The sequence below is a fragment of the Cupressus sempervirens genome, chromosome 10 (assembly GCF_028749045.1).
Source record: "Cupressus sempervirens isolate cs-2001-9-10 chromosome 10, ASM2874904v1, whole genome shotgun sequence".
Lineage (NCBI taxonomy): Eukaryota > Viridiplantae > Streptophyta > Pinopsida > Cupressales > Cupressaceae > Cupressus > Cupressus sempervirens.
In genome coordinates, this window is record NC_143127.1 from 836,839,564 (window position 1) to 837,416,279 (window position 576,716).

The 576,716-nt window shown below is 34.0% G+C and overlaps 2 protein-coding genes and 4 pseudogenes across 2 annotated transcripts; 1 reads left to right on the forward strand and 5 right to left on the reverse strand.

Annotated features, from left to right (window-relative positions):
- Window positions 1-184,204: 184,204 nt before the first annotated feature.
- Window positions 184,205-187,161, reverse strand: LOC149536586 (G-type lectin S-receptor-like serine/threonine-protein kinase At2g19130 pseudogene; annotated as a pseudogene).
- Window positions 187,162-191,138: 3,977 nt separating this feature from the next.
- Window positions 191,139-192,264, reverse strand: LOC149536587 (G-type lectin S-receptor-like serine/threonine-protein kinase At2g19130). Its single transcript, XM_089806315.1, has 4 exons — window positions 191,923-192,264; window positions 191,691-191,854; window positions 191,448-191,592; window positions 191,139-191,333 (listed from the first exon to the last, which is right to left on the reverse strand). The coding sequence occupies exons 1-4, from the start codon at window positions 192,262-192,264 to the stop codon at window positions 191,139-191,141; spliced, it is 846 nt and encodes a 281-aa protein (XP_089662441.1).
- Window positions 192,265-192,360: 96 nt separating this feature from the next.
- On the reverse strand, window positions 192,361-192,902 carry LOC149536588 (G-type lectin S-receptor-like serine/threonine-protein kinase At4g27290). Its single transcript, XM_089806316.1, has 2 exons — window positions 192,806-192,902; window positions 192,361-192,707 (listed from the first exon to the last, which is right to left on the reverse strand). Exons 1-2 carry the CDS (start codon window positions 192,900-192,902, stop codon window positions 192,361-192,363), a joined length of 444 nt encoding a protein of 147 aa, XP_089662442.1.
- A 164,545-nt stretch (window positions 192,903-357,447) lies between these two features.
- Window positions 357,448-358,283, reverse strand: LOC149536589 (putative xyloglucan endotransglucosylase/hydrolase protein 10 pseudogene; annotated as a pseudogene).
- A 43,503-nt stretch (window positions 358,284-401,786) lies between these two features.
- Window positions 401,787-402,265, reverse strand: LOC149536590 (putative xyloglucan endotransglucosylase/hydrolase protein 10; annotated as a pseudogene).
- A 157,420-nt stretch (window positions 402,266-559,685) lies between these two features.
- On the forward strand, window positions 559,686-562,154 carry LOC149536591 (G-type lectin S-receptor-like serine/threonine-protein kinase At2g19130 pseudogene; annotated as a pseudogene).
- The last annotated feature ends 14,562 nt before the right edge of the window (window positions 562,155-576,716 follow it).

Here is a 576,716-nt window from a genome sequence, read left to right on the forward strand (position 1 = left end):
TTTCAAAGGAAAATAGAATCTTGAAGACCGATCAAGAAAACCTACTTACCAATGATGGATTCAATCTAATTTTTTGAGTACCTATGTTAGAGAATTTTCATCATGCAAAAAATTGGACCAACAGATGCAAGAATTTTAAGCAAAGCAGTCAAGTGCCTTGAGGACACATGTCCTTGTGTGCCTAGGTAGAAGCAACTAGTTAGTAGTGGTAGTTAAGTCCTAGTTTGTTTGTGATTTTGTAGGACATTTTATATTAGGTCCCTCTCATGCTGTGAAGCTATGACCCAAGGTATTCATGATGTTGCTAGGTCACCATGGTTACAAGGAAATGCCAGAATTAAGTTGTGAAGAAGTGACTAGTGGTCAAGTGTTGTTGTTAATGGTTTTGCATGAGTTAATTTTCTAACCTTGGTTAGAGTTTTGAAGGTGTGATTTCCTTATATCACAGAGTTTCCCTAGCTTAAAGGTAACCTTGAGTTTAGCTAGAAGTGGTGCAAGTGTAGTTAAAGATACCATTTTTCATTCAATGACAATGGTAAGTAAGAAATATCAAGGGCAAGTTGTAAAGTGAAGGAAATAGTTCATCCACACAATCACAAGTGTTCGATGTTAGTTGAAAGGAAAGGTTGCGAAGCTGCAATTGTATAAACCGATGAAACCCTTAAAGAATTCATGAGGTGGAAAGAAGATAAAAGGATATTGGTCCACATGGCTCATTTTTGTTGCGTAACTAGGTTGACCTGCTAACTTTGTTGATTTTCCAAGCTAGGAATGTGAGCGGTAAGTTTTTTTTATGTGATTTGATCTCTATGATCGATCCCAACCACTCCTGAGTTATGACTGTGCTAGAAAGTCATGAAGGACATGTTGCCTGCCTCCTTGTTATCCATTTGAGTGAATTTTCACATTAATGATGTAGTTTATGTCAATATTAGGGTTTCTTCTAGTTAGGGTTGATGATTTTCATGCCTCTAAATGTATACTAGGTCAAATCTATCATCCAAATCTTGCCCAATCACCCTCTAATTGTCTTAAATGCATTAATAAAGTTGTGAAGCAATCTAGAGTTTTGCATGAACCATAAAAGCAATATTTTTTTTCTTCTCAAGGGCTCTCTCTTTCTTATTTTTAGACCTCTTCTATAATTTTTCCCATGCTCAATAGAGATCTTCTCTACCATATCCATTTTTTGTTAGCTAAGTGTGTGTGCACTCTTGTGGCATCTCTTACTGAAGGTATTTTGATAATTGAAATATCATATAATCATGTTCATACTTGGTGATTGATTAGATAAAGTGAATCCATTGTATTCCTTCTTTGATTATGTTATCTTTTGTCTTATCTAGGATATTGAGATTGAAAAGGTGTAGATAATGGTATATTTTGAGAAATCTATTAAGTTGTAGTGCATTCATTGGAAAAGAAGTAGGACCACATACTATTTGGTGCATCATCCTCTAGATTAGATTAGGTAGTTTTTCTAACATGCATTCCTTCTCCCTTTTCCTCTCAAGAGTTAGTTAGGTACATCATGATAGTAAAGGAAGCCAACTTTCTTTGGAGACTCAATCTCAAGTTGCAAAGTCCCACATTTTTGAGATCATTTCCATGTTACACGAGGCTACCTAAGAAGTATGACCTCAGGCTAGGGTGCAAGATTTTGTGTCAACAAGGAAAAAAAAGGCTTATCTATCACAACTAGGTGATCATTGTAATACAGTAAATCTCATCCAACAAATTAGAGTTGCAGATAAGAGATTAGCCATTGATTTGTCCTAACAAGTGCATTAGTCAAATCATTTAATAGGGTAGAATTAATAGTCATTTGCTAAATATATTAACTGATTTCATACTTCATTGTATGTTTGTAAACTCTTTAACAAAGTGGACCCCACAGTCCATATTGCTCCTAATAGGGAAGATCACCAGAAGTGGTCAATTTTAAGCCTTAACAAGTTAACTTTATACTGTAGTAATAAAGCTTGTAGGTATCATCCCCACCCCAATTTTACTTTCTAATTGGAAGGTTTTTGGGTCGCTATATCTTGTGTCAAACTATCAAGAAAATTTTATTGCTTTCATTCTTTCATGCATGTAATTAGATCATAATATTATATGAAGGATTAATTGGTGAAGTAAGATATAGTTTTATTGGTTCCCGATTCACCCCTCCCCTCTCAGTAACCTAGCCTACCTTATTTTTCCTATTGATAAATGGATAATGAGGATATGTAATTTTTTTCATTTATGGAAGCACCTAATGTATATGCTGATAGGAAACCTTAGAAATAAATATACTTATCTTTTGGTAATAAAAAAATTGTCTTAGTATGGAATTTGATATACAACAGTGTATTGTTTTGCTTATAACTTGTTGTTGACGTCATGTTATGACTAGAAAAGTTAGATGGAGATAGTATACATGTTGGTGATGATGTGTATAAGCTTGGTAGTCAATCTGGACTATACAAAAAAAAGATATATGTTTTTTAATGAAACATGACAGTGAAATTGAAGGAAAAGATTATTTTGTTTACAAAATAATTACTTGTCAAATTAGGGTCAACATCCTAGATGTTTAATCTAAGTTGGAAAATTGTATTTTCATCTTAGCTAACCTAGCAGATATTTTTGTAAAGGAATGGTATTTATGCAAAGAACAACTTGTGGATTTAAGTGTATAATTTTCCTATCTTGAAGTAGGAATATTCAGCAATTGTATGCAAACTTTTGTGAAAGCTATATATGAAAATTTTGTGAAGCTATTTCAAGATTTGAGATCAAATTAAGAAAGTTTCTATATTCCAAAAGTTTGATTACTTGTTTGAGTAGTGAGCTCTTCTTGTAATTGGAAGTGCATGTTTAGGTAGTGGGCTCATCTTGCATTTATTGTACTACAACTCCTAATAGGGTTGTAATCTCCTAACAGGGACTCCTTATACTAAATTTTCTCATTGACTCCTGAAAGGGTCCATCCTCTAAAAATGAACTTATATATCAGTATATTATCTAGTGGGTATCATCCCCACTAGGATTTTCCCTTGGCCAGGGTTTCCCTACTTAACAAAATATGGTGTTATGAGTTATCTTTGTACATGGTTATAGTTACTGTTCAACATTACTTTATTAATTGGTTATGTATGGTTTAAAGTAAGAAATAATATTTAGTTGGAGACTAAAGTTTTTAGATTACTAATTCGCCCTCCCCCCCAACCCCACCCCCACCTCTTAGTAATCCCTATTTCTAATGATTGGTATTAGAGCACATTTACTTTGAAGAGGCTTAATAGTTTGAGTATGATCCCTATGAATATGGAATAGCTGATGAAGAACCTTGAAGAAGCTCTTGAACAAATTGATCTCCTTACTAAAGAAAGAGATAAGTTGAAAGATATATATGAAGACTCCAAAGTATACATTGGAAAATTGAAGGAAAATATTGATATTGATGATGATGATGATTATTGAAATCTAAAGATAGATTACAAGATCTTGAAGCATGAATTCAAGATTAAAAATTTGAAGTTGACTTTGAGAAATGATCCTAACAAAGTTGAATATGATTTTAAGATTGAAAATGTAGATCCAAAAGAAAGTCTAGCAAAGAAGACATCTGAATTTGAAACATTGAAACAATATCATGAAGAACTTCATAAATACAATACTATTGTGAAAGGTGAATTAACTAAGTGCAAATAGCAACTTGAGAAACTTTATTCTAGTAGAGAAAAGCTTGATGATTCAATGTTAATACAGAGACCTACTTATGATAAGAATGGTCTTGGTTATCTATTTAATATGTCTACAAAGAAACCTAAGATTAGATCATATATGAAAGAAAAAGATATGATAAGATCAAATCTAGTCAATCTTCTTACAAACCTAAAGAATTTGTACAAGACAACGAAGTTGAGATTTTGGATGAACCAAAGCAAGTGGAAAATCGTAAGGAAACCAAGTATGAATTTGGAGGTAAGTGTTTTTTATGTAATGAAACTGGTCATATGAAAAGAGATTTTACAAATAAGTCATTTAATCATGTTAAGGATTTTTATTTTCATAATTGTCATTGTATGGTTCATAAAGAAATTGATTGTATGAAACTTAAGTATGGTAACGATAGAAGGAATAGTAGAATGTCTAGGAATATTAACCCTGCAGATAGAAGAAGATCTAATGAAGGACATAGATAGAAGGAATACCTTATGAAGATAGAAGATAGATCATGTGTTATAAGTGTAACAAATTTTGACACATAGTCCTAGAAGTAGAGTACTAGTGTGTCAATTATGCAACAATTTCAAAAATACAACAAAGTATTGTAGAATGGATAGAAACTTCAAAGATAGAAGAAACAATGGAAGAAACTTTGGAGATAGAAGGAATGATGGAAGAAATGTTGGAAATGAAAGAAGGAATGATAGAAGAAATGTTAGAAATGACAAAAGGAATCATGAGAGGAACTCTGGAACTAACAAAGAAAATGAGGAATAAAGAAATCTAGTCAATGAACTTCAAGAAGAACTCAATGATGCATTTGTAAATGGAATGGACATCTTAGAAGATAAGTTAGATGATGAGACAAGAAGATCAAAGTCAATTGATTATTTTGATTCAATTAAGTTGAATTAAGCTTGCGTACAACACCAAAACTTGAGGACCTCATTTAGAGATTGAATTAGAGGTAGCAAAGTTGTGAAAAGGTGTATCAAGCTAAGTTTAGATGGTACCTAAGATTTCTTGTAATTTGGAGCTTATCTAAAGAAGTTATTAAGGAATTTAGAGTTACTGGTATTATAGAAAAAGTTAATTCTATACTTGAAGATGAAAACTATGGTTTTGTAGAGAACTTAAAGAAGCAAAGTCTTATAGATCTTTTTCATGATGAAAGAATGTTATATGGTAAACCTCGAGTAGCATCCAAAGATCAAACACATGATCTTGAGCAGTTATTTGATTATAGAATGTAATTGACAACATTTTTGTATTTACAAAGTTTGCAATTAATGCAAGTTCAAGTTGATGGAATAAATGGAGTAAAAACTTGATTTTCACTTCATTGCAGGATTCCCGAAGCAGAGAACACTCAAAAGCAAATTTTCAAAGTGATTTTAAAGGAAACCCTATTTTCAAAAGAGGTATTTTATTGTTTTTCCATAAAAAATTTCAATAAAAGTTCTTATTTGATAGAAGAATGGATATGTCAATAGTGCACAATGTTGAGAACAAGGATAGACCTAAGCTAAAGGTTGTTTCCATAAAACCTACTGAAGAAAACCCTATCTCAACATTATCCATTACTCTAAACAATATATTATATCTTGAAGATGCAAGAAGTTATCTTAACAATAAATGTGAACCTATTGGGAGTGAATACATGAACAAGAATGTGGAATTAGTTTTTTATCATGATATGACTATGAAGCCCAGATTTAAACATTTGAAGGAACTAGACCTATTTAAGTATCATTTCTACAAAGAATTGGGTAGGATACATGATGGGTCAAAATTATAGATGCAAGATAGTGTAGTTGATATTTCTACCAACCTTATTCATTAGGTAACTAGTATTAGTAAACAAAGAAGTGTACCTATAGGTGAGAAAATGGTCAAGTAGAAAGTTGAGAGTTATACCAAATAAATATATAATGGATAGGCTATCATGATCAGCACCATTAAGCATGATGATGTAAGATTATTCAGTAATAATTATTTCCTACTCCTTGTGTGCAAGCTCAAAGATTGATAAATTATCAGCTAGATTCATGTATGTAGCCTACAAGATATGTGTAGAGAAGGAATAAGTAAATCTTACTAAAATTCTAAGAATGCAATTACTTGAGAACCTAGAGAAGATCAAGACGACTAAGAATAGTCTGTTTATAATTCAAGCATTGATCAATCACATATTCTTTAATGTACTTAAATAATTTCTATATTTATTGGTCATAGAGATAATGGCAGCGATAGATGTAAAATAGAGAAGATCATAGAAGTATGCAGAAGGCATCCTGCAAATAAGATATTGGATAGTGGTAACTTGATAATGAGGACATTTTAGAATGAAATGAGATAGAGATTATGAATTGCACCTACAATTGTAGATAGATTTAAAGATGAAATTTTTGTTATGGTTGATATAGATTTTACTTATATACAAGCAATTAAACCTTAGGAAACATTTATTGATCCATTGGGTTATGAATTAAATGATTATATAGTAGTTTGTTACATTGATTTATTGTTGATTTCAGAGAAAGATAAAGAAGAATATAGATTTTGAACCTATGATGAGATTACCTAGTCATCTCATTAGGAAACTGTTGTCACTTAGGTTTGCACCCTTGTCCAAAGCCTATGCATAAGGAAAACTTAGTGAAACAGGGAAACAACCTCTAAGCTATGGGACTTGAACTGTAAGGTTGAGTCTCTGGAGAAGGCCAGCTTCCTCTTGATATCAAGATGCACCTAACTACTCTTGGAGAGGAAAAGGGAGAAGGAGAGCATGAAAGAAAATCTACCTAGTCTAATGTAAAGAGGTGATGCACCAAAATAGAGTGTTTGTACCAATCTCTGCCCATATGTGCACTATTAAACCAGAATGAAACTAAGATATACACATTCAAATTTTCTTTAATCTAATAATCACATGCAGATCAGAAGACCAAGATGAATGACACAAGGAAAGAGAGATTCACTTATATTATCATTCATAGGCCAAGGAGATACAATCATGCAAATCATAGATCTCTACAAAACACCAGTAAGAGGCAAAAGTTCTTGCATTTTCATAGCAATGGCTAAAGGAGATAAGACAGAAAATCATGTAGTTAAGAGGCACACGGGAATTTACACTGAGAATCTATAGAGTAGTAACAGAGAAAATAGAGAAAGGTGGACCCTTACAAAATTCACAAAATTTTTCCTTTATAGCTCAGGCATAACTGGGATGTCCTCCAACTGTAATTACTTCACAACAACCTACAATTAAGTCCTGTAGAGAATAATCATGGAGAAAATCTGATTTGGATATAGATCCAGATGCAATGATATCTAATATTCTGTGTCAAATAATGCCTTGAGAGGATGGAAATGGCACCATAACTGTGCTCTGACTAGGTGGATAGGTTGGATCAGGGGTAGAGTGTCCCTTTTTGTTTTGTATTTACTCCAGCATGGTTGGAATCGATCATAAGATCAAATTATGTAGAAAACCTTGGTATCCCCTATTCCCAATTTATGAACCAGCATGGTCAGCAGGTCAACATAACCCTAGCACTAGAATGAACCATGTGGACCAATGATCTTTTCTCTTTATGCCAGCTTGCGGGTCTCACCAAATTTGACTAGATATTCAAACTGACTGCACCACCTTGCAAACCCTGATAGTGATGGTCACATTAACCGTCAACCGCTAACCATTACAGCCTCCCTCAGACCCACTAGGACACATGTCACCGAGGCACTATGTCGCTATGCATATCCTTCGAGCACTTTCCCATAGCAAGATAATGCCCACCATGGATCCAAACTGATCTGATGATTGTGAAGACTCGTCGTATTATTGTGCTTTCTTTCTCCAAATTTTGGGCACACGAAACACTTGGAAACCACCTAGCACAACATGGCATCTTTATCTTGGTGATACATGGCTCCACTGATCCATGTGGTAAGAAGGTGCTATGTTTCTATGGGTAATATCCTCGCAACTTACCATAGCAAGATAGTGCCTACCATCAATTTCCTTAGATTTGATGATCGTGAAGACTCATCGCATTACTGTACTTTGCCTTTAAACTTTTGGACCCATGAACCAACTCAGCACACTTGGCATCTAACTCGGCGTAAACTGGTACCATCCTTGCGGTTTCATTACACTCAACCCCACCCTACTACATGTCACTGAGGTGCTATGTTGCTATGGGTAACATCCTCCCAGTGTTCCATAGCGAGATAATGGCCATCGTTGATCTAGATTGATCAGAGGGTGAGGAAATCTTCATGCATTTGAAAGGGGCATGGATCCAAGCTATTGCTAACGTCAAAAGATCTACACAGCTAGTGACGAATCAAAATCCTCCTTCGATCACAGTCATTTTCTTACATTGCCTGAGGTCCCGCCATGTTATTTTAACTTCTGGATGCTATGTCGCTAATGGCAAGAAGAACAAATTTCTCGATAGTGTCGTGTGCCCTTTGGTGCCATCACTTTTCCGCCCTCATGATAACCTCTATCTTGCAAATTGTGAACCAACCTACCATGTGGCGAGAAGGTGCTATGTCACTATGGTAAAGGACCATGTAACTTCCCAAAGTGAGATAGTGCCAACCGTAGATATCCTTCAATCCGACAATGGGGGACTTGCAGGCTTGTAGATATATACCTAGGAAATAAGAAATATCATAAGGTTCAATCATTTAATTTTTTTGATATTCCTGGGGATGTTTAAAATAATATTAAATTGGGAAGTGATCGTTGGGTAGGTAGTATTTAAAATTCAAATATTTGGCAGGGGGCACAATACATAACATTTTTGGCGACGCACATGGGATGCTAGCCTGCTATGCATAAGACTAGTGGCCTGAAGCATCCATTGGGCTATAGAGTCAAAAAGATGTGGATCCTATGTATACTATAAAACCCTAACCCTACCTTTGAGAGGGAAAATTTGAAACCCTTGTCTCTACAACTGGAACTAGAGACGAAACCTTCTTTTTACAACCACAAAACCTCGAGAAAATTGACTATCTCAGAGAGAGATAGCTGTGCTCGTGCACTTCTTGGAAAAGTGGAGAACAAACTAGAAACAAAACAAAACAAACTATGTACATGGAATCTCAAACCCTCATAAACATGGCTTAAGATAGATCCCATTGACTAGGATGGGCAAAATTTCACCACTAGGCCTGCTTAACTGGAAAGCATTGGCTTGCTTGCAACTGACAATTAGATAGGGACCACTCCACAATGCATCAAACTTTGAGTTTCTTCCTAGTTTTTCCCTATTTGCATCCCATTTCAGAACCAAATCTCCCTCCCTAAATATTTTGACCTTAGCCTTCCTATCAAAATTCTTTTTTACCTACTATTGGTGTGTCTCTAGGGTCTACATGGCTTCACTTCTCTTCTCTTCCAACTCCATCAGCTCTACCATTCTTACTATCATGGCATTATCTTCAATAAACTCTAGGTGATGAGCTAGCTCTAGGGATGGGAACTCTAATGAAATTAGAAGCCTTACTTATCTGCCATAGACTAACACAAATGGTGAATTCCCTATTGACCTTTTAGGTGTTATTCTATTAGCCCATAGTGTAGTCTTCAATTTTTTATGCCAACACCTCTAGTTATCTTCTATTGTCCTTTTCATGATTTTAATTAGGTTCTTGTTGGATGACTTAGCCAGTTCATTACCTTGAGGATAGTAGTTTGATGATGTGCTCAAGTAAATGTTGTGGCCAACTGCCCATGCACAGATCTAAGCTCGTACAAAAGACTTTGCATAATCTAAAATAATGGTTGAAGGGGCACCAAACCTAGTCACAATTCCATCAAGGAAATCAACAATTGAAGATTCAATGGCATCCTTCAATGCAACTACCTCTGTCCATCTGGTGAAGTAATCTGTAGCAGCTAAAATCCATTTAAGACTTGAACTAGAAGGACGATTGATAAGGCCTATGAAATCCAATCCCCATTGAGAAAAAGGCTGGTCCACTTGGATAGGATGAAGGGGAAGAGCTGCAAGTCTTTGTTTGCCAGAGAAGAAGGCACATTTTTCACACTTTATCACATACTTATGACAATCATGAAACGGAGATGGCCAGTAATAACTAGCCCTCATGATCTTCATTGTAATTGTCCTTGCTGAGAGATGACCACCATCAGGATCATCATGAATTTCTTTGATCATTCTTTTAGCCTGGTCTATATCAAGGAATCTTAATAGGACTCCATTAAAATCTTTTCTAAAGAGGACACCATCAACTATGACATAAGGAATTGACTATAATCTATATTGTCTCCTTTTAGTTCTATCTAATGCTTGAGGGTATCCATTCCTTAATAAGAAATTCATCATATCATCCATCCAACTCCTTGGGTTGCTATTTCTTACCTCTTGTCACTATGTCAGTATCATAGTAGCTTCCTCATCAGGTTCTTGAGATGATAACATCTATTTACACAACCCTCTCCCTCTTACCAGCTTGGTAATCTGAATATCAATATCATATTCCATCACTTTAGTAATCTCGCTAGCTCTTTTCCCACTAATATCTTTTCTCAAAAGGAAATCCTTCACATTGGCATGGGGTGCTAACAAATGAACCTTATTATGAGATAGGAGGTGTCTAAGTTTCTTTAAATCTCTAATGACTACAAGGGCTTGCTTCTCTACATAGTTGTATTTATCTTCATATTCTTTAAGCCCTTCACTAAAGAAAGCTATGGGTTGCTCGTCACCTTTATCATTTCTTTGAGTCAAGACAACAAAAATGCTTGACTCACCACCTAGGGTATAAAGGATGAAATATTTCTCAAAATTTGGATTCATGAGAGTAGGGGCTGAGGCTATGGATGTCTTGATCTCTTCAAAACTTTCCTTCCCTTCCTTGGTCCATGCAAAGACCATACCTTTCTTGAGCATAGCTATAAGAGGTTTCACCATGGTAGCAAGATTAGGGATAAATCTTCTCACAACATTTATCCTACCAAAGAAACTTTGCAGCCCTTTCTTGTGTTTAGGAAGAGGGAGGGCAAGTATTGCTTTTGTTCTCTCTGGATCAATGGTTAAGACATCCTCAGATACAATATGTCCTAATAATTTTCCTTGGTTAGTAGCAAAGACACACTTGCTTGGGTTAAGGGAAACCTCAAACTCTCTGCATCTTAAGAATACATGTCTTAGATGATCAAAATGATCTTCTACATTCTTAGAATACACTGTGATATCATCAAGGTAAACTAATACAAACTTGTCAATCAATCTTTTGAAGGCCATCTCCATTGCCTTCTGAAATGTAGCACCTACATTGGTTAGTCCAAATGTCATTTTACATTAAGAATAGGTACCCCATTTAGTGGTAAATACAATCTTGTACCTATCATAATCTTTAACTAGCACTTGATTGTAGCTAGAAAATCCATCAAGAAATGAAAATCTCTTTGAACCACTGACCTCGGAAAAAATATGCTTCGTGGAAGCGAGAGGATGCTGATCTTTAAGGGAATCTTGGTTAAGGTCCCTAAAGTCCACACACAATCTAATTTCTCTGTTCTTCTTCCTAATAGGAACAAGTTTTTCTACCCATGATGAGTGCTTGATGGGAAAAATTATATTGGCCTCAATCAACTTGGATAGCTATTTTGTCATTAGGGGTTCAATCTTGAGATTCACTAGCCTCTACTTTTGTGTTACTGGTTTTCCATTATCAACTAGATCTATGGTATGTTGAAACAACCTTGGGTCAAATCCCTTTAAGTCATCATATGTCAAAGAAAATACATCATTAAATTCTTGACATAGATGAATAAAATTTTCTTGTTCAATTTCAGAACATACCTTCCCCATGTTCAAGGATTTTCCACCAGCAACCATGACTGGAGTGTAGTCACCTTCATCAGTAGCTAGGTTCATACCTCTAAATCTTTCTTGGTCATCAAGATTAATAACATTTTCTAAGGTAATGAGACCCTTAGGCAAATTTTTAGACCTAAGATGAATGATTTGGTCACCATACTGATCCTGTAGTCTTGACTGATTTCTCTCTGAAAATTCTGCCTCATTCTGCAAGAAGCTCACAATTTGCTCATCAGACTCAAACATTTGCCAATGGATTTTTTTATTAGGGATAGCAATCCTTACTACCACTCTAATTTGTTGCTTCTTCTCCTCCTCAAGATTCCCTGGCACATCATAAGATGCAGCTATTGCTGCAAATCTATCTGCATGCCTATTTTCTTTTCTAGGGATGCTTTGAATATTAAATGCATTAAAATCCTCAAGCAAATCCCATACCCTATTTTTATAAGACTTGAGCAAACCATTCGTGGTGGTATTCTAATTTCTCACTTTATTAACCACCAAATCACTATCTCCATACACCCTTAAGGCTTGGATTCCTCTTATTTGGACAAGTAGGAGACCTTGAATCAAGGATTCATACTTGGCCACATTATTAGTGCAACTGAACTAGAGCCTAAAGGAGAAAGAGTACCTTACTTGTGTAGGAGAAATTAACATCACACCAACCCTTGATCCATTCTTATTCCTTGAGCCATCAAAGTACATACTCCATATCCCACTCATATCTTCTTTAGTACCCACAAGATTGGGAACTAGAGCATCTTTCTCCAATATAGAGTATGTATTGAGACCTATCTCAAGGGTTTCTGACATAGGATCAAATTGATATTTGCTAGGCCACTCATCCATGAAAAAATCAGGTATCTCTACTAGGGAAGTGGTGGGCTCATTCACTATGTCATTCTCATCCATCTCTAGGATAGGGTAATTAATGTTGATGGGGTTGGGGGTGTAAGATTTAGTATGATGGAGGGCTTGAGGCTCTTCTCTAATTGAAGCATTGGCTCCATATCTCATCTTGAAAGACATATATGACCAATCAAAAGATATGAAACCACCTATTTGGGTAGTGAAGTCTCTTGATAGACAGATGGCAAAATATGGCTTGACCTTAGCAACAAAGATATCTTGGGTTAGAGTACAACCAGGGCATGCATGTAATCCCATCACCATATTCCTAAGGATCCCTAAAATCTTGATAGTACTACCATCCAACTGTAATACATACCTAACAATGGGCTCATATTTCATTCCCAAAGCATTAGCAACACACCTAGGCATCACTGAACTGCTAGCCCCTGAATCAATCATGCAATTATGGACTAGTTTTCCCCCTATTATTAGAGAAACATAGAATGGAGGAGGTCTAACCTTTTTACTTATTTCTACCTCCCTTGATGGTTGTACTAGGCTTGTGGCACTTTCCATGCTGAGTGTATGATCCTTTGGTTCAATTCTTTCCAATTCTTGCTACAACAACCTCTTTTGCATGGGCATAGTAGCAACAACATCCCACATGGAGACATTCACATTTGTCTTCTTCATTTTCTCTACCACACTAAATTGCATAGAAGGAGCTTTGGTAGAAGCTTTGGGAGCTGCAATTGTATGAGGTTGAGATTGAATAAACTTAGGATCACTTGCATCCTTTCTACCATGATTTTGCCTTTGCTGTTAAAAGGTACTTGATTGATTATTTGCTTCTTGCTCATGAGATATTGCATTTTAAGTTGAGGTCTGATTGGGAGGAGGAGGGACAAAATCTTCCATAGCTCTTCTTTTTCTTCTAGTGTTATGAGCAATGGAATCTTGGTTTACATTACAATGCTCCTCCATCTGGTGATTCATAAAAGAGCAATCACCTTGTCTTTGCATCTCTGAGGCATCCTTAAATTGGTCCTCCTTGTATGATTGTTTTATTGCAGGCTCTTGGACTGTCAAAGCCATAAAAGATTTAGCCTTCTGAGACATACAATAGGCATAGGAGTAATTATAGGAGGGACAAAAATCTTGATCTTGAGCCATATTGTTTTGAGGGACTATGGCCCTACTTTGGTTTACATTTGAGGTTGAAGCATAGCCACCCTGCCTATTCTAATCAAAAGAATTGGTCCAATGATTATGATTTGGAGGCCTACCACTACTTGGAGTTTGATATTGCAATTGATGAGGCCTACTACCTTGAGCTTGTTGTCTTTCTAAAGTCACCACCTTGTTGCTTACTTTCTGCATCACATAAGAGTTATCCTCTAGCTTCTTCCCATAATCTTGCAATATTTTCTATAGGTTCTTTTCTTTTTTTATCCATGTTCTACATCAGAGATTGCATCATCTCTTTTATTTCATCTATCCCATTTGAAGATGTGCAAGCTTGAGGGACTGGGACAAGGGATTTTGATGTAGAAGTTGTAGGAAGAGGAGCCATTGCTGGTTGATGATTTGGAACATTAGGGAAGAAAGGCATAGGAGGCCTTGGAGCTAGCTTACCTCCTTGTATTAGGATATTCTCTAATTTTATTGCTATGTCATAAGCATTAGACAATGTATCTCCTCCCATAGTTTGGATTGTAGTGGCAATATCACTATTAAAAGCTCTAAGGTAATGCAAGAAGGCATTACCAAGGGTAGGCATCACTGAAGTAGGTATTCTATCCCATATCTTTTGAAATCTATAACTAAAATCAATCATACATTCATGGGGGGCTCTTTTTATAGTAATAAACTCCTCTAAAAGTGACAAATAGTCACTCTTATCCTCAAAATGTTTGCACAATCCTGCTCCTAACCCATCCCAATCTGTTATAGAACAATGAGCTAAAAATCTATGCCATTGTAGTGCTTTTCCTTTCAAGGATAAGGCTAGGAGCCTAACTACAACATCATCCTCAATAATACCATGGATATTGTAGACATTTGCAACCTCTTGAATGTGTTCTGAGGGAGAGATAGATGTTTCACCAGTAAACTCTAGTATACTTTTGAGGGCAGCTACTGGTATGTCATTTCTTTGGGCTAATAAGAGAGGGCGCCCACCATTAGAGGTGGCAAAAGTATGAGCTCTAGGAAACACCATATAGACAAGTCATCTATTGATATGTATTGATGGTAGTCTAGGCTGAGATCTAATAGTAGAAGGAGTAGAGATAGATCTTGTAGGTGTATTTGTTACTATTGCACTCCTAACTGATGATAAAGATATTCTAGTCTTCCTTCTTCTAGTGTTTGAAAATGAAAGCTCTTGATACTGAAACTTACCTCTAGAAGATGCCCTTGTTTCAGCTCTAGGCATGAATCACCACAACTTTGGTTTGGAACTAGATATGTATTTGAAGCTCAGAGTTGCCAAGTACTTTGAAGAATGAGCCTCTTGAGGCTTAAACATTGAAGCCAGTACTATCTCCTTAGTATTGATCTTGAAATCTTCCCTTTTGACACCAGTAGGCTTGAAATTTTCTAAAAAGTTATCCCACCGGGCATGCCAAAAACTGTTGTCACTTAGGTTTTCCCCCTTGTCCAAAGCCTATGCATGAGGACAACCTACTAAAACATGGAAACAACATCCAAGATGTGGGACTTGAATTGTGAGGTTGAGTCTCCAAAGAAGGTTGGCTTCCTCTTACTATCAAGATGCACCTAAACACTCTTGGAGAGGAGAAGGGAGAAGGAGAGCATGAAAGCAAATCTACCTAGTCTAATCTAAAGAGTTGATGCACCAAAATAGAGTGTTTGAACCAATCTCTACCCATATGTGCACTATTGAACCAGAATGAAACTAAAGATATACACATTCAGACTTGCTTTAATCTAATAATCACATTGCAGATTAGAAGACCAAGATAAATGACACAAGGAAAGACACATTCACTTATATTATCATTCATAGGCCAAGGAGATATAGTCATGCAGATCATAGATCTCTACAAAACACCAGTAAGAGGCAAAAGTTCTTGCACTTTCATACCAATGGATGAAGGAGATAAGACAAAAAATCATGTAGTTCAGAGGCACAGGGGAATTTACACTAAGAATCTGCAGAGTAGTAACAGAGAAAATAGAGAAAGGTAGACCCTTACAAAATTCACAAAATTTTTCTTTTATAGCTCAGGCATAACTGAGATGTCCTCCAATTGTAATTACTTCGCAACAACCTGCCATTAAATCCTATAGAGAATAATCATGGAGAAAATTTGATCTGGATATGGATCTAGATGCAATGATATCTAATCTTTTGTGTCAAATAATTCCTTGAGAGGACAGAAATGGTGCCATAACTATGCTCTGACCACGTAGATAGGTTGGATCAGGGGTAGAGTGTCCCTTTTTGTTTCATATTTACTCCAGGGTGGTCAGAATTGATCATAAGATTAGATTATGCAGAAAACCTCGATATCCCATGTTCCTAGTTCATGAACCAGCGTGGTTAGTAAGTCAACATAACTGTGGTACTAGAATGAGCCATGTGGACCAATGATCTTTTTCTTTATGCCACCTTACGGGTCTCACTAAATTTGACTAGATATTCAAACTGACCACACCACCTTGCAAACCATTACCATGACAGTCACATTAACTGTCGACTGATAACCATTACTGCCTCCCCCAGACCCACTGGGATACGTGTCAATGAGGCACTATGTCGCTATGCATATCCTCCAAGCACTTTCCCATAGCGAGATAGTTCCCACCATGGATCCAGATTGATTTGACGATCATGAAGACTCGCCATATTACTGTGCTCGCTTCCTCAAAATTCTGGGCCCATGAAACACTTGGCAACCACCTGGCACAACCTGGCATCTTTATCTTGGCAAGACCTGGCCTCACTTATCCATGTTGCGAGAAAGTGCTATTTTGCTATGGGTAATATCCTCGCAACTTTCCATAGCGAGATAGTGCCTACCGTTGATTTCCTTAGATCTGAAAATTATGAAGACTCGTCGCATTACTGTGCTTTGCCTTTAAACTTTTGGGCCCATGAACCAACTTAGCACACCTGGCATCTAACTCAACCTGAACTGGTACCATCCCTATGATTTCATAACACTTTTCCCCACCCTGCTACATGTTACTAAGGCACTATGTTGCTATGGGTAACATCCTCCCAGCTTTCCATAGTGAGATAGTGCCCATCATTGATCCAAACTAATCTGAGGGTGAGGAAATCTTTGTGCATTTGAAAGGGGCATGGGTCCAGGCTATTTTTGACATCAAAAGATTTGCACAGTTGGCAACAAATCAAAATCCTCCCTTGATTGTAGTCATTTTCTCACATTGCTTGAGGTCTCACCAAGTTCTTTTACCAATCAGGCGCTATGTTGCTAATGGCAAGAAGAATACATTTTTTGATAGTGCCATGGTGCCCTCTGGTGCTGTCGCTTTGCCACCCTCACGATAACCTCAATCTTGCTAATTGTGGACCTACCTGCCACATGGAAAGAAGGTGCTATGTCGCTATGGTAAAGGATTATGTAACTTCCCATAGCGAGATAGTGCCAACCATAGATATCTTTCGATCTGATGATGGGGGACTTACAGGCTTGCAGAAATATACCTAGGAAATAAGGAATATCATAAGGTTTAATCATTTAATTTTTTCAATATTCTTGGGGATGTTTAAAATAATATTAAACCAGGAAGTGACCATTGGGCGAGCAGTATTTAAAATTGAAATATTTGGTAGGGGGAACAATATGTAACAACAACCTTGGAGAAGGCTTCTCACAAGAAGAGAGAGTCTATTTATGAGGAAAAATTTATTAGTGGCCAGTATGACTAAGAGTGAGTCTAAGGAAATTAGGAAAACCATGAGACAAGGCATACTAAATGTACAACCTTTGTTTGTATCTATTGTAGAGACATCTTTGGAATAGATAATTATGTATGCAACAATGTTTGATGTGCAACCCAGTGAGCCAAAGAGAAAATCTAAGAGATCAGTAGAAGTGGTGACCACAAAGAAAAAAAGGGTCAAACAACAAGCCACGAAACCAGCGAAAAGGAAAAAGATATTGTTAACAATTGTCAAATCTATCAAAGAAGAAGAAGAAGAACAAGAATTCAAGCAACTAGAGAAAGTAAAAAAGAAATCAATAGGAAAAGCTTGGCAACCTTGGAAGCCAAAGATAGAAAAGATTAACTTAGCTATTTCTATTGAAGGTAACTTTGTTCAGATGAACAAATTTTATGACTTGTATAACAACTTTGAGAAAGATCAGATTGATATCTCTATTTTGAGATAGATTATAGAAAATAATATAAAATTGAAGGATATTTAGGGCATAGTAAACTAGAAATTCTATGACGGACTTATTGAGAAGAAGGCACATGTAAGAGAAGAAGATCTAGAACTTCAAAAGTCTATGCTAAGAACTATTTGCAAGACTAATGATGAAGAAGAGATTAAGAGATTATTGATTAATCTTGTACCTTACTTGAGAAATAAACTACGACCATTTTTATTTATGGTTGGTGAGAAAGATAAATTTAAAAATTGAGACTATAACAATAATAAGTTAGATGATGATAGAATCTAAGACAACAACTCCACCAGCACCCAAAACCTTGGAAGTGTTAGTAAGTGGTGACACTATGCAAATAGATCAGACCAATGTTTCCATTAACATTGATGATACTAATCCATTTGAACTTTCCAAATAGAATGAACCTAATAACAAGGATATGAACCTAATACCAAGGATATTGAAGAAAAACTAAGACAAATTAAAGAAGAAAAGAAGTTACTTGAAGAAGAAAAGAAGAAAGTAGAAGAGGCCAAGTAGAAATTGCTTGAGGATGAGAAGAAGAGATTGGAAGAGGAAGAGAAGAGAGAAAATAAAATAAAAGAAAAAGAAAAGAAAGAAGAATAAGAGAGAAGAGTAAAAGAGGGAACCAAGAAGAAAAGGGAGGATTATACTAAACCTTCTAGTTCATCTACTCTACTTTCACATGTCAGCTTAGCAACCGATGATGATGATCAAATTAATTTTATCTCATCCTTATCAAAGCTTATTTAGAAGAATAGGTCAATAAAGAGCCTGTAAAAAACCTTGATGGAGGTCACTAGCAGACTACACAATACTTTGAGAGTGCAACACATAGAAGTAGATTTAAAATAGAGGGCATGTTGGAAATATTCAAGATATGACAAGTTAATGAGAAGGGAGGGATGAATTAGTAACTTAAAAAATTTCCTTTAAATTTACCACACATTCATCTATGCTACTGCATTCCTTACTATTAAAAGATAAAACATTCATCACACAAAAGAACACAATATTTTGATGACATAGAAACCTTCCAAATAGAAAGTAATACTGTGGTGGGGATGATACCCACAAAAATTCACTACTACAATATAAAGTTGACCTATTAAGGCTTACATTGACCACTTTTGGTGATCTGCCTAGTTAGGAGCACAAAGGACTGCTAGGTCCACCTTGTTAGAGGATTTACAAACATACAATGAAGTATGCACTCGGTTAAGAGATTTATACAAAGACTATTAAGTCTACCTTGTTAAAGGATTTAGAAAACTAATTCACCTATTAAGATGAAGCAGTTGATCTACTTACAACTGATTTCTAATAAGATCCTTTATGAACTAATCAGCTTATGTGATGGATATAACTTTTCTATCTCTGTATTGACATTGTTGTATTCCCTGAACTGTTGCTAAAAAATCCTTCACAGGCACTTCTCAAAATTACTGCACATTAGTTCACTATTACTTCATACATATGATATCTTACAATACACCTTACATAGATACCTTTCAAATTTACAAAATTTCAAGGTTGGCCAAAACATAAGTGAACAAATACATTACAAAGTTAGCCCAATAGTAAATAACTCGGGTTCACTGAACTGACTCAGTGACCTTCTAATACACTGCATCCACTGCATTACTTGGCATCATCATGCACTTGGTAGAAGTGAAGGCTCAGTCAATACTAATCACTCAATGTAGTTCTACACTCGGTAACCACTAGTGACTCAGTAGATGTAGTGTCACTCAGTAGATACTGCACATTAAGTTTACCCTGCTTCACTCGGTAAACACTACTTCTTTCAATGCTCGATTTACACTAAATCTCCATGATACAAACTTACTACTCAATAGATACTATGAAGCATGGTAGACACTGAGAAGCTCCATAGACACTTCTAGGCTTTACATTTCTTGTATTCACTCGGTAGCTTTATGAATGCTCAGTGTGAATTGCTTAACTGCTAAGCTTACAAGGTAACCACTGAATGCTCGGTATAAACTATAGACTGAGTGATAAGCTCGATAAGAATTTAGAATCAAATAAGTGTCATCATGAATGAAAAATACAACATAATTCCATCAATCTTCCCCTTTGGCATTAGTGACAAAAACACTTATGAACCAAAACTTATGTTTACTGACATTCTGATTTTGATTTTTCAAAATTGATCTTTGTAACGCTACTGTATATACGTATCTTACATATCTCCCCCATACATATGGCACACTATTTACATAGCTTTTATCTATACATATATTAATTTGTTTTCTTTCTTATTTCTCCAAAAGTCTCTGGGTGAACCCACAATAGTGGGTTACACTTTTTTTCCTAAACTAACAATGAACTATGAATTTTCAAGAAAACTTTCACTTGTGGATGCAAATTTCCATTTAACGGTTAATAATTTGAAGATGAACTAAACTAGAGTCTTTTAGGATTTTCTATGTAGAATCTAAATATATATATATTTTTTAAAATTGACTTTATTTGATTGAATTATTTCTTCTCCCATGAAAACTGGTATGTTATCAAAAACCTAGTTTTTAAAAAGTGACATTGTTTTTGACACACATAACTTTTTATCTACAATAGATATCAATGTGATTCTTTCAAATTTAGTTTATTAACATCCATACCAAAACCATAGAGGTGATCTGATATTTTTATCCTTAGTATTTCATATTTTATTAGCGTTTAAAGTTGACCTAACATGAATCTAGACATACATGGCTTTTGATACATGTAACTTATTATATATTTACCTAATTTCAAAATTTCTTTTTTTGATTGATAGAGGACTTGAATACAAAGACCGTAGTTATTTTTTATTTTTTTTCTCTTAGTTACTATTTTTCCATGAGCGTTCAATATAGAGATTTATTTTTTAGAACGAACCTCTATTCAATTCACATGCAAAAACGTATACCTAACAAATTCAAAATGTATCAAATTTGTAGTCATTAGAAAGTTTTTTCAAAGTACTTCTATCATGAAAAATGACATGATTTAAATGCTCCATCTAGACCTAGTAATTGAGCCTAGAAGCCATGAAAATAATTGAAACTATTATAGAATTTGCAAAAGACATCTAGTTTTCTAGTTTCGATAGAAACTAACTTTCTATCGAAAGTTGTTACATAGTTTCGATAGAAACTAAATAGTTTCTATCGAAACTATTTAGGTTTTTTTTTTTCCTAAATAATTTTGATCGAAACTATTTAGTTTCTATCGAAACTATTAAGGACTCTTTTCTTCCATTTACTTAGTTTCAATCAAAACTAGAGTACAAATTAGTTTCGATAGAAACTATATGGGTACTTTCTATCGAAATTTTTTAGGCAAAAAAAATGTCTTTCATGATTTTGGAGAAATTTCTTCCTCTGAAAAAGTGTAACCCACTATTGTGAGTTCACCCCTCTTTTACTCCTCCTATTCTCTTCCCCTATTCATCTCATACTCCCCCTTTTTGACAATAATGCCAAAGACTATATACAATAAATTCAAATAGAGACACTAAAATGTGAGAGAAATTTGGAGTGTACCTTTAGAATAAGAGACAATGTCTTATCCCAATTATCTTGCAAAATTTTCTAGGTGGAGAGTACCACTTGAACTTCTATAGAAAGTTCAATCATATGATCTGCTATAGAAAAATTGTTGTCTTGGATCAATGTTTGTGAATAAGCAATATGTTTTTGCATTTGGTCCATGACTAGAAGGATCATATTCTAGATGTCAATCAGTGTAGACCCGATCCTGACTTCCTTTCTAAGTAGCTCAGCCTGCATTTCTAACAAAAAATTCACCTTCATGTGATGTGATGATCTTGAACTAGGGTCAAGTTGTAACTTTTGAGCACTAGCCTTCATGTCCACATCAATCATATTTAATTTTTCTTTAACATCCTTGGTATACTCAGTAACATCACAAAGCTTGCCAAAAAGTAATGTTACATTTGTAAAAGATTGCTCAAGGTTTCTCAAAATTGTGGATAATTCTACCTACTTTATTACAATGTGCTGAGTAATGTGCTCAAGCACCTTATTGTCAAATTTCTTCTCTACCTTTTTAATAAGCTTCTCTTGGCCAAAAATGTTTTCATTGTACTTACTTACAACCTCTTCTAATTGTACCAAAATGTGTTGAGATGGATCAACATCAACACCTATAGCTTCAGTAATTATGTTTTTGGCATTCTCGATTATTGTGAATTCTCTATCCCTCTCTTTTCTTAGTTGCTTCTACCTTGCCTTTTGCTCTAAAAGTTGACTGACCAATCTCATTTCGTTGGCCAAGGAAGTATCCAAATCTATCTTGGGAATAATAATTTCTTTATCCAAGTCTATATCTTCATCAATTTCCTTACCAATAAGAAATTGTTTTAGAGGAGTCTTTGGTTTTACTTTAGTGCTTACTTCCTTAGATTTAGAAACAAACACAATAGTTGAAATAGATGAACTAGTAGAAAAAAATTGAATTGGTCGAACTGGAGGAAAACTAAGAGAAGTACCAACTATATCCAAAATTGATGTGCTTCCCAAAAATGATGTACCAATAGGTAATGTGCAAGCTGGAATATTTACAATTGAAGAACTAATAGAAATTGGTGTAGTTAGAGCTCTGGTAGACAAAATTGTAGAATGGGTTGGCAGACTTACTGTACCTAAAGTAGAAGATGTTGACACAGTGGTGGAACTGATAGCTATGCATATTGCTATGATGGATTGCTCAGGTGCTGATGAAGAGGGCTACAACTTAGTAGATGAAGTAACTGATACTTCCATAGAAGATAACTAGAGCTATGAGGCAGCAAGAGTAGATGATATTTCTGATGTAGATGCAATCAATCCTACTAAAGCTAACTCCAACCTAGATGATGTTGTTGGCTTAGGTGGAGACTGAGGAAAAGAAGCAATGACTTCTACTTCAATCTTTATTGGATCATCTACTTCATCCACTTCCTTGTTGTCTTCCTCTTCATCTTCTTCCCCTTTCTCTTCATCATTAGCTCTTAGTGTCTGATAATCTTCAACATCAATAGTAGCACATGGAGTGTTGTCATATTCTTCATCATCACTATCACCATCATCATTCTTGATCTCAACTAGATCATCACTAGGCTTATGAAGATGAAAAATATTCTTCCACATGTTTGTTAAATCTCTTACAACATGCTCAATGTCCTTAATTAGAACCAAACATGTTTGAAATCTAATCATCATTTTTCCTTCATTATTCTTCATAGATACCTTTACTTTTGCCTCAGTCAGATTTGTCAATAGCTTCTTCAAGGATTTTTCATAGATGTCCTTGGCTATTTGTGTGGCTGACTCCCACCTTGGTTGCAATCTTACTAACAATTCTTTTGAGATTTGAGGAGAAATTTGATCTAGGAAATACTTCCACTTTCCCATTTTGGTGAGTACCAGCTCCTCAATTTGCCTCTTCTCAACATTAGTTATAGTTTCAAACTTTAAAGCCTCTAAGTTTGTGATGCTAGCTCCTTCTTCCATCTATTTCAGCCTTTCTTGGAAGGTAAGTTGGGGCTTGTTGAATACTACTTCACCTTTATCTTTGCCTTTGCCTCTCCTGGTGAAAGTAGCTATGGAGGCCTTTGGAGGTTTAGTAATGATAACCCTCCCTTTCTTCTTTTCTAGCTCTGCCTCCTTTTTTGATTCTTGCTCTTCATCTTCTTGTTCTTGATCCTCTTCTTGATCCTCTCCTTTTCCCTTAGTAAGCATTAAGGGACCAATGGTAATTTTCATCTTAGCAATCTTCCTCTTACTTTTGTTGATTGCTTGAGGTAGCTTAATTTCCAATTCATTTCTAGTTTTTACCTCATCATAAGTGCCAAAGACTAGTTTCTTGGGATCAACAAGCTCATTTACCAGTGCTTCAATGATGTCCCTGGTTTCATCAATATTGACCTCATAAGAGAGAGGCTTTACCCATGTAACTCAGGGCTTGACTGCCTAAATGTATACTCTATCACAGTCTACCATGAAAAATACATCATCTTTATAATCCTCAACAAGTTTATGAGGAATCCTAAACCTGTTGTTCATTCTTTCTTTGAAGTCTTCAAAATAATGGTCCATTATACTGTTAAAATTTACACCCATTTCTGCTATAAACTCATTTATTTGATACAAAATGGGAACATCCTTTATCCATATGATAGAACCTTTGGATGGAAAGAATTTTTGCACATAAAAGAAGAGACATGTTAATAGAGAACCAAATTTGCAGGGATTGTTCTTTGATGACCTAATGCTATCCATATTCTTGTTTAGTTGCTATAGTAGTAGCTCTGATAGGTCAAATTCCAAGTTTTTCTTCACAACTTTGAATGCTAAGCCTACTACCTCACATGTCACACTATTTAAATGACTAGAACTATAAATTTTGTGGGCAATTACATGAATTCCAAACCTTAGCTCCACATCAGTAATGGTGCTAATTTTCAAACCTCTACCATCCCATGCGGCTAGGGTTTTCTTCAAGAGTTCATCATGACTTAGGGTTTTGGCAGATTTAGCTTTGCTTAGAATGGGAAGGCTAGTAATCTTGTGAATCATCTTTTTGGTGATCAATACGAGCTGCTCCAACCATAAATAACCATTGTGTACATGACTAAGAATATGTGTGATATATGTGATATATGTGTGATATATGTGTGATATATGTGAAAGCTTCTTGGCAAGTGTGATATATGTGTCAAACATTTTGTTTCCAAATGCTTGTGCTCAGGTTTCAATAAGCCATCAACACACATTTCTTCTAAAGCACTATCCATTTCTAAGGTTCCTATCTCTTGAATTGAACACTTAAAATGTGTGCAGATATCATTAATCAAAAGTAGCTTTGGTGGAATTTGTGATTGCACACCATTAGGGTCGAGTGGCTCTGCCACTGTTGAAACTAACTTGAAATTTGGTGCTTTCCACTCCGCACCCTTGACCAACATCTCTAATCCTCTTTTTACCTTGCTATTTCTGGTGCTTTTAGATGCCATTATTGCTCGGTAAGTGATGGAAATCTTCAAACAAATTTGCTAGCTACAAATTCACTCGAAATCACATGGAATCGCTTGAATACACCTAGAAATATCTTTGCTCTCGAAGACACGGTGAAAAAATGAGGTTGAATTCTACCCTTTTTGATCAAAATTTTCCTTTAATGGTAGGTACCATATTGACGTAGTGCATGACAGATTGTTATACACTAACCTAACTCAGTAAGAGTATCAACTCGACAAATGAACCAAATTCCTTTTACTCCTAACCTCACTTGGTAAGGACTTTAACCAATTTTTTTCGATGTATTCTGATGCAACTCAGTGAAAGATAGCTTTTCTATGGTCCTGGTGTATCTAGAATACTAACTGGATCATTTTCATTCCTCATATTCGATAGAACTACTTATGATTTACTTGTTGAGTAAAACTCCAACACATTCTTAGAAATCTAGTTTGAGGGGATGGAGTCACCCACTTATTGAGTGACTTCACTTCCATAATTTGAGCTTGTATCCTTAGTAGATTTAGGAATCCATTGCTGTTTCATTTGTTTCCTTATGTTATCAGCCCTTTCTTTCTTTTCATCTTCAAATTTGGCTATATTCATGTAGCTGTTAGCTATATGATTGAGTTCAGTGCATGTGTAACACCTTATAGTAGTATCCTTCTTCCTGAGGTGATGCCTTGCACAATTTAGACTAGTGTGTCCATATTCTCCACAATAGTGACATCTGCACCAGGTATTGTAGTCCCATCCAAAAATTGCCTTTACAAATTGTTTAGTTGGATCAAATGATTTGGATCTACATTGAGATGCCTTGTGCACATGATTTTTTCATTTGTGGCATTTACCTTCAAATTTTGGTTTCTCTTTACATTCATTGGCTTTGTGACTATGTTGATTGCAGTTATAACACTTTCCATTGAATTTTGCTTTTCCATTGCTCCAGCATTTGTTTGATGTATGACCAATTTTCCCAGAATGATTGCATAAGGATTTTTCATTCCTTTTTGAACCTTTCTTGGAAGATTCACCTTGTTCTTCATTGTGTCCAAGTCCTACTTTTCCTTTTTTCCTATGAAGATTCTGCTCATTTTATTGATTCAATTGATTCATGTCTTCTTGTGATTTCAACATTCTTTCATTGATTTGTTTTTCAACATTTAGGTCATTCTTCAATTTTTCAATGATTTTCTTTTCACATCTTAGTTCTCTCATTATTCTTTCATTGATTTCCCTTTCATAATTTAGATCACTTCTTATTCTTTCATTCTATGCTTTGAGAATTCTGATTTCTTCATTTGCTATAGTGATTTGATCAATGATGTCTTCATGTTGATTGGATTGATTTTGTTCTTCATTGTTTCTTGCCTCCAAGTCTTCATTTTCCTTATTCCTTTGTTCAAAAATTTCACATAGCCTAATCGATTGGATTTCTTGTCCTCTTTTGAGTTTCCTTACTTCTTCTTGCAGAGAGCCATTCTTTGCTAGGAGTTTCTTGATTGCCTCATTAGCTTCATTTGAGATACTTGATGGGAAAAAGTCTTCAATCTTTTCTTCAACATACTGATGGTCATCCATTTATCTTGCAAGTTCCTTTATTCTTTTCAAGGATTAGGAAAGATGCTCCTTTGCTTCTTTGAGTTGAGCTATGGCCATCTCCATATCTAGATTTTCATATTCAATTTCCTTGTCATGTCTGAATATCTCCATTTGTCCTTAGATCTTTGCTCAAGTTGCCAAACTTTTATCTTGAGAACCACAATGGTCTGATACCAATTGTTGTAAATATTCAAGATATGACAAGTTACTGAGAGGGGAGGGGTGAATTAGTAACTTTAAAACTTTCCTTTAAATTTACCACACATTCATCTATGCTACTACATTCATTAGTATTGAAAGATAAAATATTCATCACACAAAAGAACACAATATTTTGATGACCCAGAAACCTTCCAAATAGAAAGTAAAACTAGTGTGGGGATGATACCCACAAAACTTCACTACTGCAATATAAAGTTGGCATGTTAAGGCTTACATTGACCACTTCTGGTGATCTGCCCTATTAGGAGCACAAAGGACTACTAGGTCCACCTTGTTAGAGGATTTACAAGCATACAATGAGGTATGCACTTGGTTAAGAGATTTATACAAAGATTTTTAAGTCTACCCTATTAAAGGATTTAGAAAATTAATTCACCTATTAAGATGAAGTAGTGGATCTACTTACAACTGATTGATGATAAGATCCTTTATGCATTGATCACCTTATGTGATGGATATAACTTTTTTATCTCTATATTGACCTTTTTGTATTCCTTGAACTAATGCCGAAAAATCCTTCGTAGGAACTTCTCAAAATTACTTCACATTAGTTTGCTATTACTTCATACATAAAATATCTTACAATAAACCTTACATACATACCTTTCAAATTTACAAAATTGCAAGGTCAGCCAAAACACAACTGAAAAAATAAATTACAAAGTCAGCCCAATAGTAAATAACTTGGGTTCACTGAACTGACTCGGTGAGCTTCTAATACATGGCATCCACTACATTACTTGGAATCATCATGAACTTGGTAGAAGTGAAGGCTTAATCCATACTAATAACTTGATGTAGTTCTTAACTTAGTAACCACTGGTGACATGGTAGATGTAGTGTCACTCACTAGATACTGAACACTAAGTTTACCTTGCTTCACTCGGTAAACACTACTTTTTTCAATGCTTGGTTTACACTGAATCTCCATGATACAAACTTACTACTTGGTAGACATTGTGAAGCATAGTAGACACTGATAATCTTGGTAGATATTTCTGGTCTTCACATTTCATGTATTCATTTGGTAGCTTGATGAATGTTTGGTGTGAATTGATTAACTGCTAAGCTTACAAGGTAACCACTAAATGCTCGATATAAACTGTAGACTGAGTGATAAGCTCGGTAAGCATTTAGAATTGAATAAGTGTTGTCACTAATGACAAATACAACATAATGCCAATAAGGCACAGGTAGTATTGAAGTCATTTGATGAAGAATTTACTAACTTTTTGAATGTTACAGAAGCAAAGGCACAAATTTCACATTATGCTAACTTGTTTAGCACCGTTTGCCAGAATATTAATAGTGATTTGATAAGTCTTGATACTTGTATCAAGGAACCTCAGAAGTGTCAATAGGATGGGAAGATATTTGATACTAAGTATGCTTTATCATATAAACTAACTAAATAAATTAACAATCAAATAGGAGGAACACATTTTGAAGAGAATATCAAATTTCACAGAGTTTATTGCTCTAAAAGTATCTTTTGTTGACAAATAGTTGGAGGAATGTGTCAAGGCCAAGGACACCTATTCTAACTTTTTGTATTAAAACCTGAGTGTAGTTGAGATTACATCATGTACTTTATGTGCAATTCTCACCTTAGTTGAATACACCAAAGAGACATGGACTAATGATATGGATGGTTTGAAAGCCATTTTCAATGATTGCATGAATATCCTATTAGCTTAAGGAAGGACAACATTTTTTTTGATAGTTTTTGACATTTTGACCTTTGTCATTGATACCAAAGGGGAGAAGTACACATGAAAATTGTAGGGGAGAAGTACATTTAAGGTGAGATAAATATTGTAAAGTATATTGTAAGGGGGAGCATATATAAAGATAGACAAATTGTAATAGATGTAGTTTGAATGTGTTTTTGTCAAAGTTTTTGTTACTTAGCCAATTTTCCCTAGTTTGTTGTCATCAATGCCAAAGGGGGAGATTGTTGACAAGTCGATAATGAGGATAAGTGATTGTTGTCATTTTAAAAACACATGACATGTATGCTTACAGGAAACCTTAGAAATAAAGATACTTAGCTTTTGGTAATCAAAAAATTGTCTAAGTGTGGAATTTGTTATTCAACAGTGTATTGTTCTATTTATAACTTGTTGCTGACATCGTGTTATGACTAGAAAAGTTACATGGTGATATTATAAATGTTTTTGATGATGTGTATAACATTGGATGTTAGTATTGACTATCCAGAAAAGAGATATTCATGTTTTAACGAAATAGGACAGGGAAATTAAAGGAAAGGATTATTTTGTTTATAAAATAATTACTTGTCCAATTAGGGCCAACATCCTAGATGTTTACTCTAAGTTGGAAAAGTGTATTTTGGTCTTAGCCAACCTATTAGAAATTTGTGTAAAGGGATGGTATTTATGCAAAGAACACCTTATGGATTCAAGTGAGTAATCATGTTATCTTAAAGAAGGAATGTTGAGCAATTGTATGCAAACTTTTGTAAAAGTGATATATGAGAAGTTTGAGAAGCTATTTCAAGCTCTAAGATCAAACTAAGAAATTTTCTATATTCCAAAAGTTTGATTACTTTTTTGAGTAGTGAGATCTTCTTGTAATTGGAAGTACATGTTTGGGTAGTGGGCTCATCTTGCATTTACTATACTATAACTCCTAATAGGGTTGGAATCACTAAGAAGGGATTCAAAGTCTCCAAATAGGGACTTCTTATATTGAATTTTTTTATTAACTCTTAATAGGGTTCATCCTCTAAAAAGGACCTTATATATTAGTATATTATATAGTGGGTATCATCCCCACCATGGTTTTCCCTTGGCCAGGGTTTTCCTAGTTAATAAAATATGATGTTAGGGGTTATATTTATGCATGGTTACTATTACTATTCAAGATTAATTTATTGCTTGGTTATATATGGTTTAAAGTAAGAAATAATATTTAGTTGGCAACTATAGTTTGTAGATTATTAATTCACCCCCTTCTTAGTAATACCTATTGCTAACATTTGCAACAATTAGTATTAGAGCTATTGGTTCTCACACAAGAAGTTTAAAAAATTGAGATAAGATCAGAGGCAATGGAGTTATACATGCTAGATAACGCTATTGAGAATGATAAGTTGGATTTGGAATTGACCATTGGACAACTCAAGAAAGAATAGGAGCAACTCTCTCAATCATTGAAAATAAGGAAAGATCTTGCAATACAAATGGACGACAATCTCTACATTGAAAATACAATTGAAGACTTGTTTCCAAAAAGAAATTCAGATGAAGTTGACGAAGCAATCAAAGATCTATTGGAGAAAAATTCCAATCTTTAGGAAGAAGTTAGAATGCTGAAAAGAGAGCAAGGAATCCAATTAGTTAGATTATGTGAAGTCATGAAAGACAAAGCCAAAGAAGTGATAGAAGAGAAGGATAATGAAATTCAACAACTATCCCTTTAGTAAGAAGACTTTGTTGATTAACTCAATGATGCAAATCAAGAGCTTATCAATCTAAGGATAGAGAATAAAAGACTATAGAAAGATCTTAGCATTGAAAACAAAACCAATGAGAGAATGATGAAATCTCAAGAAACCATGAATGAATTGAATTAGCAAAGTTAGTATAGACACTAAGGAAAAGTGAGACTAGGATATATAGAAGGAGGTGAGTCATCTCAGCAAGGAGCTAAAAATAAAAAATGGTCTACTTACAATCATTGTGGTAAGATAGGTCATACAAAAAATAAATGTTGGAGAAATGGTAAAGAAAAATTCAATGGAAAGTGTTATAGTTGAAACAAGCATGGTCATAGAACAAGTGAATGCATAGAGAAACCTAAGTTTGAAGGAAAGTGTCACAATTGCAAGAAACAAGGACACAAATCTTTAGAATGCAAAACCAAGAAGTTGAACCTAACAGAACAAATTGTGAAAGCAATATTTGGATGGGATTACAACACATGGTGTATATTTCACTACTATGGTGAGTTTACGCACATTGGAGAAAAATGTGTGAAACATCACATGAGAAAAAGAGATACTACAAAAATATGCTTTATTTGTATAGAACTTGGACATCCTTCCAAGAACTATATGAACATAGGAAGAATTCAAGATGAAAAGAAAGTCAAAGCTAACAATATCAAAAAAAAAATGAGGTAGCAATGGGTACCAAAATCTCCAGAGAATTCAAGCCAAAATCATGAAGTGGATGACACCCAAGTCAATGAGTTTGGTGGTACATTCATTTCAACTTAGTTCCCTACAAAGATTATTGGAACTGTAATTTAGTTCTAGCTAGCAAGCATAATGATCTAATCAACATTCAAGATGCACAAGGATCACCAAGTGATGATGGAAATTCAAGACCTTACTAAGCTAGGTTGAGTTGCAAGACCTTACCAAGTGAGGTTGGGATACACTAAAATACTTGATGTAGACACTGAGTTGTTGATGACTCTACCAAGTTGTGAATGACTCCCAAGAATTAAAAGCCAAACCAAGTGGAGGACAGTTTGTCATTGATTGAGGATGAAGTAAGAAGCATTAATGGTGATCAAACAGAGGAAATTTGTTAACAGGAAGAAATTGAATGCATTATTTCTCTATGAATTTCAAGATCTATTTGTAAAGAGTGAATTTAGAGTCCCCAAGCGATTTGAGTATTTTTTGTTGAACATTTCTCACATTTTTAGAAACCCTACCCAGCATGGAATCGTATAGTAATAAAAATAAGAAATGTTCTTAAATGTTAGTCTGAGGAGTTGATTGCCAGGTACTTACATTCAAGTTGAGTGCAGTGATTGCAGAGGTGATCGATCCAGCTAGTGCTTAGTCTCAAATTCCACCCAAGGTATTACTGATCCATGATATTCCTTCATTTTACCACTATTCTATTTAGGAACTCGATACTATAGAGATGAATGAGGCATTGAAAGAATTATGTGTGGATGGTGTATTGAAGCTCAAACATCAACATTTGGAAACTAAAGGTTTGATGCATTTTTCACATGTGCCAAGGGACTTTCATGTCAAATAGATTAGACTTATCCTAATTTATGTTCACAATGGGTAATTATATTTGGACCAACCCCTTTAGTTAACAAATAAAATAATTCACAAAATCACTGGATTGCCAATGTTAAATAAATCAAAGACCACCAAAACCCTAAGTTAGGTTGAATTGGCTAAGAAAACTCTTTCTGAGTAGGAGGGAAGAGGCATGAATCTTAATGGCATGATAGACATGGAGCTGAAATTTGGAATTGATGTGATTGCTCACAAAATATATAGCTCTAGTTGGTTGAACAACGTGTCATGTGAAGCTGTTGATCTTGCATACAAGGTGGTAAAGAATAATCTATCCTTCAACCTTGTCAAATTGTTTTTGAACCAATTCAACAAGAAAATAGAGAGCATCAAAGTGTCAAAGAACAACCCATGTAAGTTTGATTCCCCTTTGACATGTCTATTCTTCTTTTTTCAATAGTTTTTCCCTTCCAAAGGTTCTATAGTATGGAGGAAGGATGTTCTAGTTTTATACCAAAACAAGGAATATATAGCAGAAATGGATGAGAATTTTTACAACATTATGGATAATTATTTTAAAACATTCAAATAAAAGATGAAAAATAGGTTTAAGATACCTAGGAATCTTTTTGAAGACTATGAACAAGATATCTATTTCATGGTTAATTGTGACAAAGTTTATATTCAAGTACTCATACCTAGAATGACATGGGTTAAACCTCTAGAGTATGAGGTCAACATTAATGACACTTTGGATATCATTAAAGCTCTATTGAATGAGCTTGTGGATCCCAAAGCCACTAATTTTTGAACATATGATGAAGTAAAGGAAAGAATTGAGCTTGAGATCAAGCTACCTCAAGAAGTGAACAAAAAAAGGAAGAGGATAGAAAAGTTAGTGAAAAACAAAAAGAAAACAAGTTCTCCTCTCATGCCGATAGAAGAAAAAGGAGATGATGTAGAAGATGGTGATGAACAGGATGAAGTAGAGTAATCTAAATTTGAGAAGGAAGAGCCTCCCAAGAAAAGGGGAAGGTCATTATAAATATACCTTCCAAATCCTCCCCTATTGTATTTATAAGAAGGTAAGTCAAATCTAAAAGGAAGTTGAAGTTAGGTGAAGATGAAAGCAAACAGATTATCTTCAAAATATCTACACCTACACTCCAAGAAATATTGAAGAGGTTGGAAGAAGGAACTTACATGTAAAGTTTTAAGTTTCTCAAGTATGAGACAAGGAATGATGAAGAGAATAGCATATTGAGAATACTCTTTTGAATACATTCAGAAAATGGAAGTACTCACTAGATGAGATTTCACAAAAAATTCCTAATGTACTTATGAAGGTAGTAAAACCTAGATGGGAAAATGTAAAGAAGACTATTGATGACATTGTTGAATAAAATTTGAGGTAACTCATGTCGATTCTTAGTGAGAAGGAAGTGAAGGAATCCTTGAAGAAAAATGAGAAGTTCACTCTCAAGTTAAAAACATCTATGATACTTCTTAAGGATATTGAATCTATGGTGAAGACAACTACTACTACATTGAAAAACATCTATCAACTTCACAAACCCAATGAATTTGCTATGTAGTTTGATGAAAAGGATGGTGAAGAGGAGGAAGAAAAAGTAGAAATAATAGATGATGTCAATCTTTATGTTGAGGAGGAAGAACCTAAAGTTACTAGAGGAAGCCTTCCAGAGATTCAAAGCATTGAGGAAACAGATGTAGAAAAAATTCCAGTAGTAGTCATGGCTTCATTTCCTCACTCTCTGAGCAAAGCCTTAGTGCAATCAATCTCAATAAAGCTTCTACCAAATTGGTTGTGGATACCTCTACTACACCAAGAACCCAACCAAGCTCTAGATCTATTCTACCAAGTGTTACATTGACTGAAGTGCCCAACACTTCATCTAATGATCAACAAGTTTCTCCATCATTAGGCTTGACCGAGTAACAACAAGGTATTCCTATTGTTAGTATCATTTCTACATTTATTTCTATTCCATCTATTTCTATAATTTCTTCTACTCCAAGTGTATCCATAGCTAGTGCAATGAATGTTGAGAATCAGTCTAAACTGAGCACTACAGTTTTAAATAAGGGTAAATAACTTTTTTCTACCATTCTAAAAGAAAAGGGTAAAAAAGAGGAATAAATTGACCTAGATGAGGACATTGTTATTCCAAATTTGGATATCTGTCTCCTCACTAATAATAAAATGGATACCTTGGGAGAACTATTAAACAAGAGAGCTAAGCAACAAAAGCTTAGAGAAGAGAAGAAGAAGAAAAATCAAGTCCTTGAGGACATAAAGAGCATATTTGTTGATGCTATGAGTATTCAAGTTGACAGTACACAACCTATTCTTGATCAACTAACTAAAATTGTCCACAAATTCAATGAAGATTTGAATGGATAGGGTAATTGCTGCAAAGAGCTGAAAAAAAAATTGAAAATAGAGTATTGGAGAAAATTTCACAAAAAATTGCAATGGATCAAGTAGAGTTATCTACTATTCTTATTTCACTGGAAACATCTATAAGTAATGTTATTTTACTATTTATCAAATTGAGTGACACATCTATCTTCAAAAAGGAGATCAAGGATATATTGTCCAAGATAGATGAAGATATGAAGGCAAGTCCAAACCAACTATCACTTGACCCAAGTTATCATTCTACACACTTCAGAAAGATCATATATCTAACAAATTTATAGGTAGAAATATTTGAAGGAAGAAGCTAGACTAAAGGCCATACATGTAAAAATTTAGGATATGGTTCTTTGAAACATGGATACATTGTACAAACACATTGCACATGCAAAGACTCTCATCCATGAAAACAACTTCTCCATAGCAGACCACATGATGGAATTATCAGTAAACACTTAGATTTCCTTGCATGTAAGTAAAGTATTACAAGAGAATTGAGACAAGACTATGGTACTAAATTTGAAGGTCCATTTTGATTTCTTGTCACATTTTGGTATTAACATATAGATATTATACACCTTTGGCATTTATGTCAAATAGGGGGAGAGATATTGTATATTGTATTATTTCATAAAGAGGGAAAGTATATTGACAAAGGTGTTGGAAATATATATGATAGGCTAATTTACTGAGAGGGGAGGGGTGAATTAGTAACTAAGTAAACTTAATCTTTATTTACTAATTAATCCTTCATGTGAATTTTGATCTAATTCCATGCATAAGAAACTGAAAGCATTAAAACATTCATAACACTTTGACACACACTATGGTGACCCAGAAACCTTCCAAATGGAAAGTAAAACTATAGAAGGGATGATACCCACAAGCTTTAGTACTATAGTATAAAGTTGGTCCATTAAGGCTTATAATTATTACTTCTAATGATCTACCCTATTAAGAGAAATAAGGACTACTAGATCCACCTTGCAAAAATATTTACAAACATATAATGAAGTATGCACTTAGTAAAGAGATTTACAAAAGATTATGAAGTCTACCTTGTGAAAGGACTTAGCTAATCCAGCTGTTATGATGAAACAGTGGTTGATCTTTGATCTAAAAATTTATTTGTTGAATGAGATTCCTTTGAGTGTAATGATCACCTTGCTATGATAGATAAATATTTGATGCTCCTTATACTATTATATCCTTTGTAATTCACACTTGTTCTCTTCTCTTCTAGTTACATTACTTTCATACCTTTTTTTGGATGTAATACAATATATTACATATATACCAATCCAAATTACAATTCAAAAAAGTTGACTACAATACAAGTTTACACAAGATACAAAAAGTTGGCCCAACTATAGGAACTCAGGTTTTAAAGATGAACTCAATGACGTTATGATACTTGGCATCATCCACCATCAATGCTTGACATCATCATGCACTCAATAGATGTAGAAGCCTGGTCCATACTAATCACTTCCAAGTACTCTAAACTTAGTTTGTGCTAGTGACTTGGTGAATACTATGAAACTCAACATATAAATTGAGTCTCTTGATTCACACTATGTAGCTTGGTCAATGCTAACACCGTGACCTTAGTATAAACTGAATCACTTGGTTGATGCTAAGTGGCTCTGTCAACACTAGATTCACATTTTTGAAACTACAAACTTGGTAATGACTGCACAACTTGGTTTGCACCAACAAACTCAATAAACCTTATGAAGCTTAGTTTACACTAATAATCACTAACCTGACACAAACTAATTGGCACAAATTGAATACTATTCCTTGAACTCAATAACAATTTCAAAACTTAGTAAAGCCTAAATTGCTTGGTTAACATTGTTAACTATACAATAGGCTCCATAGATACTTACAATTTGAATAAGTCTATGTCACTAATAAAAAACTTGACTACAATGTCAACAAAAGGAAGAAAAGATTACTATACTCCAAATTTATGTATATAGGAGAGATATATATATATGGGGGAGTAGTATAGTATTATGTAGATACTTGTATAGATAAGAATAAAATATTTTTACAAAAGAAATTTTGAAAACTTAGGAAAATTGAGTATGCTACCAAGCTACAATAGGGTGTGGGCACTAAGTTGGTGTATAAAGAAGTGGACACCCAGAAAAAAAGAAAAATATTCAATAACCTAATTAGGTTATTTAAAAGTGAAATGTCAGCTAGGTTTGGTGTCCAAGCCTAGCCATTATACTTTAAATATCCTAATCAGGTTATGTAAACTGTATTTTTTTTCCTCTATCCATGTTTGAGGGCATTTTTGTACCCTTAAACAAAAGCACCAACATGGAGTGTAGAGGAGAATGTCAAAACCTGACCGGGTTTAGCATAAAAAATGGTTTTTTGTTGCATTTCCATCTATGGTGCCCTACAAATGAGGTAGGTCTTCATTCTATCTGTTGTTTATGTAATTTTTTTATTAAATTTTTTAATGTGGTTTTGTAATTTATAAGTTTTGTAATTTTTTAAAAAAATTTATTAATATAGATGCATTGAGGAATCCAAGAAAATGAGGGAGAGATGAAAAACCACCACCTAGACAAGCAAACCCTCCACCTATCATGATAAAACCACAAAACACTTCACCCATTGTCACACAACCACAAAACCCTCCACTAAATGTTTCCATTCAACAACCACCGCCTTATATAAACCCTTTATGCATACAATTATATCATTTAACTACTACACAAGAGAACCTTATAAACTACCTCTTACCAAATAGTGCTAACATTGTCCAAATGATCAATAGTTTTTGGTCATCTACAGTTTCTCACTAGTCAACCCTCGTAACTACACTTGAACAAATGGACCAAAATAAAAATGAGGTGTCTAGGGAGGTTATGAAATGGGGTACATGGAGGGATAGGGTCATGCATTTTATGCCAATGGGTTATCATATCAGTAAGTGAAAAAATAAAGACATAAAGAAAGGTACTATATGTTCTCTTTTCACCAATCCTATATCTGGCAACTCCCTATTACACACAACAAAAAAATTTCCTATTCATTGGTGCACTCATACTAAGATGAGATCATACTTTTGGGATAGGTGGTATATGGTATTTGACCTACCACCATGAAATAATTATGAGGTGCATCTATAGTTTTTGAGAGAGCTATATTGTGAGTTCATTCTTGGCGAGAAGCCAAATTAATTTGACATATGTTAGTTCTGAGGTAGAGGGAGAGGCTCTATGTAGGATAGACCTAAGGCTCATAGGGTGGTACCACAACATTAGAGGAGATGTGCAACATGAAAAGGCCATGCCTCATGTTGTGCTCCCATCAATTGTAAAGGAGTCTATTGATTCATAGACTCTTCATGCGATTGTATCATTGATAGATATTGTTAGGATTAAACCACAGACAGAACTAATGATTGCATGCAAATCTAACCAATAATAGAAAATAATAGATCACGTAGATAAGAACACAAGGCACCAAGATTTAACATGGTTCACCCAATCCTTGGGCTACATCCACCAAACAAAAAGTCCAATATTTTTATGATTCAGTGATTACAACCTGATTACAATCAGTAATCTCTTATAGCTCAATACTGTTACAAGAACCAATTTTGCATCACAACTATAAAAAAATCCCTAACCCTAAGCCCTTTTATACAAGAATTTTAATTGCTTTAAGGTTATAATTAATAATTACATGTCAGCCCAAAATCCTAATAAAATAGGGCCCGAAAAATTGTACAATACTCTCCTAATTAGTCAGCACAATCTAACAATCTCCCACTTGGGGACTGATAAGGCTCCATACTAAATAACAATCTCCCAGTTGGAGACTAATCCTATAGCAATACTACTTCCACATGGGGCTCCCACTACATCAAACCACCCTAGACTCTACTATTCTTTTATTCATATTCAGTCTAGAAGACCAACCAAATCTAAAGAGGAGTTAAGCTTCTCCCTTGTTACTACCTTTTTCAACATATCAGCTAGATTGTCATTGGTATGTATCTTCTCCAGCTTTAACTATCCATCCTCCAAAACTAACCGAATGAAATGGTATTGCAACTATATGTGTTTGGTTTTTGAATGCAGAGCTAAATTATTTACAAGATGAATGGCACTCTAACTATCTATGAACAAATAATTATCCTTCTGAAGATGTCCCAAATCTTGCAAGAAGAATTGAAGCGATATCATCTCCTTAGTTGCCTCTATAGCAGCTACATACTCTACCTCTATAGTGGATAAAGCATTAACCTTTTGTAATTGTTGCCCCACTTTTCATCATATACCAATTTTTCAAAATGGAAAATAACCTATATTGTGTTTAGTTTGGTCAAATTAGGTGGTCCTTTCTTCCTCAAGTGATAAGTCTCTCCATTGGGTTTTCATCGTTTCCCTTCTCTCACATTGTATGGTTGGGTGGGTTTTATTTATCATCATGAGTCTTTGGGGTAGTTTAGGACCTTTCTCGATGGAGATTCTTAAATTATGTTACTTTAGATGAACTTACTTGCAACTCATTTTTTTCTAAACATATAGAAAAGTTGAACTAGTGGAAAATCTAGTTTCGTCTTCTCTTTGGCAGGTTTTTGCACCCTGAAGGTGAAACTCTATCAAGATTCACAAATGTGATTTGCGAGCTTAAATGAAGAGAAGAAAATTATTTTATCAATAGATAATTCAAGTATTGCCATTTTTTCACTATGGAAACCCTTCAAAACTCACTAAGATGATAAAAATGGGCATTGATGGAAACCTCATAAACAGCTTCTCCTTGGCAGGCTTCAAACAAAGAAGTCAGTTTTCAAAAGAGCATTTGTGAAAGAATAAAGTGAGTCAGTGGGTCCCATCTTTCACTTGTGAAGCCAAGTTTATATTATCTGAAGGCTTAAAGTAAAGTGGTTACGGAAGATAAGGTAAAACGAGGGCAAAAGCGAAAAAGTGGAAATCATCTTCTCCTTTGTGAGGTTTCTACCCTTGAAGGTAGTTTTCTGTATCCAATGAAAAATCAATCTTGAAAGCATGGTTATTTGAAAAATAAATTATAGGAGGCTAAAAATCATAAGGGAAGCATGTTGATCACATTGAGGAAATTATTCTATTCAAAATCTGGCAGAGCAAATTTTTACTCATGGAGTACTTCGTTCTTAATTCTCTGTAGCATGGTGAAAAATGGGAAAGTAAAACTATAATAAAGGAAAATAACCGTTGGGCCAATAGAAATAGTGTAAAGACAAGAAAGAATCCACTGTAACCTCTACATTTACTAATCTAATGGATTTATCATTTAATTTGTTTGTGTGGTGTGGATCTTAAAGATTAACAGGTGGATTCAAGTTTCTATATAGAGAAGAACATAATGGATTTTCAAACTACTGCTTACTTATTTGAACTATTATGCGGTTGAGTTGACTATTGATTCCAAAAATCCCATAGTTACAAAGTTCTACTCTCTATCCTATTTTGAGTTTTAAGATTTCTAATTTATCTCTACCTTGGTCGACATGGTAAAAAGATTTGCTAGATTTGATGGATTGGGTGGAATCAAGTCTACATGGCAGAATATCACAGACACTTCACTCTATTTCTTTGACATGCAAGATTTGCAGAGAAGGTTGAGGATGGAACCAATCCATCCCATAATGTAGAAACTCTAAGGAAGTGGGCTAGTAGAAGCAGAAGGATTTCCAGTAGCAGTACAAGCCCTAGAGCTAATTATTGAATGTATCAATCACTATAACCTAGATACAAAGAAAATCTTACTGCCTGATCAAATGGTGTTAATCTCAATTGATAGGAAAGTAGTAGTCAATTGTCTACAGATTCTAGAAAGAGAGGAGTTCTTTGAATTAAAAATTGAAGGGGCTATGTCTAAATTCTCTTTGAAGAAGATGGTGTGGCAAAAAGAGATCATGAGTTCTTGGTTCCAAAAGCCAAGCTGAGCTAAAAGTAATGTTCCTAAAATCCTTTTTGGCACTAATCTCAAGCCTAAGATCATGGACATTCTAGTTCTTTTGCATCAATTAAAAGGTGAGGTTGAAGCCCTTAATTTTTTTGAACAATATTTCTTTTTGGTACAAGTTATTTTCTTGAATACACAATATGTTGATCGGGTGTATGAGGTAAGTGAACATCTATCTATGGCTCTCAGTGCAGCTAGGTTCTACAATTCATTTTATATGTCTTCTTTCTTGATATATATGTTGGCTTCCCTACAATTATGGTCGGGCCTTCCCAGAATAGAGAATTTTCCAAATGATGTAAAGAGTTATGAGTTTTACCCATGCTTGTAATTAATGAATAGTTATGTAGAGTATATCAGAGTTAATGATGCATTTACAATGAGGCTTTTTAGGGAACTCCAAGGGTGTCTAGAGAGGAGATTCATCCTAGAAGCAATGGAAGCCATCACTTAGTTTGGTAGTTATTTCATCCAATTCTCATCCTTTTCATATTTAAGTCTTGTAGCTTTTGATGGATTTCCCCTGAAGCTTCCTAGTTATCCAAATGCCATGATCATGCTCATTGAGATCATGAGACAAGAAATCCAGGTGAATGTGCTAAGCACCAGTTTGAGGAAAAAGGGATACAAATTTCCCATAAAATTTGAGGTGTACAGTTGTGAGTCTCGATTAGATGCCAAAAACATGCTTAAGGCATTCGAGAACAAGTTCAAATTAGAAGAATATGAAGTGGTGAGGCCTATTTTTGACTGAAATGGGTATGTTACTATTGTGGAACATTATTAGGCTAGAACATTATTAGGCAGATTGTAAAGATGAATTGGAAAGCAAAGATCGGGCTTTTGCTAGATTGATAGTAGATCAAATAAAGACATATGGCATTAACTTAGATGTGGAAGGGCTAGAAGATGAAGGAAAAAATATGTATATTAATACATATTTGACAAAATTGAGAAATACTCCAATCAGTTATGAGTTATATGTTGATATGGAAGAAGACCTTGATGTTATGATGGCCTAGATTGTCAAAAGAACTAGAAAATGGATCGAGTTGACAACAAAAAAGGGCTAGAGTACGAGCAAGACTACTCAAGCTTCTCTAGCCGCTGCTACTCCCACTTCATCTCAAAGTACCACACCTAGTGTTACAACTATGACTGCTCAAGGAACTACTCAATCTATAGGAGGAGGTGACCAATCCTAGGAGAAAAACATTTCAATATCTCCAACTTGCCAAGGTAGTTCTCTACCAATTATTGGAGCCAAAGCTAGCACTAAAGAAAAGAGGACTGAAGAGAAAAAAGATGGTGTTACTACTCCAGTCTCACCTCCTCATATTACTACTCTAGTCTCATCTCCTCACATTACTCCAACTCCATCTCCTCATCATAGCCCTGGTCCATCTACAAGTGCTCCCCTTTTGAAGCAAACTAGTTCCCCCATTCAGATAGTAGAGATCGACAATGAACAGAGCAGTAGCAAGGAGCCCATTGAATCTAACGAAGATGCAAGGAAAACTCAAGAGGAAGAAAAAGCCCCAAGTTCATCTAGGTTTCTATTTTAAGATCCTAAGAATCCTTTTAATACAACTACAGTGGCAGTGACTCCGGTGAAGAAGAAAATGTTCAGTATAGAGTCACTTGGGGCTACTTCTAAAGTGATTAGTATAGAGTCCTGGCTAGAAGACACCTTAGAAAGGAAGAAAAATAGAAAAGAGGAGAGCATTCATGCAAAGTATACTGTGTCTCAAGCACTATGCTCTGGGTCTATAATAGTGAAAGCTAAGAAGCAAAAGACTTTATCAATACTTGGGCAAGATCCAGAAATAGTACACTTAATAATGAAGGTATCAAAGCCAAACAAAGTAGGGATAATTGAGGACATGACACCTGATGATCTCACTCTACATTCAATTGATCTTGGAGAGGCTAGACATGATACAAAGGTGGGCCTATGGAGATCAAGTAATGAGGTGATAGAAGAACAATTAGAGAGCCTTAAATTGTCAAAAATCAAGATGAAGGCTGAGATTGAAGAATTGAAAAGATTTATTAGGTAGTTAGTTGTTCCATTGGCAACCATTACTGGTGTGGCTACTATTGAGAACCCCATAGTAGAAGAAGTGCAAGTTTTCATCTCACAACTTCAGAAAGATAGGCATTTTGTTCAGATCAAAAGAGAATGGATTGAGAAACTCAATGCATATGGAATTTCTCTAATCAATCAAATTGGAAATGTTATCCTTCGATTGGAAACTGAGAAGGATAATATCATATCTAATCAAACCACTTTGGCCATAGAGAAGGCAAGATGTGATGAATGTATTTCTCTCCTAAAAATGATCATCCAAATGAAGGCAAAAGAGGTAGTTGAAGCAAAGATTTTGAAGAAAGGGACTAAGCCTCTATTTGAATGGCTTCAAAGTATGCAATTTAAGCTGGAGATGATTCAAGAGGCTGAAGAGGGACTCAAAGAAATAGGGGAAAAAGTGGGGAAGACCCAAGATAGAGCATTCAAACTCATGCAAGGATTACACACTGACCCACAAACTAGTGGGCAAGGGAAAGCTCTCATTGGGGTAGAGGTAATGAAAAACAACTTCTCCACATACTTGAGTAATCTATCTAGAATGACTTCAAGCAATCAAAATAGAGTGGTAGAGTTGTAGATGCTTGGTGGATATGTACATGTGGCTGCTAGAGAATGAACAAGTCAACTAAATGCAGTAAAGGAGTTGGCTTGAGAGCATTTGAAGTAGCTCTTAAGATAAACTAATTTACATGTGCCTAGTCACAAAGAAATGATTCCAATTATAGTTGTTGGTAAGGCATATAGAGTGAAAATTGAAAAGGGAAAGAAGTCCAAGTGATTCAGTTGACACTCCCTTTTCATTTCCTGATGTAAATTTTGTAATTCTTTCAATTAAGAAGCAACCAACTATGAGCATGAGTGATTTCATTACCCAATTCAATAAGATTAATAGTAGAATTCCTACCACTGATAGACCCACACCTGGTAATCCGAAAACTTTCTTTATTAGTGTTATGCCTCCAGATATTAATTATGATCTAAGAAGAGCACGTCCCACTAATCTGGCTAACACATAGAAGAAAGCTATTGAATGTGAGGATGCTTTAATTTCCATAGGACAATGGAAATGAGAACTTCAAACTAAAGGGATTTCTAGTAATACCACATCATCAGAAGAGATGATTCAGAAATTGTCTAATGAACTAGTAGTGATGAAAAAGTAGTTACTCGGATTCAATAACTCTTATTAGTGGAATTACCAAAACTCCCAGGAAAAAGTAATGAAAGTAGATTTCCACAGCTTACAATTTCACAACCTAGGTTGCAAATTGAGGTAGTATCAAAAAAAGGAATTATGTGCATCTTTCATTTGACCATAGATCATTATAGCAAAAATTTTCCAGAGACTGCCTGCATGATCCAGTTCTTATCTACTAATGAATTAAACATTGTGGCTCCTTGTTCAGAGCTTGATTCTTATTCAAATGGCAACTATGGAAATTTATTTTTAGAATACAAATTGGATTCTGAATCAAAAGTAGAGTGTTACAGAACTATTGATGGAACTTCATACATAGTGCTTACCCATGGACAAAGGTTAAAGAACCAAACCTCTAGTCACACTCATAGGAATGACTTCAGCCCTTCAATGAACTATATATATATATATCTATATATATATATATATATATATATATATATATATATATATATATATATATATATATATATATATATATATATATATATATATATATATATATATATATATATATATATATATATATATATATATATATATATATATATATATATATATATATATATATATATATATTGATAAGGGAACATCTACTTCACAAATGGGTAAGGACAAGACATCATTTTATTTCATTCAGTTTTGTGAGAAGTCAAAAATTCAAATTTCCACTATTGATTATTTAAAGTCACATCCTTCTGAGTTAAAAAGGATGGTAGACCGATGTAAAGGAAAGACATTAGATGCTAATTGTAACATAATGGTTGAAAAAGAAGATGAAACCTTGACATCTAGTTTGTTTAATCAAGAAGATTCCATAGTTTTAGCAACATCTCCTAAGCAAAAACATGAACCTTTTTATATCTCGTTGTACATCAATGAATGTGAACTCAGTAATTGTATAATAGATTTGGGTGCATCAGATAATGTTATGCCTTATTTTGTAGCTCAAGCTTTGGGTCTCAATCTTACTAAAGTGCATGGAAGATGCTATTCAATGGATTCCAAGCAAGTTCCCTTACTCAGACAGATTAAAGATGCTCAAGTAGCTTTAGCTTCACATCTAGAAAAAAATCTCCTATTGACTATCCTAGTAGCTGATATCCCAGCAATATATGGACTTCTATTAAGTAGAAGTTTCTATTGTGACTTAGGAGGAGAAATAAAACTAGACTGGTCTCAAGTAGTAATACCTATTGGGAATAAGAAAGTCAAAATAGAACCTGAAGAAAAGGAAAAGTTCACAATGTTGAAATCAGACAACCCTAAAGCTCAAATCCTATATGAAGAATTAGAGTTTGGCAAGTATATGTTGTTTATTGAAGAAAACCCAAAATAATAAATGGAAAAAAATCCAAAAAATAAAGTTCCCAATGAAAATAAAGATGTGCCAAGCATATGGATGCTTGAATTCTATGGAAGTTGTGCTTCTTCTGGATCAAGAGTAGGTGTGGTATTGATATCCCTAGAAGGAGAACATGAACCTATGGCTTTCAAATTGGAATTTGGGAATACAAATAATACTATAGAATATGAGGCCTTATTTCTGGGAATAATGTCAGCAAAAGAAAAAGGAATAAAGATTTTAAAAGCGCAAAGTGATGCAAAGCTTATTGTAAGGTAGGTAAAGGGGCAATATTTGGTTAAAAATCACAAGCTAAAGAATTACAGGAATAGAGTTTGGGATGAGATTGAAGGTCTAGATGACTTCTCTATTGAAGTAGTTTTGAGAGAGATGAATACTAAATCTAATTCTTTAGCTGTCTCTGCCTCCCTATTACTTCCTCACCCAAATTTCCAAGACAAGGAATACCAGATCAAAATTGTGTATCAATCTACCATCCAGATAACATAAAACCATGGAAAGTTTTTAATGATGATAAAAGTTTGCAGATGTTCCTTGAGAATGACAAGTCTAATTTGGAACATGAGTTCAGTGGAAGTGATCATGAAAGCTCTAATGCAATTGAGGAACAGAGCCAAAATGTGGAAATTTAGTTGAAAGGAAACATTATTCCCCCATATTTTGTGGCCTTAGAAAAACTATTTAATAGACATGATGCTTACATAAAGAAAAAGAGAGTAGAAAAGGGGCCAATAATGGGCGAATATGAAGGAGTTAACATTGGAGATATTCATAATCCCAAACTAATTAACATTGGGAGGTGTTTCTCACCCAAAGAGAAAGAAGCTACAAAGAATCTATTTATGGAATATAGAGATGTTTTTACTTGGAGCTATGAAGATTTGAAAAGTTACAAAAATGGGAAGGTAAAACATGAAATTCCACTGAAGCCTGATGTAGCCCTTTTCTGATAGAAACAAAGGAACTATAATCCTAAAGTCTCTCATGCCATCTTCCAAGAAGTAGATAAGATGTTAAAAGCAAGAATTATTTATCCCATTCATCATTCCACCTAGATAGACAATATAGTACCCGTCAGAAAAAAGAATGGAGAAATAAGAATCTGTGTTGATTTTCGCAATCTAAATCAAGTGTCCTTGAAAGATAACTTTTCTCTTCCTAATATGGACTATTTATTGCAAATAGTAGTGGGATCTAAAATGCTTTCTATGCTTGACAACTTCTTGGATTATAATCAGACTAAAGTAGAAGAGAAAGACCAACATAAGACTTCGTTCACTACCTCTTGGGGTACATTTGCATACTGCAAAATGCCTTTTGGACTTATCAATGCTGGTGCTACATTCCAAAGGTGAATGAGTAATAAATTCACTAGTTTGAAAGACTAAATCATAGTAATATACCTGGATGACCTTAACGTGTTGTTGAGAAAAAAGAAAAGATCATATGCGAGATTTGAGGAAGGTGTTACAAAGGTGTCGAGAGCATGGAATATCTCTCAACCAAAAGAAGTCAATTTTTTGTGTGATGGAAGGAAAGCTCCTTGGCCATAAAGTGTCCTAGGAAGGCATTAGAGTTGATCTAGAAAGAGTGGAAGCTATTCAAAGACTGAGCCAACCCTCAAACAAAACAAGGGTTAAATCTTTCCTTGGGCAGGTAAATTTTCTCAGAAGATTTGTACCTGATTTCACGGAAACTACTAAACATATAGTAGACATGATGAAAGGGAATTCAAATTTCAAATGGAATGAGGTGGGGAAGTGAGATTTTCATGATATAAAAACTACTATTGCTAATGCTCTAGTACTAAGTCATCCAAATTATAAGTGAGACTATCATTTATTTCTATGCTTCTGAACATACATTGTCAGCTATTCTTATGTAGGAGAATGATGAAGGGGTACAAGCTCCTATTTCTTTTATTAGCATACCTTTAAAGAATCATGAACTCAAATATTCGCAAATTGAAAAGCATGCTTTCTCAGTGGTCAAGGCTCTTAAACATTTTTGGTTCTATATCCTGCATTCACATTCAATAGTTTTTGTCCTAGATGTAGTAGTAAAGAGTGTACTGACACAACATGATATAGGTTGCAATGTCAAAGGAGCATGGGTAGCAAAAATACAAGAATACAATATAGAGATTAAACCTACCAAGTTGATAAGAGGGAATGTTCTATGCAAGGTAATTGTAGAAACCAAAATCACTAGAAGGTTAGAAGAATTGGGTGAGAAGCAATTGGTGTTAGCTGTAGGTCTCTATGATCCATGGTTTGAAAAAAATTTCTTACCTTTTAACATATGGTGAATGTCCACAGGGCCTAAATGCAAAGCAATGAAGAGATCTAAAACTAAAAGTAGCTAAGTATGTCATCTAGGATGCTAAGCTTTTCAAAAAGGCTATTGATGGTACTTTCCTTAGATGTGTAGATAAACAACAACAAGAAAGCTATTGAAGACATTCCATGATGAAGCTTGTGGAGGACATTTCTCTTCTTCAGTCACATCATTTAAAATACTAAGGTAGTGACATTACTAGCCTGGGATGTTTAAAGACGCATATGCATGGGTAGAAAAGTGTGAAAAGTGAAAGATGTTTTCCAAATGTCCTCAATTAGCTACTTTACCTTTGAGACCTGTTATCATCGAAAGGCCCTTTCAATAGTGGGGCCTTGATTTTTTTGGTCCTCTTAGCCCTACATCCAATGCTAGTCATCAATATATAATAACTGCAACTGATTACTTCATTAAATGGGTAGAAGCTAAGGCTACAATAGAGACTACTTCTGAGGTGGTGTGTGAATTCATAAAAGAAAACATTTATGTCAGGTTTGGTGTCTCTATTAAACTAGTGATGGATAATGCATCTTATTTTTCTTCAATCAAAATTACTAATTTCTATTTTGAGTACGGGATCACCATTGGTCATTCATCTGATTATTTCCCTCAAGGGAATGGATAGGAAAAGTCTAGCAATAAGAACTTAATTAATATTGTTAAGAAGCCAGTCTGAGATATTAAAAAAACCTAGCACAAAAAGATTCATGAGGCACTCTAGGAAAATAGAGTAACACCCAAGAAGGCAATTGGTATATCCTCTTTTGAACTAGTTTATGGAACTGAAGCCAACCTGCCTCTACCTATGGAGTTAGCCATGAATAAATTCATAATAGTAACTGAGGATGATGTCTATAAGGATGTTCTGGAGAAAAGGATATTATATGTAAGAAAACTCAAAGAAGAAAGGAGCAATATTGTAGACCACATTACACAGCACCAAATGCGAGTGAAAGAGCTTTATGATAAAAAGACAAGACCTAGAAAGTTTATGATAGGAGACATGGTGTTGCTTTGGAATAAATGAAAGGATCCAAAAGGAATGCATAAGAAGTATGATACTTTGTGGAAAGGCCCATTTAGGATTTATCAGGCACTAGAAAATAATTCTCTCAAGTTGGCAAATGTAGATTGTGCAGTACTACCCTTGACTTATAATGGTCAAGATCTCAACCTCTATCAAATTGCAAACTGAAAAGAAGTAACCCATGTATTGTATTATAGTTACATTTTAGTTCTTGTCTATGTTTTCCTTGTTAGGTTTTCCTTCTTGTTTTGTCTCCTTGTTTGTCTTGCATTTTTTTTGTTGTGTTGCCACCTTTTATTTCCTTTGTGAACTAGAGATTCTAAGTTCCTTGCTTTGGTATACTCTACCCAAGTTCCCAGTAAGAGCTAGCTGTTGCCCAACTTTTCATCATATACCAATTTTGAAAAATGGAAAATAACTTGTATTATGTTTAGTTTGGTTGAATTAGTTGGTCCTTTCTTCCTCAAGTGATAAGTCTCTCTATCAGGTTTTTCATCTTTTCCCTTCTCTCGCATTGTATGGCCGAGTGGGTTTTATTTATCATCATGAATCTTTGGGGTAGTTTAGGACCTTTCTAGATGGAGATTCTTAAATTATGTTACTTCAAATGAACTTACTTGCAGATCATTTTTTTTCAAACATATAGAAAGTTGAATTGGCAACAAATCCAATTTCATCTTCTCCTTGGCGGGTTTTCGCACCCCAAAGGTGAAACTTAGCCAAGATTCACAAATGTGATTTGCGAGATTAAATGAAGAGAAGTGAATTATGTTATGGATAGATTATTCAAGTATTGCCATGTTTTCACTACAGGGACCCTTCAAAACTCACTTAGATGATAAAATAGGGCATTGACAAAAAACTCAGAGACAAGTTCTCCTTAATGGGCTTCGAACCAAGAAGTCAGTTTTTTGAAAGAGCATTTGTGAAAGAATAAAGTGAGTCAGTGGGTCCCATATTTCACATGCGAAGCCACTTTTATGTTATCCAAAGGCTAAAATTAAAGTGGTTAGGGCAGAGAAAGTAAAATTAGGGAAAAAGCATAAAAGTGGAAATCATCTTCTTCTCTAGGGGGTTTCTACCCTTGAGGGCAGTTTTTGGCATCCAACGAAAAATCACTCTTGGAAGAATGGTTATTTGAAAAATTGATTACAGGAGGCTAAAAAAGATAAGGGAAGCATGTTGATCACATTGAGGAAGGTATTCTATTCAAAATTTGGCTGAGCAGATTTTTACTCATGGAGTACTTTGCTCTTAATTCTTTGCAGCTTGGCAAAAAATGGGAAAGTAAAACTGTAATAAAGGAAAGTAACTATTGGGCCAATGAAAATAGTGAAAAAACAAGAAAGAATCCATTTTAACCTCCACATTTACTAATCTAATAGATTTATCATTTAATTCATTTGTGTGGCATGAATCTTAAAGATTAATGGGTGGATTGAAGTTTCTATATAGAGATGAACATAATGAATTTTCAAACTACTACTTACTTATTTGAACTGTTATGCTATTGAGTTGACTATTGATTCCAAAATTCCCATAGTTACAAAGTTCTACTCTCTATCCTATTTTGAGTTTTAATATTTCCAATTTATCTCTACCTCAGTCGACATGGCAACAAGATTTGCTGGATTTGATGAATTGGGTGGAATCAAGTCTACATGGCAGAATATCACAGACACTTCACTCCATTTCTTTGACACACAAGATTTAAAGAAGGTTGAGTATAGAACCAATCCATCCCATAATGGAGAAACACTAAGGATGTGGGCTAGTAGAAGTAGCAGGATTTTTCATAGCAGTACAAGCCTCAAAACTAATTATTGAATGTATCAATCACTATAACCTAGCTATGAAGAAAATCTTTCTACCTGATCAAACAATGTTAATCTCAATTGATAGGTAAGTAGTAGTCAATTGTCTACAGATTCCAAAAAGAGAGGATTTCTCTGAATTAACAATTGGAAGGAGAAAAGAGATCATGAGTTCTTGGTTCCAAAAGCCAAGGGGAACTAAAAGTAAAATTCCTAACACCTTTTTTGGCACTAATCTCAAGCCTGAGATCGTGGACAATCTAGTTCTTTTGCATTGATTGAAACTTGAGGTTGAAGTCCTTAATTTTGTAGAACAATATTTCTTTTTGGTACAAGTTATTTGATCGGATACAAAATATGTTGATGGGGCGTATGAGGTAACTAAACAATTGTCTAAGGCTCTTAGTGCAGCTAAGTTCTACAATTCATTTTATATGTCTTTATTCTTGATATATATTTTGGCTTCCCAACAATTATGGTCGGGCCTTCCTAGAATAGAGAATTTTCTAGATGATGTAAAGAGTTATGAGTTTTACCCATGCTTGCAATTATAGAATAGTTATGTAGAGTATATTAGAGTTAATGATGCATTTACAATGAGGCTTTGCAGGGAACTCCAAGGGTGTCAGGAGAGGAGATTCAACTCAGAAGTGATGGTGCCCATCAATCAATTTGGTAGTTATTTCATCCAATTCTCATCCTTTTCATATTTACATCTTGCAACTTTTGATGGATTTCCCCTAAACCTGCCCAGATATCTGAATGACATGATCGTGCTCATTGAGATCGTGAGATGAACAATCCAGGTAAATGTGTTGAGCACTAGTTTCAGGAAAAAGGGATACAAATTTCCCATAAAATTTGGGGCCTACAATTGTGAGTCCCAATCAGATCCCAGAAACATGCTCAAGACATTCGTGAACAAGTTCAAATTGGAAGAATATGAAGTGGTCAGGCCTATGTTTCACCCAAATTGGTATGCTAGAGATGTGCTTCAAATTGGAAGTGTGATCAAGCATGTTACTACTATGGAAGATTATTGGGCGGATTGTAAAGATGAGTTGGAAAGTTGAGATTGGGCTTTTGCTAGATTGATAGTAGACCAAATAAAGACATATGGCATTAACTTAGATGTGGAAGGGCTAGAAGATGTTGGGAAAAATATGTATAGTAATATAAATTTGACCAAATTGAGAAATACTCCAATTAGTTCTAAGCCATATGTTGATATGGAAGAAGATCTTGATGTTATGATGGCCCAAATCATGAAAAGAACTGGAAAATGGGTTGAGTCAACAGAAAAATAGGGCTGGAGTAGGAGCAAGACTACTCAAGCTTCTCTAGCTGCTACTACTCCCACTTTTTCTCAAAGTGCCACACCTAGTGTCACAACTACAGCTACTCAAAGACCTGCTCAATCTGTAGGAGGAGGTGACCAACCCCTATAGAAAATCATTTTAATAGCTCCAACTTGCCAAGGCGGTCCTCTACAAGTTATTGGAGCCCAAGCTAGCACCAAAGAAAAGAGGATTGAAGAGCTGAAAGATGGTGTTACTACTCCAATCTCACCTCTTCATGTTACTGCTCCAGTCTCACCTCTTAATATTACTGCTCCAATCTCATCTCCTCACATTACTCCAACTCCATCTCCTCGTGATAGCCCTGGTCCATCTGCAAGCACTCCCTTTTTAAGCCAAATGGTTCCCCCATTCAGATAGTAGAGATCGGGGATGAATAGAGTAGTAGCAACAAGTCCGCTGAATCTGACAAAGCTGAAAGGAAAACTCAAGTAGAAGAGAAAGCCTCGAGTTCATCTAGGCTTCTATTTCAAGATCCTAAGAATCCTTTTTTGGCAACTATAGTGGTAGTGACTTTGGTGAAGAAGAAAATTTTTAGTATAGAGTCACTTGGGGCTGCTTCTAAAGTGATTAGTACAGAGTCCTAGCTAGAAGAGACTTTAGAAAGGAAGAGAAAGAGGAGAGAGGAGAGAATCCTTGAAAAGGATACTATGTCTCAAGCAATTTTCTCTAGGTCTACAATAGTGAAAGCTAAGAAGGAGAAGACTTTATCAATACTTTGGAAAGATCTAGAAATAGGATAGTTAACAATGGAGGTAGCAAAGCCAAACAAAGCAAGGAGAATTGAGGACATGACACCAGATGATTTCACTCTGCATTCAATTGATCTTGGAGAGGCTAGACATGATACAAAGGTGGGCCTATGGAGATCAAGTAATGAGGTGATAGAACAACAATTGCAGAGCCTCAAATTGTCAAAAATCAAGATGAAGGCCCAGTTTGAAGAATTGAAAAGATTTATCAGGCAGTTAGTTGTTCGATTGGAAACCATTACTAGTGTCCCTACTACTAAGAACCCACTAGTAGAATAAGTGCAAGCTTTCACCTCAAAGCTTCAAAAAGATAGGCATTTTGGTTAGATCAAAAGAGAATGGATTGAGAAACTCAATGTAAATGGAATTGCTCTAATTGATCAAATTGGAAATGTTATCTTTCGATTGGAAATTGAGAAGGGTAATATCATATCTAATCAAATCACTTTGGCCACAGAGAAGACAAGATGTGATGAATGTATTTCTCTCCTGAAAATGATCATCAAAATGAAGGCAAAAGAGGCAGTTGAAGCAAAGATTTTGAAGAAAGGGATTGAGCCTCTGTTTGAATGGCTTCAAAATATACAATTTAAGCTGGAAATGATTCAAGAGGCTAAAGAGGGACTCAAAGAAACATGGGAAAATTTGACGAAGACCCAAGATAGAGCATTCAAACTCATGTGAGTATTACACACTAACCCACAAACCAGTGGGTAAGGGAAAGCTCTCATTGGGGTAGAAGTAATGAAAAAAAACTTCTCCATATACTTGAGTAATCTACCTAGGATGACTTCAAGCAGTCAAAATAGAGTGGTAGAGTTGCAGATGCTTGGTGGATACATACATGTGGCTATTGGAGAATTGACAAGTCAGCTAAATGTAGTGAAGGATCTGGCTTGACAGAATTCAAAGTGGCTCTTAAGATTCACTAATGTACATCTCCATAGTCATGAAGAAATGATTCCAATTATAGTTTCTGCTAAGGCATATAGAGCAAAAATTGAAAACGGAAAGAAGTCAAAGTGATTCAGTTGGCACTCCCTTTTCGTTTTCTGATGTAAATTTTGCAAATTTTTTAATATGAAAAACTGGCATCTTGCCATTTTTCATCCTTAGAAGATGAACCAATTAAAATTCCTATTGTAATGGTCATCTCTCAACTCTATATGTATGAAGTTTAATGATTAATGAAAGGTTAGCAAATTTTGGTGTAGGATACTTGATGTTGCAAGTCAATTGAAGAGTATTTTATGTCAATTATTTCTTGTTCCACTACATTGATAGTTGTTAATTAGTTGGTTCTTTCTCTTAAACTAAGTTACAGTAGGAAGGAAAGGCTTGTTTTATTCCTTTGTTTCGAGCTTGTGAATAAACCTAGTAGGATGTGCTATGAAATATTCGAAGGAGGACTCATTAAACCTTTTATTATTATTCCATTTAAATCTCTATTAATAGTTGTCATAGATTAGTTGAATGCTGAGTGTATGAATTTATAGGATGTGTGAGTTCTATAATTTGGTTCATAGACTAGAGAGTTTACCCTGCCTGAATTAACTTCTACTTAGGCTTAATTTGGTTTGCCTCTTCTGCTCTCGGGTTAAGAGCATACCTTGTGTTAGTTTTCAGATCAAAACATAATTCATTGTGTATTATTCCATAAGGGAGCTATACCTACCAATTCAGAGAAAAACCAATAATCAAAGAACAACTTTTCAACTATTATAACTAGATATTGTTCATGATTTGGGCACTAAAAGTCATATCCTTAAGAAATAAGGAAGGACAAATCTATTTACAAATAGTAATCTAGAAACCTAGCTCACAGCTGTCCCACCAATAGTAAAGATGTTACCTATAGTACTCCACCTGGTATTAATATCCCCTACCAAATCTATGTCAACATAGGCCTATAAATTAGTAGTAGAGCCCCCAAAGTGTAAACACTTATTGGATATTCCTTTCAAATATCTGAGAATTCATTTGACTACATTCCAATTGTCAATTACTTGATGACTCATATACTTGCTAACAAATCCCACTACATGTGCAATATCTATCCTAGTACATACAATAGCATACATCAAGCTTTTTATAGCTAAAGTATAGGGTATCTTGGACATCTTCTCCTCCTCTTCTTGTGTCTTGGGACACATATCCTTAGTCAATTTCAAATGGCCAAGTAAAGGTGTGTTGACAGCTTTAGCATTCTCCATAGAGAAATGTTGCAATACTTCTCAACATAATCAGCCTGAGATAGTGCCAACATTATATTTTTCCAATCTCTGTAAATCTTCATACCAAGGATTTATTTTTCTATCCCCAAATCCTTCATAGAAAATGCATGTGCTAATTGGATTTTTAGCCCCTTAATGTGATCCATGTTAGACCCAACTACAAGCATATCATCAACATATAAACATAAAATAATGTAGCTATCATCATCCAACCTCTTAAAGTAGACATAATGATATGAATGACACCTACTATAACCATGTTCATGCATAAAACTATCAAATTCAAATACCACTATCGAGGTGCTTGCATCAAGCCAGATAAACTTTTCTTCAATTTGCACACTAAGTTCTCTTTACCTTTGACCACAAATCCCTGTGGCTGAGTCATATATATCTCTTCATCCAAATCACCATGAAGGAAGGTTGTTTTAACATCCAAATACTCTAAATGAAAATTTTTAGTATCCACTAGACTTAAAATAGTATGGATAAAAGTTATTTTAACAATATGAGAAAATATCTCATACAAATTCGATTCCCTTTTTCTGTGCAAATCCTTTTACAACTAACCTGGCTTGAAATCTTTTCTTACATCCAACCTCTTCTTTTAACCTATAAACCCACTTATTCTATAAATCCTTTTTACCTATAGGCAACTTGCACAAATCCGATGACTTATTCTTCAGCAAAGAGTCCATTTCATCTTTCATTGCAGACTCCCACTAAATCTTAGTATCCACCTGCATAGCTTCATCATAACTTTTAGGTTCACCAACATCAGTAAGTAAAATAGAATACAAAGAGGGAGAAAATCTTTGTGGAGGTCTAATTTTCCTTGTTGACCATCTAACATTCACAGGTGCATGTGGTATTTGTTGTTGCACGTCATGAGGAATGGTTGGAACATCAACTTTTAGAGTATCATCTAGCACTACATAATCATCTTCTTTCTTCTCATGTTGCTACAACGGATCTTTATACAACACTTTCTCATTGAATATGACATCCCTACTTCTTACAATTTTATGATTTTGAAAATCCCAAAGCCTATAACCAAATTCATTAATTCCATATCCAAAAAATACACATTTTTTTGACTTAGCTTCTAGCTTGGTTCTATTTTTAGAATCTATGTGAGCAAATGGTTCACAACTGGAGGTTTTGAGAAAAGAATAACTCACCTTCTTACCAATCCATGCCTCCTCTAGAATACCATAGCCCAAAGGAGTATCGGGACCTCTATTAATCAAATATACAATAGTATTGATAGCCTTTGCCCACATGTGTAAGGGCAACCCAGCATGCAACCTCATGCTACTTGCTCGTTCCATTATAGTCCTGTTTATGCATTCAGCTACTCCATTTTCCTGTGGAGACCTTGGAAAAGTTTTCTATCTATGAATACCATCAGTGGAGCAATAATCTTCAAATTCATGACTGCAATACTCACCACCATTATTAGATCTAAGACATTTTAATTTTTTACCAGTCTCATTTTCAACCAAGCATTTCCATTTCTTAAAAGTTTGAAATACATCAAATTTCTATCTAAGGAAATAAACCCATACTTTTCTAGTTGTTTCATCAATAAATGTAACATAGCTATAAGAGCCACCAAGGGAAGATACCTAAGCTGGTCCCCATACATAAGTATGTACAAGCTCTAATTTCTCCCTTTTATTTTCCTTCCCCGTCTGTGCAAAACTCACTCTCTTTTGTTTTCTATACATACAACTTTCACAGAAATCCATATTAACACATTTCAGACCTGGAAAATTTTTCTTTGAATGAAGTACTTTCATACCTTTCTCACTCATATGCCCAAGTCTATTGTGCCACAACATTTTATCAGAATCTACAATAGTTGTTTGTTCTCCCTACTCAACTGCAACAATTGTTCTTGAACATTCATTTTTCTCTTAAACAATTAAAGTAGATGGAACAATATGATTTTTACAAAGATATAAGGTACCTACTTTCACACCTTTTTCTACTACAAGGGAACCTTTTGAAACCTTCCAATTTTTATCATTAAAAGTAACTACACATCCCTCATCACTGAGTTGCCTTGCTGAAATTAAATTCTTACTCATCCTTGGAACATGTCTTACCTCATGTAGTAGCCAATGATTTCCATTTTGCTACTTAATCTTAATTTTTCCCTTCCCAACAATCTAACATAGTTCATTATCCCCCAAATAAACAAGCCCAAATCCCCTTGGACATAATCAATGAAATAACCTCTATGAGGTGTAGCATCAAATGAAGCACTAGAATCTACAACCTTGGAATCATCAACACTTTCTAAAGACAAAAGCAAAGCATCCTCTTCAGATTTGTTACTTACCACATTTTCCTCTTTGTCTCCCTCTAATATATCTCCTTCTTCTTACTTTTTCTGCCCTAGTTTCCCATAGTACCAGCAATCATTTGATCCTCTCAATTGAGACCTCCTCCCCTTTGACTTTCCTCTTGATTTCCCACGATTTCCAAAATTACTTCCTCTCTCACTCGTTCTACCCCTTCTTTGTGCATTCAAAGCACTTCTTGATGTAATTCCACCTAAGGTTTTCCTACGAGTTTCCTCACTCAAAATAACATCGATCACATCATCATATTTTAGCATACTAGATCTAGGAACATAATTACTCGCAACCATTACCAAGCCATTCTAGCTTTCAGGCAAAGAACACATAATCAAGAGAGCCCCAATTTCTTCTTCAAAATTAATACCCAAAGAAGATAACTAACTAGTAATAGTATTAAACTCATTTAAATGATCTGTAATAGATCCACCTTTTTCCATTTTCATATTAAATAAACGCTTCATGAGAAATACCTTGTTTGAAGCGAAGGGATTTTCATACAATGTCGTTAGGGTTTTTATTAATTCTTCTATCATCTTTTCTTTTGTAATATTAAATGGCAGCAATGGTGCTAGGCATAATTGAATTCTTCCAAGTTCCTTTTTTCTAAAAGATCCCATTCATCATTTCTCATAGATCTCTAATTCTTGTCTTTACCTTCCAATGGCTTCCATAAATCCTTCTAATACAGATATTCTTCCATTTACATCTTCCATAACTAGAAGTTCTGCCCATTAAACCTATCAACCCTTAGCTTACCCTCATCTGTCATTGCTCCCACTCAACCATGAGACTCCTACTCAACCATGAAACTTTCTTGTAGAGGATAACTGAAAAAAAACTAGACTTTAACACCACTTGTTAGGATTAAACCACAGATAGAAATAACAATTACATACACATATAACCAATAATAGAAAATAATAGATTAGATAGAAAATAACACAAGGCACTAAGATTTAACATGGTTCACCCAATCCTTGGGCTAATATTTTTATGATCCAGTGATTACAAACTGATTACAATCTGTAATCCCTTACAGCTCAACACTACCACAAGAACCAATTTCACATCACAAAAATAAAACAATCCCTAACCCTAAGCCTTTTTATACAAGTATTTTAATCACTTTAGGGTTATAATTAATAATTACATGTTGGCCCAAAATCTTGATAAAATAGGGCCCAACATTTTTTTGGGGTGATGCCCCAAACCCCAAAGAATTTATGAAGTATGTACAGTAATTTCATGACCAGTCACCACAATCTAATAGATATTATCATTCAACATGGCTCATAGTTAGGTGGTTTTCCTTCACCTATGGCACCTTGACCATCATCAGATGCACCTTTAGGGTCATCACAATGTGTGACAACTCCATCATCATCATCTATGCCACCTCAGTCATCACAACCTACAACAGCTCCATCAGTATCACCTACACCTCCAATGTCATCTTTTCTTGTGTCACCTAAACCACTAGTGTCATCTTTGGTTATGTCACCTACACCAATACTTTCATCCTCACTTGTGTCACCTGCATCATCATCACATACATAATTATAGTCTTTGAGGCCCAATCAACATTTTTTTTTTAGTTATCACCACATGTGTGATGGGATAGATATGGAGGTGGCTTAGGATGGAGTGTCATCTCATCCATTTGTACATTGTGGGCATACTTGTTATTCATATGGAGGTGAGAATTTCACACTCATAGATGATTAGATGGTGATGATCTTTGGTGGATAGGGGACACAAGTTTTTTTGTTTGAGTTTTGACATGATATTATTTAATCAACTAAATATCATAAAAGTGTAAAAAAAATAATTATTTTATAGATTACTCTAGATTGATATGTCAACAATAATCAATGTAGGGTGTAACTTGTTTTGCTAGAGGTTCAAGGCTAGGAGCAAGAACACCCGAGGTAATTTTTTTTTAAATATTCATAAAAGTACAGTAATACATTGGCTTTAAAATATTGTTTCTTAATTGGTATAACACTAACAACCCACTTATAGATCCTCTTCCATCTCTTACCATCATTGTAACCCTCCCATTCATCAAATTTATCCAATTCCCATCCACATCTATTGCTCCTAACATTACCCAAACCCCATCTAATGAACCTCATGAGTTTTAACATGATATTATTTAATCACCTAAATATCATAAAAGAATTTTTTTAAAAAAAAATTATAGAGCACTTTATATTGATATGTTCAAACAATATGCAATGCAAGGTGCAACAAGTGGTATGAGAACACCATATAGTACTCATTCTACTAGAGGCATGAGGCTAGGATCAAGAACACCCAGGGAAAAGTTTTTTAAAAATTCATTGAAGTACAATAATACATTGGCTTTGAAATATTATTTCTTAATTGGTATTCTTAAAAGTACAATAATACCTTTCCATCTCCTACTATTATTGAAACCCTCTCAAATTCATTAAATCCATCCAATTTCCATCTAGATATCATGCTACTACCACACCCAAACTCCATCTAATGAACCTCATGAGTTCATCCTCCATATACCCATCCAAATCAAAGAACCTCCATTTCACATAGGGTTTCTTGCAGGAGTGTGAAGATCACGAATCTCCACTTTTATTTCTTAACAAGGTGCCAAAAGTTCATTTGCAACTCTCTTTTCCTTCTCAGTCTCTTTCTTTCAATTTAGGCCTTGTACTATCCTTCCAATATCATCCTTCAAGTCCTTTTGTCTTCTTTCCCTCCTATGATCTTCTTGTTTTTATTGTGCCTTCTTTCCATTTACAACATTATCTCATATTTATAACAATACTCTTTACTATTTTATAGGGCTTATTGGGGGTCAAAATTTCTCAAATTGATGATGCCACACTTTCTACCATTAATTTTGGCCTTGAGAGTTGTGTGGTATCATTGCTTGCACACCTATCAAGTTTACAATTTGAGTTGAACTCATTATGTGTCTTATTGATTCCTTTAATGTCATATTCGTTTCTTCTTCAAGGTACTCCACATAGCTCAAGGTATGGAGAAAATGGAACAAAATCAACAAGAACATTGAAACAAAAAGAGTTATTAAATACAAGTCACGTTTATATTTAGTAATTTATTATAATGAATGTATATACATGTACTCAATATTGATGAATATGTGTTCACTTGTTTGTTGAATATTTTTAGAAACAATTTAGTTTTGTAGAGTTGATGAATGCACATGAGGCTGTCAATGTTGAGGCAATGGAATAGATAAAATTTCATATTTTCCTTCTCACAAATTTTAGGTTATAGTATGCATTTTTTTTATATACATATTAAATAATTGCATTAAAAATGAGTACATTTTTTCTTTTGATTTTTATAATAATTATCAACAATTTTTCTTATTAACATGATTACAACTCTCTTTGAGACTTCATGCAAATCCTTCCCCATTTAATTTTGTTAGGATTCTCGAGTGTTAAAGATGGGGTCAAAAACAATAGAGGTTAGAGGTATATATGTATGTAGAGTCTTAGTTGAAGCCCTCTTGTGACCTCGATTTTGATTTCTTGTGTGTGTGTGATAGAAATCCCTAATGCCTACTCTATAATTCTAACATTTTATCCCTTACCATATACATTGTGCCTCATTCTAGCATTGATTCATCAGTGGTTGTACCTCCTGATAGCATGAGAGATCTAGATCAGGCTGCAGTGTATATATATATATTCTCTATTTTAAATCCCTTATGCCACTCTCTAATGCTAACATTTTATCACTTACCATACATGTTGTGCCTCATACTAGCATTGATTTATTAATAGTTGTAATTCTTGCTAGCATGAGGTATCTAGCTCAGGCTACAAAATATATATTTTAATGCCACTCTATAATGCTAACACTTTATTTCTTACCATACATGTTGTGTCTCATACCATAACTAATTCATTAGTGGTTGTGCCTCTCATGAGCATTGATTAGTTGTGTCTGCCATAATCACTCTACCTCATCATTTTGTTAGGAGTCCCACCCATTGATGAAGGAGCCCATTACCATTACCATTAGCATTCAGTCCAACTATGTGACAAAGGGATGAGGTAATGAGAAACTCAACTATCCACAATTTAGAACCCAATTTCTAGTTATTTTCATATTACTTATAGTTAAGATGTTTGATAGTGTATTTTTTTTCTTTCTTTTCAAGACACCTGGTGAGCTGGAAACTGCATCAAAGAGGTACAATTTTGATGATGCTACACAATCATAGATAGTGATAGTGATAGTCACATGACCTTGACATATACTCGAATTTTGTATGGTATATATTTGAGATTTGTATTGTGCACATTCGACATTTCTATTGTACACATTCAACATTTGTTGGGTATTCTACTTTTTTGTTGTACATATTTGAGATTTTTATTATGCACATATGAAATTTCTATAGTACACATTTGGCATTTGTCAAGTATTCAACTTTTGTATTGTATCGATAAGACATAACATCTTTTTGCAACGTATGGCATTTAGATACAATAATGATTTTGAAACTAACACAATAATAATAATTGATGATATATGCCATGGTAAAGTCAGTAAAGGGGTATTCAAATGATAGATAAATTTGTTGGCATATTCAGTGTGTTATGTTAATGTCAGAGGACAAAAAATGTTCAGTAATAACAAAAAATCAATTGTTCAAGATTGTGCAATGGTTATCCATAGCCTCCCATGGGCTATGGACCTTTGATGGTTTATATGATCTTCTCAATCTCATATAATGGAATGCCTTCGGCATAATTCCAAGAAAATTTTATTCAAAAATATCCAATCCTTACTGTTAGCCAACTGCTCTTTGATCCACACCAAATGATCCTACCATTTTGAGTTTAATTTTTATACTCGACACCATTTTGGATACTAACATTGCATCAAAATATTGTATCCTATTCCACATGCAATCCTTGTAGTTGTGATAAGATTGTGAGACACTCCCTCGAGATGTAAAGCACATTTACCATCCTCGAAATCAAAACAAAAAACCAACTTTCTCTGACCCAAATTTTAGGTAAGGTGATCACTGACCATCCCTCTATGGAAATTTTCTCTCGTATGGTGAAAAAATGCCAATCCATAAACCCTCCTTGAGTGCTTTCCACTTATGTTGTTCACACTAGCCAATGAAAAGAAATTCATTTATGTGGAGGCACAATTCAATCTTTTTGTGAATAGTTTGACATTCCTTGTGAGTGTTGTACCTTCATTTGAAGTAAGTGAGCATATTTCTTAAGATGTGAATTTAGTTTTAGTCCAAGAATATAGACCTGTTTAGAAGCTATAATAGATCCAAATTTTAAACCTAGTGAAATTAGTCAGGCCCCAAAGTGGGTCTGACTAAAAAATAATTCATTTTTAAATGACTAACCTTTTAAATTGATCAAGAAATCACCTAATCCTAATCAAATTCCTCAAATTCACTGGACTCAATTTGGGTCATTGAATCGACATTTAAAACTCATTTTAGCCCTTTCTACAAAGTGTCATTTTTCTGCCAAGAGGTCCTCTAACTGGCCTTAAAAACTAACCAAAATACCTTGTTGAGCTCTAAAATCAGACATATTGATTCTTTGTTCCACATTATATTACCCTTCCAAATCTTACCATGAAGACTTTAAGGTCAAAAGATATTGACCATCAAAGTTGCCTTCTCAAAACTGCCTGCAAGCAAAAATGTTAGAAAACCATAAATCACATTCATTTTGGCATTGGAAATAGGTCAAACTAATACTTGGGGGAAAAAAAAACTAGGGAATTAATTCATTTCCACGAGGAGAGTATAGATATATAATTAGGGTTCATGATGAATAACTAGGTCCATTCGATGAGTGGTCAAAGTGGTCTATTTGGATTTGTAAGTTTGGGAACAATAGCAAAGAAGCAATTTTCACAAACGAAATGGACATAGGAAAGTGTGCAAACGTATTTTTCAAGACTTGTAAATTGGCACACTTAATGTATTTTTAGAGTATAACAGAGAGGTACAATCCATTTGATCTCACCTATCATAGATTTAGAGTTATGACATCCTGAACAGGGGTACCGATCAATCTGCATTTCTTGACATTGGTAAAACTTTAGAAATTACATTTGGAATCATTTTTGAAAACCGATCAAATGGATTCATCATAAGTTCAAATCAAAAACATAGAAATTCCTTGATCTCTAGAATTAAATGCAAAATGAATTATCTTATTTTAGTCAATTGGGTCAAAGTTATAACTGGTCAAGTAGGGCTTCCTAGAATTTTGAACAATTTAAATCAGCATGACAACACTAAACAACTGACTTTGAGGGATTCAAAATGTAGTAAAAAAAAGTCAAAATGACTTAAAATATGAAATATAGGTTTTTTGATATGGATACTAAATACTCCCAAAGTGGTGAGTCATGAAACATTACTAGGTGCAAGATAGTCAAATGCAAACAAGGCCTCCTATCAATGTTTGACACTTGGGGAAAAATGCAGATTTGGATATCGCTCAAAAAAAAACTTCATGGAATGACTTAGAATGGAATTTTATCTTCAATGGATGCATGTATATAATAAAGGCAAGGTGTTAGAAACACTAAACACCTTTTAGACCTCAAAAGGATAGTCAGGTACACATGCATTAAATGCACTTTAAGGGCTAAAAAGGTTGGAATGGTATTCAAATCGAGAAGGTGATTTCAAGTCCCAACATCACCAACTAGATATTATTAATTACTTTAAACCATGCAAAAAAAAGTAAAAAAATAATTTTGAACAGTAAAAGTAACCATACACAAAGAGAACTCATAACACTATATTTTGTTAACAAGGGAAACCCTAGAAAAGAAAAAACCATTGTGCGAATGATGCCCAGAAAGATATACTGATATATATCTTCCTTGTTAGAGGATGGACCCTATTAGGAGTCAATAAGAAAATTAGTATATAGAGTCCCTATTAGGAGACATTGAATCCCTATTAGGAGATTCCAACCCTATTAGGAGTTTTGGTATAATCTATGCAAGAAGAGCTCACTGCCCAAACATGCACTTTCAATTACAAGAAGAGCTCACTACCCAAAAAAGTAACTAAACTTTAGGTTTCTCAAATATAGAAGTTGTTGGCACTTAAAATTGTAGCCTTGATTTTGAGTACCATTGAGAAATCAAGCCTTATAAATGCTTTTAATGCATATGTACTCAACTGTACTTGAGGAGCTTATGAGTTGTTTAATGTTTCTAACACCTTGCATTCAGTGTGTCTATGTGTTTCATGAAGTTAAATGGTCATTTTGAGCCATTCTGTGAGATCCTATTTTGAGCAATTGTCAATTTTGCATTTATGCCCAAGTGTTAAACAATGATAGGAGGCCTTGTTTGCAATCAAATATCTCACACCTAATGATGTTTCATGACTCACCACTTTGGGAATGTCTAGTGTCCATACCAAAGAGGCTATGTTTCAAATTTTGAGACATTTTGAGTCTGTTTGACAAGGTTTCAAATCCCTCAAAGTTGATCTTTTATTGATGTCATGCTGACGTGAATTATTTAGAATTCTGGGAAGCCCTGTTTCATGTATTATAACTTTGACCCAATTGATTGAAATGCTGAATTTCCTTTGGCATTGCTATTAGAGGTTAGAGACATGTTATATTTCAATTTTGACCTTATGACAAATCTGTTTGATCAGTTTTCAAATGCGATTCTGAATGCAATTTCTATCTTTTTATTGGTGTCCAAAGGAGTAGATTTGTTGGAACCCCTGTTCATGATGTTATATCATGAGATCAATGATAGGTGATATCAAATAGATTGTACCAATGTGTTTTACTCTAAAAATAATTTAAGTGTTCCAATTTTCAAATCTTGACAAATCCATTTGCACACTTTTCCAGGTCCATTCAATTTGCAAAAATAACCTTTTGTCAGTGTGTATAGTCTGCTAATTTTGAGTAGCCCACTTTGACCACTTGCCATTTGCACCTAGATATTCATCAAGAGCCCAAATTGTAGATTTAAACTCTCCTCATGATAGTAAACCAATGCCCCATTTTTTGTTTTCCCAAATGTCAATTTACCCAGTTTTTGAAGCCAAATTTGAATGCAATTTATTGTTTTCTAACAAGTTTTCTTGTAGGAAATTCTGCTTGCTTAAATTTAACAGTCAACAAATTTTGATTGAGAATTCATCATGAGACAAGATTCGATAGGGTGTAAGTATGCAGAAGAGAGAATCAGTATGTTTCATTTCAAAGCTCAACTAGGTGTTCTTGTCAGTTTTCAAAGTCAGTCAAAGGATCTTCTAGCACAAATTTGATAGTTTGCAGATCAATGATAAAATGAGCTTATAATTATCAATTAATGATAAAAATTAATTTTAGTCAGAGATAGATGTTATATGGATCAATTTGGTAGTTCAGGTGTTTGAAAATGATTTATTTTTTAGTTGGACCCACTTTGGGGCTGGACTAATTTCATCAGATTCATGACACTTAAGACGAAAATGATGGCATTGAAGTTTACAAAGATAGCATATTCCAAGATTATGGCCTTAATGAGAACATTTTATTCACATAAGGGAGAAAATATCTCTTGTTTGCCAGGATAGTTGAATAATATGTTTCATTCCCAACAAGGAATAAGTAACATATCCATATGGATGGGAAACCATATGATGTGTACAATGGGTGTGCCAAGAGTTGGAAGCCAGATGATTCCAACTCTTAGATTAAGTACACCACAATCTGTGCCAAGTAATTATTCATCTTATGGTGAGTTAGGTCACTCCAATGTTGATCTTCTAACAACTGCTCAACAGTAACAACAATATAATGGAGGGAAAAATAGTTGAATGTATCATAACATGAATGGTCAAGTAGGTGGTATAATGGGAATGAACATTCAGTTGAAAATTTCATCTTACATCTTGATAAATGGAAGTAAGAGTAATGGGATAATGTATATATTTTTCACAGGCAACCATTTTGTTGGTAATGTATACATATACATAGGTGACCTATGTATTTGGTATATGGTAATGTGAAAAATGTAACATATACATACACATTATTATATACATTATGGAATAATTATGGAGTATACATTATCATATGGTCCAGTAGTCTTGTGGTACCCTAATGTAACGATTTTATGTAGGTGAAAATTGCTGTTTTGGTGGATATGATGGGCCTTTTGGGGCTACTGGTGTGAAGAGGTTGAAGAGTGTTGGGATGGTTGATAGTGTGCCTTGGATGAAGTGTTTGGTTGGGATAAGCAACCCAAGGCAGTCAATAGTAGAAGTATAGGCCGCGACATAGAAAGAAGATCAAGCTATTAGGAAGAATATGATCTTGAAAAGGCACTGCCAACTACACAAAAGAAGCCACCAATGAAAATGGAGAGGCCCACATTAGAGTCCAAGGCAATGTTGAATGAAGGATCCCATGAATGCAAGGAAAATAGAGGAAGCCACCAGTCTGAGAGACGAAGTTGTTAAAAGGAAAGTGAAGCAAATAGGAAGAAAGGCTATGGTCTCAATGGGATTTTCTACAGCATGAGGACTTCTCCAACAACATTTGAGGAGGTGGGGATGACTTCATGCAAGGAGAATGTGTGTAAACAAAGAAATCCACAAGTTAAAAAAAGGTAGGGGAGCCACTTTGCATGGAGAATGTGTTAGAGAAGGAAATTCTTGCAAAGAAAGATGTATCTCTTCATTCATAATGGCATCTCTAAAAGATGTAAAGTTCTGCTTCGAAGCTGTAAACACTGCAAATGTTGATGTACTGATCAGAACCATTAGAACCCTCTTAAATAGAGAGAAGCCTGAAAAAAGTGCCACTCGAGTGGATTGCTTTCATCAATAGTGGTGAAAAAATTGTCTTTTGTTGATGGCGTGAGCTAGAAAAAAAATGGAGGCAATCAGTGACTAGTGCTTCAAAATTGTTGGCCAATATTCTATATTCATACCAAGGAATCGATCTATTATTCAACACGATGATTGTTGGGTGGGATGAAATGGGCCCTAGTCTATAATATGTTGATAGTGAAGGAGGAAGACTTGCGAGAACTCTCTTCTCTACTTGATTTGGGTTAACATATGCTTATGGTATTATAGATAGTGGATACCATTGGGATTTTCCTATGGAAGAAGCTGGTGAACTTGGCCACGAAGCAATGATCCCATATTGCTTGTGAAGGAATTACTTGTATTCTTTAAATACAATACCACACCTAAAGTAAGATGTCTTAAGACGTGAGGCTTTTTAGAAAGTTGTGTACATGTGGAGGGCCCAGCTCATGGTTGACCAAATGGAGGTGACTCTAAGTAAATTTTGAACAAACCAACTCATGAGCTAATGTGGCAAGAGGAACTAGATGTTGCCACATGTCAGATCTAGAGGTGGGTACATGCTAGCAAAATGGAGATGCTCACCAGTTAAGGAATGTAGGAATGTGCCTTGCTGATATGTGTCCATAGGCCCCACTCAAAGATGAGGTGGTGATCCAATTAGAGTCATGGGTTGGCCAATAAAAGCATACCACATGGCATCTATTAGGTGAATCATGAAGTGACAAGTGGCGGCGTGGAGATCTGCACAACCCTAAAATGGAGCCATCATATTTCACCACATGGTGAGATCTGACAGTTCACTCTTGCCCACTTCCTAGAGTTGCAAGGTGGTTAAAAAATGCGAGTAAGTAGGAGAGTGCTACATGGTGATGAGGTGGCTAGTTGAGATGAGGTGGACCAATTAGATGTTGCCTCATGGCACACCCAGTCAAACCTAGTTTGACCCCAGATTTCATTGATAGGAAAAATTCAAAAGTTTTAAAGAAATTTTTTTAAATTATTTTCAAAAAGAATATGAACATTAGTAGATTTTAATTTCATAGGGTTATTTTTCTAAACTTTAAACTTTAGAAATTTTACATTTTTGAAAAAATAAGATATGCAGACCTAAGCCATGTAATAGGGGTTGTTTTTCAAATCAAGATTCAGGGAGTTTCCGGTAAGCAAATACAACAATATTACATATTGTCAAAATTGAGAGAAGACAAAATTTAAAATTTTGGGGTTAGTTTTTGCATAAGAAATAGTTTGTTCAAGCTATATGAGGTTTTGTCCCAGATTCCTAACTTGCAACCGATTTCAGCATTGAAGTTCAAAACTAATTTTTCGTATGGTAATGGCCTTAATAAACATAAAAGATAGTGAAAATGTAGTTCAGGTTCAATTTGATCACTTTTAAGTTAGTTAAACCTTAATTCCTTGAGCATTCTTGATTGAATATAAGATATTTTTTGTTGCATAAAGGTTTTCATCATTCAGAAGAGATATTTTGCAAGTTTGTTACAAAGCAATGATGAAAACTAAATCAGTTCTCAGGGGTAGAAAGATGAAAGAGGTTTTTAACTGTGGAAGATGGAATTTCAAGTGGACACATGTCATTTTAAGATTAGATATGGGAATTCAACTTTGTCTATATCTATCTTTCTTTCGTCCAATGTTAGGGTTCCAGACTTTCGAGAAAAACCACTCACTACTATGATACCATGTTTTGGTTCTAGTTTTGATGTGTTCCTATACTATGACACCATATTTTCTTTAGAAAATTTCTCTTGTGTAAACACCAGTAGTGAAGATAAATACAGATAATTCAGATCTATTACGTGTTTATTTATTTTAAATTTAGGCATATGAATGTATTATTTCAAGGAAATCAATACAAAGAACAACAAGTGTTTGATTTTTCATTTTAGATCTTGTCTCCTTTCTTAGTGAGTTTTCAGTGTTTTATGATCTTTGAACAAAGAGCCTAGGTCATAGTTGTAGTTCCTTAAGGCTATATGTTGTTTCATTGTTGCTTATAATTCAAGGAGTTATGTAAATGCTTCAGGGAAATCAATAGGGTTGTAAGTTTATTGAGGGGGATATTAGGTAACAATGAGATCTAAATTGAACATAGATGTCTATTTACAAGGTGAATGGATAGATCAAATATTTGAAGATACGAACATGTCTCAGGTATCCATATGTATGTGTTTGAATCATGGAAGTTCTCAATAGAAAAGGCACTGATCATCTACATGATCATTAGTTCTTATTGCTGCATATTAGGGGTTTTATTTAATTCAACATTATTAATCAAATGCTTTTCCCCTTTCATGTTGAAGAGCTGAAAAGTCTAACACTCACTCAAGTTATGAATTTCATAGATTTAGATTTAGCTATTATTGTCTATGTTATTGCATGAGTTATTTGGAGATATAAGGGTTGAATTTTCTTTGATAGATTAAGGAGTATGTTTTTGCATTGGTACCATATTGATTGAATCTGAGGTTCACCCACCTATGTTTTGCAGAGCCTAAAGTAGAAGAAGGGTCAAGCCTTATAGTTGGCCTAGTGTCTGAAATGATATGTTAAAGATGGGAGTTAGCTAACCCTAGATATGTCATATTCTCATCAAGGTAATTGGAAACTGGTAGTGTTTTCAAACACCAAAAAAATGGTGACTCTGCTAGGGATCTATGAAGGGATTCATTGATAAGAAATTAAAAATTTCTGATATATTGTGCATATTCAGTGTTGTATGCAAGGTTTTGTGTTCCCTAGTTAAGTTTTATTCATTTGTAGTAGTAGCTTTGAGGATGAATTCAAATTGTGTTGTTAAGAGTGTTCATCTTTAGTCAATTCAATTGGTTGTTTTCAAAGTACTGCTATAATCTCAGAGTTAGAATTGTTCAAAGACATTTTCTATCTTCAAAGTGTTTGACTATTTTCAAGTCCAATAAGTTGAAAGATTCAGTTCAGATCTATCATGCTATAATTCATGTTTAAATCTTTCTCACATTTGTGAGTGTCGACACTCTAAAGGATCTTTGTACCAGTGCAAATTGGTTATGTATAAATTTTTTTAAGGACCTTTCAACTTAAATGTGTAGATCTAAAAGTTATGATAAGTTTTAAGCAAGAAGAGAGAATATATGAATTCTTGACTAAAATTTTTTCAAGTATTGTATGTGATCTATTGTCATAAGAAATTTCAAAGTTAAAATGAATCATAACAGTGATTTCATTTGGTTCTCAAGGAGATGGAAACTCTATAAGGATTTGATCAGTGGTGTGAGGAATTGAGACTAGTACCTTTTCCAATCAGTAGATCAATGGTTTTAGCATCAACACTTGAGATATTTTATTTTTCATAATGTTATTCTTGTCATGAAAGAAAGTGGTATATGTTTGTGTTCTCCATCAAGTGATTTTCAGCACTAGGAGGAGGAGAATAGTGTGATAGGTTTTATACACTTTATGGGAATAAGTTTTAGCTTGTAAAGTTTTGTGAAGTGTTTGAAGTGATTCATTGGTAGAAGGTTATAAGCCTACTATAAATTGTAAATCAGAATTATTGTTGATGAGTGTCAAGGTTTTGAAGAATGACAAGTCTCCTTTCATCAAGTATGCGGCTAGTTAGTGATGTTTGTAGATCTTTTTCTACGAAGTGGTCTATGTCATTATGCTTTGATGGTATTTATGGTTTCTTGAATGACATTCCTAACGATATTAAAAAATATTTTCCTAAATTAATGGGAGCCATCTTGTTTCAGCTAGTCATCATGTTGAATTGTTCAATGATTTGATGGGTGACTATGAGATTGCTCATAAAGATGTTTACACGAAGTTATTTGTTCAAACTTTGGAAGATGATGCTAGAGACTAGTTTTCTTTTCTACCAACACTTTCTATTTCATCTTGGGGTGAGTTGCATTCCACCTTCATGGAGCAATTTGGAGAAAGAGTAAGCATATTTGATTCTTATAATAAATTTTTAAGGATTCACATTGAGGATGGTGAACTTGTTTCTCAATTCAATATCAGATTTGCAAAAGGTTTGAGTGAGATCCTTGAGAGTTATAGACCTGATGATCAAATGTGTTTATCTATTTACTTTGATGCATTTGACAAGAAAATGAACTATCTACTAAGGGATAAAGAACCATAGACATTATATCAAGCTTTTATGACCACTAGGGATATTGAAAATAATTTGAAATATGGATTGACTAGAAGTCATTTTGCTAAAAATGTGTGCTAGTATAATGTATTTGAAAGACAGGATGAATGTGGTATTGATGCTTCAATTTCAAATCAGCTTATCAATACCCCTGTTGTAAGTTTTAATCAAGTGGAAAATTTAGATTAGACAGTGTGTATAAGGAAGGTTAGTTTGGTTATAAATGAAGTTATGCATGTTTCTAATGCTACATCAGTAAGATATATTTCAAACTTTGATAGGGTTGAGTACCATGTTGATTTTACAGATCATGGTTTAGTGATATAAGTGAGTTCTTCTCATGATAGTTATATGTATAATGATGTAACTAATGCTTCAAAGTTTGAGGTTGTTGCACTTAGATCTCAGTCTTGTGCAAGTGAGGAGGCTGAAAGTTATGTCTTTAGTCATGAATTTGGTATTGCTGATCTGACATGACATGGAGAGATAACATGAGATGAAGAGCATGAATCACATTTATCTCAGTCACAGTCAAAAGAATAAAGTGCACATGTTTGTAATATTTCAGTAGTGGATGATAAGATGGATTCACTTGACTAGTCAGATATGCAAAAAATGAATTCTCTTATTGAGAGATTGCATTATGTTAAGAATGTTATAAAAGTTGAAGTTGAAAGATATACATCTCAATATGAGTATGACGAAGCTGAAAGTCATCTTTCAAATGCTGAAGGTGAAGTTGCTGATATAACATATTGTGAAGAAGCATCAGTTGAAGACATTGACAAGGGTGGTTAGTCAAATCAAAGTGAGGAAAATGATCCTACATGTTTATCTTCATACAAGTCTAATGCTAATTGGGAAGAAGAAAGCAATGATGAAAGTAAGTACTCTTATGAAAGTAAAGGTATAGGTTCTTTCTCTAAATCTAAAAGTGAATTTCCAATTTATAATTATGTGAATCAGCTTGAGGATGAAGGTTGTGAAGAAGATTTGTCTACACAATATGAAGATAAAGGGATTATTTATAAAAATTGACTACCTAATTGTGTACATGAATGGCTTGAGGATATGTGCAATGATAATCAGCATATGAATGATTCTAAGATTAATGCATCAACACCTATTGGTAAGATAAATAATGATTTGTTTGCAAGACATTTGAATCACCTTAATGGAGACAATGCAAGAAGTATTGGTTCATATTATACATGCTTCATTGATGGAGTTGATAATGTGTCTTCTTGTGATGATTCTAATTTTTCTTCTTCATATCTTGAAAGTGTCCGTGACAGTTATGTTAGAAATGGTTTTAAAGTTTTCACTAATCCATTATATGGTGCAGAGTTTGATGTTGATCAGCACATCACTTGTCATAATGTCTACAAAGGTGCTTTGCATGGAGTTATTAATCCTCTTTTTGAAGAACATATGGAGGGTTCAAATTTAGTTGAGGATGATCTTAATGATAATACTTTATCTTACTATTTTGATAAATTAGATTATTCTTCTTTCAGATATGCCAATAAAAATGATTATGATATTGCAACTCATGAGTTTGAGAATAAGGTGTCTGATAAGGTTGTTATTGAAGATCAACATGCACATTGTACTAGTTTTTATGATGAACATTCTAATGAGATGACTAATTCATTTTTTGATTTTAAGGACCATCTGAATATTCTAGATTAGTTTTAGACTATGACATTGATGATGTGTGTGAGTATAAATCGGATTGCTCTTGTGAGTACTATCCAATTATGCATAAGGATACATATTTTCATGGTATGTGTGATCCCTTTCCCCATGTTGAATATGATGCCTTCATATTCGAGACTAGTAGCATGCATGATTCATTTGTTAGAGAAGGTTTTCCATTTCAGTCTAATATTTTTGAGCATGCTGATCAGTACTTTCGCAATGAGCAAGTGGTTGAGAATGAAGCAAGTTTTTATATGCATTATTGAAGTAAGGATGTAGATTCAATCTTGCTAAGTGGTGAGTTTCATGATGCTAATTTGATTGGTGAGATTGAAATGAATAATATTTCTAATTTACCTCATGAGAATTCATATGAGAATCAGATTTATGACAGAGGTAAAAGAAATTTGTTGAAGTTCAGTGGCTCGGGGCCATTGTTTATACATAGTAGGGGTAGTTGTTTTGGCTTTCAATAAAGGTGTTCAAGAGAAGTTTTGTTGTTTTTGTTAATGGTCTACTTATTCTAGATATTTGAATAATTTCGATGCCTGCAAGGGACATGCATCCCTAGATAGAGCCACTATTGGCACTCAAATTGTAGCACCAATTTTGAGTACCGTTGAGAAATCAAGCCCTATAAATGCTTTTAATGCATATGTACCTGACTGTACTTGAGGAGCTTATGAGGTTTTTAATGTTTCTAACACCTTGCATTTAGTGCATTTGTTTGTTTCATGAAGTTAAACTATCATTTGAGCCATTCTGTGAGATCTCGTTTTGACCAATTATCAATTCTGCATTTCTGGCTAAGTGTTAAACAACGACAAGAGGCCTTGTCTGCAATCGAATATCTCGCACCCAGTGATGTTTCATAACTCACCACTTTGGGAATATCTAGTGTCCATACCAGAGAGCCTATGTTTTAGATTTTGAGTTTTTTTGACTAGGTTTTGAATCCCTCAAAGTTGGTCTTTTACTAATGTCATGCTGATGTGAATTATTTAAAATTCTGGCAAGCCTTGTTTGATGTGTTATAACTTTGACCCAATTGACTAAAATGCTGAATTTCCTTTGGTATTTCATTTTAGAGTTTAGACGCATGTTATGTTTCAATTTTGAGCTTATGATGAATTTGTTTGACCATTTTTCAAATGCGATTCCAAATGCAATTTCTATCTTTTTACTGGTGTCAAAAGGAGTAGATTTATCATAATCCCTATTTGTGATGTTATCACTTGAGATCAGTGATAGGTGAGATCGAATGGATTGCACCACTATGTTGTAATTAAAAAATACTTTAAGTGTGCCAATTTTCAAATCTTGACAAATCCATTTGCACACTTTCCCAAGTTTGTTCCATTTGCAAAAATAACTTTTTGTCAGTGTTTCCAGTCTACAAATTCTGAGTAGCCCACTTTGACCACTTTCCATTTGTGCCCAGTTATTATTCATGAGTCTGAATCATAGATTTATACTCTCCCCATGATAGTAAATAGACACCCCTATTTTCATTTTTCCAAATGTCAGTTTACCCAATTTTTGAAGCCAAATCCAAATGCAATTTATTATTTTCTAACATGTTTTCTTGCAGCTAGTTCGATGAGGTTAACTTTAATAGCCAATATCTTTTGACTAAGAATCCATCATGAGAAAAGATTTGATATGGTGTAAGTATGTGAAAGAGAGAATTAGTATGTTTGGTTTCACAGCTCGGTTAGGTGTTCTTGTCAGTTTTCAAAGTTAGTCAAAGGACCTTCTAGCACAAATTTGATAGTTTGCAGATCAATGATAAAATGAGCTTTTAATGATCAATTAATGCTCAAAATTAATTTCAGACAGAGATAGATGTTATATGGATAAATTTAGTAGTTTAGGTGTTTGAAAACAAAATTTTTTTTAGCCAAACCCACTTTTGGGCCTGACTAATTTCATCATATTCATGACACTTAAGAGGAAAATGATGGCATTGAAGTTTGTAAAGATAGAATATTCCAAGAGTATGGCCTTAATGGGAACATTTTATTCAAAGAGTGGTGACAATATCTCTTCTTTGCTAGGACAGTTGAATAATATGTTTCATTCCTAGCAAGAAATAAGTAACATATCCATAGGCATGGGAAACCATACGATGCCTACAATGGGTGTCCCAAGAGTGGGAAGCTAGATGATTCCAACTCCTGGATTAAGTACACCACAATCTATGTCAAGTAATTGTTCATCTTTTGGTGGATTAGGTCACTCTAATGTTGATCTTCTAAAAACTACTCAATAGTATGAAGAATGTAATGGAGGGAAAAATAGTCAAATCTATCATAACATGAATGGTAAAGTAGGTGGTATAGTGGGAATTAATAAGTAGTTGAGAATTTCATCTTACAACTTGGTAAATAGAAGTAAGAGTAATGGGATAATGCATATGTTTTTCATAAGTGACCATTTTGTTGGTAATGTATACATATGCATAGGTGACCTATGTATTTGGTATATGGTAATTTGAAAACTATGAAAATTGTAAAATATACATATACATTATTATATACATTATGGAATAATTATGGAGTATATATTATCATATGGTCCAATAGTCTTGTGCTACCCTAATGTAATTGTTTTATGTAGGTGAAAAATGTTGTTTTGGTGAAGATGATGGGCCTTTTGGGGCTACTAGTGTGAAGAGGTTGAAGAGTGTTGGGATGGTTGATAGAGTGCCTAGTATGAAGTTTTTGGTTGAGATAAGTAACCCAAGGCAGTTAACAGTAGAAGTATAGGTCACAGTATAGAAATAAGATCAAGCTATTAGGAAGCATATGATCTCAAAAAACCACTACAAACTACACAAAAGAAGCCTCCAATGAAAATGGAGAGGCCCACATTAGAGTCCAAGGAAAAGTGGAATGAAGGAGCCCACTAATGCAAGGAAAATAGAGGAAGCCACCAGTCTAAGAGAGGAAGCCATTAAAATGCAAGTGAAGTAGATGGGAAGAAAGGTTGCAGTCTCAATGGGATTCTCTACATCATGAAGATTTCTCCAAAAAAATTTGAAGAGGAGAGGATGACTTCATGCAAGGAGAATGTGTGTGAACAAAGGAATCCACAAGTTAAGAAGAGGTAGGGAAACTACTTTGCATGAAGAATGAGTTAGAGAAGGAAAGTCTTGTCAAGAAAGATGTATCTCTTCATTCATAATGGCATATTTGAAAGATGTAAAGTTCTTCTTTGAAGTTGTAAACACTAAAAATGTTGATGTGTTGATCAAAATCATTAGAACCCTCTTTAATAGAGAGAAGCCTAAAAAAATGCCACCTGAGTGGATTGCTTTCATGAATAGCAGTGAAAAAAAATTGTTTTTTTTTGATGGCATGAGTTAGTAAACAAATGGAGGATATTGGTGATTGGTGCTTCAAAATTGTTGGCCAATATTATGTATTCATACCAAGGAATGGATCTAATAATCCACACAATGATTTTTCAGTGAGATGAAGTGGACCCTAGTCTATATTATGTTGATAGTGAAGGAGGAAGACTTGAGGGAACTCTCTTCTTTATTTGATCTAGGTTAACATATGATTATGCTATTATAGATAGTAGCTAACATTGGGATCTGCCTATGGAAGAAGCTAGTGAACTTGGTCGTGAAGAAATGATCCCACATTGCTTGTGAAAGAATTAATTGTATTCTTTAAATACAATTCTACATCTAAAGTAAGATGTCTTAAGACATGATGCTTTTTGGAAAGGTGTGTACATGTGGTGGGCCCAAACCATGGTTGGCCAACTGGAGGTGATTGTAAGTAAATTTTGAATCAACCAACACATGAGGTGATGTAGCAAGCGACATCAAATGCTACCACGTATCCAAATCCAACGGTGGGTGCATGCCTACAAAAAGGAGATGCTCACTAGTTAAGGAATGTGGGATTGCACCTTGTTGACACATGTTAGCAGGCCCATCTCAGAGATGAGGTGGTGATCCAATAAAAGTGATGTGTTGGCCATTAAAAGCATGTCATGTGGCATCCATTAGGAAAAATGTCAAGTGACAAGTAGTAGTGTGGAGATCTGCAAGAGCTCAAAATGGAGCCATTAGATTTTCCCATGTGGCGAGATCTTATGGTTGGTGCTTGCCGGTTTCTTGGAGTTGCAAGGTGGTTATAAAATGTGGGTAAGCAGGAGAGTGCCACATAGTGATGAGGTGGTCCAATCAGGTGTTGCCATGTGGCACATCTAGTCAAACCTAGTTTGACTATAGATTTAATGGATAGGAAAATTTCAAAAGTTTGAAAGAAATAATTTTTAATTATTTTCAAAAAGAATATGCACATCATTAGATTTTAATTTCAAAAGGTTCTTTTTTCTAGAGTTTAAACTTTAGAAATTATAAATTTTTGAAAAAAAAAAGATATGTAGACCTAAGCCATGTAACAAGGACTATTTTTTAAATCAAGATTCAAGGAGTTTCCAATAAGCAAATATAGCAATATTCTATATCATTGAAATTGGGAGAAGATGAATTTTTCAATTCTGGGTTTGGTTTTTGCATAGAAGTAGTCTGTTCAAGCTATAGGAGGTTTTGTCCCAGATTCCTAACTTGCAACTGCTTTTAGACATTGAAGTTAAAAACTAATTTCTAGTATGGTAATGGCTTGAATAAACATAAAAGATGACAAAAATTTAGTTGTGGTTAAATTTGATCACTTTTAAGTCAGTTAAAACTCAATTCCTTCAGCATTCTTGATTGCATATCAGATATTTTTGGTTGTATAAAGGTTTTCATCATTCAGAAGAGATATTTTACAAGTTTATTGCAAAGCAATGATGAAGACTAAATTAGTTCTCAGAGGTAGAAAGATGAAAGAGGTTTTTAATAGTAGAAGATGTAATTTCAAGTGGACACATGTTGTTCTAATATTAGATCTGAGAATTCATCTTTGTCTATATCTTTCTTTCTTTCATCCAATGTTAGGGTTCTTTTCTTTGGAGAAAAACCACTCACTATTGTGATACCATGTTTTGGTTCCAGTTTTGATGTGTTCCCATACTATGACACCACATTTTCTTTAGAAAATTTCTCTTGTGTGAAAAATAGTAGTGAAGATAAATATAGATAGTCTATATCCATTAGATGTTTCTTTGTTTTAAATTCAGGCATATGAATGTATTATTTCAAGGAAATCAAAGAACAACAAGTGTTTGAGTTTTCATTTTATATCTTGTCTCCTTTCTCAGTGAATTTTCAATGTTTTATGATCTTTGAACAAAGATCCTAGGTCATAGTTACAGTCCCTTAAGGTTGTATGTTGTTTCATTGTTGCTTATAATTCAAAGAGTTATGTAAATGCTTCAGAGAAATTAATAGGGTTGCATGTTTATTGAGGCAGATATCAGGTAAGAATGAGATCTAGATTGAACATAGATGTCTATTTACAAGGTGAATGGTTAGATCAAATATATGAAGATACAAATATGTCTCAGGTATCCATATGTATGTGTTTGACTCAAGGAATTGCCTAGTAGATAAGTCACTGATCAACTACAAGATCATTAGTTCTTACTGTTGGATATTATGTCTTTTGTTGAATTCGACATTATTAATCAAATGCTTTTCCCCTTTCATGTTGAAGAGCTAAAAATTCTAACCCTCACTCAGCTTATTAATTTCATAGATTTGCACTTACCTATTGTAGTCTATGTTATTGCATGATTTATTAGGAGATATAAGGCTTAAATCTACTTTGATAGATGTAAGAGTATGGTTTTTCATTGGTACCATATTGATTGAATCTAAGGTCCACCCGCCTAGGTTTTGTAGAGCCTAAAGTAGAGGAAGGGTCAAGCCTTATAGTTTCCTTGGTGTCTAAAATGATATGTTAAAGATGGAAATTAGTTGACCCTCAATGTGTCATATTTTCATTGGGGTAATTGGAAATCGGTAGCATTTTCAAACACCAAAAAATGTACACATTCTATAACTTCTCCTCAACTAATCCCTAACCTCAGCTTGATCTTGGATAACAAAATTAGGTTCTCAAAAACTTTGTATATATCACTTCACAAAAAGTTTGCGTATCACTTTCATATAAAAAATGCACACTTAACCTCACAAGATGTCCTTTTCATAAATAGCATTCCTTTTCACAAATTTATGCTAGGTAGGTTAAGACCACAATATACTTTTCCAACTTAGAGTAAACATCTAGGATGTCGACCCTAATTGGTCAAATAATTATTTTGTAAACAAAACAATTCCTTTACCTTTCATTCTGATGTCCTGTACATCTTAATTATCTTTCTTCCATATTATTTTTACTAATGTCCAAGGTTATACACATTATCACCGACATTTATACTATCTCCATCTAACCTCGCTAGTCATAATATGATGTTAGAAACATTTTACATATAAAACAATGCACTATTGTAAACCATTTTCATACTTAGACAACTTTCTGAGTACTAAAAAGCTAAGTACCTTTATTTCCAAGGTTTACTACAAGTATGTACATCATGTGTTGCAATTAATGACAACATTTACATATCTACATATAGCCAATTTTCAACAATCTCCCCCTTTTGCATTGATGGAAACAAACTAAGGAAAATTGGCTAAGTAACAAATACTTTATAGAGATCTACATTACTTATCATCTATTACAAATACTTCATATTACAAGTGTCCCTTATTACAAATACTCCTCCTTTTGATATGATTACTACATATAGGACTTACTATAATTCTCTTCGACAACTTCTTCCCCTTTGACATTAATGAAAAAGGTTAGAAAATCCAAAATACTGTCAAAAAAATTCTATCTACTATCCAAAACTGGCATAACTTTCTATCTTGCTACTTCAAGGTGATATTATCTTCATGCAATCATAAAAATTTATCTTTAAACTATTCATACCTTTCTTCCATGTTTCCTTTGCTACTTTTGAAGAAGTGAGCATTACACATAATGCATATGATGCAATCTCAAATGCATTAAGGTTGGATTATGTAAAATTGGAATAAGTGTCCTTTTCTTTGACACATTCTTCCAACTATCTCTCAATAGATGATGTCTTCAGAGAAAAAGACTCTAAATTCTAATGGTCCTCTCAAAACTTTTTCTTTATCAAATTTCAGTTTGTTGATGTTTGAGTGAACATTGGCAACTTGTCCTTCAAACTCATCAATTCTACAAGAGGGTTGTTGTATCTGACTAGTCAGAGCTTCTAGCTCAGTTAGCTTCCCTTGAATCTTGTTATCCAACTCTATTGTCAACTTATGAGATAAATTACATTTGATGTATAGTCTCTTGACAACTGGTTGACATTTTTGGAGTTCCTTGATACAAGTATCAAGACTCATCAAATCATTCTAAATATTCTGACAAATGGTGCTAAAAAAATTAGTGTCATGTGAAATTTGAGCCTTAGACTCAACAACATTCAACAACTTTGTAAACTCATCATCAAATGATTTTACAAACTACTTGAGCTCCCTGTTTAGGGTCTACTTTAGTATGTTTGGCTATAAGGGTGATGTGCAATCTATCAGTCACCTCCATTATTGCTCTTTGTAATCTTTTGACTTTTCTATTCTTCGTAATCAATTTTTTCAAAGATGAGATCAAGTTAGTTTAATTATCATCATCACCTGTAAGGTTGGCAAGAGATATAGGAGTGGATGAGCTAGATGCTTTCACCTCATCTTCCTCTTGTTTCTTCTTTGCTACCTTCTTTGATTTTCTCCATGTTTCTTCTTTCTCCTCTTTTTCTTTTCTTTCTTTCCTTCTTCCAATTTCTTTTCTATTTCTTCTTTTCTCTTCTTTTCTTCTTCTTTCTTCTTCTTCTCCTCTTCAAGTAATTTCATCGTGGCTTCTTCATCATTTTTATTTTCTTCTTCTAACTACCTTTTCTCTTCTTTAATCAGTCTCAATAGATTCTAAATATCTTATGGATACAATTTGAGCTGATTGAAAGGATTTTCATCAATGTTAATAGTAACATTTTTCTGATGAGTCTACATAGTATCACAACTTACTATTCCTTTTGAAGTTTTCTCTATAGTTGTAGGTTCTACCTTTAACTCACTCAGAATTTGATTGATGGCTGCTATAATTTCACTTCTTATAACATTCTTTTCTCCTCCCATGAACAAAAATGGCCTCATCTTGCTTTGCAAGTAAGGTGCTAGTCTCCTCATCAATTTCTTTATTTATTCTTCATCATCTATCTTGCACATAGTTCTTAGCATTAACTTCTGAAGTTCCATGTCTTCTTCATGAACTGATACCTTCCAGTTATTAATAATCATATATCTCATAGTAGAGATATCTATATATTCCTTCTTAATATCATTGTATAAATCATAGAACTTGTTCATCTACAAAAAATTTTGGTCGTTGACAATGGTTGTGTTTATCTTATCTATCTTTGGTTTCTATGGTTGCCTTGTCTTACCTACCGACAACTTGGAAATAGTACCATATTCTAGTTGTTTGACTTCTTCTTCTACTTCTTCTTCAATGGAATCTTCAATTGTCAACAATTCCTTCTTCATTTTTCCAGGTCCAGTAGCTTGTTTCTTGACTCTCTTTTCCTTTTGAGTCTAAACTTCTACTATCCTCTCAAACTTACTCTTTGGTTCACTAGGTTACTCTATTGATACAATAGCATATGGAATGCTTTGATCTATAGGAGTTTATAAAATAGATACATTGAATGCTTCACCAACTGATAGGGGTTTCACATACATAACACCTTGTTCACCAATATATTTAAGGCTGGAGGTCATTTTTTTTTACTGCTTGTGACTCACTTTCTATCATACCGGCCTCACTTAGTCTAAAGTTTCTTATGAGATGCCTTCTCTAGTGATGCCTTCTACACACATCTATTATCTTGTCCATAGTGCATCTTTCACTGCTCATAATATTTGTAAGTGATAGAGAAGTTGGAAATATAGATGAAGTAACTAAGAGGGAGGGGTGAATTAGTTACCACAAAAACAATTCCAAAAAATCCCTTATATGTCTAAAATACTTACTATTGATATTCGATAAATAGTGTAGGAATACTATAACTCGGTAGGTTAACTAATTACTAATCATCTAACATTCATTTTTATTAATGTGCATGCAAGAATTTAATAAATGAACACAAGAGACACAAGATTTAACATGGAAACCCAATATGGGAAAAACCACCAAGTAACTAGTCACCAATTTTCACTCTTCTGAAGTGATCCCTGTTAGGAGCCAACCAAGTTAAAGGTTACAATACACACTATTAGGTGTGAACTTGTTAGAGGATTTAATCACCCTATTAGGAGTGGCCTGGTTAGAGGTCTTTAGAACAATTCAATTGAACTGTAACCTTGTTAGAGGATTTACAAAATGGCTATTAAACCAACTCTGTTAAGAGATTCTAGATTCACTATTACAATGATTAGAAAGAAACAATGAGGTGACTTGAATGATGTGCAACTTATCTTTTCTCATTATAGATCTTTGTTCTACTTTACTAGATTCCTAATGATCAAATACAACTTTGCAGCTCCTCCTAGATATCTAATCCTTCATCAGAATTCGCTCAATATTTTCTTATTCCATCCTCATCCATATACTCACACTCACACCATAATTCACAACTTGAACATCTAAATATATACCTTTCAGATTATCAAGTTGGCTCAAATATAAGTTAAAAAAACAAAAAAAGAAAATCATTACATCAGTCAGTTGTACGAAACAATTGAACTTAATATCAAAACAACAAAATCCTTCGCTAGCTGACCCGGCTCAGTAACCACTGCTATAGAATGGTTTTCTAGTGTTAACCAAGTGAGGCTTGGTAAACACTAAAAACCCCATAAAAATCCTTTGGAGACCAAGTGAACTTGGTTAGCACTGATCTTCCTTTGCTGACCTTGTGTGCTCGATAGAAGCTAACTCTCTGCCACATTTCCTTTGATAACCGAGTGAGCTCGGTATATATTAGCTTTTCTTCATTAATCTTGGAAGCTATGTTAACACTAACTTTCTACTAAAAGTCCTTTGATGACTGAGTGAGCTCGATAAGAACTGAGTTTTCTTTGTTAACCTTGGGAGCTTAGTTAACACTAACTTTCTGCTACAAAATCCTTTGATGACCAAGTGAGCTTGGTAAGAACTGACTTTTCTTTGTTAACCTTGGGAGCTCATTTAACACTAACTTTCTACTACAAAATCCTTTGATGACTGAGTGAGCTCGGTAAGAACTGACCTTTCTTTGTTAACCTTGGGAGCTCGGTTAACACTAACTTTCTACTACAAAATCTTTTGATGACCAAGTGAGCTCGGTAAGAACTAACTTTTCTTTGTTATGTTCAGGAACATTTGGTAGACACTATAAATTACTTTGTCGATCATCTGAGCTTGGTAGACTTTGTTTGATGACTAATATTACATTTGTGTAACATCAAAGACAATACACAATTAACAATTGGATTCAAAAATCTCCCTCTTTGGAATTGATGGCAACACAACATGTCATAGCATAATGAAATTTGAGAACAATTCTAACAACTTTCTCTATTAGATAACAAACTCTCCCTCTTTCAGTAATCTCACTTTGTGAAGGAATTATATAGAAAACTTCTTCCTCTCAAACAAATTTTAGAAAGATATGATAGTTTTAGTAAAACTCTCCCTCTTTGACAACACATGCCAAAGACAACACAACTCAAATGAATTTTAATGTACCTTTAGTACTGATTCATATGCATTATTTCTTGATTATGTTGCATCAACTAATAGATCTTCAACTTGGTATGAATTGATGCATCACTAAAACTTAATAGTAGTGAACTTCAGATAGGAGAGTGACCCCTAACTTACCTCTTAGATACAAGAATGCATCCTTAGGTAATGGTTTTGTGAATATGTCAACAATTTTTTCCTTTGTATGAACATATTCCAATCTAATCTCCTTATCTTGCACCAATTCTCTGACAAAATGATATTTTATCGCAATGCGCTTGGTTTTGGAATGCATTACTGGATTCTTGGATATGTTGATTGCAATTGTATTATCATAGAACATAACAATTGGTTCTTTGATTTCCACCTTCATGCCTCTCAACAACTATTTAAACCAAACAATATTAGAACAGTTTACTGCTGCAGCAACATACTTTGCCTCTGCTATAGATTGGGATGTACAATTCTTCTTTTTGCTTGTCCAAGAAACCAACCTCTTTCCAAGAAAGAATGCTCCTCCACTTGTACTTTTTTTGTCATCAAGGTTTCCTACCCAATCAGTATCAGTAAAAACTTTCAAATCTAGATTACCTCCAAATTTGTACCATAAACCATAATCTTCAGTTCCTTTCAAATATCTCATTATTCTTTTGATTGCCATCATGTGATTTTCTCTTGGTTTTGCTGAAAATCTTGCTACAATACCAATTGCAAGGGCAATATCTGGCCTACTATGAACTACATACTACAACTTTCCAATCATAGATCTATACAATGTTTGATCTACTTCTTTTGATTCATCTTCCTTGGTAAGTTTTAATCCAGTACACATAGGATTCCCAACTGGTTTACAATCTTCCATACCAAAATTTTTCAATATCTCTTTGATGTATTTTGATTGAGTGATGTAGATACCATTTTTATTCTGTTGAATTTGAAGACCAACAAATAATTTGATCTCTCCAAACATAGTCATTTCAAATTCTTTATTCATTTGTTCTGAAAATTCTTTGCAAAGATCATCATTCCCTGCAAAAATAGTGTCATCTACAAATATTTCTGCCAAGACAATCTTATTATCTGGTCCTTCCTTTATATACAAGCTACTATTATCATTAGTTCTTTGAAAACCCATCTGAATAAGATAGTTATGCAATTTTTCATACCATGATCTAGGGGCTTGTTTCAGACCATACAATGCCTTGTGTAATTTGTAGACCATGTTTTTCTTATCTGGATCAACAAAACCTTTGGGTTGTTCAATGTAAACCTCTTCATCTAGTATACCATTGAAAAATGTTGACTTGACATCCATTTGATTAAGTTTGAATCCTTTGTGAGTAGCATATGCCAGTAAAGTTTTGACTCCTTCCAATCTTACAACAAGAGCAAAAGTTTCTCTATAGTCTATTCTTTCTTCTTGGGCATATCATTTGCATACTAGTCTAGCTTTGTTTCTTGATACCTTACCATCTTCATCCAACTTTTTTTTGAATACCCACTTAGTTCCAATCACATTTTTATCTTTAGGACTAGGTACAAGAGTCCATGTCTTTTTTTTCTCTATCTACTCTATTTCTTCATTCATAGCCTCAATCCAACTATCATTTTCCAATGCATCTTTGATATTTCTAAGTTCAAAATCAACAAGTAAACAAGTACCTTTCACCTTACTTCTTGTCATGGTTCCTACATATTTGTCTCCAATGATCTGATCTGTTGAATGATGTATCCTGACATATTTTGCTAATATAGGTTCCTTACTTTTTGAATGAATTTCATTTTTATCCTCTTGCACTTCAACTTCAGGTTCTGGCTATTCTAGCTTGGTAGATATTGGCTTAGGTCCTTCAAACTCGGTAGACACTTGCTCAGTAGCATCAAAATGTAACTCAGGTTGTTGTAACTCAGTTTGAATTTCCCATAACTCAATTATTGATGACTTAGGAGTAGAAGATTCCCAATTGACTAGTACTGTATCAGGTTCAGTGAAAACAAACCTTCTATATCTTCTATTTCCCTTTTGCTTCCTTCTTTAGTCCTTTCTGCAAACTCATCAACTTTTACATGTGCACTTTCTATGACTTTGTAAGTAGACAAGTTCAAACATCTATATGCTTTATTTTTAGAAGAGTATCCCAAAAATATTCCTTCATCACTTTTTACATCAAATTTTCCTTTTTTAGATTCTTTCAAAATGTAACATTTACTTCCAAATACTTTTAGATAGCTTACATTAGGTTTATAGCCATACTATAGCTCATAGAGAGTTTTGAATGAGTCCTTTTTAAGCTGTACTAGGTTCAAGGTATGAACTATAGTGTTGATATCTTCCTTCCAGTATTTGATAGCAATGTTCTTTTCAATCATTAAGGTTCTTGCACAATCCATGATAGATCTGTTCCTTCTTTCAGCTATTCCATTTTTCTTAGGAGTTCTAGGGGCTAATACCTATCTTTTGATTCCTCTCTCAATGAAAAAGTTATTGAACTCATGTGAAATGAATTCTCCACCTCTATCTAACCTCAAGCATTTCAATCTTATCCCTATTTCCTTTTCTACTTTGGCCAAATACCATTTGAATTTCTCAAATGCTTCTGATTTGTTCTTTAGATACATGATAGTCATCATTCTTGAGTAATAATAAAAAAAAAGAATGAAGAACTTTTCTCCAGTATAGCTTTCAATTCCAATGGGTCCACATAAATCAGTATGCACAATTTCTAATATATCTCCAGACTGATAGTTTTTACTTCTAAAACTAGTATTTCCCATTTTACCAATCTGACAATTCTTGCATAGACCGACCTCGGGTTTCTTTATATTAGGAATGCTTCTTACTTTCTTGAATTTTCTTATCTTCACCAAGTTATCAAAATTGACATGACACAATCTTTTATGCCATAACCAACTTTCTTCAATTTGAGCAATAAAACCTAAACATTCACCAAGTTCAAGATAAATTAAGTTACCTTTTGTTTGAGTGCCTGATCCAATCATTTTTCCTTTGCCATCCAGTAGTCTTGCTTTTCCATGCATGAATTCTAATTTGAATCCATTATTGAGTAGCTATGCCACACTTAAAAAATTATGCTTTAGTCCTTCTACCCAATAGGCATTATCACATATAAGTTCTTTCATTAGAGAGATTCTTGCTATTCCTTTTATACAACAAGGTTCATTGTTACCAAATCTTACACTACCACCATCATAGTTTTCAAAGTATTCAAACTTAGTCTTATCACCAGTCATGTGATGAGAACAACCACTACCTATGCTCCATGTATCATTTTTTCTCATATGAGAAATGAGTGCCATTTCCTCATCATTATCATACTCATCTTTCATAGCAATGTAGACAATTCATCTTCTTCTTCATCATTAGAATCATTAGAATTTTTAGCCATAAAACATGTTTTCTTACCTTTATCCTTGAATGATTTGAAGTCTTTCTTGCCATTGTGCTTGTAACCTTTCTTCTCATCTTTTTTCTACTTGTTTGGGCACCTAACAGCAATATGACCAACTTCTTCACATGAAAAATAGATTAGAGGAACTTTACCTTTATATTTTTCTCTACCTCTAGAATATTTTCTTGCTAGTAGAGCTTCAATCACATCAAGATCATTGTCTGAACTTTGGTCTGATTCATCTTCACTTCCTAACTGAGATTTCTTTTTCTTTTTACTTTTCTCCTTGAGTGAAAGCTTGGCGTCAAATGCTGACTCAATTTTTTTTGAAGCTGGAACATAGTTGTCAAAGTTGTCTAGTTCAAATGTAGTTAATCTTCCAACTATGACCTCTAGATTTATCTTGTGATTTACTTCACATCTTCTTTCTTGAATTGCAAAAACTCTGATTACATAAATGGGAAGTAGAGCTCTAAGAACTTTACTTATAACTGTCTCCTCCTTGATATCATTGCACTGACACATGCTTTGACTCTTTCAACATATTTTGCAATGTTTTCATCCTCTCTCATCCTCATCTGATCAAATTGTCCTCTCAGACTTTCTACTTTAGCTCTTCTTACATTATCATCTCCTCCATAGATTTCTTTCAGCTTTTCTCACATTTCAAAGGCAAATTTACAGTCCTTGGTATCATCAAATTCTTCATAACTCACAACAAATGCTATATCTATCATCATGATGTTATGGGTCTTCTTTTTTGCAATATCATTGATAGATAGTGTACCAGCCGGTTCTACATATTTTTTGTCAAGGTATTTTAGTCATGTATCTCCAATAGAAGCTAGATGAAGTCTCATCAAACATTTTCATGCTAAGAAGTTGTCCCTATTAAGTCTTTGAATTTCCCTCTTATAAGACATCCTGATCTTTAGCTTAGATCCTTGAAATCTTGCCCTACAAGCACCAAAAGCTCTGATACCAATTTTTGGAAATATAGATGAAGTAACTAAGAGGGGAGGGGTGGATCAGTTACCACAAAAAAAATTCCAAAAAATCCCTTAGATGTCTAAAATACTTACTATTGATACTCGATAAATAGTGCAAGAATACTGCAACTTGGTAGGTTAACTAATTACTGATCATCTAACATTCATTGTTATTAATGTGCATGCAAGGATTTAATAAATGAACACAAGAGACACCAGATTTAACGTGGAAACCCAATATGAAAAAAATCACCAAGTAACTAGTCACCAATTTTCACTCTTCTGAAGTGAGCCCTATTAGGAGCCAACCCTGTTAAAGGTTACAATACACACTATTAGGTGTGACCTTGTTAGAGGATTTAATCACCCTATTAGGAGTGGCCTGGTTAGAGGTCTTTAGAACAATTCAACTAAACTATCACCTTGTCAGAGGATTTACAAAATGGCTGTTAAACCAACTTTGTTAAGATATTCTAGATTCACTGTTACAATGATTAGAAAGCAACAATGAGGTGACCTGAATGATGTGCAACTTATTTTTGCTGATTACAAATCTCTATTCTGCTTTGTTGGATGCTTACTGATCGAATACAACTTTGAAACTCCTCCAAGATATCTAATCCTTCATTAGAATTCGCTCAATATTTGCTTATTCCATCCTCATCCATATACTCACACTCACACCATAATTCACAACTTGAACATCTAAATATATACATTTCAGATTATTAATTCGGCTCAAACATAAGTTACAATAACAAAAAAAAAATTTATTACGTCAGTCGGCTGTACAAAACAATTGAACTTAATATCAAAACAATAAAATCCTTCGTTGGCCGACTCAACTCGGTAACCACTACTTCATAATGGTTTTCTAGTGTTAACCAAGTGAGGCTTGGTAAACACTATAAACCTTGAAAAAATCCTTTGGAGATCAAGTGAACTCGGTTAGCACTGATCTTCCTTTGCTGACCTTGTGTGCTCGGTAGAAGCTAACTCTCTGCCACATTTTCTTTGATAACCGAGTGAGCTCGGTAAACATTAGTTTTTCTTCGTTAACCTTGGGAGCTCAGTTAATACTAACTTTTTGCTACAAAATCATTTGATGACTGAGTGAGCTTGGTAAGAACTGACTTTTCTTTGTTAACCTTGGGAGCTTAGTTAACACTAACTTTCTGCTACAAAATCCTTTGATGACCAAGTGAGCTCAGTAAGAACTAACTTTTCTTTGTTAACCTTGGGAGCTCGGTTAACATTAACTTTCTACTACAAAATTCTTTGATGACTGAGTGAGCTCAGTAAGAACTGACTTTTCTTTGTTAACCTTGGGAGCTCGGTTAACACTAACTTTCTACTACAAAATCCTTTGATAACCGAGTGATCTTGGTAAGAACCGACTTTTCTTTGTTATGTTCAAGAATGTTTGATAGACATTGTAAATTGCTTTTCTGATCATCTGAGCTTGGTAGACTCTGTCTAATGACTGATATGACATTTGTGTAACATCAAAGACAATACACAATTAACAATTGTATTCAACAAGAGATGGAAATCTCTTGAGTACATGAAAGAAAATGTGATTAATCAAAGACTAAAATCTAAATACACCATTCTTAGTCCTCTTAATCTTCTCTAGATTCTCAAGGAGTTGTACTCTCAAAATCCTACTCAAATTCACTTTCTCTTTCTCAACACAAATATTATAAGCTGGATAAATGAAACCTTATGACAACTCATCACTTTTGGAGCTTGGAGAAATGGAATGTGTAATTATTCTACTCAAGAATCTCACATTGTGTTGTCTAATGGTGCTGATCACCATTGCCTTACAATTAAAAACTACTTTGGGGTTAAGTTCCACCTTCTTCTTAACTAGTTTCTCTCCAATGGGTACTCTTCTCTACTTACTAAGACTAGTAACCTCACGTATAAAGTCAAATAAATATCAACTACATCTTCTCCCATCCAAATCTTTCCATTGTGGATTTTTCCTAATATAATCCACTCTTCGATATCAAGTTCACAGTAAAAGTAATAGCCGACTAAATCTAAATCCTTTAGATTCTTATATTTGGACTTTATAGTCATATCATGATTGAAAAAAAAATCCATATCTTTGTTCATGAATTCATTTTCAACATTCTCAAATTTTCTAGATAGGTAATTTCCTACATCTTCCAAATATACTATGTTGTTCAGAGTAATAGATAAAGCCAAATTATGATTTTTATCTAAGGTTTTTATAGGAACAACCTTAACTTTGGGTCTATCAACATTCTCAACATTCTAAACTACTAACATATCAATTTTTACACCAAATAGAAATTTATCCATCAAAATCTATGTGAGGAATGATAAAAATACCTTTTTTATGAAGTAGGTTTTTTGTCAAATTTGCCTTTATATATGCTCTAATCTTCTGAAATGATTTGTAATGCACAAATAATTACATTTTGTATTCCTTTTATCCAACTTGAACTTGCATTAATTGTGTACTTTGCTAGCTCAAAAAAGATGTTAATTACATTCTGAAATCAAATATCTTCTCAAGATCATCTATTTGATCTTCAAATGCTAGTCAAGGTTAACTATAGCTTCCATCCATCATAACAATGCTTCACAAAACTTCTTTTCACAAAATTTTCTATAAAAATATAGATTCAATCTACTATTAGAGAATCAATCTTCTTTATTTACAATAGTAAGATTTATTTCCTTCATAAAAAGATCCAAATTCCAAGTGAGCTTAGCCATAGTCTAGACTCATCTAGATACACCTTCTCCCAACCTCGCTACTCATAGTTCTATCTCTACCTGGAGTTCCAATTTCTTGTGCAAGCTTAATTCAGCTGAGTTGAATCAAACTCAATTCTTGAGTTCAATCTTTCTATCTTTGCATCATCTAACTTTTCCTCAAAAATATTTAATCCTTTTACAAATGCCTCATTAGGTTCTTCAAGAAGTTCACTAACTACATTTGTTTGATATTCATTGTCTTTCTTAGTTACAGATTTGCTTTCATGATTCCTTCTATCATTTCCAAAGTTTATTCCATTGTTGCTTCTATTCCCAAAGTTTCTTTCATGATTCCTTCTAACATTTCTAAAGTTTCTTCCATTATTACTTCTATCCATTCCATGGTACTTTTTTGTATGTTCAAAGTTGTTGAATAACTGACATACTGTGGTTCTACTTTTGGGATTCTATTGATCAATAGGTGGTTGAAAATTTTGGGCTATGTGTCCAAAGTTGTTACACTTGTAACACATAATCTTCTTTCTTTCATCAAAAGGTCTTCTTTCTCTTGATGTCCTCTCATTAGATCTTTTTCTATTTGTAGGGTTAATATTTCCAAACATTTTACTATTCCTTTTATCATTATCATATTTAGGCTTCTTCCAATCAATTGCTTTATGACCCATACCATGATAATTATGAAAATAAAAATATGTAACATGATTAAATGAATTATTTGTATAATTTCTTTTCATATGACTTATTTCATTACATGAGAAATAGTTCCCTCTAAATTCATACCCCTAAATTCCTTCTCTAGTCTAACTTCTTTAGATTTATCAAAAGATTGACTCGATTCAATCTTATCATTAGATGTATCTTTTTCTTTCAAATCTGATCCACTTTCATGTTTCTTTGTGGATATTAAATAGGTAACCAGGAACAATCTTATCATAGGTAGGTCTTTGTATTGACATAGATTCATTAAGCTTTTTTCTTGTAGAATAGAGCTTTTTAGTGTTAGTCTCAAAATGGTTTTTGACACTTGAGTGCCAACACACTTAATCACTTTCTACATTGAAGCTGAGTACACTACATATGCCGAGCCACAACATGAGACAAGTTAGGAAACCCAATAGGTGCCGAGCAATCTTCAAGTGCTGAGCAACCTTTAGGTGCTAAGTAAAGATTAGGTTTCGAGTGAGGATTAAGTGTCAAATGACTTTAGGTGTTTAGCATGATGCAAGTGCCGAGTGACATTTGAGTGTTGAGTCATAGATGATGCCGAGCAATATAGAAATACAACAAGTTTCGAGTAAGCTAGTTTAATATAAGTGTCGAGCATCAAAGATGAGTAAGTGTCGAGCAACACAGAATGCACAGATGAGTTTGTAACATTACAAATTTAGATGTAAACCATTTTTATGGCCGACATATGATGAATCTCGAAGGATTAAAAGATAAGATCGAATCTTTTATTTTTCTCATGCAATCAACATGCAGCCAATAAGAAAAATGGAGAAGGCATGTAGCCAATTGTTAATATGCAAGGAATGAGCAGGAAATAGAGATTCAATATGGATCGTAGATCCATACCTAACCCTAAGTCTTCGAATGTCTTTATAAGGAAGACAAAATTACATTAAACCCTATGGTGAATGGATGAGGGTGTTCAAGGAAAATTAATTCTCAGAGTAAAGAGTATTAGATCACAAAGGATCAAGATTAGAAAAAGTAGATCAAGTTCCTGTATTCAGCAATCAAAGGATTGCAATCTATAAAGTTTATTATACCTAATACTCTGTAGCAATTGTATTAGAAAGAAAATCCTATGGTAATAGGTTTTCTTAGCAGCTATTTTCTAAATCCTATAAATAGGTGATGAAATCCTTTAGCAAGGTAACACTTCTTGTAAAGTGTTTGAAATCCTTTAACCAGGTCACTATTGATACAGTGTAAAGCCTTTAACAAGGCAAGCCTTTAATAGGGCAGACCATCAAAAGTGGTTAAACCTTATTGCTGCAGTAAATTTTGTGGGTATCATCCCCACCCTAGTTTTACCTTCTTATTCTTGGAGGTTTTATGGGTTACCAAAATTTCAAGTGTTATGTGGTGATGATTATGTGTTTTTCATAATTGTTTGATATGTTTATATGCATGCAATCTACTTTCAATTTTTTTTTGAAAAGGTTTTAAAGGACAAAGTATAGTAATTCTAATTCACCCCCCCCCCCCCCCCCCACCCGCTCTCAGAAGCATTATTCCTATTTGAATATTCGAACAATTGGTATCAGAGTTGTAAGGTTCTCACAAGAAGAATTCTAATAACTTGGAGAAAAAGATCTAAAGATGGAAGTCTTCAAACTTGGAAAGATTATTGACAATCAAGTGATTGATGTACAACTGGCTCTACACAAAGTAGAGGAAGCAAGGGTCAAATTGAGAAAATCCTTGAATAGAAGGAAGGATATAGCCATAGCTAAAAATGATATAAACTACAAGGAGATTGATATCAAAAAATTGTGTGCCAATGGAGAAACTAAAGAGTTTGATGCAGCAATAGTAGAACTGATGGAGAAAAACAAAGTTCAAGTAGAAGAGATAAGATCTCTCAAGATGGAACATGAATCATAGGCCATAATGTTATGTGAAATCACTGAAGAAAAGAAAAGAGCAGTTGAGGAAAAAATCATGATGGAAAATGACAAAAGAAATCTTGCAAATAGACTTGAAGAAAAATGTACTGAATTATCAAGGATCTCAAACATGCAGATGGATACACTTGCCAAAATAATGAATCTTCATCATGAGCTCAACATAAAAGATATTGAGATCTCCACTTTGAAGATGTAGAATGAAAAATTGAAGAATGAATTGAATAGAGAAAAAGAGGTAGCAGAGAATCTCAACAAATCAAGTGAAGCCATCAAGTACTTTGAACAATTGATGAAATTTCCAAGATCAGCCCATGATACATCAGGACTTGGATACAACTACACTAAAATTGGAGAATCATCAAAGAGCGTTGAACAAAGAAGTGACAAAGGTAAGGATTCTAAAACTACTTGTCATTATTGTAATAAAAGGGGGCATACTACTAATGTTTGCAAGAGTAGAAGAATCAATCAGACAAACACACCCAAAAAAAAAGTTACTATCACAAGTGCAACATGCAAGGACATATGACACAAGATTGTAGATCTATAGTTACAAGAACACAAAGATTTGATGGACATTGTTATAGGTGTAAGAAGTATGGACACAGAGCATTTGAATGTAGATCAAAGCCTATGTGGACATCAAATTATCAAACAAAAGCAAAAGGAAATGGAATTCAGTACCACTGGGATTAGAACACTAGAAATAGCTATCATTATTGTCAGGAATATGGACATATACGCCATAATTGCATAAGAACACATTTTAGAGGCAATTATAGCAAGTGGCTAAGCCAAACCACATGTTTCAGTTGCCTAAAAACTAGTCACATCAGCAGAAACTATCCTACAAGGTCAAAAGCACCAAAAATTGAATCAAACAAGGGCAAAGAAAAGATTGATGAGGAATACATTAGAACAAACATGAAGAAGACATGATAGAAAATGAATGAATCAAATACATCCAATGAAAGGGTCACTTCACCCACAAGGTCAAGTGATCATTTCTCATCCAATTAATCTCAAGATGAGTCTTTGGGGTTGATACATACAAAGAAGTATCATGCATTAGCCCTAAATCATGAAGAAGGAATGCAAAGTACAAATCTGCATGAAACAAGATGCCAAGACAAAATGATGTTGAGACAGTCTTTGGATGCCGAGTAAAATCCTAGTGGAAGCCGAGTTCCTAACAACGACCGAGTTAATGACTGATGTTGAGTTAAGAAACTCCTATGGAAGCTAAGTAAAATAAGCATGTAGTGCAAGCTGAGTAGTGTTAAAAATCCTTCATAAGCTGAGTTTGTAGTAGAGCATTTAATGCGATGGAAATAGGATATATTATCGTGATTTCAATCATTTTTTCACATCGTGATAAAAAGCAAAGGAGATAGAGAGCACAGAGTGACTTCACAATAGAGAATCCAGTATTCCAAGAAAATTGCAAACTCGTACAATGATTTTTCATCGATCTTAAGGTATGTTCATTTGTACCGAGCTACGCAGTTTCATATTTTTGTAAAAGAAACCCTAGTTTACATAAATGGCTTCGAATTCCAAGAAAACCCTAGAAAAAGAGTCGTTTGAAGTACAGCTAGTGTCTAATGAAGTTAAGCAACCTAATTTTTGCCCTATTCCTGAAGTGGCATACAAAAATGACCTAGCCGGAGCCCTTTCTTGCATACCCCCAAACGTTGTCATGGTTCAGAATGTAAGAAGATGTTATAATTGCAAGATAGGAGCCCTAAGAGACATGGAAATTAGAGAAGCCTTTGCAAAGCTGTGTGTCAATGAAATATTAAAAGATGAATACAAAATTGTTGAAAGGAAGGGTTTGACACCAGTTTTAAGTTTTCCCACCGTATTCAAGACAGAGTGGATCAGACTTGTATTGTGCAGAATTCATGATGGTAGTCTGTGGTTAGAAGATGTCCCTGTCAAACTAACAAAAAGAATAATTCATAGGGTAACTGGATATCCTACCCTAGATCGGCACAAGACCTTGAGAAGTGAATCAAGGAGGTCATTGAAAAGAAAATAGGTGCTTGGTGGAACAAGAGAAGAATGACTATTCATACCATTTAGGATCCTCTAGTTGAGTTTGTTGTTAGAGTTATTGCCCACAAACTCTACCAATCTAGTAGACCCAATAGTGTGCCATGCATAGCAGTAGATGTAGGTTATAAGCTAGTGAAAAAGGATCATACTTATGATCTTGATGAACTACAACTACAGTAGATAAATGAAAACCTAACTGCCATAAGAAGGACAAAGGGTGCTCAATGTAAATTTGGAGCAATTTTGGTTTGTATATTCTTTTATGTTCAAAATAAATTTCCTTCTTTTGAAAAAGTGACATGGAGGAGTGATAAGACTATCATATCCCAAATAAATGAGTATATAGAACAAATGAGAGAAAATTTTGATACTTTGATGACAAGCTATTTTGAGTATTTTAAGAAATCCATGAAGCAAAGGGTGAGAATACCAGTTTCTTTAGTAGAAAAACATATTAATGATATATGTTTCTTAGTTGATATTGACTTCACCTACATTCAAGCTGCAATTCCAAGGGTGAGATGGATAAGGCCATTTGGTTATGAAATCAATGTTGATGAAGCATCTGCAGCAATAACTACATTATGGGCAAAAGAAACAGATAAGAGTGCCCCACATTTTGGCACTTATGATGTGGTAAGATAAAAAATAAATATGGAATTAAAAATTGCCTCCACATTGAAAAAGAAAGATAAATTGATGAAGAAAATTAAGAAGCAATTTGGTGAAGGGGTAGAGGCTAAAGCTGAAGACGATGATGATGACAATGATGATGAAGAGGATGAACAAGAGCAAGGGCCAATGGAATGAACTCAAGGCCTAGGTGAAGACAAGGAGAAAGGTGTTGAGGAGAAGAAACCAAGGAAGCACTAACCTAGGCCGAGCCAAAGAAAAGAAAGACAAAAGATCAGCTTCCAGCTTAGCCCAAACCAAAGAAAGCTACTATGCCATCACCCTAGAAGCCAACAACCAGAGCTGCAACAAGGGCACAGTTAATTTATGGAATGATGGCACAGTTCAAGTACACCCCTCTTGAACTAGATGGATAATTGCCAGATGAACTATCAAAAATTGTAGAAGATAGATGGCATTTTTTTTTAAGAATGGAAAAGGAGATGAGAGAAACAATTCTAGCAAGCATACTACCTAATTTGACTAAGGAGCAAGTAGAAAAAGTAGTCAAAAGGCACATTGCCAAGTTTACACCTAAATACAGGGCATTCTTCATTCTCCAAAACAAAATGGAAGATATTGTACAAAGAAAAACCAAATCATGGAAGAACTTGTACAAAAAGATTGAAGATTTTCTTGAAGAAGAATACAAGGAAGAAGCTTCTGCTGCACCAGAAGAAAGAAGAAAAAGGAGAGAAGAGAAGATAGAAGTAGAGCAAGGTAGAGAAGAGAAGAAGGAAGAAGAAAAGAAACAAGAACAAGATAAGAAGGAAGAAGAAAAGAGAGAAACAAAGGAGGACACACAAAAGCAAGATATAATGGCAACGGCTAAGCAAGAGTAGCAACAAGATTAGCATGTGCGAGACACACAAATGCTACCTTCTAGCCCTCCTCATGCACCCATAACACCTGTAGAAACTGTAACAGTACTGGATGTTCCTGACACTTCTGGTTAGAACATCAATCCATTAACTGCAAAAGATCTCAAAAGAATCCTTGACCAATCTATGCAACAAGCAAGATTATGTGCAAATCTAGTATTGGTTAGTATGGATGAACTACAAAAACTAGTAGAAAATGTAATTAGAGATAAGGTGAAACCACAAGAACCTCCTTCCAACATCTCTACAGCTACTAGTGGTCAAGTTCAAATGCCAACAATTGTTTCAATAGGCATAGTTGACACCACAATTTAGAAGGCAAGTGCAGTAGTAGACAAAGAACCAGAACAAATAGGACAGACTATTACATCTAATCCTACAACACAAACACAATGTGCACTTCCTACAATTACAATAACTGATCAAGGAAGACAATAGGAGGAGAAAATAGAAGAAACCCCTAAAGAGTAGGAGGCAATACAAACGCTAATAAACTTTCTTACCTTGGGGACTCCTACACAAAAGCCTTTACAAATATCTGCACCTGGATCAAGCTCTACAAATATTGCAAGGGTACTTCACTATGGAGACCCTGAACTAGATGAGGAGATTGTCATACTCAGTTATGACTCAAAAATAATTAACATTGATCAAATCAATAAGGTGCAAGAAGCACTAAATAGAAGAAAGAGGCAAGAAATACTTAGAAAGGTGTATCAAGAAAAGAAAACAATGCATGAGATTAAAGATATATTATCAGACATTGTTGAATAGGTGACCAATGCAGACCTAGAAACAAATGCAAAACTCATGGAATGGTTTGAAAGAAAATTTCAAGGAAAAGTTAATGAGAAAATATCCAGTGAAATAGCACTTTCTCAGATAGAATTGGCAAAGGTGATAGACAAAGTCAAAAAGGTACTTGAGAATATTTTATCATTATACAAAAAGTTGTGTGACTTTTCATATTTCACACAAGAGACCAGCCAAAAAATAAAGAGCCTGGAAAGAAATTTGAATATTTCTAGCATGCAGCTACCTAGAGATCCAGCTCAAAGTGAGAAGCATTTTGCTCAAATGCTTCACACTCAGAAAGAAATAGCTGTATCAACAATAGAAGAGGCCACCATTAAGGCAAAACTATTACAGCTCCAATCTTCTATAACCCCACATTTGGAAATCCTCCATAAAGAACAAGTCTATGCTGAAACAATTCTCAAGAAAGACCCTAATCTTTCTACATCAGAAGGACTTATTCATTTTACTGCAGAGACTGCCCTCGAGTATAAACCATAGGAGATTGCTTTGCATAATTGGGATGCAGCTCTTACGATGATTATGGAGGTAAACAACACATTTTTGACGAAATATGGTCTTAACCCTTAAAACCCTCTGACATAAGTGTCAAAAAGGGGGAGATAATAAAAACACAGGGAGACAAGATAATGGGGGAAATAAGACAACAAAGGTGGAGCATGATAATAACAACAGGGGGAGACTAATAATAAAAAGGGGGAGAGAAGATAATGGGGGAAATAAGACAACAAAGGTGGAGCATGATATACAACATCAAATTTTGGTTACCAAGATAGCACTAATAATGGTACAATCAACACAAGGGGAGTTACAATACTTTTGAGGTATATATAATGTACATTACAAATTTTGATTAAGGTTTAAAAAACCTCTGTATATACCAAGCAGATTAGTACATGTACTCATAAGGTTAGTTAAGTGATTTTGTCACTCATGTCAAAGGGGGAGATTGTTAGTCTCAACATGGTTTTTGACACTTGAGTGCCAACACACTTAATCACTTTCTACATTGGAGCCAAGTATACTACATATGTCGAGCCACAACATGAGCTAAGTCAGGAAACCCAATAGGTGCCGACTGATCTTCAAGTGCCAAGAAGCCTTCAAGTACCGAGTGAAGATCAGGTGTCGAGTGAAGATTAAGTGTTGAATGACTTTAGGTGCCAAGCATGATGTAAGTGTTGAGTGACATTTGAGTGCTGAGTCATAGATGATGTCGAGCAATATAGAAATACAACAAGTGCCGAGTAAGCCAGTTTAATATAAGTGCCAAGCATCGGAGATTAGTAATTGTCGACCAACACATAATGCACATATGAGTTTGTAACATTACAAATTCAGTTGTAAACCATTTTTATGGCCGACATATGATGAATCTCGAAGGATTAAAAGATAAGATCGAATCTTTTGTTTTTCCCATGCAATCAACATGCAACCAATAAGAAAAATGGAGAAGGCATGTAGCCAATTGTCAATATGCAAGGAATGAATGAGAAATAGAGATTCAATATGGATTGTAGATCCATACCTAACCCTAAGTCTTTGAATGTCTTTATAAGGAAGATGAAATTACATTAAACCCTATGGTGGATGGACGAGGGTGTTCAAGGAAAATTAATTCTCAGAGTAGAGAGTATCAGATCACAAAGGATCAAGATTAGAAAAAGCAGATCAAGTTTTTGTATTTAGCAATTGAAGGATTGTAATCTATCAGGCTTATTACTCTCTAGAAATTGTATTAGAAATAAAATCCTATGGTAATAGGTTAGCTTGGCAGCTATTTTGTAAATCCTATAAATAGGTGATGAAATCCTTTAGCAGGGTAACACTTCTTGTAAAGTCTTTGAAATCCTTTAACCAGGTCACTATTGATACAATGTAAAGCCTTTAACAGGGCAGACCATTAGAAGTGGTTAAACCTTATTGCTGCAATAAATATTTTGGTTATCATCCCCACCCTAGTTTTACCTTCTTATTCCTGGAGGGTTTCTGGGTTACCAAAATCTCAAATGTTATGTGGTGATGATTATATGTTTTTCATAATTGTTTGATATGTTTATATGCATGCAATTTACTTTTAGTTTAAAAAAAAAAGGTTTTAAAGGAAAAAGTACAGTAATTCTGATTCACCCCCCCTCTCAGAAGCATTATTCCTATTTGAATATTCCAACATTTAGGTTGTATCTTACTTTGAGTTAGTTCACCTTTCACAATTTTTTTTTACTTTTGATGTTCTTCATGATCTTCTCTAATGCTTCAAGCTCAGATGACAACTTTGCTAGATTGGATCTAATATATGAGTTTTTAGTCTTCAATTTAGATTTGACTTTGGTAGGATCACTCCTCAAACTTAACTATAGATTAGTAATCTTCAACTCATGCTTCAAGATCTTGTACTCTATTTTCAGCTTTTAATATTTATCATTACTATTTTTAGATTTAGTAGATTTAGGCTTGAATTTGATATGTTATATCTTGTCCTTTACTTGTCCAATGTATACTTTAGAGTCTTCATATCTATCCTTCATCTTATCTCTTTCTTTAGTAAGGAGGTCATTTTGTTCAAGTGCCTCTTCAACGTTCTTAATCAACTATTCCATATGCATAGGGATCTTAATCAAGTTGTTAAACCTCTTATGAGTAATTTGTGTATGATACCAATTGTTAGAAATAGGGAATACTGAGAGGGTAGGGGGGAAGGGGTGAATTAATATTCTACAAACTTTTGTTTCCAACTAGATATTATTAATTACATTGAACCATGCATAAGAAGGTAAACAAATAATGCTAAACACTAAAAGTAACCATACACAAAGATTACTCATAAAACCATATTTTATTAACTAGGGAAACCCTACCCAAGGGGAAACCTTTGTGGGAATGATGCCCACAAAGATATATGGATATATATGTTTCTTGTTTGAGGATGGACCCTATTAGGAGTCAATAAAAAAAAATTCAATATATAGAGTCCCTGTTAGGAGTTGTGGTATAATATATGCAAGAAGAGCTCACTGCCCAAACAAGTAACTAAACTTTAAGTTCCTCAAATACATAAGTATAGATGTTGTAAATTATTCTTAGCTGATCTCTAACCTTAGCTCAATCTAAGATCACAAAATTAGGTTTTCAAAAACTTTGCATATATCACTTCACAAAAAGCTCACATATCACTTTCACATAAACAATCACACACTTAACCTTGCAAGATGTCCTTTGCATAAATACCATGCTTTTTAACAAATTGTTGCTGGGTCGGCTAAGACCATAATATAATTTTCCAACTTAGAGTAAACATCTAGGATGTCGGCCCTAATTGGTCAAGTAATTATTTTGTAAACAAAATAATTCCTCTACCTTTCATTTCGATGTCCTATATATCTTAATTATATTTCTTCCATATTGTCTATACTAATGTTTGAGGTTATACACATCATCACCAATGTGTATATTGTCTCCATCTAACCTCGCTAGTCATAATATGATGTGAAAAATATTTTACTTATAAAAAAATGCACTATGGTAAACCATTTTCATACTTGGACAATTTTTATAGTACCAAAAACCTAAATACCTTTATTTTCAAGGTTTACTACAAGTATGCACATCATGTGTTTCAATTAATGACAATATTTAGATATCCACATATAGCCAATGGTCAACAATGGGAACAATAGGCAATTCTACTTGATTTATTGCAATTTTCTATGCTACCTGCTCCAATACTTTGTTCTCAAATCTTCTCTCTACCCTTTGTAGGAACTTTTCTTGTCCATTCGGATCTTCATTGAATTTCTAGACAACTTCTACCAACTGATCTAAAATAGGTTGTGTTTGTTAGCTCTCTTTTCAACAGTTCACCCATTATGTTCATTTGATCAGGATTCAGAGTAGAGACATCCCAATTCAAGATATCTATATCCTCGCCTAAATCAATGTCTTCTTCTTTACCTTTATCCTTTCTTGAAACTTTAGTACTTGGTTGAGACTTGTGCTCAACTTTCCTTGTATTAACTGAATGTGGAATAGAAATAATAGTAGAAATAGAGGGGCTAGCAAAAAAAGTAGATATTACACTAACAGTAGAAATAATTTGTTATTTTATTGCCAAATCTAATGATGGTGGAGGAACTTACTACTCAATAGATGAAGTGTTGATCACTTTAGTCAATATGGTACTTGATTGAATAGGTGCAAAGATTGGTTGGGTGCTTGGTGTTGTAGTGGTTACCACAACCAAATTGGCAGAAACTTTCTCTAATCTTGATGGCATTAAAGCTTTTCTAAAAGAATGAGGAAATGAGACCATTATTTCTATTTCAATCTTCTATGGGTCAATGTCCTCAATGCTCTAAATCTTAGGGAGATTCTCCTTTGTCGGTTCCTATTCTTGCTCCTCATCATCCAGATTTACATCATCTTTTGTTTCCACATCTTTTTCATCATCATTATCATCATCCTCCTTGATATCTTCCCCATCTTACTTATCACTAACATGAACAATGAAATCACCTAGTTTATGAAGGTTGTAAATGTTCTTAAATGTGGTAGTAGTTGTCCTCACTAGAAATTTGATGTCTTTTATTAGCACAAGACATGTGTTGAATTTATGAGTGAGTTTTGATTCATTTTTATTTGTGGAATATTTCACCTTTTTTTAACTAAGACTCATCATAAGTTGCCTCAAAGTCTATTCATATATATCTTTCATAGTCTTCTTAGCATTTTCCCATGTTGGCCTGATTGCTTGTATAAGCTCATTTGGAATTTTTCATAGAAGTTGATTAGGAGAGTATTTCCATTTACCCAATTTTGACATCATCATGTCTTCAACTTTATTTTTCTCATCTATGTTGGGTGATGTGATGTGCTCCCCTGCCCACAGGTGGTTAATTATGTGGTGTTCCATGTTCACTAACAGTCATGGCTTTTGGTGCAATGGAAAATGGGCCCTACAATTGGTATCAGAGCTTGGTTTTGGCTTGGTCATGGGTTCAAATCTCCTCGGTGCCTTCCCGAGCCGCATAAGCACCTGGTATGCATGTCAAGGGGGAGATTTTTGGGTGATGCAACGTGCTCCCCTACCCATAGGTGGTTAATTATGTGGTGTTCCATGTTCACTAACAGTCATGGCTTTTGGTGTAATAGAAAATGGGCCCTACAATCTACACTCTTGGTTTCATATTTGAGAGATTTGAAATTTTCCATTCCAACTCCTCCTTAGATTTCCTTTAATTTTTCTTGAAATGTAGGTGGAGGCTTCTTGAAGATAACTTCGTCAGCATCCTCCTTACCTAACTTCAATTTTTTTCTAGATCTTGATGCTCTTCTCATGAATACTATAGTATATGTCTTGGTAGGTCAGGTAATGATAACCTTACCCTTCTTCCTTATAGGAACTTCTTTTTTAGACTTTGTTTCTTATGCTTCATCCTCTACTTCATCTTCTTCCACATAATCTCCTTTTTCCTTCAGTCAACATAAGAGTAGAACCTTCTTACCTTAAATTTTCTATCATCTTCTTTCCTTTGTTAACTACTTGAGGAAGCTTAATCTCAAGTTCTATCCTCATCTTGGCTTCATCATAAGTACCAAAATATGTGGCATTGGGATCCATAGGTTCATTCAATAGTTCCTTAATGATATCCTTGGTGTCATCAATGTTAACCTCATAGCTTATAGGCTTAACCCACACCACTCTGGGTTTGATTGCTTGAATATACACTTTTTCATAGTCGACCATGAAAAAAATATCATCTTTGTAATCTTCTACAAGTTTTTTTGGTATTCTATATCTGCTATTGATATTTTCCTTGAATGAATCAAAATAGTTGTCAATGAAACTAATTTTTTTTCACCCATCTCTACTATATACTCATTAATATGATATAAAACTGGTACATCTTTTCTCCATATGACTGATCCTTTAGAAGGGAAGAATTTTTGCACATAGAAGAATAAACAAGTTAAGAGTGTGCCAAACTTACATAGATTGTTCTTTCAAGTTTTGATGCTCTCCATCTTCTTGTTTAATTGATTCAACATAATTTGACAAGTTCAAAGGACATGTTTTTCTTCACTACCTTGTAAGCTAGATCAACTACCTCACATGACACATTTTTGAGATGACTAGAGCTATAGATCTTATGAATGATCATATGAATTCCAAATTTTAGCACCATGTCAATCACATTGCTGATCTTCATTCCTCTTCCATCCCACCTAGCAAGAGTCTTGTTTTCTAGTTCTACCCAACTTAGGGTTTTGGTAGTCTTGGCTTTGTTCAACATTGGGAGCCTTGTTATTCTATGAATCATTTTCTTTGTGATTTGAGTAGGCTTCTCCAACCATAACTGCCCATTGTGTACACTACTAAGGATAAACCTTATGCATTTTATCTAAAAGTCTTAGGGCATATGTAAAATGTGTGTTAAACCTTTGGTCTCCAAATGTTGATGGTTAGGTTTCAACACACCATTCACACATAACATCTTCAGAGACTCATCCGTCTCCAGGGTTCCAAGTTCTTGTATTGAAAAATAGAAATGTGAATAAATATTGTTAATGAGTAATACCTTGGGTGGAATCTGAGATTCAACTCTAGTTGGGTCAAGCACTTCTATAATTGTTGGACTCAACTTGAATTTAGGTGCCTTCCAATCAACCCATCGAACCAACATTTTGGATCCTTTCCTAGTTTTGCTACTGGAAGATGCCATGTTCAGTAGGGTTTATGAAAACACAAAAATATTCAACAACAAACACATAGATCTCTTGGAAGCATAGAAATCACTCTTTGAAAATAGTTCTTAAAAAATTCACGGTGATAAATGAATTCAATTTCCTTCCTTTTAACAATTTTCACTTTTCAAATGCCATAAATGCTTGAAAATATGATCATTCATTCGATGACATACTATCTTCCACTTAGTTCAATCTTAATGCTCGATAGATTCATTAATAGCGTAGTGTCCATTCAATCTTTCGGTGAATTTTGACCTTCCTTGACAGCGTCCTACAACTCGAACTAGCTCGATAAGGTCTTGAATTTCCATTATCACTGGGTGATCCCTTTGCATCTTAAATGTTGATGTGGATCTTTCCTTCTAGCTGGTTAGAACTGATGCGAGATATCTTTTTTAGAGTCTCAGTTCTAGTCATTCCATTTGAAATTCAAGTTGAGATGTTTGATTCACCCAACTCTTGAGTGACATATCCTTCATGACTTGGACTTGCACTCTCAAAATATTTTGGAATCTATTGTTGCCTCATCTTCTTTCTAATGTTGTGAGCTCTAGCTTTCTTTTCATCTTCAATTCTTCTAGAGTTCATAGAGTTCTTGGCAAGATGTCTAAGTTTTGTACAAATGAAACATCTTCTAGTGGTGTCTCTTGTCCTCATCTGATGTTTCACACAATTTTCTCCAATGTACCCAAATTCTCCATAGTAGTGGCATCTACAACATGTTTTGTAGTCCCATTTGAAATATAGCTTTCACAATCTATTCTATTGGATTTAATATCTTGGTTTCACATTCAAAATATTTGTGTCCTTGTTTCTTTCAATTGTGACATATACCTTCAAACTTAGGTTCCTCCTTGCATTCACTAGCTCTATGACCATGCTTATTGTAATTGTAACACTTTCCATTGAATTTTTATTTACCATTACTCCAACATGTGTTTGATGTATGACCTAACTTACCACAATGATTGCAAGTATGCTTTTTATTCTTTTGAGCTCCTCGCTTAGATGATTCACCTTCTTTTGTGTATCCTATTCTTGCTTTTCCTTTCTATTTGTACTGACTTTTCTCATTCAACTGGTTCATGTCTACTTGAGATTTCAACATTCTTTCATTGGTTTGCATCATAGCATTTAGATCATTCTATAGTCTTTCATTCTCTAATCTTAGATTCATGATTTCTTCATTTGTATTAGTGAGTTGATCAATGAAGTCTATCTACTGAAGGGATAGATGTTGAATTTTATTATTCTTTCCTTCTATCTCTTCTTTGGCTTTGTCTTTTTCTTCTATGACTTCACATAATCTTAGTAACTAGATTTCTTGTTCTCTTTTCAACTTTCTAACTTCTTCTTGAAGATTGGAATTCTTTTCAAGTAGATCTTTGATTGCTTCATTAGCTTCATCTGAGTTCCTTTTAGGAAAAATATCTTCAATTATTTCTTCAAAGTAGAGATATTTATTCATTTTTACTATAAGGTCTTTCCTTCCTTTCAATGATTAAGAGAGTTTCTCTTTTTCTTTATTCAAATGTTGAATAGCCAATTCATGATCCAACTTTCCATTTTCAACAGCCTTATCCAACTTGTATACCTCTATTGTCTCTAATCTTTTCTCAAGTTGTTAAACTTCTTCTCTAAGAACCACAAATATCTAATACCAATTGTTTGAAATGTGAGGTAGGCTAGGTTACTGAGAGGGGAGAGGTGAATCAGAAACCGATAAAACTTGAACATAATTCAACAATTAATCCTTCATAAAATATTTTGATCTAATTGCATGCATGAAAGAATGAAAGTAGTAAAACATTCATAACATATTGACACAAGATATGGTGACCTAGAAACCTTCCAAATAGAAAGTAAAATTGGGGTGGGGATGATACCCATAAGCTTTAGTACTATAGTATAGAGTTAGTCTATTAAGGCTTACAATTGGTCACTTTTGATGATTTGCCTTGTTAGGAGCAATAAGGACTGTTAGGTCCACCTTGTGAAAGGATTTGCAAAACATACAATAAATTATGCACTTGGTAAAGAGATTAGTCAAATATTGTTAAGTCTACTCAGTTAAAGGATTTATCTCATACACCTGTTAGGACGAACTAGTGGTTGATCTTTGATCTATAACTTTGATTTGCTAGTTTAGATTCCTTTGAAATGTAATGATCACCTTGTTCTAGTAGATAAATCTTTGTTTTCCCTTATACTACTTGTGGCCTTTTCACTTCATGCTTCTTCTCTCTATATTTGCATCATACACTCTTCTCTCCCATTTGGATGTGATATAATACATTAGATATATACCAATCTAAATTACCATTCATCAAAGTCAACTACAAGATAGGTTTCCATCAAGATCAAAAAGTTGGCCCAACTATTGGCACTCAGGTTCTGAAGAAAACCTCGATGAGGTTTTGATACTTGAAAACCATTGTCAACACTCATCATCATCATGCACTTAGTAGACATAGAAGCTTGGTTCATACTAATCACTTTAAAGTAACCTGAACTTGGTCAACACTAGTGACTTAGTGAGCACTATGAAACTTGGCATATAAACTAAATCACTTGGTTGATGCTCCAAGACTAGGTCAATGCCAGATTCACATCACTAAAATTGCAAGCTAGGTATACACTAGAGAACTATCGGTCTTAGAATTATTTTGACAACTGAGTGTCAACACACTTAACCACTTTCTATATTGAACCTGAGTACACTATGTATGTCGAGCCAGTATTTCAAAATGTTTCATATGTTGAGTGAGCCAGAACTATACATGTGTCAAGCAAGACAAAATGTAATAGGTGCAAAAAGAGCCAGGATAGTATATGTGTCAAGCACTAGTAGTCTAGTATGTGCCGAGTAATAAAGAATCAACATATGAGTTTGTGCCCTCACAAACTCAGATGTAAACCATTTTTGGAGCTGACATAGAAGAATTTTGAAGGAGAAAAAGGATAAGGATGAATCTTTTACATTTCCTATGCAATTACCATGCAACCAATCAGAAAAATGGAGAAGGCATGCAACCAATAAGAAAAATTCAAGGAACGAGTGGGAACTTGTGCTGGGTGGTAGTTTCTATAGCAAGGTGTACAAGTCCATCAAGTGTAGAAAGATTTGGATCTTTCTTTAAAACTATTTCTGCATATATTTTCTCTTTGTGGAGGATTTCCAAAGGTGGGGTGATAGAGGATTGAATTTGCATCAATTTAGCCTTTATATTGGCTTCCTTTGTTGTGAGTACTATAGAAACCTAAATTTGATTACACCACTTTGGTAATCTAATTTAGCCATCTCTAAAGGCATCATTAATTAAATTCTTATTTAATTAATCCTTTTCCATCCCTAGCTAATTAATTTAATTAATCATCTATAGTCCTAATTGATAAATCAAATAACCTATTATTTATCAATTAAATCCTTTTCTCCTATCTAATTCCAAAAATCCCCATTTATTAAATAAATCTATTTGATAAATAAAATCCTCAAATATAAAATCCCCTAACTTATCCCTAATCTGCCATTTAGCCTAATCCACCCCATCCACCCATACTAACCTAGCTTAGCCACTAACTCACCCAACCTCATTAATGCCATCCACTTGCATGACTCTAACATCCCTAATCTAATCCTAAACCCAAGCCTAATCCACCCCCTAATGTTCTCACATTCCCTAAACAATTTTAAGACTTTCCTAAACCAAATCAAAGTCTCCACTCAAAAAACCCAACCACGAAGTCATGAGTGCTCTTACAAACCATAAAAGACTCTTACAAGCCCACTCATGACTCTTACACCCATCTTCCACACTCTTCCCTCTTCCACACTCATTCCTCTTACATCTCTCTTACACACTCAACCCCACTCATCATGCCTTTAACCAACCCTTTACCCTACCCTCTCACACTCATCCTCCTTGTGACAAATGTCACCTTCCCATTGGTGCTAAACAAGAACAATCCATGTGCTCTCCTTTGAGTGCATCCTAGCCCTCCTTAAGCCTTCATCTCTCCTTGCATCTTATCCCTCCATCCCTCAAGCCTTTAGCCTATAAATTGAATCCCCTCCCAAGCCAAAAAACAAAAATCTTTGAGCTAAAGTTACCATGCTATTTTGAGAACCAAAGCCATCAATCTTACCCTTATAATGCCAAATTGAGAGCTCACAAAGCTACCATTTTTCCATTACCCACCTCCATTGAAGCAGCTTTGAGCATCTTAAGCATACATCCACATCAAAGGACGCATCTACAAAATCAAGAAAGCAATGAAGTGCTTCATCTTTTGGGGTTTGCATCTCTTGTTTGTTTTCTTTGTCTAAGCATATATGTGAACTTAGTTTTAGTTTGTGAATGTTTACTTTATTGTTAATGTTCTTTGCATACTAAATCTTGTTCTACAAGTATAACTAACTCCCTTTGACTATGAAGTGATTATGCATAATTCTTCTCACTTTGAGCTGGATCGTTTGGCAGTTGTATGCTAGAAATTTTTGAATTTCCTTCCAAGCTCATTATTCTCTGACTTGTTTCATGTGTGAAGTTGGAAAAATCACATAGCTTCTTGTACAATGAGAAAATGTTCTCAAGTATAGCTTTGACCTTGTCTATTTTCTTGCCCAACTCAACCTGTTCAAGTGCTATACCACTTGATATCTTTTCATTTACTTTTCCTTGAAATTTTCTTTCTAACCATCCCATGAGTTAAGCATTAGTATCCTAGTCTTCATTGGTCACTTGGTCAAATATATCTGATAGTTTCTCTATTATAGGATTTGCTTCATCTAGTGACTACAAGCTAAAGACATCCATAAAGATGTCCTTAATCTCATGTAGTGCTTGCTTGTGTTTGAACTCTTTCTTGTGTATTTCCTACCTCATCCTTCTGTCTAATGCATTTTGCATTTCATTAATTTGCACCATTATGATGGTCTTGGACTCATAGGAGGATATTACAATATGTTCATCTAATTTAGGCTCTCCATAGTGAATTACCCTTACTACTCTGGTTGAACTCAAGCCTAGAGTTATGATTTGCAAAGGTGTGAATTCAGTGTGCAGCTTGTGAAGGGTCTTTGTAGGAGTGCTAGTTTTTGGTAGTTCCACCAATGTTTGTATGGTAGCCTACTCCTTTTCTTTTCATGTATCCTCTTTCGCATCTAACTTCCTTTCCACTACACTTGGCTTTTGTAATATATCATCTACTATTGGAGATGGTGGAAGCATCAAAACTTTAGTCCTAGTAGCTATGTAGGTGAAAGGTGGTTCCTTTGGTTTCACCTTTTTTGTTTGTGGTGTTGCTACTACCTTTTGCAGCTCATCAACACTCACCAACACATGGCTTGTAAATAACTATTCCCAAAGAGTAGATTGGTGAAGGGTCTTGGAAAGGTCCTCTGCAATTAGGGAATTGATGTTCTGAGCTAAATTGTCAGGAACATCATTAATGATTATTGTGTCCGCAAATGTGATAGTTATATGAGGAGGGCTAGGAGGAGGTATTTTTGTGTCTTGCACACTCTATTCCTCTTCTTGCTATTTTTCAGCTGGTACCATAGTTTCTTCCTTTTTTGTTTCTTCCTCCTCACCTTTTTCTTTACCCTCCTCAACTATCTTATCTTCCTGTTCTTTCTTCTTTTCTTCTTTAGCTCTTGTTGTTGCTTCCTTCTCCTCCTATTCCTTCTCTTCCTCTCCTTTCTTCTCCTCTATTTTCTTTTCCTCTATCTTTTCCTTGGCACTGGTTTCTACCTTATTTGTTTCTTCTTCCTTATCATCAATTATCTTATTAATTTTTTTCCACAATTGTGTGGATTTATTCACTACATCCTCAATCTTGTTTTGAAGGATGCTGAAGGCTCTATAGTTAGGTGCAAATTTTCCACCATGTTTCTTATTTTCCTTTTTTATTTGACCCCTTGTTATGTCAATCTTTACTTTGGCTAAGGTGGATTCTCTAATCTCCTTTTCCATTTTCAAACAGTAATGTCATTTATTTTTAACTATCTCATACAGTTCCTTGGGCATGGTATTGTCAAGTTCTAGAGGTGTGTTTTCAAATTTTGCCATCATGGGATATACAGATTCCTCTACTTTATTTTTCTCTTCTCTATTGATCTTATTAAAATCAAGAGTCTTTAAATCATTTAAATCTGCACTCCTAATCTTTTTGCAAAGTTTTTCAATTGCATAATTAGGAGGATGACTTACAACTCTAAATTGGCTATGGTTCTCTTTCTTTGTTCTCTCTTCATCATCAGTATCTAGCTGCGCCACATAATTTCTTCTCTTCGTTGGCTCTTTAGTGGCTTTCTTTTTCTATTTTGTTGCCTCTTTGGCCTTTTGAGTGGACGCTCTTGTAGTAGTCCTTGTTGCTAGAGCTGGCTTAGTTTGAGTTGGCTTAGTGACCTTCTTAGGCTTGGGCTAAGCTATAGGCTAAGTTTTAGCCTTTCTTCTCTTTTGCTTGGCAGGTGTAGGTGCTTCCTTGGCTTCTTCTTCCTCATAACCTTCCTCCTTGTCTTCTCCTAAACCTTGGGTCAACTCTATTGGACCCTGCCCTTACTCTTCGTCTTCTTCACTTTCTCCTTCTACTACTTCTTCTTCTTCTTCCTCACCACCTACTTTTCCTTCAATACTTGATCCAAATATCTTATTTATCTTCTTTATCATTTTATCTTTCTTCTTGATAACAAAATCTTTTTTCAATTTAGCTTCAACTTTGAACTTGACAACATCATATGTTCCAAAGTGAGGAGCTTTCTTGTCTATGTCTTCTGCTAGAAATGTTGTGATTGCTATTGAGGCTTCATCTACATCAAGCTCATATATAAATGGCCTTAGGCATCATACTCCTGGTATTGCTACCTAGATGTAGGTTGTTGTCAATTTCAACCAAGAAGCATATGTCATTGATGTTCTTTTCCACTAGGGAAATTGGTATTCTGACCCATTGCTTCATGGATTCCATAAAATCTTCAAAGTAACTTGTCATTTGTGCCTCAAAATTATCACCCATTTGATCAATGAACTCATTGATTTGTGTAATTGCAATTTTGTTAGGGTTTAAATTCACCTTTCCTATAGAAGGAAACTCTTCCATAACATAAACGAATATACACACAATAACTAAACCAAATTTACATTGAGCACCTTTTGATCTCATTATTGCACCTAGGTTTTCATTAATTTTCTGCAACATAAGTTATGACAAATCATATGTGTGATCTTTCTTCACCAGTTTGTAGGCTACATAAACTAATATACATGGCACACTGTTCAATCTGCTGGATTGGTAGAATTTATGAGAAATCACTCTCACAGAAAAATCTAGAAGAGCATCAATGATAGTGTCAATAGTCATACACTTCTTATTCCATTTGGCTCTAGTATTCCTTTCAATGATTTCTTTGGAATCACTGCTCAGGGTCTTAAGTCGATCTAGGGTTGGGAAACACGTAACCCTATGCACTATCCTTTTTGTGATCTTTACTGGTCTTGTTTCCAGCCATAAACATCCATTGTGAATTCTACTCAAAATAATCTATATCCATTCAGTTTTGAATCATATAGGGTAAACTAGGGCATTGGTCAAACCCTTTCTCTCAACTATTTGAAATTCATCCTTCAAAATCTTGTTCTCACATAGCTTGTCATATGCTTGGAATATTTCTAGGTCACCTACTACACCTACCTTGTAGTTATAACATTTTCTCACATCTTGCACCATGACAACCTTACGTTGAATGATAGACAATGCACCAACTGGGTCATTTTTGTAGGCAACTTCAGGTATTGGCCTAAATTCGGGTTGTTTTACGTCATTGTTAACTAGTTGAACCTCATGACCTTCCTTTCCTTTGGGGTTTCTTGAGCTAGAGACCATTTTACCAAAATAGGGTTTAAATGTATTAAAAACTTTAACTCTACATAGCTTGACACTTTGATAAAAACCATTAAATTGTTGAATTTGTTCTAAATTGTTATTAAAATCTATACAAATGGTTATTAGGTTGCTATATAATCACTCCTTTGCTCTTCTCATCTTAGCTCTATGTTTGAATGGCATGAAAATAATTGGAATTCAACCTTATACTGTCAAAACCTAGCATTAAATGCTTAGTGCATACAATTGTAAACTCGACACTTGAAGGTTTCACCATGACTCAGCTCCCATTATATTTCATTTACTCGACTTCCACTAGAATTCTACTATACTTGGCTTCTATTGACATATCTCAACTCAAAACCAACCATCAACTCAATTGCTATTAGGAACTCAACATCCATTGGAACTTTATTCAGCATCTGAGGACAGTTAGGTAGTATTGGAAAAAACTTTAAATTTTGTCTTTGCATCTTTGCTCATATAGATTTCTTCTTTGTAGTAATTCTTTATCTTGGAAGTAATGTATGATATGACTTTGTATATCAGTCCCATACACTCATTTTTTCTTAGTTGGATGAAGTGTGATCACTTGACCTCTTAGTTGAAGTGATCTCTTAATTTGATGTGTTGCACTGATCTTTCTTTTTCCAGGTCTTGTTCATTTGCCCTCTTATTTGTTCAACATCAACCTTCTCTTTTCTTTTGTTGACTTCTATCTTGGGTGCTTTTGAATTTGTTGGGCAACTCCTATTGAGATGTCCAATCTTCTAACAACTAAAACATATAGTTTGACTTAACCATCTGCTATAATTCCCTCTAAAATGTGTCCTAATGTAATTTTCATGAATGTGTCCATACTCCTAGCAATAGTGATAGCTACATCGAGTATTGTAATCCTAGTTGTAGTGATGACCATGGTCATTTCATCTTGTAGGTTGATTAGGTGTCCACATAGGCTTAGATCTGCATTCAAATGCTCTAAGTTAATACTCTATGAAATTGTGCAAATGACCTTCAAATCTTGGTGTCCTTATGATCTTGATTCTACATTCATGTGCTTGATGTTCATGCTTTTTGCACTTGTGACAAAAGCTTACTTTCTTAGGCTTATTATGCTGATGATTGTTCTTTCTCCTGCATACATTAGAGGTATGTCCCTTTTTACCACATAAATGACAAGTAGGCTTAGTGTTGTTACCTTTATTACTCCTTTCTTCTACAGTCTTGGATGATTCTCCTTGCTTAATGCTGGTGTAACCAAGTCCTAAAGTATCATTACTAGCCCTTGTTGATTTCAATAGTTGCTCAAAGTACTTGATAGCCTCATTGGTTTTGTTGAAGCTTTTTTCTATCTCTTTTTCTCTTCTCAATTCATTCTACAATTGCTCATTTTGCATTCTCAAGGTAGAAATGTCAATGTCCTTCATGTTTTGCTCACGATGAGCATTCCTCATCTAGCTTAAGGTGTCTAGCTGCATATTTGAGATCCTTTTAAACTCAATTTTATTCTCCTCTAGTCTAATAGTAAGATTTCTCTTGTCATATTATCTCATGGCCTTGTCTTCAATGGCTCTCTTCTTTTTTTCAGTCACCTCACAAAGCATTATGGCTTGTGATTCTTGTTCAAGCATGAGTAATCTAATTTCTCCAGCTTGTGCTCTATTTTTCTCCACTAGTTCTGCTATTGCTACATCAAATTCCTTGGAATATCCATTGGAAAATACTTGTGTGGTATCAATCTCCTTGTAGTGTATGTCATTTTCAGCTATGGCTATATCCTTCCTTCTTTCTAAGAACTTTCTCAATTCTTCTCTAGCTTCTTCCAATTTGTGTAGAGCAAGGTGTACATCAATCAACTAATTATTTATGATCTTCCCAAGTTTGAAGACTTCCATCTTCAGACCTTTTCTCTAAGATATTATGCTTCTCCTTCTGAGAACAAGTGCTCAGATACCAATTGTTGGAATGTTCAAATTGGGAAGAGTACTTCTAAGAGTGGGGGGGGGGGGGGGTTGGTTGAATCAGAAGCACCAAAATTTTAACCTTGTCTAACCCTTTAAATTAAATAATTGAAAATAAGATGCATGCATGTAAACATATTAAGTAAACATAAAGCAAACACATGCACATAACACACATAACACCAAATTTGATAGCCCAGAAACCCTCTAGGAATAAGAAGGTAAAACTGGAGTGGGGATGATACCCACAAAAATCATTGCAGCAATAATTGTTTGACCATTTCAGATGGTCTGCCCTATGAAAGGCCTACCCTGTTAAAGGCTTTACACTATGTCAATAGTAACCTAGTTAGAGGATTTACAAACACTTTACATTTTTCTTATTGGTTGCATGCATTATTTTAAGATTGTAAGCAATTAGGCAAAATGTTTCTAATAATTTCTTGTCATTTTATTAGATGCTGGAAATTCTATATTGATAGGTTAGCTTAATAGCTATTTTGTAGATCCTTTGAAGAGGTGACAAAATCCTTTAATAGGGTGACACTTCATGTAAAGTGTTTGTAAATCCTCTAACTAGGTCACTATTGACATAGTGCAAAGCCTTTAATAAGGCAAGAGTTTCATAGGGTAGACCATCAGAAGTGGTCAAACAATTATTGCTGCCCCACTATAGTTTTACCTTCTTATTCTTGGAGGGTTTCTAGGTTACCAAATTTAGTGTTATGTGTGTTATGTGCATGTGTTTCCTTTATTTTTACTTAATATGTTTACATGAATGCATCTTATTTTTATTTATATGATTTAAATTGTTAGATAGGGTTAAAAGTGTGTTACTTTTGATTCACCCCCCCTTCTCAGAAGTACTCTTCCAAATTTGAACATTCCAACAAGAACATAGTTGACACTGTGCATCTCAGTTAACACTACGAAGATCAGTTAGCACTATCACTAATCAACTTAGTAAATATTGCTTGACATGAGTTGCATAATGATTCTAGAACTTGGTAGCAACTGTAGAACTTAGCAGAATCTTCATTACTCGGTTAACACAACAAAATGCAAGATAAGATCGGTAGCTATTTAACCAATTGACTAAGTGCAAGTCACTAATAAATAGAATTTGACCTTAATTTCAACACCAAAATCACTAGAAAGAGCTCGAAAATACCTTTTCAACAATATAAAGAATTCCCAAATTGGATAATAAATGCTTAAGATATGTCTCCTAGAGTGCAAAATATAACTTTTGGCTTTGTCTGCATAAAGAGGAAACCAAACTACATCAAAATTCCAAATAACCAATCTTGGTGTCACTTGTGTTCATGTTATTTATTTTATGTGTATACAACTAAGTTAAGTAAGGTTAATCACTGATAATATTTTAAGATTTCCAAGTTACAGTTGATTCTCAGTTCTTGTTGAGTTACATTATTTACTAGTGTTAATCGAGTGCATGTGTGTTTGTTGAGTAACAATAGAATACTATTTAATAAAAGTTTATATTTCGACTTATTTTGACATCTAAGGGATCTACAATTTATTTTTTTGGTAAATGATTCACCCCTCTCATCTTAGATACTCTTATATCTCCAACAATTGGTATCAAAGATTTTAGTGCTTCCAGAGAAGGTTTCAAGGACCTAAGCTAAAGATCAAGATGTCTTACAAAAGGAAAATCCAAAAGATGAATAGAGATAACTTCAAGGCATGGAAAAAACTCATGAGGTTACACTTGGAAACCATTGGAGATTCACGATTAGATTATTGTTATCATTCATTCACCCACCAAATTTTCTCTTCTGTCAAATTTCAGAAGGATCGATGGTCGGCGCGATCTCGCTATGGCGGAGATGCACGGGTTTTAACATGGCGGCATCACGCCCAATTGACACGTGTCTGGTGGACTCGGTGAGCGGGCTACAATGGAGGGTGGGTCAAGAAAGTTTTTCGGTGCCGTAGGCGCTATGGCGCTAGCGCACGCCGATCGAAAAATCTCCATGGCAACATAGCAGCCGGCAAAGATGCTCACGTCGGCGGGCAATGGGTTTTCATGGGCCGAAAGTTCCAAAGACTGGCGAGGCGCCATGGCACCAATGGAAAACCAATGCGTTTTTCGATGGTGACATAGTGTCCTAATGGAAAGTTCATCATGGCGAAGAATGACCAGATAGGTGGGTCCTGACGATACTCCGCATGTATAGTTTGTCAGCCCGATGTCATGGCAATAAATCAGAAGTAGCCACGTGTAACTAGGCCAGAGTCTTTGTCAGCACGACTAACATAGTCAAGGTTTATGATCTCCACCGTCGGATCGGCTTGGATCGACGGTAAGCACCATCGTGCTATGGCAGAGTTGCTAGAGAGTTATGACAGCGACATCACGCCCTGGTGACACGTGTTAGGTGGGGTCGTGTTGCAAGGTGATGCCAGGTGTGTCGACATGGAGGACAAAAACACGAGGTACGATGAGTCTTCATGATCATCAGATTTGGTTGCATCGATGGTCCATGCCATCTCGCTATGGCGGAGATGCATGAGTTTTAACATGGCGACATAGCGCCCATGCACCACGTGTCCTGGCGGGGCAGCATTTCATGCTGCCAGATGCAGTTAGAGTTGGATGACCGACAAACCAATGAACAGATGCCATGTATCAGCAGGCCTGGTGAATCACGAGAGAAGGAGGGCCACGGAAAGGAGAGTCTGCGACCATCAGATTGGAAAGAGCTCAACGGCGGGTGCTATCTCGCCATGGAGGAACTGCATGGATTTTACAATGGCGAGTTACCACTTGGAGGACACGTGTCCTCGCGGGTTCGGTTTTTGACGTGGCGGTTAGCAAGCGGTTGTGGTTAGATGATCGATAAGGTGGCGCAGTCAAGTTGAAACCTTTAGGCACTGTGGCACTATCGAGACCTTCGAATTCTGATAGCGACATAGCACCCAGTCGCATGGAAAGGGTGGTAACACCTATTCAGATGTAAAGAGACTGCCAGGGTGGCAAGATCGAAGGTTTGATTGGTCTGCATGGCCCAGTTGGCTCGTCGATCCTGTTGACTGATCGATTCGATGGATGCACAAATCATGAATGATGGAAAATCAAAAGTTTTGCCACAAATCTGATGGTATGATTGATTGCCACCAACTTGGAATGAATGCTAAGCACAGAATGACACTCCATCCATCCGGTCGATCCATCTACCATGTCAGGGAATGTTGCGGTGTCATTTCTATCTTCTCTAGGCTCTTTCTCAGAAAGATATGAGATTTCTTGGTATGCAAGCCAGGATTCAATCAGATCTCCGATTGGATTCTCAGAGTGGAAGTTAATGCCAGTAGGTGAGAAGTGAATGTAATGCAGAAATCTTCAGTTATGCCTGAGCTATAAAGGGTATTTTGTGATCTATTCTTAGGATCGACTCTTCCTAGTTTTCTCTGCTACTGCTTGCAGACTTGCAGTGTAGAATCCCTGTGTCTCTGAGCTACATAGTATCTTGTGTCATTCTCTTTAGTGGTCAATGTGCATGTGCTTCTTTTGCCTCTCATTGATGCATTATTGAGATTAGTGGTCCACATACTATATCTATCTTTTGCCTATTGGATAATATACAAGTGAAATCTCCTTTTCCTAGTGTCATTTAGTTGGTTTTCTGATCTGTATGTGACTATTGATCGATATAAGTCTGGATGTGTATGACTTTTGTATATTAACCTAGTTTTGTAGTGCATATATGGGCAGGAATGAGTCTGAACACTCTGTTTTGGTGCATCACCACCTTAGATTAGGCTAGGTAGATTTGCTTTAGTGCTCTCTTTCTCCCTTTCCCTTCTGAGAATAGATAGGTGCACCCTGACAGTAAGAGGAAGCCGGCCTTCTTCGGAGACTCAACCTCGTAGTTCAAGTCCCACAGCTTGGAGGTTGTTTCCATGTTTCACTAGGTTGTTCTCACACTTAGGCCTTGGTCAAGGGTGCAAACCTAAGTGACAACAGCTTTTGGCATGCCTGGTGGGACTCATATCAGAAGATTTCATGTCTACTGGTGTCAAAAGAAGAAAGAGTTTCTGAGATTAATGTTGAAGAAGTAGTGCTGGCTTCAGTATTCAAGCCTTCAAGAGGATAATTCATCAAGTAATTGGTGACTCTGAACATCAACAAATCTGGTTTCAAGCCAAAGTTGCAGAAATTCATGCCCAGAGCTGAAACAAGGGCGTCTTCTAGAGGTAATTTACAATATCAAGAACTCTCACTTTCAAGTCCTAGAAGAAGGAGGGCTAGAGCTTCATTATCACCAGTTAGAGGTGGAATAATAGTTAATATACCTATAAGATCTGTCTCTACTCCTCCTACTGTCCAAACTCAGCCTAGATTGCCATCAACACTCATCAATAGAACACTTGCTTATATGACACACTCTCGAGTTCATGCTTTTGCCACCTTTAATGGTGGAAGTCCTCTATTGTTAGCCCAAAGACATGATATACCAGTATCTGCACTAAAAAGCATACCTAATTTTACTGGTGAAACTTATATTTCCCCTCTAGAGCATATCCAAGAAGTAGCAAATGTCTATAATATTCATGGTATTACAGAAGATGATGTTGCCGTCAGACTTCTAGCCTCATCTTTAAAAGGAAAAGCATTACAGTGGTATAGAGGCTTAGCTCATGGTTCCATAACTGATTGGGATGGACTAGGAGCAGGATTATGCAAACATTTTGAGGATAAGAGTGACCATTTGTCACTACTAGAGCAGCTGACTACAATAAAAAGAAACCCCCATGAATGTATGACTGATTTTAATTACAGATTCTAAAAGACATGGGATAGAATACCTACTATAGTGAAACCTACCCCTGGTAATGCCTTCTTGCATTACCTTAGAGCTTTCAACAGTGACATTGCCACCACAATCCAAACTATGGGAGGAGATACATTACCAAATGCTTATGAGACAGCTATAAAGGTTGAGAATATCCTAATACAAGGTGGAAAGTTGGCCCCAAGGCCTCCTATGGCTTTCTTTCCTGATGTTCCCAACCACCAACCAGTGATAGCCCCTCTTCCTACAACTGCTACGTCACAAGCCCTTACTCCATTCCCCCAATCTTCCACATCCTCAAACGGAATAGATGAGCTCAAGGAAATGCTCCAAGCTCTAGTGCTGAGCACAGACAAAAGAGAGAAGACCCTGGATAAAAAATTACAAGAGCAAGGGAGGGAGTTGAAGGACCAAGGGAAGAGATTAGAGCATAGTTTTTCTCTAATACAAAAGATGAGTAACAAGGTGGTGGCCTTAGAAAGGAAGCAAGCCCAAGGTGGAAAGCCTCCCCAATTGCAATATCAGGCTCCAAGTGGTGGTAGGCCTCCTAATCAATGGAATAGCTCTTTTGATCAGAATAGGTAGAATAATCATGCTTCTGCTTCATGCTCAAATCAGAACAGAGCTATAGTCCCTAAAAATAACTTGGCCCAAGACCAAGATTTTTGTCCCTCATGTAACTATTCTTATACCTACTGCCGATGTCAGAAAGCAGAATCTTATTTGGCCCTAACTGTCTAGGAGTCCACAGTAAAGCAATCACACAAGGAAGAACATCCCAAGGAGGCCTCATATGTTCAGAGGTAGGGTGATTTCTCTTTTGTGAATCACCAGATGGAGGAGCATTGTAATGTAAACCAGGATTTCGTTGCTCATAACACAAGAAGCAAGAAGAGAGCTATGGAACATGATACTCCTCCTTCTCCTAAGCAGGCCTCAACTTCAAGTGTTATACCTAACACACAGACAATGAATGAGCAAACAAACACTTCACAACAGCAAAGGCAAGGTCCAAGAGAGGAGAATGCAAGTGATCCCTATGTTACTCCATCTCAACCTCTCATAAGTGCAGCTCCCAAAGTTTCTACCAAAATTCCTAACGCACCATTGAGAGTGGTAGAGCAAATGAAGAAGACCAATGTAAACATTTCCATGTGCGATGTTGTTGCTACCATACCAATGCAGAGAAAGATGCTGCAGCAAGAATTGGAAAGGATTGAACCCAAGGATCAGTCATCTACCATGGAGAGTGCCACTAGTTTAGTACAACCAGCAGGAGATGTGGAGGCAAATAAAAAGGTTAGAGCTCCTCCATTTTATGTTTCTCTGATTATAGGGGGCAAATTAGTCCATAATTGCATGATAGATTCGGGGGCTAGTAGCTCAGTAGTGCCTAGGTGTGTTGTTGATGATTTAGGGATGAAATATAAGCCCATTGTTAGGGATGTGTTACAACTAAATGGGAGTACTGTCAAAACCGTAGGCATCCTTAGAAGTGTGGAAATGGACCTACATGCATGCCTTGGTTGTACTGTGATTCAAGACATATCTATTGCTGAGGTTAAGCCCTATTTTTCCATCTATCTTTCAAGAGACTTCACTGCTCAAATTGGTGGATTCATATCTCCCGATTGGTCTTACATGTCATTTAAGACCAGATATGGGGCCAATGCTTCAATAAGAGTAGAACCTCAAGCCCTTCATCACACTGAACCCTACACTCCCAACTTCATCAATATGAATTGCCCTATCCTAGAGATGGACGAAAATAACATAGTAAATGAGCCTGTCACTTCCATAGCAGAGATTCCTGATTTCTTCTTAGATGAGTGGGAAAATACATGTCAGTTTGAGCCTATGTCAGAAACCCTTGAGACAGGCCTTAGTACATATTGCATAATAGAGAAAGAGGTTCAAGTTCCTAACCTTGTTAGGACTAATGACGACATAAATGGAGTATGGACTATGTACTTTGATGGCTCAAGGAATAGAAATGGATCAGGGGCTAGTGTTATGTTGATCTCTCCTGCACAAATAAGATACTACTTCTCTTTTAGGTTCCAATTCAGTTGTACCAATAATGTGGCCGAGTATGAATCCTTGATCCAAGGTCTCCTACTTGCCCAAAAGAGGGGAATTCAAGCCTTGAAAGTATATGGGGATAGTGAGTTGGTAGTGAACCAAGTGAGAAATCAGAATATCACCAAAAATGGCCTGCTCAAGTCTTATAAACACAGAGTCTAGGATTTTCTTGAGGGTTTCCAAGCATTTAATATTCAAAGCATTCCTAGGAAAGAAAATAAATATGTTGATAGACTTGCAGCAGTGGGTGCATCTTATGATGTGCCAAGGAATCTTGAGGAAGAAAAGAAACAAAAAATAAGGGTAGTGGTAAGGCCTGCTATCCCTGATAATAATACTCATTGGCAGGTGTTTGAGTCTGATGAGCAAATTGTGAGGTTCTTGCAGAATGAAGTAGAATTTTCAGAGAGAAATCAGTCAAGACTACAAGATCAATATGGTGATTAGATCATTCATCTCAGTTCCAACAAGCTGCCCAAGGGTCTCATTACCTTGGAGAGTGTCTTTAATCCTGATGATCAGTCAAGGGATAAAGGGATGAATCTAGCTGCAGAAAAGGATGATCATGCCCCAGTTACTATTGCTGATGGAAAATCTCTTAACATGGGAAAGGTATGTTCTGAAACTGAGCAAGAAAATTTCATTCATCTATGTCAAGAATTTAGTGATGTATTTTCTTGGACATATGATGATTTAAAAGGGTTTGACCCTAGTTTGTTTCAGCATACCATAGATTTAGTTGATAGGGTCAAACCAGTAAGGAAAAAACAGAGGCCAGTGAATCCCAAGATTGAACCTTTAATGAGGAAAGAACTATCCAAACTAATTGAGGCTAACATAATTTTTCCTATCAAACACTCATTATGGGTAGCTAACCTTGTCCCTATAAGGAAGAAGAATGGAGAAATCAGATTGTGTGTGGACTTTAGGGATCTTAATCAGGCTTCCCTTAAAGGTCACCATCCTCTCCCTTCTATGGAGAAAATTCTGTCCAAGGTTAGTGGGTCAAGGAGGTTCTCTTTTCTTGATGGATTTTTTGGTTATAACCAAGTGTTGGTTAAAGAATCTGATAGATATAAGACAACATTCACTACTAAATGGGGCACCTATGCTTATTGCAAGATGCCATTCGGACTAACAAATGCATGTGCCACATTTCAAAAGGCAATGGAGGTGGATTTCAAAAGGTTAATTGACAAGTTTGTCTTAGTGTACCTTGATGACATAACTGTATATTCCAAGAATGTAGAAGATCATCTTGATCATTTGAGATAGGTATTTCTAAGATGTAGAGAGTTTGGGGTTTCCCTTAACCCAACCAAGTGTGTCTTTGCTAAAAGACAAGGAAAATTATTGGGACACATTGTATCTAAGGATGGATTGACCATTGATCCAAAAAGAACAAAAGCAATACTTGCCCTTCCTCTCCCTAAACACAAAAAAGGGCTGCAAAGTTTCCTTGGTAGGATAAATTTTTTAAGAAGATTTATTCCTAATCTTGCCACCACGGTGAAACCCCTTACAGCCATGCTTAAGAAAGATATGGTCTTCTCATGGACCAAGGAAGGGAAGGAGAGTTTTGAAAAGATCAAGGCAGCCATAGCATCGGCCCCTACCCTCATGAACCCAAATTTTGAGAAAGATTTCATCCTCTACACTTTAGGTGGTGAGTCAAGTATTTCTGCTATCTTGACTCAAACAAATGACAAGAATGAGGAGTAGCCCATAGCCTTCTTTAGTGAAGGGCTTAAAAAATATGAAGATAAATATAGCTTTGTTGAGAAGAAAGCCCTTGCAGTCATTAGAGCCTTGAAGAAATTTAGACACCTCTTATCTCATAATAGGATCCATTTGTTGGTACCCCATGCAAGTGTAAAAGACTTCCTGTTAAGCAAGGACATCAGTGAAAAGAGGGCTGGATGGATCACTAGGGTAATGGAATATGATGTTGATATTTAGATTACTAAATTGGTAAGAGGAAGAGGATTATGTAAAGAAATGTTATCAAATCAGAATTCAGATGAAGAAGTTGCCATGGTAATAGCAGAGCAGCAGGAGGAAAGAAATGTTGACGGTCCAAGGAGCTGGATAAATGACATGAAGAATTTCTTATTACGGAATGGATACCCTCAGGGATTGGACAGAGCTAAAAGAAGACAATATAGACTACAATCCATTCCCTATGTTGTGATTGATGATATCCTATTCAGGAGGGATTTTAATGGGACCCTGTTGACATGTGTTGAAGAGGATCAGGCTGAAAGGATGATTAAAGAACTCCATGATGGCCCTGATGGTGGCCACTTCTCTACAAGAACAACTGCCATGAAGATCATGAGAGCTGGTTATTATTGGCCATCCTTGTTTCATGATTGTCATAGGTATGTGAGAAAATTTGAGAAGTGCACTTTCTTCTCAGGAAAACAGAGACTTGCAGCTCTTCCTCTTCATCCCATTCAGGTGGATTAGCCCTTCACCTAGTGGGGGTTGGATTTCATAGGCCCCATTAATCCTCCATCTAGTGTAGGTCATAAATGGATCTTAGCTGCTACAGATTATTTCACTAGGTGGACAGAGGAAGTTGCCTTAAAGGATCCTATAGAGCCATCAGTTGTTGAATTCCTTGATGGAATTGTATCTAGGTTTGGAGCTCCTTCTACTATCATCTCAGATAATGCCAAATCTTTTGTTGGAACCTAGATTTGTGCATGGGCAATGAGTCACAATATCTATCTGAGCACATCATCAAATTACTAACCGCAGGGTAATGGTTTGGCTGAATCTTCCAATAAGAATCTAATCAGAATTATGAAGAGGACAATAGAAGACAATCAGAGGGCCTGGAACAAGAAATTAAGGACTACTCTGTGGGCTGATAGGATAACACCCAAGAGATCTATTGGGAATTCACCTTTTGTGCTAGTATATGGTAGGGAAGCTAGACTCCCAATCTCATTGGAGTTCCCATCCTTGGAGTTGGCTCATCTACTGGAACTGGTTGAAGATGATGCTATGTCAGTAAGAATGGCAGAACTAATTGAGTTGGAAGAAAAGAGAAACAAATCCATGAAAACTCTAGAGATTCACCAGCAATAGATGAAGAAGTGTTTTGACAAGAAGGCAAGGGCCAAAATCTTCAGAGAGGGAGATTTAGTTCTCAAGTGGGACTTAGACAGAGCAAAACTAGGAAGGCACTCCAAATTTGACCCATTATGGAGTGGCCCTTATTTGATCTCCAATTGCAAACAGGCAAATGCATTCCAACTGAGCAGAATTAACGGTGAAACTCTGCCCATTCCAGTCAATGGGATCCATCTGAAGCCCTATTTCTGAAAGGATTATGAATCTATGTACATAGTTAATCTCATTTCCTTCTGTCTGTTCCTATTTTTCAATAAGTGCGCGTCCATAGGGTTTCTCTTTTGAATCACCAGTTTCCAAAGTTTTGACAGCCTCAGGTCATGGAGGAGGTTCTGTTCTTTGTTTCTAGTCACAAAAACAAAGCTAGAGCTTCACGGTCTTCAATGTTTTGATTTCCTCTCAGGTGGGTTAGGGTTTCTTGTAGCTCTTAGTTTCATGCCTTCTAGGTCCTTTTCTCGACCCTGTAGCCCAATGGAGTTTTCTGCAAGCACTGGTCTTATGCATTGAGCAGGCTCATGCCCCCTGTGAGTCGCCAAAAATGTTATCATTCATTCACTTGCCAAAGTTTCTCTTCTGTCAGATTTTAGAAGGATCGAATGTCGACGTGACTTCGCTATGGCGGAGATGCACAGGTTTTAACATGGCGACATCGTGCCCAATTGACACGTGTCTGGTGGACCCGGCGAGCGGGCTACAATGGAGGGCAGGTCAAGAAAGTTTTTCGACGCCGCAGGCGCTATGGCACTATCGCATGCCGACTAAAAAATCTCCATGGTGACATAGCGCCCAGCGGAGATGCTCACATCGGCGAGCAACGGGTTTTCACGGGCCGAAAGTTCCAAAGACCGGTGATGCACCATGGTGCCAATGGAAAACTAATGCATTTTTCGATGGCGACATAGCGCCCTAATGGAAAGTTCATCACGGCAAAGAATGACTAGATAGGTGGGTCTCAACGGTACTCTGCATGAATAGTTTGTCAGCCTGGCATCACGGCGATAAATCAGAAGTAGCCGCGTGTAACCAGGCCGGAGTCTCTGTTAGCATGGCTAACACAGTCAAGGTTTATGATCACCGTCGGATCGGCTTGGATCGATGGTAAGTGCCATCGCGCTATGGCAGAGTTGTGCGAGAGTTATGATAGCGACATCGCACCCTGGTGACACGTGTTAGGTGGGGCCTTGCTACAAGGTGATGCTAGGTGTGCCAACATGGAGGACAAAAAAACGAGGTACGATGAGTCTTCACGATCATTAGATTTGGTTGCATCGACAGTCAGCGCCATCTCACTATGGCGAAGATTCATGGGTTTTAACATGGCAACATAGCGCCCGTGAGCCACGTGTCCTGGTAGGGCCACATTTCATGCCGCCAGATGCAGTTAGAGTTGGATGACTGACAAACCAATGAACAGACATCATGTATCAGCGGGCCCAAAAAATCACCGAGAGAAGGAGGGCCACGAAAAGGAGAGTCTGCGACCGTCAGATTGGAAAGAGATCAGCAGTGGGCACTATCTCACCATGGAGGAACTGTGCGGATTTTACAATGGTGAGTTAGCAAACGGGTCTAATTTTTGATGTGGCAGTTAGCGAGCGGTTGCGGTTAGATGATCGCCAAGGTGGCGCAGTCAAGTTGAAACCTTTAGGTGCTATGGCACTATCAAGACCTTCGAATTTCGATAGCGACATAGCACCCAGTCGCATGGAAAGGGTGGTAACGCCCAGTCAGATGTAAAGAGACTGCCAGGGTGGCGAGATCGAAGGTCTGATTGGTCTGCATGGCCCAGTTGGCTCGTCGAGCCTATTGACTGATCGATTTGATGGATGCACGAATCATGAATGATGGAAAATTAGAATTTTTTCCACAAATTCGATGGTATGATTGATTGCCACCAACTTGGAATGAATGCTAAGCGTAGAATGACACTCCATCCATCCGGTCGATCCATCTACCATGTCAGGGAATGTTGTGGCACCGTTTCTATCTTCTCTAGGCTCTTTCTCAGAAAGATATGAGATTTCTTGGTATGCAAGCCAAGATTCAATCAAATCTTCGATTGGATTCTCAGAGTGGAAGTTAATTCCAGTAGGTGAGAAGTGAATGTAATGCAAAAATCTTCAGTGATGCCTGAGCTATAAAGGCAATTTTGTGATCTATTCTTAGGGTCAACTCTTCCTGGTTTTCTCTGCTACTACTTGTAGACTTGCAGTGTAGAATCCCTGTGTCTCTAAGCTACATAGTATCCTGTGTCATTCTCTTCAGTGGTCAATGTGCATGTGCTTCTTTTTCCTCTCATTGATGCATTATTGAGATTAGTGGTCCACATACTGTATCTATCTTTGGCCTATTGGATAATATACAAGTGAAATCTCCTTTTCTTGGTGTCATTCAGTTGGTTTTCTGATTTGTATGTGACTATTGATCGATATAAGTCTGGACATGTATGAATTTTGTATATTACCTTAGTTTTGTAGTGCATATATGGGCAGGAATGAGTCTGTACACTCTATTTTGGTGCATCACCGCCTTAGATTAGACTAGGTAGATTTTATTTAACGTTCTCTTTCTCCCTTTCCCTTCTGAGAATAGATAGGTGCGCCCTGACAGTAAGAGGAAGCTGGCCTTCTCTAGAGACTTAACCTCGTAGTTCAAGTCCCACAGCTTGGAGGTTGTTTCCATGTTTCAGTAGGTTGTTCTCATGCTTAGGCCTTGGACAAGGGTGCAAACCTAAGTGACAACAATTATCTAGACACCAAATTCAAGGATCCTACTAGATCTATGAATATTGAAGAAATTGCGAAGAAGACGAGTCATAATATCATGATGATTGATATTGCTTCATCTCTCAACTATGTTGAATTTGATGAGGTCGAACATTTTGGAACTACTTATGAAATGTGGATTAAGCTAAAAGCCATCTATGGAGGAGATGATAATGTAAGGAGAGACAAAGTAGAAAGTCTTAAAGGATAGTTTGATCAGATGAAAAATGAGAGAGGATGAAAACATTGCAAAATATGTTGGATGAATCAAAGCCAGTGTCAATACTAGGAAAAGCCTTTGGAGGAACAATTGAAGATGTAATAGTGGTAAGAAAGGTACTTAGAACTCTTATTCCTATCTATGGAATCAAATTTTCTACTATTCAAGAGATGAGATGTAATCCAAAAAAAAAGAACTTTAGATTCCCTATTTGGAAGATTGATTGCATTTGAACTACATAAATATGATAATTATACTCCTAGTTGTAGAAATCTTGAGTCTGCATTTGAAGCTAAGGTATCACTCAAGAAGAAAGCTAAAAGGTCTAAAAGAAAACAATCTGAAAGTGAAGAGGAAGAAAGTTCTAATAGTTCTCTTGAAGCCACTGAAGCATTTCTTGCAAGAAGGTATCCCAAAGGCAAAGGAATGTATAAAGCTAAGATTCTTCTAATATGTTTCTCTTATGAAGAAGTTGGACACATTGTTGCAAGGTTCCAAAATAGAGAACAAAAAGATGAAAAAAAACATAGCAAGTACAAAGGAAAGAAGGATTTTAAGAACTTCAAGCATAACAAGGACAAAGGTAAGAAATATTTTTTTATGTATAAAGATTCATATAGTAGTGAAAATGATAAAATGGTTTATATTTCTATAAAAGATGAATCTAATGATGAAGGAGATAAAATGGCACTTATCTCTCATCTTTAAAAAATTGATACATGGATTATTGATAGTGGTTGCTCACATCATATGACTGGTGACAAAAAAAAGTTTGAACATATAGAACATTATTATGGTGGAAGTGTTAGATTTGAAAATGAGGAACCTTGTTGCATAAAGGGAAAAGGTTGTATTTCACTAACAAATAATTTAGATGTGACAATGCCTACTAGGTTAAAAGCATAATCTATTGAGTGTGGTATGGTTGAATAATATTGGATTCAAGGTAGAATTCATAAATGAGAAGGTCAAGATGTTGGATGGAAAAGGTAATCTAGTTGGGTCTAGCAAACAAACAGAAGGTAACCTATTCTACCCAGACCTTAGTGAAAGTTAATGTTTTATTTCTCAAGTAGAAGAAAGTTGGTAATGGTATAAAAGGTTGTGTCATGTGAACTTTGATAATCTAGTCAAGATAAGAAAAAATAGAAGAGTAAGAGGTATTCCTAGTCTAAGGAAACCTTATATGGGCCTATGCAAAAATCATCAAAATGGTAAGATGGGAAAGACAAGTTTCAAAAGCAAAGACTATCATTGAGAAGAAGTCTATGAGCTAGTTCATATAGACTTATGTGGACCTATTGGAATAGAGAGCTATAGTGGTGATAAGAATTTTATTCTATTTGTTGATGATTATTTTATAATGATGACTCTAATGTATCTAAAATAAAAATCTAAATCTTTTCAAAAGTTAAATTGGTATCTTGCAAGAGTAGAAAAAGAAACTAGAAAGAAGCTAAAGTGTCTAATATTAGACAAAGGTGGCGAATTCATTTCCAATGAGTTCAATGAATTCTTCATTGATAGAGGAATTAGGAGACAACTATCAACCCTTGGTACACCTCAACAAAATGGTATAGAAAAAAGAAGAAATAGATCCATCATGGATTTTGCAAGAACCTTAATGAAAGAAAAGAGTGTTGCATTCAAACATTGGAAGGAAGTAATTAGTACTATAGTGCATACCTTGAAAAAAGTATAGTTGAAGAAAGACTAAAATCAAACTCCGTATGAACTATGGTATGGCTATAAACCTAATGTAAGTTACTTGAAAGTATTTGGTAGTGAATTTTATTTCTTGAAGGAATCTCGAAAAGGTAAATTTGATGTCAAACGTGATGAGGGTATATTCCTAGGATACTCCTATAGAAATAAAGCATACAAGTTTTTGAATATAACTACTTATAAAATAATAGAAAGTTCACATGTGAGAATTGATGATTTTGCATAAAAGAGTGAAGAAGAAAGAAACAAAAAACCTAAGGATTAGAGAATATTTGTCTATTATGAACCTAATACATTTTCAAATCCAATTGAAAGTCAGGAAGATTCATCTCTTGAGTCCCCAAAATCTCCAAATGCTACTGAGTTGTAACCAGTGCAACCCAAGTCACAATATGAAGAACCTGACTCTTAGTCAGAAGCTACTGAGTTGTAGTCAATGCAACCCAGGTCATCAAAAGGACTCGAGTCATATATAATGGCACTTGAACTTGAAGATCATGCTGACCTATGTGAAATATATTCCAAATCCAAAGTACCTATATTAGAAAGATATGCTAGAAGACACCAAGAACCTATTTAGATCATTGGAGATAAGTTAGATGGAACAATGACAAGAAAAAAATTGAAAGGTACATGTTTCCTTGCTGAATTTGAACCTATAAATGTTAAAGATGCTTTGGATAATGAAAGTTGGATTGAAGCTATGAATGAAGAAATAGAATAGATAGAAAGGAATAACACCTAGACTCTTGTTCCTAGACCCCAGGATAAAAATGTAATTGGCACAAAGTGGGTTTTTAGATTTAAGTTGAATGAAGATGGAGAAGTTTTCAGAAACAAGGTAAGGTTAGTATGTAAAGGATATTCTCAAGAATAAGGTATTGACTATGATGAAAATTTTTCTCCTATTGCTAGATTAGAAGGTGTTATAAATTTTCTTTCTTATGCTACACATAAAGGATTTAAAATTTATCAAATGGAATTCTTGAAGAGGAATTTTGCATAGAACAACCTGAAGGTTTTGCGGATCCTAGAAAAAAAGATATGGCCTATAAATTGCAAAAAGAATTGTATGCTCTCAAGAAAGCTCCCAAATCTTTGTATGAAAGACTTCATAGCTGCTTGATAAAAATTGGTTTTTAAAGAAAAATGATAATGATGGCTTATATATCAAAGGACTAGATAGGAAAATTGTGTTGGCAGAAATCTTTGTAGATGAAAAATTATTTATTGGAAATGATGACTTGTGAAAAGAATTTTTAGATGATATGAGTACAAAATTTGAGATGTCTAGGTTTGGAGAGATAAAATTCTCTGTTAGATTGCATATTCTACAAAAGAAAGATGGTATCTACATCACTCAATTTAGATATATCAAGGAGATACTAAAGAAATTTGGAATGGAAGATTCAACACCAATTGGAACACCTATGTGTACTAGACAAAAGATTTCTAAAAATGATGATTCCATGGAGGTATATCAGACCACATACAGATCAATAATTGGCAAATCATAGTATGTTTTGTTAGGAATAAGGTGTCACAACCTTGGATAATTCCTATTCTAAGTATTATTTGTTTTCTAAATTTATTTTTTGCAAATAATGTAATTAAGTGTGAGTGTACATGTCTAGTTGGCATGTTGATGTGTCACTCCACTTGTATGTGTAATTGTGTGTAAATAAATCATGGTTGAAATGGTTATGACAAATTCCTATAACACGTAAGAGCTATCTATGGAAGATTTGATGATGGGTGAAGATGTGAAGACATGTGGCAATTGATCATTGAGTATTGTATACACAAGTCTCCAACTCACACATGAGGTTTGAGGCATCATCTCGAAAATAAATTTTGGTTCCTATTTTTTCAGAGAATGGTAAAAACCCTACTACAATTGTTCTTGCTAAGTTTCCCAAAAAGGGAAAGCAAATGATATAAGAATTTTTTAGGGTTGCAAATTGGAGAGTGAGAAAGTGTATTTTTGATATGGTATGTTGCTAGTGGATTGGTCTTCTATGTCACTGATCTCTTGAAAGAACTTGTATTGCAAGTGTGTTGTAACCTTTTTTGTTGAAGATAATACATTGTGCAAGTTTTGGAGGGGTGGGGTTGTTTTACAAAAAGGTTTTTCCCCACCAACATATCTTTGTATTTATTTGTTTTGTTTCTCTGTCTATTCTTTGTATCCATGGTTGACTAAAATATTATTGTTTACATAATATCAAATCTGAAATTGTATGGATTTCATAGGAATTTGCACAATAGTTTTCTTAAGGTATTAGAGTAGGAAGTTGTTTCCACACTTGAGTTTAGTTACATGTTGTACATACTAGGCATGTCATTTCTCTTGCACTTGGTATAGTGGCAAAATTCTCAACAAATCCTAAATAAAATCATATGATGGAAATCAAGAGAATCATGAGGTATCTAGAGGATACTAAAGATTATGGCTTATGGTATAAGAAAGGAAGAAACTTAGAGTTACAAGCCTTCATAGGTGCTAATTGGGTAGGAAGCATTGATTACAAAAAGAGCACCAGTTGTGGGACATTATTTCTTGGTAAAAGGTTAGCATCTTGGACAAACAAACAAAAGAATTATGTTTCTCAATATAAAATAGAGGAAAAATATGTGGTAGTAGTAGTTAATTGTTTCAATATTGTTTGGTTCGAACAACTCTTGGTAGCTATGAAGATAGAAATCAAGGATCCAATGATTATATTATGTGATAACACTAGTGCAATCAACATATCAAATAATCTTGTGATGTATACCAAAACCAAGAAAATTGCTATAAAATATCATTTTCTAAGAGAATTGGTACAAGACAAGGAAGTAAGGTTGGAATATGTGAATACCAAAGAACAACTTGCAAACGTATTCACTAAGCCATTGCCTAAGGATGCATTTTTGTATTTGAGAGGTAAGTTAGGGGTCATTCCCCTATCTAAAGCTCACTAAATAAAGGTTAGTGATGCATCAACCAGAGCATGTTGAAGATCACTTAGTCGATGCAATATTAAAAAGGCACATTTCATATGAATTAGTACATAAGGTGCACTGATATTCTCTAAATATTTTCTTTAGCATGAGATGTCAAAGAGGGAGAGTTTGTTGCTATCATATAATAGAAAATTTTATAAAGAGGGAGAGTAAAAAGAAGATCAACTTGGTCTGATATCAAAAGAAGATGTTAAAGACAAGGTCTTTTTGACATAAGGAGAAGACCAAAGGCAAAGGGAGTTCACAATGACAAAGGGAGTTCTCATAGATGAGAATTATAATGAAACTAAGGATATTGTGCTTACTTTATTCTTTCTCTAAAATTTCATTGTATTATGACATGGTGTATTACCATTAATGCCAAAGAGAGAAATCTACTGAGCAGGTTAATGAAGGAAAATCTATTTTTGTTACTGTCTACTGAGTAGGGTTGGCTAACAAAGGATTTTCTTGTTTTGGCATATTTAGTTCAATTGATTTGTTTGTAGGTTCTAGATGACTAAGAAGATGAATATTAATAATTCTAAGTTATATTCAAGCCAACTTGATAATATATAAGATATAAATATAAGTTCAAGTTGAGGATTGAGTCTGTGGAAGAATATAGAAGATTTGAAGATGCTTAGAGGAAGTGAATTTGAAGGATAAGTAGAATATCCTTGCTGAGCTACATATATATATATTTAATTAGGAAGAATCAAGTATTCAAGCAAGAATTGAGATCTATAATCAGCAATTTAGTTGCATCAAAAATTAGGTCATCTCATTGTTACTCTCTAACCATTGTAGCAGTGATCTAAATCTCTTAATAGAGTTGGCTTAATAGCTATTTGTAAATCCTCTAACAAGGTGGCATTTCTAGATTGAAGTGTCTAAATACCTCAAACAAGATCACTCCTAATAGGGTCAAAAAATCCTCTAACAAGCTCACACCTAGTAGTGTTTTTTGTAACCTTCAATAGGGTTGGCTCACTTCAGAATAGTGAAATTAATAACTAGTTGTAATTGGTGGTTTTTTCCAAATTGAGTTTCTATGTTAAATCTTGGTGTGGCTTTTTTTCATGCTATTTTTTTTAATGTGTATTCTACTAAGTTATGTAAGTTTACTAATAATATCTTAAGATTTCCAAGTTCTAGTTAATTCTTAGTGCTTTCCAAATTACAACATTTACTAGTATTAATCGAGTGTCTATGTGTTTGCTGAGTAACAAGAGAATATAGTTTAATTAGAGTTTATGTTTTGACTTTTTGGACATCTAATGGATTTGGGATTTATTTTTGTGGTAACTAATTCACCCATCCCTTCTTAGCTACTCCTCTTATGTTTCCAACACTCACTTTAGAATAGTGCGAATCAATAACTAGTTGCAATTGGTGATTTTTCCCAAATTAGGTTTTCATGTTAATCTTGGTGTCACTTGTGTTTATGCTATTTCTTTTGTTTGTATGAAAATAAGTTAAGTAAGGTTAATCACTGATAATATCTTAAGATTTACATGTTAGGAATTTGGTGAGTTACAGTTGCTATTTTAGTGTTTACTAAGTTTCAAGATTTACTAGGAAAAATTGAGTGCATGTGTGTTTGTTGAGCATCAATATTTTCAGTAAAGGTTTTGTGTTGACATCTAAGGGATCTAGGATTTATTTTAGTGGTAATTAATTCACCCCTCCCCTCTTAGTCACTTCTCTTATATTTCCAAGAATTGCTATCAAATTCTCTTGGTGCTTGCAGAAAAAGGTTTCAAGGACCTAAGCCAAAGATCGATATGTCTTAGACAAGAGAGACTCCCAAGACAACTAAGGATAACTTCTAGGCATGGAAGGAACTTATGAAGTTTCACTTGGAAACCATTAATGATTTAGGTTTGAAATACTTGGAAAATGCTTACAAGGATCCTACTACAACATTGACTATAGAAGAGATTGCTGAAAAGAAAAATCATAACATCATGATGATTGAGATTGTATTAGCTCTCAACTATGTTGAGTTTAATGAGATCAAAGGACATGCTACTACTCCTGACATGTGGACCAAATTGAAGGATATATATGGAGGTGATGATAACATAAAAATTTCTAAGATAGAAAGCTTGAGAGGTTATTTTGATGAGATGAAAATGAGAGAGGATGAAAAAAATGCAACATATGCTAAAATAATCAAAGCTAGTGTTAGTGCTATCAAAGCCTCTAGAAGAACAATTCAAGATGTAGATATGGTAAGAAAGGTACTCAGAACCCTTCTTCTTGTCTATGCAATTAGAGTGTCTACTATTCAAGAGATGAGATGTGATCTAGATAACAAGATAACTCTAGATGCTCTAGTTGGAAGATTGATTGCACTTGAACTAGATAACTATGATAATTATACTCCTAGTTTGAACAATCCTAAGTCCATATTTGAAGCCAAGGTATCACTCAAAAAAAATATTTAAAAGGTCTAAAGCCAAACAATCTGAAAGTAAAGAGGAAGATAGTTCTGACAATGATCTTGAAGCCATTAAAGCATTGCTTGCAAGAAGGTATCCCAAAGGGAAAGCAAAGTATAAAGATAAAATCCCTCTAATCTATTTCTATTGTGAAGATGTTGGACACATTTTTGCAAGGTGCCCAAATAGAGAAAACAAAGATGAAAAGAAGCACATCAAGTATAAAGGCAAGAGGGATTTCAAGAACTTCAAGGACTACAAGGACAAAGGTAAGAAATCTTTTTTTATGAGTAATGATTTAGATAGTAATGAAGATGATGAAATGGTTGATATTTTTATAAAAGAAAAATCTAGTGATGAAGGAGATAATATGACACTTATCTCTCATGTTAGAAAAATTGATACATGGATTATTGATAGTGGTTGCTCACATGATATGACTGGTGACAAAACAAAGTTTGAACATATGGAATATTATGATGGTGGAAGTGTGAGATTTGGAAACAATGAACCATGTTGCATAAGGGGAAATGGTTGTATCTCAGTTATCAGTGAACTTAGATGTGATAATGCTTCTGAGGTTGAAGGAGTAACACATAATCTACTGATTATGGCACAATTGAATAACATTGGATTCAAGGTATAATTCATGAATGGGAAGGCCAAGCTACTGAATGGAAACCTAAAAATATAATCAAGATAAGCAAGAAGAAAAGAGTAAGAGGTATTCTAGTACGAGGAAAACTAATATGTGCCTATGCAAAAATTGTCAAATTTGTAATACAGGAAATACAAGCTTCAAAACGAAGGACTGTCACTCTAAAGAAGTCTTGGAGCTAGTTCATACAGACTTATGTGGACCTATTGGAATATAGAGCTATATAGGAGATAAGTATTTTATAATTTTTGTTGATAGTAAATCTAGAATGATGATTGTAATGTATCAAAAAGAAAATTTTGAAGTATTTCAAAAATATAAGTGGTATTTGGCAAGAGTAGAGAAAGAAATTGGAAAGAAGCTAAAGTCTTTGAGTCTGGATAGAGGTGGTGAATTCATTTCCAATGAGTTCAATGAGTTTTTCATTGAAAGATAAATTAAGAGACAAGTATCAGCTCTAGGTACACCACAATAAAATGGTATAGTTGAAAGAAGGAACAGATCCATCATGGATTGTGCAAGAACGTTAATGATAGGAAAGAGTGTTTCAATCAAATACTAGAAGGAAGAAATCAGTGTTGTAGTGCATACCTTGAATAGAGTACAACTAAAGAAAGAGTCAAATCAAAGTCCTTATGAACTATGGTATGACTAAAAACCAAATGTAAGTTACTTGAAAGTATTTGGTAGAAAATTTTATATCCTGAAGGAATCTAACAAAGGTAAGTTTGATGTCAAAGGTGATGAAGGCATATTCCTAGGACACTCCTGTAGAAGTGAAACATATAAATGTTGGAATTTTTCAACTCATAAGATAATAGAAAGTGCACATGTAAGCATCGATGAGTTTACAAAAAAGAGTGAAGAAGAAAGAAAAAAAAAACCTAACGATTAGAAAAAGTTTGTCTAATATGAACCTGATACATTGCAATTTTCACCTCTCAAGTTCTAAAAATCTCCAAAAGCTACCGACTTGCAACCAGTGCAACCTGAGTCACAATCTGATAGACTTGAATCATAGTCAGAAGCTACAAAGCTATTGCTAGAGAAAATCAAGTTTTATGGACCCAAGCTAGAGACAGTGGACCCATTTTGTGCCAATTAAATTTTTATCCTTGGGTCTAGGAATAAGAGTCCAAGTTTTGTTCTTCTGTATCCATTCTATTTCTTAATTCATTACCTCAATCACACTTAAATTATCCAAAGAATCTTTAATATTTCTAAGTTCAAATTCAGCAATTAAGCATGTATCTTTCAATTTGTTTCTTGTCATTTGTCCATATGATTTGTCTTCAATGATCTGATCAGGTGCATGATACCTTCTAACATATCTTGATAAAACAGGTTCTTTGGATATGGAGTATGTTTCACTAATCTCATGATGAATTTTTGTATTAATCTTGGGTCCCACTATCTATGACTCAAGTCCATCAGACTCAATTTGCTCTAGCTTGGTAGTCTTTGACTAGAACTCGAGTCCTTTAGACTATGACTTAGGTTGCATTGTCTACAACTCCATAGCTATTGGAGATTTTGGGGACTCGGGAGGTGAAACCTTCTCTCTTCTAGATAGATTTGGTAGGGTATCAAGTTCATCATAAATAAATCTTCTGTAATTCTTAGGCTCTTTGTTTCTTTCTTCTTTACTCTTTTCTACAAACTCATCAATTATCACATGTGTACTTTCCTTGATTTTATGAGTAGATAGATCCAAACATTTTTATTCTTTACTTCTGTAGGAGTATCCTAGAAATTTTCTGCCAAATACTTTCAAGTAGCTTACATTAGGTTTGTAGCCATACCATAATTCATATGGAGTTTTATCTGATTCTTTCTTTAACTATACTCTATTCAAGGTATGTACTACAGTGCTGATTACTTCCTTCTAGTATTTGATTGCAAAATTCTTTTCTATCAACAATGTTCTTGCACAATCCATGATGGATCTATTCCTTCTTTCAGCTATACCATTCTATTGAGGTGTACTAGGGGTTGACACTTATCTTTTAATTCCCTTTTCAATGCATTTCATTGGGATGAATTCACCACCTCTATGTAATCTTAAAAATTTCAACTTCTTTCCAATTTCTTTTTCTGCTCTTGCCAGAAACCACTTGAATTTTTAAAAAGTTTTAAATTTTTCTTGTATATACATTACAGTCATCATTCTAGAATAGTCATCAAAGAAAGGAATGAAAAAATTATCTCCACTATAACTCTCTATTCCAATAGGGCCACATAAGTCTGTATGCACAAGCTCTAAGACTTCTTCAGAATGATAGCTCTTTCTTTTGAAACTACTCTTTCTCATCTCACCAATTTGACAATTTTTGCATAAACTCATATTAGGTTTCCTCAAGCTAGGAATACCTCTTACTCTTCTATTTTTTCTTATTTTAACAAGATTGTCAAAGTTCACATGAGATAATCTTTTGTGCCATAACCAAATTTCTTCTAAACATGAACTTTCACTAAGATCTAGATAGAATAGATTACCTTTTGTTTGTTTTCTAGATCCAACCAAATTTCCTTTTCCATCTACTAATTTGACCTTTCCATTTATAAATTCTACCTAGAATCCAATGTTATTGAATTGTACCACATTTAGTGGATTATGATTTAATTCTTCAACCCGATAAACATTATCACATATAAGTTCATTGGTCAATGAGATACATCTTTTTCCTTTTATGCAACAAGGTTCATTGTTTCCAAATCTCACACTACCACCATCATAATATTCCATGTGCTCAAACCTTTTTTTGTCTCTAGTAATATGGTGTGAGTAGGCACTATTAATAATCCATGTATCATTTTTTCTAACATGAGAGATAAGTGCCATCTCATCTCTTTCATCATCAGATTAATTTTTTACAAAAATATATACTATTTCATCTTCACTGTTATCAGAATCTTTAGCCATAAAACAAGATTTCTTTCCTTTGTCCTTGTAGTCCTTGTAGTTTTTGAATTCCTACTTGCCTTTGTACTTACTTTTTTTTCATCCTTTTCTTCTCTATTTAGGCACCTAGCAGCAATGTGACCAACTTCTTCACAAGAAAAGTAGATTAGAGGAGTCTGACCTTTGTACTTACCTCTGCCTTTGGAATATTTTCTTGATTTCAGAACTTTCTTCCTCTTCACTTCTTGATTGATTGGCCTTTGATTTCTTACCCTTTTTCTTGAGTGAGAGTTTGGCTTCAAATGAAAACTCAATACCTTTGGAACTAGGAACATAGTTATCATAGTTATCGAACTCAAAATTTGTCAATCTTCCGACTAGAGCATCCAAAGTTACATTTCTATTTGCATCACATCTTATTTCTTGACTAGAAAACACTCTAATTTCATAGATAGGAAGAACGATTTTGAGTACCTTACAATTATTTTCTCATCAATTTCTCCTCTAGATGCTTTGAGTGCACTAACACTTTCTTTGATTCTTTCAATATATTTTACAATGTTTCCATCTTGTCTCATCTTCATCTGATCAAATTGTCCTCTAAGACTTTTAGCTTTGGCTCTTCTTACATTGTCATCTCCTCCATAGATGTCTTTTAGTTTGATCCACATTTCATGATGTGGATCAAACTAAAAATGTTATGATTTTTCTTTTTAGCAATATCTTCAACTAATAATGTCCCAGTAGGAGTTTTGTATTCAGTATCAAGATACTTACAACCTAAATCACTGATAGTTTCCAAATGTAACCTCATAAGTCCTTGCCATGCTACAAAGTTTTCTTAGTTCAACTTTGTAATCTCTCTTATATAAGATATCTTGATCTTTAGCTTAGGTCCTTGAAACCTTCTCTGCAAGCACCAAAAGCTCTGATACAAATTGTTGGAAATATAAGAGGAGTAATTGAGAGGGGAGGGATGATTATTACAAAAATAAATCCTAGATCCCTTAGATGTCAGTACAAACTAAACTCTAACAACTAAACTCTCCTGATGCTTGACAAAGACACAGAAAAATGATGTAACTTAGTAAACACTAAAAAATGCTTAGCAAATACTTAACGTGGAAATCTTAAGATATTATCTATGATTATTGTTACTTTAACTTAGATGGAAACACATAAGAGAAATGGCATGAACACATTTGACACCAAGTTTTGATGTGGAAACTCAATTTAAGAAAAACCACCAATTGCAACTAGTTATTGATTTTCACTCTTCTCAAGTGAGCCCAGTTAGGAGCCAACCTTGTTAAAGGTTACAGAATACATAATTATGTTTGACCCTATTAGAGGATTTAATCACCCTATTAGGAGTGGCCTTGTTAGAGGTCTTTGGAAAATCCAATAGAAATGTCACCTTGTTAAAGGATTTACAAATAGTTGTTAAGCCAACTCTACTAAGAGATTTAGATCATTGCTACAATGGTTAGAGAGTAAAAATAATATGACTTGATTTTAGATGCAACTGAATTGATGATTATAGATCTCAATTCTGGTTTGTATGCTTGATCCTTCTTGATCAAATATATATTTTCAGCTTCACAAGGATACATTGCTTTATCCTTCTAATTTTCTTCCTCTTGGCTTCATTAAATCTTCATTTATCTTCCATGCATTCACCCTTTTAAATCTCAACTTGACCTTATATTTATATCTTTCATATGTCGAGTTAGCTAGAATATAACTTAGAATAATTAATATTCATCTCCTTAGTCAGCTATAACCAATAGACAACACAATTGAACTTAATATGTCAAAACAAGAAAATCCTTTGTTAGTTGACCCTACTTGGTAGACACTAACTTAGGAATGATTTTCCTGTGTTAACCAAGTGTACTCAGTTAACACTACATATTTGTAAAATTCCTTTGGTAATCAAGTGAGCTCAGTTAACACTAGTTCCATCTGATATTTCTTTCATTAATTGAGTGATCTTAGTTAACACTTATCTTCCACAAAGTTTCCTTTGTCTCTTGAGTGAACTTGGTACACACTCTATTTTGAACTAGGAAAACTCTAGAATGCTCGGCAGACACAAAAAACTATCTTCAATGCCTGAGTGAGCTTGGCATATACTAACTAGTGATGATATGACATTTTGTGTGACATCAAAGACAATACACAATTAATTAATTGTTCTAACACCTAATAGGAACCAAGTTTGAGACCCTAGTAGAGTTTCTAATTGGTTTAATTATTCCTCCATCCCTTAGCTTTATTAATTCTTCTTGCATTTTAGGATCTAAGGTGGGGTTTACTGGTCTTAAATTTTGTTTAAAAGGTTTGATATTCTCCTTAAGTGGTATGAAATGCTGAAACAAGTCTTCTCTATAAGTTTTGAGGTCATCATATGACCATGAAAAGACTTGTTTTAATTTTTTCAGCAAATAAATAAGAGGCTTCTTAATTTCAGCAGATAGGTTTTGACCAATATAAACCTTTTTGGGAGTTTCAAAGGTACCAAGATTTATCTCTTCAATTTTTTGTAGTTTATGATCCCTAACCCCTAATTCCACTCTATCTTGGTTATAAAACGTGCTTTCTAAAACTACCATTCCTTTGGGTACTTTGTTAGTTTTTAGTTGGAAAATTTCTTAGCAAAATATTGTCTCCTTGACATCTTTTGTTTCAATTAAAGAACTACAATCAAGTTCCTGGTAGTGATATTAATCTTCACTTGACAAGAAGTTTAGAATATCTCAAGCATCCTCAAAAACTTCCCAACATTCTATGTTCTGAGGGATTGAGGTTCGGTTTTGTACTTCAATCTATGAGATCCCAACAAATGATACATCTTTAGGTTTAATAGCTACATTTGCCAACAGATCAGCCATCTTGTTATGACTCCTCTCCATCCAAGATATACCAAAGGCATCAAATAACTCAATTTGCTCCCATACAAAATTTATGTACTACTTTCTTGGATTCATAAGTTTCTCTCACTTGGGAAATTACTAATTCATAGTCACTAATAGCATGTAACTTTTTTATTCCATGATGAGTTGCAACTCTTAATCCCAATAAGAGTGCTTCATATTCAGCTATGTTATTAGTACATGAAAAGTTGGAGGTGAATGAATATTTGAAAGTGTTCTTCTCTGGAGACACAAACACTACTCCTGCTCCTAAACCTTCTTTAGAACATGCCTCATAAAAATACATGGTCCAAAAAATCTATGAATCCATGCAACACTCCACCTCATGTGCAATTATAGTAGGGAGTTTCTCAACTTCTTGGATAATCAGCTCTGCTCTAAATGCATTTACACTAGTATCTAGAAAAAAAGTGGAATCCTTATCAACATCATCCCCAAAAATATGGTTGACTTTTGGCTCCCTGTCTACCCTAATAGCCTTATCACCTATATGAAAAGTAGCATAGGATAAGTCACATTGTAGGCTACCTCCCATAGAAGCACTCCATTTTTTAGATAGCAACATTCCATAATGTGGAGGAATATCAATTGCAAGGAATGACATTGTCAATTCTACATCTAGGAATGTAGTTAATTTGAAAGGTAATGCATTGATAGTACCTATAATAGGCACTTCCCCAGCATCCATAACTCTACATCTACCTTTTTTGGTGTCCACTTATAAACGTAGAAATTCCATGAATTTGGAAGGCATAATAGTATTTGAAGCTCCAAAGTTTATCATGCAATTTTTTTGAGTTATTTCTTTTATAACTAGACTAAGAAAAAAATGGCTCAATATGCTATAAATAAGCTACAAATGGATCATCTAAGAACATTCTTCAACTACCATTAGGCTTTTTTGTATGATAGTTTTTTTAGTAGTATTATTATTGTTACCTACTCCACCCAACCATGATAAAGCTTTACTCTTATGTTAATCTATTCTAAATAATTTAGATAAAGGAACTTTGATAGTTATTTGAGACAACATAGATATCATGTCAATTGGGTCACATACAGTAGGTTTTACAAGAATACCTGGAGCTAAGGTCTTTTGAATAGTAGGCATCACAATTTTCTTAGCAACATCATATATTAATTTATTCTCTTGCACACTTTCCTTAACTATCTCATTTATCTAAAATTGGACCTTCATTTTTGGGCTCCCACTTCTTGGCCTTACTGTCTTTGACCTTTGTTGTTTCTAAATTATCTTTCTTACTATCATTCTTCATATTATGAGTAATATCTTTTATAAAGATAGCAGAAGGTTTACTAGTTTCATTGTTAACCATTATGCTTCTCAAATTATAATTACTATGTACTTAAGAAATCATTTCTATAGTAATTCTATCAATCTCATCTTTAGAATGCTTTCTTAGATTTATATGACCAACATCTAAGGATGTAGTACATACCTTATCTTCATCATAGTCTTCATTATCTAAAAATAATTGCTAATGGTGTAATTGGTAAACAATTCTTCGATCGATAATGTCATTTTAATGCTATTCTAGATCAAAATCTTTATAGTCATAACACATATTAACCATATTGCAACTTACATCATCATGGTTCTTTCCTTCTTCTTCCTCCTCATTCTGCACATTCTAATTTGTAGCAAATGATTGGGCTACTGCACAATAATTTGAGGATTGAGGTCATTGGCATATGATGCACCATGACACATCATCTGCCATGTTGACAAAACTTCTCTACAAAGGATCAAGGGTACCCTTATCTTTCACATTTTAAGTTTGATTAGGAATAGGTTTACCATCTTTCCATTGAGTAGTGCATGGGTAGTTTGGCATTATTGGTTGCCTATTGAAATAATTATTGTTCACCAGGGCTTTTTCACTAGCATTGAAAGTTGGTGAGTTCATATTTTTCAATAAATCCAACACTTGACCCATTGTGGCTTCCTTAGGCTTCTTACCTATAGGAGATTTATCATTTTCCTTCTTATTATTCTTAGGGTTGAATAATTTTAGGTCATCTCTCCTTCCTAGGTTATCAGATGCTTTCTTATTGTTCTCAATATTCATAGCGACCTTGTAAGAATCCCTTAAAGTTTTGGGATCTTTGTCTCTCAAATGGTAAGACATTTTACTATCAAAGGCATTGAAGTATGTTGTAAGACATACATCTTTATTTAATCTCATTACCTGAAATAGCTTGTACATCCCCTTCTAAACCCTTATGTTGAAGTCAAAGGTAGATTCATTAGGGTTATTTTTTATGTTGTTAAAATAATTCAAAATGAAGCCAAAATTAGTGTTATCTCCATACTGCTCTTTAAATAACTTTTCCAAGTCACTCCATGAACTAATGCTTTCATCTAGTAGTCTTCTGAACTAGTCCCTTGCATATTTAGTTGATGAATCCACAAACAACTCCATCACTAAATCTCCATGTTCTACCTCAAAATCATTTATCATATCTATGAAAATTCTCAAATGTTCCTCACCAGTAATAGCATTATTTCTTGAAAATTTTACAACCTTGTCTCTTAAGTCAAATAATATTAGATTTGGAAAACTAGGAATACCTAAGAATGAAATTTTTATATACTTGTCCATGTATATAGGTTTCTTCTAGAAACCAACAACATTTGACGTGCTTGCTGCATTGGTCTAGTTATGGACAATACTTTAAGACTATTGTATTTGAACAACGTCGATCTGGGTACCAGTAGTAGATGATGAAGCAGGGGTAGATTGAGACATATTTTGGATAGAGACTACTAGTCCATAGGTTGGGATAGAAGTTGTGTCTTGGGTGGATAAATTAGTCCATGAGGCTAAGGTAGAGGTGGTTTTGATGAACTAAATTTTTCTCCTCATTTCTACTACTTGGGCTTCATTTTCAACTTTCTTAAGAGCTTTTGCTAGATCCTTCTTCTCCTTTTTGAACTTTTCCAGATCTAAATCTAACTGAGACATGGGAGGGTTTGTAGACTTATTTGGTATAGCTTGAGGTTCATTAATCTAGATCCCTATAACCTTACCTTTTCCTTTATCTGTTGGTTTCACAGTAGGCTCTACAAGGTTTGGTTGAACAAGCTTATAGGGCTGAACTTGAGATATAATAGGTTCTTGCCTCTAGCTTATAAGTTTTTCTTGTTCTAAACCTTGGATCTCAAATGATCTACATCTCCGAAAACATCAGTATGAAAAACTAAAGTCCTTTCTTCCAATTTTTTGTTGGGCTCTTTTAGGGCAGCCATCCTCCTGAGAAAATTATCTCTCTCAATAACAGCATTCAAGGTGTCTTCCTCTTTATCTTTCTCCAAATGCGCATGTTTGGCTTCTTCTTTTGTGACCCATTTCTTTAGGACTCCTATTTCTAAGTATACTTCGTTTGGATGTGCAGAAGTTTCTTTTGAATTAGTCAGATCAGATGTAGATTTACAAGGTTTGTTTCTATGTATGGAATAGTTCTGGGATTAAAAGGGTCTTCCATAAATTTCTTATATGCCATCCTATGATTTATTTCATCTATCACATCTACTCTTCACAATTCATCTCCCATTGAGGAAACATTCTCACCATGATAACCTTTGTTCTTCTTGTAATGGGGTACTAAGCATCCTCCTAAAAGTCTTGTGGTTTCTAATTCAGAGCTTAATGAAGAAGGTTCTCTCCCTACCATCGGCTAGTATTGAGATTTTACTAATACACTACCCCTTGGTTTCCAAGTAGGATTTAAATCCACTTTCTTCTTATTTTTGTTATTCATACTAGCTAGGGGTAAACTAGTATACAATGGTACTTTTGGATTGGATCTTATATAAGCTTGTGTACATTTCCTCTTGTCTCCCATTTATGGAGAATACTTATCAATAAGCACTAGCCTCAAAACCTTGACTGAGTTGCCGCCCTATTCTAGGGAAATATAACATGAAATAACTTTTGAATTAAAGAAGATATCATAAGATAATATAAATAAGTTTGACACGCAAAGAAACCAATCACAAAGGACATGGGACTGCAACTCTTTCTTGATAGATAAGACACTTTTATAAGGATAGTATACACCAATTTGTACCTATGGTATTGGGGACTTTATCCTCTTTTAAATTCTCAAGGTTTGTCACTAGAAAAGTCCAAAATAACCATGAGCAATTAATAGAAGGAACTGTAAAACACGTATACAAATAGGGTCAAAAATTGCAGTACTTTTCACACATAAGCATTTGTTGAACAACTCCCCACTAGAGTCACCATTTTGTTGGTGTTTTAAACTACCAAGAAAAAAAATACCTGATAAAAAGATAGTGAAGAAAATTTTAGTTTAAGGATTAGCTATTTCCTTTACTCAACTAAGACATCTTCAGATCTAGACCCAACTTCAACAAAATCATAAAGATTTTCTACTCTTTAGGCTCTACAAAAACAAGTCAGGTGCACCTTAAGGATAAAAGATTCAAAAATTGATACTATCTTCACATTTCATTCATTCAATGACATCCTATTACAATACTCATCCCTATAGGAGATATTTGGTCACTATTCTGCTTAGATTTACAAGTAATTCTAAGTAACATCAGCTAACTAAAACACATAGATTATATGCAAACAAGAATTGACCAGCTATGTACTCTTCATACATTTAACGTAAATTGATTTTTGATTTTAAGATTTTGCTTGATGCTTATCTATGATCTATGCATATACAAACTAAAATAGTTGATCAATGCCTCATCCATTGGGATTCAAAGTCTATCCAACTATTTTGACCTTATTGATTGCATTACAATCAATATTATCAACATTTTTTCCTAAAATACGTTCTTATGAAAATCCCTCTTACTACTTAGAAATGCTATCATAGCACTAAATAATTTACTTAATTCATTCAATTAAAAGCAATAATGAATTGATATAGAACCTATCCTAATTTTATTGAATTGAACAAGCTTTTCTCATATAACCTCAAGATAATGAGTCAATAACAGTGGATACAAGACTTGGAGAAAACAAATATGATGTTGATTCATCTTTGTATTAATTTTCTTTGAAAATTATGTAACAATTGGATAGTACTCAAAACAACTCAAGACCAAACAATATAATCCTTCAAAGCTAATGTATGTTCAAATTTGCAGAGAAAATACATCACAAAATTTTCATCAAGAAAATAAAATAAGGATTAAGTTTTTTAATGCCTATTATAATATTTCCAACAATTGGCATCAGAGCTTTGTGGTTCTTATAGAAAATTTTAATAGCTTGAGAAAAAGATCAAAGGCAATGGAGATATTTAGACTTGACAAGACTATTGACAATGAGAAACTAGATTTGGAATTGGCTATTGGACAACTCAAGAAAGAAAAAGAGTAACTCTCTCAATCCCTGAAAAGAAGAAAAGATTTTTCCATTCAAATGAATGATCAACTCTACATTGAAGAAAGAATTGAAGACATTCATTCAAGAAATTCAAATGAAGATGATGAAGAAATCAAAGAACTATGTGAAAATAATAGTACTCTTCAAGAAGAAGTAAGAAAACTAAGAAGAGAACAAGAAATTTAGTCACTAAGATTATGTGAAGTCATGGAAGAGAAAAACAAGATAAGAGAAGAGATAGAAGGAGAGAACAATGAAATTCAACACCTAACCCTTTAGTAGATAGACTTCATTGATCAACTCACCAATGTGAATAAAGAAGTCATGAATATAAGATTAGCGAATGAAAGACTGTACAATCATTTAAACATTGAAAGGAAAACCAATGAGAGGATGATGAAATCTCATGTAGACATGAATTAGTTGAATGAGAAAATTCATTATAGACATAAAGGAAAATAAATAATTGGATATACAGAAGAAGGTGAATCATCCAAGTGAGAAATTAAAAAGAATCAAAGACCTACTTGCAGTCACTGTTGTAAGATAGTTCTTACATCAAATAAATGTTGGAGCAAGAGGAAAGAAAAACTCAATGGAAAGTGCTATAATTGCAATCAGCATGGTCATAGGGAAAATGAATACAAAGAGAAACCTAAGTTTGAAGGAAAATGTAAAAAATGTAAGAAGCATGGGCACAAATCACTAGAATGCAAAACTAAGTCATTGAACCCAGCAGAGAAAATTGTAAAAGCTATATTTGCTTGGAACTATAACACTTGGTGCAAATGTCATTGCTATGGCGAATTTGGACACATTGGAATGAATATGTAAAACATCATATAAGGACAAGAGATACTACCAAAATATATTTCATTTGTATAGAACTTGGTCATCTTGCCAAGAACTATATGAATACTAGAAGAATTTGTTGGAGTTCAAAAATGTTGTAGGGTTTTCAATTACCTTGATGAGAATATGAAACATCTAGGGGAAGCTAACTCCCATCTTCAATACATCATTTCAAACACTAGGCCAACTATAAGGCTTGACCCTTCTTCACTTCAGGCTCTACAAGACTTAGGCGGGTTAACCTTTAGGTTCTGATGAATGGTACTAGTGAAAATTAAACCTAAACCTAAATCTAATTACTTCAAATGAAAACCCCTTATATCTCCTAATGACTTATGTAGTAACAAAGAAGTGCAGTATCAAATTACAACTCTATGAAATGCACAAGATGAGTAAGGGTTAAACTGTTCTAGCTCTTCAACATAAAATGTAAAGATGATTTGGATTTGATTTGATTTTATGTGGGTGGGGAAAGTGGATGAAGACCAGGTATGAATAGAAAATTTATGATCCTATAATAGATTAGTGCCTCATCCATTGCGCAATTCACAAATCTAATTCATGCATTTTGGATATCTAGAACACATTCTTATGCCAAGACTCCAAATCTATCCATTTACCTTGTAAATTGGATATCAATGTTCAATCTAAATCTCATTCTTATCTAATATCCTCCTCAATAAACCTGTAACCTTGTTGAATCTCTAAAGCATTTACATAATTTCTTGAATTATAAGAAACAATGAAGCAACATACAACCTTAAGGGACTACAACTATAATCTAAACACTTTGTTCAAAGACCATAAAACATCATAGCTCAACTGAGAAAGGAGACAAGATTTGAACTAAAACTAAACCTTTGTTGTTCCTTGTATCGATTTCCTTGAAATCATACATTCAAATGCATGAAATTGACTCATAAACAACCAAATAAACTAGACTATTCAATGAACAAATGCTATCATACAAGAGAGAAAATGGCAGGAATGAGAAACTAATGGGATATGAAGGGGGAGTTATAGCCAAAGCAACAGCTTCATGGTCTAGAACTAGCACATCCCAGATCTTCCATTTAGAGTTCATCAATTTAAAAGCCAGTTCTACTAAATGCCTTCATTCTAGAGAAACTTTCCAATATTTTTCCAACCCTTACAAAAGAGAAGAAGAAAGAAAAAATAGAAAGGAAGTAATTCCTAGATTGGTTATGCAACTAACATGTGTGCCTTCAGAATTCTCCCTCAAGAAGCTAAAAAGAATCTCTCTACCTTCTTTCCTCAACTGCTAATCATATCCTTTCTATTTTTCCTTTCCAAATGCAAAGTATCTTAGAAAAAGACAAAGATTTGCTAACTAAATCTGGATATGTCCCAATTGATCAAAATTTAGCCAAAACATCACAAATACTCAAAATAACTTGATACAAGAATCACTAAACACTTTTATGATGTTTTTCCACTGAATTCTACAACTAGTGACATGAAATGCCTAATAAAACATGTAGATCAATCTCTGATAGAAAACCTCATGTAGCATGAACTAGTGGCATTTTGTGTAAAAACTAACTCCATATTTGGAAAATTTATTTTCTCCTAGTTTTGGTGATATACAACATCACATATTTAGCCTACCAAAAACCCCTAATCTAAAGTTTTAAATTTAGATTAAATTCCATTTTGATTTAAAAGTTGCACGTCACCCATGTTTTGAAAAAACTATTTTAAAATCATTTTATTTTCCCCTTGCCTTCAATTCTAGGGTCAACCTTCATTTGACTGGGCCATTTATGCCATGTGGTAGCCTCAGATTGGCCGACCTCGTTGCCATCTCATCACTAGATTGGCTCGATGCCATGTGTCACACGGTCTCTTCCCGTAATATTTAATTGGTGCACATCTTTATCTTGTAGGGATACGCATGCCATCTGGTCTAGACACGTGGCAACATCCTGTGGATCTATCTTAAACTGTTCCATTGGTGCCACGTCATTGCTAGTAGGGACCCACACAACATGTCAATTTTCTACATTCTCACATTTTTATCTCCCAAGAACCATCATTTTGTGGGGTTGTGCCCACTGTCAATCTTGACATGTGTCAAAATCTTGGCTTCTGCCTCAAAATGTGCCACATGAGCTCATATGCAACTTTGATTAAAATTTGTGATGTCATCACCTAGCTAGCATCCTCCTGTGGACTGGCCATCTACAGGCATGGGCTCCACCATTTGAGTCTATGGATTTCAAAAGTTGTGAGTGCTTAACACATCTTTGTGAGCGCAAGGTATCATATTTAAACACTTTAAAATTCCTCACATAGAGAATGTGGGATAAAAGCTTCAAATTTTTTTCCAAACTCTGTAGCAGATTGCTCTTTTTATAAGCTCCTACACTTTGAATGCTTTTCCTCTCTTGATGTCGCGGGTTCTTTTAATCTGAAGGCGTGATTGTTCTCCATGTTACGTGGTTCCTATTCTTTTTATTCTTTAATGGCGTCGGCTCTCTACAAGACAACTTGTTTATTTGGTGTGAAGGTCTTCTTTACATTAACACTGGGCTCCTCTGCATATTACCTTGTGGCTTCATTATGTGGGTATCTTTTAACTTTGACAGCTGGCTCTTTCTCAATGCATTGGCATGGGTGGCTCTTTTACCATTACGTGAGCTTCCTATGTTGAATTTGTTGCTCCTTTATTTTTATAAGCATTGGACTCCTCTGTGAAATATGCCGCTTCACCTTTTTAATGGCATGGGCTTTGCTTTATAGACTGATGGTATTCACTTCAAGCATGAGTTTATTTCCCATTTGCTAGACGACTTCTTTTTAATGTGGCGTGATCTCCTTGCTTTTACCATTGGCTACAATTTTTACTTGTTCTAGGTGGCTCTTTAAAAACTCTTCCTCCACATGCATGGATTTGTCTCTTTGATATGCTGGTTCTACCTTTTAGAAAACATGGACGGCCTCCAAATTGGTGTGAGAGCTTTTCTTAGCCTTGTGTGAGCTTTTTTCATTTAAATGGCTTCATCACATTTAGAGCTAGGCTCTTTTTATATGCATCAGGGGACTGATGCTCTGTGGCTTGAGCATCTTAGCCAGCTACCATTTTCCTCCACTAGGTGTGGACTCTCCTTTCTTGTGTGGGAATCACAAGCAATGGCTCTGTCCTTTATGGCGCGATCTTCCTTATTCATTTTTCTTTCCATTGGTCACTTTTTGTTCAAGCCTTCATTCGTTTGTATTTTTCTTTTTACTCATGCATAGAGCTCTCTTATCTAGTGTGATTCTTTTCCCATCATGTGAACAACTTCTTATGCACTCCTTTGATGCAATCGAATCTTAGACTCTTGGCACGTCTTTCTTCCCAGTAGCCAACTAAAAATCCTTCAACCAATAGAGGCCATTTTTAAAATATTGATCATTTAGATACTTAGTTCAAAGATTTCATAAAGCCAATAGTTTTTAATCTCCTCTAATTAGAGTGATCATCTTCAGATATGTTTGAATGAACATTAGTTTTTGAAATTGGACTAATAACTGGCTCCTTTCAATGCCTGACTCTGTATGTTGAACCTTTTCTTTAAAAGATGTCAATACTAATTATCATTCACACCATACTCAATATAAAATCATCTTTGTAATGATTTTAAAACCATTATGACATCTCTACTTTTTAAACATTTTAAAATCCAAATGTCTTATTAATCAGATAGAAATAGTTGGACCCCAAAGTGGGTTCGGCTAAAAAAGAATTTCATTTTCAAACACTTGAATTGTCCAACTGATCCATCGAACATTTGATACTAATTTGATGAAGAATCAATCAATTCGCATCACTTTTTAACATTTTAAAACTTACTACACCTCTTTTTGCAATTGTCAATTTGGTGCCAGGAGGTCTTTTGACTAGCCTTAACAACTAACCCAAACAGCTGATCGGGCTCTGAAAATTGGCACACTGACTCTTTGTTTTTCATTCTTGCACCATGTTGAATCTAATCTCATGAAAAATTCAGAGTTAAAAGATATTCACTGTCAAAGCTAACCTCTCAGAACTACCTACAAGTAGACACGTCAGAAAATAATAAAACCTGGTTTGGATTTGGCTTTCAAAACTAGGCAAATGGACACTTGGGAAGATGAAAACTAGGGAATTGGTTCTTTTCCATGAGGAGAGTATGAATCTATGATTTGGGCTCATGATGAATAACATGACGCAAATGGCGACCAGTCAAAGTAGGCTACTTGGATTTGCAGACTGAAAACACTGATAGAAAAGCAATTTTTGCAACTGGAATTGACCTAGAAAAGTGTGCAAATGGATTCTTCATGACTTGAAAATTGGCACACTTAAAATATTTTCAAAGGAAAACATAGTGGTACAATCCATTTGATCTAGGCAATCACAAATTTCAAGTTAGCATGTCACGAACAGGGGTACTGATCAATCTGCACTTTTTGACACTAGTAAAAAGTTAAAAATCTTGTTTGGAATCACATTCTAAAACATATCAAATGGATTCGTCATGAGCTAAAACTTGAAACATATCAATTATCTAAGATCTATAATGCAATGCAAAAGGAATTTTCACATTTGGGTCAACTGGACAAAAGTTATAATTCATCAAACAGGGCTTCCCAGAATTCAAAATTAATTGCAAAAGCATGAAAACAATAATTGACCAACTTTGAGGGAATCAAAACCTAGTCAAACGGATTCAAAATGACTCAAAATATGAAAAATAAGCTCTTAGGTGTGGACACTAGACACTCCCAAAGTGGATGTCACAAAAAAATTCTAGGTGCAAGATATTCGGATGCAAACAAGGGCTCCTGTCATTGTTTGACACTTAGGTGAAAATGCAAATTTGGAAATTACTCAAAACAAGACTTCACGAAATGACTCAAAATCTCAATTTAACTTCATGGAACAAGTGGTCATATTGAATGAAAGGTGCTAGAGACATTAAACACCTCATAGAGCTCAAATGTGTAGTCTGGTACAATCTCATCAAAAAGTATTTAAAGGGCTCAATTTCTCAATGGTACTCAAAATTGGGGCTTTGATTTTGAGTCCCAATGGTGGCTCTGTCTAGGAATGCATGTCCCTTGCAAGCATGGAAAGAATTTAGATCTCTTTTAAAAGAAAACCACTCACAAAAACTTCTCTTGAACAACTTTATTGAAAGCAAAAACAACTACCTCTACTATGTACAAGGGTTAACCCTGGGCCATCGAACTTTATCAAAATTATTTACCTTTGTTGTAAATCTAATTCTCATCTAAACTTTCATGAGGTAAACTGAAAATACTTCCCTTATCATCTTCACCAGTTAGATTATCATTCTGAATCAACTCACTTAGCAAAACTGAATCTAAACCTTGACTTTCACAATGCATATAAAAACTTGCTTCATTTTCTACAACTTGCTCATTATGAAAGTTTTGATTAGCATGCTTAAACATATTAGACTGAAACTGAAAATCCTCTTCATTTAATGACTCATGACTACTATTATTCTCAAATATGAAAGCTTCATATTCAACTTGAAGAGAAGGATCACACATAGCTTGAAAATGTGTATCCTTATGCATAACCAGATGTTATTCAAATGAGCAATCAGATTTGTACTTACATATATCATCAATGTCAAAGTCTAAAACTAATCTAAAGTCCTTCAATGATTCATCACAGCCAGCAAATGGATTAGTTGTCACGTTAAATTATTCATCATGAAACTTGCTACAAGGTGGATGCTGATTTTCACTAATAACTTTGTCAAATACCTTACCATCCACATTATGAGAGGCAACATCATCATAATTATTATCATATTCAGAAGAAGATGAACAATTTGACTTCTCACAATAGTAAGACAAGGTATCATCATTAAACTCATCATCAACTAAATCTAAAACTTCCATGTCCTCTTCAAACAATGGATTGATAACTCCATGTAATGATCCCTTTTGAAAATTATGACAAGTGTTGTGTTGATCAACATCAAACTCCTCACCATATAACAGATTAGTGAAAACTTTAAAACCATTTCTAACATCACTATCATGGAGACTTTTAGCATATGAGGAAAAATCAAAACTATATGAAGACACCATTCACTCCATCAACAAAGCATGTAGAATATAAATCAATATTATTTGCATTGTCTTCATCAAGGTGATTCAAATATCTTGCAAACCAATCATCATTAGGTGTTGATGCATTAACCTCAAAATCATTTGCATATTGCTAGTTATTACTGCATACCTCCTCAAGACATTCATCTACACAATTAGGTAATCCATCTTTATAGATAATCCCTTTATCTTCATATTGTGTATACAACCTCTTTTCACAATTTTCAAACTCAAGCTGACTAGTACAATTCTGAAATGGAATTTCACTTTCAGATTTAGAGAAAGAACTTATACCTTTACTTTCATGAGAAAATACGCTCTCATCATTGCTCTCTTCTTCCCATGCCACATCCAATTCATGTGAAGATGAATATGCACTATCACTTTCCTCACTTTGATTTGAATAACAATTCTCATCATCAACTTCATATGATGCCTCTTGATTATACATTAGATCAGCAACTCTATCTTTATCGCTTGATAGGTTTCTAGCTCCTTCCTCCTCATATTGTGATGAACACCTTTCAACCTCATGATTGATTGTGTTTTCAATAAAATGAAAATAATTAATAGGAGAATGAATGACTAAACTTATATCTTGCATATGAAATTCATCAGGTGAACTAACTCTATTTTCAACTAATGTAATACTGGAAACATGTGCATTCAATTTAGCAAGAATGGAATCATCTTTTCTTTGCAACAAAGAAACCTCATCTACACATGTTTCTAATTCTGAAGATTCAACAAGATTTTCTACAATAGTAGGGGTACTTATTTTCTGATTTTAATTTGAACATTCTACATGACATTGATTCTTCCTTTGCACCTCATCTTGCCAAAAAAAATTCTGAGAGAAGTGACTCTTAGTCAATCCATATTTCATGTTATTTTCAATCTCCATTGCCATCATAAAAGCCTAATGCAAAGTCTTAGCCTCCTTATCTCTTAATAAGTAACTTATCTTCTTATCAAAAGCACCAAGATAAACCACTAAATACACTTGATCATTTGACTTATAACTTTCAGGAATGTCATTCAACAATTTTGCAAATTTGATATTGAATTCAGGAACTAACTCACTATTTCTAACTTGGATATTCAAAAACTTATCAAAATAATCAGAGATGATTACTCTTTCCCCAAACTGCATCATGAAGGCTAAAATTAATTCATCCTAGGATAAAATTGAACACACTGGTAAAAATGAAAACTAGTCCCTAGCATCATCTTCTAAAGTTTGAACAAACAACTTCATCTAAACATCTTCATGAACAATTTCAAAATCACCAGCGAAGTCATTGAATAATTGAACATGATGGTTAGTTGACTTTTTATGGTTCCCACCAAACTTAGGCAAATACTTTCTTAGGTTATAAGGCATAGTATTTGGGAAACCATGAATACCATTAAAACTTAATGGCATGTATCTCTTAGTATAAATAGACCTACAATTCTCACTAACTGACTGCATACTTGATGAAAAGAAACTTGAGATTCTACAAATTTAAAAATCATTCATCATTAATACTTAGATTCACAACCTGTAGCAGATTTGAAAATACCTTCTATCGATTTCAACTTCAACATAATTCAAAATATGACAATACTTTTGTTGAATCTACTTTCCATAAAGTATGTTGAAATGTACCAAACCAATATCCTATTTAGTGCTAGAATTACCAGTTGAAAAAGAAACTTTATAAATCTTACTTTCATGGAAACAAAATTACATGAAAGTGTAAAATACCTTTAGTGTTGCTGTATGAAAACAATGATATATTGATTGGCATAGGTGATAGTCTAAATTCTTCACACCATGTATTAAATCCTTGTAGAGAAGCCATGTCCTTGAGGAGAACTAAATGAAATCACTACTGCCATTCATTTTTACATTTAAAATTTCTTATGATAGAAGATCAAACAACACTTTGAAACTCATTGGTCAAGAACTTATAGATCTCTCTTCTTGCTTAAGACTTCACATAACTTTCAAATATGCCTAATTCAGCTAAAAACTCTTGAAAACATTTATACATATAACCAATCTACAGTAGTATAGAGATCCTTTAGAGAGTTATTAATCACAATTGTAAGAAAGATTTTAAAAATATTACTTATAAAATGATAGATCTAAACTGGATTGTCAACTTGTAAAATTTGCAAAACTTTAAACATTGTAAAGAGAGAAACCTTTTTTCAACAATTTTGACTCTAAATTTAATAGAAGTACTATGAAAACAACATCTGATTGAATTGGCTGAAGATAAAACCTAGTAACAACATAGTTTACATTCACCCTTAAAAGATATTGTTGTCGTGAACAAAGCATCACTAGGGCGCATGATATTTGAGTAAGAAAAGTGGAAAACACATCAATTAACTTACTGCTGCAATCTTTTCACATACTTGTCCTGCTATATTGAATCTTCCTTTAGATTCTCAAGGTTTGTCTATCACTCAGATTCAATACATCCTGAGTAGAGTCACCATTTTGTTGGAGTTTGAAAATGCCAGAGGGTTTTCAATTACTCAGACGAGAATATGACACATCTAGGGGCAACTAACTCCCATCTTCAATACATCATTTCAGACATTGGACCAACTATAAGGCTTGACTCTTATTTTCTTTAGGCTCTACAAGACCTAGGCATGTTAACCTTTAGGTTCTAATGAAAGATACTAGTGCAAATTAAACATAAACCTAAACCTAATTATTGTAGATGAAAACCCCTTATATCTCCTAGTGACTTATGTAGTAATAAAGAAGTGCAGTGGATAATTATAACTCTATGAAATGTACAAGTTGAGTGAGGGTTAAACTGTTCTAGCTCTTCAACATAAAATGTAAAGATGATATGAATTTGATTTGATTTTATATGGTTGGGGAAAGTGGATGAAGACCGAGTGTGAAAAAAAAAACTTATGATCCTATAACAGATCAGTGCCTCATCCATTGGGCAATTCACAAATCTCCTTGATGCATTTTGGATATCTAGAACACATTCTTATGCCAAGACTCCAGATTTATATGTTTACCTTTTAAATTAGATATCAATGTTTGATCTAAATCTCATTCTTACCTAATATACTCCTCCATAAACTTGTAACCCTATTTAATCTCTAAAGCATTTACATAATTCTTTGAATTATGAGCAACAATAAAGCAACATATAGCCTTAAGGGACTGCAACTATGATCTAAACACTTTGTTCAAAGACCATAAAACATCACAGCTCAACTGAGAAAGGAGACAATAGTTCAACTAAAAGTAAACACTTGTTGTTCCTTGTATTGATTTCCTTGAAATAATACATTCAAATGCATGAAATTGACTCATAAACAACCAAATAAACTAGACTATACAATGAAAAAATGTTGTCATACAAGAGAGAAAATAGTGGGAATGAGAAATTGATGGGATAGGAAGGGGGAGTCATAGCCAAAGCAACAGCTTCATGGTCTAGAACTAGCACATCCTAGATCTTCCATTTAGAGTTCATCAATTCCAAGGCCAGTTCTACTAAATGCCTTCATTCTAGAGAAAATTCCAATATTTTTCCAACCCTTACAAAAGAGAAGAAGAAAGAATAAATATAAAGGAAGCAATTGCCAGATTAGTTATGCAACTGACATGTGTCCCTTCAAAATTGTCCCTCAAGAAGCTAAAAAGAATCTCTCTACCTTCTCTCCTCAATTGCTAATCATATCCTTTCTATTTTTCCTTTCCAAATGCAAAGTATCTCAGAAAAAGACAAAGATCTACTAACTGAATTTGGATATGTTCCAATTGATCAAAATTTAGCCAGAACATCTAAAATACTCAAAATAACTTGATACAAGAATCATTGAACACATTTATGATATTTTTTCATTGAATTCTACAACTGGCGACTTGAAACACCTGATAAAACATGTAGATCAATTTCTAATAGAAAATCTCATGTAACATGAATCAATGACATTATGTGCAAAAACTAACTCCATATTTGGAAAATTTAGTTTCTCCCAGTTTCGGGGATATATAACATCCCATATTTAGCCTACCAAAAACCCCTTAAAAGCCAATTTGAAAAATGCCCCCACTAGTATGAGACTTAGGTCTATCTGCAACTTCAAATATTTTAAATTTTGAAAAATTTAAATTAATCTAAAGTTTTAACTTTAAATTAAATGCGCTTTCGATTTAAAAGTTGCACGTCACCCATTTTTTGAGAAAACTATTTTTAAATGACAATTTAAAAATCATTTTATTTTCTCCTTGTCTTCAATTTTGGGGTCAAGCTTCATTTGACTGGGCCCTTTATGCCATGTGGGAGCCTCTTTTTGGCCAACCTCATCCCCATCTAATCACTGGTCAGGCTCGATGCCACGTGTTGCACGCCCGCTTGCTCGCAATATTTAGTTGGTGCACATCTTTGTCTTGCGGGGATACACACGTCGTTCAATCTAGACGTGTGGCACCATCTTGTGCATCCATCTCAAACTTTAGGGTCAAGATTTGTTTGACCAGGCCCTTTATGCCATGTGGCATCCTCTTATTAGCTGACCTCATACACATCTAATCACTGGACGGGCTCAATGCCATGTGTCACACACCTAGTTGCCCATAATATTTAACTAGTACACATCTTTGTCTTGCAAGGATGCCCACACCATTTGATCTAGACACGTGGTAGCATTCTATGTATCCATCTCAAACTATTCCTTTGGTGCCACCTCGTTGCCAGCTAGGACCTATGCCACATGTTAATTTTCTGCATTCCTACATTTTTATCTCTCGAGCACCTTCATTTTGTAGGCTTGTGCCCACTATCGATCTTGACACATGTCAAAATCTTGGCTTCTACCTTAGAATGTGCCACATTAGCTCGTATCCAACTTTGATTAAAATTTGTGACATCATCACCTACTTGGAATAATCCTATAGACTAGCCATCTATAGGCGCAGGCTCCACGATGTGAGAGTATGGCTTTCAAAACCCGTCAGTGCTTAACACATATTTGTGAGTGTAAGGTATCGTATTTAAACACTTTAAAAATTTTCACATAGAGAATGTGGGATAAAAATTTCAAAATTTCTTTCAAACTCTACAGTAGATTTCTCTTTTGATAAGCTCCTACATTTTGAATGCTTTTCCTCTCTAGATGTTGTGGGTTCTTTTCATCTGAAGGCATGACTATTTTCCATGTTACGTGGTTCCTATTATTTTTATGCTTTAATGGCATCAGCTCTCTACAAGGAAGCTTTTTTATTTGGCATGAAGGTCTTCTTTACATTAACGCTGGGCTCTGCTACATATTACCTTGTGGCTTCATTGTGTGGGTGTCTTTTAACTTTGATTGCTAGCTCTTTCTCAATGCATTTGTATGGTTGGATTTTTTACCATTGCATGAGCTTCCTACATTGAATCTATTGCTCCTTTATTTTTATAGGCATTGGACTCCTCTATGAAATTAGCGGCTTCACCTTTTTCATGGCTTGGGCTCTGCTATCTAAACTGACAGTATTCACTTCAAGTGTGAGTTTATTTCCCATTCGCTAGATGTCTTATTTTTAATGTGGCATGATCTCCTTGCTTTTACCATTGGCTGTAGTTTTTTACTTGTTCTTAGTGGCTCTTCCTCCACATGCGTGGATTTGTCTCTTTGATATGCTGGTTCATTTAAATGGCTTCATCACATTTGGAGTTGGGCTCTTTTTATATGCCTAAGGCAACTGATGCTTTTTGGCTTGAGCTTCTTAGCCAACTACCATTTTCCTTCACTAGGCATGGACTCTCCTTTCCTGCATGGGAATTGCAAGCACCGACTCTACCCTTTATGGTGTGATCTTCCCTATTCATTTTTTTTTCCATTGGTGGCCTTTTGTTCAAGCCTTAATTCATTTTTATTTTTATTTTTACTCATGCGTAGAGCTCTCTTATCCAATGTGATTCCTTGCCCATTGTGTGAACAAATTCTTATGCATTCCTTTGATGCAGTGGCATTTTAGACTCTTGCTAGGTCTTTCTTCCCAATAGCCAATTGAAAATCCTTCAACCAATAGAGGCCATTTTTAAAATATTACTCATTCAGATACTTAGTTCAAAGATTTCATAAGCCCAATAGTTGGTAATCTCCTCTAATTAAGTTCAAAGATTTCATAAGGCCAATAGTTGGTAATCTCCTCTAATTAGAGTGATCGTCCTTAGATATGTTTGAATGAACATTAGTTTCTGAACTTGGACTAATAATTGGCTCCTTTCAATGCCTGACTCCATAGATTGATCCTTGTCTTTAAAAGATGTCAATACTAATTATCATTCATACCATCCTCAATATAAAATAATCTTTGTAATGATTTTAAAACCATTATGACATCTCTTCTTTTTAAACATTTTAAAATCCAAATGTCTTATTAATCAGACACAAATAGTTAGACCCCAAAGTGGGTTTGGCTAAATTTTTTTTTTTTTTCAAACACCTGAACTATCCAACTAATCCATAGAACATATAATAATAATTTTATGAAGAATTGATCAATTTGTATCACTATTAACATTTTAGAACTTACTTCAACTCTTTCTACAATTGTGAATTTGGTGCTTGGAGGTATTTTGACTGGCCTTAAAAACTAAACCAAACACCTGATCAGGCTCTAAAAATTGGCGCATTGACTTTTTGTTCCACACTCTTACAGCACGTTGAATCTCATCTCATGATGTCTTTGGAGTCAAAAGATATTTTCTATCAAAGCTGACCTCTCAGAACTAATTGCAAGTAGACACGTTAGAAAGTAATAAAACCCATTTCAGATTTGGCTTTGAAAACTGGGCAAATGGACACTTGGGAAGATGAAAACTAGACCATTGGTTCTTTATCATGAGGAGAGTAGGAATCTACAATTTAGGCTCATGATGAATAATGGGACACAAATGGCAACTAGTCAAAGTAGGCTACTTGGATTTGTAGACTGGAAACACTGATAGAAATGTAATTTTTGCAAATGGAATTAACCTAGAAAAGTGTGCAAATAGACTTGTCATGACTTGAAAATTGGAACACTTAAAGTATTTTTAGAGGAAAACATAGTGGTACAATCCATTCAATCTAGGCAATCACAAATTTCATTTTATGATGTCATGAATAGGGGTACTAATCAATTTGTACTTTTTGACACCAGTAAAAAGTTAGAAATCCTGTTTGGAATTGCATTCGCAAACATATCAAAAGAATTAGTGTCTTTGATTTCTATAATTCAATGAAAAATGAATTTTCACATTTGGTTCAACTGGTCAAAATTTATAACTCATCAAACAGGGTTCCTAGAATTCAGAATTAATTGCAATAGCATGAAAACAGTAACTGACAAACTTTGAGGGATTAAAAACCTATTCAAATAGATTCAAAATGAATCAAAATCTAAAACATAAGCTCTTAGGTATGGTCACTAGACACTCCCAAAGTGGCATGTCACAAAACATTTCTAGGTATTAGATAGTCAAATGCAAACAAGGCCTCCTATTGTTGTTTGACACTAAGGTAAAAATGCAGATTTGGAAATTACTCAAAACAAGACTTCACGAAATGACTCAAAATCTCAATTTAACTTCATTGGACAAGTGGGCATGCTGAATGAAAGGTGTTAGAAACATTAAACACCTCATAGAGCTCAAAGGTGCAGTCGGGTACAATCTCATCAAAAAGTATTTAAAGGGCTCAATTTCTCAATGCTACTCAAAATCGGGGCTTCAATTTTGAGTTGCAATAGAATTGAAGATGAAAAGAAGGAAAAAGATGATAACATCAGAAAGAAGATGAGACAAAAATGGGTTCCTTAATCTTCTTAGAATGCAAGTCCGAGCAATGATGAACAAGTCACTCAAGAATTGGGTGACTCCAACATTTCCACTTGATCTCTCATAGGAGAACAAGAACTAGGATTCTAAAGAAAACATCTCAAATCAGCTCTAGTTAGTAGAATGAAAGATCCAAATCAGCATTCAAGATGTAAATGGATCACTGAGTAAAAGATTCAAGTCATTGTCGAGTGAGTTTGGGTTACTATCTTACCAAGTGAGGTCGGGTTGTAGACCTTGCCAAGAAAGGTTGGGAGTAACTAAGTTCTGTGTGATTATTGAATCATGAAAAACTCTATTGAGAATTCAATGCAAATGAAGTGGATGATAATCTGTCATTTGAGTAAATAATTGTACTAGGAATTTATGGAAAATTTTGATGAAAAATGATGAAATCAAATTCTTTTCTCATCATGAATTTTTGAGAGCTATCTATGTAGGGTGATCTTCAAAGCATTCAAGTGATTTGACCGAATTTTTATTGAATATTTCCATATTCTCTCAAACCCTACCAAACAAAGATGGCATCTTCCAGCAGTAAATCAAAGAAAGGTTTATACATGTTAGTTTGAGGCATGGAGTGGAAGGCACTAGATTTTAACCTAAGTCTTGCCATTATAGAAACCCTAGATCTGAGTGGAGTGCAATCTTAAATTCCACCAAATGTACTACAAATCAATTATATTTTTTTGCATTTTAAATGTTCTTTTCGAGAAATTAGAACATTGGAGATGGATGAATCATTGAAGAAATTATGTGTTAATGGTGTGTTGAAATTGAAACATCAACATCTTTAAACAAAAGGTTTAACTCACATTTCGCATATGCCACAAGATTTCCAAATAAAATAGATAAGATATATTCTCAGTCTTGTGCACAATGGTTAGTTGTGGTTGGAACAACCTTTTTTGATAACTAAGAAGATGATCTACAAGATCACTAGTCTTCCCATGTTGACAAAAGAAAAATTAACTAAAACCCTAAGTTGGGCCAAACTGGAGAGGAAAACTCTTGCTAAGTGGGATGGGAGGAGAATGAAAATTAGCTATGTTTCTAACATGGAACTCAAGTTTGGGATCATCACTCACAAGATATGCAGTTCAAGTAGATTAAACAATGTATCCTATAATGTATTGAATTTGGCATACACGGTGTTCAAGAATAATCTATCACTTGACCTTGTTGGGTTGATGCTAAGCCAAATCAACAAAAACATGGAGAGTATAAGAATTTCCAAGAGTAATCCTTGTAAGTTTGGTTTACTTTTGACTTGTCTATTTTTCAATGTTCAAAAGTTTTTCCCATCTAAACGTATAGTAGTCTGGAGGAAATATGTACCTATTCTTTATTAGATTAATGAGTATATTGCTGAAAGTAGAGAGAAATATACAAGTATTATGGATAACTACTTTGATGCATTTGAATAGAAGATGAATAACAGATCCATGACTCCAAAGAAACTAGTCAATGATTGCAAAGATGATGTTTGTTTCATGGTTGATAGTGAAAAAGTATACATTCAAGTAGTTAGACTAAGGATTGTATGGGTAAAACCTCCTAGTTATGAGGTTAATATTGATGAAACCAAGGACATAATTGATGCATTGATCAATGAACCTCTTGACCCTAAACTTGAATAATTTGGCACTTATGATGAGGTGAAGGCTAGAATTTAATTAGAAATCAATCTCCCTCAGGTAGTCAACAAAGGAAAGAAGAGAATTGCCAAACTGAAAACTAGCACCACTCTTCTATTGATTGAAGGCAAAGGAGAATATGAAGAAGTAGAAGATGAAGAAAAATTAGGGTATGAAGAGCCACTAAAGAAGAAAGATAAGGTAATTATTACCAAGCCTACCAAGACATCTACTATTGTGTTTACTAGAAGATCATCTATGAAGAAAGTAGATAAAGTAGGAGATGTAATCTTCAAGAGGCCTCCACCTACTTTTGAAGAAAGGAAGTAGAATTAGAATCAAGATCTGGCATAACAAATTGCAGAAGAGAAAAGGAAAATAGAAGATATGTTAATAACTAAAATGGGTAAGTAGAAGTATTCCCCAAACCAGCTTGCTCAACATATTCCAAATGTTCTAATGGAGAAGGTCAAGCCAAGATGGGAGAATGCCATGAAAACTGCAAAAGACATATATGAGTAGACCCTAAGGCAACTCATGCAAAATTTAGATGACAAGGAAATAAACGAATCTTTGAAGAAAATGAAGAAAAACTTACTTTGAGATTCAACACTTGTCTTGTACTATTGAAAGATATTGCACATGTGGTGAAGAATGCTACAAAAACATGGAAGAATGTTTATCTTCTTCACAAGATGAGTGATTTTGTGGTTAGTGTCAGTGACAAGGATGAAAATGATGATGAGCAAGAAAATGATGAAGAATTTGATGTTGAAGAAGTTACAAATTTTGATAATATGGATGATGAGGAAGAGGAATAGGGTTAGTAAGCTACCACGGAAAAATTACCAAATGTACAAGGTATTGAGGAGACTGATCTAGTGAAAATTCTTGCAGTAGTTGTAGCCTCACTTCCTCATTCTCCAAGAAAAGCATTGAAAACATCAAGCCCAGAGAAAGCTTCAGTAGGATTGATTGTAACAAACACTGAAAGCACATGCACTCAATCAATCTTTCTACCATCTAGCTCAGCACCACATTGACTGAAATGAAAAGCACTTCATCTATCGAGAAGCCAACACTTCCCTCCACATTAGTTTTGGTAACTCCAAGTATTTCTACTATAGGTATATAGGCAATAATTTTAGTATCTACCTTTTTAGTGATTCCTACCATTTCTATAATTGTTTCTATTCCTAGTATGCAATTAATAAGTGCAAAGATAGTTGAGACCAAGCTGCAACCGAGCACAAGATTTTTGGCCAAAGGAAAAGACAAGGAAGAAGACATAGATCTTGATGAGGAGATTTTTATTCCTAAATGGGACATTTAAAATCTCAATCCTAATTAGACGCATATTTTTGGACAAATTCTTCAAAAGAAAGATAAGAAGAAGACACTTAAAGAAGAAAGGAATAAGGAATTCTAGATAATTGAGGATGCAAAGAATATCCTTGCAGAGGCTCTAAAAATAGAGGTTGATACTTTTCAACCAATTTTGAATCAATTAATAGAGGTAGTCTAGCAATTCAATGAAGATCTGAATGGACCAGAGAAATATTTGTAGAGAGCTAAGAAGAAGTTTGAGAATAATGTTTTGGAACTTATTGCTCAACAAATTGCTATCCACCACATAGAATTATCTACTATTCTAGGTTCACTGGAGACCTCCTACAACAATGTATCTTTACTATTCAGTAAACTCTATGATATATCAATTTTCACTAAGGAAATAAAAGATAAATTGTTAAAAATTGATGAGGATCTAAAGACAAGTGCATAACAGTTGCAACTTGAGCCAAGCTACAGCTCTGCCCATTACAACAAGATCAGATTCTTGACTAATATGCAGGTAGAATTGCTAAGAGAAGAGGCTAGAATAAGAGCTACATTGATAGATATACAAGGCATGATTCTCCCAAACATGGATGCATTTTAGAATAATTGCACATGCAAAAATTCTCATCCATGACAACAACTTCTCCATTGCAAACCATATGATAGAGATGTCAACAAAATTGTAGACTACATTGCACACATGCGAGGTGTTGCAAGAAAATTAGGACAAGACAATGGTGCTAATATTGAAGGTACATGTAGATTACTTGTCACATTTTGGCATTACTATATAGTATATATAGCATAAGTCTTTGGCATTACTGTCAAAAAGGGGGAGAAGATGTATATAGATGGATTGTGTAATGGAGAAGATGTAAAGTATACTATATATTATGTATCGGGGAGCATTACCATATTATTCATGTATAGAAATACACCTATTAAAAAACCAATTTTGAAAATTCTCTAAAATAGTATACTCTACTAAGTTGGAGACATAAGGTGATGGATAAAGGTGTTCTTGAACATTTTGGAATTCAGTTTTGATTGATAAGTGTTTTTGTCACTAATTCCAAAGGGGGAGATTGTTGACATTATAGTCATGTTTGTTATTAGTGACATACACTTATTTAGATTGTAAGTATCTACCAAACATATTGTATAGTTAATAGTGTTAACTGAGCATTTCAGATGCTACTAAGTTCTATAGTTGCTACCGAGTCCCTTGGACATTTTTCAGTTTGTGCCAAATAGTTACTACAAAGTTATTGATCAATAGTGTAAACCAAGCATCTTAGTGTATGCCAAGTTTATTAGTACTAAATGAGTTGTGTAGTGCTTATCAAGTTTTTAGTTGATGTGATATGAGTCTAGTGTTAACCGAGCTTCTCAGTGTTAACCAACTTAGTTTATACCAAACTCATAGTGATAGCATTGATTGACCTATGTAGTGTGAATCAAGTGATTCAGTTTATATGTTGAGTTTCACAGTATTCACTGAGTTACCAATGTAGACTGAGTTAAAGACTTCTTGGAAGTGATCAATATGGACTGAGCTTCTATGTCTATAGAGTACATGACAATTTCAAGCATTGATAGGGGATGATGAGTATCAAAACCTCACTAAGCTAGTCTTTAGAACCTGAGTTTTTTCATTTGGGACAACTTTGTGTATTTTGTGTAAACTTGTATTATGGTCAACTTTGTAATTTGTAATTGGATTGGTATATATGCAACATATTGTATCACATCCAATGTAATGGTATGAAAATATGAAATAAGAAGAGAGGAGAGAAGATTGAATTAAAAAGGCTACAACAATATAAGGAGCAGCAAAGATTTATCTATAACAACAAGGTGATTTCTACACTTAGAGGAATCTCGTTGAACAAACCAAGTTGCAAATCAAAGATCAATTATCATTTCATCCTAAAAGGTGGATCAATGAAATCCTTTAACAAGGTAGACCTAACATTCTTGTGTAAATCTCTTTAACGAGTGCATACTTCATTGTATGATTATAAATCATTTTGCAAGGTGGATCTAGTAGTCCTTATTACTCCTAACATGGCAGATCATTAGAAGTGGTCATTATAAGCCTTAACAAGCCAACTTTATACTGCAGTACTAAAGCTTGTGGGTATCATCCCCACCCTAGTTTTACTTTCTATTTGGAATGTTTCTGGGTCAACAAATTGTGTGTTGAAAGTGTTATCTATGCTTTAATGTTTTTAGTTTCTCATGCATGTGATTAGATCATAATGCACATGAAGGATTAATTGCTAAATAAGGATTAAGTTTTATAAGTTATTGATTCAGCCCTCCCCTCTTGGTAACTTAGCCTATTAAAATATTTGCAACACCTTAGACTAAATTTCTCTTCACTATCTTCGTATCAGGTATTTTGTTGCTTGGTAGTTTAAAACACCAACATCTAGACCCAAGGATAAAAATGTAATTGGTACAAAGTGGGTTTTTAGAAATAAGTTGAATGAAGATGGAGAAGTTTCTAGAAACAAAGGAAGGTTAGTATGAAAAGGTTATTCTCAAGAAGAAGGTATTGACTATAGTGAAACTTTTTCTCTTCTTGCTTGATTAGAAGGTGTTAGAACCTTACTTGCTTATGCTACACATAAAGAATTTAAAGTTTATCAAATGGATGTAAAATTTGCATTCTTGAATGAAATTCTTGAGGAAGAAGTTTACATAAAACAACCTGAAGGTTTTGTGGATCCTAGAAAAAGGGATATGGTCTATAAATTACACAAAGTATTGTATGATCTTAAGAAAGCTCCTAGATATTGGTATGAAAGACTTCATAACTACATCATAAAGATTAGTTTTCAAAGAACAAATGATAACAACAGCCTATATATCAAAGGAGGACTAGACAAGAGGATTGTGTTGGCTGAAATATTTTTGGATGACACTTTATTTATAGGAAATGATGATTTATATAAGGCATATTTAGAAGAGATGACTAAAGAATTTGAGATGTCTATTTTTGGAGAGATAAATTTATTTGTTGGGTTGCAAATCCAACAGAAGAAAGATGGTATCTACATCACTCAATCCAAATATATGAAGGAGATACTAAAGAAGGTTGGAATAGAAGATTCAAGACCAATTGGAACACCTATGTCTACTGGACATAAGCTTTCCAAAAATGATGATCCCAAAGAGGTAGATCAAACCACATATAGATCAATGATTAGAAAATTGCAATATATAGTGTACACAAGGCCTAATATTGCATTAGTAGTTGGTATGGTGGGAAGATTCTCAGCAAATCCCAAAGAAAATTAGATGATGGAAATCAAGATAATCATGTGGTATCTAAAGGGTACTGAAAACTATGGATTATGGTAGAAAAAATGAGGCAATTTGGATTTGAAAGCATTCACAAATGTTGATTGGGGAGGAAATGTTGATGACAGGAAGCACACTAGTGGTGAAGCATTCTTTCTTGGTAAAAGATTAGTGTCCTAGACAAGCAAGAAGTAGAATTGTATTTCTCAGTCTATAGTAGAAGTAGAATATGTGGCAGCAATAGTTAAGTGTTCCAATGGTGTTTGGTTGAAGAAACTATTGGTAGGTCTGAATATAGAAATCAAGGATCTAGTGGTTATATTTTGTGATAACACTAGTTCATTATATATATCAAAGAATCCTTTGATGCATACCAAAACCAAGGACATTTTTATAAAATATCATTTTTAAGAGAATTGGTAGAAGATAGAAAGGTAATATTGGAATATGTGAATACAAAAGAACAAATTGTAGACATATTCACTAAGCCATTACTTAAGGATGCATTTTTGTATCTAAGAGGTAAGTTAAGTGTCATTCCCCTATCTAAAAAGGGCATATTGCATATGAATCACTACATGAGGTATACTAATATTTTTTGACTATTGTCTTTGTCATGAGATGTCAACAAGGGAGATTTTTTTGCCATACCTCATAAATTTTGTTTATAGATATCAAAGAGAGAGAACTTAGTTTGATACCATAAAGGGAGAGTTTTCTATCAAAAGAAGAGTTTTCTATTAGAAGAAGATGTTGAAGACAAAGTTTGCACACAGAGGGAGAAATTTAACGTAGAGGGAGTTACACTAATAGAGGGAGTTCTCATGGATGAGAATTAGAATGAAACTAAGGTTATGTTCCTTAGTTTATTCTTTCTCTAAAATTTCATTGTATTATAACATGTTTTGTTGCCATCAATGCTAAAGAGGGAGATTGTTGGAAACAATTGATTAAATTGTGTATTGTCTTTGATGTTACACAAAATGTTATATCATTACTAGTCAGTGTATGTTGAACTCACTCAGGCAATGAAGATAGTTTCCTATGTCTACTGAGCATTCCTGAGTTTACCTAGTTCAGAAAAGAGTATCTATTGAGTTCACTCAATCGACAAAAAAAAAGTTTACAAAAGGTTGAGTATTAACCAAGCTCACTTGGTTAATGAAGGAAATTTTTTATGGAAGTAGTGTTAACTGAGCTTAGTTAGTTACCAAAGGAACTTTGTGGAAATGTAGTGTTAACTAAGTTCACTTGGTTAACACAGAAAAATCATCTCTGAGTTAGTGTCTACCGAGAAGGGTTAGCCAAGGAAGGATTTTCTTATTTTGGCATATTAAGTTCAATAGCTTTGTTTGCTAGTTCTAGCTAACCAAGGAGATGAATATTAAGTATTCTAAGTTATATTTAAGCTAACTTGAAAATGTGTAAGATATAAATATAAATTTAAGTTGAAGATTGAATGTGTGAAAGTAATAGAAGATTTGAAGATGCTTAGAGGAAGTGAATTAGAAGGATAAGCAGAATATCCTTGTTGAGCTCCAAAGATACACTTGATCATAAAGGATCAAGTATACAAGATAGAATTTAGATCAATAATTAGAAATTCAGTTGCATCAGAAATCAAGTCATCTCATTGTTACTCTCTAACCAGTGTAGCAGTGATTTAAATCTCTTAACATAGTTGGCTAAACAACTATTTGTAAATCCTCTAACAAGGTGGCATTTCTAGATTGAAGTGTCTAAAGACCTCTAACAAGGCCATTCCTAATAGGGTGATCAAATCCTCTAACAAGGTCACACTTAACCGTGTGTTTTGCAACCTTTAACAGGGTTGGCTCCTAACAAGGCTCACTTCAAAAGAGTGAAAATTAGTAAGTAGTTGTAATTGGTGGTTTTTCCCAAATTGCATTTCCATGTTAAATCTTGGTGTCACTTGTTTTCATGCTATTTATTTCATGTGTATGCAACTAAGTTAAGTAAGGTTAATCGATGATAAAATATTAATAATTACATGTTAAGAATTTGGCGAGTTACAATTTCTATTTTAATGCTTACCAAGTTTCAACATTTAGTAGAGAAAACTGAGTTCTTGTGTCTTTTCTAAGCATCATTATTTTTAGTAAAGGTTTTGTGTTGACATATAAGGGATCTAGGATTTATTTTAGTGGTAACTAATTCACCCCTCCCCTCTTAGTTACTCCTCTTATATTTGAAACAATACATTGTATCATATCCAGATAGGAGCATGTATCAATAAGAAGTGTATAAGTGTGAATTGAAGATGACCACAAGTAGTATAAGGGACAACAAAGATTTATCTATCATAACTAGGTGATCATTGTAATACAAGGAATCTCATTCAACAAATCAAAGTTCTAGATCAAAGATCAACCATTGATTCAGCCCAACAGATGCATCAGTCAAATCCTTTAATAGGGTAGACTTAACAATATTTTTCAAAGTCTCTTAACTGAGTTCATACTTCATTGTATGTTTTTAAATCCTTTAACAAGATTGACCTCATAGTCCTTATTTCTCGTAATAGCATAGATCACCAAAAGTGGTCAATTGTAAGCCTTGATAGGTTAACTTTATACTATAGTACTAAAGCTTGTGGGTATCAATCCCACACTAGTTTTACTTTCTAATTAGAAGATTTATGTGTCACTATATCTTGTGTCAAAGTGTTATGAATGGTTTATTGTTTTCATTCTTTCATGCATGCAATTAGATTAGAATATTTTATGAAGGATTAATTGGTGAAGATAAAGTTTTATTCGTTCCTGATTCATCCCTCCTCTCTTAGTAATCTGGGCTACCTTATATTTCCAACAAGAATTACACCATTTCTATGAGAATAATGAAAGAGTAAAGAATAAGTTGGTTAGTTATAAATGAAAACTAGAATACACCAAGTAATTCAATATTGAATGAGAATAGAAGGCACCAAGAAACTATAGGCATAACTAAGTGTAGAGGCAAATGGGTGGCAGCATATCTACCTAGTAGAAGTAAAGTGTGCATTGACTTGTAGAAAAGATACATACAAATTTTAAATGATACAAAAGTTTGTGTAACAATTTTACTGGATAGGAAACATGATTTACATAGATTGAGGAAAAGATATGGAAAGATATATTGGTAAGTGTAAACTAACTATTTATGATTTCAACAAAGAGAATTCCAATGAAATGATAGAAATAATAAATTATGGAACAAGTACTATTCTAGATTGTTGATTTCGATTAATGATACATTCTAAAGAATTCCAAATCCCCAATTAGGTTAGAAATGGTAAGAGGTAAAATAAAAATATTTAAGGAGCTATAAGGAATAATTTAAAAATTATTGTTGAGATGAGATTTGTTGTTATTCTTAGTGTTATGTAAAGAAGGGGGAAGACAAAAAACAATTCAAGCAACATAAGGAAGGATTCACTAAATTGATCACTTTAGATGATATATTAGTGAAAAGAAGAGGAATCTGATTAGTAAAGCAAGTTTCATTGTATAAATCAATTTACTTCTATTCTTTAACCATTGTAGAAGATTAAATCCTTTTATAAGGTAGACTTGAGCATCTTAATGTAAATCCCTTAATAGAGAATATACTTTTATAGTGTTGTAAAATACTTGAAAAGGTAGATCTTAATAGATTTGTTTGTATTACTCCTAGAAGAATAAGCCATCAGAAGTGACACCACATTTTATCCCTAACAAGGCACCTTCTTACTAAAATAGTGATGGATTTGTGGGTACCATACTGACTATAGTTTTCCCTCTAACCAAGGGTTAGTGATGATTTCATGATTTATATTTCATGATTCATGCAAAATAGATTAGATAAAGTTATCTTCATTTACAAGTATTGTGTTTTAAAGTTATATATTTATCGAGTTATGAAATAGGAAAAACACATTGAAGATTTTGTTTAAGGTTAAAGTTATTGAGGGTACTAATTTACCCCTTCCTCTTAGCATCCTAACTCTCCTCAATAATCCAACACTAACATGCATTGATCAAAAAGATAAGGGTAAAGGTTCATTATTAAAAAAGAGTAGGAGAAACTAGATAAAAATGCATGGGTAATGATACTTTCATCACTCCCAAGAAATGTTTCATTTGATGTCTCAATAGAGAAGACAATGAGAGACCTTTGTGATAAATTGTGTACATTATATGAAATACCATGAGCATTAGAAAAGGTATTCATATTGAAAGTTTTATATAATCTATAAATGAAGAAGTGTGGGATTATCTCAAAATGCCATATTGAGTTTCATATTTTGGTCACTTAATTGATTTCAATCGAAATACATTTCAATGATGTGTTAAATTTTTAATTTTTTTAATGCTCATTTTTGAATATTTAAGGAGTGGTAGTGGAATTTAGTACTTTGGTTTAATCAAAAAGTAAATTAAAATTTGAAGAGGTTATAGCCACACTTCTCAATGAGGACATGCAAAGGAAGAATCCAAAATCTTCCTCTTGTGATTTTCTTACTAACATGAAAGAACTATCAATAGAAGTAGGATTCAAGAAGAGGAAAAATAACAACTTTGGTGGAAGGTCAACTTATGCACATCATTCAAAATCTAGAGGTTGAAATGGTTCTTTTTAGTTATGTGGTAAGTTGGGTCACAAAAAAAACTATTGTCAGAGTTATAATAGGGCCCAATTTAAAGAGATCAATGATGGAGTACATATTATAGCTCTTATAGATGATAGTGTCTTACTTTTTGCACCTAGTGACATGAATGCAATTTCATGGGTCATTGGTTTTGAAGCCATTTTTTATGCCTCTCCATAAGGGAATTCTTTCATATATTATCATAAAAGGTATGTTTGGTAAAATAATTCTTGGAGATAACAAAGAATGTGAAGTTATCAAAATATTTAATGTTTTGTTATTGCTAAAAATGGAAGTAAATGGCTTTTGAAAGATGTATGCCGTGTTCGTAGTCTAAGAAGAATTCTAATTTTTGTGAGGTGGCTTTATGCAAAAGGTTTTAATTTTTATTTCTCCTTCAGTTCTTGGCAATTAATTAAAGATCTATTGGTTCTCTCTAAAGGATTGAAATTAAGAAGTTTATATGTTGTGGTGTTTTTTGGTGAATTGGGAGCAACTATGAGTATTTTGGAAGTGATCCTAAACCTTGGAATTAATGGATTGGGAATATAAGTAAGAAGGGTGTTGAAGTAATTCTTCATCAAGATCATATTTTAGGTCTAAAATCAATTGACTTAGATTTGGATGAGAATTTTCTTTGTTGTAAATCATATTGGACCTATTTATTGGATACATGTCATGACAAGAAATAAAGGATGATCTCTTGTGGTATTGAAACTTTTTAGGGAATAATCCTCTATTGAAACTATTGAAGAAGAGAATTGCCAACCCTAATAAAAGAAAATCCAATACTTCACTAACAAACCTACTAAAAGGATCTATGTAAGGATTTTTTGATACATTGTGATGTTTTTACATTGGAATATTTTATGGTGACTTAGTTTCTAAATGTTAAGAAGTTTTGGCATGCTACTTGTTAGAATGATTTTAGAATAATTGTGAGGGGAGGGTGAATCAATTATCCTTAGGTCCAGATGTAACAATTAAGATTTGGAATACTTCAACAACTTAGATATTTTATTTAAATAGCTTGGTCTCTATAGAAACATAATATTCATTAACATGAAACTTACGATCCCAATACTAACTAACTTGCAACATGTAAGACATTAAATAGTAAAACATCCCAAACAACATACACACAAGTATGACACCATGATTTAATGTGGAAAACCAATTTGGGAAAAACCACAAGTAACATGCTACCAAATTTTCACTCTTCTAAAGTGAGCTCTATTAGGAGAAAAACCTATTAAAGGTTATACAACACACTGTTAGGTGTGAACCTATTAAATGATTTAATCATAATGTTAGGAGTGGCCTTATTAGAGGACTTAAGAACATTCCATTAGAAAATTTCCTTGATTAAAATATTAAAAAAATTATTGTTAGGGAAATATTTGTTAAAATATTTTAAATGATACAATGGTTAGAAAATAAAAATAGGTTAATCTGATAAATACTACTCAATTTGCAAATATAGATCACAATGTAGCTCAGCTGCTAATTCATTATTTGGATTCCATTCATGTCTCCATCACCAATGTTTGATTTGGTTGGAAAATCTATCAATAAATCACTTTTCTCCTCTATTTTTCTCCTTCTTCATAGCCTTCAACTCTAGTTAAACCAATAAACAAAATTAGCAACTACTAGGCTCACTAAGTTAATACTTATGCCTCCTTAAATAGGTATCTTTGATATTTCTCTTCTTAAACATCAATGTTGATCTTAGGGTTAGGTCATATTCATCAAATCCTTCCATCATTTTGGTTCTTCCTTCTCCTTCTAGATAATTCTTAAAACGTATCCTTCACACACTTTGACCAATTTGAAAATTCAACAATGCCAGCTAGGAATCTCACAGTTTATCTTTCATTAAATATTGTAGCTCATCAATACTTATCCTTCGCATGATTTGACCAATCCAAATATTTAACTATGTTCACTATGAATCTCAAATCCTTGTAGACTATCAAATGATGTCACTCGATCAATATTGTGTTCCTCAGTCAGTCTTAGTCATCACTAAGCTTATTGATCTCAGATTTGTTTTGGAAAGTGAGTGTCAACACACTTAGTCCATTTACTTAGTTCATGCTAAACTAACAATACATGCTAAACACAACATGTAAATATTAGACCATGTCGAGTTGCAATGAGTGTTGAGTCACTCAAGTGCCAAGTAGATAGACCATGCTAAGTGATTCAAGAACCAAGTAAAAAATAGATGTCAAGCAATGTAGGTTTTGGATTAGAAGAAAAATACAATGCATGTTGAGCATCAGTGACTTCATATGTTGAGTGACATAGATTGGACATAATTGTTTGTAATGACAAAAACAACTATGTAAACTATTTTAAAGCCAACTTAAGGATAGCATATGTTATTTTGGAGATAAGGTTGAATATATTTACAGATTCTATATGCAACTACATGTAACCAATTAGAAAATGGGAAAGTTTAAGCAAAAATATGGATGAATCTCAGTCATAGATTCATACCTAACCCTAAGTCTTCTAGTCTTCTTAAGGAGGATGAAGCCCTAAACTCTTTATGGGTAGGTAATTGAATTGAAGAAGCAAGCAAGATAGTTTGCAGAGCATTCAAGGTGACTTAGAAGTAAGAGTGAATTTTAGAATTAGTTAGAGAAGAATAAAGGATAGAGAAAAGGATATAGCATTGAGACATCTGATCATTAAGGATCAATTAGGCATTGTGTAGAGGTGATCTATTATCAGGGAAACAAGTGTCAATCTTAGGATCTATGCTAAGACATTTTAGCAAGTGATTTCAATCAAATCTCTTAATAGATTAGTCATAGCAGGCTATATGCAGGTTGCTTCCTTAGTTGTAAGTTGAAGTCCTCTAACAAGATACACTTCTAATAGAGTGTTGAAATTCTCTAACAAAGTGAGACCTAACAGTCTTTGTAAGCCTTTAATAGGGTAGGCCTTTCATAGGGTAGAACATGGTTCATGGTCAAAACAGTGTAACCTTAATTGGATACACTTTACAACTACAATAGTGAAGATTTGTGGATGTTATCCTCACCCTAGTTTTACCTTCTCACTTGGAGGATTTTTCGGTAATCATATCTAGTGTTATGTGTGTGATTGCTTACATGTTTACATGATTTAGATGTATGTTCTTTACATGTTATTTTAGTTTATCTATTGAATGAATGAGATGGATGTGTAGTGAAAGTTTTATGGGTTCATTTTTTAATTGCTAATTAACCCCCCTCCCCCTCTCAGAAGTTTACTCTTTCTACTTGTAATTCCAAAAATTGGTATCATAGCTTAGTTCTCTACAAGAGAAGCTTTGCGTCTTTGAGGAAAGATCTTATAATGGAAGTTTACAAGTTAGGAAAGACTATTGAGAACCAGGAGATTGAAATACATCCTATACTATATCAACTGAATGAAGCTAGAGATGCTTTGAAGAGTTTCTTGAAGAGAAGGAGAGAAATTTCTATTGCAAAGAATGACACATAATACAAAGAGATAGACAGTACTAAGCTATTTGCAAATGGAGACTCAAATGAGTTTGATGTGGCAGTTGTAGATCTAATGGAAAAGAACAAGATTCAATCTGAAGAAATCATAAATCTCAAGTTAGAACAAGAATCACAAGCCATATTGGTATGTGAGATGGTTGAACAAAAGAAGAAAGCCATGGAAGACAAAGCCATGACTAAAGAAGACAAAAGAGTTTTAGTAGACAATTTGTAAGAGAAGTCAATAGAACTAACCTAGATACCCAACATGCAATTGGATACTCTAAGTTTAATGATGAATGCCAACTATGAATTGAATGTCAAGGACATTGAGGTAACCACATTGAAATTGTAAAATGAAAAATGACCTAAAGAGAGAAAAAACCAAATGAAGCCATCAAATACTTTGAGCAATTACTGAAATGCCCTAGATCTAAAAATGGTACATCTAGATTGGGATACACAAGCACTAAAGAAGAAGTAGAGTCATCAAAAGGTGCTAAAGAAAGGAACAAAAAAGGTAAGAACTCTAAACCTACTTTTCATAATTGTAGTAAGAAAGGACATACTACTAATGTATGTAGGAGTAAGAATACAAATTTGAATGCTAAGCCTAAGAGCATGGTTCATTGTCACGAATCCAACAAGCAAGGTCATTAGCACATGAATGCAGAACTAGAACCATGAACACACAAATATTTGAAGGTTATTGCTACAACTATTACAAGTATGGACATAGAGGCTTTGAATGCAAATCCAAATCTATGTGGTCATCAAACAAGCAAGAAAAAGTAAGGAACAATAGAAACTCTTATTATTAGGATTATAATACAAGATATAGCTATCATTATTTTCAAGAATATGGACATGTTCCTAAAAATTGTATTAGAACACACTTCAGTGGTAGCTACAAACAATGGTTGAGTCAAACTACATGTTTTAGCTATTTGAAGACTAGTTACATCAGTAAGCATTGTCCAACTACATCAAAGGCACCAAGTTATGAATTTGATAAAGGAAAAGGAAGATGAAATGAACAAGACATGGAAAAAGAAAGATTATTGCAACACATCAAATGGAGAAGGGATCACTTTACCCAATGGGTTAGGTGATCACACCTCATCAAACTAGGAGATCAAGAGGTATGTGGGACTGATATTCAAATGTAATATCATACATTAGTTCCAAAGGAGTTAGTACTAAAAAGACTACATTAGCATGAATAAAGATGCAAGATACTATTGAAAATTGAAGTTAAATCTTTGAGATCTACATGTTGTTGCCGAGCATGAAATGTCTCCTGTATATGCTGAATGGAATGCTAGTTGATGTCAAACTCATAGTTGTTTTCGAGTGATGGAAATACTAATGGATACCAAGTAATTATAAAAATGGTTGATGTCGAGCTTACAGTTGTACAAGCATTGAGCATTAAATGCAAGGTTTTCGAAGGGCATATGATCAATTTCTACTCATTATTTGTCATTTCAAATTCAAGCAAGAGCAAGGGAAGTAGAAGGCAATTCAAAAACTTGTCTCAAGGAATTTTCAAATATTTTAGTGACAATCTCACACCAGCATACAAATTTTACAAAGTACATATCATAAGTTGAGCTACATAGTTTACTTTTGCACAAACCCTAGTTTGATAGAATGAAATCTAGCTCTAAAAATGTAGAAGGGAAAGAAGTCTTGAATGTTTAGTTGGTTTGTAATGAAGTTAAACAACCTGTATTTAAGGTCATTCTTGACATTGCCTACAAACAATATCACTATGATTCAAGATATAAGAAAATGTTATAATGAAAAAATTGGTAGCATTGGGGACTTAAAAATCAGAGAAGCATATGATAGGTTATGTGAAAATGGTTTTCCAAAGGAAGAATATAAAATTTTTGAGAGAAAGGGTTTGACATGTGCCCTAGATTTTCCTAGTGTATTTAAAACTTAATGGATTAGAATTCTATTGAGCCAAATGCATGATGGATCTTTATGGCTAGAAGGTGGATCGATTAAGATTTCCTAGAGGATAATTCATAAGGTTACTAGCTACCAACCCTAGATTGGCCCAAGACACTAAGGAGTGATTCCAAGGAAGTGATAGAGAAAAATACTAAAGCAAAATAGAACAAGAGAGGGATGACAATTGATACTATCACCGATCCATTGCTAAAATTTATTGTTAGGGTAATCTTTCATAAATTCTATTAATCTAGTAGATTGAATAATGTACCCTACATAGCTATGGATGTTGGCTACAAAATTATGAAGAAAGATCATACTTATGATTTGGTAGAACTTTAGCTACAACAATTGATGGAGAACCTTGCAGCTATAAGGAAAACCAAGAGTGCATAATGCAAGTTTGGTGCAATATTGGTGTGTATATCGTTTTATGTGTAGAATACATTTCCCTCTTTTGCTAACATAGGATGGAAGACAAACATGTCAATTGCAATATAGATCAATGATTTTATTGGCGAGATGGGAGAAAACTTTGAAACATTGATGATATGTTATTTAGAAGATTTTAAGAAATCAATGAAAGAAAGAATGAGGATACCAATTTCTTTGGTTGAGCAAAATTATAATGATATATGTTTTCTAGTTGATGTTGATTACACCTTTGTGCAAGCTGCCACACCAAGGGCCAGATAGTTAAGGCCACTTCGGTATGAAATTAATGTTGATGAAGCATCAATAGCCATCACTACACTCCTAGCAAAAGAAATTGACAAAAGTGCAAAGATATTTGGCAACTATGAAATGTTAAAATCAAAGATTACCATGGAGTTGAAAACTACCTCCAAACTCAAGAAGAAAGATAAGTTGGTTAAGAAACTAAAATAAAAATTTGGAGAAGGTGTAGATGAGGAAGAGGATGAAGAGGAAGAACAATAACAAACTCAAGAACTTCTTACATTGACTCAAGGCATGGGAGAGGATAAGGAAGAGGAGGAAATAGAAGGTGTTGAGGAAGAAGAAACCAAGGAAGTACCTACTCATGTTGAGCCAAAGAAGAGCAAGCCTAAGACATAGCTAGTGACTAAGGCAAAGAATATTAACAAAACTAGTCAAGCCGAGCCGAGTGCACCTACTACCAGAGCTAGCACATGAGCAACAACTCACAAGGCCAAGGAGAAGTCCAAGAAAATAAAGAAAGGTGGTCAAGTGTAAAATAAAAAAAGGAGAAATTATGTTGCACAACCTAATTCAGATGAAGAAAAGACAAAATCAAATGATATGAGACAATTCAAATTGGTAAGTCACCAACCACTCTTTGATCTTGAAAATTTGTGTGAAAATGTCAAGAATAATGGAGATTTATCTAGTTTAAAGCATATTGATTTTGATAAACTTGGAAAAGAAGAAAATAATCAAGTGGAAGAGGCATTGTATGCCCTAATATCCAAATTTAAGAATACTCCACTAGAGTTTTCCAAAAAATTATCAAAAAGTTTATACGATATTGTTGAGAAGAAGTGGTATTATTGTTTAAATTTAGAGAAACAAATCAGAGAAACAATATTAGCTCAAGTGATGCCAAAGCTAACAAAGGGATATATTGCTAAGGATGTTAAAAGATATGTTGTTAGGTTTACACCTAAGTATAGATCCTTCAACATTCTTCAAAATAATATTGAAGATGTGGTCAAGAAATCAACCCAAATATGTAAACTAATCTATAGGTTGACCACTATGAAACAAGGAGAAGTTGAACCCTCAGAGGGTAAACATGATAACAAGGATGAGGAACATGATGATGACAAGGAATATGAGAATAAAGATAATATAGTTGCAAAAGAATCAGAACAACAAGATGATGACACGATAATAGCTAAGAAGCAACAAGATGAACAAAGTGTGCAGAACACATAAGTGTCGAGTGTCAATCCCCCCCATGACACAATCTAGTCTACTAAAAATATTATTGTTAAGGATGTATTTGATCTTTAAGCTCAGAACATCGATCCCCTAACTACAAAATACTTGAAGAAGATATTGGACCAATCTATACTACAAGTAAAACTCTGTGAGAATCTAGTTTTGGTCAGTATAGATGAGCTCCAAAAGGTAGTAACTGATATAACAAGGGACAAGGTGAATCTACAAGAACCATGTTTTTCCATCCCTCTAGTTACTCAAGTACAACCTTTGACTCAACCAATAGTAGATATATCTACTAAGGTTGGTACACTCATTATAGTTGAGTAGAAGTAGATTGTATAAGAAGAGAAAGACACTACTACACAATAGGAAACAAGACAGATGGATTCATTTGTACTTAATGCACAAGGTCACAGTGATAGTAATGTCATAGTAATAGATTAGGACAAGCCATGAGGAAACACCTAAGTTAAAGGAGCAGGAAGCCATCCAAACATTGGTAACTCTACCAACATCTAGCACTCCACCTACACAATTTCTTCAGAAGCCAAGCACAAAATCCATACCAATCTCAATGCCAACCCCTAGTTCATCAAAGGTTGATAAGGTAATTCACTATGGATAATCCTTGGTATCTTATCTTTCCTACTCTTTTTAGTTAATGGTTGTTGAGTAACAATACTTATCAAATTACAGTAGCTACCGAGTTGATATGGTGGCTAAGTGGAAGACTTGACCGAGTTCATGAGTTTTTTGAATTGATATTTCTTACTGAGTTACAGTGGTTGCAAAGGTATTCATTGATGTTGAGCTCCTAGTTGTCAAGTTCCTTGTTAGTGTCAAGTTTAAAGTTGTGGACAATTTTTCTTTGTTTTCTGAGTCCCTTTGGTTGTTGCATGATTTCTTTACTTGCCAAGCGAGTCAACTTCTTTGGTTGCTGAGTTCTTTTGGTTACCAAGCTCCTTTGGTCACCGAGTTCCTTTGGTTGGTAAGTTCCTTTGGTTGCCAAGCATTGGAGGATGTCGAGTTCTTAGTTGCTACTGAGTGATTCCTTTGGATGTCAAGTTTGTTTGGATGTTGAGTGCCTATATTTCATGGAGCCTTCATTTTTTGAGTTGTCTATTTGTAGTTCTAGTTCAAGCCAACCTTTGGATTTAATTTTGTGATAGGTATTTAATATTTGTTGAGAATTGACTTATGGCTTGATTATGCATTTAATGTAGGGGTTGAATTAGTTGGTGTTTTCAATTGACTGACTTGTGGCCATGCTAGTATTTAAGGGGGTCTTGTATAGTCTTGGCTAGGAAGATAGGATGTGAAGTCTTAGCATGGAGTAGCTTGGAGATAGAAGTTCACATTTGAGTCTAGAGATCTATTTTTCTTAGAAAGATGTATTATTCTTTGTAATGAATGTGACCTAGAAAGCCATACAACCGGGCGTATTGGATGTAAACTTCTTGATTCAAATATATGGAATTTTGTCTCTTTGGATCTAAATCTCATTCCTCTTTTTAATTTTTTGATGTGTGTTTGTTTGGTAATTTTTGGATCACCTCATTTTGGGGTACATCTAGATTCATGCTACATCGAAAAGAAGGGAAGAAATAAAAAAGGCAAGCCTATTAGTCAAGATTATATATATCATTGGGGTGATATACATTTTTGGAGACACATTTTTAAGGAAAGTAGTAAACATATATAGACACATTAACGTATCAGATGTAGCGTATTGAAGTCGAAGAAGAGCACAAATTTTTGATACAAAAAAAACACATTAACTGAGGGGGAGTTATCAATTTTGAGGTATATGGGTTATTGCAAAATTTTGAAATTTTGAAGTTTTTGTGTATAAGCCAAGTCATGGATATGTTATGCTCAAGAAGTTAAGTAGAATATTGTATATTTAAAAGTTTTTGACACTCATGTCAAAGGGGGGAGATTGTTGATCTCAAATTGGTTTTGACAAGTGAGTGTCAACCCACTTAAGCCATTTACTTAGTTCACGTTGAACTAATAATACATCTTGAGCACAACATGTAAATATTAGACCATGCGAAGTTGCAATAAGTATCAAGTCACTCAAGTACTAAGCAGATAGACCATGCCAAGTGATTTAGGAGCCGAGTAAATAGTATATGTTGATGAGTGTAGGTGTTGAGTTAGAATAGAAATACATTGCATGCCGAGCATCAGTGACTTCATATGCCGAGTGACACATATTGGACATACTTGTTTGTAATGGCACAAACAACTATGTAAACCATTTTAATGCTGACTTAAGGATAGAATATGATATTTTGGAGATAAGATCAAATCTATATGTAGATTCCCTATGCAACTAAATGTAGCCAATTAGAAAAAGGTGTTGAAAGAAAGATTCATTTAAATCCAATTCTGAGGACCATTCTTGCAGCACCAGGGTAGCCCTTCCAATGGTCCAAGGTCCTTTACACAGGATGTTAGCCATATCCTCTTTACAGGTGAATTCAAAAGAAAGAAATCCCTTTGCCATTGCAGTAACATTGACCTACAAGTGGACTGGTTGTTGTTATTTCTTTGAAGATTTTTTTAAAAAAATATACTGAGATCTTTCTTTCCATGCTCATTCAAATAGTCATTCTATAATAGTGATAATTGTTGCTCATTTAATGTATTTTCTAGAATTTGTGAGATTCCAACCATTGTGCAAAATATTGGATGATAGTTTTTTGTTGATGTACTTTTTTTTTAATCCAATATTTCTTTAATTTTATCTAATTTAAAAAAATTAATTATATTATAATATTTAAATTTAAAAATTAAAAATCAAAATAAATATCTTTACATATAGTTGTTTTTAAAAATAAAAATAAAAATCATGAATTGATTTTCTATTTCATACATACACTTAAGAACATAATTCTCAACTATTTATTTAAATATTGTTTTAACTATTTTTAATTAATTAGTTATTTAACACATTGGTGTGTGTGTGTGTGTATGTGTGTGTGTCTATATGTATGTATCTGTCTATATATAAATGTGTGTTTGTGTGTGTTTGTGTGTGGGTGTGTGTGTGTGTGTGTCTACACACACACACACACACACACACACACACACACACACGCCTATTGACACTCTATGTAAATGTTAGACTATGAATTTTAGACACATGTATGCAAATAAAAAGTGTGCTTCAAAATAGTTTCCTTCAATCTACCAATCTATCAGATAGTGACCATAGATTACCATTTAAGTGATTTAATACTGTAAAAATAAAATATGGTTTCCACTATCTAAATAAAAATTAAATCTCGATTGTAATGAACATACAAGCAACCAGAAGTCATTCTTCTAGTTATTTAATGTTGATTCTAAAAAATTATAAAATAGAAATCTAAAAATAAAAAACATTTCCTAGTCCAGTGTAATATTTTATAGCATATTCATTGCACACTAAGCCACGATTTTTAGTTTAGTCATATACTCTTACTTTCTATTGAAACTTTGCGTAAAATTAAAGCGGTCACCTTTAGAAATGTGTATGTAGAGGAAAGAGTGTTTCAAAAAACTTTCCTTCAATCTACAAACTGGTTAGATAATGATCATAGATTTCCATGTCAATTTCTTTATATTGTAAAAAAAAAATAAGGACTCCACTTTCTAAATAAAAAATAAATCTTGATTATAACACATATACAAGAAAGCACAAGTCATTGTTCTAATTCTTTAATGTCAATTCTAAATATTTATAAAATATAAATAAAAAAGTAAAAGGCATTCCTCACTCAGATCTAACATTTCTATAGCATAGTAATTGCACACTCAGATGTGATTGCTAGTATAGTTAATATATCAAAATATGTGTATAGATTGTTGTGCTAAGAAGCTCAACAAATAAAGAGATTTGAGAAACTACACACTATTGTACAAGATTTTGTCAATTTTCATTAAATGAATTTGCTAAAACATTTTTTAATAACCATTATAAATTACACACTTCATAAAAAAGATGTAAATGACATACAACTTTTAGTATTATAATGGTAGCTATTAATATGCGAGAAATTTGATATCTATTCAATTTATCTAAAAAAAACTAAATTAAATACAACAAAATCTCTTAGTGTTCAATAAAGATTAAACATAGGGGAAAAGGACTTGTAGTTGACTGGAGTCTAGTGGACCATCCTCTTGTGAATATATTATCCAATCTTACCCCACATTTTTACTATATATTATTATTAATTAATCTATAATGAATAAAAATCAATTGTTGATAAAAACTAGACCAATATTTGAACACATGAGAACTTATACATATTATAGTAAAAAATTAAAAAACGAATTTGTTAATAGGTGAGATAAATATCTATTTGTCTCAAATAAAATATCATAACTATCTATTATATATGTACCACTCCAAAATTAATATGCTCACTATTTAATTAATTCCATAAAAAAATCTCATGACAAACATTTAAATGTAAATGAATGGTAAATTAATTAATTAATTTTAAAAATATTTAATATTTGTAAGATTAGAAAAGTTGTCTATGGCTTTTAAACATTTGATATCTACAATAAGAATTTCAAGAATCTTATAATATTACAATCAACATGAGCAAAGCCCAGAAACAAAGAGTCTTAAGCGATGTTTGCCTAATGTTATGTTGATGTTCTTTATCCTTTTTGAACATAGTTCCCTATAACTCTCAGTGTGCAATGCCATATCTTTTATTAGATTAATAATATTATTATTTTTCAAATATCAATCTAAAAATTGTAAATATAGAAACAAGCAAAAAAATGGATTCAAAGAAGACTAAATACATAACAAGAGTACTAACTGTGGTTCAATAAAACTTGCCTACTTAAACATTCCAACGGAAATTTTTATAAATTACTCAAATATCTGATTACCATTTAAATAGTTATTCAAAGAGAAGAAGGGGAAATTCATGCCAATGCTAAACTTTATATCCCAACAAACAGTAACATTTTATTATTAAAAACTGTATTTTAAAATGTACACTGTCATCAACTTATGGATAAGAACGATGAAGGGAACATTGCGAAATATTTCCAGGATATATTTATTCCGTACTCTCACACAGCAGAGGTTACTCTTAGTCTTAATTAGAAAACACGACAGCAAGTAGATTCCTCTCAATTAGATGATGTGGCAGCAAGTATATCTATCTTAATCCTTAATGTACAACCTGAGTTGGACTAGTGGTGGAGAACTTGTACTCTTGAAAGAGAGGTCACAAGTTCAAATCCCACTGGGGGGTGGGGTATGTGTACGCCTTGTTTGTAGTGCCAAGCGCCTCTCGAAAAAGAGTACGAGGTAGTCCCATATCACTATCACCATATGTAAACCCAAAAACTATGACATAGTGTCGTAGACTATAAAACCCACTCACTCTCACTCACTCTCTCCCTTCCCTTCACAAACCTCTTCTACAAACCTCTTCTACTTTGCATTTAGGGAAACAGTTGAGCTATCGTTTTCGCTGCCAATCTCCCCTAGGAGAACCTGTAGAGACTTCGGAATTTGTGGTACACGAGCCTCCATTGTGCTTTCCAACATCTTCACCACTTCACTCATGCTCGGTCTCTCATTCTCATCGTCTTGAATACACAGGCCAGCCACTACAGCGGCTCTTCTCACCTCTTCCATATCCGCCTCACTCGCTATCCTTGCGTCCACGAGGCCTCTCGTGTTTCCCTTCTGAATCTGAGATGAAGCCCAGATAGGAAAGTAGATTTTACTTTCCTCCACCGTTAAATCCAGATTTCTTCGGCCTGATATAATTTCCAACAAAGTCATGCCGTAACTGTACACATCAGCCTTGGGAGTGATAGGAAGGCCGGAGATCCACTCTGGAGCTACGTACCCACGAGTTCCTCTTGTGGTTGTCAGTACTCGGCTGAAATCTCTGCCCACCAGCTTTGCCAACCCAAAATCAGCAACCTTTGGGCTGAAGTCACTGTCCAGAAGGATGTTTTCAGGCTTGATATCGCAGTGAATGATACGATCCCTGCATTCGTCATGTAAATAAACTAATCCTCGTGCAGTACCCAGTGCGATCTGAAACCGAGTCGCCCAGTTCAACACCTTCTCTACCTCTTCCGGTGTAGAGAAGAGGAAGGAGTTTAAAGAGCCGTTTGGCATGTAGGCGTACACCAGTAGCCTTTGAGAGCCATCTACGCAGAATCCCCGCAGCCTCACCAAATTGACATGTTGTATTCTGCCAGCGGTGATTATTTCAGTGCGAAATTGCTTTTCTGCTGGCGTGGAACCCACTAATCTTTTAACAGCAATAGGCGTCTTGTCTGGCAGAGTTCCTTTGAAAACAGTGCCGAATGCCCCGCTACCCAGTTTATGCTTGAAATTGTCCGTTGCTATTCTCAGCTCTTTATAACTGAACTTCCTCAGTGACACTGGCACCTCCTCTCCAAGATTTCTCTTCCACAGCCTTCGGCGCTTCAACAGAACAAACACTGCCAACAGGGTAGCAAATATAGCGAAAAAAGATGTTGTTGCAGCAAGTAAAATTGTAGAGGCAGGGGCTTTGTTGCTTTTCTGCGAAATCAGCTGTGGGATCTCAGAATCTGCCAGCCTAACGAAGACGGATCGGCCCTCCGATGACACGCTCATTCCGAATAAATCTCCAAACCACAATCTGCAGACTGGTGGGTCAGAAATACCCAAAGCAAAGGCTGTGCACGAGCAATTGCTGAGACAAGCTTTCTGGCAGCCTTGCTGTGTTGGCTCGTTGTTGATGAAGACAGCTTCCCTTTCGGGCAAGTATTGGTTCTTGACATCTAAGAAGTCGTCCGTTGTGCCCCTCGCGTGAGAGCACTGCAGGGGTTTTCGCCGAGCACACCCGCTTGACCACCAACCACCTTGAGAGCCCATTTGCTTGGGCGTGAATCCCTGGACACAACTACACACATCATTCGCATTGCACAGTCCATTTGCTCCACAGATCTCATAGTCACTGCATTGACCTCGGTATGTCGACCATCTCAGACTCCAGCTATCATCATCCATCCAGAAGTAGAGTTGAAATTCACCGTTCTCATTTAACAGGAACCGCCCCGTGAGAGTATGATCTATCAGGTTTAGGTCAAAATTGATGTATATTCTTGAGGGAGAAAGCGTCACACATGACCCCTGAACTTTCTTCTGACCTTGCAATTCTGGAACCTTAGTAAAATGATTCGGCCCAAGGTACTCTCCACTGGACCAATATGGAACAGTGTTATTAAAAAGCATCATCATCTGCGTCTTTCCTGGAGACGTGTCCATTCGGAAAGAGAAAAGGCCACTTGCAGGATCAGAAGAACTCTTCCAGGAAGTGAGGACCATACCTTTCCACATCTTCATGCCAGGCAACCATGTGTCTGTCGGATGCGCAAAACTCTCCCAAACAATCGCAGACTCTTTGTGGCCGTCACCCAGTACAATTAAATTACCGGAGTCCGTTATGACTGCTTTGGATGCTCTTTGCCGCCCAATATCAGTCCACCAAACTGACAGGCCATTAGTTCTATCAAACAATCTGAGATGACCGTCGCTTGCAAAGTTCAGAACACCGGGCAATTCTTTGACAGGATTATCTCTGTTAGCCACCCAAACTATGGCCCTCTGAGAGAATGGTGCATACCAGATGCCAATATACCAATTGTTCGTTCCATTCGGACTGAAAAATCCGAATGCAAACGTTCCATTCTTGGAAATTAGGGTCTGATTGCCAGTGAGCGAAGCCCCCGCCTGAAGCGTATCGCCAACATCCAAATTAACACCAGTGCAAATATGCGCTACAATACTTGCAACTATGGCTAAGAACAAATGCTTAATTGTCATCGAGGAAGGGCGTAGATGGTGATCCGTTTCTTGCATACTTTCGAGTTTTATAAATAGACTCTGAATAGGCTACGCAATAATCGAGATGGCTGAAGTAGCGCCATCAATTGCGAAAGTCAAAGTCTGAGAGATTCGTAAAAGATGAGAGGCCCGGTAAATTTTAGAATGTTATGGCCTTTGTTTTATCAATGGTGGTTTTTGTCATTACGTATACAAAAAATCATAAAATATGAACAGACTTCTTTTGAATTCCATTAATCCTCTCGTTTGCCTTTTCTCTTTTTATTTTTGTCTTTGCTATATTGTGAAGTGTGGACCATATCTTTCCTTTATCTTTACTGAATTACATGTGCAGAACCAAAAGTCAAAAGTAGTAAGTAGTGACGTTAATCAAGTCTTCTACGTAAGTAGTAAGTAGTAAGTAGTAAGTAGTGACCATATCAGAGCATGGTTTTCTAACGAATCGCATTCAACCGAAGACTTACAGCAAATAAAAAAATATATCATTTCAACAACTAAAGTAACTCAAGTCTTCTCTAGAGTGATTCGTGTCGGTAGAGAAACCGGCATGCACCGATAAGGCAGCGGCTATGCAGCCAGCAAATTGGTTCCGGCCCCATATATCTGATGCCCTCCATCTCCATCTCCATCTCCATGCATCGTTGTCCACCATTGTCGTCAGATAAAATGTCAAACTGTGAGTGTCTTATTTCAATCTTTTTTAATTTTTTATACTAGTCCCTTTTATATTTACCTTTATTATACTTAGTTTTATATTCTAGGATTCATTCCTAATTAAGTTTGGTTAATGAGGTAATTTAATTTACCTAAGATTTTTAATAATTTAATGTTCTAGAAAAGCATTATTTTTAAATTTATTTTTAATAAATTATCATTATGTTTTTAATTTGTTTATTAAAAAAAGACATTATTGTCAAAATTGTTGTTTTTAAATTAATAAATTTGATAATGTGGTATTTTAGTTATGACTTTTTAAGATTATAAAATAATTTATTTAATAAAAGATAGTAATTAAAAAAATAAATTTGTAGAATATTGTATATAATTGAAGTTTTATAATAATGTTATTGTAAGATTATTTTTACAAATTATTAATTTGTTTATTATTAAAGGTAATTGTTGGCATTGAATTGCAATAGTGACAAGATCAACTAAAATGTCGAAAAAAGCAGGCATCAATTCAGCAAATTTTTTAAAACAAGTGACAAAAGGAAATCAACGAAGCAATTACCAGTGGGTTGAAAAGAATTTGAGATACCCTATGGTAGTTACCTCCTCCAAAGCATGCGCATTGACAAACCCTACTCCAAATCTCCGCTATTCTGACAAGAAGAGGATTCAGCCATGGAGCACTGCAAGCACTACTTTGCCTTCGAAACCCAAACCTCTCAACATATATTCGATATAAACCTCGAACCATTTTGAGGTTCTTAGTGAGTATAATGAACAGGAGCACCCCAAAAAAAATCAAGTGTGTCAAAATCAAACAAAGGCTCCTCCAGCCTACTTGTTGTTTTCTCTAGCCAAAAAAGGAGACAAACCTGCTCATATCATTAATGGGGATGGTAGTAAGCAACCGAATGCCCATGTCTAGAAACCACAATTGCATGTCCTTCAGAGGTTAGACCATAAATTAAAGGACAATTTTCATTATGTTGATAATTCTTATCTTAGGTCTCCATTCCCCCACCCCATTATTTTCTCTACGACTAGCATGGATAGCCAAATTAGGGTTCTCAATCTTATCAAATATGCAAGCAAGAAAAAGTATAATTTATCTTCACAGCATACAGGGCTTCATCTCAATAATACTATGAGCCACTCTTGTAAGATCCATCCTAGGAGGCAAGATCCCTCAGTTATGTCATCCCCCAGTGGATCACCCATCTCCTATGTTCCCCCTCATCGCAGATCCAATTTGCCAGCCCTTTAGGTGTCAATCACATAATTTCCAGATCTTCACCTATTTCTCGTTCCCCTAATCCTAAAGATAAGACTATTACCATCAATATCCAAGCAAGTGAAGAGTGATGGAAAGAATGTCAAAAAGTGGGTATATTTGCATATTGGAATGGTCCAAAATGCGAACTGATCAACCTCAAGAACTAGTTAGAAGATTATTGCAAGAATTAGGTAAATATTTCTCACCACTCTGATAGACTAATATACTTGCACTGTAGTGATGAATTTGTTAAAAAGGATTTTCTTTATGTCTCTTATTGCTTTCTTAAAGGTTGTGCTATGAGATATTTTGATTGGTCTCTAGACTGTAAGGAAGGGATGTTAGACTTTGTTATCCCAACCTAGTTTAGCATCCAATCCTTTCCTCCAAAACTCCTTCACCTAGACACTATTAAGGGAATAGGCTCATCTCTGGGCGAATTGATAGGCTTAGATTCCTCATTTCAATTCTGTAACAATATCAAGCTACTAATCAAATGTAAAGCTAATATTGTGGAATCCGACAAGGTTAAAATTAAAACCAATAGAGCAATATATAGATTAAAACTACACAAATATGAAGGCAAAATAGCAAAAACCATTAGATTAGATAATGATAATAAAATTATATTCAAAACATTGCAACTAACTGTGGACCTCAAAAGCACATTGCCTATGATGAACTTTAGAAACCAAAAATAACAACTAAAAGATTCTAGGCAAAAGAAGGATTCACTTCAGGATCATCAGGACATCTCAAAAACTATGAATCAGATCCAAGAAAAGGGGATTTAAAGCACTAACAAACCCGTAAGAGTAACTCCATTGTTAGATCCTAGACATAACCTACCCCAAGCTCTTAGAGAAAGGAAAAATAAAGTGTCAGAGGAAAAGCAAGAAGATAAAATAACTAGCAGTCAGCATACGAAAAAAAGGAAAATGGATAGGACCAAGACCCAGCAAAGGAAAAGTAGGTGAAACAGAAATTGGGAAAAGAAAAGGTGAAAATCCTCTTTAAAATCCACAAAGGATTGGTGAGAACCAAAGTGCCAAAGATTTCAGCACAGATGGTAGATACTATCAAAAAGATATGATTATTTTGAAGCTGGATGGATCAACAATTACCAACAGGGAAGGAAGGTTCATCTCAAGGGAAGCCAAGAAGAATAAGAAAAGAATTGCTTCAATCAAAGAGGTGGAATCACCAAAGAAATTGGAGATACAACCTATCAAGAAGCCACTGGGTTTGGAAGTCAGAAGCATGAAGAAATAGAAAACATCTTTATATTCAGTGGGGCAAAGCTAGGAAAAGGGTTGACTATGAAATTAGATGAGGATATGGAATCTCCTCAAGAATATACATTAAAAAATGGAGAAGAATCAGCAACTACTGACAAAGAACAAATCATATGGTGTTTCAAATTTTAGAATGCACCACCAGCCAAATCAGACTCAATTGCTCACTTTGGCAACAATTATAAGGAGAAAAGCAGTGATCAATCTAAAATAAAAAGATGATTGACACAAGATTTTCAAGATTTCTTACACAGAGACTTAGTCAGGAAGGAAGAGCTTAAAAATTTGTATCTAGATAAGGCTGAAGAAGACAATCTAGAATCCTTAACTAAGGAATTAATTGAAGTCTTCATCTTTCAGAACATTGATAGAAGCAGTGAAGCACAAAAGAAGAGTTTGTTATAGAAAGTTCTAAAATTAGGAGAAGATAATTATACCTATGAAGATCTAAAAAGAGACTTATTAAAAATTGAAGGTGAAGACAAAAATGAGGAAACACTACTACCAATCAATGCACTTCCAAAGATTATGCAAGATAAGGATCCTGAGGAAATCAAGCTCAAAATATATACATCTATAGATGTTAGAGCCACAAATGACCACCTAAACACAATAGAGTAGTTATTATAGGAGATGATATGTGAAGAAATGGATGGTAAAGAAGGCAATCAATCTGAAATTGCTTTAAGGGCACAAAGGAATATAGAACAGTTGGGGATCCAAATGAATCAGGAAGGACTTAAATCCCCTAAATATGGTAAGGTGAAAGGTTGAAAATCTCCCAAGGAACTTAGATAAGTAAATGGTCAGGCCGGAGAACAGCAAAAGACCAGTCAACTATCATTTTCGCTGCCAATCTCCCCTACGAGAAGCTATAGAGACTTTGGAATTTGTAGTACACGAGCCTCCATTGTGCTTTTCAACATCTTAACCACTTCACTCATGCTCGGTCTCTCGTTCTCATCATCTTGATTGCACAGCCCAGCCACTACAGTGGCTCTTCTCACCTCTTCCATATCTGCCTCACTCACTATCCTTGCATCCACGAGGCTTCTCAAGTTTCCCCTCTAAATATGAAATGAAGCCCAGATAGGAAAGTACATTCTACTTCCCTCCAACGTTAAATCCAGATTTCTTCGGCCTGATATAATTTCCAACAAAGTCATTCTGTAACTATACACATTAGCCTTGGGAGTGATAGAAAGGCCTAAGATCCACTCTGGAGCTACATACCCATGAGTTCCTCTTGTGGTTGTCAGTACTCGGCTGAAATCTCTACCCACCAGCTTTGCCAACCCAAAATCAACAACCTTAGGGCTGAAGTCACTGTCCAGAAGGATGTTTTCAGGCTTGATATCACAGTGAATGATACAATCCTTGCATTCGTCATGTAAATAAACTAATTGTCGTGCAGTACCCAGCACGATCTAAAACTGAGTTCTTCCAGTTCAACACCTTCTCTACCTCTTCTGGTGTAGAGAAGAGGAATGAGTTTAAAGAGACATTTGGCATGTAGGCGTAGACCAGTAGCCTTTGAGAGCAATGTACGCAGAATCCTTGCAGCCTCACCAAATTCACATGTTGTATCCTGCCAGTGGTGATTATTTCAGTGCGAAATTGCTTTTCTATTAGCGTGGAACCGTCTAATCTTTAAACCGCAATAGGCGTCTTATCTAGCAGAGTTCCTTTGAAAACAATGTTGAATGCTCCGCTACCCAGTTTATGCTTGAAATTGTCCGTTGTGATTCTCAGCTCTTTATAACTGAACTTTCTCAGTGACAGTGGCACCTCCTCTCCAAGATTTCTCTTTGATAGCCTACGATGCTTCAACAGAACAAACGCTGCTAACAGGATAGCCAATATAGCGAAAAAAGATGTTGTGGCACAAAGTAAAATTGTAGAGGTAGGGACTTTGTTGCTTTTCTGTGAAATCAGCTGTGGGATCTCAGAATCTGCCAGCCTAATGAAGATGGATTGGCCCTTCGATGACATGCTCATTCCGAATAAATCTCCAAACCACAGTCTGCAGACTGGTGGGTCAGAAATACCCGAAGCAAAGGTTGTGCACAAACAATTGCTGAGACAAGCTTTCTGTCAGCTTAGCTGTGTTGGCTCATTGTTGATGAAGACAGCTTCCCTTTTGGACAAGTATTGGTTCTTAGCTTCTAAGAAGTCGTCCGTTGTGCCCCTCACGGGAGAGCACTGCAGGGGCTTTTGCTGAGCACACCCAGTTGACCACCAACCACTTGGAGAGTCCATTTGCTTGGGCACGAATCGCTCCACACAACTGCACAAATCATTCACATTGCATAATCCATACGCCCCGCAGATCTCATAGTCAGTACATTGACCTCGATATGTCGACCATCTTAGACTCCAGCTATCATCGTCCATCCAGAAGTAGAGTTGAAATTCACTATTCTCATCTAACAGGAACCGACCTGTGACAGTATGATCTATCAGGTTTAGGTCAAAATTGATGTATATTCTTGAGGGAGAAAGCGTCACACATAACCCCTGAACTTTCTTCTGACCTTACAGTTCTGGAACCTTAGTAAAATGGTTCGGCCGAAGGCACTCTCCAGGCACTCTCCACTAGACCAATATGGAACAGTGTTATTAAAGAACATCATCATCTACGTCTTTCCAGGAGAGGTGTTCATTCGGAAAGAGAAGAGGCCACTTGCAGGATCAGAAGAACTCTTTCAGGAAGTGAGGGCCATGCCTTTCCACATCTTCATGCTAGGCAAACACGTGTTTATCGAATGTGCAAAACTCTCCTAAATAATCGCAGACTCATTATGGGAGTCATCCAGTGTTGGAATGTGTAATTTTTCTTCAAATGAAATGTAAAGTCGTAATACAAGATTCTAGAAATTGATGGATAGGGTTAGATAAAATTCTAGAAGTCGTAGATAATTCTAAAAAAGTCTATTTGTGTTTTGCCGGTTAATTTAGATGTTTCCAAAAATGTTCTCAGACCTCTATAAATAGAGGCATCATGTAGTGTAATTGATATGGACAAAACGATGAATGAAATATAATTTAGTTTATTGTGCGGTAGCACATTGTGTTGTTCTTTGTTTTTGTTATTTTTCTTTTGCACATCTATCAGACTGGTATCAGAGCCTAGTTGGATAGAAGGTTGTACAGTATTTTAGATTGTAATGAAAGAGCAAGTTGTGTGTTGTGCTGCTAAATGGTGGAGGATTGTTTGTGTTATGAGAAAGATAATTGTTTTGAAGAATATTGCATAGGAAGTTTTAAGTAGGAAAGAGGGCAAGTTGGCAAAAAAGGTATGGTGCGCATTCTTATAATTATTTAATGGCATTTGAGAAATTGTCCCATTGTCTTTAAAAGAAGGGAAGATCATAGTATTTAGAATTTTCTAAAAGACAAAGCAAAGTGTGTTAAATTCTTGTGTTTTAATGGGGAAAGCTGGAGAAAGAGTAAAGAAGGAAAAAAATAGTTTGGAAGAAGAATTGATGAATGTTAGAGAATCAAATTCAAATTTGATAAAAGGGTTCAAAGAAGTTGGAAAACAAAATTATGAGTATTTGTGTCAAATTCAAGATTTAGAAAAGGAATTGATCAAAGCTAAACAAAAAAATGAGAAATTAGAATAAATGTTAAAACTATATGATGATGACAAAAAGAGAAATAAAGATTTATAAGAAAAGTTAAAAATGTTTGATGATATTGAGAAAAAGAACAAAGCTTTAGAAGAAAAGGTGAAGAAATTGGAAGAGGAAAATAGTATGCTGAAGGCGAAATTGTTTAATCTAAAACAAGAGAATAGAAATTTGAAGTTTAATCCATCTTTGTGTGATGTATCTCATGACACAAATGATTTAAGTGATTATGGGATTGAGAACTATGATTTTTTTGAAGTTAAAAGTGTTTGTGATGAAAAGAAGTTTGCAGATCTTGTTTGTTATGATAATAATAGTATTGGCTTGAAGATTATGAAAAGAATGGGTTTCAAAGGCAAGGATTTAGGAAAGAATGAACAAGGATTAAGGAATCGGGTCGAGACTAAAGTCAGGCCAAAATATGCAGATCTTGGATATGATGCAGATAGTGGAAAGATGAATAAACATTCAAGAGAATCAATTGAAGACATAAAGATTGTGCAATGTTCACATTGTAATAGGAAAGGGCATACAAAGGATAGATATTGAGATTTTTATCCATGTAATATTTGTGGCTTGAAGAGTCATAGTGAAAAGAAGTGTTTGAATATGGAGTGTAAAAATATTTGTATGGACAAGTGCTTAAAAATGGATTTTGGATGGAGCTGCGGATTGAGTAGGTAGAAGATTACAAGTATGATCAAATGTTTATTTAGGTATAAATGTTCAAGAGTAAGAAGAAATGCAGTAGCATTGGGAAACATATTACAGCAAGGAATCAAAGAGGAAAAAGGTTACCGACATTTGTGACAGATGAGGCAAGCGACAGTCATGTATTAACAAAGGCATTAATAGATATGAAAATTATTGAAAAATGACATTTTGGCATTAGGCAAAAGAAATGATTTGGAATTTGTATGTAATTACATTTGAGGTTGAAATTAAGGGGGAGTGTTGGAATGTGTAATTTCCCCTCAAATGAAATGTAAAGTTGTAATACAAGATTCTAGAAATTGATGGATGGGGTTAGGTAAAGTTCTGGAAGTTGTAGATAATTCTAGAAAAGTCTATTTATGTTTTGTCGGTTAATTTAGATGTTTCCAGAAATGATCTAAGACCTCTATAAATAGAGGCATCGTGTAATACAATTGATATGGACAAAACGGTGAATGAAATATAATTTAGTTTATTGTGCAGCAGCACATTGTGTTGTTCTGTGTTTTTGTTATTTTTCTTCTGCACATTTATCACCCAGCACAATGAAATTACGGGAGTCTGTTATGAATGCTTGGGATGTTCTTTGCTCAATATCAGTCCACCAAACTGACAGGCCATTTCTATCAAACAATCTCATATGACCGTCGCTTGAAAAGTTCAGAACATCGAGCATTCCTTTGACAGGATTATCTCTGTTAGCCACCCAAACAATGGCCCTCTGAGAGATTGGTGCATACCAATTGTTCGTTCCATTCAGACTGAAAAACCCAAATGCAAACGTTCCATTCTTGGAAATGAGGGTCTGATTGCCAGTGAGCGAAGCCCCCACCTGAAGCGTATCGCCAACATCCAAATTAACACCAGTGCAAATATGCACTGCAATACTTGCAACTATGGCTAAGAACAAATGCTTAATTGCCATCGAGGAAGGATGTAGATCGTGATGTGTTTAATTATTGTATGTTTTCGAGTTTTATAAATAGACTCTGAATATGCTACGCAATAATCGAGATGGCTGAAGTAGCGCCATCAATTCCGAAAGTCAAAGTCTAAGAGATTTGTACAAGATTAGTGCCCCCGTAAATTCTAGAATGCTATGGTGGATTTTATCATTACGTATCAGATAAATCAAGAGACTATTATTGCTGTAAATTTTCTTCGCTGCTACTTTTCATTTTACTTATTGGATTAAATATGCAGAGTCAAAAGTAAAACGTAATGCTCAAATAACCCAAACAATCGCAGACTCCTTGTGGCCGTCACCCAGTGCAATGAAATTATCGGAGTCCGTTATGACTTCTTGTGATGCTTTTTGCGTCCAATATCAGTCCACCAAACTGATAGGCCATTAGTTCTATCAAACAATCTGACATGACCGTCGCTTGCAAAGTTCAGAACACTGGGCAATCCTTTGACAGGATTATCTCTGTTAGCCACCCAAACTATGGCCCTCTGAGAGAATGGTGCATACCAGATGCCAACATACCAATTGTTCGTACCATTCGGACTGAAAAATCCCAATGCAAACGTTCCATTCTTGGAAATGAGGGTCTGATTTCCAGTGAGCGAAGCCCCCAGCCGAAGCGTATCACCAACATCTAAATTGACACCAGTGCAAGTATGCGGTGTAATACTTGCAACTATGGCTAAGAACAAATGCTTAATTGCCATCGAGGAAGCGCGTAAATGGCGATCCGTTTCTTTCATAGCTGGCTATGCAATAATCGAGATGGCTGAAGTAGCGCCACCAATTTTATTTTTGTTTCTTTGCTATATTGTGAACCATATCTTTCCTTTTACTTTACTGGATTACATATGCAGAACCAAAAGTCAAAAGTACTGCTTAAATAACCTTCACTAACTGTAACACGTAAAAAGCAGAGCATGTTTTTCTAACGAGTCGCATTCAACAGAAGACTTACAGCGAATAAATAAATATATGATTTCAATTTTCAACAACTAAAAGTAAGTAAAGTCTTCTCTATAGTGATTTGTTGTGGCTGGATGCCCCATATATCTCATGCCCTCCATCTCCATGCATTACTGTGCAGTAGTCAGGTCAATAAGTTGTCAGTGTATGGAAAACTGTCAAACTGTCAGTGTCTTATTTCAATCTTATATTTACCTATATTATACTTAGTTTTATATTCTAGGATTCATTCATAATTAAGCAATTTAATCTAAGAATTTTTTTTAGAAAAGTATAAAATTCTTTTAAATTTTTTAACAAATTATAATTATTATATTTTTAATTTGTTTTCAAAAAAAAGTGTAGATATTATTGTAAAAATTATTGTTTTTAAATTAATAAATTTGATAATTTGTTATTTTAGTTATGAATTTTTAAGATTTAAAATAGTTTATTTAATAAAAGGTACTAACTAAAAAATAAATTTGTAGAATATTGTGTATAATTTAAGTTTTATAATAATGTTATAGTAAAATTATTTTTGCAAATTATTTATTTGTTTATTATTAAAAGCAATTGTTGGCTTCCAATTTTATATAAAGAATTTGAAGATTAAACGAATAATTTAATTTAATTTAATTTAAAAATAATTACATTAAAATTAGGACTTGAATTTCAGCATGGTAGACTTCAATATGTAAAAAAATTAATATATCAATCTTGACAAGTTCTTCTTTTCTCCTCATCAATATATTCTCTCTATATTTTCTTAAATAAATACTCACACAATTTATTTATTTTTTGTTTCTATATTATCAATATTCAATTTTTTTTTTTTTGTATTACATATAAGGAGATTAAAAAAATGATACAATAGTATCAACTAAGAGTACAAAAAAAGAGGTCCAGCCTCACCATGAAGTCAGAGTAAAGTGCATATAGACAAAGTTCATAGAGAAAAAGACACTAATGTTAAACATCATGATAGGTATCCATCCCAGCAGTCCAACCCAATTGTCCCTCCATCCAAACAATATTTTTTCGCCCGTGGATTTGGGTCAGCATGAATATCTTGTCCCTCTTGGACTTGATGTTCTTCATGATCTCTTGATTGATCTGTTCAAACATCTGAAGGTCATTAAAATTCCTCCTCCATTCAAAACCATGTTTCAACTCGTAGACAAAGAAGGTGGTATGACCATCCCTCAAGAATCTTCTTAGCTTTTCCTTTTCCATCATCATCATTGTATGAACCTAGAGATGTTTTTTTTGTTAAAAGTGAGTTTTCGAAAAATCTCAATAAGAACTCTAGGGTTTCTTTGATACCTTTCCTCATTCCTACACTTCCAAATCTGCCATAGAATGTTAGAGGAAAGAATATAATGAAAAATATTAGAATCTTTTTTAAGCTCATCAATATTACCAGTAATAATTTCTAGAATGTTCACATTTATAGGATAAGTAATATCGAACATATTCCAGATTTCGTTAGCAAAAAAATAGTCAAACAAGATATGTCTACCTATTTCAGGAAGCCTACATAGGCTATGAAAATCATTCATAGAATCATCTTTTCTAATAGGGAGTTTGTCAAGCATAACCAACCCTTTTAAAAACTTAATTTTAGGTTCACCAACACCTTTCCAAAGAATATTGAAATACTTCTTCCAAGCACAAGCATCAAGGGAGGAGTACCAAATAGAATTAACATGATCAATAATATTAATATTATGCCCAATGATATTATAAATATTTTTTTCATTGAGTTTGGACATAATGACACCATCTAGCCATTTGCATTTTAAGCATCTATGAGAGTCCACATGACAATTAGTGGGCAGGTCCTTGGCAGCCTTGACAAGCATGTTGTAAGTTTTCTTTTGAGAGTCTGGAATATTAAACTTGTGATGCAGTGCAAGGTAGCAGTATCCCCAAACGAGATGTCCTATCCCCCAAAAAATATAGCCACATAGCAGAAACACAATAGCAAGAACCAACAATGCAAGATCTGATACCAAATTACAATAATATATTCATAAAATATAACTGATTACATGCAATATGCTCAACTATAAGGCCTTCCAGGGTAGGGCCAAATAAAAAAAACAATTACAAAATTAATTCTACAAGATCCAACAAGGTCCAATTTACCAAAACAATCTCAACTATTTAGATACACAAGTTGATAAGAACACCAAGAAGAATCCACACCTACACCCACAGGTCCACTAAGAGATCCTCTAGTTCTTAAGCCCCAGCTCTAGGTCTTCAAATTCACATCTATCCTTCCTTCCATCCCCCTAGTTGAATGACTAAAAGACTCCAAAATATCCCTACTTATACCAATCTAAGCCACAAGTCAGCCCAGAACACAAATTAAATACCCATACATAAATTAAATGCCAAAAGTCGGCCTCCAATAGCAATTAAATGTCTAGAAATTGATATCTAAGAAAAATTGCAATATCTCATAGCTTTGATTGAATTAGAATTCATGCTTTGAATTAAGGGTATTAATTTAGGTCCTCTAAAACCCCTTAAAGGCACATAGGCTGATTCACCAAAGATAAGTGCGCATCCATCATGAAAGTTATGTATAGAACTCATAAGACAAATTGTCAGAAATTGATACTCTAGGAGAATTTCCATATCTCCCAACTTATAAGGAATTAAGACTTTCACCTTTGACACAAGGAATTAATCTAGGTCCTCTTCAATCCTTGAAATGTGCATCCTCTAACTCATTTCGTAAAATTAGTTACATGGCTTGGAACAGGGACCCAGAAACAAGAAAACATAGTTCTAGTAGCAAGGTAAAAATAGCTCAAACTTCAACTCAATCCATCCAATCTCTATGCAATCATAAGGAAAGGTTCCCCAATGTGTCACCAACACATTTCTAACCATGAAAAGCATAACTCCACCAAAATCCCTCCAAACATATAGGATTGCAAGAAAACCTAAGATGCTCCTACATCAGACATCCCAAGTTCAAAAAGATATTCTAGTAATTGGAAAATATCTTCTAGGATTCAACACATATATCCCAAACTAGTTCTTCACATACATATTCTCCAAGTCTTCAACTTGCACATTCTTTCCCTTTTTCTCTTCTTCTTCTTCACATCCACCATAGGTGTTCCATAGGTCTGTTGATCTCCAACCTTCTTAAAATCTATGAACTCAACTCACCTACTAATACTCAAGTTCCTCCTACCTAGCTCTTTATTTTGCAAAGGAATTAGGAAAAACTTCATACCACCTTTCTCAACAGTAGACACATTCTTGACACAATCATGCACAACCCTACAATCATACTACCAAGGTCTACCAACCAACACATGACAACTATTCATGTCCACAATATCACACAACACTTGATTGTTATACTACCAAATCCAGAAATCAATAAGGCACTGCTCCCTCACTTCCAAAGCTTGCTCACCTTGCAACCAACCAATCCAATAAGGATAAGGATGTCTCACTCTCTTCAAACCAAGTTTCTAAACCATCTCTTAAGCAACAAGGTTATCAATACTATCACCATCCACACTCACCTTGCAGATTTTGCCACTAGACTTACAACAAGTCCTAAACAAACTAGTCCTTTGACAATAATCCAATTCCCGCTCACCAACCAATATGCGCTAAGCCAAAAAAATTTCTACTTACTTAGGTTGACTGTCCTAGACTTCAACCTAATTCATAATTGTAGCATTCCTACCAATCAGATGTTTAAAAGATCTATGCCCTTCTTGACCACACTTGAAAAAATCACCTCTAAACCCACCTCCACCTATCCTTCTTTTTTGTTCAACAGGTTTTGGTTTATCTTCTACTTTTGGTTTAGCTTGTGCTAAACTATCCTGCTTCTCCTTCCCTTGGAAACTATCTTGATTCTTCGTATTTAGTTTCTCCTCTGCTCTCAAAGCCTACTGATAATCATCCTCAGTTGATGAAATATTTAGCATACCAAACTCATCCTAAATATTGAATCTCAAACCATTAATGGAATTTGCTACCTTCTCCTTTGACAATTCTCTATGCCTAAACTGAATAGTCAACTTGTAGAACTCCTTAGTATATGCCTTCACAGTCATATCCTTCTATTTTAGATTCTGCAACTTCTTGAATAACTCAAGTTCATAATCAAGAAGAATGAACTTAGCTTTCAACTTAGTCACCATCAATCTCCATCTAGTGATCTTCATTTCACCTTCCTCTTCTCTATCTCTTTGTAGTTATTTCCACCAAAGAGCAACATGTCCTTTCAGCGTAGTTTGTACCAACCTTACCCTAAGTGGATCCTCAATATCCTCAAGCTCAAGGTAGTCTTCCAATTCACAAATTCAATCAATTAGGTCTTAAGGATTCAAAGTACCCAAGAAATTAGAAACCTCCATCTTATGCTTCAGCTTCAACTGAGATCTAGGTGAAGAAAATTAACCAGCCCTAATTCCAATAGGTCTTTCCACACGATCAATTCTATCCTCACTACTCAATCTAGAAAATTCAAAGTCTTTAGAAACTTCTTCTTAACTACCTTCAATACCCACATGCCTAGGTACACCACCTAAAACACTTAAAATTTTAACAATAATGTCACTCTTCATTAATGCCATCTGAGATATAAAATTGGATTTAACCTCCTCCATCTCATATCTAAAATACGCTTTAACCTTCTCTGAGATCTATTCTTCTATAGCATCACTAAGATCATCAATTTCCCTACGATCCAATCTTCTTGGAGGCATCTTCCAAAAATTAAGCAAACCCTAAGCAACAAATCCACCAATCCAGAAGATCAATTAGCCATAAGATCAACCTTCTTTACAAATCCTAGTGTAAGCTACCTCAACTTCGGTGATCTATCAACACACTCAAGAACAAAGTTCTCTATGATACTATTTGACATAATGGAGGGCCGGAGTATCCCCAAAGGATATGTCCTATCCCATAGAAAATATAACCACACAGTGGAAACACAACAGAAAAAAGAAAAAATGCAAGATTTGATACCAAATTACAATAATATATTCATAAAATATAATTGATTACATGCAATATGCATGGCTATAAGGCCTTTTGGGTTAGGGCCAAACACAAAAAACAATTACAAAATTAGTCGTGTAAGATCCGACAAGATCCAACTTGCAAAATCAATCTTAGCTAGTCTAGATACACAACTAAATAAGAACACCAATAAGAATCCACACTTGTACCCACATGTTACATGGCTCACAACATGCACCCAAAAACCATAAAACATAATTTTTGTAGCAAGTTATAAATAACTCAAAATTCAACTCAATCCATCCACTCTCTATGCAATCATGAGGAAAGGTTCCCCAATGTGTCACCAACACATCCCTAATCATGAAAACCATAACTCCACAAAAATCCAAGCTTGATTCTCCTTAATACTTAAACCAAAATCCCTCTAAACATTCAAGATTGCAAGCAAACCCAAGATGTTCCTACATCAACCTAATTCTGAGCTCATCCCAGATGATAAGCCTATCATCTTTAAAAAGGTCAGCAAGCTGAGAGATGCCCATCTTAGACCATAATTTAGTAGAGCGTCCTTGGGAGAGGGCGAGGAGTTTTCTAGCTAGGTGTAAGTTCCACCAAATAGATCTTTCACCATATAGATGCTTAACATCATGGAAAACTTGTTGGTGATAAACAACCTAACATGGTCTCAGGCTTTCCATATGGATTTAAAAAAAATAGATCCATGAAATTTAACTGAAAAATTACCAATAATGAAATCATGAAAGGGAAGATTTCTCCAAGATTTATCTTTTTTTTGGAGTTCCTCTTTCAATATTATGCCTAACAAGCACTTTCTATGGATCACCATCCAAAGAGTGAAAGATCCATTTGGCGAAAAGAGGATTGCCTTGAATTTTAAGATCTTTAAGCCCAATCCCCACAAAGAGTTTATGAGTATGACACTAGTGCCACTTGAATGCATGGATCCTTTTATTGCCTTTACCATCAGACCAAAGAAAGTTCCTTATGGCCTTTTGGATTTCTAAAATTTGATAAATACTCAACATCCAAGTAGAGGAGTAATAGAGGTTATAGCAAGATAGAATCTTTTTACATACTCAAGAACTCTGCCTACCAGGGATAAGGATCTACTATGCCACTTATTTAACTTCTTGTCAATTTTTTCCTTGATCCAGGACCACATGTTTTTGAGAGAAGGTCCAATAGAGAAGGAGAGGCCTAAGTATTTAACAATTTTACAAGGCTCACCCCATTGGAAGTTGTATTGATTGAACCACTCAGGAGGCTACTCCTCCCAACCAAGGAAAATGGATTAAGCCTGGGATATCTAAGCACAAGAGATAATAAAAAACATATTGAACTTTCTTTGAAGGGCTTCAAATTTTTTAGCACTAGCTTCAAAGAATATAGCAGTATCATCAACAAACTGGCAATTAATCAGCTCATCATTATTGGGTATATAAAGGCCTCTAACATCAGGTGATAGCAAGTCATCTCTAAGGATATAGTAGAGGGCTTCAGAGGCTATTGAAAAAAGAGTAGGAGCCAAAGGACAACCTTTTCCGATGGATCAACCAAGGGGGAAGAAATTCAAAAGGGAACCATTAACATCCACCTAAGCAAAGACATGACTAAGTAAAATACAAACATAGTTACAAAAGCTAGTAGGGAAACCAAAAGCCTCAAGCATCATGCAGATAAAATTCCATTCAACACTATCATAGGATTTTTCAAAATTGAGGACTAGAATTGCAAAGTTATGGTGAGAGCAGTTAGCCTATTCCATGGCTTCATAGTTGGTGATAATATTTTCAAGAATATATCTGCCTTTGATGAAGCCAATCTGGGTAGCATAAATAAATTTGGGTAGGATATTCACAAGCCTGAGATCTAGGACCTTGGCCAAAATCTTATAAGAAACACTGAGGAGCGTAATAAGCCTCCAATTATTAATAAGGGCTTTATCCCCATGTTTGGGAATAAGTTTAATGATGCCACTATTAATATAGGGGCCAAAAGACCCACTAACTATAGCTTTCAAATAGATATCTTGAAGATCCTTACAGATCCAACTAATGTTAGCTCTATAAGATTCCATAGGAAGGTCATTCGATCCAAAGATATGTCCTTAGATAAAATAGTAACATCAAAACTATCCAACCTAGTAGGTAAAAGGGGTTTACACTTAGTCCTAAGGTTAGCAACATCTTTAGAATCCTTAGAGGTAAAAAGATTCTTATAGTAGCTGACAAAAGATTTATTAATGGTATTAGGGTCCAAAGTGTCATGGTTGTTAACTAATAGCCTATCAATGGATTCATTAGATTGCTTATGCTTAATAAGATTGAAAATTAACTTAGAGCCACGATCTCCATCCTAGATCCAATAGGCGCAAGATCTAACCTTAGCACCATAGATCTTAATTTGTTAATGTTTTCTTAGAGCATTCTTAAAAGAGATCACCTGGGAAATGAGTTCAATATCAGAGGGATTTTTTTGGATGTTATTCTCCACCTCTTGGAGATCAGATATGAGATTCTTTTTAATAAACCTATAGTCTTTGGATTTCTTTTGACCAATAGTCTAAAGAAAGCATTGCCAAGTTGGGAGATTCATCTTCCATCTATCAGTTTGGGAATAGTTAGGGGAGTTCAATTTATTGATATGGCAAATAATTTGAATGGTAGAAAGGACATCCTCATCATTAACAAGATTGGTATTCAAAATAAACTTGGAATTGAGAGTTCTAATGTGGATAGGGGCATTACTAAGTCTATTGTGTAGGTAGAGATAGGGTGGTAATCGAAGAGGGTAGTAGATGTAACAAGGACAATATTATTTTTCTTGTGAGGGAGGATGGAGACAAAATTCTTCTTTCCATAAAATCACTCAAGTCTAGAGTATATTTGAGAGGGGACATGCTAGAAATTACACCACGTATACCATATCCCAAGGTTAGTAGTCTTATTGTTGGCAAGGGGGTCAAAAAGAAGTTTAGCATCAAGAATCTTGTTCTAGTGAGGCTTCTCATTGTCTTTCCAAGAAAATAGATTATGACCAACTTTGTCTTATTGGGATTCCATCATGTTGAAGTCTCCTCCAATAAGCCAAGGTATATCAAGGAGGGCAAGAAACCAGTTCCAAAGGTAATTCTCTATTTAGAGTCATTAGGGGCACAAATAGAGCATATGCCAAAGCTACAATTGGTATCATTGATAGTGATCCAAATAGGTCATTGACAGAGAGAAGTGGCATTTCCCATAAAAAAGATTCCCCATCTAGGATTGACAAGAATGGAAATTCCACCGCTACCTCTCACATGTGTAGCACAAAAATTTAATGCACTATTTCAAATAAACTTAAGATTAGTCTCAAGCTTGAAATCAACTGCTTTGATTTCTTGCAGCATAAGAAAATCAATAGAATTATAGGTGTCTTAAAAATGCTTAATAACATATTTCCTATCGGAGGACTCCATACCCCTCACATTCCATTAAATACAATTCATGAGGGAACAATATATAAGGGTTAGGGCATGCTACAACAACCTCAATAGTTGAGGTCATAAGTATATTATCTCAAAATTTCTTACAAGAGGATTTTTTCTTGGAGCCTAATGGCCTCCCCCTCCACTTCAAAACTAGTGTGTCAAGTTTAGAGTCATCCTCATTTTTAGATTGGGAATCCACTTCCATAGAAGGTGTACCAAGGAGAATGTTAATAGATAGGATAATTTTGAAGGAGTAGTCATCACTAAGTTCTGTATAAACTTTTATTGGGGGCTTTTGAGAGGGAGCAGAGGCAGTGTGTTTGCTAGAGTTGTTAGAGCACACAATGTCAAGAATAGGGGAACTAGGAGGGTTTGCACAAATAAGTTCTAAACTAGAAGAAACAACATGATCTTTTTGTGAAGGAGGGTTATTCAAAAAGGAGGGGGTCAATTGTTTAATAGGTTAATTGGTAATAACCTTTCTTCTTCATTTCTTGGGAATAGTTTGGAAGTCATCTTTCAAAATAACATTATCTATAGACATATTGAAAGAAGGGAGAGGAACTTGAAGGGCAAGGAAAGTGGGAGAGGTGGAGGCTAGGTTAGCCAAACTTTTAGAAGGCATCTCCACATGGGTGTTCTGGCTAGTGGAGGGAGACCCAACAGCCTTGTTGAAGTAAGTGGGAGTAGGTTTTTTAGCAGTCTTAGGGTGCTTCTTAATTATCAGGCAATCTTTCCTAAGATGCCCTTCTTTCCTACATAAAAATAGGTGTTTAATCCTCCCAAGATTTCAATAGGGAACAAATTTTTATCCTCCATGATGTTGATGGTGATATCTGAAGGGATTTCCTTCCCTGGTTTCATAGATATAAGGACCCTAGAATTCATATGTGGCATGAACTTGATGGTGTCATCCATTCAGATGGTTTTACTCAAGGGTTTGAGAAGTTGAGGCAAAAATATCTATAAAAAAGGGGGGGCATTTTTAACCAAGATCTACTGAGGAGTAGAGAGGGCAAGGAGCTCCTCATGAATAGCCTTAGGAGACCAAGCCAATGCACATAAAGATGTCGATCCAATAGTCCAGTACTATTTTTTGAGGACTTCATCTTGAGATTCACCATTAGCAAAGATAATCAGAAATAACCCTTTCTATATTTTTCAACAAAAGGAAATGTGAAAACCTAATTTAAGATTCCAATAATTATGAAACCAGTCATCCAAAAACTTCCTAGGCAGGCATTTATCTAATTCAACAACTGAGAAGAAAATAACAGTATTTTTAAACCTGCTCTTCTCTTTAACAATCTCAGCAAGCATCTTAGTGTTAGGGGCAATAGAGAAGTGGGCTGAAGAAGCCATAAAGCACTTACTAGGAATGTTAAACTTAGCCTTCACATTCAACTTTTCATCTTATATCCATTAATTAAATAAATTAGTTATTTTGGTTAGACTACCACAAATTTTGTATAAGGTTTATTATTTTTAGTGTTGAAAAATACATATTTTAATACTAGTATTTAACTTAGAAAATTAAAAATTCAATTATATCAATGAACCATTTAAATCAATTTTAAATTTCTATACTTAAATCAAATTTTTTAAATGAAAAATTTAGGATTTTATGTGCACTTGTTTATGGATGTGGAAAATATTATTCATAAAATGTTGTTAAAATAAAAGTCTAATTCATTATTGAACTTTAAAATTGAAAACTATATAAAGTAATAAAAATAAATATAATTAATGTCTATCAATACAATATAAATTTTTTATTATTATATTACATATCAAAAGTATTATGATTATATTAAACAATTTCAAAATATTAAACAGGCTAAATATTTTTTAAAGTTAACTATTAGCATTATTGATTTATATAATATATTATTAAGTTACTAAATTACTTTTATAGTTATTATTAGAATAAATAATCAATTTAAACCTAAATATGTAAAGTTTAAATATAAAAAAATTATTTATTTGTCTAGTTTAGGAATAAAAGAGGGTATGTGTAGGATCATGGTGTACCAAACTATGGCCTTAAGTGGCAATGAAAAACCAGCAAATTAGGGTTATGTCAACTTGAGACATAATTTTAAAGTGGTTCTGGATTTTATATCAAAAGGTTTTAAGAAAATAATCTGTAGGAAATTGAATCTAGTTTCTAAACTACAAGGCCTTATTTGGAGAAAAAATTATTTGATTGGTCAAAATTTTGGATTTTAATGCAGTACTACAAACATTTCAAGGCAAAAATAAAATGTAGGTGTATGTCTAACCACCTTAATCATAATCAATTGATAATATTTTTAAATATAATTTTAGATATAAAAAGTAGACTCATGCCTGGATGTGACACATATTTTTGGGAATTTTTATTCCAAATAAATAATTAATTATGAATTTTCTGCTATACTATTTTCAAAATTAAAAAACTCTCGTGTCTGACCACCTGAACTAGTTCAAAAAAAATCAAAATTAAGTTTTTTTTTTTTTTCTTATACTAGTCGAAGCATAGAATGTGACGTATCTTTTGGATTTCACCAATCTTATACGGTTTGAAAGTTATAGCTATTTTTCAACCAGTATATCAATCAACACTTTGTAGCTAACTCCATTAGAAAATAACTAATAATTACTTATTGAACTCGTAATTTGACAAACCTTACATTTATGAAAAGCTAAGAACATTCTTAAGAAACCCTTTTCACTACATCAAATTTTGGTTAAAAAAAATTCGTCAGCTACATGCTTGAAGTAAAAAACACATAAGAACATGCCAAAAATACATTTTCGGGATATTTTAAAGATGACCATATAAGGTTGGTATCGAAAGATATAGTAGGAATTATAAAGGTATTAATTGTTTTCATTTAGTATCAGGATGGGTGGGAAAAAAGTTGGAATAGATTTTGAAATTCTTTGAGGCATTTTAGAACTACATATTTTTCAGATCGCCACTTTTTGGCACACCATGATCCTGCACATACCCAAGAAACTATTTGAACTTCATTACTAAATAATGTTTCTTCAAACACCTTATAAATCTTATATAAATAGTATATTCTTTTCAATTTGTAAATTATCACATTACATGGTAAATAATTTACGGAGTTGGCAGGTATGACATGGTATGGTATGCATACCATGCATCCAACCACATTCTAATTTTGTGGCTAGATAGCCGGTGCCTAGTGATAAATGAGATTACATAATCTTTTGTCTATTTAAATGATGGTGACACGCATAATCGATTGGACCCACATGTTTAAAGGCTAATTCCATACAAAAGTAAATTCAATGCATTGATTTTGATTTCGCCATCATATTGATAAAGAAACATAGTGTTTTATTATAAATTTTGAAATAACTCAAAAATATTAATTCACAAATACTTCCGTTCAAAGTAAAAAACTATGTTAGATAAGTGTCTTTTTACACTTCAAATTTTAATAAACTAATATTATAATTTAAATGTTTAATATTAGGAAAATAATTTTTTTAAAGGAAAAACAATTATAATAAAAATTATTTGTTAAAATTGAATTTTTAATTTTTTAGATAAATTATATTCTGCATAGCTTTTGATGTTTTGTTTATTTGTAAATGGAATATATTTGATTTGAAATACATTCTTTTTAGTGTATTTGTAATAAATGTTGAGAAAATGGGTGTTGCACATATTGCATAATATTGTTATATTTTATTATCTTATTTTATTGTGTAATGTTGTATCTAGAGGAATCTAGATGGACGCGCAACATGTAAAGATTCGCATGGGATATACTTGATGAGTTGTATTGTAACATTGTGCTAATATTTTATGTACCTATTTAATATTGGTGAAAGTAATTAAATGTCCAATATTAAATGTGGAGTCAATGGGTTAGGTAGCACATGGTTTATGTAATACCAATTGGTGGTTTTGTGGAACTTGCTACTATATAAGCAGCCACAAAGGTAGTTGTTGTGTGTGCAAGAAAAAAGAGAAAAAGGTAAGAGTTGACAAAGACAAGGCTTGACCAGTTAGCAAAGGGAGCATTTGTGAAGGTTTAAAGCATGACATGGGATGTGTGGATTCATGCTTGTTCACATGGGTTGCTCGGTTGTGGCTATGGTTTTTAAGGCTTTTATAGTTGTAGTGCAATGATATTTTTTGTTGAATAATACATTGTGATAGATGCTTTTGGAAGCTCGGTTTTTTCCTTAATGAAGGTTTCCCAAGGTATATCTTGTATTGCAATTTTTGTGGGTATGCTATGTATTCTCTTGCACATGGATTTCAATTACATATTTATTTCAAATATATTATGGGTTATGTGGAAGCAGTTATAATTTTCTTGTAAATTTTCCTTAAAAGTGGTATCAAATCTATGGTTTTGTTGTTGTAACCCTATATTAAATCCATGAGAATGAATGGGAGGATAAAAGAAAGGGTAATATATATGAATTTTTTATTGTAGATCTAAAGGTTCTAGATTTGCTATTACAATGAGATGTTTGAAAATTTTGGGCATGTGAAATTATTGGTCAAAAGGATATTTTAGATGTTTCATTTAAATTAGGGTTTAAGGGGGTAGCTTGTAAAAATGACTGCGTAAAAAAAAAAACCTCACCCTTATGTTTCCATAAATTTTGATATATAATATGCCCTAGTTTGGTCATGCTGAGGGAAAATACAAAAAGGTTTTTAGTTTCAGCCCATGATGGCCATCAAATTTAATTCCTTCAAAATTTTCATAAAATAATCGCAGTGAAAATGGTAGAAAGATTGTCTTGGTAAAATAGACATAACTTTTCTTAGGATATAAGATTTTAGACTTCTTATAGTCATTGGAAAGCTAATTCAAAGGACTACAACTTGGTATAGAATTTGATTTTTTGATTTTGACATTTTGTTAGGTTTTAAGAGAAGAAAAGTTAGATGTTGTCTATTTTGAGCATAGATTTGGGCATAACTTGGGCATATAGAGTCAAATTTTGGACTTTGAGTAGTCAACAGAAAGCTCTTGGAGAGCTCTATACATTGGTTCAGATTTGGTGTAGGTTTAGCATGCTTTTTTGGGTACAAGTTTGGCATATTTATATAATACATATTACTATAATATTTATATGTTATTAAATTAATTAACATATAATTTAATCTATTAATAGCATCCTCGATAAATATTTTTATGTAATCATTTTTTTTTCATTTTTTGTTTGTTGATTTAGGTTATATCAAATCTTAAATTATTAGCCAAAAATTTCTAAAATTAGCCAATTTGTGAATATTAGGCACTAAAAAATACCTTGGACCTATTAGATTGACCCTCATTACCTACTGGTTACTCAACTTGAATCAAGACGGTAGCCTCCTCAAGTACCTCAAAAGATGAAGCCATCTTCTCACAAAGTCCTTTACCTCTTATCAGCTTGGTGAGCTTGATATCAATGTCACATTCCGTGAACTTAGTAATCCATCCATCCCTTTCTTCATTAATATCTTTCTTCAAGAGGAAGTCCTTCACACCTACATGTGGTACTAAAAGCTGGATTTTGTTATGGGATAAGAGATGCCTGTAATTTTTGATAGCTCTTACAATAGCAAGGATTTGATTCTCTACATAACCATATCTATCCTCATAATGATTGTGTCCTTTTTTGAGAAAAGTAATGGTTTGTTCCAAGTTTCCATCATTCAGTTGTGTCAAAACCACTGATATACTTGATTCTCTTCCAAAGGAGTAGAGGATGAAATTTCTATCAAACTTAGGGTTAACAAGAGTGTTGAGGAAATTGATTAGTAAGAATTTTCCTTAGGGAAAAATTCACCCAAGAACTAAGAACTCAAACACAAGGACAACTGTAGACCAGAAAGGCATGTGATTAGAATAACAATGTATTCATTCAATATGCATTAAGAGTTCACTAGGAGTGCCCGTATATAAAGGCCTCTAAGATACATCTAGAATGCCTTGAAATCAAACTACATGATAAGTCATACAATCAAGCACATGTCCACTAGATATGGGTTATCCTCCATTAAGCACAAAAGTAAGTGCGATGATGAGACGATAAGCCTAGAAGGGTGTTGTAACAAACAAATCTTGTTGGAAGAAGAATTGGCTTGTTGTGAGGAGGATTGTTATGTCTCATATTGTGATTTTTGCTTCGACTGCTTCCTTTTGTTGTTGCTAGAACTTTTTCCTCCTTTGCTTGATTGGTGCTCATCACTAACCACTAAGGCTTTGGTCTTTGATGTCATGAGAAGTCATAAATCCATCAAGTGAGATTGTTCAACAATCAACATCTCTACAAATACATCAAATGTAGGCTTCTAGTAAGCAGATCCTATGGTCAACTAGTGAGTATTAAAACTCAAAACAAAGGAAGCATACTCTGAAGGTAGCCTCTTCAGGATGTGATGAATCAACTTGTCATCCTTCATAGGATTTCCACATCTTTAAGTAGTGCCCTATACTCATCGGCTTTGCTGATGTAATCCTGAATTATGTCAAAGTTTTTTGGATCCAAGAGAAGTAGATCGTGCTCAATTTGAAATCCCTTTTCTTCATGCACCTTACCATACAATGATTCAAGTTTGTCCCATGTAGGTTTGGATTGTATACAACTAACAATGTGAAAGAAGAGATCTCTATGTACACAAATGATAATTCCTAAAGCCTTTTGTTCTTATTTTTTTCCATTTAATGAGTTCTTTAGCATTAGTAGGTTTGGTAATTGTACCATCAACATAAAGATTGTAACCGTTTTCCATTAATATACTCCATGCAATATCTTTCCATATAGAATAATTATGTGAAGTTAGAGGTGAACATTTAAATGAACCCATGATGTAGAAAATGAAAAGAGCACACAAGAGAGACACAAGAACATAGTATACCCCCCTCGGCCTTACTCAATCAAAAGACACCCCAAAAAAGATGCTTTTGGCACTTTATAAGTAGTGCATGTACAATGGGCCACTTGTAAAAATCAACAAAGTGGACGCTTTAATTTTTCTTTTACAACTACCTTTTGAGGCCCAAATCTGTCACTAAGCATAGTAGCTCAGATGTACAACAATTCTAAAAAGTAATCAAAGCTTTACGATGCAGAAAAATCCCTAGTTATGAAAGTGAGAATTTTGTCCATGCAATCCTAGAATTTGATTATAGATCTAGAAAGTAGATGAAAAATACACACTTTCCAAAAAAATGGAACCTGAAAAGGTGACCAAATGAGCTTGTACGGAGCATTTGAAGTTGAAAAATGCAAGATTAAGCAGGTACACTCACCAAAAAATGCAATTTCTAAAAAATCCTTACACTAAAACTAGAAAATAAAACAATCGCTGGAAAGTTTAGGAAATTCTACCCAATTTCAAAAAAAATTACACATGAATTGGAGTCTAGATGACCAAGTTATGGGCTCGCAATATCAGGCTACCAAATCAAAAAGTAATCTAGAGAGGGGTCTGGAAGAAAAAATGTTCTTAAATTTGACGGTCAAATGACCATTGCAATAGTTGAAAAATGACTAGGAATGACAATCAAATGACCCTCAAATTTAACATAGTGAAATGTTGATGTTAGTGAAAAAATTAGTGGCCCAGGGTGATGTGGCAACTGACTAGATAGTATAGATTTTATGGATGACATGTGGCTTACAACTAGGTCTATGTGGTGAGTGACACGGTAAATGATGTAGGGTTTGGCTAATGTGGACTAAAGACATGTCAGTCTGCTAGTGTTGACATGTCGAACACTAGTCCTACTTGGCACGTGGCAGACAGATGTCTATCCAACTGGTAGGATAACATTAGTCCACATGTAGTCACACTTTGAACACTCAGTGCTTTCCTGCATCGAAGATGTATGAAGATCGTGAGGTACATGCAAGAAGCACTGCATGGTGCCCGAAGGATGCATGGGTGACCAGGAAATGAAGTAGATGGTGCCAGAGTTTAGAAAATAGTCATCAAGGTCACTTACTAGAATCTTTATCCACCAAAATTATGGGAAGTGGCCATAGAAAGACAAAACAAGTGCTGGAGTTCTTTTTATTTATCCCACATTGGTGGGAAAACAATGCAGTGCATTGTTTAAAAAGGAAGGCCAGTAATTGTGAAAAAAAATGTAAGCCCACTAGACTTTGCTTGCCATGGGTTTATGTGGAATGCTCAGCCAGTGGTTGGGAGGAATTTAGCTAGTTTGCTAGGTGTATTTGGAAAATCTTTAATAAATCCCATCAAAAAATATAGAATATTCTTTGCGTAGGGCTGAGAGCTGACAACCTGGTACCTGCAAAAACATTTCTCTACTATCAGTCTGGAGGGCAATTTCTTTTTTTGAAATAATTAAGTCAAAAAATAATGTAGAGAATTAAATTATAGATCCAAAAAATTAATCAAATAGATCTACAAATGACCATACCCGAATTGAAAATCGGAGCCTCTAGGTGCCATTTTACAAAAAAAAATTGCCTTATGATCAACTTTAGCCTAGGGTAGCTGAGTTTATAGTCAATCTTCACTGAATCAGCATTCTAGACATAATGGTGAGGTTAGATCTAGGTCTAGATGCTCCCACTTTCTATAGTACTTCGGATTTGGGCTGAGGTGCTCTAGCAACAATGGTCTTGAACGAAAATGTGAAGAGAAAATCTCCCAACTCTGATACCATGTAAGAATTTTTCTTAGGAAAAAATGCATCCAATAACTAAGAACTCAAACACAACCATAACTATAGACCAGAAAGGAGTATGATCATAATAACAATGTATTCATTCAATATGCATTCAGAGTATACTAGGGGGGCTTATATATAAAGGCCTCTAAGATACATCTAGAATGCCTTGGAATTAGCTACATGATAAGTCATACAACCAAGCACATGTCCACCAAATATGGGTTATCTCCATTAAGCATGGAAGTAAGTGCAATGATGAGAGGATAAACCTAGAAGGGTGTAACATGCAAATCAGTGTTGTAGACAACATGTGCTAAAAGGGGAGTGTGAATAACTATGTTGTCAACATGACAACTCAATGAATTATGCAAACTCTAGTATTGTAGACACCATTTGCTGAAATAGAGTTGCATACTTCTATTTTGTCAACATGACAACTCAAAAAGGTGTGAAAACTCCTAAGTGTCTCACAAAATAAAATAATAAAATAATGCATTAACCTATGTAAACTTAAGTAAGTGTAAATAGTAAATACTTATTTACACCAACATCCCCCCTTAAGTGAAACTTAGAGGAATGCTCTTAAGCTTATAAAAATTATGATGAAATGCAAGATGGATCCCAGCTACTAGGCCATGTTAGGTACCCATGTACATAATGAAATGTAGTCTCTCATAAAGTGGATAAAGAGGGAAAATCTCATTGAAAAAACCATCCCCCAAAAAGAGAGATAAAAGGGATGCATTGATGGATGTAGTAATCAAGACCCCCCCAATATGACATACATCTAGTATATAGAAAAGTGAAGAAGGAGAAGAACAAGACCTCATAAGAGGAAAAAGTCCCCCCCATAAGAAAGAAGAGGAAAAGAGACAAGGTAGTCCCCCCCTCCCCCAAATGACGAATGCCGACTAGTGAGTGCTACTCCAAGGAAGAAGCTAGTCCAAGAGTGCAGAATGACATTCCCTCCCTTTGGAAGAAATAAAGGCAAAGGTACAATACTGATGATGTATGGTGACCCTAAAACCTATTCAAGCATCCATGTGCTGATGCTGGTGGTCACCCCTTCCAACTATGCTAAAAAGAATGAATGCAGAGCTGGCAAGGATGTATGTTGAACATGTTGAAATGAACCATTCTTTTCCTCAACTGATAAAGAGACCTCCAACAACTGCTATACATAAGGATTCATAATCACGCCAACCTGTAAAGATTGATCATGTAGAGAACGGACATGAGGGTCAAAGAAAGCCCTCACAATGACTGTAGAAGGATCATTGACATCAATGAAAAAATATAAGTCCTCAAGGCTATCTCCCAAATCTATGGTGTGTAATTCCATGAAAAAACCTAAAATGTCTACCATATAGTCATCCTCTGACACTGGAGCTAGAAGACATGTACCCCACTATGTTGGATCTTTCACTGTGGCAATGTATGCATGTGGACTAGACTAATGATGTGACCTCTCACTGCTACTATCGATAGAATCCCACGTGTCTAAATCTGTTGAAGCACTATCGCTAGTGTCACTATCAGTTTCCATAATGTATGAAGTGTAGAGAGGAATAGAGGATAAGCTGGGTTAACTTTCCTTAAAGTGAACATCCTTCTCCACAAAAATCTCATAAGTCTCTAGATCAATAACTCTATTTGCCTTAGGATTTTCTTCATATTCGATGAAAGTAAAAGGTTGAGGTGACCATGCCTTGCATCCCCTGGAAAATAAGTTTGTCCATACTAAACAATCAAAGACCTTGAAGTGACTCACAACTAGTTTTCTACCGCACCATGCCTCAAAAGGAGTCCCACCTTCTAAGGCATTATGAGAAGACCTATTAAGTATGTCAGTAGCACTACTAATGGCTTTAAGTTCAAGTGTAGGATCAAGAGACCTGGCTTTTATCATGCAACTTGCAATGGATTTGAGAGTCCTAATCCTTAGTGCTGCAACATCTATCTTATGCAAACTTAATGCTTGTGGATTTTGAAGATCGATTCCCTCAAGCTTGCAAAAGTCTCTAAGTCTTCTGTCCACATATATGTTCTCATTGTCCACCCATAGAACCTTGATGGCCTTCCTTGATTTATGTTTAACATGAGTCTTTAAGGCTTGAAGCTTATGAACCACTTCACTCTTATGATGAAGGAAGTAGACCCATGTGAATCTTGAAAAGTAATCAGCAATAGTAAGGATGTAGCAACTTTGGCTAACTAAAGTCACTGCAAAAGGACCTACTAAATCCATGTGACCAACCTAAAGAACACCTGGAGCTCTAGAAGAATTGCCTTTATCATACTTCTCCTCAAGATGCATATCCACTGAACATGATGAACACTCTCCTTTAGAAAAGTTGATGTTAGGTAGAACTTTGACCATGTGTTTAAAGAAAAGTTTTGGAAGATGGTGGTAGGCAAGATGAACAAACCACTCATGCCATAAATTGATTTGTGAATTAGAGTGAGTTAAAAAAGCTTGATAAGGAGACTTAGGCACAAATTGGGAGAAGGAATAAAGCCTCTTCTCATCATTGAATTTCTCCACTACAACCAATGAATCATCTCTTCGACTACTCACCATCACTGAATCTAGAAGGAACTCAACTTTGTGACCATCTCCAAGGTGAGTGATTTGGTAAACTAAGAGGATATTAGAGTTAAGGTTTGGAACATAGAGAACATCTCTAAATTCCCCATTTTCCATTTCTACATGTCATTTTCCTTTAACTTCCATTGTAGTATCATCTGCCATGAAGATATGTGGTACCCATGACTACTTGAATGAAGAAAAGTCTCCCTTTGAAGAACCCATATGGTAGGAGGCACCTGACTCAAGTATCCATTCTAAAAAAAGAACTTGAGTTTTCCATAAGTGCTTACCCTTTTCCCATTGAAGAGGTTGGAGTTGAATCCACAAAAGTACCTAGCACTTGAATCTTGTTCTTCCTGAGTAGATTTTCTAACACATATATTCTTTTAGTCTTGCAATGATCATCATCATGATTTACCTTTTTATAGTATGCACAAAAAAGTTTGTCCTTCTTGTCATTACTTCCCTTCTTGTTGGAAGAAGAATTGCCTTGTTGTGAGGAGGATTGTTATGTCTCAGATTGCGATTTCTACTTCAATTGCTTCTTCTTTTTGTTGCTAGAACTTTTCCCTCCTTGACTTGATTGGTGGTCATCACTAGCCACCAGGGCTTTGGTCTTTGATGTTGTGAGAAGTCCTAAATCCATCAAGTGAGATCGTTCAACAATCAACATCTTTGCAAATGCATCAAATGTAGGCTTCTGGTAAGCAGATCCCATGGTCAACTTGTGAGTATTAAAACTCAAAACAAAGGAGGCATACTCTAAAGGTAGCCTCTTTAGGATGTGATGAATCAACTTGTCATCCTTCATGGGATTTCCATAATCTTTAAGTAGTGCCCTATACTCATTGGCTTTGTTGATGTAATGCTAAATTGTGTCAAAGTTCTTTGGATTCAAGGGAAATAAATCATCCTCAATTTGAAATCCCTTTTCTTCATCCACCTTACCATACAATGATTCAAGTTTTTTCCATGCAGGTTTGGATTCTATACAACTGACAATGTGAAAGAAGAGATCTCTATGTACACAACTCCTGATGATTCCTAAAGCTTGTTGGTCTTGTTTTTTCCATATAATGAGTTCTTTAGCATCATTAGGTTTGGTAATTATATCATCAACATAAAGAATGTAACCTTTTTCCATTAATCTACTCTATGCAATAACTTTCCATATAGAATAATTGTGTGAAGTTAGTGGTGGAAATTTAAATGAACCCATGATGCAGAAAATGAAAATAGAATACAAGAAAGACACAAGAACACAATACACACCCCACCTTTTTTCTCAATCAAAAGAACACCCCCCCCCCCCCCCGCCCCCTCTGCCCCCAAAAAAAAAGAAAAAGAAGAAGATGTTTTTGGCACTTTTATAAGTAGTGCATGTACAATGGGCCACTTGTCAAAATGAACAAAGTGGACTTTTTAATGTTGCTTTTACAACTTCCTTTTGAGGCCCAAATCTATCACTAAGCACTATTGCCCATATGTACAACAATTCTAAAAAGTAATCAAAGCTTTACAATGTAGAGAAAGCCCTAGTTTTGAAAGTGGGAATTTTGTCCACGTATTCCTAGAATCTGACTGTAGATCTAGAAAGTAGACAAAAAAATGCACTTTAAAAAAAATGAACTTGAAAAGGTGACCAGATGAGCCCATACAGAGCGTTTGAAGTTTTAAAATATAGGATTAAGCAGGCACATTCACCAGAAAATGCAATTTTTAAAAAATCCTTACACAAAAACTAGAAAAGAACCCCACCACTAGAAAGTTTAGAAAATTCTACCCAATTTTCAAAAAAATTGCACCTAACTTGGAGTCTAGATGACCAAGTTATGGGCTTGCAAAATCAGGCTACCATATCAACAAGCAATCTAGAGAAGGGTTTGGAAGGAAAATTGTGTGGTTAAATTTGATGATCAAATAGTCATTACAGTAGTTGAAAAATGACTAGGAATGACAGCCAGACGATTGTCAAATTTAACATAGTGAAATGCTAATGTTAGCAAAAAATTAGCAACTTAGAGTAATGTGGCAGCTGACTAGACTGTATGGATTGTATAGATGACATGTGGCATATGACCAGGTCTATGTGGTGGGTGACATGGTAAATGATGTAGGGTTTAACTGATGTGGACTAAACACATGTCAATCTATTGGCACTAACATGTTGAACACTGGTCCTACATGGCAGACACATGTCTAACAAACTAGTAGGATAGTATTTTTCCATGTGTAGTGCTAGAAATGCATGTGACACCATCAATACTCAATGCTTTGTCACATGGAAGATGTATGAAGGTCATGAAATAATTCCAAGAAGCACCACGTGGCACCAAAAGGGTGCGTGTGTGACTAGGAAATGAAGCAAATGACACTGTTGTTCAGAAGACAGTCAGTGAGGTCACCTACAAGAATTTTTATCTGCTAGAACTGTGGGAAGTGGCAGTCGAAAGACAAAACAAGCGCCAGAGTTCTTTTTATTCATCCCACTTTGGTGGGAAAACAATATAGTGCACTATTTAAAAAGGAAGGTCAGTGGTTGTGAAAACAAATGCAAGCCCATCAGACTTTTCTTGCTGCCAGTTTATGTGGACTGCTCGGCTAGTGGTTGGTATGAATTTAGCCAATTTTCTAGGTGTAGCTAGAAAATCTTAAATAAAGCTTGCTAAAAAGTATAGAATATTCTCTATGCAGGGCTAGGAGCTGATAGCCCGGAACCTGCAAAAAAATTTCTCTGCTACATACTTGAAGGGAATTTTTTTAAAAAAAAATAATAAAGTCAAAAAATAATATAGAGAATCAAATTACAAACCCAAAAAATCAATCAAATAGATTTGCAAATGACCATACCCAAACTGTAAATCAGAGCCTCTAGGTGCTGATTTGTAAAAAGAATTTACGTCATGATCAACTTTTTCCTAGGGTAGCTGAGTTTATAGTCAATCTTCACCAAATCAACATTCTAGATATAGTGGTGAGGTTAGATCTGGCTTTAGATGCTCCCACTTTTTGTAGTACTTTGGATTCAGGTTGAGGTGTTGAAGCAAAAATGGTCTCAAATGACCATGTGAAGAGAAAATCTCCCAACTCCGATACCATGTAAGAATTTTCCTTAAGGCAAAATTCATCCAAGAACTAAGAACTAAAACACAAGCACAACTATAGACCAAAAAGGAGTATGATCATAATAACAATGTATTCATTCAATATGCATTAAGATTACACTAGGAGTGTCTATATATAAAGGCCTCTAAGATACATCTAGAATGCCTCAGAATTAGCTACATGATAAGTCATACAACTAGGCACATGTCAACCAGATATGGGTTATCCTCTATTAAGCATAGAAGTAAGTGTGATGATGAGAGGATAAGCCTACAAGGGTGTAACACACAAATTAGTGTTGTAGACAACATGTGCTAAAAAGGGAGTGTGAATAACTGTGTTGTCAACATGACAACTCAGTGAATGATGCAAACTCTAGTGTTTTAGACACCATGTTCTGAAATAGAGTTTTGTACTTTTGTTCTGTCAACATGATAACTCAAAAAGGTGCACAAACTCCTAAGTGTATCACAAAATAAAATAATAAAATAGTGCATTAACCTAAGTAAACTTAAGTAAGTGTAAATAGTAAATGATTATTTACATCAACACCCCTCCTTAAGTGCAACTTAGAGGAATGCCCTTAAGCTTATGAAAACTAGGATGAAATGCAAGATGGACCTCGGCTACTAGGCCATGTTAGGTACCCATGTACATAATGAAATGCAGTCTCTCATAAAGAGGAGAAAGAAGGAAAACCTCATGGGAAAAACCATCCCCAAAAAAGAGGTATAAAAGGGATGAATGGATGGATGAAGTAATCAAGACTTCCCCATTACGACATACATCTAGTATATACAAAAGTGAAGAAGGAGAAGAACAAGATCTCATAAGAGGAAAAAGTCCCTCTCATAAGAAAGAAAAGGAAGAGAGACAAGGTAGTCCCTCCCCCCACCTCCCAAATGAAGAATGCCAACCAGTGAGTGTTACCCCAAGGTAGAAGCTAGTCCAAGAGTGCAGAATGATGTATGGTGGCCCTGAAACCTGTTCAAGTGTCCCTGTGCTAATGTTGGTGGTCGCCCCTCCCAACTATGCTAAAAAGAATGAATGTAGGTCTGGCAAGGATGTCTGTTGAACCTGTTCCAATGAACCATTTGTCTCCTCAACTAATAAAGAGACCTTCAACAACTACTGTACATAAGGATAACAAATCATGCTAACCTGTAAAGATTGATCATGTAGAGAATGGACATGAGGGTCAGAGTGAGCCCTCACAATAACTATAGAAGAATCATCAACATCAATGAGAAGATGTAAGTCCTCAAGGCTGTCTCCCAAATCTATAGTGTGTGACTCCATGAACAAACCTGAAATGTTTGCCATGTAGTCATCTTCTAAACCTAGAGCTAGAAGACAACATGTACCCAACTATGTTGGACCTTTCACTATGGCAATGTATGCATGTGGATTAGATTGATGATGTGACCTCTCACTGCTACTATCGATGGAGCCCCACGTGTCTGAATCTATTGAAGCACTATCACTGGTGTCACTATCAATTTCCATAATATATGAAGTGTGGAAACAATTAGAGGATGAGTTGGGTGAACTTTCCTTAAAGTGAACATCCTTCTCCACAAAAATATCATGAGTCTCTAGATCCATAAGTCTATATGCCTTAGCATTGTCTTCATATCTGATGAAAGTAAAAGGCTAAGGTAACAGTTTCGTGCATCCCTTGCATGATAGGTTTGCCCATAATGAACAACTAAAGACTCTAAAGTGACTCACAACTAGTTTTCTACTGCACCATGTTTCAAAAGGAGTCTTGCCTTCTAAAGCATTATGAGGAGACCTATTAAGTATGTGAGTAGCACTACTAATGGCTGCAACATCTGTGTTATGTAGATTGAATGCTAGTGGATTCTGAAGATTGATTCACTCAAGGTTGCAAAAGTCTCTAAGCCTTCTATCCACATATTTGTTCTCATTGTCCACCCATAGAACCTTCATGTCCTTGCTTGATTTGTGTTCAACACAAGTCTTGAAGGCCTGAAGCTTATGAACCACTTCACTTTTATGATGAAAGAAGTAGAACCATGTGAATCTTGAAAAGTCATCAACAAAAGCAAGGATGTAGCAGCCTTGGCTGATTGAAGTCACTACAAAAAGACCTGCTAAAACCATGTGAACAAACTGAAGAACAATTGGAGCTCTAGAAGACTTGCCCTTATCATACTTCTCATCGAGATGCATATCAACTTAACATGATGTTAGGTAGACCTTTGACCATGTTTTTAAAGCAAAGTTGTGGAAGATGGAAAAAAACAAGATGAACAAACTGCTCATGCCATAAAGTGATTTGTGAATTAGAGTGAGTCAAAAAGGCTTTAGAAGGAGACTTAGGCACAAAGTGGAAGAAGGAATAAAGCTTCTTATCATCACTAACTTTCCCCACTACAACCAATGAATCATCTCTTACACTACTCACCATCACTAAATCTAGAAGGAACTCAACTTTGTGACCATCTCCAAGGTGAGTGATTTGGTAAACTGAGAGAAGATTGGAGCTAAGGTTTGGAATGTAGAGAACATCTTTTAATTCCCCATTTTCCATTTCCACATGTCCTTTTCCTTCAACTTCCATTTTAGTATCATCTCCCAAGAAGATATGTGGTACTTTTGATTGCTTCAATGAAGAAAAGTCTCCCTTTGAAGAACCCATATGGTAGGAGGCACCTGAGTCAAGTATCCATTCCAAATAAGAACTTGAGGTTTCCATAAGTTCTTGCCCTTTTCCCTTTGAAGAGGTCAGAGTTGAATCCTTGGGAGTACATAGCACATCAATCTTGTTCTTCATGAGTAGATTTTCTAACTCATTGATTCTTTTAGTCTTGCAATGACGCTCATCATGATTTGGCTTTTTACATTATGCACAAAAAAGTTTGTCCTTCTTGTCATTACTTCCCTTCTTGTTGGAAGAAGAATTGCCTTCTTGTGAGGAGGACTATGATGTCTTAGATTTTGATTTGTACTTCAACTACTTCTTCTTGTTGTTGCTAGAACTTTTCCCTCCTTGACTTTATTGGTGCTCATTACTAGCCACCAAGGCTTTGGGCTTTGATGTCATGAGAAGTCCTAAATCCATCAAGAGAGATTTTTCAACAATCAACATCTCTACAAATGCATCAAATGTACGATTTTGGTAAACAGATCACATGGTCAACCTATGAGTATTAAAATTCAAAATAGAGGAAGCATACCCTAAAGGTAGCCTCTTTAGGATGTGATGAATCAACTTGTCATCCTTCATGGGATTTCCACAATCTTTAAGTAGTGCCCTATACTCATTGGCTTTGTTGATGTAATCCTAAATTGTGTCAAATTTCTTTGGATCCAAGAGAAGTAAATCATCCTCAATCTAAAATCCCTTTTCTTCATCCACCTTACCATACAATGATTCAAGTTTGTGAAGAGAAAATCTCCCAAATTTGATACCTTTCACTGTGGTAATGTATGCATGTGGACTAGACTGATGATGTGACCTCTCACTGCTACTATTGATAGAACCCCATGTATCTGAATCTGTTGAAGCAGTATCATTGGGGTCACTATTAGTTTTCATGATGTATGAAGTGCAAAGATGATTAGAGGATGAGCTGGGTGAACTTTCCTCAAAGTGAACATCCTTCTCCACAAAAATATCATGAGTCTCTGGATCCATAAGTCTATATGCCTTAACATTTTCTTCATATCCGATGAAAGTACAAGGCTGAGGTGACAGTGTCCCATGTTGAACAACTGAAGACTCTGAAGTGACTCACAACTAGTTTTTTGCCGCACCATGTTTCAAAAGTTGTCTTGCCTTCTAAGGCATTATGAGGAGACTTGATAAGTATGTGAGTAGCACTAATAATGGCTTCAACTTCAAGTGTATGATCAAGAGACTTGGCTTTTATCATGCAACTTGCCATGGAATTGAGAGTTCTAATCCTCAGTGTTTCAACCTCTATCTTATGCAAACTGAATGCTGGTGGATTCTAAAGATCAATTCCCTCAAGCTTGCAAAAGTCTAACTCTTCTGTGTAGATATCTATTCTTATTGTCCACCCATAAAACCTTGATGGAATTTCTTGATTTGTGTTCAACATGAGTCTTGAAGACTTGAAGCTTATGAACCACTTAACTCTTGTGATGAAGGAAGTAGAACCATGTGAATCTTGAAAAGTCATCAACAAAATTAAGGATGTAGCATCCTTGGCTGACTGAAGTCAATACAAAAGGACCTGCTAAAACTATGTAAACCAACTAAAGAACAACTGGAGCTCTAGAAGACTTGCCTTCATCATATTTCTACTCGAGATGCATATCCATTGAACATGATGAACACTCTCCCTTAGAAAATTTGATGTTAGGTAGACCTTTGACCATGTGTTTAAAGAAAATTTGTGGGAGATGGCAGAAGGTAAGATGACCAAACCGCTCATGCCATAAAGTGATTTGTGAATTAGAGTGAGTCAGAAAGACTTGAGAAGGAGCTTAGGCACAAAGTGGGAGAAGGAATAAAGCCTCTTCTCATCATTTACTTTCCCCACTACAACCAATGACTCATCTCTTAGACTTCTCACCATCACTAAATCTGAAAGGAACTCAACTTTGTGACCATCTCCAAGGTGAGTGATTTTGTAAACTGAGAGGAGATTGGAGCTAAGGTTTGGAATGTAGAGATCATCTTTGAATTCCCCATTTTCCATTTCCACATGTCCTTCTCCTTCAACTTCCATTTTAGTATCATCTCCCACGAAGATATGTAGTACCTGTAATTGCTTCAATGAAGAAAAGTCTCCCTTTGAAGAACCCATATGGTAGGAGGCACCTAAGTCAAGTATCCATTCCAAAGAAAAACTTGAGTTTGCCATAAGTGCTTGCCCTTTTCACTTTGAAGAGGTTGGAGTTGAATCCTTGAAAGTACTTGGCACTTGAATTTTTTTCTTCCTAATTATATTTTCTGACTCGTCGATTCCTTTAGTCTTGCAATTATGCTCATCATGATTTGGCTTTTTACATTATGCACAAATTTTTTTTTCCTTCTTGTCATTACTTCCCTTCTTGTTGGAAGAAGAATTGCCTTGTTGTGAGGAGGACTATTATATCTCAAATTGTGATTTCTACTTCCACTACTTCTTCTTTTTGTTTCTAGAACTTTTCCCTCCTTGACTTGATTGGTGCTCATCACTAGCCACCAAGGGTTTTGTCTTTGATGTCATGGGAAGTTCTAAATCCATCAAGTGAGATTGTTGAACAATCAACATCTCTATAAATGCATCAAATGTAGGTTTCTGGTAAGAAGATCCCATAGTCAATGAGTGAGTATTAAAACTTGAAACAAAGGAAGCATACTCTGAAGGTAGCCTCTTCAGGATGTGATGAATCAACTTGTCATGCTTTATGGGATTTCCACAATCTTTAAGTAGTGCCCTATAATCACCAGCTTTATTGATGTAATCCTAAATTGTGTCAATGTTCTTTGGATCCAAGAGAATTAGACCGTCCTTAATCTAAAATCCCTTTTCTTCATCCACCTTACCATATAATGATTCAAGTTTGTCCCATGAAGGTTTGGATTCTATACAATTGAGAATGTGAAAGAAGAGATCTCTACATACACAACTCCTAATAATTCCTAAAGCCTATTGGTCTTGTTTTTTCAATTCAATGAGTTCTCTAGCATTAGTAGGTTTGGTAACTATACCATTAACATAAAGATTGTAACCTTTTTCCATTAATCTACTCCATGCAATATCTTTCCATATAGAATAACTATGTGAAGCTAGAGGTGGAAATTTAAATGAACCCATGATGTAAAAAATGAAAAGAGCACACAAGAGAGACACAAGAACATAGTACACATCCCCCTTTTTACTTAGTCAAAAGAACACCCAAAAAAAGATGCTCTTGGCACTTTATAAGTAGTGCGTATACAATGTGCCATTTGTGAAAATGAACAAAGTGGAATTTATAATTTTTCTTTTACAACAACCTTTTAAGGCCTTAATCTATTACTAAGTATTGTAGCTCAGATGTACAACAATTCTAAAAAATAGTCAAAGCTTTACAATGTAGAAAAAGCCCTAGTTCTAAAAGTGAGAATTTTGTCAACACAATCCTAGAATCTGACTGTAGATCTAGAAAGTAGATGAGAAAATACACACTTTCAAAAAAAAATGGAACCTAAAAAAGGTGAATAGATGAGCCTGTACGGAGTGTTTGTAGTTGGAAAATGCAAGATTAAGTAGGTATAGTAACCAAAATATGCAATTTATGAAAAATCCTTAAACCAAAACCAAAAAAGAACACCACCACTAGAAATTTTAGTAAATTCTACACAATTTTTTAAAAAAATGTACCTAAATTGGAGTACAAATGACCAAGTTATGGGGTCATAAAATCAAACTGCCAAATCAGAAAGAAATCTAGAGAGGCGTCTAGAAGGAAAATTGCATGCTTAAATTTGATGGTCAAATGGTTGTTGTAGTAGTTGAAAAATGGCTAGGAATGATGGTCAGGTGACTATCAAGTTTAACCCAGTGTAATGCTAATGTTAGCAAAAAATCAATGACCTAGGGTGACATGGTAGGTAACTGGATTGTACAGATTGTACGGATGATATGTCACATATGACTAGGTCTACATGGTAGGTGATGTGGTAAATGATGTAGGGTCTAGCTAATGTGGACTAAACACATGTTAGTCTGCTGGCAATGACATGTCGAACACTGGTCCTGCATGGCAGACATGTGTCTGTCTAGTTGGCATGATAGTATTGGTCCACATGCAGTGCCAAAAATGCATGTCACACTATCAAAACTCAGTTCTTTTCCATGTGGCAAATGTACGAAGGTTGTGGGGTACCTACAAGAAGTGTCACATGGTGCCAGAAGGATGTACAGGTGACCAGGAAATGAAGTAGACAGCATTAGATTTCAGAAGATAGTCACCGAGGTCACCTACTAAAATCTTTATCTACTTGAAATGTGGGAGTGATGATCAGAATACAAAAAAAGCACTAGAGTTCTTTTTATTTATCCCACATTGGTGGGAAAATAGCTTAGTGCACTATTTAAAAAGGAAGGTTAGCAGTTGTCAAAATAAATGCAAGCCCATTAGACTTTGCTTGCTGCCAGTTAATGTGTACTACTTGGCTAATTGTTTGGAGGAATTTAGTTAGTTTTCTAGTTGTAGTTGGAAAATCTTAAATAAAGCTCGCTGAAAAATATAGAATATTCTCTGTGTAGGGCCCAGAGTTGACAGCTCAATAATTGCAAAAAAAAATTCTTTGCTACTTGCACGGAGGAAAATTTTTTTTTTGAAATAATAAAGTGAAAAAAAAATGTAGATAATTAAATTACAAAACCAAAAAATTAATGAAATAGATCTACAAATGACTATAGCTAAATTGCAAATCAGAGCCTTTGGGTGATGATTTGCAAATAAATTTGCCTCACAGTCAACTTTGGCCTAGGGTAGTCTAGTTCATAGTCAATCTTTGCTGAATTAACCTTCCAGACACAATGGCAAGGTCATATCTGGCTATAGATGCTCCCACTTTTTGTAGTACTCTAGATTCAGGCTAAGGTGCTAAAGAAACAATGGTCTTGAATGACTATGTGAAGAGAAAATCTCCCAGCTTTGATACCATGTAATGATTTACCTTAGGGAAAAATTCATCCAAGAACTAAAAACTCAAAAATAAGCATAACAACAATAGATCGGAAAGGAGTATGATTATAATAACAATGCATTCATTCAATATGCATTAACAGTACACTAGTAGTACCTATATATAAAGGCTTCTAAGATATATCTAGAATGCCTTGGAATTAGCTAGATGATAAGTCATACAACCAAGCATGTGTCCACCAGATATGGGTTATCCTCCATTAAGAATGAAAGTAAGTGCGATGATGAGAGGATAAGCCTACAAGGCTGTAACAAGGAAATCAGTGTTGTAGACAACATGTGCTAAAAAGGGAGTGTGAATAATTATGTTGTCAACATGACAATTCAGTGAATGATGCAAACTCCAGTGTTGTAGAAACCATGTGCTAAAATCGAGTTGCATACTTCTATGTTGTCAACATGACAACTCAAAAAGGTGTGCAAAATCCTAAGTATCTCAAAAAATAAAATAAAAAAATAATGCATTAACCTAAGTAAACTTAAATACTTATTTACACCAACATGATTTATTGGTTTCTTGAAAACTAGATTTCCCTCCTTGGTCCAAGTGAAGGTTAAATTATTTTTTGACATGACTGTCAAGGTTTTGACCATAGCTGAAATTTTTGGAATGAATCTTCTTACAAAATTAATCCTACCAAGGAAACTTTCCAACCCTTTCTCATGAGTAGGAAGTTGGAGAGAAAGAATTACTTCTATCCTCTCTAGATCTATCCTCAATCCATCTCTTGATACAATATGCCCAAGGAGCTTTCCCTACTTAGTAGAAAACAACACTTCTTGGTATTCAGAGATACACCATATTTGTCTACATCTAACAAATACCTAGCTCAAATAAAGTGATCTACTACATGTTTGGAGAAGAAAGTTATATCATCAAGATATACTAACTCAAAATTCTCCATTACACCCTTGAAATCCATCTCCATTACCTTCTAAAATGTGGCACTTGCATTAGTTAGTCCAAATGACATCTTATAATAGGTATAGGTACCCCATTTAGTGGTAAATGTTGTCTTATATCAATCTAATTCCTAGACCAGTACCTGATTATAGCCTAAAAAACCATCCAAGAAAGAAAATCTTTATGAACTAGTAACCTTTGATAGGATTTTTTCCATAGAAGGAAGATGGTGATGGTCTTTAACATAAGCCCTATTAAGTTCTCTAAAGTCTATACATAGTCTTATCTTTCCATTGTTCTTCCTAATAGGAACAAGATTAGCTACCCATGAGGTATGTTTGATAAAAAAAATGATATTAGCCTTTATGAGTTTTGACAACTATTTTTTCATTAATAGCTCAATCATAGGATTAATTGGCCTTTATTTTTGTCTAATAGGCTTGCATCTTGGTTTAAATCTATAGTATGGTAGAATAAGATTGGGTCAAAACCCTTTAAGTCTTCATATGTCCATGTAATGGCATCATTAAAATCTTGACATAACTTAATGAAAACTTCTTATTTAGCCTCAGTACATACCTTTCCTAAATTGAGCATATTTCCTTCAGCAACCATGATGGGTGTGTAATCATCTTTACTTTGAGTCAAATTTGAATCCTTGCTCCTTACTTGATCATTAGAATTGAAAACTTCCTCCAAGGTAATGAGACTCTTAGGTAATTTGTTAGAGTTCAAATTATATGATCTGGTCCCCATATTGACTTTAGGGTTTGGATTGGTTTTTTGTAGAGAATTGTACATCATTTTGCAAAAAGAATTACAATTTTCACATTAGAATCGAACACCTATGAATTTGTGAAATTATCAGGGATAGCAAGTCTTACAACAATCTTGATTTGTTTCTCCTTCTCATCAGTAACATGCTCTGGTATGTCATAGTGGGCACCAATGGCTGCAAGCCTATCAACATGTTTGTTCTTATTTCTTGGAACATTGTGAATATTGACTGCCTAAAACTCTTCAAGTAGATCCCATACTCTATGTTTATATGACTTGAGGAGATTTTTCTTTCTGATGTTCTAGTTCCTAACTTGATTTACAATCATCTCACTATCCCCATACACTTTTAAGAGTTTAACACCTCTCTTTTGTGCCAATTAGAGGCCTTGGATCAGGGTTTCATATTTTGCTACATTATTTGTGAAGCTAAATTGGAGCCTTTAAGAAAAAAATACTTCTACAATTCGAGAGAAATCAACATAAACGAGCCCCTGAACCATTTTTGTTTCTTGAACCATCAAAGAATAACTCATACAATCTATTTTTACCCTCTTTTGTTTCATGAGATTGGGGATAGAAACACTTTCTTCGAATATACAATAGGTTCCAAGACCTATCTCTTTAGCTTCTTGTATTGGATCAAACTAATAGGTAGTGGCCCACTCATCCAAAATAAAATTAGGGAGCTCTATCAATGAAGTAGTAGGCTCATGGAATGTGTACACTTCTTCCTCCTCTTTAATTATATAATTCATGTTTGAAGGGCTTGGAGTATAAGCCTCTATGTGGTTAAGGGCTAAAGGTTCTCCACTTAGGGAAGATCTTGCCCCATATCTTGTCCTAAAGAACATGCATGACCAATCTCTCAAAATATGACCCCCTATCTATGTAGTGAAATCTCTAGAAAGATAGATAGAAAAATAGGGTTCTACCCCTTCTATTGATATATCTTGGGTTATTGTGCAACTAGGAAAAGCAGGTAATGCCATCTTTACATTTTTTATGAACCATATAGTCTTGATAGAGCTACCATTCAACTAAAGGATGTCCTTGATCATGGACTCATACTTGATACCAAGGAGATTGTCCACACTTTTGGGCATTATAGAGCTATTAGCCCTCAAGTCTATCATACAATTTTGGACTAGTTTATCTTCTCTGATCAAAGAAACATAAAAGGTACAAGGCCTAATTTTCTTACTTATTTCTCCTCCCTCTATTGGTTGCACCAAGCTTGTTGCATTCTCTTCTCTAGGTAGCTGGTCCTTGGCCTCTATGTTCTCTAACTTCTTTTGCAATAATTCCTTTTGCAATGGTATGGTGGCAACAACATCCCACATGGAGATATTTACATTAGTCCTTTTCATTTGATCCACCACATTAAAAGGAGTGTTGACTACCTTGGTTGGCCCTTTGGGGATTGTATGGGTAGGTGGTTGAGGTTGAGTAATTTTAGTTTCAACAAGGTCTTTGTTACTTGTGTTTTTATTAAGGAGTAGCATTGGATTGAAAATTCATTACTGGCACCTAAGGAAAAAAAATTGAAGCTGAAGATTGATTGGGTGATGAGGGAAAAACATCTTCAAAAAATCTCCTTTTTCTTTTGGTATTATGAGCTATAGCATCATAACTAACATGACAATGTTCATCTAGTTGATGATTCAAAAACAAATAATCATTTTTCTTCTATAAATAAGAAACATTAATAGGTTGACTAATACTATATGGTTTCCCTGCTACAAACCCTTGGGTAGTTAATGAAAAATAAGATTCTACCTTATAGCATATACAATGGGCATATGAATAGTTGCAAGAAGGGTAGAAATCTTGCTCTTGAGCAAAATTTTCTTAGGGAACCAAGGTTCTATCTTGATTTGTATTGGTAGTAGAAGCATGACCATTACATCTATTTTGATTGTAGAAAACATATTTTGGATCCTAGTCTAGAGGCCTACTATTCATAGGGGCTTGATATTGTAGTTGAGGAGCCTTATTCACTTGAGCTTGTTGTCTCTCCAAAGTCACCACTTTATAACTCGTATTTTGAATCATAGAGAAACTATCCTCCAACTTCTTATCTTGAATTTGTAAATATTGTCCAATATCTTGCATTAATACCTTCAACTATTTTAGCTCACAAGATGATGTGAAAACTTGAGGGGCTAGAACAAGAGGTTTTGATGTGGAGGATGTGGGAATAGGGGCTATTACTAGTTGATGATTTGGCATGTCAGGCATGAAAGGCATAGGAGGCCTTGGGGCTAGCTTACCTTCCTAGATCAAAATATTTGCTGCCCTTATGGCAATCTCATAAGCACCTAGTAGAGTATCCCATCCCATAGTTTGGATTGTAGTGTCAATATCACTATCTAGGGCTCTAAGATAATGCAAGAAAGTGTTACTAGGGGTAGGTTTCATTAAGGTTTGTATTCTATCCCATGTTTTTTGGAATCTATAATTAAATTCAGTCATGTATTCATGGGGGGATCTTTTTATAGTTCTTAACTACTCTAATAGTGAAATAAAATCACTTTTATCTTCAAAGTATTTGGATAGGGCTGCTCCAAACCCATCTCAATCTGTTATAGAATCATGAGGCAATCCTCTATACTATTGGAGTGATTTCCCTTTTAAAGATTAAGCTAGAAGCCTGACTGCAACATCATCCTTAGATACACCATGAATATTACAAATAGTTGAGACTTCTTTAATATGATCTATAAGAGAGATAGAGGTTTCACCAACAAAATCCTATATACATTTGAGAGTTGATATTGGTATGTCATGTCTCTGAGCTAGAAACAGGGGAGTTCCACCATTAAAGGTGGAAAAATCATGAGCTCTACCCATATAAGCAAGTGATCAATTAATATGAGTAGATGGTATTCTAGGTTGAGATCTAACAACAAGAGGAGTAGAAATTGATATTGCAAGGGTATGCATTTCCTTTGTTCTCCTACCTAGTGATAGAGACAATCTATTTTTCTTTCTCCTAGGATTGGAAAATGAAAGCTCTTGGTATTGAAAATTACCTCTAAAAGATGCCCGTGTTTCTACTTTGGCTATGCATCATAGTAACCTTGGTCTAAAACCATAAATGAAGGGTGTATAATGTAGAGTTGCCAAGTGCTTTATGAAAATGACCCTCTTGAAGGCCTGGAATACTGAGAGTTGCACTATCTTCATCAACTTGAAATTATTCCCTTTAGACACGAGTACACTTGATATATTTTTGAATAGTCCCACTAGGCATGCCAAAAACTATTGACACAAAATATTCTACCTTAGCCTAAGGGAATACTTCTTTGAAAACCTTGTATAACATGGAGACAACCTATAAGTGTTGGACTTGCACTCTGAGGCTAAATCTCTGAAGAAGGTAAGCTTCCTTTACTATCAAGATGCACCTAACTAATCTTCAAGAAGAAAAGGGGGAAGGAGTGCATGTAAGAAAAACTACCTAACCTAATTTAGAAGGTCATACACCAAAATAGTATGTGGGTCTACTTCTTTTCTAATGAATGCACTAAAAAACTTAATAGATTTCTCAAAATATACCATTATCTAAACCTTTTCAATATCTATATCATAATAAGCCAAAGATAACACAATAAGAGAATGAATATAATGGATTCACTTGATGTAATTAGTCACCAAGCATGAACATGATTATATGATATTTCAATTGTCAAATATATTCATCAAGTGAGGCCATAGGGATATGCAAACACTTGGCTGAGAGAGAATGTATACAACTGAGAAAGTTTGTATTGAGCATAGGCCAAATTGTAGAAAAGCTCCAAAAATTTGGAAAGAGAGGGCTCTATAACAATTATAAAAGAGAGAACCCATAAGAAAACAAAAAACCTAATTTTATAGTTCAAGCATAACTCCCAATTGCTTCACAATTTCAAGCATGCATTCAAGACAATCAGAAGATGATTGGATGAAATCTTGGTGATAGATTGGATTTGATACACTTTTCAAGTCATGGAAATAATCAACCCTAATTGGAAGAACCCTAACTCTAACATGAAATGATGCCCTGAATGCACAACAAGGTAGATGGATAACTAGGTGATGAGTGTGTGCTCCTTTTGCATCTAGTAGGCATGGGAAATGATGAAAGCAATTTGTAGACGATCAAAAATCTAATCTGCCATTAAAGAGTCATTTTCATTTTTTCTATAAACACATCATGTTAGATGTATTAGTAGGTCAATCATATTCAATTATCATTCTATACTTTTCCTATAATTCCATTGGATAAAGACCCCTTTTCTTTTCCAACTTGGACGAGTGAACACCTTTATTGTGTTCAACCTAAGGTTCTACAATCTTACAGTTGTCAACTTGTCTTAACATTGAGCCTTCCTTAAATTCTACTTATAATCTTACAATCACCATGATGCTATGATAGAACTTCAACTCTTTGTATTCAGAAGACTTCTTTAGCTACACTTACTATCTTATGATAACCAAATATCGTAAGATCATAACCCTTTTTACCATCTCCCATAACCATATGCTTCTACTATATTATGATAACTCCATGTCATAACATCGACAAATTTGACAATTGACTCCATGATCTTATGATAGATCATAAGATTATAGCATGGGAACATGGTTATATTATCATAACCCCGACTTTCACCTTTTGTGATTTGAATAAATGGAGCCCACTGGGGACATGTGTCAAATCCTTGCTATGTCACTATAACTAAAGATGGATCATTTTTCTATAATAGCATAATTAGAGACATCGATCTTCCTCTATTTGATAGCCTAGAAACATGCAACAAACTTACTAACCATGTCAGAACCCAAACCAATCAAGAATTTTCTGTATGCAAACCTGTTTGAATTTTTTTTGGTTTTGCAGCTCACCAAGGGAATGATCTCAGTAGATATATGCATCACAATATCACTATGTCTCATTGCATAATATCCTTGTAACTTTAGAAGGTGAAAAGGTGATGGTTGTAGATGTTAGGAAGATCAGACGTTAAGTAAAATGGACTGAAGAAACTAGCTCGCACCTTACATAGTCATCACCTTTGCCAATGAGAAACCAACAAACTACCAACATTTTTTGACAAGAAAAGGTCCACCAAAATCCACGTGTTGAGCCATTGCTATGTTGCATAAAATAACTCCCTTGCACCTCTGCAAAGAAAAATAACAATGACCATAGATCATGAAAAATATCTAACGATGACAAAGTTGTAGGCTTGCAAAAATATTAAAAATGCACAGTCAATTAGGAATTTAAAATATAACCTAAGGTTTTTGTGTAAATTATTTTTGTGCTCCATATTTGAATATTTAAATATGTGAATGTTACTACATTTGAATTCAAATACGAAAATTTTAGCGAGAAGGAAAAAATGACCAACAATGCCATAATCCATAGTCTTTAATACCCTTCAAATTTCTCATGATTCTCTTGATTTCCATCATGTTATTTTCTTTAAGATTTTTAGAGAATCTTGCCACCATACGAATTGCTAATGTAGTATCAGGCCTTGTGTGTACTACATAATGTAATTTTCTAATTATTGATCTAAGGTGGTTTGATCTAGCTCTTTGTAATCATCATTCTTGTAAAGCTTATGATCATTCTTGAAATCATCATTCTTGTGAATACCATCTTTCTTTTGTTGGATCTGCAATCCAACAAAGAAATTTATCTCTCCAAACATGGACATCTCAAATTATTCACTCATCTCTTCTGAAAATGATTTTCATAAATCATCATTTCCTATGAACAATGTGTCATACACAAGGATTTTTCCCAACACAATCTTCTTGTATGGTCCTTCTTTGATAAATAGGTTGTTGTTATCAAATGTTTATTTTAAAACCAATCTTTATCAATTAGATATAAAGTTTGTTGTACTAATCTTTGGGAGCTTGCTTGAGACCAACAACAGTTTGTGCAATTTACAGACCATATGATTTTTGCTAGGATCTACAAAACCTTCAGGTTATTCTACGTAAACTTCCTTTTCAAGTATTCTATTCAAGAATGCAAATTTACATACATTTAATAAACTTTAAATCCTTTATGTGCAACATAACAAAGTAAATTTCTAACACCTTTCTTTGTTTCTTGAGACTTCTCTAGCTTCATTCAGCTTATTTCTGAAATCCCACTTAGTGCCAATTACAAATTTATCATTGGGTCTAGGGATAAGAGTCAAAATCTTATTCCTCTCTATATGTTCTATCTCTTCATTTGTAGCTTCAATCCAACTTTCATTATCCAAAGCATCTTAATTGATCTAGGTTCAAATTCAGTAAGAAAATATGTACGTTTCAATTTATTTCTTGTCATTGTTCCATCTGACTTGTATCCAATGATTTGATCAGGTGTATTCTTTCTTCTAACATATCTTGCTACCATAGGCACTTTGGATTTGGAAATTGGTCCACTAGCCTCTCCATGATCTTCAATATCAAGCTCAGGTCCCACTATCTATGACTAAGGTCCATTAGCCTCAGTTTTCTCTAGCAACAAATGGGTAGCTTCTTAGTGTGACTCAGGTCCTTTAGACTATGACTCGGGTTGCACTTGTTGCAACTTGGTAGCTCTTGGATATTTTAGGGACTCAAGAGGTAAAGTTTTCTGGCCTCTAATTGGATTTGGCAATGTGTTAGCTTCATAGTAGACAAACTTTCTGTAATCCCTAGGTTATTTGCTACTCTCTTCTTCACTCTTTTTGCAAATTGATCAATTCTTATATGTGCACTTTCTATGATCTTATGAGTTAAAAAATTCAAATACTTATATGGTTTACTTCTATAGGAGTATCCTAGGAATATGCCTTCATCACCTTTCACATCAAATTTACATTTGCTAGATTCCTTTAAGATATAGCATTTGTTACCAAATACTTTAAAGTAACTTACATTAGGTTTGTATCCATACCATAGTTCATAACGAGTTTGATTAGAGTCTTTCTTCAACTATACTCTATTCAACATATGCACTACAATAATCATTGCTTCCTTTCAGTATTTGATTGCAACACTCTTTTCTATCATCAAGGTTCTTACACAATCCATGATGGATATATTCCTTCTTTCATCTATACCATTCTATTTTGTTGTACTAGGGATTGATACTTGTCTCTTAATTCATCTTTCAATGTAGAATTTATTGAATTCATTGAAAATGAATTCACCATCTCTGTCTAACCTTAAACACTTCATCTTCTTTCCAATTTCTTTCTCTACTCTTACTAGATACCACTTAAAATTTTGAAAATCTTTAGACATATCTTTTAGATACATTATAGTCATCATTTTAGAATAATCAACAAAAATAATAAAATACTTATCTCCACTGCGACTCTCTATTCCAATAGGTCTACATAAGTCTATATGAACTAGCTCCAAGACTTCTTTAGAATGATAGTTTTTTCTTTTGAAACTTGTCTTTCCCATCGTACCAATTTGAAAATTTTTGCATAGACTCATATTAGGTTTCCTCAGACTACGAATACCTATCACCTTTTTTTTTTTTTCTTATCTTGATTAGATGATCAAGGTTCACATGACATATCCTTTTATGCCATAACCAATTTTCTTCTACTTGAGCAATAAAACATGAACATGTACTGAGATCTAGGTAGAATATGTTATCTTTTTTTTTGTTTACTAGACCAAACCAAATTTCCTATTCCATCTAGCAACTTGGCCTTCCCATTCATGAATTCTACCTTGAATCCAATCTTATTCATCTATGCCACACTCAATAGATTATGCTTTATTCCTTCAGACCAATAAAAATTATCACATCTAAGCTCATTCATTAGTGAGATACAACCTTTTCCCTTTATGTTACATGGCTCATTGTTTCCAAATCTCACATTTCCACCATCATAATGTTCCATACATTCAAACTTTGTTTTGTCACTGGTCATATGATGTAAGAGATGACTATCAATAATCCATGTATCATTTTTGTTAACATGATAGATAAGTTTCATTTTATCTCCTTCATCATCAGATTCATCTTTTACAAAAATATAAACCATTTCATCATTTTCACTACTATCTAAATCTTTAACCATAAAATAAGATTTCTTACATTCGTCCATGTCGTCCTTGAAGCTCTTGAAATCCTTCTTGCCTTTATACTTTTTGTGCTTCTTTTCATCTTTGTCTTCTCTATTTGGGCATCTTGCAACAATGTGTCCAACTTCTTCAAAAGAGAAAAATATCAAAGGAATTTTACCTTTGTACTTTCCTTTTCCTTTGGGATACCTTCTTGCAAGAAATTCTTTAATGACTTCAAGATTACTATCTAAATTGTCTTCATGTTCACTTTTAGATTATTTTCTTTTAGAATTTTTAGCTTTCTTCTTTAGTGATAACTTGACTTCAAATGTAGACTCAAGATTGCTAAAAATGGGAGAATAATTATCGTAGTTATGTAGTTCAAATGCAATCAATCTTCCAACTAGACCATCCAAAGTTATCTTGTTATTTGGACCACATCTTAGCTCTTGAATGGAAGACACTATGATTGGATAGATATGAAGAAGGGTTCTGAGTACCTTTCTTACCACTATCACATCTTTAATTGTTCCTCTAGAGGATTTGATATCACTGACAATGCCTTTGATTCACTCACATATTTTGCAATGTTTTCATCCTCTCTCATTTTCATTTGATCAAACTAACCCCTCAAGATTTCTACCTTGGCTCTTTTTATGTTATCATCACCTTCATAGATATCCTTTACTTTTGTCCACATCTCATGAGGAGCAACCCATTCTTTGACCTCATCAAATTCAACATAGTTAAGAGCTAATGCAATGTAAATCATCATAATGTTATGATCTTTCTTTTCAACAATTTTTTCCATAGTCAATGTTCTAGTAGGAGCCTTGTAAGCATTTTCCAAGTATTTCAAATCTAAAGCATTGATGGTTTCAAAATGCAACTTCATAATTTCCTACCATGCCTCAAAGTCATCTCTATTCAGCTTGGAAATTTCTCTTCTCTAAGACATGTTGGTCTTTAGCTTAGGTCCTCCATCTTTCTCTACAACCATGAAGAAGGTTTGATACCGATTGTTGGAAATATAAGAGGAGTAACTAAGAGGGGAGGGGCGAATCAATTACCAAAAAAAAATCCCAAACCCCTTAGATGTCAACATAGAACATAAATGTTTCTGAAAGCATTGATGCTTGACAAATACATAGGCACTCAGTTTACACTAGAAAAGGTTGTAACTAAACAAGCATTGAAATCACAACTATAACTCAAAAAATTATTAACATGTAAATCTTAAGCTATTGTCTATGATTAACCTTACTTAACTTAGTTGCATACACATGAAAGAAATAGTATGAACACAAGTAACACTGCGATTTAATGTGGAAACTAATTTGGGAAAAACCACCAATTGCAACTAGTTACTAATTTTCACTCTTCTAAAGTGAGTCATGTTAGGAGCTAACCCTCTTAAAGGTTACAAAATAAACTGTTAGGCGTGACCCTATTAGAGGTTTTTAATCACCCTGTTAAGAGTGGCCTTGTTAGAGGTCTTTAGACACTTCAATCTATAAATGCCACCTTGTTAGAGGATTTAAAAATAATTGTGAAGCCAACTCAATTAAGATATTTAGATAACTACCTCAATGGTTAGAGAGTAACAATGAGATTACCTAATTTATGATGCAACTAAATTTCTGATTATAGATCTCAATTCTTGCTTGTATACTTGATCCCTTCTAATCGAATGCATCTTTGAAGCTCTACAAGGATATTCTACTTATCCTTCTAATTTTTTTCCTCTAAGCATCTTCAAATCTTCTATTCACTTACATACATTCAATCCTCAACTTGACCATATATTTATATCTTACACATTTTTAGGTTGCCTTGAATAGAACTTAGAATAATAAATATTCATCTCCTCAGTTAGCTAGAACCAACAAAAAATCTATTATAATATTTCAAAAAAAGAAAATCCTTCATTAGCCAATCCTTCTTGGTAGGAACTAACTCAAAGGATTTTCCTATGTTAACCAACTAAAATTGGTTAACATTGCATATTCAAAAAGTTCCTTTGGTAACTAAGTGAGGTTGGCTAACACTGGTTCCATCCAACTTTTCTTTATTAATTGAGTGAGCTTGTTTAACACTCAATATTTATTAAACTTCTCTTTATCACCCAAGTGAACATAGTAGATAGTATCTTCTGAACCAAGTAAACTCTAGAATGCTCGGCAAACACTTAAAACTGTCTTCGTCGCTTAAGTGATCTCAACATACATTGACTAGCAATGATATGAATTTTTGTGTAACATCAAAGATAATACACTATCAACCAATTTTTTTCAACAAAACTAACAATCATTGAAGGGCTTAATATTCTATGTAAATCCTTTCGCATGGTGGCATTCTATTGGAATATTCTAATATCCTCTAACTAGGTCACATTTAATAGTTTGCATTGTAATTATTGTTGTATATAAGTATTTACTATTTACATTTACTTAAGTTTACTTAGGTTGATGCTTTATTTTATTATTTATTTTGGCGAGAGACTTAGGAGTTTGTGTACTCTCATGAGTTGTCATGTTGACAACACAGAAGTACGCAACTCTAATTGAGCACATGGTGTCTACAATGGTATAGTTTGCATCATTCACTAAGTTGTCATATAAAAAATGCAGTTATTCACACTCCTAATTTAGCACATGTTGTCTATACCACTGATTTGTGTGATACATCATTTTAGGCTTATCCTCTCATCATCACACTTACTTCCATGCTTAATGGATGATAACCCATATTTGTTGGACATGTGCTTGGTTGTATGACTTATCATGTTGTTGACTTCTATGCATTCTAGAAACTCTCCAGACGCCTTTATATATAGGCACTCCTAGTGTACTTGCATATGACATATTGAATGAATATATCTTCATTCTGATCATACTCTCTCTTTGGTCTAATGTTGTGCTTTTGTTTGAGTTCCTTGGTCTTGGGTGAATTCTAGCCTAAGCCAAATTCTTACATGGTATTAGAGCTTAGGGAGATTCTCTACACAACCATTTGAGACCATTCATGCTTCAACACCTTGACTTGAATTCAGAGTATCTACAAAAATTGAGAGCATCTAGAGCTAGATTTGACCTCACCATTGAGTCTGGAATGTTGATTCGGTGAAGATTGACTATAAATTTGCTTATGCTATGCTAAAGTTGATCATGAGGCAATTTTTTTACAAATTGGCACCTGAAGGCACTGATTTGCACACTGGGTATGGTCATTAATTGATCTGATTATTTATTTTTGGATCTGAATTATTTTAATCTTTGCATCATTTTCAAATTTTATTTTTGGAATTTTTCTGGCTGGTTGGCCAGTCAGAGAATTTTTTTTGCAGAACTAGGCAGTCGCACCCTAGCTCTGTAAGGGAATATTTGTATTGATTGCACAACAAAATATTTCATTGGTTCAGTATTACATTAGTGAACATTTCATCAATTCTAGGCACTTAGAACAAATTTGGTGACACATATCCAAGACCAGACTGTACATAATCCAAACACTACATATAAACATGCTCGTTACCGGCCAATCTACCCATGATGGCCTCTTTGTTTGATAATCCATGAGGTTTTATCTTTATAAAGTGCAGCAAGCACTTCACCCACAAATGTGGGATTTTTTATATAAATTTTGGCTCATGGGAATTGTTTTCCTATGGCTCGCAATAAACTATGGTGGCTCGTAGTGACAACCCAAGTGCCATGTGCCTTCTTTAGACTTTGACACACAACGCTTTTACTTCACCCACAACTACCATGTCAAAACCCTATCATAGTGCTTTCCATGTAGAGATGCCTCTATGCAGCACCACTACATATAGCCATGCATCACCACAGTGACCTGCAAACCATTCATCCATAGTGCCATGCGGCTATAGTTCTCTATGACACATGGCAGATTTTAATTTATCCACACCAACTCAACATACAATTAGCATACCCTAATAGTCAGCCACGTCCGCTGACACGACAGTAGCCACTAATTTTTTGCTAATGTCATCATTTTACGAGCTCAAATTTGACAGCCATCTGACCATCATTCTAGGGAAAATTAGAACTATTGCGATGGTCATATGACTATCAAATTTAACCCCATATTTTGCTGGTGTGACCCCTCTCCAAATTGAGTTTTGATTTTGCAATCTGATTTTGGGAGGCCATATCTTAGTCATCTGAATCCAAATCAGGTGCAATTTTTTTGAAATTGTGTAAAATTTCATAAAATTTATATTGGTGTAGTTTTTTTCAAGTTTTGGTCCATGGATTTTTTAGAAATTGCATCTTTGGGTGACTGTACCTACATAATCTTGCATTTTATAACTTCAAATGATTCGTACGACACATCTAGACTTGAAAATAGGTTTCATTTTTTTTGAAATGCATTATTTTTTGTCTACTTTCTAGATCTATAGTCAAGTTGTAGCATTCTATGGACAAAAGTGTCAGTTTCAAAAATAAGGCCTATCCTTGCTTTGTATTACTTAAATTTGTTGTACATTGTAAAGTTTCAAATTTGTAATGAATTAAGAGGTTGTAATAAGAAAAATTAGAAGTTCACAAGGGCCAAAATTGGCAAGTAGCCATTGTAATCACACTATTGATAAAGTGCCAAAAGAATCTATTTTGGGAGGGGGGGGGATTCTTGATTTAGTGAAAGGGGGGGGGGGGGGGGGGGGTGTTCTTGGTGTTGTGTTCTCTCTTTTCTGCATTATGTGAAATTTTAAGTTTCCAAAATTAACTCCACATAATTGTGCTACATGATCCATCAAAATGTGGTATCATTTAATACAAAATGGAGTTTCTCAATATGTAGATGGTGCTCTTCCTAAACCAACAGGTGATAATGTATCAACAAGTGATAATTCAACTTGGGTAGCAATGGATAGGAAAACCCTAGGTGATATATATTTGGGGGTTGATGACAAGATCATGTATCAAATTAAAAAGTGTTCTACAGCCAAGGAAGCTTGGGATACCCTCAAAAACCTATATAGTAAAGTGTCTGAAGAGGATGTTTTCAAAATTGAAGATGAGCTTGTCTCCTTAGATCATAAGTCATTTGATTCTATATAGGATTTCATCATCAAGGTGAATGAATTAAGAACAAAGCTTACTGATTGTAGGAGTTTTATCAAAGATGATAGATTGATTTATCTCATACATAACAAGCTACCACTAGAGTATTCCACATTTATTTCTTCTTTTAACACCTCTAAGACTACATTAGGGTCTGCCTATAAGAAAGTCACTTTTGATGAATATGTTGATCTGTTGGATACAAAAGAAAAGAAGTTGAAAACAATGGGGATTCTCAAATCACCTAAGTCTAAAGCATTGGTGACCAACAATGAAGGTTCTCAAAATTTAGCTGGATAGTCTTCAAATAAAGGAAAGGGTAAGAAAAAGAAGTGGAAGAAGAAATCAAATTGATGCAGAAAAGACAACACCACAATCCAATCAACAAGGCAAATCTTCCTCAAATTCAAATAAGAAGGGGGACAACAATAAGGAGAAGAAAAAGTGTGTCTATTGCAAGAAAATGGGCCATGAAGAACATGAGTATTATCTCAAAAAGATTGATGAGTTGACCAACATCATGAAGAAACATAATGTTTCACTACCTAATGCTTATAAGGATAAAGGGTCTTCTTTAGATTCAAAGGGAAAAGGTCAAGCATTCATGGCTAATTCAAATTCTTCAAAGGAATGGATTCTTGATTTAGGTGCCTCATATCACATGGGTTCTTTAAAGGAGGAATTTTTTTCAATGAAGCAGTCAAAGGTACCACACATCTTCATGGGAGATGATACCAAAATGGAATTTGAAGGGAAAGGAAACATGGAAATGGAAAATGGAGAGTTTCAAGATGTTCTCTATGTTCCAAACCTAAGTTCTAATCTCCTATCAATCTACCAAATCACTCACCTTGGAGATGGACATAGAGTTGAGTTCCTTCTAGACTCAGTACAGGTGCACAATCTAAAAGATGACTCATTGGTTGCAGTGGGTAAACTGAATCATAACAAAAGGTTGTACTCTTTCTCCCATTTTGTGCCCAAGTCTCCTTCAAATGCCTTGTTATCTCAATCTAATTCAAAAATGTAATTATGGCATCAATGGTTTGGACATCTTGCCTTTTGCTACCTTTGGCAACTTCGCACAAATAAAATCATCAAATTTCTTCCCCAAATCAACTTTTCCTATGGTGAATGTTCATCAAATTTAGTGGATATGCATCTAGAGGGGAAGCTACAGAAAAGGAAGTCTTCCATAGCACCAGTTTTTCTATAGATAATTCACATGGTATTAGCAAGTCCTTTTGTAGTTAGCCAGGGTCGCTACACACTGACTTTTTTTGATGACTTTTTTAAGTACACTTGGGTCTACTTTCTTCATAATAAGAATGAAGTGTTGGACAAGTTTTTAGCCTTCAAGACTCATGTAGAACAGAAATCAAGGAAAGTAATCAAAATTCTAAGAAAGGACAATGGAAGTATGTATGCAAGCAGAAGACTTCAAGACTTTTGCAGACTTGAGGGAATTGATCTTTAGAATCCACCAACATTTAGTCCACATAAGAAAGATATTGCAGCATTGAGGATCTACACTCTTAAGTCTATGGCATGTTGCATGATACAGCCAAGTCTCTAGATCCATCACTTGAAGTCGAAGCAATTAGTAGTGCCACTCACATTCTAAACAGGTCTCCTCATCCTGCCTTAGATGTAAAGACTCCTTTTGAGGCATGGTTTGGCAAAAAACCTATTGTGATAGACTTCAGAGTCTTTGGTCATCCTACATGGGCAAAGATATCTTCTAGGGGATGCAAGGCATAGTCACCTTAGCCTTATACTTTCACTAGTTATGAGGATGGTGTGAAGGCATACAAACTATTAGATCTAGAGACACATTAGATTTTTGTGGAGAATGATGTACACTTTGAGGAAAGTTCACCCATCTTTTCCTCTAATCCTCTCCACACATCATATCATGTGGAAATTGATAGTGACACCAGTGATAGTGCTTCAACATATTTAGACACATGGGGTTCTATTGACAATTGCAGCGAGAGATCACTATATCAGTTCAGTCCACATGCATATATTACCATAGTGATAGATCCAACATAATAGGGTACATCCACTCTTCCAGGTCCAGCTTCAGTGAAAAATTTGGGGGATAGTATTGATGATTTGCCTCTTCTTCTTGATGTAGAAGCACCTTATTTAGTTTTAATTAGGGCTCCAACTAACCCACTTGTTCATTCTTGACATGATCGATCATTTCAAGTTGAAGTGATTGTGGATACTTATGATCAACAATTGTAGATCTTTAAGACAGGTTCTTTAGCCAGTTGAGAAAGTTTTGAGAGACATCACTTATCCATGGGATTCTTTCCACAGATAGTGGAAGCATCTCATTTGTACCCATGGCTTTGTTTCTTCCTAATCGAAGGAACACCATTCTATAGTCTTGGATCAACTTCTTCATCAAAGCAGTCACTGGCAGACATTCTTCTTTTGGGGGGGGGAGCCTATCTCTCTCTTCCTCTTCTCATTTTCCTCTTATGTATATACTAGATGTATGTCATAATCACGGGGTTTTGATTACTCCATCCATCCATACATAAAGTGTGCTTTTCATCTCTCTTTTTGGGGGAGGATTTTTCCCATGAGGTTTTCCCTCTTTCTCCACTTTATGAGAGATTTCATTTTCATTATGTACATGGGTACCTAACATGGCCTAGTAGCCGAGACCCATCATGCATTGCATCCTACTTTTTGCAAGCTTAAGGGCATTCTCCTAAGTTGCTCTTAAGGGGGGGTTTTTGTGTAAATAAATATTTACTATTTACAATTACTTAAGTTTACTTAGGTTATTATATTATTTTATTATATTGCATTATTTTATTATTTATTTAGGTGAGACACTTAGGAGTTTGTGTACTCTCATGATTTTTTATTTTGACAACACAAAAGTACGCAACTCTAATTTAGGACATGGTGTCTACAACACTGGAGTTTGCATCATTCACTAAGTTGTCATGTAGACAACATTGTTATTCGCACTCTTAATTTAGCACATGTTGTCTACACCAATGATTTGTGTGATACACCATTGTAGGCTTATCCTCTCATCATCACACTTACTTCTATACTTAATAGAGGATAACTCATATTTGGTGGACATGTGCTTGCTTGAATGACTTATTATGTTGTTGACTTCTATGCATTCTAGAAGCTCTCTAGAGGCTTTACTATATAGGCACTCCTAGTATACTTGCACATGGCATATTGAATGAATATATCTTCATTCTGATCATACTCTCTCTTTGGTCTATTGTTGTGCTTGCGTTTGAGTTCCTTGGCCTTGGGTGAATTTTGGCCTAAGCTAGATTCTTACAATAATATTTAATAGAGTTGGATCCTAACAAAGCTTACTTCAAAAGCATGAAAAAATGGTGACATGTTGCTAGTGGTTTTTCCTAAAGTGGGTTTCTAGGTAAAGTCCTACTGTCAAAGCTATGTTGAATTTTTTATGGTTTTTTTCATTTACCTTTTTACATGCAACAGAGTATATTATAATAGGACAGAGAACTACTAGTAATCTTTTTTTATCAATATTCAATAGAGACTGACCTACAATAGGATTAACAGAGCCTATATTGTTTAATGTTTTGATTGTTCATATTGTACTTCTAGACCTTGAGTAACTAATTCACCCCCCTCTCAATTATTCTAAACATTCTAAGAACTCATATTAGAGAAACAATGCTTATAGGAAGAAGTTTGAAGGTACTTAAAACTAAATATCACAACTCACAAAATTGAGGTACCAATGTTGAATAATAAGAAATTTCTTGCATGGAAATTTTTTATGGGGCTACATATATCTAGTATCAATGATGTTGCTATAAAATTTGTGGAGAATGACTATGTGAAAGTAATGACTACTCGTCTAACAATTGAATAAGTAAAGTAAAAGGAAAAACATAATTAGGAAATGTTGGAGATTGCCTAAACTCTAAGCTATGTCGAGCTTGATGATATGAAACAATGTGATAGTACAAAGAAGATGTGAAACAAACTAAAAACCATATATGGAGGAAATGACAATGTTTCAAGAGCCATATCCGAGAGCCTAATAGGTAAGTTTGATGAAATGAGAAGTATGAAAGGTGAGAATATAGTTCAATATTTCACTAGAGTCAAAGAAGTTGTCAATGCTATTTAAGTTCTAGATTAGATGAAAAAATGATGAGAAAGGTACTTATGACTTTTCTTTATATATATGTAATTAGGTTTTTTGTAATACAAGAGTTGAGATGCACTCTAGGTAATACATTGAACTTAGAAGTTGTAATTGGTAAAATTACTACTTTTGAGATGTCTAACTTTGATAACTACACACCTACTACTATTGAATATGCTTTCTATTCACAATTTATTATTAGCAAAAGAAAAGGAAAACATGTGAAGAGTGATAGTGAAAGTTCTAATTATGAGATTGATGAACTTAAAGAACTTATTGTAAAAATATTTGGAAGAGGAAAAAGTAAATACAAAAGTAAATTACCTATTTTTTTCATGTAACAAGGTTGGTCATATTGCTTCTAGATGTCCTAACATGAAAGACAAGGATGAAAGAAAGAAAAGAAAGTACAAACAAAGGGGTGATGACTATGACTATAAGAAGAACAAGGATGAAAAAGGTAAGAAGTCTTGTTATATTGTTGAAGAAGAAACTGTCACTGAATCTAAAAGTAATGATGATGAAGTTGTCTATGTTGCTATGAAAGAAGATTTTGATGAGGATGATAAAATTGCAATAATTTCTTATGTTAACAAATGTGAGAGATGGATAATTCATAGTGGTTTCTCTAATCATATGATTGATAAAAAAAACAAATTTGAGGATATTGGACCTTAAAAAGGTGAATGTGTTAAATATGGTAATAATATTTCATGTGTTGTGAAAGGTAAATGTACTATCCAATTGATTGACAAAATCAAGTGTGATAATGTTTACTAGTTGGACCTTAAAATGGATTGAACATATCCTAGGTCAAGATCCTTAAATTAAATTCATGATCCAAATTAAATACATTAATCATCTCAAACTAAGAACCAATTATAGAAAAACTCGGTCAAAGAAGGAACTTGACAGCAACTAGAACTCATAAATAACTAGCACTCGGTAGTAACTAGAACTCAATACTAAATGAAACTCAAAAATAATGAAAACTTGATAGTAATTGCCACTCATAAGTAACTAGCACTTAGTAGTGACTAGAAGAATAAACAAAATGAGTAGAATTACAAGGTAACATAGGATGCTCCTACATTAGCCAATTGAGGCTGAAAGAAATGATTTTTTGGTAACTGAAAGAATGAGAAAAATGAGAAGGATTATAAGGCAACCCAGTATTCTCCTTCATTAGACAACCGACGTTGAAAGAAATAATTCTTTGGAATAATTGAGATGTCACAACCTGAGTTGAATCCAACTCATATTGAGAAATCCATGTAGCATCTTCAACTAGTCTAATCTTCCACTTCACCAAATAGTCAAAGTAATATTTTCCTCTTGTACATTTACCAACTCTCTGATACAATATTTGTTCAATCATTCTTCTTCTTAAGATGATTATCTCATATAACAACCACATCATCAAACTTGTGATACTTATGCAAATCAACAACATTGAATATAGTAGACATATCCATGTCATCGAGTAAGTCAACTTCATAAGAATTATCATTTTCAAGCTTTCTCGAGATCTTACAAGGTCCAGACTTCTTCATTTTCAAGTTATTGTATGTTCCAATGGGAAATTTTCCTCTCTTCAAATGAACCATCACCTCATCACCAACTTCAAAAACATGGTGTCTCCTAGACTTAGCAACATACTTCTTATATTTATGATTACTTTGTTCCAACTTTAACTTCACTTCCTCATGTAAAGTATTCATAAAATCGGCAAATACCTCCCCTTCAACACTTCTCTTCTCTTAACTAGTAGCATCCCTTGAATACAATATTCCTCTATATTGAATTCCAAATTAAAAATCTCAATGGGTGTTTTTCCTATACTCCAATTCACAAAATTATTATATGCAAACCCATCTTGTCCCAATAACATATCCCAACTACTCACTTGATCTCTAACTAAAGATCTTAAAAAATTACACATGCTTCTATTCATAGCTTCAGGCTTTCCATATGTCTATGGATGGAATGTAGAACTAAACTTCAACTCACTATCCATCTTCTTCAACAAAGTCCTCTAGAAGTAACCAACTATAAATTTTCTATCTCTTGTAGAAAGAATACTTATTGACAATCCATATAATCTAACAATATCTTAGAATTAAATACTAGCAACATGTATCACATTTGATGTCTTCTAAGATGGCATTAATGTATCATTTTAGAGAATCTCTCCACAACAATAAGTATGGAATCATATCCATTTGTTGTCTTATGTAATCCAAAAACAATGTATATACTAATGTCACTCCAAGTCTTTTCAAGAATAGAAATAGGTATATACAATCCAGTATTCTTACTTACTCCTTTTGAAACTTGACAAATTCCACAACTCATTATATTTTTCTAAATATACTTTTACAGATGTGGCCAATAACACTTATCCTTAGGAAAACTCAATATCTTATCAATTCCAAAGAGACTAACCAATCCACTAAAATTATTTTCCTTAGTAAAATTAACTCTCATAGAACTTCTTAGTATACACAATTGAATTCATTTAACACACCTTCTTAAATAAAATAATCATCATATTTGCTCAGTTGATTTGACAAGTTTGGTACTTTACACTCTCTCTATCCGTTAGAAAAGTGAGGTTCAATATCATACAACTCCTTCATTTCATAAAAACTAAGAACTTCAACCTTCATCTTGGTCAACAAAGAACATCTTCTAAATTCATCAACACTTAGTTAGCAACTCCACTATTATTTTTTTATCATAAGTATGAAACTTTGAAAGTACTCAACACACTTCATACATCTTTGATTTAATTTATGTTGACTTCTCAAATACTGTAAAGCTTTATGTTTAGTGTAAAACACAAAATCCTTAGGAATCATATAATGTCCCCATTTCTTCAAGGCTTGAACAATACCATAAAACTCTTGATCATACACATAATAATTCATTTTAGCATCATTCAAATTCTCACTAAAGAAAGCAAGAATTTTATCTTCTTGACTCAATATACCTCCTATTTCACTCCCACTTGCATCACATCCAACTTGAAATATCTTATTGAAATTAGAAAAAAACAATATAGGTAACTCAACAACATTTTGTTTCAAAGTCTCCAAACTCTTATCAGCCTCATGTGTCCACTTAAAATCATTTTTATCTCCTCTCATTGTCTTAGTCATAGCATTACAAATAGATCTGAAATTCTTTATAAACTTTCTATAGCAATCTTCTCAAGATCCATTCTCAAACCATCAGCTGAAATCACAAATCCCAAATATACAATCTCCTCTTGCATAAAAGAATGTTTTTTCAAACTAATCAACAAATTATCCTCTTTCAATCTCTGTAATACTTCCCTAACATACTCAAGATGTTCTCTCTTAGTCTTACTAAATATCAAAATATCGTCCAAATAAACAATCACAAAATTACTCAAGAATCTCTTGAGAATTTCATTTATCAACCTCATGAAACTACTAGGTGCATTATTCAAATGAAAAGGCATTACAGCCAACTCATAAAAAGCATCTTTTTTCTTGAAAGAAATCTTCCATTCATCACCTTCTTTGATTCTGATCTGTTCATAACTACTCTTCAAATGAATCTTGGTAAAATATTTTTCTCTAGTCAAACAATCTGTAATGTCATCCATCCCTAGCATAGGAAACCTATACTTCACTATGATCTTGATAATAGATCTAGAATTATCACATATTCTCCATTCCCCATTCTTCTTAGGTTCTAATATAGTAGGTACAATACATGGACTCAACCTTTCTCAGTTCAAACATTTTTGCAACAACTCTTGCACTTGTATGTTAAGTTCTTCACTCTTAGTAGGTGTTAATCTATATGGTGCTTTATTTGGAAAACTAGCTTCAGGAATAGAATCCAAACAATGAATTATACTTCTTCCTAGTGGTAAAACATCATATATATCTTCAAGAAAAATTTCTTTATAGTCTTTCATCAAGCTTTCAATTTATGTTGGCACTCGACTAACACTACTAGTTTCTGTTGTCACTTGGCCGCTACCATTTTCTACTACTTAGTCACTATCTTCTGTTTTGTCCTTATTATATGCTATCATTAAACACTTACTAACATAAATCATTCCTCTAAGAATTATATCAACAAATAATTGGTTATTTTTCATTTCCATCTCAAATTTATTTCCAATAACCATGCAAAGTCTTATAGTAGTAAAATTTATCTCATCAAGGGACTCAATCAAAGAAGTTAACGGATCCATAACACCATTCATCCAAATACTATATTAAATTAAATATTTAGTCATACATAACATGTTTATAATATTTCCAAGCTCCACCCAAAAAAATATGAAAACAGTCCATAGGAATAATATCATAGAACTTCAATAGAGTAATATCCAATCTTTAATTTTACAACACATTGTTCACTTACCAATATCTTATGTTCATCCCTATTCCAAGAAACATGATAGGGTTTAGGATGCTTTTTACTCTGCATAGGAAACTCTATAACCAAATCCTTTGATACCAAGTTTTCTAAACTTCCACTATCAATGATCACTTTGTAGCATTTCCAAAAAAGCTTAAATTTTGTCTTGAAAAGACTTATCCTATTAATAGATTCTTTATCCTCAATTTTCTCACTATACAAAGTTCTTCTCACTATCTTTTTTTTCTTGAACCTCAGAATCACTCTAAGGGTGCACAAATTTTCCTTATATTACATCATTCTTTCTACCACTTTCATTTTCACCATAGTATCTACATTCAAAGGATTTATTCCCTTGTTTTCCATGTCTAAAAAAATTACCTTAAAAACCACCTCTAGGATAACAATTATCTCTTGCTTGAAAAAAATAGCACTTCTCTCATAAGAATTACCACGTTTCCATTTAGTCTTCCCGTTGTCATTAGTTTTCCACTTAGATTTTCCCTTATCTTGCACAAAATTCTCAGATCTGGCATTTTATCAATAAGATAATCCTCTTTCTCTCTAGAATATACCATCTTTACCTCTCTATCTTTTTCATGGTTCTATGTCAAGATCTCCTTAGCCTTCAAGGCATATTTATATTCTTTTTCCATACTTTCCAATTTCACAATACTTATTACAACTTGAGTTGTAGATCTCAATCCATTTAGATACCTTGAAACTCTCTCAAACTCATCACCCACATGTCCAAATCTAATGTCCAATCTATAGAATTCCTTAGTATATGCTTTTAGAGTTTTTTTTTTTGTCTCAAACATTAGATCTTTCTCAATAAGTTAACTTGGTAATTAATAGGAAGGAACTTCTACACTTTGTTCACCATTATTAGCAAGGTTTTCATCTTCTCTTTTCTTCTTCTATGTCTATTAGTTTGTAAATGCTCTCACTATAGTGAGGCATGGATTTTCAACCTAGTGACTATAATCTTCATTTTCCTATTATTATGAGTGTTTTAAAACTCAAAGAACTTCTCCATATCAAAGATCCAATCTAACATAATATTGGTGTCCAACTTTCCATCATAATGAGTAACTTCCATAGCAGGCTTTGAATGTTCCTAGACAACACTCTCAACTATTTTACCTCATCCTTATCTTCCTCAAGTTCCAAATTAGGGTTTTGTAACATTTCTTCATCATCAAGAAGTGTTCTTCTCCTCTAGGCTATCTCTACAACATCTAATATCACTGCAATTTGTCTAAACATGTCCATAATAGAAATTTCAACATTTCCTCTCCCTCGAACCATCTTTATAGATAGGTTCCTACAAGATCATAACCGTCTATAGGTTATAAGTCAAATTCGTAGATCTTCCACCCTAAAACTAAAGTCAACTTAGGGTTCTACATGATTCAATCACCACAAGGATGAACCTCAAGCTCTAATACCACCTAACACAATGATAGAAAGGAAAGATAGGACTAGAGGCACATCTCTCTCTCTCTCTCTCTCTCTCTCTCTCTCTCTCTCTCTCTCTCTCTCTCTCTCTCTCTCTCTCTCTCTCTCTCTCTCTCTTTGATTAACATTCAAATGAGTGATTACATTTTTATTTACAAATATTATCAGCATCAAAACCTACCAACTAGTCTTCACATCCAAATAATCAATTAACAATCTTATCAAAGTGTTCACCATTCAAGTTATTGCATACTATTGGTTGATTGGCACTAATAATTGTTGGAAACTTACAATTAGAATAATAATTATTTTTTCATTGATGTAAAATCTACTGATAAGACATGTTGTTACCTGATCTAAATGTTATATCTATTTGATCAATGACAAGCATTTTAGAGATTGCTCATAACAATAGCACCTAATTGGGGAGGTTGAGTTATGAAAAATAAATATACAATGGACATTTGATTAGTTAGACTTTGACAAACCAAAGTGATTGTTTATATCATGAATGTAAATCTTAACCAAGCAATAGAGTAAAATATTAAGGTATGTTGAGCAATGCTAAGGTTAACCAAGATCTTGTGCAAGCTAAGAAAAATCTAGTGTTGACCAAAATTTAGTATTGACCAAGAAAGTTAGTCCATGCCAAGAAAGAAGTTCTATAGTGACCAAGTGGAAAAACTTCGTGATTGTTGAGTAACTAAATTTTGAATATATTTGAGGAATCCTAATTTCTAGCTGAATCAGTTGATTTCTTAGGATATGGACATCATGTTGAAGATAAGATTGATGAGTTGGAATATTAAATTTAAGGAGAGTATTACATATAATACCTATGAATGAATTTTAAGGATGAGAAGTTTCTAGAAGAGAACAAAGATGAACATATACAATGAATCAAATGAATCAGATGGTAAACCCTAATATCTATGCTAATTAGGGAAACCATCAAAGTGAGAATTACCTATATAAGGAGGTGAACATACAAAATTTTAATGTGTATGCATGAGTGAGTGTGTGGATTCATGTGAATCCCTATAGTTAGATTAGATAAACTATTCATAGAATAAGAAAAGGAGTGATCTAGTGCAAGACTATATGTGCATCAAAAAATGTTTCTTGTATGAGAGAAAAAATTTGTTGATGCTAATTAGTTCATCTGAGTAATATAGTTAAGTTTAACAAGGATGAAGAATTCTTGAAGGGTTGTCGAGAGAGTTAAGAGACAAAATTGACAAAGGGACTTGTCTATGTTTAGCACATGAACTAAACCTATAAAAGGGAGTTGTAATCATATTGATTGAACCCTATTGTTTTCTTTTTGATAATTGGAAATAGTTTTTAGTTTAAATCCTTTAATCAAAGGTTGACCTAACAATCATTTGAAGAACTTAATAGTCTATGTAAATTCTTTATCAAGGTGACATGCTAAATGGAATGATCAAAGTCCTCTGACAAGGCCACTCCTAACAAGGTGATTAAATTCTCTAAATAGGTCAAATTTAACAATGTGTATTGTAACCTTTAATAGGGTTGGAACCTAATAGATCTCACTTCAAAAGAGTGAAAAGTGGTGACATGTTGCTACTAGTCATTTCCAAAATTAGGTTTCCATGTAAAATCCTAGTGTCAAACTTTTGTTGAATTTCTTATGATGTTTTAAATTTGATAAAGTTTACATTCAATAGGTATGTTATTCTTAGGGCAGTAATTTTTTTATCAGTACAATATAGACCAATCAATAACATGATAAGAAGGACATTGAATATTTAAATATTTAATTTTTTAAAAGGTACTTATGGATCTTGAGTAACTAATTCACCCTCGCTCCCCCTCATAATTATTATCCTAACATTTATAACAATTGGTATCTGAGAAAAGTGCTTACAGAGAGAAGTTTGAAGGTAATTAAAGCTAAAGATCATGACTCACAAAAGACAGGTACCAAAGATGAAAAAGGAGAACTTTTCTACATCTAAAACCTTGATGAGGTTGCATATATCAAGTATAGGTGATGCTACTATAAACTTTGTGGAAATTGAGTATGTAAAGATAACAACTACTCCTATGGTAGCTGAACAACTAAAAAAAAGAAAAGAACACAATCAAGCTATGTTCAAGATTGCCTCAGCCCTAAGCTATGTCAAGTTTGATGACATAAAATAATGTCAGAATGCAAAAAAGATGCAAGACAAACTGAAAACTATATATGGAGGCGATGAAAATGTCTTCAGAGTCAAATTAGAGAGTCTAAAAGGTAATTTTTATGAAATGAGAATGATGGAAGGTGAGAATATAGTAGAATATTGCACAAGAATCAAGGAAGTTGTACATGTTATTCAAGGTGAAAATAAAACAATTGATGATGAAACAATGATAAGAAAGATATTGAGGACCCTACTTCCTATATATGCAATTAGAGTTTCTGTAATACAAGAACTGAGATGTACTTTAGGTAACACTTTGACTTTGGAAGGTGTAATTGATAGACTTATTACTTTTGAGATGTCAAACTTTGATAACTACACACTTGCTACTATTGAATTTGCTTTTCAATCACAACTGCTTCTTAGAAAAAAGAAATGCAAACATGTGAAGAGTGACACTTATAGTTCTGATGATGATCTTGATGAACTTGAAGCCCTTACTACAAAAATATTTGGAAGAGGAAGAGGTAAATACAAAGGTAAACTACTTATTATTTGTTTTTCATGTAACAAGGTTGGTCATATTGCTACTTTGTTTCCTGACAAAGAAGACAAGGATGAGAGAAATTAAAATAAGTATAAAGGAAGAAGAGATGACCGAGACTACAAGAAAAAAAGAACAAAAAATGTAATAAATCCTCTTATATTGTTGAAGAATAAACTAACACTAAATCAAAAAGCAATGATGATGAATTTTACTATGCTTATATGAAAGAATATTCTAATGAGTATGAGAAAACTACATAAATTTTTAATGTAAACAAAAGTAATAGATGGATAATTAATAGTGGATGCTGCAATCATAAGATTGGTGATACACATAAAGTTGAGGATATTGGTCCATACAAAGATGGATGTGTTAAATTTGGCATTGATAATCCATGTGTTGTAAAAGGTAAAGGTACCATTCAATTGACTGACAAGATCAAGTGTGATAATGTTTACTAGGTTGAAGGACATAACTATAATCTTTTGTATGTTTCACAGTTGATCAAATCAATTTATAGCATTGATTTCCATCATATAAAGGTCAAGATATATGATGTTGATGGTAAGTTAATTGGAAGTGGTAATTAGACAAGAGAAAACTTGTTCTATCTAGATTTATCTGATGAAACATGTTTCTTTGTACAATAAGAAGATGTTTGGTTATGGCACAAAAGGTTATGTCATGTGAATTCTAACAATTTGATAAAAATTAGTAAAATGAAGAAAGTAAGGGGGTTGCCTAAACTAAAGAAGCTTGAAAATACTGTGTAAACAATGTTAATTCGAAAAGATGGCCAAGTCTAGTTTCAAGAGAAAAACATATACATCAAGTGATACTTTGGAATTGCTACATACTAACCTATGTAGACCTATTGATGTTCAAAGCTATTGTGAAGATAAGTATTTCATTCCATTTGTTGATGACTATTCTAGGATGATGACTATGATGTTCCTTTAAGCCAAATATGATGATTTTCAGTTATTTAAGTTTTATTTAGCTAGAGTTGAAAAAAATAATAAGGAAAGGTTTGCAGTGTCTGAGATCTGACATAGGTGGTGAATTTATTTCCAATGAGTTCAATACATTCTATAATGATAGAGGAATTAAAAGATAGATGTTAGCACCAAGGAACCCTCTTCAAAATGGGATAGGTGAAAGAAAAAATAGATCAATAATGGATTGTGCAAGAACATTGATGATGGAGAAGAATGCATCAAAGAACTACTCAAGATAAGTGGTTAGTATTGTTGTTTATGCCTTGAATAGAGTATAAGTCAAAAAATGTGCAAATGCTACACCTTTTGAACTATGGTATGGATATGTTCCTAATAAGAAATATTTCAATCTTTTTGGAATTAAATGTTATATATTCAAAGATAATAGGAAAGGAATTCTCGATGCAAAGAGTGATGAAGGTGTATTCCTAGGGTATTCCACCAAGTGTAAAGCTTAGAAGTGTTTAAACTCTAACACTAACAAAGTTGTGTCAAGTGAAAATGTCATAGATGATGAGTTTATAGAAAAAAAAGTGACCTTACATGTAATGAAGAACCTAAAGACTAGAGTAGATTCATCTATATTGAAGATGGTGCTCCTAACACTACAAATTATCAGGAAAACCAAGCAACAATCTCCCAATAGAGAGGAAATAATTAAGTACAATAATAGGTTTTAGAGTAGCAAATAGTGGATGCTAAGAAATAGAATGAAGTGTTGAGTCATAGACAGACAATGCTGACCATTAGATAGACAATGTTGAGCATGCAAATTCTGGACCAGAACATGAACAAGAAAGAGGAAATGAGCTTGAAATTTTTTTTCAAGATGAACCTATTGAATAACAAAGAAGGAAACCTCCTGTGCTAGCCAAGATTTTAAGAAGACATCGCAAATCTAAATAAATAATTATTTATGTTGAATCAAGTGTTATGACAAGGAAAAGACTCAAAGATGATGCATGATTACTCGGTGAATTTGAGCATAAATTAGTAAAAGATGCTTTAGATAATGAAAACTGCATTTAGGCAATGAATGCATAAATTGAACATATTGAGAAGAAAAATATTTGGACTCTAGTGCCATGGCCTAAACACGAAAATTTTATTGGAATAAAATTGGTTTTTAGAAACAAACTCAAAGAAATTGGTAAAGTTATAAGGAACAAGGCAAGACTATTGTGCAAAGGATATGCTCTAGACGAAATAGTTAACTATGGAGAAACTTTTTCTTCATGGAAAGACTTAAAGGATTCAGAACCCTACTCGTATACTCATCCTACAATAATTTAAAGGTATATCAGAAGGATGTCAAATCTATATTTCTAAATGGTATACTTGGTGAAGAACTGTCTATTGAAAAACCTAAAGTATTTGTAGATCTAGACAAGAAGAATATGGTATGTAAACTAGAAAAAGATCTTTATAGATTTAAACAAGCCCCAAGAGCATGCCATGAAAGACTGCATAATTATCTGGTGAAGATTGGTTTTGAAAGGAAAAATGACAAAAATAACCTATATTTGAAGACTGATAAGAACAATGAAGTACTGCTATCTAAAATATTTGTTGATGACATTATATTTGGAGGTAGAGAAGCATTATGAAAATCATTTCCCAATGAAATGAAGAAGGAATTTGAGATGCCTATGTTTGGTGAAATTAAATTCTTTGATGGATTGCAAATATATCAAATGAAGTTAGGTATTTTTATTACTCAATCCAAATACACCAATGTGATACTAAAGACTTTTGGAATGGAATAATCAAGACTAGCGAGCACACTTATGTCTATAGGACATAAGTTATCTAAAAATAATGAATACATTGATTTGAACCAGAGATTATATAGATCAATGATTGGAAAATTGCAATATGTTGTTCATAGTAGACCTGATATTGCATTAGAAGTTGGGATAGTTTATTTATTTTCATAAAATCCTAAAGAGAATCATATAATGGTAGTAAAAAGGATATTGAGATATCTAAAAAATACAAAAGATTATGGATTGCATTACAAGAGAAGTGATATATTTGAACTAAAGGTATTCACTTACTTTGATTGGGCAAGAAATATTGATGATAGAAAAAGAACTAGTGGAGTTGCATTCTTTCTAGGAAAAAGATTGGTGCCATGGACAAGAAAGATAGAAAATTGCATTTCCCAATTAACAAATGAATGCAAGTATTGGGTAGGTAGAATGAACTATTCAAAAAATATGTGGTTCAAGAAATTCTTGAAAGGAATGAAAGAAGAGATTACAAAATAGTGGTTATCTATTTTGATAACACAAATGCTATTAACATTTCAAAGAATCTAGTGACGTACACCAAAACAAAGCACATTTCTATCAAGTATCACTACTTGAGAGAACTATTCAAGAAAAAGAAGTAAAATTAGAATATGTGCACACCAAAGAACAAATTTTTGACATATTCACTAAATTATTACCTAAAGTTGACCCTGAATATCTTAGAGGTAAATCGTGGGTGGTTTCCCTCAACAAAGAAACTTAAGGAGAAAAGATGCATTGCATCAACTGTACTAATCAGAATATCCTACACATTGATGCAAAACAACTCTACTTTGGGAGATGCCTAAGGTAGATAGACAAGTACAACATAATAGACTATTCAAAGAAATGATAGTGAATTCAATCAGATATGCAAATATCTACATAATCTATATGTATGAATTGATTGAAGTTGAGAATGCTAAGCATCTTTAGCATTATTGTGAAAGAGGGAGAGAAATACTAAAGAAGGGGACACATACTTGTTGGACATATAAGAGGAGTAACTGAGAGGAGAGGGGTGAATCAATTACTACTAATATAAATCCCAGATCTCTTAGATGTCAATACAAAATTCAGACTAATAAAACATATTACTACTAATACTCGGTAAGCATATAGAAATTGTTGTAACTTGGTAAAAAATTATCCTTAAAGTGTTATCATTAATTATTTAATCTTAATTTTGCAAGCATGAGAGAAAATAAATGAACACATAAGACACCAAGATTTTACATGGAAACCCAATATGGGAAAAACCACCAATTGTAACTAGTTACTATTTTTCACTCTTCTGAAGTGAGCCATGTTAGGAGCCAACACTGTTAAATATTACAAAACACACTATTAGGTGTGACCCTATTAAAGAATCTAATCACCCTATTAGGAGTGGACTTGTAAGAGGTCTTGAAACTATTCAATGGAATTTTCATCTTGTTAGAGGATTTACAAATCATTGTCAAATCAACTCTATTAAAAGATTTTGGATCACTACTACAATGGTTAGAGAGTAAATGAATTGACCTGATTTAGATGTAACTAAATTGTTGAGTACAAATCTCTACTCTGGTTTATAGTTAACCCTTCCTAATTGAATGTCACTTTTTTACTCCACAAGGATACTTGCTTATCCTTCCAATTCACATCCTCCTTTTATCTCTTACAATTCATACAATACATCATGCATACTTTGAAATCACAATTTGACCTTTTACTTATAACTTCTAGATTGTCAACTCAGCTCAAATACAAATTAGAATAAACAATATTCATTACCATATTAGGCTAGAATCAATAGGTAAAACAATTAAGCTTCACATGTCAAAATAAGAAAATCCTTTGATAGTTAACCCAACTTGGTAGAAACTAGCTTTGAAGCAATTTCTTGTGTTAACCAACAAAAGCTCAGTTAACACTGTAAACTTATGATAATCCTTTGGTAACTGAGTGAACTCAGTTAATGCTAAGTCTATTCAAATTTCCTTTATTAACTGAGTGAGATCCATTAACACTCTTTTCTTTCATAAATTCCTTGGACACCTGAGTGAGCTCGGTAGGCAATATCTTTGTATAGAGTAAACTTAGGAATGCTTGGTAGACAAGGAAAATTGCCTTCACTAACCAAGTGGACTTGGCATGCACTAACTACCAACTAATTGTTGGAAAATGAAGATGGGATAACTGAGAGGGGAGGGGTGAATCAGTTACCCCAAAAACATTTTCAACAGTCCCAAAGATGCCTTAAACTTAGTTGCTGCTGCTACTTGATGTTTAGTTAATTTACTAAGCATTTACTGAAATAAGCAACCATGCAAAAGAAAGCAATTATGAACACAGTAGACACCAGATTTACATGGAAACCCAATATGGGAAAAACCACCAGCAACTAGTCACCAATTTTCACTCTTCTGAAGTGAGCCCTGTTAGGAGCCAACCCTGTTAAAGGTTACAAAACACACTGTTAGGTGTGACCCTGTTAGAGGATTTAATCACCCTGTTAGGAGTGGCCTTGTAAGAGGTCTTTAGAACAATTCAACTGAATTGCCACCCTGTTAAAGGATTTATGGAATGGCTATTAAACCAACTCTGTTAGGAGATTTTGGAATCACTGTTACAATAGTTAGAAAGAAACAATGAATGATCTGAAAATACATGCAACTTATCTTACTGAATATAGATCTCAGTTTAGCTCCACAAGATCCTTACTGATTAAATATATCTTTGCAGCTCCAAGATTTCCTTCTGCTCAACTCTGCTTAGGCACACACAAGTCTCTTCGTTGCATTTCCTTGCACTATTTGTATATATTCTTTTTCCACACTTTTCCGCATCTTGAGCCTCTCTTTATATACTATACATGATACCAGGTCGGCCCAACCAACTTGACAAAACATATTCCAAAAGTCGGCTTGAACTAATAATCAAAACAAAATTCTTCACTGGCCGACTCAAAAAAAAACTACTTCCTGTGTTAACCGGCAGAACTCGGTAAAAACTAAAGTTACCGGAGAATTCGGTAAACCTGCCACTTCCTTTGGAAACCGACTGGACTTGGTAAAAGCTGTCTTATATTACCGAGTGAGCTCGGTGAAAACTAAGCTTTCCTTAGCTTACCGTGTGAACTCGGTTAATACTAACCGTTTGCTACAAAATCCTTTGATACCCGAGTGATCTCGGTAAGAACTAAACTTTTCTTAGCTTACCGAGCGAACTTGGTTATCATTAACTCACCGTGTGACATACAGGAACACTCGGTATACACTGCAAAAGGCTTTACTGACCAACTGAGCTCGGTAGACTCTGTAAACTAATATGGCATTTTTGTAACATCAAAGACAATACACAATTACTTAATTTTATCCAACACTAATATGACATTTCTATAACATCAAAGACAAAACACAATTAGTCAATTGTAACCAACAATACTATAGAGATATAGTATAGAGGAAAAAAACATTGAAGAAGAAGAGAAAAGTACTGAAGAGGGAGAGATGTATCCAAGAGGGAGAGTTATACCTTAGAGGGAGAAAATTAGAATGAAATTAATGATAGTGAATCTTTTTGGGTTGCATGGTAACAAAGTTGATATTGTATTCCTACATAAATATGTATTGTAAGATATATTTAGATGTTTCCATCAATGCCAAAGAGGGATATTGTTGCAAACTTACTATTGGAACAATTTTTTTGTTCTGTTGTCATTGATGTCAAATATACTAATGAGACATGTTTCTATATGCTCTAAATTTCATATATTTATATATATTTGATTGATGAAGAGGATTTGATAGATTGTTCATAACAATAGTACCTAAGAGGAAAGGCTGAGTTATGGAAAATGTAGCTGCAACGGACATTTGAGTAGTTAGACTTTGAAAAACTGAATTGATTATTTATATCATGAATTTATTTAAGCTTAACTAAGAAATAGAGTAAAATATTAAGTTATTCAAGTGATGCTAGGGTTTACCAAGTTCTAGTACAAGCTTGAAAAAATATATTTAATGTAGGGTGCTCCCCTTTAATACCATAAACTCATAACAGAAACAAAGAAACAAAAGAAATGCAAGAACAAAATATGGACTTCTTATTTGCACCACAAATGCAAAATTACAAAATTTATAAATACAATATGCTAACTCACATGGGCACCTTCAGTATAATAACTTGCAAGACAAGCTATGAACTATCACCCCAAAGTTGTCCTAGACAATGTTTGGGCCTTACCTAAATAAGTAATTTTATGTCACCCAGGATGGTTCTAGATGCTCAAGCTTAATACTTAGGGCCAATAGACCCTAACAAAACATATAGAGTTAGCCAAATACATCTTTGACAATTATTTTAGAAATTTTGGGTAGCCCTAATTTGAAAGGCCACAACTCAAGAACCGTTGCTCCATTTGGCTATTATAACCACTTTTTAGAAATGCCAGCTTCTTCTCTATAGGCTCAAAATTGCACTAGTGCCCTTTTATCGAGTTTTCAAACCTCATCAGGGCACTCTAAAACCTCCAATGTTGAGCCTAAAGATTTTTCTACAAATGTTTCCACCAAAAATCCACAATAACTTCTCTAATACTTAAGCTCGAGCAATGAGATTTTTATGGTAGGCTTATATCTCTAAAATGAACCTTCCTATAGAAAATGAGAATATTCTAAACTCATATGAAAAGGTTACTAAAAATAACAAGCTCCCAAATATAGAAACCTCCCTATCTACTACTCCTTATTAAAATAGAAAAGACTAAAAAACAATATTTTTTTGGGTGATTCAAGATTGCCCTTACACCTAGCATGCTTGTACATCAGACACCTAGGGTAATTTGAGAAGTGGCCTCATCATGTCTCAATTTTTTAGAGGAAAACCAAGATGATTAACCTCCTCCCTTGTTAGCCATGATGAATCCTCGTCTGGTCTCCCTTTCCATTTGACTAGGTATTCTTCATAATTTATTTCTTGTGTACTTTTACATACATGACTATCATGTATCTCCTCGATCTCCTTTATAGACAACTTAGTGTTAGGATAAACCACAAATAGAAATAAAAACTAAATGCAAATATAACCAATAAGAGAAAATAATAGATCACACAGAAATGAACACAAGACACCAAGATTTAACGTGGTTCACCCAATCCCTGGGCTACGTCCACCAAACAACAAGTCCAATATTATTACAATCCAATGATTACAACCTGATTATAGTCTGTAATCCCTTACAGCTCAATACTGCCGCAAGAAGCAATTTTGCATCACAACATAATGATAAAATACCCAACCCTAAACCCTTTTATACAAGTATTAAACCACTTTAGGGTTATAACATGTCGGTCATAATTAGCCATAACTTTAGTGGCAAATCTATGAATGGAAAATAGTACCAAAACAAATGGCAAATTGTACCACTAATTATGAAGTATGTACAGTACTTTCCTTATCAGTCACCACAATCTAACAATCTCCCACTTGGAGACTGATCAGGCTCCACACTAAACAACAATCTCCAACTTGGAGACTGATCCTATAGCAATACCACTACCACATGGGGCTCCCTCTGGATCAAACCAACCTAGACTCTGCTATTCTTTTATTCATGTTTAGTCTAAAAGACCAACCGAAGCTGAAGAGGAGTTTAGCTTCTCCCTTGTTACAACCTTTGTCAACATATCTGCTGGATTGTCATTCGTATGTATCTTCTCTAGCTTTAACTATCCATCCTCCAAAATTGACTGAATGAAATTGTACCACAATTGTATGTGTTTGTTCTTAGAATGTAGAGCTAAATTCTTTGCAAGATGAATGGCACTCTGACTATCTGTGAACAAATAATTATCCTTTTAAGGATGTCCCAGTTCTTCCAAGAAGAACTGAAGCCATATCATCTCCTTGGCATACTCTGTAGCAGCAACATACTCTGCCTCTGTAGTGGATAGAGCATTAATCTTTTGTAACCTAGAAACCCAACTCACAGCTGCCCCACCAATAGTAAAGACATAACTTGTAGTACTCTGCTTGGTATCAATATCCCCTGCCAAATCTGAGTCAACATAGCCCTATAAATCAGTAGTAGAGCCCCCAAAGTGTAAAAAATTATTGGATATTCCTCTCAGATATCTGAGAATCCACTTGATAGCATTCTAATGCCCAAATCCTAGATGACTCATATACCTGCTAACGACTCCCACTGCATGGGCAATATCTAGCCTAGTGCATACCATAGCATACATCAATCTTCCTATAGCTGAAGCATAGGGTACCTTGGAAATCTTATCCTCCTCTTCCTATGTCTTAGGACACATCTCCTTAGTCAATTTCAAATGACCAGGTAAAGGTGTGCTGACAAATTTAGCATTCTCCATAGAGAAACGTTGCAACACCTTCTCAACATAATCAGCTTGAGATAGCATCAATGTTTTTTTCTTCCTATCTCTGCAAATCATCATACCAAGGATTTGTTTTGCTACCCTCAAATCCTTCATAACAAATGCATATCCTAACTGGCCTTTCAGCCCCTTAATATGATCCATGTTAGACCTAGCTATAAGCATATCATCAATGTATAAACATAAAATAATGTAGCTATCATCATCCAACTACTTAAAATAAACACAATAATTTGAATGACACCTATTATAGTCATGCTCAGGCATAAACCTATCAAATTTTAGATACCATTGCCGAGGTGCTTGCTTGAAGCCATATAAACTTTTCTTCAATTTGCACACTAAGTTCTACTTACCTTTGACCTCAAATCCCTGTAGCTGAGCCATATATATTTCTTCATCCAAATAACCATGAAGAATGGCTATTTTAACATCCAATTTCTCTAAATGAAAATCTTTAGTAGCCACAAGACTTAAAACAATATGGATAGAAGTCATTTTAACAACAGGAAAAAATATCTCATCAAAATCAATTCCCTTTTTCTGTGCAAATCCTTTTACAACTAACCTGGCCATAAATCTTTTCTTACCTCCTTCCTCTTCTTTCAACCTATAAACCCACTTATTCTGTAAATCCTTTTTACCTGCAGGAAACTTGCACAAATCCCATGCCTTATTCTTCAACAAAGAGTCCATTTCATCTTTCATTGTAGACTCCCACTGAATCTTAGTATCCACCTACATAGCTCCATCATAACTTTCAGGTTCACCAGCATTAGTAAGTGAAATAAAATACAAAGAGGGAAAAAATCTTTGTGGAGGTCTAATTTGCCTCGTTGACCATCTAACATTCACTAGTGTGGGTGGTACTTGTTGTTGCAGTTGTTGCACATCATGAAGAATGGCTGGAACATCAGCTTTTGGAGTATCATCCAACACTACATAATCATCTTCTTTCTTCTCATTTTACTGCAACAGATCTTTGTACAATACTTTCTCATTGAATATGACATCTTGACTTCTAACAATTTTATGATTTTCAAAATCCCAAAGCCTATAACCAAATTCATTAATGCCATATCCAAAAAAGACACATTTCTTTGATTTTGCTTCTAGCTTGGTTCTATTTTTAGAGTCTATATGAGAAAAAGCTTTAGAACCGAAGGTCTTGAGAAAATAATAACTCACCTTCTTACTAGTCCATGCCTTTTCTAGAATACCACAACCCAAAGGAGTAGAGGGCCCTCTATTAATCAAATATACTATAGTATTGACAACCTCCACCCATATGTGTAAGGGCAACCCAGTATGCAACCTCATGCTTCTTACACTCTCCATTATAGTCCCATTCATGTGTTCAACCACTCCATTTTCCTGTGGAGTCCTTGGAATAGATTTTTGTCTACGAATACCATTAGTGGAGCAATAATCTTCAAATTCATGACTGCAATACTCACCACCATTATCAGATCTGAGACATTTTAATTTCTTACCAGTCTCATTTTCAACCAAGCATTTCCATTTCTTAAAAGTTTGAAATACATGAGATTTTTATCTAAGGAAATAAACCCATACTTTTCTAGTTGAATCATCAATAAATGTAACATAATAATGAGAGCCACCAAGGGAAGATACCTGAGCTGGTCCCCATACATCTGTATGCACAAGCTCTAATTTCTCCTTTTTGTTTTCCTTCCCAGTCTTTACAAAACTCACTCTCTTTTGTTTTCCATACACACAACTTTCACAGAAATCCATATTAACACATTTTAGACCTGGTAAAACTTTCTTTGAATGAAGTACTTTCATACCTTTCTCACTCATGTGCCCAAGTCTGTTGTGCCATAGCGCTATATCAGAATCTACAACAGCTATTTTTTCTTCCTTCTCAACTGCAACAATTGTTCCTAAACATTCATTTTTCTCTAAAACAATCAAAGTAGAAGGAACAATATGACCTATACAAAGATATAAGGTGCCTACTTTCACACCTTTTGCTACTACAAGGGAACCTTTTGAAACCTTCCAATTTTTATCATTAAAAGTAACTACACAACCCTCATCACCAAGTTGCCCTGCTGAAATTAAATTCCTACTCAGCCTTGGAACATGTCTTACCTCATGTAGTAGCCAATGATTCCCATTCTGCAACTTAATCTTAATTTTTCGCTTTCCAACAATTTGACAGGGTTCATTATCCCCCAAATAAACAAGCCCAAAATCCCCTTGGACATAATCAATGAAATAACCTCTATGAGGTGTAGCATGAAATGAAGCCCCAAAATCTAAAACCCATGAATCATCTACACTTTCTAAAGACAGAAGCAAAGCATCCTCTTCAGATTTGTTACTTACCACATTTGCCTCCTTGTCTCCATCTGATTTATCTCCTTCATTTTTCTTTTGATTCCAACAATCTTTCTTTTTGTGCCCTGGTTTTCCACAGTACCAGCAATTGTTTGGTCCTCTTAATTGAGACCTCCTCCCCTTTGAATTTCCTCTTGATTTCTCATGATTTCCAAAGTTACTTCCTCTCTTAGTCATTCTGCCCCTTCTTTGTGCATTTAAAGCACTTCCTGATGTAGATCCACCTGAGGATTTCCTACGAGTTTCCTCACTCAACACAACACTGATCACATCATCATATTTTAGTGTACTAGATCTAGGAACAGAATTACTCACCGCCATTACCAAGCCATTCCAGCTTTCAAGAAAAGAACACAAAATCAAGAGAGCCCTAATTTCTTCATCAAAATTGATACCCACAGAAGATAACTGACTAGTAATAGTATTAAACTCATTTAAATGATCTGCAACAGATCCACCTTCTACCATTTCCATATTAAATAAAAGCTTCATGAGAAATACCTTGTTTGAAGTGGAGGGCTTTTCATACAGAGTCGCTAGGGTTTTCACCAAATCTTCTGTCATCTTTGCTTTTGTAATATTAAATGCCACCGATGGTGCCAAGCATAACTGAATGCTTCTGAGTGCCTTTCTGTCCAAAAGATCCCATTCAGCCTCTGACATAGTTCCCTATTTCTTGGCTTTTCCTTCCAATGGCTTCCATAAATCCCTCTGATATAGATAGTCTTCCATTTGCATCTTCGATAACTAGAAGTTCTTCCCATTAAACCTGTCAACCCTCAGCTTACCCTCATCTACCATCACTCCCACTCAACCGTGAGACTTTCCTATAGAGGGTAATTGAAAGAAAACCTCACTCTGATACCACTTGTTAGGATAAACCACAGATATAAATAAAAATTACATGCAAATATAAACAATAACAGAAAATAATAGATCACACAAAAATGAACACAAGGCACCAAGATTTAACGTGGTTCACCCAATCCTTGGGCTATGTCTACCAAATAGCAAGTCCAATATTATTACAATCCAGTGATTACAACCTGATTACAGTCTGTAATCCCTTATAGCTCAATACCGCCGCAAGAAGCAATTTCGCATCACAACATAATGAAAAAATACCCAACCCTAAACCCTTTTATACAAGTATTAAACTACTTTAGCATTATAACATGTCGGCCATAATTAGCCATAACTATAGTGGCAAATTTATGAATGGCGAATAGTACCAAAATGAATGATGAATAGTACCAAAATAAAAATTTTCCGAACCCCACTAATTATGAAGTATGTATAGTACTTTCCTGATCAGTCACCACAATCTAACACTTAGCTACTAGAATATTCCACCACACTACGAAAACTTCATATACTAGTAAAATATTCAATTTAGTAGGCAACTCAACTTCATATGCATTGCCAAAATATGTGTCTTCACTATTTTTCATGCTCCAAACTTCTTCATCTTTAGCTTATTATATGTATCCACTAGAAAATGCTCCATTCTCAAATGAACCATGACTTCATCACCAATCTAAAATTCTTTATATCTCATTGTCACATCTGCCTTAGTCTTATACTATGTATTCATCTTTATGATGTTCTTCCTCATCTCCTCATGGATGTTCTTCAAATGTTTAGTAAAATCTTCTGCTTATCTCTCCTTTATCCAACTACCTCAATTTATAAGCATTTCTGGGACTACTCCCATATACAATTTGGAATGGTGATTTACAAATACTCCTATTGATAGAATTATTATATACAAAGTCCACCTATGGTAAAATCATATCTCATCCTTTTGGTTTATCTCCAACAAAGCATCTCAACATGTATCCCAAACTATGATTCATAGCTTCTATCTATCCATTAGTTTGTGGATGATGTGATGAACTAACCTCAAATTTTTCTTCAACTTCTTCCACAATGTATGCCAGAAATACCCAACAAATTTGGTATCTTGATCTGAAACTATACTCTTTGGAAAACCATGTAATCTCACCACTTCTCTAAAAAAAACTCTGCTACATGAACAACATCAATAATCTTCTTACAAGGAATAAAATATGTCATCTTTGAAAATCTGTCAACCACCACAAAAATAGAATCATGCTCGTGTTGTGTCCTTGATAATCCAAGAAAAAAATCCATGATGACATCCTCCCACAACTTCTTTGGTAGAGGTAATGGCTGATACAACCCTATATTCTAATTCACTTATTTTTCCATTTGACATACTTGGGAACTTTTTACAAACTTCATCACATCTTTCTATAATTGTGGCTGGTAATAATTTTTATCAACCAAAGCTATAGTTTTATCTCTATCAAAATGTCCAACAAATCCTCCACTATGCTTCTCCTTGATGAGATTCTCTCTCATTGAACTTCTAGGAATGCACAATTAGTTTCCTTTGAACAACATATTATCTTGGATCATGAAATCCAACCACTTTTTCCTATGAAGTGTAACAGGTTCTAGACAAGCCTTCCACACTTCACCAAAGTTAGGATCATTTGGATACAAAGTACTAAGTTCCTTGAACCCAACCACCTCTATCTACATTTCTATTAGTGAAAGTTGTCTTCTACTAAGGGCATCTATGACTTTGTTAGACTTCCCACTCTTGTGTTTCAAAAAAAATGTATAACTCTACAAAAACTCAACCCACTTTAAATGCCTTTGGTTCAATTTCCTTTACTATTAAAATATTGCAAAGCTTGATGATTAGTATACAAAAAAAAACTCCTTAGGAAGAAGATAGTGCCTCCACTTCTTCAATGTTTGAACTATATCATAAAATTCCTTATCATAAATAGAATATTTTATTTTTGTTTCATTCAACTTCTCACTAAAATAATAAATAGGTCTACCTTCTTGGCTCAAAAAAACCTCCTATTGTAGTACCACTAGCATCACAATCTACTTGAAATACCTTGTTAAAATTAGGAAGTGCTAAAATAGGTTGCTTAGTAACTTTTTCTTTCAATAGATTAAAACTATTATCTCTCCTATAATCCACTTAAACTCTTTCATATCTCCTCTCATTATTTTAGTGAAGGGTCCACAAATACTACTAAAACTTCTTATGAACATTCTATAAAATCTAGCCAGTCCATGAAAAAATCTTACCTTTGTTAAACTCCTTGGAATAGGTTATTCAAGGATAGCCTTCACTTTCTTTGGGTCCATTATTAGACCTTCTCCTAAGACTACAAATCCCAGATACACCAACTCCTTTACAAAACTACACTTTTTTAGGTTTATCAACAACTTTTCTTCCCTCAACTTATCAAACACCTTGTGAATATGAATCAAATGGTCCTCCAATGTCTTACTAAAGATCAATATATAATCTAGGTAAACAATGACAAACTTACCTAGAAACTTGTTAGTACCTCATTCATTAGCCTTATGAAAGTGCTTTGTACATTGGTTAGCCCAAAAGGCATGACTACTCACTCATATAGTCATTCCCTTGTCTTGAAAGCAGTCTCCCACTCATCACCTTCTCTAATATGAATCTAATGGTACCCATTCTTCAGATCTATTTTTGTGAAATACTTAGATCCACTCAAATAGTCCATAATATCATCCATCCTTAGCAAAGGAAACCTATACTTGACGGTGACCTTGTTGATAGCATGAGAATCTGTGCACATTCTCCATTCTTCATTCTTCTTTGGTGCTAACACTATTGGTACAACACATGAGCTCAAACTCTCACGAATCAACCACTTTTGCAACAACTCAAAAAATTTCCTATTACCTTCTTCACTTTCTATTGTATCATTTTGTGTACTACCTTGTTTGGACCAATATTCCTCATTGGGGGCAATCCATTAGGTACATTATCTAATACAAAATCGAAAAACTCTCCAAACATATCTACAACTTCTATAGGTACCTACTCTACTTCTTCTTTACTGTCTTTAAGAATTATAGCAAAACACATATCCTCATGCTTCATACCTTTAAGAAACTCTTTTCCATCAACAAAACATATTCTTGTAGGATTGCATACCTTTTTTTCTTTATCCTTCAATGGTTTCAACTTATGTTTCACTCCATCCTTAGTTAGAGTGCAGGTATTTTCTCACCCATCATGTACAACATGACTGTTAAATTGCCACAACCTACCCAACAACATACGATATATGTCCATACATATGATATCACATAGTACCTCTTCCTAGTAGCTTCCAATCTTGAACTCCAATGAGCACTACTCATTAACCATGACCTTGTGATCATCTTGCACATAAGAAATACAGTATGGATGCGGTGTTTCTACCTCTTCAACTTCAACTTGGTGACCATCATTTCTAATGCCATATTTTCAGTACTTCCACCATCAATGATCACATCACAAGACTTATCTTCACATATGCACCTTGTGTGAAACAAGCTCCTTCTTTGCTCACATTTATTCTCACCACTGATCAAGACTCTTTAGTTAACTAGGACTTCTCCTCTTTTAGAATCTTTAGAATGTGAGGATCTAGCATCTTCATCAACATGTGCAACCCTAGCTTTTCCTTTTGTTCTTTGATCTATCCTTCCTTGGCACTAGGTAAATTCAAATGTTGTATGTCCTTCTTCTCTGTAGTGAAATAATTTAGCAAGGAAGCCTTCTCTTCCAAATCCTTTTCCTTCGCCTCTTCCTCTCTGATCTCTAGTGTTTTGATCATGGAAATGTTTGGAATTGTTTCCCTTCTAGTTTAGACTACTACTTCTAGCCTTATCCTTGTTCTTTTGATCATCATTATGACCACCATAAGATCGTCCATCTGATCTTCCACCAGGATCTCTCACACTATTTTTATCATCAAACTTCTTTCTAAGTTTCTCCTCAACTCTTAGGTCAAACTAGTATGACTCCTTAATACTACTCATTCAAACTAGACTTAGCTCATCCTAAATGTTTGGCCTTAACCCAATAAGATAATGGGTGACTTTCTCCTTATTAGCTTCTGCATGGCGGGTTCTAATGAAAACTTGGTAGAACTCTTCGGTATATTCTTGAATAGATTTCTCACTTGCTTTAACCCTTGCATTTTCTTCAAAAGATCAAGCTCATAATCCACAAGAATGAATTATCACTTCAATTTAGTTACCATCCATTCCCATCTAGTGATTTTTTGCTTTCCCTTTCTATTTCACTCCAATTGAACCTCCTACCACTAGATCTTTGCATGTCCCTTCAGTTTTTCCTTCGCAAACTTGACCCTATCAGGATCTTCAATATCTTCATATTCGAAGTACTCCTCTAGTTTATTGATACAATTGATTAGCTTCTCTAGATTAAGATTTCCAAAAAATGTGTGAACTTCAAACTTAGGTCTTTTTCCAATCTTGGAGATGGCCTTAGAATGCCTCTCTTCCTCTAGGTTTAGAACTGCCTCTGCTCTGACATTTTCTTCTTCTTCATCCTCATCCTCACTTTCATCTCTTATAGGAAGATTTATTCCTCTTTGCATCTATTCTTTTAATGCTTGCATTTTCCTTTTGAGTGCTCAAAAACCCTCATGTGTAACACCTACAACTCTTCCACCATGCTCTCTTCATGGAGGCATTTTCACGCTTCTGTTGAAACCTTAGTGCAAACTACCTCACAATTGGAAATTTGTCTACAGACTCAGACCAAACCACAGTCCAGGTGCAAATTGTCTCACAATTAGTGATCTTTCCACACACTCGATAACTCTCACTCTGATACCACTTCATGCAAGATGCTCCCCTTTGATACCATAAACTCATAACAAAGACAAAGAAACAACAGTAATGTGAGAAAAAAATATGGACTTCTTATTTGCACCACAAATGCATAATTATAGAATTCATAAATCCAATATGCTAACCCACATGGGTGCCTTCAGTACAATAATTTGCAAGACAATTTATGAACTATCACTCTAGATCTATCCTAGACAATGTTCAGGCCTTTCTTAAATAGATAGTTTTATGCCACCTAGGAATGTTCTAGATGCTCAAACTTAATACCTAGGGCCAACAAACCCTAACAAAACATATAGAGTCAGAAAAATACATATTTGACAATCATTTTAGAAATTTCAGGTAACCCAACTTTGGAAGGCCATAACTCATGAATCGTTGCTCCGATTGGCTATTATAACCACTTTTTAGAAATTCCAACTGCTGATCTGTAGAATTGAAATTGTGTTAGCACCCTTTTGTCGAGTTTTTGAACCTCATTTGGGTGCTCTAATACTTCTAATAGTGAGCCTAAAAAAAATTTCTATAAATTTGTTCCTTGAAAATCCACAATAACTTCTCCAATACAAAAGTTGGACCAATGAGAATTTTATGGTAGATTTATATCTCTAAAGTGAACCTTCCTATAGAAAATGAGAACATTTTGAGCTCATATGAAAAACTTACTAAAAATATCAAGCTCCCAAAAATAACAACCTCCTTCTCTACTAGTCCCTATTAGAATAGAAAAAACTAAAAAGAAAAATATGTTTTGGATGATGCAAGATTTCCCTTACACCCAAGATGCTCCTGCATCAATATTGTTGACCAAGCATCCATATCAACTGAGCAAGTCAGTTGATACCGAGCCATAACTTCTACATTGACCAAGTGTTAGAACTTAGTGTTTGCTGAGTAATAGTATATTCAATGTATTTGATGAAACCTAATTTCCAGTCGACTTATTTGATTTCTTGGGACATGAATACTGTGTTGAGGATAAGATTAATGAGTTGGATGATTAAATTCAATGAGAGGATTAAGTATAATACATATGATCAAATTCAAAGGATAATAAGTTTCTAAAAGAGAAGGGAGATGAACAAATACAATGAATCAAAAGAATCACATTATAAACCCTAAGATCTATGATCATTATGGAAATCAACAAAATGAGAATTACCTATACAAGGAGGTGAACATGTTAACTTTCAGCGTGTGTGCATGAGTGAGTGTGTGGATGAATGTGAAGCTCTATAGTTAGATTAGATAAACTATTCATAGAAGGATATCAAGAGTGATCCAATGAAAGATTGTATGTACATGTGAAAATGTTTCCAGTATGAGAGAACAAGGTTGCTAATGGTGATACGTTCATGTTAAAAAATTTTAGAATAACTGGAGGAGGGGGTGAATCAGTTATCCAAGGTCTAAATGTACAAAAAAAAATTTCAATGCTAATCAGCTACACATCCATAAAAACTCAATATCCATGCATCCATTAGATCATAAAATACTTAAGCTTTGTAGCTTAGTATCCTAGGTCAAAATAAATTTGCAAAAATGTAAACATGAACTACCATAAGAACATTCAAACAATTTGACACAAGGATTTTGTGTGGAAACCCAATTTGGGAAAAACCATCAGTAACATGCTACTAATTCTCTCTTCTAAAGTGATGCCCTGTGAAAGGCCAACCCTATTAAATGTTACAATATAGACTATTAAATGTGACTTGGTTAGAGGATTTCAATCACCCAATTAGGAGTCAGCCTTGTTAGAGGACTTTAGACCATTCCATTAGAATGTGTCCTGGTTAAATGATTTATAAATGAGTGTTAGGTCAACCTAAATCTAAAGGATTTTATTGACACTGGTATTATTATTAGAAAGTAAGAGTAGGACTTGATTTGATAAAAAATTACAACTCAACTTTAGATTATAGATCTTTGTTTCAGTCCTCCATTCTACTTGGCATTCATACTCTTCAGCTCTAATAGCTTATTCATCCTTCAAGAATTCTTTCCTAAAGTCTTCTTTCATTGTATGCAAACTACAGTCTCTTCTATTCAGCCACTAGATGAAACAATACCCTAGACACCCTGCCTTCCTTAGGTTATCATACATAACAACCTTTGTTTTGGACCAGATATCTCTATAAATAGAGACTTTATTTTTTTTCTTAAAACCAAAATCATCCATTTTAGGGTTAGTAGGATTAGGTAGGATCCAATGAATATACCCACTTTTCCATTTGGTTCCTCTAGAAACTTCCTCTATAATCTTCATTAAATTAATGTCAAAATGGTTTACCTTGAATTTTGTGCCACCAACTCATCATAGTTATCTTCCTCATGCTTTACATAATTCAAGAAATCAAATTATTTAGCTCAAATTTGTTAAATGTTTGGTTTAACATTGTTTGATGTCACTCGACTCTTTACTATTTTTTCACATGGCCAACACTAGTTCACTTGACAAAGACTAAAGTTTTTTGATGCTTGAAACCAACTAAAGTTTACTCGTCATATACTAACATTCACCCAACTTGCACTATTTGTCTTGTTTTCTCAGTACCTCTTGATTTTAAGTTGACTTCAACTGATTTATACTCAACTTTTACTAACTACTAGGCAAGACTTGGCATTAACTTTTCTTACTTGATATTCTTCTAGTCTAAACTTGAGTAATCTTTCATTTTAGAAATTAAATAGATAAAAAATACACTATACTATCAATGTCTTACTTGGTCGTAGTGCTTCTTTCACATACCAAAAAACCCAACCTTTCTCTAGGTGATCTTGCTATCTCCTCTTTACAAATTGTGTTCATCAATCAAGTAAATGATAGCTTTCAGACCAAAAAGAAATTATCTCACCAATATGTAGTAGGTTTGATGTCATTGAAAAAATAATGATTTTTCCATTACAAGTTCTTCACTTCAAAATAATCTGATATCGACAATCTTCCTCTTTGGTATTGATGGAAAACCAATACCAATCAACTGTACCAAAACGTAAAGAAAATAAAATATTTGAAAATTATCCCTTTATTAGTATATTTCCTTCCTTTGTATAAGTAATGTGAACTTTATCAATCTCCTTCAATGTATCTCTCTTATATCTCCCTTATTAGATATTTTTCTCCCTCTTTCTTATATCTCCCTCATTTTCTGATATTGAGGTTCTTATCTCTATCTTTCTTATATCTCCCTCTTTGAAAACAATACTAAAGACTTATTATCTTTGTATGCAGATATAATCAATTCATTTTCTCCCTCTGTCACCTTGTTGGTGACTATAATTATTCTAATTCAGCTCCTTCATTACTTTAGGCAACTCATAAAGTTTTATCCACTTCATCAAGTTGTAGAATATAATATTCAGCTTAGTTGATGTAGGGTGCTACTCATTCTTCTTAAGTATCTTGGGATAGGGGTATCACCCCTACTTTACCTTTAAGATATTCATATGCATCCTTATGTAAATATTTTGTGGCTATATCAGCAATATGTTCTTTTGTATTCACATGTTCCATCCTCACTTCTTTGTCTTGAACCAACTCTCTTAGGTAATGGTACTTGAATTTAATGTGCTTAGTATTTGTGTACATCACATGATTCTTTGATATGTTTATAGCACTTGTATTACCATAATAACGTACCACATATTAGTGATTTCCTCCTTCATACCTTTGAGTAGTTGTTTGATCCATACCATATTTGTACAATTCATTACAAAACCACATATTCAACTTCAATAGTAGATTGAGATATATAATTTTGTTTCTTATTGGTTCAAGTGACTAGTCTCTTTCCTAATAAAAATTCTCCATCACTTCTGATGTTTCTTTCATCAATGTTTCTAGCCCAATAAGAATTTGCATAGGAATTTAACTCAAATTTTTCATTTTTCATGTAGTATAAACCATAGTCTTCTATTCCTTTTAGATATCTCATAATTCTCTTAACAACCACAAAATGATTCTCCTTAGGATTTGTAGAAAATCTTGCAACAATCCCAACAACTAATGCAATATCAGGTGTGTTATGTACTACATTTTCCAACTTGCCAATCATAGACTTGTCCAATTTTTTATTTACATCAGCAGAATAATCATTCTTTTAAAGTTTGTCTTGTTACCATAAGAGTGCTAACTAGATTTGAATCCTCTAAACAAAAAAAATTCAATATTTCCTTCACATACTTGGAATGATGGATGTATATACCATATTTCATGTGATATAATTGCATACTAACCAAGAACTTAATCTCTCCAAACATATACATCTCAAATTATTTCTTCATTTCATTTGCAAATTCCTTAAGCATAATGCATTTTGACCTCCAAATATAATATCATTAACAAATCTTTTAGCTAGTAGAATACGTTGACCTCCTTCTATCTTCAAGTATAGATTGTTTTTATCATAAGTCTTCTCAAAACCAATCTTCACAAGATAATTGTGAAGCCTTTGATACCACACTCTTGTTGCTTTCTTTAAACCATATAAAGCTTTATGTAGTCTACATAACATTTTCTTTTTTTTTGGATTAAAAATTCTTTAGTTTGTTCTATGTAAACCTCTTCTTCTAATATAGTATTCACAAATTTTGACATTACATTCATTTGATAAACTTTGAAGCCTTTATATGCAGAGTAAGCAAGAAGGGGTCTTACTCCTCAAATCTTGTAATAGGGGCACATGTTTCTCCATAGTCTATTCCCTCTTTCAAACTAATCTTACTTTATTTCTTGTGACTTCACCATTCTCATATAACTTGTTTCTATACACCCACTTGGTTCCAATCACATTCTTGTTGTCTAGTTTGGGTACTAGAGTCCATATCTTGTTCTTCTCAATTTGAAAAATCTCTTCTTTCATGGCTTTACTCTAGTCCTCATTGTCCAAGGCATCTTTCACCATCGTAGGCTCATGTAAGATTATAAAACATGTATCACTTCTCATCCTATTCCTAGCTTCAGTATCTCCAATATTTTTTTTAAAGAGGTGATGTTTTCTGACATACTCTAACAAATTTGGTTCCACTCTTCTTTCTTCAATGGGTTTGTAACCTTTAGAATCACTATGTACTTCTCTATCAGGTAGATCAACATTCCTTTTATGTACACTTATCTTAGAATAAGAATGTAACTCAGCCTCTATCTACAACTAAACTCTTGACTATAAATTGGTTCTTGAATGCAACTCGACATTCATTGTATGTGACTCACCAATTACTAAAACCTGTTGTTAATTTACAACTTGGTTTACAACAACTTCATTAGCAGGCATATCTTCATAAAAGTATATTTTTAGTGAATAGATTGTCTTCTGGAAATAAATACATACAAATTGATCCTAAAATGCCCAGACAAGAAGAATCACTCAACACTAAGCGTTGGATTGCTTTACTATTGGGATGCGCAAGCGCCCTTTGAATTTATCTAGGTATAGCTCCCTCTATAATATTTATAATGAATTCTCATTTTTTTTTAAAAACATATATGTATACTTTTACCATAAAGTACTTAAGGTTCTCTCAACATACTCTTAGGTATAGATGAATGCTTTCAGAGATTACAAAAAAAAAAAAGAGAAACATGAAACAAAAGGTTTTCTAGATTCTTCAGATTTGAAATAGAAAGAAAATAGAGAAAACTAAAAAAAATATGGAGAAAGAATGATAATCTAAGATAAATGATAACCAATATCATGGATTATTTGATGTAACATTTCACAAAGTTAACATTACACCAAGGTTTATACATATAGTTTCAAACCATCGAATTCACTAAAGTATATAAATATTTTCCATTTGGCTCCAAGTCCTAAATGAAAAATTTGATTACAAAATCTTGCTCTTCCTTATAGATTTCCCCTTATAAAATAAAAAAATCCCCTACATTACAATTATAATAAAATGAAGTAGAAATTACCCCTCTGTTAGCACAAAGCCTATAGAAAAGAGAAGCTTTCCCTAAAAGCTAGAACCCCCTAACCATGTTTCTATGGTCTATTTAATACTTTCTCATCCCTATAACCATTTAGTTGCATAACTAATCCTTGAAATGGAATGATTTTGGATTGATAATCTTATCAAGTATTTCAATTTTTCCATCTCTTTTCAAATATAGAACTTAATGTTATATGAACATTAAAGTTACCTTCCTATGACGAAACAACATACCTTCCTATGACGAAACAACATTCTTTGATATATGGTACAATGAACTAGCAAGTTTTTTCTAGAGAAGGAACCATTTCCTACACAGATTCTTATCATCCCAATCTTTATGCAAACATTCCAAAATACACTTGGTCACATGGAGGGCAACCCTTTTGTTTAGATGTTTGCAAAATAATTGAATGATAATATGTTATTTCAACATTGATGATGTATGTGGAGTGCCTATTTTCATCAACATGTCTTCCATATTTATTTATGGATAATTCTACCATGATTTACCCATCAGCTCACCATTTACTTAATTCAAGGTCATCATATGCACAACCACCATTCATTACACATTTCTTCTATAGTGTAAAGATCCCCATTAGCTATGGCATCCAACATTCTTAGGTGTTTGAATTCCCATTGACATTTGTTTCAAGTTGGGGTTTTGAGTACTCTCATTGTGGATGGACTTAGATTTTCAACATTTATTGACATCTATATAGGTTTTTAATCCATTCAATCTATTCCTCTAAATTGGGCACATTTTACACCTCATTAGTCGAACATGATGAACTCAAGCATTCTATCAAAGATGTCACATGCATTTGTGACTTTTGTCTCTCCCTTGGTTGTCAAAGACTTGTGTCAAGATGATATTTAGTCAATCAATTTGATTTCAATCTTTTTGAGTACCTTGATCACATGCATATCTATCATTCTATTTGGGTGTATTGATTTGATGACAGAACATGCTTTTCAATAAGCCCTTGAGAGCTTAAATTCTGACATGCTTGATGCTTGAGAAAGTATCTTGTGGCTTCCTACTAAATTTTTTCAAATATGCTTCAAATAGAAACCCGAGCCTTATATTTTCCACTAAAATAATGAATTTGAAATTGGATCTTTGAACTAAGGTTTACAGTTATGAAGCTTTGAAGCATATTCTTGAATTTTAAATATTATGATGTTATATTTCTCAACTTTGAATTTTTGAACCACTGAATCAAGATAGTCCATTGAACATACATGATAAAATGAACCACTTTGAACTATTTCAAACTACTTTTGAGCTTAGTTCTGAGAGGTTCAAGACCTAAAACTAAAACTTTGAATATTGGGATCTATACCAACATGGGCTCTGACTAAGGGGTTTTTTTTCTCAGAAAAATAGAGAACTCTGGCAATATCTAGGAAAAGAAAAGTACCTTATCCATTAGGCAAATAGAGTTACCAAGAAAATAAAAAATGGGATTTTCTTGCAAAGAGGGTGGATGGGAGTATGACAGAGTCAACTAGCCTAAACACCTATACTACTAGCAAGCAAAAAGATTTCCCATTATTCAAACTAACACTACACACACCCAAAGAATCTTTATAATATATACAAAGGTAGGAAGAAAAACCTACCATGAGAACCAAAAGAAAGAAGAACTCACATGAATCCATTTACTGGTTAGAAAATAAGAGCTCTTCCATAGCAGTAGGTTGTGCCTTAATGGAGTAGCTCAAGACCACTATGTACTAGTGATCTATTCAATGATGAAACTCAAGCTGATAGTATGGAAAAATTTGGCAACCCAATATTTTTTCCCCAAAAACCAAATCTCATCATAGCATTCTTCATCTTCAAATAGTTTTTCTATATCATCTTTCAAATCAAGAAAGGTCTCGAATTGAGAAGAACAATATTTAGGAAACTTTTCATTACCCTCCCGACTACTATCTATAATGATCTACTTATTCTCATAATCATGAGAATCATGTTACACATTATCAAATAGAGAGAATTCATCCCACATGGAATCAAATTTATCATAAAAAAATTCTCTAGCTCTATCAAGAATCGAGGCATCATCAAATATGTAAAACATTCAATCTTTTATTTCCCCCAGTGCATCTTCAACTTTCATAATATTATCTTCAATAGATTCATACCCAAAAAAAAAAAATTAATCATCAAAAAAAGTTTGCAGCCTATTTGTTTTGAATTGATACTTGGACTCTGTAAAGAGGGATCTCCTTGTGTAAGAGATAATAAAAATTTGGATATGATATCTTCTTCTTCCTTGTATGGGAAAGTGTGATCCAATAACTCAACTAAGTTACCCATATGCTAGGAACTATCTCCAACCTTTCCTCCTTCCATTAGAGTTTCAACATTTTCTACTATGGAAGAAGAGAACATATTTTCATCACTTAATGGTAAATCATAAGGTTGAAACAAAGGATTTTCTTTGATACGAACATCCTTGTAAAACCCCATTAGTAGTAGAATGGGTTGTGCTCACTCCAAACAACCTCATGTCCCAGATTTTCAAAATTTTCTAAAATATCTCTTGCTACTATTGTTTTTTATTGAAACTGAATTGATTCCACTAGATCTGCAAGATGATCATCTTCTTGAAAACTACCCAGTTTAGATGTGAGAAAATCTATCTCTATTTGAGAAATTTTACCATTTTGAATGAAGGTTTCATGCTAAAAATGATCACTTTCATATTCATTCAGTGATTCTATCTTCTCAAGAAAAGTGAGAGGATCTTCTCCTTTCTCATCTTCTATATGTGGTGGAAAAGATCCTAGTTCTTTACTCTTAGTTGGATCTAGATCAGTAACTGAACCATGTATTTAGAGGGATTCTCCTTATTATGAAACCTTTCTCCTTCTTCACTAAGAAGGGCATTATTTAACATTTCCAATGGGTTATCCATAGGTTAGAAGTTAATTTTAAGATTTATTTCTTTCTCTTTGTTGTCACCGCTACTAGGATTCTCACTCTCAGCCTGAGTGTTCTCATTTTTCCATGTCTAGTTTTCTTATCGGTAGGCTATAGCCATTTAAATTTATTTTCATTGAGAACTGAATAATTGCATGAGATGAACTATAAAGATATAACTAGGGCTTCATCATCATCAACCTCCAAATGTTTCTTCACCTGAAACACTCTCTCCTCAAGTTCTTGCAAGTCTTTCAACTTGTGAAAACTATAGCACAAACACCTCTACAACAAGATAGGGATGTGGTCATGTTCAATGCTTAAATTTTTTCTCATGTCATGAGAGATACTTATTTTGTTGTATTTCATGAACTCGTGCAATCCTTTGTCATTTGATTGGTATATTTCCATAAAAGAGGAATCAAGCCTCCTCATTCTCATGATCTTTCTCATGTGCATGATGAATAAATAGAGTTTTCAAGCCTACATATAAAAATATAATATGCAAACTAACGATATAAATTAGGTACTAATTTCACTTTTGTATTCCCTAGCAGAGTCGCCAAAAATCTATTATTGAACAAATTTTCTTCCACATAAATACATACAAATTAACCCTAAAATGCCCAGATCAGAAGATTCAATCAACACTAACAATTAGGTCACTTCAGTATTGGGATATGCAAGTGCCCTCTAAATTTATTCAAGTACAACTCCCTATGTAATATTTTCAAAGATTTTTCATTTAAAGAGAATATACATATATTTTTACTTTTACCAGATAGTACTTAAGGTTATCTCAACATACTCTTAGGTATGGAGGAATGCTTTCAGAGATTACAACAGAAAACAAAGCGAATCACAAAACAAAAAGTTTTTTGGATTCTTAAAAATTGAAATAGAAAGAAAACAAAGGAAACTAAAATAAATATGGAGAAGGAATGATAATATGAGATAAAAGATAACCAATATCATGGAGTAATTGACATAATGTTTCACAAAGTTAACATTACACCAAGGTTTAAACACACAGTTTTAAACCATCTAATGCATTGAAGCACAAAAATATTTTCCATTTAGCTCCAAGTCCTAAATGAAAATTTTGATTACAAAATAATTAACTTTTTTATAACTTTCCCCTTTCAAAAAATACCAAAATCCCCTCCATTACAATTAGAATAAAATGAAGAAGAAACTCCCCCTCTCTTAGCATAAAGTTTGTCGAAAAGAGAAGATTCCCCTAAAAAATAGAACCCCCTAACCATGTTTCTATGGTCTATTTAATAGTTGGTCATCCAAATAACAATTTAGTTACATAACTAATTCTTGAAACAGAATAATTTTGGATTAATAATCTTATGAAATCTTTTGGTTTTTCTATCTTTTTTGAAATACAAGACTTAGTGTTGTATGAACATTTAAGTTACCTTCCTATGACAAAAAAAAATTATTTAAACATTGTATGAACATTTAATCAAGTAACTAATAGGTGTCTTATCATCCTAATCTTTATGTAAACATTCCCAAAGACACTTAGCCACATGAAGAGTGGCTCTCTTTTTTATGTATCTGAAATAAATTTGAATGATAATATGTTATTTCAACATTGATGATGTATGTGGAGTGCCTATTTTTATTAGCATGTACTATGTATTTAGTTATTAATGATTCTACCATGAGTTACCCAATGGCTCACCATTTACTTGGTTCAAGGTCATCATATGCACAACCATCCTTCATTACACATTTCTTCTATAGTGTGAAGATCCCTATTGGTTGTGGCATATAACATGCTTTGATGTTTGAATTCCCATTGACATTTGTTCCAAGCTCGGGTTTTGAGAGCTCTCATTATGGGTGGACTTAGATTTTCAACATTTATTGACATCTATATGGGTTTTTTATCCATTCAATCTATTCATCTAAACTAGGCATATGCTACACCTCATTACTCAAATATGATGAACTCGGGCATTTTGTCGAAGATGTCACATGCATTTGTGACTTCTACCTCTCCCTTATTTGTCTAATACTTGTGTCAAGATGACATTTAGTCAATCAATTTGATATCAATATTTTTGTGTACCCTAATCACATGCATATTTATCATTCTATTTAGGTGCGTTGATTTAGTAAAAAACCATGCTTATCAACAAGCCCTCCTCATCTCATGCACTTGAGAGCTTAAATTCTTGACATGCCTAATGTTTGAGGAAGTATCTTGTAGCTCCTCCCAAACTATTCCAAGTATGCTCCAAATTGAAATCTAAGCATTGCATTTCCACTAAAATGATGACCTTGAAGTTGAATCCTTGAAGTGAGGTTTACACTTCTAAACCTTTGAAATATATTTTTCAAGTTTGAATCTTGTGATGTTGTATTTCTAAACTTTTAATTATTGAACCACATAATCAAGATAAGCCATTGAACCTACGTGAGAAAACAAACCACTTTGAACTAATTTTGAACTTGGTTAAAAGAGATTGGAGACCTAAAACTAAAAATTTAAATATTAGGGTCTATAAGGGTACCAACATATATAAAAAGATCTGTACACTTCAGGTTCCTTCATAGATCCATCTTCTTGTACCTCTTATATATTCATAAAACTGCACATTTACACTTTCCACAACTTTTTTAGTGTTAGTATTCAAACACTTATAGGATTTACTTCTTGTGAAATTGACAAGGAGTATACCTTCTTCACTTTTAGCATCTAATTTTAGCATTATCTAATGTAGCACTACTTCCAAATACCTTAAAATATTCTACATTGGGTGAGTATCCATACAATAGTTTAAAAGGTGTTGAATGAGTACCTTTCTAGTCTTGTAGATAGTTTAAGGGATAGAAAGTTGTACTTATAGAGCTTCTCTCTAGTATTTCAAAGCAACATTCTTCTCCATCACAAGTATTCTAGCATAGTCCACTACAGATCTATTCCTCCTTTCAGCAATCCAATTTTTTGGAGTGGTCCTAGGTGCAGAAGTTTGTCTCTTTATTCCTCTATCAATATAGGACATCTCAAACTCATTTGATGTGAACTCTCCACCTTTGTCAAATCTCAGACATTTCAAACTTTTACCTCTCTCCTTTTCAAATCTAGCTAAGTACTACTTAAAATTTTGGAAATCATAAGATTTTTGTTTACAAAACATAACTATCATCATCCTAGAATAATCATCAACAAATATGATAATGTACTTGTAACCTTTTTAGTTTTTCACATCAATTGGCCCACACAAATTAGTATGGACTCATTCCAAAATTCCTTTAGAGGTGTGAGTCTTAATTCTAAAACTAGATTTTTTCATCCTGCCTAACTGGCATTTTTTGCAAATCATATTGTTAGGTTTCTTTAGTTTGGGAAAACCTCTAACTCTTTTCATGTTATTGATACTTAGTAGGTTATGAAAGTTAATGTGTGTCTTGTGCCATAGCCACACATCATCAAATTCTATAATAAGACAAGTAGCATGATTCATGTTAAGATAAAATATTTTACCTCTAGTCCGAGCACCTTTCCCAATTTGTTTCCCATCAGTGTCATAAATCTTTTCTATCCTGTTGTCAAACTAAACTATTTAGTTGTGAAATACTCAACAAGTTATAGTTAAGTCCTTCTACATAATAAGAAATGTCATACATGATCTTTTATATGACTTTGATGGATTATTTACCTTTTATTAGATAGGGTGCATCATTACCAAATCTTACACTATTTCCATTTTAATAATCAAGGGTAATGAACTTACTTTTATCTCCATTCATGCGACGTGAACACCCACTATCAATGATTCATCTATTACTCTTGTTCACATAAGATACTAGTGTAGTTTCCTCATCTTTATTAGAACCATCCTTCATTACAACATAGATCACTTCATCATCATACTCATTAGATCAATCTTTGGTTTCCTCTTAAGAAATGTAGGAAGACTTCTTCTCTTTATCTTTATATTCTTTGATGTTCTCATCTCTTTTTCTTATGTATTTGTCTCCACTTCTATTGTTCTTCTTCTCTAGACATCTAGTAGCAATATGACCAAGACCATTACAATTAAAGCACATGATAGGTACCTTACCTTTGAATTTTCTTGTGCCTCTATGAAACATATTTGAAATTTTTCTTCTTCTCTTTAAGTTCTTTTAATGATAGTTTAGATTTGAATGAAGATTCAATATTTTTTTATTTGTTAAATTATCAAAATCAGAGATATTAAAGGCAGTGAGCCTACCCATCAAACCTTCAATGCTAAGATTACTACCAGGTATACATCTTAGTTCTTGTATGGCAAACAATCTGATATCATAGATAGACAACAATGCTTTTAGTACTTTTCTTATTATAATCTCATCATCAATGATACCATTAGCTCCTCTAATTGCATTCACAACATCTTTTATTCTAGAGAAATATTGAACAATATTCTCACCTTCTTGCATTCTCATGTCATCAAACTTCCCTCTTAGACTTTCAGATTTTGCTATCAAAATATTTGTATCTCCTCCATAAATTATGTGTAAAGCATCCCACATCTTCTTTTTAGTGTCACAATCCTTCATGTCATCGAACTTTGAGTAACTTAGGGAAGAGGAAATTCCCAACTTTGCCTGATTCTGGTCTTTCTTCTTTCTCAAATCATCAATAGTTAGTGCTCTATCAGGATCAACATGCTCAATGGTGATGATAGATTGTGCATCATCTCCAAGACCTCCTAGGTGTAGTTTCATCAAACTTTGACATGCAGGATAGTTTTCCTTGTTAAGTTTGGGCAGCTCCTTTTTATACATCTTGATCTTTAGCTCTTAGCACCTTCAAACTATTTCCTCTCAAGCGCTATATCTCTTATACCAATTGTTGGAATTATTTAGAATATTTGAGAGTGTGGGGGTAAATTAGTTATCCAATATCTAGATGTTCAAATAAAAAATTTGAATGCTAATAAGATCCACATCCATAAAACCTTGACATTCATGCATCCATTAGATCACACAATACTTAAACTTTGTAGGTTACTATCCTAGGTCAAAATAACTTTGCAAAAGTGTAGACATGAAATACCATAAGAACATTCACACAATTTGACACAAGGCTTTTATGTGGAAACTCAATTTTGGAAAAACCACTAGTAACATGCTACTAATTCTCACTCTTCTAAAGTGGTTCCCTATGAAGAAAACACACTATTAGAGGTTACAATACACACGGTTAAATGTGACTTGGTTAAAGGATCTTAGTCATCCTGTTAGAGTGAGACTTGTTATAGGAGTTTAGACCATTCCATTAGAATGTCACCCAGTTAAAGGATTTATAATTGACTTTTAGGTCAACCTTAATCCAAACGATTTTATCCATACTAGTATAGTTATTAGAAAGTAACAATAGGACTTGATCTGATAACAACTTACAACTGAATTGCAAATTACATATGTTTTTTTCAATCCTCCATTATGCTTGGTATTCATACTCTTCATCTATGATAGCTTGTTCACCCTTGAAGTATTCATCCCCTTAAGTCTTCTTGCTTTATATTCCAACTAAAGTCTCTTATGTTTGACCACTAGATGAAATAATACCCTAGAATCCTTGCCTTCCTTAGGTTTTTACACATAACAACCTTTTCTTCTGACCAACTATCTCTATCAATAAAGAATTTAAATCTTTTTCTACTTAATCACAATCATTTATTTTATGGTTAGGTAGGATTAGGTAGGATTCAATGAATCTACCCACTATTCCATTTTTTTCCTCTAAAAACTTCCTTTATAATCTTCCTTAAATTCACCTCAGAATGGTTTTCCTTGAATTATGAGCCACTATCTCATCATCGTTATCTTCCACATGCTTCACATAATTATATAAATAAAATTAGTCACTTGATATTTGTCAAATCTTTGATTTAACACTATTTTTTGTCACTTGACATCATAGCGTTTTGTCACTCGACCAACAGTAGTTCACTTGGTAAACACTAAAAATTACTAATGCTCACAAACTAGAATTTACTCAACATATGCTAACATGACTCAAATCGAACTGTTTGTCTTCTTTTCTTAGCTTCAACCTTAATCCAAAAGATTTACCCTATACAGATACAATAATTAGAAAGTAATAGTAAGGCTTGATCTAATAAAAAATTATAACTCACTTGTAGATTATAGATCATCGTTTCAATCATCCATTTTCCTTGGCATTCATACTCTTCACCTTTGATAGTGTGTTCACCCTTCAAGAATCATACACTTAATCCTTATTTATTTTCATGCCAACACTAAATGAAGCAATATCCTAGACTCCTTGTATTCCTTAGGTTCTTGCACATGACAACCTTTTCCTCTGGCTAGTTATCTCTATAAATAGAGAATTTAGATCTTTTGTAGCTTAACCATAATCATCCATTTTAGGGTTAGGTAGGACTAGGCAGGATACAATGAATCTACCGACTTTTCCATTTGGTTCCTTTAGAAACTTCTTCTACAATCTTCCTTGAATTTGCCTCACAATGATTTATCTTGAATCATGTGCCACTAGCTCATCATAGTTATCTTCCACGCGCTTCACATATTTCAAGAACATAAAATACTCAACTCAAATTTGTCAAATCTTTGATTTAACATTGTTTGTTGTCTCTCAACATCTATATTGTTCTATCACTCATTCAACACTAGTTCACTCAGAAAACACTAACGTTTACTGATGCTTGGCACCAACTAAAATTTACTCAACATATACTAACAATCACTTGGCTTACACTATTTTTCATCTTTTCTGGACACCTCTTTTTTTCACTCAATGTCTACTAATTTCTACTTGGCTTACATTGACTACTTGACAAGCCCCGGTAGCCACTTTTATTACTTTCTCTTCTTCTAGTCTTAACTTGAGTAATCTTTCATTTTAGACTGTAAGTAGATAAAAAATACACAATACTATCAATGTCTTACTTGGTCTTAGTGCTTCTTTTACATATCAAATAACTCAACCTTTCTCTAGGTTCTCTTGTTATATCATTTTTACAAATACTCTTCATCAATCAACTAAATTATAGATTTGTAACCAAAAGAAATTTTGTCACCAGTAGATAGTAGGTTTAACATCATTAACAAACTAATGATTTTTCCTTTAAAGGTTCTTCACTTCAAAAACATCTCATATCAATAGTTGATCAAGGTAACAAACTTAAGTTTAACATGAAGGATGATGATTTCTTGACGGGTTGCCAAGAAAGTTAGGAGACATAATTGATTTAGTGATCTAAACCTAAAAAAGTGAGTTGTAATCATATAGATCAAAATGTAATATTTTCTTTCTAATAAATGTATATAGTTTGATTTGTAACTTTTAATAGAGGTTGACCTAACAGTTATTTGAACAACTTAATAGTCTATGTCAATTCTTTATCAAGGATGCACTCTAAATGGAATGATAAAAGTACTTTGATAAGGCCACTCCTAATAGGGTAATTAGATCCTCTAACTATGTCAGATTTAATAGCATGTATTTTAACCTTTAGAAAGGTTGGCTCCTAACATAGCTCACTTCAAAAGAGTGAAAAAGGGTGACATGTTGCTAGTTATTTTTTTCCAAATTGGTTTCCACATAAAATCCTAGCTTCAAACTTGTGTTGAATGTTTTATGATGTTTTATATTTGATAAAGTTTACATTCAACAAATATGTTATGTTTAGGATAGTAATTTTTTTATTAATGCAGTAGAGAATGAGAAAAAGAAAGATAAGCAGGACAATGAATGTTTCAATATTTAATTTTTCAAAAGGTATTTATGGACCTTGAATAACTAATTTTGCCCCCTCCCTCGCTTTAGTTATTATAAACAATTCTATTAATAACTTCATCAAATGTTTTGTCATCAAGTTTTTTTGAATTATTTAGAATAACTGAGAGGGGGGTGAATCAGTTATCCAAGGTCCAAATGTACAAATAATTTTTTTCAATTCTTAGTAGACTCTTATCCATAAAATCTTTTCATGCATGCATCCATTAGATCATATGATACTTAAACTTTGTAGGTTGCTATCCTAGGTGAAATTTTTTTTACATAAATGTAAATATGAAACAACATAAGAACATTCACACAACTTGACACAAGGATTTTACGTGGAAACCCAATTTGTAAAAAATCTCTAGTAACATGCTACCAATTCTCACTTTTCTATAGTAGTTCATTAAGAAAGGCCAACCCTGTTAAAGGTTACAATACACACTATTAAATGCAACCCAATTAAATGATTTTAATCACCCTATTAGGAGTGAGCCTTCTTAGAGGACTTTGGACCATTCCATTAGAATGTTACCCAGTTAAAGAATTTACAAATAACTATTAGGTCAACCTTAATCCAATGGATTTCCCTAGATTCATACAATCATTAGAAAGTAAGAGTAAGGTGTGATATGACAACAAATTACAACTCATTTGCAGATTACAAATCTTTGTTTCAGTCCTTCATTCTTCTTGGAATTCATACTCTCCAACTCTGATAGTTTTTTTTGCTTCAAGAATTCATACACTTAATCCTTCTTATTTTTTATGCCAACTAGAGTTGCCTCTATTCGGCCTCTGAATGAAGCATTAACCTAGACTCCTTGTCTTCCTCAGGTTCTTGTACATGACAACCTTTTCTTTTGATAAACTATCTCTATAAATAGAGAATTTAGATATTTTTCTACTTAACCACAATCATCCATTTTAGGGTTAGGTAGGATAAAATGAATCTACCCACTTTTCCATTTGGTTCCTCTTGAATTTTCTTCTATAATCTTCCTTAGATTCTCCTCAAAATGATTTATCTTGAATTTTATGCCACCAATTCTTCATAGTTATCTTCCATATGCTTTACATAATTCAAGAAACCAAAATAGTTGGCTCAAATTCATCAAGTCTTGGATTTAACACTATTTGTTATCATCTGGCATGTATACTGTTATGTCACTTGGTCAACACTAGTGGACTTGGAAAACACAAAAGTTTACTAATGTTCGACACCAAATAAACTTTACTTTGCATATACAAAAATCACTTGTCTTTCATTATTTTTCATCTTTGATCGACACCTCTTGTTTTTCACATGGCTTCTACTGATTTTTGCTCAACTTGCATTGACTGCTCAGCAAGCCTTGGAAGATAGTTTTCTTACTTGCTCTTCTTCTAGTTTTGATTAATATTTCATTTTAGAGTTTAGGTAGATAAAAAATACACTATATTATTAATTTCTTACTTGGTCTTAGTTCTTCTTTTACATACAAAAAAAATCAACCTTTCTCTAGGTGTTATTGTTATCTCCTATTTTCAAATCCTCTTCATCAATAAACAAAATGATAGCTTTCAGACAAAAAATAAATTGTCTCACCAACAAGTATTAGGTTTGACATCATTAAAAAAATAATTATTGTTCCATTATAGGTTCTTCTTTTCAAAACAATCCTATATCAACAATCTCCCTCTTTGGCATTGATGGAAAACCAATACCAACACAATACCAAAAATAAAATAAATCTGTGGAATTTCTCCCTCTATCAGTGTAGTATATGTCCTTCCTCTGTGTAGAGTAATGTGAGCTTTGTCAAGTTCATTTACTGCTCCCTCTTTATTATATCTCCCTCTTTAAAATATATATTCCTCTTTCTTATATTCAAGTATTTAATTCTCTCTATACTTATAGATTATTTCTCCCTCTTACTAGGTATATGTCTTTAATGTATATCTTAATTTCTCCTTGTTTCACAATAATGCCAAAGACTATTCATCTCTATATGTAGATATAATAAATTCAAATTCTCCCTTTTTCACCCTTCATGTAACTACAAGTCTTCAAGTTCATCTCTTCCATTACTTTAGGCAGCTCCTAAAGTAATAACTACTGCATCAAGTTGTAAGGTACAACATTCAACATAGTTGATGCAGGGAATTACTCATGCTTCTTAAGTAGATTTGTATATGGTTATCACTCATAGTTTATCTATAAGATATTCATGTGCATCCACAGGAAAATATTTTGTGAATATATCAGCCATATGTTCTCTTGTATTGACATATTCCATCCTCACTTCTTTTTCTTGAACTAACTCTCTCAAGTAATGATACTTGATTACAATGTGTTTAGTTTTTGTGTACATTGAAGTGTTATTTGATATGTTTATAGCACTTATATTATCATGATAAAGTACCATAGGTTTAGTGATTTTCCCCTTCATACCTTTGATTAGTTGTTTGATCCATACCATATTTGTACAATTTATTACAACAACCACATATTCAGCTCCAACAATAGATTGAGATATGCAATTTTATTTCTTGCTTGTCTAGGTGACTAATATCTTTCATAAGAAAAATTCACCATCACTTGTGCTCTTTGTGTCATCAATGTTTCCAGCCCAATCAACATCTATGTAGGATCTCAACTCAAATTTTTTATTTTTTTGTAGTTTGGACCAGTCTTTTGTTCCTTTCAAATATCTAATAATTCTCTTTAAAACTATCAAATGATTCTCCTTAGGATTTGAAGAAAATATTGCACTAATCCCAAAAAATAATGGAATGTCAAGTATGCTATGTACTACATATTGCAATTTACCAATCATAGACTTGTACATTGTTTGATTCACAATAGCAGAATCATCATTCTTTCACAATTTGTGTCCTATCACCATAGGTGTGCTAACTAGTTTATAAAATATTCATTAGTAGGAATACCTTCATAAATGTATACAAATGATTTGTACTCTTTAGGTTATTTCATAAATTTAGCTTCATGTACCTTTGCATATTCATGAAACTTCACATCTATACTTTCTGCAACTTTGTTAGTGTTAGTATTTAAACACTTATAAGATTTTAATCTTGTGGAATAGCCTAGGAATACACCTTCTTCACTTGTCGCATCTAATTTATCATTCCCAAAATTCTTAGGAATGTAGAACTTGCTTCCAAAGGTATTGAATGAGTACCTTTCTTGACTTGTACATGGTTCAAGGTATGGATAGTTGTACTTACAGCTTCTCTCCTATATTTTAAAAAAACATTCTTCTCCATCATGAGTGTCCTAACATAGTTCATTGCGGACCATGTCCTCCTTTTAATAATTACATTTTGTGGATGGGTTCTAGGTGCAGAAGTTTGTCTCATGATTCCTCTTCATTATAGGACATCTCAAACTCATTTGATGTAAATTATCCACCTCTGTCAGCTCTCATACATTTCAAGATTTTTCATGTCTCCTTTTCAACACTAGATAAGTACCACTTCAACATTTTGAAATCATTGTATTTATGTTTCAAAAACATAACTATCGTCATCCTAGAATAATCATCAACAAAATAGGATAATGGAATTTTCACTTTTTTATCTTTGCACATCAGTTGGTCCACACAAATCAGTACACACAATCTCAAGATTTTCTTTAGAGGTGGGAGTCTTACTTTTAAAACTATATTTTGTCATCTTGACTAACTGACATTGTTTTCAAATCATATTGTCAGGTTTCTTCAGTTTAGGAAAACCTCTAACTCTTTTCATGTTACTAACACTCACTAAGTTATCAAAGTTAACATGGCATAACCTCTTGTGCCATAACCATGCATCATCAAATTCTAGAACAAGACAAGTAACATCATTCATATCTTGATAAAATAGATTACCTCTAGTTTGATCACCTTTCCTAATTAGTTTCCCATCAGTGTCATAGATCTTTTCGATCTTGTTCTCAAACCAAACTTTGCAACCTGAACCATTCAATTGTGACACACTCAACAAGTTATAGCTAGCTACTTCTACATAGCAAGCATTGTCATACACGATCTTCTATGTGAGTTTGATTGATTCTTTTCCTTTTTATTAGAAAGGGTGCATCATTACCAAAACTTACCCTATTTTTGTCATATTAATCAAGTGCAATGAAGTTACTTCTATCTCTAGCCATGTGATGTGAACACCCACTATCAGTGATCCATCTTTCAGTCTTGCTCACATAAGATACTAGTGAAGTTGCCTTATCCTCATCAGAATCATCCCCCATTGCAATATACACCACATCATCATCATCATCATCATATCCATCTTTTGTCTCCTCTTCAGCAATGTAACAAGACTTCTTTCCTTTGTCTTTGTAATATTTTTTGTCATTATCTGTTTTACTTATGTATTTTTCTCCACTTTTATTGTTCTTCTTCTCTAGACATCTTGCAACAATATGACCAACCTCATTATAATTAAAGAACATGATACATAAATTTTCCAGCATGAATGTTGATGATACTAAACTTGGGGAGCATTCTAAGAATTTGAGTATATAGAAAGTTTTCATTTATGACTATGTTTGTCATTGATGTCAACATAATATGGTTTCTATAAAGACTGGTTCAGTATCAGACAAAGATCTTGATGGTACAAAAAATGGTTTTATTGACTAGTGATGCATAGTTATGGATATGTTTGGTAGTATGTCTTGATGAAATGGTCAAGTGTACAGAGTCTAAGTCAAAAGATGTACATAAGTTTTACCTAATTTACAAAGAGCAGTTTAGAGACATAGTATTGGGAAAATAGTTCCTAATTTTTTTTGGCTATCTTACATCTGAGATGTAATGAAGAGATGCATAGTCAAGCAGTGATAGATGATAGTCAGTTGATGACATTAGTAGGTGCACAATCCCTATTATCATAGATCTTAAGTTTTGTATAGACTATGAGCTTACGGTGCTATTGAAATTGTAATTAATTAATTATCTAATTATAATTAATTGGGAAGGCTTCAAGGTTGACTCAAGGAATTATTATGAATATATGGCATAAAGGAAAGATGTTTTCCTTGTTTGTAATATATATGAAGTGTTGTGATCATTGCAAGAAGTTTGAATTGCTAAAACAAGAAGAGTTCTTACTAAATGCATGTAAGTGATCCAATGTATTATTCAATATAAGATTGATGATCTAGGTAAAAGATCAGAAGGAAAAGAAGTCTAATTGATAGGATAGAGAAAGAGGAAGGAATACTAGAGTATGATTCTATTATTCTATAAGTAATGATATAGAGATCATTTGGATAGTGGGTTCGTTGGTCTTTCCCTTGAAGCTATTTGGGCATTGGGTCCAACTGTCTTCCACAACTCATAATAGGGTTGGCACAACTCCTAACAGGGTTTGAATTTCCTAATATGGTTTTCAAGTCTCCTAACTAGGACTCATATGTATTGAATGTGTTCATAGACTCCTTATAGGGTCCATCCTCTAATAAGGTACATTTATATTAGTACATCATGTTGTGTGTACCATCCCCACTAGGGTTCTCCCTCTGATCAAGGGTTTCCCTAGTTAACATATATGGTGTTATTGTGGATGAGTATCTTGTTGTGGTTTTAGTTTATATTGCTCATATGGTTAATTTTGTTTAAGGTTGATAATTGTGATATTAGTTAGATAATTGATTCTCCCATCCCCCTCCAATGCCCTCAATTATATCAGTGGACTATATACTATAACAATTTCTATCAAAGCATTAGGTACTTGACGGATAAGCTTAACATCTTTGGGAGATCAGTGGTGAGTTATTTAGGGAAAAATAGCCTTAAGTGAGATACAAGAAATTTTAACACCCAGAAGATGGAGATTATTGGTGATTTATCATATTTATATAAAGAAAAAAACATTGAGTTTCCAGATCTATAATACTTTTGCTACATACAAAATATTAGGAGCACAAGTAAAGATAGATTTAGATCCAAAGAATAAATGAAGATCAAATAAGGTATTGATCTTCTTATGGAAAGAGAGCTAGAAGGTATGGGAATTTTTGTTTGTTGGACATGTAAAGAGTTTGGTCATTTTTCTTCTAGATGTCCTAAGAGAGTAAGAAAATCTAAAAAGAGTTCACATTCTAATGACAATGAAGAATTTAAAGAAAGTATGGAAAGATTCTTGAATGGTTGTGATGATGAGATTGAATTGGTTGAGAAAGATGAAGTAATATAAAAGATAGCCTTGGTAACTATTGTTGATCCAAAGGCAAGCCATAAAAATGTGGAAGTTATCATTGATACTAACAATGATTTACAAAATGATGTACTAATTATAGTGAAAAGAGGAGAGAAAATATCTAAACCTAGAGAAGAGATAAGAGTAGAGATGTCAACTCCTATCTCTAGTAGGAATCTGACAAAGAATTACTCCTCTCAACATATAATTGGAAGCAAAGACAAAGGTGTGGTGACATGGAATATATTAAATGAGGAGATATTTTTGATATCTCAAGTTGATCCTAAAAGTGTAGGACGAACATGTAAAGGTGATTATTGGATTCAAGAAATGAAGGAACAATTAGATGAGATTGTGAAGAATGATACATGAGAGTTAGCTCCTAGACCTAAAGACAAGTATGTGATAGAAACTAAATGGGTATTCATAAACAAGATGAATAAGCAAGGAAAAGTTTTAAGAGCAAAGCATACACCTCTATTAAATACTAGAGATTGTTCATACTAACTTGTGTGGAACAATTGATGTACAAAGCTACAAAGGAGATAAGTACATTATGTTGTTTTATTGATGATTATTCTAGAATGATGATAGTTATGTTTCTAAAAAATTTTAAGTGTTACCTGGTAGGAGTTGAAAATAAAATTGGTAAAAGTATGAAGTGTTTAAGATCTTACAAAGGACGAGATTTCTCATGAAATAAATTTGAGATATTTTGAAATGACAAAGGAATCAAAAGATAGACATCTACACCTAGAACCCCTCCACAAAATGAAATTGTTGAAAGAAGAAATAGGTCTATAATGGATTGTGCTAGAATACTCATGATGGTAAACAATGTTGCTTTAAAATACTGGAGAGAAGTTGTAAGTATAGTTGTCTATAACTTGAACCATGTACAAGTCAAGAAAGATATCCATTCAACAACCTTTTGAATTATGCTATGGATACTCCCCCAATGTAAAATATTTGAAGGTACCTGGAATAAAATGTTACATTCTTAAGGATTTTAGGAATGGTAAACTTGATGCAAAAAGTGAAAAAGGTATATTCCTAGGCTATTCTACAAGAAGTAAAGCTTATAAGTGTTTGAATAATAACACTAACAAAGTTGTGAAAAATGCAAATGTAATCTTTGATGAATAAAAAGAAATATTTGAGGCTAAACCTATGAAAGACCCAAAAGAATACAAATCATTTGTATACTCTTATGAAGGTATGCCTGCTGAAGAAGATGTTATAAATCAAGCTACATGTCAATAGAAATTTTTAGTGACTATTGAGTCACTACTATGAATGTTGAGTTGTATTTAGGAATCAAGGCATACTCAGATATCAAGTTGCAAAATGTAATTGAAGCACATTCTGATTCTAAAATTGGTGGAAATTTTGAGTTACTTGATAGAGTTGCACACAGTGATTCTGAAGCTAAAAGAAAAAGTAAAGAAATAAGAGTTGAACCAAGATTGTCAAAATTTGTGAAGAGACATCATCCTATTGCACAAATCATTGGAGATAAAGATGCTAGACCAATGACAAGAAATAGATTGAGAAATGATACATGTTTGTTGAGCATGGAGGAACCCAAATCAGTGAAAGATGCATTAGAAGATACAAAATGGAGAAAGGCCATGGAAGAAGAGATTGAAAAAATTGTGAAGAACAAAACATGGACTCTAGTTCCGAGACCAGAAGACAAAAAAGTGATTTACACCAAGTGGGTATTTAGAAACAAGCTAGATGAAAATGGTGAAGTTACAAGGAACAAAGCAAGATTAGTTTTCAAGGTATATGCATAAGAAGAAGGCATTGACTATGGAGAGACATTTTCCCCTATATCTAGATTGGAAGGAGTAAGAACTCTACTTGCTTATTTTGCATACAAAGGTTTCAACGTTTATCAAATGGATGTTAAATCTGCATTTCTGAATGGCATATTAGGGGAAGAAATTTACATTGAATAGCCAAAAGGTTTTGTTGATGTTAACAATAAGAACATGGTATGCAAATTAGAAAAAGCCCTATATGGTTTGAAAAAAGCACCAAGAGCATGGTATGAGAGACTTCATAAGTATCTTATGAAGATTGGATTTGAAATGACTGATGATGATAATAGAGTGAACCCACAATAATGGGTTCCACTTTTGTGGGATGAAGGAAATTTTAAAAAATGGCAAAATTTGTAAATCGGATTTACCATATGTTCATGCAAACATTCAAGTTATGTTCATCCGAACACAATTATAATATATGTTTGTGCGAACACATTTGCTATATATAGGGCATGTTTGCGTGAACATACCCCACTAATATGTACACCATTTTCTCCATTTTACTATTTGTTTGCATGATAAACTTAGCCCCACATGTTCATGCGAACACCTTTAATATGTTCGCGCAAACACTGTATTCATGCAAACATGTGATTTTAGAAAATTTTCACCCTTTTTTTTGAAAATAAAATAAAATTGGCTCTTTTGATGCCAAAAATTGAAAATTAATGATCTCCTACTTTAAAATAAAAATACCAATTTATGCTACTCAGAGCAAGCTTTCCAACGACTATAATTTTAATACATATTATATTCATTAAGACTTTCAAATATAAGTTTAACTCATTATAGGTTCATTGCCGATTGAACATCAACTGACTTTGACACTTTGGGAAAATTAGTAAAATAGATCAAAAAAATTTTGAAAAATATCTAGGAAAAGGGTAATTGAGATAACTTTGTATTAAAAAAAAAAGATTTATGATAAATTGAGTTCAAGTTATCTGTGTCAAAAGGAACGTATGTCTGAATTACGATTGGTGTCACTTCAAAACTTCATAAACTATACAATATTCAACCAAATTGAATCAAACCAAATGCATCCTCTAGATATTGATGTTACAAATCCAATGCCAAAAGAATTACCTCATTATATTTTCTAGAAAAAAAGTTATGTGTGTCAAACAAACTGTCACTCTTTAAAAATATTGAATTTTAATATGTACCACTTTTCAGAGGAGAAGAAAAAATTGACTTAAATATTTTTTTTAAATAAAATAAAAAATATGTTAGAAAGTAGGAACAAAGTACTAGAAATCACTAGTTTACATTATCTTGAAATTATTCATAGTTTTAGAGATATAGTCACTCAAATCTAAGGCTTGTTTCAAAAATATTGATTTCAATGTCAAAATTGGTCAAAAAGTGGAACCCATTATTGTGGGATCACCCAACAATCTATAAATAAAGAGAGAGAAAGGAAAAGGTATTTTGTTATCTTTTTCTTTTTTTTTGATGATATCATTGGAAAATTGCAATATGTGGTACATAGCAGACCTGACATTACATTATTTGTAGGGATACTTGCAAGATTCTTTGCAAATCCCACGAAAAATCATTTAATGGCTATGAAAAGAATAATGAGATATCTAAAAGGAATAAAAGAGTTTGGTCTATACTATAAGAATAATGAGAAATTTGAATTAAGAGCCTATACAAATATCGATTGGGCTAGAAACATTGATGACAGAAAAAGGTCCAGTGGAGGAGCATTTTTCTTAGGCAAGAGACTAGTTACATGGACTAGTAAGAAATAAAATTGCATCTCACAATAGACTACTAAATTTGAATATGTTGTTGCTATTGTAAATTACAAAAACATTGTATGGATCAAACAACTATTTAAAGGAATGAAGGAAGAGATCACAGAATCAATGATACTTAATTATGATAATACAAGTGCGATTAATATATCAAAGAATCGTGTGATCACACAAAGAATAAGCACATTGCAATCAAGCATCATTACTTGAGAGAGTTAGTTTAAGATAAAGAGGTGAAGATGGAATATGTTAACACAAAAGAGAAAATCCCTGACATCTTCATAAAAGAGTTGCTTAAGGATGCTCATGAGTGTCTAAGAGGCAAACTAGGGGTAATACCCCTATGAAAAGGCTAAGTAACAAGAGAAGTTCCCTACATCAAACAAGTTGATGTTCATATGTTACAAATTGATATAGAGGATCTTACTTTAATAGCTACTTATAGTAAATCAAAGAGTTGAAATCTCAAATTAGTCACAAGCAAGATGAAAGTGGGAGAAACTGAAGAAACTAAAATCAAAAAGGTTATATCTACATGTTAAGATGACAAATTTTTTTTGGCATAAGTCTTTGGAATTGTTGTCAAAGAGGGAGATATAATTACCAATCAAGTCAAGATCAAGAACAGTATAGAGAAATTTTGACCAGAAGAGAACATAGATATGATGAGGGAGATAGTAATGTGTAAGAAAGAGGGAGAAATTATAAATATCTACCTAGTAAGAGGGAGATATAGTAAAAAGGGAGATATAAGATGAAACTCAGAGGGAATTATAAAGAGTCTTATAACCTATTCAGAAGATGGAAGTTGTTGATAGAGGGAGAGATTTCAATACAAAGAATTATTTTCTTTTTAGTATTAGTACTATCTTACTATTGTAACCATCTATACCATTTGATTGATTTTGTTGGTCAATTTGGTTTGCCATCAATACTAAATAGGGAGATTGTTGAGAATGGATTAAAGAAGCTAGTCAAAGAGGGAAATTGTTAACGGAGATTGTTGAAAATATACAAAAGTATGCTTCAATCATTTTTTTGTCACTAATGTCAAACCTACTATTTACTGGTAAGAAAAACACTTATATGGTTTAAGTACAATCACCTAGATGATTGATGAAGATGATTTAATCAAAATATGTAACAAGATCACCTAGAGGAAAGGTTGAGTTATGATTATGTAATGAAGTATAAGAATCAGTTGAGATAGTGATGACATGATGAATTGATAATCTACTTAAGGTTGCAAAGGCTGGTTACAACAAGAAAGTTTAGAAGAAAAGGTTATACAAAGGTTGTCTCTCAAGCTTGACTGAGTGAATAGTAGGTGCCAAGCAAAGTTAGTGCAATCCAACCAGAAAATTAGTTGAAATTGAGAAAAAGTTCATTCTAGTGTATGCTGAGTAGAACAATGGATGCCAAGTAGAGTTTAGTTGATGTTGAGCACTAGTAAACTTTAGTTCATGTCAAGTAATGTCATAGTGGATGCCAAGAAACACAGTATGTGTCGAGCATCAAAAGAAAGATAATGTCAAACTACTGCATTATTTAAAAGATCATGAATTTGATGAATCTAAGATGACAAGTTTGTTTTCTTGGAATTTTTGAACTAGGTGGAAGTTAAGTTTGATAAGTTGGTGGCATATAATTCAAGGTAAACCATTTTTTAGGTAAATTCAAAAAGGATAGATGGCAATCAGATATAACTTTGTAGATGATCTTTGTATGAGCAATGTGAATTTCCATTGGATTAGGTACTAAGCTACCCACAAAATCTCTAAAAGGATAACCACTCAGCTATGAAATGTGGAGAAGGGGAGAATGAAAAATCAAATGAAAACTCTTTCCACCTAGGGGTCTTAGACCTAGACTTGAACATACCTAGGACCTTACTAAAGAAAAAATTTCCACTTTACTAAATGGTTAGAGGAAGGAAACTGGGGAGATAGTTGGCTCTGTCTGGGGAATTGGGTAAGCTATACCCAAGTGAGGAATCCAAAATATTTGGTTTTGCAAAAACTAAAAGGTTGATACACAAAAAAATGAAAGAAACAAAAAAAAAATGAAAAGAAGAAAGAAAGGAAAACTTAACTAGGAAAAAAAAGAGAGAAGGAACTGAACTAAACTATAGTATAATACAGGGGTTACCTATTCTCATTTTGAAATTTGATAAAGCTTCAAATCCTAACCATTGTAAGTCAGGGGTAGCACCTCACTGTCTAGGTATGCCAATTTAAATGATTTATTCTTGAATGCTTGATGAATAGTGAATGGACCCTTCCACAAGGTGTCAAATTTCTTATGCATACCTTCTGGTGTTCTTCACTTGTCTCATAATAATATGCTATCTCCTACCATGAATTTTTGTGGTCTCACCCTTTTATCAAACAGGCTCTTCACACGCATTTGGTGGTGTGTGATATGAATACACGACTTCTTCTCTTTCCTCTTTGAGCTTGCTTAAGTAAAAAATCCAATTTTATAAATCATCTATATAGATATTATCTTCAATTACTATTCTCAGTTTGATCATAGCTAATTCCAAGGGTAATTGAAGATTAGCTTCAGTCCTGTAGACCAATTTGAAAGGAGATATACTAATTTCTCTCTTAGGGGTCACCCTATTTTCCCATAGCACCTTGTGAATTTTCTTATGCCAAGTTTTATGATTATCTTACACCAATTTCTTGACAATATTCATCAAATTTTTGATGCTAGATTTCACTTGACCATTTCCTTGTGGGAAATAGTTAGATGAATGATTGACTGTGATGCAATGTTCAAAACAAAACTTGGTGATCTCAACTAAAGAAAAATATGCCACATTATCTATTACTAGCTTGATAGGGACACCAAATCTAACCAATATGTTTTCTTTAATGAATTCACACACTACTTTAGAAGTAGCTTTCTTAATTGTTTTGGCCTCCACCCACTTGGTAAAATAATCGATCATAGTTATGACATACTAGTGACCAGCACTGGATATCAGGTTGATTGGACCAATGAAGTTGAGGCCTTATTTTTGGAAAGGACCTTCAATAGTGATAGGTTTGAGAGGTAGAGTAGCTAGTTGAGGTCTCCTAGTGAACATCTTGCATTTTTCACATTTTGACACCCACGAGTAGGCATTCCTAAACATTCCAAGCCAATAATAACATTGTCTTAATATTTTGAAAGCCATGACTAAGGATGAGAAATGTCCACCACATGCTTCATCATGAAATGTTCTAAACAACTTTTTTTTTGTTTTTCTATGCATCTAAGGAAAGTGGCATCTATAGCTTTCTTAAACAATTTGTCATCCCAAATTACATATTTGGCCACTTTCAGCTTGAGATCTCTTCTTTGTTTTGGTATCATACCTTCAAGACAGTCTCCATAGGTTAGTAGGTAGGTAATATTTTTGAACCAAAAATCTTGCATGCCTACTGCTAATACTAATTGCTTTTCTCCTAACTCCTTTGTTTCTTCAGTAATTCTATTTTCCAAAATTTCTTTTCATAAGGCATTTCCTCTCACTAGCTTAGTAGGCTTAATTTCAATGTCATACTCTTGCATTTTTTCTATCCATGTTCCTCTTTCATTGCACCCTATGCATTGCTGTGTTAACACACTTTTTACTGCTACATCTAGTACATAGACCACATAATATGAATGTAACATATAGAACCTGATATTCTTTAGTGCCTTAACTACTACAAAGGCATGGTTTTCAATTTGTGTGTATTTCAACTCATGATTTTTCAGAGGTATACTCATAAATGCTATAGTAGCTTGTATTCATTCTTTCTTGTCTTGCATAAGGATAGCTAATAAGGTGTGTTTAGAGGCATAATAGTAAATGATGAAATCCAATTTATAATCCAAATGACATTGTACTAGAGTGTTAGAAATATAATTTTTATATTGTAGAAAGCTTGTTTCCTAGCTTCATTTGATTTAAAAATTGAATTTCCTTTCATCATGTCTACAATCATTTAGTAATCTCTAAAAAATCTAGCACAAGTCTAATGAGGAAGTTCACTTGTCCAAAGAATGATTTAACTCTTGTTTTGTTTGATGGTAGGATTAATCTTCGGATGAATTCAACTCACTCAAGGTCAATTCTGATACACTCTTGGGAAATTATGTGACCAAGAAGCTTTCCCTCTATCACATAGAAAATATACTTTTTAGGATTTAGAGAGATTCTATGTTCTTGGTACCTTTGCAAAACTTTCTTCAAATATTCTATGTGGTTTTTCCTTTTCTTTGAAACCACAATGAGATCATCTAGGTATATAACAATAATCTGGTCTTTTAGATCAATAAACATTTTACTCATACATCTTTGAAATGTGGCATTGACATTAATGAGCCTAAAGGGCATTCTATGGTATGTGAATGTACCCCAAGGAGTAGTGAAAGCCATTTTGTTTTGATCCTTCTCCTATACTTCTACTTGATTTTACCACAAGAATCCATCAAGCATTGACATCATTTCAGCTCCATATACCATTTGCAATAGGTAATCCATGTTAGGAAGAGAAAAATTATCTTTCAAGAATGCCTGGTTTAAATTTCAGAAATCAATGTAGATTATTATTTCTCCATTCTTCTTCCTAACTAGTACTATATTAGCTACCTAGGTGGAGTGATGAATGGGATAAATGATCCTTACTTTCAACATCTTGTCTACTTCCCTAAATATAGCATCAATTACTTTAGGATTATAATTCTTCTATTTTTTCCAAAAAGGAACTGCATCAAGCTTTAGTGGAATCTAATGTTTTATCTTCCTACTCTTGTAACTTTTAAAATCTTCATAATTCTAAGTGAATACATCTTGGTATTCTATGAAAAGTTTTCTAGTAGCTTCTTTCTCCTTAAGGGTTTGTTTGGTTTGTGGACTTTAACAAACCTAGATTTCTACAAACCTTGGTTTAGCCAAATCAAGGTTTTGTATATCTTCATTCCAATTTTTGGGATTTTCCTGAAACCATTTGTTTCACTCAGAAGATGTGTGTGAAGACACATTTTTATGCATAAGCTTGGAGTTGAAGGAAAATTTTAAAAAATAGTCCAATATATTGCTTTTACACTCCTTAAAAAACAAAGCTAGGTTTTGATTTTCAATTCCTACTTTTTTTAGGAAGTTGGAAAACCTAGTTTTGAGACAAAATTGGAAGTCTCGTATGTTAATTTCATTTTGAAAATTTTGAAACAAACGCACAAATTTTCAAATCTAGGTTTTCAAAAAGCCAATTCCTGTCATCTTCTAGGAACCAAATGGAGCCTAAGTGAACAACACTTTCCAATATTGATCATTTTAGGACTATGATCATCTCCAATATTCACCCCTTCATACTTGCTAGTAGTAGGACCTTTTTCTGTCCTCTTTCACTTTATGTAAGCATCATGTTCTTTAAAAAAAATTCTAAAGACACAAAGTATGCGGGAATGATATTACCTCACAATTGGATTTCACCAGTTTGATCTTCTTTTTTCTCTTGATCAAGCTTTCCGTGGTTGTCTTTATTAGATTGGTATTGATAGGTAGCTTTGTCATTTCCTAAGAATAGCTGTAGAGTCTTCTCATTTTTGAATACTTGCGAAGAATCCTCATTGTTAGGGATAGATGCTCGATATACAATTTTGACCTAATACTTCTTATCCTTGAATTCTGGATGAGGAAGCAACTATATTGCAGAAATAGCTAATGAATCTACTTTAGTGTTCACTTCTCTTGTTATTGATTCAATATTGAATGCATCAAGGCCTTCTATTTCATTCCAAACTCTGTTTCTATAATTTTTTAACTTATGATTCCTCATGGAGTATTGCCCTCTAATCTATTTCACAATGAGTTCTACATCACCTCGAGCTCTCAAAATCTTTATTCCTTTTTCCATCGCAGCTATTATCCCAAGTAGTAGGGCTTCATATTCTGTTGTGTTATTCATTTTTTAAAATTCCAATTTGAACGCCATGGGCTTGAGCTCTCCTTTGGGAGGTATTAACACTACACCTATACCAGATCCTGATGAAGAACAACTTCCATCAAACTCCAATGTACATATTTCTGATGACTCTTTTTCTTCGTTGATGATTTCTTTTCCTAGCCCTTCAATTTTTTGCTCACCTAGAGTTGCTTTAGTAAATAGCATCTAATTACCAAAATTTAGCTCTTGATAGAGGATCTAGATTTTAGGATCATCTGACTTTAGGATAGTAAATTTTGCCTCTTCTTCGAGTTCCAATTTGACCTTCTTGCTTCCTATGGGTATGACTACTTGAGATGAGTCTAATTATATTTCCCCTCCTAAATCCCTACAAAAACTTCTTCTTAAGAGAAAACCATAGCTTTTTAGAATATTTGTAACCAGGATAGTCAATTATAGTTTCTCTTCCAGATGAGAGGCTAGACCTACCTAAGCATCCTTGATTTTTCCATGGAAGGGGACTTGTTTAGCATCCATTGAATAACATCTTCCTTGAAATTTAATAAGGGTGAGACCTAGGCCTTTAGCTACAGAATAAGACATTATGTTGTCTAAAATGCCTAAATCTATTATATAGTTACTTAATTTAGATTCATTGATATATAATGAGATGTAGAATGAGCAACAATTTCAACCAGGAAAGGTCACTGAGACAGTGGAACCTTCTTGATTAAACATGTTAGATATCAAAGGCTCATCTTCTTCCTCAGTGGTAACATTAGGATTCAAATCTGAAGCACCTCCTTTATAATGATCTACTAATCTTTTCAACTCAGAGGGATGAGATTTCAAATAATCTATAGGAGATATTTGGATATTTGACTCGTTGCAAGATTGGATGAAATCAAAAGGGCTCTTGTCCTTACCTATTTGGGATTTCAATGTACCTTGATCAATGCAAATATTATTTGATGAAGAAGTGGGGTCAGTTCTTGGAGCATGACTTGAGGATTGATTCTTGAGTGTTTGACCTCAGGTTAATACTGTGTATGAAGATCCATCGATAATTGCATAACATTCACCCTTTGGCTTAGATTCTGATTCATATTCTAAAAATAAATTTCTAGAGCCACCATTTGAGTATGAATTTGACTTAGGGAAAGGGGTTGCAGTGTTCAATTCATTGGTGGATAACAACTGCATCATACGAGTAGTTTCCACACAGCTTTCACTGTCATGGTCTATTGTCAAATGGAACACGTACATATTTCCTTTCTTAGGCGTACCTTCAATTTCCAACCTTTATTATGAACCTATAAGCTATAGAAAGTTTCCATCATTATTCCTTCCCAATGAATTTTGATAGTTCTATTGGTAAGAGTGATTAAATCCAAGTAATTTCCTCTTCACTGCCACCAATTTTTTTGATAAATTTTGAATCATTTCATCAAATGAAGTGGTATTGTTGGAGCTTCCCTTGGTTTGGAGTTCTCTTTACCATTTCCTGATGGAGATCAAGTCATCTTCAAATTCAACTTCCTTCTTTTGCACATCCACTAAATCTATGGGATGGGCCCTCCTTAAATCATAATTTATGTATGACAGCATCACACTTATGAAGAATGTTTTCATATTGTCAGCAATAGGTCTATTAGCAATGGGGATCCTACTAGTGATCTTATTGAAAGTTGTAATGAAATCCCTCATACTCATAGCAAGTTTCTTTTGAATAGATGTCAACTATGTTAACATGATGTGCTCATCTTCCTCCATTTTGAATCTTGTTTCAAAGGATGTCCTTAGTGTATCCCAATTGGTGATTAATCCATCATCTAGATGATAAAACTAATCCACTACATATTCTGTCAAAGATTCTATAAATAGGCTTATAGCTATGTCTTCATGAGCAATTCCTAGGATGTGAGTAGCTGTGAAAAAGGCCTTAATATGCTCATCTATAGTAATTTCCCCATCACCTGAGAATTTAGGGAAATTCTTCCTCAAACTAGATGAGAGTGGGTGATAAGTCATTAGTGCTAAAGGACCTATCGTTGTAGCCCAAGGAGCAGCCATGATTGTTCTAGCAAGGTATGGTAGAAAATTGACAACTGGGGGAGTAGTTATGCCATGTAAGGCCAATACCTAGTATGTAGTATGTGAAGAAATTTAATTTCTAATAGGTGAAGGTGTTCTAATCTAGATTTTTACTATCACCCTTTTATTTAGGAATAACTAGGATGGGAAAATTGAGTTCTGTAAGCTTTTCAAAGATAGGGTCTTACCCACCTTGTTCTTTGGTACTTTTGAGGAACGTTGCTTATTCCAAGACGCTAGATTAATTTTTTCACTGAGCTTCACATTCTAATTTTCTTTTTGCTCTCTGAATTTCTCTCCTCTGAACAACTCTTTCTAATGCTTTGGCCCTAGATTCATCTTCTTCCAATATTTGGCTAGCATTCCTATAGTGCTCAACATTCCTTCAATTTCTCCAAACAAATTTATTAATGGATGATATTATGTCTTCTTGGTTGTCTTGGAAACCAAGATTAGGTTGGAGCACTAGGACAATGTTCTCATGTGGTAGTACCATTTTCCCTCATGTTAGAAGTATATTAGTCAAGTGATTGTTCATCTTCTCCCTAGTGGAGTCAGAAAAAACTGTTGGCCAATAGATTTATTCTTTCTTATTTTAACGCTTAGATGCCCTATTTGTGAACAATATCTAGTTACAATAGTTGGAAAGTTTCTTCTAAAATGACTAACTTCCCTTTGAATTATTAGGTACAGCTCCCTATTGCTGTTTTGCAATGAATTATGTTTGTTCCTAAAACTAAACAGGGTATGTTCTTAACTCGAGAATAGGAGAGGTAAATTGAGCCTTGAAATTTTACAAGATTTAGCTCAAGCAAGAAAATATTTTGGAGGATTAATTAATTTTATGAACTTACACATTTTATGAACTCATGAGACTTAACAACACAATGTTGAATACTAACTGCCACTAAACTAAAATAATTAGAAAGTAAATTGTAGAGAAAGAGAGACTAACATAAAGGAAAAGATATTAGGATCTCTTTTGAACCTATGATGATAGTACTTATCATATTTAGCTCACTGCTTCAAAATAGGGGAATGAAGCTACATTCATTTCTTGTCTTAATTCATATAAAAAATAAGACAAACAATTAACAACTAACAACTTGGAATAGAAAAAAATTGACACAAAATACCATTCAATTGGCTCTACAACATCAAGTATTTCACACCAAAAGTTAGCCAACTTCTTCTTAATATTTCAATCTGATACATATATGATTCTGAGATGACCATTACAAAAGAACTTCAATTGGTTCATCTCTTAAAAAATGATAAGTGGCAAAGAGCCCATTTTTCCATTACAATGATTACACTAAAATATGAAAGAGGCAAAATATGAATCAGTTCACCTTCTTTCCTTTTTCTACTTTTGTCCTATAGGCCTTAGCAATAGCAATGATTGGAATTAGCTCTTCATGCCTATGGATGTGTACATTGGTGTATCTCAAGAGCAATTTAGAATTCTCTCGGGATAGATCTTTGATGGCACCCAACCAGTCTTGTAATTCTTCCATGGCCACATGTATGCATCCACCAAGCCTTTGGAGTTCAGACACTCTATTCTGTTGACTGGAAAATATTCCTATCATACTATCTATGAAGTTGGAGAAATTTGTTTGCATGATAGCTACTCCAATGATCACCTTTCCTTGTCCACTAGTCCACAAGTCTATATGTAAACCTCTTAAGAGTTTATAATCTCTATCTTGCTCCTTCTTTACTTTGGCTTCAATTTCTTTAAACCAATCCTCTACTGCCATGATCATTTTGGACTTGAATTGCATGCTTTGAAACAATTTGACTAAGGGCTCATCTCCTTTAAGAAAAATATTCTCTTCAACAACCTCCTTTACCTTCATATGGATAATCATCTTCAACAAGAAAACACAATCATCACTGTTATTTTTCTCTACAACAAAGGTGGATCTATTCCTTGATATGTTATCTTTCTCTATTTCCAACCTCAACACAACATTACCAATTTTCTCTATAATGGAGAGTCTTTCAAGCTTGATTTTCTCACTCCACTGTCTACCGATATGCCCAAAGTTCTTATCTTCCTAGAGCTAAGCGATGAGTTCCTAAATATTTGTAGTAGTAGGATCACTAATAATAGGCATCCCAAAGATGCTTGCAAATGGGGTGACCAATTTCCTAATGAAACCATTCAGTTCTTGTAATCTCACCTTCATCCCGACCTTTCACAATTTAAGGCTTTCCAATTGTCCTTCAATCACCTCATTTGTTGACTTCCACAAGCCAACCTTGGTGTCATGTCTGGCTTCTCCAAGATCTACGAAGTGTAAGAAAAATTCATCTATAGACATATCTTCAATTCTTCATTCCTTACTAGGCTTCACAATCTCCATGGTTAGATGACCTATTTCAAGATCTTGTCTACAGATGGACAAGGTCTTTTTCTTTTTGACTTTGCTCAATGGCGATTCATTGTGGATAGAAAGAGACAAAGTATCTTTGTTGGGAGCTCCTTCAACTCTCCTCTTTCTCTTTTTGTCTAGGGTTTATGTACTATAATGATTTATGCATTCATAAATTAGTTCTAGAGCCTGGACTACAACTAGAAAACCAATTGCCTCAACTAGCCTGCATCCTTGGAGCTTCTCAATAATGGAATGTATTGGCTCTTATATCACTCTCTTTTGAAAATCTTGCATTTCATAGAAATGAAGAGAAGTATCTATGAAATTTTTCAATGAAGACTTAATTGCATTCAACCCATCAAAACTTGCAAATCTAGTTGCCATTTTATTTGAGAATGAATTTCAAATTCTAGAAAGGAAAAGGATAGAAGATGCATAGATAATAGCTTTTTGAAAAAGGTTATGCAAATTAATAGAATAATAGTTCAAGCAAGAGCAGTAGTTTTTGCAATTGTTCATGTCTCCATCTATATAGGAGTTTCAATTCATCTGTTGATCTTTAGAATTTGTGCCACATGAATGAATTGAAGGAGAGATCCATTGAAATAGTAAATGCATGGTTTTAACAAATATCTCAGTGTCTTTTCACTTTTCTATTGGCCCAATGGTAATTTTATGTCCTCTCGTACTTACTTTCTCATTTCCCATTAAGTTTCAGAAAGTCACAAATAGAATACTTTGTAAGAGAATGCCCATCGAGTCAAATTTTGCTTAATAATTTTTCCTTGCAATACTTAGGGTACTCCTATTATCATATTTGGAAGTTTTGCGCACAATTTTTGGTTCCAATCTGCTTGCAAGCTTGATTTTTTTTTTAAGATTTGGAAAATTGTCTTCAGGGGTTTAAATCCCACCAAGGAGAAGACAATTTTCATTTCTTCACCTAGGCTTCCATTTTACCTCACCTTTTGACTATGGTTTCCTTTGGGTTTGGAAATGTCTAAAGTTAGTGAAAAAAATTATTAGGAACCCACCTTTTTTTTCCTTTCCTCTAGAATTGCCCTTTCCAAAAAACCAACTTCATGGGTTGAAAAGTAGCCAAGGAGAAGTCGATTTTGAGTTTTCTGCCTAGAATGATTATTAGAGCAATTAAAAATCTTGAATACTTCTTGATGTAGATAATCATCAAAGAAAAGTAAATTATCATAAGGCACTTCATTATTGTCTTGTTTTGACATGTGTGCATCATTTGGAACTCTTTTTTAGAAAATCGTCTGCATGAGTTGAAAACCCACTGAGGAGAAAACAAAGTCTAGATTTTTGCAAGCCATTATTTCGATTGAGTAAATTAAATACCACAAGAAAATATAAACTTGTAGATGATCTTTGCATGAGTAATGTGAATTTCCATCAGATTAGGTACTAAGCTACCCACAAAAGCTTTACTTCAAAAAGGAGAACCACCTAGCTATAAAATGTGGAGAAGGGGAGAATGAAAAATCCGATGAAAAATATTTCCACTTAGGGGGGTTTAGAAATAGACTTGAACATACCTAGGACCTTATTGAAGCACAAATTTCCACTTTACTAATCAGTTAGAGGAAGAAAATTGGGCAACACAATGATCTATAATCTACAAATGAAGTTGTAAGTTGTATCAAATCAAGCTTTACTATTAGTCTCTAACAATTGTATTAGTCTAGGGTAAATCTTTTAGATTAAGGTTGACCTAATAGTCATTTCTAAATCCTTTGATTGGGTGACATTCCAAGTAAATGGTCTAAAGTCCTCTAACAAGGCTCACTCGTAACAGGGTAATTGAAATCCTTTAATAAGGTCACATTCAATAGTGTGTATTATAACCTGTAATAGGGTTGGCTTTTCATAAGGCATCACTTCAAAAGAGTGAAAAAGGAGTAGCATGTTACTGGTGATTTTCCTCAAATTGGGTTTCCACGTAAATCATTGTGCCAAGTGTGCTGATGAATCTGTTATGTTTCATGTTTACATTTCTACAAGTTGATTTGACAGTAACCTACAAGTTCTAAGTAATTACATAATCTTATGGATGCATGCATTATGAATAAAGTTTTATGGGTCCACTAAGCTATGAAATTTTTTTTTACTTCTTGTGTAATAACCATGTAATATACCTTCTTTAGATTTTCCATTTAATTTAACATTCTTGAAATCATTGAGAATAAAATACTTGCTTCCAAATACCTTAGAATATTTTACATTAGGTGATTATCCATACCATAATTCAAAAGGTATTGAATGAGTACCTTTCTTGACTTGTACAAGGTTCAAGGTATAGACAGTTGTACTTATAGCTTCAATCCAATATATTTAAAGTAACATTTTTCTCCATCATGAGCATCGTAGCACAGTCCATTACAAATCTATTCCTCCTTTCAAAAATTCCATTTTGTGGAGGGGTCCTAGGAGCAGATGCCTTTCTTTTGATTCATCTATCATTATAGAACATTTCAAACTCATTTGATGTAAATTCTCTTCCTCTATCAAATCTTAAACATTTCAGACTTTTACTTGTTTCCTTCTCGACTCTTGCTAAGTACCACTTAAACATTTAGAAATCATCATATTTTTGTTTCAAAAATAATTCTAGACTAATGATCAACAAATAACATAATATAATTACCTCCTTTGTATCTCTACATATTAATTAGTCCACACAAGTCAATATGAACAATCTCTAATATTTCTTGAGAGGTATGATTCTTAGTCTTAAAACTTGACTTTGTCATTTTGCCTAACTGACATTTTTTGCAAATTATATTGTCAGGATTCTTTAATTTAGGCAAACCTTGGACTCTTCTCATCTTATCAATACTAACCAAGCTATCAAAATTAACATCACATAACCTCTTATGCCATAGCCACACATCATCAAATTATACAACTAAACAAGTAGCATCCTCTATATCAAGGTAGAATAGATTAAACCATTAGTTTGATCACATTTTCCAATTAGTTTTCCATGAGTATCATATATCTTAGCAATATTTTTCTCAAACTCAACCATAGAACCTAAATTATTTAGTTGTAACACACTCAACAAATTATAGTCAAATTCTTCAATGTAAAATGCATTGACACATACAATATTTTTTGGGAGCTTGATAGAACCTTTTTCCTTTTATCAGACAAGGTGCATCATTACCAAAACTTACACTATTTCCATCATAATAATCCAAGGTAATGAACTTACTTTTATCTCCAAGCATGTGATGTGAACACGCATTTCCAATGATCCATCTATCATTTTTGTTCACACAAGACACTAGTGCAGTTGCCTCATACTCATCATATTCATCCTTTATTGCAAAATACACCACTTCATCACCATGATAGTCAGATCCATGTTTCATTTCCTCTTTAATAATATAGCAAGACTTCTTGCATGTTTCTTCGTAATCATTGTTGCCTTCATCTCTTGTACTTGTGTACTTGTCTTGACCTCTACAATTCTTCTTCTTTTAACATCTAGAAGTAATATGACTAACCTCATTGCAATTGAAAAACACGATACCTTGAACTTGTCTTTACCTTTGTGAAATCTCCTTGCTAGTAGTGCTTCATGTTGTTCTACATCTTCCTCATTTGTTTCACTATCATTGGACACATATTTTACCTTCTTCTTCTTATTAGGTTCCTTTAATGACACTTTGATTTTGAAAGAAAATTCAAAATTTCCATGTTTGAAATTATCAAAATTAGATAGCTCAAAATTAGTGAGCCTACTTACCAAACTTTCAAGAGTTAGATTAGAACTAGGTATACATCTCAGTTCTTGTATTGTAGGAACTCTAATTGCATAAATCGGTAGTAGTGTTCTCAAAAATTTTCTTAGTAGAGTTTCATCATTTTTCATACTAGTAGATCCCCTTATTGCATTAACAAAATCATTTTTCCTAGAGCAATATTGAGCAATATTCTTACAATCTTGCATTCTCATACCATCAAACTTACCTTTAAGACTTTCAGATTTGGCTCTTAGAACATTTGTGTCTCCTCTATAGATAGTTTGAAGAGCATCCCATATTTTCTTTGCACTATCATGACCCTTGATATTATCAAACTCAATATAAAATAGGGTAGATGCAATATCCAATATTGCCTAGTTGTGTTGTTTCTTCTATTTCAGATCTTTAGCAGTTAGGATTCTTATAGTATAAGCATGCTTTGTGGTGATGATAGACTGTGCATGATCTCCAAGACCTCCTAGGTGTAGTTTCATCTTAATTTTCCATGTAGGAAAGTTATCTCTACTAAGCTTGGGTACCTCTATTTTTGACACATTGATCTTTTTACTTCTATTACCTTCAAACTAGTCCTCTTAAGTAGATGGTTCTAATACCAATTGTTGGAATTCTTTAGAATAATTGAGAGAGGGGGTGAATTAGTTATCCAAGGTCTACATATACAATTAATTTTTTTCACAAATTAGTGAACCCATAGCCATAATTCATTAAATCATACATGCATCCAATAGATTAGATGATCACTTAAACTTGTAGGATACTATTAAATCAACTTTATAGAAATGTAAGCATTAAACATAATAGATTCAATAACACATTTGACACAATGATTTAACATGAAAAATAAATTTGTAAAAACCCACCAGTAACATGCTACTCATTTTCACTCTTCTGAAGTGATGCCCTATGAAAGGCCAACACTGTTAAAGGTTACAATGCACACTATTAAATGTGACCTAGTTAAAGGATTTCAATCACATTGTTAGGAGTGAGTCTTATTAAAGGACCTTAGATCATTCACTTATAATGTCACTTGGTTAAAGGATTTACAAATGACTATTAGGTCAACTTTAATCCAAAGGATTTACCCTAGACTAATATAGTGATTAGAAAGTAACTGTAAGGTCTGATCTGATAACAACTTAAAGCACACTTGCAGATTACATATCTTTATTTTGGGTCGTCCATTCGACTACTTATCTTTCACATAGCTCAACTCTAATAGCTTGAACTCACCCTTCAAGAATCCATACTCTTGAGCCTTCTTTCTTTTCTTGCCAATGTTGTGTCTTCTCTTAGGTCACTGAATGAAGCAATACCCTAGACTCCTTGTCTTCCATACATTCTCACACATCATAACCATTTTTCTAATCAGCCATTTCTATAAATAGAAAATGAAGATCTTTTTTTTTTCATCCTCCTTCATCCATTTTAAGATTAGGTTGGATTAGGTAGGATTTGATGAATCTACCCATCAATTCATTTCATTCCCTTCTAGAAGATTCTCCTTCAATCCTCTTTGAATTCACCTCAAAATTATTTATCTTGAATTCTATGCCACTAAATTGTGAAGCTTATCTTCCACACAATTCACACAATCAATGAAATCAAACTTGTCAGCTCAGATTCATCAAATTCAAGATCTTTCTTATAATGATAAAACTCAGCATTAACTTACTTTTGATGCTTAGCACATACTGTGTTTCTTAGAATCCATTATCAAAACGCTCAGCACAAGCTAAAGTTTAGTGGTGCTCGACATCAACTAAACATTACTCACCTTACACTATATTACTCGACTTACACTAAAATTTACTTTGCTTGGTTCCAATCTGATATTTTTCTTGGCTTACACCAACTTTTCTTAGCACCTACTATGCAGATTGTTAAGCTTGGCAGAGATACTTCGTTTAACTTGTTCTTCTAAACTTAATCAGTGTATCCATCCTTTTCAACCATAAGTAGATTATCAATGCACTATAATATTACTATCTTAATTGATCCTTGTATTTATTTTTCATTTCATAACTCAACCTTTCTTCTAGGTGCTATTGTTCCCTCATTTTATGAAATTATCTTCATCAATAATTCAAATGATAGTAATTAGATCATATAAGCAATTATCCTACCAACAAGTAGCAAGTTTGACATTAGTGAAAAAATAATGACTGAAATAGATATTCATACTTGTATCAATATTTTTCCATCAACAAGTTCACCATTCCTAATAGGAATCTTTAAAAAAATTTCAAAAGAATTAGACATGCTTACCCTTCCTCCAAATTTCTCCATGAAGGAAAAATGCAACTTACTCCAAGATGTAATAGAACATGCTGGTATAAAATAAAACTAGTCTCTAGCATCATCTTCCAAATATTGAATGAACAATTTTATGTCCATATCCTCATGAACAATCTCAAAGTCACCCATCAAATCACTAAATAGTTGAATGTGATTATTGCCTAAATCAAAATGTATCCCACTAAACTTAGGAAAATGTTTTCAAAGCTCATATGGCACAACATTTGGAAAACCATGAATGCCATAAAAACATAATGGAAAATATCTCTTGATAGAAAAAGATCTACAAATTCCATTAATGGGTTGCATACTGGGTGACATGAAATTTTCCATACTTCAAAGACTTAAAACTCATTCACCATAATAACTTTTAGATTTATAACTTGTAGCAGATCTACACATTCCTTTAGCAATTCAATCTATATATGTACTTCAAACTTCACATATACAATGTTGAAACTTACTCCAATGAAGTATGTGAAAACACATCCAATAATTCTCCTACTTAGTGCCAGAATTCACTTGAAGGACAATATATCTTTGTATAACTTACTTTCATGAAAAGAAAAAATCATGAGTAAAAATACCTCAATTTGTGATGCATGCAAGCCACCTTAATGCTAAATTTTTTTTAGCTTTCTCTTCAAATCTTAGAAACTCTTTCATTGCACATCACACAATCAATAAGTCATTTAAAACTTCTTTAAGCCTCTATCAAGATAAACTTAAAACCCCAATCTACTTTCTTCCTTATGTAAATTGATCACAAAATCATCCTTAACATCTATTGGTGCAAAGATTGACAATTAGAGTCACCACTTAGACTTTGTGAAAAATGAAATTTGAAGATCTTGAAACAAGATACAAGTTGCTCCAAAGGTACAGTAGGTAAACAATATCTTATATCATATTTTTTTTAGAGTTAGACAAACTTTTCAAGGCTGAAACATCACATTCCTTGACTCTTAGATCTAGAACAACACTTTTAAATCACTTGGATCAAATGATGAGAGACCCATAAGTAATCTTAATAACACAATTCTTTACCAATCTTCATAGTTACTACTATCAAGATTAAGAAATAATTGGGAAACTCAAAATTCAGAAGGGATACGAAAAGAAAATTATAATTCCTCATTGTTGTTGTAATTTCCTTATGGCTTCCCCAACAGAGTCACAATTTTGTTGGCTCCTAATTTAACAGTGATTTTAACCACTAGGAAAGTAATACAAAATGCATGTAGGGGAAGCTAAATCTTATGATGGATGCACTCTACTTAGAACATGGGCTAGCTATAAAATTGCACTCCTTCTATGCTTCAGACTCTGCAAAACCTAGGTGGGTAGACCTTAGATTCATTAATATGACTAGTGAAAAAAAACATATCTGAATGTAGAAAAAATAAATGAACCCTTATATATTCTTCACTCATGAAATTAAAAAGGTATGAAATAGGTAATAACATGTTAAGATTATGTGTGTTACACACATTGCATAATATTATTATATTTAATTAGTTTATTTTATTAAGTAATGGTATACCTAGTAGTACCTAGATGGGTGTGCAACATGTAAATATTCACATTGGATATACTCGATGAGTTGTATTGTAACATTGTGATAATATTTTATGTAAATATTTAATACTAGAGACAATAATTAAATATCCAATATTAAATGTGGGGTTAGTGGGTTAGGTAGCACATAGTTTATGTAATAACCCTTGGTGGTTTTGGGACATGATAATATATAAGAAGCCACAAGGGTAGTTATTGATGTGAAAAGGGGAAAAAGGGGAAAAGGAAAGTTGACCAAGACAACACTTGATAGGTTAGCCAAGGGAGCATTTGTGAAAGTTGGAAGCATGGCATGGGATGTATGGATTCATGTTTGTGCACACAGATTGTTTGGTTGTGTCTATGACTTTGAAGGCTTCTATGGTTGTATTGAAATGTTGGTTTTGTTCAATAATATATGGTGATGGATGCTTTTGGAGGTTGAGTTTTTCTCTCAATGAGAGTTTCCTAGGGTATATCTTGTGTCACATTTTTATGGGTATGTTGTCTATTCTCTTGCATGTGGATTTTCATTGCATATTTATTTCAGATCTATTATGGGTTATGAGGAAACAGTTATATTCTTTCTTGAAAGATTCCTTAAAAGTGGTATCAGAGCTATGGTTTTTTTGTTGTAACCCTAGATTGAATTTATAGGAATGCATGAGAGGATAAAAAAAACAGCAATATATATGGGTTTTGTATGTTGTTTATTGCAGATTTGATGGTTTTGGTTTTGTTTCTATGATGAGATGTTGGTAGGTATTGGGAATGTGAATTTTTTGTCAAAAGGCTTTTTTGAATATTTCATTTAAATGAGGATTTTATGGGGGAGCTTGCAAAAATGACCTCCTGCGCTAAAACAAACCTCACTAGTTTATTAGGGTTGATGTTTCCATAAATTTTGATATACAATATGCTCTAGTTTGGGTATGTTGAGAGGAAATGAAAGGGCTTTTTAGTCTCAGCATGTGACGACCATCAAATTTAATCTCGTCAAATTTTTTGTCAAAAAAATTGTAGTGAAAATGGTAAAAGACTGTCTTAGTAAACTCTTAGGATATCAAATTACAGACTTCTTATAGTGATTAGAAAGATAATTCAAAACACTACAAGTTGATGTATGCTTGATTATATGATTTTGAAATTTTGATAGGTTTTAAAAGCCACAAAGTCATATGTTTCTTATTTTAAGCATAGATTAGGGCATATAGAGTTGGATTTTGGAGTTTGAGTAGTCAACACAAAGCTCTTGGAGAGATCTATATATTGGGTCAGATTTGTTGTAGGTCTGGAATAATTTGTTTGATGATATATTGATCTAAATTATCTATGATATATATTGACTATGGTAACATTGTGAGTTTATCACATTGTATATTTTGGAGATTTGGATTTGATGTCATTGTATACTCATCTAATATTTTAGATTGATCTCATCATGATATGGTTATCAATATTTATGTTGGATATGTATGATGACTTGTTGGGTCTACAAGTTGTGTAGTGTTATATGTGATCTATAGTTACAGTTTGCATTTATGGCTTGGATGTCTTTGCCCATTGATCTTTTATTAGTGATGCATATGCAGATTGCTTGCTTGAATTTGGGTTGTCTATGGACTAAGTCACATGATTTTCTTATTTTTCTTTATGTAAAAGGGATGAGATGTTGTTAGTAGGTATGGTCATGGTGGAGGATTGTGGTTGACTATTTTATACTGACAGGTTGGAAACATTGAGAATTAGATGTTTGGTTCTTGATTGTGATCATGGTGCCATGGATTTTGGCATGACATAATTAGATATAGAGGTACATCCTTGATGTTCATTGGTTTCAATTTCATATTTGGCTGTGGTGGTATATCTTCTTGGTTGAGGACCATGGTTATTTAGTTTCTTTTGAGGAGCACGTGATGTGCACTTTGAGTTCCTTGATGGTCTAATTCCTTGATTGATTCTCATGTTCAGAGAATGGTTTTTATCATCATGATGTAATGGATAGCTTTGATACACAATTTAGTGGGAGCTTGTTACAATGATGAGGTGGCAGTGTAGGACTACCTCCTTGTTTAGTTTGTATCTTCTTGGGTAAGGAGATCTTGGTTTTCGCTTGGTATTGACACTTTGGTTATATGAGTGTAGACCTAGGGGGACTTCATGTAGGAGTTGGATTTTATGGTGCTATGGGTGACTTGGTACCACGGGTGAGTGGGATTTGTTTCCATTGATATATTTTTATTGAGTGTTTGTAGTTAGTAGACATTTTTCTTAGATCTTGTTGTTGTAGAAACATCTTTGACATTTGCATGATACACTTTTTATCTTAATGGTGTTAGAAGATTTTTGGATCTTGAGGACTCGTGGTGTTCTTGGTTATCTTCATGGTGTATGGAGATGGTTCTTCATGGTATGTGGAGATGGTTTTCTTCATGGTCTATGGAGATGGTTGCATCTTGAGGACTCATCGAGTTCTTGGTTAAGATGTGGTTTATGCTTTAATTCTACATGTTATCCATGGTGTGAGGATGGTTTCATTATTATGTCATGATATACTCTTGATATATGTTTATAGTTGTGACATGTCAGTGTGTTCATATGAAGAATTTTATCGCTTTGGTTGAGATGATTTAGATCACGATGTCATGTTTATGTTCCTAAGGCCATCATTGAAACTTTGACATTATTCTTGGTTTAGTTTCTTGGTATTGAGTACATTGATCATTGGTTGGATACTTCATGTTATTTCTATGTTGCATTTAGAGTTGTCATGGATTGATTGGTTAGAGGTGTTCATGGATACTTAGAGATGGTGGTGATGTTGATTTCTCTTAGATTAGAGAAGTATTTGATGGGAGAATTGATCATTTCAGCAAGAAGTTTGAGAGACATTCACCTGATATGGAGTTAAGATGATATTGTTCTTAGATGCATCTTGGTTGGAGACTTGGATATCTTGATGAAATTCTCATTCTCTGCTCTTGGTCTACTTGGTGGTTTTCTACTTGAGAGGTATAACCCATTGTTTCTCTCAGGTGCATTATATTTATGCTTATCTTTCATAGATATGGATCTTGAGATATGGTATTTGATTTAGTTATAGAGGGTTCATTTAAGAGATGGTCTAGCATTGGTTATCTCCATGCACATATGTTATTTTTATGCTTCTTGAGTTTCGTAGATGGTTTTATATCGAACATATTCTATGGATTAGGAATGGTTATTCCTTGGTTTAAGAATGGTTTATGAGTCTGATCTTTTTGTGACAGGCTTACATCCATGATTAGTTATATGGTATGGTTTGGGTGTTTTTGTGGCTTATTGATTGGGGTTTTATGGAGGAGATCATACCTGCATAGTATACTTCTAGAGGTGTGTGTGTAGACTTGGACATGATACTGGTTATGATTTACATGGTTTCTCTTTGGTCTTGGTTATCTTCCTGGATATTTAGTTTCACTTACATTGCATTTGAGATTAGTTGAAGGTTGTTATCATTAGTTTGTATTCATGTATGCCATGTGATATATGACATGGTTATTTTTTTATCTCTTTCCTTTTTTGGTTGTGGAGAAATTGGGAGAGTGTTGGAGACTTGTTATGAGAGTAGTTCTTCCAGGTTATGTGTTTAAGTATTCTGGATGTCCTTGATACTAAATGGATTCATTTCTATGAGATGTTGTGAGTGGATTAATTATAGATTTTACATTATCTTTTGCACTGGGAGCTTCTTAGCATATATGTGGCAAGTATTTCTCTTAAGGCTTTTGATTGTTAGTTATATATTGGATATGTTGATGATCTGAGATTCATTTGGTATCTACCTTTAGAGGTATGGATAGTTGGATGGGTTTGACACTTTTTGTGGGTGTTATTTCAGCTATGGATTTTGATAGCTACAGATACATTTGATTACCTTTGGATCAAGTGTTTGTGCTTAACACTTCAGTTGGTACAAGATTTTATGATCTTCTAATGTGACAGGTTGGGTGGCTTTCCCTATGGATGGCTTCTATGTATGTCTTGTGGTAGTGGCATAATAAAAGGTGGCTTCATTCATGTTTGAGATGTTGGATACTTTGATTTTTGTGTGGATACTAGGATGGATCATATGGTGTACTTTGACCCATGGTGGTGAATGTGCTAGGAGGGCTTGTTTCCTTCTTCATTTGTGTGGCTACGGATTGCCACTATGCAATTTATACAAGAAGTGGGAGATTGTCGAGATTATGTGTGTTGCACATATGTATAATATTGTTATATTTTATTATTTTATTTTATCATGTAATGTTATCCCTAGGAGTGCCTAGATAGACATGCAACATGTAAAGATTCTCATGTGATATTCTTGATGATTTATATTGTAACATTCTGATAATATTTGATGTAATTATTTAACATTGGAGAAAAAAATTAAATGTCTAATATTAAATTTGGGGTCTGTGGGTTAGGTAACACATGGTTTTAGCACATGGTTTATGTAATACCACTTGGTGGTTTTGTGGGACTTTCTACTATATAAGAAACCATAAGGGTAGTTGTTAATGCGAAAAAGAAAAAAAGGGAAAGGGGGAAAAAAGAAAGTGAAGAAAGACAACACTTGATAGGTTAGCCAAGGGAGCATTTGTGAAGGTTGGAAGCATGGCATGGGATGTGTGGATTCATGTTTGTTCACATTGATTGCTTGATTGTGGCTATGACTTTGAAGCCTTCCGTGGTTGTATTGCAATGGTGTTTGTGTTGAATAATACATGGTCCTGAATACTTTTGGAGGCTAGGTTTTTCCCTCAATGAGGGTTTCTCAAGGTATATCTTGTATCAAATTTTTGTGGGTTTGTTGTCTATTCTCTGGCATTTTGGTTTTAATTGCATATTTATTTTAGATCTATTATGAGTTATGAGGAATCAATTATATTCTTTCTTGCAAGTTTCCTTACATAACATAACCTATGAATTCACAAGCTAAGTGAGAGTTATCCTTTTAGCTATACAACATAAAAGAAAAATAGATTTTTATATTTGAATGGTTTTAAAATAACCAAGATATGAAACAATAATTATGCATTCTCTAACTAAGATCAGTGCCTAATCTATTGATCTCTAAGCCTTGTTTCCTATTAGTGTTTAATACTTACTCATTTTATAGGAAGTTTTGGTTGGTCATTACTATGATAGAGCCACCTAATGAAGGAAAAGCTACATGGAATTGTTTATATTTTCACTACATGTCAAGCAAGTGTAAGGTTGCTGAGCATCCTAGTGTAGACCAAGTCACAATATATGTTGAGTAAAAGATGAGGAAGTCAAGTAATGTGAAGACAATTTATGCCAAGTGAGTCAATATTTTTTGAGCATATAGAAGGTAAGGAAAAACATGAATGTTAGTTATGACCAAGCATCAAGATATTCAATTACAGAGTAAACTAGTTTTGGCATATGTGTTTATAATGGTACAAGCACGTATGTAAATAATTTTGGCCAACTTCTATGCAATATTTATAGATTGTAAAGATAACTAAGGAGCTAATTCTGCATTTTTCTAAAGGACATCAATCCTTAGGAAGTCAAGGTAATTAATCAATAAATCAGAAAGACTAAGCAAAAAAAAGGGTTCATTTTGGATCCTTGATTATGATCTAGAACCTTCCACAATTATCTATTTAGTAAGGGTTCAAACCCTAAATGTGTGTGTGTGTGTGTGTGTGTATGTGTGTGCGCACGCGTGCGCATGTGCACGTGTGCGTGTGCATGAAAAAAGATCATGAATGTGCAAAAAGGTCAATGTAATAGCTCTTCAGATCCCCATTAGTGTACAACCTCATCTAGCTCCACCAAGGTGTCCTTGCCCTGTGTTATAATCGAGCTTATTGCAATATTATCTTCCTCTCCTTATGGGATTGCGAGGTTGTGCCATATGTCCTTCAACGATGTTACTACCTCTATGCTTGAGCACCATATTCCAGTCTATGATTTTCTATCATTGCCAACCCATTGCCACCCAGTCCCCACATCACCAATCTGCCATTTTTCCACCTTGGGCACACGAGCACATGTCACACTATCACTTTGTCTCTATTGTTATGTTCTAAGAAACTTCTCTTGATTATGAAGAAATGATTGTTGATTATCTGAGGAGATAATTATGCATATTTCAAAAGGACATCAATTGCTAGGAAGGTAGGGTAATTAATAAAAAATGATCAGGAACACTAAGTGGCAAAAAGCTGCATTTTGGATCATTGATTATAATCGAGAACCTTTCATAATTATATATTTAATAAGGTCCAAACCCTAAATCTGTGTGTGTTTGTGTGTCTCAAAGAAAGATCATGAATGTGCAAAAAAGGTCAAGGACATAGCTCTCTAGATCCCCATTAGTGCACAACCTCATCTGGCTCCACCGAGGTGTCCTTGCCCTATGTTAGAATTGAGCTTCATTGCAATGTTGTCTTCCTCTCCTTATGGGATTGCGAGATTGTACCATGTGTCCTTCAATGATGTCAGTACCTCTGCACTTGAGAACCACATATCACTCTATGATTTTCTATCGTTGCCAACCCGTTGCCACCTAGATGCCACATCACCAATCTACCGTCTTGCCACCTTGGGCTTGTGAACACATGTCATACTATCACTTTGTCTCTATTGTTAAGTTTTAAAGAAATTCTCTTGATGATGAAGAAACGACTATTGATTATCTGAGGAGCTAGTTACACATTTTTTAAAAGGACATCAATCCATAGGAAAGTAGGGTAATTAATCAAAAAATCAGAAAGAGTATGTGGAAAAAGGATACATTTTGAATCATTGATTATGATCCAGAACCTTCCACAATTGTCTATTTAATAAGGGTTCAAACCCTAAATCTATGTGTGTGTGTGAAGAAAGATCATGAATTTGCAAAAAAGGTCAAGGGCATTGTTCTTCAGATCCTTGTTAGTGCACAACCTCATCCAACTCCATCGGGATATCCTTGTCCCATGTTAGAATCAAGCTTCATTGCAATGTCATCTTCTTCTCCTTATGGGATCACAAGATTGTGCCTTGTGTCCTTCTATGATGTTACTACCTCTACGCTTGACCACGACATGTCACTCTATGATTTTCTATCATTTCCAAACCATTGCCACCTAGCCACCACATCACCAATCTGGCCTATTGCGACCATGTGTCAAAATCTCATCACTCCATCTTCAAGCCTATTATGCCACATATCGATCTGTCATTGTGTCGGCGCAACTGCTTAGCACATCTTGTTCTTCGCTAACTCACCAACTCATTTTGCATACTAGATGTCATTATTTCATTAGTTGGTCTAGTCTGAATGTCTCATTAATTGCATCATTCATTCAAAATTTATTTATTAACCTCCCGAGAGAACTAGGTCCTACCACACACGAGCCAGTGTCCCAAAGGTGCTTATGTTTGATAATTACTGTTAGTTGCGTTTGTATATAAAAATAACAAAAGGAGCATTCCGTAAAACAACGTGGGGATAATGCATTCTCGATCATTTTTGTCAAAACAATCTCTCTACCAAGCGTTGGACAATATCTTTATTTGGACCGCAAAACCTCCTTTACAAACATTAGCATCGACCATTGTGGAAACAGGCATCCCAAGACCGCGGACCTGCAACATGTGTACTCACATTTTCAAAAAAATTCTATTTCAACCACTAAATAACGATATTATTGCTCAATCAAACAACACACTATCAGTCCCATGTAAAAACATTTCACATACGATGCCACATCTCACCCCAATCAGGCCTGGAATTTGACGGCCACCCCCACCTATCAAATGATTTTTTAGTGATGGTTTTATCATTTTTATACCTTCAATGATATATTATGATGGTCATTTATTTTATTTTTTTTGAATAATAAATATAAGATATTTTTAAGATTTAAAAATGTATAAAGTAATAATACATAATAAATTATATCGAAACGTTTTTAATTATACAAATAGAAATAGATAATAATTATAAATTAATAATACATGAAAAAAATTTAAATTAATTAGACAAATTTTAGATTTGCATGCTTTATTTAAGAAAGATTTTAAATTAACATAAATATATGACAAATAAAATAGAAATATTACATATACTAACATTATAAATTAGTTATATGTGAAAAATAATACATATTATATACTATAATAGTAATTAATAATAACAAGTTTCTAAATTTATATTATAATATTTTTAAGTTTAAAAATATTCATATTGTCAATTAAAAATATATAAATTAATAAATTAGTAGCATATATTTATATTATAAAGTAAAATATATATAGTCTATAATATTTTTTAGGGTTTATTGGTAATTTAAAGTGTCGTGTTGACTGTCTTATAAAAATATAACATGCCACTCTATACTGTCTACAAAAAATTAGAGTGCTATATATGATCCAAAAGTGCAAAAAATGGCCATTACGGCCATCAAATTGCTAGCCTGACCCCAATGACCAAGTAATAGATTTTGCCAGGTTGTATGAGATTTGAAGAAATCCATTTGGCTTTAGGTACTTCACGTCTAGACTGGGAGAAGTAAATATCAATAGGGCATTTCTTTGATCGCTGTCATGATAAAGGACGCACCTTTTCTATACGTCTACACTATATCTCAACAATCAACGGTACGCATAACACATATATCAGACTCTGGAAACTACTGTGCGGTAGTGAACGGCTTAAACATCACATACTAAGGCTTCATTTCTAAAGTAAAAGTGTTAAATAGTCAAAGTTTGACTTACTTTTTCAAGCTTAATTTCTGGCAATTCTATATTAGAAGTCAAACAACACCTCAACACAATTCACATATCTCACTTTGCAAAAGGCATAGTGCACAACACAATTCACATATCTGACTTTGCAAAAGGCATAGTGTGCACATTTGTGAATTTAGCAGACAATTCCATCAAACTCATCTCTGAACAATGTCGCTTTACATGATTAGTGCAACCTCTTTGATCTAGACTTGATTCCACCAGTGTGGATTTATAATGCAAGAATTACAATGATTGCATTAAATGTTAGTTTTACTGGATGGGTTATTACTGAAGCTGGCCTCCATTAACATGAACCTCGAGTGCTTCATGGTATGTTCGACTCACCCCTCTGCGATCTTGAATTTGCCTTGTGCGATTTTCAAGCATATCATATTTCATAAGTTAAAAGGTCTTTTGGCAAACAGCCTAAGCCTGTCGTGGCTTACTTAGCGGAAAATATTATAATTAATCCATTTTCTTATTTCATGCACACTACGTTGAATAAAACCATTATAAACTGGCATTGGGACTCAACCATACTCCTCTTTGATATGTATTTAACCTCATGCTTTTGAATCAACACCTGACATGGCCAATCATTCTAAAACCTACAAACTTCAACTACCTACAACATCGACTTCATCTATTTCTCTTCACTCAAATGAGACATCCACCTAGACTTGTGGTGCTCTTCAAATATCTTCAACCACTAACAAAGAAACTCAATTCACATTCATGAACTTTTCTGCGCAACAATTTACAGAATTGGCATCACTATTATTGGCATCACTATTATGTAATCTAATTGATATGTGCTTCGAATCTGGTCATCCTTAAACATCACACACTAAGGGAAGAATAAAATTTAGGGGAAAAAAAAGTCAACTTTGACTATTTAACACTTTTTGTCTAGGAATTAAGTTTAGTGTGTGATGTTTAAGCCATTCCCTCCAATCTCTGTTCCCAAATGCAATTTGTGATAAAGGTAATGCTATCATTATTTAATGGAATGATATTCATCAACAAACCCTCTCTAATTAGCATCACCACTACACATCTAAAAATTGGTGGCCCTCTATTAAGGCACACATGTTATATAATCCGCACACCATTTTTATTATGTTTGAGAAACTCTTCAATCATAAAATGTGAAAACTAAGTGCTCTTAACAATTATAACCATTTATTTCTCATTGAAAACCCTTTATTTCTTGCACATTGATTCAGTTTAATGAAGTTAGTCACGCACAAAATGGGTCCAGCTAACATTTTTTTTTTTTGCATTTCAAACAACTGAGCCTTCAATGAAATCCATTGAGCCCTTCCATCAATTTGGATTTAAAATCAACCATAGACTAAGCATTTAAAACTCTCCTTTTACCTTTTCTGAACATTTTTACCCTCTATGTCAAGAGGTGTCTTAGCCGGCCATAAAAATTGCTGAAATCAAACAGTCGGACTAAAACATTTCATTTGTGTTCTCTAGTCTACATACTCTTGCCTTGCAAAGTTTTATCTTATAACACCACCAAGGTAAAAAGTTATTGACCCTTAGAGTTACTCATTTCATTTTGATACTGTAGGCAACATGTTAGAAAATAATAAATTGCATTTGGATTTAGCCTCTAAAACATGCCAAATGGTCACTTAGGGAAATGAAACCAAGGACATTGGAAAAAATTCATATGCAGAGTATGAATGTACAATTTGGTTACATGATGAATAACTAAATTTTTTTGGAAAGAATACAAAGTGATCTTCTTTGATTTGTAGAACTAGACAACCTTGCGAGATGAAGATTTTTGCAAATGAAATGGCTTTAAGAATGTATGCAAACGGATTCATGAGAACTTGCAAACTAACACACTTGAAGTACTCAGTGTAGAACATAGTGGTATAATCAATTTAGGCTCTTCTCACATGGGCTCAAAATTACAACACCTCAAATAGCGCTACCAGTCAATCTACAAATTTGGTTATGAGTAAACCTTCGAAATTGCATTTGGAATCACATTTAAAAACTAGACAAATGAATTCGCCATAAGCTCAAATCTAAAAATTAACATGACTCTTACCCCTAAATTGCAGTAGAAAAGGAATTTCTTTGTTAGGGTCAACTGGGTCAAAATTATGATCAATCAAAGTGGGCTATTGGCTAATTGTCCCAATAGACAACTAGGAAGTTGTAAGTTTTTACAAAAGGATTAAACTTGTTAGACTCATCAAATGGTCTAATGAAAACATAAAATTAATTTTATGACAACAACATAGTAGTATAACCATTTCTTCCATATACTTAATAGGGTCATAAAATATCCACTATCAAACAAGGCTTCGTGGAACTCTTAACATGTGAAAAATCATGATAGAGATAAAAATCCAACTTTGAGGAACTCAAAACCCTCTCAAAATATGTTAAAACAAAATAAAAATTGAAACATAGGTTCTCTAATATTCATACTAAATATTCCCAAAGTGGCTAGTCATGACACTTTACCCCATGGAAGTTATTCAATGGCAAACTAGGCGTCCAAGACCTCTTTGACACTTGGATTAAAATATAGATTTCTCAAGTGATCAAAATGACAATTCACAAAATGACTCAGAATTTCAACCTATTATCATGAAACACATGCCTATATTGAATGGAAGGTGTGAGACAACTAAAATACCTCATAAGCCTCATAGTGATAATTGATTATACATGCATGAAAAGCATCAATAAGGGTTAAATTTTATAAAATTTTCAAAATCGTACTCAAAATGTGCTTGCAATTTTGAGTCCCAACATATCATATGGAATTTAGTTAGATGAACCAACTCAACTATGATCACTTTTTATTGTATGTGGTTGATATATCCATATTCATCTATCATTGGTTTGGAAGTTTGGAAATATGTACTTAGTTAAGGTCTTGATGTAATCAGTCTCTCATGGTAACACAACATGTTGGAAACTAATGTTAATGTGTTTTGGTAACTAAGATTAGCAATGCATGCTTATAAATACTTATACCAATGTTCTCTCTCCCTCTCTCTCTCTCTCTCTCTCTCTCTCTCTCTCACACACACACACACACACACACACACACACACACACACACACTCACACACACACACACACACACACACACACACACACACACACAAAACTTAAGTGGCTAATTGTTCTACTAATGTATAAGATACACTCATGTAATGTAATAACTGGAAAAAATTTCCTTGCATCAAATCATGAATCCTAAAAAGTACATTAAACTCTAATTCTATAGCTAATCCTATGATAAAATATACACTAATAATTCTATCTCCCCTTCATCTTTACCCCCATATCTACCTCCCTATCTATCGACCTCCTCTCTAGTTCATACTATTAGATTGAACTACACAATATGACCAATTGACACATCATGATATCTTTTCAAATGGGCCAATATGTCATGTTTTCCCAATTTTAGATTTTGTTTCAAGGATAAAAGATATGTTTGAGGAATGGAGAAGATTTTTTAATTTTACATTTCTTTCATACTAGTGTGAAGTCCATAAAATATGGAGGGGTCAAATCTATACAATAAGTAGATACCATCCAAGTCCACTCAACCTTAATCAAAAACCAAATTAATTCAATTATATTTCTTATTATAATTTCACTAGTTAATAAGGTAAATACAAATAATTATATCATTAACTAGTTTTTAATTTACTATCTTTTTGGTATGTAAATTTTCAAAATACATAATGGTTAAGTTAGATTTTGAGGATTTTTTAATGGGTTGAGATCTGTTATAGTGAGTTAACACCAAGTTTTTTTGTGGCAAACCTTTGTGTTATCCCCATTTCACTATTTCATAGGAGGCCACTTTGGCAACCTGCAAAATGGTGAGATGTTTTGATATTTTGTGAGTTTCGCTTTTTGTCCCTACTAAAATGGAGAAACTACTTAGGCTCTTCAATGTGCTAGGGTTAACATTGTGTGTTATCCCATCCTATGGTTTCTTCTACTAATTGGAGGTAGCTACACCAAAACTGTAGCTTTGAAAGATAAATTTACAAAGATTATCAATCTTAAAAGATTGAGTGACAAAGGAAAAAGTATTCGTTGTCATTTTTGGCCCCCCATTTAGCACAATATAGATAGCTAATCTAAGAATTTTTTAATGGTCTTAAATATGTCACAGTGGGTTGACATGTCAAGTTGTCTACACCTAGCCTTCATGTTATCCCTTTTAGGGTATATGACAACTATATGTGATGGGCTAAATGTGGGGAAAATTAGATAAAAAATATTATATATTTAACTTGATAATTACATCTCACAAAATGAGTTGTATTATTATATGAATATTATATCACAAATTCTATCATACATTAGAAAAAAAAAAAACCTCCTACAAAGTATAGGATAATTATTGGATATATATTTTAACACGTTAGGGTTTTTGCAGTCAACCATCATGTTTTCCTCATTATGATCTCAGAAAATTTCAATGGGCTCACATAGTGGACTAATGTGTTAAGGTTATCTTTGGTAAAGTTCGTGTTATTCCATCTCACTATTTTGAGAGTGTCAAAATGGTATCCTGGGAAATGGAAAAATCTTTCACTATTTTGTTGAGTTTCTATTTTTCCCTTAACAAAATGGTGGAACTAGTTAAGCTAATGCATGTGGCAGAGTTAAAATTGCACAGTATCCCATCTCACAATTTGTTCTATTGATTAGAGGTAGTTACACAACCAACAAAAGAAATTGTGAGATGAGATAATATGCAATGTTAACCCTACCACATGGAATAGCCTAACGAGTTTCACCATTTTGCTAGGGGCAAAAAGGGAACCTAGTGAAATAGAGAAAAGCTTCACAATTTCACAATCTACCACTTTGAGCCTCTACAAAATAGAGAAATAGGATAATTTGAAGGTTAATACAAATAACCTAATGCATTAATGAACTATGAAATATTTTAGCTCATTAAAAAACAAATAGATTGCTTAGCTATGATGGATTGAATGGGATTAAAAATATCCAATCCAAACTTAAAGTATTTGTGAATAGGAGAAGGTACAACTTGCATGGAAGAGAGGGAGATAAATAAATATATGAAAGGAAAGGAAGAGAAGTACATATATATAGAGAGAGATAGAGAGAGAGAGGGGTGTTTAGTTGTATATCATTTGATTTTACCTCAAATTAAAGCATATTGTTGGTGCTATTTTACGAAAAATCGTTAGTTCTGTTGTTGGCGCCGAATCCGTCTTTCGCAATGGCAGGGATTTGCCAGGACTCAGAGAGTACAACTTAGCATGTTCGTGCTTTCGACTGGCCCTAGAGCAGTCCCCAGATGCCAATGAAATAAAGTTGCACATGGACAAATCGAAGAAGCTGAATGAAAAAAACAAGCAAGGTAAGTTTGATCTCTCCGCCTATTTCTGAATGGTTTTATCTCTTCCTTGATTGAAAAATATGCAAGAGGTGGGTAGTTATATTGGTCCAGTGATTATAAAAAAATCGCCTATCCATGGTCGAGGTTTGTTTGCTACCAAGGATGTTGAGACCGGAGACACTCTGCTTGTTGATAATGCGATTTCTGTGAGTGGCGTGTATCGCAGATCGATGGCATTTCCTATGGAAGAGAACCCTCCCACCATGATGGTGGGTCTTCATCGAGATACAGTGGAGGGAGCAGCTGCTTTCTCGTTCGATATGGCTGGATATCGCTAACATTCTTCTGGACCGTGTACCGTGTCTCTACTGCGTTGTTGTCGAGTAAGACTAGACAAAAAGATCCACCGAATAATATCTCAATATCTAGATGGTATGATATGCATTGTTTAAATTATTATTAAAAATATAATATATTAACTCATTTAAAAAAATATTAAATATCATAATATAATTGATTAGTTATAAAAATATATCTTTATAGATAAATAATGGTTTAGAGATATAAATATTGTTATTTTTATTTAATTATATTACGATTTGACTTTATAATCTATGATTATCTTAATAAAAATATTATATTTATTTTTAATATTTATATTTGATTTTTATTTTTTAAATTAAAATTATATTGTTGTTTTTTTTTTTTTTTTTATCATCAATCTATAATTTGCATTTTTGATCTACAAATATTTCTTTTGTCTTGGATTTGGGCACCCATCATATTTTAAGAAGATAGATATGAAGGAGAACCATTTTGATGCTATAAATTTTATTTCAATGACTTTCTTTCTAGAAATACTGTAATTTTCTGAAAAAGAGAGTTATCAGAAAATCATACATCTTGATAAATTTCATATATTATACTAATATTCAATTTAATTATATACTATAAATTAATGGAAGTGTTAATTCACATATTGTATCTCTTACATATTTTAGCTAGTATTAAATATTTTAGCTAGTATCAACTTTTAGTAAAGTATCTTAAGTATATGATAAAAGTAATGTAATACATAAGTATTGTAATATTAATTATGTGAACTATTATAAAACTTTAGTTCAATTTCATAATAAGAATATTTTTAAACATTTTTAAAATTTAAAATAAAGAAAATAATTTAATATCATTTTGATTAACTTATTTGAAATCGTTTTAAATTTAGTGATTGTGTGTGTGTGACTTTATATATGGTTGAGCTATTGCTTAATATATTTTATATTATAATTTTTTTAAATTTCCCATTAGAAAAAAGTAAAATAGATTTTACTTGTATGTCTAAACGATAAATCATTCTCAAGAAATTGCCTACAAAATTGCACATTTATGGTGCTTCCCAAAAATTTGTGTATAAGACCCCAAGTTTTAAAGCCAATAAAATAGCTAAATTTTTTTTTTTGAATTTATAAATTAAAAAATATGCATCTATACTGTAAAAAAAAAATTATTGTATGACACTTTTTACAAATAATTGATTTCAATTGGTTGAATAAATCAAAATTATATTTTAAAACTATTTGTAGTACTTGTCATGTCCCCAAATTTGAATTTAATAATTTTAATTTAATTAATTAATTAATAGGACGCAAAACTTAAATAATATAACAAAAGGACCTTGAATTAGTTACTTTAATTAATTAATATGGGGCCCAAGTTAATAATATTTATATTTGTGGTTCCAATTGATTTAGTATATCTTGGACCCATTTTTATTTAATTATTTACATAGGTAGGTGTGGTCGTTGGCTATCTTTATACAATCTTGGAAGGTTTCCCTTACTAGTATTTAAAAATGACTATTTCAGATTATTTTTTTGGTACTATGAATTTTCATTGGAGATCTCTTCTGTTTGCCATTTTGGAAGTGAAATATCTTCCCTAATTGGCTTTTTGAATTTGGTGTGATTCACCCCTCACCCTATTTCGTTGCCTATAATACTTTTCTTAGATTTGGAAAATTGGAGCACCATCAGATTTTCATATTAGAGAAATAACTATGTCTAACTTGATCATCTCTATTTGTATTTGTGAAATTCCATCTTTGGCAATGCTTCTTGTGTTTTCTTGCATTAAATCTATCTATGACAATATTAGCGCACTATTTGCTCATCTTCCTCTATAGTTTGTTTGCACAACCATACACCCCCTATCGAGCCAAGCACATCACCACTATTGTACCCAAATTCTTCCTCATAGCATGATTTGTTTGTCTATCATACGGCTTCATTCGGCACCATAAGACATCTCTCCCCACCACATGACCTTTGACTCACCTTAACCATACAACCCCTACACTATTAGCCATTGCACAATGTGTGACATTCCATTTACCAATAATGTATGAAATTTTAACATTTTAACATCACCGTACAGACTCTAAACACTCTATACAATCACCTTTCCTTCACTACCGTATAGACCCTAGTCATTAATATATGGTTACAATGTATCTAATAACCCTTTAGTCTATACACTGTAGGCAATTTTCATAGATACTATGTGCAAAGTGGGAAGTTGTTGTCTCTCTCCTATGTGGATTTGGAATAGAAAGCTCTACTGGTAGTTGTTCAGCCTCCTAGTGTTGTGCATTCGATCGAGGATTATTTGCAAGAGCAATCTTTACAATTGGCTGATTATGAAGTCTATTCCCTACTAGCAATCATCATGGATTACAAAAACTAATTTCAAGTTAGGGATCTTGTTGACTTAGTACATGACAACATTTATAGCAGAGTGGTCTAGGGGATGCTTTATGACAATGTGGTGTAAGGGAGGTTTCATGACAAATCTTTTCATCTATGGATTTGGTTTGGGATCCTCATGGCTCAAGACATGACAATATTTATATCAGACTGGCATAGTGAAAGTTTAATGATAATGTGGTGTTGTGAAGGATTTATCTCATTTCACTTATCTCACTTGCACATTCGAATTGGGAGCATGGAGCTATTGGTAGTATGTTTGATGAAAAATTTCTTGAGGGAAAGAAATCCTTGGGAATCAAAGATTTGTCATGCCCCCAAATTTTAATGTAGTAATTGGTTAAATTAATTAATTAATTGGTCCCAGAACTTAAGTAATATAACAAAACGACCCTTAATTATATACCTTATTTAATTAATATGTGACCCAAGTTAACAAAATTAATATTTGTGGTTTTGATTGATTTAGTATATCTTGGACCCATTTTTATTTAATTATTTCCAAGGGTAGGTGTGGTCCTTGGCTATCTTTGTACACCCTCAAAAGGTTTCCCCAATGGTTATTTAAGCACAGATTTTGGATTATTTTCTTGGTATTGCAAATTCTCGTAGGAGTTTTCATTTTTTTGTCATTTTGAAAGTGAAAGATCTTCCCTACTTGGATTTTCAGTTTCAGTAGGATTTAACCTTCACCCTATTCCTCCACTTGTAACACTTTGTTTGGATATGGAAAATCAGAGCACAATCATATTTGCAGATTAGAGAAATAATTGTGTCTAACTTGATCATCTCTCTTTGTATTTGGGAAATTCCATCTTTGGCAACGATTATTGTGTTTTCCTGCATTAAATCTATCTACAAAAAAATTGTCACACTTTTTGTAAATCTCCCTCTACCATTCGTCTACATAACCATAAACCACTTACCCATCCAAGCACATTACCACCATTCATCCCCAAATCCTTCCTCATAACACAATTTGTTTCTCTATTATACAACTTCATTTGACATTATTCACGCACTTCTGTGTCATTCAAACATGTTTATTTAGTAGTTGGTATTTCCATGTCTACATTCATATAATTTTTATTTTCAATGGGCATTTCATTTTCAATGTGATTTAGAATTTGAATCTCATTTTCATTTTTCTTAGTATTTCTTTTGGGGCTTGTATTCCCATTGGAGTTTGTTCTACATGATCATTTGGCAATCTATTCTTATGAAGAAAACCTAAATTATTTAAGTCATAACCCACTTCTACAAAATCAATAATTTCATCATGAGAAAAAAATCAAGGGTTTGGAGATGCACCTATATTGAATGTTTGATTAGAATGTGCACCTTAATCTCCTTGTATTGGATTCTCTTCTTTAGCTTCTTTATCCATCATGGTATCCTCAATGTCTTTCTCTTCTAAAAACAATATTTAAAATTGAAGACCCAACATTGGTCAACTCTCTAATTCTTTGTCTTCTATCTTGTTGACGTTGTGCTTCCTTCTCTTTGTTTGTTGCAATCTCCTCATTTGTAAGAAATTTTATTTTCTTCTTTCTTTTGTTTTTTGATCCAATGTTTGGAACAACTTTGAATTCAAATCAATTGCTTTCAAATTGAAGAAAATGACAAGAAAATACAATAATATGAAAGAAATTTGATGTTGCAGCTCAAAATTGCCAATCAATCATTGCAATGATTGATAAGTACTTTATCGGTCATCTTTTACGGCCCAACAAGTAGTTAAGAAGTAGGTGCTCGATTTTAAATAATTGGGTACCTAGTTTTAAATTAGGCACCCAATTTTTAAATAATCAGGCACCCAATTTTTAAATCATTTAATATCTTGTTTGGTACCCCAAAGTTTGTCAAAATGTTTTCTATTAAGAATTTACAGACCACCTCAGATGTTGTAGATTTCATAGGAATCACTTCAACCCACTTGGTGAAGTAGTCTATGGAAGTAAGAATGTGGGTATGACTAGCACTAGAGCGAGGATTGATTGGGCCAATAAAGTCAAGTCCCTATTGCTGAAAGGGCTCTTCTATAACAACTAGTTTCAAAGGTAGGGCTGTATATGAGCAATGTTAGTATGCTAATAGAAACCAAATTTAAATAAAGCTTCTACAAACTAAACAAAATTCATAAACTTCAAGATAGACTAAGATGAGCTCTCAATTGAAAATATGAGCCATTAATGGGCTCTCTCAATGAGAAGCTCTCTTGTTGAGTTGCTTTATCTAAATGGATAGGATGTATGCTCAATATGCTTCCAAAGGCTTCAATGGATGATTGTGGATTTTTGGTGTGGATAGATGGCTTTAGTATGGATTTGGCTCTCAAAATAGCATTATAACTTTACTTCATGGATTGTGTTGTTTTGCAAAGGGGAAGGATCCAATTTATAGGCAAGAGGCTTGAGGGATTGAGGGCTAAGATGCAAGGATGGAAAAAAGCTTATGGAGGGCTCAGATTGCATGAGAGGAGAGCACATGGATTGTGCTTCCTTACAACCAATCAAGGAGTGACACATGTCACATGGTGAGAGGATGGAGGAAAGGGCAAGGATGAGTCAACAAAGGAGGCTCAAGAGATAAAATCTTCATAAAGACCCTCATAATGACTTGTAAGAGCAATAAAAGGGCTTGTAAGAGTCATTTATGACCTAGTGGACTTCATAAAGTTTTATGGTTGAGATATTTTGAGGGTGATGAGAGAAAATTTGACTTGGACTTGATTAGGAAGGTTTTAAGCTTGTTTAGGCTTGTGCAAATGATTAGAGGATAGATTAGGATGGTTTAGGATTAGCTTAGGGATAGGAAAGTGGATGGCATTTAATGAGGGTGGGTGAAGGAGGAGATATTTGTTAACTTTGGCTTGGGTTAGTAATTCTTAACCCATGTTTAGGGAATGTGACAAGGTTAGGAGGGGATTAGGATTAGGTTTAAAGACATCTTCTAGAAGAGTCTAGATTTTGGATGAGGATAAAGACTTTCTAGAATAGTCTAGAATTTCCTAGGATGAGGATGAAGACTTTCTAGAAGAGTCTAGCACTTCTTAGGGTGAGGATAAATTAGATTTTTAGGAAATAAATAAAGTTTTATTTATTTCAAGGGTTTGGGTTGAGGAGATATTTATTAAAACTTTTTTTAATAAACATGAGGATTAATATTTAATCTTAATTAAATATTTTGAGTTGGGATTAGGGGTAGGAAATGATGGGATTAGCCTTTAATCAAAATTAAAGAAGGATTAGAAGATTTTGGAAGAGGTTATTGGTCATAAGGAAATTGGCCAAGTTTTTGGGCAAAAAATAAATTTTTTATTTATTTTAGGATTTTTGGTCAATTTATTAATTAAATAATTAATAAATAAGAAAATAATGTTTAAATAAGATTTAAACATTTTTGGGAGGGATTCCTTAATTAAATATTTTTAATTAAGATAAAGGGATTTAATGGCATAAAAATTAATTAATTAATTAAATAATTAATTAATTAATAAATGATGATGTCATCAGGACTTTTTCAGAAAATAAAAATACTTTATTTTCTAAAGGTTTTTAGGTGTCTACATTTTGCCCCTCTTTGATGTGATGCCGCAAGTGGCATGGCATCAAAGATAAGAAAATAAGATGCCCAAGGCTAGAGCAGAAGAGGAGAGAATGGACTGTGAGATGCCCCCTCAAGAAGGTAGCGAGGAGAGAAAGCGAGGCTCGATGGCTTCTTGAAAAGTACAAGAATCTCGGATGAGCAAGGAAACTCAGATTGGCAAAGAGAAGGGGCTAAATTAGCTCAAACTCTCACAATGGGAGAATGATAAAGGAGAATCAGATGCACAAGAGGAAGCAAGCTTAAGACTTTAGGGAAGGTGGAGGATGAAGGAGCAGAGCGCTATAAAAAGGAATCGAGGATAGGGAGATGGATGAGGGGATTATAAAGCTGATGCAATAGGATTTTAGAGAGTCAGATTGGTGGAAGATGGGTTTCAGAGATCCCTAGGACTAGGATTGTGGATCTCAAAAGATGACGCTTGGTGGATTGATTTGGATTGGTGGATCCCTAAGACTAGGATTGTGGATCCCTAAAGCTAAAGGTGAGGAGTGATTCAAAGAGATACTGATGCATAAGCTGGGGTAGGAGAGACAGATGCTGAATATGGATGGGGGATAATGGAGATGAAGGAAAACCATTGAAGCTTTTTGAGCGGGGGAATACTTCAAAGAGAAGTACCACCATGTAGTTGAACACTAGATTTGCTATAGGACTATTGGTTAATTGCCAAGGTTACCAAGAACATCAAGGCCTGTTCACCAACTATCCAGAGGATTGACAAACTAACTCAAAACAAACATGCAAGGATTGCCCCAACATCACACATGAATCCTAGAGGAAGCAGCGTGGAAACGACATTGGAGAACCCACAAGCAGAAAAGAAAAACAAACGAAAGACCTGATCAAGACCTTATGCTCTAATTGCCCCATTCGTAGCATACCATGATATGGAAGATCGTGGCAACCTTGAGGAGGGAACAAGGAGATTGCTTGGAAAAGATACTTCAAGACCCAAAAGGGAAGATCCCAAATCAAAAGAAAGTGAAAATCCAAAAGAGAATCGTTTTCCAACAAGATGGGTAGGACGAGGTACTAACGGACCAAGATCAGACATGATGAAAGCTATATCCTGCAAGGACCTATCAGAGAGCACCTAAGCTAGTGGATTTGGATGAGTGATGCGTCTGGCAAGCTAAACTAAGAAAGATAACACTTTGGTGACAGGAAATCTAGCTAAAGGATGCGTTGGAATAGCTAACCAAGATGTGTGATGGGTGCAAGATGCTGATCAAGGACGAACTGACATGAGCGCTGGATAGATACAATGGTACTAAGGTAAAGAGGATGTACAAGCTGATGGACCAAGATATTTACAAGCTAAAGCTGACCAAGATATGGTACAAGCTAACAGACCAAGATAGTTACAAGCAGGCAAAAGCTCAAGATGATAGGATAGCGGGATGGTTCGATGTTGTGCAAGATGCGAAAGCTAAGGGTGGGATGATAGCAAAAGATATGGATTTGGCAGGATGCATCCAATGATGATGAGAGATTTTGTGACCAAGGATAGCTAGAGGAGTAAGATGAGATGTCTGGATAGGATGGTAGATAGCTAGGATTATGATGGATATAAAGAGATGACATTGGGTTTGCATGAGGATAGCCTAGAGCTAGATACCAATGACAAGGGAGGATGGACAAGACAAGATCTCCAAGGAATATAGTGCCCCCAATCAGAAAATAACATGTGGAAGGAGGTCTTATGATGGATGTGATAGGATTGAAGCTAGGATGGAAAAAGCTAAAGGGGCTAGGGAGATGGATGATAGCTGGGATGATTGGCTGAAGTTGCAGGAGATTAGTGGATGGTGTGAGATGGAAGATGGAGGGTGGAGGATAGGTGGATAGATTGGAAGATGAAGTTGGATGTCAAGAGATGACCAAAAGCATGAGGGTGATAGGCTAAGCTAGAGATGACGGGATTACGCATGATGCTTGTTTGCCAAGTTTTCATCATGGTACTTGTCCAAGGCGCTTGAATTGCCAAGTTTTCACTAGTGGACGCTTTATTTTTCTTTACTTTTTTTTGAATTTTTGACTTTGGACTTAGCTGGAATTATTTTGGCTTTCTTCAGCTATTTTGGCTTTTTTGGGATTTTTCACTAGCTGTTGGAATGTTCAATTTTGTTGCTAGTTGTTGGTACACCAAATGTGTGATTTATGCAATAGATTGGATTAGATGGGATTGATGGTAAGAGATGGAGGGATGAAAAGGTTGGAAAGGAGCATGAGATGGGGATGCTTGCAAGAGCAACATTGGCACATGTTGGGACAGGTGTGAAAAGAGCATATGGGGGATAGATGGTAGATGCGAGCGTGATGGAGGATTTGTGGAAGCGTGCTTGGGGATATAGGCACCCAAGATGGAGTTAGGAGATGGGGGACATGAGTGACTAGATGGGGGATTAGGAATGGTGGATGCCATTATGCATTGGGTTTCAACTTTTTTCTTGGGGATCCACATGGTTTTGGATTTTCTTTTCATAGGCTGTTGCATTGTTTTGCATTCTTTGATTGGATTTTGCCTTTTTGGAGTATGTCTTTTAGAATAGACATATGATTGCCTAGGATGTGGATTTTTAGCTTTATGCATTTTGAAGTTGGCATTCACATTGCTGTGGTAAGCTTTGGGAAGATGGTTAGGAGAAGCTTTGTGAGATGGAGAGGATATGAAAGAGCATGTAGGGGGATGATGATGGATGATGTGCCCTGATATGTGCCTTTGTTGATCTTGCATAGAAATGGATGGAATAGGATTTTTATGATGGCTGATAGGAGGATGGAGGATGGTAGATTTTGGGACATAGGGACCCAAAATGGATTTAGCGGATGAAGGGGGGATATGGTAGGTTGTTTTGGGTTGCAAAGATGGTGGAGGGGGGATGACATAAGATTTATTGAAGGAGTGATGGGAGGCTGGCATGGTGGGCTTGGAGATAGGCTTGGTTTGGGGGTGTGGTGTACCAACAACTTTAGATGGTGAGCCTTTGGATACATATCCAAGACCATGAAATCCTAGATTTTTTTGTGCAATAATAGGCTCTCTGATTCCTTGCTCTTGTGGTCCTAAACCTTGACCTTGATAATGCCATCGATTGAGCATTTGAACAAGCTGAGGAAACTTTTTGCTTGCAGAAAATGGTAGAAGTGATTTATTAGGTGTATTGCAATGGAGAGATACTGTTCTTAATTCTTCTGCTGAGAGAGGGCCACTGTGGATGAATGTAAGTGAACCAAGAGGGTAGATTATAGGTGGTGGAATAGCTTGGATAGGTGGTAAGATGGAAGCATGGAGTGGGGGAGATGGAAGGATAGGATCTTGATGTAGCTGGTGGGATGACAAGATATCTTGTAGTGGAGGAGATATGGCTTGAGGTTTTGGAGATGGAGGAGATGGTGACTGCACTATGGATGGAAGACATGGTACGATGATATCTTCATTTATGCTTTGGGGGATGTCAACATGCTTTTGGGCAAGATCTTGATAGGATTGGTTTGGAGTGGATGGTGCGATAGGAGGTGAAGGGATGGATTCTTCAAAGGTAGTAGATGGATAGATGGGAGATTCAGTAGTGGAGATGGGTGAGTAGAAGATGGATGCATAAGGGTCATTACGAGAGATTTGGGAAATGCTTGGAGGCGATGTGGATAGGATTTGGAGGGATTTGATAGGTGGTGGGATTTTGATGCTTGCGGGAAGTGGAAGGATTTTAAGCAATTTGATGGATGGTATGGGGATGATAGCTATGGGAGATGGAGGTGATATTATAGATGGGGAAGCTTCATCACTGACTACTTCAAATGCTTGGATTAGATGACATGGATTATTGACTGTTGGAGGCGACTTTTCTTGTATTTCCTCTAGGAGATTCCTTGGAGACTCGTGTGTCGAAGGTGTAGGTGGATTGACAGGAATAGCTAGTGTGATGGGGGTGGAAGATTGGAAGCTTGGTTGATGGGGTGATGGAGGGGAAGCTGGAATATCAGATGGCATGACTAGATAGTTTGGAATAACTCTTGGATTTTGGGAGATGCTTGGGGGAATGTTTCCAAGGCTTTCAATATACTCGTCATAGTCAACAAGATTTTCATCATCATTGGAATAGGAGGTGGCGGGAGCAAGAACAATGCGAGCAAACACATCATGATAGGATTGGTACTTCATGCTTTGATGATGAGTTTGATGGGGATGGGGTCTTGCATATGGATGAACACGGAAGCTCATGGTTGGATTTGGATTAAGCACAGATTTTGGATTGGTTGATGAAAGATTTCCTAGGGAGAGTCAAAGCTGTATGACAGACCTAAGGAGGATTGGCTGGAGATTTTTGGCTTTCTTGCGGGTGGAAGACTTCAAGGGTATGCTATCAAAAAGTGAGAGTTTTGCTTTCCTATGTGCAGGATTCGTGGTGATTGTGTCAACTTAAGGATAGACTAGTGATCCTATGGCATGACATGAGATTGACCACTTGTGGATCCCAACCTTTAGCTCAAGGTGATGAGGGATACAAGTGACAAAGCTGGATTACCCTAGACAATGCTCTGTCAAAGGGATAACCTTGGTGAGATTGGTTGATTGGTAGGATTGATTGGATAGCAAAATCTAGCAAAGTGACAACAACTCTTTAAAGGCTTGGGTGTTTTTGGATTGGGTTGCTAGCTGGCTGGGGGGATGATTTGGATGGACTTTGGATTTGGGATTGTTCTAAGGCAAAGAACTAGATAGATTCGGTTGCAACGGGGGAGCTTGGATGATTTTCTGATAAGGCAGTGACTACGCTAAGTATGCCTTGAGCTGGGAGATTTCTACTTTTCTGGGATTTTGACCAAAATTGGCAAACATTCATTCAAAAGCTATGAAAAAACAAGCAGACAAAAGTTTTCAGCAAGCACGTCAAACACACCATCATCCTAGGAAGCTTTCTACAAGGATGAAATTTGGTTTAGCTAGGGAGTCCTCGATATATGCAAGGTACGTGAGGCCCAAATCTGTAGATGAAACCAAAAAGATGTCACACAGCCGAGAGGAGTGGTAACCCACTTCTCCTCTTTCACTTCTCAAGGGTATAAAGTTCCTTTAGGCTTAGCTCGAGTGACAAAATTTTGATCCCAAGAGAGGTGTCTTTGGATTCACCTCCCGATCTTTATACTCCACCGGAACGCTGGAGTTGAGGTCGTCCCAAGGGGTGATGAAATCCCCAAGCAGGCCTCCTAAAAAGCTAAGACAAGATTTTGGATCCTAATCTTATGCACCCAAGATGGCCTCGAAAGACGACAAGGGGAGAGAAGACTTGGATGATCTTGGGCTAAAAAGCATGCTTGTTCTTTTACCAACTGACGCTTAAGTTTTTTGATCTAGACTTTGCAAGCACTCATGTTTAAGATACAATGTTTATTCCAACTTTGAAGCGTCGACAAAAATAAAATTGATCGAAGAATGCGAACAAGAAGAAGAGTTAGGGTCAACAAGAAGGTAAACTCGTGTGCCCAAAGGCCCTCCATGTCAAGTATCGATTGATTTTTCTTTAAGGCATTCAAGATTGAGTGTAAGTTTATTTTAAGCCCAAAACAAAGGTGTGTGAGATTCGATTTCAAGCGCGCACCCGGAGGCCCTCCACGTCAAGATTTGTCCAATTTTTATGCCCAAATAAAGTGTGAGCGAGATTAAGGTGCATTCAAGGAAAATTTGATTTTAATCCATGGCATTCAAGAGTGATTTTAGCAACATGCATTCAAAGACAAGTGATTAAACATTCAAGTTTTTTCCTTTGAGCATTCAAGATTGAAATTTTGTGTGTTGTTTTAAGAACTTTGAAGTGCTTTGTTTTAACCTTAGATCATTCAAGATTGTTTTGGACTCAAAAGTGAAAATGACTCTTTGGACTTTGCTTTTCATTCAAGATTTTGTGTGCTAGTTTGCATGTTTTAAGCCCAAAAATGATATTCCTAGATTGTTTTGATGCATGAAAAACCTAAGAAACATTCAAGATTTTGCAACAAGAAATTTGTTTGGAACAAATAACAAAGCTTTTTAGGACAATTTTGGCAACCATTTAGGACTCTTAGTTTTCATGAGATTTTTTAAAAGAACTTTAGTGTGCACTTAGTGTTGATTTTGAACCTTTTGAAATGGAAACTTGAAGTTCTTTTTAAATTCCCAAAAATGAAGTGTTCCTAACTTTGCATGAATGCATCTAAAACCTTGATGTTGCAAGGATGCAAATGATTAGATTGGTTTAGTTTCACTTGTTAAAAGATTTTTTCTTTTTTGCAAATTTTTAATTTTTTCAATGAATTTAAGTATGATTTGGGGGTTCATTTTAAGCACTAAAAAGAAGTGTGTATGATTTTTCTTCCTTAAAAAAAAATGGCCAAGATCTCCCACAAGAAGAAGAAGAAGAAGTAGATGGAATAAGAAGAATATAGACAAGAAGAGGAAGAAGAATTTCAAGGTCTTTGTCCACCTATAAGCTTGAAAAATCTGCAAACACTATGAGATAGATTATGAGTTCCTTTGTCTTCTTCATGCTCATGTGGACCTACAAAACCAATTTATACAATCCTACCAATCACAAAGACAAGAAAAATTAGCCAAAATCAGCAAATGACATACAGAATTTGACTAAAAAAGCTAATGAAGATGACCCATGCGGGGTCCCACCGGGCGTGCCAAAATGTATATGAGCAATGTTAGTATGCTAATAGAAACCAAATTTAAATAAAGCTTCTACAAACTAAACAAAATTCATAAACTTCAAGATAGACTAAGATGAGCTCTCAATTGAAAATATGAGCCATTAATGGGCTCTCTCAATGAGAAGCTCTCTTGTTGAGTGGCTTTATCTAAATGGATAGGATGTATGCTCAATATGCTTCCAAAGGCTTCAATGGATGATTGTGGATTTTTGGTGTGGATAGATGGCTTTAGTATGGATTTGGCTCTCAAAATAGCATTATAACTTTACTTCATGGATTGTGTTGTTTTGCAAAGGGGAAGGATCCAATTTATAGGCAAGAGGCTTGAGGGATTGAGGGCTAAGATGCAAGGATGGAAAAAAGCTTATGGAGGGCTCAGATTGCATGAGAGGAGAGCACATGGATTGTGCTTCCTTACAACCAATCAAGGAGTGACACATGTCACATGGTGAGAGGATGGAAGAAAGGGCAAGGATGAGTCAACAAAGGAGGCTCAAGAGATAAAATCTTCATAAAGACCCTCATAATGACTTGTAAGAGCAATAAAAGGGCTTGTAAGAGTCATTTATGACCTAGTGGACTTCATAAAGTTTTATGGTTGAGATATTTTGAGGGTGATGAGAGAAAATTCGACTTGGACTTGATTAGGAAGGTTTTAAGCTTGTTTAGGCTTGTGCAAATGATTAGAGGATAGATTAGGATGGTTTAGGATTAGCTTAGGGATAGGCAAGTGGATGGCATTTAATGAGGGTGGGTGAAGGAGGAGATATTTGTTAACTTTGGCTTGGGTTAGTAATTCTTAACCCATGTTTAGAGAATGTGACAAGGTTAGGAGGGGATTAGGATTAGGTTTAAAGACATCTTCTAGAAGAGTCTAGATTTTGGATGAGGATAAAGACTTTCTAGAATAGTCTAGAATTTCCTAGGATGAGGATGAAGACTTTCTAGAAGAGTCTAGAACTTCTTAGGGTGAGGATAAATTAGATTTTTAGGAAATAAATAAAGTTTTATTTATTTCAAGGGTTTGGGTTGAGGAGATATTTATTAAAACTTTTTTTAATAAACATGAGGATTAATATTTAATCTTAATTAAATATTTTGAGTTGGGATTAGGGGTAGGAAATGATGGGATTAGCCTTTAATCAAAATTAAAGAAGGATTAGAAGATTTTGGAAGAGGTTATTGGTCATAAGGAAATTGGCCAAGTTTTTGGGCAAAAAATAAATTTTTTATTTATTTTAGGATTTTTGGTCAATTTATTAATTAAATAATTAATAAATAAGAAAATAATGTTTAAATAAGATTTAAACATTTTTGGGAGGGATTCCTTAATTAAATATTTTTAATTAAGATAAAGGGATTTAATGGCATAAAAATTAATTAATTAATTAAATAATTAATTAATTAATAAATGATGATGTCATCAGGACTTTTTCAAAAAATAAAAATACTTTATTTTCTAAAGGTTTTTAGGTGTCTACAAGGGCAACTAGTTATGGTTTTACGCATAAATAATTTACATTTTTCACATTTACATACCCATTTATAAGAAAATCTAAACATACCTAGCCAATAGTATCCTCTCAGAATTTTAAACGCAATCACTATGAATGAAAAATGCCCTCCGCAGGCTGCATTATGAAAGATTTTGAGTAGCTTCTCTTGCTAATCAGTATCAAAACATCTCAAGAACATACCATCTAGTCCTCTTTTATATAAGATATCATCTACAATTACAAAATTTTCTACTTTGAGCTGAAGGCTCCATCAGTCCTTACCATTCACGTGGTCTGGGCACTCTCCATAGGTTAGAAAATATGCTATGTCTGAGAACCATTTGTCCTTTAAATTGACTAACAAGAAATTAGGGTAAGCTTCTTCTTCTTTATTTTCTAATATAAGATTGAAAAGACCTTGACCACGAACTAGTTTGGATGGTTTGATATCTAGATCAAATTCTTGCACTTTTGATACCCAGGTAGCCCTATTGTTTACTACTACATCTTATTGTGTAAGAATGCTTTTAACTACTATAGATGGTACATAAACTACATAATGTGAGTGTAGTATATAGTATCGAAAGTGTTTCACAACCTTCACAACAACAAATGCTTGCTTCTCAATTAGAGAAAAACATAGTTCATGTTTATTTAGAGGAACACTCATAAAAGAAATAGGTACTTCTTCTCATTTTTCATTTGTTTGAAGTAGGATACCTTACATAGTATGATCTGATGCATAGCCATACTTTACAAAGTCTTTCTAAAAATATGGATGAAAAAGAGTGGGTGCCTTTGCAATAGCTTCCTTTACCTCTTCAAATGCCTTAACTACTGCGTCATCCCATTTGAAATTTTGTTTCTCATTTCAAAGCTTTGCCATAGGTTTTATGGTTTCAGCAAAGTCAGGTACAAATTTTCTAAGAAAGTTGATCTAGCCAAAGAAAGACCTTATACCATTATGGCTAAGAGGCAAACATAACTGCTAGATAGCTTTTACTCTCTCTTAGTCAATCTTGATCCCCTCCTTGGGAACTATATGTCCTAACAGTTTTCCTTTTGTAACAACAAAGATTGATTTCTTGGGATTTAATGAGATGCCATGTTATCTACACTTTTTGATTACTTTCTTGAAATCTTTTAGATGTTTCTTTGATCTCCTAGAAAATACAATCATATGATCAAGGTAAAACATGATGCATTTCTCTAAAATATGGCCAAAAGTTGAACTCATTGCATTTTGGAAAGTTGAAACTGCATTTATACGACCAAATGGCATTCTCTTATAAGAAAAGGTGCCCTAGGGAGTTGTGAACATAGTTTTATGTTGATCTTTGTCAACAAATCAGATTTTATTATAACCTAAGAAACCATTAAGGAATGACATCATCTCTGACCCAGCTATTGTTTGAATAATTTGAACCATTATGAGCAAAGAAAACTTATCCTTTAGACTCACCTGATTTAGGTTCCTAAAGTCTACATAAATTCTTATTTCTAAATTCTTATTTCTCATGGGTACTATTTTCACCGCCCATGTGAAGTGATGTATGGGAAAAATTATATGAGTCTTAAGAATCATATCAATTTCATTGAATATTGCATCTGAAACTTTTAGGTTATAAGTCCTAAACTTCTATTTAAAAGGAGACGTACTTGACTCTAGTGTAATATGGTGTTTGAATTGTCCTCTTCTGAATATCTTCAAATCTTCATATGACCAGGTAAAAACATAAATATACTCTATTAGCCATTTGATGAATCTTGTCTTTTCATCTGCCTCACAACAGTTTCCTATGTTTACCATCTTAGGGCTATATTTATCTCCTAAGTTGACCTTCTCATATTTGCCACTTTTAACCTCTTTAGGGATTGAACTTTGAGCTAAGAAAGCATCTTTTCTACCAAAAAGTTTCTCAAGTTCAATTAGAACTTTAGGTATTATATTTACTTTAAATTGCTTTATTCCCTTTGTTTTCTCACTATTGAGTCAAGACAAAACTTCCTACATTCTAATTTAGAGCCTTCAAAATAGTTAGTGGCAAGTTTTTCTATACTTTATAGGAAATAATTAATATGTGCATCGTCTTTGAATACTTTCTAAGAATTATTATTATTTGGGACACTCGGTCTATGAATGATTTCTAAAGAATACTTATCAGTTATAAAATTAGGATGAGGGACCAATAGAGAAGCCGATATTGCTAAGGAATCTACTCTAGTATTTAGCTCTATAGGAATTGATTCTATTGAAAAAGCTTCAAAATATTCAATTTCATCCCATACCGAATTTCTATAATTCTTCAATCTTTCATTGTTCACTAAAAATAGATTCCTAATTTGCTTTACTATCAACTCCACATCACCTTTGGCCTTTAGCAACTTGACATTCTTCTTTTTTGCCTCTTCTAGCCCCAAAAGTAAAGCTATGTATTCTGTTGTATTATTTGAATTTTCAAATACTAACTTGGAAGAAGAGGGAAAAGCTTGACTTGTAGGGGATACCAATACAACACCAGCCTTGGGCCCACTTGAGCAATAGCTTCCATCAAATTCCAACATCCAAGGAAAATCCACAACTTCTAACTGCATACCTACTTCTTCATTTTTAGACATAATCAAGTAATTAGAAAAATCAATTTCTTGATAAAGGATTTGAGACTTTGGGTCATCAGATGGGAAAATTATGTATTTAGACTTAGCCTCAGGAAGAAGGGTCACTTTTTATTTCCCTTTTTTATTTCCCTATAGTTATAATGGTTTGGGACCAATCCATTTTGACTTATCTTCCCAAATCTTTGTAGAAAGTTCTACTAAGGAGTATGCCATAACTAGTAGGGATGCCAGCTACTAGGATAGTAAGCTTTATTCTCTTTTTTGGGAGGGTTGCAAAAGAAACTTGGGCATCTTTGATTTGACCTACTAAGGGTACCTCCTTAGAATCCAGTGAATAAAACTTGCCAAAAGTCTTAGTTAGAGGAAGATCAAGGGCTTTTTATACTACAACTAGCATAATATTATTAGAAGCACCACAGTCTATGATAGAATTGCTTAATTTAAAACCATGAAGGTAAAGGGATACATAGAATGGATCTGGCTTTTCTTGACAGGATAACTCTAAGATAACTTAATCAGGTTTGACCAAGTCTTTATGGTGATCAAGCCTTTGAGTTTTAGTTTTCTCATTGAAAGAGACTTTATTGGTCTATTTAGTAGATACATTAGGTGAAGGTTGGTGAACATATTCAATTACCTTATTTAGTTCACTAGGATTCATTCTCAAATACTCAGCAAGAGATATTTGAATTCTAGATGTTTTACAAAATTCAACTATATCAAATGTGGAGTTAGGATCAGACCTTTTCATCATTTGAGAAATATGAGGCTATGACTATGATGACTTACTCTCACCTTCTCCTCTAGTTTTAGAATCCTTTGCTTGATTTGAGCTTGTACCATTTTTGGACTGAAAATCAGCTTTTGACATCTTCTGCCCTCTCATTATTATTGAACATTAAGCTTCTTCCAAAATCAAAAATGTCACCAACTTTATCAGAGTCAGATTCATACTCAGGGTAGCAATTTATTGAGTTGCTAGGTCCTTCAGAAGGTTCTTTCTCGATTACTATTTTCACTACTATTGCATTTTCAGCTTCAAGTTTTTCATGTCTGACATTCTCAAGACATGTGGTCCCTTCATGATCATTAGTCTGGTGAAACACACACATGGTGTTTTTTTTGGGAGGAGGCTTGATTTGTAGTCTTTTCTGACTAGGTGGTAAAGTAAACTATCTCCCTTGGGAAATGACATTATTATTAGAATACTTTCTCGGGATATCTTGATAGGGATATGAGGCTTTGGGGAGCTGCTTCTTTACTGCTAAAAGATCATTAGCCAACTTATGGACAAGTGCATCATTTGAAGAAGATGATGTAGAGGCTTGAGAGTTTGAGATTTGCAACTTCTTCTTCCATTTTCCTAATATAATGAGGCCATCTTCTAATTCTATAGCAAGGATTTGAGATGCTACAAGCATTTGACGATTTTCTCCTTTCATTGGGAAAGAAATATCTGGAGGCATTGCATTTAAAAAGAAATCTTTCTGATTTTCACCATTTGGTATGCTAATTGCAGGTATCTCATGCAATTCTTTATTGAATTGGGCCACAAACTCCTCCATGAGTACATGTATCTCCTTTTTCATGTGACTTAATTGCATGAGTAAAGAGTTTTCATCTTCGGCCGCTTTAAACCTCGTGTTGAAAGAATTTTTCGTAGTATCCCAAGAAGTGATAGATGTGTTTGGTAAATGATGAAACCAGGCAATTACTAAATCTGTCAAGGTTTAAATAAACAACCTTACAACCACATCCTCTATTGCTACAACTAAAACTCCAAATGCTGTATTAAAAGCATTCAAATATTCTTCGGGTGAATTCTTTCCATCCCCACCAAATCTAGGGAGGATTTCTTGTGCCCCTTTAGGTAATCTTCCTAAATTTCTTGCAAGTTGGAAAGGTCCTATCACCCCAAGGTTGATTGTGAGCCATTCCTAGTAACCTGTAACTGATAGGGAGGATTCTAATAGTAGAAGAAATTAAAGTTCCAGGGATGACTAGGGATTGTAAAGAAGTAATAGGACTACCACCTTTAGGAGTTGATGATGGTCTACTGGTAGTTTTAGCTTTGTTTCTTTTCAAAGAAATATTAGGCTTGAAGTCAATTCTAGCTAAATCTTTAAAGTCTTCATCTACCAGGCCTGAAAATCTATCAGTCTATGTATACAGCCAAGGTGATATTTCTACTTGACCTAATCAGTTGTCACACATGATGGCAAGAAGAATACATACATATTCTGGAAGGATCGCTCAAAAGTAGTTCTATTACCGCTTAAGGATGAAAGGAAGAGTGAGGCCATATTGTTTGCAAAACAAGTTCCCAAGGAAATGAAGGTGATAGGGTGTTGTTATGCCTAGGTAGTGAAAAGGAAAGAAGACCAGGAGAATCCAATACCATCTGATGCAATGAAGGTATTAGAGGAATTTTTTGATGTTGTTCCTAATGAATTATCAGATTGTCTACCAGCAAAGAGGGATATCCAACACCACATTGATCTTATCCTTGGAGCCACCCTACCTAATCAAGCAACCTATCGAATGAATCCAACCCAACATGTAGAGCTAAATAAATAGGTCATAAAACTCCTACAAAAGGGGTTGGTTAGAGAAAGAATGAGACCATGTGCAGTACCAACATTGTTGACTCCCAAAAAGATGGTACATGGAGGATGTACACTGATAGTAGAGAAATTAATAAGATTGCCATCAATATCATATTCCTCATATCGAGGACATGATGGATGAATTGGTAGGTGTTGAGTACTTTAGCAAGGTTGATCCATGAAGTGGTTATCACTAGATTTGTGTTCAAGAAGGGAATGAATGGAGGAAAACTTTCAAAATAAAGGATGGTTTGTATGAATGGATGGTTATCCCATTCAGACTTTCTAGTGCAACAAGAACATTCATGCCTCCATTAACATGAACCTCGAGTGCTTCATGGTATGTTCCACTCACCCGTCTATGATCTTGAATTTGACTTGTGCGATTTTCAACCATATCATATTTCATAAGTTAAAAGGTATTTTGGATGATTAGCCTAGGCTTGTCATGGCTTACATAGCGAAAAATACTATAATTAATCCACTTTCTTATTTCATGAAAATTACGTTGAATAAAACCATTAGAAACTGGCAATGGGACTCAACCGTACTCCTCTTTGATATGTATTTAACCTCATGCTTTTGAATCAACACTTGATGTGGCCAATCATTCTAAAATCTAAAAACTTGAACTACCTACAACATCGACTTCATCTATTTCTGTTCACTCAAATGAGACATCTACCTAGACATGTGGTGCTCTTCAAATATCTTCAACCACTAACAAAGAAACTCAATTTACATTCATGAACTTTTCTAGGCAATAATTTACAGAATTGACATCACTATTATGTAATCTAATATCTAATCTAATTGATATGTGCTTCGAATCTGGTCACCCTTAAAGATCACACACTAAGGGAAGAATAAAACTTAAGGAAGAAAAAGTCAACTTTGACTAATTAACACTTTTGATCTAGGAATTAAGCTTAGTGTGTGATGTTTAAGCCATTCCCCCCAATATCTGTTCCCAAATGCAATTTGTGATAAAGGTAATGCTATCATTATTTAATGGAATGATATTCATCAGCAAACCCTCTTTAATTAGCATCACCACTACACATCTAAAAATTGATGGCCCTCTATTAAGGCACATGTGCTATATAATCCACACACCATTTTTATTATGTTTGAAAAACTCTTCAATCATAAAATGTGAAAACTAATTGCTGTTAACAATTATAACCATTTATTTCTCATTGAAAACCCTTTATTTCTTGCACATTGATTCAGTTTGATGAAGTTAGTCATGCACAAAATGGGTCCAGCTAATGTTTTTTTTTTTTTTGCATTTCGAACAACTGAGCCTTTAATGAAATCCATTGTCCCCTTCCGTCAATTTGGATTTAAAATTAACCACAGACTAAGCATTTAAAACTCTCTTTTTACCTTTTCTGAACATTTTTACCCTCTATGTTAGGAGTAGTCTTAGCTGACCATAAAAATTGATGAAATCAAACAATTGGACTAAAACATTTCATTTGTGTTCTCTAGTCTACATACTCTTTCCTTGCAAAGTTTTATGTTATAACACCACCAAGGTAAAAAGTTATTGACCCTAAGAGTTACTCATTTCATTTTGATCCTGTAGGCAACATGTTAGAAAATAATAAATTGCATTTGGCTATAGCTTCTAAAACATGCCAAATGGTCACTTAGGGAAATGAAACCAAGGACATTAGAAAACATTCATATGGAGAGTATGAATGTAAAATTTGGTTACATGATCAATAACTTATTTTTTTTTGGAAAGAATACAAATTGATCTTCATTGATTTGTAGAACTAGACAACCTTGCGAAATGAAGATTTTTGCAAATGAAATGGCTGTAAGAATGTATACAAACGGATTCATGAGAACTTGCAAACTGACACACTAGAAGTAATCTCAGTGTAGAACATAGTGGTATAATCCATTTAGGCTCTTCTCTGATGGGTTCAAAATTACAACACCTCAAATAGCACTACTAGTCAATCTACAAATTTGGTTATGAGTAAACTTGAGAAATTGCATTTGGAATCACATTTGAAAACTACACAAATGGATTTTTCATAAGCTCAAATCTAAAAATTAACATGACTCTTAACCCTAAATTGCAGCAAAAAAGGAATTTCTTTGTTAGGGTCAACAGGGTCAAAATTATGATCAGTCAAAATGGGCTATTGGCTAATTGTCCCAACAGGTAACTAGGAAGTTGTAAGTTTTTACAAAAGGATTAAACTTGTCAGACTCATCAAATGGTCTAATCAAAACTCAAAAATGAAAACATAAAATTAATTTTATAACTACGACATAGTAGTATAACCATTTCTTCCATATACTTAATAGGGTCATAAAATATCCACTATCAAACAGGGCTTCATGGAACTCTTAATGTGTGAAAAATCATGATAGAGATAAACATCCAACTTTGAGGAACTCAAAACCCTCTCAAAATATGTTAAAAACACTTCAAAACTGAAACATAGGTTCTCTAATATTCATACTAAATATTTCCAAAGTGGTGAGTCATGACATGTTACCCCATGGAAGTTATTCAATGGAAAACTAGGCTTCCAAGACCTCTTTGACACTTGGATTAAAATATAGATTTCTCAAGTGATCAAAATGACAATTAACGAAATGACTTAGAATTTCGACCTATTATCATGAAACACATGCCTATATTGAATGGAAGGTGTGAGACAACTTAAATACCTCATAAGCCTCACAGTGATAGTCGATTATACATGCATTAAAAGCATCTATGAGGGTTAAATTATACAAAAAAATTTAAAATGGTACTCAAAATGTGCTTGCAATTTTGAGTCCCAATATATCATATGGCATTTAGTTAGATGAACCAACTCAACTATGATCACTTTGTATTGTATGTGGTTGATATATCCATATTCATCTATCATTGGTTTGGAAGTTTTGAAATATGTACTTAGCTAAGGTCTTGATATAATCAGTCTCTCATGGTAGCACAACATGTTGGAAACTAATGTTAATGTGCTTTGGTAACTAAGATTAGCAATGCATTCTTATAAATACTTATTCCAATGTTCTCTCTCTCTCTCTCTCTCTCTCTCTCTCTCTCTCTCTCTCTCAAACACACACAACTTAAGTGGCTAATTGTTCTACTAATGTATAAGATACACTCATATAATGTAAAAATTGGAAAAAATTTCCTTGCATCAAATCACGAATCATAATAAGTACATTAAACTATAATTCTATAGCTAATCCTATGATAAAATATACTCTAATAATTCTATCTTCGTCTTTAGCCTCGTATCTACCTCTCTATCTATCAACCTCATGTCTAGTTCATACTATTAGATTTAACTACACAATATGACCAATTGACACATCATGATATCTTTTTAAATGGGCAAATATGTCATGTTTTCCCAATTTTAGATTTTGTTTCAAGGATAAAAGGCATGTTTGAGAAATGGAGAAGATTTTTTAATTTTACATTTCTTTCATACTAGTGTGAAGTCCATAAAATATGGAGGGGTAAAATCTATACAATAAGTAGATACCATCCAAGTCCACTCAACCTTAATCAAAAACTAAATTAATTCAATTATATTTCGTATTATAATTTCACTAGTTAATAAGGTAAATACAAATAATTATATCATTAACTAGTTTCTAATTTACTTTTTTTTCGTATGTAAATTTTGAAAGTACATAATGTTTAAGTTAGAATTTGAGGATTTTTTATAGTGGGTTAACACGATTTTTTTTTGTGGCAAACCTTTGTGTTATCCCCATTTCACTATTTCATAGGAGGCCACTTTGGCAACCTGCAAAATGGTGAGATGTTTTGATATTTTGCGAGTTTCACTTTTTGTCGCTACTAAAATGGAGAAACTACTTAAACTCTTCAATTTCCTAGGGTTAACATTGTGTGTTATCCCATCCTATGGTTTCTTCTACTAATTGGAGGTAGCTACACCGAAACTGTAACTTTGAAAGATAAATTTACAAAGATTATCAATCTTAAAGATTGAGTGACAAGGGAAAAAGTATTCATTGTCTTTTTTGGCCCCCATTTAGCACAACATAGATAACTAATCTAATAATTTCTTAATGATCTTAAATATTCTATAGTGAGTTGACATGTCAAGTTGTCTACACCTAACCTTCATGTTATCCCTTTTAGGGTATATGACAACTATATGTGATGGGCTAAATGGGGGAAAATTAGACAAAAAATATTATATATTTAACTTGATAATTACATCTCACAAAATGAGATGCATTATTATATGAATATTACATCACAAATTCTATCATACATTGGAAAAAAAAAAACCCTCCTACAAAGTCTAGGATAATTATTGGGTATATATGTTAACACGTTAGGGATTTTGCAGTCAACCATCATGTTATCCTCATTATGATCTAAGAAAATTTCAATGGGCTCTCATAGTGGACTAATGTGTTAGGTTATCTTTGGTTACATTCATGTTATCCCATCTCACTATTTTGAGAGTATCAAAATGGTATCTTGGGAAATGGAAATTTTTTTCACTATTTTGTTTTGTTTCTATTTTTCCCTTAACAAAATGGTGGAACTAGTTAAGCTAATGCATGTGGCAAAGTTAAAATTGCATGCTATCCCATCTCATAATTTCTTCTACTGATTAGAGGTAGTTACACAACCAAAAATAGAAATTGTGAGATTAGATAATATGCAATGTTAACCCTACCACATGGAATAGCCTAACGAGTTTCACCATTTTGCTAGGGCCAAAAAGGGAACTTAGTGAAATAGAGAAAAGCTTCACAATTTAACAATCTACCACTTTGACCCTCTACAAAATAGCGAAATAGGACAATTTGAAGGTTAATAAAAATAACCTAATGCATTAATCAACTATGAAATATTTTAGCTCATTAAAAAAAAATTAGATTGCTTAGCTATGATGGGTTGAATGGGATTAAAAATATCCAATCCAAACTTACGGTATTTGTGAATAGGAGAAGGTACAACTTGCATGGAAGAAAGGGAGATAAATAAATACATGAAAGGAAATGAAGAGAAGTCTATATATAGAGAGAGAGAGGGGGGAGGGGGTTTTTAGTTGTATATCAGTTGATTTTACCTCCAATTAAAGGAGATTGTTGGTGCTATTTTACAAAAAAACCATTGGTTCTATTGTGTATATTGTAGAGTTATCCCCTTCCCCCTTCCCGTTACTCCTCTTTTCCTTTTCCTTTTCTGTAACATCACCTCTCTATCTCCACATCTCTCTCTAACATCGCATCTCTATATTAATGTTACAATATATATCTCTCTTTATTCTTTTCTATCTCCTGTTCTCCCTCCCTTCCATCTAAGGTTTTCTTCCTCCGTCATTCCTCTCTCCCAATATATCTCCCTCAAACTAGTCTCGTCCCTCTTCTCTATGCCAAGATAGATGGTACAATCGGTTGAGCGAGAATTTAAAGTGTTAGGGAGACAAGGGAAAGAGTGAGAGAGGGTGAAGATAGGGTGAAAGTGAAAAGAGGAGAAAGGGATTTTGGAGAAAAGAGTGAGAGTATGATAGGATAATGTTAGAGTCTTTTGATACCCCTTGGTAGTTTCCCTTCAGCGGTGAGCAAAACAACGTGAGTATGGACAACGGTTCAGGAGAAATACAGAAAAGGTTACAAGGGCTTGAGCTTTCTACAGAACTTCATGGAGAGGCAAAGAGCCCAGATGCAGATTTACCTGATTTGCGGTCAAAAGGCAACTGATTTTTTAAACAGGGCGACTGGAAAGGAGCAATCGCATGTTATACCGAATGTATAGACATTTCTCTTAAGAATAAAGAGGAACTCTGTAGCAAGGACGCCATGGACGAACTTGTGAATTGCCACTCTAACAGGGCAGAGGCATGGTTAAAGCTGGAGTAGGATGGGAAAGCCGTAGAAGACTGCGAGAAAGCCCTGGAACTTAATTCCACTCGCGCCGAATCCCTCTTTCGCAATGGCAGGGATTTTCCAGGACTCAGAGAGTACAACTTAGCATGTTCGTGCTTTCGACTGGCCCTAGAGCAGTCCCCAGATGCCAAGGAAATAAAGTTGCACATGGACAAATCGAAGAAGCTGAATGAAGAAAACGAGCAAGGTAAGTCTGATCTCTCCGCCTATTTCTGAACGGTTTCAGAGTGCAAAATAAGCAAGAGGTGGGTAGTTATATTGGTCCAGTGATTATAAAAAATTGCCTATCCATGGTCGAGGTTTGTTTGCTACCAAGGATGTTGAGATCGGAGACACTCTGCTTGTTGATGATGCGATTTTTATGAGTGGCTTTGTTGGTAAACAGATTTGTCACAATAAAATTTGCCCAATGGAGTGTGTGGCAAACCATTCAGAACAGTTGGATAAGCCCTTAGTATGCGGCCTTCTTTAGTGTTTAGAGGGGCAGCTCTCTCATATGATATAATTTTTGAAAGGATTTTCAAATAAAGAATCTAAAACTTCAAGGATCAAGAGAAAGTCATTCAGGACGAATGCATTACACGCCCTCACAACCTCATTCGGTAAACAAGATTTATAACAAAGGTGATCAAGGACTACGCTTGAGAGCAACCAGTATTACCAAGCACATTCATTATCATTCATAAACACTCGCATAGTACCATGAGAATGTCTACTACCATGTATAACAATTTTGATTTTAGAATAAGAAACCCAAAGCACATCTCATTTCATTTCCTTGCACCAAGAAGACGAAAGAGATTTTTAATTTCAGAAATAAAAAGTGTTGATACTTTCCATAATTTAGCTATAAATCAAAATTTTAGCATAGTGTTTCCTTATTTTTAAAACCAAAAAGCCATCTTTACAAAGCCCAAAAGAGCCCTTATATAGACATAGAGGTTAATAACTACCCCTCTGTGGTTAGTAATTACCTCCCAAATATGTGATTTGGGTGACATTAATTAACCTCAACAAAATTAACCTCAAAAGACAATAACCACTATTTGAAATGTATGGCTTGGAAGATGTCTTCAAAAGCTCGAATCATTGACTTGATATTTGTGAACCATGGTATAGTTGTAGTTCTTAATATTTAAAGAGAGTGCATTCCATTGTGAGAGTAACATCAAGAGTACTAGTGTTGATTATCATGCTATCAGTGCAATAATCATAGATAAGATAATTACTCCTTGCCCATTCAAGCTTTCCCTTCAATAAATCATCTAGAGTACTATGTGTTCTTTTGTTCCACCAATTTTGGGCACTTCTAGACCTGCAAAACCTTCAATTTCCTTTTCATGGGCACACTTCCACACTAAAATTTCTAAACAAAGCAACAAAGGACTTCCATTCCAATCTATTTTAACTTTTCCACCTTAAGTAGCCCAATTATCCCCATTCCATATAGTTGTGTATACTCCCATGGGTTGCTTTCTAGGAAATGCAATACCCTTATCTATATAATTCTTGTGTACTCTAATGAGTACATCATCTACATAAAATATGATGTAGTAGATGTTCCAGAAAATAAAGTATTTGTGATAATCTTGGCCAAGATCAAACCAAAGGTTTATATGCTCCCTTCTGCTGTCAATTACATCTGCAAATATATTCGTTTGCACAATGATTGGCTCTTCTGAAACATTCCCCAAAAACACAAAGTCCAGTTCATCATGGTTGGGCTAGTTTGAGGCCAAATAGAATGCAACCACTGTGCCAGTTGAGTTTCCAAGAATGAGTTTGATTTCCATTTCAATCTTTCCAAACATAATCATGTCATTGTAACCAAATCCTGACCTAGAATCTTGGGTCAAAATTAGCTCATTCTCCAATCCATCATTTAGAGTCTTAACACTGGCTAGTAACCATGTAATATAGAAATCTTTTCTAAAGTTCAATGTTTTGGCAGCTTTTGCTATCATCTCCTCCGTAGAACAAAACATCAAGTACATTAGATTAGTCCTTCACTAAAGATCCTCCTCGCACTCTTTACTTTGGTCACTATTGACTATCATCTTTAGTTGTAACTATGAATTGTCTGTTACAAACTTGGGTGTATTGGATTCTTTTATCCGAATGCTTACAATATCCTGTGCTTTGTAAGAAATGACTGAGGACACTATTTTCTCGTTTGAAAACTCTTCTATCGAGCTAAGGAGGGTAGGCGATGGGAAAGCCTCTATTACACTTTGCTTATGAATTCATGAAGAAGTTCCATCCACAATAACATGATGAAAGGTGGTTCCAATGCAGATTGTGCCTCCCTTAAACTCTATGACCCTGGTGCCTCCTCCCAATGCCCATTCTGAGCATAACCTCTGATCATCACATTTCAAGAAACCAAATCTCTAATAGGCATTTTGTCAGACACATTCCTTGCCTCTGACTGCACTTCGCCATGACAACTCTTAAGAGACCTTCTCTGTCAGCACCCTCAAGGTTGAAACATGGAGCTTGATTAAACCTTTGAAACACATGTCCTCTCGATAGGGAGTGTACTCCTTATGTTGAATGTGCGATCATGTAACCACTATATTACGATGGTCATTCAGTGATTGAAGCAGAGCTTTGACTCATTCATTGCAAAATTTTTGACTTTTCCAATGTCTTGCCTCTTATGTATGTGTCGCTGATTAACCATATATCCAACAATTTAAATACATGGCATGAGGTTGGTAATAGCCCATAGGCCTATTCACCTTTGTATCTTCATGTTAGTGGGAATGGTGCAAATGACCGACTTCCATAAGACACAACTTCATGTGAATTACAAGGAAAAATATTAGGTCAAAAGTGATTTTAACATGACTTCCAATTCACCACCAATCCACATCTTCTTAATCTTTCACAATACAAGGACACTGCAATGCTCACAACATTTATTTGGTTATCGCATAGCTTAGTTTCACCAGCCTACCCAATAGACATTTGAAAGCACAAAAATGGGAGGCTCTTCATAACTGTGGGTCTCAGTTTACTTCATGTCCAACCAGTGCAACCTGTTGTCTCTCTCTTTTGTTTGATTATACTAGTGACGTGCCCCAATGTTTTTGGGCATTTGTTTCTGCCACAAAGGTGAAGGTATTGAATTAAAATGATGTTGTAGAGGTGAAGTTCTAAGGAATGAATATTTTTCCAAGAAGATATTGATCCAATGCATATTCATGATCATCCTTTTTATGTAGTGGGAGAGGGCTTTAGTAATTATAATGCTCAAACAGATCTAGTCACTTGTTTTATTCTCTCTGACATCCATCTTTTCAAAAAAAAAGGCATTTACATATCTAACTTCTGATGGAGGAATTTCAAACAGGTTAGAGAAGTTTCAAACAGGTTAATAACCATTTCAAATAGGTTAATAACCATTTCAAAGAGGTTAAGGAATATGTGTTTTTGGAGAGGTTAATTAACCTACTCCAAAATGCATGTTTTGAAAGTTATCATTAACCTATTTGAGAGGTTAAGAAAAATGCAATTTTGGAGAGGTTAATTAACCTACTCCAAAATGCATGATTTGAAAGTTATTATGAACCTTTTGAGAGGTTAATGGTTAATGATAAACTTGAAAACATGTATTTTGGGTCTCTCCATTAACCTGCAATAACTTGAGGCTCATAAGTTATATTTTTAAAATCCCAAGTGCTGTGCAGAGCTGGGAACGAGTTGGAGACATGAAGATTTAGAAACTCACAAAGATTCAGAGATAAAATGACCAATTTAAAGCTTAAAACAAGGCGAGTTTCAAAAATTAACCATGACTCATAAAATTGAAACAATTTTATATAACCAGGCAATAGCTGGCTCTGTCTAGGGACAAGGACTGACAAGATCAAAGCTTGAATCCAGAATGAATAAAATAGTACCTTATCCATTGGCCTATAAAATAGAGTCACCCCAAAAGGAGATAAATCTAGGAAAAAGGGACTAAGCACAAGAAAAATGGGAACACAACCAATAAGAAAAGAAAAGGAAGGCACAAAAAAAACTCCTAGGTAGGATATGTACATGGTAGGAAACCCCTACCTTCAATAGCTCTAACGCCAAATGATTCATGAAAACCCATTAACTGGCTGGGGAAAATAAATACCATGGTGTACCAACATGTGAAAATTCTTTAAGCTTCCATGGGTTTGAGCATAAGTGTTCTCCTTGAATTCTGACTCTGAAATTCCTAGCACGCTTCACATCTCTAGATGAAAGAATATATCCAAATAACAAGGCTTCATAAAAAATCTCAGACTTCAAAATCAACTCTGGCTCTTGTGACATAGCATTGATAACTTCATTTTCAAAGAGTTGAAGTATAAGATTATCAAGTTTCAGAATGCATCCCTGATCTTCTCCTCTACTTGGCAAACCCTCTAGTTGAATTTTTACTAATCAATCATCATGAAGTCTTGAATTCATTTCTGACACTAGATACTCTTGATTTTCCATGGGCATGGTCATGGTTGAATCCTCTATAAAATTATTCCAACTAGGATGCACATCCTTATTATATTGAATCTTCTCATGATCCATTTCTTCTTCCTTATCTTCCAAAAGATCATCTTGAATTTTTAGGCACTTCTGAGTTACATGGATACCATCTTCAACAATGTTAGCCATAACTTCATTTTTCATCCCATTAATATTAAAATTTCCCATCTAAAGGGTCTTTTTATGCTTAAGACAAGAAGATACCAAACTTTGTATTGGATTTCCTTCATACAATCTATGACATGAAGCAATCTCTGGAGTTATAGCCATTGAACCTTGTCCTTGAACACCTATTTGAGAAGTATCAATAGAAATGCCTTCCTCTAGAAACAAAGGATTAAAGTAGACACTTTCTTTGAGCACAAACTTGGGATAAAAACATCATTAGAGTTGCCTTCATTAGATTCTTCCATGAGATCACTTGCTAACTCATTACTCATTTGATCATCGTTATTCTCCTCATAAAATCTCTTAGAAATGGAATCTCCTATTTGATGAGAAGGCTCAAAAAGAGGATTTCTTTGTCCTTCGAATGATCCATAGGATTTTAATTCCACTTCCATTGGATTAGAGGAACTTGTTTCCATATTCATACAAATTTGATTTTCAATATGTTCAATGACATTCATGTCCTTATGAATCATTGCTCTTTCTCCAAGACATCTTTCATGGAATGTGAAAGGTTGACATTCTTGTTGCATGCATGATAAGGAATGAAGGCTAGACGATTCATCTTATTCTCCTTGAAGCTAATTTTTAGCTTTTTCATCAACCAATCTTTAAATCACAAGTTCAGTTCATCAATGTCATCAAATGTAAAAGTCTCCATTTGCTCAAGGAAATTAGATATTTGTAGAAGTTCATTGGTGCTTTTATCTCCGTCAATGGTAGTGGTTTCAGATTGTGCCATAACATCTGAAGTATGAATGTCATCAATAGATTCATCATCTTCAATGATCATCAAAGGATGATTAGGAAGATTTTCTCCACATAGGACGTCATCATCTAAAGCATCAAGGCACCAAGTAGGAATAAAAGCAATATGAAATTCACCTTGATCCACATTTTCCTCATCTTCAATCATTTGTTGTGTAGTTTCTTGAGATTTTGATATTTCTTTTTCTTTCTCATTAGGATTGAGATGATTGAATAATTTCTCATGGATTTTTAAATCTTAATATGCATGCCTTCATACATTAGCAAACCCTTCTTCTCCTATAGACTCTATTCCTCGACCATCTCCTTGATTAGACAGAGAACCTTTATCTTCTTTCATGCATGAAGATTTAGATGAGACATTTGGATCTAGTGATGTTCTCTTATCAAGAAAATAATTCTTGCATGGGTCTTCTTTCTCAAGTTCTTGCAATGTTTCACTTGTAAAGAAGGATGTACTTTGTTAGGATCTAGGTGTGCATTTTCATAGATGCTTTTTAAAAATTCAACCTGATTGGGATAAATGGAAGTATGACTTTGATGAGGAATAGGTGCAAGCATGGGGACACCTTTTTGACCACCATTATCCATCTTTGATTGAAAAGAATCACTTTTATTATCAAGTTCTTCCTTATGCTCACATGTGGAACTTCCTTCTAAAAATGATTTGGGTCTGTGAGAGAAAAACTGATTATCTTTACCATCGTCTTCATCTATCTTTTGCAAAGTCTTGAGCAAATATGGATGAATCCCTCCTAGGTCTAGTTTCTGTCCACCATAGAAACTTTTCAAGAAGCTTTCCTACTTAGGATCAATATGATTTTATTGAGATACAGCTGGATGAGGGACATTTTTAGTATTCTTCATTGCTGACTTAGATGAAACACATTTTTCAGCAAAGCCTTCTTTATCTTTATATGCTGAATCTTTTTCAAAAAAGAATCCTTGATCATGAAAAATAAAACCATAATCCTTTCCATCCTCTTCCTCAATCTTTTGAAAAACTTGAAGTAAGTGGGGATGAACCGTTTTAGGATCCAGCCTCCTACCGCCATAGAAATTCTTCAAGAATTCAACTTGTAGAGGCTCATCAGGAATCTGTTTCTTAGGATATTGAAAGTATTCATCATCACTATCACTATCACTATCACTTTTAACTTTTTTCTTGTACCAAACCTTGATTTTGAATTACCACTTTCAAATAGAGTCACCGATAATTAATTTTTAAAATAGAGTCGCCAACCTTCATTCTAGGGAAGGTACCTTTTATCAACCATGTTACCGATTATTGTTCACTTGGTTTTGGTTATGACCAAGATTTTTCTTGTTTCTTCTTAGGATAACTACTATTCATTCAACAACTATAATGTTTAGACCAATAGAAGCTCTTCGTAAGATTTCCCTGAACTCTTCTTATTCTTTAAGAACTTGATTTACTTGATGGTATTGTTGTGGACTTCATCTACACCTCCAAGCTAGAGTGTTCAAGTCTAAAATAATATCCTCCTGGGTGTCTTGGAAGCCAAGGTTTGGTTAGAGAATGTCATGTCCCCTTTTCAAATCATTAAAAATAATAATCTTTACTAAGGCAGGCAGGCCCAAAAAAGGTCAAGTTTCAGAAAAAGGGGATAATCTTTGGAAACTAATGGACTAATAAATGAAAATTATTATTAAAATATGTTTTATTAACCCCTCTTGGATGTGAGTTAGGGTTATAACCTCTTTTAAGGGGTTTGGAGGCATTTTGGGCTCATTGGAGAACTTAATTTTTGCGCATTGCTTTGTTGTTCTTCAGAGGCTGCCAAACCTGTGGAGAAGGAGACCCAAGAATGAGAGTTTGTAGTTTTCTAGGAAGGCTAAGGATGGGAGTTTGAAGCCATTCCATGTGCATGCTCATGCAGAGTTTGCCTTTGTGCTGAACAGTGCAGATTTGTGGGTTTTTGAGTGTGTTTTTTTGTAAGAGTTTGGTGTTTCCGGTTGAGTATTTCATATTAGTTTGGGTTGCTGCTGTATATCAGACATTAAGATGTTAAAATAGAGCTAAATATATGTATTTTTATATGATTATACTTTTGTGATAGATTATTAGTTTTTTGTGGTGTTTCTGGCTATTTTGTGTTGTTTTCGGGAGTTCGATGAGCATTATTTTTGTCCTTCATTTGGGAGTTGTTGTGTAAATGATATACAGATCTGGAAATATCATTTTGTACGCTGTTATGCTTTTGAAATTTCTATAGAAATGTCCACTTTCATATTTATTAATAATATGTGAAGTTGTGAAGTTTTTGGCACTATTTTTGGCATACCCGATTTGGGGTTTATTGAGAAATTAGTGGATCTTTGAAATATTGGTTGTTTGATCTTAAAGATCTAATTAGAGGCTTGAAATATCATATAAAATCAAAAAAGGGACATTTTAGTGGTATCAGAGCTATGATCTTGCTAGCCTAAGGGTTTGTAGAAGTTTGCATGTCAGTTTTGACAACTACCCAAATCTTGCATGTCATAATTTATGGTTGCATGTTACTTCTAATTAGCTGCATGTCAAAATTTATGGTTGCATGCTACTTCTAATCATTTGCATGTTAGTTCTTGGTGAATTTTGTGGTTGCATGTTGTTTCTAATCAGCTGCATGTCAAAATTTATGGTTGCATGCAACTAAGTGAAAGAGAAAAAAGATATTTGCAGCGAGAAAAGAATAAAGAAATTTTGATCAAACCTCCAGTTGAAAGTAAAAGTACAAAATCCAAGGAAGGGAAAAGTATGGCTGATTTAGATGAGATGGAAAATAAATTCTTCCAAGACATCCAAAATACTCAGAAGCAAACAGTGGATTATTTGGTAGAAACTAGAGAGGCTTTGCGAATATTGACAGAAAAACTGCAAGGAGTTGCATCTATTAATGAGAAAGGGAGCATTTCAGAGGAGCCAAGAAATCTGAAATCCACACCATCTATATCAAAAAAAGCTTTTTTCTTGCCTGCAGATGAGCCACCAGTACCGAATCCAACCCTTAATCCCGTGGAAGAGGTTACAGGTAACTTGATTGCATTAAGAGCTACTTATAATGGCTTAGATGATGACTTTCGCAGTTCGGTTCCTTTAAGAGAATATGTGGATATGATGAACACTTTGATGCCCAAGAAAGAGAATAGGAGGGAGCATGACATAAGTGGAAGAGAGCTCAAAAATAAAATAAGCAAGTTTACAGCACCTACTTTTGATGGAACAAATAAAATTTCAGCTAGAGCATGGCTACAAAAATTACAGACTTTCTTCACACTTAACACCATGAAGGAGAGTGATGCTGTTCAATTTGCAAGTCTACACTTGGAAGATGTAGCCTATGATTGGTGGTATCATGGAATGACTACTCAAGGTCATGATCAGGTAACTACATTTGATGATTTCAGTCAAAGAGTGATAGATAGATTTGACCTCAAGGATGATGAAGAGTACTTTAAAGAATTGTCAAAGTTGAAGCAAACCAAATTAGTTAATGAGTATATAGAAGAGTTTCAAAAAGTGGCTGTTATGGTACCTAATATGAGTGAAAAGAGGATTGTTTATCTTTTTCTTGATGGCTTAGAAGATTTTGTTAAGGGTTTGGTTAAGGCTTTCTCACCCTCAACCTTACAGGAAGCTATCAAAAGAAGCTTGCAACTTGAAACTTGCGTGCCTATGAAACCAGTCACTAATCAAAAACCACCAAATCTTTGGCAACATAAGGGAAATTTTCAGAAAAAGACTTTCCCAACACTACCACCAAAAGATGTGATAAATGTGGCAAAAAAAAAGGTAGATGAAGAGGCTAGGAGTGAATTACAAAGGAAAAAGCTTTGTTTTACTTGTAGAGAACCATGGGTTCCAGGACACAGATGTTTGGGAAAAAGTCAAGTGCACTATATTGAAGTTGCTTCAGAATCTGATTCAGATGAGCGTGAGGAATTTCATTACACTAAGGAGTGTAATACCCCAAAATTGGCTCATTGCCATTTAAACCAATTCTGGTCTATTTTTGATCAATCCTAAGACCTATTCTAATAGACAATCCTTATTCGGCTACTCACTACTTGACTTAATTGTTAGATGCAGAAAACCCAAATCTACATTCATCATACTCTTTATTTAATTCCTATAGTATTGACTCATATTAGTCACATTAAACCTATTGATTAATATTTAATTTAATTACTGAGTATTTATACTTTAATCAAATTAAATCATATCCTAAGGCTAATGTACTATGGAATTAAATTTATTAAATTTAATAAATGTGCCTATTTTAATTAATTAAACAAAATTATTTAATTAAATAGAGAAAGCTATTTCTAATTAATTAAATGAAGTTATTTAATTAAATGAGAAATCATTCCTAATTAATTAAATGAAGTTATTTAATTAAATGAGAAAAGCATCTTTTATTAATTAAATAAAATTATTTAATTAAATGAAAAAGGTAATTACGAGAGCATATCCCATTTTATTAAATTAAATTTGGAAGAGAATCTATGATGCATCATAAGATTCCTCAACCCACTTAAAACCAAGAATCTATGATGAGTAAGTCAAACAGGGACATGTGTAAGAGTTAATAATGACTTCAATCCTCATCGTTGATTGAAATCAATCTCAACCGTTGATGGATTCTAGGAAAGTCTATTTAAGAGACCCTCCTCCCTTCATTTCAAAAAAGGATGAATTGATTTGCTATCAGATTGCTGTTGAAATTCATGCTCACTTACATTTCTTGCATGCATTCTCATTCTTAGTTTGATCTCATTTTAGTTTAATCATGCATATGCTTAATCTAGTTTACTTTATTTGTTCTTATATTACATTGCATCTTTCATTCTAGATTAATCTGCATTCTCATATAGATTAGTCATACTTTCATACAAATCCTTCATTCTTAGAGGGTCTGGTTGCTTAAACACCTCGAATCTGAGGATATCTGATAAGAAATTTCCTTTGTATAGAAGGCAACAGGTCGCTTTCCAGGGCTGATTTTCGGATGAACAATTCAATGTTCATTCCAAGATGAATCCGCATACAATGACCGTGTTGAAGTGTCTATGAGGTTCAGAGGCCCACATTTAATAGGTACATTTTTGGTGCCCACCGTGGGGCAACCCACCTTTGCTTGCTAGTTTTTGTGCAGATCTGTTTGCAGACTCAAAGAAACCCTAGATTTGAAAGATTTGCTCATATTTTTCAAACGCATCCATTTTTTGATCTAAATTTTTTTTTGCAGGTCGGAAATATATCCAAAAAGCTTTGGTCCAATTTTCAGACTTTTCTGAAACGTTTTCGAGCTTTTATGATATTTTCTTCATTTTTAATAAAAAATCATTTTTAGGCATAAATCAGCACATTTTTCAGAAACATTTATACTTTCAAAAAGCTATAGGAATTTTAGGTAGAGTTGGTTCTTTGTGTTTCAATTTTAGAGGTCATTTTATGGGTCAATAATTCGATTTGCAAAAACTGGTCTGTTTTGACAAAACAGCTCCCTAGGGCACAAATTAAAAAATCTTTTCAAAAATTTTGCATTTTTGGAAAGCTCTCTAATTTTTCATAAGGGTTAAATTTTTTTATTTTGAGTTTTGGATCCGAATTCATATCATGTAGATCTTATCTTTATGACTAAGTCAAAAATCAATTGAAATAAAAAAAGGCATTGAATGAATAGTTTGCATTTCATTTTTACAATGAATCAATGCATAATGTGGGCTTTCATTTGGGTTACTTGCTGATTATCATCACTCTTAAAAATTATTTTTTCAGATCTAACTTTGATTTTGCATGAGTTCACATATATTGCATTCATGAGTTTGTTGCTTTGTTCATTGCGAGCGAGCGATCAAGTGTAAATGAAAGGTAGAACAAAGAAAAGACACATTGTGAGGATTACTAGGTAATTTTTTTTTGACTAATAACACTTCATTTGGAGCTAAAATGAACATCTCTTGTGTCAAGCTTGTGTGTGTATTTCCTTTCATGTTCTCATTTTACAACACATGCATAATTTGATACTAGGTTGTGATCACAAGTAGGCTTAGTTACTTGTGATAGATCTAATTAGCTATCTTTGGTTATTGGAATCACTAATCCACCGGCCCCTCATTCCACCCTGTGGTTGCAAGCTTAGCACCACATTAAATAGGGGAGGGGTCTACAGGACATAAGCGTTAAATGTTCCACTAGGCAACCCTTTTGTGCTTTTTAGAACTCACTAGTTTCTGAGTTGTGGACTCGTTTTGGCTTGTGTGAGGGGTTAAATGTTCCACATCTTTGGACTCACCTCGCATTAGTTAAAGTGTTAAGTGCACCACCTTGTGCTCTTTGGTTACTTTTGGATAGATTTGCTTTCGGGAATTAACATCTGTACACACATAGTAATTAGGCCTCATGAAAACTATTCGTGGATCTTGAGAGAGTGGGTTCCTAGTGAAACTCCTCTCTATGACAGATTCCTTGTAGGTGGGGAGGATACTTTGAGCATCTCGCAGATAGATGAATCTTCAACTTGTTGATTGAGGCATCCTTTCTTCGGAGAGGTTGATAGATCACTGGGAGTTGATATCATAGATCTTTAAGAGATACTCTTAGTTTAGCGTGTCAGATTAATCTATTAGCTTTGATTGGGCTAAAAGTGAAAAGGTGTCAAAACCTTGAATCTGGAAGCTAAGTCCCCTTGTGGTACACTATTATGAGTCGGTAACCTTTAGAGAGGGTTAACCGTAGCAGATAATCCCTCTATAGGGAAAATTACGTTGACGGAACCTCAAGCGGTAATAGCCATTTTTGCCATGGTAGTGACAACCGCTATATAAATGTCCCTATGGAAGAAATCTCCACGAGTGTGGTTCGTTGTGGATTGTCAGATCTCCCCAGTAGCTCTTGAAGATTAAGTTCTCAGACTGTGTCAAAACCTCGATGTGCCAAGATTGGAGGTCACCCCTGTGAGTCATAAAAATTGCATAGTCAAACCATTACTAAAAACCTTAGAGAGGCCAAACTTTTTCATTTTCTAGGAATGTATGCAATGATTGCAAAACTCTTTGAAAACATACACAATTAGCTCTCTTACAGATTAGCACAAACTAAGTCAGTTGATTGTTCATGCACAAGGTTGCTTTTTCCCTTGCTCATTGTTTTTAGACGTGCTTGATATCACCTGTTTGCTATTGTACGTGCCTGTTTATCTACCTGGTTATTGCAATAAATCAACAATTTGTCCAAAACTATCTGAAATCTTCAAAGTCTTTTCAAAATCCAGTTCAGTTGTCAGTCTGCTTTCCATTTTCGCACACAATTTGCAAACTTTTGTGCGAATACTTGTTTTCCTACTACTTCTTCACATAGCTTTGTCCAAGTTCTCATGCAAACAGTTGCACATCATCATGTGAGATCTTTATGCTATCCAAGTTAACCTTGCACTACTTTGTGTGGCCTATAGCACATCCTCGTGTGAAATCTTTATGCTATCTTGAGTCTTTGCATGGCCCTGTGTACTTTCTCATGTGCTTCTTAGAGGATCTTCATGTGAAATCTTGAGTCTAAACTATCAAGTTAGTCTGTTAGAGCTATCTGTGCTCTGTACCAAGTCTATTTCTTGCATCAGTTTACTGCTTCTCTATTTGAAAACAGTCTCAAATAGTGGCATCCTTCTTAGCTAATGACTTGTGATCCATACTTTAACTAGTCTTGTCTCTCAGTTATCTTGCTCTTTTCCTTTAGTTCTTGTTGTACTCTGTGTTATGATAGTCATAATCTTTGGCTGTTCTAGCCTTCAAATTAGACTATTCATGCCTTAGTATACAACACTCTTATCTTGTCCCATTGAGACTAAGTTCTAGTGTGGTCCTTGTCTAAGCTTCTGCTTTTTGTCATTGTCTATGACTGTGGCAACTTGACTTATGTTCTAAAACTTGGCTGCCACTACTTGAAACATAGTACATCAAAATGGCTAAAAACCAATGTGCTAAATCCAATATTCCTAGTGAGGAAGAAGGGATTCTAATTACAAACATGAAGAAACAAATTGAAACGATAAGTGTTCAATTTCAAATACTAAAAGAAGAGAAAAACATATCATCGAACAAATTCTCTTTGAGAGAAATTTTCCCTTTCTCCTATGACAACCAAAAATCCAATTCTTGTAATCTTGAATCCAAGACATCTGAAAACACCTCACATACACCAAAAAATCTAGGAATATCTTTGAAAACAAACCTTGGGAACCTAAACCAAAGCGTGATTTCACACTTTTGAAAAAATCTTATGAATTAATCTTGGAAGAACTTCTTGAAGAAAAACTCATTACTTTACCTAAGCTCACTTTGGTAGGAGTTTCCTTTATGAGTAGCTATTGTGTCTATCATAGACATAATTTACATAAAACTTCCCATTGTAAGGAGCTGAAAAAAAGGATCCAAGATCTCTTTGACAATGGTATAATTCAAAAATCTAAGCTCTCAACTACTAAAGATTATACTCTCCAGAAGGATCAACCTCTTGAAACCATGTCTAATGACGGTTCAAACACAACTTCTACTTCCTCCAACAGACACCCCCTTTCTCAATTGTCCAATCTTTCCAACACATATTCACCAAAAGAACTCACTACTCCCCCAGTTGACTATGTGTACCCTCAAGGACCACCTTTAAAGGAAACTCAAGCTAATCTTGACTTAGCTGCAAACCTCTCCCATACTACACAAAGCAAGAATCCAAAACCTCCATGTGTTGCTCCTCCTATTATCCACAATCCAGCTATTCCTCCATTGTCTCTTCAAGAGCCTGTTATGGAGACTCTAGAAATATATTCGAATACAGATTCAGATACTCCCTCATCCTTGGATTTGGTTTCATGTCAAGAGGACCACTTAAATGATGAAGAAACAAACGTTGATCAATACCAAGATTCCTTCATCCCCTTTCAAGTCTTCCAAAATCTTGTGCCTCCATCTCAAGAGCCACATAGTCCTCCATCTCCCATGTCATGCACCTCTACTAAGCAAGATCAAGATGTTCCTTCCACCATCCTTAAGGAGATTACAAAAGACCAAGAGAAGGATACTTTTCCTATGTTACCAAAAATTCCTTTTGAAGAGAAAAGTGTTCCCTCGCTCTCCTATTCTACCTCACTACATTCACTTCCAAACTATGCTCAAGCTTTAAATACTCCTATCAAAGGTATTGCTCCTATAACAGTTACTCATAAATCTATTGATGGCTTTGGTCGTATTGCTCACTCTAAAGATGCTGATATCCCTACTCATGGTCCATTCACATCTTCTCAATCTATCCTTGGTCCCTACCCATCCAAGCTAAAACATTCAAGTCTTCCATCCATATTGGGACCTTATGTTCCTCTATCTCATATTGCCACTACTAGCTCATTACACGTTCTTCCTACCCTACACCAAGATCAACAAAGATACACATACTTGAACTCTTCACATTCACCTTTCCATCCAAACTAGTCATATTGGCCTCATTCATCCACAAGTCCCAAGCCCTTTGGAAGCAATTTGGATGATCAACTCAAACACAAGTGCATGAATCCATCCTCAAAAGTTCACTATGTCTCCTCTAATCGACATGTGAATGACAAGAAGAAAAAAAGAAAAAAGAGACCACAAAGGTCCACTATTCAAAGAGCTCAACCAAAAACAATGTGGGTTCTTAAATCTGTTCTTGAAGAAATGTGTTCCAAAGCATCTAATGAAAAATCAAAAGCTATATGGATTCCCAAGTCTCTTTTGAAGGACTTGAATATTGAAAAAAAATCAAAATTGACATTCAAGTTTCCAAAGGCTTCCACTCCATCTTCTTCCCAACATCTTCCTAAAAAGGTGTCAAAACCTTCTACTCCACCTTCCTCCAAAATTGCTTTGCTACCTCATATATCTAAGCCTCAATCTATTCCATCCATATTTCCTCCATCATTCCACTACCCTTCAAGGTGTGTGGCAATGTTGATCTTGCCCACTTTTTCTTCTCCCCTTGCACATCCCTTTCAATACCCTATCCACTCCACCTTCTATACTCCCCCTTTATCCTTCCATCCCATTTATCTCATCCATGGCCTAAACCTTGTCCTCCATATACCTTTTCTACTATCTTCCTCCATTACCTTATCAGCATCTTTAAGCGTACCTTGCTATGGCCTTGGCTTATCATAACTTATCTTTCTTATAGGAGCACTATTTAGATTGAATAAGGCTTGAATTCTTTCCAAAAACTCCAAAAATCTAAAAAAAATGAAAAAAAAAAGAAAAAAAAGAAAAAAGTGCCTTGGTGAAAACCTAGAAATAGGTGCCTTGGTAGCAAAAGTAAAGAAAAATAAATCCATCCTATGGTGAAAACCACTTGTTGTAGCACCTTGGACAAGTACCATGATGAAAACCTGGCAAATAGGCATCATGCGTAACTCCTCCATCCATGACATCCTATCATGATCTTGCTTATCCTTTAGAAGTTCTCATTCCTGAAGTCATTCACTGATAACCTTCGTAACAAACTTTGTTGTCCTATTTAGTTAACCCTTTGGTCTTGGTCAATGAAAGAAAGAAGAAAACTCGGTTCTTAGCAATCTCTTGACATGGTCATTTTCTTGGATTACTCACACGATACCCTTCGTTACACCATGAGCTTATATCCTTTTCCCTAGCTTGGGTAATCTTGTGAAGGCTTTCCTTGAGGGTAACATTCACCGCTTCATATTCTTTGTCCATCCATCTCTACTTATCCACTCACATGCTACTACATCTCATCCTACACCTTGCTAGACATTGGAACAAAATCAAGGTGATCCTTCTTGAGAGCTAGTAATCTCTGAAAAAATCTAAAAATCAGAAAAAGTCCTGAAAAAAATTGTTACCTTGGTGAAAACCTAGCAATAGGCGCCTTGGTAACACAAAAAGAATCAAGAAAAGAGAAAAATTAAAAAAAAATTGAAAAACAAGTGCCTTGGTGAAAACTTTCAAACAGGCATCATGGTAGCAAAAAAAAAAAAGAAAATCTTGCCAAGAAGGTGAAAACCTGGTAAACAGGCACCTCTTGTTCCCAATGCTCCATCTTGCAGTGCATCTTCAGGCTATTCTATATAGTCACTTTCACGCTTTTTCTTTCTTGCTTTTCCTGCTCATGTATCCATGGATTGAGTCTTGTCCCAGCTCGGGGGCATCCCCCCTTAGTGTCACTTTTTCCGAGGTTCTCCTCATAGAATCTCTTTCATGATAGTCACCAGTTGTTTCAATTGTGTCTGCCTACTGTCGCTAGTGTCACACTTTTTGAGATTCTCCTCATAGAATCTCTTTCGCAACAGTCACCAGTTGTTTTAGCCGTGTTTGCCTACTATTGCTTAGGTCTCGTCTCTAGCTTCATTTATGGAAGATCTCTATTGCGTCAGTCACTAGTCGTTCTGGCTGTGTCTGCCTACTATCGCCCAGTCCTCTTTAGGTTCTTCTTCATGAAGATTCCTCTTTGACATCAGTCACCAGTCATTCTGACTGCGTCTGCCTACTGTTGTCACCCTACTAAAGAGATTTCTTTTGAATGTATTCTGGACATTAGCACCTGACATCAATCCCAAAACATTGAACTCAAAATTGATATACTTGTTTGGATATGCTGAGCATTTTCTTTGTTTTCTTTGTTTTGCTTTATCATATCTCCTCGAGCAACTCGATGATTTCATCTTCAACTAGAGAAGTAATGACTGGGGGCATGATCTTTTTCTTTGCTTGCTGTTTGCGGTTTAGTTCCAATAAGTTGATCTACTCCTATAAAAGGGGTGTCCACTATAAGAGCCTCCATCTCGTATTGGATGGCCGAGTGTACCTCGACTCCTTTTATAAGAATATGTCAATAACGTTGGTGCTTCGCCTTGTTTGTTGGAGTGAACTCTTCATGCTCTAGTAAATACTAATACTCATCCTGCTAAGTGAACGTACAGGTCACTGCGAGTATATTTAGCAAACTTCTGTCTTAGGTTACGAATGCAAGGGTCATTGTGGACAGAATGAATACTAAATACTTAGCATAAGAAAGATCTCTCGTGTGTCAAGTGTGCCTATTATGCAAGAAACATTCAGGTCATCCTAGTGTTTATGCTTTGATGCTTATGTTAACTTGCTACATTAAAAGGGACAAATGTTCTGGTCATTCTGGCTTCTTGTGCCTTGAATGCTTACATTTAATCCTGACAAACTGATAACGTATATTATATTCATATTTCCATGATTGCAATGTTAGTGGGAATTGTATAACCTACGAGCTTTGTTAGATATCCGGTGATGATAAATTGTCGAGGCTTGGTAACCAGACCTAGGGTTGCATCTAGTTTAAGGTTGCATCTAGCCTAGGGTTGCATCTAGTTTAAGGTTGCATCTAGCCTAGGGTTACATTTAATATAGTCTTGCATTAAATACTTCACTTGCATAAGCACGCGATTCAATTGCAAATCTACTTTCACCTTCTCTGATGAGGGACTGCGGATCTCTTCAAAGCATCATGTTCTTCACGACTGCTCAAGTGATTGATTAATCACTCTTTTGGCTACTTTGGTTGCTCTGAACCCATTTTTGGGATCGAATTCAAAATCTTCTACACTTAAGTCGCTCAAAAATGCATTTTAAAATTTTGGGACCAACGCGATCGAACTCTTGTGCAGTCCAAATTGTTTTGATACTTTGTGATTCTTGGAATCTTTTCAACTCAAATTTTGTCTTCTAGAATTCAAAATCACTTCAAATCAACTTTTACATTTCTTTTGATCATTTTGATCTCTTCCTATGTCTTCAGATCTTTTTAATCTCTTCATATTTCTTCAGATCATTCTGATCTCTCCAAATTTCTTCAGATCATTCTGATCTCTTTATATTTCTTCAGATCATTCTAATCTCTTTATATTTCTTCCGATTGTTCTAATCTCTTCTTTATTCATTCTGATCTCTTCTACATTCTATTAAATCTAAGATTTCTTCTACTACTTTACATCATATTTTTGGTGTGTTATCTTTCGATTTCGCTCTCGAGGGGGCAGGATGATTATATCATTGAACTTGAATTTTGAATCAATCTGAATCTTCATCGCTTGGGGCATCTTGTTCCTATCTTATGTTCTTGTCACTTGGGGCATCTCATCACTCGGGGCATCTTGTTCCCTTCTATTTGGCATCTTTGCTATCTTTCTTATCTTTTCATCAATTGATCAACCTTATAACAACTCTTCTTAGAGTTCGATGGATAGGTATTGGGACAGTCTAAACCCCGACTCCTGAGGATCAAGCCTTGTTCTGGGGATGATTCTATGACTCATGATTGGAACTTTTTATCTTTTATCAATCTCAGGTATCTAGGTGTTCTATCTGGATCCTTGAAGGTTAAGCTCCGTTCTGGAGATAATCTTCTAAATGCTTTCAATCTCAGGTATCTAGGTGTTTTATCTGGATCCTTGAAGGTTAAGCTCCGTTCTGGAGATAATCTTCTAAATGCTTTCAATCTCAGGTAGCTAGGTGTTTTATTTGGATCCTTGAAGGTTAAGCTCCGTTCCAGAGATAATCTTCTAAATGCTTTCAATCTCAGGTATCTAGGTGTTCTATCTGGATCCTTGAAGGTTAAGCTCCGTTCTGGAGATAATCTTCTAAATGCTTTTAATCTTGGGTATCTAGGCACGTTGCCTGGATTCCTTGGGATTAAGCTCTATTCTAGAGATGGTCCTTAAAAGCTTATCAATTGGTCTCTGTGTCATCAATTATAGAACCAATCTTGTCCTCTTGATGCTCGCATCACGCTTTTCTGATTTTCTTTGAATTGAACGCACTGCTTGCACATTCATTCAAAGAGGGGCAAAATGTAATACCCCAAAATTGGCTCATTGCCATTTCAAACAATTTTGGTCTATTTTTTTATCAATCCTAAGACCTATTCTAATAGGCAATCCTTATTCGGCTACTCGCTACTTGACTTAATTGTCAGATGCAGAAAACCCAAATCTGCATTCATCATACTGTTTATTTAATTCCTATAAAATTGACTCATTTTAGTCACATTAAACCTATTGATTAATATTTAATTTAGTTACTGAGTATTTATACTTTAATTAAATTAAATCATATCCTAAGGCTAATGTACTATGGAATTAAATTTATTTAATTTAATAAATGTGCCTATTTTAATTAATTAAACAAAATTATTTAATTAAATAGAGAAAGCTATTTCTAATTAATTAAATGAAGTTATTTAATTAAATGAGAAATCATTCCTAATTAATTAAATGAAGTTATTTAATTAAATGAGAAAAGCATCTTTTATTAATTAAATAAAATTATATAATTAAATGAAAAAGGTAATTACGAGAGCATATCTCATTTTATTAAATTAAATTTGGAAGAGAATCTATGATGCATCATAAGATTCCTCAACCCACTTAAAGCCAAGAATCTATGATGAGTAAGTCAAACAGGGACATGTGTAAGAGGTAATAATGACTTCAATTCTCATCGTTGATTGAAATCAATCTCAACCGTTGATGGATTCTAGGAAAGTCTATTTAAGAGACCCTCCTCCCTTCATTTCAAAAAAGGATGAATTGATTTGCTATCAGATTGCTGTTGAAATTCATGCTCACTTACATTTCTTGCATGCATTCTCATTCTTAGTTTGATCTCATTTTAGTTTAATCATGCATATGCTTAATCTAGTTTACTTTATTTGTTCTTATATTATATTGCATCTTTCATTCTAGATTAATCTGCATTCTCATATAGACTAGTCATACTTTCTTACAAATCCTTCATTCTTAGAGGGTCTGGTTGCTTAAACACCTCGAATCTGAGGATATCTGATAAGAAATTTCCTTTAGATAGAAGGCAATAGGTCGCTTTGCAGGGCTGATTTTCGGATGAACAATCCAATGTTCATTCCAAGATGAATCCGCATACAATGAACGTGTTGAAGTGTCTATGAGGTTTAGAGGCCCACATTTAATAGGTTGCTTGCTGGTTTTTGTGCAGATCTATTTGCAGACTCAAAGAAACCCTAGATTTGAAAGATTTTCTCATATTTTTCAAACGCATGCATTTTTTGATCTAAAATTTTTTGTGCAGGGCGGAAATATATCAAAAAAGCTTTGGTCCAATTTTCAGACTTTTCTGAAACGTTTTCGAGCTTTTATGATATTTTCTTCATTTTCATAAAAAATCATTTTATGGCATAAATGAGCACATTTTTCAAAGCAATTTATAGTTTCAAAAAGCTCTATGAATTTTAAGTAGAGTTGGTTCTTTGTGTTTCAATTTTAGAGGTCATTTTATGGGTCAATAATTCGATTTACAAAAACTGGTCTGTTTTGACAAAACAGCTCCCTAGGGCTAAAATTAAAAAATCTTTTCAAAAATTTTGCATTTTTGGAAAGCTCTCTAATTTTTGATAAGGGTTAAATTTTTGTATTTTGAGTTTTGGATCCGAATTCATATCATGTAGATCTTATCTTTATGACTAAGTCAAAAATCAATTGAAAAAAAAAAAGGCATTGAATGAATAGTTTGCATTTCATTTTTACAATGAATCAATGCATAATGTGGGCTTTCATTTGCGTTACTTTCTGATTATCATCACTCTTAAAAATTAGTTTTTCAGATCTAACTTTAATTTTGAATGAGTTCGCATATATTGCATTCATGAGTATGTTGCTTTGTTCATTGCGAGCGAGCGATCAAGTGTAAATGAAAGGTAGAACAAAGAAAAGACACATTGTGAGGATTACCAGGTAATTTTCTTTTTACTAATAACACTTCATTTGGAGCTAAAATGAACATCTCTTGTGTCAATCTTGTGTGTGTATTTCCTTTCATGTTCTCATTTTACAACACATGCATAATTTGATACTAGGTTGTGATCTCCACTAGTTTCCATTTAGTAGGCTTAGTTACTTGTGATAGATCTAATTAGCTATCTTGGGTTTTTGGAATCACTAATCCACCGGCCCCTCATTCCACCCTGTGGTTGCAAGCTCAGCACCACGTTAAATAGGGGAGGGGTCTACAGGATAGAAGCGTTAAATGTTCCACTAGGCAACCCTTTGGTGCTTTTTAGAACTCACTAGGTTCTGAGTTGTGGACTCGTTTTGGCTTGTGTGAGGGGTTAAATGTTCCACATCTTTGGACTCACCTCGCATTAGTTAAAGTGTTAAGTGCACCACCTTGTGCTCTTTGGTTACTTTTGGATAGATTTGCTTTCGGGAATTAACATCTTTACACACATAGTAATTAGGCCTCATGAAAACTATTCATGGATCTTGAGAGAGTGGGTTCCTAGTGAAACTCCTCTCTATGACAAATTCCTTGTAGGTGGGGAGGATACTTTGAGCATCTCGTAGATAGATGAATCTTCAACTTGTTGATTAAGGCATCCTTTCTTCGGAGAGGTTGATAGATCACTGGGAGTTGATATCATAGATCTTTAAGAGATACTCTTAGTTTAGCGTGTCAGATTAATCTGTTAGCTTTGATTGGGCTAAAAGTGAAAAGGTGTCAAAACCTTGAATCTGGAAGCTAAGTCCCCTTGTGGTACACTATTATGAGTTGGTAACCTTTCGAGAGGGCTAACCGTAGCAAACAATCCCTCTACAGGGAAAATTACGTTGACGGAACCTCAAGCGGTAATAGCCATTTTTGCCATGGTAGTGACAACCGCTATATAAATGTCCTTGTGGAAGAAATCTCCATGAGTGTGGTTCATTGTGGATTGTCAGATCTCCCCAGCAGCTCTTGAAGATTAAGTTCTCAGACCGTGTCAAAATCTTGATGTGCCAAGATTGGAGGTCACCCCTGTGAGTCATAAAAGTTGCAGAGTCAAACCATTACTAAAAACCTTAGAGAGGCCAAACTTTTTCATTTTCTAGGAATGTATGCAATGATTGAAAAACTCTTTGAAAACATACACAATTAGCTCTCTTAGGGATTAGCACAAACTAATTCACTTGATTGTTCATGCACAAGGATGCTTTTTCCCTTGCTCATTGTTTTTAGACGTGCTTGATATCACCTGCTTGCTATTGTACGTGCCTGTTTATCTACCTGGTTACTGTAATAAATCAACAATTTGTCCACAACTATCTGAAATCTTCAAAGTCTTTTCAAAATCCAATTCAGTTGTCAGTCTGCTTTCCATTTTCGCACACAATTTGCAATCTTTTGTGCGAATACTTGTTTTCCTACTACTTCTTCACATAGCTTTGTCCAAGTTCTCATGCAAGCAGTTGCACATCTCCATGTGACATCTTTATGCTATCCAAGTTAACCTTGCACTAATTTGCGTGGCCTATAACAGATCCTCGTGTGAAATCTTTATGCTATCTTGAGTCTTTGCATGGCCCTATGTACTTTCTCATGTGCTTCTTAGAGGATCTTCATGTGAAATCTTGAGTCTAAACTATCAAGTTGGTCTGTTAGAGCTATCTGTGCTCTATACGAAGTCTATTTCTTGCATCAATTTACTGCTTCTCTATTTGAAAACAGTCTCAAATAGTGGCATCCTTCTTAGCTAATGACTTGTGATCCATACTTTAACTAGTCTTGTCTCTCAGTTATCTTGCTCTTGTCCTTTAGTTCTTGTTGTACTCTGTGTTATGATAGTCATAATCTTTGGCTATTCTAGCCTTCAAATTAGACTATTCATGCCTTAGTATACAACACTCTTATCTTGTCCCATTGAGACTAAGTTCTAGTGTGGTCCTTGTCTAAGCTTTTGCTTTTTGTCATTGTCTATGACTGTGGCAACTTGACTTATGTTCTAAAACTTGGCTGCCACTACTTGAAACATAGTACATCAAAATGGCTAACAACAAATGTACTAAATCCAATATTCCTAGTGAGGAAGAAGGGATTCTAATTACAAACATGAAGAAACAAATTTAAACGATAAGTGTTCAACTTCAAATACTAAAAGAAGAGAAAAACATATCATCAAACAAATTCTCTTTGAGAGAAATTTTCCCTTTCTCCTATGACAACCAAAAATCACATTCTTGTAATCTTGAATCCAAGACATCTGAAAACACCTCACATACACTCAAAAATCTAGGAATATCTTTGAAAACAAACCTTGGGAACCTAAACCAAAGCGTGATTTCACACTTTTGAAAAAATCTTATGAATTAATCTTGGAAGAACTTCTTGAAGAAAAACTCATTACTTTACCTAAGCTCACTTTGGTAGGAGTTTCCTTTATGAGTAGCTATTGTGTCTATCATAGACATAATTTACATAAAACTTCCCATTGTAAGGAGCTGAAAAAAAAGATCCAAGATCTCTTTGACAATGGTATAATTCAAAAATCTAAGCTCTCAACTACTAAAGATTATACTCTCCAGAAGGATCAACCTCATGAAACCATGTCTAATGACGGTTCAAACACAACTTCTACTTCCTCCAACAGACATCCACTTTCTCAATTGTCCAATCTTTCCAACACATATTCACCAAAAGAACTCACTACTCCCCCAGTTGACTATGTGTACCCTCAAGGACCACCTTTAAAGGAAACTCAAGCTAATCTTGACTTAGCTGTAAACCTCTCCCATACTACACAAAGAAAGGATCCAAAACCTCCATGTGTTGCTCCTCCTATTATCCACAATCCAACTATTCCTCCATTGTCCCTTCAAGAGCCTGTTATGGAGACTCTAGAAATATATTCGAATACAGATTCAGATACTCCCTCATCCTTGGATTTGGTTTCATGTCAAGAGGACCAGTTAAATGATGAAGAAACAAACGTTGATCAATACCAAGATTCCTTCATCCCCTTTCAAGTCTTCCAAGATCTTGTGCCTCCATTTCAAGAGCCACATAGTCCTCCATCTCCCATGTCACGCACATCTACTAAGCAAGATCAAGATGTTCCTTCCACCATCCTTAAGGAGATTACAAAAGACCAAGAGAAGGATACTTTTCCTATGTTACCCAAAATTCCTTTTGAAGAGAAAAGTGTTCCCTCGCTCTCCTATTCTACCTCACTACATTCACTTCCAAACTATGCTCAAGCTTTAAATACTCCTATCAAAGGTATTGCTCCTATAATAGTTACTCATAAATCTGTTGATGGCTTTGGTCATATTGCTCACTCTAAAGATGCTGATATCCCTACTCATGGTCCATTCACATCTTCTCAATCTATCCTTGGTCCCTACCCATCCAAGATAAAACATTCAAGTCTTCCATACATATTGGGACCTTATGTTCCTCTATCTCATATTGCCACTACTAGCTCATTATACATTCTTCCTACCCTACCCCAAGATCAACAAAGATACACATACTTGAACTCTTCACATTCACCTTTCCATCCAAACTAGTCATATTGGCCTCATTCATCCACAAGTCCCAAGCCCTTTGGAAGCAATTTGGATGATCAACTCAAACACAAGTGCATGAATCCATCCTCAAAAGTTCACTATGTCTCCTCTAATCGACATGTGAACGTCAAGAAGAAAACAAGAAAAAAGAGACGACAAAGGTGCACTATTCAAAGAGCTCAACCAAAAACAATGTGGGTTCTTAAATCTGTTCTTGAAGAAATGTGTTCCAAAGCATCTAATGAAAATCAAAAGCTATATGGATTCCCAAGTCTCTTTTGAAGGACTTGAATATTGAAAAAAAATCAAAATTGACATTCAAGTTTCCAAAGGCTTCCGCTCCATCTTCTTCCCAACATCTTCCTAAAAAGGTGTCAAAACCTTCTACTCCACCTTCCTCCAAAATGGCTTTGCGACCTCATATATCTAAGCCTCAATCTATTCCATCCATATTTCCTCCTTCATTCCACTACCCTTCAAGGTGTGCAGCAATGTTGATCTTGCCCACTTTTTCTTCTCCCCTTGTACATCCCTTTCAATACCCTATCCACTCCACCTTCTATACTCCCCCTTTATCCTTCCATCCCATTTATCTCATCCATGGCCTAAACCTTGTCCTCCATATACCTTTTCTACTATCTCCCTCCATTACCTTATCAGCATCTTTAAGCGTACCTTGCTATGGCCTTGGTTTATCATAACTTATATTTCTTATAGGAGTAGTATTCAAATTGAAGAAGGCTTGAATTCTTTCCAAAAACTCTAACAATCGAAAAAAAAGAAAAAAAAATGAAGAAAAAGAAAAAAGTGCCTTGGTGAAAACCTAGAAATAGGTGCCTTGGTAGCAAAAAGTAAAGAAAAATAAATCCATCCTATGGTGAAAACCACTTGTTGTGGCACCTTCGACAAGTACCATGATGAAAACCTGGCAAATAGGCATCATGCATAACTCCTCCATCCATGACATCCTATCATGATCTTGCTTATCCTTTAGAAGTTCTCATTCCTGAAGTCATTCACTGATAACCTTCGTAACAAACTTTGTTGTCCTATTTAGTTAACCCTTTGGTCTTGGTCAATGAAAGAAAGAAGAAAACTCGGTTCTTAGCAATCTCTTGACATGGTCATTTTCTTGGATTACTCACACGATACCCTTCGTTACACCATGAGCTTATATCCTTTTCCCTAGCTTGGGTAATCTTGTGAAGGCTTTCCTTGAGGGTAACATTCACCGCTTCATATTCTTTGTCCATCCATCTCTGCTTATCCACTCACATGCTACTACATCTCATCCTACACCTTGCTAGACATTGGAACAAAATCAAGGTGATCCTTCTTGAGAGCTAGTAATCTCTAAAAAAATCTAAAAATCAGAAAAAGTCCTGAAAAAAATTTTTACGTTGGTGAAAACCTAGCAATAGGCGCCTGGTAACACAAAAAGAATCAAGAAAAGAGAAAAATTAAAAAAAAATTGAAAAACAAGTGCCTTGGTGAAAACTTGGAAACAGCCATCATGGTAGCAAAAAAAAAAAAGAAAATCTTGCCAAGAAGGTGAAAACCTGGTAAACAGACACCTCTTGTTCCCAATGCTCCATCTTGCAGTGCATCTTCTAGCTATTCTATATAGTCGCTTTCACGCTTTTTCTTTCGTTCTTTTCCTGCTCATGTATCCATGGATTGGGTCTTGTCCCAGCTCGGGGGCATCCCCCCTTAGTGTCACTTTTTTCGAGGTTCTCCTCATAGAATCTCTTTCATGATAGTCACCAGTTTCTTCAACTGTGTCTACCTACTGTCGCTAGTGTCACACTTTTTGAGATTCTCCTCATAGAATCTCTTTCGCAACAGTCACCAATTGTTTTAGTCGTGTCTGCCTACTATTGCTTAGGTCTCATCTCCAGCTTCATTTATGGAAGATCTCTATTGCGTCAGTCACCAGTCGTTTTGGCTGTGTCTGCCTACTATCGCCCAGTCCTCTTTAGGTTCTTCTTCATGAAGATTCCTCTTTGACATCAGTCACCAGTCATTCTGACTACGTCTGCCTACTGTTGTCACCCTACTAAAGAGATTTCTTTTGAATGTATTCTGGACATTAGCACCTGACATCAATCACAAAACATTGAACTCAAAATTGATATACTTGTTTGGATATGCTGAGCATTTTCTTTGTTTTCTTTTTTTTGCTTTATCATATCTCCTCGAGCAACTTGATGATGTCATCTTCAACTAGAGAAGTAATGACTGGGGGCATGATCTTTTTCTTTGCTTTCTGTTTATGGTTTAGTTCCAATAAGTTGATCTACTCCTATAAAAGGGGTGTCCACTATAACAGCCTCCATCTCATATTGGATGGCCGAGTGTACCTCGACTCCTTTTATAAGAATATGTCAGTAACGTTGGTGCTTCTTTGTGTTTATTGGAGTGAACTCTTCATGCTCTAGTAAATACTAATACTCATCCTACTAAGTGAACGTACAGGTCACTGCGAGTATATTTAGAAAACTTCTGTCTTAGGTTACGAATGCAAGGGTCGTTGTGGACAGAATGAATACTAAATACTTAGCATAAGAAAGATCTCCCGTGTGTCAAGTGTGCCTATTACGCAAGCAAAATTCAGGTTATCCTAGTGTTTATGCTTTGATGCTTATGTTAACTTGCTACATTAAAAGGGACAAATGTTCTTGTCATTCTGGCTTCTTGTGCCTCGAATGCTTACATATAATCTCGACAAACTGATAACGTATGTTATATTCATATTTCCATGATTGCAATGTTAGTGGGAATTGTATAACCTACGAGCTTTGTTAGATATCCGGTGATGATAAATTGTCGAGGCTTGGTAACCAGACCTACGGTTGCATCTAGTTTAAGGTTACATCTAGCCTAGGGTTGCATTTAATATAGTCTTGCATTAAATACTTCACTTGCATAAGCATGCGATTCAATTGCAAATCTACTTTCACCTTCTCTGATGAGGGACTGCAGATCTCTTCAAAGCATCATGTTCTTCACGACTGCACAAATGATTGATTAATCACTCTTTTGGCTACTTTGGTTGCTCTGAACCCATTTTTGGGATCGAATTTGAAATCTTCTACACTTAAGTCGCTCAAAAATGCATTTTAAAATTTTTGGACCAACGGGATCGAACGCTTGTGCAGTCCAAATTCTTTTGATACTTTGTGATTCTTGGAATCTTTTCAACTCAAATTTTGTCTTCTAGAATTCAAAATCACTTCAGATCAAATTTTACATTTCTTTTGATCATTTTGATCTCTTCCTATTTCTTCAGATATTTCTAATCTCTTCATATTTCTTCAAATCATTCTGATCTCTCCAAATTTCTTCAGATCATTCTGATCTCTTTATATTTCTTCAGATCATTCTAATCTCTTTATATTTCTTCGGATTGTTCTAATCTCTTCTTTATTCATTTTGATCTCTTCTACATTCTATTAAATCTCAGCTTTCTTCTACTGCTTTACATCATATTTTTGGTGTGTTATCTTTCGATTTCGCTCCCAAGGGGGCAGGATGATTATATCATTGAACTTGAATTTCGAATCAATCTGAATCTTCATCGCTTGGGGCATCTTGTTCCTATCTTATGTCCTTGTCACTTGGGGCATCTCATCACTCGGGGCATCTTGTTCCCTTCTATTTGGCATCTTTGCTATCTTTCTTATCTTTTCATCAATTGATCAACCTTATAACAACTCTTCTTAGAGTTCGATGGATAGGTATTGGGACAGTCTAAACCCTAACTCCTGAGAATCAAGCCTTGTTCTGGGGATGATTCTATGACTCATGATTGGACCTTTTTATCTTTTATCAATCTTAGGTATCTAGGTGTTCTATCTGGATCCTTGAAGGCTAAGCTTCATTCCGGAGATAATCTTCTAAATGCTTTCAATCTCAGGTATCTAGGTGTTTTATCTGGATCCTTGAAGGTTAAGCTCCATTCTAGAGATAATCTTCTAAATGCTTTCAATCTCAAGTATCTAGGTGTTTTATTCGGATCCTTGAAGGTTAAGCTCCATTCCAGAGATAATCTTCTAAATGCTTTCAATCTCAGGTATCTAGGTGTTCTATCTGGATCCTTGAAGGTTAAGCTCCGTTCTGGAGATAATCTTCTAAATGCTTTCAATCTTGGGTATCTAGGCACTCTACTTGGATTCCTTGGGATTAAGCTCTATTCTTGAGATGGTCCTTAAAAGCTTATCAATTGGTCTCTGTGTCATTAATTACAGAACCAATCTTGTCGTCTTGATCCTCACATCATGCTTTTCTGATTTTCTTTGAATTGAACGCACTGCTTGCACATTCATTCAAAGATGGGCAAAATGTAATACCCCAAAATTGGCTCATTTCCATTTCAAACAATTCTAGTCTATTTTTTATCAATCCTAAGACCTATTCTAATAGGCAATCCTTATTCGGCTACTCGCTACTTGACTTAATTGTCAGATGCAGAAAACCCAAATCTGCATTCATCATACTCTTTATTTAATTCCTATAGTATTGACTCATATTAGTCACATTAAACCTATTGATTAATATTTAATTTAATTATTGAGTATTTATACTTTAATTAAATTAAATCATATCCTAAGTCTAATGTACTATGAAATTAAATTTATTTAATTTAATAAATGTGCCTATTTTAATTAATTAAACAAAATTATTTAATTAAATAGAGAAAGCTATTTCTAATTAATTAAATGAAGTTATTTAATTAAATGAGAAATCATTCCTAATTAATTAAATGAAGTTATTTAATTAAATGAGAAAAGCATCTTTTATTAATTAAATAAAATTATTTACTTAAATGAAAAAGGTAATTAAGAGAGCATATCTCATTTTATTAAATTAAATTTGGAAGAGAATCTATGATGCATCATAAGATTCCTCAACCCACTTAAAGCCAAGAATCTATGATGAGTAAGTCAAACAGGGACATGTGTAAGAGGTAATAATGACTTCAATCCTCATCGTTGATTGAAATCAATCTCAACCGTTGATGGATTCTAGGAAAGTCTATTTAAGAGACCCTCCTCCCTTCCCTTCAAAAAAGGATGAATTGATTTGCTATCGGATTGCTGTTGAAATTCATGCTCACTTACATTTCTTGCATGCATTCTCATTCTTAGTTTGATCTCATTTTAGTTTAATCATGCATATGCTTAATCTAGTTTACTTTATTTGTTCTTATATTATATTACATCTTTCATTCTAGATTAATCTGCATTCTCATATAGATTATTCATACTTTCTTACAAATCCTTCATTCTTAGAGGGTCTGGTTGCTTAAACACCTCGAATCTGAGGATATTTGATAAGAAATTTCCTTTAGATAGAAGGCAATAGGTCGCTTTGCAGGGCTGATTTTCGGATGAACAATTCAATGTTCATTCCAAGATGAATCTGCATACAATGACCATGTTGAAGTGTCTATGAGGTTCAGAGGCCCACATTTAATAGGTACATTTTTGGCGCCCACCATGGGGCAACCCACCTTTTCTTGCTAGTTTTTGTGCAGATCTATTTGCAGACTCAAAGAAACCCTAGATTTGAAAGATTTTCTCATATTTTTTAAACGCATGCATTTTTTGATCTAAATTTTTTTGTGTAGGGCGCAAATATATCCAAAAAGCTTTGGTCTAATTTTCAGACTTTTCTGAAACGTTTTTGAGCTTTTATGATATTTTCTTCATTTTTCATAAAAAATCATTTTCAGGCACAAATCAGCACATTTTTCAGAAAAATTTACTGTTTCAAAAAGCTCTAGGAATTTTAAGTAGAGTTGGTTCTTTGTGTTTCAATTTTAGAGGTCATTTTATGGGTCAATAATTCGATTTGCAAAAACTGGTCTGTTTTGACAAAATAGCTCCCTAGGGCACAAATTAAAAAATCTTTTCAAAAATTTTGCATTTTTGGAAAGCTCTCTAATTTTTCATAAGGGTTAAATTTTTGTATTTTGAGTTTTGGATCCAAATTCATATCATGTAGATCTTATCTTTATGACTAAGTCAAAAATCAATTGAAAAAAAAAAAAGGCATTGAATGAATAGTTTGCATTTCATTTTTACAATGAATCAATGCATAATGTGGGCTTTCATTTGGGTTACTTTCTGATTATGATCACTCTTAAAAATTAGTTTTTTAGATCTAACTTTGATTTTGCATGAGTTCACATATATTGCATTCATGAGTTTGTTGCTTTGTTCATTGCGAGCAAGCGATCAAGTGTAAATGAAAGGTAGAACAAAGAAAAGACACATTTTGAGGATTACCAGGTAATTTTTTTTTGACTAATAACACTTCATTTGGAGCTAAAATGAACATCTCTTGTGTCAAGCTTGGGTGTGTATTTCCTTTCATGTTCTCATTTTACAACACATGCATAATTTGATACTAGGTTGTGATCTCCACTAGTTTCCATTTAGTAGGCTTAGTTACTTGTGATAGATCTAATTAGCTATATTGCGTTATTGGAATCACTAATCCACCAGCCCCTCATTCCACCCTTTGGTCGCAAGCTCAGTACCATGTTAAATAGGGGAGGGGTCTACAGGACAGAAGCGTTAAATGTTCCACTAGGCAACCCTTTTGTGCTTTTTAGAACTCACTAGTTTCCGAGTTGTGGACTCGTTTTGGCTTGTGTGAGGGGTTAAATGTTCCACATCTTTGGACTCACCTCGCATTAGTTAAAGTGTTAAGTGCACCACCTTGTGCTCTTTGGTTACTTTTGGATAGATTTGCTTTCGGGAATTAACATCTGTACACACATAGTAATTAGGCCTCATGAAAACTATTTGTGGATCTTGAGAGAGTGGGTTCCTAGTGAAACTCCTCTCTATGACAGATTCCTTGTAGGTGGGGAGGATACTTTGAGCATTTTGCAAATAGATGAATCTTCAACTTGTTGATTGAGGCATCCTTTCTTCGGAGAGGTTGATAGATCACTGTGAGTTGATATCATAGATCTTTAAGAGATACTCTTAGTTTAGCGTGTCAGATTAATCTGTCAGCTTTGATTGGGCTAAAAGTGAAAAGGTGTCAAAACCTTGAATCTGGAAGCTAAGTCCCCTTGTGGTACACTATTATGAGTCGGTAACCTTTAGAGAGGGTTAACCGTAGCAGACAATCCCTCTACAGGGAAAATTGCGTTGACGGAACCTCAAGCGGTAATAGCCATTTTTGCCATGGTAGTGACAACCGCTATATAAATGTCCTTGTGGAAGAAATTTCCATGAGTGTGGTTCATTGTGGATTGTCAGATCTCCCTAGAAGCTCTTGAAGATTAAGTTCTCAGACTGTGTCAAAACCTCGATGTGCCAAGATTGGAGGTCACCCCTGTGAGTCATAAAAGTTGCAGAGTCAAACCGTTACTAAAAACCTTAGAGAGGCCACACTTTTTCATTTTCTAGGAATGTGTGCAATGATTGCAAAACTCTTTGAAAACATACACAATTAGCTCTCTTAGGGATTAGCACAAACTAAGTCACTTGATTGTTCATGCACAAGGTTGCTTTTTCCCTTGCTCATTGTTTTTAGACGTGCTTGATATCACCTGCTTGCTATTGTACGTGCCTGTTTATCTACCTGGTTACTACAATAAATCAACAATTTGTCAAAAACTATTTGAAATCTTCAAAGTCTTTTCAAAATCCAGTTCAGTTGTCAGTCTGCTTTCCATTTTCGCACACAATTTGAAAACTTTTGTGCGAATACTTGTTTTCCTACTACTTCTTCACATAGCTTTGTCCAAGTTCTCATGCAAACAGTTGCACATCTCCATGTGAGATCTTTATGCTATCCAAGTTAACCTTGCACTACTTTGCGTGGCCTATAGCACATCCTCGTGTGAAATCTTTATGCTATCTTGAGTCTTTGCATGGCCCTATGTAATTTCTCATGTGCTTCTTAGAGGATCTTCATGTGAAATCTTGAGTCTAAACTATCAAGTTAGTCTGTTAGAGCTATCTGTGCTCTGTACCAAGTCTATTTCTTGCATCAGTTTACTACTTCTCTATTTGAAAACAGTCTCAAATAGTGGCATCCTTCTTAGCTAATGACTTGTGATCCATACTTTAACTAGTCTTGTCTCTCAGTTATCTTGCTCTTGTCCTTTAGTTCGTGTTGTACTCTATGTTATGATAGTCATAATCTTTGGCTGTTCTAGCCTTCAAATTAGACTATTCATGCCTTAGTATACAACACTCTTATCTTGTCCCATTGAGACTAAGTTCTAGTGTGGTCCTTGTCTAAGCTTCTGCTTTTTGTCATTGTCTATAACTGTGGCAACTTGACTTATGTTCTAAAACTTGGCTGCCACTACTTGAAACATAGTACATCAAAATGGCTAACAACAAATGTGCTAAATCCAATATTCCTAGTGAGGAAGAAGGGATTCTAATTACAAACATGAAGAAACAAATTGAAATGATAAGTGTTCAACTTCAAATACTAAAGAAGAGAAAAACATATCATCGAACAAATTCTCTTTGAGAGAAATTTTTCCTTTCTCCTATGACAACCAAAAATCACATTCTTGTAATCTTGAATCCAAGACATCTGAAAACACCTCACATACACCCAAAAATCTAGGAATATCTTTGAAAAAAAACCTTGGGAACCTAAACCAAAGCGTGATTTCACACTTTTGAAAAAATCTTATGAATTAATCTTGGAAGAACTTCTTGAAGAAAAACTCATTACTTTACCTAAGCTTACTTTGGTAGGAGTTTCCTTTATGAGTACCTATTGTGTCTATCATAGACATAATTTACATAAAACTTCCCATTGTAAGGAGCTGAAAAAAAAGATCCAAGATCTCTTTGACAATGGTATAATTCAAAAATCTAAGCTCTCAACTACTAAAGATTATACTCTCAAGAAGGATCAACCTCATGAAACCATGTCTAATGATGGTTCAAACACAACTTCTACTTCCTCCAAAAAACATCCACTTTCTCAGTTGTCCAATCTTTCCAACACATATTCACCAAAAGAACTCACTACTCCCCTAGTTGACTTAGCTGCAAACCTGTCCCATACTACACAAAGCAAGGATCCAAAACCTCCATGTGTTGCTCCTCCTATTATCCACAATCCAACTATTCCTCCATTGTCCCTTCAAGAGCCTGTTATGGAGACTCTAGAAATATATTCGAATACAGATTCAGATACTCCCTCATCCTTGGATTTGGTTTCATGTCAAGAGGAACACTTAAATGATGAAGAAACAAACGTTGATCAATACCAAGATTCCTTCATCCCCTTTCAAGTCTTCCAAGATCTTGTGCCTCCATCTCAAGAGCCACATAGTCCTCCATCTCCCATGTCATGCACCTCTACTAAGCAAGATCAAGATGTTCCTTCCACCATCCTTAAGGAGATTACAAAAGACCAAGAGAAGGATACTTTTCCTATGTTACCCAAAATTCCTTTTGAAGAGAAAAGTGTTCCCTCGCTCTCCTATTCTACCTCACTACATTCACTTCCAAACTATGCTCAAGCTTTAAATACTCCTATCAAAGGTATTGCTCCTATAACAGTTACTCATAAATCTATTGATGGCTTTGGTCATATTGCTCACTCTAAAGATGCTGATATCCCTACTCATGGTCCATTCACATCTTCTCAATCTATGCTTGGTCCCTACCCATCCAAGCTAAACCGTTCAAGTCTTCCATCCATATTGGGACCTTATGTTCCTCTATCTCATAATGCCACTACTAGCTCATTACACGTTCTTCCTACCCTACCCCAAGATCAACAAAGATACACATACTTGAACTCTTCACATTCACCTTTCCATCCAAACTAGTCATATTGGCCTCATTCATCCACAAGTCCCAAGCCCTTTGGAAGCAATTTGGATGATCAACTCAAACACAAGTGCATGAATCCATCCTCAAAAGTTCACTATGTCTCCTCTAATGGACATGTGAACGTCAAGAAGAAAAAAAGGAAAAAGAGACCACAAAGGTCCACTATTCAAAGAGCTCAACCAAAAACAATGTGGGTTCTTAAATCTGTTCTTGAAGAAATGTGTTCCAAAGCATCTAATTAAAAATCAAAAGCTATATGGATTCCCAAGTCTCTTTTGAAGGACTTGAATATTGAAAAAAAATCAAAATTGACATTCAAGTTTCCAAAGGCTTCCACTCCATCTTCTTCCCAACATCTTCCTAAAAAGGTGTCAAAACCTTCTACTCCACCTTCCTCCAAAATGGCTTTGCTACCTCATATATCTAAGCCTCAATCTATTCCATCCATATTTCCTCCATCATTCCACTACCCTTCAAGGTGTGTGGCAATGTTGATCTTGCCCACTTTTTCTTCTCCCCTTGCACATCCCTTTCAATACCCTATCCACTCCACCTTCTATACTCCCCCTTTATCCTTCCATCCCATTTATCTCATCCATGGCCTAAACCTTGTCCTCCATATACCTTTTCTACTATCTCCCTCCATTACCTTATCAACATCCTTAAGCGTGCCTTGCTATGGCCTTGGCTTATCAAAACTTATCTTTCTTATAGGAGCACTATTCAAATTTAAGAAGGCTTGAATTCTTCCCAAAAACTCTAAAAATCCAAAAAAAAGAAAAAAAAAAAAGAAAAAAAGAAAAAAGTGCCTTGGTGAAAACCTAGAAATAGGTGCCTTGGTAGAAAAAGTAAAGAAAAATAAATCCATCCTATGGTGAAAACCACTTCTTGTGGCACCTTGGACAAGTACCATGATGAAAACTTGGCAAATAGGCATCATGCGTAACTCCTCCATCCATGACATCCTATCATTATCTTGCTTATCCTTTAGAAGTTCTCATTCCTGAAGTCATTCACTGATAACCTTCGTAACAAACTTTGTTGTCCTATTTAGTTAACCCTTTGGTCTTGGTCAATGAAAGAAAGAAGAAAACTCGGTTCTTAGCAATCTCTTGACATGGTCACTTTCTTGGATTACTCACACGATACCCTTCGTTACACCATGAGCTTATATCCTTTTCCCTAGCTTGGGTAATCTTGTGAAGGCTTTCCTTGAGGGTAACATTCACCGCTTCATATTCTTTATCCATCCATCTCTGCTTATCCACTCACATGCCACTACATCTCATCCTACACCTTGCTAGACATTGGAACAAAATCAAGGTGATCCTTCTTGAGAGCTAGTAATCTCTGAAAAAATCTAAAAATCAGAAAAAGTCCTGAAAAAAATTGTTACCTTGGTGAAAACCTAGCAATAGGCACCTTGGTAACACAAAAAGAATCAAGAAAAGAGAAAAGTACAAAAAAAATTGAAAAACAAGTGCCTTGGCGAAAACTTGGAAAGAGGCATCATTGTAGCAAAAAAAAAAAAGAAAATCTTGCCAAGAAGGTGAAAACCTGGTAAACAGGCACCTCTTGTTCCCAATGCTCCATCTTGCAGTGCATCTTCTGGCTATTCTATATAGTCGCTTTCACGCTTTTTCTTTCTTGCTTTTCCTGCTCATGTATCCATGGATTGAGTCTTGTCCCAGCTCGGGGGCATCCCCCCTTAGTGTCACTTTTTTCGAGGTCCTCCTCATAGAATCTCTTTCACAATAGTCACCAGTTGTTTCAACTGTGTCTGCCTACTGTCGCTAGTGTCACACTTTTCGAGATTCTCCTCATAGAATCTCTTTTGCAATAGTCACCAGTTGTTTTAGCCGTGTCTGCCTACTATTGCTTAGGTCTCATCTCCAGCTTCATTTATGGAAGATCTCTATTGCGTCAGTCACAAGTCGTTCTGGCTATGTCTACCTACTATCGCCTAGTCCTCTTTAGGTTCTTCTTCATGAAGATTCCTCTTTGACATCAGTCACCAGTCATTCTGACTGTGTCTACCTACTGTTGTCACCCTATTAAAGAGATTTCTTTTGAATGTATTCTGGACATTAGCACCTGACATCAATCACAAAACATTGAACTCAAAATTGATATACTTGTTTGGATATGCTGAGCATTTTCTTTGTTTTCTTTGTTTTTCTTTATCATATCTCCTTGAGCAACTCGATGATGTCATCTTCAACTAGAGAAGTAATGACTGGGGGCATGATCTTTTTCTTTGCTTGCTATTTGCGGTTTAGTTCCAATAAGTTGATCTACTCCTATAAAAGGGGTGTCCACTATAAGAGCCTCCATCTCATATTGGATGGCCGAGTGTACCTCGACTCCTTTTATAAGAATATGTCAATAACGTTGGTGCTTCTCCTTGTTTTTTGGAGTGAACTCTTCATGCTCTAGTAAATACTAATACTCGTCCTGCTAAGTGAACATACAAGTCACTGCGAGTATATTTAGCAAACTTTTGTCTTAGGTTACGAATGCAAGGGTCGTTGTGGACAGAATGAATGCTAAATACTTAGCATAAGAAAGATCTCCCGTGTGTCAAGTGTGCCTATTACGCAAGAAACATTCAGGTCATCCTAGTGTTTATGCTTTGATGCTTATGTTAACTTGCTACATTAAAAGGGACAAATGTTCTGGTCATTCTGGCTTCTTCTGCCTCGAATGCTTACATTTAATCCCGACAAACTGATAAGGTATGTTACATTCATATTTCCATGATTGCAATGTTAGTGCGAATTGTATAACCTACAAGCTTTGTTAGATATTCGGTGATGATAAATTGTCGAGGCTTGGTAACCAGACCTAGGGTTGCATCTAGTTTAAGGTTGCATCTAGCCTAGGGTTGCATTTAATATAGTCTTGCATTAAATACTTCACTTGCATAAGCATGCAATTCAATTGCAAATCTACTTTCACCTTCTCTGATGAGGGACTGCATATCTCTTCAAAGCATCATGTTCTTCACGACTGCACAAATGATTGATTAATCACTCTTTTGGCTACTTTGTTTGCTCTGAACCCTTTTTTGGGATCGAATTCGAAATCTTCTACACTTAAGTCGCTCAAAAATGCGTTTTAAAATTTTGGGACCAACGCGATCGAACGCTTGTGCAGTCCAAATTCTTTTGATACTTTATGATTCTTGGAATCTTTTCAACTCAAATTTTTTCTTCTGGAATTCAAAATGACTTCAGATCAACTTTAACATTTCTTTTGATCATTTTGATCTCTTCCTATGTCTTCAGATCTTTCTAATCTCTTCATATTTCTTCAGATCATTCTAATCTCTCCAAATTTCTTCAGATCATTCTGATCTCTTTATATTTCTTCAGATCATTCTGATCTCTTTATATTTCTTCAGATTGTTCTAATCTCTTCTACATTTTATTAAATCTCAGATTTCTTCTACTTCTTTACATCATATTTTTGGTGTGTTATCTTTCGATTTCGCTCCCGAGGGGGCAGGATGATTATATCATTGAACTTGAATTTTGAATCAATCTGAATCTTCATCGCTTGGGGCATCTTGTTCCTATCTTATGTCCTTGTCACTTGGGGCATCTCATCACTCGGGGCATCTTGTTCCCTTCTATTTGGCATCTTTGCTATCTTTCTTATCTTTTCATCAATTGATCAACCTTATAACAACTCTTCTTAGAGTTTGATGGATAGGTATTGGGACAGTCTAAACCCCGACTCCTAAGGATCAAGCCTTGTTCTGGGGATGATTCTATGACTCATGATTGGACCTTTTTATCTTTTATCAATCTCAGGTATCTAGGTGTTCTATCTGGAATCTTGAAGGTTAAGCTCCGTTCTGGAGATAATCTTCTAAATGCTTTCAATCTCAGGTATCTAGGTGTTTTATCTGGATCCTTGAAGGTTAAGCTCCGTTCTGGAGATAATCTTCTAAATGCTTTCAATCTCAGGTATCTAGGTGTTTTATTCGGATCCTTGAAGGTTAAGCTCCATTCCAGAGATAATCTTCTAAATGCTTTCAATCTCAGGTATCTAGGTGTTCTATCTGGATCCTTGAAGGTTAAGCTCCATTCTGGAGATAATCTTCTAAATGCTTTCAATCTTGGGTATCTAGGCACTCTGCCTGGATTCCTTGGGATGAAGCTCTATTCTAGAGATGGTCCTTAAAAGCTTATCAATTGGTCTCTGTGTCATCAATTACAGAACCAATCTTGTCCTCTTGATCCTCGCATCACGCTTTTCTAATTTTCTTTGAATTGAACGCACTGCTTGCACATTCATTCAAAGAGGGGCAAAATGTAATACCCCAAAATTGGCTCATTGCCATTTCAAACAATTCTAGTCTAGTTTTTATCAATCCTAAGACCTATTCTAATAGGCAATCCTTATTCGGCTACTCGCTACTTGACTTAATTGTCAGATGCAGAAAACCCAAATCTGCATTCATCATACTCTTTATTTAATTCCTATAGTATTGACTCATATTAGTCACATTAAACCTATTGATTAATATTTAATTTAATTACTGAGTATTTATAATTTAATTAAATTAAATCATATCCTAAGGCTAATGTACTATGGAATTAAATTTATTTAATTTAATAAATGTGCCTATTTTAATTAATTAAACAAAATTATTTAATTAAATAGAGAAAGCTATTTCTAATTAATTAAATGAAGTTATTTAATTAAATGGGAAATCGTTCCTAATTAATTAAATGAAGTTATTTAATAAATGAGAAAAGCATCTTTTATTAATTAAATAAAATTATTTAATTAAATGAAAAAGGTAATTACGAGAGCATATCTCATTTTATTAAATTAAATTTGGAAGAGAATCTATGACGCATCATAAGATTCCTCAACCCACTTAAAGCCAAGAATCTATGATGAGTAAGTCAAATAGGGACATGCGTAAGAGGTAATAATGACTTCAATCCTCATCGTTGATTGAAATCAATCTCAGCCGTTGATGGATTCTAGGAAAGTCTATTTAAGAGACCCTCCTCCCTTCATTTCAAAAAAGGATGAATTGATTTGCTATCGGATTGCTTTTGAAATTCATGCTCACTTACATTTCTTGCATGCATTCTCATTCTTAGTTTGATCTCATTTTAGTTTAATCATGCATGTGTTTAATCTAGTTTACTTTATTTGTTCTTATATTACATTGCATCTTTCATTCTAGATTAATATGCATTCTCATATAGATTAGTCGTACTTTCTTACAAAACCTTCATTCTTAAAGGGTCTGGTTGCTTAAACACCTCGAATCTGAGGATATCTGATAAGCAATTCCCTTTAGATAGAAGGCAACAGGTAGCTTTGCAGGGCTAATTTTCGGATGAACAATCCAATGTTCATTCTGGGATGAATCCACATACAATGACCATGTTGAAGTGTCTGTGAGGTTCAGAGGCCCACATTTCACAGGTACAAGGAGGAGGTAGAAGAAGAGAAAGAAAAAGAAATCAGCAAGGATGGTACTTTAGCAGCATTATCAGGAGTCCCAAGATACCATCCCTTTCGAATTCGAGGGGTACTAGCAGGGCAAAGGTTGACAGTTCTTCTTGATAGTGGGGCAACTCACAATTTTATTGATGAGGGATTTTTCATGAAAAGAGGGCTTAAAGCAAAAGATTTTGAGGGATTCAATGTTACTGTAGCTTATGGATTCACTATGCCTTGCACACGAGTGATGAAACAACTCAAGATGACCTTAGGAGATAATAAGTTATGTGATGACTTCTATATGGTTGGTATTGGGGAGACAGATCTTGTATTGGGTGTTCAATGGTTACACTCTATTGGAGGCTATTACATGAACCATCAAACTATGGAGTTTAAATTTCATTCCAATGGGAAAGAAGTCATATTGAGAGGCCTATCGAATGGAGCACCTAAGCCGGTCTCTGCAAAGAGGATGGAGAGGACTTTTCAAAGAGGACAAGTAGCATGGGCAGCATGAGTCATAATCCATCCAACAAGCTCTCCAAAGAATCAAGGTAATTTCCATTTTGAAATTCAAAATATTCTGGATAAGCATAGTATAGTTTTCAATGACTTGCCTCTAGGATTACCACCAGATAGAGGTTTTGAGAATGTTATAGAGTTAGAATAGGGTGCCAAACCAGTTATAACAACCCCATACTGCCATCCAAGAGGTTATATGGAAGAAATTGAAAAAACTATTAAAAACTCTTGGACATGAGATTCATAAGGCCTAGCTCTATTCCATTTGCATCATCTGTGGTACTTGTCAAGAAAAAGGATGGTACAATGAGAATGTGTATAGACTACAGGGCTCTAAACAAGAAGACCATAAAAAATAGATATCCCATACCACACATAGATGAACTCATTGATGAGTTACATGGTGCTGTATACTTCTCAAAAATTGACTTAAGATCAGGGTACCATCAAATCCGAATGAGGAATGAAGATGTGGAAAAGACTGCTTTTAGATGTCACTATGGGCACTTTGAATTTCTTGTTATGCCATTTGGCCTCATTAATGCACCTGCAACATTCCAATCTTGTATGAATAAGGTATTCAACTAGCATCTTCGAAAATTTGTTTTTGAAATTTTTTGATGATATCTTGATTTACAGTAAAACATGAGAAGAGCATCTAAAGCACATAGACACTATTTTGGGAATCTTGGAGCAGCAATCCTTCTATACTAAGCTATCTAAATGTGAGTTTGGTTTGATAGAGATCCTATATTTGGGACATATTATAAGTTCTAAAGGAGTATAGGTTGATCAACAAAAAATCCAGGCAATTTTGGATTGGCCTCCACCCACTAATCTTACATAGTTGAGAGGTTTCTTCGGGTTGTGTAGCTACTATAGGAGATTTACCAAGGAATTTTTTCAGCTTTCTACCCTCTTGACTGATTTGACAAAGAAAGGAGCTTTTGTTTGGACAGAAGAGGCACAAAAAACATTTGATAAGCTTAAGAAGGTAAGGAGTTCATACCCTGTGCTTGCAATTCTAGATTTCTCTTTACCTTTTGTTGTTGAATGTGATGCTTCTAGAGAAGGTATAGGGGCTGTCCTAACTCAAAGGGGACATCCAATAGCATTTGAGAGTAGAAAATTAAATCAATCAGAAAAAGGTTACTACATCTATGATAAGGAAATGTTGGCAATCATGCATGCACTTCATAAGTTTAGACAATATTTGGTATGTGGGAGATTCATTGTAAAGACAGACCATAATAGCCTCAGGTTCCTCTTGAACCAAAGGGATTTGAATGATCATCAACAAAAATGGGTAAGAAAATTGCAAGCTTATGATTTTGATATTGAATACATGAAAGGAAAGAATAATGTGGTTGTTGATCCTCTCTCAAGAAAGTCCACTTTGTGTTCCTTAACATCTATCTCTGCTGATTGGAAAGTCTCCATAATTTCAGAGTATGCTAAAGATTCCTTTGCCACCAAGATTTTGGATAAGTTAGTGGATGATAACAGGTACAAGGTTTTTGATGAATTGATTTATTACAAGAACAGGATCTTCTTAGTGCCAGGATCAAAAACTAAGGAGATGATATTGAGGGTCTTTCATGACACACCTTTGGCTGGTCATTAGGGATACTTCAAGACATACAGGCAAATTCGAGAGTGGCTTTCATAGAAGGGTATGAAGTAGGATGTCCTTAAACACATTAAGGAATGTATGGTATGCCAACAAAGCAAGAGTGAGAAAAATTTTCCTGCAAGGTTGTTGCAACCACTTCCTATTCCTGAACAAAAATGGGAAAGTATTTCCATGGACTTCATCACTGGGTTGCTCAAGTTTCAAGGTAAGGATTGCATATATGTGGTGGTAGATAGACTAACTAAGTATGCACATTTATTTCCTATCACATCTGATTTCAAGGCATCACAAGTGGCCAAATTGTTCTTCAAGGAAATTTTTAGATTACATGGCTTCCCTAGAAACATTGTTACTGATCGGGATAGTAGATTCCTCAGCTCTTTTTGGAAAGAGCTCTTTCATTTGGCAGGAACTGAACTCACTCCTAGTACTAGCTATCACCCTCAAACAAATGGACAAACAAAGATAGTTAATAAATGGATAGAGGGATATTTGAGGAACTATGTTTCAAATCAACAACATGCTTGGGTGCAATGGTTACACCTAGGGTAGTATTGTTACAATACATCTCATCACATGTCTATTGGTATACCTCCTTTTCATGCTCTTTATGGTTATGATGCCCTTTCCTTTGTTGATCTAATACTTTTCGATAGTAGAGTACCTACAACAAGTGATTCCGTCAAGCAAAGCCAAGACATAATAAGGTCCCTCAAGGGTAATCTACAACATGCACAGAACCAAAAAAAGTTATATGCCGATAGGAAAAGGATTGAAAGATCTTTTGAGGTGGGAGATTTGGTATTGGTTAGGGTGCAGCCATATAAGCAAAGCACCTTGAAGAGGAGTGGGGCAGAGAAACTCAAGCCAAGGTTTTATGGGCCTTATAAGATCATCAAGAAGGTAGGAGAGGTAGCTTATGAATTGGAGCTCCCACCAAATAGAAAAATACATAATATTTTCCATGTATCATTCCTAAAGAAGGTTCTAGGCCAAAAACCCATAATATCTATAGAATTACCACTTCTTGATGATCAAGAGAAATTAGTTTTGATACCAGAAGAGATTTTGGATACAAGAGAGAAAAGATTGAGAAACAGGAGCGTCATAGAGCATTTGGTCAAATGGAAAGGATTACCACTAGAGGATGCAACTTAGGAAGGAGCACATATTCTTGAGAATTCCAACCTTCATTGCTTGAGGAAAAGAAATATTTGGGAGGGGAGGACTTGTCATGTCCCCTTTTCAAATAATTAAAAATAATAATCTTTACTAAGGCAGGCAGGCCCAAAAAAGGTGAAGTTTTAGAAAAAGGGGATAATCTTTGGAAACTAATGGACTAATAAATAAAAATTATTATTAAAATATGTTTTATTAACCCCTGTTGGATGTGAGATAGGGTTATACCCTCTTTTAAGGGGTTTGGAGGCATTTTGGGCTCATTGGAGAACTTGATTTTTGCGCATTGCTTTGTTGTTCTTCAGAGGCTGCCAAACCTGTGGAGAAGGAGACCCAAGAATGGGAGTTTGTAGGTTTCCAAGAAGGCTAAAGATAGGAGTTTAGAGCCATTCCATGTGCATGCTCATGCAGAGTTTTCCTTTGTGCTGAACAGTGCAGATTTGTGGGTTTTTAGGTGTGTTTTTTTGTAAGAGTTTGGTGTTCCCGGTTGAGTATTTCATATCAGTTTGGGTTGCTGCTATATATTAGACATTAAGATGTTAAAATAGAGCTGAATATATATATTTGGCTATGATTATACTTCTGTGATAGATTATTAGTGTTTTTGTGGTGTTTTCGGCTATTTTGTGTTGTTTTCGGGAGCTTGATGAGCATTTTTTTTGTCCTTCATTTGGGAGCTATTGTGTAAATGTTATACAGATCTGGAAATGTCATTTTTAGGCTGTTATGTTGCTGAAATTTCTATAACAATGTCCACTTTCAGATTTATCAGTAATATGTGAAGTTGTGAAATTTTTGGCACTATTTTTGGCATTACCCGATTTGGGGTTTATTGAGAAATTGGTGGATCTTTGAAATATTAGTTTTTTGATCTTAAAGATCTGATTAGAGGCTTGAAATATCATATAAAATCAGAAAAGGGACATTTTAGAGAACTAGAAAAATGTTCTCATGTGGTAGCACCATTGTGCTTCATTACAGGCAATTGTCAATCTTTCTCATTCAGTCTCCCTAGTGGAGTCACCAAAAATCTGTTGGTAAATAGATTTGTCACAATAGAATTTTCCCAATAAAGTGTGTGGAAAACCATTCACAATAGTTGGATAGGCCCTTAGTTTGGAGCCTTCCTCTACATTTAGAGGGACAACTCCCTTGTATGATATAATTTTTGAAAGGATTTTCAAATAAAGAATCTAAAACCTCAAGGATCAAGAGAAAGTCATTCAGGATGAATGCACCACATGCCCTCACAACCTTCTTCGGTAAAAAAGATTGATAACAAAGGTGATCAAGGACTATGCTTGAAAGCAACCAGTATTACTAAGCACATTCCTTATCATTCATAAACACTCACATAGTACCATGATAATTTCTACTAAAATGTATAAAAATTTTGATTTTAGAATAAGAAACCCAAAGCACATCTCATTTCATTTCCTTGCACAAAGAAGACAAAAGAGATGTTCAATTTCAGAGATAAAAAATGTACATACTTTTCAAAATTTATCCTTTAATCAAAATTTCAGCATAGTGTTTCCTTATTTTTAAAACCAAAAAGCCCTCTTTACAAAGCCCAAAAGAGCCCTTATATAGACATAGAGGTTAATAACTACCCCTCTGTGGTTAGTAACTACCTCCCAAATATGTGATTTGGGTGAGGTTAATTAACCTCAACAAAATTAATCTCAAATGACAATGACCACTATTTGAAATGTATGGCTTGGGAGATGTCTTCAGAAGCTTGAATCATTGACTTGATATTTGTGAACCATAGTATAGTTGTAGTCCTTAATATTTAGAGAGAGTGCATTCCATTGTGAGAGTAACATCAGAAGTAGTAGTGTTGATTATCATGCTATCAGTGCAATAATCATAGATAAGATAATTACTCGTTGACCATTCAAGCTTTCCCTTCAATAAATCATCTAGAGTACTATGTGTTCTTTTGTTCCACCAATTTTGGGCACTTCTAGACTTGTAAAACCTTTGATTTCCTTTCTATGGGCACACATCCACACTAAAATTTCTAAATGAAGCAACAAAGGACTTCCATTCCAATCTATTTTAACTTTTCCACCCTAAGTGGCCAAATTATCCCCATTGCATATAGTTGTGTATACTCCCATGGGTTGCCTTCTAGGAAATGCAATGCCCTTATCTATATAATTATTTTGTACTCTGATGAGTACATCATCTACATAAAATATGATGTAGTAGATGTTCCAGAAAATAAAGTATTTGTGATAATCTTGGGTAGGATCAAACCAAAGGTTTAAACACTCCTTTCTGCTATCAATTACATCTACAAATATATTTGTCTGCAAAATGATTGGCTCTCCTAAAACAGTCCCCAGAAACTCAAAGTCTAGTTCATCATGGTTGGGCTAGTCTATGGCCAAATAGAATGCAACCACTATGCTAGCTGAGTTACCAGGAATGAGCTTGATTTCCATTTCAATCTTTCCAAACAGAAACATGTCATTGTAACCAAATCCTGACCTAGAATCTTGGGTCAAAATCAGCTCATTCTCCAATCCATCATTTAGTGTCTTAATACTAGTTGGTAACCATCTAATGTAGAAATCTTTCCTAAAATTCAATGTTTTGGTAGCTTTTTCTATCATCTCCTCCTTAGAACAAAACATCAAGTACATCAGATCATTCCTTCTCTAAAGATCCTCTTTGCACTCTTCACTTTGGTCACTATTGACTGTCATCTTCAGTTGTAACTATGAATTATCTGGTACAAACTTGGATGTATTGGATTCTTTTATCTCAATGCTTAAAATATCCCGTGCTTTGTAAGAAATGACTGAGGACACTATTTTCTCATTTGAAAACTCTTTTGTCAAACTGAGGAGCGTAGGTGATGGGAAAGCCTCTGTTACACTCCACTTATGAATTCATGAAGAAGTTTCATCCAAAATAACATGATGGAAGGTGGTTCCAATGCAGATCACACCTCCCTCAAACTCTGTGACCTTGGTGCCTCCTCCTAATGCCCATTATAAGCATAACCTCTGATCATCACATTTTAGGAAACCAAATCTCTAACAAGCATTTCGTTAGACACATTCCTTGTCTCTGACTGCACTCTGCCCTGAGAACTCTTAAGAGACCACCTCTTTCAGCACCCTCAAGGCTGAAATATGGAGTTTGATTAAACGTTTGAAACACATGTCCTCTTGATAGGGAGTATCCTCCTTATGTTCAATGTGTGATCAAGTAACCACTATGTTATGGTGGTCATTCAGTGATTGAAGCAGAGCTTTGATTCATTCGTTGCAAAAATTTTGACTTATCCAATGTCTTGACTCTTATGTATGTGTTGCTAATTAACCATATTTGCAACAATTTAAATACATGGCAATTTAAATACATGGCGTGAGTTTGGTAATAGCCTGCAGGCCTATTCACCTTGGTATCCTCATGTTAGTGGGAATGGTGCAAATGAACGACTTCCATAAGACACAACTTCATGTGAATTACAAGGAAAAATCACAGGTTAAAAGCGATTTTAACATGACTTCCAATTCAACACCGATCCACCTCTTCTTAATCTTTCACAATACAAGGACATTGTAATGGTCACAAAATTTATTTCAGTATCACATAGCTTAGTTTCACCAGCCTACCCGATGGACATTTCAAAGCACATAAATGGGAGGCTCTTCATAACTGTGGGTCTCAGTTTACTTCATGTCCAACTAGTGCAACATGTTGTCTCTCTCTTGTGTTTGATTGTACTGGTGATGTGCCCCAAAGTTTTTGGGCATTTTTTTCTACCACAAAGGTGAAGGTATTGAATTACAATGATGCTATAGAGGTTAAGTTCCAAGGAATGAATATTTTTCCAAGTAGATATCATTCCAATGCATGTTCATGATCATCCTTTTTATGTGGTGGGAGAGGGCTTCGGTAATTATAATGCTCAAACAGATCTAGTCATTTGTTTTATTCTCTTTGACATCCATTTTTTCAAAAAAAAAAAAACATTTACATATCTAACTTCTCATGGAGGAATTTCAAATAGGTTAGAGAAGTTTCAAACAGGTTAATAATCATTTCAAAGAGGTTAAGGAATACATGTTTTTGTAGAGGTTAATTAACCTACTCCAAAATGTGTGTTTTGAAAGTTATCATTAACCTATTTGAGAGGTTAAGAAAAACACATTTTTGGAGAGGTTAATTAACCTACTTCAGAAAGTGTGATTTGAAAGTTATCATTAAACTTTTGAGAGGTTAATGGTTAATGATAAACTTGAAAATGCGTATTTTGGGTCTCCCCATTAACCTGCAATAACTTGAGGCTCAGAAGTTGGATTTTTCAAGTGCTGTGCGAAGCTGGGAACAAGCCAGAGACATGAAGATTTAGAAACTCACAAAGATTCAAAGATAAAATGACCAATTTAAAGCTTAAAACAAGGCAAGTTTCAAAAATTAACTGTGACTTATAAACTTGAAACAACTTTGTAATCGGGCAACATGCTTGTATCACAGATTGATGGCATTTCCTATGGAAGAGAACCCTCCCACCATGATGGACGGTCTTCATCGAGATGTAGTGGAGGGAGTAGCTACTTGCTCATTTGATATGGCTTGATGCCATGCAATGTATGCTCACACGCCCATCGAGATAAGTCTGTCGTCAATCGCTAACATTCTTCTGGACCATCTACCATGTCTCTACTGTGTTGTTGTTGAGTAAGACTAGAGAAAAAGATCTACTGAATAATATCTCAATAGCTAGATGGTATGATATGCATTGTTTAAATTATTATTAAAAATATAATATATTAACTCATTTAAAAATATATTAAATATCATAATATAATTGATTAGTTATAAAAATATAGCTTTATAGATAAATAATGGTTTAGAGATATAAATATTGTTATTTTTACTTAATTATATTACAATTTGACTATATAATCTATGATTATCTTAATAAAAATATTATATTTATTTTTAATATTTATAGTTGATTTTTACTTTTTAAATTCAAATTATTTTGTTGTTTTCTTTTTCTTTATCATCAATCTATAATTTGCATTTTTGATCTACAAATATTTGTTTTCTCTCGGATTTGGGCACCCATCATATTTTAAGAAGATAGATATGAAGAAGAAACATTTTGATTTTATAAATTTTATTTCAATGACTTTCTTTCTAGAAATACTATAATTTTCTTTAAAAAGAGAGTTTTCAGAAAATCGTACATCTTGATAAATTTCATATATTATAGTAATATTCAATTTAATTATATACTATAAATTAATCGAAGTGTTAATTCACATATTGTATCTCTTACATATTTTAGCTAGTATCAACTGTTAGTAAAGTATCTTAAGTATATGATAAAAGTAATGTAATATATAAGTATTGTAATATTAATTATGTGGACTATTATAAAAATTTAATTCAGTTTTATAACAAGTATATTTTTAAATATTTTTAAAATTTAAAATAAATAAAATAATTTAATATCATTTTTATTAACTTATTTGAAATCGTTTTCAATTTAGTGACTTTGTGTGTGTGTGTGTGTGTGACTTTATTTATGGTTGAGCTATTGGTTAATATATTTTATATTATGATATTTTTTTAATTCCCCATTAAAAGAAGTTAAAATGGATTTTACTTGTATGTCTAAATGATAAATCATTCTCAAGAAATTGACTACAAAATTGCACATTCATGGTGCTTCCCAAAAATTTGTGTATAAGACCGCAAGTTTTAAAACCAATAAAATAGCTAAAAATAACTTTTTTGAATTTATGAATTGAAAAATATGTATCTATACTATAAAAAAGTATTTATTGTATGACACTTTTTACAAATAATTGCTTTCAATTAGTTGAATAAATCAAAATTATATTTTAAAACTATTTGTAGTACTTGTCATGTCCCCAAATTTGAATTTAATAATTTAAATTTAATTAATTAATTAATAAGACACAAAACTTAAATAATATAAAAAAAGGACCTTTAATTAGTTACTTTAATTAATTAATATGGGGCCAAAGTTAATAATATTTATATTTGTGGTTCCAATTGATTTAGTATATCTTGGACCCATTTTTATTTAATTGTTTACATAGGTAGGTGAGGTCGTTGGCTATCTTTGTACAATCTTGGAAGGTTTCCCTTACTAGTATTTAAGAATGACTATTTTAGATTATTTTCTTGGTACTATGAATTTTCATTGGAGATCTCTTTTGTTTGCCATTTTGGAAGTGAAATATCTTCCCTACTTGGATTTTTGATTTTGGTGCAATTCACCCCTCACCCTATTTCGTTGCCTATAATACTTTTATCAGACTTGGAAAATTGGAGCACCATCATATTTGCATATTAGAGAAATAACTATGTCTAACTTGATCATCTCTATTTGTATTTGTGAAATTCGATCTTTGGCAATGCTTCTTGTGTTTTCTTGCATTAAATCTATCTACGACAATATTAGTACACTATTTGCACATATTCCTCTATAGTTTGTTTGCACAATTGTACACCCTCTATCAAGCCAAGCACATCGCCACTATCTACCCAAATTCTTCCTCATAGCTTGATCTGTTTGTCTATCATACGACTTCATTCAACACCGTAAGACATCTCTCCCCACCACATGACCTTTGACTCACTTTAACCATATGACCCCTAAACTATTAGCCATTGTACAATGTGTGACATTCCATTTACCAATAATGTATGAAATTTTAACATTTTAACATCATCGTACAGACTCTAGACACTCTATACAAACACCTTTCATGTACTACCATACAGACCCTAGTCATTAGTATATGGTTACAATGTATCTAATAACCCTTTAGTCTATACACTATAGTCAAGTCTCATAGTTACTATGTGCAAATTGGGAAGTTTTTGTCTCTCTCCTATGTGGATTTGGAATAGAACAATATAGTTGTATTAAAGCTGGTGATTCTATTAGCCTGTTGTGAGAATAGAGAGCTTTGAATTGAATTACAATATGGCTTAGTTTCAAGCCAATCAAAGGGCATATCTATTAGTTGAATACTCCAAGAATAATTTTGTGTGCCAACTATAGAATGGTCAAGTTTAGGGTGATAGATACAAGGTGTTTGGGAAAATCATTTACCATAAAGACAAAATCTACTTGGTACCTATGTCCAAGATGAAGAAAATTATTCTAGAAGAAGATACTTGCACAAATATCATTGAATCAATGCTCAAAAATCAACTTGATGGAAATTTGGATTCTACTAGTAACCCTATGAATAAGAAAGCTCTATCAGTAGTTGTTCAGCCTCCTGGTAATGTGCATTCGATCGAGGATTATTTGCAATAGCAATCTTTACAATTGGCTGATTATGAAGTCTATTCCCTATTGGCAATCATGATGGATTACACAAATTAATTTCAATTTTTGGGATCTTGTTGACTCAGTTAATTACAACATTTAAAGCAGAGTGGTGTAGGGGATGCTTTATGACAATGTGGTGTAAGGGAGGTTTCATGACAATTCTTTTCATCTATGCATTTGGTTTGGGATCCTGGTGGCTCAAGACATGACAATATTTATATCAGATCGGCACAGTGAAAGTTCAACGACAATGTGGTGTTGTGAAGGATTTATATCATTTCACTTATCTCACTTGCACATTCAAATTGGGAGCATGGAGTTGTTGGCATTTTGTCTAATGAAAAATTGCTTGAGGGAAAGAATTCTTTCGGAATCAAAGATTTGTCATGTCCCTAAATTTTGATGTAGTAATTGATTAAATTAATTAATTAACTGGTCCCAGGACCTAAGTAATATAAAAAAATGACCTTTAATTATATACCTTAATTAATTAATATGCGGCCCAAGTTAAAAATATTTATATTTGTGGTTCTTATTGATTTAGTATATCTTGGACCCATTTTTTATTTAATTATTTCCATGGGTAGGTGTGGTCCTTGGCTATCTTTGTACACCCTCAAAATGTTTCCCCAATGGTTATTTAAGCATAGATTTTGGATTATTTTCTTGGTACTACAAATTCTAGTTGGAGTTTTCTTTTTTTCATCATTTTGAAAGTGAAAGATCTTCCCTACTTGGATTTTCGGTTCTGGTGGGATTCAACCTTCACCCTATTCCTTCACTTGTAACACTTTGTTTGGATATGGAAAATTGGAGCACCATCATATTTGCAGATTAGAGAAATAATTGTGTCTAACTTGATCATCTCTCTTTGTATTTTGGAAATTCCATCTTTGGCAATGATTATTGTGTTTTCCTGCATTAAATCTATCTACAGAAATATTTTCACACTTTTTTTACATCTCCCTCTACCATTCATCTACATAATCATAAACCACTTACCCATCAAAGCAAGTTACCACTGTTCATCCCCAAATCCTTGCTCATAACATGATTTGTTTCTCTATGATACAACTTCATTTGACACTATTCACATACTTCTGTGTCATTCAAGCATGTTTATTCACTAGTTGGTATTTCCATGTCTACATTCATATAATTTTTATTTTCAATGGGCATTTCATTTTCAATGTTATTTGGAATTTGAATCTCATTATCATTTTTCTTAGTATTTCTTTTGGGGCTTGTATTCCTGTTGAATTTTTTTCTACATGATCATTTGGCAATCTATTCTTATGAAGAAAACCTAAATTATTTAAGTCGTAACCCACTTCTACAAAATCACTAATTTCATCATGAGAAAAAACTCAAGGGTTTGGAGATGCACCTATATTGAATGCTTGATTAGAATGTGCACCTTAATCTCCTTGTAGTGGATTCTCTTCTTTAGCCTCTTTATCCATTGTAGTATCCTCAATGTCTTTCTCTTCTGAAAACAATATTTAAAATTGAAGACCCAACATTGGTCAACTCTCTAATTCTTTGTCTTCTATCTTATTGACATTTTGCTTCCTTCTCTTTGTTTGTTGCAATCTCCTCATTTGTAAGAAATTTTATTTTCTTCGTTCTTTTGTTTTTTGATCCCATGTTTGCAACAACTTTGAATTCAAATCAATAGCTTGCAAATTGAAGAAGATAACAAGAAAATACAATAATATGACAGAAATTTGTTGTTGCAGCTCAAAATTGTCAATCAATCATTGCAATGATTGATAAGTACTTTGTGGGTCATGCGTTAGGGCCCAACAGGTAGTTAAGAATTAGGTGCTCAATTTTAAATAATTGGGTACCTATTTTTAAATTAGGCACCCAATTTTTAAATAATTAAATACTCAATTTTAAGAATCGGGTGCCCCAATTGTTTAAAAATTTGGTGCGCGATTTGTACAACAGATAAATTGGAATTGGGCCCCCAATTTTTGGATTGAGAATTAGGTGCTTGGTTCTAGAGCCATGGGTGAAAATTTCCCTTTGGTATTAGGTTTTTCATTGGGGAAAGACATCGTACAAGCTTGGTGGGACCAAGATTATGACTTTATGTATCATATTTTTACTAAGGTAATTATTCGACAATTTTAGAGATTGTCATAATTTTTATACAACCTTCTTCATCGAATTTTTTGACAAAACAAAAACCCATTGTAGGTCTGACTATTTTAATTTTAAAAAATTAAATTCTATAGTGCTATGAGTTCATTTGCTATTTTTGCATTATTTATTAATCAAAAGTGTCTGTCAAACATAAAATAGTGAGATTCACTAAATTTTTTATAACTTTTATAATTTTTATTATTTTTAAATTAATTTATATTTCATCAATCTCCACACAGTTCTTTTGAAGTTAAAAAAATTGAAAACATTAAAATTTGATTAAATTATGGTGTCTATACACAAAAGGTTTTAGAAATTAGCTTACTTGTCAATTAAAAATAAAATAAAATAATAGTCATTAAATAATTGAAAAAAAAATATTCTCATCAATCTTCATTGTGTTAGGTAACAAATTTTAAAAGGATTCACAAAAATTCATATAGTTGTTTCAAATTATGGTGTTCATACACAAGTACGGTTGATGCAAGGAGTTTAGAGAGTCATAACTTTTGACTCAGATCTGAGTTTTCTTAGATTTTTCTAGGTTTTTTTCAAAATCTATAGTTGAGGTGGATTCCAAATCAACCATCTTTGTTGGGGCCTATTTTGATTTGTTTTCAAGAGCCAAAAATTCCATCTTGACTTTTGAATTTTAGTTTTAAAATATCTTAGGTGTTTTTTTGTTTTTTTTGCTTTGTAATAGCTTTAAAATTTCTTTCTAAATTTTAAAGATTAGTTTGGAATTCACCTTTATGGTTTAAAGGGTAGATATAGGAAACTTCAAAATTTCTTTTCAGAGGTTTTTAGGAGTTACCAAAAATGGCATATTTTTCCAATTGTCAAAATCTACCAAATTTAGAAATTTCTTGTTTATCTTTTTTGTAGTCAGTTGTTATTTAATGGAGTTTGAATCTATATCGGGTTTTTCCATGTGATTTTATTAATTTCTATGTGAGTTGAGATTGGTGTGCTACATCATTTGTGTTAGCAAACAATTTTTCCCAGAATCTTGATAATTTCAAAAAGGGGAAGAAAATTATATACTAACGAATTGAATTCCTATATTTTTTTTAATAAGGAATTCTCTACTTAAGATTTTATTTGAATGATACAAGGTGTAGCTAACCTTCCTAAAAAGATAATTGTTAAATCCTTTGTCGAGGGAAAATCTTCCCAATGAGTATTTTATTGAAAATACTCAAAAGCTGAAATTTATTTCATGAACACAAGGTAAATGCTAATACTGAAAAACCATTTCATTTTAACAATCAATATCATACACATGATTGAATGTTAAAACAGAGGATAAATAATGAAATAAAATAGATTTTATCTCTCACAAACTTCAAGATTTAAAACAAATAATTCTAGAATATGCAGCAAATGTAACTTTACTCCCACATATAACATACACTCTTAAGAATGATAATTATCATAAAGCAAAAAGTGGTATATGCTTCATGAAGCTTTTGTATATAAACCTATAGAATTTTATTCCAACTCCTGCTAATCTAGGAAATATTCTTCTTCAAAAACTCAAAGTGCAGAACATTTAAAACAAAAGTATTGTTGTTTTAGTCTACAAAGAAATTAACCCTATTATATATTATCTATAGTATATTTATACAACATAGGGCTAGATAGTTATAAAAAATTACCCTACTAGGAGTAAATTGTTTCTTATTTAACACAACTGTGTTAACTAAAATGCATAAAAGAAAAAACTGAAATGCATAAAAGAAATATACAAGAGAAAATGAAAAAGAAGCTACACAATGAACATGTGCCATGTCAGGAGGAACTATCCACACTAGCCATGATTCTTGCGGCCTTCCATGTTTTGTATGCAGTAGAAAATGTGAAGATAACTGACTGTTAGGTAATCCAATGTATGTAATTCTTTTCTTCTAGACTTCCCTTTCCCTCTTTAGTTCTATTACCTTTTCTCCATGCATCTCCAAATGTCTCAAGTTTACTATCAACATAGCTTCAGTTTGGGAAAAAATTGAAAAATCTTGTGTACATGGTGTTTTCTTCTCTTGAATCTCTTGGAACTTCTTCTATACTTCATTTATAAATTCTTCCACTAGGGCTATGGAGTCACTTTCCTTACCTATGCAATGCTCGCTGAACTACTTCAAATCACCTTGGATTATTTCATCCACAAGCTTAAGGCCATCCAAGATTTCTTTGATTTCACTTACTACTTGAACCAGTGCCTCATTTCTCCACTCGATACAATATTTAATCATATACAAAGTTTTATCATCCACTCTAGGCACAAGGCATTCAGCTTGGAACTTCTGTAATCCAAATCTTTGAATTTCCTCAATCCAGAGCACCACTTTTACCTAATTGTTTCTTTCTTTTTCAAAGCCCTCATTATTGGACTCCACCATCTTGATAATGATGGCATCTTCTTTTGAAGCATTGTCCAAAAGTCTTATCTATTCCTTATTTTCTTTTAGGACAAATTGCAACCATTCTTCAGATGTTCTTGCAATCGCTTTGCATTTCTACAAATTATTGAGGAACTGCTAGTTGGTCGAAGAAGATACATCCACAATTGTTGACATCTCATTTAGAGGCTTGGGTTTTGGCTATAGGATAGTGTCGATGTATTGCGCCATGATCTCCATTACTTCTTTCATGTCTTAATTATCTTTAACATCTTTCCAGACCTTGTCTACAATCTTTTTGTTGGAGGCTTTGAAAATCTTCATATCAACTATATGGCTCCCCTTTCCAAGATCAATCCTTGATATTTGATAATCTTGAGGAGTGATGTCCTCATGCAAACTGCCTTCTAGTGGCTTGGCTATTTAAGTTGACCAATGTCCTGAATCTTTATCAAATCTTATCCTAGACTCAATTCTATCCTTTTTGGTTTTAGAAGACTTTCCCAGGCACTTACTAGCCAGGTCATCAATAGGGATTGGTAGGGGTACCAAGCTTCTTTTCTTCTCAATGGAAGATTCTAACCACTTAGGCGTGGTAGGGTCTTTTCCTGTCATGAGAGAAACCTTAGTTAAGGTGAGGGTACTTGATTGAATAGCAACATTTTCAAGTGACTTTTGAGGATCTAGAGTATTATCAACCATGGTAGGACTGAGAGACTACTCAAGCTTTGTCTTTGTTTCAGTAGGATCTAGATCAACTATCATTGTGTCCTTTTCTTTGTTTGGTGTAGCATTCTTAGTGCTTGAGTGAGTTACCATTCTAAACATTGACACTTCCTTATGAACTTGAAGTTGAAGTGGCTATGGAGTTAGTTCAACTTCAACTTTAGGGGAACCTACAACAAGGTCACCAATATTAAGGTTAGTAATTTCCTTTGACTTTGAGTGTACCCTTTTGTGTTTGTCTCTTGAGTATTTCTATAGGACTCTAGTGGTAGTTGATTCAACATTCTTTGACTTCAACCACTTTTTAGTTCTTCTCAACACTTTTGAGGTATCAAAAAATAGATCATCATCTTCCCTTCTAGTCCAATCAAGTTCAAGGATGGGCATGCATTCAATTTGATCAACGTATAATAGGTCAATCACTTCTTCAACTTCATCTTCTAGTATACCACAAGTGCTGAGGTTCACTTTAAACATATTAATCTGGCTAACTGTCAACCTAGACCATAATCTTTTTTTGAATTTTAATTCATCAGGATAGTTACCTCAACAATCTTCCAAATGTGGAACATGGATTAATGAAGATGTATACTTGAAATTATCCCTAGCAAAACCTATATAATCATAATCTTTTCTAGGAGCATAGGGTTTCAGGCAAACAGTGACAATGCAATTTTTTTCTAACATAGCTTGCTTGAAGTTTGAACATCTGTAATGACCAATTTCAATTGAAAATAAGAAAGATGATGACTTTTTAGTTCTTTCAAGAGACTCATACAGAGAAACAAACTATCGACATATCTCAGATAAGACAATGTTGTCTAAACAATAGCATGACAACCTAAGACATTCTCCAAAGAAACCTCCAACTCTGTGATATGTAAATTTAGGAAACTGAATATAGAAACAACCATAAATTTTGATGGCTTGCACCAAATCTTCTAAAAATCTATGATTTTTGTGTCCTTGAAGCTCAAATACTAACCTACCAAAGAAAACTTCATTAACCCTCCTGAATTCCTTACAAAATTCAGTTGCCCGAAGCTCTTTGTAGTATTGGTATATGGTCATATCATCAGTCCAAGGAATGTGTGGAAGTCCCTTCTATTCCTTATATGTCACTAAAATGTATATTAAGGAGTACAAAAGGAATGAGCTGAAACTACTCACATGTATGAGGCCCCTATGTAAATTTTCTGTTATTAAATTTACCCAATCAATGAATTTTTCTCCTTCAACAATCTATTGAATAAAAATGTACATCCATCTCTCCCAGTGGAAAGCGTGATCATTACCCTTGACTCTATGTAAAAGTAACAAAATATCTGTGATTTCCCTAATGAAATGTTCAATTGTCAAATGTTTGGGCAATCTAAAACCTCCTTCAGCTGGCTTTAAAAGTGAGGTTTGAGCTATAATGGAATTGTAGTTTTTCTTTTTGTCACAATATAGGCACTCAACTTCCTCAAAGGTCCAAGGCTCATAAGGTTCTTTACGAGGGATTCTTAGAGCCAAACTAACACTAGCCCTATTTATTCTAAGAAACACCTCTCCAAAAACTTTCTTTATGCACTTGGTGCTGGGATCATAATGATTTGTACACTGAACAACCACTTCTAGACATTCTATGGCTGATGGGATGGTGGAATCTGTGAGTAATCCATTACTATCTAATTTTTGATATATGGGGCCAAAGTGAACATTTCTTTCCTGCTTGACTATATAGGATAGATTTTTATTTACCAAGAAGGTATCCTAAATTTTTGGAAGGGAACTCAAGAGGCATGGTTTTTTAGGCTTAGGGATCTTAGGGTGGAAAAGCATTATGGTTTATTTTGAAATATGAAGATTTATAGAGAATAATGAATCACTTAAACAAATACCAAGCATAAAAATAATAGAATAGAGAATAATGCACTTACAGTTCTCTTTTGAGCTCAAACTTCCACTTCTCTTGCTTACCAGTTGATGCTGAGAGCCCAAAATGATTAAATGAGCAATTATGCAAGCTAGATGGGTAATTTTAGGGAATGATTTCTTGGAAATCCTAGAATAGATATGGGTAGACAAAAGTATTTATAACAAGTGTGCCACTTGTAGCTGATAAGGCTTGCAAGGTTGTTTGTAGTTAATGCCCATCAAATCTGCATGTAGCTCTACATCTCATGATATCAAAAAATTCCAAACACCACCTTTTTCCCATAAAAGTAATCATACTTCAACATGATTTTTCATAGCTATCATAATTATTTCCTTTCACATCTTCAAGAACACTATGAAGTGGGACCCATTTTCCTGCCTCATGAATGACTTTACGGTGATTTTTATAACTTGCGAGAAAAATAGAAAACGTTAGAAAAATCATGAAGTAGAAGTTGAAATTGAAGTTCCTAACCAACTTCTACTTCAACTTAAACTTTGAGAATATGGACTTGGGTTGATAGGAAAAGTCCTTGTTAGAGTGACGAAAAGTCGGCGGAGCTAAACTTGTACTTGAAGTAAGTTAAAAATTCAAGTTTGATTTCAATTTAGAAAAAAGAATCTTGGCTAGTGATATTTCACATTGCAGAAAAATTATAGGGTAACAATTGGCTCCAACTGGTGAGCAAGACTGAAAGGATCATATGCAAACTTAGGATCTTTGGTTTTACAAACTAACTCCAAACAATCCTAAATTGAAGAAACACAAAATAGGAAAGACAAAACAACACAACCGGAAGGGAAACAAGGCAAGGGAGAATGGGTATTTACAATGCAGTAAAAAAGTAGATGTAAAATATAAAAAGCTTGAGATCCTATCCATTATATGATAGGGGTAAATCATCACCATTAAGATACTTAAGTTTGAATGCATTGGAGCCCAACTCAGCTACTATGACAAATGGTCCTTTCAAGAGGCTTTCAAACTTAGTATGTGCTCCCTTGGACTCTCTCCTTTTATCCCATAGTAATACTTGATCTCCTTCCATGAACTTCTGAGGCCTCGCTCTTCTATTAAAAATCTTCTTTACCCTTGCCTGATGATTGGTAAAGTGATCCACTATTTCTCTTATCTCCTCTTCAATCTTCTGAAGGTACAATATCCTTTTTTCAATAGAAGTAGGGAACACTTCATTTTCAATTACCTTTTGCAAGTTCAGGGAAGCTAGTTCTAAGGGTATGGAATATTGTGCTCCAACTCTGTATACTAACTCCAAAGGAGTCATACCAATAGTTCTTTTAGGAGAGGTCATATCTACCCAAACTTCTTCTTACAATTGCTTATGTTAGTCTCTTCCTTTTTCATCCACCAATTTTCTCATGATATTGATAAGATTTGTATTAGTTGACTTGGCCTACCATTGCCTTAGGGAAATTAATTGGAGGCATGTGATAGCTAAATGCCATGATCATTGTAATGCCCCACCAAGGGATCCAAAGAATTAACCTAGAATCTCACTAAGTTTGGTAGCATTTTTTAAAATAAAATATGAAAGTAAATACCACATATAACTTATGCACCATAACGAAAGCAATAGAAATTTCCATCTAAAAGTAAACATAACGTACACAATTGGTTACATTCTTCAAGATCCCTTAACGTTGAATTACATCTAAATCAACTAACATTATTAAATCCATCTAATATAACAACCACATGAAATAATAATGATAAGTCCATTGTTTATACATTACATTTCTAAATGCTCAATCATCCACTGTACATGTCATAGGGTATGAAAAGCTTAAAAGAATATACATATGTGAAATAAGGTACATCATCCTATTCTAATCCATGATACATCAAACTAAAGATAATCACATGATACACATGATACATCATCATAGAAGATATAAACATCCATCATAAAACATCAAACATAATAAACTAAGTGCACGGTTCCTCCCAACCATTAATAGCATCATTAGACCATCGTGGGCCCTAGCCATCCCTCCTTGCCTAACATTCCAAGTCACCAAAGAGATCATCAGTATCAACATAGTAGGAATGTCACTCCTAACATATGCTATATCATAAGAAGAAAGTAATCTTACATGCAAATATAAGCATAAGATAACATCATCTAACATATGCTAATCATCAATGAAAGGATACATATCCACCATCATGAAGGATGCATTAGCCACGATGTCTCAATGAATCTCAAATGATAAGAGTGGAAAAACACTACCACCCAACCATGTGGTACCTAAGTGGTCCACTGCCAACATGCTGAGGAGATAATCTCAAGTCCCAAACAGGCTATCCAAACACATAGCATAAAACTCTATAAGTCCATGAATCCTAAAAGTATACTAACTCAAAGGTACCATCACAAGACTGACATCTAATCCAAGAGGCACACAATCACATGTAGGAACCTACTATGCAAGCAGGAAACTGTCATCGCATATATCATGTACAAGTTACCCTGGTAGTTAGCTAAACTCCATGAGTCTATACTGATCTCATGTGGCCACTAGTATCCTCTCATACTGATGAGGCATACTATGGAATGCAAGGTCGTAACCATGCGTTCTCTCTACTCCAATCCTAGTTTGTACAAGCACTCGAGGCATGGGTGAGAACAAAACACTTATCTTTTTAGGTTCATTTAGTTAGTATTAGGTGTGAGTGTTTTCACTTATTAACCAACTTACAATGAGTAACCCTGGTAGCCTCTTAGGGCCTCGGCCCCCATTGCAAGCCACTTCTCGACACTACATGTAGATATCCTACCCTAAGCTCATGGAATCATAAATCTCAAAATCATAAAAGATAATCCATAATAAAATCATCAAATATGCATAAAAGCATCAAATCTCCATGAGCAAGCATCCATAGAAACTCATGATCACAACAACTCTGTGTTGGCAACTGAAGTATCACTGATAATCAAAACTATCCATTGGTTCTCAATAACCAAAATATATCTCAATCATACTGATCGAAGACTCCAAAATGGTTGAGTCAAACATGTCACAACATGACATCATCAAGAATAGAACCACATTTCAGTCCCATCATGGCAACTAGAAAATAACCAAGGATAACTGATCAATGACTCAAAAATATAGTTAAGTCAAGTGTTTCAGATACATAAGAATCTCAACTATAAAAAATAGTAAATACCAATATTACATAGAGCATTCCATCACATAACCATGGTTGGGTTTGTAAAGATCGAGATTAAAACATCATCATGACATCATAATCACATCACCCTCAAGCCTTTGGTAGACGTCTTATAAATGGTCAACACTAGTCAACCCAAAACCCAAAATAGTAGCATAAATAATACACAATGCAAACACATGTTTTGGTTTTGCTAAATTTACAAACTTGAATTAAATGTAGAGGTTTCAGTTTACGTTTCCAAGTTTGGAGAATGAATGGAGGAACATTTTGTGCATTTTTCCTAACACATGTATTGTTTTGGATGGATAAAAGTTTTCCTTAATAGGTCTAAAAATCCATCTTCCAATTATAATATTTGTTTGAAAAAGTCCCACACCAAACTACCAATTAAATTTCATATACTTTATTTAATAATTTAAAACAATTAAATCTTAATAGTTGAAAATTATTAAAGAGTTCACCATTACAAAAATGAACCTTTGATATAAATCTATATCAATTATCTAATAATTCAAATTTATTAATAACATATTTACATACCACATATATACATACATATATATATATATATATATATATATATATATGTATATATATATATATATATATATATATATATTTATATATAAATATGTATATATATATATATTTATATATAAATATGTATATATACATACATATATAAATATATATATATATATGTATATATGTATATATGTATGTATATATACATATTTATATATAAATATATATATATATATATATATACATATATATATATATATATATATATCTATATACATACATATATAAATATATAAATAATTATTATTATTGCATTTTATAAAATCGAATTACAATAATTTTGATTGATACAATATAACATATGAAAATTTATTAACAATGAAAATCCAATTTCATATATGACATGAATGACTGTTATACAAATGCATACATATTAATGAGTACCACTGGCGGTACATCATTTGATTTTTATTTAAATAAATATATATGTATTTATATATATATATATATATATATATATATATATATATATATATATACACACACACACACACAAAGTTTTATCAAATATCACAGCATATAAACATGTATACATATATATATATAATTTGTATATATATATATGTATATGTGTATGCAAATTCAAATATATAAAAATTCTAATTTTAGAATTTTCTTATAAACTTTTGATCTCAAATTTTCCAATAATTTTTCTAATGGCTTGGCTACAATTTAAACCCTAGCCTTGTGTTCTTTTCAAGTCTATGCATATAAGATTCTCAAATAAATTTAACTACCCATATTGAGAATGCATACAATTAAATAGAAAAATCCTTAGAAAACATATGGAAGACACAGAGAAGACAGGGAATGCAAGATGCAGAAATAACATAAGTAAAATCACAAGAATCTACCCAGATTCTGATGCTAATTCGCTCTTCCTCAAAAACCTTACAGAGCAAGCTCCTCCCTTCTTCAGAGTTCTCGAGTCCTCCAATGTTCCAAATTCTCTCCAAACGCTATCCCTAAGCTTCTAGGAATGCCTGAATATAAAGAGCTCTTAGGAAACACCTAGAATGTCTCTAGAAATAGCTAGAAGGTGTCACCAACTAAGCACGTGTCTTTTCCAACCTTCTAGATGAATCATAAGGTTGTAGACACCATGTGCTTAATTGATGCACTAACCCCCGTGTTTTTGACATAAGAGAAATAGAAAAGGTGCGTTAACTCCTAAACAAGCTTATAACTCCAATTTACTTTTTATATAATTTCTATTAAATTTTTATAACTTTCATTTTAATTTTTATAACTTTTATTATTATTATTATTTATTTATTACTTTATTATTATGTTATAATTATTATTAATTTATAATTTCTAATTTTCTTTTATTTGATTTTTTTTTCCTCAATTAATTCTCATTTAATTAATTATAATAAAAATATCAAAAACCATGATATTTTATATTAATTTTCTCAAATAATTAATGGATTAATTAAATCTATTTATTAAGACTTAATTAATAGAAAATTCACCATGGACCTCCAAGATAAAATATGAAAACCCATCATAGAGAAATTCACACAAAATCAGTCTAAAGGGTTAAAAATCATGAATATGTCATCCAACACATTCGGTGGGTAAAATATCCAGATACTTGTCCTACCTTACTAGGACAAATGGTTTAAGGGTTTGGGATTTGGACTTGAGAATTTATCTGTCTTCTCTTATCATTGAGATAGTATAATAGGGTACGCTCATCCTGACAATTCAGGAAAGTTGATACTCGGTACTTGCAACCTGCAAAAAAACCATGCATGTACATACAATATATATAATGTTAAGCTAAACAGACAATGGCACAAAGTGGTGCATCGTGTAGATCCCGTCTAAGCAGGTGACTATGACTCCCTTCCTTAAGCACACCAGAAATGCCATACAATGAGAAAACACGCACACCATACACATGCAAGTATGGGGTAAGTATCCATAATAAAACACATGAGATAATAAACCATCTAACTAATCATCATCAATAACTGAAGCAATGTAATGATCATCATGCATACATGAAATGTAAAGTCTAAATGATCTCATCATATACCAACTGAATCCATAACATAATGCCTAATAATCTCAAAACAATACCACTATTCCATCATCATAAGGCTAGTCTAACATAGTCTGATAATAATAGCAACAATGTATAGAAAAGATGTAAATGAGGGCAGGCACTACAATCATAGTAGAGTATTTGAATTTCTTTGGAGAAAAAATTCTAAGCATTATTAGTTACTATCTCTTTTGGTACCCCAAATTTTGTCAAAATTTTTTCTATTAAGAATTTATAGACCACCTTAGATGTTGTAGATTTCATAGGAATCACTTCAACTCACTTGGTGAAGTAGTCTATGGAAGTGAGAATATGGGTATGACTAGCACTAGAGCGAGGATTGATTGGGCCAGTAAAGTCTAGTCCCCATTGCTAAAAGGGCTCTTCTATAACAACTGGTTTCAAAGGTTGGGCAACTAGTTATGGTTTACCCATAAATAATTTGCATTTTTTCTCATTTACATACCCATTTATAAGTAAACCTAAAGATACCTAGCCAATAGTATCCACTCAGAATTTTAAACGCAATCACTATGGATAAAAAATGCCCTCCGCAGGCTACATTATGAAAGCATTTGAGTAGCTTCTCTTGCTAATTAGTATCAAAACATCTCAAGAACATACCATCTAGTCCTCTTTTATATAAGATATCATGTACAATAACAAACTTTTCTACTTTGATCTAAAGGCTCCTTCGGTCCTTACTATTTAGGTGGTTTGGGCACTCTCCATAGGATAGAAAATATGCTATGTCTAAGAACCATTCATCCTTTAAACTGACTAACAAGAAATTAGGGTAAGCTTCTTCTTCTTTAGTTTCTAATATAAGATTGCAAAGACCATGACCATGAACTAGTTTGGATGGTTTGATATCTAAGATCAAATTCTTGCACTTTTGATGCCTAGGTAGCCATGTTGTTTACTACTACATCTTGTTGTGTAAGAATGCTTTTAACTACTATCGATGGTACATAAACTACATAATGTGAATTTAGTATGTAGTATCATAAGTTTTTCATAGCCTTCACAACAACAAATGCTTGCTTCTCAACTAGAGAATAACATAGTTCATGTTTATTTAGAGGAACACTCATAAAAGAATTAGGTACTTCTTCTCCTTTTTCATTTGTTTGAAGTAGGATACCTAACATAGTATGATCTGACACATAGCAATACATTACAAAGTCTTTCTAAAAATATGGATGAAAAAGAGTGGGTGCATTTGCAATAGCTTCCTTTACCTTAACTACTGGGTCATCCCATTTGAAATTTTGTTTCTCATTTCAAAGCTTTGCCATAGGTTTTATGGTTTCAGCAAAGTCAGGTAAAAATTTTCTAAGAAATTTGATCTAGCCAAAGAAAGACCTTATATAATTATGGTTAAGAGGCAGACATAACTGCTAGATAGCTTTTACTCTTTCTAAGTCAATCTTGATCCCCTCCTTGGGAACTATATGTCCTAACAGTTTTCCTTATGTCACAACAAAGATTGATTTCTTGGGATTTAATGAGATGCCATGTTCTCTACACTTTTTGATTACTTTCCTAAAATATTTTAGATGTTTCTTTTATCTCCTAGAAAATACAATCATATCATCAAGATAAAACATGATGCATTTTTCTAAAATATGGCCAAAAGTTGAACTCATTGCATGTTGGAAAGTTGAAATTGCATTTATCAGACTAAATGACATTCTCTTATAAGAAAAGGTGTCCCAGGGAGTTCTGAACACAATTTTATGTTGATCTTCTTCAATAACTCAGATTTGATTATAACCTAAGAAATCGTTAAGGAATGACATCATCTCTGAGGTAGCTACTGTTTGAATAATTTGAACCATTATGGGCAAAGCAAAGTTATCCTTTAGACTCACCTGATTTAGGTTCCTAAAGTCTTCTACATTTTTTTTCTCATGGGTACTATATTCGCCAACCATGTGGAGTGATGTATGGGAAAAATTATACAAGCCTTGAGAATCCTATCAATTTCCTTGAATATTGCATCTAAAAATTTTGGGTTATAAGTCCTAAACTTCTATCTAAAAGGAGACCTACTTGACTCTAGACTAATATGGTGTTTGCATTGTCCTCTTTTGAATGTCTTCAAATCTTCATATAACTAGGTAAAAACATAAATATACTCTATTAGCCATTTGATGAATCTTGTCTTTTCATCTGCCTCACAACAACTTCCTATGTTTACCATCTTAGGGCTATATTTATCTCCTAAGTTGACCTTCTCATATTTGCCACTTTTAACCTCTTTAGGGATTGAACTTTGAGCTAAGAAAGGATCTTGTCTATCAAAAAGTTTCTCAAGTTCAATTAGAACTTTAGGTATTATATGTACTTTAAATTACTTTATTCCCTTTGTTTTCTCATCTATTGAGTCAAGACAAAACTTCCTACATTCTAATTTAGAGCCTTCAAAATAGTTAGTGGCAAATTTTTCTATACTTTCTAGGAAAGAATTAATATGTGCATCGTCTTTGAATGCTTTCTAAGAATTATTATTATTTGGGACACTCGGTCTATGAATGATTTCTAAAGAATACTTATCAGTTACAAAATTAGGATGAGGGATCAGTAGAGAAGCTGATATTGCTAAGGAATCTAATCTATTATTTAGCTCTATAGGAATTGATTCTATTGAAAAAGCTTCAAAATCTTCAATTTCATCCCATACCAAATTTCTAAAATGCTTCAATCTTTCATTGTTCACTGAAAAAAGGTTCCTAATTTTCTTTACTATCAACTCCACATCACCTTTGGCCTTTAGCAACTTGACATTCTTCTTTTTTGCCTCTTCTAGCCCCAGAAGTAAAGCTATGTATTCTAATGTATTATTTGAATTTTCAAATACTAACTTGAAAGAAGAGGGAAAAGTTTGACTTGTAGGGGTTACCAATACAACACCAACCTCAGGCTAAGCAATAGCTTCCATCAAATTCCAACATCCAAGGAAAATCCACAACATCTGACTACATACCTACTTCTTTATTTTTAGACATAATCAATTAATTAGCAAAATCAATTTCTTGATAAATGATTTGAGACTTTGGGTCATCTGATGGGAAAATTATGTATTTAGATTTAGCCTTAGGAAGCAGGGTCACTTTTTATTTCTCCTTTTTATTTCCTTATAGGTATAATGGTTTGGGACCAATCCATTTTGACTTCTCCTCCCAAATCTTGGTAGAAAGCTCTGCTAAGGAGGATGCCATAACTAGTAGGGATGTCATCTACTAGGATAGTAAGCTTTATTCTCTTTTTTGGGAGGGCTGCTAAAGAAACATGGGCATCTTTGATTTGACCTACTAAGGGTACCTCCTTAGAATCCATTGAATAAAACTTGCCAAAAGTCTTAGTTAGACGAAGATCAAGGGCTTTTTCTACTACAACTGGCATTATATTATTGGAAGCACCACAGTCTATGATACAATTGCTTAATTTAAAACCATGAAGGTAAAGGGTTACATAGAATGGATCTGGCTTTTCTTGATAGGATAACTTTGGGATGACTTAATCAGGTTTGACCAAGTCTTTATGGTGATCAGGCCTTTGAGTTTTAGTTTTCTCATTGAAAGAGACTTTATTGGTCTATTTAGCAAATACATTAGGTGAAGCTTGGTGAACATATTCAATTACCTTATTTAGTTCACTAGGATTCATTCTCAAATACTCAGCAGGAGATATTTGAATTCTAGATGTTTTACAAAATTCAACTATATCAAATGTAGAGTTAGGATCAAACCTTTTCATAATTTGAGAAATATGAGGCTATGACTATGATGACTTACTCTCACCTTCTCCTCTAGTTTTAGAATCCTTTGCTTGATTTGAGTTTGTACCATTTTTCGACTAAAAATTGACTTTTGACATCTTCTTCCCTCTCATTATTATTGAACATTAAGCTTCTTCAAAAATTAAAAATGTCACCACCTTTATCAGAGTCAGATTCATACTCAAGGTAGCAATTTATGGAGTTGCTAGGTCCTTTAGAAGGTTCTTTCTCTATTACTATTTTCACTACTATTGCATTTTCAACTTCAAATTTTTTCATGTCTCGCATTCTCAAGACATGTGGTCCCTTCGTGATCATTAGTGTGGTGAAACACATACATGGTGTTTTTTTTGGGAGGAGGCTCGATTTGTAGTCTTTTCTGACTAGGTGGTAAAGGAAATGACATTATTATTAGGATACTTTCTTGGGATATCTTGATAGGGAAATGAGGCTTTGGGGAGCTGCTTCTTTACTGCTAAAAGATCATTATCCAACTTATGGACAAGTGCATCATTTGAAGAAGATGATATAGAGGCTTGAGAGTTCAAGACTTGCACCTCCTTCTTCCATTTTCCTAATATAATGAGGTCATCGTCTAATTATATAGCAAGGGTTTGAGATGCTACAAGCATTTGATGATTTTCTCTTTTCATTGGGAAAGAAATATCTAGAGGCATTGCATTTAAAAATAAATCTTTCTGATTTTCAGCATTTGGTATGCTAGTTGAAGTTATCTCATGCAATGCTTTATTGAATTGGGCCACAAAATCCTGCATGAGTACATGTATCTCCTTTTTCATGTGACTTAATTGCATGAGTAAAGAGTTTTCATCTTTGGCTGCTTTAAACCTCGCCTTGAAAGAATTTTTCATAGTATCCCAAGAAGTGATAGATGTGTTTGGTAAATGATGAAACTAGGAAATTGCTGAATCTATCAAGGTTTAAATAAACAACCTTACAACCACATCCTCTATTGCTACAACTAAAACTCCACATGCTATATTAAAAGCATTCAAATATTCTTCGGGTGAATTCTTTCCATCCCCACCAAATCTAGGGAGGCTTTCTTGTGCCCCTTTAGGTAAGCTTCCTAAATTTCTTGCAAGTTGCAAAGGTACTATCACGCCAAGGTTGATTGTGAGCCATTCCTAGTAACCTGTAATTGATAGGGAGGATTCTAATAGTAGAAGGAATTAAAGTTCTAGGGATGATTAGAGATTTTAAAGAAGTAATAGGACTACCACCTTTAGGAGTTGATGATGGTCTACTGATAGTTTTAGCTTTGTTTCTTTTCAAAGAAAGATTAGGCTTGAAGTCAATTCTAGCTAAATCTTTAAAGTCTTCATCTACCAGGCCTGAAAATCTATCAATCTATGTATACAGCCAAGGTGATATTTCTACTTGACCTAATCAGTTGTCACACATGATGGCAAGAAGAATACATACATATTTTGGAAGGATGGCTCAAAAGTAGTTCTATTACCACTTAAGGATGAAACGAAGAGTGAGGCCATATTGTTTGCAAAAGAAGTTGACAAGGAAATGAAGGTGATAGGGTGTTGTTATGCCTAGGTAGTGAAAAGGAAAGAAGACCAGGAGAATCCAATACCATCTGATACAATGAGGGTATTAGAGGAATTTTTTGATGTTGTTCCTAATGAATTATTAGATTATCGACCACCAAAGAGGGATATTTAACACCACATTGATCTTATTCTTGGAGCCACCCTACCTAATCAAGCAACCTATGGAACAAATCCAACCCAACATGCAGAGCTAAATAAATAGGTAATAAAACTCCTACAAAAGGGGTTGGTGAGAGAAAGAATGAGACCCTGTGCAGTACCAACATTGTTGACTCCCAAAAGGATGGTACATGAAGGATCTCCACTTACAGTAGAGAAATTAATAAGATTACCATCAATTTCTTATTCCTCATATCGAGGACATGATGGATGAATTAGTAGGTATCGAGTACTTTAGGAAGATTGATGTTTGAAGTGGTTATCACCAGATTTGTATTCAAGAAGGGGATGAATGAAGGAAAACTTTCAAAATAAAGTATGGTTTCTATGAATGGATGGTTATGCCATTCAAACTTTCTAATGCAACAAGAACATTCATGTGATTGATGAATGTTGTACTATGACCTTATATTGGTAATTTTGTTGTTGTTTATTTTGATGACATATTGATTTTTAGCAAGAACAGAGTTGAACATTTACAACACCTAAAGATTACCTTGGCTATACTAAGAGCAGAGAGACTCTATGCAAACTTAAATAAGTGTAGATTCATGAAAAGTAGCTTAACCTTTTTAAGATTTGTCATCTCTAGAGATGGTGTTCAAATGGACCTAGGGAAGATTAGAGTGATTCTCGAATGACCTACTCTTACAAACATAATAGAGGTAAGGAGTTTCCATGTGTCAGCCACTTTCTGTCGAAAGTTTATCTAGAATTTTAGTAGCATTGTAGCACCTATAACAAATTACACAAAGGGAAGAGATTTTGCCTAGACAACAGATGTAGAAGAAAGTTTCAAGTTTTTTAAGGAGAAGGTGACTACAACTCTTATACTTGCACTTCCAAATTTTGACAAAGTTTTTGAAGTAGAGTGTAATGCCTCCCACATTGAAATAGGTGTTGTTCTTAGGAAAGCAAGTAAACCTATAGCCTTTTTTAGTGAAAAAATCAATGATACAAGGTAAAATTACTGCAACTATGATCTAGAATTTTGTGCCATTATTCAAGAATTATGCCATTGGAGACACTACTTAGTGCCACAAGAGTTTGTGGTATTTACTGATTACGTTACTCTGAAATACATTAACAACCAAAAGAATTTGAATACAAAACATGCCTAGTGGATCTCTTTCTTATAGAGATACACCCTTGTTTTGAAGCATAAGTCTACAAAACAAAATCAGGTTGTTGATGCCTTGAGAAAGCATACTTCTCTATTAACCATAATGGAAACTGAAGTCACTGGATTTGATACTATTGAAAAATTATATGCTATCGATGATGATTTTTGGGAAATTATGGAATAGTTGAATGGTTCAAGCATTGGTAGGACGTCTCATGTCAAAGGTGATTATTTTCTAGAGGATGGTTATCTCTTCCAGGGAAGACAATTGCGCATACTAGTTGGCTCTATGAGAGAAAATATTATTTGGGAATTCCACAGTAGAGGGATGGTTGGACACTTCAAAAAGGAAAAAACAATGTACTTGTTGGCAGATAAGTTTTATTGGCTAAAGATCAAGAGAGACATTACTAAGTATGTGGTAAGGTGAAAAATTTGTCAAATGGCTAAGGGGCATTCATAGAATACAAGTTTATACATGTCGTTGCCAATTTAGATTGAACCATGGACTAAATTGAGTATGGATTTTGTATTGGGTGTTCCACACACTCAGCAAGGTAATGAATCTATTTTTGTTGTTGTTAATTGGTTTCCTAAAATGGTTCACTTTATTGCTTGTCAAAAGACTAATGATGCCACCAAGATCACCAAATTGTTCTTCTTAGAAGTTGTTTACTTACATGGTCTACCCAAAACCATTACTTCTAACCATGATACCAATTTCTTGAATCATTTCTAGAGGACTTTATTGAAGAAATTGGGGACCAAGTTATAGTTTAGCAGTGTCTACCACCCTCAAACCAATGGAAAAATGAAGGTAGTCAATCAAAGTTTGGGGAATCTATTACAATGCATTATTGGTGAGAATCCAAAATGGTGGGACTTGGCATTATCCCAAGCAAAATTTTCTTATAATAGTTCTATTAATAGGCCAATAGGGAAATCTCCTTTTCAAATTATTTATGGTAGAAATCCTTTAGGTGTTCTTAATCTCATGCCTCTATGATTGGGTGATAGGATTAGTGATGGTGGAGTGGCCTTAGTTGAACACCTTCAACAACTCCAACGAGATGACTGGCACAAGTTACAACTCAGTAATGATAGCTACAAGATTCTTGCAAATGCTACTAAAAGACACCAAACATTTACTGAAGGTGACTTGGTCATGGTTTACTTACACTGTGAGCAGTTTCCTACAGCCACATATCACAAACTAGAATAGAAACAGATTGGGCCTTGCAAAATCCTTAAGAAAATTAATGATAATGATTATGAAGTTAGCTTACTTGACAATCTAGACATCTCTCTTGTGTTGAATGTTGCTGATTTGCATCAATTTCATGGAAATTTTCTAGAGGTAGCTGACAGATATGAAGTTGAGTGGCAACATCACTTTCCAAATAAGAAATAGGATACCTTTGCCCAATTTCTTGACAAACAATCTACTTCAACAAGGCATGGTCAATACAATTGTTATTTAGTATGGTGGGATGGCTTACCATACACTAAAAATACATGGCTATCTGAGTGGGCAGTGTTGTAGTTAGATCCTTCCAAGTTGCACCACTTCACTAACAGTCACTTGTAGGAGCAACATTTCTTTCAAGAAGGGAAGAATAATGCAAGGAGTTCAGAGAGTCATAACTTTTGACTCAGATCTGGGTTTCTTTAAAAAAATTTGGGTTTTTTTTTCAAAATCTATAGTTGAGGTGGATTCCAACTCAACCAACTCAATTGAGGCCCATTTCAATTTATTTTGAGATCGATAAATGCAATCTTCACTTCCAAATTTCAGTTTTAAAATATCTTAAGTGTTTTTATGTTTTTATGTTTGGTAATAACTTTAAAATTTCTAAGATTTTGACAACTGGAAAAATATGCCATTTTTTGTAACTTGAAATGGTGGGGCTTCTTGCCTATAGGGCCTACAACCAAAGTTGAATTCCTCATAGGGCCATTCTCTACTATGAATCTTAATAGAGAATGCTTTCCATTGACCCTTGGTGAAATAGTGGGGTTTTCTTCCTATAGTGCTTACAACCAAGGGTTAATAATTTTTTTAGGGCTTGTCCCTTTAGTGAAATGGTGGGGATTCTTGCCTATAGGGCCTACAACCAAGGTTCAAGTCCCCATAGGGTCATTCTGTACTGTGGATCTTAATTGAGAATGTTTTCCATTAACCCTTGGTAAAATAGTGGGGCTTCTTTCCTGTAGTGCTTTCAACCAAGGGTTAATAAATTTTTAGGGCTTGTCCCTTTGGTGAAGTGGTGGGGCATCTTTCTTGTAGGGCCTAAAACCAAGGTTCAAGTCCCCACAAGGCCATTCTCTATGGTGGATCTTAATTGAGAATGTTTTCAATTAACCCTTGGTGAAATAGTGGGGCTTCTTGCTTATCATACTAACAACCAAGGGTTAATAAATTTTTAAGTCTTGTGCCTTTCATGAAATGAAGGGGCTTCTTTCCTATAGGGCCTATAGCTAGGGTTTAAGTCTCCACAGAGTCGCTCTCTACTGTGGTTCTTAATTGAGAGTTGTTTACTTTGACCCTTGGTAAAATAGTGGGGCTTCTTGCCAATAGTGCTTAAAACCAAGAGTCAATAAATTTTTAAGGGCTTGTCCCTTTTGTGATATGGTACAGATTCTTTTATGTAGGGCCTAAAACCAATGTTCAATTGCCCACGTGGCCATTCTCTATTGTGGAACTTAATTGAGAATGTTTTCCATTGACCCTTGGTGAAATAGTGGGGCTTATTTCTTGTAGTGTTCACAACCAAGGGTTACAATTTTTTAAAGGGCTTGTCCCTTTAATGAAATGGTGGGACTTCTTTCCTGTAGGGCCTACAACCAAGGTTCAAGTCCCCACAAGGCCATTCTCTAATGTGGATCTTAATTGATAATGTTTTTGATTGACCCTTGGTGAAATAGTGTGGCTTCTTGCCCATAGTGCTTACAACCAAGTGTTAATATATAAATAGGGCTTGTCCCTTCCATGATATGGTGGGGCTTCTTTCTTATAGGGCCTACAACCAAGGTTAAATTTCCCACAGGGTCATTCTATACTGTGGATCTTAATTTAGAATGATTTCAATTGACCCTTGGTGAAATAGTGGGGTTTCTTTCCTGTAGTTCTTACAACCAAGGGTTAACAAATTTTAGGGCGTGTCCCTTTGGTGAAATGGTTGGGCTTGTTGCTTGCAAGGCCTACAACCAAGGTTGAAGTCCCCACAAGGCAATTCTCTATTGTGGATGTTAATTGAGAATTTTCTCCATTGAACCTTGGTGAAATAGTGGGGCTTCCTTCCTATAGTGCTTGCAACCAAGTGTTAATAATTTTTTACGCCTTGTCCCCTTGGTGAAATAGTCGAGCTTCTTGCCTATAGGGCCTACAACCAAGGTTCAAGTTCCCACTGGGCCATTCTCTACTGTGGATCTTAATTGAGAATGTTTTCCATTGACCCATGGTGAAATAGTGAGGATTCTTTCCCGTAGTGCTTACAACCAAGTGTTAATAAATAAAAGAAACTTTTCCCTTTGGTGAAATGGTGGGGCTTATTTCTTGTAGGGCCTACAACCAAGGTTAAAATTCACATAGGGTCATTCTATACTGTGGATATTAATTTAGAATGTTTTCAATTGACCCTTGGTGAAATAGTGGGGATTCTTGCCTATAGTGCTTACAACCAAGGGTTAACAAATTTTAGGGCTTGTCCCTTCGGTGAAATGGTTGGACTTCTTGCCTGTAGGACCTACAACCAAGGTTCAAGTCCCCATAGGATCATTCTCTACTGTGGATCTTAATTGAGAATGTTTTCCATTGACCCTTAGTGAAATAGTGGGGCTTCTTGCTTGTACTGCTTACAACCAAGGGTTAATAAATTTTTATAGCTTGTCCCCTTGGTGAAATGGTGGAGCTTCTTGCTTATAGGGCCTACAACCAAGATTCAATTCCCCACTAGGTTATTCTCTACTATGGATCTTAATTGAGAATGGTTTCCATTGACCTTTGGTGGTGAAATAGTGGGGCTTCTTGCTCTTAGTGCTTACAACCAAGTGTTAATCAATAAATAGGGCTTTTCACTTTGGTGAAATGGTGGGGCTTCTTTCTTGTAGGGCTACGACCAAGGTTAAAGTTCCCAGAGGGTCATTCAATATTGTGGATCTTGATTTAGAATGTTTTCAATTGACCCTTGGTAAAATAGTGAGGATTCTTGCTTGTAGTGCTTACAACCAAGGGTTAATAAATTTTAGGGCTTACCCCTTTGGTGAAATGGTTGGGCTTCTTTCTTATAGGGCCTAAAACCAAGGTTCAAGTCCCTACATGTCCATTCTCTACTATAGATCTTAATTGAGAATGTTTTCCATTGACCCTTGGTGAAATAGTGGGACTTCTTGCTTGTAGTGCTTACAACCAAGGGTTAATAATTTTTTAGGCCTTGTCCCCTTGGTGAAATGGTGGAGCTTATTTCCTATAGGACCTATAACCAAGGTTTAAGTTCCCACTGGTCCATTCTCTACTATGGATCTTAATTGAGAATGTTTTCCATTGACCCTTGGTGAAATAGTGGGGCTTCTTGCTTGTAGTGCTTACAACCAAGGGTTAATAAGTTAAGGGTTTGTCCCTTTGGTGAAATGGGGGTTCTTCTTGCTTGTAGGGACTACAACCAAGGTTCAAGTCCCCATAGGGCCATTTTCTATTATAGATTTTAATTGGGAATATTTTCCATTGACCCTTAGTGAAATAGTGTGACTTCTTTCCTATAGTGCTTACAGCCAAGGGTTAATAATTTTTTAATAAGAGATAATTGGGCACATCCTTTTCACATGGAAAGTGGAAGTGGACAATGAAGAGGATGGGGAACTACAACTTTTCAAAATTCAAAACTTGTCTTGGATGGGATTCCTCTAGTTGGGTAGTATCGAAAACATGACCTAGGGCACGAATCATAGGGAGGGGATACAGATTGTCAAGGGATCATAAATTAGAGATGTGATAAATAATTGTGATGGGTAATGACTTGACTAGGGAAAATGTCCAAACAAGTTTTTTCCATCCTCGAAGGTCAATTGGCCTAGGGTACTTTCAAAAAAATGGTCTTCTCTTCTTGGAGTTAAACCAACTAGTAATTAGTCCTCTTTTCCACCAATTAAAATACTCACCAGGTTGGATATGAGTTCATGTGTGATTGCAATTCTTGATGAGCTTTTAGGTCATAGAATTTCTTCTATAGCTTCTACCCTGGTGGGTAAATTTATTGGGCAAAGATTTACTATAGATATTGTTATATTGTTTACCTAGAAGAAACAGATCCTTAAGGGACATATCACTACCATGGTGATGGCCAAAGGTTTCTTGTCTTTTGAATTTTCTTACAATGAGGACCTGTCAAACATTTTATGTGAAGGACCATGGACTATAGGTCACTCGACTCTGGTTCTCTAGAAGTGGTCTTCAAAGCTGGATTTGAATGATTCATTTTTTTGCAGGCTCTAGTTTGGTTTAGACTTCTAAAGTCGCCTTTGGATTTTTGGAATGAGGATGTATTTGTGGGAGTTGAAAACTCCTTTGGTGAACTTCTGTCAATAGATCTAATAATTGCATCTAGAAGAAGACTCACTTATGCTTGGATCTATATTGGAGTTCGAGAGGGTGACAATATGTCAGATGGTGTGCACTTCCATTCTAATCTTAGAATGCACCTCCAAACATTAGAGTATGAAAGTTTACCTTTTGGTTGCTTTCATTGTTGAAATCAGGTCATAAGGTGAATCGTTTCCCTAAGGCTAAATTGGAAAAGACTAGGAAAAAAGAAACTTCAAAACATGGAAAGGAGAAAATGATTTGGAAAAAGAAGGAAATCAATGATCAACCTCTTAATTAGAAGGTGATTGTGGAAATCCCTATTAAAGAAGGGAATAAACTAGACCAAAATGGATCAAAGTTAGGTAAGGAAGATGAAGTAGTGGTACTAGTTCTACTTGGTTCTTAGGTCATAGAGGTGGCTATCCTAGTGAAGCCACCTAGTTCTTAGGCCATAGAGGTGGCTATCCTAGTAAAGTTGCCTAGTTTTCAGGCCATAGTGGTGGATATTCCAGTAAATTCAAAGTTGTTTTATCCCACCAAAAGTGAGTTAACAATGAGATAAAGGGTTGAACAAGGAGATTATAAAATCATCATCTCATGAGGAAAGAGTTTAGGTTTAGTGTGAGATACCCCCATAGGAAACCAATAGGATCCCCTCTCAATTGATGAGGGGAAGGAACATAGATTGAATAATGAAGTGGATGTTGTGAGGAAAGATCAAGAGCATCAAGGAATCATGGAGGTTCCCTCATCTCCATTGAAGGATCATTCTGCTTCTTGTAATTTGGAAAAGCAAATTTTGGATATGGTCAGAATTTCTTCCCCTAGTATGATTTTAAGGATAGTGGAATGGCTTTATGAAAACAAGGGAATTTAGTAAAAGTTCAAAAAGAATAATAGTAGGGATCCTTCCCCTATGTCACCAATAATGACCAGAAGTCATGGAAAATTAGATTTGGCAGTTAAACCTAACTCAATAGGCAAGAAGACTTCAAGCCAAGTCATGCAAGAGCAGACTAGAATGAATTTGGTAGATGGGAGCCAAAGAACAATTTTGGAGTGCTCTAGTAAAAAGAAATGAAGATAATATCTTAGAATATAAGGGGACTAAATGGGGTCCATAAATAAGAGGTATGTAGGAATATGATTAGATATCAAAGACATAATTTCATGGTGATCCAAGAAACAAAAATGAAGAAGGAGCTTCTGGGTAAGATTTCCTTTAGTAACAACATGGCTGGTGAGGCCACTAATTTTGAGGGGGAGTCAAGATGTCTACTAACTCTCTTTAACAATAAATTTTTAAAAGTAACTTCCTTTTATAATGAAGGTAATACTCTTTTATGTAAAGTGTTCCATATGAATAGCAATGATTCTTGATTTCTTTTGAATGTCTATGACCCTAATTCAAAGAAGGAAAGGAAGGATTATTGGACTAAGCTTTTCTCTATTATTTAGAACAACAATCTTAATAAAGGTATTATTATGGGAGATTTCAATACTCCCCTTACTGATGAGGAAAATTTATGGGGTCTAGCCTTAGATTTGGAAAGTCATTTGGATCTGTCTAATTTCATTGAAAGCTTGGCTCCTCTGAATTTTGATCTTTCAAGTGGTGTTTACACTTGGTCCCAAAAAATAATTGGGAGTGAGTGCATCTAGGTTCGCATGGATAGAGCTCTCATCTCTCTAGATTGGTTGAACTCTTTGTCTTGCAAGCTTTCCCTCCTCCCTAGAGTTGGATCTCATCATTCCCTCATTTCCTTTTTTATTGTTTCCCTTAGAGCTAGGAGGAATTATCCCTTTTAGTTTGAAAAGAGTAGATTTCCCATCCAAACCTATTTGACAAGATGTCCTCTTGGTGGAATATTGAGGTGGAAGGAACTACTATGTTTTGAGTTACAATAAAATTGAGTAATGTGAAACATAAGATTAAAATCTAGAACAAGAGAAATTTTGGTAATATTTTTTAGGCTAAAGAGGAGATGTTAGATAAGCTTAGTACTATTTAGGATATTATTCAACAAGATGGGTATAATGATCAAAACAAGAATATAGAGATGTCAATTCTTACTGATTTGCACAACATTATAAGTAGAGAAGAGAACTTCTAGAAAAAGATTCAGAATTCACTAGCTTAAAGAGGGTGATTAGAACACCAAATTTTTTCACCTTTCCATTCTTAAGCATAGAGCTAATAATAGGATCATAAGAATTAAGAAGGGTCAATCTATTTTGACATGATATAATGATATTTTTGCTGAAGTTGTTTCTTTTTTCTCTTCTCTTCTTTCCTAGCATCCCATGTTATCAGTGGTGGATCATAATGAAATTGTTTCATGTCTTCCCTAGCTCATTCAACCAAACCACAATAAAATGTTGATAGTGATTCCTAAAGCTCGGGAAGTTAAACAAGTGTTGTTCTCTTTGTCAATAGATAAAGCCCCATGGCTGAATGGTTTTCCTATGTTCTTCTTTCTAGTATATTGGGAGGTGTTTATTGATGATGTTGTGAAGGCTATACAAGAATATTTTTGGGGCTAGGAGTCTACTTAAAGAACTTAACTCTACTTTTTTGGTTCGCATTCCCAATGTTCTAGGGGCAGATTCAATGGATCAATTTGGCCCCATAAGTCTTTGTACTTATTTCTACAAGATCATTTCAAATGTGTTGACAACTAAAATCCTTAATGTTCTTTCTTTGATCATCTCCCAAAAATAGATGGGTTTTGTCCTTGGAAGAAAGATTTTGGATTCTATCATGATGGTCCATGAAGTAATTCATTTGCTAGTAGTGGGAAAAAGAGAAGGTTTTCTACACAAGTTGGATCTCTCCAAAGCCCATGACCGGGTGGACTAGACTTTCCTTGGTTCTGTTCTCTAGGATTTTGGCTTTGGTCAAGAGGTGCAAAAACTTATTTCTCAACTTATTTATACTTCTTTGCTTGCCATTATGATCAATGTGGATCCTTCTAATTTATTCAAACCTTTGAGAGGCTCAAGGCAGGGGGGTCATCTTTCTCCCATTATGTTCATTATTATGGTTGAGTGTATTGGTAGGTTGATTGAGAACAAAAGACATGAAGGGAAGCTAAGAGGAATCAAGCCTTCTTTAGGGAATGTTTCTTTTAATCATCAATAGTTTGTGGATGACACTATCATGGGAGGGGAAGCTTCAGTCTAGGAGGCTAAAGTGATGAAGAGGCTTCTGGATGTGTACATCAAAGAATTAGGCCAACTCATTAATTGGGCAAAAAGCTTAGTTTCATTTATTAATACTCTTATTGAAATACAAAGGAAGTTAATTGGGATTCTTGGGTGTGGGGTTGGCAATCTTTCGACTAGCTATCTTGGTCTCTTGATGGGAACTAAGCCACCTAATTCTTTGTGGGATGGGATTCTTGATAGGTTTAGTAATAAGTTGGTAGGTTGGAAAGGTACCACTCTTATCCAGGTAGGAAAATGTCTTTTGGTCAAATCCACTCTTCAAAATCTCCCAATGTATGACTTGAGTTTCTTTGGGATACCAACCAAATATGTTGATAAAATGGAAAAGATCTAGAGATATTTTATGTGGTCTAGTCTTGAGAAACATAAATGATATCCTCTTGTGGCTTGGGAAAATGTTTGTCTACCCAAGAGTTATGGAGTTGGAATTAGGAAATTAAGACATCTCAATAAGGCTCTTCTAGCTAAGAAAATTTGGCACATGTTCAATAGTACAAGGGAATGAATAGACATTTTAGTGGATAAGTATATTAGGAGACCTTCTCTAAAATTTTTGCTCAATGATTCTAACATCCTAAATGGTTCAGTCATTTGGAATGGTATTCTTAAGGAAAGAGACTTGGCTAATGCTAAGACCAAGTGGAAAGTGGGTAATGGTGTTGACATCCTCTTCTTTCATGATAACTAGTTGACTCTAGGTCCCCTAATTAATAATCCTATTTATGGAAACTAGAAAAATATTTGTATTAAGAAATTTGGATTGAAAGTTAGAGATTATAGAATAGACTAGGGATGGAGAGACTTGTCTCTCATCTTGAATGATCTCAAACTGATAATGGTGATGCTAAATTCAATGATTCTGAATAATAATAAGGATCAATTAATATGGGAGGATAATCCTAATGGTTGTTACTAAGTGGCTTTAGGATATAATTCCCTTTGGAGCTTGAAAGAGAAACCTCCTTGGGCTAAGGCCTAGTTGCCTGGCCTTACCCCTAACATTAATATGTTTTTGTGGCCGGTTTTACAATATATAATTCTCACTCTAGATAATTTGGTCAAGAGAGGCTACTATATTCCAAATAGATGTATTCCATGAAAGCATCAATTAGAGTTGGTTAATCATATGTTTATCCATTGTCCATATTCCATAGAAATTTACGATTTTCTTATGAAGAAATTTGGGGTTAGTTGGTGTAAACTAGGTAATGTGTTGGACTTATTTTTTCAATGGGATAGTATGTATAAAGGCACAAATTTGTAGGCTATAAGCACTTGGACTTTGCCTCACTTCTGCTAGGGCATTTGGAAGGAAAGAAAAAATTGGATATTCAAAGTTAGGGAGGAACCTGCTTATGTGCTGGCAGATAAAATCAATAGCAATATAAAGGAACATTTCTAGATAAGAAAGGGTGGACACATTAAAGATGGCAATAAGAATAAGGAAAAGGAAAATGACAAGAGAACTAAAAGATACGAGGTGAAATGGAAGCTCCAACCTAAGGGATGGTATAAAGTTAACTTTGATGGTGCGGCTAAATGGAATCCAAATCCTTCAGGATGTGGAGGTATAATTAGAAATTTTCATGATGAAGGGGTTGTGACTCTTTCCTACCCCTTAGGCTACTAGACAAACCATTATGCTAAAGCCAGTCCAACTCTCCACATTGCTAAGTTAGCCTTGGATGTGGGAGTTAAAAAATTATGGCTAGAAGGGGACTCCAATAACAATAAGAGATGTATCAAAGGTGCTTTCCACCCAGCCTATACAATTGCTAATATCATTGAAGATATACGCATAAAACTTGGCAAATTTTATTGCACTCATGTTAGTCATGAGTACAGGGAGGAAAACCTGGTGGTTGATTGGTTTGCCAATGAAGTAGTAAAGAAAGATACGGTGATGATATGTAACACTGATGGAAATATTCTAGTGGGTGAAAAAAGCCTAATTGATCTGGAAAAAATCCAAGGAGGTACAAGTGAAATCCTAAGTTAATTATGGAAATAAATGATAGTATGAGTGCAAGCAAATGCAATTATGGTAAATATGAATGGAATAGGTGGATGATGTTTTCAATGTCAAATTGACATGTTTTATGGGTTTCTTATTTCCTTTACCAGTTTAATGGAACTGAAACACAAATCAGTGAAAAATAAAGTGGTTTCCAATAGAGTATATAGTGGAGTGAGGAAGGGAAACAAATGGCTAAGTTTATGACAATAGAAAGCACTCAGGTTATAGAGATAGTGGATTAACGAAGCAGGAAAGAACCAGTAGGTGAGGTGAACAAATGGAAGCAAAGAATTAAAGTATGGGAGAAGCTCAAAAAGGGTGGAATCACCAACTAAATTGCCAAGCACCATGGATATGACCCAAAAATTACCTATCTTATGGTAAATTTTTGGTAGGATGGTAGGGTCAAAGTTGATGGGGTTTTGTATCAATTTACAATGGAAATCATTGCCCATGTTACTGAAATTCTGACGAGGGATTGAAGTTCTACAAAGATAAAAATTTGTTTGTGAATGGGATGAAGGATTTTGCCAAGAATACGAAAGAGAAAAAGGAAGTGGTCAAAAGTGAGATGTACTATGAGATGATCTCAATAAAGACGCTCTAGAAGTATGTGTTGAGGGCCATTATTGAGTATATTTCTCTAGATACAAGATTTGATAGGGTTAGAACCCATCATTTTGTTTTTCTCAATCATTTTCCTTATGGGGTTAAGGTTTCATTTCCTTTTTATTTATATACTTCCATGCACAAGAACATTTCTGGGCATAAGAAAAAACCTACTTCTAACTTGGCCCTATATGAGGGTTTACTTCTCTTGATCTATGAGCATTTTAAGGGTCAATCTAGAAGTAAATCCATCACTCAAGTAGTGGCTACTTTTGAGGAGATGGGGAGCTCTAACTTCTCATCAGATACATAAGATGTTCAAAGTATAAACTTGGAGGAGGAAGATTATCTCTTGTTTGGAAAGAAGGTTAGGGGAAGTGTAAAGACAATGCCTACCTCAACTAACGTTCCATGTAGGAAAAGCCCCAAGGGCCATGGCCCCAAAATTTTTGGTTGGGGAGACAAAGAGTATAATGAAGAAATAGAGGACATGAATACTGATGAGGAAAAGAAGAAAGAGAATGAAAAAATTAGGGAGGATCTAGTTGAAAATCATAAAAAGAAACAGAGAAGGACATTCGCTCAGAAGGGGAAATGGATTTTTCTCTAGAGCTTTTTGTCCTTCCTCCCTCCCCAACTCCCCTACATGAGCATGAAAAGGAGAAAATAGAGAAAGAAAGTGGAGAGAGGTTTATAAATGATAGGTGCATGGCCTATAAAAATTTCAATGTCAAAACCTCAAAGATGGGGATTGTAAGAGAAGTTAGGAATCCCCAAATCCTTGAAAAAAAGAGGGAAAGCTCTAGATGGAGGAACTCATTGATCTGGTGCTAGTGGCTATCATTGATAATGTGAGGGAAGTGGGCATGGACTTTCTTTAAAATGCTAGAAGTAGCATGATTGACAATTTTAGGTCAATAAAATGGCTTCTCCATGAACTGGAGGAGGTAAAAGAAAGAATGTGACAGTTGGAGAGCCAAGGGAAGAAGTTTGAGCAAGGGAAATCGATAGATTAGGGGGATGGTATTAGGTTAGTTGAAAAAAGGATGCAAAATTTGAAGAATTACAACCATAACATGGCAAACCAGATGATCTCTATTCTGAATTCTCTAAATGATAACATTTCTTCTCTTGCTAGAAAGCTAAAAGCTAGGGGTTTTCTAGAGGATAATGAGGAAAAGGACACAAGTGAAGATAGGGTGGATGAAGACACCACTACGAACATAACCAATAGCCACTTGGATTGGACCTACCTGAAGAACCAGGAGAAAATGGCTGAGGAGATTAAGAAAGCCTATGAAGCAGTGGAAACTATGCAGGATCTTAAAAGAAAGGAGGAGGAGCAAGCAAAGGATTATTAATTTTTTTCTTTTGGTCTTTTTGGATTTTGTAGGTTTTTGATTTTTGGCTTCTTTTCTATCTTCCATTATGGCCTTTTGGTTGGCCACCATACTATATCTGGGCTTTTGTTGTTTATTTACACCCATTTGATTGTAACAACTTTTGGGTTTCAGGATCCCTGTAAAACCTATTTTCCTTATCAAAAACTTCAAAATTTCTTTCTAAATTTCAGAGGTTAGTTGGAAATTCTCCTTTATGGTTTAAAGGGTAGATATAGGAAACTTTGATATTGCTTTTCGGAGGTTTTGAGAAGTTACCAAAAATGGCATATTTTTCCAATTGTCAAAATCTTCTGAATTTGGAAATTTCCTATTTTTCTTTTTTGAAGTTAGTTGTTATTTAATGGAGTTAGAGATTCATGTAGAAGCAGTTTTTGGTAATGAACAATTCGGAGTTTGAATCTATATTAGATTTATTTCATGAGTTTATTAAGTTCTCTGTGAGTTGAGACCGGTGTGCTACATCAATGGTATAGTCCTAAAACATCCATTTTGAAAATGTGGGTTTTAAAGATCCATACGAAAAAAAAATCTTTGATATGGGTATAAAAACAAATTACATATTCAAAAAGGAGATTCTAGGCACTACAATTTTTATTTGTGAAGTTTTTTTATATTTAATTTCTAAATGCCTCAAATTTTGTCATCAATTGATAATATATTTCAAAAATAGGCAAAAAACACTTCCACTTTTTGGGAAAAAGTGAGACCCAATTTCTTACAGTGACCTAGTAAGAGTATAAATAAGCGCAATCCAACTTAAGTGAGTATTCTCCAAGTCAAGACACAAATAATCCACTGAATTACTAATATAGATAGAAAATAACAGTATCTATATACTAATTCATGGCACAAGCTCTAGGTTATTAGCTGTCAAAGGAGGTGAAGAAAGTAGGATTTTCTTTGATGGATATTTTGGGTATGCCAATTTCTAAAGCACAAGAAAAATTAATGAAGACACCTTTGGCTCCAACAATTTATTTAGTTAGTGAACCAGGTGGCTAGTTGATTTTGGCTCTCAATGTCTCTGGTTTTGTCCACCATGTCTCACAAGAAACTACTTGGCTTCCTCACTCGGATGCCACCAAAGCAAATGTTTGGGGTGTGCCATCTTCCACTGACATTTCATATGTTTTTGCTAAGGGCTCAAGCTCAGGATGGGAGGTTGCTCCTTTAACATGTTCAAATTTTTGATGGGGCTTCTCTGTAAATCCTAGTTTGGCAACCACTCCTGTTATGGGCACCTCAAGCAAGGATATGGAAGAAAGATAGCACAAAGGTTTCTTTCCATTTTTTTGAGTTATTTTTCCATACTTCAAGCATGTTATATAAATTGTTGAAAATCTTGACTGAAGTCGAGTCCTCCATGCCTGCTGCATGATGAAAATGTAAAATTCAACAAATTTTGAATTTTTGATGGTATTAGTTTTGTTCATCGATATAATAAGATTGTAAATATCGATGTTAGTTACTTGTACATATTGCAACGATGCTAGGTTTTCTTTCTGGTTCTTTCCCAGTTAAGCTCTTGAACTGGCTTTATTATATGTATGTATGTTTGTATGTATGTATGTCTAGTGGCTCATCCACTTTTTCCAAAAAAGAAAAGAAGATATCTATATATTTCACAAATGAAACTTACAAAGAAATAAGACAACATTTATTCTTAGGATGTTTTATATTTAAGATTGCATTCCTTAAAGTCACATCAAGAGAGAAGCTTAATGGTTTTCTTTTGTTATTTACACTCTAGAGTTATGTTCAATATAACAAGTCAAATGTGAAATGGATTTTAAAATATTTAAAAACAATAATTGCATACAAAAATCATAGAGAAACATTTCCTAAATGATGGAACAATATAGATAAACTTTGAATTATAAATTAAATGAAGACAACAAATTAGTTTTTGTAAATATAAATCAATTCCTTATTTAAATAATTTAAATGGTTTATTCATTACTAATCAAGGGGAATAAGAATATTCATTCTTGACTGAGTTCTCACTCTTCTAATTTATATTATCAAACTTTAACCCCTCAAACTACAACATGCAATGCTTTCAAACTTCAATGCATTCTACTTTTTTGTGCTACAGTGATTGTGAAAATTTATGTGATGCATTGTATTTATAGATGATGAAGGTAGCTAAACATTTGAGGCAACAATTAAGAAAATCAATTATTCCTTTTACAAGCCATGGCATCCTAGAGATTGTGTTGAGATTGACTTTTATATATTTTTTGGAGGGGGTTTCTTGAAGTTTACCTTGTTATTAAGAAACCTAAAAATCAACATCTAATGCAACGATAGTCTAATACTAAAACAAAGTAATAGTCTAATAAAAAAATAAACATCAATTTAAAAGGAAACCAAATATTGATCTAGATTTTAACAAGAGATGCAATAAGTCAAAGCTCTTGCCAATAATTAGAAAGAAACGAGAAAATAGATTTGAAAAAATATATTTTATAAGTTCTAATACTTTCATAAGTAGTTAATAATTATATACTTAATTATATTATAATTTAAGATGTTTTTCTATTGCTACATAATATATTAATTAAATATTTGATATAGATTTAGAGAAATTTATATTATTTGTATGAACATTCATCAAATACAATTATATATTTTCAAAGAAATTACAATTTTAATTTTAATAATAAGTGTTACATAAAAAAGGATTCTTTAAAACTAAAATAATAATTTTACTAGTTGAATAAAGGTATCGTTGTTTTTAATTTGAAAAATAAAAATATTGTATATCAAATACTCTTTTACAAGTTTAATATCATTCTATAATTTTTATATTATTTGTTAATTAGTGAAGGATTATTTGAAGTTAAGAGAGGTAATTTTATTAGTTGAATAAAAATATCATTATTATAGATTTAAAATTAAAATAATTAAATATATCAAGTACTCTTTTACAACTTCATTGTCATCCTAGTTGTTAACTATTCTTTTGTGTTTTATCAATCATTTGTTAAATTAGTACAAGATAATTTCTCGATTTCATATTAAATATTTTTGAATTTGTAGTTAAGATGTAAACATTAATGTTTAATTGTACATTTAAAAATAATATTTTAGCTTAAAATTAATACTAACTTAGGTTAGATAATATAATTAATACACTAAATTGCAATTAATAATTGGTATGTGAAAATAGATGTTTCAAATGCATAGCATTTTATGGATAACATAGTTTTATAAAATTTAGTTCTAGAATATTTAAAATAAATCAATAATTTATTTTATTGAAAATTTTAAACTCAAATATTCGCCACAATATTTGATACATGATTATATTCGAGTCACCTAAATATTATATATTATTGGAGAAATTAAATTGAACTAACTAATTATTATTATTATAATTATTAGTTACTTTAAGGATATATCGCCAATATTTAGGTTTCACTATTGATTTAAAGTATATGTAACGATCCTCATAATATTCGACAAGGTAAAAAAGTGTTCAATTTTGATTTGTAATATTACATGGTGATTAATGAACTTCCTATTATTATTGAGATTCATCAATATTTTATACAGAACAATTATGATTTGAAAATAATTGCCAATATTAATCATATTTAAAATAAAAATTTGAGAAATTCGCCGATAAAATAATTTTGTTCTTTCAAAATAATGAAAGGTTCATCAATATTTTATATCTTTTTTGGAGGTGGATTTATCAAATTTTACCTTGGATTGGTCAGAAGACACGACAACCTTCTTGCTAGAAGGAAGGTACCGCCAAGACTTAAACATAATAAAGAGGAGACAATTTAGGATAAAATCTATTTCCTATGTCATAGTGGATGGGGTATTATCCATGAAATATTTTGATGGAGTCCTATTAAGATGCATTCCAACTGATCAAGTCAACATGTTGTTGAAAGATTTTCATGATGATCTTGATGGTGGCCATTTCTCGGCCAAAGTTTCTACCATGAAGATAATGAGGGCTGGCTATTATTGGCCAACTTTATTTAATGACTATTATAGATGGGTAAGTAAATGCAAGAAATGTGGTTTCTTTTGTGGGAAGCAAAGATTGGTTGCCTTTCCCTTCCATCCCATTCAAGTTGATCAACCTTTTACTCAATGGAGTTTGGATTTTATTGGTCCAATAAACCCACCCTCTAGTGTTGGTCATAATTGGATTGTGGCAGCCATAGATTATTTTACAAGATGGAAAGAAGTAGTGGCTCTAAAGGATGCAACAAAGGCTTCTATGGTTGATTTCCTTAATGGAATTATAACTAGATTTGGTGTCCCTTCAACTATTGTTTAAGATAATGCAAAATCTTTTTTAGGAGCTTAGATTTGTGTATGGGTGGTTGACCATAATATCTACTTGAGCGCATCCTCGAACTACTATCCTCAAAGTAATAGATTGGCTGAGTCATCTAGCAAGAACCTCATTAAAATCATGAAGAGGAAAACTGAAGATAATCAAAGGTGTTGGCATGCCAAGTTAAAGATGGCCCTTTGGGCTAACAAAATTACACGTAAGAAGGCCATTGGGAACTCTTTGCTAATGCTAGTATATGTAAAAGAAGGCAAGCCTCCTATGTCATTAGACTTACCCTCTCTTGAGTTAGCACATCAATTGGAGCTAGAAGATGATGACCCCATGACAATAAGATTGTTAGAACTAATTGAGTTAGAGGAAATGAGGCAACAAGCTATGCAAAGCTTGGAGACACATTAGGAGCAGATGAAAAGGTCATTTGAGAAAAAATCCAAAGCTAGGGTTTTCAAAGAAGGAGATCTTATTGTCAAATGGGATGAAAATAGGGAAATAGGGAGGCACTCAAAATTTGATACATTATGTAGTGGTCCCTATGTGGTTATTAATTGCAAGTAGGCCAATGCTTTCCAATTAAGTAGCCTTGATGGTGAAATTCTATCCATTCTAGTTAATAAGATAGATTAGAAGCCCTGTTTCTGAGATAGAATGATGTTTCATGTACATCATTAGAGTATTTTGTTTCCCATTTGTTCCTGATTTCCAATAAGTACTTGAGTACATGTGTTTTTTAGAGAGTTTTGGTTCTTGGTTTCAATTACAGGGAGGCACTTTTGAGGTTTCTAGGCATGTTTTCTGTTATTTTAAGATTTTTTTGGGTGAATCTTTATGATTTCTATGACTTTGTTGCCCACGTGTAGGCTATTTTTCTATGCATAACTAGCATGTATCCCCTTGAGTCACCAAATTTGTTGGTCATTTTTGTCTTCTTGCCAAATTTGTCATATTTGAATTCAAACATAGTAATGCTCACATATTTAAATATAAGGCACAAAAATACTTTATACTAAAATGAAATGTCCCTTTTTTGATTTTTGTATGATATTTCCAACCTTTAATCAGATCTTTAAGATCAAACAACTAATATCACAAAGATCCTCCAAATTTCTCAAGAAACCCCAAATCGGGTATGCCAGAAATGGTGCCAAAAGCTTCACAGCTTCACCTATTATTAATAAATCTGAAAATGGACATTTTTACAAAAATTTCAGCAGCATAAAAGCCTACAAAATGAAATTTCCAGATCTATATAGCCTTTACATAGCAGCTCACAAATGTAAGACAAAAACTATGCTCATCGGGCTCCCAAAATTAACACAAAAATGCCCGGAAACACCACAAAAACACTAATAAAATATCTCAGAAGTTTAATCACGTCCCAATAAATATATTCAGCTCTATTTTAAAAGCTTAAAGTCTGGAATACATCAGCAACCAAAACTGATATGAAATGCTCAACTGAAAACACCAAACTCATGCAAAAAACCCACCCAAAAATCCACAAATCTACACTTTTCAGCACAAAGGCAAACTCTGTATGAGCATGCACATGGAATGGCTTCAAACTCCCATCCTTAGCCTTCTTGGAAACCTACAAACTCCCATTCTTGGGTCTCCCTGGAAACCTACAAACTCCCGTTCTTGGGTCTCCTTCTCCACAGGTTTGGCAGCCTCTGAAGAATAATAAAGAAATCAGCAAAGTCAAGTTTTGGAATGAGCCCAAAATGCCTCCAAACCCCTTAAAAGAGGACATAACTGTAACTCACGTCCAAGAGAGGTTAATGAAACTTATTTTAATAATAATTTTCATTTATTAGTCCAACGGTTTCTAAAGATTAACCCCCTTTTTCCGAAACTTCACTTTCTTGGGCCTGCCTACCTTAGCAAAGATTTTCTTTTTTAATTATTTGAAAAGGGGACATGACATAAAACCTTAGGTTATATTTTAAATTCCTAAGTGACTATGAACTTTAATATTCTCACAGGCTCATAACTTCCCCATCATTAGATCCTTTTTGTGATTTATGGTAATCATTATGTCACTTTGCAAAGATGCAAAGGAGATATTTTATGTGACATAATGATGGCTCGACAGGTGGATTTCAGTGGACCCTTCATTGTCAAGGTACATTGGCAGTTTGTTGGTTTCTCATTGGCATAGGTGATGACTATCTAAGGTGTGAGCCAGTTTCTTCAGTTCATTATACTTATCTTCATATCTTCCTAACATATATAGCCATCACCTTGTCACCTTATAAAGTTACAAGGATCTTATGGAAGGTGACATGGTGATATTCTGACATGTGTATCTAGTGACATCATTCCCTTGGTGGGCCGCAAAAGAAAAGATCTGTTAGATAGGTTGGCATACAGATGAGTCCTATTTGGTTTTGGTTATGGCATAGTCAATAAGTTTGTTACATATTTATGGGCCATCAGATGGAGGAAGATCAACATCTCTCATTATGGCACTATAGATAAATGATTGATCTTTAGTTATAGTGGCATTGCAAGGATTTGACATGTGTCCCTAGTGGGCCCTATTCATTCAAATCACAAAAGGTGGAGGTTAGGGTTATGAAAATATGACCATGTTCCCATACTATGATATTATGATCCATTGTAAGATTATAGAGTCAATTTTCAAAGCCATGGATGTTACGATATGTAGTTATCATAGCATTGTAGAAGTGTATGGCTACAACAGATGGTAAGAAGGATCACAATCTTATGATAAGTGGTTATAAGATCATAGTTGTAGTTGAGGAAGTCTTCTAAAGGCACAAAGGTGAAATTCTATCATAGCATCGTGGTAATCATAAGATCATGAGGAAACTTCAAGGGAGGGCCCATGTTAAGACAATTTGATGATCATAAGATCGTAGAACCTTAGGTTGACCAGAATAATGGTGTTCACTAGTCTGAGCTGGAAATGAAATGAGGTATTTGTCTAATGGAATTATAGGAAAAGTATAGAATAAACATTGAATATGATTTATGTATTGATACATCTGACTTGATGTGCTGATAGAAAAAAGGAAAATGACTCTTTAATGATAGATCAGATTTTTGATCATCTGTGAATTGCTTTCAACATTTCCCATACCTAGTAAATGGAAAAGGGGCATGCATTCATTACCTAGTTATCCATCTACCCAACTATGCTTTAAAATTTTCATTTCATGTTAGAATTAGGGTTCTTCTAATTAGGGTTGATGATATCCATGACTATAAAAGTGTATTGGATCCAATCTATCATTGAGATTTCATCCAGTCATCCTCTAACAATCTTAAATGCATGATTGAAATTGTGAAGTAATCAAGAGTTATCCTTGAACTATAAAAGTAGGTTTTGTTGTTTTCTTATGGGTTCTCTCTTTTCTAATTTTTAAAGATCCCTCAATTTCTAAATTTTTGGATCTTTTCTACAATTTGGCCTATGCTCAATAGAGACTTTATCATATCCATTCTCTCTCAGCCAAGTGTGTGCATATTCCTGTGGCCTTGCTTGCTGAATATATTTGACAATTAAAATATCATATAATCATGTTCATACATGTTGATGGATTAGATCAAGTGAATCCATTATATTCCTTCTTTGATTGTGCTATCTTTGGCTTGTTATGATATAGAGATTGAAAAGGTGTAGATAATGGTATATTTTGAGAAATCTATTAAGTTTTTTAGTGCATTCATTGGAAAAGAAGTAGACCCACATACTATTTTAGTGCATCACCTTCTAAAGTAGTTTTTCTTACATGCACTCCTTCTCCCTTTTCTTCTTGAAGATTAGTTAGGTCCATCATGATAGTAAAGGAAGCCGGTATTCTCTAGAGATTTAGCCTTAGATCACAAGTCCCACACTTGGAGGTTGTTTCCATGTTACACGAGGTTGTCTAAGAAGTATTCCCTTAGACTAGGGTGCAAGCTTTTATGTCAATAGGTACAAGAATGAAGATAATTTGGATTTGAAGCCCTTCATATATGTTGATTGGGTAGGAAGTGTTGATGAAAGAAAGAGCACCAGTGGTGGAGAACTCTTTCTTGGTAAAAGATTAGTGTCTTGGACAAGCAAGAAGAAGAATTGTATTTCTCAGTCTATTGTAGAGGTAGAATATGTGGAAACAGTTGTTAATTGTTCCAATATTGTTTGGTTCAAGCAACTGTTGACATGTATGAAGATAGAAATCAAGGATCCAGTGGGTATATTCTATGATAACATGAGTGTAATTAATATATAAAAGAATCCTTTGATGCATACCAAAAACAAGCATATTGCTATAGAATATCATTTTCTGAGAGAATTGGTGCAACATAAAGAGGTAAGATTGGAATATATGACTACTAAAGAAAAATTTGTAGACATAATCACTAAGCCATTACTTAAAGATGTTCTTTTATATCTAAGAGGTAAGTTAGGGGTCATTCCCCTATCTAAAGCTCACTAAAAGAAGTTTAGAGATGCATCAACCATTGCATGTTGAAAATGAGTTAGTTGATGTAGTATTGAAAAGGGCATATTGCATATGAATCAGTACATGAGGTACAATAATATTTACTAAACATTTTCTTTGGCATGAGTTGTCAAAGAGGGAGAGTTTTTTGTCATATCACAAAAAATTTGTTTCTAAGATGTCAAAGAGGGAGAACTTGGTATGATATCATAAAAGGAGAGTTTCTTTTTAGAAGAAGATGTTGAAGACAAAGTTCTCCTGATAGAGGGAGAAACTAAAGGTAGAGGGAGTTCACACTAATAGAGGGAGTTCTTATCAATAAGAATCATAATGAAACTAAAGATATGTTCCTTACTTTATTCTTTCTCTAAAAAAATTTTGTACCATGACATGTTGTGTTGTCATCAATCCCAAAGAGGGAGATTGTTGACAATAATTGGTTAATTGTGTATTGTCAGTGATGATACAAAAAATTTCAATATCATTTTCAGTCAATGTATGCCAAGCTCACTTAGGTGATGAGGACAATTTCCTATGCATGTCAAGCATTGCATAGTTTTCCTACTTTAGAAGATAGTGTCTACCAAGTTCACTCAGGTGACAAAGAGAAGTTCATAAAAGATTGAGTGTTAACTGAGCTCACTTAGTTAATAAAGGAAAGTTGGATAGAACCAATGTTAACCAAGATCACTCAGTTATGAAAGGAACTTTGTGAATATGTAGTGTTAATCAAGTTTTCTTTGTTAACATAGATAAATTGTTTCTAAGTTAGTGTCTACCAAGTAGGGTCGACTAACAAAGGAGTTTCTTGTTTTCACATATTATAATATATTTGTTTGTTGGTTCTAGCTGATAGAGGAGATGAATAATAATAATTCTAAGTTGTATTCAAGCTAACTTAACAATGTATAAGATATAAATATAAGGTCAAGTTGAGGATTGAATGTGTGCAAGTGAATAGAAGATTTGAAGATGCTTAGAGGAAGTGAATTAGAAGGATAAGAAGAATATCCTTGTGGAGTTGAAAAGATACATTTGATTAGAAAGGATCAAGTATATGAGCTAGAATTAAGATTTTTAATCAATAGCTCAATTGCATCAAAAATTAAGTTATCTCATTTTTACTCTCTAACCATTGTAGCAGTGATCTAAATCTCTTAATAGCGTTGGCTTACCAACTATTTGTAAATTCTCTAATAAGGTGGCATTTGTAGATTGAAGTGTCTAAAGACCTCTAACAAGGCCACTCCTAATAGGGTGATTAAATCCTCTAATAGGGTCACACCTTACAATGTATTTTGTAACCTTTAATGGGGTTAGCTCCTCTTAGGGCTTACTTCAAAAGAGTGAAAATCAATAAGTAGTTGTAATTGGTGGTTTTTCCCAAATTGGCTTTCCACATTAAATCTTGGTGTTACTTGTGTTCATGCTATTTATTTCATGTGTATGCAACTAGGTTAAGTAAGGTTGATCAAAGATAATATCTTAAGATTTACATGTGAATAATTTGTCAAGTTATAGTTTCTATTTTAGTGCTTATAGAGTTACAACATTTTCTAGTGTAAACTAAGTACCTGTGTATTTCCTGAGCATCAATATTTTCAGTAAAGTATGTTCTATGTTGACATCTAAGGGATCTGGGATTTATTTTTGTGGTAACTGATTCACCCCTACCCTCTTAGTTACTCCTCTTAGATTTCCAACAAGTTCAACCTTTGATTAAAAGGATTTCAATACAAACTATTCACAATTATTAGAAAGAACATAGTAGGGTTTTGATCTGTATTATTTACAACTTACTAGTTTAGGATTAGATCACTATTTATCTCATGTTTTGATTCACTAATAAGTGTTTCTTTGTCAACTCTATCTTTTCACTCACTTAACAACCCTTCAAGTAGTCAATTTTCTCCGTCCAATAAACTTAAGCCTTCTAGTTAGATTCACTTATCAACTTTAGCACCATTTGTGCAAGCACTTCTTTTTATCTTGTTTTTCTTACACATTCTCTTTCTCATTGACTCTATTCCTCCTTGAATAGGTAATTCTAGTTTTGTGATTTTTCATGATCATCATAGATCTTAAGGTTACGATATGGTTCATCAAGTTCATTGTATTTGTCCATCTTCTTCTTTTCTCAAAATCTCTCATCCATTAAATTTAATCTTAGGTATTATTCCTAATCCTTACATTTAATTAAATGATCCACCTCATCAATCTTAACTTCAACACAATTTCCATATCCCAAGAAATCAACTTAGTTAGCAAGAAAAAATGATTGTTCTCACACATTCAACATGATGTCAGTCAACCATAACTAAGTTTTGATACTCAGTCATTACTGAATTGCTTACTCATGAGCTTGGCATCAACAATATTACTTGGTTGATACTGATGGTCTCTCAAATTTGACTTTTCTTGGCACTTACTATAGCTCAGTTGACACTAGCATCACTCAACATTCCTTAGTCATTTACTCTATTTCTCGATCAAGCTTTACATAAGCGATATATCTTAACTTGTATTATAAATACTTGAACATTAACAAGATATAAAAAATCACTTTGTCTTATCAAAATGAAACTAATCAAATGTCCATTGTAGCTTCATTTTCATAACTCAACCATTCCTCCATGTGCTATTGTTATGAGTAACTTTTTAAATCCTCTCTATAAAACAAAATAGATATGACATTTAGATAAGATAGCAACATGTCTAATCATTATATTTGACATTAATGAAAAAATATTAATTGTTGCAATTGTAGTTTCCAACACCTTGAATGTAAAACATGAGTGAAAATTTTAAAATAGAAAAAATTATTTATAGATAATATATGATAAAGACAGGGAAGAGATACTTTTACCTTAGGAAAAAATAGATGTAAATTTATTAATAGAAATTCATAATATCTTAATTTAAAAAAAAAAAAATTAGATTTGTGGTTTCATTAGAAGCTCCTCTTTCTCTATCCTTAGATCTCTTAAAATACTCCACCATATTTAGATATGTAGATCTAACAAAGGGAATTTATAGCATTTCATTATAGAGTATATAGAGTTATATGCATGGATTCATTTTGATTTCTTCTTCCTCCAGCCAAATAAATCTCATTTATATCATAAAAGCTATGCTTTTAAACTCACCATATAAGACATACATACTTTTATAAATTTCACTAATTTCAATTTTAAGCAATGCACATGGTGGATGGAGAAGATACATGATATCAATGGCTATATTATTGAATACAATATAATGAGGAAATATTATTCTAATATAACCAAAATGACCTAGTTTTAAATTTATTTTTTTCATACTTGACTTCAAAATATTTCATTCAAATTTTTGAGTTTATATTATACTTTGCACATATATAGAGTGAGATGTATTTTGTAAATAACCATGGTTTTTTAGGAATTCCTCATAGGCAGTGAAGATAAAATTATGTCAAATGTGCAAGAAAAAATTGATTAATTGTGTATTTTCTTTGATATTACACAAAATGTCATATTATTGCTGGTTAGTGTATGCCAAGCTCATTTAGATATTGAAGATAGTTTCATTTGTCTACCAAGAATTCCATACTTTTCCTAGTTCAGAAGACAATGTCTCCCGAGTTCACTAGGGCAACATAGTAAAGTTTGCAAAAGTTGAATATTAACCAATCTCACTCGGCTAGTGAAAGAAATGTTGGATAGGACCAGTGTTAAATGAGATAACTTGGTTACCAAAGGAACTTTGTGAAAATGCAATCTTAATTGAATTCAGTTGTTTAACATGGGAAAATCATTTCTAAGTTAGTTTCTACCAAGAGGGGTCAACTAACAATTTTTTTTCTTGTTTTGGCATATTGAGTTCAATTGAATTGTTTGGTTGTTCTAGCCAACCAAGCAGATGAATATTGAATATTCTAATTTATATTAAAGCTAACTTGATAATGTGTAAGATATAAATATAAGGTCAAGTTGAAGGTTGAAGGTGTGCAACATAATTGTGTTGGAATATTCAAATTTGGAGAGTGCTTCTGAGATGTGGGGGGGGGGGGGGAGGGGGGGTTGAATCAGAAGAACCAATTTTTCATTCTTTCAAATTCATGGTAACATATAACTAAAATCAACATGCATGCAAGTAAACAAACATAAAATGAGAGCATGCATCAACACATAACACAAGAGATTTTGATTACCTGGAAACCCTCCAAGAATAAGAAGGTAAAACTAGGGTGGGGATGACACCCACAAAATTACTACAGCAATGAATTCAACCACTTCTGATGGTTTTCCCTGTTAAAGGCTTTACACTGTATCAATAGTGACCTGTTGAAAGGATTTACAAAAACTTTACATAAAGTGTCACCTTGTTAAAGGATCTACATAAAGGTTGTTAAACCTACCCAATACATAGGATTTTCTTGTTCTTATCCAAAGACTTTCATCTCTAGCTGTTAAGCTAACCTATCACCACTCGATTTCAATTTCCAATACAATTGTGAGAGAGTATTAGAACTTTTGATCTGATTGTATGCAATATTGAATTACAGGGTTCAGGCACTTGATATGCTCTTTCTCTTCTAATCCTCACTTGATCTAATCTTTGTTTATGTCTCCTATTCTACTACGGTCAACTAAATATAATTGCTATCCCTTTCACTAAGCTTTTTTTTTCATACTGAGATTTCACCATAATCTCCCCTTATGCAACTTTTCTTCCACACCTACAATGTTTCATTTGTCTTCCTTATAAAGAATGTGAAGACTTAGGGTTAGGTATGGATCTACGATCCATATTGAATTTCAAATTCCTACTCATATTTTTCATTTTTCTCATTGGTTGCATGCCTTCACAATTTTCCTAATTGATTGCATGCAAATTTCATAGGGATTGCAAATGACTCATTCTTATCCTCTTTCTCCTTCAAGATTTTACTAAGTCGGCTCCAAAATTGATTTACATCTTAGTTTGTGTAGCCACAAACTCTTATGTTGATTCTGTGTTGCTCGGCACATGAAGTGTTACTGATGTTGGGCACATACTATTTCTAGATTGCTTGGCATCTACTGCATTTCCTAGTTTTCTCGGCACCTATTGTGTCCTGTATCACTCAGCATATGGTGTTATGAGTTTCTTAGCATGTGAATGAATCTGTTACTCAACAAATGAACAATTCCTATCTTGCTCGACATGTGTTATATTGTAATCTATTTGGCACTAACTGTGACTCGGTACCTATTGAAATTCTAGGTCAGCATCTATTGTGTACTCGGCATGTATGGTGAAAATGGTTAAGTGTGTTCACACTTGTTTGTCAATACTATTTATTTGGCCAACAATCTCCCCCTTTGACATGAGTATCAAAAACACTTAATTTATAGCTCCCCCTAAGTTGATTATGCCTTTGAATTTTGAAATTTTGTACCAATATGCCTGATCCTTTTTGTCCTTTGATCTATATGATGCACTTGAATTCCATGTGATTACCAAAATTTTACATCTCTTCTTCACTCCTTTATTCCTTGTCTCCTCTTTTTGGCTATATACAATCCTTCCACTTTATTCTCAAAATGAAAGAATGATCAAAATTTGTCTAAATTTGGTAAACCTTATATCTACTCCTCCTTTTGTTATTACTCCCCTTATAGTATATGTCCCCTCCTTTCTTCATTCTCCTCCTTTTTGACACTAATGTCAAATGGTTCTATGGAGTAATACCATATTTAGCAAAAAAAATTGTTGTTTACCTCCATTATTGTTTTCAGAGCAGCATCCCAATTCTCCAAAGCAATGTCCAATGACTTGTGCTGGGTGGTAGTCTTTGCAACAAGGTGTACTAGTCCATCAAGAGTAGAAAGATTGGGATCTTTCTTTAATACTATCTTAGCATAGACTTGTTCCTTGTGGAGGATTTCTAAATGAGGGGTTATAGAGGACTGGATCTGCATCAAATTTTCCTTTATATTTGCCTCCTCTATTGTTACTACAGCTAACTCACTTTGTGTGTGAAGCATCTATGCAAAATGCTTCTCACTTTGAGCTAGATCTCTAGATAATTTCGTACTAGAGGTTTTCAAGTTCCTTTCCAGGCTCATTATTCATTGATTAGTTTCTTGTGTGAAATTTAAAAAATCACACAACTTCCTGTATAATGAAAAATTATTTTCAAGGACAATTTTGGCCTTATTAATTTTTTTGGCCAACTTTACATGTTCAAGTGTAATGCCACTTTATATCTTGTAATTAACCTTGCATTGAAACTTTTTTTCTGACCATTCCATTAGTTTAACATTTGTGTCCTAGTCCTCATTTGTCACCTGATCAACCATATCTAAAGTTTCTCAATTATTGGTTTTCCTTCATCTGGTGACTGCAAGTTAAAGGCATCCATGAAGATGTGTTTGATATCATGAAGTTCTTGCTTTTGTTTAAACTCTTTTCTCAAAATTTCCTACCTCATCCTTCTATCCAATGCATTTTGCATTTGTGCCATTGTGATAGTTTTGGAATCATAGGAGGGTATCTCAATTTCTTCATCAAGTTCAAGGTCTCCATAGTGAAGTACCCTGGCCACTCTTCTTGAACTCGAGCCTAGCATGAAAAATTGCAATGGAATAACTTTATTGCTTGGCTCATGAATAGTCTTCATAGGAGTGCTAGACTTTGGTAATTCTACCAATGTCTGAATGGCGACCTACTCCTTTTCTTTTGTTGCATCATCCTTCTCATCAGCTTTCCTCTCCTCTGTACTCGACATTTGAGCATTATCCGTATTTACACTAGGTGGAGGTGGTGGTGGCAACATCAAAATTTCAGCTTTAGAGTATGTAAAAGGCTATACATTTGGCTTCATCTTTTGTTTTTGTGGTGGTGGTGCTGCTCTTTGTATTTCATCTACACTCACCAATACAAGATTTGTGCATAATTGTTCCTAAAGAGTAGATTGGTCAAGGATCTTTGAGAGATCCTCTACAGTGAGTGGGTTGATGTTTTGAACTATTTTTTCAGTAACATCTTTTCCAATGACTATCTCTATAGGTGTAGTAGTTGAGTGAGGTGGACTGGGAGGTGGCAATTGTGTGTCTTGCACACTTTGTTCATGTTGCTCACCTATCACCTTTTCTTCATATTGACTTATTTCCTCCTCCTTTTCTTCTTGATCCTTTTCTTCTTCCTCCACTTTCTTTTCTTCTATTTTCTTTTCTTCTACCTTCTTTCTTCTTGCTTCTTTTGTTTCCTTTGTTTTGGCACTTGCTTCTGCCTTGTATTCTTCATCAAAAAAATCATCAATTTTCTTGTAGATAACTTTCCACACTTTTGTGGTTTTATTTGCAACCTCTTCAATTTTATTTTGTAGAATACCGAATGCCCTATATTTGGGAGTAAATCTACTAGTGTTCCTTTTTACTACATTTTTTATTTGACTTTTAGTGAAATTAGGCAACATCCTTGCTAAGGAAAACTCCCTTATTTCGTTCTCAATTTGTAGACAAAAATGTCATTTTTCTTCTACAATCTTGTATAATTCCTTTGGCAATGAACTATCTAGTTCAAGAGGTGTATGTTTATATTCTGCCATCATATTATAGACAAATATCTCTATTTTATTTTTCTTATCTTTTGTGAGCTCATTAAAATTTACATTCTTCAAATCATTTAAGTCTCCATTCTTAATCTTAGCACATAATTTATCAATGGAAGACTTTTGTGGATGACTTACCACCTTAAATTGGCTTATATCTTTAGATTCTATCCTTTCATCTTTTGTGTCTAGTTGAGCCACATATCTTCTTCTTTTCTTAGGCTCTCCTACTAGCTATGCTAGCTTTCTTCTTCTTTTTTGCTGCCTCTTTGGCCTTTTAAGTCGATGCTCTTGTTGTGACCCTTGTTGTTGTTGGCTTGGTTGGAGGTAGCTTGGGTGGGGCTGATTTTTTTTCTTTCATAGGCTTTGACTGAGTTGCAGGTTGTGTTTTTAGCTTTCTTTTCTTTTGCTTCATAGATGTAGGTACTTCCTTGGCTTCTTCTTTCTTGGCACTTTCCTCTTTGTCCTTTTCTTGCCCTTGTTCTTCTTCTTCTTCACTTTCTCCTTCCAATTCTTCTGCTTCTCCTTCAATATTTGCTCCAAATGTCTTCTTTATTTTCGTCACCATTTTATTCTTCTTCTTAACAACTGAAGCAGTTTTTAGTTCTGTCTCAATTTTGGACTTAACAACATCATAAGTTCCAAAGTGAGGAGTTTCTTTATCAATTTCTTCTACTAACAATGTTGTGATTGCTGCTAAGGCTTCATCAATATCTAGTTCATATCCTAATGGCCTTAGTCATCTTACCCTTGATATTATAGCTTGAACATATGTGAAGTCAATATCTACCAAGAAGCATATGTCATTTACATGTTTCTCAACTAGTGAGACTGGTATCCTCATCCTTTGCTTCATAGACTTCTTAAAATCTTCAAAATAGCTAGTCATTTGGGCTTCAAAATTGTCACCCATTTGATCAATGAACTCATTAATTTGACTGACTACTATCTTCTTAGAATTCTAGTTTACCTTCCCAAAGGAAGGGAATTCTTTCATCATATAAAAGAATATGCACATGAGAACTGAGCCAAATTTACATTTTGCACCTTTTGATCTCCTTATGGCTTCTAAGTTCTCATTGTTTTGATGCAACATGAGTTTAGCCAGATCATAGGTGTGATCTTTCTTTACAAACTTGTATGCCACATCAATAGATATGTAGGGAATGTTGTTTAGTCTGCTAGATTGATAAAATTTATGTGAGATTATCCTTATAGCAAAGTCAAGTAGGGGGTCATTCACAGTATCAATAGTCATTCCCCTATTGTTCCATTTAGCACCTGTTTTCTTCTCAATTACCTCCTTTCTATCACTTCTCTATATTTTTGGTCGATCTAGGGTTGGAAGACTAGTAACCTTGTGCAAAATCTTCTTAGTAATCTTCACTGGTCCTGACTCTAGCCACAAACATCCATCATAAATTTGGCTCAGAACAATGCAGATCCATTTTGTTTTAAACACTATGGGAAAAACTAGGGTTTTAGTTAAACCCTTCTTCTCAGTGATTGAAAATTTTTCCTTCAATATCTTGTTCTCACATAACTTATCATAGGCATTAAAGATTTCGAGGTCACCTATAGCACCGATTTTACAATTGTAGCATTTCCCTACATCTCTAAACATAATGACTTTGGGTGGAATTGGTCTAAATTCAAGTTGTTTGACTTCATTTCTAACTAGTTGAATCTCATGATCTCCCTTAGCCTTAGGGTTTCTTGAGCTAGAAGCCATATTACCATACTAGGGCTTTAAAATGTATTAAAAATTAAAACTCTGTATAGCTCAGCACTTGATAAATACCTTTAGATTGATAAGTTCATTTTGAATATCTATTGTGTTTGATGCAAGCGACTATAAGATAGTTGCTTGATTGCCTCTTAGTTCTCCTAATTTTTTCTCTTTGTTTGAATGCCGCGAAAATAAAAAAATTTCACTTTTATTAGTCTTGAAACCTAGCATTTATTGCTTTCGTGCTTTACAGCTATACACTCGGCTTCTGAAGGATTTTCTAACTCGGCATCAACTATTTTTCCACTCACTCAACAGCTACTGTTATCACTTTGCTTGGCATCTAGTAGTCTATTTTAACTCTACCTAAACTAGAGTTTCACTCGGTAACCAAAGATAGCTTGACATCATCTTCCAACTTTTATCGTGGCATCTTAACTTATGTAGATTTCTTCTTTACAATTTTTCGATGTTCTTTTTGGGCTGATTTATAATACATCTTTATATGTATCAGCCCTATGTGCCTTTCTAGTGCTTAATTTGATGAGGTGTGATCGCTTGACCTCTTGGGTGAAGTAATCTCTCCATTTGATGTGTTGCATTCACCTTTCTTCTACCATGTCTTCTTCATATCTTTCCTAATGTGTTCCACATCAACTTTTTCTTTTCCCTTGTTAACCTCAGTCTTGGGTACCTTGGCCTTTGTTGGACAGTTCCTGCTATCATGTCCATTCTTTAAGTAACTAAAACAAGTAGTTTGGTTTAATCATCTACTATAATTTCCCTTAAAATGTGTTCTTATACAATTTTTAGGAATGTATCCATACTCTTGGCAATAGTGACTACTATACCTAGTGTTATAATCCCAACTATGGTGATGTACATGATTGGTTCTTCTTCTAGATTAGTTAGGGGTCCACATAGGCTTCGATCTACATTTAGATGCTCTATGTCCATATTTTTTGCAATTGTAGCAGTGACCCTCAAATCTTGGTATTCTCATGGTCTTGGTTTTGCAGTCTTGTGCTAAGTGTCCTTTTTCTTTGCACTTCTGACAAAAACTTGTATTTGTGGGCCTATCATCCTAATAGCTATTCTTTCTCCTACATACATTATAGGTATGTCTCTTTTTACCAAAAAAATGACAATTAGGTTTAGTTTTCTTACCTTAGTTGCTTCTTTCTTCTATAGCCTTGGATGATTCTCCTGGTTCAGTACTAATGTAGCCAAGTCCTGTAGTGTCATTGCTTGCCCTTGGTGATTTCAGCAATTGCTCAAAATATTTGATTGCCTCATTAGGTTTGTTGTAGCTTTCTTCTATTTTCTTTTCTCTCTTCAATACATTATGCAATTTTTCATTCTGCATCTTCAAGGTGGAGATCTCAATGTCCTTCATATTTAGCTCATGATGAGCATTCATCATTTGGCTTAAGGTGTCTAACTACATGTTTGAAATCTTTTCAAATTGAATTGTTTTCTCTTCCAACTTATTAATTAGATTTTTCATGTCATCTTCTACCATGGCCTTATCTTCAATAGCTCTTTTCTTTTGTTCAGTTACTTCACAAAGCAATATGGCTTGTGATTCTTGTTCAAGCTTGAGTAATCTGATTTCTTCAGCTTGTGTTCTATTTTTCACCATTAATTCTACTATTGCTGCATCAAATTCCATGGAATCTCCATTGGCAAATACGTGTGTGGAATCTAATTATAGTGTATGTCATTTTCAGCTATGTCTATCTCCTTTCTTCTTTTCAAAGATTTTCTCAATTCCTCCCTAACTTCCTCTACTTTGAGTAGAGCTAGTTGCACATCAATCACCTGATTGTCAATGATCTTCCCTAGTTTGAAAACTTCCATCTTCTGACCTTTTTCTCCAAGTTGTTAGGCTTCTTCTTATGAGAACCAAAGAGTTCTGATACCAATTATTGGAATATTCAAATGGGAAGAGTGCTTTTGAGAGAGAGAGGGGGGGGGGGGGGGGCATGAATTAGAAGCACCAATTTTTCATTCTTTCAAATTCATGATAAAATATAACTAAAATCAACATGCATGCAAGTAAACAAACATAAAATGAGAGCATGCATCAACACATAACACAAGAGATTTTGGTTACCCAGAAACCCTCTAGGAATAAGAAGGTAAAACTGGGGTGGGGATGACACCTACAAAATTACTACAACAATGAATTTGACAACATCTGATGGATTTTCCTGTTAAAGGCTTTACACTATATCAATAGTGACCTATTGAAAGGATTTACAAACACTTAACATGAAGTGTCACCCTGTTAAAGGATTTACACAAAGGTTGTTAAACCTACCTAATACATAGGATTTTCTTGTCCTTATCCAAAGACTTTCCTCTCTAGCTATTAACCTAACCTATCACCATAGGATTTCAATTTCTAATACAATTGTGAGAGAGTATTAGAACTTTTGATCTAATTGTATGCAATCTTGAATTTTAGGGTTAAGGAACTTGATCTACTCTTTCTCTTCTAATCCTCGCTTGATCTAATCTCTATTTATGTCTCCTATTCTACTATGGTCAACTAAATATAACTACTATCCCATTCACTAAGCTTTTCTTTCATACTGAGATTTTGCCATAATCTCCCCTTATGCAACTTTTCTTCCACACATACAATGGTCCATTTGTCTTCCTTATAAATAATGTGAAGACTTAGGGTTAGGTATGGATCTACGATCCATATTGAATCTCAAATTCCTACTCATATTTTGCATTTTTCTCATTGGTTGCATGCCTTCACAATTTTCCTAATTGGTTGCATGCAGATTTCATAGGGATTGCAAATGACTCATCCTTATCCTCTTTCTCCTTCGATATTTTACTAAGTCATCTCCAAAAATGATTTACATCTTATTTTGTGGCGCCACAAACTCTTATGTTTATTCTATGTTACTTAGCACATGAAGTGTTACTGGTGCTTGGCACATACTATTTCTAGATTGCTCGACATCTACAGCGTTTCCTAGTTTTCTTGGCACCTATTGTGTCTTGTATCACTTGGCATATGTTTTTATGAGTTTCTAGGCATGTGAATTATTATGTTACTTTCCACATAAACAATTCCTATCTTGCTTGACATGTGTTATACTATAATCTTCTTGGCCGTAACTATGACTTGGTACCTATTCAAATTCTGGGTCGGCATCTATTGTGTACTCAGCATGTATGGTGAAAATGGGTAAGTATGTTGACACTTGTTTGTTAATACTATTTATTTGGCCAAAGAATTGAAGATTTTATGATGCTTAGAGGAAGCGAATTAGAAGGATAAGTAGAATATCCTTGTGGAGATGGAAAGATACATTCAATTAGGAAGGATCAAGTATACAAGCCAAAATTGAGATCTGTAATCAGAAATTTAGTTGTAAAAAAAATTAGGTCATCTCATTGTTAGTCTCCAGCCATTGTAGTAGTGATCTAAATCTCTTAATAGAGTTGGCTTAATGGTTATTAGTAAATCCTCTAACAAGGTGGCATTTCTATTGAATAGTCTAAAAACCTCTAACAAGACCACTCCTAATGGGGTGATTAAATCCTTTAACAGGGTCACACCTAATAGTGTGTTTTTTAGCCTTTAACAGGGTTGGCTCCTAATAGGGTTCACTTCAAAAGAGTTAAAATCAGTAACTAGTCACAATTGGTTATTTTTCCCAAATTGGGTTTCCACATTAAAATCTTTGTTTCAATTGTCTTCATGTTATTTCTTTTATGTATGCAACTAAGTTAAAGTAAGATTAACCACATATAGTATCTTATGACTTTCATTTAAATAATTTTCCAAGCTATTTCAATGTTTACTAAGTTACAACATTTTTTTGTGTTTTTACCAAGTTAGAATAGAGTTAAGTTTTGATTTTTATTGAGATGTAAGAGATATGGGATTTATTTTTGTGGTAATTGATTCACCCCTCCCCTCTCAGTTACTCCTCTTATATTTCCAACAATTGGTATCAAAGATTTTGGTGCTTGCAGATAAGATTTCAAGGATGAAAGCTAAAGATCAAGATATCTTATAGAAGAGAGATTCCCATGTTGAACCAAGACAACTTTGTAGCATGGAAAAGACTTACAAGGTTACATTTGGAAACTAGCAATGATTCAAGTTGTAAATATCTTGATAGTGAATTCAAAACTCCTATTGTAAAATTATCAGTTGAAGAAATTGTTGAAAAGAAAAATCATAAGATCATGATGATCGACATTGCTTTTTCTCTTAACTATGTTGAATTTGATGAAGTCAAAAGTTTTACTACAACTTATGATATATGGATCAAACAAAAAGCCATCTATGGAGTAGAGGATAATGTAAGAAGAGCTAAAGCCAAAAGTCTTAGAGGATATTTGATTAGATCAAGATGAGAGGAGATGAAAATATTGCAAAATATGTTGAGTGAATTAAATCAAGTGTGAGCACAATTAAACCATCTAGATGAGACATTGATAACAAAATAGTTATAAGAAAGGTACTCAAAACCCTTCTTCCTATCTATGCAATTAGAGTGTTTTCTATTCAAGAAATGAGATGTGGTTCAAATAGCAATATAACTTTGGATGCTCTAGTTGGAATTTTGATAGCTTTTGAGTTGGACAACTATGATAACTATGTCCCTAGTTCCAAAGGTATTTAGTCTAGGGTAAGAAACCAAAAGCCAATTAATCAGAAAGTGGAGAAGAAGAAGAAAGTTTAGACAATGATCTTGAAGTTTTTTAAGCCCTACTTGCAAGGAAATATGCCAAACGAAGATGAAAGTGCAAAGGTAGGATTCCTCTAATATGTTTTCTTGTGAAGAAGGTGGTCATAGTGCTGCAAGGTGCCCAAACAAAGAAGACAAAGATGAAAGGAAAAGAAATAAGTTCAAAGGCAAGAAGGAATTCAAAAACTACAAGGAATGCATGGACAAATGTAAGAAATCCTTTTTTATGGCTAAAGATTCTAATAACAGTGAAGATGAAATGGTATCTATTTCTATAAAAGATGAATCTAATGATGAAGGAGATAAAATGGAACTTATCTCTCATGTTAGCAAAAATGATAAATGGATTATTGATAGTGGCTACTCACATCATATGATTGGGGACAAAAGAAAGTTTGAACACATGGAACATTATGATGGTGGTAGTGTAAGATTTGGAATCAGTGAACCTTGTTACATAAAGGGAAAAGGGTGTATCTCATTAACCAGTGTACTTAGATGTGACAATGCTTATTGGGTTGAAGGAATGAAGCATAATCTACTGACTGTGACATAGTTGAATAACATTAATGGGAAGGCCAAACTGCTAGATGGAAAAAGAAATATGGTTGGATCTAAAAAAAAAACAAAAGGTAATCTATTCTATCTAGATATTTGTAAAAGTTCATATTTTATTGCTCAAATAGAAGAAAGTTGGTTATGGCTCAAAAGATTGTGTCATGTAAACTTTGATAATCTAGTCAAGATAAGAAAAAATAGAAGAGTAAGAGATATTCCTAGCTTGAGGAAACCTCATATATGGGTCTATGCAAAAATTGTCAAATGAGTAAGATGGGAAAAACTAGTTTTAAAAGAAAGAACTATCATTCTAAAGAAGTCTTAGAGCTTGTACATGTAGACTTATGTAGACCTATTGGAATAGAGAGTTATAGTGGAAATAAGTTTTTCATTTTCTTGTTGACAATTAGTCTAGAATGATGACTATAATCTATCCAAAAGATAAATCTAAAGCTTTTTAAAAATTTAAGTGGCATTTGGCAAGAGTAGAAAGAGAAACTTAAAAGAAACTAAAATGTTTGAGATCAGACAGAGGGGGTGAATTCATTTCCAATGAGTTCAGTGAATTATGCATTGAAAAATGAATTAAGAGATAGGTATCAGCCCCTAGTAGACCTTAGTGGAATGGTATAGCTAAACGAAGGAACATATCCATCATGGATTGTGCAAGAACATTGATGATAGAAAAGAATGTTGCAATCAAATACAGGAAGGAAGCAATCACTATTGTAGTGCATACCTTGAATAAAGTACCACTGAAGAAAGACTCGAACAAAACTCCTTATGAACTATGGTATGACTACAAACCTAATGTAAGTTACTTAAAAGTATTTGGTAGCAAATGTTATATCTTGAAAGAATCAAGGAAAGGTAAATTTGATGCCAAAGGTGATGAAGAAATATCCATAGGATACTCCTACAGATTTAAAACATACAAATTTTTGAATTTGTCTACTCATAAAATCATAGAAAGTGCACATGTGAGAATTGATGAATTCGCAGAAAAGAGTGAAGAAGAAAGTAACAAAGAACCTAATGATTACACAAGATTTGTTTACTATAAACATGATACATTTCCAAATCTATCTAGAAGTTAGAAAGCTTCACCCCTTGAGTCCCCAAAATCTCCAAAAACTTCCAAGTTGTATCTAGTGCAATTCGAGTCACAATTAGATGAATCTGAGTCACATTCAAAAGCTACCAAGTTGTTGCTAGAGAAATTAAGCTTGATGGACCTGAGTCATAGACAGTGGGACCCAAGATTAATATGGAATATCATGAAGAGGTTAGTGAAACAAACTCCAAATCCAAAGTACCTATGTTATCAAGATATGTTAGAAGGCATCATGCACTTGATTAGATCATTGGAGACAAATTAGATGGAACAATGACAAGAAAAAAATTGAAAGGTACATGGTTAGTTGCTGAATTTGAACCTAGAAATGTTAAAGATGCTTTAGATAATGAAATTTTGATTGAAGCAATGAATGAAAAAATTGTACAGATAGAGAAGAATAAAACTTGGACTCATGTTCCTAGACCAAAATTGACACAAAGTGGGTATTCAAAAATAAGCTAAATGAAGATGGATTAGTTTCTAAAAATAAAGAAAGGTTAGTATGTAAAGGTTATTCTTAAGAAGAAGGTATTGATTATGGTGAAGCTTCTTTTTCCTGTTGCAATATTAGAAGGTGTTATAACTTTATTAGTATATTCAGCTCATAAAGGATCAAAAATTTATCAAATGAATGTAAAATATACATTCTTGAATGGAATTCTTCATGATGAAGTCTATATAGAATAACCTAAAGATTTTGTAGATCCCAGCAAAAGAGATATGGTCTGCAAATTACACAAAGCATTGTATGCTCTCAAGAAAGCTCCTAGAGCTTGGTATGAAATATTTTGTAACTATTTGATAAAGATTGGTTTTCAAAGAACAAATGATAACAACAGTATGTATATCAAAGAAGGACTAGAAAAGAAAATTGTGTTGGCAGAAATATTTGTGGATGACATTTTATTCAAAGGAAATGATGACTTGTGCAAAGCATTTATACAAGAAATGAGTAAAGAATTTGAGACTTTTATGTTTGGAGAGATAAAATTCATTGTTGGATTGCAGATCCAATAGAAGAAAGATGGTATCTACATTAATCAATCTAAATATATCAAGGAGATACTAAAGAAGTTTGGAATGGAAGATTCAAGATCGGTTGGAAATCCTATGTCTACTGAACATAACATTTCTAAAAATCATGAATCCAAGGAAGTATATTAGACCACATATAGATCAATGATTGAGAAATTGTGATATGTAATGCATACAAGGCCTAATATTGCATTAGCAGTTGGTATGGTGGCAAGATTCTCAACAAATCCCAAATAAAATCATATGATGAAAATCAAAAGAATAATGAGATATTTGAAAGGAACTAAAGATTATGTTTTATGGTACTAAAAAGGAGGCAATTTGGATTTGAAAGCATTCCTAGATAATAATTGGGTAGAAAATGTTGATGATAGAAAGAGCATCAGTGGTGGATTATTCTTCCTTGGTAGAAGAGTAGTGTCTTGGACAAGCAAGATACATAATTGTATTTATCAGTCCATAGTAGAGGTAGAACATGTGACAGTAATAGTTAGTTGTTCAAATTTTGTTTAGTTCAAGCAACTATTGGCACATATGAAGATAGAAATCAAGGATCCAATGGTTATCTTCTATCATAACACAAGTGCAATTAATATACCAAAGAATCTAGTGATGCATACCAAAACAAAACATATTGCTACAAAATATCATTTTTTAAGAGAATTAGTACAAGATAAAGAGGTAAGATTAGAATATGTGAATACAAAAGAAGAAATTGCAGTTATATTTACTAGGACATTACCTAGCAATGCATTTTTGTATCTAAGAGGTAAGTTAGGGGTCATTCCCCTATAAGAATCTCACTAAAAGAAATTTAGTGATGCATCAACTAGAGAATGCTAAAGATTAATTAGTTCATGCAATATTGACAAGGGCATATTGCAAATGAATTGGTACATGAGGACATTGATATTAACTGAATATTGTCTTTGGCATGAGATGTCAAAGAGGGAGAGTTTGGTTGTGATATCAAAATAAATTTTGTTTGGAAATCTTTTAGGATGTGTTCAATTTTTTTAGAGTGGTAGGAAGACCAATTTTTTTAGAGAAGTGTTTTGAAAATTGAAGCTACCAACAAAACTATGAATTGACACTTTTAGGCCTAATAGACACCCTACATAAGTAACCCTAATCAGTTGAGGTCTTTCCATGATACTTGGTAGTTTGATATAGGGACCAAATGGGTATCCAAAACTAGGTATGAAAATTAAAACTAAACAAAAGTAAAATATTTAAATAAATTAAATCTCAATTTTATAATGAGATATTACCATATTAAAAGAGTTCATAGCCAGAGGAACTTTGTGAAAATGTAGTGCTAACTGAGTTCACTTGGTTAACATAGGAAACTCATTTCTAAGTTAGTGTCTACTGAGTAGGGTCAACAAACGAAGGATTTTATTATTTTGGCGTATTGAGTTCAATTAAATTATTTGTTGATTCTAGCCAACTCAGGAGATGAATATTAATTATTCTAAGTTATATTCAAGATAACTTGATAATGTGTAAGATATAAATTATATAACTTCAAGTTGAGGGTTGAATGTGTGGAACATAATTGAAGATTTGATGATGCATAGAGGAAGCGAACTAGAAGGATAAGAAAAATACACTTGTTGAGATGCAAAGATACATTTGATCAAGATAGTTTAAGTACACAAGCCAAAATTGAGATATGTGATCAGCAATTTAGTTGCATTAGAAATTAGGTCATCTCATTGTTACTATGTAACCATTATTAATCTAAATCTCTTAACAAAGTTGTCTTAATAGCTATTTGTAAATCCTCTAACAAGGTGGCATTTCTATTGAATTCTCTAAAGACCTCTAAGAAGGCCACTCCTAATAGGGTGATTATATCCTCTAATAGGGTCACATCTAACATTGTGTAAGCTTTAACAGGGTTGGCTCCTAACAAAGCTCACTTCAGAAGAGTGAAAATCAATAACTAGTTGCAATTAGTGGTATTTAGCAAATTGGGTTTCCATGTTAAAATCTTGGTGTCAATTGTGTTCGTGCTATTTCTTTTATGTATGCAACTAATTTAAAGTAAGATTAACCATAGATAATATATTAAGACTTTCATGTTAAGCATATGCCAAGCTATTTCAGTGTTTATCAAGCTACAATATTTTTCTTGTGTGTTTACTGAGTTACAATAGAGTTCAATTTTGATTTGTGTTGACATCTAAGGGATTTGGGATTTAGTTTTGTGTTAACTAATTCACCCCTTCCCTTTGAGTTAAGCCTCTTATATTTCCAACAAAATATACACAAAATGACTTTCAAAATTGATAAAGAATAGTTTAATATCTTTTCTATACAAGTATTTCATATTTCCTTAACATAACATAGAATTTTAAATTTATAAATATATTAATACTTATTTTATATTAAACAATAATCTTATTTTTTTGGTAAAAGAATCTGTAACTGCACAATCTTTCTCTATAATGACAATGTTTTCCATATGATCGATAACAACTATGTCAATAGTTGTAGAGACAATGATAAAAAAATTAGTTTTCCTTATCATTTTGCAAGGGAAGATCTCTTTTATGATAGGGTTGTTAGGAATTTTTGTGATATTATAAAATGGAAGTACACAAAGTAGAAAGCATAAAAAAAAATGAACAAAAGAAACCTCAATGCTAGGCATATAGATACAAAGTAGGACGTCACAATAAATAGTAATTATAATGGATACTTTGTAGAAGATGCATTTAATATGTAGTGGTTTTGTAGTGGTTTTGAAAAAATAAAAACACATTTTAACATATGAAGAAACATGTTAACTAACCACATTTAGACCAATATACTAGTATATGATTGTATTTTATCATTTACATATTTAGAATGTAACCAATGGATTGTACCAATATAAGAAGATATCATTAATTCAACATAAGAAAAAAAAAGAAAAAAAAAAAGAAAAAAGAAATATATATATATATATATATATATATATATATATATATATATATATATCTCACACACACACACACACAAAAACTATATATATATGTTTGTGTGTGTGTCTCTTTATTTGATCCCTAATTACATCTCAATGATCCTTGCCATTGTGTCTCAAAAAATTCAATATATATCAATTTTTTCTTTTCGTTTATTAGTACTTCTAATTCCTTATTATATTCATGTGCATACATAGTGGATTTCATCATATCATCATTGACGTAGGGAGGCCGATGGAAACTAGGGCCAAAGGCACACCTAGTTATCAAAGCAACCTAAAAGAGTAAACAAAGAAAAAAAATAAAATAGAAAGGCCTTCAAATCACCACCATACATGCCTATTTTTCAGGCTTTCCAAGTTACAGCCAAAGCACAATTCAAAACATGATTTTTATTGATGATCTTTGCATTCTTACTCTCCAAACAAAACTAACCCTTCTCTCCAACTCCTACCTTCTTATCCTTCTCCATAAAAGTCAATCCTAGATGTCCTTAAATAATTGTGTTTCCATAGATCATCCTATCACAAAAATTAAATCCTACATCAAATGCATGCACAACCACAAGTTAGCTAGCAACAAATATTAAATACAAAATACAAAAAAGACACACAAAGTTGGCCCATGCTAGAACCAGCCATGGATAACTTGTTCAAAGAAAGACCAATGCAAATATTGTCACTTGGTAATGCTTGGCATATACTAGAACTCAACATCAACTTTGACCACACCACCAACAAGAACTCAGCACCAGTAGGAAAATGGTACATAGAGGAACTCATTACAAACTAGGAGCTTGCACCAACAAGAATTTGACACATACTAGTAACTAAAATGGTAGACATTACAACTTGGAAGCAATAGAGAAACATGAAAATCATGTAGAATAGGAATGCAAACTAGGATGATCCTACATCAAACAACTAAGGTTGAAAGAAATGATTCTCCTAAATAATGGAACTGACACAACCCAAGCTAAATGCAACTTAGATTGGGAAATCCATGTAGCATCTTCGACTTGTTTTTTCTTCCACTTTACCAAATACTCATAGTAATGTTTTCATCTTATGCTTTTACCAACTCTTTCATCCAATACATGTTCAATCTCTTTAGCTTCTTCTTAGGATAATCATCTAATATAAAAACTTCATGATTTGACTCATGATAACTATACAAATCAGCAACATTAAATATAGGAGATATATCCATGTCATTAGGTAACTCAACTTCATTAGCATTACCATGATCAAACTTCCTCAAGATCTTACAAGATCCAAAGTTCTTCATCATCAGCTTGTTGTATATTCCACTATAAGATATACCTTTCTTCAAATGAATCATCACCTCATCATCAACTTCAAAATTATGATGCCTTCTAGACTTATCAGCATTCTCCTCATACTTCTAATTATGTTGTTTCAACCTCAACTTCACTTCCTTGGGCAAAGAATCAATAAAATCAGAAAATTCTTCCAATACATCACTTCTCTTTTCTTCTCCAGTACCATCCCTCAAATATGATATTACTCTAGGTTGCATTATAGTAACAATCTCACAAGGTTTTTTCCCTATACTTCTATTCCCAAAATTATTATATGAAAATTCATCTTGTGCCAATACTAGCTCTAGATTATATGGTTTATCTCCAACTAAACATCTAAGAAAATTACCCAAGCTTCTATTCACAACCTCTATCTATCCATCTATATGTGGATGGAATGTAGAACTAAACTTCAACTTAGTACCCATCTTTTTCAACAAAGTTCTCCAAAAGTAACCCACAAACTTACTGACTCTATCATTAATAATACTTATTGGTAATCCATGCAATCTAACAATCTCTTTGAATAAAATTTCAGCAACATGCTCAGTATTTGATGTCTTCATGCATGGTTTGAAATTAGCCATCTTAAAAAATCTATCCACAACAACAAATATAGAATTATACCCTTTACTATCTTAGATAATCCAAGAACAAAATCCATACTAATGTCACTCCAAGGTTTCTTAGGAACATAAATAGATGTATACAAACTAGTATTCTAACTTGCTTCTTTTGCAACTTGAAAAACTCCACAACTCTTTAAAAAAATATGAATATCCTTATACATATGTATCCAATAATACATATCCTTCAATAAACTGAATGTCATATCAATTCCGAAAGTTCTAGCCAATCCACCACAATATTTTTCCTCAATCAAATTATTTCTCAGAAAATTCTTTATATACACAATTGAATTCCTTTGAACAACATACATTCTTGAAAGAAATACTCATCATACTTACTCATGTGATCTGATAAATTTAGTTCTCCACACTATGTCTATGCCTCAGAAAAATCAGGGGCAATATCATACAACTTTTTCATTTCATCAAAACCAAGAACTTCAACCTTCATCTCAGTTAACAAAGAATGTATTCTGGTCAATGCATCAGCAACTCAATTAGTGACTCCACTTTTATGCTTAATCACAAATGTGAAACTCTGCAAGCACTCAACCCAATTCACATGTGTCTAATTCAATTTATGTTGACTCCCCAAATACTATAAATCATTATAATTAATATACAACATAAACTCCTTAGGAATCAAATAATGTCTCCATTTCTTCAAGGTTTGAATGATAGCATAAAACTCTTGATCATACACATAATACTTCTAGAATCATTCAAATCTTTACTAAAGAAAGCATTCAGTTTACCTTATTGACTCAATACAACTCCTATTGCACTACCATTTGCATCACATTCAACTTGAAATACCTTATTGAAATCAAGAAAAGCCAATACAAGTCGCTTAGCAACCTTTTTGTTTCAAAGTCTCAAAACTCTTATCAACTCCATGTGTCCATTTAAAGTCCTTTTTTGTCTCCCCTTGTTATCTTAGTCATAGCATTATAAATAGAACTAAAATTCATTATAAACTTCCTGTAAAAAGTAGCCAAACTATGAAATGATCTTACCTCACTCACATTCTTAGGTGTAGGCCACTCCAAAATTGCTTTAATAACCATCTCATGATCCATTCCCAAACCATCATCTGAAATCACAAATCCCAAACGAATAATCTCCTTTTGCATAAAAGAACACTTTTTCAAGTTAATCATCAACTTCTTCTCTTTCAATCTCTACAATACTTGCCTAACATGCTCAAGATGTTCTTCCTTAGTGTTAAATAATATTATAATAGCATCCAAATAAATAATCAAAAAATTATTGAAAATTCTCTTGAGAACCTCATTCATCAACCTTGTGAAAGTATAATGTGCATTAGTCAAACGAAAAGATATTACTAGCCATTCATACAAGCCATCTTCTATCTTGAAAGTAGTCTTCCACTCATCACCTTCTTTGATTTTGATCTGATGTTAACCATACTTCAAATCAATCTTGGTAAAATATTTTTCTCCATTCAAATAATCCATTATATCATCCATCCTTGACATAGGAAACCTATATTTCACTACGATCTTATTAATAGCTCTAGAATCGGTACACATCCTCCATTCTGTATTCTTCTTAGGTGCTAATATAGTAGGTACAGCACATGGACTCAAGATTTCTCTAATTAGCCCCTTGTATAACGAGTCTTGCACTTATTTGTTAAGTTCTTCATTCTCTTTAGGTGTCAATTTATATGGTTCTTTGTTTGGAAAAATAGCTCTAGGAATCGAATCCCTACAATGACTTATACTTCTTATTGGCGGTAAACTGTCAGGTATATTTTCTACTATAATATCTCTATTCTCATTCAAAAAATTTTCAATTTATGTTGGTACTCGATCTCTACCAATTTTTATTGTCACTTGGTCATTACCAGCTTCTGCTACTCAATCATTACCAGTTTCTATTTCTCGGTCATTACTATCAAAGCTTGGTCCTCTAGGAATTATAGTAAAACAAACTTAGTTCCTTTTCATTTCTTTTTCAAATTCTCATAGTAATACAATTAACCTTATTTGGACTTTCAATCAAAGGAAAAAATATTTTATTTCTCCCATTCACCCAAAGAGTATATTAATTCAAATTTCCATCATATATAGCATATCTATCATATTGCCAAGGTCTACTCAATAGAATATGACAACTATCCATAGGTATAATATCACATAGAACTTTATCAAACTAATGTTCAATCTTGAAGTTCATAATGCATTGCTCACTTACCATTATCTTATCTTCATCTTTGATCCATGAAATATGATAGGGTTCATGGTGCTTCATACTCTACAACTTCAACTTTCTAACCAACTTTTTTTATGCCAAATTTGTAGAACTTCCACTTTGAATAATCATCTTGCAACATTTTCCATCCATCTTACATCTGGTCTTGAAATGACTTCTCATTAGAATGGATTCCTAATCAATTCCCTTATTACATAAGATTCTTCTCACCATCAAATTTTCCCCAGCTTTAGGTCAACTTGGTGAATCCTCAATATCTCCTTGAACCATATCATTTCTGTTACCTTGCTCATTTTTAGAGGAACTACATTCAAAGGATCTATGCCCTTCTTTACCAGATCTGAAACAATTACCATGAAAACCACCTCTAGAATAACAATGATGTCTTCCTCAGTAAGAACTGTTACCTACTTAGTAAGAATTACTAGCTTTCAACTCGGTCTTTCCTTTGTCATCATTCTTCTATTCAAATTTTCCCTTATCTCACATAGAATTGTCAAACCTACCATCTTCTTCCTAAAATCTACCTCTTCCTCTCTAGAATATTCTATGTCTATCTCTTTTTCTTTGTTCATGCTTCTTTGTCAAGATCTCCTCATCTTTCAAGGCATATTGATATGCTTCCTCCATACTTTCAAATTTTACAAAACATTTTTCGTCTTGAATCCTTGATTACAATCCATTTAGGTACCTTAAAATTTTCTCCACATCATCATCTACGTGTCCAGATCTGATGTCCAATCTATAGAATTCCTCAGTATACTCCTTCACAGTCATTTCTCTTTGTCTCAAATTTTGTATTTTTATCAATAAGCTAACTTGGTAATTAGTAGGAGGGAAATTGTTCTTCTCCTTTCCTATCCTTTGTCTATCAATTTGCTAATTCTTCCACCATAGTGAGGCGTCACACTTTATCCTAGTAACTACAATTTTCCCCTTCATATTATCAGACATATTTGCATACATCTCAAAGAATTTCTCTATCTAAGAGATCCAATCCAACATAGCATTGGTGTCCAATTTTCAATCATAAGGAACAAATTCTATAGAAGGCTTTGAAAGTGCCCTAGATAATACTCTCAATAATATTGCCTCATCTTGATCATCTTCATATTTTGGATTAGGGTTTGGTGCTATTGCCTAATCATCACTAACATCATCAAGATGTGCTCCTCTCCTCTAAGTTGTCTCCATAGCATCTAATATGGTTGCAATTTGTCTCAATGTATCCAATATGACATTATGAGTATTTTCTTTACCTTGAGAAATCTTTACAATCAGATTCTTACAAGTGTTGACATTATGGTCAAAGTCTTTTTAGTAGTGACTCACACTTAATTGGTTGATCATCTACTGAGCTTATCTTTTGATTTGCAGTGTTAACTGAGTAATCTAGGAACTATCAAGTTCTAGAATAAATATTTAGTTCATGCCGAGCAATATTTACCTTGTTGATCATTGAAAGTGCTAACTGAGCTTCATAGTATTAACCAACCAAGCACAATGTCAACTGTGTTCTTCAGTATCTACTGAGTTCAAAGTGTCAATGATGTGAATCTAGTGTTGACCAAGCCAAGTAGTGTCAACCAAGTAATTTATTTAATATCGAGCTCATAGTGAGTACTAACAAAGCCATGCAATGTTAAGAAATTGGTTTAGTTTATATGCCAAGTTTCATAGTGCATATCATGTCACCATTGTTGACTGAGTTTAGGCTACTTTGAAATGATTAGTATCAAATGAGCTTCTATGTTTACCAAGTGCATGCAAATGTCAAGTGTTGAAAATGGTTTTCGAGTATCAAAACCTCACCAAATTTGTCTTGAGAACTTGAGTGCCAGTAGTTGGTCTGACTTTAATGAGTTATGATTTGGATTGATATGTATGTAATGTATTGTATCACATCCAAACTATGATATAGAAGAAAGTATGAGGATAAAAGTACAAAGTTGTGTCACCTTTCAGACTGACTTATTAAAACAATTGTATTTGAGTATTTGTATCTAAAATTCAATTTTGTTCAAATATATGATCTAGATAAATTTATTCTAGCTAAGTTATATATGGTCTCACACTTTTCCAATTGGAAATGTTGATGTATCAACTTCCTATAATCATAACTTTTGTCTCAGATATGGCTTTTGGTTGAAATTTTATAGAAAATCACATGATGAGGTGTTATTTGGATTTCTGATGGAGCTCAGCTTGATAGGTGACCATTTTGACATTTTTTGGAAGCCTAAAATTTCATCTTGACCTCTAAAATTGAGTTCTCATGTTTTTTCTAGTGTTTTAGAAAGTTGTTTTCATACTCTTGATTTCGCAGATTAGTTGGGAATTCATCTTGCCCTAGTTGGGGGCTTTTATTGGGAAAAAGCTTGATTCATAGGATGGATTTTGGAGATTACCAAAAATGGAAATTTCTATTTTTTTCAAAAATCTGCAAAATATGGTAATTTTCAGAATTGTAATAAGTACACATGTTTTTCATTGTAAGGTAGAATAAAATTGGAGAAGTTGAATGAAGAATCTAGTGTTTTGAAAATCTGTATTGTGTTATTATTTTTTGAGTAATATTTTGAAAGGGGTTTGGGCTACATCATTTGGTATCAGAGTAGGAAGATGGCTGGGAGACGAAGAGGAAGAGGAAGAGGAAGAGGAGGTGTCACTCCGAAAGATCTATGTTGAATATGAAGCAAATTGAATGACTAAATGAGAGAATGGATAATCAAGGAATACAAATAGCACAATGAGAGGATGTATTAGATGAAGAGGGAAATTGAAGAGGTGTTAATCAAAATGAAGAAAATGAAGAAGAACCCTTGGAAGAGTTGAGCTATGAAGATAGAGTTCTTCAGGGTTTAGAAGTGAAAAATGAAGGGATCAATATCGAAGTCTTAGACTATGTTGGTAGTCTTAAGCCAGAAGAGTTGATAAACTGGCTAAATGAGATGGGTAATTTTTTTGAATGGAAGCCTATTGTAGAGGGAAAGAAGTTTGCATGCACAAAATTAGAGGGACATGCAATGATATGGTGGGATCACATCTAGAAGGAACGAACTAGAAAAAAAAAGGAAAAAATCAAATCATTGAGCAAGATGGAGAAGAAGATTCAGGAAAAGTTCTTACCATTAGACTACTCAGAGACCCTATTTCGTAAGTTCCAAAATTTGAAGAAAAAATTGTCTTCTATACAAGAGTACATAAATGAATTCTATAATTTATCCATGAGAATAGAGCATCAAGAAGATGATGAGTAGGTGGCTTCTAGATATATGAATGGCCTTAAATTTTCTATACAAGATGAATTGAGCATGCACCATTTTAACAATATGGAGGAAGCCTTCTAATTAGCTCTAAAGGTTGAAGAGAAGTATAATTGACAATACAATCAGAGGAATAGAGGAGGAAGAAGGGGTCCCTCAACAACATTTTGAGGAGGTTCTAACTACGACTGAGGAGAATCCTCCCAAGGATTCGAAACAAATATAAAATCCAGACAAGATCCCACAAAACAAGAAAGAGGAAGGGGATTTCATTGAGGACTAGGCTATGGTAGTGGAAGAGGATGGGAAACCCAATAGAGGCCCTTTACCTATTTCATATGTGGAGAAGAAGAACATAGAGCCTTTGAATGCTCAATTTATAGCATGCCAAAAATAAATCAAGGAAGGAAGCCTAGAGTAAACCTAGCTCAGCTAGGAGAGGAGGAGCAATAATTCTTAGTAGATGTGGGAGAAACCCTCATGATGTGGAGATCAATGATCATCCGAGAAAAAGATGAAGTTTTTGAAATGAATTCTGATGATTCGTGGCTCTGGACCAACATTTTTGGAACTAGATGCACTTCTGGTGGAAAGGTATGTCAAGTTATTATTGATGGGGTTAGTTGTGAGAATACGGTGTCTAGAGAAATGGTAGAGAAATTAAATTTACAATGTGAGAATTACCATCACCCTTATCATATTGCATGGTTTAACAAAGGAAATGAAGTAACAGTTGATAAAAGATGTTTAGTTAGATTTACCATAGAAAATTTTTATAAGGATGAGACATGGTGTGATGTTATCACTATGGATTCTTGCCATGTATTGTTTGGAAGACCATGGCAGTATGATAGGAAGGTCATGCATGATGGGGGGAAAAATACCTATAGATTTTGGAAGGTTGGTTCTAAAGTGGTTTTGATGCCTCTTAAGGATGTAAAGAAGAATGAAACCATATTGTCTATAAGAGAAGTTGTCAAAGAAATGAAAGTAACAAGTTGTTTTTATGAACTAGTACTAAAAACAAGAGAATAACAAGAAAATGTGGTGCCACCTGAGGTAATGAAGGTGCTAGAGGAGTTTTCTGATGTTCCTCCTAAGAAACAATCTAATGATCTCCCACCCAAAATAGATATTCAACACCATCTTGACCTTATTCCTAGAGAAACTTTGTGTAATTAAGAAGCCTATTAGTTGAATCCAACACAACATGCAGAGTTGAATAATCAAGTGATAGAACTGATGCAAAAGGGTCTAGTTAGGGAAAGCATGAGTCCATGTGTAGTACTTGCATTGTTGACTCCAAAGATGGATGACACATGGAGGATGTGCAATGATAGAAGAGATATCAATAAGATTACCATTAATTAGTGGGGGCTAAGTACTTCAGCAAGATTGATCTCCAAAGTGGCTACCACCAGATCTGCATTCGAGAGGGAGATGAATGGAAGACAACATTTAAGACTAGAGATGGTTTTTACGAGTGGATGGTTATGCCTTTTGGGATTTCAAATGCAACTAGCACATTCATGCAACTAATGAATACAGTGCTACGACCTTACATTGGTAAGTTTGTTGTAGTTTACTTTGATGATATTCTAATCTATAGTACAAGAAAGGAAGACCACTTACAAAATTCGAGGATTATCTTGAGTGTCTTAATGAAGGAAAAGCTCGTTGTGAACTTGAAGAAGTGTAAGTTCATGCAAACTGGTTTGACCATTCTAGGCTTTGTCATTTCTCAAGCTAGTGTTTAGATGGATCTAGAAAAGGTAAGAGCAATTCTAGAATGGCCTAGTCCTTCCAATATAATAGGAGTACACAATTTTCATGGATTGCCAACATTGTATTGAAAGTTTATCCAAAATTTTAGTAGTATTGTAGCACCCATAATAGACTATACCAAGGGAAAGGAGTTCACATGGACACTAGATTCTAAAGAGAGTTTTAAGTTTTTCAGAAAAAACATAACTCAAGCCCCTATATTGACAATTCCAAATTTTGACAAAGTTTTCAAGGTAGAGTGTGACGCTTCACATGTTGGGATAAGTGTTATTCTTAGCCAAGTAGGTAAGCTCATGGCCTTCTTTAGTGAGAAATTGAATGAAGTAAGAAAAAATTATGCTACTTATGATTTGGAGTTTTATGCAATTATTCAAGCATAAGACATTGGTGGCACTATCTGGTCCAACATGAGTTTTGTGTTGCTTACTGATCATATTGCTCTAAAATATCTCAATACACAAAAGAAGTTGAATAGTCAACATGCCAAGTGGGTATCTTTCTTATAGGGATGCACTTTTCTCTTGAAGCATAAATTTGGAAAAAAAAAAAAGTAGGTTACCAATGCCTTGAGTAGGCATGCTACACAATTAATCACAATAGAAACTGAGGTTACTAGTTTTGACATTATTAACACCTTGTATGAAACTAATGATGATTTCTAGGAAAATGTAGAACAGCTAAAGACTTCATCTTCTAATAAGTTGGTTCATGTGAAAGGTGACTATTTTATGTAGGATGACTACCTCTTTAAGGGTAAACAACTATGTATACTAGGTGGATCCATGCAGGAAAACATTATTAGGGAGTTTCACAGTGGTGGACTAACTAGAGACTTTGGAAAGGACAAAACAATACACTTTTTTGAAGATATATATTATTAGCCCAAGATAAAGAGGGACATCACTAAATATGTGGCAAGGTACAAAATTTGTCAAGTGGCTAAAGGACATTCACAGAATATAGGATTATACATGCTTGTACTAGTACCCACCGAACCAATGACTACTGTGAGTATGGATTTTGTATTGGGTCTCCCACACACTCAGCAAGCTAATGATTCTATTTTTGTGGTTGTTGATAATTTTAAAAAATGGTCCAGTTTATTTCTTGTAAAAAGACTAATGATGCAACTAGAGTAGTAGAACTTTTCTTCTTAGAAGTTATTCATTTACATGGCCCTCCAAAGGTCATTACCTCTAATAGAGACACTAAGTTCTTGACCCATTTTTAGAGGACTCTCTTGAGGAAATTAGGAACACAGTTACAGTTTAGTAGTGCTTATCTTCCTCAAATGGATGGACAAATAGAGGTAGTCAATTAGAGTTTGGGGAATTTGTTGCACTGCATTGTGGGGAAGAAGCCTAAATAGTGGAACTTGGCATTGCCATAGGTAGAATTTTGCTATAAAACCCTCCATTTCAAATTTTCCATTGTTAAAACCCTCAAGGTGTTCTAGATCTTGTGTTACTTCCCTTGGGAGACAAAAGTAGTGATGACGAAGTTTCTTTTGCTAAACACCTTCACCAGCTACAACAAGATGTCATACAAAAGTTATTGGATAGTAATGTGAATTACAAGATTGCTATAGATACTAATTGGAGACAACAAGTTTGATGTTGGTGACTTGATGATGGTTTACTTGAGGCATGAATGGTTTCCTACAAGCACCTATCATAAATTGAAGTATAAAAATATTGGGCCTTATAAAATCATCAAAAGGGATAATGAAAATTCTTATGAGGTCAGCTTACTAGGAAATCTTGACATTTCCCCTATTTTTAATGTTTTTGATTTATATACATTCCATGGAGATGTTCCCAATAAAGATGAGGGCCAAGGAATGGATTGGAAACATCACCTCCCCAATAAGAAGAAGGAAAATATTTCCAAAATTCTTGACAAGTAGACTACCTCCACAAGGCATGGTCATCATAATAGATACCTCATACAGTGGGACAAGTTACCTGAAACAAAAAGTACATGGTTATCTAAGTGGGTAGTAATGTAGTTTGATCTAGTAAAATTGCAGCAATGCACAGATAGATACTTGTAGGAGTTGTGTTTCTTTCAAGAAGGGGAGAATGATGTATCAACTTCGAGGAGTCATAACTTTTAACTCGGATATTGGTTTTGGCTAAATTTTTACAGGCAATCATGCAATTTATTTTGATTTCCAATTGATCTTAGCTTGATAGGTGGTCGTTTCAACATTTTTTGGGAGCCTAAAATTTCATCTTGATCTTTGAAATTGAATTCTCATGTTTTATTCCAATTTTTTTATAAAGTTGTTGTTTTAATAAATCCAAAATAATACTCTTGATTTTGTAGATTAGTTGCCAAATCATCTTGCCGTAGTTGGGGGATTTTCTTCGAAAAAATTAGGATTCGTAGGATGGATTTTGGAAATTACCAAAAATAGGAATTTTTTTCTTCAAAAATCTGCCAGATATGGTAATTTTTGGAATTTTAATAAGTAGTCATTTTCTTTCATTGTAAGGTATAATAGAGTTGGAGAAGTTGAATGAAGAATATGGTGTTTTAAAAATCTGTGTTGTATTATTATTTTCTAAGTATTATTTGGAAAGGGGTTTGGGCTACATCAAATGTCTATTAAATGTATGTTTAATACTAGTTTGTATCCAATTACTAAAGAAATAAAATTATTTCACAAAAGTGGTGTTTCAATAACTCTTACTATTTTTTATAATATTTTTTTTAATAACATATAAACACCATTTTATAGAGCTCCAAGTCAAGAATATTATCGTGAATAATTTATAGAGTTTTATTTAGATATAGTATATTGTAATTAAAAAATTCTATAACAACACATTTTTACACTCGAAAATATGTCAATTTTGAGAAATAACAAAATATTAGATGGTATCAAAAAAATCTAAAATTATATGACATTCTAGAGGAGAGAATCCTCTTCAAGAAAGTATAATAACTCTTCTAATTAGAATCGATTTATTTTGACAAATGTGGTTGGAGATGAAAACTATCAATTCTAGGTGAGTTGAAATTTGAATCATTATAAAAGAGAAAATATAGGTCTAACGTTTATTTTTATTTTTTATTGTTCTAGCTATATATCTTATCTATAACATAGTCTAATATCAAAGGGAAATAAGTTTGTTTCCATATAGTTTTGTGGTGGGAACTAGACCCCTAATTTTTAGCATTTTCAATACCTAAAAGTTTATCTATAAAAATTAGGAAAATATATCAATTATTGTTCCAAATAATTATTAAAAATTATAATCCTAAACTTCATCCATTCTTACACATTTCATTAGTTTACTTAAATTTTCAAAATCAAAATAATAATACCAATATTATGTCATTGAAGGTGAATAGTTACACTTTTGTTAACCTTTTCTTTACAAAAGATTGACACAGGCTTGTGCTTTTACCCATGATGCAAATACAAAAAGAAAAACTATGAATTGTAAGGCTACAAGTAGTATAAGGGACATAAAAGATTCATCTATCACAACAAGGTGATTGTTACATTTCAAAGGAATCTCAACCAGCAAATTAGAGTTGAACATCAGAGATCAGCCACTACTTCATCCTAATAGGTGTATCGACTAAATCCTTTGACTGGGTAGACTTAACAATCTTTGACAAATTTCTTTATCTAGTACATACATCAGTTTATGTTTTGTAAATCCTTTCACAAGCTAGACCTAGTAGTCCTCATTGCTCCTAATAGGGCAGATCATTAGAAGTGATCAATTGTAAGCCTTAACCAACCAACTTTATATTGAAGTTTTAAAGGTTGTGGGTATCATCCACACTCCAATTTTACTTTTTATTTGGAAGGTTTATGGGTCACCATATCTTGTGTCAAAGTGTTATTAATGTTTTAATTCTTTCATTCTTTCATATATGCAATTAGATTAGAATATTTAATGAAGGATTAATTTTTGAATTAAGTTTAAGTTTTATTGCTTCCTAATTCACCCCCCACACCCCCCCGAGTAACCTTGCCTAACTCACATTTCCAACAGCAAGATCGTAACCTCTACAATTTATAGGTCGAATGGTCAGATATGCTACCTTAGGGTTCTACATGATCCAATTTTCATAAGGACAAACCTCAAGCTCTACTACCACTTGACGTAGGGAAGCAGATGGAAACTAGGGCCAAAGGCACACCCAACTACCAAAGCCACCTACAAGAGTAAATATGATAGAAACACAACATGGAGAACAAAAACTAAAGGAGATAGAACAAAAAAATACTTATTGATTCCACTTAGGCTTGGCTGATCTGCATGCATCTTACATCCTTCTCTCATCATGATGATGAATCACAAAGTGTGATCCAAAATGTTGATGATAAAAAAAATACACAATCAAATCCAAAAGCATAATCATCATTAGTAATGGATTGTGGAAATATGATATTATTAACTTATTAATTCATCAAATCATCAACATACATGCTTGGTTGTGTGGCCTTCTAGGTTATAGCTAATAATACAATTTAAACCTTGATTTTAAATGATGATCTTCACATTCTAACTCTCTATACAAAATTTTCCCTTCTATCCAACTCTTACTTCCTTCTCCTTCTCCCTAAAACTTGATCCTCAACCTCCTTAAATACTTGTGTGACCACAGGTCAACCAATCACATAAATTAAATCCTACATTAAATGCATGCACAACCACAATTCAGCTAGCAAAAAATATTAAATACAAATACCTAATGAAATACATGCTAAGTGGACCCCAACTAGAACTAGTGACTGACAAATTAGTCAAAGAAGGACCAAGTAAAATACTACCACTCAAAAACACTCAACATATACTGGAACTCAACATCAACAAGAACTTGACACCAACAAGAAGTCAACACCAACATGAAATCGACACATACCAGATTTCAATTGGTACTAGTAACTCAACACCAACAAGAACTTGACACATATAGGAACTTGACACCAACTAGAACTCGACACCAACAGGAATTAAGCACATACTAAGAACTCAACAATGTTAGGCACTGCAACTCGATAACAATAGAGAAACATGAAAAACATGCAGGATATCAATTCAACCCAAGATGCTCCTGCATCAACCATGGGTTATGGAGGTGTTGACTAATAAATTATTACTTCATTATATTTATTATATGAATTAGCTATTAATTAATTATTATACTAATTATATATATTAGTTATTTTTATATTGATTAATTAGAGTATTGATTGTTAATCTAATTAATATTATTGATCTTGATTATTTTATTAAGAATTGTTTTATAATCAATAATTATTATTTGCATATCTATATAGCTATATATGATTGTATATTACTAATTATGTTTTTATATGAAACCATATACTCATGGCTCATTGCAAGTAGTGAGAAGTAGCTATAGATTAGCCCCTTGTTGGCTTTCTCTAATTTTAGTATTTTTTTATCCACTTTGTTTTGAAACCTATTATCTTCCCATCTCTTATTTAATTACAATTCTAGTGTGATTCATCATGTTTTCCTTTATGGTGGTGTTTTAATGGGTCTAGACACTTTCCTATACTAATCTATCAAAATTAGCCATTGGTAAATATTGTGAATAACATTATGACTATAAATCATTTTGGATTTCCTTATAAAAATGTTCACACAATGAAAAAGTGAAAAACATGTGCTAGATTTGGAAGCCATTTGATGTATTTGTTTGTCTATGTTATTTTTTTTTTTTCAATATGTAGGATAATTATATTTAGATTTTGAAGAGTGGGTTAGTTGGGGACAATCAAAAGCAAACAACTTTTTAAAATGCTATCAAGTATTGCAATCAATTAAATTTTCACATATTATTTATCTAAATATTAATTAATTAGTTTTTTTGCTAATTAATTAATTTCACAAAAGATCTCATGACAAACATTTAAATGTGAATGAATAGTAAAATAAAAGAAATATTTAATATTTGTATGATTAGAAAAGCTGTCTATTGATTTTAAACATTTGGTGTCTATAATAAGAATTTCAAAAATCTTATAACATCACAATCAACGTAGACGAAGCCAGAAACAAACATTGTGGTTCAGCAAAACTTGCCTACGTCCCCATTCCAACAGGAAACGTCATAAATTACTCAAATGTCTGATTACCATTTAAACAATTATTCGAAGAAAAGAAGGGTAAATGAAAGTTCATGCTCCCCGAGCATACCCCGTTGACCACCACCCTTAAGAGTCGTGCCTGGACACAACTGCACACTCCATTTGACTCTGTATGTCGACCACCTTTGACTCCATCTGCCATCATCCGTCCAGAAGTAGAGATCAAGAGACTATTATTGCTGTAAATTTTCTTCGCTACATTGTGAACCATTTCTTGCAGAGTCAAAAGTAAAACGTAATGCTCAAATAACCTTCACCGACTCGAAGACGTAGAAAGCAGAACATTTTTCTAAGGAATCTCAATTAACAGAAGACTTGGGGCGAATGAAATAAAGAAATGATTTCACAGCGCACTGACCGCACTTCGTTCTGACAACTGAGAGTAAGTCAAGTCTTCCCTAAAGTGATCTGTGTCCGTCGAGAAGCGGACATGCAGGGATAAACGAGATCACAGAATTTTGTGTCTGTTTAACTGAAGATGACGCACATAATCGATTGGACCCACACGTTTAATGCCCAACTCCATCCGAAAAGAAAGTTCAGTCTACTCATTTTAATCTCGCCATCATATCGATGAAGAATCATACTCAGTGTGTCTGATTAGAAATTTAGAAATAATTCATATATACTAGTATAGATATCTTAAATAAATGTAAATAAAGAAATGTCAATAGATATCTACTACAAAATAATTATGATTTAATTTACTACATCTAAAATTATTTAATTTTTTTAATTTTAATTTATTTAGTTTTTAGCTAACATAAGCTTTTTATTTTAATTTCCTAAAAAATGGATGATTTATATGTCTAAATATTATAATTTAAGTGCATATTTTATATGTTATTTATTAAAATATTTTTAGAAGTATATTCTATTTATAATAAGTTTTAAATTTTTGACATGTAGATATTTGTCAAATTTAACCTTTAAGAATAAAAGTTAACATTAACAGGCTCACACCATCCCACTCCCCCATTCGATTATTATAGAATGCCTATGGGCATTAATTAATTGACAAATACTTCCATGGTAAATATGTTTTTATACTTCAAAATTTAATAAATGGGAATTATATTTTGAATGTTTCATTCAAGAAAAACAATTTTTGCAAAGGAGAAATAATTATAATAATAAAATTTTGTTAATTTTTTTTTTAAAAATTTATAGATAAATTATATTATGTTTAGTTTTTTATGTTTTCATTATTTGTACATTGAATATATTTGACTTGAAATATATTGTATTTTTCTTATAGGTTCTAAATAAAGAATATATTGTGTTTGTGATAAAAGAGAATATTGAATATTGTGATGTGAATATCAGGATTTAACTGTGTGATTTTGAGTCAAACTCATTGACCCATGTTTCACGAGTAGTGATTCAACATGAATCCATCTCTCATGAGAATAAATGGAACACCTAGCACTCATTGGATCTAGGTGATCCTCATAGGGGTGAAGCACCGGGACTTCCCGAGAGGTCACCCATCCCAGTACTACTCCAGCTTGAGCGCGCTTAATTGTAGAGTTTCCTCCATAGTTAAACTAAAACCTTCACCAAGTGTTGTGCCTTATGAACCATTCATTAGAAAGCCTCTTAAGCTCATCAATTGATAAGTAGGAGATAATTTCCATAGCAAGTCAAATTGTGATGTGAATATCAGGATTTAACTGTGTGATTTTGAGTCAAACTCATTGACCCATGTTTCATGAGTAGTGATTCAAATTGAATCCATCTCTCATGAAAATAAATGGAACACTTAGCACTCATTGGATTTAGGTGATGCTCACAGGGGTTAAGCACTGGGACTTCCTGGGAGGTCACCCATCCCAGTACTACTCTAGCCTGAGCATGCTTAACTACAAAGTTTCCTCCATAGTTAAACTCAAAGCTTGCAACCCCATTTGCAAAACCTTCACCAAGTGTTGTGCCTTATGAACCATTCATTAGAAAGCCCCTTAAGCTCATCAATTAATAAGTAGGAGATAATTTCCACAGCAAGTCAAATTGTGATGTGAATATCAGGATTTAACTGTGTAATTTTGAGTCAAACTCATTGACCCATGTTTCCTGAGTAGTGATTCAACATGAATCCATCTCTCATGAGAATAAATGGAACACTTAGCACTCATTGGATCTAGGTGATGCTCACAGGGGTGAAGCACCGGGACTTTCCAGGAGGTCACCCATCCCAGTACTACTCCAGCCTGAGCGCGCTTAACTACAAAATTTCCTACATAGTTAAACCCAAAGCTTGCAACCCCATTTGCAAAACCTTCACCTAGTGTTGTCCCTTATGAACCATTCATTAGAAAGCCCCTTAAGCTCATCAATTGATAAGTAGGAAATAATTTCCATAGCAAGTCAAATTGTGATGTGAATATAAGGATTTAACTGTGTGATTTTGAGTCAAACTCATTGACCCATGTTTCATGAGTAGTGATTCAACATGAATCCATCTCTCATGAGAATAAATGGAACACTTATCACTCATTGGATCTAGGTGATGCTCACAGGCGTGAAGCACCAGGACTTCCCGGGAGGTCACCCATCCCAGTACTACTCCAGCCTGAGTGTGCTTAACTACAGAGTTTCCTCCATAGTTAAACCCAAACCTTGCAACCCCATTTGTAAAACCTTCACCAATTGTTGTGCCTTATGTAACATTCATTAGAAAGCCCCTTAAGCACATCAATTTTTAAGTAGGAGATCATTTCCAGAGCAAGTCAAATTGTGATGTGACTATCAGGATTTAACTGTGTGATTTTGAGTCAAACTCATTGATCCATGTTTCATGAGTAGTGATTCAACATGAATCCATCTCTCATGAGAATAAATGGAACACTTAGCACTCATTGGATCTAGGTGATGCTCACAGGGGTGAAGCACCGGGACTTCCCAGGAGGTCACCCATCCTAGTACTACTCCAGCCTGAGCGTGCTTAACTACAAAGTTTCCTCCATAGTTAAACCCAAAGCTTGCAACCCCATTTGCAAAACCTTCACCTAGTGTTGTGCCTTATGAACCATTCATTAGAAAGGCCATTAATCTCATCAATTGATAAGTAGGAGATAATTTCCATAGCAAGTCAAATTGTGATGTGAATATCAGGATTTAACTGTGTGATTTTGAGTCAAACTCATTGACCCATGTTTCATGAGTAGTGATTCAACATGAATCCATCTCTCATGAGAATAAATGGAACACTTAGCACTCATTGGATTTAGGTGATGCTCACAAGGGTGAAGCACCAGGACTTCTCGGGAGGTCACCCATCCCAGTACTACTCCAGCCTGAACGTGCTTAACTACAGAGTTTCCTCCATAGTTAAACCCAAAGCTTGTAACCACATTTGCAAAACCTTCACCAATTTTTGTGCCTTATGAACCATTCATTAGAAAGCCCCTTAAGCTCATCAATTGATAAGTAGGAGATAATTTCCACAGAAAGTCAAATTGTGATGTGAATATCAGGATTTAACTGTGTGATTTTGAGTCAAACTCATTGACCCATGTTTCATTAGTAGTGATTCAACATGAATCCATCTATCATGAGAATAAATGGAACACTTAACACTCATTGGATTTAGGTGATGCTCACAGGGGTGAAGCACCGGGACTTCCCAGGAGGTCACCCATCCCAGTACTACTCCAGCCTGAGCGCGCTTAACCTGGAGTAGTACTAGGATGAGTGACCTCCCGAGAAGTCTTGGTGCTTCACCCCTGTGAGCATCACCTAGATCCAATGAGTGCTAAGTGTTCCATTTATTCTCATGAGAGATGGATTCATGTTCAATCACTACTCATGAAACATGGGACAATGAGTTTGACTCAAAATCACATAGTTAAATCCTAATGTTCACATCACAATTTGATTGCTATGGAAACTATCCCCTACTTATCAATTGATGAACTTAAGGGGATTTCTAATTAATGGTTCATAAGGCACAACATTTGGTGAAGGTTTTTCAAATGGGGTTGCAAGCTTTGGATTTAACTATGGAGGAAATTTTGTAGTTAAGCGGGCATAGGCTAGAGTAGTACCGCGATGGGTGACCTATGGGGAAGTCCCAGTGCTTCACCCCTGTGACCATCACCTAGATCCAATGAGTGCTAAGTGTTCCATTCATTCTCATGAGAGATGGATTTATGTTGAATCACTACTCATGAAACATGGGTCAACGATTTTGACTCAAGATCACACGGTTAAATATTGATATTCACATCACAATTTGACTTGCTGTGGAAATTATTTCCTACTTATCAATTGATGAGCTTAAGGGGCTCTCTAATGAATGGTTCATAAGGCACAACACTTTCTGAAGGTTTTTAAAATGGGGTTGCAAGGTTTGGGTTTAACTATGGAGGAAACTCTGTAGTTAAGCACGCTCAGGCTGGAGTAGTACTAGGATGGGTGACCTCCCAAGAAGTCCCGATGCTTCACCCCTATGAGCATCACCTAGATCCAATCAGTGCTAAGTGTTCTATTTATTCTCATGAGAGATGGATTCATGTTGAATCACTACTCATGAAACATGGGTCAATGAGTTTGACTCAAAATTGCATAGTTAAATCCTGATATTCACATCACAATTTGACTTGCTGTGGAAATTATCTCCTACTTATGAATTGATGAGCTTAAGGGGATTTCTAATGAATGGTTCATAAGGCACAACACTTGGTGAAGGTTTTGCAAATGGGGTTTCAAGTTTTGGGTTTAACTATGGAGGAAACTCTGTAGTTAAGCGCACTCAGGATGGAGTAGTACTGGGATGGGTGACCTCCCAGGAAGTCCTGGTACTTCACCCCTGTGAGCATCACCTAGATCCAATGAGTGGTAAGTGTTCCATTTATTCTCATGAGAGATGGATTCATGTTGAATCACTACTCATGAAACATGGGTCAATGGGTTTGACTCAAAATCACACAGTTAAATCCTGATATTCACATCACAATTTGACTTGCTATGGAAATTATCTCCTACTTATCAATTGATGATCTTAAGGGGCTTTCTAATGAATGGTTCATAAGGCACAACACTTGGTGAAGGTTTTGAAAACGGGGTTGCAAGCTTTGGGTTTAACTATGGAGGAAACTCTGTAGTTAAGCGCGCTCAGGCTAGTGTAGTACTGGGATGGGTGACCTCCCAGGAATTCCCATGCTTCACCCCTATGAGGATCACATAGATCCAATGAGTGTTAAGTGTTCCATTTATTCTCATCAGAGATGGATTCATGTTGAATCAATACTCATGAAACATTGGTCAATGAGTTTGACTCAAAATCACACAGTTAAATGCTGATATTCACATCACAATTTAACTTGCTATAGAAATTATCTCCTACTTATCAATTGATGAGCTAAGGGGATTTCTAATGAATGGTTCATAAGGCACAACACTTGGTGAAGGTTTTTCAAATGGGGTTGCAAGCTTTGGGTTTAACTATGGAGGAAACTTTTTAGTTAAGCGCGCTCAGGCTGGAGTAGTACTGGGATCGATGACCTCCCAGGAAGTCTCAGTGCTTCACCCCTGTGAGCATCACCTAGATCCAATGAGTGCTAAGTGTTCCATTTATTCTCATGAGAGATGGATTCATGTTCAATCACTACTCATGAAACATGGGACAATGAGTTTGTTTGAAAATCACACAGTTAAATCCTAATATTCACATCACAATTTGATTGCTGTGGAAATTATCTCCTACTTATCAATTGATGAACTTAAGGGGCTTTCTAATGAATGGTTCATAAGGCACAACACTTGGTGAAGGTTTTTCAAATGGGGTTGCAAGCTTTAGATTTAACTATGGAGGAAATTTTGTAGTTAAGCGGGCGTAGGCTAGAGTAGTACCGGGATGTGTGACCTCTGGGGAAGTCCCGGTGCTTCACCCCTGTGACCATCACCTAGATCCAATGAGTGCTAAGTGTTCCATTCATTCTCATGAGAGATGGATTTATGTTGAATCACTACTCATGAAACATGGGTCAACGAGTTTGACTCAAAATCACACAGTTAAATATTGATATTCACATCACAATTTGACTTGCTGTGGAAATTAATTCCTACTTATCAATCGATGAGCTTAACGGGCTCTCTAATGAATGGTTCATAAGTAACAACACTTGGTGAAGGTTTTGCAAATGGGGTTGCAAGCTTTGGGTTTAACTATGGAGGAAACTCTGTAGTTAAGCACGCTCAGGCTGGAGTATTACTGGGATGGGTGACCTCCCGGGAAGTCCCGATGCTTCACCCCTGTGAGCATCACCTAGATCCAATCAGTGCTAAGTTTTCTATTTATTCTCATGAGAGATGGATTCATGTTGAATCACTACTCATGAAACATGGGTCAATGAGTTTGACTCAAAATCGCACAGTTAAATCCTGATATTCACATCACAATTTGACTTGCTGTTGAAATTATCTCCTACTTATCAATTGATGAGCTTAAGGGGCTTTCTAATGAATGGTTCATAAGGCACAACACTTGGTGAAGGTTTTGCAAATGGGGTTGCAAGCTTTGGGTTTAACTATGGAGGAAACTCTGTAGTTAAGCGCACTCAGGATGGAGTAGTACTAGGATGGGTGACCTCCCAGGATGTCTCGGTGCTTCACCCCTGTGAGAATCACCTAAATACAATGAGTGGTAAGTGTTCCATTTATTCTCATGAGAGATGGATTCATGTTGAATCACTACTCATGAAACATGGGTCAATGAGTTTGACTCAAAATCACACAGTTAAATCCTGATATTCACATCACAAATTGACTTGCTATGGAAATTATCTCCTACTTATCAACTGATGATCTTAAGGGGCTTTCTAATGTATGGTTCATAAGGCAAAACACTTGGTGAAGGTTTTGAAAATTGGGTTGCAAGCTTTGGGTTTAACTATGGAGGAAACTCTGTAGTTAAGCGCGCTCAGGCTGGTGTAGTACTGGGATGGGTGACCTCCCAAGAATTCCCGTGCTTCACCCTTGTGAGGATCAAATAGATCCAATGAGTGTTAAGTGTTCCATTTATTCTCATGAGAGATGGATTCATGTTGAATCACTACTCATGAAACATGGGTCAATGAGTTTGACTCAAAATCACACAGTTAAATGCTGATATTCACATCGCAATTTGACTTGCTCTGTAAATTATCTCCTACTTATCAATTGATGAGCTTAAGGGGATTTCTAATGAATGGTTCGTAAGGCACAACACTTGGTGAAGGTTTTGCAAATGGGGTTGCAAGCTTTGGGTTTAACTATGGAGGAAACTTTTTAGTTAAGCGCGCTCAGGCTGGAGTAGTACTGGGATCGATGACCTCCCAGGAAGTCCTGGTGCTTCACCCCTGTGAGCATCACCTAGATCCAATGAGTGCTAAGTGTTCCATTTATTCTCATGAGAGATGGATTCATGTTGAATCACTACTCATGAAACATGGATCAATGAATTTGACTCAAAATCACATGGTTAAATCTTGATATTCACATCACAATTTGACTTGCTGTCGAAATTATCTCCTACTTATCAATATTGAATATGTTCTGAATTTGAAGAATATTGAATAGGTTCTAGGTTTCTAGTTTAAATATCAATCTTTTCAATATTCTTCTTAATGTGCTTATAGCATATAGTACAAGAAAATTAAAATTAAAATTCTTACAGCAAAATATCAAAACTAGCACTTGCACCAACAAGGTGAAATAGTTACACTGATAGAAAGGTAGGCTTATGTAATGTATTTGAGGAGATTAAAAAGTCAAAAGAAATTGGCATTGCATTTCATAAGAGTAATTACTTTTAAAACCATTGCAATTGTATAGAAATTGGGTAAAAAATATTAAATATAAATGTAGGAAACTTATATTTTAAATTGGAAAATCTTATAAAATACTTTTGTAATACAAAAATGTTTTAAAAAAGTATCAAAGTAGATGTCTCTTAGACATGTAATTGTTAAAAAATTATTTGAACCCTAGATTAGGTTTCAAATTTTGATACTAATTGTGTAGTCCTAATCAATAACTAAGATGGAAAATTATATAAGAGGAAATTTTAGAAGATTTCAAACATTACTACTTGCCTTTAATTACGAGTTATGTAATTGGTAGATGATAGAATTTATAAGTATTTGATCTAAACTATCATATACATAAGAAAAAGGTCCTAATAATTTATAATTAAAAATATCATATGAAAATGACTCGATTGAACATTTGTACATAGATTTGTTAGAGAAAGAGTTGTTTTAATTGGGTATCCTCTTGTATCAATTTTTTTTGTGTACAAATTGTTTGGTATTTTGGAATCTATCTCCTAATGAAAAATATTGGTTGATTGTGAAATTGGTTTAAAGACTTTACTATAGAAATGGATATGAATGTTAGCCATTGCCCATCTATACTACTAGTGTTGATAGTTGTTTTTCTTTTTTAGTATTCTTACTTTAGTTTTGTGTTTGATTATGGCCCATGCAACTATTATTGTTATTTTTCTTGTACCACCAATTCATACAAAAATTATGGTAGAATTTTGGTGTCATCTTAGTTCTATGGTCATCCACTATTATTATTGAGAAGAAATAAATTTATAAGCTAGATGACTTGACCATGTTCTATCCATAAACTACATTCATCACAATTAATTGGTATAGATATTTAATGAGCCTTCTTATCCATATTGACAAAGTCACTTTATCCAGCAACTTTATTCTCTTTGCAAGTAGTGCGTACTTCATTATACATTTTTGTCCATTACAATAATAAATTGTGGTTGCATTCTTGTTAAACAATTAACAACCATGCAATTCTACCAATAAACATAGCTATATTTTTGTGCATGTACTATTTAAGACATTTAGATCTTTATTAAGAAAGTGAAAATATTTTGTCAACAAATCATGGATTTCCCATCGTACATGCCTTTCTCCTACAACAATAGTAACCAAGGTTGGGGCTTTAGTGAAATTGTAGCCATGCTTAAAAATAGTATGTGAGAACATCTAAGAAAAGGTGGTAATGGAAATTCGGTCTCCTACTGTACATTTAGTTTACAGCTCACAAGTCCACGGGTTCCAATTTGGCATGGGATCAATCAGCTTGGAGGTAGTTTTTGGTAGGCCTGAATGATTATCCTTGGGTTTGAAATTTGGTCAAGCATTTTGTATCCATCCTCTATCCACCTAGTAGCATTATATTTTCCCTTAGAAAACTAATAATTCATGGTTCTTTACATGGGGCTGACCTTGTTGCTTTTCTTTGAACAAACATTTATTCTAATAAGAAAAACTCTCATGCTCAATGCAATAGATGTGTTGAAAATATAAGTGGAGTAACTAAGAGGGGAGGGGTGAGTCAATTACTACAAAAATAGATCCCAGATCCCTTAGATATCAGTACAAAATAAACTCTAAAAACTAAAATTTTGATTCTTGACATACACAAAATTAATGTTGTAAATCGGTAAATATTGAATTTACTCGGTAAGGAATTAGCTTTACAAAACTTAAGATGTTATCAGTGCTATCATTACTTTAACTTAATTTCAAGCATAAATGAAATAGCATGAACACATTTCACACCAAGATTTAACATGGAAACCTAATTTGGGAAAAACCAGCAATTGTAACTAGTTATTCATTTTCACTCTTCTAGAGTGAGCCCTATTAGGAGCCAACCCTATTAAAGGTTACAAAACACACTATTAGGTGTAACCCTATCAAAGGATTTAATCACCCTGTTAGGAGTGGCCTTGTTAGAGGTCTTTAGAAAATTCAATAGAACTACCACCTTGTTGGAGGATTTACAAATAGTGTTAAGCGAACTCTATTAAGAGATTTAGATCACTTCTATAATGGTTAGAGAGTAACAATGAGATGACCTAATTTACATGCAACTCAATTACTGATTACAGATCTCTATTCTAGCTTGTACTTGATCTTTCCTAATTGAATGTATCCTTTCAGGTCCTTAACACATCCTTCTTATCTTCAGATTCACTTCCTTAGAGTGATCCTTAAATCTTCAATATTGTTCACACACACACACACACACAATCTCATAGCTTTACCTTATACTTATATCCTTTGAATTATCAAGTTAGCTAGAATAGAACTTAGAATAGTTAACATTCATCATCTCTATCAGTTGGAATCAATAGATAAATTAATTAAGCTTGATATACCAAAATAGGAAAAATCCTTCATTAGACGACCCAACTCAGTAAACACTAACTCAGAAATGATTTCCCTATGTTAACCAATAGAAGCTAGGTTAACCCTACAAATTGGAAAATTACTTTGGAAACTGAGTAAGCTCGGTTAGCACTAGTTCCATCCAATATTTCCTTCATTAACCAAGTGAGCTCGGTTAACACTCATCATCTACAGACTTTCTTTTGATGCTCGAGTGAACTCGGTTAACACTCATCTTTTGTAGATTCTTCTTCAATGCCTGAGTGAACTTGGTTATCACTCATCTTCCATAGATTCTCCTTTGATTCTCAAGTGAACTCGGTAGACTTTTATCATCTGAACAAGGAAAACATAGGAATGCTTGGTAGACACAGAAAATTGTCTTCACTATTTGAGTGAGCTAGATATACAATGAGTGATAATGATATGACATTTTTAAAACATCAAAGACAATACATAATTAATCAATTGTATCCAACAATCTCCCTATTTAGTGAGCTTTAGATAGGGGAATGACCCCTAGCTTAGCTCTTAGATACAAAAATGCATCCCTAGGTAATGGCTTGGTGAATATGTCTATAATTTTCTCTTTTGTGTTTACATATTCCAACCTGATTTCTTTATCTTGCACCGATTCTCTTAAGAAGTGATATTTTATAGCAATGTGCTTTGTTTTGGTATGTATCACTAGGTTCTTTGATATATTGATTTCATTGGTGTTATCACAATATATGACTACTAGATCTTTGATCTTTACCTTCATTTCTTCCAATAGTTGTTTGAACCAAACAATGTGAGAACAATTGACTATTGCTGACACATATTCTGCCTTTGTTGTGGATTGAGAGATATAATTTTGTTTCTTACTTGTCCAAGACACTAGGCTTTTACCAAGAAAGAATACTCCACCACTAGTGATTTTTCTATCATCAAGACTTCTTGCCCAATCAGCATCTGAAAATACATTTAAGTCCAAATTGCTTCTGTGTTTGTACCATAAGCCATAGTCTTTAGTGAATTTAAGATATCTCATGATTCTTTTGATTTCCATCATATTATTCTCTCTAGGATTTGCTAAGAATCTTGCCACCATACTAGCTGCTAATGCAACGTCGGGCCTTGTATGCACTACATAGTGGAATTTTCAAATCATTGACCTGTATGTGGTTTGATCTACTTTTTTGGAATCATCATTTTTGGAAAGCTTATGTCTAGTAGACATAGGGGTTCCAATTGGTCTTGAGTCCTCCATTCAAAATTTTTTTAGTAACTCCTTGATGTATTTGTATTGAGTGATGTAGATACCATCTTTCTTCTATTGAATTTGTAATCCAACAAAGAATTTTATCTCTCCAAACATAGACATCTCAAATTCCTTGCTCATTCTCTAAAAATGCCTTGTACAAGTCATCATTTCCTGAGAATAATGTGTCATCATCTAATATTTCCTCCAAAACAATCCTTTTGTATGGTCCTTCTTTGATATACTAGGCTACTATTATCTCATATAAGTTCATTGGTTAATCAGAAATGACCTTTTCTTTTATGCAACAAGGTTCATTGTTTCCAAATGTTACACTACCTCCATCATATATTCAAAATGTTCAAATTTTGTTTTATCTCCAATCATATGGTGTGAACATCCACTATTAATAATCCATGTATTATTTTTGATAACATGAGAGATAAATTTCATCTTATCTCCTTCATCATCAGATTCATCTTTTACAACAATATACACAATTTCATCTTCATCGTTATTAGAATCTTTAGCTATAAAATAAGTTTTCTTACCTTTGTCCTTGTAGTTCTTGCGATTTTTTAATTCCTTCTTCCCATTGTGCTTGTGGCTTTTCTTTTCATCCTTACTTTCTCTGTTTGGACACCTAGCAACAATATGACCAACTTCTTCTGAAGAAAAGAAGATTAGAGGAATTTTACCTTTGCACTTTCCTCTGCCTTTGTAATATTTCTTTGCAAGTAGGGATTCAACAATTTCAAGATCACTATTAGAATTTTCTTCAGTGTCTTCTTCACTTACTGATTGATTGGCCTTTGATTTCTTACTCTTTTCTTTAAGTGAGAGTTTGGCTTTAAATGCAAATTCAAAATTCTTGGAAATAGGAACATAGTTATCATAGTTATCTAATTCAAAAGCTATCAATCTTCCAACTAGAGCATCCAAGGTTAATTTTTTATTTGAATCACATCTCATTTCTTGAATAGTAAACACTTTGATTTCATAGATAGGAAGAAGAGTTTTGAGTACCTTTCTTACAACAGTTGTGTCCTTTTTTCCTCTAGATGCTTTGATTGCACTTACACTGGCCTTGATTCTGTCAACATATTTTGCAATATTCTCATCTTCTCTCATCCTCATTTAATGAAATTTTCCTCTAAGACTTTCTTCTATGGCTCTTCTTATATTTTTATCTCCTCCATTGATATCTTTCAGTTTGATCCACATTTCATGAGTAGGTTTACAGTCCTTTACCTCATCAAATTCAACATAACTGAGAGCAGATGCAATACATGATGTTATGATTCTTCTCTTCAATAATATCTTTAATTGATAATATTCCAGTGGGAGTTTTGTATTTAGTATCAATATATTTTCAACCTAAATCACTAATAGTAGCTAGATATAATCTCATAAGTCCTTTCCATGCTTTAAAATTGTCTATGTCAACTTGGAAATCTCTCTTTTTTAAGACATCCCGATCTTTAGCTTAGGTCTTTGAAACCTTTTCTTGAAGCACCAAACACTCTTATACCAATTGCTGGAAATATAAGAGAAGTAATTGAGAGGGGAGGGGTGAATTAGTTACTACAAAAATAAATCCTAGATCCCTTAGATGTTAGCACAAAATAAACTCTAAAAACTAAAATGTTTATGCTCAACATACACAAAGTTAATGTTGTAACTCGGTAAATATTGAATTTACTTGGTAATAAATTAGCTTTGTAGAACTTAAAATTTTACCTATGATTATCATTACTTTAGCTTAATTACAAGCATAAATGAAATAGCATGAACACATTGGACACCAAGATTTAACATGGAAACCCAATTTCGGAAAAACCACCAATTATAACCAGTTATTGATTTTCACTCTTATTAAGTGAGCCCTATTAGGAGCCAACCTTGTTAAAGTTTACAAAACATTAGGTGTGACCCTATTAAAGGATTGAATCACCCTATTAAGAATGGCCTTGTTAGAGGTCTTTAGACAATTCAACATAACTGCCACCTTGTTAAAGGATTTAAAAATAGCTATTAAGACAACTCTATTAAGAGATTTAGATCACTACTACAATGGTTAGAGAATAACAATGAGATGACCTAATTTAGATGAAACTAAATTGCATATTACAAATCTCTATTCTAGCTTGTACTTGATCCTTCATGATCAAATATATCCTTTGATCTCCTCTACACATCCTTCTTATCTTTAGATTCACTTCCTTAGAGAAATCCCCAAATCTTCTTGAAATATTATTCTTACACACACACACTATCTCATAATTTGACCTTATGGTTGTATCCTTCCAATTTTTGAGTTAGCTAGAATAGAACTTCGAATAGTTAAAATTCATCATCTCTGTTGACTGGAATCAATTGATAAATTAATTAAGCTTAATATGCCAAAATAAGAAAAATCCTTCGTTAGCCAACCCAACTTAGTAAATACTAACTCAAAAATGATTTCCCTATGTTAACCAACAGAAGCTTGGTTGACACTACAAATTGGAAAATTCCTTTGGTAACTGAGTGACCTTGGTTAGCATTGGTTCCATTCAATATTTCCTTCATTAATCGAGTGAGCTCGATTAACACTCATCTTTTGTAGACTTTCCTTTGATACCCAATTGAACTTGGTTAACACTCATCTTCTGCAAATTCTCCTTTGATGCCTCAATGAACTCAGTAGACACTCATCTTCTAAACTAGGCAACCATAGGAATGTTTAGTAGACACAAAAAATTGTCTTCACTATCCAAGTGAGATGGCTTTACACTGACTGATAATGATATGAAATTTGTGTAACATCAAAGAAAATACAAAATTAATCAATTGTATCCAACATAGATGACCTACAATTAGGACAATACTTAGTCATATATCTCCCCTACACACTAAATGTGCACTCTTTCTCATGACTCGAGCATGTTCTTTTCTCAGTTTGGTGATTGGTTTCTAACTATAGGTTCAAGTAGCAAGAGACATTGGGAATACAATAGAAAGGGATAAAAATATCTAAAGATGATTCCAAGAATTATCAAAGAGGGACCATTTTGTGGAGAAATAAACCAAAAGTTTCCACCCTTTTATGAGAATGATGGTGCTTGCAGAAATATTAAATGGCAACCTCATGCCAACATATTTGTATCAACAATTTGAAGATCTCAAACTTAAATGTGTTGATGAATTTTTAAATATCAGTTATTAAAAAATTTAAATATTGGAGGAGCCAAGGACAAGCAAAGACTTCAAGATTATAAGATCACTAAAAACATTAGAAATTATAGAATCTTTTAAAACTTAAAGTCTAGGATGTTTTTAACTTATTAAAAGTCATGAAAATGAAATTTTTAGAATTGGCTAATTGAGACCTTAGGGAAATGACACACACGTGTCTAAAAAGACTGTAAGAAAAAAATCATTTGACCTTATAAAAATATAATCTTTTTGGAGGGAACACAAACTAAGATGACATTAGTTAGGGTTCGTTGCCACTTTGAACTCTAGAATTTTGTAGAAATTTTAGATATATAAAGATTTTCATCTAGGTCAAGCTTCACCTTCTGATTTTTCATGTTTTAAAAGTTCTTGGTTAGAATATTACAACTTGATCATAAAAAAATTAGTTCCTACTATTTACTTAAATTTTTTCAATTTTATGTCAATTTCAATAAAACTATACATAAGTTTCTATTTGATTGTTAATATAATTGGTTACAACAACATGTTGAGTGTACTCTTTATGATTGTTTCTCTAGATGAATTGAACTATTAAAAAAATCATACAAAAATAACTTAGTGTTATATTTATCTAAATTGAAAAATAAATAAAAGTGACAATATGATACATTAAAGTAATTTATAATATTACAAAGGTAATTAATATCACTTTTTTATCAATAACATTATATTTAACATACATCTAAAGTAACTTAACTAAAGTGTCAATGTGGGTAATTATATTATTTAATTAAAAAATAAAATTAATAGCTTTTAATTTTATTATGCCAAGAGGCATCCTACATTGGAAGAGTGTTCATGAAAGATTATATGTCAATGGGTACTATCTCGAGAAGAAACTATTTTCATCGATCTTGTTCTTTAGCTATAAATTTTGTAACCATATGAAACATATGGAATAAAAAAAAATTAAGACAGTTTAATTTCAATCAATCTTATTAGATTTCCACAATCCATTAGATTGTATTTTTGCTTCTGGATTTGATTGCATTTTTTTTTTAGCATCAACATATCGGATCACACTCTGTGATCCGATATGTTGATGCTAAAAAAAAAACGCAATCAAATCCAGAAGCAAAAATACAATCTAATTTCAAACTGAAAACCATTTTTTTAAAAAAAAAATTCTAGTTATTATGTAGTTTTGTGATAATTGTTATGATCCTATCATACATTTGGAAAAAAAAATTTAATGTAAATAGTTTGATTTCTAACTACAACTATAATTTGACATTTATTATTTTTGGTTGACAATTGTAGCTCTCCATTTTAACAGTTCAAATACTTGTAGTATGTCATCATTTTCCCTCAAAATTAGAGACATCATTACAAAAAAATCTTATAAATGGTGAATCTACCATTAACTTTTCAAACACAATAGCCTCACTAAAATTGAGTGAACAAAGGTTAATAAAATTATATTTATAATTAATGTAAATAGTTTGTTTTCCAACAACAAATACAGTTTGACATTTATTACTTCTAGCTGAAAATTTTAGTTCTCCATTTTAACAGTTCAAATACTTGTAGTGTGTAATCATTTTTCCACAAAATTAAAGACATCATTAAAGAAAAAAACTTATAAATGGTAAACCTACCATTAACTCTTCACACACATAGCCCCAAAAAACTTGAGCACACATAGGTTAGTGAATTTGTATTTACAATTAATGTAAATAGTTTCATTCTAACTACAAGTACAGTTTGATATTTATTACTTCTAGCTGACAACTACAATTCTCCCTTGCAACGTGTCATTATGTTTCCACAAAATTAGAGACATTGTTACTTAAAAAACCTTATAAATGATAAATCTACCATTAACTTTTCACACACATTAGCCTCACAAAAATCAAGCACACATAGTTTAGTCAACTTGTATTTTCTTTTTATTATTTTGAACAAGTTTTGTAAAAATGTATCATTAAATACCAACATTTTTTCAACGATCAAATAATCTCTAAAGGTTATTTTCTTTTCTACTATGTTATAAATGTATATTACATATAATGCTTTATCCTATTCATTAATTTTCTATTTTATTATATCCTCAAATTCTTTCTAAAATATATTTAATGAATGTTGACTTTAAACATGCCTAACAAATTTGGTTCTCATATTTTCAAATGAATTACATAAATAGAATGCAATCATACTTGCAAAACTAAAAACATTATGCTTTTAGTTGACATTGGAAGATTGTTCCTGTATGATTTTGTGTCAATGGGTACTATGCCAAGACCAACCTATTCCCATTTATCTTATTCTTCGGCAATAAATTTTGTAGCCATATCAAACTTGTGGTAAATAAAAAAATGAAGGCATTTTAATTTCAAACTAAAAACTATTTAAAATAAAACCATTTCTAGTTATCATGCTGATTGGCACTAATTGTTATAACCTCATCAAACATTTGGAAAAAAATAATTAATGTAAATAGTTTGATTTCTAACTAAAACTGCAGTTTGATATTTATTACTTTTGGGTGACAACTACAATTCTCCATTTGAATCTTTCAAATACTTGTACTATTTTAGCATTTTTCCACAACATTGGAGACATTGTTATAGAAAAAAGATTATAAATGGTAAATCTTCCATTAACTCTTCCCACATAGTATCCTAACAAAAATAGAGTGCACATAGGTTAGTGAATTTGTATTTACAATTAATGTAAATAGATTAATTTCCAACTATAATTATAGTTTGACATTTATTACTTATGGTTGACAATTGGAGTTATCCATTTTAACCGTTCAAATACTTGTAGTATGTCATCATTTTTCTACAAAATTAGAGACATCATTATAGAAAAATATTATAAATGTTAAATCTATCATTAACTCTTAAAACACAGTAGCCTCACTAAAATTGAGCACACACATGTTAGTAAAATTATATTTATAATTAATGTAAACAGTTTGATTTCTAACTACAACTATAGTTTCACATTTATTACTCATGGTTGAAAACTACACTTCTTCATTTTACGGTTTCAAATACTTGTACTGTGTCATTATTTTTCCACAAACTTATAGACATTGTTAAAGAAAAAATCTTATAAATGATAAATCTACCATTAACTCTTCACAGACATAGCCCCAAAAAACTTGAGCACACACAAGTAAGTCAAGTTGTATTTACAATTAATGTAAACAAATTTCATTTCTAATGACAACTACAATTTGACATTTATTACTTTTGGCTAACAACTACAATTCTCCATTTTAACCATTCAAATACTTATTGTATGTCATTAATTTTTCACAAAATTAGATACATCATTACATAAAAAGCCTATAAATGTTTAGTCTACCATTAAATCTTCACTCATATAGCCTCACAAAGATTGAGTGCAAAAAATTCAGTGAACTTGTATTTATAAGTAATGTAAACAACTAGATTTCTAATTATAACTATAGTTTGACATTTATTACTTATGGTTGACAACTACAGTTCTCCATTTTAACCATTCAAATACTTGCACTATGTCATCATTTTTCCACCAAAAATAGAGACGTCATTGTAGAAAAAACTTATAAATATTAAATCTATCATTAACTCTTTACACATAGTAGGCCCACTAAAATCGAGCTCACATAGGTTAGTGAATTTGTATTTTCTTTTTATTACACAATAGATAGGGGGCCCAAATGATAGCCTATTATTGGTGGTTATGCAAAAGGTGGATATTAATAAACCTCTTTAAACTAAATGATCTAGAGGGACTAGTTAGCATTGGATGACATACTTATTTGATTCATAGGAATTAATATCATTTATTGATAAACAGGTTGATATTAAAGCATGCAGATTATTTTTTAGTACTAGCTATGCATATTACTTTCAATTTGTGATAGCTTATGTTCGATATTGATATATTTGTGATAATTCTCATAATTAAATATAAATAATAATATACAAATGAGATTTTTCATAAAATGGAAAGATAGATAGATTTTTTATATATTTTTTACATTGACATGATTCTATTTTTATAAAATGTTACAAACAATATCTTTATTTTATGTTTTATGATTCAATTAATATAATGCTTTAATATTTTTTAATAGTACATTTTTAAGAAAAAATTTGATTAAGAAAAGTAGAAATTAATGGGTGTTGACCTGAAGTACAAACAAAACACTAGACACCAATAGCATAAAATTACTAGTGCCTAGTAAAGAAAGACCCAGACAAGCCTAATCTCCCTCTATCAAATACAAAGGTCCACAAGTGACTGACTTGCCAACCATGGCCAATGTTGACAATGAAAGACTTGGGACAAGCCACCATAATAGCTACAAACTTAAACCAAAAATAACAACAAAGGACCAGATTGTGCCCTTTAAATCTTCTAGCAATCACTAGATCACAAGAAAAAGAAAAACTAAGACATGAAATCACCATAAGAACAAGTGAACAAAATTAGACCATGTATGCATGTTAGAACAGTAAGCAAAGAGATAGGACCAAATAAGAGTATACCTCTAGCTTTGGAAAACACAATGTGTATCATCCAACCATAGGTCTAGGCAAGGCTCCAACCTTGGCAAACATAGTCAAAATTCTTTTAGCCCCCTAGAAACTCCCAAAACACCATACTAAGAGGTGCAACGAGGAGGAATACCAAGCCCTAGAGGTAAGAGAAAATCCCCCTTTCTCCACTAAGGAAACTACTAAAATTAGAGCAAGTATTTAGTATCTCAATAGGAGTCTCCTCTTCTTCCCAATGCCCAAATATGATCTCCACCTCAATATATTTCTCCATCTCCATAGGAGTAGAAAACTTAGAATCTAAGAGTAAGACCAATGCCATCTCCATAGGATGTAGCACACATCTCCACACCAAAGTGTTTAGCTATGGAGTCATCCTTTCTTCACAACTTGAAGTACAATGTTCATATGTGCCCTCTCTAGCTAAATCTCTTACAATAATAAATAGATACTCATAAACAATTGGAGAGTACCTACTAAACACATTCACAACTACTTTCCTCTAGCAACCATCTACCTCCATAAGATTTTCCCCCACCTGAATAGGATCCTCCAGCTCAATAGGTAGTAGGAAAGTGAAAGAACATGAGAGAGGAAATGTCCAACACACATGTATCTAAGGCTCCAAAATGTCTACCTTAACCAGATTTGAGTCCCAAATAGAGTAAGAATTCACCTCAAAGCATGATCCTCCAAAGGAATCTCCAAAGAAAAATACTCTAAAGGGCAAGAGAGTCCCCAAATGATGAATTGGAATACCTAGCCAAGGTGAGCTATCAATAGTAAAACCCCTAAAAATGAATACCTATCTAGGGAAAACACATTTTTCAAAAGAACTAGCACCAAGGATACAGACCAAAGTTCCCCTATAGACTAGACCATTAACACCTAAGGCCCTACAAACCCTAGGGTTCACATGGGTCCCATGATCCATAATAGGAGGCCCCAAGGGAAAGAACTACCAATGAAGCCAATGCACGTAGCCCTCCAAACCAAACCCATATGTATCGTCATCTTCAAAAAACTCAAAATACAAGAGATCTCACTAGAGGTAGAGACCAGCAATGCAACTAGGACAAAAGATCCCATACATTCAAAACCCAAAGTGGGGAATAGGGGTTCCAACAAAACACACCTCCACCCACAAACTCCAATCCCTTATAGAGGTCCAACCGGTGCACAACCCAACAACACTCCAAGCACCAACATGGGACCTTCCATCTCCAATCACCACCCATAAGAGCCAACCCCTCTGGAGTGTGGAGAAAAGCTACTAAAAAAAAACCATCATTCAACTACAAACATCCATTGAACAATAGAAAAGCCAATCCACCGTGCACTAGTGAGATCCACTATCAAAACATGACAACACCCAACAAAGATAGAGGGAACCTACTAAAAGAAGGGCCCCTATCCATCATTCTCATGTAATTAGACTCCCTACCCTCACCATTGCAAGCATCCATTGAGCTAGAAACCCTAGCCCCTTTGTTGTCCACTCTCTTGCTCATCGTGACTTTTTCTTTTTAGAAAGCTTTTTAGGATGAAAATCTTTCATTTAAGATTTCCATTTTTTATGTTTTTTTTTTAATGTTTTTAATTACTCTTCTAGACTCATTTTATTGATGTAAATTATTTTTTGATTCGAACAAATTGATATAAAATATTATGATTCATAATACTTTATAGGTAAGTAAATTAATTCATTTCAAACAACAATTTCCTATTGTTTGATAGTGTAAAAAATGATATCATTTTGTAATAGGGTTCTTTGACTTCATGTAGTTATGAAAATCACAACTAAATTTAAATTGTTCAATTCTCAAATCTTACATGATAATTTCTTACATCACTTGAAAAAGTAATGGGGTTCTTTGAATTCATGTAATTGCAAAGACTTGCAAAAACTACAAATAAACAAATTGTGGAAAAATTCTATACTACATGATATTATAATGTCTTTCTTTGAATTCATGTAGTTGCATAAACAAAAAATAAATAAATTTTGAAAATATGTGTCCCACCAAATATGTAAATATACTTTTATATTCTTATTCACTATTTGTGTATGAGTATTACTCAATCAACTTAAAATTAAACATGTCTTTGATAAGTAAGCATATATTCAATAAATATAAACACCATATTAAAAAAAATAGATGAATTGTTTAGTCATGATTTATATATAAGTATATCTTTAATCATTTTTTATCAACCTTATTAAAATATACTTTATTTTTTGTTATTACATTTTTCAATATCAGCTATAGGTCATCCAAAATGAAATTTTGAATAAAAGAGCGATGAAGACTATAAATAAGAAAATACCAGAAAGAGTATCATAGAAACTATCATAGAGAAAGAAGGGAAGAACAAACAAGCTCTATGATAGAAAAGAAAAAAAAGAAATTACAATCAAGATGATAAAGAACGCTATGCTAAAAAAAGGGAAAATCTAAGTGTAAAATATTTGGAAGTTGAGAATAAAAAGCATACAAGTCTACAAACAAATGTTCATCAAATGACACCTACAAAAACCTCTAATTCTTAAGGATAAGAAAGATAAGAGGATCATGCCAAACCAAGTGAGATAACCTATCCTCACTTGAATAGAAAATTCAGTTCAATGATCAATATGAAACTTCAGTGTCATTAGATTGCGTTCCAAAAAAATAGATGAATTATTTAGTCATGATTTATATATAAGTATATCTTTAATCATTTTTTATCAACCTTATTAAAATATACTTTATTTTTTGTTATTACATTTTTTCAATATCAGCTATGGGTCATCCAAAATGAAATTTTGAATAAAAGAGCAATGAAGATTATAAATAAGAAAATACCAGAAAGCGTATCATAGAAACTATCATAGAGAAAGAAGGGAAGAACAAACAAGCTCTATGATTGAAAAGAAAAAAAAGAAATTGCAATCAAGATGATAGAGAATGATATGCTAAAAAAAGGGCAAATCTAAGTGTAAAATATTTGGAAGTTGAGAATACAAAGCATACAAGTCTGCAAAAAAATGTTCATCAAATGACACCTACACAAACCTCTAATTCTTAAGGATAAGAAAGATAAGAGGATCATGCCAAACCAAGTGAGATAACCTATCCTCACTTGAATAGAAACTTCAGTTCAATCATTAGATTGTGTTCCAAAAGAACCTTAACATGGAAATTCATTACAAATGAATTTAGATGTTGAATGTAGTATCAACAATGTACAAAGTTATAATTGTTTAGTTCAATTTGATTTGAAAATATTCCAAATGTAGTTTAGATCTCAACTAGATAGTTTTGGAACCCCAAAGATGTGTTACATCTATCAAGAATCATATATTAGAAGCAAAGTATCCCGAAATTCTGAAGGTCCTATGTGAAAAATATGTGGAAAAAAAAGAGGAATTCATAGGTTTTATTCTTCAAATAGTATGGATCCTAGGCCACAACCAAAGGATTTTTCAAAATTAATATAAGGAGAGGAAATTTTGATTCTATGTGTAAGCACAATGCTATTAGTGAACCATGGAAAAGGTGGTCAATATAAATACAAAGGGAACACCATAATTTTTCCTCAAAATGTACAATAGGTTTCAAAAATATTGCCACACATAACACAAAATTTATCCATTAATATTGTTAGAAGAAGGAATCAGCGTGGCATAGATTATAATTTTATTGTCAATAGAGATAGTGTCTAAAAAGCACTCAAATATAAAATAGAGCATTTTTTTAAAATTTAGATGGTATTATTAATGAAAAATATCTTGATGACTTAGCAAGGAATAGAGATGAAAATATATTTAGTAGATTAAATACAGTACAAATGGAATTTGGCTCAGATACCAATGAAGTTGTCAATCATATATTGGAGATTGGTGAAGGTAATACAATAGAGAACACTACATCAATGGCTTCAAAACCATCAAATGCCCAAAGAGAAATGTAATGAATTCAATTGTAGGTTAGTAACCTTGATGCAAAATCCACAACATTGATTTAGTGGCCTGGTATTGGCACTTCTCCTATCAATGAGTATGTAATGTCAAGTTTACTAGACATGGCATTTCCAACACTATTCCCTAATGGAAAATGTGATTGGTTAGAACGACAAATGAGGCATGTGCATTTAAATGAATTTATGAAGCATTTATTATAGTATAGGGATCATATGTTTGGTAAATATCCATGATTTAGATATTTTATCTAGATATTTTATGATGATCATGATTATGAGACACTGACCACAAAATTCATCTATAGTGTTTGTGAAAATAAATATCCAAGACATGCCCATCACTATAAATGAGCTAAATCATCATATGGAACTAATGCCACAATCTCATTTAGCTGATAAGTTGATGTGGTTTAGAACATCATTAAGGGGAACATGGTCATATTTGACTAAATGTCATACAAAATTGATAGAAATGCTTCACCAAATTGGCACTCCAACAATATTTTTCACCTTAAGGGAAATTGATATGCAATGGCTTGATCTACATGTTCTCTCATGCCAGGAACATGCTCAACCAATATGAAAAATGCTCAAAATTGGAGAAAAAAAAATGTTACCAACTATCCTCATATAGTTTTACATTACATGCATTTAAGACATACAATATTTAGAAAAGAAATTATAGAAAATAGAATGGATATCAAAGATTTTTGGTGTAGGTATGAATGGAAACATAGAGGTTCTCCACATGTGCATGGATTTTAAAGGATTAACGGTGCTCCCAATATGGACATTCTTGATTGGTCAAATTAGGAGGACCAAAGAATGGTTGAGCAATATTTTCACCGCATTATTCATGCATGGAATCCTAGAGAAGATCCAAATCAAAGAAATATATAGGTGATTTATATTTGTTTTTGTCTAAAATATCTTGTTATTATATAATGAACATATGTCAATATCTTTATTTCAATTGTAGGCATTCAAAAAAATTGGTCAATATCCATGTCTCAAAAATACAACACAACTTACCAAAATGGATAGTGATAATGACTTTGAAGAAATACTATATTGTATTAAGTGTCACATAGTTTGTAGAGAGGGTGGATGTATACTCAAAAAATAGGGAAAGATGGTTTGTAAGAACTATTATAGTTATTAATATTTGTATAGTAGAATATATTATTTATTTAATGAAATAATTAATCATTCACCTTCTTATAATTTTTTTAGATATCATGTTCCTTGGCCATTCAATCTTACTAGATCTAGATTATACAAAGAAATAGAAATAGGTGAAAAATAATTTGAGCCAACAAGAAATGAGGATAGATTGAACTCACATAATCATCACATATTGCAATTATGGAGATAAAGTATAGATTGGAATACCATTTTGTCCAAATATGCAATAATAAAATGCATATAAAAGTATGCATCAAATCCTGAGAAGAGCTCTAAAACATACCACCATATGTTGATGTATCTTACAAACATGGAAAACCCTAATGATTTAGTTGTGTGGGCATATAGAAGGCTTCTAACATAAACTATGATAGAAAGGGACATCGGAACTAAAGAAACATGTTACATGTTGTTAGAGCTTATGCTCATGGAGAGTAGTAGAAGATTTGTCAATCTAAATGTCTCACATGAAGTGTTCAAATTTATAACTCTAAATAATGAGAAGCACAATGATGAGGGAAAAAATAATTCATTGATGGTTATACAAGGCATCACACTAATTGATGCATCCAAATCATGGATATATAATTCTAAAAAAAGAGAGAAAACAAATGGGAGACAAGGGAAAAAACAACTATAGTTAGAGTTTTTCAAATATTTACATCTATTCCTCCACATGCTTCACAAATATGAGAAAAAATCTATTTTATAGTGTTATTACTATACAAACCATTTCATGACATAGAACGGGATATTGGTGTGGATACTAACTCCATAATAGTAAAGTGGGACTCATTTAGTTATAGTTCTTGGCATGTACAACAAGAAATAATTATAGAGGAAAATAAAAATAATAATGGTTCATATATTGAAGAAGATGAATCTATTACAGTAATACTATAGTGAATGAATGGGAAATCATATCTAGACTTCATAATTGTCAAAATATGTAAGTTTTAGAAATAGATATCTTAGGAAGAAGAGACATTGACAACAATACAACTTGGTATGCTCAATATCAAGGTGAGGAGTGGACAATGGGAGCAATCAATTTCATTAAAGTATGAAGGAACATGGATGTCTCATATATGATGATATTCCTCAATGTATAAACTATACAACTCTTAGCTATAAAAAAAAGAAATTGATCATAATTATGACATAGTACTGTAGCAATGAAGACAGAGGTCCATTGTTCATGATAATTTGAGGAATGGTAGGAACAAGAAAGTCATATCTAATCGGTGCCATTTGTGAAGCCCTTTAAATGCATCTATTAGAATGTTTAGAATAACTGAGATGGGGTGGGGGGTGAAATAGTTATCCAAGGTCCAAATGTACAAATAATACTTTTCATTAATTCATCTTATACTTATAAATGCATTCATCATTAAATATACTAAACAATTTCATATTGTTGTCCTGGGTCAAAATAACTTTGTAGGAATGTAAACATGAATTACAAAAAAATCAATCACATATTTTACCATAAGGATTTTATGTGGAAACCCAATTTGGGAAAAATCATCAGTAATATGCTACCAATTTTGACTATTCTAAAGTGATTCATGTGAGGTGCAAAGCTCGTTAAAGGTTAAAATGTACACTATTAAATGTGACCTAGTTAAAGGATTTCCATCACCCTGTGAGAAGTGAATCTTAGTAGAGGAGATTAGAACATTCCATTAGAAGGTCACCATATTAAAGGATTAACTAATGACTTGTTTCCATGATATTATTCCCCTACATTTGTCAAGATTCTAGGGTTTGAGTAAATTCATATGACATGGCATATCTATGTTTTGTCTAGGTTTCCATTAGGGTTTCCTCTCTCATCTTTCCCTCTCGGTTTCCTAGGTGGGAATAAAAGAAAAATGTAATGTATTTGATCAAGCTAGGAATCTAGGATTTGGGAGGGTAAGTTTCTATATATCCTAGATGAGAGAGAGAAATAGTCATATTCATAAAAACACTAACTCTATAATTTATTAAAGACATAATTTAGATTGAGTGGACGAGATAGTACTCATATTCGAAACAAAATATGACAGAGAACATCAAGGAGGGAGCCAAAAGGTGATATTCTGATCATATGAACATCATGAAAACAAGATCAATTAAATTTTCATAAATATAGAAATGGAAAAGAAACAATGTCAAAGGTGGTGAAGACTTGAGTGGAAATCAATTCCACAAATCAAAACATGTCTAATCATCCACATCACCAAGCTGAAAAGTCAATTGAATGAAAGAACATATGCTATTGGTCAGTTAAAAAGTTAGATGCTTACCTATCATATTGGGTCCAGTTTAAATGAAAGTTAAATCCATCTTATTGACTATCTAATCAAAGAAGATCTATGGAAGTCATTATATGCTTGATCATTATTCTATGTGACATAATGACATGAAGGCACATCTCTGGTTGGCCATCATCTCTTACAAAACATCGTCAGAGTCTAGTCACAAGGTGCCAATGAGGCAAAATAGTCTGATGTTAGACAATGAAGTAATACCACATGTATTCCATGAGGTATATAACTAGAAGGTGGACCCACAATGTAAAGGGGAATTAATGAGTTAAAATCTTTAAACGACCATTGTCAGATCAAGATGAATATACATGTGTCACTATCTCACTATGTAGAGTTGCCCGACCATTATTCATAGTGATATAGTGAGGGAATGACATGTGTCTAGTGGGCCAACACCTTTCATAAGGTACAATTAGAACTCACCTTTCAGCCAAGATGCCACTAGATGGGAAAGTGGACATATGTCATAAAAAAAAGAGATTGATGTCATTTTGTTATCACCGTTAGATCAAAGAGGATCCATAGAGGTCATTATGTCACTATAGGAAGTTGTTTGATTGTTATTCTATGTGACATAGTGACAAGATGGACCCACATAGGAAGTTATAAAGAAAGTCATTACCTTTTAATCTTGACCATTGATTTAAGATCAACAATGGGAATTTGAAAATGCACTGACCGTTAGAATATGAAATACATGGGTTTTCCATGAAAAAACATAAATTGAAGAATAAATGAATTTCTACAAGATTTTTTGAGACTACATGAAGATGAACAATCATGGTGCATTTTCAAGAATATCATGGATTTAGAATCATCAATAGAAGAGATAGAACATGCTCATATCATGATAAATTGGATATTTTCATATTCTATTCTTTATTATATGATTTTTTCTCTACTAGAATTTAGAAATGATAATAAGAGAATATAAGTGTAATATCTTTTGATATAAAAAAGGGGGAAAACTTGATGGCGAATGAGTCTATAATTCCATTTAATTTTTGTTTACTAGTCATGTATTGTTGTCCATTCTTAGATTAGTTTTGCATAAAGAGTTGAAGGAAAATCATATATGAACCTATGATAATCAGGTGGATTCCATTTCATTTTGATGTTTGTAGTGAAACTAATTCCATTTACTTTCCTCATATATGATTCTACTTCCTCTCTTGTTCATTTCATATCATTTTAGATAGTTTCTTTGGGAAACGAAAGATAAATATATATATATATATATGAATATATTAGTTATTGGTTGGATTCCATTTCATTCAATGTTGATAGTGAAAGCAATTCTATTTTCCCTGATGTTCTTATCTCTTCATTCCTCTTTTGCAATTAGATGGTAACTCTACACTTAGAAGTACAAGTAGATGTTAGAAGAACTTCAAGGTAGCTTGTGATGTCCATTTCACTAGGCGTTATAGGTTTGTCAAATCTATTTTTGCCTGGGGTGTTTTTAGTTATGAACATCCTAGCTTATCCTCTTCTTCTCTCAGGTAAAGAGCATACACCATATCCCAATGATCCATTAAAAACACAATTCATTGCATATATTGCATATAAGGGATTTGTACCTTACAATTCAAAGGGTAGTGATATAACACATACACTAACCCATTTGTTGGTAACATCCTTTTGTTTCCTCACATTTTGGGCATCTAGAGTACATGTAAAGCCAAGTTAGCAAGAGGGACAAACTATTAACCAACATGATTATTAGGTCAACCTTAGTCCAAAGGATTTATCTACACTAATACAATTGTTGGAGAGTAACAACAACACTTGATCTGATAGCAATAAAAACTCACTTGCAGAATACAAATATCACATTTAGTCCTCCATATTTCTTGGCATTTATCCTCTTCATCTCTAATAGCTTTTTCACCCTCCAAGCCTTCCTCTTCTTAATCCTTCTTTCTTTGTATGTCAATTGTCAACTCTTTCATTTGGCCATCATATGAATCAACATCCTAGAATTCTTATCTTTTTTACATTCTCATGCCTAACCCTAACTGCTTTTCGCCTATTATATCCTTATATAGAGAAATCAGGTCTTTTTTCACTTCACCACAATCATCCATTTTATGATTAAGTTAGAATAATTGAATCTTCCCACCTTTCTATTGTACTCCATCTAGAAACTTCCTCCCCAATCCTCTTTGAATTAATTTGAAAATGGTTTATCTTGAATTCTATGCCATCAAATCATCATAGTTATCTTCCACACACTTCACACAATTCAAGAAATAAACTTTTTCATCTCAAATTCATCAAATCTTTGATCTAACTAATTTTAATATCACTTGGAAATAACAAACTGTTTGCTCAAAAACTATTATCTTATGTTGCTCAGCCACAACTAGGTTTTCTAGCATTCACTAAGTCTTTATTGGTGCTCAAGATATACCAAACTTTCTTCACCAACACCAACTAGATTTCTCTTTTCTTAGCACATACTAAACTTACTGGTCCACTTTAACTAATTTTCTTTTTGGCGTGCACTAACATGCTCAACTTGCACTATTTGCTTGGTTAGGCTTGGTAGACACATTTCTTTGCTCTTCCTTATTCTAGTCTTTTATCAAGTACCCTTTCATTATAACTTTTAGTAGAGAAACCATACACTATATCATCAATGTATTTCTTGGTCTTAGTGGTCCTTTTCTACACCTTGTAACTCAACCTTTCACTAGGTTCTCTTGTTATCCTTTCCTCTCAAATCCTCTTCATCAATCAAACAAATGATAGCATTCAAACCAAATTAACCAATTACCTCAGTGATAAGTTTCATCAGTGACAAAATAATGATTATTCCATGATAGGTTTCATCAATATTCTTCATTTCTACAATCTCTTTTCAACAATCTCCCTCTTTAGCATTGAAGGAAGACGAATACCAACAACAATAAAAAAAAAAACATAATAGATTTTATTGAAATCTCTCCCTCTATCAATATGTGTTTCTTCCTCTAATTTATGGTCTCAACTTTCTCCCTAATCTAGTCTTGTCCCTCTTTGACAATATTTCTCCTTGATTCTCTGATCCGATCTATCTAATATCTCTAACATCTCCCTCATTCTGACATCTATCTCTTTGACAAGAATGCCAAAGATGTTTCAAGTATACATACAAACATAATCAATTCAAGTTCTCCCTCTATCACCTTGTATGTGACTGTAAATATTATGTTTTCACTCCTTTACTTTAGGGAAGTCCTAAAGTAAGATCCACTCCATCAAGTTGTAAAATATATCAATCAACTTAGTTGATGCAAGGTACTAATCTTACTTCTTAGGTAGCTTTGGATAGGTGTATCACCCCCAGTTTACCTGTAAGATATTCATGTGCATCCTTAGGTAAAGCCTCTATGAATATATTAGCTATTTGTTCTTTTATATTTGCACATTCCATTTTCACTTCTTTTTCTTGAACAAACTCTCTCAGGTAATAATAGTTGATTGCAATGTGCTTTATCTTTGTGTACACCACAATATTCTTAGATATGTTTATAGCACTTGTATTGTCATAGTAGAGTACCATAGGTTCATTAATTTCTTCCTTCATTCCTTTGAGTAACTATATTATCCATACCACATTTGTACAATTCACTATAGTAGCCACATATTCAATTTTAGTAGTAGATTGAGATATACAACTTTATTTCTTGCTAGTCCAAGAGACTAACCTTTTTCCTAAGAAAAATGCTCTACCACTTGTATTTTTTTTGTCATCAATGTTTCTAACCCAACCAATATCTGTATAGGCTCTCAATTAAAACTTATCATTCTTCTTGTAGTATAGACCATAGTATTTTGTCCCTTTTAAGTATCTTATAATCCTTATAGCAACCATTAAATGATTCTCCTTGGGATTTATAGAAAAACCCTACAACAATCCCAATAGCTAGTGCAATATCAGGTCTATTATGAACTACACATTACAATTTTCCAATCATTGACATGTACATTGTTTGGTTTACTTTAGCAGAATCATTAGTTTTGGATAGTAATTTATATCCTGTCACCTTAGGAGTACTAATTGGTTCTGAATCTTTCATACCAATTTTTTTCAATATTTCCTTCACATACTTGGATTGAGTGATGTATATACCATCTTTCATCTAATATACTTGCAATCCAAAAAATAACTTTATTTCTCCAAACATAGACATCTGAAATTCTTTTGTCATTTCATTTGTAAATGTTTTACACAATACATTTTATCCTCCAAATATGATATCATCAACAAATATTTCAGCTAGTAAAAATTCCTTTACCTCCTTCTATCTTCAATAATAGATTGTTGTTTTCATCATTCTTCTCAACACAAATCTTCACAATATAGTTATGTAATCTTTCATACCATCCTCTAGAAGCTTGCTTTAGACAATATAAAGCTTTGTGCAGTCTACACACCATGTTCTTATAGTTTGGAACAACAAATCCTTCAATGTGTTGAGTGTAAACCTCCCCTTCTAGTATACCATTCATAAATGTTGATATAACATCCATTTGATAAACTTTAAGTCCTTTGAAAGAAAAGTAAGGAGGTAAAGTTCTCACTCCTTCCAATCTTGCAACTGGGAAAAATGTCTCTACATAGTGAATTTCCTCTTCTTATGCATATCCTTTGTAAAGTAATATTGTCTTATTCCTTGTAACTTTACCATTCTCATCTAGTTTGTTTTTGTACACTGACTTGGTTCCAATAAAATTCTTTTTCTTAGTATGGGTAATAGTGTCCATGTTTTGTTCTTCACAATCTGATCAATTTCTTCTTTCATAGCTTGATTCAAGTCTTCATTGTCTACTTCTTCCTTCACTGACTTAAGCTCATGCATTCTTAACAAACATGTGTCATTTCTCAACCTATTCCTTGGCATTGGTTTGTCTTCTTTATCTCCAATAATATTTTTAACAAGGTGATGTCTTTTTACATACTTTGACAACCTTGGCTCAGTTCTTCTTTCTACAAGGAGTCTTTCATGAATTTTAATTGCATATTCACTATGAACTTCTTTATTAGGTCACTTAGCATTCCTCTCATATAAACTGATCTCAATATTAGAATGTATCTCAGCTTCTAACTGTAACTTGACTCTTGAATGTAGCTCGACATCCATTGTATGTAACTCAACAGTCACTAATTCTTGTTGATTAGCAACTTGGCTAGCAAAATTATCAACATCAAAATACATGTGTCTTCACAGTAGTACATAAAGATTTTGTAATTTTCAAGTTCCTTCTTTGGTTCATCTTCATGTACTTTTGTATATTCATCAAACTTTACATTTTTACTTTGCACAACTTTCTTAGTGATAGTATTTAAACACTTATAAGTATTACTTCTTATGAAATAGCCTAGGAATAAAACTTCTTCACTTTAAGCATTGAGTTTACCATTTTTGTTGTCCTTGAAAATTTAGTGGTTGCTTCCAAATGCCTTAAAATATTTGACATCACATGAGCATCCATACCATAATTTAAAAGGTGTGGAATTTGTACCTTTCTTGATTTGTACTTGATTCAATACATAGACAGTTGTACTAACAACTTCTATCCAGTATTTCAAAGAAATATTCTTCTCTATCATCAATATTCTAGAATAATCCATTACAGATCCATTTCTCCTTTCAGCAATCCCATTTGCTGGAGGGTTCCTAGCTGCAAAATTTTGTCTCTTCACTCCTCTATCATTGCAGAAGTTTTCAAACTCATTTCATGTAAGCTCTCCACCTCTATTAGATTTTAGATATTTCAAGATTTTTCTAGTTTCCTTTTTAATTCTTCCCATATACCATTTAAACATTTGAAAAGAATAAGTTGTTTTCTCTCATAAACATCATTGTCATCATTCTTGAGTAATCATCAACAAACAAGATAGCGTACTTGTTACCTTTGTATCTTTTCACATCAACTGGTCCACATAAATCAGTATGAACTAATTCCATAATTTATTTTGATGAATGAATCTTACTTTTAAAGCTAGACTTGGTCACCTTGCCTAATTGACATTGTTTTCAAATCACATTATTAGGTTTCTTCTATTTTGGAAAACCTCATATTCTTTTCATATTACTGATACTAACCAAATTGTCAAAATTTACATGACATCATCTTTTTTTCCATAGTCACACACCATCAAATTGTACAACAAGACAAGTAGCACCATTCATTTCAAGATAAAATAGATTACCTCTCATCTGATCTCCACTTCCAATTAGTTTTCCATCAGTGTCATAGATCTTAGCCTTCTTTTTATCAAATTCAACTTTGCAACTTGAACTATTCAATTGTGACACACTTAAAAAATTATAGTTAAGTCCTTCTACATAGTAAGCATTGCCACACGTGGTCTTATCTATCAATTTTATTGACCCTCTTCCTTTCATCAAACATGGTGCATCATTACCAAATCTAACACTATTTCCATTGTAATACTCAAGGGTGATGAACTTACTTTTGTCTCTAATCATGTAATGTGAACATCCACTATCAATGATCTATCTATCAGTTTTGTTCACATAAGATATCAATGTAGTTGCTTCATCTTGATCAAAATCATCTTTCATATCAACATAGGCAACTTCATCACCGTGATCATCAAATTCATCATTGGATTCTTCTTCAACAATGTAACAAGCCTTCTTTCCCTTGTCCTTGTAGCCCTTCTTACTATCATCTTTTCTACCTTTGCATTTGTCTATATTCTTATTGTTTGATTTTTTAGGACATCTTGTTCCAATATGACCAACATCATTATAGTTAAAACATATGATGAGTAACTTACCTTTGTATTTTCCTTTGTCTCTATGAAATTTCCTTGCTAGTAGTGCTTCCAATTCTTCTAGCTCTTCATCACCTCTATCACTGTCACTAGCAGTAGGTTTGACCTTTTTCTTTTTCTTATATTTAGGTTCTTTTATTGTCATCTTATCTTTGAAAGAAGGTTCGAAATTCTCAAATTTGAAATTATGAAAATTTGAAAGTTCAAAAGTAGTGAGTTTACTGACCAATCCTTCAAGAGTCATATTGCTACCAAGATTACACCTCATTTCTTGTATAGAAAAAACTCTAATAGCATAGATGTGCAATGGGTTTATCAATACTGTGTTGATCACACTCTCATCTTCAATATATCCATCAGATCCTCAAATTGTATTAGCAACATCTTTGATCCTTGCATGATAGTGTACTATAGTCTCACCTTCGTGTATTCTCATTTCATCAAATTTTCCTGTAAGAGTTTTAGCTTTGGGTCTTAGCACATTATTTTCTCCTCCATAGATCCTTTTTAGGGCATCCCACATCTTCTTTGCAGAATCACATCCTTTGATGTCATCAAATCTGAATAGCTTAGGGCAGATGCAATCTCTAATATTGCTTGATTGTGCATAATCTCCAAGACCTCCTAGATGTAGCTTCATCAAAATATTCCATGTAGGAAAGCTTTCCTTGTTTAACTTTGGCACCTTCTTTCTATCCATCTTGATCTTTAGCTACCTTCAAAAAATTTCACAAGAACTTGATGTTTTGATACCATTTGTTAGAATGTTTAGAATAATTGAGAGTGGGGGAGGGGTGGTGAATCATTTATGCAAGATCCAAATGTAGAAATAATTTTTTTAGTACTTTAACTTATACTTATGAATGAATTGATCATTCAATATATTAAACATTTGCATATTGTTTTCATAGGTCAAAATAAATCTACAGAAATGTAAAGATGCAATACCACAAAATCAATCACACATTTTGACATAAGGATTTTATGTTGAAATTGAATTTTGGAAAAACCACTAGTAGCATGCTACCAATGTTCACTCTTCTAAAGTGAGCTCTTTGAGGAGCCAATCCTATTAAAGGTTACAATGCACACTATCAAACATGACCTATTTAAAGGATTTCAATCACCATGTTAGGAGTGAACCTTGTTAGAGGACTTTAGAACATTCTATTAAAGAAAGTCACCCTATTAAAGGATATATTAATGACTATTAGGTCAACTTTAGTCCAAAAGATTTATCTAGATTGATACAACTATTAGAGAGTAACAACAAAAATTGATATGATAACAATAACAAATCACTTGCAAATTACATATCTCACATTCAATCCTCTATTCTACTTGACATTCATCCTCTTCATCTCTAATATCTTGTTCATCCTTCAAGACTTCATCTCATTAAGCCTTCTTGCTTTGTATGCCAATTTTAGATTCCTTCATTTAGCTATTCTATGAAGCAACACACTAGACTTCCTATCTTTCTCAGGTTCTCACACATGACCTTAATTTCTTTTGGCCTATTATCTCCTTATATAGAGAGAATTTAGGTATTTTTCCACCTAACTACAATCATCCATTTTAGGGTTAGGTTAGATTAATTGAATCTTCCCATCTTTCCATTTCATCCCCTCTAGAAATTTCCTCTCCAATCCTCTTTGAACTCATCACAAAATAGTTTATCTTGAATTCTATGCCACCAACTCATTATAGTTATCTTCCATAGGCTTCACACAATTCAAGAAATCAACTTTGTCAACTCAGATTTATCAAATATTTGATCTAATGATTGTCACCTGGCAATAACAAGTTGCTTTCTTGAAAAATAGTATCTTTTGATACTCAATGAACACTGGGTTGCTTGGCATACACTAAGTCTTTATTAGTGCTTGGCACATACTAAACTTTTTTTCACTCAGCACCAAATATATTTCTATTTTCTTGACACATACTTAACTTGCTACTCAACTTCAACTAATTTTTTTCTTTGCCTCCACTGACTTTTTCATCTTGCACTATTTTCTTAGCAAAGCTTGGTAGACACATTTCATTTCTTAGCCTTATTATAGTCTTTTCTATAGTCTGTTTATTATAGTGCCCTTTCACTAAAGCCTTAAGTAGATAAACAATACATTATATCATTAATATCTTTCTTGGTCTTAGTGATTCTTTTATACACCATATAACTCAATCTTTCTCTACATTCTCTTTTTATCCTTTCTTTTCAAATCCTCTTCATCAATTAAACACATGATAGCATTCAGACCAAAGTAAGTAATCATCTCACCAACAAGTAGTAGGTTTGACACCAGTGACAAAATAATGATTGTTCCATGATAGGTTTCATCAATCTTCTTCATTTCAACAATCTCCTTTCAACAACATCTTTACCAGGTCCTTCTTCCCTTCTTTTACTCGCACCAACAAGAGTTGTAGCATTTAATATTGGAGCTTTCACCATTCATTCAAAACTAAGAATACTAGTAAGAGATTTTTCATAACTAGAAGGATCATGTCTTACAAGTTTTCAAGAAGGAATGAAACATATAAAATACATATTGATTGATGAAAGGAGCTTTATTCATCAAAGTATGTTGGAAAACATAGATTTGAAATAAAGTAAATAATTTCCACAAAGTTCAAACAAAAGCTTTGTAGGTATATTTTCATTTCTATTAGTACATGTTATTATATTATGCCATATTTACTACAATATATAAATATTAAACACATTTAAAATTCTTAACTACTTATTAGTATTTTTTAATATTTTTTTTAGGTATATCTATGATTTTTGTAATAGACTTGGGTCAATTGCTTCTAGTGAGTGACTAATCTACCTAAGGTAGAAAAACAGGAGCAATATTATTGAGGGGGGAATGGAAAATAGTGGTAACTTTAGATAGGATTTTTAGACAAGAGGGGGAAAACATTGAACAAAAACAATTTCGTCAAATTCTAACAAATCTTAGAGATGTTGACCCACAAATTGAAGACTAGAGATTACTTATGATGAGAACTTCTATTAATTTAAATGCTACAGCAAGTGATGAGTTTCAAAATTGTGTCCATTTTTTCTCGACAAATGACAATGTTTATAATCATACCATGATAATGTTACATTCATTGCAACAAAAGTAGGGAGTTTGAATGCAATAGAAGATTCTTCAAATGGAGAGCTTGATATTGAATTATTAATCAACAATAATTCAAGAGTGATGTTGACTTCAAATCTTTGGGTAGAGGTAGGTCTTGTAAATGGAGCATTGAGGTGTATTAGAAAGATTGTCTACAAGCCAAAAAGTAAACTTCCCGAGCCACCAACATATATTTTAGTTGAATTTGATAATTACTCTAGATTAACTTTTCAAAATCATCACCCAAATATAGTCCCAATAATACCAATAGAAATGGGTAGAACACTTGAATTACATTTAAGATTGGCATGGGAATCGACCATTCATAAATCACAAGAACTAACTCTCTCAAAAGCTACAATTGATATGGGTCCAAGAGAGAGAGAGAAAATGTTGGACATTTGTGGTTGTATCTCATGTGAAGCCTTTGGAAATTATTAGTATAACACCACCAATCCCATATGACCATTATATGAAAATGAAAAATGACATACAACTTTCCAAAAGAAAGGCTGAAGAAAATAGACTCAAATGTTTAGAAGAATATTAAGGTAATCATTTTATTTTTAAAATTTCTTCCATTACAATCTATTGGTCCATTACATAAGTTCACATTATAATGACTTTAAAATGCTTGCATCCATAGAAACTTGCATCTATATATAAGTACAAAATATTGAAAAACTACAAATTATTTTTTCTTATTGATGTTCTAATTTATTATCTTAATTTATAGATACTATGATTGATTTTATTTTTTTATATTCTTAGGTAACATTTTTCTCTATGGATATATCATAAAATGAATCTAAAATTGTTGATGCAAAGTCCAAACATCTCAGTGAACTCTATTCCATTTAATGAAACATCTATTGATAATTGCGCAACATCAATTTTACAGTGTTGCTCTAAAATTCTTCAAGTTATTGAAAACACTACATTATATATTGCTTATATTCAAGAGCTAAAAATAATGAGGATGAAAGATGTTTCACACAAGGTTACGGAAATATATACAAAAGTGGTTTTCTTCACAAGTTTTATGGAAGAAGTATATTGTGTTCACTTGCATAATAAAGGTCATAATACCATTCTAATTACTGAAGATTGTGTAATGTATTTGCACCATTACAATGAACTTTTCTTTATGTAATTTTGACTCTATTATCACAAACCTTTTAAATAAGATTTGTTTGAACCATTTATAAATTCTTCAATTCTGATATAAACTACATTGTTTGACCCAGGTGATTTGTTACAGTCTATAATTTATATGCTAATGGTTGTAGAACTTTTCAACTATTTTGAATCAATTTTGGTTAAATATGAATTATTACATATTCCATTTAAATTAGTTTTCCTTAAACTCCAAGCTTGTTGCAATGGTTTAGATAGATAATTGTGTCTTTTGTTATCATGAATTTTTTTAATAAGAGTTATTTGAGCCATTTTTAAACTCTTAAATTGTATCAATACACTACATGGCTTGACCTATGATTTGTTATGGTTTATAATTTATATGGTAATGGTTGTCAACTATTCCAACTTTTTTGAATGAAACAATTCATATGGTTAATTATGAACTATTACATATGTCATTTATATTAATTTTACTTCAATTTCAATCCTTGTGTAATGGTTTAGATTGATTATTGTGATTTTTGTAAATGGTTTAATAGTATATTCTTAAAAATGATCAACAAATATAGATTTAGTTTAGCTAGATAATAGTATGTTAAAAAATTATAATTTGACTAATATATTGTTGGAATTGACAAATGGGAAGATTTACTTCTAAGATGTGTGGGGTGGGGGGGTGGTTTGTGAATCAGAAGTAACTAATTTTAACCTTATCAAATCTTGTTAACTGAAATCATTTACATGCATCTAATTCATCTTATAAACATGAAAGTAAAGACATGCATAAAAATAGACAACACACAAATTTGGTAACATAGAAATCCTTCGAAATGAGAAGGTAAAACTGGGGTGGCAACTACACCCACAAAATATCATTGCAACAATGTGTAACTGTTCAAGGTTACAATATTTGACCACTTCCAATGGTTTGTTTGGTGAAAAGCCTATCCTTTTAAAGACTTTACACTCTATTAAAAGTGACCTGGTTAAAGGATTTCACTACCTTGCTAAAAGTAGGCCTGTTTAAAGGACTTTTGTACATTCACTTGGAATGCCACCCTGTTAAAGGATTTACAAATGGTTGTTAGTCCAACCTAAGTCAGTAGGATTTCTATATCTAATACAATTGCTAGAGTATTAGAAATTCTTTGACCTAATAGCTTTGCAACCTTCAATTTCTGATTTCAAATCCTTATTTTTCTTTGTTAGATCTAATCCTTGCTCAATCTGATATGTCACTTTACAAGGTTCTAATACTCTATTCTTCAATAACTGGATTTTGATTTGCTACTCTATTTTTCACTAAGTCCTCTCTGAATTTCACTATAGTTCACCCATACACTTCTCTCATCCATGCATATAATGGGGTTTCATCCTCCTTTTAAGGACTTTAAAGACTTAGGATTAGGTATGAATCTATGATCCATATTCATTCTTCATTTCCCACTCAACTCTTGCACTTTTCTTATTGGTTGCATGCCTTCTCAATTTTTCTTATTGTCTGCATGTTGATTACATACGTAATTTAAAAGATTCATTCTTATCTTTAGGATTCTTTGAGATTCATCCTATGTTAGCTCAAAAAATGTTTTGCATCTAAGTTTGTGAAAGCACAAACTCATATGTTGATTCTATGTTACATGACACATATTGGTTGCTGATGCTAGGCACATATAAGAAAACTGGCTCACTTAGCTCCTATAGCAATTATGTTTCACTTGGCATCTATAGTGACTCGGCACCTATACTTTGCTCTGCACTTGAACTTTTCTCGGCACCTGAAGTTCACTCGGCACCTACTGAATTTTTTGGCTTGATATACATTGTAGCTCAACTTCTATATTATAGTCAAAATCAATTGAAGAATTTGGTTAAGTGTGTTGGCACTCAAATGTCAAAACCAATCCAAGACTAATAATCTCCCCCTTTGACATAAGTGCCCAAAACACTTAACTAGGCATTATAAATCTGATCTCAATGAGTATACTTCATATTCTATTCAAAACTAGTTCAAAATCTTGTGACTCCCCCTGAGTTGTTGTACCATTACCATTCTTGTAACCAAAATTCTTGTGCTAAATATGTCTCATGTTGATATATCTGATGCTCTTTGCCTTATCTACCTTTATCTATATCTATATACCCTGTTTATGCTTCTTGTCACATCTTCTTACAATTTTTGGATCCTATTTCCTTTGTTACTTCCTCAAAATGTGAATGTGATTACTTCCTAAAAACATTATATCTTCCCCCTTTTTATTTCCACACTATATCTCCCCATTCTTATTATATGCAAGAATAAATTATCTCCCTCTTTTATTATTATGTCTCCCCCTTTTATTATTTCTCCCCCTTTTTGACACTTATGTCAAAGGTTCCTAAGGGAGAATGGAATACTTTGCCAAAAATGTTTTATTTACCTCCATAATCATCTTGAGATAAGCATCCCAATTATCTAAAGTTATCTTCAATGACTTGTGTTGGATTGATGTCTCTATTGCAAGATGAACAAGGCCTTCCAAAGTAGAAAGATTAGGATCTTTCTTGAGTACAATTTTTGCATAGGCCTACTCCTTATGGAGTACTTATTGATGTGGGGTTATGGAAGATTGAATCTGCATCAATTTGGCCTTAATATTGGCCTCTTTTGCTGTCAACATAGCTAATTCCTTCTGTGTGTGAAGTGTAGCTTCAAAATACTTCTCACTCTGAGCTAGATATTTTGGTAGCTAACTGCTAGAAATCTTTAGATTTTGCTTCGAGGTCACTATCCTTTGGCTTGTTTCCTATGTGAAATATGAGGAATCACACAACTTGGTGTACAATGAGAATACATTCTCAAGTACTTTCTTCACTTTTTCAATTTTATTTTCGAATTCAACTTGTGATAGTGTTATTTCACTTGATATTTTCTCATTTACTTTCATCTAAAACATCCTTTCTGACCATTCTAATAATTTGACATTACTTTCTAGGTCCTCATTCTATACCTGGTCCACAATGTTGGACAATTGCTCCATTATGGGCTAGGTTTCTTCAAGTACTTGCAAGTTGAATGCATCAAGACATATGTCCTCGATTTCCACTAGTGCTTGCTTTTTCTTATACTCATTTCTTAGTATCTCTTGTCTCTTCCTCCTCTCTAGTGCCTCTTGCACTTCATTTATCTGCTACAGGTTCATGGTTCTTAAGTCATAACTGGGTATGACTATCTCTTCATCAAGTGCAAGGTCTCCATAGAGAATTACCTTTGCAACCTTGGCAGTGCTTGAGATTAGTGCTGAAATTTGCAATGGGACTGCATCAATGCTTGGCTTCTTATTTGGAGTCTCTGTGGTAGGCAAGTTCACCAATGTTTGTACTACCTCCTACTCATTAGGATTTTTCTCCTCTTCTTTCTCCTCTTCTCTACTACCTAGATCAAAAATGCCAATTCAACGAAGTGAAACTTGGCTTTGTGCAGTAGGAACATCTTGCCTTGTTTGTTCCTTTGCTTGTTCCTTGGCAGTTGTTGTCACTTTTATTGTAGAATCAACCTTAGCAATTTTTTCTTGTTCTTCTTGCTGTTTAGGTTGATTTGTTGTAGGTGTAGGAGATTGTGAGGATTTTTTTTGTGTGCTTTCTTTCTCCCTTGTTATTTTTACTATGGCTTTCTAAAACTCATCAATACTCACCAAAATTGGATTTGTACGAAGTTGTGCTTGCAATGTAGATTGGTGAAGGATCTTTTCAAGATCCTTTGTAGTTAAAGGATTGATGTTCTGACCTGAGGTGTCAGGAACATCCTATATAGTTACTATTTTTACAAGTGTTTTGTGTGAAGGACTTGGTGGTGGCAGTTGGGTGTCTTGGACACTCTATTTAGTTTGTTATTCCTCAGTTGTTACTTGTTCACCATGTGTCTTTTCTATTGTCTCTTTTTTTGTTTCTTCCACCATCTTTTTCTTTCTCTCTTTCTTCCTCTTTCTCATTCTCTTCTTCTTTGTCATCATTTCTACCCTCAAATAGGTCTTCTTTCCCTTCCTTTATAGTTTGCAAACCATATATTAATTTCCACATTTGTGTGGACTTTTGGATATCATCTCCAATTTGGTTCTATAAAATATTGAAGGCTCTGTATTTGGGTGCAAATTTGCTCCCGTGCTTCTTATTAGCCTTTGTAATTTGACCTTTAGTAAGTTTTGGCATTACATGAGCCAATGTAGACTCTCTAATCTCTTTCTCCATTTTCAAATTGTAATGTCATTTATTCTCAATTAATGAGCTTAGCTCTTTAGGCATTGAGTTAACTAGTTCAAGTGGGGTAGTCTTGAACTTAGCCATCATAGTGTAGATAGCCTCTTCTACTATGTTCTGTTGTTCTTTTGACAACTTATTGAATTCTATGGTCTTTAGACTAGTTAAATCAGCATTGTATCTTATGTTATTACAAATTCTTTCCAATTTAGAAATAGTAGAATGGCTTACCAATCTAATTTGATCCTCATCAAACTCTGTTCTTTCCTTGTCTGATTCTGGAGGTGCAACATACTTTCTTCTCTTCTTTTTTTTTGTTGGCCCTCCTTGTTCTGTTGCCTTCTATTTTTCCTATTTTTTTTTCCCTTGTGTTGTGGCCCTTGTGTTAGTCCTTGTAGTTGGCTTGGCTAGACTTGGCTTTTTAGGTTTCTTCTTCTTGCCTTTAGGCTATGCAACTGGCTACCTCTTAGCTTTCCTTTTCTTTGGCTCAGCCTTTGGTGCTTCTTTCTCGAAACCTTCCTCTTCATATGCATCTTCTCCCATACCTTGGGTTAAGGAAAGTGGCCCTTGATCTTGCTTTTCTTCATCACCCTCAGCATCTCCACCTTCTTCTGCTTCTTCTGTAGTGCCTTCCCTAAATTTGGCTTTTAGCTTCTTTGCAGGCTTGTCTTTCTTCTTCAAAGTTGATCCAATCTTCAATTCCATATCCACTTTGGACCACATCATAGGTTCCAAATTGTGGTGCATCCTTGTCTATTTCCTCTGCAAGTAGTGTAGTTATTGCTACTAATGCTTCATCCATGTTTAGCTCATACCCAAGAGGTCTCAACCATCTCACTCTTGGTATGGCAGCTTGTATGTATGTATAGTCTATATCTACAAGAAAACATACATCATTTACATGTTTCTCCACTAAGGAAACTAGAATTTTGAGCCTTTGCTTCATTGACTTCTTTAAGTCCTCAAAATAACTAGTCATTAGGGTCTCAAAATTAGCTCCCATTTTCTCTATGTATTCATTGACTTGAGTTATGATTGACCTATCACTTCTCCATGCAATTTTTCCAAAAGAAGGAAATTCATTCTTAACATAAAAGAAAATACATATCAAAATGGCACCAAATTTGCATTGGGCTCCTTTTGTTCTCCTGATTGCTACTAGATTTTCATTGATTTGTTGTAGTTGTAGTTCTACAAGATCATATGTATGATCTTTCTTCAACAACTTGTATACTACATCTACTGCAATACAAGGCACATTGTTGATTCTATTGGATTGATAGAATTTGTGAGCTATGACCCTAACAAAAAAGTCAACTAGAGGGTCTTGGATAGTTTCAATTGTCATCCCTCTCTTATTCCATTTTCCACCTGTGTTCTTCTTAATTACCTCCTTAGAATCAATTCTAAGGGTCTTTGGTCGATCTAGGGTTGGGTACCCTATCAATCTATGTACAATTCTCTTTGTGATTTTGATAGGACCATCCTCCAACCATAAACTACCATCATGTATTCAGTTCAACACTAGTCTAATCCATTCTATCTTGAACACTATAGGGAATTCTAGGGCATGTGTTAAACCCTTGTTTTCAACAATTTTATACTCCTCCTTTGACACTCCATTTTCACACAATTTCTCATATGCCTCCCTCATCTCTATGTCACTTATAGCTCCAATCTTGCTATTATAGAATTTCCTTACATCTTGAACCATTACAACCTTTGGAGTTATGATGGATAGGACACTAGTTGGGTTGTTGTTGTATGCAACCTCTGGGATTGGACAAAAATCTGGTTGTCTAACATCTTTGGAGATTAATTGAACCTCAAATTGTTCCTTCTCCTAATTTTTTCTAGAGCTAGATGCCATTTTTCACAATCTATGGTTTCAACACAAAGAAAACATGAAACTGCATGGCTCAACATAGTTGTAAATACCTTAAAATTGATAGAATCATGCTAGAGTGTTGTTGAAATCTTCTTATACACTAGATTCTCTACTTTGAATTTGTCCTGCATTCTTTTCCCATCTTTGCTCTTTGTTCACAATGAGGAAAAATGATTGAAAATGTTATGATATACCTCATTTTTACTGCATTTAATGCTTAGTGCAGATATAGCTATCCACTTAGCTTTTGAAGGATTACTCCATTACTCAGCTTCCATTGTCTTTCCATCACTCAGTTTCCTCTAGAGTATTCTTTACTCAGCTTTAACTAAAAATTTCTTCTTCACTCAACTTCACCTACCAATCATTCAGCTCCTACAGTCTTCACAATCAACTCATCTTCCATTGGATTTTTACTTGGCATCAGAGCGAAACTCAACAATACTTGTGAAATCTTGAATTTTCAACACTACATCTTTGTTCATATTGATCTCATCTTTTCAGTTCTTGCTTGTTTAGGAACTGATGTATGATAAAGCTTTGTAAATCAGTTCCTCGTGCCTTTTCTTTACTTTGTTTGATGAAGTGTGAACACTTGACCTATTAGATGAAGTGATCCCTTCATTTGATGTGCTACTCCCATCTTTCTTCTTCCATGTCTTGTTCATTTCTCCTTTGATGTGTTCAACATCTACCTTCTCTTTACCATTTCTATTGTTTGAGGTTGGTGCCTTTGACCTTGTTGGGAAATTTTTACTTATATGACCAGTCTTCAAGCAGCTGAAACATGTGGTTTGACCCAATCATCTGTTGTAGTTTCCTTTAAAATGTGTCCTTATGTAGTTTTCAAGAATGTGTCTATATTCCTAATAGTAATGACAGTTATACCTTGCTTTGTAGTCCCAATTGTAGTGATGACCATTATTTTCTCCTACTAGCTAATTTGGTGTCCACATATACTTTGATTTGCACTCAAAAGCTCTATGTCCAAACTTCTTGCAATTGTAATAGTGACATTCAAATCTTGGTGTATTGATAGTCCTAGTCCTACAGTAATGTGCTTGATGTCCTTTCCTTTTTCACTTATGACAATAACTTGCATTCTTAGGTTTGTCATGCTGATGGGCAATTTTACCCCTACATACATTAGAGGTATGCCCCTTTTTACCACAATAATGACAAGTAGGTTTAGTGTTCTTTCTTGTGTTATTTATTTCTTCTACAGTCTTTGAAGACTCTCCTTATTCAGTGCTAGTGTAACCAAGTCCTAAAGTATCATTGCTAGTCCTTAGTGATTTTAGTAACTGTACAAACTACTTGATGGCTTCATTAGGTTTTTTGAAGCTTTCTACAACCTCCTTTTCTCTTTTTAGGTCATTTTGTAGTTGATCATTTTGCATCTTCAGTGTAGAGATCTCAATGTCCTTAACATTTGGTTCATGATGTGCATTCATCATCTGACTTCGAGTGTCTAGCTACATTTTTGAGATTCTTGCAAGTTCAATTGATTTTTCTTCCAATTTGTTGACAAGGTTTCTATTCCCTTCTTCTAGCATAGCCTTTTGTTTAGTCACCTGACAAAGCATCATGGCTTGTGATTCTTGTTCAAGCTTGAGTATCCTGATCTCTTCTACTTGAGCTCTCTTCTTCTCCATCAAATCTGCTATTGCTGCATCAAAGTCTTTGGAATCTCCATTTGAAAATATATTTGAGGTGTCAATATCCTTGTACTGTGTGTCATTCTTAGCTATGGCAATCTCTCTTCTTCTTTTTAAGGATTTTCTCAATTCTTTTATAGCTTCTTCCAAAGCATGAAAAGCAAGTTATATATCAAGTGCCTAATTCTCTATGATGTTCCCAAGTTTGTAGACTTCCATTTTCAAATCTTTTCTCCAAGCTATAAGGCTCCGTGTGAGAATCACACTCTGATACCAATTGTTGGAATTGACAAGCGGGAAGATTTACTTATTTGGGGGGGGGGGGTGGGGGGGGGGGTGAATCAAAAGTAACTAATTTTAACCTTTTCAAGTCTTGTTAACTAAAACCATTTACATGCACCTAATTCATCTAATAAACATGAAAGTAAAGACATGCATGAAAATAGACAAAACACAAATTTGGTAACCTAGAAACCCTCCAAAATGAGAAGGAAAACCTAGGGTGGGGATAAAACCCACAAAGTATCACTACAACAATTTGTAACTATTCAAGGTTACAATGTTTGACCACTTCCAATGGTTTTCCCTGTAAAATGCATGTCCTATTAAAGAGTTTACACTCTGTTAAAAGTGACCTTGTTAAAGTATTTCACTACCCTACTAAAAGTAGGCCTAATTAAAGGACTTTTGTACATTCACTTGGAATGCCACCCTGTTAAATGATTTACAAATGGTTGCTAGTCCAACCTAAGTCCATAGGATTTCCATATCTAATACAATTGCTAGAGAGTATTAAAAAGTTTTTGACCTAATAGCTTTGCAATCTTCAATTGCTGATTTTAGATCCTTGTTTTGCTTTGTCAGCTCTGATCCTTGCTTGATCTAATATGTCACTTTGTGAGGTTCTAATACTCTATTCTTCAATAACTAGATTCTACAATGCTACTCTATTTTTCACTAAGTATTTTAATACTCCTCTATGAATTTCACTATAGTTCACCCATAGACTTCTCTCATCCACACATACAATGGGGTTTCATTCTACTTTTAAGGATTTTGAAGACTTAGGATAAGGTATGAATCTACAATCCATATTCATTCTTCCTTTCCTGCTCAACTCTTGCACTTTTCTTAATGGTTGCATGCCTTCTCCATTTTTCTTATTGGTTGCATGTTGATTACATAGGTAATGTAAAAGATTCATTCTTATCCTTAGGATTCTTCGAGATTCATCCTATGATGGATCCAAAAATAGTTTACATGTGAGTTTGTGAAAGCACAAACTCATATGTTGATTTTGTGTTACTCAGTACATACTGGTTGTTGATGCTTGGCACATATAGGAAAATAGGCTCACTCAGCTCCTATAGCAATTTTGTTTCACTCAGCATCTATAGTGACTCGACACCTATACTTTGCTCAGCACTTGAACTTTGCTTGGCACCTAAAAATTGCTCGGCACCTAAAGTACACTCGGCACCTATTGAATTTTCTAGCTCAACATACATTGTAGCTCAACTTGTGTATTATACTCGACATCAACTAAAGAATTTGGTTAAGTGTGTTAACACTCAATTGTCAAAACCAATCCGAGATTAACATCTATGTCCTTGAATATACACTCAATAATGAAAAATATATTTTTGTTTTAAGTAAAATGTAAATAAAAATAAAATTTATTCTATTGTAAAATATTATAATATTAATTACCATATATGTCTTCCAAGTTAAACTCAATTATACCTAAATATACAATTTATTACTATAAAAAACATATAATATATATTCAAATAATATCTATATGAAATACAATGATTAGTATCTTTTAAAGGCACTTATCTTCAATCATATTCAAGTAAAAAATATAATAGGTGCCTCAAACAAGATATTGATCAGCATATTTAATTTAGATATTATCTAAATAAATATATATAAGCTAGTTATACATACATATTTTTTAGATATATGCATTTTTATAGTTCATAATAATGAGTCTTGATGATTTTAGATTTGATTTTGTTAAAACCATTTCTAAATTATTTCAATTGACTACATTTATTCTATCCTCTTTTCTTGCTCTACCATACTAGAACATGAGTACAAAATTATATTAAAAAATGCAATAGATTTAAATTTCAATTTGAATTAATTATATTTATTACAATATCACTTATTTCCAAACCTAAATATCAAATTTATATTTAATTTTACATTTGATTTGGAAGGAAAACATGACTTATTGAAAATCACAAAGAAAAATTTAAAAGAAAGTTTAGGTTTATGTCATAATTAGGGCTATAATTGTGGTAAATATTTGGTTATGATTGTTTAGGATTAGGATTTTAGTTAATGTTAGGGTTATAGTTGGGCTTAGGATTACAGTTAAATTCATGAATCGAGAGCTTAGAGTTAAAATTTTACATTCATGAATCAATATTTTAGAGTTGAGATCATGATTAGAGGAACATTCATGAACCAATATTTTGAAATTTCATTTGTATTGAATTTATTTTTTATTAATTAATATTTATATCAAATATATTTAAATTTGAATTTGAATTAATTATATTTGTACTTTTTACATTTTCTAAAAATTATGAAAACATAGTGTATTTTTACAAAACTTTCAATATACATTTGTGTTAATTTCAATGGTTAAAAGTAGAAAACTACATGAAATATGGAAAAAAAAATCATTATGTTTTTGTAGATCTCAACAGAAGAATAGCCCATGCCATATATATATACATATACACACATATATATCTATATCTATATCTATATATATAGACATATATGTGTATTTGTATATATAATTATACACACACACACACACACACACACACACTTGTATATATGTATATATACATGTATACATGTATATATATATATATATATATGCATATGTATATATATACATGTATATATATGTATATGTATATGTATATGTATATATATACATATATATATATATGTATATATGTATGTATATGTATATATATATATGTATATATGTATGTATATGTATATATATGTATATATGTATGGATATGTATATATATATGTATGTATATGTGTATATATATATGTATGTATATGTGTGTATATATATGTATATATATACATATATATACATATATATATACACATATACATACATATATATACACACATATACATACATATATATATATATATATATATACATATACATACATACATATATATATATATATACATATACATACATATATATATATATATATATATATATAATTTAAATTACTACCAATTGCACTTTAATAGTTTTTGTATGCAATAGAATTTTACAAATGTTAGAACTATTGTTTTCATGTAGTCTCATAATAAGTTTCATTATGATTATTTTTACAAAGCTTCATAATAAATGATGTAAATATATGGTGCATTTAGAGTGATGCAAGATATGGATTTTGAATAATTTTTTGTAGTCTCCATATGCTTGCTACATTAGGGTGTGTAGATTCTATGGACAACACAGTCTTATGAAAGTTTGACCATTTGGGATCTTCTATATTAGGAATGAAAAAGAGAGAAGTATGTCTAATTTGTATGATTATGTCAAAAATATCTCCTCTTCACTATTTCTAGAATGGTTATGTGCCACAAATTGACCAGTTGAATAGAATGAGTTGTTCAGTAAGCCTGTCACTGGGCAATTCCTTTAATATTTGGTACATGCATACAAGCAATATATGAATAGAACCATCAAATTTTTTTCTAATAAATATTGATGTTGTGTCTTGAATTTGATGGTGCATAAGGATATCAAGTATGAAGTACCTAAATTGGGAGTGTTGGTCAAACTATCAAAGAAAGTGGTGAGCATGTTCATGTAGCTTGAAATATTTTATACATTGTCGTTTGAATGTGTCTTTTCCTTGTGGACTCTTTTTGTATATGTAGTAATGGGAGATGAAAAAATTTTCAGGCATTTAATGATTGGATTTTTTGTCCTTCTTGTAGTTGTAGTAAAGATATGGCTTCTTCCAGATCTCTTCGTAAAGTGGTAGGTTTAGTACAAATGAATTTCTATGTATGATTTCCTCTAATGGATCATATTTTATCACTTCACTATGAACTAGGGATATTTTAGGATTATCTTGACTTAAACTGGTTGATCATAAAAGATTTAAGAAGTTTTTTGGTTAAAGGGAAAAGGATGACAATATAGAGTCATCTTCTCATACATCTATCTAATATGGATCATTGCATATTTTATATGTTGCTGATTCGCGAACATGACTTCTACTAACATAGAAGTTGTATTATTGATTTCTAATTTTTTCTCTATTAACTATAATTATGTCAAAGCCATCTATCACAATTAGCAAGAATGTTGTAGCTATAGAAGTGTCTTGAGGAAAACATAATGTGTGCCCACTATATTTTAGTGGGCCACCTCTTTCTTAAGTAACTTGAAGGATAGGACTTATTCCTACAATTGACATACTCTCAACTTGAGTTAAAAAATTTAAGCATTGTGGCTACTCTCTAGAGTCCATATTATTCCATTTTGATAATTGATTGTCATTTATTATAGATGTGCATCTATAACTAGTGCTTGATCCATTTTATTTCCTTGGCATAAGAAAATTTGGAAAGGTTATCCAATTTGTAATAGATATTATCTCAAGTTGAGTAATAATCCTTAGAATAGTTGGGGAAGCATGTGTGTTCTGGCTGATTGATTTGAGTGTCATCCTTCATTTCATTTGATGGAGAATAAATTAGATTTGTCATCTCTGATCTTTGCATTGTTTCATATATAATTTTAAAAATGTAATGGTGAAGAATTAAAGACTTACACTCTTTGACCATTATTTTGATATACTATGATTGTGTTATTTCTAATGAAATGAATAATATAGAAGTGACACATGTTAACTTTAAATTCAAAAAATAACCTAAGCCTTCCTAGACATGATCTATAGACATTCCCAAGAAATAGTCAAGATCTCTAGTTTATCAGCTCTTTACTCCAATAAAAATCTATAAACACATAAGTTATTCAATGTGATGTGATTTAAATAGAAAACTAAATAGAGAATTAAATGCCACTAATACTTATCTAATAACAGTTTTTATTTTTCTTTCCAAATACTAATATTATTTCAGTTTGGAGCAAGTTCTTCTTGCATATGCATGGCACTCACAAAATTAAAGTACTTAGAATTTATAGAAAGGTACTAGTACTACTTCAACTTGAAGAAATGTATTGAGTAATAGTTTATTACAATCCATCCCCCATGAGTATGAATGGCCAACTTAATACTTTTGTGTTTAATTGATACATACAAAACTGAAGAATTCAAATTCTTTGATAGGTTTTGAGTATTGGTTTGGTCCAAGCACATTAACCATAAAATTCATCAAAACATAAACTCATAACTAAATAAATATAAATGATCCACTTGATACTTTTTTCATCTAAATCAAATTTACAAAAGTGATGGATTGAAAATGTTACGCTTAACTTCCGATAATTTTCTCAATTTTAAACTCACTACTCACAATTAAATATTCATAAAATGTAAAAAAAGGAAATTAACTAAAAAAATATAAGTTATTTACTTATAATTCACTATTTATAAAATATAAATAAGTAAAATTATCTCCAAAATCATAAATCATTTAATGCATTGAGGAATTGGCGTTATGATATAAAAGTAACTTAATTTTGTCCATAAGTTATGACTTTGAAGAAAGATTTTTATTATACTACTACAATTGTAAATAACTTCTCAAGCAATTCAACTAATGCTTCCTCCACTTTTTTTTTCTTTTATGTCTTACTAATCTATTTTTCTTGCTACAAATTCCCTAGACCACTAGTAATCATGCTAAGAAACATACATTCAAGTGTAATTGTTCACATCACTTCATCATGGAAGAAAGATAGAGTTGTTATAGAGAAGGAAAATATGAATCTCTTCCCATTGCAACATTATGAAAATAAGGGTCAGGAAAATACAATGACTAAGGAGGGTGTTAGGAATGTTGAAAAAGAAAACATGGAGAAAGAGGAGGAATAGAAGGAAAAGAATGCACAACTGGAAAAAAGGGTCAAATTTTTAGAGGAGGTGTTCTACTCCTTCTCTAAATTTGCATTGAAGGTTACTCATGCTACTGCTACCACTCTCCAATTGCTAGCACAGGAGAAGGACAAAATAGGGCTAGACATGGAGGATAACAAGCTCCTCTATAAGTTTCTAGCTAATGATTGGGCTAGGGTTCTTATGGTTGGGAAAGATAAGGAAAAGGATGAGAAATAATATGGTAGTCTCTACAGGTTTTTTTACCCTAGTTGTTTTTTCTTTTCTACTCCTACATGGTTTCTAGTTTACAGTTGTTACTCAGACTTGGGTTGGCTTGTTTATGCCAACAATTTTATATTTTGAACTTTACTAGTATTTTAGTACTATATCCTTCAACTTTAGAATAGATGTTACCTTGATAGATGTAAATGAGTGTGTTGTTTCTGGTCTGGGTTAGTTTTCTTATGCCAATAGTTAATACTTTGAACAATCATAGTATGGTTAGTAAGATAGCTATAAATTTAGTTTAGCATTTTCTCTGCTAGCTGGTAGTTTCTTAGTTGTTAGTGTAGTTCTCTGATGTAGTGATGCCTTCTACTTGTTTTTGCTGGTAGTGTTTTGGTTGCCAGCTTTTTGTTTGTAAGGGTCAACCCCCTTCTTTTGGTAGCTTTATATTTCAAAAACATTATGATATCATGACCCTATCCTCTCTAATCTTAATTAGGAAAAGGAAGTTGAAATCACTTTTACACAAATTTACAATAAATATACTAATTATCTTATGATGTTTAGAATTGAATTCAAATTATATATGGATTAATGTTTTAAAAAAAATGATAAACAGATAGAATATTCAAAAAAAATGCGTGTCACATATTTCGCTTCTCCTTCAACCATTTTACTCTCAACTACAAACTAAATCTAAAATAAAATTTTGGGGAAAATAAATCTCAAGCATGAAAATTTTCTAGATAAGAACATCATAGATGAAATCAATTTCTCCTAGGTTTATTTTCTCTTATTTAATGCCTTTGTAATGCAAAAAAAGTAGCCTTGAATTGGAAGCTTCTCTTCTCTTAAGAATGTAAAGAAATTAACCTATGAAGGCAATTGTAAACCACCCAAAAACCTTAAAAATCATAGGAAAGGGTTAAGGAAAAAGAATATAGAGCTCAAATAGACACAATAGAGAAAACATTTCTTCAGTAAAGGCAATAGAAAACCAATTCAAATCATTAATACATAGTAGAGCTAAAATTCTTAGGCAATGTAAAGGGAATAAAATTTGAGCATAAATAAATGAAAGAGAGCTACAAAATTCTTTGGTAAAGGAAAATGGAAATTAAAATTTAGAGCATAAATGCAAATAAAATAAGATAAAACTCTTGGGAAAGGGCAATAGTAAAAAAATTTAGAGCATAAATAAATATAAGTAAGCATTTGAACTCTTTGGATAAGGTAGCAGAAAATGAAATCAAAGTGTAAATACACATTACAGAGCTTAACATTTGACCTTACCATGGTCTATGAGGAGAGAATTTGATCCAACATGAAATTGTGCATGCATGTGAATGACTTTTCCAGAGGCAAGAGAATCCAACAATGATTATCCAACTAGTTCTTTAGATGTGGCTTGCATTGTACTCTTGTATTTCATTTGATGAAGACAAAATTATTTTTGGCATCTATGATCTTTGTAGTTTTTCAAATTTAATTTTAAAAATGTAAAGGTCAAGAATTAAAATCTTACACTCTTTCATCATTATTTTGATGCACTATGATTACATTATTGCTAATGAAATGAATAATATAGAATGATTACTCTCTTATTTCATTTGATGAAGGCTAAATTATTTTTGGCATATATGATCTTTGCAGTGTTTCATATTTAATTTAAAAAATGTAAAGGTAAAGAATTAAAACCTTACACTCTTTCATCATTATTTTGATGCATTGTGATTACATTATTGTTAATAAAATGAATAATATAGAATGATTACTTTAATTAAAAGGATTGAAAACTTGCAATAAATCAATCAAAAGATTTTAGTTACACAAGTTATAACTTTAGAGTGTTATAATTTAAATTAATTATTTAAAAGAAAAACTTTAAATTTATTATCTCTAAAACACTTATAAAATATTAAATCTTAGTTTATTGATGGGTTTTTTATAATGCATTCCACAAAACTATTGTATATGTTTTCTAGTTGAATTTATGAAATTTCTAAAATTATTAATATATTTAATCATATATTTTTCCCTTGATACACATTTCATTAAAAAATAAAATTAAGTTAATTAAGTTAAAATTATAAGAAAATATAATTCAACATTATATATATATATAATTTAAATTTTATTTAATTATGTTATAATAAAAAATACAACTATACAAAATAGGATATTTGAAAAACTTTTGCACTTTTTAGTACACAATATTTTCATTTCCCCACTACAAAAAAAAATGATAAATCATTTCTATTTTTTTAATCAATGATAAATCGATAACATTATATACATATGTATTTTAAGAATTCAATAACATATAAGAAATTTAGTTGAATAGAGAATACTCGGCTTTTCACTTTTAAGAATTGTGTACAATTCTCATAGCCATATTCTACTCAAATAGTACAATTGAGTTACAGTTACCGAGGCACAAGGGACATGGATGCATATGGAAATAGGCATCCAAGCATGTTTACAGAACTAACCAGATAGTCGTTGCCCTTGGCACTGGGTAAAATTGGCCAAAAATTTGCACTACCTAGTTCTTCGTGCATGCTATGATCATGCATCTCACAATTATTTACTATACACATCAACTATAAATGCAATCAGAAAATATTTGAAAATTCAAAAAAGTACCACGTGATCCTGATATATGTTACCAAATGTTTAGAGATTATTATTTTTAAATACATTTTCATAAAGAATATTTTAGATATTTTAAGAAAATTATTAATTCTCTCACTTAGAAAATATAATGAAATTTTCTAAGTATGAAAATGAGTTAATTGTTTAATAGTCATTAATTTTATCTTAATAAAAGTAAAGTATATTTTTTTAAGTGAGTAGATATATAATTAGGTTTAATTTATGTTTATATCATAATTAGATAATTTTACAAAGAATTAAACAAATTATTAAATATTTTATTATTATTATAATATTAAAATAATCTAAAAATACATAAATATATCTTTTTAAATTTTTTTCAATTTATTATATAATTAATATTAGACTAGTTTGTTCCTTCTTTCACTTTATATTTATAATATGTAGATATATTATATAAGTATTATTAATTTTTTAAATCTTTTGTTACAAAATACTTAGTATTGAACAATAAAAACTAGTTGTTAAGAAAAAAATTAAAGTGAAAATATGAAAAATATTAACATAGAATTATATATATATATTTTTTAATAAATAGATATATCTTAAAATTTAATTAATAAATTATATTTAATTTGTATTAAAGTAATATTGTAAAAACAAATATGAAGTAATGTGATTTAAATTATGTTAAAAAAATATATAAATGAAATTATTTTTAAAATAGTATATATAATAATACAAGTAATATTTAAAGAAAATATTAATACATAATTCATTAATGATACTACTAATAATATGTTAACATACGCTTAAGCTCAAGAGCTCTACAACTTCTTACCTTTGAGCTTGCCAACAACTTGGGTGCATGTCTTTATATTCTACTGGGGATAGAGTCCCCCTCCCTCCTATGCTGGATCTAGTGGAGGCTTGTATAGACCTTATTTTGGTTCTCTCTACCAAAATCCAGAATGCCCAAGAAGGGTTTTGTTCAGCTCGGGGTCTTAACCTGGCTAAGGCACTTGTAGTCCCTTATGAGTTAGCATGTATGGGACCCTAACCTTTGAGGGGCCACATGGATGATATGAGTCACATGAGAATTGATCCCCTCAAACCAAAATAGTTGGAGGTGTTTGTTGAATCCAAGATTCTTGTTGAGCCTGGGGAAAAATCAATGGTGGTTTTAGACATTAAAGGGTTGTAGATTTCTTTCCTAGGTTTTGTAGTTGATTAAATTTTATCAAGACTCTCAGTAAGCCTTGCTAATAAATTTGTTTCTTTTAGGCCTAGTGTGGACATGGTTAGGAAATGGTGCTTTTCTAGATGGAGACTCTCTAGATCAATAACAGTCTCGGCGATGGCAAGCTCCCTCTTCCTATTCAGATACAAAACCAAAACACACCAGGACACTGACTAACAAGCTCTTGGTACTATGGAAAGTATTTGTTGATGCTTCCTAAATGGAAATTGGGTTGCTACCCTAACTAGGACCTATTCAGTTTGGCACCTATTTAGGTCATATTACCTGAGCTTCCTTTGGATTACTGGGATGAGAGAGTGTTTAGATGGATTGGAGACTTCTTCATAAACTTCATTAAGGTTGACTTAACCACTAGCTCTAAGGCTAAGTTGGGTTTTTATAGGATATGTGTGAATGTAGGGATGAATAAATCTCTACTGACTATAGTGGCTCTAAAATAGAAATGGGATACTTGGTCACAACCAATCTTATACAAAAATGTTGCACCCTTTTTTCCAAAAGTACAATATGTTAGCCATTTGGTTGTGGACTATAGGTAGAATGAGATACTTTAAGAGAAAGTCTCTTCACCTAGAGTAGTTGTGATAGAATGCTCAAATTCTACAAATGCAAAGGATCAGGCCAATGTGGAACCTTTAGAGATCATAGAGCCAATAGCAGCTCATTCTTCTAGTGAGAGGGAGAGACTCTTTAGGAAGGATGAAGAACAAATCAAGGAAAAGGATATGGAGAGGGCCCTAGAGATACGAGATACTACTAACTCAGAGGAGAGGGAGATTGCTACCAATACCACTATAGAAGAGGGTGATATAAATTATCAACTTGAAGAATGGGAGATTGACACATTACAAATTAAGAAAGTCACCTAGCTTGTTGGGGGTAAAGATAAATTCTTTTTGAATTTCTCAAATGAGAAGGGGTGTTCTAAGGCCATAAAACCCTATGAAATTTCCTGAGTAAAGGGGAATATCTTACCTTTTAGGGATGGAACTCTAATGGTTTCACTACGGAGTATTATTGAAATACATTCCCCCACCCAAAATATAGCTAATATTTTCATTATGGAGAGAGATGGATGGATTATCTCCAAGAGGAAGTTAAGCGGTGGTAACAAAGCCAATATTGGGACAATGGTAAAAGTATGGATATCCCCAAATAAGAACCTCTAACAAAAGGAGACAATAAAAGATATAGAAAAAGGGAAATAGAAGACAGTAATAGAGATCCAAAAATATAGAAGATGAAGGTAATATCCTAGAATGTGAAAGGGCTTAATAGCCCCAGGAATCAATATGAAGTTAAACAAAAGATTATGGAACTTAATATTGACCTAATGCTTTTGTAGGAAGTAAAAATGATGGAGAAATTTTTCTATAGAGTGGTTGAATATCTATGGCCAGGAGCTAAGTTCTCTTATAGTGTTGCAATGGGTGATTTGGGAGGCATTGTGACTCTTTGGAATCTAGATAGAGCGGTGAGTAGAGAGATTTTTCTAAGCCCTTATTTTATGGTGGTGGGCTTCACTGCCAAAACTTGGAGGTGGAATTTATTTAACTTTTATGCCCTTAATACATGTAATGGGAAGATTTTGGTGTAGGAAAAGCAATGAATTTTTTTGATACCATGAGGCATGAAAACATTTTGTGTATGAGAGACTTTAACACCCCTTTGTATCCCTTAGAAATAATTGGCTGGGATGGAGGACTTTTCCAGAGAGTATCCATGACTTAGCGAGATTCCTAGGGAGAAATGATTTGATAGATATTGACCTCCAAGGAAACCCTTTCACATGGTCAAATAATAGATTAGGGAACAATCTAATTCAAGTTAGGCTTGATAATGCTCTTATCTCGGCTAGTTGGGACATTCTCTTGCACACCTCGTTAAATGCCTACCTAAGGACCATCTCTAGTCACTCCATGTTGTGTTTCTCATGGAAGTAAGAACCAATTGAATATGTGAAGACCCTTCAGGTACAAGATAATGTGACACTCTCACCAAAAGTTTAGAGAGTATATTTCCCAATGGTGGAACATGCCTATCCAATGTTCTACAATGTTTCATGTTGCTAGGAAACTTGGAAGAATATGCAAAGAGATCAAAGGATGGAGAAAGTCACCATTTAGTTACATATTTAAGGAAAATAAGATGTATGAGAAGAAATTAGAGTCCCTCCAAGCCAATTTAGCAAGCGGTAATTCTTCTCTGAATAATCAAAATGAGGAAAAGGAATGTTAGAGTAAGTGGAAAGTTTTTTTAGAAAGAGAGGAAAAATTCTAAAAGTAATGATCTAGAATGTAGTGGTAGGAGGAGGGCAATATGAACACTACCTTCTTCAATAGATTGAAATCAAAGAGAAAAAAGTGAAACGCCTGTTAACCTCACAATGGTTTTTGACAATTGAGTGCCAACACGCTTAACTACATTCTACATTGGAGCCGAGTACATCATGTATGCCGAGCCACAAAATGAGTTTAGTAATCTTCAAGTGTTGAGCAGCCTTCAGGTGCCGAGTGAAGATCAGGTGCCGAGTCTTAAAGGATGTCGAGCAAGACAGGAGCATATACAAAAGTTGAGTTACAATAGATGTTGAGCATCAGGAAGCAGTAAGTGTCGAGTAACTCAGATTCAGCATATGAGTTTGAAACTTCACAAACTCAGATGTAAACCATTTTCATAGATGACATAAGACAAATCTCAAAGGATCTAAGTGATAAGATCAAATCAATTATATTTCCTATGCAATCTACATGCAGCCAATAAGAAAAATTGAGAAGGCATGCAACCAATAAGAGATGTGTAAGGAATAAGAAAAACTTAGAGATTAAATATGGATCGTAGATCCATACCTAACCCTAAGTCTTTGAGTATCTTTATAAGGAAGATGAAATCAGATTGAGATTAGACAGAGAGAACATAAAAAAAAGGTGTGTAAGGAAGTCTAATATCAGAGAAAAGAGTATAAGATCTCAAAGAGGATCAAGATCACAAAAGAGCAGATCAAGTGCCTGTATTCAGCAATCGAAGGATTGTAAGCCATCAGGTTTATCATACCTAATACTCTTTAACCATTGTATTAGAAAGTAAATCCTATGATGATAGGTTAGCTTAGCAGCTATTTTGTAAATCCTTTCAATAGGTGATTAAATCCTTTAACAGGGCAACACTTCATGTAAAGTGTTTGAAATCCTTTAACCAAGTCACTATTGATACAGTGTAAAGCCTTTGACAAGGTAGGCCTTTAACAAGGCAGGCCATCAGAAGTGGTTAAACATTATTATTGCAGTGATTTTGTGGGTATCATCCCTACCCCATTTTTACCTTCTTATTTCTAGAGGGTTTTTGGGTTACAAAATCTTAAGTGTTATGTGGTGATGCATATTTGTTTCTTATGATTGCTTAAAGTTTGTATGCATGCATGTTTAAAATATGTTATTAAGGATTTGAAACAGTTAAAAGGCTAGTTCTTCTAATTCACACCCCCCCCCCCCCTCTCTGAAGAATTCTTTCTAACAAGACAATCCAACAATTGGTATCAGAGCCCAGTTTCTCTCAAAAAGCAGTCTAACAGCTTGGAGGAAAAGATCTAAGGATGAAAGTTTTCAAACTTGGAAAGATCATTGAAAACTAGGTGATAGATGTGCATCTCGCTCTACAAAAGGTAGAGGAAGCTAGAGTGGAATTAAGAAAATCTTTAAAAAGAAGAAAGGAGATAGTCATAGCTGAAAATGACATACACTACAAGGAGATTGATAACACACAAGTGTTTGCCAATGGAGACACTAAAGAATTTGATGCAGCAATAGCAGAACTGATGGAGAAAAACAAAGATCAAGCAAATGAGATAAGATCTCTCAAGATGGAACATGAATCATAGGGCATAATGTTATGTGAAATCACTGAACAAAAGAAAAGAGCAGTTGAGGACAAAGTCATGATGGAAGATGACAAAAGAAATCTTGCGAATAGACTGGAAGAAAAGAGTACTAAATTAACAAGGATCTCAAACATGCAGATGGATACACTTGCTCAAATAATGACCCTTCGTCATGAACTTAATATGAAAGATATTGAGATCTCTACTCTGAGGATGTAGAATGAAAAATTACAGAATGAACTAAATAGAGAAAAGGAGATAGAAAAAAATCTCAACAAGTCAAGCGAAGCCATAAAGTACTTTGAATAGTTGCTGAAATTCCCAATATCAACTCATGATACTTCAGGACTTGGATACAATAGCACTGAGGTTGGTGAATCATCAAAGAGTGTTGAGCAAAGAAGTCACAAAGGTAAGGATTCTAAACCCGCTTGTCATTACTATAATAAAAAGGGACATACTACTAATATTTGCAGGAGTAGAAGAATCAATTAGCCAAATAAAAGCAAGAGTTACTGTCGCAAGTGCAAAACACAAGGACATATGACACAAGACTGTAGATTCAAAATCCCAAGAACACAAAGATTTGCTGGACATTGTCATAATTGCAAGAAATATGGACATAGGGAATTTTAATGTAGAACAAAGCCCATGTGGACATCATATCAACCAGAAAAAGGGAATGAAAGTCACTACTATTGGGATTATAATACCAGGTACAGTTTTCACTATTGTTAGGAATATGGACATACACCCCAAAATTGCATAAGAACACATTTCAAGGGAAACAATAAAAGATGGTTGAGTCAAACTACATGTTTTAGTTGCTTAAAAACTGGTCATACCAGCAAAAACTGTCCAACAAGGTCCAAAGCACCAAATACTGATGCCAACAAAGGAAAAGAAAAGATTGATGTCATAAGAGGAAAAATGAACAAGACTTGGAAGAAGAAATATGAATGCAGTACATCAAGCAAAGGGATCACTTCACCTAACAGGTCAAGTGATCACACTTCATCAAACTAAACATAAGGGAGATGTATGGGACTGATATACAAAGTTATCTCATACATCAGTCCCAAGACAAAGAACCATTGAAAAGAAGAATTAAGCATAAGATAAGATGCTAATACTAAACTCGAACAATGATGCCGAGTCATCTTTGGATGTCGAGTGAAACTGCTTTGGATGTTGAGTTATCAGCAAAGTTAGTAGATGTCAAGTAAGCATAGCTACTGAGTGGATGCTGAGTTGAAGAACATTTGGAAGCTGAGTGACAGGTGTAGGTACTAAAATGCATTAAATGCAAAAGTTTCTTCAGTTTAAAAGTAAAATTCAATTCATTCCTGAGTCATTCAAACGAAGCGCGATTATTTCAAGCACGTTTGAGCAATTTTCAAGCTTTCAACCAGTGATTTGCAACAAATCAACATCCACCCAAGCGATCAAAGTATCTATTCAGGTATTTCCAAAAAGTGCCGAGTTTTACAGTTTGAAAAGTTTTGCTTTAAAGTTGTTAAAACTCTAGTTCGGATACAAATGGTGACAAGCTCAAAAATGACCCAAAAGAAAATGAGTCATGAAATTCAACTTGTCAGCAATGAAGTTAAGCAACCTAAGTTTAGACCAATACCAGAGGTTGCATACAAAAAAGATCCAGCTGGTGCCCTACTCGCCATTCCTGAAAAAGTCATTATGGTTCAGGATGTGCAAAAATGCTACAATTGTAAAATAGGAGCAATAGGAGATTTGGAAATCTTCAATGCCTATGACAAACTTTGCAAAAATGGTATTCTGAAAGATGAGTTTTCTATCATAGAAAAGAAGGGTTTAACCAAAGCCCTAGTTTTCCCAATCGTATTAAAAAAATGAGTGGATACACATTATACTGAGCAGAATCCATGATGGATCATTCTAGTTAGAACAAGGGAAAGTTAAGATTACTAAGAAAATAGTTCATAGGGTTACTAGTTTTCCAACCCTAGATTAGCCAAAAACATTGAGTGAAAAGAAGGAAACAATTGAGAAAAATACAGGTGCAAAGTGGAATAACAGAGGAATGACCATAGATACTATTATTGATCCTCTTTTAGATTTTTTTGTAAGGATCATATCACATAAGTTCTACCAATCCAGCAGGTTAAATAGTGTACCCTACATAACAGTTGATGTGGCATACAAACTTGTAAAGAAAGACCACACTTATGATCTTATAGAACTCCTGTTACAATAGATAAATGAAAATCTTGGAGCTATTAGAAAATCCAAGGGAGCACAATGCAAATTTTGTTCAGTGTTGGTTTGCATGTTCTTTTATGTAATGAAGGAATTTCCTTCATTTGGCAAAGTCAACTGGAGTCAAAATAAAACAATTGTTGATCAAATTAATGATTTCATTGCACAAATAGGAGATAGCTTTGATGATCAAATGTCTACCTATTTTGAGGATTTCAAAAATGCAATGAAGAATAGAATCAGAATGCTAGTCTCACTGGTAGAAAAGCATATAAATGGCATATGTTTTCTTGTTGATATTGATTACACTTACATACAAGCAGCCCTTCCTAGAACAAGATGGCTAAGACCATTAGGATATGAGCTTGATGTTGACCAAGCTTCTCCACCCATCACAACTTTACTTGCAGAAGAAATGGATAAATCTACCAAGGCATTTGGGACATATGACACTATAAAATCAAGAGTTGTAATAGAACTTAAGACAGCCTCAGCAGTAAAGAAAAAGGACAAGTTGGTAAAACAGATAAAGAAGAAATTTGGTGTTGAAGAATCAAGTGCAGCAGGTGAAGAAGAAGAGATCAGCGAAGGAGAAGAAGAAGGTGAGCCAGAAAAAGAGCCACCTGAACTGACTCAAAGATAAGGTGAAGAGAAATATGAGAGTGCCAAGGAAACAAAAACCAAGGAAGCACCTATCAGAGGCAAAGTTATTAAAAGGAAAACAAAGACCTCTCCTGCTTCTTAGCCCCCACCAAAGAAAGTTGTTGTGCAAACACCAAAGAAGCCAACAACTAGAGCTACAACAAGGGCCTCTACCCAGAAGGCTAAAGAGGAAGCCACAAAGAAGAAAAACACAAAGGCACAAGAAGAGCCAAAGAAAAGGAAAAGATATGTGGCCCAACCTAATACTGATGAAGAAGATCAGATTGAAGAGGTAAGTCCTCCTAAATCTTCAATTGATATATTATCTAAGAAGATTAGGAATCGAGACCTAAATGAAATTAAAAAGCTTGATTTCAATAAGTTTAGTAAAGAGGAACAAAATAGCATAGAAGAATCAGTCTATGCATTTATGGCACAGTTCAAGTAGACACCTCTTGAACTAGATGGACAATTGCCAAAGGAATTGTCTAAAATTGTAGAAGGTAGATGGCATTTCTGACTAATGATGGAGAAAGAAATGAGGGAATCAACCCTAGCAAACTTACTACCTGATTTGACAAAAGAATAGGTAACTCAAGTAGTCAAAAGGCATAATAAAAGGTTTACACCCAAATATAGGGCATTCTCCATCCTGCAAAACAAAATTGAAGAAGTTGTGCAAAGAACAACAAGAGTATGGAAAAACTTGTACAAAACATTTAAAGATGTTATAAAAGAAATATACAAAGAAGAAGCTTCTGCCAAACCAGAAGAAAGAAGGAAGAGGAGAGAAGAGAAAATTGAAGAAGAGAAAAAGGTTGAAGAAGAGGAAAATAAGAAAGAAAGAGAGGAGGAAAGGCAAGATGAAGAAAAAGGAACTGATGAATAGAAAAGTGTGCAAGACACACATCCTTCACCTCCAAGATCGCCTCACTCACCTACCACACCTGCAGAAATCATAAAGATTAAGGATGTCGTTGACACCACTTGTCAAAACATCAATCCACTAACTACAGTGGATCTTACCAAGATGCTTGACCAAATGAATCTACAAGCACAATTATGTACAAATCCCATATTGGTCAGTGTGGATAGTCTTCAAAAGTTAGTAGATAAACTTAAAGAGGTCAAGGTGCCATCACAACAACCACCTCAAATCACTCAAACTACTGGACTTACATTTCTACCACCTCTATCACCACCAAGATTAGGCACTCAAACTCATCAGGAGCTGAGTGCAACAACATAAGTTATCACAGGGACAACAACTTAGATAGTGAGTACACCTCCAGTAGCAGTAACTCAACAAGAAGAAGACAAGCAAGAAGAAGAGGAGAAGGAAGAAACCCAAAATAAAGAGGAGTGTGCAATAAAAACTTTGGTTGAATTACCAAAAACAACAACTCCCACCAAATTCATTCATGAGCAGAGTACTGAAAAGATAATTTTATATGCCAGTACACCAAGCTCAAGTTCTACAAGGGTAGCCAAGACCATACATTATGGTATTCCTGAGCTTGATGAAGAAATCAAAATACCCTATTATGATTGAAGCACTCTCAATGAGGAAAAGATGAATGAAATACAGAGTGCATTGGATAAAAGGAAGAGACAAGAGGCAATGAGAAGATAATACAAATACTAGCAGGCAATGAATGAAATAAAAGATATATTCATGTATGCTTTTAGTCTTCAACCTTTAGATGCAAATAGGCCAATACTTGAACAATTATCTGATATAGTTGATCAAGTAAATAATGAAGACTATGATACTAATGCAAAACTATTGGAATGGTCAGAAAAGAATTTTTTGGGCAAAGTCAACCAGAAAATAGCTAATAACATAATTTTGGGATAGGTTGACCTAGCCAAGAAATTAGAAAATGTGAAAAGTGTATTAGGAAACATATTTTCCCTTTACAGTAAATTGTGTTATTTTTCCAAGTTCACACATGAAATAAATTAGAAAATTTTGAATCTTGAGAGTAAATTAAAACTCTCCAGCATGCAAAAACCCTCAAATCCTGCACAGAGTGAAAAACAATTTTCTCATACATTACACACTCAGAGGGAATTAACTGCATTATCAACAGAAGAGGCCACTATCAAAGAAAAGCTTATGCAAATTCAAGCCTCCATAACTCCTCACTTAGAAGTATTGCACAAGGATCAATTGTATGCAAAAATAGTCTTGAAGAAGGATCCCAATATTTCCACGCATGAAGGACTTTTTGATCTCGCATCAGAGCTTGCAATCCAACAAAAGTCATTGGATATTGCCTTAAATAACTAGGATGCAACTCTCCAAATACTCCTTGAGGTAAACAAAACATTTTTGGCCAAACATGGCATTACTATTTAGGACCCTTTGACATAAGTGTCAAAAAGGGGGAGAAAAGATATAAAGGGGGAAATATAGATATTATACACAGGGGGAGATAATGAGTCAATGGAGGAGCATAATACATAGCACAAGATAGCACAGATACTGGCACAATCAACTCAGGGAGAGTTACGCAAATTTTGAGGTATATATACATTTTGCAAATTGATTAAGGTTTTTCAACCTCTGTATATACCGAGTAAGTTTGGTACATGTACTCATAAGGTCAATTAAGTGTTTTTGTCACTCATGTCAAAGGGGGAGATTGTTAACCTCATAATGGTTTTTGATAATTGAGTGCCAACACACTTAACTACATTCTACATTGGAGCTGAGTACATCATGCATGCCAAGCCACAAAATGAGATGAGTAATCTTCAGGTGCCATGCAGCCTTCAAGTGCTGAGTGAAGATCAAGTGCTGAGTAAGTACAGGTGTCGAGCATGATCCAAGTACCGAGCATCATTCACATGCTGAGTCTTAAAGGATGTCGACCAAGACAAGAGCATATATAGAAGCCAAGTTACAGTAGATGTCAAGCATCAAGAAGCAGTAAGTGCTGAGTAACTTAGATTCAACATATGAGTTTGAAACTTCACAAACTCATATGTAAACCATTTTCATAGCCGACATAAGACAAATCTCAAAGGGTCTAAGTGATAAGATCAAATCATTTATATTTCCTATGCAATCTACATGTAGCCAATAAGAAAAATTGAGAAGGCATGCAACCAATAAGAGATGTGCAAGGAATAAGCAAAAATCAGAGATTAAATATGGATCGTAGATCCATACCTAACCCTAAGTCTTCGAGTATATTTATAAAGAAGATGAAATCAGATTGAGATTAGAGAGAGAGAGCATAAGAAAAAAGGTGTATAAGGAAGTCTAATATCAAAGAAAAGAGTATAAGATCTCAAAGAGGATCAAGATCACAAAAGAGTAGATCAAGTGCCTGTATTTAGCAATCGAAGGATTGTAAGCCATCAGGTTTATCATATCTAATACTCTTTAACCATTGTATTAGAAAGTAAATCGTATGATGTTAGGTTAGCTTATCAGCTATTTTGTAAATCCTTTCAATAGGTGATTAAATCCTTTAACAGGGTAACACTTCATGTAAAGTGTTTGAAATCCTTTAACCAGGTCACTATTGATACAATGTAAAGCCTTTGACAGGGCAGGCCTTTAACAGGGTAGACCATCAGAAGTGGTTAAACATTATTATTGCAGTGATTTTGTGGGTATCATCCCCACCCCGGTTTTACCTTCTTATTTCTAGAGGGCTTCTGAGTTTCCAAATCTTAAGTGTTATGTGGTGATGCATATTTGTTTCTTATGATTGCTTGAAGTTTATATGCATGCATGTTTAAAATATGTTATTAAGGATTTGAAATAGTTAAAAGGCTAGTTCTTCTGATTCAACCACCCCCCCCCCCCCCCCCCCTTCTCTCTGAAGCATTCTTTCCTACAAGACAATCCAACAACGCCATTAGCCTATTGGTGGACATCAATGGCAAGGAAATATCAGAGGAGGATGGCATAGAGGAGTGGGTGACTAAATATTTTTAGGAGATCTATAGCCCCCTCCAAGTTGAATTAGGATTAACACTCAAGAGAATATTTTAAGGATCATGAACTTGGTTATGGATAAACAGATGAATAATGCCTTGATTGACAAGGTTACGGAGGAAGAAGCAAGAAAAGTTGTGTTTAGTATGAACCAATTCATAGCCCCAGGGCCAAATCGGTTTCCCACTATATTTTTTTAAGCAATTTTGGGATATCATCAAATATGATATTTATCATGCTATTGGTAATTTTGTGCAAATGGGTATGCTATTGAAGGAACTTAACTAGAATTTCATAGAGTCAATATCAAGGACAAAGGGACTGAGATGTCTTGAGGAATTTAGACCCATAAGCCTATGCAATAGGATTTATAAGATCCTCTCTAAGGTCATGGTGAATTGTATTAAGCTCATCCTTAATAATTTTATAGGTCCATACTAGAATGCATTTGTCCTGAGCAAACAGATTATGGGTGTGGTCATCACCACCCATGAGGTGTTACATTCCATGGAGAGGTGGGGGAACCCAAGTATGGCTCTAAAACTTGAAATTTATAAATCCTATGGTAAGATAAGGAGGGAATTGATATTTGATATTGTAACCAAGTTATGATTCAAAGAGAAGTTTGTTAGTACTATCATGGCTACAATTAATACCATCTAGTTCTCAGTCCTAGTGAATGGGGCCCTAGGAAGATTTTTTACCTCCTCTTAAGGGCTTAGAAAAGGGGACACATCATTGCATTGGAGGTGATGGGAAGAAAATTAAAGGCCCTAGAAGGTAATGGCGAAATAAAAGGCATTAAACCTACTTCCTCCAACCCCCTACATGTGATCTAACAATTTTTTGATGACACCTTCCTATTTGGCCTATCTTTTATCCATGAAGCTAGAGCTTGGAAGACCCTTGTTAACTAGTATGAAATGCTTTTGAGATAGTGTATAAATTATGAAAAAATAAAATGGTAGTTTGTATATATGGACAAGGATCTAAGGAGGGAAGTTATCAAAATTTTGGAATTATAGGAGGAAAGCTTACCAAATTCCTATCTTGGTCTCCCTCTCACAATAAAAGAAGAGTCCTTGAAATACTAGAATGAGCTAGTGAAACACATACAGTGTAAGCTTATGGGCTAGAAAGAAAAAAATTGGAGTACTGTAGGGAAAATGCAGCTTCTCCTAGCCTCCTTATAGGGAATCCCCCTGTACTTTCTTTCACTCCTTAAACTCCTAGGTAGATATAAAAAAATTATTGAAAAAATTTAAAGAAATTCTCTATCGTCTAGAATGGAGGATAAGAACATAATAAGTTTAGTTAGCTAGCAGAAAGTATGTCAGCCTAAGTCCTTGATGGGAACTAAACATTAGAAGAATTGGGCATTTAAATAAGGCCCTCCTGGCTAAGGTTGGATAGAAACTAATGAGCTCCCTAAGCAGTTGGTGTAGTATTGCTAGGGATAAGTATCTGAGTGGTGAATTAGTACACCAAGATCTTTGGACAATGACTTTGCCCCTATAATCAAAACTTTAGAACAATATTAAGCAAACCAATAAAAATTTGAAGAAGTGTGCTCACTGGGTGTTGGATAATGGGAAAAATGTCAAATCTTGGGAGGATCATTGCCTACAATTTGGCCTCCTCATGAACAAGTTCCACACTCTACGAGATTCATGTACTAGGAAATATGATACTCTGGTTTTAAACTACATTACCCTTGAGAGGAAATCGAAAAGACTTTACAATAAGGACAATCCTAGAATGAGGCTAATTATGGAGTTTCAGGAGATGTTATAGAATTGTTGTATCCCTTTGGTCCCATTAGATGATTCTTTGATATGGAAACTTACCACTTCTTGGGAGTTCATGGTGACATCTTCTTATGCTTGTTGTCTTCAAGGTGGTGAAGCACCGAGGGAATGGAAAGATGTTTGGCACCCCTAGATGTTGCCAAGGATAAATTTCTTTGTGTGGAAAGCTCTACAAAATGCAATCCTCACCATTGATATTTTGCAAAGGAGAGTATTATAGCTAGCTAACTAATGTACATTATGTTATAATGCAGTGAAATCTATTCAACACCTCCTCATACATTATCCCTTTTCTATGGAGGTTTGGAGGGAGATTTTCTCTATGTGGGAGATTCATTGCTTCATCAATGAGAAACTTCATTAGTTTGTTAATTAGGATGGTCCCTTAAATCACCCATACCCCAAAACCTTTTAGATAGTCATTCCCCCTTATGTGTCCTAGCAAATTTGGAAGGAATAGAACAATCACATATTTTAGGACAAGGTTGCTCCTAGTGTGGTGGTGGCTCAATAAGTGATCAAGATATTGAAAGAATGTAGTCGGATCAAGTATTGGAACATCCCCACTTGGTCGAACCCCTCGAAGGACCAAGATATGAGATAAGATAATTCTTGTGACTTAAGTCTGAAGGTTGTAAGATTTGATAACTCTAAAGTTTTTGGTAGATGCAGAATGGTTTGGCACCCCCCCTAGAAGATTGGTTGAAACTCAACTTCAATGGCTCAACCATTTCTGGGAGGACTATGGGTGGAGCTATTGTTCGGGATAATACTAGAAAGGTGATGGTTTCCATTGCTAGGAACTGTGGTGGGGGGGGGGGGGGGGGGGTTCAAATAATGAAGTGGAAGCTTTGGCCCTACTATGGGGAATGAGGATAGTGAGAGCTAGAAGAATTAATAGACCGGTTATTGAGGGAGATTCGATATTAATCATCAATGTTGTGTAGGAAAAAAATGGAAAATGTACCTGGAAGATAAAAGTGACAATAGAGGAAAAATGTAACCTATTGAATGGGTTGCTTGAAGTCCAAGTGGAGCACCTATATCGAGAAAGAAATGGAGCTGTGGATGACCTAGCCAAAGTTGGTCATAACATGGAAGGAATAAAGGAATGAGATGATGTCAGCCAAAACCCACCATCCAGACAAATGATGGTAGAAAGTGAACATGTTCTTTATGGTGCAATTTAACATGAACTACAATAAATGGCATATTGATGTGGATCCAAGTGCATAGGAGAACCTGAGAGTTAAAAACCATAAATTGAGGAATATTTGAAAAGATTTTGTGTTGATTTTCATTTGGTGTTCCCTCACTATGAGCATTAATTACTATCATGAGAGAACGACCCACATAGATTTAGTCAGCATGATAAAAATGCCAAAGAAATAAGATGTAAATTATAATAATTGCAATTCCCTTATGCCTCACTCAATGAATAACTGGTAATGATTAACTTTTATGGAAAACTTGTATTGTTCACATATGCTCAAGCTAGAGAAGGATTGGAAAATGTGAAGCCTTCTAATTTTATGATGCGAATCAATTACTTTCTTAGGTTCATTGTTAGCATTATATCTTTAAACAGAACTAACTTCTAAGTTCTATCATACAACAAGGGGATGTCAGAACAAACTAAGAATTTGGTAATTGAACTCAGTGAAGATGTGGGTGCCACAGAGCACATTAAACTAGATAAGATTGAATATTGTATCAGGGATAGTCAGGAAGTGTGGGTTTATCTGCAAGAAAGTGGTTTGTTGTCATTCATGAAAGGCATTAAAGGGTATGATGAGAAAGTGTCCCTATAGTTCATCAAAAAATTGAATAATAAGGAGGTGTACATTAATGGGGTAGTGTTCGGAATGAAGGAGGAGCTCGTCATGATAGTTGATGGTTTATCTCTCGATGGGAGGAGTTAGCATAAGCAAGCTAGGGTTTATAATCAAACGAGCTTGAGAAAATTCTTCCAACCTAAAGAGGATCTTGTTCGCATAAGGGGTGGTTTTTTGACAAAGGACCTACCCAAACCTTGGGACATTGTGTGCTACTACATTTTTCACAACATAACTCTTAATGATTAGTTTTGTGTGTTGTATTATTACCACTTTCCCATTCTAAACCATTTTAGGAACCATGACATGATTTGCTTCCCACACCTTATATTGCATTCGATGGAGGATATTGTGTTTAATGTTAAAAAAAAGGAAGGAAGAGCCTTTTATATTCTAGAACATGCCTTCATGTTTAAACTTTACAAGTTCCAACTTGCCCTCAACCCACCTCTTTTTGTGAACACTCTTTTCATTGTTACTCCCCAAGTTTCCACGAACCCTAGCCCTGGTTCAGCCTCAAAGAAGGTGGACAAAAAGCCCTTGAGTAATAGGAAAAACATTAGCATTAAATTGACTCTGATATTGATACTTGATGGAGTAATAAAGTTGCGAGAAGATCCAACAAAATTCTTAAAATGGAAAAATTTAAGATACCCCACAAATAGGAGGTGAGTTATGAGTCCATGTAGAGTGAAAAGAGATCCACAAGAAGAAAGAGGAAGGTAATACACCTTGTCTTAGGGGGTAAGGAGGTTGAAAGCCCTTCTAACATTTCAGACACCCTAGAAGCCAATTTTTCCCTGGATAAAGTCTTAAGGGAAGATATCACATCCCTAATGAAGGATTTTACTAAAGGTGAGGGGAAGAAGGGGTGTCATAACCATAGGAAGGATCAAAGAAAAAATTAATTAGATAGGCTAGAGAATTCGATGCATGACCTAGCCGATAATCAAGATGCCCTATGTCAAAAGGATGAAACCCTCATGGAGTTCTCTACAAAAGTCATGCACTTGGTCGTCACCTTTCTTTATTTTTTGCAGGTCAAAAAGGATGAGAAGGACAAGAGAGTGAGACCACCCACTCCCTATACAACTTCCTAGTAGATGATTGGCTCACAACTATGCTAGAGAAACCTGTCAAGGAGGAGGTGGAGAAATTGGCCACGGAGGATCCTAATGAAAAGGAGGAGGATGACATGGAGGAGAAGGAGGGGAGTTAGCCTACATGCTTTCCTTCTTTTAAATTATGTTTAATGTTATGGTTAACTATGAAATATATGCCCTTGGTGGCATTTTTTGTTTTTTGTGGATATTAATCATTTTATAAGCATTGCTTGCAGTCTTGGTTGCTAGATGTTTTTGGCATAGTATATATGTTAGGGGTAGTATAGAAAATATTGATATTTTGAAGGATAATGCTAAGGGGTTAAATGTAACAATGTTTTTTATTTTTTTGACATTTACAAAAAGGGATTGGTTAGATAGTAGGGGGTAACTATAGGATGGTTCCCAACCCTCTATACCATGGGGTCGACCCCCCTTTCTAGCTACTATCTAAATACATCAAAAATAATACTAATAATAATATTATTATATTCATCTAATTATAAAAATATTTAATTTTTAAGATCTAACTTTTGTTAAAATATTATTCATCAATTGATGAATTATATAAGAGTAATATAATATAATAAAATATTTAAATTAATTTTAGAGATTATTTTCTATATAAGAGATGTTGAAATAAATATTTTCAAGAAAAAATACTTTTAAATTTTATATTTCTAATTTTTTAATATAATTATATTTTTACTTAAAGTCATTATTAATACTTATATATCTTAAAATATTTTAAGTAAATTGTATTTAATTTCAAATAATTTTTGAAAATCATACTAGTATAGAAATTTAAACAAGAAAACCCTCATACACAACTAATATCCTTAACTTTAGATCAAAATAATAGATTTTAAAAGTGAATAAATATTAAAATTATTTTGACATTAAATTTTTTTATATGCATAATATTTTGACTCTTGAATTAAAAAATTAGAGGAAATGAATTGAAGTGTAGGCATGACAAGTCATTATTAAAGTATATCACTTTAGTACAAATTAAAGTATTTTGTAACAATTTTTCTAAAAAATGATTAAACAATACATATAATTAAACAATACATATATAATATATCAGTAGGTTATAGATTAAAATTGAAACAGGAAACAAACTAGTCTAATGTTGAATAAGTAATTTGGAGAACAAATTAAATATTAAAAGATAAATTTATGCAAGTTTTAGGTTAATTTTAATATCTTACAAGTAAAATAATTCTTAATACTCTATTAAGTATAATTTTTTTAAAATAGAAAATTAAAGATTATTCAATGATTACAAATTTTGATACTTGAAAAAAAAAACATTCTTTGCAAACACCTATAGTTTTAAAATACATAATCTTTTTGTGACATGTGCAAATTTTTGACTTGTTAGCTAGTGCCCTTTCCCTTCCAATATTTACTATCATTTTGATTCAAAATTAAAAAAATTATTCTAGAAATCGCTTTGATTTAATTTGTTACTTAATTTAAAAGTCACTTTGTTTTTTAAATTAATTAATAAATTCAAAAGAAATTATTAATTAATTTAAAAGTCACAATGATTTTTTATATTAATTAATAAATTGAAAAAAATGTTCACATGTATTTTTTTGGTTATTTAGCTAGGGCAATTTAATTTAAGAACCTATCACTTGTCTTACTTGGAGCTGGCCTAGTCAATTCACCACTTCTTGAATGTCATACTACTAGATTAACTAACACTACACATTAATCAATGGTAAAAGAAAATGTTGACATCACAGATTTGGAAAAGATTGCAGTTTTACAAATGATATATAAAGCTATACAAAAATAAAGCTTCTTTCAAAGAATTCTTTTCTTTTCTTTTGAATGGCACTAGCTATGGTGCAACATATTTGCACTGGTTGGGCCCCTCCATTCCATACCTTCCATCACAACATGCATCCCCCATGCTTCATTTGGAATATGCCTGACATATTCGTACTTTTGACAGGTTCAATCATTTTCAATTAATAAATAACTTTTTTTATTCCCTCTTCATCATCATTATACTTTTCATTTTTTTCATTCATAGCAAGAATGGATAATATTTGATTTATGTACTATGTTAAAAAAAAATTTATAAAAATTTAATATATTATGATTATGTTATTTTTAATTAATTTGATAAAATTGAAAATTGAAAAGTATTATATTTTTAGTTTTTTTTTTAAAATATATGTAAATAGAATGATAAAATTTGTTATTTTGAAATCAATAATTATTTTTTAAAACAATTACTAAAAGAAACTCAATTATTTCAATTATGAAGAATTAGGGAGAAACACAATTTATTTAATTAGTGAATGTAAATGAAAAGAAAAATTAAGTATTTAAAAATATATATTTGAAGTCTTTCTTATGTATATTTACTTAATCTTTTATTTATGATATATTTAATAATTTAATTTTTAATAGAAATTAACTAATATAATTATAAAGAATTGAGGAAAAAATAATTTATTTAATTCATAAATTTATATAATAATATATAGAATAACTTAACATTTATTATGTAGTAAGCTAGTAATGGTAAAAATACTACTAAAATAGAAATGATAGAAAACTCAATGTGGTAATTAATAAGTATAAAGAAAAAAAGTAATTAAACTAAAATAATGATTTTATTTCATTATTTGAACAATTAATCTAACCAATAGATTAAATCAACTATATGAGCCAAAAACAAATATTTTGCATTAGGTTATATTTTTTTAAGGAAAAGATGTGGTAATTTTTTTTAGTGAAAGAGATTATTTAATACTACGACCTAATGAATATAGATGTTTTGATGAATATAGACGTTTTAATTAATTAACTCATTTGTACACAATTTGCTTATTAAATAAATGTTGGTGTTAGATGGGTTGAGTTTTAATATAATGGACCTTATCATATAAAAAAAATTAATAAGTAAATTGAGCTGACATTTTTCCTTTCTCTATTTTCTCTATTTTTCTTATCAATTGATTATTATCATTTATTTATTTATTATTTTCCTATAATTCAAATATTCAACTCTTCATTTTAAATTCCTTAATTAAATAAATCATGTTTCCCTCAATTCTTTATAATTTAATTTGTTAATTTCTATTAAAATTAAATTATTAACTATATCATAAATAAAAGATTAAGTAAACATACATAAGAAAGATTGTAAATAAAAATATATTATTAAATACTTAATTTTTATTTCTTAACAATTGATTAATATCATTTATTTATTTTTTATTTTTCTATAATTCAAATATTCAATTCTTCATTTTAAATTCATTAATTAAATAAGTTATGTTTTCCTCAATCCTTTATAATTAAATTAGTTAATCTCTATATAATTAATGCTTTATAATTAATAATTATATTATTAAATATATCGTAAATAAAAGATTAAGTAAATATAGATAAGAAAGACTTTAGAATATAAAATATTTTTAAATCCTCAACTTTTATTTTCATTTACATTCACTAATGAAATAAATTGAACTTTTTCTATTTTCTTATAATTTAAATAATTTAATTTCTTTTACTAATTAAATAAAAAAGTAAATGTCTTATAATTTAAATAATTTAATTTCTTTTACTAATTAAATAAAAAATTAAAAAGCATTTACTGATTTCAAAATAACAAATTTGACCATTCTATTTACATATATATTTTTAAAGAAATTAAAAATATAGTACTTTTCAATTTTCGAATTTGAAGTATAAAAAAGACAAGTATAACCAGGGTGGAGAGGGAATAGAACAAGTATAAATGAAACATTTTAAGCACTGTACTTTTTTATTAATTGAAAATGATAAAACCTGTCACAAGTAAGAAGATGTTGCACATATTCCATATGAGGCATGGCGACATGTACGCCATTGCGTGGAAGGCATGGAGTGGAGGGGCCGGCCGGTGCAAATATATTGCACCGTAGCTGGTGCCCTTTTGAATACATCATTCAAAGATCTTAATGCGTTGCTAGATCAAATAAGAACGATATTCAAGTCATTGATACAGATTTCGCCCAGCTGAACATACGACGCAGGTTTACATCTCAAAGCTGAGTGATAAGATAGACAATCATACGTTTCATAGAAAAACGTGGTGATCGTGTCAACACGAAATCATCAGTGTAAATTAATTCTACCGAGAAAGGCAGAAAATTTGGTTGTGATGACCAAGAGAGACTACGAGACTCCCCTTTGTGGCGTGCAGGAGCAATTCTATGATGTCTGAACTCGTGCAGTACTGCCGCAGAAGTCAATATGCTCGGCAGAAAACAATTGATGTCCATAACTATTGTAATGTGAGTGGTTGAGGGTAATGGTGAATGCATACTGAAAGGTTCCGATTTATTGAATGGTTGTCCAACCTTCTCCAAGAATTTCGACCATTGATTGTAAAAATCAGGCCCTGCACTTCATATGGGAAACGCCTACTGCGTAACTATTCATTGAAAGTGAAAATTTTCCAAAACTGCGACGGTAATTATTCATCGAAAGACCTGACAGCGGTCTAATGTGCTGTCAAATCTTTTCTCTATTTGATTCCCTGTCGAGAGAGACCACTAGTATCATATGTACGCTCTAAAAGTCTTCTTGTTTTATTTGTTTCCTCGTACTCTCCTGGTCGAACCGGTGACTTATTGACTTTAAACTTAATCGACGTTTAAGAGTTATCATGTTCCCGCACTTCAATACTAAAATGTTATGTTTTTTCAATAATGGCATGGCACATTAGCATAGAATCCTGTTATAGTGGACTAGGAGCATCTAATACGAAGGAGCGTTATCATTTTCCAAATTCAGAAGAAAATTACGGAAAAAAGTTGTCGCGTGATGTAGATTTTAGTCCGGCGGTATCTAATTTTCTTGTAGTGGAACGTTTGCAATTATTGGCTATTGACTACAGGCAGTGAAATTTCTGAACTTCCGCGGGATTGACTGGACCGCGTCCGCCATGTTACTCATTTGGTAGCCTGCTTATTTTCTATTTAAATTCATTACAATTATTAAGAGAGATACGAACGCCGTGGTTAATGAAATGGGGAAGAAGTATTTTTTCCTAGCAATTACTGTAATTATTGCAGAGCATTACTGCAGTTCAGCAGCAGGGGAATATGGTGGAGATACACTTTCACGGGGGACTTTTCTCACTGGAAATCAGACCCTAATCTCCCAGAATGGCAAGTTTGAATTGGGATTTTTCAGTCCCAGTGGAACGAACAATTGGTATATTGGCATCTGGTATGCCCCCATGTCTCAGAAGGTCATTGTTTGGGTGGCTAACAGAGATAATCCTGTCACAAACAAGCCTGGAGTTCTGAAATTTTCAAGGGATGGTCATCTTAGATTGCTTGGTGGAAATGGCAACTCAGTTTGGCCGACTAATATTGGCGAGAGAGGATCACGAGCAGTGCTAATGGAGTCTGGCAATTTCATAATCCTCGACGCTCACAACGAGTCTGCTGTTGTTTGGGAGAGTTTCAGAAATCCAACAGATACATGGTTGCCTGGCATGAGTATGTGGAAAGGCATGGCGCTGACTTCCTGGAGGAGTTCTTCGGATCCTGCAAGTGGGCTCTTCTCTTTAAGATTGGACTCGGCTCCAGGAAGCACGGAGTTATTTATGTTCTTTAACAATACGGTTCCATATTACTCCAGTGGAGAATGTGTTGGAGAACTTGGGCAAAACTATTTTATTAAGGTTCCCGAATTAGAAGGTCAGAGAAAAGTTCAGATGTCCTGTGTGAGGCTCTCTCCTTGGAAAATATACCTTCATTTTGGCCTAAATCCAATAGATCATTTGATCACGGGGAAGGCAGTGCTGAACCAGATGGGAGAATTTGTACTCCACTTCTGGATGGATGATGGTAGATGGAGTCTAAGGTGGTCGACATACCGAGGGCAATGTACTGACTTTGAAATCTGCGGGGCGTATGGACTTTGCAATCCTAACAATGTGTGCAGTTGTGTTCAGGGCTTCTCTCTCAAGCATGACTCGAAAGGTGGTTGGTGGTCAACGGGGTGTGCTCGACGAAAACCCCTGCAATGCTCCGAGACAAGCGGCACGACGGATGGCTTCTTCGAAGCCAAGGACCAATACTTGCCCGAAAGGGAAGCTGTCTTCATCAACAACGAGCCAACACGAAAAGGCTGCCGCGCAGCTTGTCTCAGCAATTGCTCCTGCACAGCCTTTGCTTTCGGTAATTCTGGTCCAGCTGTCTGTAGAGTCTGGTTTGGGGATTTATTGGGAATGAGCGTTTCATCAAAGACCCAATCGGTTTTCATTAGGCTGGCGGCTTCTGAGCTACAGCATTCGACATCTGACCGAAGGGTGAAAGTCCCAGGGCTTATTATTGTACTTTCTACCGCCGCAGCTTTTTGTGTTGTTTCAGCTTTTGTGTTCGCAGCATTTAGTCTGCAGAAACGTCGAAGACTGTTGAAGGAGAACGTGGAAGATGAGGTACCAATATCGCTCAGAAAGTTCAGTTACAAAGAGCTGCGGATTGCAACAAAGAATTTCAAGCATAAGCTGGGTAGTGAAGCATTTGGTTCTGTGTTCAAAGGAAAACTGGCTGATAATACGCCTATTGCAGTTAAGAGATTGGAGGGTTCCACGCAAGCAGAGAAGCAATTCCGTGCAGAAATTATTACCACTGGCAGAATACAGCATGTGAATTTGGTCCGACTGTGGGGATTCTGCGTAGAACGTTCACGAAGGTTATTGGTGTATGCCTACATGCCCAATGGCTCTTTAAACTCTTTCCTCTTCTCTAAGCCGGAAGATGTGGAGAAGGTGTTGGACTGGAAGACTCGACTTCAGATCGCACTGGGCACGGCTCGAGGATTACTTTACCTGCATGAGGAATGCAGGGATCGCATCATTCACTGCGATATCAAGCCCGAAAACATTCTCCTTGACACCGACTTCAGCCCAAAGGTGGGAGATTTTGGGTTAGCGAAGCTCGTTGGTAGAGATTTCAGCCGCGTATTGACCACCACAAGAGGAACTCGAGGATACTTAGCTCCTGAGTGGATCTCTGGCCTCCCTATCACTTCCAAAGTGGTTGTGTATAGTTTTGGCATGACGTTGCTGGAAATTATATCTGGCCGAAGAAATTTAGATTTAAAGGTCGAGGAGAGTAGGCTATACTTTCCTACCTGGGCTTCATCTCAAATTGTGAGGGGAAACATAAGAGATGTTGTGGATGTAAGGATAGCAAGCGAGGCAAATATTGAAGAAGTTAGAAGAGTTGCTGTTGTGGCTGGGCTGTGCATTCAAGATGACGAGAATATGAGGCCGAGAATGGGGGAAGTGGTGAATATATTGGAAGGCACAATTGAGACTCCTGTGCCCCAGATTCCGAGGTCTCTACAGGTCCTTTTGGGTCAAGTAGATGACCACGAGAACACCAGTAGCTACGATGAACCTCCATCTATATCAGGTTGTTCCATACTAGAACAAGGGGCGCATGCATCAAAGTTCTCGCATTCATGTTTTTGTGGTTGACTGACTCGTGTTCTTATATGACTTTGTTTTAGATAGTTTCTTATTTCTCACAGAGTTGTTACACCTTAGTAGCTTTTGATAAAATTGATAGTCTATGAAGTAATATAGTTTTGCTCTTGTATTTCTAAAAAAAATCGAAGAGGTGTTGAAGGCCAATCAATTTGCATGTATTAATTACATTGAGAGATGTTCCTTACAACAACTCAATGGAAATGAACTATTTGTCTACATGAAAAAAAATCAATTACAAACATTGATTTACGTATCTCTATTTCATGAAAAGAAATTACGCAAAAAGAGGGGTAAAAATTTATTAAGATAGAAAGGAATACAACAAGGAGAGCTCAACAAGGAGCTCGATCTTGAGCAACAAGATCATCAAATTCTTGCACCATCTCAAAGGACAGTTGCCTCCTATCCCTAATATTCCAACCCGGATCATGACTAGATGCCCATTTGGCTAAACAATCAGTAGTTCTATTCCATTCACGAGGAATATACGTGAACCTAATGAACTGAAAATAGGAAGAGAAGAAAAGAATCTGCTTAACAACAATAGCCAGCTGCCAACTAACATCCTCAAGCTCTTGCGAAGAAAGCATGTTGACCACTACTTGGGAATCAGACTCACAGATCATCTTACTCCATCCCCTCAAGAAACACTGTTCCACAGCATATAAAATAGCCTGAGCTTCCATGAGATTGTTACTATAATCACCCTTATGAATTGAGAAGAAAAATTTAACATCCCCAGAACTACAACGAGCCACTCCGCCAATACCAGCCGGACCAGAATTCCCACGGGAAGAACCATCAGCGTTAATTTTCAGAACTCCATAGGGAGGAGGAGTCTAGTGCCCATCTTGGTTAACCCGACCCTTCCTCTAATGATGAAGCTGCCTGGACATAGAAGGAAACCTATGAGCTGCAGCCCCATCCTGCAGATGAAAATTGAGGCGATTACAGATAGCAAGATCAACCGGATCCATACCCCCATCAAGCTCACACTTCACAAGAATAGTTTCCTGAAGAGAATGTGATATTTTCCACCAAAGATGCAAAACACCAAGCCGAACATCTTGGAATATGCGACGATTCCTCTCCAACTAGATATGCCAAAGCATGAAAGATGGGCCAGCAATCCAAGCAGCATGGAGAAAAGAAGACTTGGAGTTAGGCCTACAAACAGTTGCCCAATCAGCCAAGCTCCATTTAGTACTACGCAAATTACCACTCCAAAGGAATTGTCAAGAAAGAGCATCAAACTCCTTGAGAAAGTAAATAGGTGCAGCGTGAACCATGCTTCGATAAGTAGGAAGAGCTTGGATAACAGCTTGAAGAAGAGTAACCCGGGCAGCAGTAGAAAGCCATCTATGAGTCCAATGATTTACCTTATCCTGAAGCTTGGTAATCAAATTTTACCAGAAGAGACGTGGCTGCCTAGAAATAGCAATAGGGATGCCAAGATAAGTCAAAGGAAGTGATCCTATCTGAAACCGTAGGATACCAACAATCCTGTGCTGAATAGAATCAAGAGTGTTAAAAAAGTAAATGGAAGATTTGTGCTCATTAACTTTTTGGCCTGAAGCTGCCAAATAAACGTCCAAAGCATGTCGAAAGGCTTCAACTTCCTTGATCCTAGCAAGACAGCAAGAGCAGAATCATCAACAAATTGAAGATGGGAAAGAGAAGGTAAGCCATTACCCCACTGCCAGCCTTGAATAGAATTCTGGGACACCTGATGCTTAATGAATCTGCCTAAGCCTTCAGCCATGATGATGAATAGATATGGGGAGAGAGGGTCACCCTGGTGGAGGCCTCTAGAAGCACCAAATAGTTGAGAAGGTTGACCATTAATCAGAACAGAAAAAGAGGCAGAAGTAACACAACTCATAATCCAACTCACCCAGTCAGAGCTAAATCCAAAAGAAAGAAGAATACTCCTTAGGAAGCTCCATTTAACTCTATCGTAGGCCTTAGCCATATCCAGCTTAACAAACATGGCTCTCTCCCTTGAAGTAGCCATAGAGTGAATAGCCTCAGTAGCAATAACCACCCCATCCAAAATTTGTCTGCTAGCAACAAAACCACCTTGTTCTTCTGAGATAATAATGGGAAGCCACCTTTTCAATCTCTTAGCAATCAACTTAGTAATAACTTTGTAAACCACATTACATAAGGCAATTGGTCTAAAAAACTCCAATTGATTAGCACCCTTTCTCTTAGGAATAAGAGTCAAGAATGTAGAGTTCAAAGCTCGAAGCATCTACTTGCTAGCATAGGATTCTTTAACCACCTCCAACAAATCATGATTAATGATGTCCCAAAATTCCTGAAAGAATTCAACTAGAAAGCCATTAGGACCAGGAGCCTTCCCCTTAGGCATGCCAAAGACCACCTCCTCCAGCTCTTCCAAAGAAACAGGACGCATGAGATAATCATTCATTTCCTGAGTGATAAGGGAAGGAATATAGGACAAAATAAGATTTTCTTCATTATCAATAGGAGGAGAGTCCTCAGAGAAGAGGTTAGAGAAGTACCAAATAGCCTCCTGGAACAAAGCTGGCAAGGAATTCAGTTGGATACCTTGAGAATTAACCAAAGAAGAGATAGTGCTCTAATTCCGGGGAGATTGCACTATTTTATGGAAAAAGGTAGTGTTACGATCACCTTCCTGAAGCCAATCAACTCTAGCCTTTTGCTTCCAAAAAATTTCCTCTCGAAGTTCCCATTCTTCTAGAGCTCTAGAAGCAAGGGATTCAACCTTGCCAAGATCCTCTGAGAAACCTCGATCTCTAATCTCCCTTGTGATGACATCAAGATCTTCTTAAGCAAGCCTCTTCGTAAAGTGAAGGTTCCCAAAGCATTCCCTATTCCATATCTTGAGCTTCCTTTTAACATATTGAAGCCTTTTAGAAAATGAGAACATTTTAGTACCATATGCAGGAGCACCATCTTTCCACCAACAGAAAACACAATCATGAAGAGAGGAGTCGCGAAGCCACATCAATTGGAACTTAAAAGGAGGATGCTTCGGAACATAAGCCCCTATAGCGGAAAATTTGATTGGCCAATGATCTGAACCCCTCCAATCAAGGATTTCTGAAGAGATAGTAAGGGTGCCACTAACCCAGAAGCAAGAAACAAGAAATCTATCTAGACGTTCTAAGATAGCAGCAACACCAGTCCTGTGATTATTCCAGGTATAGAGACCATTAGAAGGCTTAACATCAGAGAGATGCAAAAGAGATATATGTTGCCGAAGAAGAGCAGAAGAAGGCCCCAATCTAGCCAAACCACCATGCTTGTCCTCCAGACTTAAAATTGAATTGAAGTCCCCTGCTAACACCCAAGGATGATAAGGATGACAATTTCTAACATATTGAATATGTTCCCAAAGTTCCTCCTTTCCCACAAGATCAACAGGTACATACACATTAGTAACCATGATTACCTCTCCTGAGTCTAGAGCAGAAGCTACCATAGAGAGAGCTGAGTGAGAAGACATCCAACCAAGAGGAGAAATTTTTTGAGGATCCCAAAATATAGCTAAACCACCCGCACTGCCTGTTGCCCCAACACACTGGCATTGGCCATGAGACCAAATACTAGAGGCATGTTGGACCATAGACTCCACAGAGAGCTTAGTCTCTTGGATACAAAAAACATCAACGCTATGATCAACCACCAAGTTATGAATAGCTTTTTGTCTAGGGATGCTATTCAACCCCCTTACATTCCATGAGAGAATAATCATCATTGGGTAGAATTGGGAAAATGAGAATCCAAAGGTTTCACTAAACCAGACTCAATCAATATATCTCCTATGAGTTTAATCTTCTCTTGGTCTGTTTTGCGCCCACTCCTTAGAGGAGGAGTAGAAGAAGCCCGCTTAAAGGGTCGAGACATCAACCCCAAGGGGAGAGGAGAACCCTTGCCCTTACCTGATGGTAGCACATCCTTAACCAAATCAGCTAAAACAACATCATTATCCTCCAACACTACAGGAGTCACTAGAGCCTCTGTCACAGGAGCTACAAGGACCTCACAGTTCTGATATAGTACAACTTGGGATGCCCCACAAGCATCATTAGGAATAGATCTCTCATCTAGGCAAACTGGATCAGAAGAGATAGGAGGAGGAATACCCTTCTCTAGAACCATACTATCTAGCACCTCAAAGCGGTTAAAACCTGAATCAGATAATCTTTCTTTCAAAGGCCTCTTTTGACCACGGCCCTTAGCACGAGGGTGAACAGGGGTAAATCCATCCTTATCCTGCATTTGAGCCTTACCCTTACTTGTAGCATCTTGCGGATTCATCCCCTTGGTAGTATTAGCCATTTGAGATTGTCCTTTCCCTGTAGTATCTACCAAACCACAAGTATTGCCAGCTGTAGAACCATCCACTCCTTTGAAACTTGAGTTGCAGGGGCACTGACGTAGTAAATGACCATACTCATGACGAATCCGACAACAGAAAGGGAGAGATTCATAATCTAACTGCTGCACCCAAGAAAAATCCCCCATACAAATTTCCAAAGAATCTGGTAATGGGTTATTCAAATTAATTTCAACACATATTCTAGCATAAGAAATAACCTTTTCATCGAGGGATTGATGTGCGATCATAGCCGGCTTCCCCAACGAAGTAGCAATTTGTCGAAGGATGTCTTCATGCCAAAATTCCAAGGGAAGATGAGGCAAGCGAACCCAAACTGGCACTGTTGAAATGAGATCCTCAACAGAATTAAAACCTGAATGCCAAGGTTTGACAAATAACCCCACATGGTTGTAAAAATAAGGGCCTCTTTCAAAAACACGATCCCGATCAGACATGCAAGAGAATACAACAAAAAAAAAACTATTCCCGCCAACATAATCTCCATATCACCTTCCACCTACCATGAGCGACGGATCCATGCCTCAAGAGCGGATAGGGAAATTCGAATTCTAAGAAATTTGTATATCAAAGCATGCTTGGTACAATAATCAATGTCCTCCGTTACAGCCATTGGAGGAATAACCAGAACAGGGCGATCATGGCTACGCGAAAAACAACCATTAACTTTTTTCAGCTTGGAGCTCTCCCCAGAATAAAATGATTTAGATCGCATTGCATGCATAGTTGGAGAAGAACCATCTGTTCTCACCAACCGAGAAGAAATCCCAGGTCCTGCCATGCAAACAATAAAACCCCAATCCAAAATTGACTACAGAAGATTTCCAAAAAACACCAACACAAATTATGTCCAGTAGCTAGCAATCCAAACAGAACAGAAAAATAGTAAAGATCAAACACCAAGAACAGGCTAGAGGAAAAACCCTAGCCCAGCCGACAGCCAACACTTCTCCACATTCTCCCAACCAAACTCTATTCAATGTTCAGAATTCATGAAAAGAAATTAATTTGCTTATTTTATAACAATTAATCAATGGTGTCAACTTAATAAGGATTTGAGATTTCATGGTAATATTTTCAAAAGGGATTTTGTAGAATTCATAATCCAAAGTTTGTAGATAGAAAAAATATGATCCTTTCATCACACTACTTTTATCTATAGAAGAGATTGTTAATAGGCATCCAAATACACATCTTCTCAATCATCCTATCCATTTTCATCACCTTGCTCTGGAGGTAGGGCTTTTGTGTGCTCATTTTGTTTAATTTGACAGTTTTTCATTAGAATAGAGCCTCTTCTTTCCATTTTATTTATTTAATTAGTTGACTTTCAATTTATGAAATATGAGTTGTCTTCCTAAAATCCATCCAACCATACATACACTAGTTTAAATATGTATGTACGTATGTATATGTATTTTTATATAACATGCCACATTAATGTAAAATTAATAAGAAATATATATAAAATAAGAAATAAAAAACATTGAATTCTATATTTGAACCTTGTAAGATAGCGAGTAAAATCTAGTATAAACTTAAAGAAATAACATTTTACAAATTACAAAAATAAATATCAATGTAAAGCTAATAATAAATATATTTAAAATAAGAAATATAAAACACTTAACTCTATCAATTCATAAGAATTCTTCTTCATAAAATATGTTCAATAATAAATGTATTTAAAATAAGAAATATAAAGCAATTAACGATATATTTGATTAAGATATCTATATTTGAATAGCATTTTATAAATTACAAAATAAACATCAATGTAAAACTAATAATAAATATATTTAAAATAAGAAATGTAAAAAATTTAACTCTATATTTGAAGAAAATAGATAGGGATAATTAATATTGATTAGACATTCATATGTGAGGTAGAAGATAAAAATGATTATTTTTTTTAAAAGTTAATCCACTTGTCCCAAGTGTAGAAAAGATAAAGTTGTAATTAATGCATTCATTAATAGAGTTGTTGGAAAATATTTGTATTTTTGTTAGAGAAAATTGAATTTTTCATTGCCTTTTTTAATCATGGGCCAATCCAATTTTCGAAAAATTGTATTTTTCAATTTCAAAAAATATGCAAATTAATATATATTTTGCAAACATTAGTATATCTTCAAATTTTTAGATGAATGAAACAAATATGGAACCTCATGATTCAATTAGTTTCTTGCCAAAGGTAGGAACTAAAAATAGTAGGCTATCTTAAGCGAAAGGTTAATTATAGATAAAGTCAAATTTGTTGCCATATTTCATAGTCAATGCACTACAAAGTATGAAGGGAGAAAGGCATGACAACATCAATAGAGATAAACAATATGTATATGGTAAAAAATGTAAAAGTAATACAAAGGGTGTGATATAGAGTTATGAAAAGAATTATGGTTTGAGTTAGATATATGTTTTCCAACAATCATTTAAACAAATATTTATCTCTACAAACTTGTAATGAAATTTGTAAAGAATATGGTTTGTTTTTTTTTTTTTTTTTGTATTCATCTAAATGATAATATAGTAGAAGAAATCCATATTAAAATAGGGTAACAAACATAATATATTGAAAAACATCATAAATTATAAGGAGTTAAAACTCCTCATAGTAGAAATCAATGATTTAGATTCCACAAATTAAAGTTTTGAAATGTTAATTAAGTAGAAAAAATCCACGTCAGAAGAAGAAAATAAATAAGGCATAGTGAAAACACTCATAAATTACAAGAATATAAAACTCCTTATCGTAGAGATCAATCATATGTGTTGAGAAATCAATGTTCTGAAATGTGAAGCTGACCCTTGAAAAATATGTTAAAACAATACAACCAACCAACTTATTCTTACTTGAGATCTCTTAAGGAGCATGTGGACATCACTAAACTTTACGACTCTCCATTTAGTTCATTCATGAGAATGTGTGTGTGTGTGTGTGGTGAAATCATACATATGCAATACTACACATAGCAACAATTGGATCTATATACTATTTCACATTGAAAGATACTATGGGAAATATTGATGTAAAGAAAAAATTTACATAATATCATATGCAAATGGGTTTATTCGAATAGACAAATGCTATGAAGAAAATTAATAATGAATAATAATAGAGGCATGGGCATTGAAGATAACGTCTATAAGAAATATTATTCTAACCATGGATTTTGTCTTCTATAGTCTAAGTAACCTTTAATTCTATATAAAAATTACAAGGAATGAGTTTATAGAAGATTTTGAATGCCCTTATAGTGTCAAGCTTATGACAGCTTCCTTACCACTCAGTTTAGCCAATCATCTGTGAAGGGAAAATAACTAGAGAGAGTGTCATACAAGAGTAAGATATGTATATAATTAAATTAAATTCAATCTTTAGAGATGATTCTTAGTGAGAATATACATTTGGGAGATCATTCTTAACATTAATATGTATAAAAGGCTCTCTTTGCCAAGTCTTTCCTAGCTAATTTTTTGGCCACAAATTTGTCTAGTTTCTTGATTTTACTCAATATAGAGAGTAGAAGCACTATGAAAAAAATAATTTGAATTTATCTTGAACATTTACCTTATATTTTTTGAGTTTCTTTCAATTAATCAAATCCATTTTGTTGTTCTTCCTAATAATCTCCATTACAAACAACTCTTATTATAACTAATCAATGATGATGTTTGTTGGCATAACTATTGGTATGTCACAGGAAGATTATTGGCTATTTTTTTATGAAGATTTTATGAAGATTGGAACAACATTTGATTAGTGATAAATCAGTTATATTTGTTGATATTGACATCACCTGTTTGACTAAGTGGTCTGTTACAACATACTCATTGGATAAAAGGATAAGCTCCAGTGTGAATTGAGTCTTTCTATCCTATAGGAAGGTTAAGATACATGTGATGATTCTATGTTTATGGTAAAACCTACTTATATGATGAATTGAGTAGGCTATGTGTGATGGAATCAAACTAGGTAATGGTTAAGACAATCAATTATGAGCAATTAATTAATTAAATTATAATTTCAAATCTATAAGGAATTAGTTGAATTGGTCATGGCATATGATAGATATTGATGTTAATTTTATTTTCTTATACTATATACTACAAGAACATTAAAAAGAATATTCAAAAGGTTGAAAGTTAAATGAGAAAATTATAAAAAAATATATAAAATTCTTCATACTTGGAACCTATTCAATATTCTTGAAATTTAGACCCTATTGAATATTCTCTTAATTACTAATACAATATTCTTCAAACTTGAAACCTTTTCAATACTCTTGAAATTTAGATCCTATTCAATATTCTGTTAATTACAAATACAATATTCTTTTAACTTAGAATCTATAATAACTTAGAAACCTTTTATTACAAAGACACTATGGAAAATGTGTTTCAAATTAAGCACACTCAATGTCCAAAGAATGGAAACACTAAATCAAACTAGACACAATATAATCTATTTTGCTAATTTAAAAATAAATTAAATTTTAATTATAGATTTTTTTATTGTAATGATTTTTTAATATTAAAAATATTTTTTCCTGAAAAAGTATTTATTATTATGTTTTAAAGGTATTTTTGTACTCCAAAACCATTTTATTTGGTTTGTCATTTATTATTATAAGTTCATTACATGCATATTCATGTTTTCCCATTTCTATAAAATCAAAATGTGTTTCAAAATAATTATTCTTATGAAATGCAATTTCTATTTATTTGTACTTTTCTTGCTCTTAAATAAATTACATAATGTCTACCTTGCTCACGGTAACAATTTTACCTTGTTGCCGAAAGTGCTAGTATAATTTAGTGAAGGGAGGCAAGAACTCATAACACAATAGTAAATTGTGAGCCTCCTATTGGAGAGGTATATCGTTTGACTCTACACAAGCTTAATAAATCATAATAACGAATCTTGGCTTGGGCCTCTTACTGATCATTTTTTTAAAAAAAAAATGTAGAAATGATTTAAATTTAATTTTCCTATACTATATATTACAAGCACACTAAGAAGAATTTTGAAAAGCTTGATATTCCAGCTAGAAATTTACAACAAATACAATATTCTCCAACCATAGAACCCATTCAACATTTTTCCAATTTAGAACCTTTTTAATATTCTCTTTATTACAAATGCAATATGCTTCAAATTTATAATCTATATGAACTTGAAACCTTCTTATGACATATACATCAAAGAAAATGTATTTTGAATCAAACATACTCAATGTTCAAATAATGAAACCCTAAATCAAAAGCTAGACACAGTGTAATAGATCTATATAACAAATATAAAATAATAAAATTTAACTATAACAAATATATTTTCATAGAATTAAAATTTGGAGAGTAAAAATGAATCTATATAACAACTTTTTGACTATGAACGGGAGTATTTGTGAATTAATATATAAAAATTATTAATCCGAATTTCTAATTAAACACTACGATTCTTCATCGAGATGACAGGGAAATCAAAATCCGAAAATAATCGACATTTTTTCCCTACTATAAAAAAACTTTTTTTAATGAAATTGAGCATTTAACGTATGGGTGGCTCCAATTGTTTGTGCACGAGATCTTCATTTAAATGGACAAAAGATTCTGTAATCCCATTTACTGCTGCAATTCTGTTTCTCGACCGGCACAAATCACTTTAGAAAAGAGTTGACTCACTCTCAGTCATCAAGAACGGAGTATGTGAAAGATTTTCTTTATTTGATTCCTCGTAAGTCATTCATTGAATGAGATTCCTCCTAGAAATGTGATCTTTCTTTTGATTTTGTAAGGAAAATGGAAAGAAATGGTTCAAAATATGTCAAAACAATCCACAGCAATATTAGCCTTGTGATTTTCTGATACGTAATGAAAAAAAAAACGACCATTGGTGAAGCAAAGGACCATAACATTCTAGAATTTACCAGGGCATGGGTGAAGTGGTGAAGATGTTGGAAAGAACAATGGAGGCTCATGTACCACAAATTCCAAGGTCTCTACAGCTTTTACTTGCTGAGGTTGGCACCGACAACGATATCTCCACTCAACCTCCGTCCGTATAAATCGTTTCTCTACATGTAAACTAGAAGCAGTTTGTGAAGTGAAAGGATTAAGATAGAGATACCTGCTGTCATATCATAGGATTAAGCTGATAGTATTATATCAAATGGTAATTTCTATTTCTGTTAATCTTTTTTATATAATATCTATTTGCATTTCTATCTCTATTTAATAGTATTAAATTTATTGAAAATGTCATATTGTTCTTTAAAATAAGTTTTATTTTATTTTATAGGTAAAAAGTCATAAAGTCTAGTTAAAAATAAATTTGATATCTATTTTTGTAGGTATCCAAGCTTAGGAGCGGATAATTAGCTTTGATTACAGCTTAACTAATTTAATAATTTGACTATGTCCAACTTTTTAACTTCCATGTTTGTAGTTCAAAATAAGTTTAATTTTTACTAATAAAAAATAAAAAATAACTATTAATTTACATACTATCGCAAATATGTATATATTGACAATTTTTTCTTTTAACTTACAAATTTAGTTATGTGAACTCTTATATAATTTGCATGTTTCTAAGAGGGAGTGAAAGGTAAAGAGAGGGGTGCACTTCATACATTCGTATACAAATAATTAATCTATCTACCTACCTTTCTATCTATCTATTATCCATCTACCACCTCATGTATATCTATTGTTCTATCATTTCATCTCCCACTTCCCCCTATCCTCTTCATGTTTATCCCCTCCCACTCGTCCCCCGCGCGCCCCCCCCTCCCAGCCCCCCTCTCCCACTCTCTCTCTCTCTCTCTCTCTCTCTCTCTCTCTCTCTCTCTCTCAACCTATAGTCATATGTCTATTTGCATCCATATCTCCATTTTCCTCCTTTTCATTCTCTTTCCCCTCCTCCTCCTTTTCCTTCTCCTCCTCCTCCACCTTCTCATTCTCGTTCTCTTCTTTTCTCCTCTCTCCTCCTTTCCTATCTTCTATTTCTTGATCTCATCCTTCACCTTCTTCTTTTCATTCTTCTTATTCTCCTCCCTGTTCTTTCCATTTTCGTCATCATTTTTCATCTTCCCTCTTTCTTATTCTTCTCCTTTAGTTTCATTCTTGTTATTTGTATTCTACTTTGAGTTCTTCTCCTTATTTTTACCTTTCTCCTTCTCCTTCTTCCCTTTCCCACTCTTCTCCTCCTCGTCCTTTTTTTTTTTCTTGGTAGTCTCCTTCTCTATCATATATCCTCCTTCTCCTCTTCTCCTCCCCATTTTCCTCATCCATGCCCCGCCCCCACCCCCACTATTCATGGGGTTAACAGATACAAATTCCTAAATTTCTCTCTTCCTTGGTACATTGTTTTATTTTATTTTTGTAGGCATGGAGTAATACACCTTACTGGTAGGTTGTTACTTTGGTCAACTACATTCTATGACTTTATTACTATTTGGTCAGGTTACTTTTATTTTTACAATACATTTATATTACTTTTCCATAAGCGAGGAAGTGAATATTTAAGTACAAGGACATTGATAATATAATCTAGTTTTGTTTCTAGTAGCAAGGGCACATTTCTAAGAAAATAATTTTATGGGCTTTTATGTCCTACAAACTTGTGGTGCTCAGATTATGGCCTACTCTTCTCTATAATAGTTTAATAGATGATATTTATCTATGTTTACAAGTTGTCTACTTTTTAATAGATTTTTTTAAAGCTACTTGTTATTGAGATACACAATCATTCTACACTTATCATGTAATCAAAAACAACAAATCTAACTACTTAATACCTCTAGCTACCTTGTTAGCCTATTTTTACTTCAGGGTTAGCCCCTTGTCTTGTTTGGTTGCTATCAATTATTTTAAAAAAATAACAACTCCTACACCAGACAATTCTCTAATTCTCTCATGCACTTCCTAGACCTTTGCTACATTGTCTTACATAATATTAAGATTGTGAGTATGGATTTTACTATAAAATGATCATTTAAATGACCTTTTTTGGTCTCAATGTAAGACAATTTCTTATAGATTATTATTTTTCTGAATAATCCAAATCTATATTAGATTTTGAAATGCAATTTTTCTGAATAAGAATTGAGGTCTTGAAAATAAAAAATTACTATAAATTAGCTCATTATACAAGCATGAGTATCAAATATATAACCCTTTTATCCTTGCTCCCTATCCCTCTTATCATGCTTTTGTCTCATGTTCCTCATTCATTAATCCTTCCCCCTTCTCCTTTCTTTTTTTTAAATTTTAAGATTAAATCTACATCTATTCATTTATTTTCTTATTTATATTGTATTATTGGGTGTGATTTGCATTAGGTCAAAGAAAAACTTGCAAAGTGAATCTATGAGAATTAAACATTCTTAATATTGTACTATATAGACTATGGAAAACTAAATGTGATTTGTAACATTTACAAGATACATATGCAATAAATCTAGAAGTGTTCTTAGTGGGTAAAAGTACAAACCTGTGTCACCCTTTTATAAGAAAAGGGCTAACAAAAGTATAATTGTTCATCTTCAATGACATGAAAATGATAGTATTATTATAATTTGATAATGAGGTAAACTAATGAAATCTATAGAAATGGATGAATTTTAGGATTATAATTTTAATAATTATATGGAATAATAATTGATATATTTTCCTATTTTTTAAAGAAATATTTTTACTTGCTGAAAAATGTTGAAAATTAGGGGTCTAGTTGCCACCATAAAACAATGTGGAACTAAGCTTATTTCCTTTCGATCTTAGATCATGTTATAGATAACATATATAGCTAGAACAATAAAAAAATAAAAATTGGATTTAGACCTATATTTTATTTTTTATAATGAATCAAAATTAACTCATATGAATTTGATAGTTTTCATCTCCCACCACATTTAGAAAACAAATATTTTCTAACCAAAAGAAAAATTATACATTCTTGAAGAGGACTCTCTCCTCTAGAACGTCATATGATTTTTAAATTTTTTTGATATGATATAATATTTTCTCCTTTCTCAAACTTGACATCTTCTCAAGTGTTATAATATGTACTTGTAGATTTTTTAAATTAAAATATACAATATCTAATTAAAACATTATAAGCTCTATATGAAAATATTCTTGACTTTGAACTCTATAAAATAGTGTTTATATGTTATTAAAAAAAATCATAAAAAATAGTAAGAGTTATTGAGACATCAGTTTTCTAAAATAATTTTATTTCTTTAGTAATTGGATACAAACTAGTGTAAAATATGCATCTAATAGATATTTCCAATTGGAAAAGTGTGAAACCATATATAACTTATCTAGAGTGAATTTTTCTAGATCATATGTTTGAAAAAAATTAATTTTTCAGATAGAAATACTTAAATTTAATCATTTTGACAAGTTAGCATAATAGGTGACACAACTTTGTACTTTTACTCTAGTATTGTACAATACTAGAAGAAAATAATTTAATGGAATTTATGATGCATAAATAGATCAGATGATGGCATATTCTAAGTTTGATTCCTAGAAAATAAGAAATTGGAGCATAATATACCATTAGTGTCTATCTACAACATTCCACTAACCTTGTGCCTCCTTATGTGTATTGCCCCGCCAAGGGATCCAAAGAATTTCACTAAGTTTACCAAACAATTTTTTTTTTAAACATGAAAGATAAACCATTCACAACTTATACATAGTAACAGAAGCAATAGAAATAATTCAAATAAACATAACATAACAGATTACATTCTTCATGGATCCCTTGAAGTTGTATCACATCTAAATTAACTATTCATCTAACATCACATTCTTATGAAAAAACAATGATTCATCCAATGTTCATAAACAATATACAAGTTTTCTTTAAGTAATTACATTTCAAATTGCTCAATCATTCACCATACATATCACAAGGTATGAAAAGCTTAAAACAATAAACATCCATGTAAATAAAGTACATCAACATCCAATATTAATCCATGATGCCATTTAAGAAAATGAAATCACATATCATACATGATACATCATCATCATAAAGATATAAACATCCATCATAAAAGGTAACCATACATCACAAACATAAATAACTAAGTGCACGGTTCCTCCCAACCATAAATAGCACCATTAGACCATCGTGGGTCCTAGCC

Bases quoted from the DNA above. Each gene is read 5' to 3' on its own strand.
- LOC149536588 (XM_089806316.1), bottom strand. From the start codon at position 192,902: ATGATGATGTTCTTTAATAACACTGTTCCATATTGGTCTAGTGGAGAG. The intron at 192,708-192,805 runs GTAAGGTCAGAA...ATACTGTCACAG, and splicing joins TTTACTAAGGTTCCAGAACT to GTCGGTTCCTGTTAGATGAG.
- LOC149536587 (XM_089806315.1), bottom strand. From the start codon at position 192,264: ATGAGCATGTCATCGAAGGGCCAATCCATCTTCATTAGGCTGGCAGAT. The intron at 191,855-191,922 runs GTTTAAAGATTA...CACCACTGGCAG, and splicing joins TAGATAAGACGCCTATTGCG to GATACAACATGTGAATTTGG. The intron at 191,593-191,690 runs GTGCTGGGTACT...CCTTCTGGACAG, and splicing joins GAAGAACTCAGTTTTAGATC to TGACTTCAGCCCTAAGGTTG.